This window comes from Ambystoma mexicanum, chromosome 1p, assembly GCF_040938575.1.
Source record: "Ambystoma mexicanum isolate Mex_15411 chromosome 1p, UKY_AmexF1_1, whole genome shotgun sequence".
NCBI classification, from domain to species: Eukaryota; Metazoa; Chordata; class Amphibia; order Caudata; family Ambystomatidae; genus Ambystoma; species Ambystoma mexicanum.
In genome coordinates, this window is record NC_090921.1 from 587,123,574 (window position 1) to 587,700,289 (window position 576,716).

Here is a 576,716-nt window from a genome sequence, read left to right on the forward strand (position 1 = left end):
GAAGGCATATTTTGCAGACGTCGACATTCCAGATACATGGACAGTCAATAACTATCTGGAACTAAAACCCAAAAGCCAATTTATACCACCATTACCACATGGAACCATTGATATTTTCCAGAAAGCTATTCTGAGGGACTTGAAGAAGATTTTGTTTAAAACTCAAAAATGTCGTAATCTTAATAAAAGTGAATTGTCCATAATCAGAAATGTATGCGAGGATGAGACAATTACTATTCGACCGGCAGACAAAGACAGGGCATTAGTAGTAATGAACATTGAAGACTACAAAGAAGAATGTTTAAGACAATTGAATGATGCAAAAGTATACAAAACATTATCATGCAACCCAATCAGAGAAATTTCAGAGGAATTGAAAACGATGTTAGAGATGGCTGAAGAAAATCAATGGATAAATGACAAAACTAAAATCTTTCTGACACAGAGCTATCCAAAAACACCACACTTGTATTTACTTCCTAAAATTCATAAAACATTACTTAAACCACCTGGATGTCCTATAGTGGCTCCCACTCAAAGCATTCTTCAACCACTAGGTATCTACATAGATACCATTCTGCAACCGATTATACAGAAACACCCCACCTACATCAAAGATACCACAGACTTTCTCAATAGGCTGGCACAGATTGAACTTAATGAACAGGATCTCCTAGTGACTATTGATGTTGATTGTCTGTATACTTCAATTCGCATTGTCTAGGACAGCAGGCAGTGGAATGGTTGCTATTCCAAGAAGAAGAGGTTGGTGCCTACTTCCAATATGACAAACAGTTTTACTCACAGATAAGTGGTACGGAAATGGGTGCAAGAATGGAACTCATTTATGTTGAAGTTTGAAAACGACAACATCATTAAACATCCTGTATGGCAAAGGTTCATCAAACATTGGGGGAGATACATAGATGATATCTTTTTGATCTGGAATGATACACAAAAAACTCTCAACTTATTTTTGGCATATATCAATTCAATCGACTATATGATCCAATTCATGTTTGAGATTGGACATACCAGTGTACATTTCTTGGATGTCCTGGTGACCCCTAGAGTACCTACATTTAACACCAATGTATATCATAAACCCACGGACAAAAATAACCTTCTACATAGAATGAGTTTTCACCCTCCTGCAACAATAAAGAGCTTACCATATAGCCAACTGCTTTGAATCAAGAGAATCATCAATACAGACTGCCAAAATGAACAAGAGAAAGAAATAATGCTGAACAAATTCAAACAACGGGGATACAAAGATGAGGAATTATCATGTGCTTCAGATCAAGTAAGGTCACAGGAGAGATCTGATTTATTGGCCACTAAAACTAGAATCACCACAGATAATCCACTGGTATACGTAAGCAGATACAGTGTACAGTCACCTAAAATCAAGAGATTTATACACAAACATTGGCCTTTATTGACCTGTGATGAAAAGTTTCAAAATGTATTTGAAGAGAAACCGGTCTTTGCCAATCAAAGGAGCAGTAATGTGAGGGATTTACTTGTTAAGACCAAACCAAAGAAAAACACAAGTTTCATTTTAAAGAAGCAAGGATCTTTTCCCTGCATGACATGCAGTAATTGCAATAACATCACCAAAGGTAATACCGTGACACATCCCAGAACAGGAGAAAAGATAAGAATTAAAAACCACTCAACTTGCATGTCGGAAAAAGTTATATACTGCATCAAATGCCCTTGTGGATTGTTGTAAATTGGACAGACAAGCAGGCAAGCACGTGTTAGATGGAATGAGCATAAATTAAATATAAGAACTAAAAATCAGCATTCTCCAGTTGCTAGACATTTTAACCAAGCTAACCATCAAATTTCACAGATGCGTGTGCATCTTGGAAGTTATCGATGCATCAAACAGTGGTATCAGTGTATCAAAGAAACTACAACAGCATGAAGCATATTGGATAGAGAGACTAGACACGGTCTCTCCTCGTGGATTAAATGAAGAATTGGATCTGCATTGCTACACTTGAATGAACATGTGAAATTGTAGTGTATCGATTTTTATTTTTTTTTAAACGCAATAGTCAGAGAATAGCATGCCTGTAGGATACAGCTATTGAGTTCAAAGTTCTGATTAGAAAAACATTGTAACATACATGTTTGATATGTTTGGCACTTTGTGTTGATTATTTTAATTGTCAATAGCTATTTGATCAAAATAGGTGAACATAATGCATTTTCTGTACATTTTCTTTGTTTGTTCAAGCACTACAAAAGTTTAGCCGGTAAACTAACACAATTGTTCACTATTCAGCACAAGTAAGTGCATTTACATGGTTAATTTGACAGGACTTGAGGTAAGCATGACTTCACATATGATATTGGGGTCAGCTCTGTTGATTTTGTTTATTCTGAGAAATCATTAATATTTTCTGCAGATTCATTCTTTCATAAATGAGTTCCTAGAGAGTAGACATAAACTTTAAAGCTAATATGAATAGTATTGGTGACCGCGTGCACTCACACCCATCCAATCTTAGTACAAGCTTGTCCACAGCTCCATCTGGGTAAACGTATTAACGTCTTTGCTTTCACTCACTGTACAATAGCATTGAACTGTGTTTTCACAGTGCTGTTCAGCAGCGCTGCCAGTATTGCAGGACTATCCACCGTAATGCCAAGATTTGTATCCAGGTTGTCTAGGCAACCAGGAACGTGACACTCCATCGCGTCATAACATACACACAGGACACTCTGTGTATGTCAGCGTTACCTAGTTAACGCGTCTTTTTTTGGGAACTGCCGATACCTTGGCTACAGAACACGCTAGGACATGCCGTTCATGGCAGCAGAAACATTGAGGTAAGTGCTCGGAGCACAGCATGCATTTGCTGGCTTCCTACAATCATTTGGGTAACCTTATCACTAATACAGAGTTTTAAACGATGCAGGTTCTAGCATTATTACAACAGGCACGCCAGAAATAGACTTTGTGATTACGATCCTACCGTGGGTTTTGCCGCATTATACAAGATTTACGTGACATGATAAATTACTTCTTTTACAAGGTATGGATATTAACCATGAGTATTCATGTACTTATTATATTGGAAACCCGTGATAACTGTATGCCACACTGCAAACAATGGCATACTAGAAAGAAGGTGTTTTTCCATATTCTTACAGAGTCTGTAATCAGAAGAAAAATCAGGTGTTGATTAAATTTGATTATTGTGATCATAGCTTGGACTCCTTTGAGAAGGATTAAATGATTTTAGGTGGCCACATCAGGGAATGCGGCACAAGCTCATCTGAATAGAGGTATTTGCGCTACAATTCAGTTTAAAGACTACACAATTTAGCATTATGGTTTGGTTTGGCAAAATGGCATACACGAGATCTAGCATTGTACCAACTCGAGATGTGTGTGACTGTGATACTTAAGTGTAATGTATGTAACAGTTTATTTTGGTATACTCTTGTTGGACTAAAAAAGGTAGCTTTTGTTTGTTTTGTTAATAGAATTCGCCCTATGGTCCGAAATGCATTGGCAATGGCAATTTGCTTGAATTCTGCCTCCTCATTCTAAGATGAACTATTTATATTAAAATCATCAATAGAAGTATAAAAGACTTTGTTTCAGTCTACTTATTCAGCCAGAGAGATGGCTATTTATGGGCTATCTTTTCAAAAGTGAATGAACAGGATTTAATTTTGCAGTAGTTTTCACTACACCATTGGCGACCCAAGGTCTGATGGATGATTGTTCATTGGACATATCTCTTTGTTTGCTATTAACTCCGGTGTAAGTGTACACTGGTTTTGTAGGGTCTCACCATAAACTTCCTAAGGATAAATTCTAATTACTTGTTCAATTGAAACTAACTAGCTGTGCCCGCCCATACCTTTTGTTCTCGTTCCTGGGGGGTACTCACCCTGAGAAAATATTTAGAAAAATTGGTTAAAATGGCCTATTTTCCAGCACACTTAAGTAAACAATTGGGTAAAAAGCCAGACAGTTTGCAACTGGTTTGAGTAGCTCATCAAACAAGCATTGGCAAAGCCAATAGTGTTCGCGTTTGCACTTGTTTAAAGCATTTTACTTTTATAGGAAAGACATTCACGGTAGCCAATATTTGGACCCTACATTCCCATTACCAAGTTGCAAAAATATCTGCAAGTTAGTTGTGCAAGGCGCTGAACATTAGAGTGTGTGCCTCAGCCTGGCCATGATTTGGGAAACAGCTCTGAGGTATATCTCCCAAAACGTTCAACATCAACTTGCAAAGGGCGGTCTTATGCCAATCACTTCTCACTGCAGGGACACCCTGGCGCTGAAGCAGCATTAGCCTGAGGCCCCCAGAGGCTAAGGCACCTAGCCGAGGCTGCAGTGAAGGGACCCAAGAGCAACACCCAGGTATGGAAGCTGCAGGGACCAGATCTCATTCCCTGCCCCTCCACTCACTGACTCAAGCAGCAGATGAAAGAAACATTGCAGCACTGGAAAATAACGACAGTGTGAAAACTGCAGGCAGAAAAAGGAGGACCCTGGGGGTGACACGAAGCGTTTCCCGCGGGGTGATTTTTGGTGCTGCACAGGCCAGTGAGCTGGCCCGTGCTAGAGCGACCCATGGGGTATTTAAGGGGGCGGGGAAGGTTCTGGAGCAGGCGATGGTTAGGACTTGCGTTTGTCCCAGAGTGCCTGCTCCTGAGCTTTCCCTGCGTGGGGCTGCGTAGTTGGCGAGTTTGTGGTAGGCAGGTGTCAGGTTAGTTAACTTAGGAGGGCGGGTAGGTTTATATTAGTTTAGTTATGTAAAATAAATAATAATAAATAGTCAGAGGTGCCGTACATAAGGCACTTCCTCTTACCTTCATTAGAGCGTGGTTTTGGCTGGTGTGGTGGGTTCTCGGCAGGGTGTCTGTGGGTGTGGGCAAAGCAGCTTCCCCAGCGGGTCGTCTTCTCCGGTGAGCGCAGGTCTTGCCTGTTCAGGCCGGGTTGTCGCGCGGTTTCTAGGGGGGGCGTGGGGTCAGGGCGGTGTGCTTTACCACTTCAGCAGGCAGCTTATACTGCGGAACTCGAGCCCCGGTGGCCAGCACCCAGCCCAGTAGTGTGGCGTCAAGTTGTGGGCATAAGTGGCAGTGCTATTCCTCTTCAAGGGGCCACACTTTACACAGTGATTGGCAGAACGGGACATTCGGTGTCGGTGGCTCGCCTCCAGGAGGCAGTGTTTGCTTTACTTTGTATTGTATTGGTAACGGGTTTAAGAAAGTGGTGTGGGGGTTATTTTTTGCGGTCCAGATAGCTTCTAAGCCCTCCCCTTTTCAAATTTCCCCTTTTAGGGAGGGTATTTAAAAAATAAAATGTGAATTAATGTTCATTAAGTAGGGCAACTAGCCTGACGTTTTTGTATTTCAGTTAGCTGTACTTCAGAGGATATTGTTCTGCTTTTATGCTCTGGTGGCACAGGCAGGCTTTGATACGAAATAAATAAATAAATAAATAGTATTTATAGGAAACAACACATTTTTTTGGCGGGCCAAAGATCCTTGGCAGCCTTCCAGTTGCTATTCCTAGTTTGGTAAGTTTTTATTTCTCGGGGCCATTGTCAGTAGTGCTATTGGCACCAGGTTCCCAGTGCTTTAAAAGGGGGAAAGGCTTGGGGCCAATTAGGCAATTTAGCGGGGCATTGCTCAAGTGTGCAGTTGCACTACTTTAGAAGGATGGTGTGGCAGGGAGCAAAAAAGAAGGGACTGGTGGATGCTAAGGCATTGAGGGAAGCATTTGAGATCATTAGTAGGGCATCCAAGGCCCAGCTAGAGGGGGCTGTGGTTGAGGTTACGGGGGAAGGGGAGGAAAGGGGAGGAAGGCCGAAGCGGAGAGCAGTGGCAGATGGGGCTCTCGCGGCAGTGGTGGCTTATAGCCCTGCGGCAGGTAGAGGGGAGTTCTGGGAAGCCAGGGGGAGGAAGATGAGGAGGGAGATTGACAAGAGAGCGTCCAGGGGGGAAATGCAGTTGGGAGAGGGGCGGAAAGGGGTTTGGGGGATAATGATCGGGTGGATGAAGGGGACCTCTGGAGTACCCTGAAAGGTGTAGGTCGGGCGGGGCATGAAGGTGGAGGTGAGAGGGGTGTCAGGTCAGAGGGGCAAGGGTGGAAAAAACCTGCAGAAGAGTGCAGGTGGGAGGAGGAGAGAGTGGTCCCCATCAATTGGTGAGGTTAGGGAGGGACGCGAAACGGCTCCCTGGCTAAGAGGATTTCAGGAGGAGGGCACAGAATGGCTCCTGCTGTTGCAGAGGATGAACATGGAGAGGGTTTAGGAATGGCCCATCCTCGAACTGCGCGAGGACAGTCTAGAGGGCACAGCATAGCCCCTAGCGAAGAAGACACCAGGGTGGAGGCGAAGACGCCGAAGGAGTGGCGGGGTGGACGCCCCGGGCTCACAAGAGGAGGATCTACTTGGCCCGAGCGTGTGCTCGCAGCAGCAATGATATGGCATGGATGATGAGGAAGGAATGGAAGAATATGAGGGCAGTGGGAGGATGAAGGATATAGGGTGATAAGGAGGAGGGGGGGGCGAGAAGGGGCTCTTGGTGGGTTCGTAAAATACAGGAGCATGGGGATTGAGGGCAAGAGGTCGGGAAAACAACTGGCTATGCGAGACCGCTGACATGTTTTGTCCCTGCAGCAGGAGCACATTAAAGAAAGAGATGAGGCGCATCAGAGTGGAGGCCAGGCTGCAGACGGGGGATGGCAGGGCAGAAAGAAGTGAGCGGGAAGGGGACTGGTCAACTGCATAGCAGAGGGGGGGACACGACAACGGGAGCAAGAAGGGAAGGGTTAGGATTTCAAGGGGTGAGGAGAGAGATTGGTGTACAGGCCATTAGAGCCCTGGTGGGAGAAAGGGAAAATTGCTCAGTAGAGGTACAGAAAGACAAGGTGATTGAGCCAGTGGCGCTCGAGGTACAGGTTTCAAAAGAAAAAGAGGTAGAGGTGAAGGGCAAGCAGAGAAAGCTACCATACATGGGTATCACGAAACCTCTGGGGGCACATTTAATGAAATCAACTAACGAGAAGATACAGGTAGGGGAATTTGTGTATATGTTTAAGTTGCTCCAAAGGTCGCCCCGCCCATGGGGGTGTGGGGGGAGGAGGCAGAGGGTAACCCTCAGCGGCATGCTGGGCCTTTAATAAGGACCGCTGCACAAGGAATGTGTGTAGGTTCAGACATGAATGTAGCAAGTGTGCAAGAAAGCACCCACTTACTCAGTATTTCCAACAAGGAGACAGGGGGAGGGGGATGGGATCCGGCAGAGGGTTGGTGGGGAACGGCTTTTACTCAAATTAAATTGGAGGTTTTGGAGAGGTGGTTGGAATGTTATCCGGACAGGGAGGGGGCTGAGATTTTGGGAGAGTGTTTTCGTCATGGTTTCAGCTTGGGTTACCAGGGGCCAAGCATTCAGCATTGGTCGGAGAATTTGTAGTCTGCCAAGGAAATTTGGAGGTTGTGAGGGAGGAAATGGGCAAAGAGATAGCAGTGGGCCATTTGATGATCTGCCAGGAGATTTAGTGGTATCCCTACTGGGTGTTGTTCCCAAGAAGGTCTCGGGGGAATTTAGATTGATACACCATTTGTCATGACCTGAAGTCATGTCTGTCAACGATTTTATTGCTCCGGAAGGGTGTGGGGTTGTATACGCAAGTGTGGATCAGGCGATGGGTTTGGTGAGGAAAGCGGGGTGTGGGGCCTTCATGGCCAAGTGCAACATTAAGGCGGCCTTCAGGTTATTGCCGGTGCACCCAGATGATTTTTGGCTGCTGGGAATGCAATTTGAGGACCGAATCTACATTGGCAAAGCTTTGACAATGGGGTGCGCAATTTCAACTTGTTCGAGCGCTTCAGTTCCTTTTTGCAGTGGATTTTCTCATATAGTTCAGGTTTGGAAGGGGTAGTGCATTACCTAGATGATTTCCTGTTCATTAGTGGGGAGGACAGAGAGAGGGAGTGCGGGGAGATGCTAAGGATGTTTCTGACCTGATGGGAGAGTTGGGGGTGCCTTTGGCAGAAGACAAAACAGAGGGACCGGCAGTGGTGTTGACCTTTTTGGGGATCGAATTGGACTCAGTGGCCATGACCTCACGCTTGCTGCACGACAAGGTGAGCAAACTGGTTGGATTGCTGGAGAAAGCAGTGGGGGCTCGGAAGATGACATTAGTGGAAATGCAGAGACTGGTGGGGCATTTGAATTTTGCATGCAAGGTGGTGGCCCTGCAGACTTTTTGTAGGAACACAACACGATCTATGGTGGGCGTAAAGTGCCCACATCATCGGGTAAGGGTTTCAGGTGCAGTTCAGGAAGACTGTAGGATTTGACTGCATTTTTGGAGAGTTTTAACGGGGTTCCCATGTGGTTGCAGGGGGATCCGGTGTCTTGGGAAGTGCAAATATTTTCAGATGCAGCAGGTGCGGGAGGTTTTGGAGTGTTTTGGGGGGGGGAAATGTTGCGCAGAGAAGTGGCCATCGCGTTGGTTGAAGGAAGGGAGGAGCATAGCATTTCTTGAATTCTTTCCTTTGTTGGTTGCAATGGAGTTGTGTGGGAAGGAGTTGCAGAACTGGAAAGTGAATTTCAACATAGACAACAAACGTGTGGTTCATGTAGTGAATAGGCAGTCAGCAAGAGATCAGAGGGTGGCGAGACTGATGAGAGAGCTCGTTCTGCGTTGCATGGAATAGAATGTGGTGTTTAAGGCAACACATGTGCCGGGGAAGGATAATAGCATCGCTGATGCATTATCTCATTTTCAATGGCAGAGATTCTGTGGATTGGCTCCAGGAGCGGAACAGGAGGGGCAGCGGATTCCAGAGGAGCTGTGGAATATAGGAAGCTGAGAGCGCTTTCCTTGGTGGAGGGTTCGCTTGCCCCAGCATCTAGGGAGTCATACAGGAGCATGGGAGGATTTCATAAAAGGGGGAGCTCGTAGTTGGAAGGGTAGGGGGGATGCGGAAGAGCGGAGAAGGGATGATGTCACTAACTTCCTCTTGAAATGCATGGATAAAGGTTGGTCTAAGGCAACTATAACGGGAAAGATGGCAGGGATCGCTTTCTATGGGAAATGGTTTTGGAGATTTCAGCCAAGCGGTGGAGAAATGGCAAGCAGGATTTTGGAAGGATGGGCAAGGGAAAGTAAGAGGGAGAATGATAGGAGGAGACCGGTTTCGGTGGATCTACTAGCCAGGTTGTGTTGGGAGGTGGGGGCTGGGGGGGTGCTGGTCGGCTTGGGAAGGAGAGTTGTTTGCGACTTGCTTTACATGGCTGTATTTGGGGCCTTCAGGGTTTTTGAGCTGGTGGGAGGAAAGAGTGGAGTAAATGGACTGTGTTGGGAAGATGTTTATTTTTCAGAGTTAGGGCTGGACATCAGGATTAAGAGGTCTAAGACGGATCAAAAAGGAAAAGGCTCTTGGGTTGTGCTGGGCTGGGGGAGCAAGGAGTTGTGCCATTTGCGGAAAGGGGTGGCTTGGAAGGAGCTATGTGGGGTAAGGACGGGTCTGGTTTTTCAGCATGAAAATGGGGTGGCAGTATCAGCAGCACAAGTTTTGGGGGTGCTACGGAAGGTATTGGTCACGGTAGGGGAAAGGCGGAGGAGTTTGGAACTCATTCATTTAGGATGGGTGCGGCATCTGAAGGTAGTAGATTGGGCTTATCGGAGGATAAGGTGAAAAGATTGGGCTGGTGGAGGTCCGGGAAATACAAAGGGTACGTCAGGGACCTGGGAAAAGGTGCTGTTTGAAATAGGGTTTCGGGGATTTCGGGAGGGTCGAAGGTGGTGGGGTGGTTATGATTGGAGATTGATATTGTAATTTCTCTTTCAGATGCTGCTTGGAGGCCGGGGGAGATGCCGCAGATCTGGATTGTGGGGCACTCTATTGTTAAAAGGGCGGGGAAAGAGGCGGAGAAAAGATTTTTTGGCAGGCAGTTGGGTTTCAGCTACAAAGTGGCAGTGGTAAGGTGGTCCGGTTTAGGGGGGCTTCGCTGGGATAAGCTGCTGCCAATGTTGGCGGGGCTGAAGGAACGCTATATGTCTCCAGTGGGGCTGATAATTCATGCAGGGAAAAATGACCTGGTAAGAGATACAGGTGTGGTTCTTAGAGAAATGAAAAGGGATTTGGAATGGGTCAGGGAGATGTGTCCCAAAGCCCAGGTAGTTTGGTCAAAGTTGTTGCCGTGGAGAGTTTGGAGGGGAGCGAGAAGTGAGGGAGCAATAGAGCGTGCTAGGAAGGGAATAAATAGAGTATTTGAGAAGTTTTGTGCCTCTGCAGCAGTGAAGGTTTTGGAGCACAAAGAAATAGTTTATGAAGGTTTTAAGATTTTCAGGGATGATGGAGTTCACCTGTCCATTTACAGGAATAGTTATTACTTGGCGGATTTGACCTTGCAGATGGAAGAGATGGTAAGGAGTTGGAGGTAGAAAGAGTGGCAGGAGTGGGGCAGAAAGAACACCTCGGTGGAGGGTTTTTCTGTTGCCGGGGGCATGGCCCCTTTAGATGAGGGTGGAGTGAAGCGCATTGGGGGAATGGTGTGGGAAAGGATGGGGTGGTGTTGTTTGCACAAACGGGCTACCTCAGGGGAACATGTTGTGAAGATGGAGGGGCATGGCCCCGGGGAGAAAGCGGGACGCCTTGAAAAGATGGTCAGGAGACGTAGGGACCAAGGGATAGGTAGGGAGGAAGTGGATCTAATGAATTAGTTATTTGTTGTGGGGAAATGAAAGTGTTGAAGTATTAAATTGGTTTTTACATTTTTTTTGTGTTAGTCTGTAAGGCCAGGGAGCCAGGTTAGTGGTTAATTGTGAGCTTTGACCTGTCACATTAAAGCAACCTTTTCCCCTACAAGCGAGTCTGGGTATTTTGTGCAGTAAGCCAAAAAAGCTCTTTGAGACGGCTGGTGACAGGCAGGAAAGGGCAGCACAGGAGCCCCAATGGAAACAGCCAGAGAAAAGAGAGGGAGGGGGCACAGGGGTAAAACAAAGGGGGAGGTGGAGGTCGAGATTACTTAATATCATTTTTAAACACTAATTCGTTCCACCCTATATTACAATTGGCTGTCTTGCTCATTCTCACTCGAACCAGGACTCATCCACCATTGCTTACACCAATTCAGTTATCTTATACCAAACGAACAGCGCAGCCTTCAGTCGTTCAAGCAGTCCAAGAAAGTGAGTTTTCTGGCAATTATTGTATAAAATTCCAGAAAGACACATTATTTGTATTGCAATTCATTCTTATTTAGGGTCACTACTCAAAATGCTACACGAGTGCACCCCCTATTATTTTTAAGATACATGAACAAGAAAGCCAACCACTCCAGAAACAAGGAGCCACATGGCTCTGGCCACAGCGATCCCAGGAGCTTACATCTAAAAAGAAATATATATATATATGTATATATATATATATACATATTTTTTTTTTTTCGGGGTAGCAATAGAGACACAGGGGTAGCAAGGGAGACCTCAGGGCCTCAGGGGTCGCAATTGCGACCCCTGGCCAAGCCCAAATGACATCCCTGGCTGTGAGCGCCGGAGTTTAAATGCATTTATTTATTGATGTGTGTAACACTGCCCTTCATACCACTAAAAGCTGTAACTTCAGCTCCTCTTGCTTACCGATGCTCAGGAAGATTTGAAGACTCTCTTCCCCCACTGCCATGATGCCGACGTTGCACGGGCTCTGCCAGGGTCAAACTGAGCCATGAGATTTTCTCGGGTACCAATGAAAAAGTGGCTCACAGTTGCAAATGACAATTCACTCCTTTTGTGATAGACTGTTTGAGTAGCCAATGGGGTGGTTTTTGATAAAATGTGATGCAAATTGTGCATGTTATGTTAGAGAATATTGTCATATTGGCCAGTCCGCCGCCCTGCAAGCTCCGATGCGCACGCCGCCCTTACAGATACACTTAGAGCACAGACATCTCGGCGCAGCACTTTCAGTACCATGCTTCGACCACATTCTTAAGGTTACCTCATATTTTGAATTCTGTATTCTCTTTTTTAAGCAATAGAGCACTTTGACGGACTTGCCAGCTTCTGAAAATCAATGCGCAGGCGGTACTTCAGTGATTTCATGCTGTGTCTGCCACTTGCCATGACAATGAATGAGACTGCTCCCAAACTCCCATTTCTCTCTCTGCGTTACCAATACCAATTTTTCGGCATTAGGTGGCGCTAGCGCCACCAAATACGTCAAAACCAAAGATCCAATTGTTGCAAGTCAGCATTTTCATGATATATGCCAGTATAAAATCATTGTAAATATGTAAATATGTTGTGATAAAAAATTAGTATTAGAACATACTGTACCTTCTTCAAAATTATGTACCTGCACCACATATTTGTACATCACCTGACAAATGTTTAAGAAATGTTTTCATGTGTTTTAGATTAAATTTTCTCTCAACACTGGATGTTTTAGGTTTAATGTTGAGATCGTCAAGAAAAATCAATTCTGCAGGTTTAGAAAGAAGGTTGAGCAGTTAAAATCCACTAAACATTCGTTGACTGCTTGTAGTTATTTAAATGATAAAAGTTCAAACTATTGCAATCATTTTGTATCTTGCCCAAAATGTATTGATACTCTTAAGTTTTCGAGAACCTTGTATGAGAGGCAACCAGGTGGCTCTTTCTATAGAAGTCTCAAAATTCTAAATTGATGTTTTAAAAGACGTAAATATAGATATAGTGTAACATAGTTTTTTAAACATTTATATGTACGTATGAATTTGCTTGCAATTTTTAATTTGATGAATTATAATTATTGTTATTTAAACATTTATGGAGTGAATAACCTACTTGAAATTGTTAAATGGATTCATTCTAATAGTGATATTGAATTTGATTAATCTTTGCGAGTGTTTTGTATTGTTCTGTTCTGTGTGCTGTGATGCTAAAGGTTTTCTGTAAACCATATAGTATTATTAATAAATAAAAGAGTAAAAAAAACACTGGTTGTGCCTGCACGTTTCCAGGCTGGCTGCACCAGTATATGCCAGTATTCCCATAAAACAACATACCCATGTTTACTTTACGCATCATGCCAGTAAATACTATAAGAAAACATGTCCACGCTGATTGTGCCACTATAAGGCAGTATCCCCACATAAGACCATACTCCAGTTGGCTAAGCCACTAAAAACACCATGCCACACTAAGAATGCATGTCCAAGCTGGTGGCACTAAAATGCCAGTTAAGCCACATAATAACACATATCATGCTGGCTTTATTATAGATGCCAGTAAAATATGCCAAGCTAAAGTAAGAAACAGCTAGACTAGCTGCACAAAAAAGTAATTCTAGCCATGTAATAACACTTTCCATGTTTTCTTTATTATAGATGGCCAGTAAAAAAATAAATGTCACAGCAATGAAATAGCTTGACTGGCTACACCAAAATGCCACTCTAGTGACGTAATAACACTTGAAAGGCCCAAGTTGATCTTGTAAGGATAACAAGTTTTAATATCACACGCAGGCGAGAGCAACAGCAAAGAACTCTGCTGCTAAGAACGTTCTGCCGAAAAGTAGTACAAGCAGAATTTTATAAAGAAAAACATCATCATAGATGACGCAATGCATACAGTAACCTGCACGACTTGTTGGTGTGTGCCTATACATGATCCGCCTGCTCCATAAGAGATGCCAGGTCATTGGGTTCAGCCCAATCCATCTGTCCTCCATCACATGGGTGCTGCAGTGATCATCTTCTTCTCACGTTGAAGGTCAAAGAACAAATTAACTATACCCCTAACATAATGCTACTATAGCACTATACTGTGCACCTGGCATGCCGTTAGACGAGCACAAAGGAGGTTCTTGGGCACTGTAACCCTTCACATACACATTTCACTCACTCCCTTCTGCGTGAACTGCCACCATGGTCTCCACCCTCGTTTTAACTATAATTGATCCCTCTCAGCACCTCGCAATACAAATCACATGATTGTCACTCAACAATGTGCCCTGTCCATCTTCTTTGAACATTTCAGGACTTGTTACTTTAGGGTTGGTGGTCAAAGGGCACCTGGTGCATGGAATTCAGGGACCTTACGGTTTAGTCAGTTATATGGGCTATAACTCGTGGTCGCCTGCAGATGGGCCGTCTCATGCTTTGGTCAGTGTGAGATACCATGCACACCAGGTGCCGGTCTGTAATCACATCCTTGTAGGGCACATTCCTCTTGAGTAAAAAACACATCTTTGCAACACTGTTAGATCAATGAATAGGCAGTGTGGCAAGTTGGGGGAGTGGGTTGTCCTCATGGGAGCTCGAGCATGGCTGGACATGTCCCTCGTCTCACAATTTGGGCCTAGTGCATGCAGTGCCTCAATCATTGTACAGGCCTTTCCTTCTACCTATGATTACTAATATCTATGCAAAATAACAATGTTGCTCACACCCTGCGCTACACTATGTGGGTTGATTATATTTCATTATATTGAAGTGGGGCCCTTTGTATTGAGAGGTGTTCCTTTCACCATCCCCCCTCGCCCCTGACCCATCATAGTGCTTTGAATGCATCTTGCCTCACTCTAAAGTGCTCAGGGGGGTGTGACGAGGCTGCCCCGTTACCAACATTCCCCCCCTATTGTTACTTCTACAGCAACAAACTCTGTGATACCTCAGTGCTCCTGCTCCCTACTCTCTGGTTCCATATATGACTGAGTTCCCTTTATTGGCAACCAAGCCCTATACACTGACTGCAAACTCTCCCTCCTGCACGTGTAGTCTTCAGGTGAGTTAGTCATATAGATGCATCCTCCCTCCCCCACCAGGTCCACTGAACCCAATGTGTAATTCTCTATATCAGGGGGTGGAGAAATGATAGTGTGGTATTGATGGTCAAATTCATCTCCATACCTGATGGAGAGCATTTAATACTTAGGGCCACTATGTGGGGTATCAGTCTGTACTTCAGTATCTTTTGTCTTGCAAGGCACTTTTGAAACCCCAATTGATACCATAATTCTTGCGCTATTAGTGCCACATACGCCCAACATCGAAAGCCCAGTAGACATGTGCAGAAAATAACAAGGATGAACATGATGATGGCCATCAATATCTTCATGATCGCTCCGAGCCATGACAGGCCCAACTGAATGCCAACGTAACCCAATCACTGTCCTGTACTCCTCCCTCCTTCTTCATGTGAGCACCCAGGTCATGGACAACTGTGATGGTGTGGGATAATGATGCGTTCTTCACATCCTCTGGAGGTACAAATGTGCAGCAGGAATCACCAAATCTTTTGCAAACCCCTCCTTCCATTCCTGTTAATATGCCCAACAATAATCGGTTTTGCATCGTCATAAGTCTCGATGCACGCAACTCAACCTTGATCACATTTAACCCGTTTTCAGTATCATTTGGGAGCTGGACCAGCTCCCATCTCGTGATCTGCATTTGCTGCAGTCTGCACTCCCGGCAAAAGTAAAGATGCAAAAAATGATTCTGCTGAGCTAAAGAGTCTGTATTCTTCTGGTATTTCAGCATTCAATGAAGAAGAGTCTTTGGATATGCAATTCGACCTTTTCATCCTCTTTAGTTCTTGGAACTATCCTTTTCCTGGCAGGATGTGAAGCTCTTGTGTGGGCAACAGGCACGTATCTTCATTTTTGAATGTGGGGGGACTAGTTGGCCCCTCGGCAGGCAGCGCTTCCCCTTTCAGGTGTTCTTCTGGGATCATAAATAGTGCTGAGTGCTATGTGGCCAGTGAACAACAGCCCTTCCATGATGGTCGGAGGTGCAAGTAAGCTTGTTGGCCACATACCCAGTAGTAATCCATCATCTCCACTGTTCCCTTCTTCATGTCTGTGATAGGAGAGACTTATTGCAATGTTCGTTCGAGCTGACTAAGACTGTACCCTTGCTGTGGAAACAGAGTCAATATTCTTCTTCCTTGTGCACTCACACTGGGTTTTCCATTGTTGCAATCCGCATTAGCTTTGTGATATGCCGTGCCAGATTTAGGCACAGAAATTGTCCACCCGTGCTATCCTTTCCATGCTGTATGTTACCAGTCATTCTGCTAAGCAAGGTAGTGTAGTGTCCTGCCAGTTATTGACATGCTTACGCCCTTTCACCATCAGATGTGGTAGATCCACACACTTGATGTTTTTTGAATCGCTGCTGCACTGCACAAGATCTGAACCCACCATGTGCAGTTGAACACTATGTCCCTGGAACGTTCCTTTTATTCTGCATAGCAGAAGATGAACTAGGCATTGTGCCTTTATAATTGGGACTGCTTGCAGTACTAATACCTTGGGAGCCTCTGACATGTGCGGAATGAGTGAACACACATAACGGCTTCAATTCGCAGCAGTTCTTCCCACACCACTCATGTCGGAATACCGTGAGTTGGTAAACTCAGGGTGATGAATACCTTCAATCACATCCCCCCTTTGATACATGTCATACTTTCTTTGTACTTCTCTTTTCATTATTCTATACACACTCTAAGGGATGCCAGCTTTAACAATGCTATTGAAAATAACATCATATTGTTTTGAATTGTTAGCCATGGTTGTGTGGTCATGCGCTCGTGATCTGTCGCTGTCTTGATTGCAACGTCTGGTGTCTCTGTCGTCTCAATCCTGGGTGGTGTAATCTGTCGTGAGACACTTTTAATTGCCCTAGTTAGTGTGGTCAAATAATATTTGAACTCATCGACTAGCACCCCTGCTGCCCAATATTGCATTTTATGCTCTTCTTACAGGGGATATGGGTGTGTGCAAATGCCGACCAGGGACCACTTTGTGAGGTGACAGATGGTGGTCTTTGCCGGGCTGTGTATGTAAACTGAAGAGGGCCAGGGGCAAATAATGCACCCAGTTCTTCTTCAAAGTGGTACACAGTTTTGACAATTTACTTTTGAGGAGCCCATTGATCCTCTCCACAATGCTAGTGGCGTGTTGGTGGTAAATTGAACACATCCAGTGCTTATTAACGTGACATACGGGAACAGTGCATTTAAAAAATGTATGCCATTGTCTGACATTAAAACCTCGCACACACCTCACCGGGGGAAAACATCACGTACCAAAATTCTAGCAGCCCACATGGCAATTGAATGTACGCATGGCGCCGCCTCTACCCACCTTGTTCAAGGGAAAACTACTACTATGAGATACCTAGAGCCATTACACCGCACACCCATGTCGACGTAATCTATGTGGAGTTCAAGGAACAGCCCAGTAGAGTGATGCAAGGTGCCCCATAACATCTGTAGTGTCATCCCTGTACTGAAACTTTAACATGTGGTACAATATGGGACCATTTCTGTGATACTCTCCTGAATATTTGGTATAAAGCAATCTTCCTGTATATCTGCTGCTATGTGCTGCTTCCAACGGTGAGATGGGTAGTGTAACTGTTCAAATGCCACTGCTAGCAGCTCCTGCGGCATTACTGTCTTCCCATAGCTCTCTTTTCTCCATAACAAATCTGTTGGTGATTGTTTGCAACCCCGTCCTAGCCATAATTCTTTCTCCTTCCCAGCTACCCTTCCTTGTAACCCGATAATCTGGGAGATGGGCAATGCTGTATACAGTATCGGATGTTCACTTACTGGTGGGGTGGTCACAATGTATTCAGCGGGTATTTCATTTGGCCATTTTGGCTGCCAGATCGGCGGCTGCGTTCCCCATTGATATTTCACCAGTCCCATGAATGTGGGCAGCACACTTGACGACTGCCACAACAGATATCTGGGATAATGCTTCTATGGGTATTTCTAGCACTGCAGCATGCTGTACCGGGGATCCATTCACCCTCCGAAAACCCCTCCTCGTCCAGCAGGATAGACCAGCATGTACCATTGTTGTGACATACGCTGAATCTGAAAATATTGTGACATGCCACACGTGAGACGCTCTCAAAGCCTCAATAAGCGCTATGAGTTTCGCTGCTTGTGCAGAAAAATGTATGAGCAATCTTTTCATGACCACCACCTTGTACTCTCCTTCCTCAACTCGGACCACCACTGCCCCTGTATGTCCTTTCCCACCCTCCTGGTCAATTGTGGATGACTCATCAATGAAAAGTATCTCATCCTCTGACAATGTGCAGTCCCTTGCTTTGGGGTGTCACCCTCTTCCCCTTTGTATGTGGCCCAGTTGTGCACTGTTAAGTCCACTGTAGTAGGCATGTCTGTTAGGAAGGTGGCAGGGTTCACTGTTTTGCATCTAACCACATGAATATAGGGTTTAGAAATTATAATCTCATATGCTGAAAATCTTTGTGTCGCAGGGTAGATTTTGACCTTTCTAGAAAGGCAAGCAAAGAGTGTTCAACATACAACGTAACTGAGCACCCCATTACAACTGTAGAACTTTTCCCTTGAAAAAGCGGCAGCGGCTTGAGCTTGTTCGCACGTGAACTGACCTTGCATCACTGTATCCATAGTGCTGCTACAATAGCTTACAACCCATAGTGCTCTTCTGTGTCAGTAATGCTGTCATAAGCTGGCCATCTGAATGTGAGAAATAGTACAATTCCTGCATGTAGTCTGGGGTGGCCAGTACGGGTGTCAAACTAATGACTTCTTTTAAATCGTCAAATTGGTTGATCATGTCTGCCATCCACCGTATCTTATGGTCCTTTGCTTTTTGTGCTTCCCTAAGGCCTGCAGAAGCGGTCTTGTGTATGCCACGTAATCTAAGATCCATGCCCTACAATAGTTGCATAGGCCCAGAAACTTCTGCATTTCTTTAACTGAGGCAGATAGGGTGGTGGCACATACTGACGCTGCCCTATATGGTAATATTCTTTTACCATTTACTGATATGTACTGTCCCAGATAGAGAACCTCCTGTTGGCAGTATTGCAACGTAACCTTGTCAACCTTATACCCTTTATAGGCCACCAATTGTAAGAGTGTAATAGAATCTCTTCAACAGAGCTGTTCACTATCACTGCACACTAACAGATCGTCTACGTACTGAATAATCATGCGAAGCACCGGAATATTCCCTAAATCAGCGTACAGTATTCTATTAAATATGCTCAGGCTCTCGCAGTACCCCTGAGGTAACCTACTATGTTCAAACCACATCTGGCCTTGTGTAAATGCTGTGAGGTACCTCAAGAATGGAGTGGAATCAAGAAGAATGCATTTTTCAAGTCCACTACAGTGAAGTATGGGGCTTCTTTGGGGATGCTGCATAAAAGTGTTGCAGGATTCGGGACGACTGGAAATACTTTCTGTATCATATCATTGGAGGGGGCCTAAGTCCTGGATCTATCTCCATTTGCCCCCTGTTTGAAGGTATATCGCCATGTTACACAGAGATGTTGATGGCATAATGATTCCCCTGGTCCAGTAAGGCCTGTATTGTCTTTCTAAAACCCTCTGCGGCCTCTGTTGATAATGGATATTGTTTTACCCTGAGAAGTACCACGTCTGGCTTCAGTGTTATAAGCATAGGTGTCACGTTGTTCAGCAAACCTACATCGTGTGGAGGCCCCTGTTGTATGTTTTGGTAAAAAATAGAGGTGGGGTTAATACTGCCATCAGGGGGCACTGTACCCTTCGTACTGTCTCCCTTTTTCAGCTTCCTTGCCGCCGCCCCTCTGCCTCCTCCTTGGCTACCTTGCCCTCTCCTCCTTACTCTTCTGCCCCCGTGGCTTCTTCTAAACCTCTGCAGGGCATACCTCTGATGTGTACCCCTCCCCGGAAATCTTTCGAGGTTGGAAATCTTCTCCATATTGCCACTCTCAACTCAGCTGTCAAACACTCCTCTGACATCTGCCGCCTCCTGGAAGAACTTGATCTTGATATCCTCAGTCTCACCGAGACATGGTTCATGGCCAGCTCTGTCACAAGTGTTGACACTCTCCTCCCTGATGGCTTCAAAATCCTCTCTGCGCCCGGATCCAAACGTTCCAGAGATGGTGTAGCCTTGATCTTCCAGCAGCAGATTCCTGCCTCTTTCATTCCCATGCAGGTATACTCCTTTTTCAAATGCCTTGTCTGCAGGCTCTCTCTCTCTCCTGGCCACTCTCTTACCATGGCTACTATTTTTTTTTATTGTGATATAACCGCATTTGGGTTATTTACACATACTTCTTAATATAAATTGCTGAAAGTCCATTACAACATAATCATCAAATTCTACAATTCTCACATGATTAAAATAAAATGAAAGAAGAATAATTGAACAATAACAATCAAGAATAAAATAAACGTACAAACACATCTACCCATTGCGACAATTGATTTACCTATATTTTTGTGGAATAAAACCTGTGTATTGCAATACTCTTATTACATTTAGTGTCAATTTGGTTTTGTGGCCGGCAATCATTCTTTCCCAGAAGGCACTTGATGACAACCGGTCGAGTGACCCAACTGAGTTACCGAGGTGTTCAACCCTTATGTCCCAGGTACCTTTGCAGAATCTCAGTAAGTGCTCAAGCGTTTGTTTACTTGAGTCCGAGCATTCCGTGCATAGACTCCGAGTCGCTACTGTGAGTCCCCATTTGGTTAATACTGCGCCCGTCTTGATCAAATTCAGGCGTACTTACATGAAGTTCTGCCTTCCTTTTACATCTGGGAACTTCGTCAGATACCTTAGAACAAAACCCTGCTTTTTCCCATACTTAAAGAAGGATGTAGGGATGGAAGATGACCTCACCGTGCCTAATGTGGTGATCCAATCTCTCATTGTCAGGGCTTTCTTGACCTTCAGTGGATTTGTGAACAGTGTGTGTTTGACTTGTTCATAGTAGATCAATTGATCTTCTGCCACCTGCCTAATTTATCTCAAAGTTAGGGAGGTGTCTGAATTCGAATTGTCCAGAAGGTCTTCGTACAATGTATTTGTATTTGTCATTGGCATCAAAATGGACCTATATAAGGAAAGTAATTTCCACTCTGCTGCGATCTTAAGATATTTTAAACCTAGTTCGAGTCTGAGTGTAGCCATCTGAAGGCCTCTAGGCAGACCTAGTACCTGCTTCCAAATATAGCTCTCCAATTTTTGGCAATCTGTTGACCATAAGAGAGGTTTTGCCTTGATTCCATATAATAGCACGGGAATCATTTTTGCCACATAAAACTTTATTATTGGCATGATGGAGAATTTGCCGTACAAACTCAAGATCTTCTTCATTTGTGCTATCAGTTGTGTACATTTGGCCAATGGTTCTCCGTACTGTGTCCCAACTGTGGGGACCACATGCTTAGTGAAACCAAGGTATATAACTTCTTTTACCACAGGGATCAAATGACCACCTATTGACCAAGGATATCTGGCTCCTTTAATGCCCTTGCATCCAAAGGCTACAACCCTTGATTTCTCCGGGTTTACCACCAGATCATTTGCTTTCATGTACAAATCGAGTGCCTTCAGCAGTCTTTGCAGACCAACAGGAGTCCTGTCTAGCAGGACAATGTCGTCTGCATACATAAGCCATTTAATGGCTAATGAACCCATTTTAGTCCTTGCCAATGCTGAGGACTCTATAAACTGTCCAAAGTCTCCCAAATAAAACTTAAAGAGAAATGGTGCCACCATACACCCTTGTCTGACTCCCCTGTTTATGCTTATGTAATCTGACAGATGTCCGGCTGGATTAAGTCTTACTCTAGCTGAATTTCCTTCATGAAGGTTTACTAGAATATATGTCAGAGTTTTCGGGCCCCTTTCTGCTCCATTTAAACCAGAGCTTGTCCCGATTCACCATATCAAAGGCGCTCGACAGGTCGACAAATGCACCATAGAGTCTACCTAATTTTTTTTTATCTTTATGGTTTGTTAAGGAGGCAAGTATAATACCATTCAAGAATGTTGAGTGACCTCTTCTAAACCCTGTTTGTTGTTTGGGAATTATGTTATTTTCTTTTGCCCAGGTTTCCAGTTCTCTTAATGCTACACTGGTGAACAACTTGCTCTCCACGTCCAACAACGTAATTGGCCTGTTGCTTGTTGGATTTCTACAATCTCCCTTCTTGAAGATAGGGACTATAATCGCCGACCTCCAAGAGGGGGGAACTGATCTGTTATCTATCACTCCCCTGAATAGTGTATACAGGATTTCTGCCCACAGAATCCCATTTCCTTTGAGGTCTGGATAGGTGAGGCCATTGGGGCCCGCAGATCTGGACAAAGAGGATTTATTGATCAGATTCAATACATCCTCTCTATCAAAGCTCAACCCCCAATTTCCACCACCCCCCTTGAAAATTGGCACTCCCTGCGGTTTTTGATATTTGTCACCAAAGTGAGTCAACCAGCTCAATTCTGACACATTATTCATTTGGGAAATATCTTGGTCAGTTTTAAGTGAGTTGATAAGTGACCAGAAATTGCGTGATGAGTTATTTTGCAAGGCACACAGCATTTCTTCTCCATCGTTTTGCCACAGCTCTTCTCTATGATGTCTGAACCAACTCCTTAAATTGTTTTTAATTTTTTTTTGTCTCTATTGCAAGGTCTAATTTACTTCTTGCCGTCTTTCTTGCAAGTCTTAGTTGTCTCTGTGTCTCACATTTTTTTGCCCATATTGCTTCATCAAAATGATGTTTGTGGGTTTGCTGCTGACCCTTTTGAAGATTCTTTGGGCAGTCAATTGACCATATGAAGTCATGGAAATTTCGCAGCTTACAGTTTTGGTATAAGACTTCAGGGCACTCCTAATTGTAGAGTCTGTCCAGGCCATCATTTAGACGAGAGCCTTCTCTCTGATATTTAACCAGGTGATTTTTCTGGGCATTTACAACTACTCGATTGTCCCAAACCTCTGTTGTATCCCTACAGCTCCAACCTATTTGTGTTACCAATCGCTTATGGTCACTTGTACCAGCATCTTTTAGTGAGAAATGTGTGCATTTCCCAAACCAATTTGTCGATAAAAAGACATAGTCCAGTGTTGACTCTGTGTCCCCCCTCCCCCAAGTGCTGGCAGGCGGAACGTCCCCTTCTACAGATCCATTTAGATGTTTTAAATCCCATTTGTCAAAGAAGTCCAACCACTTTCTACCATTGGTTGTTATTTCTTTCATTCTTCCCTTACCACATCTATGTTTAATTTTGATGCATTGCGAGTTTAGGTCCCCTGCAACTACTATATAGGCCCCGGGGTAAGTAATCCTAATGTCACTAAGGACTACCGAGATCGACTCTAGGAATTCCAATAATTCTTCCCTGGCCGGGTTCCAATATAAATTGATAATTATTATCTCCTTATATGGTACATTACCGGGGAGAGTGACTGCTCTCACCACAAGAATTCCTTCTTGTTTGCAGGGTATAGCTGTTATTTCATTAAATAAAACCCTTTTACAAGCAATCAATAAACCCCCCATCAGTCTACCCTTGGCTTTACTATATGCTGATTGAATTACCAAGTTCAAACCCTCAAATTCTGGTGTGTTAGCTAGCCAGGTTTCCTGTAGTAAAATCAAGTCACTCTCCCCGAATAACAAAGCTCTCATTTTATTGTTTCTGAATGAGCTGGAGCCTTGTGTATTCCAACTAGTGATTCTTAGATTTTTGCTACTAAAGAGATGCCTGCACTACCCCCAGCTTCTGGCAGACTTGCATGTTTATTTCTGGTAACATCGGCCAGGATAATGGTTGTGACCCCTCTTTAGATTGACAATCTTTCATTTTTTGCTGACTGACTTGTGCTAATGAGACTTTTCCCTGGGCAGCTCCATTTTCCTCGACTCCTTCAACTCCTGTACCATAAAATGGCAATTTTTCATGCACTTCCAAACCCAAGCAATGCAACTTTTCTGCTACATTTAGGAAAGCCTTAACTCCCATTTTAGAAACAGAACAAATCCCACGTCGACTAAACTTGTGCGGCCTGGTTCTGGGAAACGTACATATTCAATATCTTTTGTTGAAAAAAGATATAATTCAGGATGTTTTTTACTAATAACAGAATCGCTCCTCTATTCAAAGGTTTGCCAGACTGTCTGTTTTCTTCATTAGTAAACCAAAGTCTCGGGACTCTTCTTGATAGTTTACAGTTCTCTCAGTCGTAACTTCAGAAGATTGGATTGTCACTGGTGAAATCGCACTCCCTTTGTTTCCCATTCCTAAGGATTGGTCTGGTTACTTAGTCTCCAATTTGGGTAAGGAATCTTCAATCTCACCCTGTGAGTAAACTGTCTGAGGTTTCGGTGTTTCTGCTGGACATCCAGCTTTTGCTCTTGTCATGTTAAATATTGGAGCAATCCTGAAGCCAGTCTCTCTCTGTGCTGGGGCTTTAGGAACAATTTTCTGTTTGGGTAAGAATATTGGTGCCAATTTTAGCAACTTCCCTTTTGTCTTTGATCTGACGACATCCTGTTGCTGTGGGTTTTTGGCTATGTTTACTGATTTTTCTTCTGTCTGAGTACCCATAGATTTTGTATCCGTTTGTGCCTCTTCTACTTTTTCTGGGACGATATCAACTTGAGTTTTTTTCCTTAGTTGTTTTTTTTTTGCTTTTTTTATCCTGTTCCTCCCTGAAATTGAATTTCCAGGTTCCGATCATTCATTTCCAATTCAATATTCAAATTTTTTCCCCTGTTCCGAGATTCCCTTTAAAAAGCTATTTACATTTGATTTCCTTGTTTTAGAACCCTTCATGTTTTTTGGTTTCTTGCCCTGTCTACACCTAGACTTAGATGACATTTGATTTGATTTTTGATTTTTCCGCCTTTCCCTTCTCCGTCTCTTATATGATTGATGTGTACTCCTCTTCCATGGAGTTCCATTTCCAATCACTTCTTGTGTTGATATCTCAATTATTTCCTCTTGATTTTCTGGGGGCTGTTCCAATGATAGGTCTGCAACCTGTGCCAGGCGGCAGAATTCTTCCATCACAGACTCCGATAGAGGAGTATCATCAACAAGTATACTCGGTCCTGGCGGAATGTCATCTTTTTTAATTTCGGTTTCCTGATGTTTTGGGGGATTTCTTGTTTGTCTAGTATTGATTTTTGATAGCAAATCCTTGATCTCCAAGTCTTCCATCAGCAAAGAAGTTAGTTGTTGTTTAATTTCACTTATGTCTTCACTTTGTTTAGAAAATCCGTCTTCCATCTTTGTCAGTGTGGGCAATACTGAACAGTTTATTACATTGCTTTGACCTACCACTGTGAATTCAAATTGTTCAATGTCCTTAGTCATTTCCATCAGGGTCCCTCTGCGCGTCTGTACATCCCTTTTAAGGAGTTCGAAAACTTTCACCAGGGAATTCAGAACATAGTTCAATGCTGGTAGGGTTGGATCCCCTTCCTTAGGATCTTGGTTCTCGCCTCCAAGGGCTACCCTTGGTCTATGGGCTAAATGATGTATTTTTAATTCATGTAATGCAGCTGACTCTCTTCTAAAAGCCTCTGTTGAGTTCAATCTCTCTCCTTGGAATAATGGATTTTGAGTTAGGCTCAATAGCTGATTAGGAGTCCTTGAAAGATCCATTACTGAGATTGGCATTTCTAATTATCTATTCTCAGCCATTTGATTTGAGAGCCTCAAGGAATTTGAAGTGAGGGCGCTCAGATTTTTATGTCTACGTTTCTGGAAATAATGATCAATAGTCCCTTTTATATTTGTTGATGTCAAAGTAAAATCCTTTGATAATGTAGATGGAATATTTTTTACTGTGTCTCTCAGAATTTCTTCTGCTAATGTCTTATCAACTTGAGGTTCTTGATGAATTTGGACCTCCACTAAGTTGGTATCATATGTCAGGGTAATAGGAATCTGTGGACCTAGATTGTTTACTTCCACCTGCAAAGATTTTTCCATGTAGGGGCCGTCCATTGAGGAGCTTTTAAATCGTCAACAAAAGGGCCGCTCCTCAGGTTGTAGCGAGAGGACATTTCTCAAATTTGTGGAGCTCTTATTGAGTATCGTAATGGATGCTCAATACCAAGTTATTGTTGTTTGTTTTGTTTTAAACTCAATGATTTGATTTATTATTCAAATGAAGTTCCACACTCTGTTTTTGAAAATAAGGTGATGTAAAAAGGGGTCTCCCTTTTTCTCACCTTTGTCTCTTCTTCCTTTTACCGGCAATTGAGGTAGGTTAGGTCTATTATTGCAGTGAAATTGATCTGTATGCTCTTAGTATTGTTGTTGTTCAATACCCGCTACTGTCCACAGCAATAATAAAAAAACACGACTGCCTATGTGTTGCGTTTATTGTTGTGGTTGCAGTAAAATTGTAAACACAATTCTCTTATGAACCTATCGCAGTGCAGGAAGCATGCGGAAAACTGCAACTCTGCAGAGCACTGCACATATGTTGCCACCTATGTTGCCCAGTCAGTGGGATCAAAGAGGCCCAGTCTCCACAGTCTCCCACTGGGCGCCGGGCGACCAGCACACAGCAAGCAGCACACAACCCCCTCGGATTGAGTGCTAATGATATCTTATGCTGCCTGGTCGACGGGTATGTAGATCAGCGGGCAACTTCAAGTTTTCTCTTACCACCCTTCCTGACCTGCTCCCTTACCGGCTCTTATTCTTACGAGCTCTCCAAACTCACTCTGTTTCACTCGACGTTCGGGTTTGCAAGGATTGTGAAGCTTACCGCTTCCGGCCGCTTGGATCACAGCGTGGATCATGAAGAACGCGGAATACTCCGCTTATTCGTTCGCGTCCGATCCAAACTCAGTCCGGTCTCCAGGCTCTCCAGGCTCTCCAGCCCTGTCCTTAGACCTTAGCCTCCAGACCGCGGACCGCAGACCGCAAACCGCAAACGCTCGCGAACACTCGCCTGTAGCAGAGTCTCTCCAACAGACTATCTTCGGACTCTCTCCGGACTTCCCATTGGAGGAAAGGACCTTACGCCACGTCACTGTCAAGCTGCACTGAGAGCAAACACGAAATCAGATCGCTTCCGATGGCTACTATCTGTCGGCCACCTGGTCAGATCACCTCTTTCCTCTGAGTGGGCAGACCTCTCCTCCTCCCTCCTGGCCTCAACCACTCAACTCTCCTTCTTGGAGACTTTAACATCCACCTGGATGCGTCCTGTCCCTCCTCTGGACTCTTTCGCGACCTCTGCAACTCTCTCCATCTTTCTATTCTCCCCTCTGGCCGACTCACTCTCTCTATATCCCTCACCACTCCTCTCTCCTGGAGTGGTCACTTTCTCCTTTCCTCCCATGTGTCCCTCTAAACCCCTCAGACCGAGCCAACTCGAGCACTGCCACCTACCTTCCTGATCATCAGACCAATGAAGCGTGTGTCAGTGGAGGCTTTTGCAGCCACTTTCTCTCCCCCTCTTCCTCCTCTGGCTGACTTACATCCTGACACAGCCCTTTCCATGCTTCACTTTTCTATCTCTGATACTCTGATGTTCTTGCCCCTGTCATGATGATCTGCTTGAAGCCCACAGCCAATTGCGAGTACTGGAATGACTCTGACCTCGTCACCCTTAAATGCAAGTTCAGGGTGGCTTAGAGGAAATGGCTAGCTTCTTGTGCAACCTCTGACAAATTGGCCTGCCGAATCCTCCAAAGGCAATACCGGCTCTCTGTCCGCACTAAGAAGAGATCCCACATCCAAGCCCACGTTTGAACGGTCCTGGCTTCTCATTTCATCTCTAAAACCCAAGACAGCCTGTCCACCCTCTCGTCTGCTCTTCCTCCTCCCTCTACTCTCTCCTCTACCCCTGGTCCCCCTGTGGCAACCTCTGCTCCCTCTTTCTCTTCCTTTCCTCTCTTCTCCCCTGACAAGGTTTCTAGAAAAGTCTGATCTATGAAAGTCTCATCAAAACAGGTTCTTCCCTGTTCCTCCAAAACCATCAAGGACCACATTGACACCCTTGCTCCTGCCCTGGCTGACTTCTGCAACCACTCCTTCACCACTGGATCCTTCCCTTCCCCCCAGAAGCACTCGCTTGTGCACCCTCTTCTCAAGAAAACCTTAGCCTACCCCTCCTGCCCGGCTAACTGTCACCTGATATCCATCACTCCTTTCCTGGGCAAACTCCTAGAAAAGCTGGCCACCTCCTAGCTTAATCTTCACACTGAATCGGTTGGTTGTCACCATGACCATCAGTATGACTTCAGAGCAGCCAGAAGCACGGAAACTGCTCCCTTGAACATCCGTGCAGACCTGCTCTCTAAACTTTATCCTGATTTCCCCTCTGTCCTCATCTTACTCAATCTCTCTTCTGCCTTTGACACAGTCAACCATTCCATCCTGCTCAATCTTCTCCGTGATAACCTAGGTATCACCGAAAAGGCGCTTGCCTGGCTGACCTCGTTCCTCTCTGATTGACCCTCCCAGGTCCAACATGGGTCCTTCCTTTCCTCTATCTCACTCTCTTCCTCTGGTGTTCCCCAGTAGTCTAACCTCTCTCCCTGGCTGTTCAACCAATACCTAGCACCTCTCACCCGTCGCATTGCCGCTCTCTTCTCCAACTCTCAGTGCTATGCAGATGATACTCAGCTTGTTGTCAGGTTCCCCTCTGCCACCTCTTCTCTTTCTCTCATTTCTGACTGTCTGCCATCCAGGAGTGGTGTGCTGCCAACGATCTATGCCTTAATGCTAGTAAGATGGAGATCCTCCTCATCGGCACACCTGCACCCTCCTTTCCTGTCACTCTCTGGCCGGCCTCCACTGGCCCTCTTCCTGCTCCCACCTGTGAGGATAAGAACCTTGGGGTCATCTTAGACTCAACACTCACCTTTTCTTCTCGCATATCTGACGTCTTGAAGAAGTCAAACTACCAACCGCACCTCCTCAGAGGTATTCTTCCTTTCCTCTCCTTCCCCCTGAATCACACTGTCTCTAGAGCTCTGGTTCTGTAAGCGATATTCATTCAACACTACAGCTAAGTCAATGCCTAGTCTGGGATGCTGAGGAAAACCCTTATTGATGTATCTTTAGGTCCAGTTCAGTACTCTGGATGACAACCCTTGTATAACACCCCCCTCTTAGAATCCCCCTGACCCCACTGAGCCAAGAAGTAGGTTTGTTTTGCAAATTAAAAGGTTTATTTGAAAAATTAAACAATATACATGTGTCACACTTTTATAACAAATTAATATCTGATAGTACACTTAGACATATGATGTGGATCCACAATGGGTAATGTTACAGTGGTACACTTGATTACTTAGGAGAAGTATAGAATATGAGGTAGCTGAAATGCTTTATGGATTCAAGGAAATGCAAGGTGGAATAAATGCAGTACAGAATATAAACTGATATGGTTTCACAAGAGATAATGGGGCCGATTCATAGAATCCAGCGCACAAGTGGCGCACGCGGCTGGCGCACAGTGTGCGCGTGCGAATCCCTGCGCCAGCCGCGTGGGCTAAAATCCATTTCCGCGCACAGCGTATTCATGGATTCCAGCCACCAAAACCAGCCGTGGCGCACAGTTGCGCAGCGACCCTGCAGCAGCGCCAGTTACGCCTCCAAGAACGCCTCTCGCGCAGGGAAAAGCCATCAAAATCCCCAACCCAGCGCAAAGGGCAGCAGCAAACGCAGAGCTGGGAGCGTGTATTCCAGGGGTGTGCGGGTGTTTCCATACGCGGCTGGGCTGGGTACGTGTATTTCAGGGGTGCGCGAGAAAGTCTACACGCGATTGGCCTGGGTACATGGATTTCGGGGGTGCGCGAGAAAGACTACACGCGATTGCCCTGGGTACGTGGATTTCAGGGGTGCGCGAGAAAGTCTACACGCGATTGGCCTGGGTACGTGGATTTCAGGGGTGCGCGAGAAAGTCTACACGCGATAGGCCTGGGTACGTGGATTTCAGGGGTGCGCGAGAAAAACTACACGCGATTGGCCTGGGTACGTGGATTTCAGGGGTGCGCGAGAAAGACTACACGCGATTGCCCTGGGTACGTGGATTTCAGGGGTGCGCGAGAAAGTCTACACACGATTGGCCTGGGTACGTGGATTTCAGGGGTGCGCGAGAAAGACTACACGCGATTGGCCTGGGTACGTGGATTTCAGGGGTGCGCGAGAAAGTTTACATGCGATTGGCCTGGGTACGTGGATTTCAGGGGTGCGCGAGAAAGTCTACACGCGATAGGCCTGGGTACGTGGATTTCAGGGGTGCGCGAGAAAAACTACACGCGCTTGGCCTGGGTACGTGGATTTCAGGGGTGCGCGAGAAAGTCTACACATGATTGGCCTGGGTACGTGTGTTTCGGGGTGCGCGGGAAGTTCCACACGCGATTGCCCTGGGTACGTGTGTTTCGGGGTGCGCGGGTAGTTCCACACGCGATTGGCCTGGGTACGTGTGTTTCGGGGTGCGCGGGTAGTTCCACACGCGATTGGCCAGGGTACGTGTGTTTCGGGGTCCCGTGAACTTTCACACGCGATTGGTTGGGATCCACGTGTGTACTGTCATCACGTGCAATGAGGGATACTCCCTCGCACGTCACGTCACAGACGCGCTCACGCGCTGAGGGCCTTTGGTCCAATGAAAATGCGTATGCGTGCAGACGCGCTTACGCGCTAAGGGCCTTTCCTCGAATTACACGCTGACGTGCAGAATTTTCACGTGCCAAATCACTCCGTATCAAGCTGGCCACGCGTAAGCACACGGAAGACCACGCTCCTGCCCAGAAGGCCGAACTACTGCCCCCCAGAGCCCCGAGCACGCTCCCACCTGCCATCTGCTGCTGCCTGACTGCCTGCTGCCCACGTGCCCTGCCATTTGCTGCCTGCACATCAGCCAGGGGTGCTGTTGGTGTGACCACCCCTGCTGGAACCAAAGACTCCCGACTGGGATTCCATCGCTCCACAGCCCAGCCCCAGGACCCAGTTGCCCACCCACTCCTGCCTCTGGGGTTGTCATGTCGGGGCAAACTCCATCTGTGACCACTGACAACCCCCGGCCAGAGAGGCAGAGGGGCACCAGCTTCAGTGCCACCGAAGTTGGTGTCCTGGTGGAGCAAGTCCTGGGGCAGTATGATGCCCTCTTCGGAAGTTGCCGCGCCGACAAGGAAGGACGGACTCGGATCTGGACTGACATTGTGACTGCCATCAACGCGGAGGGGGTGGCAGTCCGCGACTTCCAACATGTCAAGAAGCGCTGGGAGGACTTCAGGTCCAGGACCCTGACCAAGGCCCGGCGCCTCTTGAAGGCAGCGGATGCCAAGGGGCGCCGGGGCCACTTGTCGGAAGAACAGATGAGGGTCCTGGAACACATATCCCCAGCGCTCCACGTCCAGGTCCTTGAGAGGCAGACCCGTCTGGAGTCGAGCGGTGAGTGTACATGCATCCTGATTGTGAGCAGTGCGTGTGGTGATTGTTCAGTAGTGTGCAGGTTGCACATCTGTTTGTATGGGGTCGAGTATGGGTGCGGGTGTACAGGGCCGTGGGGCTGACACATGCGAGGGCTGTAATGTGTGAGACATGGATGGTGCCTGTGTGTGTGGGCTTGCATGCCAAATGCAGTTGTGTGGGCACACAAGTTTGTATGAATGTGTATGTGAGTAGACATGTACGTGATGTCACGCATGTATGTTGTTTTCAGCTGATTGTATCAGCGCTGTGTACATGTGCATGTGTGTGTATTTGACAAGGGTGCAACAGTGATGCAACATGGATGCATGTGACAGCGGTATGTGGAAGCCTGATGGGCAGATGTGACATGGATGCCCGTCTGAACACTGCGACACTTAGCAGAGGTGTACACATGCATGCAAGTGTGGTGGTGTGTGTACATGTGTGGTGCACTTCCTGTGTTGCATGTGATGTCTGGGTCACCTTTAGCTGCTCATGCTGTTGTATGTGTATGGATGGTGTTGGCAGTTGCAACATGGCTGTGGTATGGCTCGTGTGTGCAAGTTGTAATGACATGTGTGTTGGGGATTGTGATGACATGTCAGAGGTTTGCCAATGCCACTCATGTACAACTGTCATGTGTGTATGTGTACATTGTACAGTGCCCTGATGCCTGTGTTTTGTTTCTCCCTGTCTGCAGCGTCAACTGATGAAGAGGGCGGAGAAGGTGCTGTGGAGCACAGCGGCGGGGATCCCACCGCCAGCCGGAGACGCAAGGCCCGGCTCCCCTCCCAGGTTGTCATCTCGTCGGGGAGTGAGGAGTCCGGTGCCGCGTCCCAGGCCGCAGCTGCCGGGGGGAGGTCCAAGAGGCGGAGGTTGCAGTTGGACTCCTCGGCAGCAGAAGGGGCAGCTGGGACCCCACAGGGCCCAATGGGGGAAGATGGCACAGAGTCATCCAGGTTGGTGGGGGGTTTGGTGGAGGAGGAGGCCGTGCAAGCACCGGAGACGGGGTCTGGGGGTGGGGATCCCACTGGTGCTAGTGGTGCAGTGCAGGACCAGGGACAGGAGGCAGCACAGGCCGCCGCGGAGGTGCCTGTGTGCAATCCTGTCCCTGATCCTGTCCCTGCATCATCTTGCACCAGCAGGGATGCCCATGTCCAGACCAGTTTTCAGGCAGGGGATGAGCTGACGTCAACTGGCCTTCCTCTGCCTGCGGACGTGGCTATCCAGGCCCGGGTTGAGCCTGTCCTGGCTGGAGTGGCGTTGCGTCAACGGGCCATGCGAGGTGACCTGCAGTCTTTTCATGAAGAGACTGCAGGTCATCTCGAATGGCTCGTTGACCACGTCAGCCTGCTGGGACAGGTCACCCAGGCCGGATTCCTCCGTCTGATGGGGCTTGCCACGACCCCCTCCTCAGCTGGACCCCCTACGCGCCAGTCGTCTTCTGTGCCATCTTCCCACCCATCAGTCACCTGGGTGTCCTGTGGAGCTGCCTCTGACGGTGCGGCCAGGCTGGTGGAGGAGGCATCCCTGCCACAGTCGGGAGTCGGACGTCCAGCAGGGGTGGCCACGTCAACGACTGCACCCCAGCCGGCGGAGGATGTGCAGGCAGCAGGAGGCAGTGCAGGGGCAGAGGCACAGCAGCAGCAGCACCATGGTGGGAGCCATGAAGGCTCGGGGCCTTCGACATCGGAGGGGCAGGCATCGGCCGGAGGGCAGGAGGACCCAGGACAAAAAGTGTCTTCCGTGTGGCAGCGGTTGGGCCACGCCATAGATGCGGAGCGGCAGCGGGCGGAAGAGGCACGGCTCTCAATGGTCAGGGCGGAGAACTCCATGCAGAGGGCCCTGAGGCGGGTCGAGTGCCTCGAGGCAATCCGCAGGGCTTTGGAGGTGGACACGTCGACGGCCCTGCGGACCCTCGGGGCCATGGAGGAGGACCGCCTCCGGGACATTGAGGAGGAGTTCGATGATGCCCTGGCCCGGCACATCCAGAAGTGAGCCGTGGAACTAGCCCGCTGCCCTTGTACATAGTTATGTAGGTAGTGTTAAGTTTCATTTTTGTTTTTATTTCATTTGGACCTTTTGGACATTGGCCACATTTTTGTATATAGTTTTTTTTATTAGTTAGTGTAGTTAGTTAGGTTTCCTTTATTTTGTTGGGATGATGGACCCTGGCTTCTTGGATTGTACATAGTTGTGGACTTTTACATACTTTCTTTTTTAACATTATCCATGGATCAATGGCTTATAATTTTTTTTTCACATTGGATTTTGTTTGGTGGACATTGACTTTGTACTACATTACTTTGGATTTCTATATTCTTTAATTGTTTTTTTATTTTGAACGGACATGCTTCTTTTCATTTTTTTCCATTCACATTTCTGTTTATTCATTTTTGTTTCTATTCATCTTTCCTTTAATACATTATTTATTTGTTGCACTTCAATGTGTGGTGTCTCATTGTTTTCATGCATTTCATGTTATGTGTTTTGAGAATCACTGACACCCATTGGGTGTATGTGAGGGACATGTGTTTGTTTTGGAACTTGCAATTGGTGTTCTGTGATGTAATTGCAGAATATGAGTGGGTGGATGCAATACTCGGGTGGGTGTTTTGCATTTGGGGGCTGACCATAGAGACCAGGGATCTGGACTGTGATGACATGTTGGGTGGGGAACATGAGTTGGACATGGGTGGGGGCCTCCTGGAGGGTGCCCCTGGATGCTGGGGGGTGAGGGTGCAGGGGGACATGTGTGGGGGCCTGGTGGAGGGTGCCCCTGCACTGCTGGGGGGTGGGGGTGGTGGGAGACATGTGTGGGGGCCTGGTGGAGGGTGCCCCTGGATGCTAGGGGGTGGGGGTGCAGGGGGACATGAGTGGGGGCCTGGTGGAGGGTGCCCCTGGATGCTGGGGGGTGGGGGTGGTGGGAGACATGAGTGGGGGCCTGGTGGAGGGTGCCCCTGGATGCTAGGGGGTGGGGGTGCAGGGGGACATGAGTGGGGGCCTGTTTGAGGCTGCCCCTGCACTGCTGGGGGGTGGGGGTGGGGGGAGACATGAGTGGGGGCCTGGTGGAGGGTGCCCCTGGATGCTAGGGGGTGGGGGTGCAGGGGGACATGAGTGGGGGCCTGGTGGAGGGTGCCCCTGGATGCTGGGGGGTGGGGGTGGTGGGAGACATGAGTGGGGGCCTGGTGGAGGGTGCCCCTGGATGCTAGGGGGTGGGGGTGCAGGGGGACATGAGTGGGGGCCTGTTTGAGGCTGCCCCTGCACTGCTGGGGGGTGGGGGTGGGGGGAGACATGGGTGGGGGCCTGCTGGAGGCTGCCCCTGGTGGCTGGGGGTGCAGGGGGACATGCGTTGGTGGGCAGTAGTGCTAGTTGATATGTGGGTTGGCTGGTGGGCATGGCCATGGTGGATGGGGTGCCTGCAGGACATGTGCTGGGTAGGCCCCTGTGGTGTGAGCCACCTGCAGGGGCCGTGGAGGGTGTAGAGGGTACACCTGGGAGGACCCACACGTGCAATTCACGTGTGCTGCTCCCCGCGCACCCCCGGAATACACGTACCCCGCTCAATCGCGTGTGGAACTTCCCGCGCACCCCTGGAATCCACGTACCCGGCCAAATCGCGTGTGGAACTTCCCGCGCACCCCTGGAATCCACGTGCCCGGCCAAATCGCGTGTGGAACTTCCCGCGCACCCCCGAAATACACGTACCCCGCTCAATCGCATGTGGAACTTCCCGCGCACCCCTGGAATCCACGTACACGGCCAAATCGCGTGTGGAACTTCCCGCGCACCCCTGGAATCCACGTACCCGGCCAAATCGCGTGTGGAACTTCCCGCGCACCCCCGTAATACACGTACCCCGCTCATTCGCGTGTGTCACTTCCCGCGCACCCCCGAAATACACGTACCCCGCTCAATCGCGTGTGGAACTTCCCGCGCACCCCTGGAATCCACGTACACGGCCAAATCGCGTGTGGAACTTCCCGCGCACCCCTGGAATCCACGTACCCGGCCAAATCGCGTGTGGAACTTCCCGCGCACCCCTGGAATCCACGTGCCCGGCCAAATCGCGTGTGGAACTTCCCGCGCACCCCCGAAATACACGTACCCCGCTCAATCGCGTGTGGAACTTCCCGCGCACCCCTGGAATCCACGTACACGGCCAAATCGCGTGTGGAACTTCCCGCGCACCCCTGGAATCCACGTACCCGGCCAAATCGCGTGTGGAACTTCCCGCGCACCCCTGGAATCCACGTGCCCGGCCAAATCGCGTGTGGAACTTCCCGCGCACCCCCGAAATACACGTACCCCGCTCAATCGCGTGTGTCACTTCCCGCGCACCCCTGGAATCCACGTACCCGGCCAAATCGCGTGTGGAACTTCCCGCGCACCCCCGTAATACACGTACCCCGCTCATTCGCGTGTGTCACTTCCCGCGCACCCCCGAAATACACGTACCCCGCTCAATCGCGTGTGGAACTTCCCGCGCACACCCGGAATACACGTACCCCGCTCAATCGCGTATTTTACTTCCCGTGGCGCCACTTTTTTGATGCGCTGGGACTCTACCGCCTGCCTTCGTGTGGCGGACGTGTTTCAGCTTGTGCGCGGCTTTGGCTGTGCGTGGGTTTGCCCTATTCCATTCCATGAATACGTGTGGTTCGTGTGCGTGTGGGCGTTACCTCTGCTTCCGTGCAGTGCATCCCCAGTTACGCCCTTATTTTCGCGTGTTGTTCCCCATTCCGCGCGTTACGCCCCATGTCCCGCCCACTTTCTGCTGTGTGCGCTGAGGTTGTGCGCTTTCACTGTGCGCGTCGCGCACCGTCGCGCACGCCTTTCGCGATGTTGCAGTGACTTGTGCGCCATGCACGGGTTTGGCGCACATCCCGCGGTGAACACGCGCAGGGACTTCCATGAATCGCACGCGTGCGCCTGTTTTTTTCCGCTTGCGCCTGCTTGCGCCTGCTTGCGCCTACTTGCGCGTAGATTTTCGGTGCACGTTTGTTCCATGAATCGGCCCCAATATGTTCACTTTTCCCCTGGTGGCAATTCATCCCCCCTATATGCAATGCAAGGAGATGGAAGTAACACACACAGTCTTCAGGAATACAATCAAATACAATACGGAACTCAGTTCCCCCCCAGCAAGCTTAGAGGAAACGGGTAGAAGTTTGAAACACAGGCCCAAAATGCTTTTAAATGTGATGGCAATGGATGGGAAAATGTGCTAACTGATTTTAATTCCCTCTAGAGATTCAGGGTGAGTGAGAGATGCTTGTTGGTATTAGTTCAGGCTCACTTTAGCAATGCTCTATGAGTTATTACCAGGTTGCAAACGGATTTTAACAAAGGAAAGAATGGAGCTGCTATTTTGACAAGTGGAGAAATTGAGCCAAAATCGCAAATTGCGGTAAATTTCGCGAGTGCGTAAATCGCAATTGCGGAAAAAGTAAAGGGAGTAGGAAGTCGGTTCTAGGTTTGTTTGAAAGCCTAAAATCACAGCTTTAAAATGAAATTTAAATTTTCGGATTTAAAGTAAAAGTCAAAATGACAGGCGACAGCTTTCCTCTGCAGAATTGACAGGTGACAGTTGTGCAGCTTTAAAAAGATCACACGATTTCTAGGAGGCTGTTCTAATTAGGTTAAAATAGCTTGAATTAGATTATTTTAACTAAGAGATTGGTTCTGCACAGTTCTGCTAGATACTCACAATATAAATTTGAAATAGGCCTCGTCACGGATCTGGTCAACACGTCCGGCGGCGGTTCTGTCTGCTCGGCGGGTCAATCAGGCACCGGTTCTGCTCACAGCGATCCGGATCTCTGGTTCTGCTCACAGCGGTCTGGGTCAGCTCTGCTCTGCTGGTCTAGCCTCTCTGGATACAGCAGCCTCTGGTTCTGGATACTGCTCTGCTTTCCGGTCCGGATCAAGTGGATTCTGGATGTAACACTGCTTTCTGGGTACTGGCAAAAGTTCTTGGCAAAAGAATTCAGACAGCTCGCCCGGCTGTGGAATAGTTTGCAAATGATTTTAAGGATGCTGAGGCCTGCTGAGAAGAGTTCTCAGTTTGTGGGTTTAGGCCCTTGCTTTAAGTTCTGAAAAATTTCTGGTCTCTGAAGATTGATGGATGTGAAGTCTGGAGTCTCCCGGCAGAGCGTCCGGCAGAAAATGGAATTGAATCTCTCTACCTGTCCCAGCAGTCTCTTTTTATGTGTTTTGTAAGTGGGTGTGTGCGTGGAATAACTGAGCCTGCCCCTCTCTACTTGTCATTGGCCCAATTCTCCCATCTCCCATGATTGGGGGAAGGAAATGGATTGTCATCAAGATGATGTCTGTTTATGGGTCAGAGGATCCTCCCCTGGTCAATTTGCCCACAATCTATATTTGATTCAAATACATATTTCCCAGATACACAATTTGTTGAAATTACATGTACACATTATATATTCCTTATGGTCCATGCTTGTCCGCCTCTGATCTTCCTGGGGGCTTGCTTTAAAAAATGACAACATTTTGCGCTTTTTGACTGGTTTTGCAATATCAGACATTTACCCAAAATTACACACACGTGCGCAAGGAGTATGGACATTAATTGATGGAGTGTCAGATTTTTAACATGCAGACATTTGGAGTAAGACCCTATTTTCCGCTAGCAACCCCCCAGCATACACCACAGGGTCCTAACACCTCTTAAAACGTGCACAGAAAAATCACAAGAATAATGATATTACTTATATAATTCTGACAAGTCTGTACTATGAATTATCCATCTTTTTTAAAATTATGCTCTGGCCCAGACGGGTGTGGTTTAGGTTCCAAAGCACATGGGGGAAGCTTCTGTCTGCCCCCGCCTCCAGCTCGGGTGGCTCCCAGAGGCACTTCTCCTCCCACTTCTCCCAAGAGGAAGCCACTTTACGGCCCCCCCTGAGTCCCGGACAAGGCTTTGTTCAACCTCCTGCCGGAGCCTCTCCCCTAATCTAATTAGAGAGGTGTCAACTCCTTTTGGTGGGGAAGCAGGATGCAGCTAGGCCTAGGAAGAGTGGCTGAGCAGGTTTCTACTGTCGGGGGTAGTTGTCAGGCAGAATTCAGCTAAATGTCACTTTAGTTCCCAGTTTAAATCAAACTTACAATTTTTACATATACATTAAATAATTACTTCCTTCAAGTCATTTCAGAATATAGTTTTACATTGTATCCACCTCTTAGCAAGTCTTTCCTTGGTCTGGTTTGGGTTCCTCTGTTCAGTTTTACACAAAAGTCTGGTGGTTTTAAAACGCCGGCTTTCTGATAGTGGTGAGTACCGGTATTGCAACCATTTTTGGGATTAAGAAAATTAATTCCCCACAGTTCTGAGTTGCTTTTTGGCAATCAGCATTGCCATTCCCAATGGTTTCAGGCTACTGTGTGTGTAGCCCAATGGTGGTTTTAGGCAGTGCCCTCCTGTGCTCACAACATAGGCAAAAATGGGTGGCAGCCTATTCTTCATGTTTTCCCTGTGCACTCTCTGGGGAGTTCTGGCCATCATGATGTTTTCCATGCCAGTACTGCACAGTTTTATGGTAGGGCTTGGATGCATGGGTAAAATCATCCCACAATTCTCTGTAGGCTGGACTACTGCAACATCCTCTTTCTAAACCTGCCTGCTTCTACTTGCTGCCCTCTGCAACTCATCCAGAACAGGACTGCGAGACTTGTCCTTGGCCTCAAGCCCAGAGATGGTATCTCTCCAGCACTGACATTTCTGCATTGGCTCCTAGTGGCTGCAAGTATTAAGTTCAAGACCTTTTGCATTGTCCAAAAGGCCTTCTTTGGCCTGGGTCCTCAATACCTCCAACTCTCTCTTCATAAATACCTTCCTACTCAAGCTCTTTGCTCCTCCTCCTCCAACTCCCTCAGGGTCAGTCGTTTCTCCAAGCAATGAGTTGGTGGTAAATCTCTTTCTTTGGCTGGGGCCTCCTGCTGGAACAGTCTCCCTGCCTCTCTGAAACTTGAGGAGTACCATCTCTGGTTCGTAAAGCACCTCAAGACCTTCTTCTTAGCTTCTGCCTTCACTCTTCCTCTCCCCTGCTGATTTCCTGTCTGATACTGCACTGGTCACCTGGCTACCCTCTGATTTTAGACCCAGGTCCCTGCCCGCCCAGTTGCACACCTGCACTCCCTCCCAGCAACCCTTGCACTTGAGTCTGAATCTGTAACCCTACAGTCCTCCTACCTGCATTTCTGGACACCTGCTGTCTGCACCTACCCTTGCACCTGCCACCTGCTGGCCGCACTTCTTGTTATTGTTTAGAACCCATGTACAGCACTGCCCCCTCCTCTTTTCCCTGGCACTTCCGCCCCTTCCTCTGCACTTTCGCGATCTCAATATCACTTGGCCTAGTAAGATTGTTGTCTCTGTCCTCCCTCTGTTCCCCCTTCCTTGCCTCGTTGCACCTTGAAACACTTGTGTATAGGCGTGTTACAAATGCCATATCATATCATATTATGTCACAGGGGATACAAATCTATAATATCATCTCTCCATCATTATCATTGTCTTCAAACAACATGTCATCCGTCACTTCCTTTAGCTGTACTGTTGCATCTATACTGAGCACTGTGCGCCACTCACACCCTTCCCTGTCAATTCCTAACATGACAACCCTCTTATCAGAGACCAACAACCCCTGTATATCCAGTGACAATATCATTCCCACCACCACCTCAGGTGGCATAGCTGGATGAAAGATGAAATCTGTGGGCACTCGCTAACACTGTTTAGCAATCTGAGGCACCGCCTCCATGAGCACAGTAATACCATAAACAAACATGTTAGGGTACACAGGAGTCCCGCAGACTACTACCTCCCTTATCATTGTGTGTATTATCAACATTATTCGTATAGCGCACATCCCAGGTGTGGAGCAAACTATGCCCTGATGTGTAAATGATATTGTCATGTTTAATTTGCTGAGCAGGTCCCTTCCCAGTAAATGAGCTGGGGAACTTTCAGGATATAGTAAGGGTGTCCGTAATACCTTCCCTCTCACGTTTATGTCCAGCTCCTCAGTGTATGGAACATTGGAAATAGCTCCAGAGAATCCCTGCATTTCAAGATATTTTCCTGTAAGGGAACATTTCCCTCCATGATACATGATTTGCACCTGAGTCCACCACAAATATGAACTGTTTGTTTCCTATCTCCGCCACCACCAAAGGTTCCTCTTCAGGGTAGATGGTCATTGACAAGACCGGACACGAAAGTGCTCTCTGTGGGCTGACCTAATCAGGATACGTGTTCATTTCAGGGAACGAGAAGTGGTTACCCCATCACTGCTGCTCCTCCAAAGGGAGCGTTAGCCCCACTCGTGCCGTGCTCACCAGGGCAGTACCGTCCTGCTGTTGCTGTGGCAGATGCCGCACTTGACTGTCAGCTGCTTGGGGCTGCTGATAATATGTTTGATGTTGCCCCTTTGGATACCCTTGGTTCTGATAACCTTGACCTTATTGTGGATACCCTTGTCCTTGGAGCTCTTGTGGCCCTTGGCCCTGCTGATGTGACTCGTAATGATATCACATTGCAGACCTGCTCCTACATTCCCTTGCAAAATGCCCCCACCTTAAACAATTCCAACATTGGGATGGTCCAAACCCACCTCCTCTGGGTCCAAGACCCCCCACTCCTGCTCCTCAGAATCCCCCTTTTCCTTGTTGTGGTCCTTCTTGTTGCCCCTGTGGACCAGGATACTGTTGTCCCCTGCCCCACTCTCTTTGTCTTCCTTCAGCCCAGAGTGCAGCAATAGTGGCGCTCACAACTTGTTGTGTACTCTCTGTCCCCTCCACCAGTACAGGCATTGACACAGGCATTGACAACCTTTGCCAATTTCTTTTCTACCAATTTAGCTTTCTCCGCCTGATGCCTTTGAGCTGTTTCCCTCTCCCATTGCTTAACCCTTTTGCAGTGATGCATTATTATACTCTGTATCCCCGGCCACCCCTTTGCCTCAATACCCACAATCTTATCTAAAGTCTTTTGCACTTCTGTGGGCAATCCTCTCTTTACAATAAAACAGGAGAATGATATTGAATGATCCCATGGTTCTCCTTTTTCAACTCTCCACATCTCTTGTAACTTGAGAATGAATTTAGATGGATCCTCATCATCACCCATTGTACACTGCATCAGGGATTGTAAATCGGGGTTATCCGGGAAAGCCTTCCATAACGCATCCCACACTTGTGCTTTAATTCCGTTAAACAATGCTTCATCATGTTCATCATCCCCAGGGTTATTCCTGGATACCCAGTTTTAACCCACATGTCCCTAGCCTCGTCCCCAATTATAGCAACCATCAAGCTCTTGATATCCCCTTTTGCCAGGGGCACCCTTGCTGTTTGCTTTTCAAATTCATATATCCACTTTCCCACCCCCGCTGTGAGAATTGGGAGGGCCTTAATTAAATTATTCTTATCCATCTGTCTTCTCCCTGCCCCTTATTTATCAAGGGCATCTGCATCTTTACCCCACTTCCCATACCCTTATTCACACTTCCCCTTGTTCTTACTACCGCCATCTGGTCGGTCCTACTCCTCAACCTGTTCATCCCCTATGTACCTACTGGTTGGGGGGTATTCTCAGCTGAATCTTCACTCCTTTGTTCTTCTTCACCCTGTTCCTCAGCGAACGAGTCAATATCGTCCTCCCTCTCAACATTTTCCACCACCGTATCTTGTCGGAAAAGTGTCCACTTACTGCGCCTCCTTCCTTTTTGACATATACATGTCATATTCCTCCCTTATCCATTCTAAGCAAAATATCTCCTGATCTCCATTCTCCTGATCCGTCTACCGGTGCCCCCACATCCCTCACCTCACTTGAGGATGCATGTATCCTGTTCAGTTCTGCTAACAACTCTGACAACCTGTCTTCGAACTCCCTTGACCTGACACCCACTGATGTCGATTCCACAGGCGGGTTTGCATATGGCGATGGGGAAGTGGTAGCCTGTGGTGTTACTGGTGCTGAAGGGGTCCCTACCATGATGGGTATATTGGTTGGATTTGTGTACCCTTCTGTGGGTCAAGCTGTCAAGGGATATAATCCCCCGCACTCTGCTGGCTCCCCACCCTCTCCTTCTCCCTTCCTGCACTTTCCATCTTTCTATCTCTGTGCCCCTACTCCATTCCCTTGGTCTTCTGCATCTTGGAACATGCACCAGAGGTCTAAGATTTCCTTTCTCTTCTGTACCTGCTACCCCTTATACTTAGCTACTTAAAATGTGGACATGTGTTCCAAGATGCTCTTATTATGTGAGCCCTGCTCTGGCCATGGGCAGGGCATCCCACCCCCCCCCCCCCCGGCTCTGTGATCCACTGCTTATGGTATTTCTCCACCCTGTCATGATACAGTGGCAGGGGCTTGTACATAAACTCTATTGATATGATAAGATATGATATGATAGTTTATTTATATAGCGCCTATACACAATATGTTTCAAAGCACTTCAAGGGAGGGAACAAGGGAAAATACATGGGCCTCATTACGACTCAGGCGGTAAGGGGTTTACGGCGGCGTAAACAGCGCCGACTCTTACCGCCTGATTCCGAGGTCCCTTAGCGCCATGGAGGTTTTAACACCTGCTTTTAGCAGGTGTTAAAATCCATGGCGCTAAGGGACCTTGATGTTAATTACGCCACCGTAATTTACGGTGGCGTAATTAACGCCTTCCCCACTCCCATTATGCCCTATGGGGCAAAAATGGGAATGGGGAAGGGTAAATGGGGATTGGGGACTTACCGCCCCGCCAACCTCGGAATGGGGCGGTAAGTCCGCCAACCACCATGGCGTAAACGTAGTTTACGCCATGGTGGTAAAGTTACGACCCAGGCGGTAACTTACCGCCTGGGTCGTAATGAGGCCCAATGACATTCTTACAGGCCATGAACAGTAAGGATGTGAAATTAACTATCGTACTCGGCAAGACGGCATTTCAGATAGTGCAAGAGCTCAGACATAGATAAGGAAGGGACGGGGAGAGTGGGAAGAAAATGGAAACAGACAGGCAACATTTCTGGTAGAGCCGGAGAAAACAAAAGGTGAGGGAGAGGGGTGCAGAAATGGAGGGGAGGAACAAAACATGCAACTATCGTACTGGGCTCGACGACATTTCAGATAGTGCTGGCCGAGGGGGAGGGATATTGGTGCTCCTCTCTCCATGCTTGTGATGTCTATCTCTTACTATCCCCGCAAAGTCTTGCTAACACGCCGCGCACGCTGCTGCTTGCTTGTGACAAAAAAGTAAATCAACCCCCACTCTTTTCTGTCCCCCTTCCTTGCACACACACACCACTCAACAAAACCATCTTTTGCCATTCCACACCGTGACATACACAATTACTGTCCCTCCTAGAGCCTGTTATTTATCCAATAGAACACATACACTAGACAACAAGCTAAAATAACCAATACTTGTTCCAGGTCTACTTCTTATATGAGACCAATTCCTTTATTTCTGTATTCCTCCTTTAAATAATATATTTTATTGTGGTACCACCTTCCCACCTAGTCCGGGAAGGGGCTCCCTGTCTTACATTTGCATTACCTTTTACCTTTGTCTTAAGTTATAATGCCTTACCGAAATAATCTCTCCACAGCACAAACACCAACAAGAAATAACACAAACCTCAACCACGTCACATCAACAAACCTCTCCACATGCTCACACCTCTCACACTTCCCCATGCATATATCCCCTACTTGTTATCAATTACAATATTCTATTCACATGTGCTTGCTCACCCAAACTCCTCCGGCTAAAACTCTCCACGGAGCCGCGCCCTGCTTCAAAGAGCAGAGAGGACTTCTCTTAAAATAGCTCCTGCTAGACCATTTGGAACACATGTTTTTTGGGACCGGTCACTGTAGGTGGGCGCGGCTCCTTCCGGAATAGCGGCCTGGTAGTCTCTGCACATATGGTGGACACTGGGATTATGTCGGGGTCACCAAAAGTCCCTGAATGCTCACACCAGAAAGAATACAACCCGCTAGGGAAGAAAGGCCCAAGTCGATCTTGTAAGGATAAAAAGTTTTAATCTCACATGCAGATGAGAGCAACAGCAAAGAACTCTGCTGCTAAGGCTGTCTTGCTAAAAAGTAGTACCAGCAGAATCTTATAAAGGAAAACATCATCATAGATGACGCAATGCATACAGTAGAAACCTGCGTGGTTGGTTGGTGTGCGTGTATACATGATCTGCTTGCTCCATAAGAGATGCCAGGTCACTCCGTTCATCTTCCATCACGTGGGTGCTGTTGTGATCATCTTCTTCTCTGGTCAAAGAACAAATTAACTATACTCCTAACATAATGCTACTTTATCATTATACTGTGCACCTGGCAGGCCTTAAGATGAGCACAAAGGAGGTTCTGGGGCACTCTAACCTTCACACACACATTTCACTCACTGCCTTCTGCACCATCTGGCTCCAAGATATCCACCCTCATTTTGAACTATAATGTATCCCTCATAGCACCTCGCAATACAAATCACACGATTGTCGCCCAACGATGTGCTCTGTCAGTCCTCTTTGAACATTTCAGGACTTTTTACTTTGGGGTTAGTGATCAGTTTTATGGGCTATAACTCATGGTCGCCTGGCAAGGTCATGCTTTGGCCAGCGTGAGATAACATGCATACCAGGTGCCGGTCTGTGATCACAGCCTTGTAGGGCACATTCCTGTTGAGTAAAAAAGCACATCTCTGCAACACTGTTACAACAATGAATAGGCGTTGTGGCAGTTTGGGCTGTGGGCTGTCCTCATGGGAGCTCGGACATGGCTGGAGATTTCCCTTGTCTCGCAATTTAGGCCTAGTGCATGCAATGCTGCATCCGCTGCACAGGCCTTACCATCTACCTATGGTTACTAATATCTATGAAAAAAGCAACGTTGCTTGTGCCTTGCGCTCCTCTATGTGGGTTGATTATATTTGATTATATTTGATTATACTGAAGTGGGGTCCTTTATATTGGGAGGTGGTCCTTTCACCATCTCCCCTCCCCCTTGGCCCTTCATAATGCTTCAAATGCATCTTGCCTCACTCTAAAGTCCTCAGGGGGTGGGACGGGCATGCCCTCTTCCCAACAGATACTTGCTTCATCAAAGATTCCCTGTACAAAATATGATGCTGCAGTATGAAATGGCTAGACAGGCTACACCAAAATGCCAGTGTAGCCAGGTAACACCATGCACAGTAAAAATGATGCTGTTATGGCATCATTTTTTATTGGGCAGCTTAGATTTTGCCATCATATCCCCAACCCACACCAGGTCAGGGGCACAGCCCAGCACAAACACACAACCACACACATCCAAGCATCATTTGCTCACTCATTCACGCAGCATTCACTCACGCACCAATACACCATACACTCGCTCATTCATAGAGACACCGAGCACCCACCAAAGCTTCATACAGTCACTTATTCATTCACACAGTCATGCATGTATACATAATAAAAATATTGCAGAACTACAGCCCTGGACTCTGCTCCTTGCCATGAGCCACCCTCTAAGGAAGCAGGCAGGAACTGGAGCGCTCCAAGGTCATTAACCTGAAACCGTCTTTATGTACATAGTAGCAGTGCCCCAGCACACATTCAAATGTGCAGTTCCCCACTCTGCATCCCCAATGAGCCATGCAAGGCTGGGGAAGCAAAAAATTCAACAGCCTTCTATAGTTCTTTGGATATGCGTGGTGGGAAAAAAAACTGTCAAAGGGAAACCAGATTTCCCGTTGACAGTTGAAACCAACCGAGGAGCGCTCACTCAGCTGCAGAGAGCTGCTGGGGGAGTGCTCAATATTTACACTGGGCTGGCTCGATGGCTCCTCCATAATGAGAAAAGGTACTGGCGTGTCGGAGCCATTCGCCCATTCTCGATGAGCTGCTACTGTCACTGCCATGCAGCTGTGCAGCCAGCCAATAATGACCTGAGGTTTTCTCTGCTGTATACACTTGTGATTAGAGCAGGAATCCCTGTGAGCTGTGGCCTGTCTAAATGGTACCGCCTACTCTTCATGGGTTTTTAGAGATGGATGGAGGCAGGAGCTGGCATCCTTTTGCTAAACAAAGAACAGCCTCTATTAGCCCTATTTTGGGTCTTCGGATTTCCTGGTCATTTTTATTAACACCAGTGTTTTGTATTGTCAATTAGCTCCTTTTCTAATTTGGCCTCTAATTTTGCCAGTATTAAATTATAGCATTGGGCTTTGTCGTTTGCCAAAAGGTGGAGGCTTGGACTTTCTCATGTCTAGAGAAAGGCGTACATTTCTGACAGGCCAAAACCTCTGACGAACAATTAGAGTTGCGTCAAAGGCAGTCACACGTGCCTGGCTGTATCTGCTCTCCACATGGTTCAGTTCACACCCATAAAGGAAAGTCCAGAGGGAAATAGCTAGTGGACCAGCTCTTAGCACATAAGGTAGAGGTCTATGGTCCTAAACAAATGTAGTGGGGGACTCTGGTGTGCGCAATGGTAAGTGACGTCACATGAAGTTACCATATCCTAAAGTGAAATATACAAAGTTAATTCAGTTTGTCTTTCCCAACGGAAGAAAGTGTGCAGCATAAATAGTCATTTGACAAGAGAACAGATTGTCCTATAGCATTACTGGCTAAATATAAAAGGTACGCACCTTTTTTGTCTAAAAATCTTTAAGAAAACATGGCCTTATCCCAGAATACCAATATGAGACACTTTATAACTTCATGGGAACAGATTTATGTGGTCTGGCTCCACATTCACGTGGTTCGAATCCCGCCCACGGCACCGTTTATTTACTTCAAGCGGGGGACAGCAAATTCTTTTTTTTTTATTCGTTGGAAGCACACATGGGGACGGCGTCTGCCCTCTGAGAAAAGTGGGTGGATGTACACCTGCGTATTCCCTTGACTTGTGTCCTGGGTATTTATATACGTTACGTGGGCTGTGAGGGCCTCATTCAGCCCTAGACTGGTTCACAATAATATGCCATGCATAAGGTTAGCTATATTCATACTAAAATTGTATTTCTCCATAAAGTATGTTAAGCCATCCTGTTTCTTGCATGATGCAGCTCTTGTTCTGTTAAATGTGAAGTATAGCACTTTGCCGATTTCTGAATGTTTCCAGTTCTAGCAGATAAGGGAACTGGTGGGCAGGGAGATACAAAAGAGTGCAAAAGCAGTTTTAGCACAGTTCAAGGTGCTTGTCAGAGACATTAAGGGAGCATATAATTGCATTATTAAGGCAGAGAGGGCAGGCAAAGACAGGGGGCGCAGGAGTAGAATGAGTCAAATTGGCTGATCGGAAATGTTGCCATTATATCATATAAAAGGCACATCTTCCAAGTTACCTCTAGTCAAGTCAGATCACTGTAACAAGATTATGAGTTATTGCTAGCAGTACTTGGTTAGTGCCCTCTATCCCAGTGCAGGAGAGAGTCAGCAGCTTACACTACTCCTTTGGAGTATGCATGACCTTTTTCAGTTCAAATGGGCCTCGAGCCTCAATGGTGCCCCAAGCTCATGCCCCCACGTTGACAGTTGTGTCACAAAGCAAAATACTTCTTTAGTGCAGTACACTAAATGTACCATTTTACATAGCACACATTACAGACTACTTTTGCTGGCGCCCGAGACTGTCATCTCCCTCAGGCCTTGCAGTATGCAGGAACGTCCTTATCACCTCATTGCATTTTTACTCCGGTTTTGACTTAATCAGCACCTTTCTGACAAAGACATCCTAATAGCTTTCCAGTGGACATTAAGGTCCCAATACATGGAAGAGTGTGCATAGATCCCGCAAAGCCTGCACGCCGGGAATGACTCTGCGCGGGCCTGCGAGCTGACGTTTTTCTGCATGCTCCAAGTATTCATGGAATTGTTTACACAAAGTAACCGTGTACGCAAGTTATGGCCGGAAACCCTGACATTCCCACACACAAAGCAAAAACAGCCAGAACAGCTACCTTTGTGTGCTCCCTAGGTGCCGATGCATGCACCCATCAAAAAGTGTGTGGGGTCCCTTGCAAGCAGGCCTGCATCTCGGGGACCCTGCGTGGGGTTCCCGGTACCTATTACTGGCACAACGAGAACATGCATACGATTTACCGTAACTCAGGTAAAACTCAGAAAATCTGTATGCAAACCCCTGTTAACTTTTCCTGCACCCCCCTACACGGCGTATGTGCACCCCTAAGTCCGATCGGAACACTGGCTGCATAAACACACCCATGAATCCAACTCCCGATCTTACTTCTTTGCAGTGAATACTATGCACAAGTGACTGTACGCCTGCCTCGGGTGGCGGAAAAAATGAGGGCTTTTCATAGACATTTCCCTGTCGAGAGGTTTCACGCTCAAATCCATGAATACGTATCGTTCCATGCAATAGTGGGCGTGCTATGAACTGCCTGCAGCCCGTCCGTCATAACGCCCACATTTTCACTTGTTCTTCCTCATTTTCCAAGTTCCGCCCCCTACCCTGCCTTCTGTGCAAGCCACACCCACGCTCTGCATGGTGTCTCATGCAAGGCACTCGGCCTGTCGCAATTTCATGCCAAGCCAGAGCGAAGTCCCTGCAAAGTACAAAAAAGTACAACGCAGTCGATTTCATGAATCGATAAACGGGATTTTGTGTGTAGTTTGGTGTGGAGTCCCTATTTTACACTCAGAAATGTCCATGAATGGGGCCCTAAGTGTTTCAGCTCCCCATTAGCTGCCCTTTTTGTTCTGTGCAAAAGACAATAAACCTGTCCTGTGATAATCTGCAGATGCTGACCGCTTCCTTCCATTCCTTTATCTCTCCATTATAATCCAGGCATCCCACAGGAGCCGCAGACTGGTGTTTCCATCTGTAGGCAATGAGGCCTCCACATATTATTTTGGGGGGGTTGTTCTCGACCACTTCCCTCCTGGGCTGTTTTCCTCCTGTGCTCCAACGTTTTCTTCTGTTTCCCTCCCATTTCCTGGTCTCACCATTCCTGTGCATTCCATTCCACCTTATCCACACTCTTGCATGCTGCCATCCTGTGGGGCCTAGAGGGGTCTAGTGGCTTTTCTTGGGGGTTCGTTGAGGGAGGCTGCTGGTTTGCTGCCTATTTGCCAGTTAGGGCCAAATGGTTCTGGCTGGTGCTCCCTTTCCCAAACCCCCCTTCTTCAACCTGAAATTCACTAAAGTGGTGATAGTGATAAAGCTGCTTACCTCCGGGTTCCACTATCCTTTCTAGGACCGACAAGGCTGCCACACCGAGTCCCTGCCTCATCTGTTCTTCCCAGTTCCCTGTCACAACTTGGCCAGGCCCACCTGGCACAGTGCACTTAATCACGTGACCCAGTAAAGACTTGCAGGAAGCTGTGCTGCGCTCCCTGTGTACAGCTTACCATTGGGTCCAGTGTCCCTCATGGGACTGCCGAGGCAATCACACGAGACCCCCTTGACTACTCCATCTCCACCTGGCCTGTCACCGCTTAGCCCAACCCACCTGCATGCCATCCGGCGTGCTTCACATAATTGGTCACATATCCACGCAAAGGCTTGCAGGACACTGCTCTCCCTATGAGCTGCCTATCAGGTCCACTGCCCCTCCTTGGACCACCAGGGCAGCTGCACCAAGACCCCACAGACTACTCCATTGTAACGCCCTCTAACTGGCCTCCCCTGCTGCCTGTCACTGGTTGGTTCAACCCACCCACATGCCATCCGGTATGGGTCACGTGATTGGTCATGTGACCCAGAAAAGATTTGCAGGACGCTGTGTCGCACTCCATGTGAACTGCTCACACCAGCTCCGCTGTCCCTCCTAGGTCCACCAAGGCAGCCAAAGACCCTCGAATTACTCCACCTCCACCTGGCCTCCATTGCTGCCTGTCTCTGCCTGACCAGCCCAGCCACATGTCGTTGAGCGCAGGTCACGTGATTGGACACTGCACCATGCTCCCTGGAGCAACTTACTCCCTGGTTCACTGTCCCTCCTGGGAACCTCCAAGGCAGCCGAAGCTAAGCCCTGCACATTACTCTGCCTCAATCTAGCCTCTCACTGCTGGGACCGGCGTAGCCACAAACCATCCCGAGCGAGTCACTTGACCCACATTACCTCTTGAACAGTGGCCACCATTGGTCATCTAAGGGCGACCCACTTAGGGAAAGTGTCTGTTTGTCTCTGTTGGTGCCTGGTGCAGTGCCCTCCCTTCTCTCCCTCTTTATCTTTACCATGACTTTTTTATCTGCCTTACCCATACTTATGCCTTCTCTATCCCCACTGTTCTTCTATACAACATCTCTCCTAACCGATTATATCTCCTGATCCTCTGTCTATACTTTCACTTGGCCTCTTAAATGCCTGCTCTCTGTGCAATAACACCCGCTCTGTTCTTGATCTCTTTGTTTGCTTCAACCTTCGCTTTCTCTGCCTACAGACGCCTAGCTATCCCCCACAAATACATCCACTTCTACCTTCCTTTGTACTGTTTCTACCAAATTCTCTCACTCGCCACATGCACCCGGCCATGGGGGTGGCACTGGGTCTTTTGTTCCATTCCTTAACTCCCATCCCGACCTTTCACTCTTTTTCTCCTTTAAATGTAATTTTTCTGTTTTTACTAAACCTCTTCCTAATTCTTTCCTTACAATATATTGCCCTCCCGGCCCAATCTTGACTTCTATCAGGACCTTGACTATCTTCCCTCCTTTTTATTACCTGCCGTTTCCCTGATTGTAATCTTCACCTCGCTCGCTCTTTTTCTCCTTCCCCCTTGGTCTCCCTCTTTGACTCTTACCACCTTACTCGGCTCCCTATTACCGCCACTCATACTTCTGGCTTGTCCTTAGATCTCATATTCTCCTCTATGCCCCCTACTGCTTGCGTTACTACCCATCCCACTGATCTCTCTGGCCACTTCCTTCTTTGCTCGTCGCCTACACTTACTTCCCACTCTCAACCCCATCTTACTACAACCACTTTCTTCCGTCGGGCTCTATGATCTGTTGATACATCATCATTTCTGGCTACTCTTTTTTTTTACTCTCTTTCCTTTGCCTGAATGTATATCCCTGTCGCAGTAGCGGAGCCAGGTTTTGATGCTGGGGGATGGGCGACGTGCTCCTCAGAGGGCACCGCGCTAATCAGGTTAGAGAGGGGGCACTACCATTTCCTTAAATATTATCAGGAGTGGCCTGACCAGCTGGAGAAGAGCAATGAACAGATGGTCTAGACCACTGCCATGCCAAGAGCCACAATGTCCCACAGGTGTACAGTGAATGGTTATTGCAACATGAGGCTCTTTTGGAAAGTAACGCTATATTAGATTTATAAGCGCTGCCTACTTCTCATGGAAAAAAGGTATGTCTCGGGAGGATAGCTCAACGGCAATGTGCTCGCCTTGCAAACAAGACGACACGGAGCAACACAGGTTCGATCCCCGGGTCTGTGCTTAGAAAACTCTGGGTATTAACTGTGTTATAAATAACCTATCAGATCATATCATATAGAATGTTACCAGGAATTCTGGTGGGTTTTGTGGGATATTTTGACGCAACCCAATGTGCCCCACTGCATCACTTTACAAATGGGGAAAGAAACAGCCCAAAATGGATGCGCTGACTCCTGTATGTGCCAAAATCTGCAAAACTGTGTTGGGTCACAACCAAGAAAAGGCTGCACACCATGCCACACACAGTCAAGGGGGGGTAAAAACAGAGTTATCACTGCAGGAGCATGCCACTATGCTTTGCCACATTCAACATGGAACAAAGCAGCTGAATTGTGCTTAAAACCGAAAATGCCTTCTAAAATGTTAGCTTTGCAACCTTCAAAAGTGACGGTTTTGGCGCTAGATCCATTTATGTCAATTGAATCATTGAGATTAAAAAGAGTACTGAAATGTCAGGATCATCCAGTGTGGCTCAGAGGAACCGGGCCTCATTGACTGACAGCAGTTCTGAAATGTATCTAAGAAAAAGGCAGTCCAGGAAAATGTGTTTTCAGTTCCACAGGAAAAACGCAGATAAAATTGCAACATGTAGCAAAATCAGCTGTGCAGAAAGAAACTTTAAACAAAGGCTGGATACATCTATCCAGACTGAAAACAATGGCAGCATGCAAGGGAAGAAAGAATGATTAATAAAATGTGCATGTGCTGCATAGGAAAATCGGATTTAAAAGAACTCAGTTTAATGTGTTTTTCCATGATGAAAGTGCAAAATCACCTGTTTTGAAATCATGTTTTTGTTGAAAGGCCTAATTCTTTAAGAAATGTCAAAGGATTGCTAATGGAAAAATTCACCTATAAACTGTGTTCATTTTATATGTTTTAATGAAAAATGTAGGTAAAACTTAAAGTAACCCAGCTTGGAGTTAATTAACTATTTTTTAAAAAGAATTCTGCCATGACAATCCTCAGCATGTGAAAGATTGACACTTCACTGCTGGCAGGAAAGGACTAATTGCTGCTGGGAGGCCTCGCATACTCATGACATAGGACTCATTAGACATTCGTCTGTGGCCCAGGCAAAGACAATGGCAGGCTTGAACATTGATCCCTACAGGGGAGGGGCAAGATGTTCCATTCTCAGGAAGGAGCCTTCTCATTGAACTTCAAAGGACTGGCTGTTTGCTCACACTTGTGAAGGAAGAAAAAAAACTGGCTTGTGATTTTTGGATTTAAAATGCTTATTTGCCACAGAACTTTAAGACATTTAATTTGGCAGCCAAAATAAGTAAACAAGTGAAAAATACATACATATAAATCTGAACTTAAGCTAGCCATTTGAAGACTTGGTAGGATTTCTTTATGCGTAAGGAACTGAAGTCATGAAAAAGGACTAATTGCGCAGAAACTATTAATGCTGCAAATCTAATAGTGGGTACCCATGTTCTAGGGGTGATTGCACATATATGTACCGAATTAGGAATTGTTAGGCCAAACCTTTATGATTAAAATTGCTAAAATTCAATAGAAAGACAACACCCGGTCCCACCGACTTGGGAATTGGATGTAAATGTAACCCACAAAATAAGTAATGTATGTGTCCGATTTTATAAGAAGGCATAATTATATAAATATGTATTTGTGGGAAAGTAGAATTTCGGTCCCAATAACTATGGGAGGTTCCCATCATAAAATATGATAACCCTTTCTGTCATCCTACCAGCAAAGAGCAAGGCAGAAACTGTGCCTTTGACCAATCACAGCATTGTGGGTGTGGGTTGCATGTCTGCCCCTACCATAAACCTAGTGATGTAATTTGGCAGGCTAAATAAGGGAACTTCACAACACACAGACACACAGTGATTCCTGACTCCATCCTGATTTCCGTGTGATGCTCTGTTCCTGAATTCTTCATCTTGTTCCTGATTCCAGATGTCTTTATCAAGTCAAGGCCTCAGCATTGCTGAACTCTTTTTCAGCTAGGCCCAAATCCTGAAACCACTCCAAAACTTAAGGGAAATAATTCTAATCCAGTTTGGCTGGCTACCATTCATGCTGGCCTGCTGAAACTCGCCATCCCGCTGATCTACAGTGTCCAGTAACCAGAAGGGCCAATCCATTCCAGTCCAGTCTGAGGGGCCAGTCCAATTGACCAGAACCACCCAGCTGACCTATCCTGCCAGAAGTGCCCTGCTGTCTGTAGACCCGATCCGGATGACCAGAACCCTGACCCTGTCCAAATCTTAAATTAAAGTGAACCATAGCATATATTGCCTCGTCCTATCCCAACCTATAACCTATCACATCTTTAACTTAAGAACCATAATATTGTCAGAACCATTCTTGCAACCCGATTTGTGATTCCGAGTGTTAGCACTGAATTCTCTTCATTATGTTTTACTAGACCATAAGCCATTAGTGATTTGGATTAAATAAAGTAATTCCCATAAAGAAAACGGGGTATCCACCACGTGAAGGGTTACAAACTGCCGTGGGTAACTGTGGAAATTCACTGGTGGCATTCTCTGTCTCTTAGCCATTAATCTAGTTTAAGTAAAATCAACCTGTCATTTTAAAACCGATTTCCTGCTTTTCTCTGTTCTATTTTTCAAAAAACGCCTCTCATTCAAACTTGCATAACTTCCTCAATTTTATAGCTGGAGACTTATTTCAACTCCAATTTAAACATAAGACCTTTAGCTACATCCGTAACCAAAAACCGCTAAAACAGTGTATTAGGCACGTTTTCCTTAAAAATCGCATAGTGAAATTTAGGCGGGAATTCGCAATTTTGCAAAAGTTTTACACGTGTTTTCCCATTCAAAGAATTTTCAAACTTCCATTCTGATTCAAAGTGTGTACTGTTGCTCATGTTATAGCTTATGTTTGTTAGGATCTTTTCAGTGTTGCTCCCATAGAAATTTATATCAATTTAAGGATTTTTGCACACTTTTTATTGTTTCACACAGCCTTTTTTAATGTCATTTTAAAAAATGCGTTACACTGTTCTTTATTCCTGAATGCCTGCTACTTACTACTTACATCTGTATAGAATTGCTTCTTTGTGAGTTGTGGAATTTGTAGGGGGAAATATTAATTTAAGCGCTATCTTTTCAACAAACCAAAACTGTTCATTTCCCTGTGTTTTATCTTCTGTATTGCTAAAAGTGGATTCAATTGCCTTACCTACTTTCTTATCTGTATTGTCACCACATTGGTGATTGCTGCCCCATATATATTAAAACATGTGTTTGATATGCATTGTAAATAAATAAATAAATACATAGTACCTTTACCAACCAGCCTGATTCCTGGTCCATTTTGACCTGGGGGTATTTTGAGAAGGGGTGTGATATGAGTGGTATATCACTCAGAATATTGAACCTATAGACACAATAAATAAGTGTTTCATTTGTGCATTGCATACTAGGCTGAGACCCGGGTGTATTGCTTGATTGAAATCCTTAACAGCTTGTACGCCACTAAGAGGTCACAGTTTTATAACAACAGTATGCCTTATTGCATCCGATGTTGGTTTGCGCTTTATAAATCCCATGTACTGCCTGGCTGAATGAGAGTCTTTTTTGGGCCTGGGATGGTCGTGATATACAAAATGCAAATTTGCCATTCAGGGCTTTAGATGACAGCATTAGCCGCTGAAAGCCAATAGTTTATTCAAAGTATGTGCTAAATGCTGAAAGTAATGCTGACAGTAATCTGTTGTAGCACCACCATTACGCAGTAGTGAGCTACAAGGAATATGCAGGCTTAGTAGGGGTGGTAGGTCACATTATGCATTGCAGATAGAAAGGCAGGGCGGAGGCCTGAGTTCTGTAGCTAATAGAGACATTATTGGAGTGTTTGGAGCATTATGGCACCTATATAGCGCTTAGATAGCCATTCTTAAGCGCTATGAACACTAAGCTATGAGTGCATGCCTTCTAGAGCTTGCTCACATGGGGTTAATTCATCTCGGCTTCTCTTAGAATATTCTGCCTTTCTAACTGTAGCCCTGCATGGCTTCGTAAACAAATCCTGTTTCCCTGAGAAGGCCTGGTACGGCCTTGCCCACACGCTGATAAGGACATTCCAGTGCTTTCGCAGAGAGGGCTCCAAGGGAGGGGTAGGAGCGAGCAGGGAGCATCTCAGAGTTGGGTTTTTCCTTGAGCAAGCCTATATTTTGCACAGGGAAAGTTCTGGAACTGTGCGTCATGGACTGACAGCACGAGATTACAAAAATGCATGCCCACATGGATCAGGTGGGAGATCGATCCGTGGACTTGGTTCGAGCAAGATCGAGTGTCCGGAACCTGATGCTCTGTCGGCACCCTGCAGCGCTGTCATCTGAGCGGGGCTGGCAACAGCTAGCTTATGAGGGCCAGGGTCTCCCAGCGCTGATTGAAGGGGCGTAAGACTGTGGTTCTCTATGTTTTCTCTAAGATCTATGTTTCTCTATATTTTGTATTTCTCTAAGTTTTGTGTTTTGTAATCTTCTCTAACTTGGCTCCCAAAGTGCTGCTAAATTTTACTGTTTATGCTTTTTTGTAATAAATGGTAATGAAGGTGTCATTTGTCACTAGCATGAGTTCACTGCTCAGCACGATAGAACCTGTATTTTGGGCTATAATTGGGTAATTTTTGCTCTCAAGGGCTGGTCCCGAGGAAGATTTACCCCTTTTCAAGACATTTGGTGGTAGCGGTGTGATTTGTGCAGAGCAGTGCCTTGCTGTGAAATGACAAATTGTGTGAGAGAACACAGTGCAGATTGAGGAGCAGGCTGTCGCATTTCCTTGGTGGTCTCACTGCAGCTCTGAGACGTCAAATAGACAGCACTTTTGTATTGGCTTGCCGCGGCCGATAGCTTGTGTGGTTAAGACCTTCCCCTTCAGTAAATCAGTCGTGGCTGACTTACTGCTTGGGAACGGACCCAGGGAGCAAAGGGCGATAAACAAGCGGGAAATGGCTATGTTTAAAGCGCTCCGATGAATGGTGAAGAAAGATTTATGTTTAATTAGGAAAGAATTTTTTTTCATGCAGTTTCCCCAGTTAATGTTGCAATTTGGATTGCAAAGTGAGATGGAGTTCTCACTCTATTTTGTCATGAGGGCAGGAAAATAGATGCGAGGATTTGACATGCAAATTGTGAATAGTGATTTAAACATTGAGATCCAGCCCCAGTGTGCTAGCGAGTGGGGGGCTGTAATGTAAGGAGGCGAAGGTTCGCTTTTTAAATGTATGCTTTTGAAGTGTTGACATTCCTGAAGCTAACGTGGGAATGAGCGGAGTTTAGGAGAAAGAGTAACATCTGTGTTGAGAGCCTAAAGGGTTTGTTTTTTGGCAACTGTAAATTTCATGTGCTGGTGGTGCATTCTGTTTAAGGAAACACACTAAAATGGCTACATTGCATTTTAGCTGTGCCATGCTTACAATGGGTGAGAGACTCGCTTAAAAAAGAAAGTGAGTGAATGGTATTTGGATTTTCGATTTTTGTGTATTGATTTGGAATTGCAGAATCAGTTTGCAATGGTTTGGGGGAAAAGACAATTTATATTTTCTAAACTCCCCCTAAATTGCCCCTAGAGTATGTGACTGTTCCCATGCTATGCCATGGATTAAAGTACTGTTGCTATTAAGTGATGTATGTTATGGAAATAGTGACCTGTTGACTGTGATACATGGTGAAAAATGTTGTTGACACATTAACAGCCCACAAGCAATACAGAGTGTGGGTTGCTCTTGCAGAAAACGTGCAGGGAGCTGCACTACACATGACATGTTTTAAATGCACTGAAATAAGTGGTTACATTCTGGCAATGGTACAACAGAATGAAAAATATGCTGTGATAAGACAGCACAAAGATTCAGTGGGTTGCGGGTTCTTTTGAAAGATCACACATTGCATTGGAGTGAGTTTGTGAAGCCAAACTACAAAGTCACCAGAAAGAAACATGATTTTACATGGGACATTAATCAGTAGCCTGTTTTTAAACAGGCTAAAAGACACTTTGCAGATTTGCAGAATTACATGGAGTTGAATCTGATGACAACAAAAAGTGCCTCTTTTGAAAATAAGAGTCTTGCTGTGCAGAGCTTGTGCCTTGAAGATAACTTGCACTGTCTTGGGCGAGGTGCGCGGAAAAAAAAACTGTTGGAGGAAGGCAGGAAAGCAGAATGCCGGGCTCCTGTTCAGTAAAATGGTGTTTACAGAAGCTGGCAGATATGGGAGGTTTTCTGAGTTGCTGAAGCAGTGCAGAAAACAGTTAATCTGGGTGAACTGTCTGAAAGGGTGCCTTCCATTGAAGCCGCCGCAGCTTAAGAGTTATAGGCCTGAAAGCGAAGAGACAAGCTTGCTGCGTGCGTATGGCGCTGCCATGTGCACAGGAAAGATAAACAATGACATTCCTGCATTCCATCCCCTGTGAGAGACACCGTCAGTGTGAGCAAAGAAAGAGGTGGTGCTGCGAAGTCAGAATGCTGAAACTGAACTAAAGGCAATAATTGCCCTGAGTGAGAAGATGAAAAAGAGCGCAATCTACCTTACACATGCTGATGTACGCATGCTTTCTGACACTGGCATGCAAAACAGAGCTGATCAGAAGTAAAGAATTTGCCCATTATCAACACTGCAAGGAAAATAAATGCTGCATGCAGATGGCAGGCTGGGCGCATCGCGCATCTGAACATTTGCGGAAACTGTGCATCTGTGAATGGGCTAAGAAAAGACAGCTGCCCATTTCAAGAGACATTGCCGTGCAACCTGCATCCCAGTGCCCCATGTGATGTGAACTGAAGTAAAGCGCTGTACACTGGAGAAGAAACCTCTAGGCGCTTTGAGAAGTGAAAATACACAGCTGGCAAAATGCAAGCTACATTGCCAGGGCTGGAGTAACTGACAAAGACATTATGGCGTTCCAGATGGAAGCAAAAATGACAAAGGTAGCCGTTTTGCAAGAAACAACATGCAGAACTGAGTATAACATGAACACTGCACATTAGCCATGATCCAGAAGCCTCACGGCTTAGTGCAAGAATGAATGATTTGTTGAAGCAAATAAAGAAACTGACTTAGACTATCGCGCTCAAAGGGGTGGCCCAAGAAATCAGCAGACACCCTTTGGGAAAATGACAAGTGGAAAACCAGAGCCTTGAAAGACACTAGCTGTATGGAGAAAAAATAAACAAAGCTGCTTGTGCAACTGCAGGCGGTATTGGACTGGAGGACTTTACCTTTGAAAAATGGAGTGGTGCCAGCAGGGCAACCTAAATCAAGATCATGAAACACTGGCAGCATGTTGGCGCCTGGCGCCTGGCATTCGTGATCGCTTTGGTGACAAAGAAAAGCATTGATCCATTGAGAAGTGTGACCTGGGTACTTATTATATGGCTTTTGTAAAATCACAGATCAGTCTGAAGTACCATTGACCAACTATGATCGCATTGCACAAATTAGTTTGTGATTAGGCAATTACACCCCGTATGGTTGAGTGTAATTAAGCCCCCAGTAGCAGTAGCTACAGTAGCAATGATAAAGTGTGTACTTACCTGATGAGACTTCTGAAGGTGGGGGCGGTGTTAAGGGAAGGGGTGGATAACACTGACATTGTACTTTTGATGAAATCCTAACATTTCTGTTTGTATTTTGCCTAGGCAAAAAACCAAGACAGTTGTGTGCCATGATTGGGATAGATGTGTGCAATTTGCGGGTGACACTGATCAGTCAAGCAGACGCATTCTCAGAGAAAGCGAGTCACTGCGGGGTGATATGTGAACCTTGAACCTGTCCTGCGCCGCACTCAATGCTGCTAACGTGCGTGATTCGTGAGGACATTTGTTCTGCAACCTGCAAGAAGTGTCCAGCAGAGTAATAACTTTTGCTGAACTGGCACGGTGCAGACTTGGCTAGTTATCAAACATTTGATGCTGCACATTCAAATGATGCAGTTGCTGGAAATAACCTGGTTGATATGTTTTGCCTTTCTTGTTTAAAGGACTGTGGACAATGGGTTGTGGACTGTGACATCATGCACCACAAACAGCTGTGTGACGCAGCACTTGAATGCTAACACATTGAAAAATGGTTTTTAAATGCATTTTTGAGATGAATCTGAAAAAACGAAATGTTTTGCTCTTCCAACTTAATTGCTTTAACCAGAGATGTTTTGCCTTTTCTAAAACTACTACATTGCACGTAGGCAGGAAACGATTTATGAATTGTTGGGGCAGCAGGATTATGCAAGCAGGAGCGTATTATATATTGAGATAAAATGTGTGCGCACATCAAAGTTAGCTGTGCGTAGGTCAAGGTTCTTAATTTGAAGAAATGCTGCCAAGTATATGAGCTCTAATTTGAGATGGTAACCTTTGAAACACTGAATACTTTTACAGCCAGCCTTAAGGTGGGTAAATGAAACCAAGACAAGCGATACTTGATTTTATGACACAGTGTGTGCACATGGTTTTTGTTAAACCAACAAATTTCATGTTTTTATGGGGACGGCTGTCTCCAGCACACTGATGCAAGGAGTCACATTTTCATTGTAGACATTTAGAGTAATTCATTAGAAAAGCGCTACAAATGAGTATCCACATGGAACTGCTAACGTACTGGCCTGGCACCTTGTCGGGCATCTTTTATCACTGACTCATATGACTGGTGCTTATGAAATCCTAGGCCCAAATGTTTCAGTGAATGGATCTGACCAAAGAACTGCAGCAAGTGTTCTCACCAAGATTTTATAGACTATAATTTGACTAAATGCATTTCACACAATGGTACGATGAAACAGCCACTGCCGGATGGTAGTATGGTGTTTGTATCTAAAACTAATATTGTATATGGTAGGCATCCCACTTGGAGAAGGGTATTCTCCAAGTCACACAAGGTAGAAACTGTGAACATGCTAGATTTTCCAGTAGTAAGGCAACATTTAAATTGTAGGCTGGTAATGCACACCTCTATTATTACAGTGATACACTTAGGCATAGATTTATTACGAGGCAATGTTTCCTTAGTACTACCAAGCTGCTACAAATGGAGTCAATTTCTATGGCCCATCACCAAAGTGCGCGTAGCTAAGGAGCTAGATTCATTAATTGCGGGAGCAGCGGGGGTAACAGGAGCTTTATACGCTTTTGACATAGAAACTGTGCGCAATAAGCTAGCCACTATGGGTTCTGATGCCAGCTCTGCTATAAACCTTCTGGCCTAGTGGGGCCCATTGATAAGCCCAACACTGCTACAAGTATTGGCCACCACTGAAGATGGCAAAACTTTAGTTATGAAGACATTTTTTCTGCCATAGGGCAGGTCAACAAGACTGCTAAATACACACGATGCATTTTATGGCAAACATTGTTAAATCAGCAGGTGTTGGCTTTTCGCTCTGAGTGGGGGTGACCATCCTCAACCCACTGGCACACAGAGCTACAGTTACCAGCAAACATATGGATTAAACCACTTGCTTTTGATTGCATGAATAACACATGCCATGCTGTAATGCAAATTAGTAGAATTGTTTTTATTTAGATAACCTGGTGCCCATGGGTTCACCTTGCTCATGAAGTTAGATGGTTTTTGGTTGGGTTCCACATACATGGGGGATGTGTCTAACCACACAGCCCATAGTCACGTTTAAATCCCCTGGGATCAGGGGGGTGTGGGGGTAGGCCCTTAGAGTGGAAGGATGCCAGGTTTAGAGTTAGTAACCATACATAAATGCAATAGTGCATTGTAGATTAGACTACACCGGATTGCCTTAATATTCTAACTGCATGCTGCTTTTTAACTGACAATCAGTTATACGATAATTATTTAGGTATTTTTGTGTAGGCCAGGTTTTGGCAAGGGTATATGTCACTGTTCACTTTGTGTACATTTTTGTTTAGGTAGTGTTTTTATTAACCTTGCATGCCACGCTGACTAACCGCTAGAAGATCGTTCGCTTAAACCTCTTGCAAAGCCCCAAGGTCTTCAACCACCTCATTTATCACTGCACTACATACTATGTTGAGGGGTATTAGCCAGCATTGTCGCCCACACTTTGAAAAGAGGTGGAATGTCGTGATATACAAAATGCAAATTTGCCATTCAGGGTTTTAGATGACAGCATTAGCCGATGAAAGCCAATAGTTTATTCAAAGTATGTGCTAAATGCTGAAAGTAATGCTGACAGTAATCTGTTGTAGCACCTCCATTACGCAGTAGTGAGCTACAAGGAATATGCAGGCCTAGTAGGGGTGGTAGGTCACATTATGCATTATGCATTGTAGATAGACAGGCAGGGCAGAGGCAGAGGCCCCAGTTCTGTAGCTAATAGAGACATTATTGGAGTGTTTGGAGCATTATGGCACCTATATAGCGCTATATATAGCCAATCTTAAGCGCTATGAACACTAAGCTATGAGTGCATGCCTTTTAGAGCTTGCTCACATGGGGTTAATTCATCTCGGCTTCTCTTAGAATATTCTGCCTTTCTAACTGTAGCCCTGCATGGCTTCGTAAACGAATCCTGTTTCCCTGAGAAGGCCTGGTATGGCCTTGACCACACGCTGATAAGGACATTCCAGTGCTTTCGCAGAGAGGGCTCCAAGGGAGGGGTAGGAGCGAGCAGGGAGCATCTCAGAGAGTTTTGGGTTTTTCCATTAGAAAGCCTATATTTTGCACAGGGAAAGTTCTGGAACTGTGTGTCATGGACTGACAGCACGAGATTACAAAAATGCATGCCCACATGGATCAGGTGGGAGATCGATCCGTGGACTTGGTTCGAGCAAGATCGAGTGTCCGAAACCTGATGCTCTGTCGGCACCCTGCAGCGCTGTCATCTGAGCGGGGCTGGCAACAGCTAGCTTATGAGGGCCAGGGTCTCCCAGCGCTGATTGAAGGGGCGTAAGACTGTGTTTCTCTATGTTTTCTCTAAGTTCTATGTTTCTCTATATTTTGTATTTCTCTAAGTTTTGTGTTTTGTAATCTTCTCTAACTTGAATCCCAAAGTGCTGCTAAATTTTACTGTTTATGCTTTTTTCTAATAAATGGTAAACATTGAAGGTGTCATTTGTCACTAGCATGAGTTCACTGCTCAGCACGATAGAACCTGTGTTTTGGGCTGAATTGGGTAATTTTTGCTCTCAAGGGCTGGTCCCGAGGAAGATTTTCCCCTTTTCAAGACAGATGGCAGCCTGACACTAACTGTCCCTTGATTTGTTTTGAGCACTTAATAATAATTCAATGATAGTAGCAAGCACAGCAGAGATTGTGGAATATTTGGGAGTTCAGAGGGGAGATATGTACATTGCAATCAGAATGCCCCACAGAGCCCCCAGATAAGATAACCTTTTACTTAAAATTCTTAAATGTGCAAAGTTCATTTGCATGATATCCGTTTCGCGGCCGTTTTTTTAATCACATCGAGCACTGGCCTGAGGGGCAAGGCTGTGGCCTGTGGGGAAAAGCCCACCCTGCTTTCCACAGGGCCCAACCTGCTGTTCTGTGCACAGCTGTCTGGGCTGTATTCAGGGCTGTTGCCACATAAAAGCTGATGGGGGCAAAATGTATGCCCGACGGCTGCAGATATAAGAGCCAAGGAAACACACTTATTAGGTGTGGGATCATAATACAATGGTAAAAGAAGCATGAAGGGGATTAAGATGGTAGTTTTTTGTTTTCATTTGGTTAATTTTGGGCCACAACAGTTTATATAATTAGATGTAATTTAAGGGCGCGCTCAACAAGCCAGTCAGACAGCTCAGTTGTTTGAGTGCTTGCTGCTGTTATCTATGTGTGATCTGCAGGTCGAAGGTTTGAATCCCAGCAAGACCAGCTTAGCTTGCCATCCTTTCAAAGCTGATGATAATTGTATGTACATATGTTCTTTGGTAAAAGCGCAATATAAATAAATCATTAACATGGCAAGTAGCACATTCAAGTAAAGCACTGGAGATCAAACTAAATGTTGTTTGCCATGGATCACAAGTCTGCACTGCAATTCAATATTCCGCAGGGACGGCAAAGAATCAGAGGGTCTGGAAGGGCTGGGGCAAGTCAAATGTTATGGCCTGGTTGAGAAGCGTATACATGGGTGTATGTGACTGTAGGGCGAGAGACAAACAGCTAGCTTGTGCAGAACAGTGTGGAGGGTGGCCAGTAGAGCTTATGGGCAAGTGAGTAGGGCTGAAACACAGTGAGGCATGGTCACACGGCTACTGGAGAATAGGCAAGTGAGGGCAAATCATATGGTAAATCCAAAAATGACATTGTAAATTACTCATTAATGTAAATAAACAGTATTTGCTGGAGATCACACAGCTAAATTGTAACGCAACTGTCTAGATGGACTGCAGATGAGTGAAACATCTGTTGTGACTGTCTGGGAGTTGTAATGGGCTGGACATTTGGGAGAAGAGGTAAGAGCCTGCAAAGCAGCTGATAGTTTCTGGCAAGAGTATAGGCAGTTCTGTAGAGCAGCTGGCAGCCTGTAAGAGCATAGAGAGGATGGTTACTGGCAAGAGTATAGGCAGCTCAATAGAGCAGCTGGCAGCGTGTAGGAGCATAGAGAGGATGGTTTCTGGCAAGCGTATAGGCAGCTCTGTAGAGCAGCTGGCAGCGTGTAGGAGCATAGAGAGGATGGGGCGGCTGCACACCAAAAAATGATATTGCTCCCAGTGAATCAATTAGTAAATGCTGCCTTCAAAGTGTATTTGCAGGCAGCGTTTACTTTTTCACGAGCTAGACGGGAGAATGAAAAGAGAGCTCACCTCGTCTTTACACTTTCCTTCTCCCATGTGCTTTGTGAGGGTTTAAAATTGCATGCAGGTGAACTCACAGCACGGAAGTTCTAATGTTTGTGGTCCCCTGCATGTGAAATGCATTTACTACAAAAGGGGGCTGATGATTTGCAGATAGCATTTACTTTTCTTTACAAAGCAGAGAAGACAACTGAAGAGCAAAGGCGATTTGGCCTGGTTTAATTCTTCAGTGTTCCACTGCGCTTTGTAAATGTTTCAAATTGCATGCAGTGTCCCCCCAACATGCAAGTACTACGGTTGCTGGTCCCCTGCATTCAATTTGCATATTTTTCAAAATGACCTTGTTTGTTCTGTAGATGGATTGGGGGCACGGGCTGGGAGTATATATCTATATACTTTTTATTTTTTTAATTTTTTTATTGTATTTGTTGTGATCAAATTTGACCTTTACAAAAAAAAAATATTTGACCAATCATTATAATATAGCATATAAAATACAACACAATCACTTTTTCACTCCTTTGCAAGGAAGATTCTGCTAAAGACAAAATTATTTACGGAACCTCGAAAGCCAAAGGGTATATTTAGACAATTAAGCCCTGCCCAATTTTCTTATCTCTCCAAACTCTATCTTTCTGTTATAGAAAAAAATAAATGAGGGAAAAAAGGAAAAAACAAGCCAATCATTGCTGCTCTCACTCTACGCCTGGATTTGTTTAGTGCTAGCATCTTTGCTCTGCTACACTTCCGTCGGTAGCAGGCCAGTCTTTGTTAAAACCTGTCCCACCGCAATTGTTAGGGCAGTGCTATACCCCGATATCAAGAGGTTCCAGAAACTTTCTGCTTATATATACTTTTTGAAATGCTAACTGTTTACATTCATACGAAAATAGGAATGTTCTAAATGCATTAACTGTTGGAACATGATTCTGTTTTATGCAGCTAGCGCGCCGACTAACCACATGACGCACTATGTACTTGTGGGGTTTCTAGTGAACGTTTCTAATGAACAAATATACACTACAAATACAAGCTAATTTATAACATAACATGTCCAAATGCGAAATGTAAATACTTGCCCACAAGCATGTTACACATTTCCGTGCTTCCATTCAACACATGTAAACTCAGATCATGCAAAGTAACATACAGTGAAATACCCACATGTTCAGCTTATACATCTATGCATTTTGTAAATGCATGGCCACAAACACGAAATCTGCTGATACCAACAACAATGCAGAACTAGTAGTGCCAGACAGGCTGGGGCACGGGGGCTAGAACTTGGATGGAGTTTCACACCAAGAGAAGAAACTTAGGCCCTGATTCACAGAAAGCATTCCTATGTGATTGCGCCATTATAGAACACTTCTGTGAATCAGGCCCTTAACCGGTTATCATACTAGCTCGTTTGCATGTGACCCTCAGCCCATGACCAGTGACCATTGGCATTCCAACGCAACAAGGCCTGTATCACAGAAACTGTATAAAAGTGAAGTGCTATTTGGCCTGGTATTTGTACCAGGGCAAAAACTGTCCAGTAAAAAACGGCATTGAAACTATACACATTTGCACTTGGATGTTCTTGCCCCCAGAGCAAATGCCAGCTGCATGGCAAAGGGGCATTTTCTATTGCAGAAGAGACCTTGCAGCAGCTTTTTTAATACCAATGTTTCCGCTTGCGTGCTGTGTGCAGGCGGTAGTCCTGTACAGAATTATCTCTTCCATTTACAAGTAAGTAATCCTGGTCACCAGCTGCTGTTGATGTTTGCACGGTAGGTTGCAAAGATATCTTTTTTTTTTTTTATTTTAATAATTTTTATTAAGGTATGTAGAATACATTTGTAACGTCATAATATCCAAAACATAATGCAGTTAACCATTACATGTACTTAAGAATAATCTATGGTAAAATAGTAGTGATCCAGAGGATCTATTAATAGAGTGCACTACATACTTTATGAGGTTAAGCATTTGATGAACAACTTACAATAATAATTGAAACATAAACGAAACCATTCTGACACAGTGTTGCGCACGATTTAGTGTTGAACGATTTCTGCATTATGATGTTTTAAGTAGGGGGAGGACGAACACAAGACTAACATTTGACAAACACGAAAAATGAGGGGATGGGAGAGGTAGGGGGGTAGGTGTAGAGGTGTGGCTCTTTAGTATATGGTAAAATAAATATTCAATACAGTGTTAGGGTTAAGATTCATACATAAAAATCTTACGAGCATCAAAGGAGTGTTATATATTAACAAAAGTCACATTCCATGCGTGGTTACATTAAAATGATCCAGATAACGAATGAAAAATGACCATTTAGCATTGAACTTAGGTATAGAATTAAGATTATTTGCCATACACATTTCCATCTTTTGCGTGAGACAGATGTTATTCCACCAGCTTCGTATGCACAAGGAGCGGGAGTCTTTCCAATTGGCAGTTATATTCTTCATGGCCAAACAAATGAAGAGATCATAGAGTTTAGATGCACCAGATGGCAAGTAGGTGGTAATAGCCAGGCTTCCTAAGACAATGTTCATGAATGACAGAGGGACATTAGTTAAAAAAATAGAGTTAAGGCACTTCCACACTTGTTGCCAAAATCTGTGGGTATATGGACACATGAAGAACATATGCTCATACGAAGCAGGGGTGGCTCCACATGTCCAACAGTTATCATTGTTATTAATATTAGTGAGGCATAGTTTAGCAGGTGTGATGAAAACTCTGTGTATAAAGAAGAGAAAATGTTGGGAGATATTTGCTGAAGCAGAGATGTCCTTGATTCTTGAGAAAATCTTAAACCATGTATATTCATTTAAGATGTAACCAAAATCCTCTTCCCATTTGTGGCGTATTGTGCAAATCTTAAGGGATGATATGAGAATGCCATAGAATTTTGAAGCCTTAGTGTCGGTGGGCATTGTTAGGTGTAGTAATCTTGAGACATCAGGAGTTAGAATCTCATTGGAGGAGCTGCGGAGAGCATCAAAGCAAGAATTAACTAACTTATTATAGAAATTGTAATCAGTGTTGGGAATTGAGAATTGATTTTTGAGCTGCTGAAAAGAAAGGATAGAAGATTTATTTATAATTTGTTGTATAAATCTAATACCCTTTTTCTTCCAGGATTTTCTGTTTACGGTTTTGTTATTAATCGTTATCTTGCTGTTATGCCATAAAAAAGGTGAGAGGCTTTTTTGGGGGGAATTTGTCTGTGTGAATACAAAGAGTTGGAGGGCTGATATTGTAGCTCTGATAGGGTCTGATATAGACGTCGAAGAATGCTTGAATACATAAATGAGGTCCGTTATTTCTATAGGAAACACAAGCTGTTTCTCTATGGTACACCATGTGGGAATATCTGACATTATGGGACAGGCAAACCAATATCTGGCTTGCTTCAAAAGAAAGGCATTATGGTATGCTTTAAAATCGGGAAACTTGACCCCTCCCTTGTCATATGGTGCCTTCAATTTGGTTAGAGTGCAAAGATATCTTAATTAGTAACCGCAGTATACTCTTGCAACCATAAGAGATGTGAGCGCCTTACCCTGTAAAGGCACAGCAGTAAATACATTTAGAAAGCGTAGGGCCTGCGCTCGCAGCTGGCTGGATAGTCTCAGTGCACATGTGGTGACGGTGGTGTGGTTGGTATATGAGAAGGCTGCTGTGATGTCTACCATACACATTCATACGGTGGTCTGTACATTTCCTTGGCAGGTGATTGCTTCCTTGACACAAAACACAGAGATCTCTTTACTGATAAGATGACTCTCTGAGTGACGTGAGACCTGCAGCTCAAATAGAGATTTAGAAAATAATTAAAACTCAGGTGCGGCCCGCCCATCCCCTGTTCCCATCACCCTCATAATAGGGCGACATCTTGCACATCAGAGGACCTAAATAGGACAGCGAACTGGATTTTTAGTTTCCTGTTTAAAAGAAAAACTAAATTTGGTAGGCGTTTTTTTAATAAGGATTTTCGTCTTTAAACGATCCTGCCCAATCACTTTCACGTTCGATTTTAATATGTCAAAACATTGATTGCAAGCTTTATTTTCTAAGCCCACAAATGTGGAACGCTCCTGCAGTGTTTGAGCACAAGGTCAGCCCAAATGGCCCTTCCAGCGATAACAATTTGTCACGGCCCTTATAAATAGGGTGACCGAGTCCGACCTGAGCATTTCGGCAAAGCGCACAAATGAAACCAGCACAGCCTCTGCGCTCCTGTCACTTGCGCTCATTTTTCAGAATCTGTCTCTCAGCGTTTTTACTGCACATTTTTTAATTGCACATTTTTTTTAATGCTGTTCCCCTCATTTCCTCCATTCCCCACCCTCCAGCCCCCACACGACATTCACCGCCCACCCCATATTTTATTACCAAAACACCCCAAGCCCTGCCATTTTAAGGAAAACAATTGTGAAAAAAAATCGGCAGTACAAAATTACTGCAGTGAAAAATACATGGTAAAACAACTGGACATCGAAGGACTGTGCGGTGCCTCACAAATAAATAAAAACCCACAGGTTCAGAGCTCTGTAGATTGATGTGCAGGGCTAAGTGACACCACATTTCTTCCCACTGATGGTGACCAAAAGAATGCATGAAATCAAGTTTTATTGTTATTGTTGAATAAGCTCCTACACTCAGCTTCGCATGCATGTGTGTAATGCATGCAAACTAAGGTGGCAGTCCAAGACCAATGTAAAGAGTGCATTTCTTTTATAGACATATGAGGAGTAATGTAACACTTGCATCCTGCTCGGTCACCGCTTGGAGAGTTCGGAAACGCATTGCCTGCACACGAGTTCATCCCCAGGGCGCCGTCTGCAGGTGCTCAATGTTTGCAGCAGCCTTGGGTCCTCTGCTCAGAGCAGTAGCAGCTTTCAGTTGACACCGCCAGGGAAGAACCACCAGGGAAGAACCAACAGCTTGTGTTGCTGTCATGGGCAGAGCCAGGCGACTGCCACTCTCACACGCACGGTTCACCTGCTCTGCAGCTTTCCCTCTGTGCAGTCTCCAACTCGACTTCATGTTTCCTGGGGGTGCCGACGCCCATAAAAATAAAAAGTCCCATTTAAAGTATAAGGTAGAAGGACTTTTACGTAGAAGGACTTTCCAGGCAGGTGCCCAGCCCAGGAACACCCACATACTTGGCGCCCCTGATGCAGGGTAGCTGGGTGGGTGGCTCTGTCACACCATGCACTGTGCACATATACACACACGTAACTGGTCTGGGGGGGGCTGAGACAGGCAGACGGCCACTTCTGGGCTGCGGATTGGTCATTTGCTACATAATAGCAAACGTGCCCTGCGCGTCTGCCTGCCTGCCCGCCCCTATCGGCTCCAAATAGTCTGGGCCTAGGCGCATTTGTGAAACAGTGCGATTTTTCAGCACCCAGACGCGCCAAACGTTGCTGCCTGGCCCCTGGGTGATATACGTTTTGCCAAATGGAAGGGGTCACTGCAGGCAGCAATGTTAATGTTAAAGGTATTTGTACGGTGCACCGTCACCAACGGAATTGGTGCCCAGGCGCTCAGGTGGATCTGCAGACAAGAAGGTGGGGGGGTAGTGGGTGGAGAGGGAGTAGGAAAGTGAGAGGGTGGTGTCCTGTTGTTAGCTTCAGTTCGGCTTTCACTGTGCGCCGATCTTGGGTGCGAATATTGGATCGATGTGAGACCTTGTGTCCTGTTGGTGTGGTTTATGTGTTGATTATTTGTTGTTGTGATGTGGTGAAGTGCATGTGGTTTGTTGTGCAAGAGGGTGGTTGTGTGAATTTTTGGGTGAAATAAGTATGCAGAGGTTTGAGCTATTGAGTTAGTGGGTTATTTACAAACCCTGGTTCCCCGCTCTCTATTCCTAGTGAGTGATCCATTACTTCCTGTGTTTACTTTGCAGGTCACGATATTATTGACATATCATCCTTCCCCTTCCATCCTGATCCCTCCCTGCTCGTTCTTTGGTATGATTCTAGCTTTCTATCTTCCAATTTCCTGTGTTTACTTTGTAAGTCAATTGCTAGGATATGCCATACATTGGTCTTCCCGTACTTCAGTAAGCATGGATGAAGAGCTGGTGCTCACGGCACTCTCACACACGTGCACCCAGCATTTTTTTTTTTTTTCATCAAGTTCATCACGGCCGATGCTCCGAGTCCAAGTGGAGCCCTGCCAGCCCAGGGGCAGTCTGAGGGGGCACACCGGGCACCAGGTTGAAACCAGCTGGGGCAAGCATCCCACTTCCCCCTCCCGGCTCCGCCACTGACCTGTCGTCTGATCAGGTGGATTCTTCTATTCATTCCAATTTGCTTTCCACTCTTGATTCTATTCATCCTTTTCACTCATTCTATCCCAGTCGTAAACCCCCTCAGCAATGGTTTAAGCCTCCTCTCATTGCCCTCCACACTACTCTTCATTGGGCTGAGTGCAGTTGGAAAATATCCCAGTCTCTGGATAATCTTTTCACTCTTTCTTCTCTTCACTCATCTTAAGGTACTTCGCTATTGGCAGCTCAAAAAACAAAATTTCTCTGACCTTACTATCTCTTTGTCGCAACATTCTTCTCACCTCTTTCAGCTTCTCAATACCCTTCTTTTCCTTTGAGCGCCAGATCCCTCCTTATCTTCTCCATTATTTTCCTCTGACTTTGCTTACTTCTTCACTCCTAAAGTTCTGACCATTCACTCCTCCTTTCCCACTTCCTCTTCTACTCTTTTGAAGAGGAAGTGCCAGGTATAATCCGCACTCCAGCCACCCCCTTTGAAGTGCCAGGAACATTCACGCCAAAATATGTGACGTATGCAGAACAGATAAACCAGCAGAGAGCGCAGTTGGGCTCTGCCCAGTGCCTATCAGAATAACAGCACCTATTGAAGTATCGACACCTAAGAAAACCTGGACCATAAGGTACCCTTTGAGAAGACCATATTTACCGACAAGACAAAAGGATGTTTGTCAGAATGAAATACCTGAAGAAGCCAAGAGGAAGACGAATGGTGACATCATGAGAAAATCGGACTGACACACATATAGAATATATAATGACCTAAGAATACTGACAAAGAGACGAAATATCATGGATAAGTGACATCTTGTGCCTAAAGTGAAACAGTTAATGTCAAGATGAAGAAACTTATGCCATATGCACGATGGAGATATTAAGTTAGTTTAAATGTGTACAGATGTAAGAAACCACAAGAAGCAAACAAATTGTAAAGCTTGCTTATGCTTAATAGTAAAATAGATTGCAGCAAGTGACAACTATACATATATCTACTGCAAAAGCACTTTATAGATGAGTGAAAATGCACGACGCACATGAGCAGAATGGAACAGAGGTTACTAAAGGTCTCAAGAGGAGAGGGCTGCAGCAAAAAAATCAAGAATTAAGATGGAGAGAAACCCAGTTGAAAGTAACCATGCCAAGAAGCCAAGGTCATATCAGGCTGGAATAGGCTAACAATGGATACAATTAAAGAGAAAAAGAACAGAGTATCCTGTTCAGAAAGGTCAAGATAAGCCGAATATGGTAGACGACTGGCAGAATTAAAACAAATAAACGAAATTGCATGAAGAAAAGGCCGATTTCACAGTGTCCTAATCACGTGGCAAGGTAGGCAGAAAGGGATGAGACTTTCACACCTACGCATGGAGGCCTGCCTTACCCATACTCCTTAACTTTGTCAGACGAATAAGCAGTCTCAAGGCCAAACTGCAAAGCAGTAATTGACACACGACCACTGAGGTGATTAATTAATATAACATAATTGGAGGGAAGCCAGGGTGCAGACTTACTCCTTGCACCTGGCTAATTTTCTGCATGCTACTAAGTGCAAGTGGAAATGTATGAGTGGTGTTGATGCCAACCCAATCATAATGGACCGTGTAATCTACGGTCCTACAGAGAATAGAGCCAATGGGACATCGTACTTTTAGTGCCGTTTACAGTGGCCAGTTTCAAGAAAGGGCTTGGTTGCTCCACCTGACATTGATTATCCAATTCCCTCTCCCTGTTACCATATAAAGATATAGTACCTATGTTAAAGTTACCTTCCTATAACCAATCAAGTTGCATGTTAGGTTTTTAAGATTAGGCGTCAATGATGACAGTTTTTGGTATAAATATTGTGTTTTTTCTGATATTAATTGGAGTTTAAGTGAGAAGGAAGATCGAGCGGTTGCTGATGTTCATTGAACTCCCCGTTTTCTGTTCTTGTCATTAAACAGACTCCCTTTGCCAAACTATTGAGTTGTCATTATCATTTGGTGCAAGAGTATGAATCTGCATGCCCATATATCTCAAGGGTGCTGCTGCTCATCTTAAAGGACTATTTGGAGACCCCCAGTCTTATGAGCCGGCTGGGGTCCATCCAGTTCACTTTCTTCTACTCACTCCTCTTCTGATTTTCCTCCATTTTTCTCCTTCACTCCCCTAACTGTTCTTGATACCACAGGTCATATTATAGGTGCCCATCCAACTGCCTCCCCTCTTGACCCTCTCGCTTTCTCTCTTATTTCCTCTGTCTACACCCTTCTTATCCCCTATCTTAAGAACATCGCTCTCTAGTGCCTCAAAAAATAAAATCGAAACCCTGCCATTTCTGAGAACTTCCGACCATTCTCTCTGCTTCCTTTCCTCTCCAAACCCTACAGCGTACTGTCTACTCACAGGTACACTCTCATCTATCCTCTCTGGGTACAGTCCCGCTCACTGTACCAAGACTGCTCCTCTTCATATCTCTAATTCATTTCTCTCCACACAGCACTCGAAACCATGTTCAATGCTTATTCCTTCAGCTCTCTCTGCAGCTTTTGACACTGTTAATCATGTTCTTCTTCTGTCCTCCCTTTCCTTCCTTGGGTTTTCAGGCTTAGCTTTTAAATGGTTTGTCAAACCACCCCTACACTATCTCCTGGTCCAGATCAACCTCCTCCCACAGAATCCCTGGAGGTTCAACCCTTGGCCCCTTCTTTTATCCCTATACACTATTCCTCTATCCAATCTCAGTTCGTATTTCAATATATCTTGTCACCTCTATGCTGAGGACACCCAAATCTTCTCGTTTTAATCTTTTTCTGACTTTCTTAATTCGACTGTTACCAGCTGTCTTTCTACAATCCAATCCTGGATGACCTCTCACTTTCTCTATCTTAATTCTAATGAAATTGAGATCCTTCTTTTTCCAGCTAATACTGAACTCCTGCTCTTCCTCCACCTTCTCTTGTCTTCCCTCCTACTCCTCTTTCCTTTTCAAACTCTGCTAAATATCTAGGTATCATCTATGAATCATGTTTATTCTTTTCTGCTCACATTTCTAACACAGGTTGGGTCTGCCATTTCTAGCTCTATAATCTTCATCACGCTTACCCTTTTCCATCCTACTCTGCTACTAAACATCTTATTGTCTCACTTATTTTTAAACGTAATGACTATTATTCTGCTCTGTTAGTTGGTCTTCTTACTTCTCCTCTTACACCACTTCACTCTGTTTCTAATGCCACTATTTGTCTTCTCTTCCTTCTTTGTCCTCAGACCTCCATCACTTCCTCTATTTTGTCAATTTTGTTTTCTTCCTTTTGACTCTTATCCATCGTTTCACTTTCTAGTCCTCATCTTTAAGTGCTTCCATGGTCTCTCTCCTCCACACCATTGTTCTCTTATTTCTCTCTACTGTCCTTCATGCATCCTGTGGTCACAGTCTTAATTAGGTTCCTGCTCCTCCTTATGCCTCTTCTTGTTTCTGCGCTTTTTCGCTTCTGGCTCCTGAACTTTGGAACTTCTCCCTCTTACCATTCGCTCCGCTCCCTCACTGCATCTATTCCGCCCCCACCTTAAAAACCAACTTCTCTCTACTCCCTAGAAATAAATTGTACTTCTTTTCTTCCTGGATCCCTTATCATGAATTGTATTTCTCATGTTTGCACCGTTCTTATCAATTCTGCAGCCTTTTGGCGAAATTTCTCTACAGGTACAAATAAAGAAGAAAATACTAATAAATACAAAACATGCCGTCACAAGCCTTGACACATCTTCAGCCGCCATGATGCCCAAGTACCACCACATGTGTTACTCCTGTCTGAGTGCAGCAGCCTCTCAGAGTAACTGCTAGCTAGTGGTTGTGTTACACAGGATGAGAGAGCCTTCTGAACAATGTGCTGAGTGGCCCTTGCTTTTCCTCATCACCCAGGTAGATGTATAGGAATTACAGTGTAGCCCTAAAGCACTGTCGGGAGGGTGCATTTGCGTCGGTTCTGGCACTGCCAGATACAAGGGTTGTAGTTTTGGCTAGTGGGTTAGGTTATGGGGAGGAATCTGTCGAGGAACCCACCTGCTGAGGCAGAATGTGGCAGCTAGGAAGGTTTCCCAAATACATTGATACTGAAGCTATGATGCGGTCTCAAATACACACACATCGCACAGCATGGGACAGCGACAGGCAGGCTACACTTGGTCATGGCTGCCTCCATGCTGGCATTATTCCACATGAAGACCCACATGCAGCTACTCTTCTGGTGCCCCAGCACCAGAGCCAAGTCTTTCATGTGGATGTGTTACCTTCTGATCTGGAGCCGGCTTATAGCAATGAGGCCGCATAGCCCATTCTACCACATGTTTGCAGCACCTGGTAGAGGGGACAGATGTGTCAGTGATTGATTTGAGGTGTTTGTATGGCACACTAAATGAAATTAATCCTGTCTAGGCGCAGATGTCAAACACTCTGCAGAGAGATCAGGGGGACAGCTCAATGACAAAGGATTCCAACAGAAACCAGACACCATAAAGACTCTCAACCTTCAGATGGCTTAAACAGGTACGTTTTTAGGGCTTTTCTAAATTGAAGGAGCGATTTTAGTGCACAAATTTCCAGAGGAAGGTTGTTCCAAAATGTAGGCCCATAAACTGCAAATCTTTGGTCACCCCAAACGTTGCATGAAGAGGGTGGAACTATGAATAGCAATTTAACACCTTACCGGAGTCTGCGTGTAGGTTGGTATCTAGTCATTCTCTTCTCCAAGTATGATGTGGCAAGGTCATTTAAGCATTTGAATATTAAGCAGAGAACCTTGAAATCAATTCTATCATTCATGGTTAGCCAATGTAAAGAGCGGCACAGTCCATAGAAGGAGGAAGACTCCCCACTCAAAATGTCAGTCTAACCGTAGCATTTTGTGCTTTGTGCAGCCGCTGGCATTGTTTGAGCGGGATACCTGCAAGAAGACTATTGCAGTAGTCTATCTGCGAGTTCACTAACGCTCCAACCACTAGTGCATGATCATCCAAAGGAACAACCGGAAGCGCCTACCGCAAAAGGCAGAGTGTGTAAAAAATAGACTGCACCTTAGCGCCCACCTGACCTTCACTGCTCAAATTCTCCTGCAAATACAGGCCATGTTTTTGACCTTGTGACGAAGGTCAATTCAGAGCCAAAAAAACAGGGTGGAGCCGGCCGATAGCAATGCGGCTGAAGAGTCCATCCTACCACGTGTTTGCATCATTTGGGAAAGGGGGCGTCAGTTTCATTGCCAGCACCACTGCCACGCCTCCCATGTGGCTGTGTTAACTTCTGAACAGAGGCCGTCATCATAGCAACGGGGCTGCAGAGTCAATCCTACCACGTGTTTGCAGCACTTTGTAGAGGGGGCAGGTGTATCATTTGAAAGCCTTACACTAGCCCCAAAGCACCAAAGCAGCACAGTTCTGGGTCTCGATAGGAGACTTATCTCCGGCAGTACCAAGAAGGGGAAGAACAGTAGAAGTAGTGTGTCAGTAGTAAGGGTGTGCAGAGCAACTGGAGCCAAACGACTGGCAGGGAAATCAGTTCCTAGGGACACTGGGGTAAATATCATGGGCAAGCCATGGGCAGTCATGGGGAGCGCAAGGAGGACCATGGTAAACTATCAGACTTCCTAGTGGGCTAGCCCATCGTCCCTCAACCCCCTACAGCCCAGTGACACGCCTGTCAGTATGAGCCTCATTCTGATTTGATTTCGGGTTTACGTTTACCATGCAGTACTGTGGCATGCCAGCTTCCAAGCCTACGCTGAAGACTCTCCTGTTTGAATGAGGGACCCTGTTTCTCATCTGACGGTTCATATCCTCTATGCTGCCTGTTTGTTTGGGTCCAGCGCACTACAAATAAATAAATACATAACCATGGGAGACTGGATGAGCACTGTGACGCTGATCCATAATAAATTCCCCATCAAGAAGGGGGAAAACTCTTGAGAAAACCAGAAAGGTGGCAGCAACGAGAGAACAAAAGGGACACATGTCGCATTTTTTGACAGAGCCAAAGTTGTGCATTGACAAGTTGAGTGCGTTTCAGGCAGGCCAGTGCACCTACATGGCCAGCAAGCAGAAGCATGTGCATGCCAGTTATGCCTGATGTGTGAAGGACCTCACCCCAGCCCTGCTGCTCTTGGGGAGATTCCGGCCTGCCATGTTGTGACCGGAACTTCCAGCACATAGGCCCGGTCAAGCTGTCAGCTGAAATGGGGCTGCAAACAAGGAACACGGTGAGCGACACAGGTCCCCAGCATTGGGCAGAGACCTCAAGACTAGCATCCCCCGTAAAGGCATCCACGAATATTCGCGGATTCGCCCTACACATGTGTTTGACTCTGTATGGTTTCCGGGCCTCATTAATTATTTGGAACCCTCTCTCCAAACTTCATATTTATTTTTTTTAATTTATAAAGAGTCGTGACCTTCTAGAGGACACAACAAACACAAAAACGCACGCACCCACCCACCCAGGCAGCACCCGCCAGGGACTTGTTGTCAGCAAATGCACCGGGTTAAAGTAGGAGGACTAGTCTTTCTTCCACGTTTACTCCTAAAATCCTCAGCCTGGCTGTGGGTGGGTTGTCTTGACTATAAGAAAAAAAAATTCTACTAGCACACGACTGGCCTGGCCACGCCTGACCCAACAGCACCTTTTTCTGAATAAAAAACTATCACCTCCAAGTTTGGGGGATTCCAACGAACCCCGCGTCTTGCCAAAATCCCCTTAATTTGGTGTGCAGCACATACATTCACCCAGGACCACTCACGACAGCAACATCCTCACACTTGCCAGCCAGGGATAGAAGACTGCACTATGGTTTGCCAACATTTCCCGCCAGCGTTCAGAGACTTCCTCGAGCCCCTGCCTACCACCCAGGGCTGGGCCACACCATTCTTTTCAGGCGAGCCACACAGGGGACGCGGCCCAATGTTCTCAAAGTGGCTCAGGTGCCAACACTTGTAAGCTGCGCATTGAAGCCCGTTCTCTTTCGGCTAGCAAGAACAGTGGCGAATAACCGAAATCCCGTGCATGGGAGCACAAAAAGAAAAGCTCAGCCATTGTCCCCATCTGGGGAGGCGGAAGCAGAGAGGAACACTGGGTGTGCAGTGAAAGTGAAGACCCAGCCAAGATACCCGATACCGCCCAACACCCTGCAGAGCCAGAGGTGCCTTCTTCAGGATAAAGCCGGCCCCAGCACCTGAACCTGATAGCTCATTGTCTGGGCCTTGGTCAGACCCAGTTCGCTGCCGTGAAAACAAATGCTCGGAAGCGCTGACAATCACTGAGTCCTTGGGGAGTCACCGAGTGGCGTCGAGCAGAAAGTAAATCTCTGTCATAAGCGGGAAAATCTCAGGCTGAGCGTGGAAGCCGCGGGAGCGGAGGGGGGCGCCATCCCTCTGTGGGGGCGCAGGAGCAGATGCTCCCCACATCCCATGCTTTTTATGGCCTGGGCGGACAGACTCTTCAAAAGCCCGCTATGGATCCTGGCTCTCCTGTGGGTGCAGTTCATCTCCGTCACAGGTAAGGTCAAGGTGTATTTTGTATGCGTATTTGCTGTTCCTGTATCTGCTGCAGGTAACACCACTGGGCCGAGGTCCGATGGTCTTTGTTGGCTGCTGGAGATTTGGAAAAGGAGGAATGTTCTATCTTGCAATAAGTCCTTTCTATAAGGGGCATAAGCCAACAAACATCGAATAACTAAAAACAAACGCGTGTGGGCTTTGGTACAGGCCCCCACCATGTCCTGAGAAGAGTGGCAAGGTGATTAGGGCATTCTTTGCAAGACCACAGGTCACCTACTTGCTGTTCTTTGGACCATTCATATTTTTTCTCCTACTTTCTCCTCATGTTATGTGGGATAGGTGTGTACTCTGCCACTTTTAGTTCAATAAAACCACATGTACCAGAATCCCCTTGAATTGAAAAGGGATTATAATAAGATTGCTGGTTCCAGGTCATACAGGTGCTTCTTCCCAACTTTGTATTGCTAGCTTAGACATTGCAAACACTGAGTTTGGGCCCTGCGCCATTGGCTGGTTTTTGTCCTGGGAGTGGTATCATTACTGCTAAGGATTGGGGCAGGGAATGTGAGCAGGCACTTTGATCTGGGCAGGTGTGTACAATTTCCAGGATTGGACAGGTGGAAGACGATCCTGGCCATTGAGGAATTTTGAACACAAGATGCTTTGTGGCCAAGCGAGCGAAATGATGCACTCCCTGATGGATAGACTGGAATGTCAATGGCAGCCGCTTCTGATCAATCGCACTTGTCAAAGTGACATCACGTTATTAAATTTACGGTCCATTTTCAGTGAAAGTGCCCATCAAACTCTTTAAAGGTACCTGAGCAGCAGACACTGCTAGTTCCTGGCAAGTCACAGTCCTTTCCATCTGCCGCAAGGAAGACATCTTGGTTCTGCCACCCCACCAGAGATATGATCCTGGCAGGAGACACTCTCATGGCATCGGTGGGCTGAAGCAATGGCTGCTCCCAGGGTCTTGTACTGGAAATGAGCATCCGCTAGGTACAGTGGATGTAGCTACATTTGGAGTTTACCTCCTATTGGTCCCAGGGCGCATCATCATTAAATCTTTAGGAATGCTTTTAGTGGGATTCTAGCGCATGGGTTTTACTGTAATGGCAAACACTAGCAACGTATCTGCTGGGGGGAGTACTAGGGGTGTATCTGTCGGTGATGCACGGCGGTGTATCTGTCAGTGATGCACGGGGAGTGTACCTGTCAGGGAAGCACTCCGATTGTATCTGTTAGTGAAACATCCGGAGTGTACATTTTAGTGAAGCCTGGGATTGTATCGGATGGAAGAACATTGGAATTGTGTCTGTTTTTGACAGGAAAATGAAAGAGTAAAAGTGAGTTTGCCTCGCTTTACTCGTTCCTTTTCTCCTTCGCCCTGTGAATGTTTACAATTCCATGCAGGGGACCCGAGAGTACTGCTAACCTTGGTGCTCCTCTGCCTGCAAATTACATTCAGTATAAAATAGAGCTGTGTGTGTCCGTAATACTGCACTGGCACTGCGCAGTAAGGGTCCTGCTTGTGCTGTGCAGCAACGGTGCTGTGTAGGAGGTGTTATACGCAGGGAGAAATGACATGCCCTATGAGCACTCACAGGAAAGGACTGTTATTGTGTATACACACAAACACACACGCACAGACACAACGAGGCGTGCTGGCTGTTATTTGATGTCTAACAGGAGCAGGCTATGTGCTGTGAACCTGGGGTTGTACTTTAAGGGTTGCATCAACATTGCATTTGGGAAATATAGTCACAGTTATAATAATCATTGTTAACACCACCAATCCGTGCAATTCTACATGGTTTTACTTTTTGGTGTTCTGGCCATGCTCTGTGAGTGTGTGCATCTTTTCTGGAGTGCTCGGAGAACAGGTGCGACTCAAGAATATGGCCTTGCCTCGACTATGTGGGCCACAGACCATGCATAGGGCTTTCTTGTGGCACAGAGATGGACAGTTGCGTGTATTGTGTGTCTCTTTGATATACCCATATGATAGGATTGGTAGCGTGTCGAGGCATCTTGATGTAGTCTTTGGTGTTTGTCTTCCTGTTACTGGTCTGGAAGGACGTGTCTCCTCACCTCTGTTTGCGCACACTAAGGTGCGCACACTAAGATGCATGCACATTGTGGTGAGTTGTAGGATAGCAAGCCTTTGATGACTCGCATTTCTCTGGTAGTGTAGCATCATGTACATACCCAGCAGACATTCCCATTGTGTTTGTAGTCCCGCCATGATGTGCAGAAGATTTCTTTGCCCCGGGATCATGCAACCATGAGTCTTGCACGAATGTGGTTGAAGATCAGGTCAGCATCATACAAAATGTGCACATTGATGGTGTGCTGAATTTGCCTATGCAGATCCTCCAGGATTTTGCGGCATGAAATGGCACATTTTGCGGCACAAACCTTTATTTATGGTGGCATTTTTGCAGCACAATTTTTATTGACTGGATGGTGCAAGATTGGTACATTAAAGGAAAGAGGCTGTGTGCAAGGCTACAAGAGAGCCAGGGTGTTATTATATGTATCTTTTGTATCAATTTAATAGGAAGAGTCTTAGATGTTTTTTGGTTTAATGTGCATGCCTATTTAATATTATTAACATTATTAATCATTAACAGTTGTAATGCTGAAAATATTACCCTTCTATGTTCTCAAATCCCACCAAAACCCACACACCTCTCTCACCCAACACACCTCACACGCCTCACCAATTCATTCCTGTGTGCTACTTCTGCATCTTGCATCCTTTCTCCCATTCTATCACACTCCTCCCTCATCCTTTCTCCTAATCTGCAGCTTACTGCCTCTTTCCAGCCAACCCCTCTCTGCTTTTAGCCCACTCCTACCCCTGAGCCCACGCTCCTTCCACTTTCTGTACCTCCGCTCCCTCTCTGATTTGTGACCCAACGCTGCACTGCATCCGCTCTGCTCTCTTGCCCAGCGCTTCCCCTCTGAGTCACTGCTTTCCCTCTGATCTCCCTTTCCTTTCTTGCCTATCACTCCACAGCTCACCCATCACTCAACCTCCCTCCTTCCTCTCACATATTGTGACAATTTTGAGAAAACTGTAGATTTTGGCCCAAATCCTCAAGCAATGGGGCATCTAAAAATAGAGCAAAGGGAGTGCTGTTTTTTGATAACCCATTTTTGGAAATGAGCAGGCCACCTTATTCTGAACGGTGACCTGCGCATTTCCACGGGGCTGTGCTGTAGCACAAATGATGCGCTGGCCAGTGGCCTTGAATACGTTTGTGTTGGAAGCGCTCTCCCGACAATGGTCTACAGGCTCCCCGTGCATTTCACTGTGACTAGCCCTTAAGGGTCCTGCCACTGTAAAATGCAACCCAAAAAAAAAAACACATTTCTATCCCATTTGGGGAAAAGAAAAGCAAGTGAGACTGTCACACTTAAAATATATATATATATATTTTGTTTTAAAAAAGTATTACATTAGTCATTAGGGTCAGTAAAGACCCTGTAATGCAGTGGCTCCCCCCGTGCACCTATTCAAAGTGGGCGCATAGGGTTGCCTACAATTTCTGCACATTTCAATGCACACCTTGTTTGTCAATTTGGGATGCACTTTTAAATGTGCAGAAACGCTCCCTGATTTCCGCAAAGGGGTGAAAAAGGACACCTGAATGGGCACATATAAGAATGGTCCATTCAGATGTCCTTTGTGGGTTGGAGAGCTCTTTTGTTATGCAAATAATGAGATGTGCTTGCTCATTTCATTTCCTGAGTCAAAAACTGGCCCCTTGAGTATTTTCTTTATTTGTTTTTGCAAAAACTGCCATTTTTGTGGGTATATTTGAAAAAATTGCCGTTTTTGCACTTTTTTTAAAAACAGCAATTTTTCACTGAATTTTGCGGGATCGCAAAATCGCTATAAGCTGTAGTGTCTGATTAGGGAAGGCCTTGGGTAGTACTAGGGCCAGGTGTGTGCAGTTCAGCGCACCCAGTATATTAGGTAACCCTGAGATGTAATGCCATCCGTGAGAGCAGGGTCACTGTGAAAAGCAATACAGTAGTATTGCATTGCTTCATGGCCAACAATATCTGGCATAGATGGCCAACAAAGCAGTGCTGGCCATAAACCAGGGCCACAGTGTGGTGGAACAAGTCACTGGGCCTCATTCCGAGTACGGCGCTAACCAATGGCGCTATTAACGCCTTGGTTGACGCCGTACCCGGACCGGCAGCGCCTTGGTGGTTGGCGGAATTACCGCCCCATTCCAAGGTTGGCGGGGCGGTAATTCCCCAATCCCCATTTACCCTTCCCCATTCCCATTCTTGCCCCATAGGGCATAATGGGAGTGGGGAAGGCGTCAATTACGCCACCGTAAATTACGGTGGCGTAATTAACATCAAGGTCCCTTAGCGCCATGGTATTTAACGCCTGCTAAAAGCAGGTGTTAAAAGCACCATGGCGCTAAGGGAACTCGGAGTATGGCGGTAAGGGATTACCGCCACCGCTCTCGTTAGCGGTGGCCGCTATCCCTTAACGCCATACTCGGAATGAGGCCCACTGTCACAAAAGTGCAGGGTAATCAGCAGCTTAAATGTGGTGGTCGGGTCGATGATTTGTTGTCCCTGTTGAGATGTAGGTCTTCCTTTATCTCTGTCAGGAGGGAGACGATAACAAGCTTCTCCAGGTGGTAGATGGCAAGCACCTTCTATTGAGACAACTGCAGCCTGTGCAGCGTACACGTGTATGCCCTTCACACACTTCTCCCTCACTTCTTGGCCTGGCTTACTGTTGGAGTGGCTAAATGGCAGGTGTAGGTGTTTAAGGGCAGGCTGCTGGGCTAAATGCATTTGGGTCTTCAGGCAAGCTGCATGGCAATCTGCAATAGGGTCTTCAGGGCAGGCTGCTGGGCTACCTGCAATAGGGTCTTCAGGGCAGGCAGATGGGCTACCTGCAATAGCGTCTTCAGAGCAGGCTGATGGGCTACCTGCAATAGGGTCTTCAGGGCAGGCTGATGGGCTACCTGCAATAGGGTCTTCAGGGCAGGCTGATGGGATACCTGCATTAGAGTCTTCAGGCAGGCTGCTCGGCTATCTGCGATAGGGTCTTCAGGGCAGGTGGATGGGCTACCTGCAATAGGGTCTTCAGGGCAGGCAGATGGGCTACCCGCAATAGGGTCTTCAGGGCAGGCTGCTGGGCTACCTGCCATAGGATCTTCAGGGCAGGCAGATGGGCTACCTGCAATAGCGTCTTCAGGGCAGGCTGATGGGCTACCTGCAATAGGGTCTTCAGGGCAGGCTGCTGGGCTACCTGCAATAGGGTGTTCGTGGCAGGCAGATGGGCTACCCGCAATAGCGTCTTCAGGGCAGGCTGATGGGCTACCTGCGATAGGGTCTTCAGGCAGGCTGCTCGGCTATCTGCAATAGGGTCTTCAGGGCAGGTGGATGGGCTACCTGCAATAGGGTCTTTAGGACAGGCTGAGGGGCCCCTGGAATTTTTCTGGAGATGTTAACTTTTTAATGTACCGACTGTAAAATTCATATGCTCTGTGTACATGATTGCAAAACATGTTAGGAGTGTCTTGTAAGAGTGTATGTCAAATAACTATGTGTTGTTGGAGTGGATGTCGTTGGAGCACATGTTGTAATAGCGTGTATCGTATGAGCTTATGTTTGTGTAGTAGAAGCACATGTAGTAGCTGCACATGTCATAGAAGCATGTGTTGTAGGAGTGCATCTTGTAGGACTGTATATTGTAAGAGTGTCTGGTAAGTGTGCATTGTGAGCGTGTGGTTGGTTGGAGCATGTGTCATAAGAGCACATGTCGTACATCCACATGTTATGTGTAGTATGCGTGCTTGTCATAGGAACATGTATTATAGGAGTACGTGTTGTAGGAGTGCATGTTGTAGGAGCATGTTTCGTAATAGTGTGTGTCATTGGAGCTTGCATTGTAAGAGTGTACAGTAAGTTTGTGTTGTAAGAGTGTGTATGGTAGTAGCATGTGTTGTTGCAGGATGTGTCATAGGAGTGCGTGTAATTAGTGTGTGTGTCGTAAAAGTGTCTGTTGTAAGAGCATGTGTCGTACCTATTGGGCAGAGGGAGTGGTTAAAGGAACATGTATACCTAGAGTATGCATAAGTGTTATTTTCTGCCCCTTGTCTGGTAGGCACACCTTGAACCACCTCTAACTACATAAAATACAGATAATAGCAGGATAGTAGCAGTGGATTGGCTTCTGCAACAATGTATAGTCCACCTTTACATAGGCTCTCATGATTGGTTGGCACTCTCTTACCTATCTTGGACATTTCAACTCATTAGCAGAACACAAGCAAAACAAAGCCTAGGTGCGGGAAACAACTTTAGACAACTGCCCACTTGGCTAATTAGCCTACCATTTCTCATCAGTTAGGACCCAAGCCAAGGCTTTGTCTTTGTAGTTGACCATGCTGACTGTACTCTTCTCCAGAACTTTAAAGGGAGTGATGGTACATTTCTATCTCCGTCTGGAGCTTTATGAATAGGCTTTGTCTTGTGATCTTACGCCACGTGTGAGGAGACCATGATTCTGTCCATTCTGTCCTATTATTTAGTGTTGTTGTTTCAATTATCTCAGGTCTTATTACTCTTAACGGCCTCTGGAGACTTGGTTGCTCCACTCTGCATGTGCTTTCTGCATCTTTGATTGTACAATACAGGGCACTGGCAAATGTTCACTCCTTTGCTTAATCTAAGAGAAATATGTCCTGCGTACGTGGCTTATCCTCTTCGACTGCTTTTGTGCCCTGCAGTTGCTTCTTGCTGCAGCATCCTTGATCCTGAGATAAGCAAATATTCTTTGTTTGTGCACAAATTTGTATTCCAGTCCAATGCCTCGCATACCTTCTATGTGATATTGGGCTGATACCGGGTGTCAGGCATATTGTCTTCTTGTTGTTCTTCCAGTATGACGGACGTGAGGTGGTGGGGTCTAATGACGTATGCATCTGCTTCTCTACAGAACCAATTTCAATTGAAATATTGGCCCATACAAAAATTAAAAGCAGACAATTTGGAGATATTTGGACCGAAAAAAAGAAATTCCTATGGGAAAACCCCATGTTAAAAGCTGTTCAAAACACAATCAAAGTAAAAAAAAAATTAAAACATGAAGCTGTTAAAGTAAAATTCTGACATAATCAGCATCATTTGTGCACCTCCTTCTTAGGAGGCCCCCAGCCGATGCTTCCTCTCTGGCTAACTATTGCCCTATCTCCATCACTCCTTTCCTGGGCAAACTCCTGGAAAAGCTGGAAATCTCCCAGCTTAATCTGCATACTGAATCTGTTGGTTGTCTCCATGACCACCAGTCTGGCTTCAGAGCTGGCAGAAGCACGGAATATGCTCTCCTGAACATTCGTGAAGACCTTATCTCCTATCTTGACTCTCATCTCCCTTCTGTCCTCATTCTCCTTGATCTTTCCTCTTCTGTGACATGGTCAATCATGCTATCCTGCCAAATTGCATCAGTGACAACCTCGGTATCACTGATCATGCACTGGCCTGGTTGATCTCCTTTCTCACTGACGGACCCTCTCAGGTCCAACTGGGGCCTTACATCTCTTCTATCTCTTTCTCTACCTGTGATGTTCCCCAGGGGTCTAACCTCTCTCCCTGGCTGTTCAACCAATTCCTGGCACCTCTTGCCCACCGCATCACTACTTTCTGCTCCAATTTTCAGTGTTATGTGGATGCCATCCAGCTCTATTTCAGGCTCCCCTCAGCCACCTCCGCTCCTTCTCTCAAACCAGACTGCCTGGATGTATTTCAGGAATGGTGTGCTGTCAACAATCTCTGCCTTAATGCCATAAGACTGAGATCTCCTCATTGGAACACTTGCTCCCTCCTTTCCTCTCTCTCTCTCTGGCCGCTCTCTCTGGGCCCTCTTCCTTCTCATTCCTGTGAGGCTAAGAACATTGGTGTCATCTTTGACTCCACCCTCTACTTCTCTCCTCACATTTTGACGTCTCTAAGAAGTCAAACTATCAGCTGCACCTCCTCAGAGGTATTCTTTCTTTTCTCACTTTCCCCCAGAAGCTCACTGTCTCCAGAGCTCTGATCCTCTCCAGGCTGGACTACTGCAACATCCTCTTTCTAAATCTGCCTGCCTCTACTCTTCGACCTTTACAACTTATCCAGGACAGTGAAACTTGTCCTTGGCCTCGAGCCCAGGGATCGTCTCTATCCAGCACTGAAATCTCTTCACTGGCTCCATGTGGCTGCAAGGATCAATTTCATTACCCTCTGCATCATCCACAAGGCTTTCAGGGGCCTGGGACCACTCTACCTCTAACTTTCTCTTCCACAACATCTTCCTTTTTGAGCTCTCCGCACATCCACATCCAACTCTCTGAGGGTCAGACGCTTCGCAAAGCAGAGACTTGGGGGAATTTCTCTCTCCTCGGCTGGGGCCTCCCTCTTGAACAGCCTCCCTGCCTCTCTCAAACTTGAGCAGAACCAGCTGTGGTTCCAGAAGCAGCTCAAGACCTTCCTTTTTACTTCCACTTTCTCTCTTCCTCTCCCATGATGATGTACCTGACTGATCCATGCGCTGGTCACCTGAATACCCTCTGAACCTGGGCCCAGGTTCCTGCTTGCCCAGTTGCCCTTGCACTGCCTCTGGGCTCCCACAGTACTTAAGGTTCTGTTTCTGCAACCCTGCCGTCCCTTCTCTCTGCACTTATGAGCCACCTGCTGGCTGCACTTATTGATTTATCTGCACTTCTCCCTTCCCCTCCCCCGTCACTTCTCCCCTTCGCTCTACCCCTATCTTGCATTATCTGAATGACACAAGGCCTAGTAAGATCATTGTTTTCTCTTCCCTTTGTTTACCCCTCCTTGTCTTGTTGTGCATAGAAACATTTGTGTACAGGTGTGTTATGAATGCCATATCATATCATATAGTTTGTTCCTTAAGTCCCTCCCAACTTCTTTCTGACCTCTTGCAGCTTCCAGCAAGAAACTTATCTCAATCATCTTTGAACACAGCACACATAGCAATTAAATACAATCGTGTTTCAACCTCATTGTTGACAATATAGTTGAGGACCCATGTCAATAGCTCAAATATCAGTACTTGGATGATTCTTAAAGGGGAAGTCCACTCTAAAATTGTATTGGCTCAAAAGATGGGCCATAATCAAATATATATATATAAAAAATATTTTAAAACAAAGTTCCTATGTACATTTTGAGCATATGAGGCTAATACTAAAAAATGTCAAGCACTCGGAGGCATCCATTTTGTGAAATGGATGAGCCTCCTGTGCTTGTGTTAAGCTCTGCCCTCGCGGCAATAATGAAGCAAAAGCCAGCTGTAATAAACAAAAGCTACCAGTAGGTGACTTTTGCTTCATTATTGCCTGAGGGCAGAGAATGCAGAATGCAGAGAATACAGTCAGGATCATTCCTGCCGTCTGCTGCTGGTAAGTGCTTTTTTTTTTACTTTTGAAAGAAAACCACAGCAATTATAAATACAATGTTGTTGTATTTTTGATTGCAGTTGCTTTTCCTTTCAGTCTCCCGGGCTTCCCCGGAACGGGGGAGCCCGGGAGACTCAAAGCAAAAGTACTGGCCTTTATAAATACAACGTTGTTGTATCTATGATGTCCGTGGTTTTCTTTTTAAGTTTCCCTGGCTCCCCCTGCTGGGCGAGCTCAGGAAACCTAAAAAAGAATACCAAGGTAATTATAAATACAATCTCATTGTATTTATGATTGTGGTGGCTTTAGCTTTGAGCCTCCCAGCTCCCCCGGCCCAGAGGAGCCCAGGAGACTCAAAGCAAAAGCCACTTTAATCATAAATACAACTTTGTTGTATTTATTATTTCCGTGGCTTTCTTTTTATGTTTCCCGGGCTCCCCCAAGCCATGGAAGCCCGGAAAACTTAAAAAGAAACCCACAGAAATTATAAATACAACACAGTTGTATTTATAATTGCCATGGTTTTCTTTTTAAGTTTCACAGACTCAAAGCGAAAGCCACCGCAATCCTAAATACAATGCGATTGTATTTATAATTGCTGTGGTTTTCTTTTTAAGTGTCACAGACTTAAAAAGAAAACCACAGCAATTATCCATACAACTGTGTTGTATTTATGATTGCAGTGGTTTTTTAACCACAGCAATCATAAATACAACAAAGTTGTATTTATAATTGCAGTGCATTTTCCTGAGCACAGGAAAATAGAAAAGAAAGTTGCAGCAATTATGAATTCTCCGCCGGCAGCTGGCGAAGTATTTATAATTTCTCTGCCTTTCATTTTACATTTTCTGTGCTACCCTGGGTTTGGGGAGCACAGAAAATGTAAAATGAAAGTGAAGGCAGCCTCCTCTCCATGTTAAGTTCTGCTCTGTCTGCAGTAAGCAAAATCTCCCACTTGGTGGCTTTTGCTGCTTGATTATTGCTGCCAGAGCAGAGTTTAACATGAACAGAGCAGACTGCTTCAAATCACAAAATGAATGCACTCATTTAAAACCTTTGAGCCTAATTTGCTCAAAACTTAACATAGGAATTTTCTTTAAACATATGTTTTATATATATGTTTGATTATTGGCCATCTCTTGAGTCAATTAAATTTTAGGGTGAACTTCCCCTTTAAGTTTCCTAAAATTGCTCTCTTGGGCATAACAGGGAATGGAGTTTTGTAATGAGTCAGCTGATCTTTTCTTTCATATATTTTAATATATTCCCTTGTTGTCATTTTGGTTTGAAGATACAAACACTGCAATTTCTTGTATGTTTTCCCATCCAGGAATGTCCTCTATTTATGTCGGATATTGTTCTAACTTTAATTGTTTTAAAGTGTAAACAGCAAGTACAGTGTCCTATTTCTACACATTGCTTGAAGTGGCAACAACTGCTTGACCAACTAACCTCACTAGAGTGGATGTTGTGACAACCCATATGTCCTTACAGCATGATATATAAACGTTCAGCGCATAGCTAGCAATCAACTCCAAGCCCAAAGCAACACTGACCATTCTTTTTGCAGTGCCATTTGAGAAACCCAATCCCTTGCACATTATTGCGTATTTATTTCTAGAGTGCGCATAGGCCATGCCCCAAACAAAATGGAAGGCATTGCAGTTGTATTTGCACACAAGCAGCCTGAGTGAGAAACTTCCATCTTTATTACTAAAACTCACTAGGGCCACCATTAGAGGCCATACTTTCCTTTCTGATGCTTATCTATTTTGCCTTCATTAAAATGTGTTGTCTGCTAAGCAATAACCCCCAGATATTTAGACTTAGTTACAGAAATGAAGGCAATGGGACCAAAGTAGAATTGTTTTGTTTCTTACGCATACATATCCAGAACACATTCATTCTCACTTCCCAATATAAATCAGTAGATTGTTTTCCAGAGAGCATAATGTAGCAAAATTCACAATCTCTTTATGAAAGTCATTAAATGTCATGCTGTGAGGAATTGCCATCTGGCAGTGTGTAGAAGCTCTGTGTGCTTGTGCTTTGCTGCATCAGAAGCCTGATATACAGCACCTGCTCTCCAGTGGCACAGAGCAGACTCAGAGGTCAGAGGTGCCTGTTTGACAGCTGCAGTGTCAGCCAAGTCTCCTACATAACTGTGATATTGCAGTCCTAGTGATACATAGAACTGTACATATAAACCATACCTGAGTTTATGGTATGGTGGTCAGCATCTCTCATAGCTATCCAAGCCACACCAATTTGATATCACAGATGTGCTAGCCCTATGAGCCCAGCTGAAATGTAAAAGAATTACGCATATTCTCCCCAGACCGGGTGGATCTTGATGCAGCTGGCAGGACTGTAGCCTTGGGTATTGTCTCTTTATATTTCATTGGGAGGGCAGGTAGCACCCTCTCAAAAGACACAGTCACTCCACACTCAAAAGGACCCATCTTGTCCCTGATATCTTGGAGTGGTTCTCACAGCTCCTGTGAGCCAAGACAGCCGGATTCCTGCCATTCTGCCATCAAGTCACTGCAAGCTGTGATTCTAGCATGCTCGACCCAGATGTAACCACCAGGACTCTCCAGATCTGCCTTTGGTACTTGCTGAGCTGTGAACCGATGTCCCACACGTTCAAACCGTTCACCAAAGTCCTGCGCCATATGAAAGTCTGATTTTGCCTCAGCTCGAAAAAAGAAGTACCGATGCAACTGCACTGCTCCAACTGCTGTCTAATCTCCAGCTCTTTCATCACTGAGTCTCTGATCAAATCAACCCTGGGTTTCTTCCCAAACTGCGTCCTTCGAGACTTTGCATCAAACCAACTCACCTGCACATCCCGGCATCAGTCTGTCCGTCGTTGAACCTCAACTACTTAACTTAACCTGATGACCTCCATGATCCACATTGGACAAAGTTTCGAACTGCAGTCTTCTTCGCATCAACTCTAATTCGACCTCTGCTTGCTGTTGAACTTCAGTGATTGCTTAATTTCGTACCCCATCAAATTGCCGAACAGCACCAAGAAACCTGACTCACCGTTGTTGAATGACCTATGCACTGTAAAGGGGTTATTGATAGATATCTGCTTCCCAGGTGCATTTTGGGCCCTAGAGACTGGCTAGGTCACGTTAATCCTTTGTGCATTTCAAGAAGATATCCTTTGAACATTTAGTTTTGATTGCCTTTTTTTCCCCTGTCTCATTACCTAAAGTGATACATCTTGCTATTGTCCATGTTTTTACAAAGTTTTCTAGTTAGTTAAAATTGTACATCATGTGTTTTGATTAAAGTATATGTACTTTTATAAAACCTTCTTTGGACATTCCTTTATTTTGGACCTCTGTTTGGGTTGCTACTGAACCACATTCACACCCCTCTTGAGAGTATAGCCTTCCCTTGCCCCACGTTACCAAAATAATTAAACGATGGGAAGAGGAGCAGGTGTAGGCCTCTACTCTAGTCCACGCCCTTTCACCACCATTCTATTGGAGTAGCAGACAAAGGGCTACCATTGGGAATTCATGCACGAGTTTATGTGACATGGCTTCAAGAGGGTGCATTATCGAAATTGATATTGCATCACATAATGACATACTTACATGCCACTCCGAAAAGAAAAAGTTGGAGAAAAGGTTGGCAGTTTTAGAACTCTGGAAAATGTATCAGAGTGAGAAAGAAGATCCAGTTGAGAGAGAGTGGATGCTTGATCAGAATAAAGGAGAAGATGCAATACCTTTGGCTCTTATTTTGCCTCCAGAAATGCAAGATGAAAAAGTTGAAGAAAAGGGATTTTATCCTTTAAATGAATTAAAGGCAGCAGTGCGGTGTGTTAATCCAATATATAAACCCCCTGCTTATAATAGTGAAGGCACATCGGAAGAGACCGGGAATAGAGAACAACAAAGTATATTAACAAGTAATAAAAATAAACAGCATGATGAGAGAAAAGAAAGGCATGACATATAAGTACAGATAGAGGAAAAAGCAGGAAGACATAAGGGAACAAAGAATACAGCTAAGGGCATGACAATAGTCCAGAACAAATAGACCGGAGGACAAATATTGCTCAAACTAGATGATAATGGGATTAATGGAGTATGGAAAAGAGAGGAAAGGGAGGAGTGAGAGAAAAGAGAATAAGAGAAAAAAGAAGAGAGATTGTACAAAGAAGAAAGGGACACAGAATGTAAGCAAAGTGAGTAACGAAATAGGTGTGAGATAAGAAAAGAGAAGGAGGGGTTGGAAGAGGAGAAACAAAAAGATGCAGAAGCCAACAGATTGAAAGTACATCGTTTGCAACGAAGGCGAGAGAAAGGGGAATTAAGGGAATTAAGGAGAGGAAGGGAAGAAATGGACAGGAGTAGGGGATTAAAAGATCACAAAGTAGAATATTTATGCCACAGAAGTATAGTGCCATAGAAGCACAAGAACAATTTGCTGAAGAAAAAGGGCCACAACAACCCCGAAGGGATTTGCAAGGAATGCCGGGATCAGCATGGGCTGGTGAACAGGACACAGAAGACATAAAGCAGAGGCTTGGGAAATTATATAGGAAGATGAGGAACAGAAGAAGGTATGAAAGTCAAGAGAACATTGGAAGTTCCTGACTAAAGGGAGATGAAGCTAAATCAAAGTGTGCTCTAACAGACTACCATAGAACAATGTCCCTAAGTAGTTTACATCTTGATTGTATAGAAAAAGATAGCCACATGAGCTGGGGCATAATGATGGCAGATGAATAAAGAGAGGAGAATGAGAGGGCGAAGAAAGAGGGCACATGCAGATATTCAAGGGAATCAAGCGTAAATGAAAGGGTAAAACATTTCAGATTTAGCGGACCACACAGAAAATATACCAGAATCAACACCATGGCCCTCATTACAACACCGGTGCCAAACCATGGCGCTATTAGCACCATGGTGGGTGCCGGTGTTGTACCGGGTCCGCCATGGTTCAATGGGGAATTACCACCCCATTCCAAGGTGGCGGGGCGGTAATTCCCCATTGAACCAAGTACCTTCCCCATTCCCATTTTTGACCCATAGGGCTCTATGGGAATGGGGAAGGCGCTAAGTACGGTACCGCAAATTGCGGTACCGTACTTAGCACCAAGGTCCCTTTGCGGGTCCCTACTTTAACGGCTGGTGTAGACCAGCCGTTAAGGTTGGGTCCCGGCGAGGGACCTCATAGTAAGGCACTAAGTGTTTAACGGCGCCGCAGCCTTTTACGGCGCCGTTAAACACTTAGCGCCAGGGTCGTAATGTGAATGACCGCAAGCATGGTCACTTAGTGCAGGGGATATATCTCTACCTTATATAAGTAGATTAAAGGCATTGTCAGGACGGATACAAACCGACGAAAACAATGCTGCTTGGAAAACAAGCAGCATGGGTGGTGTCATGATCACCTCCAGATTTGCAGGGTTGGGATCAGTTATTCAGGGCAGGAAGGGGTATTGGTGTAGCTCTGTAGGGGCGAGGTGGGTATTAGCATGGCAACCCGTTGTTCTCACATTCCTCAGTACCAAAGTACCAAAGTACAATGGGCTCCCATAGAGATCCAATGGTTTACCATTTCTCTTAAAATGACCGCCCTGCAGGTCATTGACTAATTAGCATTTGAGATTTAGTAGTTGAGCATGGAGGACTACAAAAGCCCCGTCCCCACAGAAATGTGTGCTTCACATTAGTTCCGCGGACAGTGGTGTAACGGTACTGGCGCTCAGCTCACAGACCTGAAAGACAATAGAAAAAAATAATGTTATGAACTTGTTACGTTAACAGAAGTACCACCGATCTAAGTTTTCTACGTACCTGACAAGAATTTTCTGCAGCAGCAGTCCTCCGACCGGTGACTCAATTTTCTGTAGTTCTGCTGCTCAGTCAGCAATCTTCTTCCACAACCGCGGCTTCATCGTGGAATCTTCTGACCTCTGAAAACCTGCAATGAAAGAACATCTAAGACATTGCAGCAAGTGAAAGTAAAACCACACATTTACGTACCTGAAGCGAAGGCACCATAGCTTGGTAACAAAGGCACGAAGTGATGCGTGCCTTTCCCAACTATTCACGCATACTTACCTCATATAGTAGGCACCATAGTTGGTAACAAAGGCACGTAGTGTTGCGCGTCTTCCAAACTACACGTGCATACTTACCTCAAGAAGACTTCATGTTTTTTCTTCGACAATGCCCATGCTCTTCAAGTGAAACTTTTCTCTTCAGCAAACCTGCAAAAGAGAGAGTTGTTAAATCAACATCAAGAGAGAGCTCTCTCACCATAGAACCTTTTTTCTCTCAAAGACTCCAACACCCCATTGTCTAAGAAAAACAAAAGATCCCTCCAAGAAGCCGGACACTTACCTTCAGAGGCTTTTTCAACCTGATCTAGCCTCAGATCTTCTTGAGCCTCACCACCAATGCACCCCTGCATGAAAGCAGGATTGAGAGCTACCTAATAACAAAACACAGGTGAGGAGGAGAACGGGGCATAGAGAAACATTAATGGAGTCAGCCGGGTGGGAAAAGGGGGGGTGAACCATAGTATAGTAACCACATAATATTGTATCCTGTACCCCTTCTATTTTTTCTCTCCTTTGTGACAGGGGGAATTCATGTTTAACCAGTATTACCAGAACACCAGGGTCCCAGACCATTTACGCTCCTGCAGGGACATGGCAAGTGTTACAGGTGCGTATGATCATGAACAAAGATTGTCACAATTCCCACTATTAGAGATAGATGGGGGCCAGCCACAATATATACTGTAGCCCCAGATGGATAAAAAGAATTTAAAGTTTACGCTCCCAAGTTTAACTTCGGATGCGAGAAAATTGATTTCTGAACTAGAGAAAAGGACGTCAGGAGTGACGTTAGCTATCCCCGATATTAAAGGCCTATTATGAGCCATCCTAGGTGAGAGAGCTGACGACATGTGGAAAAGAGCAGGGTGTCACTGCACAAAACACTATGCATGATGGAGTGCCATTTAATAATTGTAGAGCAGATGCATGGTGATCACTTAGAGTACAATATCCCGATGCATTGGATATTGGGGCACTAATGACTAGGAGACTGAAGACCCTATTGCCTTTATTCGGGAGATTCAGGACAGATGGTATTTGGAAATGCATGAATCATGGGACAAGAGAGTAGAATTATTTTATCAAATCTTGTGTCAAGGGCTGCCAGAATTGGTGCAACGCCAACTAAAGAAACAGGTAGGAGTGGAAGTGAAGCCATGGTCAGAGATACAATTGGAAATTGTGCACTATTGTAGAATCTTGAGGGAGAAAGACAAAAAGAAAGCAGATGGAAGAAAACAGGAAGAGGTGAAGTTGGTGCAGAAAAAGGGATCAAAATATACCATAGAAGGAGAGGTATTGACAAATAATGAGGGAGCGATGGCACAAATTGTGCATTTGCCACAACAGAATAGTGTGGCATATGTGATATATCAGAACGGGTATAATTGTATGCTCAGAGGCAGAGGCAATGGGCCGCAGGGAGGAGGACCAAGTGGATTTCAAAACCCTCAAGGATGGGGAGGACTTAATGGCAGACAGCCACAGCAATTTTGGGGCTGCAGTAAATTAGGACATTTTGTTAGAGTATGCAGAAGTAGGGGAGGCATGCAGCAACAGAATTCACAATCTCCAAGAGGGGCATGGGATATGCTCCTCAGAATAATACAGATTCACAAGGATATTATGCCCAAGATCGCATGCAAACCCAGACATGTGCACTACAAGTAAAGCAAATACAAGAGGTTCCAATGTAGATGCAGCTGCCACAGGGGCAGCAACAGCAAGTGCCTATGCAGATGCAACAGGCACAGATGCAACCAGTATAATATATTCCAGTGCAACAGACAGGTGTATCACAACGGCCCATGGATACAGGAGCCACGCAATTAGCTACACCCAGATCGGGGAGTATGACTGTGGTGGAAAGAAATACTTTCACTGGTATGAGGATGAATTTATATCTACAATAGGACAGCCCACAGAAGAGCCTGATGTGTTCAGTGTTATCTGTAACGCCGAACCCCAAAGAGGTGCCAAGGTTCAAGGTGACGATAGGAGGCAAGACTTTTTAATTTCTTGTGGACACTTGAGCAACTCGTTCCTGGGTCCATGAGGGAAAATATCCATTGTCAGGTGTTGTCATGAATGCGCAGGGATTATCTGGGGAAACAAATTTAGTTCCCTTTACGGACGAATTGCCAATTTTTATAAGTGAACACAATATGTTTATGCCATTGTTATTTTCTAAACAAACACTGTTGAACATATAAGGATGTGACTTGATGACGAAACTGAACATAACAATATCTTTCACTGATTAAGGAATAGTGTGTTCCACTTCAGAAATACATTATGTAAATGTGATGGAGCTCATACTAGCATTTACAAGAAAGAAAGCTCTACCACAAGTACCTATAGATGAGGAAGTTATTTTGTATGGAGTGACTATTTTATTATAATAGTTGCCTAAATTGATCGGCAAGATGTTGATGATACCTGATACATTTTTTTTAGGCCGCCAGAAATTACAATGGATGATGAGAACTAGAAGCAGGAATAGTGAGAGAAGAAAGGGTGATACTTCATGGGACAGACGATAAGGGAAGAGGACGGAGAATCGTGATAACTCTCGATGAAGGATACAGGTTGACAGATTTAACTGATGAGGAACTATTTAGGGATGATGGTACAAGTGAGTTGACAGAATTTTTCATAAACTTTACTTATTGTATTATGGTGGAGAATTTAGAAATACTGCAAAGAATGACATTGGTAAAAAAGAAGCCACCATTCTTTCAGGAAGACCTGGGAAAGGTAGCAAATATCTTATGGAATACAAATCCATAATCGTGGGTGTATTGAAAGGAGTAGGAGCTGTGAAAAGTAAGCTCACATTAGGAGCAATTTAGCCATTTAGTATCCCATGTCTAGAGAAGTGGTTGAAGATATATCCGAAACCATATGCACTTAAATGAAGCTATGCATTTTGATACCATCAGATTCTCTGTGTAACATGGATGTGTACCATGCCAAAAAATCAACTGGGGGATCATGGAGATTCATACAGGATTTCGGATCTCTAAACAATGCAGTTGAAGCAGAATTTCCTTTAGTTTCAAACCCTGCGACAATGTTGCTTAAAATCCCTCCGAAAAGTAGGTATTTCACTGTTGTAGGCTTGAAATATGAATTTTTCTCAATTCTACTTCATGAAAACTCACAAGATCTAACTTCCTTTTTGTAAAGAACAATTTGTCTGAAACATACTTGTTTGCCTCAGGGGTACTGTGAATCCCCCTCAATTTTTAGCAGCGTACTTCAGATGGACTTGTGTAATGTTCAACTCGAAAGTACCATTATTCAATACGTTGATGACATTTTAGTGTGCAGTGAGACAGACTACATTGGCAGAAAAAGGGTACAAAGTGGATAAGGAGAAATTACAATATTGCCAAGAAGAAGTACTATATATATTGGGCAATTGATTTCATACAAAGGAAGACAATTGACACCTGAAAGGGCAGAGGTAATTATGAGGAGTGAGCAGCCAAGAACAGTAAGACAAATGCAACAATTTCTAATCTACATATATTCAACTGCTTTTAAAAGGACTCATGGAAGCACAGAGGGCAAACAAATAAACTAATGTGCATAGAAGAGATGACTGAAGGATTTCAGGAATTAAAAAAGGTGATCAGTACAGCCCCTGTGTTATGGATTCCAAATTATAGTGAAGAATTATACGTAAATGGCGAGGTAATGACGGCAGTACTCACACAGAAAACAACGTTAGGGCACAGTCATAAACCATTGGCTTATTACAGTGGGATCTTCGATCCAGTTATGAAAGGACATTATCCTTGTGATCAATCTTTGGCAGTAGCTACCTTTGCAATTGAAAAGTGGGAAGTTCAGTAATGCTGTTCATAGAACATGCATTATTTTCAATTTTGGAAAAACCTAAAAGTATATTGACTACACAAAGAAAATCAGAATATGAGGTAAGTTTTTCAAACCCTGCTATTAAAAATGTTAGGTGTAGTGTAGTGAATCCATCAATATTTATATCTGAACCAGTGTAGAAGATGATGATATGCATGATTGTACTACATATACCAAGTGTTATGATGATATTCCCCTCAAAGGAGAAGGGAAGTGGTTTTTATTGATGGGTTATCGAGAATTGATCAAAAGAGTGGGGGTGAGACATACTGGATTTGCAGTGGTAAAACTGAAACGAGAGGGCACATTTGAGGTAATACATTTGAGGTAATCAGTAGAACATTTTCCCCAAATTACTAAGCACAGGCTGCAGAATTAGCCATGCTTATTGATGCACTGCAAAGCTTTTAGGATGAGGAATTGACAGTGTATTCTGACTTTGCCTATGTGACATCAACTATACACACAGACTTGTCACGCTGGAAAAGGAGGGTCTTCCTCCATGCAGACAGTGCTCTAGTGCAACAAGCGGGGTTAGTAGAAAAACTCATTGAAGCAATTGCAGCTCATTCAAAGAGAACAGATTTAATCTCTTGTAGAAATGAAGCTGCAGATTTAGAGGCCAAAAAAGCGGCCTATAATACAACTATATCTGAGAGTTAGGTAAGAAATATCAGACAGCCAACAAGGTAATGCATGCTGGCTAAGGAAGGATTCAATATGACATCCAGTGTACAGAAAATCGAAATACAAGGATGAGCATCGCCAGAAGAGAAAGAGCTACGGAAAAAACAGGGATGTCTTTGGTCCCCTACTGAGGCAATTTGGAGGCAGGGTTCCACTGAAAAGCACTATTGAGGGTAGTGTTGGAGCAGCCTCACTACCCAGCGCATGTTACTCGGGAGAGTCCAGCTGCTACTATTGTAGAAGACTGGTTTGTACCGAACCTAAAAAACATGTTGCACAGGTCATTATAAACTGTATTGTGTGCCAGAAATGTACTGCAAGTCACACTCTGCAAACAGTGAGAGGAGTAATTCCCAGACAAAATGGACCATAGCAGCATCTGCTCATAGATTATGTAGATATGTTGCAGACTTACAATGGATTTAGGTATATGTTAGTTCTAGTATTTACCTTTTCGAGATGGATCGAGGCGGGTCCATGCACTCACCCTGATGCCATGCGTGCTTCCAAGTTTCTTATGCGTGAAGTGTTTCCAAGGTGGGGTGTGTGTGAGGTTTTGCAATCTGATCATCAACCGCACTTCGTGAATGAACTATTTGAAAATATAGTTAGCAATTAGGCAGTTTGCTTCTGCTTATCACCTGCAAGCAAATGGATTGTGTGAGAAACTCAATGTCCTTTTAAAAGAGAGGATAGCAAAAATAAAAACCACTTTAAAGAAGGAATGGCTTATTTGCCTACCCCTTGTGCAATATGTGCTACAGAACCAGCCTGTCTCAGATCATTATGTGATGCCCATGCATTGGTGACTGGACGCCGCATGAGACCTCCTCTCATTCCCCCAACAAGGGTAAATATAGATGCCCAGGGTGTAGCAAGGGCTCTAGACTATGAAATGCATGATTATCTAAAACGGATGACTGAAAGTATGTCCTTTATTTCCAAACAGCTCCAGAATCGATGGGAGAGTTCAAGGGAAGACCAGAAAAACAATCAGTCCATTGAGTTGGAAGAGATGCTCAAAACCCTCAGCCTGTACCCAGGGGACCAGGTGCTGGTGCGTAAGTTTGTGTGTGCCTGGAGCACCACTTGTTTTGATGGCCCCCATGAAGTGGAGGAAGTGAGCCCTACCATTGTACAATTGCAAGGCACGCGAGCATGGAACCTTGCAAAGGACATACGTTGACCTCTCCTGCAGCTACCCCTACTGACACAAGTGAAGAAACTCATTGAATACAAACCAGATCCAAAACCAAATGCCAAGACAAGGAAAAGAAAGAAGAAACAAAATGTTTAGATTAGGGGTCCTTAAGAACTAATAGACTTATTGTGATCCTGGAACACTTTCCCTAGACTAGTACAAGAGACAATGGTATAGGAGCAGTAGAAGTCAGAAGAAAAGAAGAATACTTTATTTTCTTATGCTACCCATTTTACAAACATTTTTGCTTGCAGTATCTTCCTACATATTACAGTCTTACCCAGCATTAATACAAAGACATACCAATATAGTAACATTTCTTGGAAACCCTAAAATAATATGATAGTTCTGAGAATTATATTGATGATTATTATACAGTTCTTGCTATAAAGTTATAAAAAAGCAATACATTGATACATGTGTATGTCAGACATGATTAAAGAAATGGAGATGTTCCAGTGGTAAGAACTGTAGCTCCAAAGAAAAGATGTACCAAAACGAAGAATAATTATTGGAGCTTTCTGTAATATTTTGATATTGACTGTTCTCCTTATAACTTTGGCATTTACACATGTTATAAGCAGCGAGGAAGCAGAAAATAAGACATCCCCCGGTAGCCCCATTATTCCTATTGTCTCCTTTAAGAACCCAAAAACCCCATTGCATTCTGATATTTAAAAAACCCCTTTTCCAGAGTAAAGAGACATCCCTCAGTAGTCACATTATTCCCATTCTCCCTATTAAGAAACCAAACACCCTATTGCATTTTGATCTTAAAAAATCTTTTTCCAGAGTAAAGAGAGATGCTGAGGAAGATAATGAAAATATAAACAGATACTTAGATGAACCGGCTCATTTAGCAAACAACTTATGCTAGCAGCCCATGAAAGAAGTGGGAGAAAGAACATCAGAAGAGAGTTGTTATGTGTGCTCATTAATACAGTATACCATGAATGCAGCAGGAATATTTATTGCAAGTGAATTGTCCCCATACGATACAAAATGTCTCAGTCATCTAGCAACATGAACCACGAAAAGACAATTTAAAGGGAAGTGGGCAACTTTAAGATGGCGATCAAGACAGACTTTTCCATAGGAATATACATATGTGAATACAAAAAGAATGTAGAGTGGATTAGGGTGGACAAACAAAAAATGCATGTATCTAGCCTAATTTGGAGAGAACCTACAAACTGTTGACATGAAAAGAATGAATTGCTCAGACATGACTGAAAAATCAGGAGAATAAGAATGCTGGGAAAAAGCACACCTGTTATTGTATGGGCCTGTAGCAAATGGAAATGGATGCAAACATGGACTAATATCATGCCCTGCACATGTATTGAAGAAAGGCACAGCGTACAGAGTGCAAAAGGTTAATGATGAATGCCTGGAATCATGGGCAAAATATGCAAAACTACTAATCTGGGTTGACAACGAAGTAGGAGCAGTGCATATACTACAATTGAAGAACAGAACTACTATCAAGAATGATGGCATGGTCTATGTTGGGAGGAAGAAAGGCTGCAGAGAAATAATTGAAGTACCAGGAATGAATGGAGGAACTGCAGCTCTGATGCATCTATATTCAGCTTGCGGATCCAGAGTCTACATGTAGTTGCCTAAAGATTGGGGAGGAGTAGGCTCCATTGTAAATGTACATATCCCAGCACTAGTGATTGCCCAAAGTGACCTCCACATCGAAGAGTTCCCAAAAATGAAGGAATATATCAGAAGGAAGAGATCATTTAATCTTAGTCGTCTGAAAAGAGAGAATTATTTCTCATTGAAATCAATAAAGGGTTATGAAGACATTCCTGATGAACAGAAGCTACTCACCAAGACCACCATGATAACGACATTTATATTCATGCCAGGACTTCAAGCTGTAGTGCATGCCAAGTGTTTGCAGATCACTAGATGGAAATTGCTGCAGATGTTCATTTCAACAATGAAAGCATTCAATGCAATAGAAGAAGAATTGAGAGCCATCAGGCAGATGACTCTCCAGAACAGGTATGTTCTGGACCTGATAACGTCAATGGAAGGAGGAGTTTGTGCCAAGATTGGGCCTTCTTGCTGTAAATTTAAACCATCTCATGATGCAATAACGATGTTAATGATCCTGCAAACAAAAATGGAAGACAACTGATGAGACGGCAGGAGACGATTGATGCTCGTCCCTGTTTTCATGGATTTCATCTTAGTTTCTGAATGCTTTCAAACTACTTGGATCAATAATAAGTGTTGGTGTTGCTAGCATTCTGTGTCTTAAGGATCATCTTGGGACAATGCCAGAAAAAAGCCAAAAAAACTATTGGAATTATTGGAATGAAGATAATGATGAACGGTATCGGTGACACTGGAGAGAAAACACAGACTGAAGGAAGTACTCGGGAAAACATCAATAAAAGTTCTCTTGTACCTCCAGGAACTAGGCTTTATGTGACATGTCCATACTGCACCGATTGTACGAAAGACGATATGCACTCAAGACAGCCATTCAGAAGATATACTGACATTGAGACTATGGAGGAAAGTCACCAAGGAGGAGGTCAACTGCCTAAATACAAAGAAGCAGCTCTGAGAATCATGGATGAACATTAAAACAAATGTCTGATGACAGCAATATGTGTCATAAAGAATATATATAAGCCTAAGTCAAAACAATATGAATATACTTAAGACTGATGACTGACGCTGTAACAGAAGCACTAAGATGAAACATGTACCAAAAGAGTTATCGAGAAAATAAGAAGATGAAGTAATGTGCTGACCAATAACAGTAAACACGCTTTAACACAAAATTGAAGAAGCATATAGAAGCTTGCTAAAATTAGGTATTTATATATACATATAACATTTAGGACGCCCATTGCAAGAAAATGGATGACAGTTCATGTTAAAGAATAAACACTGCCGCCTCAAAAACAAGCCTAGGATTGCAGATTGAAGAACTGATGAAGAAGCTGTTTTCATGTGCAGAAATCAAGGAGGCTATTTCGAGAGATGGGTGCAAGGCAAAGAGAGGGGCGAATGACTAGACCACGTGCATGAGACATATTTCTGCTAAGATTAGGAGGGCAAGGACATTTGTTGATGCCAAGTATTGAACAACCACAAAGGCATAAGACTAGGTGAGGTGGAGTGAGCAAGTCTCTGTAGGCCACAGAGGGTACTGACAGCCTGGTTAATTCAATCAAATTGCATAAATTGAGAGGCAGAGAAGAAAAACTTGTGGTCTACTGACACATGATGAAGAACTCAAAAGAAAGCCTATTCATTAGAGCTTCAAGTTAAGAAAGTGGTGTGCTCACACTCCCTCTTATGTCCCAGAACAGTGCGCAGACTACGAGGTCAACTACAAATGATAGACCTTGGTTAAGGATCTGCTCGATGACATACAATGGACTAATTGAAAAAACAAAGTTGACGCAGCTTGAACACATAGGTTTGACTTTGTTCACGTGCTGGTAATACGCGCCGAAAGTCCAAGGTTGGATAGGGTTGCCAACCGATCAAAAGGCCTGCCATGCACTTTCATGTAAAATGTTGCAGTTATCTGCTTGCTGTCATATTCTCTGCAATAATCAGTATATGACGTGCGTAGAAGTAGCTCAAGACATGTCGTACAGACAAGGGGCAGCCAATGAGATATTAACACTTATATTATTCTATAAGTAGATGTGTTCCCCTAATCCAATCTCTCCCACCGTTAGGTTTCTGTGAAATGCCATGTAGGATGACATCATGAATGACATATGTAAAAGTATATAAACTCTGTGCAAGCAAACTTTGTTGTGAATATTGAGCATCTACTTTGATAGCTGTATTTATCCCTGCTTTCTTTCATTGAGATTAAAGCAATGATTTACCATCTTCCTTTTGTCTGTCCAATTATTTGGTCTGTGATAATTATTGTTAATCCCATCTAGCACAAAGAAGACGCTTCAAAGTGCTAGAGCACAGATGTATAACTCTTAACTGTGCCTGTTTTACCTTAATGAATATGTTGGCTCTTGGTTTATAGAAGTCAATTTGTCACACATCTGCCCAGTTTGGGGAGCAGGAATCGGATTTATCCAAGGCATCTGGTAGGTCAGCTGTGTATACATTATAAATAACCAGGTATAGAATGCACCCAGGGTTTAAATCAACAGTCCTTGCACAGCATGAGTAATATCATAACACTCATTGATATACTACTCACTTTGTTCACCCTTCTGAACACTGTGGAATTCTGATAACGTGCCTGGATCATTCTCAGCAGGCAACCATTAATTCCTCTGTTAGCCAACGTGGTCCACAGACAGACCATATCCCTTTTCTCAAAGTCAATCAGAGCTGCATAAAGATACCTGAACTCAAAGATGTCTTTATGGGAGGGCAAAAGGGCCCTCTGCCAGGCTCGGGCTGGCCTATAAGTTAATGCTTGAACCCAAAATGCAAAATGCTAGTGTGGGCCAGTAATTTTGGTCAAAGTGAGACACCTTTTTGGACCATGTGGGCCAGTTCGATAAATTACTTCACCATGCAGCTTGTAGTTTTGACCAGTGTTACTGAATTAATATTCTATTAAAAGCAAATTTGCATCATATTTGATCAAAAACCTCACCCTTGGATACTACTCAGTTTGTCATAAAAAGGAATGAATTGCCATTTGCAACCGCAAGCCACTTTTTCAAAGGTGCCCGTGATAATTGCATGCCCCAGTCTGACCCTGCCCTCTGCCCTTGGCCCCTGCCTGGGTGTGGGGGAAAGGCTGCCTGATCTACAGAGGTCAGTCCCATTGTTTGCAAAACTTAACACATGTTAGGAAGTTTTATGGTTCTCTGCTATTGCCTGACTGTTGGTGACAAGTACATTGTGCTCTGATCAACTAATCTGGTAATGCTTTCTGTGTTCACTGTGGTGTACGGCACACATCTGGTAGGATTATATTGAGGAAATATATAGTAAGGTGATGAGCTGACCATGCCGGGAGCATTGCGCCAGCCAAGTTAAAGGCCCAAGCGAAGCAGGTCAGGCTGCCGCTGAGGTTGTATCGCCTTTAGCCTCCGTGTAGTTTCAATGCGGGTGCTAACCTTGTGTGAGGTGAAACTGTATATTGTACTGCACATGTCTTTGCAATAAAGGCCTCTTGCCTAGTGTCTAAGAATGCTCGCCTTCACATCTCTTGCTTCGGACATGTTTTCCTTTTGGCATATGTAAGCATGTTTTAGGCTCTAGCTTTTTGGGTAAAAGCAGCATTAGTAGACAGAAGTAATCATATCACAAACGCTTTTGCTCGCTTCAGAGTGTGGGTGATCTTTAAGGAGTATATTCACCTTGCCTAACTGCATTACGGTATGTTGTAAATAACACTTACCTTTAGCTTGTGGTGCGGTGTTGCATTGTCTGTCTGAAGTTATTTTCTATGTTGATGACTGCAATGTCATCAACAAAGAAACAGAGTTTAGAAGGAATGCACAGCGCCGCACAGCAAGGTAAAGGTACGTTTTTCCCCCTTCAATTTAAACACCCTTAGCACCAGCATATACACTGCATGGTTGCAAAGAGGTGAAGGGGGAGCTGGGAATGGGAGGAGGAGCTAGGCAATTGGCTGCTCGGACTATTGGTCTTATACCAGAGAATTCAGCCCACGTTCCGAGGCTCTTGAGTGCTATGATCATTTTAAATGGCCAAAATTGAAGTGAAAACGTATACATTTCATATCTCAGTGTGTTAAGTATTCATTGCAGAGAGATGCGTTTATATATTCAAAATTACAATATCAAATTCCAGCAGTGTTCACCAGATGGTGGCTGCTATAACATAGCAATTATTTTACTTTACTAATAGTACTTGGTTGTCTTTTGCAAAAAGATTTGCTTTCTCACATCTTGGAGTCCTGGTTTAGCCCATTGTAGGCCATTTTGAGTGAAAGAGATTCTAGACAGAAAAACATGACCAGATATCATCGATATCACAATTCAAAGGTTCTTGTGCATATCATAAATAACACTCAATAAACTGGTATTTTGGGTGTATTTAACGCCTTACAATACAAAAGAGAAACCCCAATGAAATATGTTGAAATCACATTAATTAGTATTGTGGTAGGTACTTTTATTCTTGTCTTGATGATGGAGACAATGAAACTAGAATAATTCCCATTTTGCATAATTTGCTTCCATACAGCTTTGTTTTTAAAGATTGTTATGTTGGATTATGCGATCTGTGTACTTTCCTAGTCAGTTCTATAACGTGGGATCATTTTATTTAATGAAAACATTAACACATAAATGCATCTTTCTTATGGTAGGAACTGGAGAAGAAAGTGTTGAAGTGCAGACATTGCAAATCAGGCAGCAAGCCCAGTTTCACCTCTTATGTGATTCTGGCTATCTCATTTAAACTTGCATTGTCTAAAATGTCACAAATCCCAGTCCCTAAACCTTTAAAATCTGTCAGCCCTTCAGAGTGACTTCGTTCTCAGGGTATGATCTTCACAAAAGCAGCATTCATGGTTACACTGGTTATAGCTCCATCTACAATAAAAGTGAACATTGATATATTGCACACTACACCCACATGTGTTTTAGCTGTCTAATGGCATCACCACTTGAAAACTATGTCTCCATCAATCTCAGTCTGTTTGGATACGGACCTGCATTCACCATCTAGGCGATGGTATGTGTAGCTTATCCTTTGCTTCCCACCAGTCTTCTATATCCGTGCTTGAGCACTTTTTGCATTCTCTGATGCTGCCAATATGAGTCCTCTGTCTATGCTATGTTATGTGTACATTTTGCATGGGGTCAGTGTCCTACATTTATACTACAGACCGTACACCTTCGTCATATCTGCTTTTGATAAAAAAAAGTTTTCTGTACCTCTGCTAGAACCCCAGTACCCTTGTCGTGAACTGCTAATGTTGACCTTGAAATGCTACTTGTTTATTATTATGATTACAGCAAGAATGAAGAGGGTAAAGGGACTGAAAGGCATTATCCATGCTTATATTTTTGACTATGAGCAGCATATCACAAGTAAAGCAGTGTGATCGTAACTAGGGGGGCACGCCCAGATATTCTGGATCCCTTAACATGATGTTTTGGGCTAGGGGGAGGAGGTCCTTGAAGGGGTCCGTGCCCTGGGCCACAAAAGTACTTAAGGTGGCCCTGCCTGTACCGGAACTGAGAGGGTGTGCTATGCCAATAATATAAGGGCTGTACAATTAACCGATTGCTGATAAACCAGTGCAAAAATCCACGCGAGTCATAGGAATCAGACTTTTGTCCTCTTCCCTTTCATGAGCTCATCTAACCGAACTTTAGCAAAGATTTTACCGGGCACTTCCAGTAAGGTGAGAAGTTTATGATGGGCTGCTCAGTCCTGCTTTGTTTCTTATGGAGAGGAATTGGGATGCTGTGGATCCACGAATTTCAGGTTCACCCTGATTTACTCACTGCCTCAAATATAGCATGTGAAATCTGAACCCATCTGTCTGGCTGTTTTCAAATGACAAACTGCATACATTAAGCAATAAGCCCTGAGCTGGGGGGGGTATTACTGATTAGGTAATGCCCGGGGGCCCATAGTTACGTGCCTTGGGGTATTACCTGTAGTGGCAATGCCCCACAGTGAGGGGCTGTCACGATTAATTGGGCGGTCACATTCAACTCAGGGAGTTCCTTTCTGGCCAAGCAAGGTGAAGCGCATCCAACACTCTTACACAGATTCAACTTTAGAGAGGCCTCCAACCCATCTCGCAACCCCCAATTACTACCCTATGTCACCAATGGACTAGGAACCAGGCTGGTGTATAGTAAGAATATATATATTTAGTTAAGGTTTGACAAAGAAGCCTAACAAGCAACATCAACCACCAATGCTGTGGCACTACACAATATCACAACTCCAAATGACTTTCCGTTATTAAAACAACACAGGTAACATTTTGAAATATGCAGTCACAACTTACATCAGTTCTACTTGCAAATTAAGCAATAGAAAACATTCACACTATAATGGAAACAACTTTTTATGTAACACAACTTTCAAAGGACAGGCAGTGCTTTGGGATTTTGGTTTGGGAGGCAAGAGAATCAATGGGAAATTTAATTTTGCACCCTCTACATTTATTTGAAAGACAGTCATCCAAGTCTTTATTGTCTACAACGGCTCTAACACACTGGGCATGAACTTTGTTAGTTTTGAATTTTAACACTCATCCTGTGATTTTCTAATTCATTGATTTAACTTCAATTCAATGTGCCAAGGATCTACACAGCATCCCCCTCCCCACAATGTAATGGAAAAGATTAAGGCGGGCTGTTCCCAACACAATTCAATTTAAATGGATACGGTGATTTTCTATAGTGGAATTCATTTCAATTGGATTTCATGCAATGTGCCAAGGGCCTACACAGTTTCACCCCCACCATCTCACCCACCCCCTAATGGAAAGAGATAAGTCAGGTAGCTCCCCACACAATTGATGGATTTTGGATTAGTCTACTTATATAGGAGGCTTGTGAGCATATGGCCCTTTGGGTATCGTGCATGCAATGGATGGGGAATGCAGAATAACTCTGACACCAAATAATCAAATCAACTCAGGAAGATGGCAAAGATGCTGTTTATTAACAATTATCTAGAACAGTGAGTTACAATTGACATCAACGGACGTTTGCTCGAGCTCTTAGTGCATTTCTCATAAAAACATCTTTATATGCAAAAAATATGTCAGACGTGACGTCATACTAGGTGGAAAATAAGAAAACACCTATGAAGGATTGTGATACGTTTAAGGGGAACATCTAAGTATACTTTCTATAAGGGGTGGGATTGCGATTGGCTATCTACTGTCAGGTGAACAACTTATGTCTACCTCTAAAAACATGTCATCTTCAACACTATTAAGTACACAGTTTATCATTGGTCTTCAAACTGTAAGGCCCTTCATTGCACGGCCCTCTATAATTGGTTGGCATGCTCGTGCCATGTCTGGACTATTTGGTTCACTTAGCAGCACATAAACTCAGACCCAGGTGCCAGGAGGTGAACTTGAATTTACCTCCCACCCAATTAGCCCATCATCTCACATCACTCATGCCTTCTGCCATGAAGAGTGTTTTGAACTTGGCCTTGCAAAGTATTCCTGTCTGTTGGAATTATATGGCAGCGTGATCACTCACTATCATTGTTCTAGGACTCCACGCTCAACTCTATTTCCTTACTTGGCTCACAAGACAGGAGACCACGATCTGGTCTATTTTGCAGCATTTAAATGTCTTAAATGAATAAAACTTCACAAACTTGGTGTTCTTTCTTTGTGCCTTAACAAGGGACGATTCAGCTTCACACATTCACTGCCTTCGAGAATAGATAACCGATCTTGGCTGCTTTAGCTTTGATATCAGGCCAGACAGCCGCACCATTTGTTTCCACGATCTCAGCTTATTCTTGCTGCAATACAGTTCTTGGCCTTTCCTCCCATGGGTCCTGGCTTACTAAATTCATGACACTGATGTCCAGCTTCTGTACAATGGCGGCTTTTCCTGCAGTCTAGTCACTACGTATAGCCAGCTTCTATGATCACTTAGTCAACTAGCACTAAAGCATCTGTACAGTTATTGAATGGGTGCATTTCTATAGCACTTCACATGCATGGAATCTTCTTTTCTGCATATTAAAGTTTACTTAATTCTTAACTTCGTCATTAGTTTCCACAAGATCAATACATTCTCTTCAGCCAGTATTCTCAGTGTATTATGCTCATCTCTTGGGATGTCACTGGCTTCTCTTTCACTCTTTTTCATATTCCTTCAGGGAGTTCCTCCCTCAGATTCTCGCTTCATCCTAGGTACATTTGATAGGGTTTTCTCAAAGGATACCTTTTCCCAAACACTCATTGTGGAATTGGAACAACTTCTGGTTTAAACATTGCACAGTATCTAACTTCTAACATATAGGAGGCAGGGGGACAGGATTCCCTGCAGAGGCATGCAGCTGTACCTCTACATTCCCCCCTCTGGTCGAGTCATCGATCACCTCTTCAATGGTCCCCACATCTTGATATTTTCTTTTAAAGAAGTTCTTTGGAGTACAGATCTTCATCACCCCCCATGCAGATGCACTGTCCATTTGGATTACAATAGACCCGTCGTCCCACATACTTTTTATGATTCTTTGGATACAGGAACTTTGTTCCTTCAGGTGCTACAATGTTGGCCTCTATGTATTTGCTGACATCTTCATCAGTCAATTCCTTGGGTCCATATCCTGATTCGACATTGATCATGATCTTCATTCCTACTGCTTTCTTTGCTGTCTTCCTACATTGTGCAATTATTATCCTGATCACACAGAATCCAAACAATACCATCACCAATAGCCCAACAAGAAACTTGAAGATGTTTGCCATCCACAGCAGAATACATGAGAATATGGAAGCAAACCAACTGTCATCCATAATGTCCTCAGTCTCATCTTTCATTTTGTTATGTATGTTTGTTAACTAGGTTATGGCCTCTGTCAAGGTCCCATTCTCGTCATCATGAGAAGGTATGAATGTGGATCATGGTTTTCTCAAAGGATACCTTTTCCCAAACACTCATTGCGGAATTGGCACAACTGCTGGTTTAAAACATTGCACAGTATCCGACTTCCAACATATATGAGGCAGGGGGACGGGATTTCCTGCAGAGGCATGCAGCTGTACCTCTGAATTCCCCCCTCTGGTCGAGTCATCGACCACCTCTTCAATGGTCCCCACATCTTGATATTTTCTTTCCCCCCTCTGGTCGAGTTATTTTCTTTTGAAGAGGTTCTTTGGAGTACAGATCTTCATCAACCCCCTCGGGGTGTTGGCTGATTTAACATGTTCATCCTTTGTTCCTTCAGGTGCTACAATGTTGGCCTCTATGTATTTGCTGACATTATCATCAGTCAATTCCTTGGGTTCAAACCCAGATTCAACATTGATCATGATCTTCATTCCTACTGCTTTCTTTGCAGTCTTCTTACATTGTGCAATTATTATCCTGATCACACAGAATCCAAACAATACCATCACCAATAGCCCTCCAAGAAACTTGAAGATGTTTGCCATCCACAGCAGAATACATGAGAATATGGAAGCAAACCAACTGTCATCCGAAATGTCCTCAGTCTCATCTTTCATTTTGTTATGTAGGTTTGTTAACAACATTATGGCCTCTGACAAGGTCCCATTCTCGTCATCATGAGAAGGTATGAATGTGCATCATGATGGCCTGATTTTGGTGCAAATTCCTCCTTCCATCTCTATGATCATGTTAAGTACATATCTGTTCTGCTGGGTCATTAGTCGTAGGGTCCCCAGATCTTCTTTGATAGCATTGGATACCTTTATGGTGGTATTGATCATCTGCAGGAGCTCCCATCTCATAATCTGCAACCACTTGGCATTGGCCATGGCTTCGGAAGCACAATGTCGCATTCGCCAATAGAACCACAACCATTATACCTGATTCATCTTCTCCCCATGTCAGTAGTTTGGCATGTTTTGCCCATGACTTCAAACATCCATTGTTCACTCTCTTCACCTCCTGTACATATTCTGAATTCAGAAGATGAGCTGCATAGGACATCAGTCCTCCTTCCCATCCCTTCTTGAACTTCACTTGTCCATAGATTATGACTTGAGTTTGTTCCCAACATCCCGGCGATCCAGATATTTCTGTTATATCAGAGAAATCCATTTTATTAATGTCTTCAATGACTACCTCTTTGTGTCCTGCTGCAGGATACACAAGCATCTTGCTCTCCCATCCAGATTCCTTTTTCATCTGTGTAGTCTTGATATATATCATCCTGGAATGGAAACAACCATTTCGATCTCCATCATAAAGTGGCCAAACTTCCCTGAAATTGTCCTCTGGTCATACATGCTGCAGTAGGAATGAGGCACCTGTGATTGTGTTCTGCGTCTTCTCTGGAGAGGAAAGTTTGCACTGTATTCATGGCATAGGGGATGACAGTGCAGACATAGCAACTCTCCTTAGATGTTTCTTCCCCTACTTCTCTCATATGCTGGTACCACATGTTATTACCCAAGTGTGCTGCATTTAGATAGATATTTATCCCCTCATTATCTTCCTCTGCATCTCTCTGGTGTCTTTTAGAAGCCCTTTACCGTTCATGAAGTATATCAAAGGAGGTTCCCATAGTAGGAAGAACCATAGGGGCCTCTACCTGAGTGGAAGTACTAACATGATAGAGACTGTGAAAGATGAGGAAAAGAAAGACAAAGGGCCTCAATACACGGAATGCTGTAAGGGTTTACCGGTACCGGTAAACCCTTACTGCCTTACTACGAGGTCCCTTTGCGGGACTTGACCTCAACGGCTGGTTTTACCAGCCGTTAAGGAACGGGCCCGCAAAGGGACCTTGGTGCTAATTACGGTACCGCAATTTGCGGTACCGTAATTAGCTCCTTCCCCATTCCCATTGAGCCCTATGGGGGCAAAAATGGGAATGGGGAATTATCGCCCCTTCTCACCTTGGAGTAGGGCGGTAATTCCGCCATCCACCAAGGCGGACACGGTAAAATACCGGCAGCAACCATGGCGCTAATAGCGCCATTGTTACCGCATACCGTATAATGAGGCCCAAAGAGAGTAATCATACAGGCATATATTATGCACAAACACATAGGCATCCATTTCTCGGGCCATCCTGGCACTTGTTTAACTAGTTCATTCTCTAGAACTGTGTGGCTTCTGCATTTCTCTTCTTTAATACAATGATCAAATTTCTTTATACTTGCAACTGTAAAATGTGCTCAATTATTGTGATGAGAAGCCTTATCAATGGGCCATTTTTAGGATCCTATAAAAAAGTGTGAATATCGATATCTCTTCTAGCAAGAGCAGGATAAGCTAGAAGTATAAACACAAAGACAGCAAGCAGAAGTCGATGAACATCACTGTCAGTAAGTACCATATGTTTAACTGCTTAGAACAGGTATTCTCCATAAAATGAATCTGGATATCAATCTCATTTCCAATTTCTGATCAAGAACTGACATTTCGGCATAATTGTGATACTTCAATGTGTTTCCAAAAGTTCATTTTCAGAATTCGTAAGATTCTCGGCATGTCTTTGCACACCTGCTAAAATATCTATAAGGAGTATCCACTGAATTTTAGTTCAAATGAAAAAATCTTCATTAACTGGGTGCTTTATCATTCTTCTTCTTTGTCATCGATCGAGTCTGCACACACTGAAATTGTTCTCCTTGTATCGCTTCTGGATCAGCAATGGTGGGAGGGCGATACTCACCTTTATAGGCTTTTACATCACCCAGGTGAAGCCATGCTCGTCTTCCTTGGACCTTTACAGCTGAAGGGGCTATATCCTCAGACCAAAAGAGACCATTGAATTGTGGTTAATGCCACTTTCTAGTGAAGGTTTTAATGAGAACTAGGTCTACAATATATAACTTAGGTGCCGATAGTAGTTGACTTGGGTTGGTTGTTGAATTGTCTTCTTCTGTGTTCTGAGTCCAAACCCCCTTGCGCTTGACTTGATCTGAAATGAGAGAAATGCTAGAGGTCATACATGTCAAATAGTCGTGGATCTCATCACCTAAAGTTTTAGTTACACCCTGGGCAGAATTTCTACTCCTAGATGTAGGTGTAAGGGGATGTTCTCATACATCACCCTGTCACTAGTTCATGAGGGGTGAGGTGATGGTCTGATCCTGGCTTATTCCGAAGGGCATACAAGGTTAAATGTAGGAAATATAGCCATCCCTTCCTCAAAGTCAATTCAGTATTGGCAATCCTTTCTTTAAGGAGGCCATTGAGTCTTTCACAAGCCGTTTGCTTGCAGGTGATAAGCAGAAGACAACTTGTACTTTATATTCAATAGAAGCCTTATCTGTTCAAATAACTCATTAACAAAATGTGGCCCATTTTCGGATCTCAGCACTTCACACACACCCCATCTCGGGAAGACTTTGCACACTAAATACTTCACTGCTCAAGTGGCATCAAGGTGTGTACACGGATATGCCTCAATCCACCTGGAAAAGGGACACACCACCACTAATAGAAACCTATATCCATTACACCTGCAGCATATCAACATAATCTATATGTAAATGCTGACACTGACCATTTGGTCGAGGTTTTACCCCTCTAATTGCTCTCAGTGTATGCCAAGCAGTAAACGTTTGACACACAATGCAGTTTACCATAAGTAGCACAACGTGCTCCAACAAATTCGTAATGAACCAGTCTTCCGCAATTGTAATAGCAAGACTCTCCCGGGTTATATGTGCGGGGTAAGGCAGCTGTTCAAGCATAATCTTTACTAATGCTGCTGGCATCACCTGCTTTCCAGTGCTGTTTTGTTGCCATAATGCTTCTGTGGGGGATAAAGAACACCCCCTTCATTTCCACAATTCCTGTTCTTCCTGTGGTGCACTCACTGGAATCTCCATTAGTTGGGTTATCGCCAATGTATTAAACCCTTCTTCCACTAACATGGTTATAACTACTTTTTCTTTAATTCCCTCAGTATCAAAACTCAAAATATCTTGGGAATATGCAACCCTTTTGGCTTCTGCATCTGCGACTTTGTTCCTGCAAGAGATACAATCTGTTTGCTTAGTATGTGCTGTGCATTTAAAGACCGCTATGACCACTGGGAGTTGTGGTTCCTTAATAAGCCTGTCCAATAAGGATGTGTGCTGCACTGGAGTGCAACATGCTAACCTTGCATGTATGGTTGACGTCAAGTAGGCAGAGTCACTGTACACCGTCACTTCCTGCCCTTCGTGTTTCCCGACCACGACAATAAGCGCTACCAATTCTACTGCTTTCACTGAAAAGTGAGACAGTAGCCTTGCACTTGCTAAAACTTCAAATTCTGTATTTAATCTATGTCTCATTACTGCGGCGCCTGAATGCCTTTTCCCACTAGTCTGATCACTTTTCAAAGAAACATCAATAAAGAGAATCTCCACTCCTGCTAAAGCATTCTCCTTCACGCGGAGTATATCATCATAACATTCAACATAATTAGAATAGTCATGCACATGTCCGCCTTCCTCTATTTTTTCAGCTATAAATGTGGAGGATTCACTATTTTACATCTTACAATTTTAATTGTTGGGTTCAAAATCATTACCTCATAAGCTGAAGCTCTTTGGTATGTCAATGTACCTTTGGGTTTCTCTAAAATGGTAAACGCAGCATGCTCCACGAAGAGAGTCGTAGAGCAGCCCATAACAATACGTGTAGACTTCGCAATCACGCAGGTGGCAGCTGTCAATGACTGTTCGCAAAGGAAGTGTCCTTTCATAACTGGGTTTAAAATCCCACTGTATTATACTAAAGGTTTATACCCCATTGTGGTTCTCTGTGTAAGCACTGCTGTCATGACTGTCCATTTGTCTGTGAAAACAGATAGAATTCCTCAGCATAATTGGGAATTCCCAAAACAGGGGCTGTTCCTCAAACCCTTCCTCCATTTCTTCAGTCCATTCTATTTTTTCTTTTTCCAACTATGCTTTCTTTGAAGCTTTCAGAAGTGGTCTTGTATACGTACTATAATCAAACACCCAGGATCTGACAAAGTTGCATAACCCCAAGAACCTCTGCATCTGCTTCACTGTGTTTGGTTTTGGTGTTTTCATAATCGCTTCAGCTCTTTCAGGCAAAACGTTTGTTCCCTTATGCGAAATCAGTTGACCTACGTAAATATTGCAGTTTCTCCTTGTCTACCTTTATCCCTTGTCTGCTAGAATACTTATCAACTGAACAGAATCTTGTCTGTACTCATCTTCTGTGGTGCTCCAAATTAATATGTCATTGACGTATTGTATCACCACACTCTTAAGATCAACATTGCCTAACTCCATCTGTAAGACTCTTTTAAAGATTGATGAGGACTCACAGTACCCCTGGGGCAAACGTGTATGTTTCAGTCGAGTTTGGCGATTCGTAAGTGCAACAGCTTGAGAAAAAACGCATTTTTCAAATTGATCACCGTGAAATATTGAGTTTCCATCAGGATACTGCACAGTATCGTCACGGAGTTAGGAACTAAAGGAAACTCTGCATCCATAATCTAGTTAATCAATCTCATATCTTGTATAAAGCTCCACAACCCTCCTTCAGATGTTTTGATCGGATAGACCACAGTATTACATGACTATTCCGATGGCACCAGAATCCCTGGTTTCATCAGTGCTGAGATAGTCTAGAATATACCCTCATCGGCTTCTCGAGACATGGAGTACTGCTTTGCTTGAGGTAAAATCGCTCCTGGCTTGAGCTTTATTTTAACCTCCCGTATTCCCTTCAATAAACCTACGTTATAAGGGCCTGTGGTCCAAAGGATGCTTGGCACCTTTTCCAAATCTTCCTGGAAAAATGCTGGACTTTGTCCCATTATTGCCATTCACTGTGGGACTTCCCTCTTTTCTAGCCTTATCCAGTATGTGATTCTCCTAAAAAACACCACTTCATCATCTGTTTGGACTTCCCTGAACATGTCATCATCAGTTTTGTCAGTGAATCTGTACCCTTTCTCGAGACCTGTTACTATTCTCCCTGGTCTACCTTCATCATCTACTCCTTCGAGCATTGCCTTTTCCCTTTGTACTATGGCTGCCTTCAATTCTATAGCGATAGTCTTTCCTCCTCTTCATCCATAGGTATTTGTGGTCTAAATGGCTTTTCCCAGCGACATAATGTATGGGGACATTATGTATGGGGACATTATTACCTGATTCCCAAAGGGTATCCTGGAGCTAAGCAAACAAACAGGGCAAATAAATTGAGTGTGAAAAGCAAAAGTAGGTAACCTGGAAGCAAAGCACTAGATGGAAACAAGAAGGTTTTGAATGATTTTCTACAGGGTAGATGGCATTCAGTTGCCCAAAGAGGCATCTGGAGGCTATTCCAGAGTTTTGGTGCAGCAACTGACAAGGCACGGCCTTGCACCGTACTGTTTTGAAATCGGGGTACTGTCAAAAGGAGGCTGTGTGCAGAATGCAGTACACAGGGTGGTCTGTATTTGGAAAGCTTTTCCTGGAGTTACATGGCACCTTTCACATGCTAGGCCCGAAGTACCAGGCACAGGGTGTTAAATGTAATTCTGCAATCAACTGGAAGCAAATGCAATTTTCTAACCAATGGAGAAGCATGAGACGATTTAGGTGAATCAGTTATCAGCCTTGTGGCGAATCGTTGTACTACTTGCAACCGGTAAATGTGATATTTGGAATGCGCCAGCAATGTAGCATTACAATAATCTATTTCCCCAGAAGTGGATGCCAAGATTAATGGGGCTCAAAGTTCATGGGATAAATAAGGAAGAAATGACCATAACATTTTCAGCTTCATGTGGCCAGCACTACATCTGGTGGTAACTTGAAGTGTCGGGAGAAGGAATCCGAGATTTTTAACCATAGGTTTTTTTTAACCATTTTTAATTGGTGAAGGTAAAGGGTTGAGTTCCACTCGCCAAAAGTCTGTAGTCCAGAGACCTTTTGAAGGGAGGGGGGGGGCGATTATCAAAACTTCGGTATGGTCCTCATTTAGTTTAAGCCAGTTCTGATTCATCCATTAGCCAATAGCAGGTAAACAAGTCATGATACACGAAGCAGATGTGGTGAGGTCCTAATCAATACGAAACCCCAATTGGGTATCATCTGCAGTCCATTGGATGTTTAAAACAAACATCCAATGGACTGTATGATGGATATCAAAGGTTTTTTGTATATATTGAATAAAATGTGTGAAAGGGCTGTGCCCTGAGGGACTCGCCCATCCTAGAGAGACTTGTTCTGCCTTACAAGGAGACAGCAACAGCATCTGGGTCCGACTGGAGAGATGTGATTTTAGCCACATCAGGGCAGAGCCAGAAAAAACACTATCTTCATGGCTTTGGGACAAGAGATCATGGTCAATAGTACCAAACGCTGCTGACAGGTCTAAGAGTATCAGAACAGCTGTCTGAGACCTGTCCACTAGTCTAGTCAAGTCAAGTCATCAGTGACTGCTTCCAGGACTGATTCAGTACTCACGCAGGGTCGAAAGCTGGTTTCATGGTAATCTAGTTTACATTCTTTTTCCAAAGTCTCTGACCTGCAGAGTTAAAATTGCTTCTGGTACCTTCATGAGGGGCCTGAGTAGGGTAAATTGGATGAAAATTGTCAAGTAATGTCTCTATTTAAGGACAGCAGTAGATGCCAAAGACTCATCACAGATCAGAAGAACCGCACTCCTAAAGAGAATTGGGAGGTCCTAAAAAAAAAATTGAGGGTGAAAAAAAATCTGGCATTGGCATGGTGAAAGTACATTTCTTCACTTTTCTAAAAATAAAATATACGAAAAAGATCTGAAGACGTGTATGATATTGTGGTTGCCTGTGTCGCAATCGTTAGTTGGATTTACCCAAGTTATCTTTTCTCTAGGGGATACAAAGAGATAGGGTATGTCTCTGTAAGAAAGCAGCCTGTATCTGTAGCGTGATGCAACATGACCAGGGGGCCTCCCCAGTAACACAACCAATATGGCGAAGACCCTGGATGGGAAGAAAACTCCCAGCAGCTTGTACATGCAAGGTGCAATCTTGAGATGAGTATACAGAGGACCCACAAGAGGCTGCTGTAGAACAGGTACTTGGGAAGCTCGAGGGGACAACATTCCTACTTCACAGGAGTAGGGAAAGAATTGGAAAAAAAGAAAGGAGCAAGGAACAAGCGGAGCAGGCAGGTGAGCAAGGAGGAATCAGGACAGGAACGGAGAAAGAGGGAAAAAAAAGTTACAACTCACATAGGCTTCAGCAGGGAGTTAAAAGCACATGTGTATCAGCGGGACAAGCCTGAAGCGTTGCAACACAGAGCATGTCGGCTTCCTCCACACTGGAGCACTAGCGCCCGCCATCTTGATAGGTGTTATGGACACTGTCATGTTGCTGGAACACTAGACAACACTTTCCTGCAAAAGCATAGCCGGTCCACAAAGAGTGACAAAATTGTCGTACCACGGCAGCTTGATAAACCAAAATCACGGAACAATCAGAAGTTATTTGAATAGAGTCACACGCTATTGTGGTTGAAAGGGTATATGCCGGTCAGAGAGATAACTTTAACACCAGCACTGCCGAGCAATGAAAATGAAACCCATGGAGATGAATCAGGCCTCCCAATGAACTGAAGAGTCATGTAACCAAGTGCCAACGATGGAACATCAAGCCATGAAGCACCTGCCACCCACCTCAATTCGAGGGCCCAAACGTTGCTTTCACCAATTCTTAAAATCAGGGGGCTCCCCCACCACTCTTGGTGTAGTGTCCTGGGATGCAGATTCCCCAGAACGCCTGAGAAAACTGTTGTAGTGTTAATTGAGTATGGTAACTTGAGTTCATTTCACAAAATGCCCTCACAAGAGTCTAGCAAACAAGTTATTTTATGGAAAATCTCATGTTATTATTAGTTTATTTTTTTAACTTTTTGTTAATGAATCTTTAGCTACCCTTTCAAATCCTTCCCTCGTCAACCCTTACCATTTTTGAACTAGTGTGATGCTTTATTCTTCCGTCACCAAAAGCCTGAAGCCCGACAGTGGTTTAATAAACTGAATTAATGATCCGGTCTAAACTGTACAGATTTCTCAGGCTGGTGGCCTCTGGAAGGGGATAAACCTTGCCTCCTTGGTATTAAAAAAAAGATCCAAGCAGAGCGAACTGCAGATGGGAGCTTTGCACTTGAGGTAATGAAGTCAAATATTGTTGAGCAGAAACACCTACAGAACCGATGTTCCTGGACCCGCACCCCACAGACTGCATGGGGAAAGCGCAACGCACCAAAGAGCTCTGGAAGAAGACCGAAGCACAACGGTGCGCACCGCTTTCACCAAGTGCAAGTAAAGTCGGATGCCGGTGAGGTGGCAGGGAACATTTAAGTGTGGGTAGAGGAAGTGGGAATGGCAGTGGGTGGAGGGGGGTGTGGTAGAGGCAGCCCTGTTTCATGGCCGGGGCGGAGCAGGCGATGGGCCGGCCGCAGAGCTAAATAGATCGGGGGTGGGCACAGGAACAAGTCAGTGGGTGCAGGAAGGGGTCCACCCAGAAAGCTGGCATGAAGGTTGAGGTCGAAGGCGGACATGGGAGACAGGCAGGGTAACAGGTGCATGTAAGGCGCTTGAAGTGAGGGCTGGACAAAGGGTCTGTTAGTACCTTTTCGCCTGCACAAGGGACCCCGCCCTGCATCCCCCATCCAGTGTAGCATCAAAGGGATGCCACCAGGACATGCTAATGGGGGATGTCCTCTCAAGGCAATATAGGGTGGGAGATACTCTTTCAAGTGTGGTCCCCCGTATTAAAATGTATCAAGGCATTTAACATCCTTCGTGTACAGATAAGGCAGACAAAACAGTTGCAAAACAAATTGGTCTGGCCTTTGGTAGATCCAACATCTATCAACAGAATGGATTTTCTTCATTTCAGTTGTCAAGCCCCTTTTCTTCCACCTCGTTCATTTTCTGCATTTGACTCCGGGATTTCCTTGTGATGCTCTTATGCTACATGTTGCAAATTAAACGGGATAACCCCATTAGTTACAAGTGTTCTGTTCTGCAGACCTAGAAAAATCATGTCATGGTTAAAAGTGTACACTTTAAAGCATGACTGCTGCAAACTATTTGTGTAATGAAAGTTACTATGTGTTGTTCAGGTTACAATACTGCTGCACATATATATAATTTGCAAGACATTAGTAATCTAAATTACATATTTTGTTTAATGGATTCTACTCTCCTATTAATTTTAGCCTCTAACGTAATTCTCAGCTGCAGTGAGCAGAGATTTACTGAAGGTGTATAACAAGCCAATATTTGCCCTGAAGTCATGCTGTACACTGATAAAAATAATTAAATAATAATAATAAATCAATACGTCTTGCAGCATACCAAAGTTCTGTTACTATGCAGCTGGGCACTTACCGTGCAGTAGGTAAATGACAGGCAGTTGTGGCACCAGGTTTGCACTCAACAACCTAGTCCTTTTTGTGCGGTCAAGACACAAATGGTTGGGTGGCAGTGGTAAGCTGAGCTGTTTAGCATTTAACTTGCTTCGGCTTCCATGTGCATCTTTCACACCGTAGTGCAACTGCTTCCTCATTCTTCAGGGAGAAACCCTCAGACAAAAATAAAAATCTTTTCCCATGCCTTGCGGAAAGGCCATCCTAAATAAAAGGAGATGGAGGAAAGTGGAAACAAGCACAGAGACTGGGCATTGGGGCAATGGTGCTGCTGACATTGTGAAGTTTCCAGGCAAGAAGATGTCTGGCACTTTTGCTCAGCCGCAGCCTGTTAGACACTGTTTAGCATGAGTCGCTGCACTGCTCTACTACTCCGCAGCTGTGCACATTCTAGCCTTCTTGTGAAACACTGTCTAGCCTAATTTTTGGTATTGCTCGATAACCACGTAGCTTGTACATTCTAGCCTGCCTTAGATACTTTCTAGCCAAACACGTTGTATTGATCGATAACTACGCAGCTTGCATATTCTAGCCTGAGTTAGAAACACTGTTTACCCTAATTTGTTGTACTCCTCTATAACTATGCAGCTGTGCACACTGCCGGCGCTCTGAACTAGTCCATGAATGTTACGCTGCTCTGTCATAGCCGGTTAGTGTTACACGGCTTAGCCATATCATGTTAGGGTTACACTGCTTTGCCAGACGCATCTTATTGCCTTGTAACTCTGCCGAGCTCATCGGATTGACATACCTGAAGTCAGCCCCCAAAGCTGGAAATATTCTGGACATGCCCATCGTGCTCTGTGACTGAGCACATTGCCAGTGTATGCACTATTCTGTATTGTAATGCTGCTCAGCTGTAGCCTGCCAGTGAAACACTGCTTTGCCATACTCTTTGTAGTGGCTTGCAACTCTGCAGCTGTTCACATTGCCGCCACAGTACTCTAATAGATGACCAAGACCCATAAAGCTCACAATTGCCACCAGTTCACCTAATATTGTAACCTTAATCATTAGGCTACACGTGCTTGCCAAAAATCTGTATACTGCCAGGGGCAGCCATACGTGCCCTCTCAGCGTCACAGCGTCACGCAACCTAGGTCCAGCGATCCCTGTGCCTATGCTAGAGACATGGCCCAGAGACTGCCCATTTCAGAGGACATTCCCCCTACTCCCTTCCCACCCTCCTTTTTCAGCCCCCCCATTAATCCACACGCCCAGAAACCTTATGCCATAGATAGTCCCACGGACCACCGAGCATGCAGACTAACCATGCGGAGGTGTTGCACTGAGCCTCATCAACACCAAAAGTGCCCTAGGCCAACACTTCTGAGAAAGCAATTGCTAGGTTTGCGCTCACCACATACCGCATCCGCCATAAAACCTAAGTCACACTCACATTCACCACACCCCACCAATCACATGCTCCCCGCTCCTCCTGCCACCAACATCGCTTGACTGATCTCACCCCCTGGAATACTTACTACCAATCCAAGCGCACCTCCCATTCCACTCCAATCATAAACGCATGCTCGCTCCCAGTCCACACCACAGCGATCCGTGACCTACTCACTAACCTCAATCTGGACGCCCTCAACATTACAGAATCATGGCTTCACAAAGCAGCTGGACCAGCTATCTCTCTAGCCCTTCCACCAGGTTACACCATACTGCGGCAGGACAGACTACTTACAAAAGGGGGTGGAGTAGCACTCATAGTCATGGAATCCCTGTCCCTCATACAAATAAACTCTCCACTGGAATGCAACGCAGACTCCCTGACTGTTAAACTCTCCCTCTCTCCGAACTGCTCTATTGCCATTCACATTATCCACCAACCTACTCCATCTACTAGGTGAGAATTTAAAAACCACCACCAAATCCATCATACTGGGAGACCTAAACCTTGGCCTCAATGATCCCAAAGACAAGCAAGCCAAGTCTTTTGCCAAGGCACTTCAGGACCTGGGATTCCTGCAACACATGCTTGACTGGGTAGCCGACCACAACTGCACAGCCGACATCAGCTCCAACACCCCATACCCATGGACTGACCACCACCTGATTCACTTCTCCATCCCCACCTCCACCAAAGCCGCTAAACCTAATACTCCCTCACCGCCAGCATTAGCTAGGAGCACCCATAACTTAACCAAGGACAAGCTCCTACCTCTTCTGGAGGTTCCAGCCCTCAAGCCTCCATTTTCCAATGACACCTTGGTTCTAGTAGAACGTTATAATCTCATGCTCAAAAAAGCTCAAAAAAGCAGTTGACTCCATAGCTCCTCTAGAAAGAAAGAATGTCAAAGGAAAGAAACACACCAATTTTTAGTACACATCAGAACTTCAGGAACTACGCACCCTCAAGCGCATCGCGCTTACCAATTGGCAATCCAATCCATACGGCTCCACATAAGAAGCTTACAAAAAACTGTACCCAATACAAAGAATCCATCATTCTAGCCAAATCCCCTTCTTATAACACCAGAATTATGAATGCCAAATCTGAATCAAAGACATGTTTGTTATTTTCAGGGAACTGGCTACCCCTAGCACTCAAGATATTGTGAAAGAAGAATCCTGGTGCTCTAGCATCCATACAGCTATGCTCAATAAAATAGAACTCCTGCAGAGCAAAATTAATTCCCACCATAATGCCCTGCCTAGATCCGACCCGCCCATCTCACCAACAAAAAACACCCACGTGAAGGATAAGGCTCTTTTCTCCTTCAGAGATGTTTCAGAATCTGAAGTATTAGCCCTCTTTAAACACTTAAAACCCTACAACTGCAAGGGTGATATCTGTCCAGCTAACATCATCAAACCCTAGCACCATTCCTGACAGCATTCATAAAGGCTTCATTCTCATCTGGCACTGTCCAACCATGCCTTAAAGAGGTCTAGGTGCGTCCCCTCTTGAAAAAAAACCCTTTAGACCTGTCCTCAACTACAGACCCATCACCACATTACCCTTCCTGCTAAAAATTTCCAACAAAGCTGTATACACGCAAATCCAGCAATTTAGAGAAAATAACAGCAGCCTAGGAAAGAGGCAATCAGGCTTCCTCCCCAGCCCCGGGACTGAATCTGCTCTATTGGACCTAAAAAAACAACTAGTTGAAATAATGGATGAAGGCAAGCCAGCTCTTCTCCTCCTTCTCGATTTGTCTGCAGATTTTGACCATGTGGACCATTAGACCATTATTATCAGCCCAATTCACCCCTGAAGCCACTACGTAGATCACCTCCTTCCTCGAAAGGAGAGCCATGAAGGTGTTCTCAGACCAGGCGTGCGCGGCACCAACCACCATTCACTGCGGAGTTCCACAGGGCTCCTGCACCTCATCCATTCTGTACAATATTTTTACTATTCCCCTCTTCAGCGAGCTGGACACTCTCGGCATAGATTACACAAACTATGCCGATGACATGCAGGTCCTCCTCCCACTCTCTGGCTCAAACGAAAAAGACGAAGAGGCACAGCACAAAACCTATACCACCATCCAAGCATGGATGGCAGCCAATGGACTTTGCCTCTACAGGGACCAAACCGAAATCCTCCTAGTAGGCACCAAGGAAACGCTTAATAAACTTGACAAACAATACAGCGCCTTCAACATAGACAACACTCAAATCACTGTCTCACATGCAGTTAAAACTTTGGGTTTACACCTTGACTCCACTCTCTCCATTACACAAGTAAGCGCCATTGCCTCCTCAGCTACATTCACAACCAATCTGATCAACGCAGTTAAACCATACCCATCCACTCAGAACTGTTTCTCTATAGCCAGAGCCACCATAGGGGCTAAACTTGACTATTGTAACATCCTTTTTGCTGGCACTTCAGCAATAAATCTCAACAGAGTACAAATCATTCTAAATAATGCGCTCAAAGCAGCACTGAACATTCCCAAAAGGGAGCACATCTCCCATGCCAGGCGTGATGCTCGCTGGCTCCCAGTCAAAGAACGCATCCTATTCAAGACCTTAGCGATAACCCACAAGTGCCTCTCACTCACAGCCCCCTTTTATCTCTCAGAAAAAGTAGTCTGAGCCATTTCCTCCAGACTCAAATGACACACTACTCCAATCAGCTAAATATCCCCACCTTCAAAAGCGCGAAAGCTGGTGGCTCCACCTTCCCAGTCCTAGCTCCTAAACATTGGAATGCCCTCCCTACGACCTTAAGGAATGAGACCTCCCACTTATCCTTCCATAAGGCATTCAAAACTAAGCTCTTTAACTAGCCCACTCTACCCCACTAGGCCCCAGACAGCTGTTCTAGGAAGGTATTGAAGTTATCCCTGACTCCCCTGTAACCATGGAACTGTAGCGACCCCCTTTTTTCACTGTAACAATGTCATGACTAGGCTTTGTTGTAACAGCGCCACAATGTCCCAGGGCCGCTTTGTGTGCTTTATAAATGTAAATAAATAAATTGGTGGGGATATGGAGCGGTTGCACAAAGGTGGAGGGGATCTGGCCCAGTTCCAGTCCTTATTGAAAACCTTTGGGATGGTGGGCACCTGGAGGAAAAGAAACCCTGAGGGTATAGTGTATATTTTATATTCCTACTCCAGGTTAGATTATACCCTTCTGGAAAATGGTGAGGAATATTTTATTGTGCAGGCTCGGATTATTCCAGTGGTTTGTTCAGACCATGATACAGTTGCACTATGGCTAGACCTAGCTGAAGTGGGCAGCCTCACAAACCCAGGTGCTGTGGTCGTATGCCAAGTGCAGCCTATCACCCAAGGACTTACGCCAGGTAAGGCCTAATATGCTATACAAATGAAGCAGTGTGGTAATTGTTTATAGTGCAAACTGAAATTAATCATTTCAATTTGAGAAATGAAGGAAAATTAGACACTAATGGCCCGATTCATGGAATATTTGCCTGGTTCAAAGTGTTCAAAGTGAATTTGCACTGCTGAAAATGGCTTTGCACTGCCGAAAGCAACCCTGATTCATGGAACTGTACAAAGTGTATTTTTGCTGTGCAAAGCCCAGGCAAAGTCATTTTGTAATGCAGAAATGACTATGCACTGTCTTTGCCCCCACTTTGCACTGCACAAATACACTTTGCACGGTTCCATGAATCATGGTGTGTGTCAGCAGTGAAAATTCACTTTGAACTGGGCAAATATTCCATGAATCGGGCCCTATGAGTTAAATATATTTGCCTAGGAGCACACATCATTATCAAGTGGGGATGCTGGGCGATTTGTGCCCAGTTGCCCTGCCTATTTTCTCCAAAGTACCCATTAGACAATATCTCGTCCCATCTCATCTTTAGTTTTACACAAACATATTAAGATTATTGAATTGTGCTCTTTCATCAGAAGAACACGTTTTTTCATGTTTAAAGCAGATATGAATGGAAGGAAACCAAATTCTAAATAAATATGAACATTAAAAAGGACTCTTTAAATATATTATTTGGTAAAACAACTATGGTTTATTAGTACCCGTTGAGGGTCAAGCAGAATGTAACAAACAATCTGATTGACCCTCGCCGGGGCTTTACCCAACCAGGAATCCCTCGCCTGGGATTCCTGTCCTTTGCGGGGATCGTGGCAGCCCCTCAGCCAATGATAGGCTCGAAATGGGTCAATCTTCGCTCCGAGCATCCACACGGCTGGAGGTTGCCATCCTCCCTCGTGGGGGATTCAGTAAAGTGTTTTCTTTCTTCCTCCCCTCCCCTGCAATGAAATCCCTCCCTCCCCTCCCAATCCCACTTACCTTCTTTTTTCTCCTTTTTCGGGAGCAAACACGCTGGGAACTATTATGTCACCTGCGCGTCTGCTCCCGATGGGCGCCATGGAATGTCAGGTAATACCCCGGGGCCATCGTTAAGGCTCGAGCTTCACTTGGTCCTATAACTATGGGCCCCCACGGCTCGGGGCTTATTGCTTAATTGTGAAGGGGTGCAGGAGGAACAGAATTGCTAGTGGCAAGCACTTACGCCACTGAGCTATCGCCATCCCTTTCTTTAACCTGCATAAAAAGGTTATTTTCGAAATGCACAAAAGAGATAAATGTATGCACAGTTCAAAATGAAGTGTCACTCATAAAACACATACCTTCACACTTAAGCTGACTTCGAACACAGATTTGTTTTGTATAGGCACACATAGACACACACGCACGAATAGAGCTCCCTACACAATATTTCTGTGGTAAATGTTTCCTTATACCAATGGACAAAGCTTGCACTCCTTTCAGCAATTACTAGTTGTGGTGGCTCTCACTAAACAAGCAGTCATCATTTTGTAAATGTGAATGACACCAAACACACTTAAAAGGCAGAAGAAAATGATTTATTTCAGGCCAACAGTGTTTTTTCACTGACCAATAAATCACTCTTTTACATCTTAATATGAGGGCCAATTGGCCAGGAATCTCAGAGGCAGTACCAGGGGTACCAAGGGGATTTGCAAGGGTAGTATCTGGTACCCGTAGCTCCCCCTAATTGACATTCGTGGCCACTGTGCACCACCAAACATACAATGGGTGGACCCCTTCACTGAATCGAGGACTGACACACACTGCAATGTGTAAAGGCATGCATTTAATTTATCGGCATACATTTTATGCGATTTGGCTCAAAACCATTCTTACTGATTCTCTATTATGTCAGTGAGTTATTTCAATGAGTGACCTGGATTGGCTTAAAGCATACAGTAATGGTAGCAACTCCTTCAGAAGATATTTATTCCTTTTTTTCATTGCTTAATTATTGGTTTCCGTTTCACTCAGGGGTGCTGTTTCAACCGGGTGTTCGGGTTGTCGGCTGTAGTTGAATGTGCCTCTTCTCTGTCTGTGTGGGTTCCATGGTTGCTATGTCCCAGGCAGTGGTGGAGGCAGCCTTTAGTGCCGGGGGCGGGGGGTGGGGGTGAGGGCTGATGACTCCTGAAGGGGCACCAAGATTTCGAAACAATTTATAGGTAAGCAAGCAGTCGGAGGGTGGGGAATTCTAAATTGTTCCTCAAATTAGCTCGTGACCTAGAGTAGCGAGGGAGCCCCCAAAAATGAACCAGGGTTTGAGGGGGGTTTCCCCGAGAATTTCTTTTTTAAACTAATGTGCTGAAATGATGCATTTTGCAACACAAGTTTTGCAAAAAATTAGGAAAAAGCAATACGATTTTCAGTTGATTCTCTAGGGTGACAGATGAAAAAATCAAGTAAATGGCACATCACCAAAAGTACACTGGATAAAAGCACTTTATGCCATTTTCATAAGACTGTAGCCACAACCTATCTATGCCAGTAATGGTTAGTGTAAATCGTGTGCATGAGGCCGCTGCCACCATCTATCTATGCCAGTAACGTTCACTTTAAATTATATGCACGAAGTGCTACAGCCTTCAGCACTAGAATTTTTTTTATAAAGTATGCCTTCAGCCACTTCACTTACGACGGCTAAGTGCATCCACTCATCTGTTCCTTGCACTGAAGTCCTGTTAAAAAACGAGTATTGGAAAAACTGTTTTAGCTTGTGTACTGCTATTAGATAGGTGGTTGACAGGCAATTAAACCATATGCCATGGTACTCACACCATCTTCCAGCTGTTGCCATCTTATGACCAGATATTTCCTATGCCAAGCCTGGACAAAAGCCAAACCTATTGTTTTCGAAAAGGGGCAATGTTCTTTAAAACATTACCCACTTCTCCTCCAGGGCCGTCATTACGATACTGGTGCTAAACCATGGCGCTATTAGCCCCATGGTTGGTGCCGGTATCGTAACGAGTTCGCCAATATTCAATGGGGAATTACCACCCCATTCCAAGGTTGGCGGGCGGTAATTCCCCATTGAACATTGGCTCTTCCCCATTCCCATTTTTGCCCCATAGGGCTCAATGGGAGTGGGGAAGGCGCTAAGTACGCGGTACCGTACTTAGCACCAAGGTCCCTTTGTGGGTCCCTACTTTAACGGCTGGTCTAGACCAGCCGTTCAGGTCGGGTCCTGCAAAGGGACCTGGTAGTAAGGCGCTAAGTGTTTAACGGCGCCGCAGCCTTTTACAGCGCTGTTAAACACTTAGCGCCAGGGTCCTAATGAGGGCCCAGAGGTCTGGATTTCTGATTTTTAACAAGGTTTGGGCCATTATCTTTAATACAATGATGTTATTTTTCACTGCTGGGAAGGCCTGAATGTGATCATTAGCATCATCTGATTCCATAAGGGAAATGGAGGGGGAGAAGACTCAGAAGAGAAATCAAGAGGAACGAGGGTGAGAAAGCCTGTCGAAGGGAGCGTGATTAGATCTAACAAGGTTCTCTGTTTTCAGGCTTGAACACAGGGGGACAGAGGGAGAAGCCGTTTTAAATACCTACGTTCCTCAGGTGTCGATACATTTAATTTCATGTTTGAAATGGCAATCTGATGGGCCTAGGATCCAGCCCACAAGGACACGGACAGGCGTGCTGAATTGCCTGTATATTGGCGGGGACGTTAACATGTGGCGCAGTTGTCCAATTGCGGATAGCAGGCTCACGGCGGGAATGTGGTGGACATCTTGCACCGGGATTGAACTAATAACAACAAATAATATGGGCAAGAGGAGACGAGGCATGTTCCAGACCGAGTATACCATCAACAAATTGAAATAAAAGTAAGATAAAACCAGGCAGCCCATGCACAGTAAGTTAAGTACACTTCAAAGAACAGAAAGGCAAAGTAAAAAAAATAAAAGAATAAAACAACGCGACGAAGGACAGACACACATTTTCTCTTTCAAGAGCGAGAAGAGAAAGCACAGGGACAAACTACCTATCGGCATTCAGCACATGCGGCCGTGCTGAGGCGGCGGCCGGCCTCTGGGGTGCACTGAGGTTGGTGCTGCAATTCTCTCAAACCCATCAGAACTACATGCACTCTGTGCAGAGCTTGAGCACTGGCATGCTCAGACACTGGAGGCACGAGATGCATCTATGGGAGACCAGGCCGCTGAAGCCAAGTAGCATTACTTTTACACCAGTAGCATATTTACAGCTGCATTGAAACCATTGACTCCCAGAAAACTGCTTAGAAATTACACTGGCAAGCCTTACATAACACACAGTGTGATATTTCTGCTTAATAGAACTTGCTTAAAGAGATCCTAGGTGGGTGTGTTTTGGGCAGGGTGGGGCAGGTACTGGGTGGTTAAGCCATTGGGGTGAGCATGGGCATGGGCGGTCAATGGGTGGGCAAATAACAAAACAGCATCCACAAGCTATATGTCCCTCCTCACATCCCATCTCTCTCAAGTTATACTCCAATTGAATTGAATTGATTGTTTATTTGTATAGCGCCTATACTTACACAATGTGTTTCAAAGTGCTTCAAGGAGCGAGGGAACATTGGAGAAATATAGTTACATTCTTACAAGTCCTTGAAACTATTCAGAATGCAATAGTTCTGGCTAATAGATGGAACTTAAGTGCCACCTAATCCCCAAAACTAACAATTGAAACACATCTTGCCAAGTGAAATCCTGCAATCGAAATAGGCTTTTACACCTAATAATTGTTATAATTATAATTGTTCTTTTAGAACGCGCATAATACCAGTAACTGGTTTCTAAGCGCAGGATCGGGATTCGAACCTGTGTTCCGCTGCGTTGTCTTGCTTCCTAGACCCGATAGTGATCTATAGACCACCTAGTTATGCTGCCAAAAGTAGTGAAGTGCCTCTCTGTCTTCTGTGTAGAAGGCGATTCAATTCCTGCACAATTCTTTCATTTCCCAATATCTAAAACCCCCTCAGCTAGGGCAACGTGACCCCCTCAGCTAGGGCAACGTGAAACACAGGTGCAAGGTCATACTCCAAGCCCTCTTTTCTCCACTCTCAATCCCACCATACGTAGCCCTCCGCAGCGTGGCGCATGGTCAAACCATGGTCAGAAAATCGTTTTGGGTTGGGTGCACCTCTACATCTGTGCACCCCTCTTGCCAATAGGGGTCCACAGATGTACAAATACACCCAACCCAAAACGATTTTTAGAAATTGAGGGACAAACTTGCTTTGCATCTGTGCCTCCATTTCTAAAAATCCTTCTGAGTTGGCTGTACCTCTAAATCTGTGCACCCCTCTTGACAACGGGGGTGCATAGATGTACAAAGACAACATACCCCGCAGCCCCCGCCCCCCCCCCCCCCCCCGGCGTACTCGGCGGCTCTGTTTACAACGTTGCTTAAAGAAGACTGCTGAAAACCTAGGGTCAAAGCAACAGGGCCCGGCTCGGTGCCCATCAGAAAACATGTTTAAATCAGTCTTCTCTTGTCCAGCCCCCTTCTGTCTGTTTATATTACCTCATTATGTGAACGTGTTTACATTCTCCCAGGCATTTCCTTCCGTCAGCAGGTATCACTGCTCAATGAGTTCCTCTCCTCCCTGAGCAACCCCTGGAGTGCTCTCTGTCCGACCTTCTCCGTTTCTCATCTGACGGCTGCAAACAATGCAGAACTCAGCTCCTTGTCCCCCAACAGCCTCTGCTCTGAGACCCACTTATTGTTTGCTATTAGGAAAAGAAAGGGTTTCAAGATTCTATGGCTGGCTCCTAAAGCATGACGTCACGTTGGCCCTTACTTCATGATCGGCAAAGTCAGTCATGACTGGTGACCCCATAACCTCTGCTGTGCTGCCCGGAGACTTTACGGTGCCTCCAAAACCAGTTGCTGAACTGCGAAGGTTGCTCCTTCTCTGTGTCCTTCTTTTCTATTGCGTCGTCACTTTCATTGTGACTAATTGACAATCACCTTAAATTCTCAAAAAGGCAGAATCCCTGCCCATTCTCTTCAGAACCTATTTTGAGATCTTTTCATATATAAACGTTCCGCATCCAGCAGCAACGTGACCTAATCCGGATAGAATGCGTGTAGCCTGGGTCTTATTGCACCTGTCCTGGCAGAATGAGTGCACCTTGCCCACAGGCCTGGGGGGGTGGAGGGGGGCACTGAGTGACCCAGCTTCCCCTGTCAGAGAAAGTGTAATCAGGCAACCTACGGTATACAAGATGTTACACGTCCACGGAGGAGATGGGCTACACCCTGAGTTGCTAAATGTTACATCCTCAACCATATATCCTCAACACTCCTTGTTGTTAATTACCTTTTATAATAAACACTCCAAACACCAGGAATGGAATTTTGGCATCCCATATGTGTATTTGTCCACAAATGCACTAACATGTCGACATGGCTGATGCAATCGGCCATATTTGTTGTGTGGGCCCACTGTCCTGTATGACCCAATGCAGCATTCAATTATCTGTCCCCCAGGCTGCAGATCTTGTGCTCCTCTGCTGGCAGAAGTAATCACTGCTCTTCGCATGCAGCACCCCTTGCCCAGTAGGCAAGCGTGTTCACTTTCACTGCGGCACCCCGTGCCCATGTGCGGAGCCCCATCACCACTGCGGGCTGATGGCACCATTGTCTTCTCCAGCCGGGGAGCAGTGCTGATGGGTGTCTAGTCAAATGGTCGACACAATTTGATCGACAGGACAAATCATCAAATGTTTTTTTTTAGTTATATATATTTTTTTAGGTTTTCGTTTAGGGAAAAAGGGGTTTTTAGCAAAAAAAAAAGGAGGTTGGGGGGGCCCCAAAAAAAAAATTGAAAAAAAATAAAAATAATTCGATCATTTGACCTGTCGATCTTTTGGTGTCGACCATTTGTCCTGTCGACCATTTAGATTCGACCAGTTGACCTACAACCGTGCTGGTGGTGGGCCTGCTGCACTCCTCCTTGCCAGAGCATCTGTACAGCAGAGGATTAGAGCATGCTGGACACTCGCTCACCTTCATCCAGGATGCCTTGGCAGTGACAGGCCAGGACTTCTGCTCTGCCTCCCTGTCGGTCTCCACTTCACTCAGGCAACACCTTGCATGTAGCCCAGCACATGGATCGTCCTCGTCCTGCCTCCCCTGGCCAGTGGCATCACTAGAAATCAGTATTGGCGGGGGGGGGGCAAACCAGGGGGCATAAATACAACATGGTGGGGCGGGGCAGTGGCACACCAAATAAGGGTCAACAGGCCAAACTGGTTTAAGTATTCCTATATTATACCAATCTGGTTACAAAAAACGTGTAATTGAGCATGTTCAGAGTAGGTTTAATACGAAAAAAGTTTTGCATCAAGTTAATATACATCATAAAAAGTTAAATCATGTTTAGCAGTTGCAAAAATGGCCTGCCAGTTAGCAAGAGACTGCATTCTTTTACTTCAAGCAGACATCACTCCCAGCACAGCTTCAAATAATCTGTAGTTCGAGGTGGTTTTAGTAGAAGAGATATCACTTCCGGCCCAGCTTTAAATAATGACTAATAAAACATGAAGTCCGATTAACAGAAAAGAAATCCCTCAAACCTCAGTTTCAAATGATAGTCAAGGACAGTCTGTTTAACAGATGAAATATCACATAAAGGTGCCAAGTACATGGGGGGAAGGAGGCAACTGTTCCCTTTAGCATGGTTGCAGGAATCTCACTTTTGCCCCGTAGAATTGTTCACAGTTTTCAGTTTCTGGCTGTATACCCCAGTGGCGGCTGGTGAATCTTTTTATTGGAGGGGTAACTATTTCCTTCAGATTTGCAAATGTGACGGAATGTAGCGAGGGAGCCCGCACAAATTAAGAGGTGTTGGGGGCTTCCCACTCAGAGAATATTTTTAAAATAATGGCTTAAAATGGTGCAAAAATAGGGTAAAATGTTAGTTTGCAAGTAGTTTTGTACTGTAAAGTATGAAAAAGAATATGATTTTAAGAAAGATGTATAACTCATGGAGCGGACTTGTCAAAATTAGCTAAATGATACCATAATTCTTGTGATTTTTCTGCCCACATTTTAAGAGGTTTTAGGACCCGGTGGTATGATCTGGGGGGTTGCTAGCGGAAAATAGGGTTTCACTCCAAATGTCTGCATGTTAAAAATCTGACACTTCATCAATTAATGTCCACACTCCTTGCGCACATGTGTGTAAATTTGGGTAAATGTCCGATATTGCAAAACCAGTTAAAAAGTGCAAAATGTTGCCATTTCTGAATGCAAGCCCCCAGGAAGAGCAGAGTTTGAACAGAGTATACTTCTTGTGATATGTGATGGGTACATGTAATTTTAAAAAACTGTGTATCTGTGCAATATGTATTTGAATCAAATATAGATTTGTGGGCAAACTGCCCAGGGGAGGATCCTCTGACCCATAAAACCTACAGCATAACTCTGACTCACATTTCCTTCCCCCAATCATGGGAGAGGGGAGAATTGGGCCAATGGCAAGTAGAGAGGGGCAGGCTTAGCTAGGCCCAGGCACACACCCATTTTCAAAACACATAAAAAGAGACTGCTGGGACAGGTAGAGACATTCAATTCCATTTGCTGCCGAGCATGCTGACCGACGACTTCACATCCAGAGATCCAGACTTCAAATCCATCAATCTCCAAAGACCAGAACTTTACTTCAGAACTTAAAGCAAGGGCCTAAACCCACAAACTGAGAACTCTTCTCAGCAGGCCTCAGCATCCTCAAAATCATTTGCAGACTATTCACAGCCGGGCTGAGCTGTTGATTCTGGCCTGAAACCCTGCGCCAGAAAGATACAGAAGCAGTGCTGTACCCAGAGAAAGCAGAGCAGTATCCAGAACCAGAGGCCAGAGATCCAGAGTGACCCAGGACGCTGTTAGCAGAACCAGAGAGCTGACCCAGATCACTGTGAAGTGCCGAGACCAGAACCGGAGTCCAGTCCAAAACCTGACTAGATCCGTGGCGAGGCCTATTTCAAAAATATATTGTGAGTACCTAGCAGAACTGTGCAGATCCAATCTCTTAGTTAAAATAATCTAATCCAAACTATTTTAATCTAACCAGAACTGCCTCCTAGAAGTTGTCACTTGTCATTTTGTAAAGCTGCACCACTGTCACTTGTCAATTCTGAAGCTGCAAGCTGTCACCTGTCATTTTGAGTTTACTTTAAATCCGAAAAACTACCTTTATTTAATCGTCCGTATCTCTGGAACCGTTTGGGCTAGGAACTTGGTTTAACTTTCCTCTGAAAGCTTAGAATCTTACCTTTCCAACACTTCCTACTCCTTATACTTTTTCTGCAATCACGATTCACGCACTTGCGAATTTTACCGCGATTTGCGATTTGGTTAAAAATCCAGCCACGTGTAACCATCAGCAGTCATTTCTTTCCTTGCTAAAAATTCGTTTGCCTCTTAATCACCATCTCTGAATCATTGCTAAAGTGAGCCTGCACTCATCCCTAGTATCTCTCACTCAACCTGAACCTCCTAAAGGGAATAAAAGCATTTTCAGCATATTTCTCACTTCATTGCCACCACATTCAAAGCACTTGGGCCTTTGTTTTAAAAATCATACCGGTTTTCTCTAAGCTTGCTGGGGGGGAACTGAATTTCGTATGGTATTTGATTGCATTCCTGAGAACTGTGTGCTCCTCTTTCCATCTCCGTCCATTTCTTACATTGCATAGGGGAGGGGGGTGAATTGCCAGAGAAAAAGTGATTAAATTATCTTTTGCTAAAATCATATCAAGTATTTCTGTACTGCATTTTATTCCTCATTGCTTTTCCCTTGAAATCATAAAAGCAGTTTTGCTACTTTATCCATCCTATACTAACTCCTCATTGATTGTAAAGAGGTGTGCTAGCGCCAGATTACCCATTGTTGATCAACATCATATGTCTAAGTGTACTATCAGATATTAATTTATTATAAAGTGTGATATATATATATATATATATTGTTTAATTTCTCAAATAAACCGTTTAAACTTGCAAAACAGAACTACTTCTTGGCTCAATGGGGCCAGGGGGATTCTAAGAGAGGGGTGTTATATAGGGGTAGTCATCCAGAACTCATGAACTGGACATAAAGATATATCAATAAGGGTTTCCATTCAGTATCCCAGACTAGGCATTGACTTAGCTGTAGTGTTGAACTGAATCCTCTTACAGTATGAAAATATATCCAGACAGGCTCCATTAAAATGATATTCTAGCCATGTAATAAAACGTATAATGCTTGTTTTTATCAAAGATAACCAATACAAAATGTCATGCCATAGTAAGAAATGGCTGGACTGGCTGCACCAAAATGCCAGTCTATCCACGTAATAACACTTGTCATGCTCACTTTATCAAAGATGTCCAATACAAAATATCATGCCACAGAAAGAAATGGCTAGACTGGGTGCATTAAAATGGCCATTTAGCTACATAATAATACTTATCATGCTTGCTTTATAATAGATGCCCAGTAAAACATGCCATGCCTGCCCGCTGGTTTCCCCAGCGTCTCTCTCACACACAATGTGTTTATGTGTGCATGGGAGGTGCTGGAGGGGTCCAAGGAGTAGGCACAGTATTTTTTACTAGGCATCTATCATCAATGGCCAGTAAGAGAAATAACATGCCTGCTTCCCTGGGCCTCCCCAGCGCCTCGCACGGGGAGCTGATTTTGGCTGATGCACAATCCCCCTCCTGCAAAAATAAGCTCCACGTCCCAGTACAAACACACATGCAAACACATTTACACAACTTTCCCACACAGCATGCAGTCGCTCATTCACATGCATACCCATCATCATACACTCACTCATTAAACACAACGCAAGCATACACCAATACATACACATATTTAAATTAACATACCCTCTGCCCCAGTCCTGATGTTCCCTCGTAGCGCTCCAGCCTCCGCGTAGCATGAATACGAAGCGAATAGAGCTTCGTGGCTTGTGCAAATGCGCGCAACTGTTGGGGCGCTGATGACGAAGTGGCCCGCTCTGTTTGCATTTGCAAGAGGCACAATAGCACTTCCCTTCGTACATACAAACATACAGTTCCTCAGCTAGCATCCCCCGATGGGATGCAATGTTAGGGACACAAAACGCCCCCGGCTTTGCAGGGCTCATTGAATATGCAAGGCTGGGGAACAGAACTGTCTAACGGAATACTACATTTTCCTTTAAGAGTTCAGGACAGCCGAGGAGCGCTCCCTCAACTGCCAAAGCAGCTCAGGGAGTTCTCAGTGTTTACACTGGGCAGGCTCCTTGGCTCCTCCATAACGGGTGAGGGTGCATAAGGGTTGGAGCCCCTCTCCCATTATGGAGAAGCTGCCACTAGTAAACCATCAATGAATCTGTGCACAGGGTACGTGTGAGTTGAGATTAAATACTGTTGACTTTGAAGTCATGTACATGAACTGCAGTGTTGTTAAGGCAGTGATTTTGAACACATTAAGGGATCCATAGACATGTCCTACAGTAGAATACTACCAGAGTAGCTCAGCAGGTTGAGTGATTGTTGCTAAGATGTTATATATTTAAAACTGGCTGCAAATCGTATGACTGTTTTAAAATTCCTTTAAAAAAAAAGTGCAATAAAATGTGTCCGGTCAGGGGATGGGTTGGGGTGATAGCTTGATTATATTCAGATTCAGGGTGGGGGGATTTCTGCATCCATAGTGAAAATCAAAAGCTGGCAACCATGAACCCACAGTTTAATTTCCTAATAACTGCTATCAGCACAATAGACACATTTATTTGTGATTAATCAGGTGGACAAGCATAAAACAGCTTTAGAAATATATCCTGTGATAAAACACAAAGGAAGGAGCACAAAAATCAAGAGTTCCTGGAGTTGGGAGGATCAAAGGAATATCTGTCTTGCTGGGAACCTTAGTAAAATAGGGAATGGTTACCAGGAGGAACAAAAAGGCAAAGTATAGTTGCACATACATATTTCCAGAACCAACATATTAGCCCACACCATTATCCCACTCTGCAATCTCTTGAACTTACTAATTCTACAAATGTCTACATTTGGGCACACTTACTGACACAGACTTAGTCCTGCTCAGCCACGGTAATCAGATTATCACATAAACTGCCAGTTTGCACACTCGCATTTGATTAAGATTAGGACCTGATGGCTCCAAAGCAAAGATTATTTCTCAGCAGTTACCATGTCAGCCAACTAGTCCTGTGTATGCAATGCTTAAACTTCTGTGTTGTATAAACCCTTAGCATAGTATACTGGCCCTCTATCTATAGGCACATATTGCCCAGTATTAGACCCTTTCTATTTTGAATGTTAAATGTGGTGTGACAACCCTATTCTACTAGCCTCATATGTATTTACTATTATGTATTATACTATAACACTGCCTACCATTATCTGTGACTTCTAGCCACTGCATTATTAGCCTAGTACAACCTAGTCCACTGTGATACTAGTCCATTAATATACTTGCCATTGCCTCCCAGGGCGCTACTAGTCTATTGAGCCTTCAGCCATTGTCAGCTACTGTTACTTGCCCTGCACTATTAGCTACTATGCTACCAACCTACCGTTATATTAGCTAATCCTAGACACTGTACTGCGCATCACCAGCTTGTTGTGCCCCTAGCCACTGTTAGCCTCTGTTACCTGCCCTGCACTATTAGCTATTGTGCTACTAGCCTACTGCTACCTTAACCGCTGCTAGTCACTGTGCGGTTCGCTACCTGCCCACTCTACTGTACTCTTAAACCTCCCATCACAGCAACCCCAAACTGAGTGCCACCTTTTTGCTGCCCACTCTCCTAATATTGCTACCAGTAGCTAACCACCACCTGAAGAAATCCTCACACCCCTTCCCCACAATGGATTCTCCTTGCACTGCTGGCGCCTATATCCAATTAGGAAAGGGCCTAGCCCACATACCTTGCACCCATCACAACCCTATCCCCTGCCCTACACCCTTTCTTGACAAAGTTACGCCTTTTCCTTTCATCCCACCTCCCACAAACAATTGCTCACTTCCCAAAGGTTTGACTACACGACAACCCTACAGCGATGACCTCCCATTAACCGCACTGCCCTCAGACGAACATACAAGATTCTACCATCTCTCCACTAGAACAGGGCAGAGACACACTTAATATGCCTCAACCATTTATTTTCAGAAATCTCTGCTCACAGACCAACCCGCCACCCCTACTCTGCACACATGTCCCAACATGGGACTGATGAGAGTACACAGACTCTCCTCACGCACACACCTACGAATATATAAATTCCCCACCATCAGAGCCACCAACCTCATCACCCCACTCCTACATACACCTAATGTCTCTAAACCTCACAAAACTGCCTCTAGCAAGGCCTCTGACAGCACAAATGCAACCACACTAAAAGGGGCACTCATCAACATCAGATCCATCACGGTGCACTCTCTTGATATTGCAGACATTATCACATCAAACGACTTTTTAGCAGTCACAGAAACCTGGCTGCACTCAGCTTGAGGCCCACACTCTCCCTAGACATTCCAGAGGGATATACCATCTTTAGAAAGGATAGAGAAACATCAAGAGGAGGCAGTGTAGCAGTACTAGCGAAAGACACTCTAAATACAATGATATCTTCCGAAGTCATCACCTTGAATATATCCCTTACACCCTCTTGTACACTCACTCTTCACATCGTCTGCAGGCCCCCTGGGTTCATCTCCACTTTCTAAAATGACATCAAAACACTCCTAACCCACAACATGAAACCTCAGTCCAAAGCAACCATCATGGATGACTTCAATTTAGGTTTGAATGACCCTTTAGACATCCATACAGACCTTTTAGCCAAAACTATGGAAGCCCAAGAGTTCACCCAAAGCATCCATACCCCTACACACGAAAAAAGACGTACTCTTGATTGGTTAGCCGACACTAACTGTACCACTAACATACAATCTAATATCCCCATGCCTTGGTCGGACCACAACACCATAATCTTTACCACTACCATTATCACTAAAAACCAGAACCACCCAGCACCGTCATCTACGGCACCCTCCGAAGCTTCAAGAATATGAATAAAGACAACATACTACCCCTCCTAACTCCCTTCTTACACTCAAAACATCACGACAATGATCCATCAATCCTAATATGTCAATACAATGAAATCTTCGCTGAAGTCATCGATAAAGTTGCTCCCCTAAAAAGAAAAAATCTAAACTCTGAGCACACATTAACACTTGGTTCACTTCAGAACTCAGAACAATGTGTGCATCAAAAAGATCTGCAGAAAACAACTGGTGCAAATTGCCAACTAGAGCAAATGAATGCCTCTTTCAGGCAGCAGCTAATAACTATAAAAAATAAATTATTTCAGCTAAACGTGAGGTCTATAACCAGAGAATATCCAATGCTCAATCTAACACCAGAGAATTATTCACCATTCTCCGTGAACCAGAATCTCCAGCACCTACCCCTGATATTACTGTCAAAGACGAACAATGGGGTTCTTATATTCAACATGCCTTAAGAGACAAAATCTCCTCACTTCAACGAAAAATAGAACAAAAAAATCTAAACGTAGCCTTAACCATACACAGCTAACCTTACCTCCCTCAGCAGAGGCAAATACATTCTAATTATCTCCACCACCCACTTCTGAGACTATTAATATCATCAATAGATTAAGATCTTCTAGATGCAAAGGTGACATTTGCCCGGCAACATTGATAAAAGATTGTGCATCAGAATTTGCACCCTTTATCACCAGCCTCATCAACAGCTCATTCCCCTCTAATACAGTAGTGAGTGACCTAAAAATAGCTTGATTTCCACCCCTACTCAAAAAACCAACATTAGACCGCAATATCGCTACTAACTTCCATCCCATCACCACTGTATCTTTCTTACAAAAAAAATACTCAATTGTGCAACCTATCTGCAGATCCAAAAACATTTGAAAGATAATAATCTCCTGGATCTAAGACAATCAGGCATCAGACCAGGTCACAGCACAGAGACCGCCCTATTAGACTTGAGGACACAAATGGATCAATACAAAGAGAAAGGGGAACTGTGCATCCTCCTTCTCCTAGATCTCTCTGGAGCCTTTCATCTGGTCAATCATGACATTCTTTGCCAACACTTTGAGACTGCTTCCCAATTTTCAGCAGACTCCATCAAATGGATTAAATCATTTCTTACCAATCGGACCATGAGAGTCTTTTCCGACAACTCAGCAACCCCGCCAGTCCCTATGGCATACCGCAAGGCTCCTGCGTGTCACCAACACATTATAATGCCTTCACTAAGCTAATGTTTGATAAACTGGACAATATGGGTATAACTTATACAAACTACCCGGATGATGATACGAAAATACTCCTACCCATTACTGGATGTCATGACACCGACTCCAAAAACCTAAACAAAACATACTCGACCAACCAGGCTTTGATGGCACTTAATGAATTATGACTTAACGGTGATAAGACAGAGATAATCTTCATTGGAAACAAAACTAAACTCAGCAACCTCCCCCAGACTTACACATTTTTCAATATCAATGGTAATACCATTACAATGGTTAACAAAATAAAAACCTTGGGGGTATATATACTCAGTGAGAAACTAATCAAACTAATGTTCCCTGTTCCAATTATCAAACTCAAAATCTAAATCATGCATATTCGTGATACATCAGTGTTTTTCTAAAGTAAATTTTCGAAAAGATTGCTGTGACTCCTGGCAAAGATTGCACTCATGCTATAATATCTATAAAGAGTGTCCAAGGGGAATCACAGTCCAAATGCAATCTGCAATTATCAACCAGTTGATGTATTGTCCCTCTTCTTTGTCATCGATCGAGTCTGCACATGCTGAAATAATTCTTCTTTTCTTGCTTCTGAATTGGTTGGGGGTGCTGCGGTCTCGCTGATATGTAGCTTTCCGCCGCTTAGGTGTATCCACTCTTGTCTGCCTTGAACTTTTACTGCTGAGGGAGTAAAATTCTCTACTAAAAAGGGTCCATTAAATCTCGCCTCGTGCCACTTCGTAGTGAAGTTTCCTATGAGCATGGTATCGCCAACAAATAATTTGGATGCTGATAATTTCTGCTGTACTCTGGGCATCACTTCTACTCCTCAATGGAGGTGTAAGAAGTGTTCAAACTTTCCTTTCATTCACTGGTTCATGGGGTGTGAGGTGGTGATCCGAACCAGGCTGATTCCTTAGGGCATATAAAGCTAGGGGCAGACAATATAGCCATCCCTTTTTCAGTGTTAACTTGAGTTTGGCAATCCTTTCTTTAAGGAGGCCTTTGAGTCTCTCACATATCCCATTTGCTTTTGGGTGATAAGCAGAAGAAAACATATGCTTAATGCTCAGTAATAATCCTGTATGCTCAAAACTTCATTGACAAAATGTGGGCCATTATTGGATCTCAGCACTTCACACACACCCCATCCTGAAAAGACTTTGCACACTATAATCTTTGCAGCGCAACTGGCATCAGGGTATGTACAGAGGTCTGCTTTGATCCACCTGGAAAAGGGACACACCATCACTACAAGATATCTATATCCATTACACACCTGCAGCATATCAACATAGTCAATATGTAAATGCTCAAAAGGGCCGTTTGGTTGAGGAATAACTCCTCTAATTGTACACAGTGTATGCTCAGCGGTAAACTTTTGACATACGATGCAGTTTACTACATAAAATGCAACATGTTCTAACAGGTTTGGAACATACCAGTCTTCTGCAATTACTGCTGCAAGACTTTACCTAGTTACATGCACATGGTAGTGCAGCTGTTGAAGTGCTACCTTTAACAATGCTACTGGCATCACCGGCTTTCCAGTGCTATATTGTCTCCATAAGGCTTCTGAAGGGGACAAAGAACACCCCCTCCATTTCCATAATTCCGGCTCTTCCCGCAGGGAACTGTCTTGAATCTCCATTAATTGGGTCATCAATAATGTATTAAAACCTTCTGGTATCACCATAACTGTGACTACCATTTCCTTAACATTAGCTGCATCAAAACGTGAAATCTCTGGAGAATATGCAACATTGTTGGCCTCTACGTCTGCAGCTTCGTTTTCGCAAGAAATAAAGTCTGTTCACTTATTGTGAGCGGCGAATTTAATGACCGCTATGGCTACTGGGAGTTGTAGTGCCTTAATAAGCCTGTCCAATAAGGATGAGCGCCGTACTGGAGTGCCATACACACAGAGGTAGCCCCTCCTTTTCCAACACGTTAGCCCTGCGTCTACTGTTGATGTCACGTAGGCATAGTCACTGTACACCATCAATTCCTGTCCTTCAAGTTTCTCAAGCGTGACAATGAGCGTTAACAATTCTGCCGCTTGCGCCTAAAAGTAAGATGTTAGTCTTGCACTTGCTGCCACTTCAAATTCCACATTGGCTCTGTGCCTTACTACAGCTGCGCCAGAATGCCTTTCTCCACTTGTTGATCAGTTTTCAAAGAACCATCAATAAAGAGAATTTCCCCTCCCGCCAATGCATTTTATTTCACTCATGTCATCATAAAACTCAATATAATTTGCACAGTCATGCACCAGGTCAGCCTTTGCATTGGTTCAGCTACAAAATGTGGCCAGGTTCAATATTTTACATGTAACAATTTTAATTGCTGTGTTTGAAATTATCACTTTGTAAACAAAAGCTCTCTGAAATGTCAAAGCACCCTTAGGTTTCTCTAAAACGGTGAACAAAGCATGTTCCATGAAAAGAGCCATAGAGCAACCCATCACAATGCTTGTAGACTTGCAATTGCAAACACGGTGGCTGCCACTGACTGTTCACAAATAAAGTGTCCTTTCATAACTAGGTCTAGAATCCCACTGTAATTTGCTAGAGGCTTGTACCCCAAAGTGGTCCTCTGTGTAAGCACTGCAGTCATGATTGTCCCATTCGTGTGCGAAAATAAGTAAAACTCCTCAGCATAATTGGGGATTCCCAAAACAAGAGCTGTACAAATTGCTTTTTTCAACTCTTGTTGTGACTTTGTCTACTTATGCCTTTTTCAAAGCCTGCAAAAGAGGTCTTGTGAATGAACTGTATTCAAACACTCAGCTAACATAGTTACATGGTCCCAAAAACTGTTGCATCTGCTTTACCGTGTGCAGTTTTGCAGTTTTCATAATCGCCTCATCCCTTTCAGGTGTCACCTTTTTTGCCCCTTGTGAAATCAATTGTCCTATGTATTACACCTCTTCTTTACAATACTGTAGCTTCTCTTTGTCCACCTTTTACCCCTTGTCTGCTAAAATAGTCATCAACTGAATCAAGTCTTGTCTGCAATCATCTTCCGTCATGCTACAGATGAAAATGTCATCTACGTACTGTTTCACAGCACTTTTCACAAATCAATATTGCCTAAATCCATCTAAAGGACTCTATTAAAAATCGATGGCGACTCACAGTACCCTCGTCACTGGTTTCAGAATTAAAAATAAAAGAATCTCTGCCTCTACAATCTGGTTAATCAATCTCATATCTTGTATAGATCTCCACAACCCTTCCTTCGAATTTTTTCACAGGGTACACTGCAGTGTTACAAAATGATTTTGGTGGTACCAGAATACCTCGTTCCATCAGTGCTGAAATGGTCTTAAATATACCCTCATCAGCCTCTCGAGACATGGGGTACTGTTTTGCTTGAGGTAAAATCCCTCCTGGCTACAGCTTTATTTGAAATTCCCCTATCCCCTTTAGCAGGCCTATGTCATAGGTGCCTGTGGTCCACCATAGAACACTTGGTACCTTCTTCCAGTCTTCATCAAAAAATGCTGGATGCTGCCACATTATTGTCTTTCCCTGTGGGACTTCCCTTCTCTCTATCCTTATCCAGTAAGTGATGCTCATGTAAAACACTACTTCATAGTCTGTGGGATCATCCCTAAACATGTAATTGTCGTAATGTCAGTCAACCTATACCCTTCTTCGAGAGCCATCACTGCCCTCCATGGTCTGCCCTCGTCATCTGTTCCTTCAAGCATTATGATTTCCCTTCATACAATGTCTGCGTCTATTTCTATAGGGCTAGTCTTTCCTGCCTCTTCATCCATAGCTATCTGTGGTCTGAACAAAAATGTGTCAAGTATCCTCAGAGTCCTCCCCACTAAGCCAGGTCACCCCGTAAAGAAAAACTCAAGCCTCAATTGGTACACCTCACAGAGCAACTTGTCCTGTAAATCCCAATAGAAATTCACCTATGTTTGAAAAGTGTATCCCAGGAGTGGAACACACAATACCTTTGTCAGTAAATGAAATCGTCATGTTAAGTTTTGTCATCAAATCTCTTCCCAATATGTTAACTGGTGTCTGCCGTGAATACAATAATGGAACAGACATGTCACACTCTCCTATAGAGACAGGCAATTCATTGGTAAAAGGAACTTGACTTGTAGCTCCAGAGAACCCTTGAGCATTCATTGCAATTGCCGACATTGGATATTTTACCTCTAATATACATGAACGAGTAGCCCCAGTGTCTACTAAAAATGAAAAATATTTGCCTCCTATTGTCAGATCGACCCTTGGTTCCTCTTGAGGGTCTGGTCTCACAGATAGTACTGAACACATCAAGTTGCCCTGTGACCAGTCCTGTTGTGGATACATGCATACCCCTGTACCTGTGAAAGGATTCCTTCCCACTACAGTGACACCCCCTATCCTAGGTGTCAGTAATTGTTGTGTTTACATTCTGCTGTGTCTGCATGGAGGCGTGCTGCGACTGCCCTTGCAGTGGATTCATTTGTACTTGCTGTGGTTGCTGTGCCTGTTGCATTTGCAGTGCTTCCGTCTGATACACTGTCTGATCTTGGGCAAACCCTTCCATAACTTGTGTGCTATATTGTGGTGGATAAACTGTCCCCCCACTTGTGAATTTTCCATTCTGTCCATTCCCAGGACTCCCACATAAGCGTGCAATGTGCCCTAGCATCCCACAAGCCCAACATACAGGAGGTGACGTCTAACTAGCGGCTTTGATTAAATCCTTCTTGTACATTCTGATTCTCATTTTACACACTTTGAAACCCACCTTCATTGTTTTGAAATCCACTCCTTCCTCTGTAACCCATACCTCTGCCTCCTGGCATGAACCCATAACCACCATGGTCCATCGGGCGCTGGTTATTAGTCTGCAATTTACCCATTGCTTGCTGTATTCCCAGTCCTTCTCTACTTGTCAATACCGCCCCTTCGATGGTGTACTTTGACAGTTTCTTCTGAACTAATTTAGCTTCCTCAGCTTTTCTAGCCTCATCTTTCTTTCTGTTCTTCTACTGTAAAAGCCGGTAGTGATGCACTATTGACAAACGTATCTCAGCCTACAACTTGGCTTCCATCCCCACTAATTTCTTCATTTGTCTCTACACTTGCTCTGGCAATTCTTGACACAAAATATGGTAATAAAGTGCCACCGTTTTTTCCCACTGCTCCTTCGTTTCAAGAGTCCAATGCTCTTGAATATCTTGAATGTGAACAATCAGATCCTTATCATCTTTCATTTTATGTGTCATAATTGCACCCATGTCTGACGTGTCAGGATACTGTACCCTGAGAGCCCTCCAAACATCTGCTCTACAATTATTAAACAGTGCTCCATTGTGCGCTGTGTTCTGTGCCATGACACTTAAATACCCTGCTCTCTTCCAAATGTCATCAGCTCTTTCTCCAATACTGGCTGCCAATAGACCCTTAATGTCTCCTCTGGCCAACGTGTTTACTCCTGTCATTTTTTTCTAATTCATAAATCTATTTTCCAGCACCCGAGGTCAAATCCAGAAGCTTGCATCTTAAATTATCCTTATCCATCTGTGGCCATGGAATATACTGCTGTCTTGGTCCCCTTTTTCCAATAAGGGAAACTGGGTAAACTCTAACCTGCAGTCAGCTCCCATTATCTGCCTATCCACGGCAAGGACAGTCGTTCCTGACCGTTTCCTTCCTGGTAACAATTTTAATTTCCTCACATATGGAAGCAACTATCCCTTCTCACTATGTAATTGCTCTGTGGGACTCCCTGAATATTCGATAGGATCTGGCATCCTGTCTTTAGATTGTTCCAGATCTCACCATCTTACTTCCTTGTCTGCCTGTAGACTTCCCTCTGGGGCACATACAGCTCCTTCCTCTTCCCCACGGAAGGATGTCACGACCTTCGCACAAAACCCCCTCTGGCAAACGCATTGGCCAGGTGGAGTCAGGACTCGGGCCTCTAGAGCCTGCCATCCTCTTCAAAAGCCCTCATGGGGCCAGTCCTGGTGCCTATGGCGCCAGGCTCATACACCATGAAAAACAATGTGCTTGGGAACTACTTTATTGTATTGTCAGCCAACATGGAGAAATCCACATAGCTTGGTTCCTAAGAACCAAGCTATGCGGTCTAGTGTTTTGGGACTATTTTGGTGGGGCTATTTAAACCACACCCGAGCAAGACAACACGCTTTGCGTTACTTTGCAGCTTGCAACGTGACACTCACCGTGTCCAGCTATTCCCTCGAACCTCGGAGAAGCAGAACCTGAAAGGAGACAAAAGGAAAATCATTATCAGCAGCATCTTACCTGCAGTCTTCATCTTTAAACACTCGCAGCTACTGAGAACAGCTTCCTCGAATCTGCATGCCTCCCGGACAGAACAACCTGAAAGAGGAAGATAGAGGCAACATTAAAGAAAGCAGTAGAGACATTTACAAATTACGAACTGCTGAAAAGGCTTACCTGGCTGGTCGCCTCTCGGCTGGCACCACTCCGGACATTCCACTCGCGCTGAAGAACACTGCGACCTACAAGGAAGACAAACACAGGTTAGCAAAGGCAAGACTTTGCAGCGCTGCGCATAGCGCTTACTTACCGCATCATAGCACTCTTAATGCTTCATCATTTACCAGCGGGGCTCAACCAAGCCAGTTCGCCGCGCTGAAGCTCTGCATACCTAAGGGAGAAAAAAGAGACATTTTAAACAAAGAAAGGCATGCAGGATAGCAACAAAACTAAAGAACAGCAATAAGACCTACCTGAACAATATCAAACGGGCCGGCGTCAGTGAAGTAACTGGACCGCACTCGCCCATGAAAGACAACGCGCCCCTGCAAAGAAGGCAGGACGGAGAGCACGCCTAATTCTACCACAAGGTGAGGAGAGGGCACCAGAGGGACTGAAATCATACGGGGGTGGAGGGAGGATACTTACCCCAGTCGGTCAGTCTTGAACACAGTCCTCCTGTATTTTCAGGCAGAACCTTCCCCTCAGACCACATCAGGGCAAAGCTGAGAAGCATACCAGCGAGTAACCCGGCTGGGTGGCGTCCTTGTGGATACCAGGTGAGCGTAACAAAGGATTCATTTTCTTCATCTGAAATGTCTAGTCCCCAACTAGTATGACTCCCTTCTCCTTCACCCTGGTCTAGGTTCAGCTCACTTAAGGAAAGGGCTCTATGTTCTAAACAAAACAGATTTCCTTCTTCGCTTTGTAATTGAAATAAAGGGGATTGCTCTTCCTTCCCTCAGCTTCCTGATTTACTACCTCCCTTTAATTCTTGATAGGCTTTATCAATCCTATCTCTGATACTTCCTATATCTTAGTCTTCTTCATCTTGCATTATTCTAGATGCCCCTGTCGCTGTTCCTTTAATTGAAGGAACTCTTCTATTCTGTCCCATTGTATTGGTGGACTTGGTTCTATCAACTTCTTTTGAATGTGATTAATATCAAGCTCCTGTTGTCTCCTCTTACGTTCTAATTCTTCATCTAATTCTCTTTGCTTTCTTGTCTCCCTTCTAACTCTCTCCTCCTCCTGTCTTATTTCTTCTGCCTTATCCCTGCTCTCCTTTCTTTCTCTTCTCTCCATATCTGTATTCTTTTGTCCCTTCATTTATGCACTTTCTCCTCTTCTCTTTTCTCTTCTTTCTGTCTTCTGGCTATTATCATATTTTCTTTGCTCCTCTGCCCTTTCTTCTTTCTTTTGTTTCTCCTCTTGATTTATCTGTTCTCGTCGCTGTCTGCTCTTTCTTTTATGTTTGTCTTCCTTCAATGTTTTTTCACGTTCCCCGTCTTTTCTATCTTGTTCATCCTTATCTTCCTTTTGCCTTACTTCCTCAATGGTTTTCCCATCTAGCTTGAGTAATATACATCCTCCCATCCATTCATTCTGCACAAACGTTACATCGTCAGCTTTCTCCTTTCCATCTCTTAATCTCCTATTCCATCTCTGTCGATATGTTCAATAGCTCACTTTTCTTTTCTTTGTCTTGTATTATCTTAAAGATCTACTCTTTTCTCTTACTCTCCTCTGGACTGCCGTCACTACTATAAGCAGACAGTTCATATATTGTATTACTATACCCGGATGAGACTTAATTCCTTTAATGGATACAACCCTATGTCTCTGCTGCGTCAACGCCTTTCATTTCAGGCGAGGCAAGGGGAGCTAAAGGCTCAACACCTTCCTCCTTTCTTTGACTAAGCATCCATTTCTCAGGTAGCAGATCATGTCTCTCTTCCTAGTACATTTTCCATTGCTCTAAAATAGCTAATCTTTTCTCCTATTTCTTCACTTTGTACGCAGCGTGCAAGTATGTGGTCATGTGTTGCAATACCGCTTTTGACAGCTATCCCCCTTGTGGCCACGGCATGAAAATCTTATCTGCTGTGCCCTTCATGCATTCCCTACTATGCTGTTTGAGCTTGGGAATATGCTTTGGCATTGTCTTACATACGTTCATCAAAGGAGTGACATCTCCCATTGTGAGGAATCTCAATTGACTGTCAATACTTAGCAGTTTTCACAAAAATACTTTTACGCAGAAACAACAAATATGAGCATGCTCCAACAATCGCTGCTCATGCCTTTGTCTTCTCACTGATCTCTGTGCACTTCTGGATTAGTACCACCTACTTTCCTAGATAGACAACATAACTTCTTAACCTTATCTCAACTTTCTTACAACTTGTTGTCGCTCAACACCTTAATTCAATACAAACATGTAAACAGACAGACCAGTCGACTTTTTTTCATATTTAAACAGTGATAACCCTGTTATTTCTTCTCTGCCCCTAATCAATACTCTGATCACAGAGTTTAGATTGTCATTTTATGCGGACCTGTCCTGCACGTAGCCTAATTTACTCCAACTGGAGAGTATGACAACCTCTTCTGTAAACTCCTTGAGTCAGGACTTGTTAGGTGTTATTTCTATCTCTTCTCACACTGTTTCCCTAGTCCCCTTACTTTCAAAATTACCACCACCCTAATCCCTTAATTTACCTTTCTCCTCAGTCTACTCACCATTCGATCGCTCTGCTCAAGGCCTTCAGTATCGTCTCCTCCTCCAATCAACCACATTCGCCTTCCATTCGCAAAGTTCCTGCGGAAAGCAGGTAGAGATTTTGTCAAAGAGGCACCCTTCCCACCATCTCTATTTTCTTGCAAGAATTCTAATGGGCCGCTCTCCACAGGAAACCTGCGATCTTCCGGCTAGATGGTGGAGGATGTCCGACTATCCAAAACTCTAGAGTATGACAGGTTGATGGGTCTTTACAGAACTATCCAACAATGCTACTAAGTGAATTTAAGTTCCTTACAGTAACACGTCATGCAATGGATGGGATGCAGAATAACTCTTACATCGAAAAATAAGACTTACCCAGGAAGTTGGCAAAAGTCTCATCCAACAGTTATATTATAAATTGTCTAAAACAGGGAGTTACAGTGGACATCAACGTACATTTGATCAAGTTTTCAAATGCTTTTTACATAAACACAACCTTTTATACAAAAAATGTGTCATCAGTGATGTCATACTAGGTGGCAAATACGAAAAACCTATGGGGAGTTGTGGCTGGACTAAGGGGAACATCTAAGTATACTTTCTATATGGGAACAAGTTGTGACTGGGTCTCTACAGTCAGGTGGCCTTAAGCCCACCCCGAGTGCAAGTAAATCCTGAACATTCATTAAGTACACAGAATACTATTGGTTCTTACACTATAATGCTCTTTGTTATATAGCCCTTTATCATTGGTTAACACTCGCATACCATGTCTGGAACATACGGTACACTAACTTGGCTTCACCTCCTCACCCAATTAGTCCTACATCTCTCATCGCCCATACCTTCTGCTTTGAACTTGGCGTTGTGGTAGCTTCTCTTCCTTGGGAATATGAGGGAGAATGGGTAAATGCTTATCGCTGTTCGGGTCTGCATGCCCACCTCCTATTTTCATCCTTGACTTACGTGACAGGAGACCGCTATTTGGCCCCTTTCATAGCCTTTAATTGTCTTCAATTGAAAACTTGGCACTCATGGTGTTCTTTCTTTCATGACTAAATCAAGGGATGATCTGGCTTCTCATTTCTGCTGCCTTTGAGAACAGATAACCAGTTATTGCTGTTTCCAGCCTTGTTATCAGGTCAAGCAGCCTTTCTCGCTTTCAGTCCATGATCTTTAGCTAATTATTTGCTCGACACACACAGTTCTCGATACTTGTTTCTCCATGGGTTTGGGCTTACTAAAGTTGTGACACCGGTGTCCAGTTCATATATATATATATATATATATATATATATATATATATATATATATATATATATATATATATATATATATATAATGGCGGCTTCGGCTGCAGTCTATTCGATACATATAGCCAGCGTCTGTGATCACTTAATCTACTTGTGTTACGGCATCTGTACAGTTATTAATCGATATGCATTTTCTTCAGTGCAACACACACCCATGCAATCTTCTTTCTTGCACAGGAATGGTTACTCGGTTCCCCATGATGTCAGTTTCGGTAAGATCCATCTATCATCTTCTTCTTATCTTCTCATTTCGTCATTCTCACTTCGTGTGATGTCACTCGCTTCACTTTCTCTTGTTTTCATATTCCTTCGGGGGCCTTTTCCAAGGGATTATCATCTCTTCAGGCATACATCTGGGATGGCTTTCTTAACGGATACCTTTTCTTGAACATTTGTCGCGGTATGGTTACAAATACTAGTGTCAAACATGGGGCAGGTTCAGGTTTCCAACATACGGGCAACAGAGGGGCGGGACTTCCTGCAGAGGCATTTGGCTTCTCTGCTACACTTGTGTGAAGAGCATATAAACCTCTGCTTAGCTGGGGCCCGTTTGGGCTGGCAAATACATAAGCACTATAAAAATAATCCATGTAACACAGCATAACACAACGTAACTTGCAGATTGATTTTCTTTTGTGTTTTGCTTGTTGGAAGAAAGTTGGTGTGATGATGAGAGGCAAGTAATGAGGTTCAATGTATGTGTACAGAAGGGGCTGAGGCGCCTCGATGGGGATGCCAAGGGGGCGACGGCACCTTTATAAAAACGCTGCCCCCCCACCGGCCCGCCTGCCTCTTATTAATGCAACATCGTGTGCCACCCCAAGATTTCCAATGACCTGATTAGGCCACCCCTATGAAAAAGGGGGCGCCACTGAAAAGGCGTGCAGCTCTGAGGCATTTTTTGGTGCCAGCATGGGCAAAGGACTCACCAGTAATTGCCATTTCACTACTTTATAGGTGACAACGTGAGCCCACCAGGATCAGAAACGCGATCTGAGTGTCTGGGTTGTGCCCTAATGCCCACTAGCTCTGTTCCATCCCAGCTCCACCACTAGCTGACAGAGACGTTGCTAGGGGGGGCCCGAGGGGGTTATAGCCCCGGGTCTTTTGGTTGTAGCCCCGGATCGAAGTGCAGGGTCTACAACCAAAAGGCTAGCTAGCCCTGAGTCCCAACAGTCTCGACATTAGCCTAGCCCCAGATGTCTTCTTGACCAAGCAACACCCTTGTTGATAGGGACCTTGGACCCCAGAAGTATTTTCGCCAGATGTTTTTGAACTATAACTTCCATGATCGCTCACCACTGACGATACTGGCCAGGATTAATTGGAGCTGTAGTCCAAAACATCTGCAGGGTCAAGGGTTGCCGACATCTGGTGCAGCCAGTCCTGCATGAGGCCGGAAAAGGAGCGGCTATAATGCAAGACGGTTTGATACTGAAGCGGCTGTGGTCCGATCTCAGTAATGAGGAATGAGCGGCTTATTTGAATCTCAGTCATTGAGACACTACCTGTCATTGACACAGCAATGGCAAGTTTGTTCTCACGTTGTGCTTGTGCACGTCTCTCTTTTTTCAATAATGAAAAAAGAACTGACTGCCATACTTTGGGAGGAGCACTGGAAAAGGGAAAGTTCTCTCCCTTTTGCCAATACGTTCTCTACCTTGCGGAAACAATTGAAAGCCTTTCTCATTTAAACTTACTGGTTTGCGCCCGTTAGGATGTGGCCAGCTCCTAGAGACGGTTTGGTCCACTTAGAACGTTATATAAAGGCAATTACTCTTTTATTGAAGTCGTTTTCGATGGTGCATATTCAAAATCAGACCTACTTGAGGTGCACGGCACAGACAAGAAGGAAAACGGGCAACCATGAGATGTGGTTTGGGACATGAGATATATGTATGGTTTTGGCAGTGTGGTGGAGGAATGGCTAGCAATGCCAAAAGTGTTGAAATGCTCATTTGGCAAAGCTGAAGGGTGCATTGTTTAAGGTGCCCCATCAAGTGTTCAGAAACCGTATACGATGACGCAATAGCACACATTCCAGTGCTTCTTAAAGGTGTTTCCTTACAACCAGCACTATCATCTGGAATGCGAAAATACAGTGTGTTAAGGAACACTGAGAAAGGAAAACTGCTAAAATAAAACCCCTCCCTCCTTCTCACCTTACCTGGTTCACATAAAGTCTTTCCTGTTTCACACAATTGCAGAACACCTCTGGCATTAGAATGCAGCTATCCCCCACTGTAAAATTCGGTCTAGCTGCACAAATAATGTCTCTCTCGCCTACTCTCCAGACTATCATCTTCACCCATGCACTGCTATAAGACAATGTACACAACACCTCTGCCATTAGAATGCAGCTATCCCCCATGCTAAAATTCAGTCTAGCTGCACATATAATTCTCTCCTGTTTCATAGATTTATACAACTCCTCTGCCATCAGAATGCAGCTATCCCCCACGGTAAAATTCGGTCTAGCTGCACAAATAATGTCTCTCTCACCTACTCTCCAGACTATCATCTGCACCCATGCACTACTATAAGACAATGTACACAACACCTCTGCCATTAAAATTTAGCTATCCCCCGTGCTAAATTTCAGTCTAGCTGCACATATAATTCTCTCCTGTTTCATAGATTTACACAACTCCTCTGCCATCAGAATCCAGCTATCCCCCATGGTAAAATTTGGGCCGGTTACACACATAATGTCCCTCCTCATTCACACTTTTCAACCTCCACTGTTAAAATACAGCTATCCCCCAGGATAAAATTTGGTTTAGCTTCAAACAATATCTCCCGTGCTACACATATCTTGCACAACACCTCAGCCATTAGAATGCAGCTATCCCCCACAATAAAAATGTGGTCTTGCTGCACACATAATATCTCTCTTGCAATACTCTCCAGACTACCTCTCTGCACCTAGCCACATGCCTGCTCAGCATGGGTGACTAGCAGGCAATTGGCCCCCCTTACCTACCTTACTATTGGCTCAAATGCACACATGCGTTCTATAACTCTCAGACAAATTTGACATTCTTGGACTTCGGTCCCCAAGGGTTTTAACCTACAGCATGTTGAGACCATACCGATGGTGAACAGTGCTATACAAATGGCCATTACATTACATGAGACACACAAAGTGAATGTCTGTGGTTCCCACTCCCCCCACACAGATGAGAAAGAGACTGGTCTGTGGGCAACTGAATGATTTCTTGTTACACTGGTGCCTCTGAAGGCTGCAAGGACTAGGATAGAGTCACTCACCTGACGATAGCAGGCCTTCCTGATGGCCTACAGGCTGGCTGATGGTTCACATAGTCTATTTAGCTAGAGGAGTCACAGATTTACCGTGCAAGGCACATGAAAGGCATCAGAGGAAGACTGATGTTGAGAAAGAAAGGGGGCCTCATCACCAGTTGGGCGCAAGACCTTAAATGCGGCAGTAACGCTATTACTGCCGCATTTAAGGGTCTTCCCAAACATGAGTCTGGCAGCATTTAACCCCAGCTTGAAGCTGTAGGTAAATGCGCCAAAAATGCCCCACTGGGTTCAGTGGATTCAATGGGGAATGGGGAATACCCATTACCGCCAAAACCTTGATCCGGCGCTAATAGCGCTGGACCGGGTGGTGGTAACGCTATTAGCGCAGGCATCATCTGGGCAGTAATACTACCGGGATACCGCCGAACTCATGATGAGGCACAGGGAATAGAAACATGGCTGTGCTGAGAAATTACTGTTCCTGATACAGAAACTGTAAAACTGGAGCATTAGGAAGCCAAGCAAATGAGTCACACTGACAAGGAAGCCTCACATGCTGCTACTAAAAGACTAGGGAAACTGAGATTGACAGCGGACCTTCTTTGTTTGGGCAAACAGATCAGTCAAATTTGAGTCTGAGCCTCATGGATTATTTCTGTAGAAAACTTTCAGGAGCAACCTGCTCTCTGGCAATATGTCATCCTTCAAAAACCTTTAGACAATACACATTTAAAAAATAAAACACCTGGACAGTAGAGCAAGACCTTGTTGAGTCTGCTGCCTTTCACCCTGCCTCGCTGCAGGCCCAGCTCACTACCCAGCCACACTGCTAGTTTCTTTTCCCTTTCTTCTGTGCCTTTTCCCTCCGGTTGATGTCACTCCCACTGCCCGCCTCCTTTCCCACTGATTGGCCCAGCAGTGCTGTTAAAGAGTCCATTTCTTAGGATAATCTCCTGCTGCCTAGCCTCCCTGGGAGGAAACCCACGATGTGCAAAAGACAGACACAAATAATGACTCGCCGGGAGTATGTTGTATTTATCACCGATCTTAAAGGCTGACAAAAGAATATCTCAGCTGTTCTTAAATTTTGGACTGCACTTATATTTTGGCGAAAATTACACAATCATTTTATGCTAATATGAACCTTCTATTTTGATAGGCCAACTTCCTGAAACACATGATCATTTCTGTCACAATTACCTTATTTATGCTAATCATCATGACTAGGTGTTTTACTAATTTCACTATATATATATATTTCACAACCTTAAAACAGGAAAAACATATTTTGGAAATGACGCACATTTCCAGAATTGTAGCAGAATCTTTCCAAGTTCACCCTGCCTTGCATATCTGCTTCAGCCCACTGCCACTTTTTATTTATGAAAACCTGTTGAACACCACCATTAGAAACTGTATATTCCTAACATTTAAACTGCTGAATAACTGCATACTGGTTTCCACCCAATGTACTCCCATTTAGCACAAAACACTATATTTTCTGTTTGCTAAACAATTCTAAATCTTCATGGGGCTTTGAGGCCTGTAGCCATCTGTAATGCAATGGCTGCCTTTGCTGACCTATATTCTATATGATATGATAAGTCATTGATAACGCACTCGCATGACTGGCCCTTGCAATAGGGCTCGGAGAGTGTATCTCCCTTTGCAGTGTGTTGTGCGGCCCATATAAAACACCGGTCAGCACAGCACAACCTCAGTGAGTTTTCCACCCTTCCCCCTGCCTCACTGCAGGTCCAGTCTGCTCCCTTACGCCCTGCTAGTTTCCCCTTTTTTCTGCGCATTCTCCCTCCAGCTGATGACCCTCCCTCTCCACTCCCACTGCCTAAATCCTTTTCCCATGATTGGCCCATGAGTGCAGTCCCATGACCAGCCCTTGCCCTCTTCACTGACCCTCCTAGGGGAGTCTTGCCCAGGCAACTGGCCAAGGGCCCGAGGCAGAGGGCAGCACCCTCTTGGGCAGCCCCATCCCCGTTTGTCCCTGGACCCCTGAAAAAGCACCCTATGGTAACAACTAAGGTAAGGTTTTACAGGTGCTGAGCACAGCCATTGCTGTGCTCAATTAAAACCCTGCCACTTCTTCATTACCACCATAAAACCAGAACATTGGGTTGATTATCTGCTGCTCTCCTTAGATAGCCTGAGAGATCTATTTTAGAGGGCAGACAATGGGCCTCATTACAACTGTGCCGGTCCGTAAACAATGGTGCTGGTAGGCCTACCGGCACTGTTGTTTCTTGACTGGCACAGTACACCTCTGCAGGCGTGTAACGTCCCGTCTGCCAGGGTCAGACCTGGTGGGCGGGTTGGCACCCGCTCACAGAGTTCTCATGGAAACACTGGCACTGTTGTTAACGGTGCCGGTGTTCCTGTGTTCCCATTCACAATGGGACTCCATGGGAATGGGGACTAATAAAATTACCGGGGCCTGACTTTCCGGCCACCAAACTCAGAATAGCCCGGTGGCACCGGGTGTCAGGCGCCAGTAATTTTTTTCAGGTCTGGTGGCAATCCACCAGTTTTACCCGCAGGGTTACTGCCGGGCCCGTAATGAGGCCCAATGTGTTGCAATAAACAGAACAGTGAAGATGAGCCACAAGTCACATTTAGAAAGAATTGTGAAGATTAGCCATGCGTCACATCAGATAGAATTGTGAAGATTAGCCATGCGTCACATCAGATAGAATTGTGAAGATTAGCCATGCGTCATATTTAGACAGAATTGTGAAGACTAGCCAATGCGTCACACTTAGATAGAATTGTGAGGATTAGCCATGCGTCACATTTAGAAAGTATTCTAAAGACTAGCCATATGTCACATTTAGAAAGAATTGTGAAGATAAGCCATGTGTCACATTTAGAAAGAATTGTGAAGATAGGCCATGTGTTACACTTAGGAGAATTGTGTAGACTAGCCATGTGTAGAGGAGCAGTTACATACCTCTGCACGAAATCCCGCCCCCCTACCTCCTATATGTTGGAAGCCTGAGATTGTGCCATGCTAACACCAGCATTTGGGACCATACCACGGCAAGTATTTGAAAGAAAGTAACCACTGAGAAAACCATATCAAATGTATTCCCGAAGAGCCGACCATGAAAAAGTGAGAAAGAGGAGCTGGTGATGTCAGGAAAGACGAGCGTGACATCCTGAGAATACTGGCTGAAGAGAATGCATGAATCTTACAGAAACTAATGACGAAGTTAAGAATCGAGTCAACTTCCAATTGCGAAAAAAAGATTGCACGTGTGCAAAGCACTGCAGAAAATGCAAGCCGTTCAATAACTGTACAGATGCTGTAAAGTAAGTAGATTAAGTAATCTTAGAAGCTGGCCATATATAGTGAATAGACCGGTGAAGCCGCCATTATATAAAAACTGGACATCAGTGTCATGAATTTAGTAAGCCAGGACTCATGGAGAGGAAAGGCTGAGAACTGTGTCACAGCAAGAATAAACTGAGATTGTGGAAATAAATGGTGAGGCTGTTTGGCCTGGTATCAAAGTTGAAGCAGCCAAGGATGTTTATCTATTCATGAAGGCAGTGAGTGTACAAAGCTGAATCATCCCTTGTTAAGATGTGAAGAAAGAACACCAAGTGGGCCATGTTTTATTCATTTAAGATATGTAAATGCTGCAAAATGGACGACCAAATCGTTGTCTCTTGTCACTTGAACCAAGGATGGAAATAGTTGAGCTTGGAGTTCTAGAGAACAATGATAGTGAAAGCCTGTACTCCCATATATTCCCAGAGACAACAATACTTTGCAAGGCCAAGTTCAAAGACAATCTGCATGGCAAAAGATATGGGTGATGAGAGATGTTGGGCTAATTGGGTGGGGTGTCAAGTCCACCTCCTGGCACCTGGTTCTGAGCTCACACGCTGCTAAGTGAACCAAATGTTCCAGACATGGCACAAGTGTTGCCAACCAATTATAGAGGGCTGTATAATGAAGGGCCAATGCTATACTGTACTTAATAGTGTTGAAGATGACATGTTTTAAAGGTAGGGATAGGTTGTCCACCTGACAGTAGATCGCCAATTACAATCCCTGCCCCTATAGAAAGTATACTTAGATGTTCCCTTGAACCTATCACAATTCCTCAGAGGTTTTTCTCAATTACCACATAGTATGACGTCCCGTCCGACGTATTTTCTGCATATAAGGATGTTTGTATGAGAAATGCACAAAGAGCTCGAGCGAACGTCCGCTGATGTCCGTTGTAGCTCCCTGTTTCAGATAATTGTTGATAAAACAGCACCTTTACCATCTTCCTGAGTTGGTTCGATTATTTGGTGTCAGTTATTCTGCATCCCTAGCCATTGCATGCACAATACCCAAAGGGCCTTATGCTCATGTGGTAGCAGTGTGGATGGTCGGAAAAGATCCAAACTGGTTTGACTCCAGACTTTCAGACGATCAGGCATCCTCCGCAATTAGCCGGAAGATTGCGGGGTTTCCTGTGGAGAGCGGCCAATAGAAATACATTTGCAAGAAGAACCGAGACATTAGGCAGGTCCGGCTTTGACGAAATCCCTGTCCAGTTTCCACGGGCGCGCTGAGATGAAAGGCAAAGTGGTCGGATTGGTGGAGTCGATACCAAAGGCCTTGAGTCGATTAACAAACAAATGGTGAGTAGACTAAGGGGAATGGCAAATGAAGATGATGGGATTGTGCTCCTTTTTAAGTAACGGTAAATATTGTGTGAAGAAAAGGTAGTGCCTAGAGTCCTGGTTCAAGGGTATTTCAGAAGGAGACGTTTCAAATCCCAACGGGGGTAGAACAGAAACATAACGCATAAACACGTTTATGTAAGGTGATGTCACAAATACTGTATGGGGTAGAAGTAAAGGCGAGAGAGAAAAAGGGGTAATGGCCCAAAATGTCACCCTCACAATTACGACGGCCGAAAAATGCTGACTTTTTATTTTTTAGACGCCCCCTTGCACCACATGTATATGTTGGAAGGTATATGATATAATATTAAAATGGGGGGATGCAGGGGATTCCCCCCGCATATATATATATAAAGGTGTAAAGGTGGTTTAAAAAAATAAAATTAAAATAATAAAGTCGCCATTTTCGGCCGTCATAATTATGATGGTCGCAGTGTTGACATAGATCCGAAAAAGGTGATCACAGTGTTTATTAATGTGTAATGTCGACTAGTCGGTATGTTGTTTGCTGAATAAAAATATCGAAGACCGATATAAGTTGTGAAGTAATTGAAAACGTTGAGGATCAATAGTGATTGAGCCTAGCGAAGTGATGGTACCAATCAAAAGGTAGAGATAGCTAATTAAGAAATTAAAGGCTTGAGCGGCGATTGATGGTGCATGCTCATATTTGTTTTTTTTTTGTTTTTTTAAACAAATATTTTAATTAGATTTTCAAGGTATAAACCAAGACCAGCAGCGATAAACAGTAAATAAGATACCTCATAAATTCATTAAACAATAATAAACAGATCAGCAAATTACATCATAAATTCATTAAGCAATAATCGACCCCCCTCATCATTTAGCCATCCCAGTTCGTAGTCTGACTGAAACCACTTAAGCCTCATATGAGGGTGCTTACGAAAGTACTTTTGCCCCTATCCACGGGAACATAGATTTCCTCTTTGCAACTCTTACAATTCATTGCTTTCCCCATTCCTTTTCCCCACAGATATTTGGTGCAGTATTATTAAACCCTCAGATCGTCCCATGTCTTTGTAGGTGGCAACACTGTTCATTTCGACCTTTTCCATCAAAAACATAGCCCGGTATTGTCCACAATTCATTAACCGTAGCGGGTTAAATAACTTACATGACTGAGCAAGTTCATCATTTGTGCCTATAAATGATACAGCAATTGATCTTTTATCCAGCATAAACATTTCATTTAATATTTGTAATTCATCAGGTTTCTAACTATTTTAAGCACCCTTTGTGGAAAAAGTAGAGAAGCTCAAGCTCTTATAGCTCTTTAGAATGGGTGGGGATATATTAGAAAATGAAGAAAAAAAAAAGAGGAGAAGGGATGGAGGAGAACGGGGAAACGGAAGAGAGAAGAAAGAGAAAGAGAAGAAGAAAAAGAAAAGAAAGAAAAAAGAAAGGGGGGATTTGTACATAGATATTATCTAATCTAATGATGAATCGATTACATCCAACTGTGGGCCTTCAACATTACCATATTGATATTGCTGCAGAAGGCGTCTGAACTTTAACTGCAACCGTTCAACAACCCCTCCCCTAGTTACCTCCCCCTCCCAGCTCCCCATCGACATGGATCAGTTCTTCTGCCATCGGTTAACATTGTTATGTTCTGAGTGGGGGACCTCTGCGTAGCGCCATAGCTTTTGTGCTTGATTTGTCCGTGTTCAATTGTGGATTGCTCTTAGCAGGTTTGGCCTGAAGAAGTATTCCTCTCTGACGTGATCAAAGAAGGGGTCCAAGATAGCTCGGAATTTCAAGTACTTGCCGTGCCTCAGGGTCCCCACCTTCTCCATGGCCATTACGTTCCAGATCTTTACCCACCAACATGCTGTTATTGGGCCTACAGGGTTTTTCCATGCCTGCGCCAGAGTCATCTTTGCTGCCATCAACAGATGGGTGATAAGCATTGCGCTGTTTCCTGATGCCGCATATGTGTCTTCCACCCTCGTGCCCAGGAGTATCGCTTTGGGTGTTGCTGGCAGCTGCTTCCCTGTGATATCCTTTATGTGGCCCAGGATTTCCTTCCAATAGATTGCCGCCTTCGGGCTTGACCACCACATGTGATATAAATCTCGGTTTCCTCCGCAGTTTCTCCAGCATGTGGGATGATACTTGGGGTTCATTTTAAGCAGTCTGTGGGGGGTCAAATACCACCAAAAGCAAATCTTATGTGCGGTTTCTCTGACTGTTGCGCATGTGGAGACTTTTCGTGCCCTTATCCATATTTGGGACCATTCTTCCTCAGTAATGGGTTCCCCTATGTGTTTCGCCCAGCTGTCCATATACGGGAAGGTGTCACTGATTTGAGCTTTATCCAGTAGCTTGTATAGCTTGGAGACAGCACCCGCTTCATTCCCCTTGTGTATCGTTAGCTCCAGACCCACCGGTTCCCTTGTGGCTGCTTTCTTGATTTCTCTATGTGTTATCCAGTGACGAATCTGGATGTAAGTATATCTGTCTGTTTCTCCTACACCAAATTTCTGTTTGCACTCTTCTAAGAGCAGCAGGTTTCCTTCCTGGAAGAAGTGCTTCAAATACAGTGTTTGTTCCTGTCACCAGTTTTTCCAGAACCTTGGTCGTTTACCTGGCGTAAAGCTTTGATTATGCATCACTGGGTGTAGGGGCCCAACCCTGTGCAATGTTCCGTCTTCTCAATGCCCGGTCCCAACCTTTCAACAAAATCTTGGTTGCTTCTAATAGGCACCCCTCCGCCTCCCTGCCGCCTCTCTGCAGTCCGTGCAGGGCTCCCAACGGGATCGTGGTCATCCCCTGTTCAATACCCACCCATCCTTGTGATGTGTCCTGTCTCCTCCCGGCCAACATTGGTGCTATTTGTGCAGCTAGGACATATCTCTCCACATCCGGGACCCCCAGGCCTCCCAGGTGTGGTGGTCTCGTTAGAACGTCTCATTGTATTCTTGCGTTCCCCTTGTGCCATATGAAGGAAGTCAGATCGCTCTGTGTGCTTTGCATGTTTTGGGGGAACCTCTATTGGGAGCGAGTTTACAGTGTATAATAGAGTGGTAACAGGGTCATTTTGAGAGCCGCAATACGTGCAAACCAGGATAACTCCTGAGCGTCCCACCTGTGTAGGTCCTCCCTCAATTGTTTTAACAATGGGGGTATATTTGCCCCGTAGAGATTTTTATGATTCTTTGTCAATTGGATCCCCAGATAGTTTATTGACTCTTTTCCCCATGTTAGAGGGTATCTGGACCGCAGATCCTTGGCCACCTCCTCCCTCTCCGTAATGTTCAGGGCCTTAGACTTAGTGAAGTTAATACTGAAGCCCGAAATCGAGGCAAATTCCTGCAGGGCATCTAGTGCTCTTGGGAGTGTATTCCCGGGGTCCCAGAGGAACAACATTATATTGTCCGCATACAGTGCTATTTTATGTGTGCTCCCCCCGCATTTAACCCCCTGTATGCCAGGGTCTTGTCTTATTATTTCGGCTGTGGGCTCCATCGCCATAGCAAAGATTAGGGGCAAGAGTGGACAGCCCTGTCTAGTCCCTCTGTTTATTTTAATTTTGGCCGTGGGGCTCCCATGAACCATAAATGTCGTGCTTGGAAGGCAAAATTTTGCCAGCACCATTTTGCTAAATCTGGGGTCACATCCAAACTGCTGCAGCACCAGTTCCAGGTATTTCCAATCTATGCTATCAAATGCTATCCTGGCATCTAGAGCAGCAATGGAGAACCTTTGTTCTGACCTACGTCTCAGGTCCAGTATATCTACTCCCCGCCTTATGTTGTCTTGTGTGTGTCTCCCTTTTATAACCTCGACTGATTAGGGTGAATTATTTTGGGCAAGGCCTCCGCAATTCTGGTTGCAAGAACCTTAGCATAAAGCTTAGCATCGGTATTAAGTAAAGAAATCGGTCGGAAACTGGCGCAATCTGTGGGATCTTTTCCGGGTTTAAGTATTAGGATAGTGGTGGATTCCCCATATCAGGCGTAATGGTTCCACACTCTCTAATACGGTTAATCAAAGTGTTAGGGGGCCTAGCAGTTGGGCGTAAAATGTTTTGTAATATCCACTTGTCAGTCCATCTGAACCTGGGGCTTTATTGCGAGGCAACGCAGTAATGGCATCGCTAATTTCTTGTGGTGTTATGGGTGCCTGCAATGCGTTGTTATCTTCCTGTGTAATCTGAGGGAGAGAGATCTTTGAAACATACTCACTTTGGGCCTGAAGGTCTAGCTGCTGCCTTTCTAATAGCTATTGATGGAATTTTTCCACTATCTCAAGTTTATCCCTCTCCGAACTGCACAGTCGCCGTTTTGGGTTTTTTAATTGCACTATGTAATTGCGGGAGTTTTGTTTGAGAAGTTTAGCTGCAAGAAACCTATTTGCTTTGCTCCCCTGGACATAGTATGTCTGCTTGGTATTAATTAGTGTTTGCACTGTGCGTTCTGCTACGTGTGCCTCTAGTTGGGCTCTTGCCCCCTAAGTGTTTTTTGGGACTGCCTAGCTTTGTGTTGAGTTTCTGCTACCTTTAGTGCTGCTTCCAAGCTCTTTTTGATGAGTTCCCTTTCCCTTATGTATGCTGATGTTCGTGAAATAAATTCACCCCATATTACAGCCTTCCCGGCGTCCCAGACTGCACCCCAGTTTGTCTCCCCATTATCATTCTCCTGGAAGTAGTTCTGAATCGTCTCTTCCATGTGCGCTCTAAGAGCCAGGTCTTTCAAAATGATTTTGTTCAGTCTCCATGGTCTTCGGTTCCTATAGATGGACTGGACCATCTCCATTTGTACCAGGACTGGGGCTTGGTCTGACACATATTGGGCTTCTATTTCCACTTTCGTAATGCGCGGGATCAGGGTTGAGGACACCAGCACCATGTCAATTCTTGAATACCCCTTATGGACCGCTGAGTAATGGGTGAACTCTCTCTGTTGGCCATGGAAGAACCTCCATGTTTCTATGACTCCCAGATCCCTGAAGAGTTTGCCTAATGCCTGCCTGTTTCTTGCATCTGCTGCTGTGGGTGGAAGCGTTTTGTCCAAGGCAGGGTCCATGACACAGCAAAGTCGGCACCTATTATTATCTGACCCTCACACCACCCCCCCAGAGTTTTCAAGACCTCTCTCAGGAATAAGTCTTGTTGCTCATTCGGGGTGTAGATTGCAATTAGTGTGTATAATTGATCTTGTATCATCCCTTTAACGATTAAGTATCTTCCTTCCGGGTCCTCGAACATCGCCCGTTTTTAAAGAGCAGGTTGGCCCAGAGTAGTATGGCAACCCCTTTGGTCTTCCTTCCCCCAGAAGCGAAGTATTGCCGGGGGAACACTGAAGGGGGTGCGTTTCCTGCAAGAAAGCTATTGAAACCTGCATGTCTCTGAGTCTCGTTAGGATTGAGCAGCATTTGACTGGCCAATTGAGGCCTTGCACATTGAGCGAGACTATATTCATTTCAGCCATTTCAATTATGCAGGTGATCCTTTGCCTTCCATTTTGTTATCCCCCCTCGATCATCACTTCCCCTTGGACTATACTGATCCATGCCGGTCCTTAGATTTGAGTAACTTTGCAGCTTTCCATCCCTCCCTCCCCAGATCCCACCCCCCCACCCCTAGTACCCTCCAGAACAAAGTTCAACAAAACTTTCTCTGCGCCCTTTTCGGGGCGTTGGATATCACGTCTCCTCCCTCTTGCGCTCTGCCAGGACCTATGTTTGTCCTGCATTGATACCAAAATGGTTTCCTCCCTCACTCCGTCCGAGGGTTGTGTTGTTCTCTAAGGTATTCATTTTAGTTGATGCTCCATTGTCCCGGACACATGCTTCACTTTTTCAGATCTATATAGCTTAATCCTCCCTCGTAACAGTGTTATTTCGATAGCTGGCTTCTCCCTTTTCCCTCTGCTCCTCGCTTTTCTGTTGGGATCGAAGACCATTCCCATTGCTCTGGAATTCCACTTCTGAGGCTGCGGGCAGGGATCGAGTCCGGGAGCTGTTCCTCCTCCTCCAGGCGCAGGAGCGCAACTCCCTCCTCACAAGTGGTGATTCGGTGTTGTTTGCCCTCCCAGGGGAACTGCAGGCCAAAGGGATACGTCGATCTGTAGATGACCCCCTTAGACCTTAGCACCTTTGTGACCGGAGCCATTAATCCTCTTTTGTGTAGGGTCAAGATGGCCAAGTCTTGGTACAGCTGGACCTGGGATCCATAGATTGACACTGGCTGTAGGTTTCTAGCTGCTCGGAGGATTGCCTCCTTCACTGTGTAGGAAGTCATTGCCACTAGGACATCTCTGGGCCTGGCTCCTGGCTCCCTCCTAGGGGGGCCAAACCTGTGCACTCTATCGACCTGTATGTCCTCTGGTTGGACATCCCTTAGGAGGCTACTGAAACATAGCTGCATTGACTCTTTCAGGTCTTTATCACTGATGGATTCGGGTTGGCCCTTGACTCGTATGTTAGATCTCTGGGATCTGTTCTCAAGATCCTCTGCTTGAAGTTCTAAATTGTGCGTGGCCCTGGCGATCTGCTCCAGCAGCATGCTGGACTGTTTTGAATCTTCGGCGATTTCTGAGAGTCCTGCTTCTGCCGTGTCGACCCTCTCTTCTAGGCCTGTAATGTCCTTTTTTACTTCCTGAATTGAGGATCAGAGCTCCTCCCTTATTGACTTTAGATGCTCCTGGAGGGCCTCCATCATCCGGGTCTCCTTTCCCTGGAGACATTCTTTGAGATCTTCTTTATTCAGAGCCATCTTCGTAGGGGTGTCCACAGGCCGATGAAGGTTGTGCGCCTCTGTTGTCTCACTCTGGGGTTCTTTGACCCAGTACTGTCCCCAGCAGTGTTCCAGCTGTGCATTGCGGGTTCTGTGTGAGGCACCTTTGGACTTGGTTCTTGGCATCTGTTTGACCCCCCGCGGGGGGGGTCCCTTGTCGGTTCAATTGGGGTTGCAGGATTAATCGAGGTGATTGTATCGATGCGGGCATCGCGTCTATTTGTTTACCCCCGTCTCCCAGTGCGGGCCAGGATCCTTGCACCCATGCTCCCCAAGGGATACCTTTGCCAGGGGGGGCAATAGTGCCCGGCTCCAAAGTCTGCTCCCCACTGCCTATAGGTTTGGGTTGCGCACTGTCGGATTTGGGTGATTTCACTGTGCACAACTGCTGCCCTGCCGTTGATGCTGGCTTATTTGCACCAGCGCGTCTTGGTCTTCAGGCCCCCCCTACCACCTCCCTGCCGCAGGTGTCTCCCTACTTGAGGTTGCCCAGCTGCCCAAAGATCTCTTTGATGGTCTTCTGAGGTTGCTCGCCTCAGCCCCGCATCCGAATGGTGCTCAGGTGCAAGCTATAAAATCATGGTTTACAAATTTTGTAAACTGCATACAAACCTATGCAAACTATAAGTTTATATAGGTTTACGAGTGTTTGAAACCTTTTTGTAAACCTTTGGTTTACATTAGTGTTTACACATTAGTAAACCTTGTAGTTATGCAAGTCCATTTGGACTTAATGTTCCAGAGATTTGTAAACCCTAAATTTGCAATGGTTTACAAATCATGAATACTTTGTAAACCTAATGTGCACTTAATGTTTCATGCACAATTGAACATTTCATTTACAAAGAAAACATCTTTGTAAACCTTTGCAAACTTAGTGTACACCTCAAATGTGTCAATATTTGTAAACATTTGGTTTACACCATTTACTATTGTTTGTAAAGTAAACCAAGTGTACACCTCAAAACTGTCATTATTAGTAAACATTTGGTTTACAGAATTTACAATGTTTGTAAACCTTTGCAAATAGTGTTCAGTTCCGTCTTTTGAGTGCACTTTTGCTTTATTAAATAGTAATGTATACCTCTTAAAACACAATGTACTAAAAGGTTGTGTTTTAGGAGTTTACTTGCGAAATCTCGTAAATACAGACCTGGAATCTACTGCAGTAGCTGTTCTCCCCTCTCTGCAGTGATATGATTTGAAGAAAAAGACTTGATTGTGCATCACTGGCAGCACACCTAAAAAAAAGGTTATACAAATATTTAAAGCTTCTCAACCATGTGATTGCATGCCAACATTACACTGCAGACATGTAGATCCATACAAAAACATGCAAAACAATAGCAGGGATCAAAATTGCCAGGAGCTGGGAGTTGTTTAGCTCCTGGTTATAGCCAAGGAGAGCCTGGTTACCTTGAAACCAAGAGCTACCAGGAACTACTTCTGACACCCCAGGCAAGCGGTGCTATAGAAACTTGTTAATGTACTATTAACTGCGTATGTGTATAAAAAAAAGAGAATCATGGACAAACGAGACATTTAAAACATATTGGATAATATATAAATGCACAATGAGTTAAAGTTTGTGTCTTACGCAAAGGTTACATTTGCTGTGCTCCAAACTAGCTCCTGGTTCACCGGCGTAGCTCCTGCCTAATTGGTGATGCCCGATACACAGGAGCTGAATTTTGCTCCTGGTCAAGAAATCCTAATTTCAACCCCTGAAATTGTAACCACCAATTTTCTCTAGGACGCTATACTCTTGCTACATCACACCTGCATCACCTACATGTGTTATGAATTGTTAGTTAATCGTCCAGTTATGGCTCTTTAACTATCTTTTTAAATCTAAATTCACCAATAGCTCAAATGTCATTAATGTCCTCAGTGTGCCCAGAGTACCAAAAATAAACTTTTACAGGGCAAATTAATGTAAGCAAGAGCTACAAATACAGCCATGTGAACCAATAGGTTAGTGGGTTTAAAAGTTAAAGAAACTGTTGTATTCTGACCATTAGGCATATATTGACCACTGGCAAATGTAATTTTAGAAAACCCACTGATGAAGCCAGATGAGGTCCTACAGCACAAAGAAGGGAACTATAGGTGAAGCTAATGTATGCTATTTTGGAAACCCACAATAAAAGCATTTTGAAAAACAAGGTCCTATATTTAGACAAGACCAGCATATGCTTCTCCCCTGCTAAAGTGCTAGTGTGTACCTAAACCCTGCTTCGATGCAGAGCACCAGCTCTCACCTCCCAGAGGTTTAATCAAAATCACAATTCTAATCCCAGACAGTATCCAACATGATTTCACATCCTTTGATTGCAGTAGGGAAATCGAACTAAAACACAAGCAACTTACAAGGCACATGCGTTCAAAACAGAGTAATGGCAATTACAGCGCGTGTGACTGTGGTCGAGTAGATGTACAAATAAGCCTTCCCGGTATTGGGGCATGTTGAATGCGGTCATTAGAAATATAGAAACAAACCTATTGGGCAGTTAAATGCATCTGTTCTGCCCCCTGCAGCTGCAACAATATAATCATCTTGGCTTCTACATCAGCCACTTATTACTCGACAGAGTAGTAATATTAACCACTTACAAAGCAAAAATAGCTAAACATTCCATCTCGAGTCTTAAAGTGTCGAGAGTATTCGATAGTTTTTCGGAAGAATATTTCCCGTTGGAAAGCAACATAATTTGTAGCATAAAAGGCATTAGAAATAGTGATTTGGCGAAATAATTTGTGGCATAAAAGGCATTAGAGATAGTGATTTGGCGAAGATCAGAGTTTTGTCAAGCTGGGGACTTAAAAATAAAGTCTGCTAATTTTCCAGTTTATTGAGGCATGTCACTTACTCCTTCAGAACCAGGTGTCCACAACACTGTGTTCCCCGTTCCCACTTTGTAAAGTTTGGACTCCCAATTGTGAAGGTCTTACTTCTCTGTGCCCTCATCATGAAACTATGGTTCCCTTAGCCATTTTGTGAAGCCCTGTATCCCCCCTGTGAACGTGGGTATGGAATTAGCATGGTGTGAATGACCACATACACATGCATAACTCAAATTCTAAAAAAGCAAAATGAGGACCATTAGCTAATTGTGACTTAGGGCTTATAATGAAAAGGAAGGAAGGAAGGAAAAGAAAGAGGGAGAAAGAGAAAAGGGGAGAAAGAAAAAGGCAGAGAGAAATACAACCATTAGCACGGAGTGGCAGACCACTTATAGCGAGCGCCTCCTCCATGGCAGATTGTAAGAAAGTAGGATAACCATTAGCAATGAGTGGCAGACCGCTTGGAGCGAGCGCCTCCACAGTGCCTCTGATTCAAAGAAAGGAAGACGATGACTATTAGATTAGTATGAGACTACTTAGAGACAGATATTAATTTGGGATTCAACGGAGTGGAAGGAGGACAGAGAATCCCAAGCTGGAGGTGAGAGAATTGCACAAGGAGGGTACAAACAAGACCGAGCTTTAAATGCTGGTCTAAAAATGTTCACAATTTGGGACAGTGGTGCAGTTTAAATCACTAAGCCTAAATGCCTCTTCTACCTGTTATTACCAGCAATGAGGTTATGAGATTGTGATTGGGGTTCCTACTAATCAAAATAAAGATTTGATGGGCAGGAGCACCTAGGAGCAGCTCCAAGTTATCTGGCATCAGCCATTTACAGGAAACATATCTGGAGAACTAGCAGCTAATACATGGCATGCCACAAATTGTCCTTTATATATGCCTCATTGTAGTGTGATTGGAATCGTGTTCGATATTGTTTCTAGTTTTGTTATGCTGTGATTGTTTTGTGGAAAGTTTATTTTAAGCTATACACTAGGTTTTATTAATATGCTGCATTTTACTTTTAAATGTCTTATATGTGTCATAATGCTCCTTTATACACATTCCCAAAACTGGTTATTTTGGTACCGGTTCGACCATGGAGTCGAACTGTAGCTCCTGGTATTGCTTGTTGTCAAACTAACTGGGCTCTTTGAATCTACAAGCACGAGATAAATAGCACCCAGCAATTTCACTTCGTGCATTCCATTTGAAGAGGAAAAAAGAGAATGAAATGGTCAGTCTTGCACATGGTGCCAACATTTTTCATATGGCTCAAAGCTTTGCACTTTCCCCAATGCAAAATATATATTTTATTTCTTGCTTATTTATATAGCGCCTATACATCAAATGGCATTTTAAGGTGCCACAAGACAAAAATGTGTGTGGGGGAAGACAGGCAATAACGGCATAGTTGCACTAGGTCTTGGGATTGTGCAATGGCCGTAACACTGAGTGCAGGGGGGAGGAGATTGGGGAGGGGTGCAGGTAGGGGGGAAGATTCTAGGATTAGAGGGATGTATGGGGTAGAGCGGCGGCATACAAGCACAGGTGGTAGGAGGGGAATAGGGGTAGGCAAGTGCCCAGGTGGGCAAGTGCCAGGGGAAGCAGGGAGTGAGGATCACATGCTAAGTGTGAGTACGGGGGTGGACCCAAGGAGCATGGCCAGAGAGTAGGAGGGAAGGGGGAGCGTGGGTCCCAATGAGAAGTATCTCAGACTTACTGGGATGAAGGCAGAAATCGTTTGCAGCGCACCATACCTGAATACCAATCAGTCAGGAATGAGAGAGGCAGAAGAGGAGGAAGTGGAGGGAAGCTTGAAGGAGAGCTGCGTATCATCTGCATAACACTGAAGTGAGGAGAGACGGTGGAGATCAGGTGGGCCAGAGGAGCAAGGTAGATGTTGAAGAGCCACGGCGAGCGGATAGAACCCTAAGGGAAGCCGCATGTAGAGAGTGTGCTGGAGGAGAGGAAAGGGCCAAGTTGAACCTGGGAAGGTCAGTCAGATAGGAAAGAGGTCAACCAGTCCAATGATGCCATGGGTATCACAGAGCCGATTTATAAGTATGGCATGATTGACCATATCAAAGGCAGAGGAAAGAGAAGGATGAGAACGGAGGGAGAGTTGGAATCGAGATTTGAGAGCCAGTCTTCATGGGTGTTCAGGAGAGCAGTTTCCATGCCTCTGGCTGCTCTGAAGTCAGACTGTTGGCCGTGGAGACAACCAACAGATTTAGTGTGCTTGATCAGTTGGGAGATGACCAACTTCTCCAAGAGTTTGCCCAGGCAGGGGTAATGGAGATAGGGCAGTAATTAGCAGGGCAGCAAAGGGCGACAGAAGGCTTTTTAAGGAGAGGGTAAACAAGTGACTGCTTGAGAGGTAGTGGGAAGGAGCCAGTGACAAAGGAGTGACTGCAGATATCAGCCAAGGCTGCAGGAAGGGAGGCAATGGTGTCTTTGATAGTTTTGGAGGAGATGGGGAGCACCCGTTTGGACAAGACTGTCATAGAGAGGACATGTTTAGAGACCTCATCTGGTGCTATGGGCGAGAAGGAGTAGAGTAGGAGGGAAGGGGAAAGGGGAGCCAAGGAAGGCCTCAGAGCAGGTGAGGAAAAAGTGAGGGGAGTAGGAGAGTGAGCACAGGATGTCCTGAGTTTTGGTTGTGAAGTGAGAGTCCTGTGCAGTGCAGAGGGCCTGGGATGCCAGAGGAGAAGTGGAGACTGCAGTAGGATTGGCAAGTTCCATGCAGATTTTGAGCAGGTCAGCCGTGTTGTTGGTGGCCCCAGAGATGCATGCTTGGATATGGGCCCTCTTCTTTGAATGCACAGAGAGTCTGTATTATATTTGGAGCAGGCAGCAGGCCAGTCTGTCAGTGTATGGGCTTGAAGCCAGCAACTCTGCACTTGCATTTGAGAGAGGCTAGGTCGGAATCATACCAGGTGAGGATTTTAGGCCTGGACTTAGCCCTCATGAAGGAGTTTGTCAAAAGCAGTGACAGAGCTGGCAGTGAACCACGTCTCCGTGAGAGGGAGGATATCAAGGTCATCAAAGTCTTATAGGAGGTGTCAGATATCAAAGGAATGTTCAACAGCAGAGAGCACGAGTTGAGGGGCGTCAACCAACTTTCTTTTTTACTCAAGGGGTGCTTACTACTGATGCTGTTGCTGGACCAGGACTGGGATCAGACACCCGGTTGTTCCGGACCCCTTCTTTTTCCACTGAAGAGCCAGTTCCAGGCAGTGTTCGATGGTCAGCTTGCTGGCCATTCTAACCCAGTACAATGAAATAGTAGCACAAAAATTAATATTACACATTCTAATAGAACTTCTTCCGGGGCAATTAAAGTCAGCAAAAAAAAATAAAGCTCACTAACTATGATAGCTTCTAGTTTGACACAAATGGTTTCATTTTATCTGGATACTCAAATTTGTTGAAAAACTAATATTCATCTCCGACATGGGGCCAAGCCTGAGGGGGACAATTAGCCCTCTAGGCACACACTGCACCACGCATGGGCCTGCCAGTGTTCTTTCAAAGATGTCTTCTGAGAGTTAATCAATCAATTGGAGTTTTAAACCCACTACTGGTGTAATAAAAGAGGTCTTCACCAGGTCTGCCTTCAGTCGCTTTAGAACTGGTGCGGCAAGCTTGCCGCTTTGGCTAGTTCGCACTGAGACAGTTTGTGAGGTGAATAGCGAGTGCTGTGACCAGTGACCAAATTCCCTTCTACCCAAACTGCCCCACCCGTCTCCCTCAACTGCCCCAGCGCTCTTCTTCCCAAAATACCTCCCCTTCTGCCCCTACCCTTCTACACCCCCATACATGCAATATCTCGCAAGAACACACACACAATATTTCTACCCGCACAAACGCTCCCACCCACCCAGCTACTGATCACACCCTCGATGGAGTTGAAGGGGTCAAAAAGTACAACATAAAACACCCAAATAAAATAACCAAGAAATAAATAAGAAAAACATATTAAAAGAAATCCTAATTTGAGATACTGTTCTTAAAAAGGTAGCATATTTGCATTGGAGTAGCAGACTACTTCCTCCCAAGAGTTCACTCTTCTTTTCTTTAGCCATCCTGGCCTCAAGAGTTTGTAACACCAAGAAGATAAATCCTCGCTGGCAGCTTTCACCAAGAGCACCGTTTGGATCTGCTGGGGGAAAAAAAGACAATATGTCAGAAATAGCTCTTGCTTGGGCCAGTTGCAGGCTTTTGTAACATTTCCAGCCAACCAGTCACTCACTTACCCACTCACTCCCTCAACCAACTATTTACTCCTTCACTAGTCAGTTAGTAAGCCACTTACTCACTCTCCCACTCAGTCTGCCAGTCTGAGGGTCACTCAATCACCCTGCCATTCATGCAGTCACACCATCACTTAATCACATTCAGTCAGTAACTCAATATTAGACATACAGTCAGCCCCAATCATTCAGATACACGCGCATGGCTGGACTCAGCCTACTCTGTGAGGCTTACACGCTATTGCAAACGGCCTCTTGGTGGGGGCCGCCCTTAGGGGGGATGCCTACTTTGGCTTATGCTAAAGAGGGGGGGGGCCTCTGCACTCACCGCCCAGGGTATGGTTGGGGGCGTAGACGCGTTATCAAGGGGCGACGCTGGAGGAGCCACGGCCAATGAGCCCCCATATAAGGCCACCAGCACGTTGGGGCACCCGCTTTGTTCCTGCTTCCAGGTTATGGGTGTGCACATTGGCAAGTGTTGAAGGGAGGCGGGGAGTAAGGGCTCCCCGTGCAGCGCTGCATTTGCCCACAGCACCACGGCTGGTTGGGTCCCATGAGCCTGGCCTCTCCCTCGTTAATGGCCGCATGGGACATCTCGCCCCTGCCCCTCTTTCCAGTGACATCAAGGCCAACATTTCGTGGAATGGGGGAGTGGCCAATGTAAAATCAGGGAGGCTTATTAGTACGGAGGGGGAACAGAGGGAAGACCGACAACGATCTTACTAGCCAAGTGACATTGAGATCGCGCAAGTGCAGGGGATGGGGGAAGGGAAAAGTGCAGAGGGAGAGAGGGATGGGGCAGCGCAGTACATAGTATAACAGTAAAAAAATTAAGGACAATAAATAAAAAGTGCAGCCAGCTGGTGGCAAGTGCAAGGGTAAGTGCAGACATAAGGTGTCAAGGGCTGGTAGGGGGCTGTAGAGATACAGAGACATTCTTTGAGTGCAAGGGTTGCCAGGGAGGCAGTGCAGGTGTGCAACAGGTGGGGAGGGGAGCTGGGCCCGAGATCAGCGGGTAGCCAGGTAACCAGTGCAGTTTCAGTTTCAGCCAGGAGATCAGCAGGGGAGATGATGAGAGAAAGCAGAAGCAAAGAGGTCTCGAGGTGCTTCAGTAACCGGAGTTGGTTCTCCAGAAGTTTCAGAGAGGCAAGGGGGAGTCCCCAGCAGAAGAAAGATCTACCACCAACTCGTTGCTTGGAGAAGCGACTGACCCTAAGGGAGTTGGAGGCGGATGAGCGAAGAGCTCGAGAAGGTAGATATTAAGGAAGAGAGAGTTGAAGGTATTGAGGCCCCAAAAGGCCCTGTGGACAATGCAGAGGGTTTTGAACTTAATCCCCGCCGCCACTGGGAGCCAGTGCAGAGATTTCAGTCCTGGGGAGATACGGTCCCTGGGCTGAGGATAAGGACAAGGCTTGCAGTCTTGTTTTGGATGAGTTGCAGAGGGGGGAAGAGTAGAGGCAGGCAGATTTAGAAATAGGCTGTTGCAGTAGTCAAGCCAAGAGCGCACCAAAGCTCTGGAGACAGTGAGCTTCTCGGGGAAGGAGAGTAAAGGAAGAATATCTCTGAGGAGGTGCAGCCGGGTAGTGTGACTTCTTAGAGACATCAAAGATGTGAGGAGAGAAGGAAAGTGTGGAGTCAAAGATGACCCAGAGGTTTTTAGCCTCACAGGTGGGAGTAGGAAGAGGGCCAAGTGAGGCCATCCAGAGGATAGGCAGGAGCAGGTGTGCCGATGAGGGGAATCTCGGTCTTACTGGCATTAAGGCAGAGATCATTGGCGGAACACCACTCCTGGATAGCAGACAGACAGTCACAGATTTTTAGAAGAAGAAGAGGTAGTGGAAGGGAGCCTAAAAATGAGTCGAGTGTTATCCGCATAGCACTGAATGTTGGGGCAGAGAGCAGCAATGCGGTGGGCAAGAAGTGCCAGGTTTAGTTTATTACTTATATAGTGCACCTAACCCAAGGGTAACAATATAGTTACATAATAGGGTACAAAATGATAGATATTTTTACATAGTAGTTTACATAATAGGATACAACTGATAGAAATATTTACAGTTGCTAAGTTACAGGGTCACAACACAGTAGATAATGTATTCACAAATGGGTTAAGTCAGGCCGGTTCTGACTTTTGGCAAGGGAGATTACAGTCAGCCCAGGTGCTCGTAGGTCAGCAGTAGCTGGGGTACATAATCATAAAAGGATGTTCCGGTTGTGTGTGCAGCATATACAATATATACAGTGTAGGAAATAGTCAGGCCTGCCAGGTAGTAATTTGGGGGAAAAAGCCAAGATTTGGCCTTGGCTCTGAAGGCCCAGAATGAAGTTTCAGATCTAATGGCTGGCAGGAGTGAGTTTCAGCACTTGGCAGCTAGCACTGGGAAACTAGATCCTCCAGCCATTTTTAGGTTGTAGTTAGGGATAGTGAGTCGGTTCGGATAGCTGGATCTCGTGGGTCTGTCAGACTGGGTTCTAGAGAATTTGCTCGTGAGGTATTTCGGTGCTGTGTTCGAGAGACATTGGTGCGCACGGACTAGGTATCGTAATGTGATTCTGTCGCGTACGGGTAACCAAAGTGCATCCCTCCTGAAGGAAGAGATGTGGCTGGAGCAAGGAATGTTTAGGGCTGATCTTAAGGTGTTGTTTTGCAGGACTTGAAGTTTGCTTAAGTTTCGTAAAGAGGAGCCAAGGAATAAAGTGTTACAATAATCCAGCTTTGAGAGGATCAGAGCTCTGGCTAGTGTTATTGGTTGAAAGGTAAGGTTTACTAGCATTTATGAGTTTGTTGGTGTAGGCCATAGTGGATGCTGTGATGTTCACTTGTTTTTTAAGGAATAAAGTGGAGTCTAAGTAAACACCAAGCGTTTTTACTTCACTAGAGACTTTTATGGCGTTTCCATCAATGATGAAGGCAGAATAGCGTTTATGTAGTTGGTTAAAGCGGGCTTGGGAGCCGATGATGAGGAGTTCAGTCTGGTCATCGTTTAAACAAAGACTGTGGGTGGCCATCCATGCTTGGATTTCTAAGTTGATGTTGTTGATCAATTTTGTGTCCTTTATATAGCAACCAGTGAGGGTGATGAAGATCTGGGTGTCGTCCGCGTAATTAGTGTAGGTGATACCCAGATTGTCAAGACAATCAAAGAGAGGCTTGGTGAATATATTATAGAGTGTGGGGGAGACGTAAAATCAACTCCACAGTTGATGGGCTCTGGCGGAGCAGATGCTAAAGGTGAGAAAACCCTTGTGGTTCTGTTTGAAAGGAAGGACTGTATCCAGCTAGCGGCGTTCAGTGAGAAGGCTGCTGCTGAGGTTAGGTGCTTGGTCAGGATTTTATGGTCGACGAGGTTGAAGGCTGCTGAGAGATCCAAGAGTAGGAGGATGGCTAGTTTGCCATTGTCCTTAGATTCATCCATCTGAATTTTTAGATCTAAGAGCGCTGTCTCTGTGCCCTGTCTGGGTCTGAAACCAGACTGAAGTAGACCTAATAAATCATTTTCTTCCAAGTGTTTCTGAATTTGGAAATAGGCCGCTCTGCAAGAATTTTTAGAAGGAAGGGGACCGTTGTTATGGGCCTATAATTGGTGGGGATGCTGGGATCTATAGTTTTTTTTTTTATAAGCGGTCTGACCCATGCTTCTTTGAGATTATCGGGTACTGAGCAGTTTTTGAAGGATGAGTTTATCAGCGCTGTAATAAATGGTGCCAGTTCTCTAGCGCCATCCTTGCTGATCGAGGCTGGGCAAAGATCACCTTGGCAGGTATTGGTTGAACAGCCAGGGAGAGAGGTTAGACCCCTGGGGAACACCACATGTAGAGATAGATATAAAGGAGAGGAAGGACCCAAGTTGGACCTGGGAGGGTCAATCGGAGAGGAAAGAAGTCAGCCAAGCCAGGGCCTGATCAGTGATACCCAGGTTATCATGGAGACGGTTGAGCAGGATGGCAATGTTGACCGTGTCAAAAGCAGAAGAGAGATCTAGTACGATGAGTACACAAGGGGTCTTGGAATCAAGGTTGGAGAGCAGGTCTTCACAGGTGTTCAGAAGAGCAGTTTCCATGCTTCTGGCAGCTCTGAAGGCAGACCGATGTTCATGGAGAAAACCAACAGATTCAGTGTGAAGATTAAGCTGGGAGATGGCCAGTTTTTCCAGGATTTTGCCCAGGAAAGGAGTGATGGAGATTGGGCGATAGTTAGCCAGGCAGGAAGGGTCAGCAGAGGGTTTCCGAAGAAGAGGGTGCACAAGGGAGTGCTTCAGGGGGGAAGGGAAGACTCAGTGGCAAAGGAGTGGTTGCAGAAGTCAGTCAGAGTAGGAGCCAGGGTGTCAATGTGGTCCTTGATGGTTTTGGAGGAACAGTGGTGAACCTGTTTTGATGAGACTTTCATAGATCGGACTTGTCTAGAAACCTCATCTGGGGAGGACAGGGGAAAGGCAGAGAAGGAGGGAGGAGAGGTGGCCGAAGAAGGGCCAGGGGACGAGCAGTGAGTAGAGGGAGGAGGGGAAGAAGAGAAGTCAGGGCATGCAGAGGGCCTGGGAGGGGACAGGAGCTCCTTGCAGATTTTAAAGTGTTTGGCCGAGTTTTTAGATGTTATTTGGCATTTATATAGGGCCTTACGTATCATGGGTATGATCTCAAAGAGCTGGTAGGTTGAACACCCTCGGGAACCGCAGTTCAAATCAGTAGAGAGAGAGAGAGACAGAGAGTGTCGTATGGTGCGTGGGCGCCTCGGATGTGTGTGCAGCTGGTGTGGTTGTTGCACGATAGCTGCTTTTTAGCAGTAGGTGTGGTGCTGAGGAAATCAGTTGGATGTGTTCAGTCTGGAGGGTGGACACCCAGACTGATTTCTGGCTGCGTTAGGCCTTAGGAGACACCTAAGCTAGCCGGTATGTGCTCAGCTAGCTGTGTTTTATTAGGATGATGAGGTGTTTGTGGGGTCTTGTTGTTAGTATGAGAACAGCTAGGCCGAATGTGTCATAGCATAGCTGTGTTCTAGTTGAATGATGGTGTATAGGAGAGAGTACGCGTAGTAGTGTGATGTGGTGGTTATCAGTAGAGCGCCGGCGACCAAGCACAAGAGTAGGACAGGGGGCGTACATAGCGGCATACGTATATAAAGCGACAGGATGGATAAGGTAAACATGTGATACAGGTACATAGCATATATAGGAGATACAGAGATATATCCACTCCATCCGCAGAGACGCGGGCTTGGATGTGGGCTCTCTTCTTGGTGCGGACAGAGAGCCGGTATTACCTTTGGAGCAGGCGGCTGGCCAGTTTGTCAGAGGATGTACCTGAAGCACGCCATTTCCTCTAAGCCACCCTGCACTTGCATTTAAGGGTGACGATATCCAAGTCGTACCAAGAGTTGCACTTGGCTTTGGGCTTCAGATCCTCGTGACAGGGGCAAGAACATTGAGAATGTCAGATAAAGCAGAGTGGAGCATGGAGAGGGCCGTTTCAGGCTGCGAGTCAGCCAAGGGGAGAGGAAGGGGTGAGAAAGTGACAGCAAAAGCCTCAACTGACACACGCTTCGTGGGTCAGATGAACGAGAAGGTAGGTGGCAGTGCAGGAGTTGGCTTGGCCTGAGGGGTAGAGAGGGTGAGCTGGGAGGAAAGGAGAAAGTGATCATCAGGAGAGAAGAGTGGTGAGCGAGATCGAAAGGGGAAGGTCTGAAGAGATCAGAACATCCATAGTGTGCCCTGCAGAGTGAGTCGGGCCAGAGGGGAGAATAGAGAGAGTCGCAGAAGTCACAAAAGAATCCAGAGGAAGGACAGGAAGCATCCAGGTGGATGTTGAAGTCTCCTAGAAGGAGGAGTTGAGTGGTCGAGACTAGGAGGAAGGAGGAGATCTGACCAGGTGCGGGGGGGGGGGGGAGAAAGAGAAAGATATATGAGTAGGCCTGCGTCGGAATGACCGAGGTAGGAACCCACTTAGGGAAGATCAGGGCTACACCCCCTGCGGAACGGTTGGATCTGAGCATGGAGAGGATCTTGTAGCCACCAGGGAGGAGAGTGTCAAAGCTTGTGACAGAGCTGAGCTGGCCGTGAACCATGTCTCGGTTAGACCGAGGACATGGAGGTCAAGTTCCTCAAGGAGGCGGCCGATGTCAGAGGAGTGTTCAACAGCTGATCAAGAGTTTAGAGTGGCAATATGGAGAAGCTATCCTTGAAAGAACGCCCTGCGGAGGTGTAGAAGAAGCCTGAGGGGGAGCAGAAGTGGCAGGAGGAGAGGGCAAGGTAGCCAAGTAGGAGACAGCAGGGGGAGGCGAGGAAGCCGTGGAGGGGAGAGAGATGACAGCAGGAGAAGAAAGGAAACTGATGAGGCGCGGGAAGCATCTATCAAAGAGGAGAAGGTTGGCTTGAGGTCCTTGGACCAAGACAGTACCATTCAAGTAAACATTAACGATGACCATAGAGGAGTGGAAGGAGGCCAGGAGGGCCTCCCACCGGGTGCCACCACTAATGGGAGAAGAAGAGAAAGGAGGGAGTACAGAGACCATAAGTCTGGCGAGGGAACGACAAAGAGGATGTCGGTGAGGGTTTGCCTGGAGGAGGCACTGGTATAAGTATCAGCGATAGGGAGGCTTGGGTTGGAGACCAGGATGTCCTTTTTAAACTTCTTCCTACCAGAGTTAGTGAGGAGAGCAGGATAGTTGATAGAGAAGCAGTTAGAAAAGATAGGAGAGACAGAGCACCATAGAGTAGGTAGGGAGAGGAGAGAAGAGGAAGGGAGTGGGAACGGGTGGGAGGAGTGGGGAGAACACTAGGGAAGGATGCAGGGCAGGCCGCAAGCAGACAAGACAAGTAGACAAGACGACAGGTGCTTAGAAGTTTGCTAGATTAAAAAGTTCTGCTAGAAGGCAAAAACCACAGGATGGCACTACTTTCACAATGCAATTTAGATACCGGAGAAACATACCCAAGTCTGAGAGTCCTGTATAGTGGGAAAAAAGGCCTAGGTTTCACAATGCAATTTTAAATACTTAAAGCAATTTAGATACTGGAGAAATGCAGAGGGGATAGCAGGGGGGATGGAAGGCAGCAGCATAGGCACATCAAACAGCAAGTGTGGGTGCAAACAGGTGGTGGGGCGATGGGTGCGCAGGACAGGGTGGCGTTGAGGCACAGGGGCCACGCGAACAGGGTTATAAGCGGGTTTGGGAGCATGATAGAGAAAGGGAATGCCTAAAGCTGGATTTCCATAATGGTTTGATATGAGTCGGCAGCTGTGCAGCAAATGTATGCAACTGTAGGTTTAAAGAGGGGTTCATAATACTGTGTTTGCCGGCTCACCCCCAACCCACCCACCAACCACATGGTAATGGTTCTCAGTGCCCAACTGATGTCGAGCAGCAATGTTCAAGCAGCATGTTTAATTGGGTGAACCACCTCTCTGCACACTCTGGCAACAAGCCAGACTGCCCTTGCGCACTGAGGATGGCGAGTACAGATTTACAGAAAACTCGTGCTGGGAAAGCGGCCTGTGCTCATGGCATCCCCAAACAAGCCAAACCTGAAATCAGACTGAGGCGCACACTTCCCTGCATAAGACAAGGAATGCAAAGAAACAATGGACGGCTTTTTAGTTTGCGACAAACGTAAACGTGTAGCCATCAATTTATCAGCAGTGACAAAAAGGCCTTTTAAATTTCATGCCAAGTTTCGCTTGTCCACAGTTGCTAATCATCGGCAGCGATGGGGATTTGATGCCTGCTTATTCATTGAACACCACACACGATTCACAACCCCGCCACAGGGTCAACCCCATTTGCAAATGGCAGCTGGGTTGCTCTCCAGATCCCCTGCCACCTAGCCACAAATTCAGGAAATGTATAGTTACGGAAATATCTCGGAACACACTTTTCTGGGTGATTTCGTCCTGGCCTCGTCAACTCATCCAGAATAGTACTGTGAGACTTATCCTTGGCCTCAAGCCCATGACCAGAGAGTAGGTGGGAAGAGGGGGGGGTGGGGGAGGAGTAGGGGTCCCAATGAGAAGTATCTCAGTCTTACTGGCATGAAGGCAGAGATCGTTAAGCAGCACACCTTACCTGAATAGTAAACAGACAGTCAGGAATGAGAGAGGCATAAGAAGAGGAAGTGGAGGCAAGCTTGAAGGAGAGAATTTTCCAGGGGTGCAAGATTGTACGTGTCTTTTTCCTAAATTTTGTTTGGAGTATGTTTACTCCCTATTTAATTAACAACACAGAAAGCCTCTGGTATGGCAGTGCATGGAATAAAACAGTGCACGCAATTCATATGATCAAGTTTGTTATGAATTGCGCTATATGTCTTCAGTTGACAGAGGATTCTGCATTTACACCTTCATGCCCTATGCCCAGGGCACCGCCATTTAATGAACGGCCAGTTCAAATCAATACGCTCTCACATAGCACATGCTTTATATATCAAAGCCCTGCAAGAGGCGCTTGGCGGGCTTATGCTGGGGCCCTGAAGTGGTAAATCTATCAGGGCTGAGAAATGGGCCAGCCTAAGCAGTAAAAGCGACATTAGAAGCCATGCAGCCAAATCTGCACCATTTATGTTACATGTCAAGGTTATTGTGTTGGGAATGTTGTACTTTCACTGGACACTTTTGTGGTCAAAATTGCAGTGGTAGCAATTTGGTGCAGCTCTGGAGTGCGAGTTACAAATGGCGGCTGCGTTGAGGCTGGTGTAAGCTTTTTAACTTTGTGTTGCACTCTTTAATGGCTGGTGCGTGGCGGTTGCAGAACTAGTGAGGTTGTTACATGAAAGTTGATCAATGTCAGTCTGCACATTTGAGTAGGAGCTGGGCACAAGTCGAGGGACCACGCGACTGGGATTCGAACCCAGTCATGTGGCTGAAGAGACAAGACACTTTACCATAAGGTCCCATGAATAACCTATCGTGGAACAGTAACATGTCTCTAAACAGGCCCTTTTTTGACAGTGGTTCTTTGTTCTAAAAGTTTCTGCATTGTATAATTAGCCAGCAATGCAAACGATAAATATATTCTCTTGGTAATGTGTATTTGTCCTGAAAACTTTCTTCAACTGTGAAAGACACGTTGGATGAAATGTGCCTATTTAACTTGAGGGAATGTTTACTTCATTTGAGGTCACTTCCCAATGGGCGCATCGTAGTGTCCCCACTTTTTTTTTTTTTTTTAGGACTTGCACCCTAGGCGGGACAGAACTTGGTATCATGTGCACCAATGTGGCACGCTTTCAAATATCACTCAATGTATATTCACGTACATGCCATGCCAGTGATGTGCAAAGGAAGCGCGACGCCCTCATGATTCAGCCACGAACTGTAGCAAACGAGTTAACGAGTGTTTGAACAACTAAAACACAGCACTCTCCCAGCTAGAATGAGCCTAAAAGGTGCCCGAGGAGTTAAACAGCAACACATATTTCATGTTCGGTTCGGAACAGCTCAGGACTGGGAGTCGCTGGAAAGGTGTGTTAATTATAATGAGGATTTATGGTGTGTTGCAGGCTCTGGAACCCCGCAACCTAGCAGAGCTCCACAACATCCAGACTGTTTTAACAGACGCTCCCCCTGAATAGAAAGCGCCTGCAATTAAGTGCGGCATGTGTGGGTACGTTAACAATGGCCCGCCGCTTTGAAGCTTTCAAGCGAATATCCGTTTTTCGCATCGGGCGTCTCAATGCCCCATCCACCAGTGAAGTCCGCCCGGAGTTGTCTGCCCTCTGCCTGCTGTTCTTCTAAATTTAAAACGGGTAACGTGGCCACCTTCAACTGAGCATCACCCCCAGGCTCTGGAAAGTTCTTTGTTGGTACCTCAGCCTCCACGATCGAACCTCCTCCTTAAAAATAGTTTAACATATTGCGCTCTGTCATTCACGGCTAGTGCCAGGGCTTTAAACACATTTTAGATAAAATTAAGCCATTTGCTGACAGCAACTTTCTCGAGGGATGCTTGGAAATGAGCATACGTGGGTCTTAGAGATCGCCAGCAGGCACAGCAAAAACCCCACTCACAAATAACCCCAAAGCAGTGTGCACCGCCTCCTTACCTTACTTTGGCTTGTTTTATGATGCAAGGTTCATAGCTCTCAACTCACCCGCTTTTGGCGGGTGTCACCCGCCTTCAAAGCAGACGAATCACCCGCCAAGTCCCTCATACGCCCATTCACTTCAATGGGCCTCTCACCCGCCAAAAAGAAAATCGGGTGTTTTCACCCGCCTAAGTGACAAAAACAGTGTTGCCAACTCCTCAGTCCGGAAAGTAGCTAGAGGCTGTCCTAAAAGTAGCTAAAAGTAGCTAAATGACATCATCGCCTAATTTGCATAATTGCCTTTGCAAGTTGCGCAATGGACGTAGGAGAGGGGATCAATGACGTGGGGGTAACAAAAAGTGAATAAAAAACACCCTATATATGTTTAGAAGGCAAAAATGACCCAAAAATACACACTGGCAGAGTTGCTTTCTTGGTTTTTATTTTTTAATTTTTTGTTTAGTTTTCTCATGTTTGGTTTTTAATTGTATGGCCCAGTTCGGAGCCCTGAACAAATCAATGTATAACATGAGCATACCATTTTTTTAATACAATTTGCATTTAGTTAACTAAAATGAAAGAAAAAGATAACAGAAAACACGGGCAATAGAAAAAAATTGGCAATAGAAAAAAGCTGTCAATGTGGGAAAATAGATGGGCCTTAATTCAAAGTTTATTGTTTTGTTTCCCGACCCTCCTCCACACACACACACAAAAGCCACAAGCTGTTCTCGCTCACAGAAAGATTGGGACAATGTCATCATCTGCATCATGGCTCTCTATGGCAGGTTCAGCAACTGAGGGAGCTGACTTGAAAGAGTAAGCAGCTGATGTGCCAAATTGCTGCAAAACACTGTCAGGCAGCTGGTGCTCATAACAGGCTTCACCAGACAGCTTCAGACCATATCGGATGTACAGGATAGAGTTAAGGCTCTGCAAGGACATCCGATTGCGAAGTTTGGTTTTTACTACACCCATCTGGCTGAATACTCTCTCAACTTGAGCATTTGAGTGTGGCAATGACAACACCGACACAGCAGCCATGGCGACTTCTTGAAATGGATTGATATCTGCTGCATCCCTGAACTTCCAAATCTCACTCCAGAAGCCCAGTGTGCTTTTGGTCTCGTTCCATTTCCTGAGGTGGATGACAAGCCATTGCTGGACAATCTTGTCTATCTCTGCAGGGGAGTAGCCAAGGAGCTTGGCTATTTTTACTACCTCTCCAGGGCTCTTATTATGCTTCAGAGTTTCCTGCACATTGAAAACAGACATATACTGCAATGCATCAATGTTGTCCGGTAGCCGCACCCTCAACTCATTTGTGAGGGAGATGGTGAAGGATGTATACCGCTTTCGGACATTGCTTTCATCCTCTGGCGTTCAGCTGCCTTGGACTCAAAAAGGTGCCCAAAATACGGTTTTGGACAGATGTAACCATCTATTGGCCTTTTCAGTACATCAATTTTTGCCAGAGGATTGAGTACCCTGCTGCTCACAGACTTGATCAGGCTTACCAAGCTGTCAAGTAGCTTAAGAGGATCCACCTGCTCTCCCTCAAAAGCCTTGATGGCCACCTGTACCTCACCCAGCACTGACTTTAAAAAGGTCAGATATAATATGTGTTGTGGATCACTGTACATGGAGTATAACATCTCAGCCATGTAGCAGTATTCTCTGGACCTGGTAACTGAGAAATGAAGCTTAAGCTCCTCCCACTGGTCCAAAATGCGTGAAACTGCAGGTTCTATGGAGAGCCAACGTGTGGAACACACCTTTGTTATCTGTAAGGCTTTCTTCCCACAGTTGATGGTCTCATATACGGCCTTGTAGGCCAACCTGCGCTTGGGAGACACTGAAAACCATTTGTAAGTCTCCCGCACCAAAGTTTCCACGCTACGGGGGATGCCTTCATTGGAAGCATGAGTTACAGCAAGCTGCAGAGAGTGGCACACACAGCGAATAAGGATCAGATCCTTCAGGCCATACTCCTCCTTCAGCACTTTATGCACTCCATTGTTAACCCCCGTCATAACAGACGCATTGTCAGTCCCTATCCCCAGGAGTTTCTCTTTTTTGAGAGAACACTTCTCGAGGAAAGCCACAACAGCACGGGCTATAGAGCTGGCATCTCCTCCCTCCAACTCAACAAGCCCCAGAAATGTAGACACAATTGTCTGCTTTGTGACGCTGAAGTACCTTATCACAATCCCCAGGTACTTAGCAACACTTATATCTGTGGACTCATCGAGCAGGAGGCTGAAACGCAGGTCACCCACATCAGCAACCAGCTTTTTCAGAAAGTAGGGCGCTACAACACGATTAATCATTTCTGTGCACTTTGTCCTGTGCAGTTTGAAATGGGTAGCAGCACCAGAGTCTGGGAAAGCAGCTCTACATGCTTCGCCAATGTGATCAATTGCCAGCATAGGACAGTGTTCAGCGATTGCCATTGCCATGATGGCCTCAGCCTTTTTAGCAGAGTCAATTTGTTGAACCATAAATGGCAGCTTGATTTGGGTGGGACAGTAAGGCTTTGCCTTTATGGCATGCTTTAGTGTGGCCATGTGTTTTTTGACATCACTTAGTTTGGCGTAAAAATCAGCCTTACAATACAGGCATGATGCCCGTGTATCATCGCCAATAAGTGGGTTCAACCAGCCTTTGAATGCAGGGTTTGTTTCCCACTCCTTTCTGTACTTCTGCGTGTACAGTTTTGTGTGAGACATGATGAGGTAGGCAAATGCAACGATTTATACTTGTGCAGTTAATATCTCTGATACAAAGAACAGGCAACAAATACAGTGAATGTAAAAGGGCAGGATCAGCCAGCGGAGGGATCAGTCACTAAGGGTCGCGACAGACCAGAGGGAACATCAAGAAACCACGGAACCCGACAGGAGCTACATGAAAAAGGAGGGAAAAAGGTTATGTTACAACTAGGCTGCAAAAGGTTATGTCACAACTAGGCTGCAAAATCACACAAGGGCCGGGGTAGGGGTGGAGTTTGAAGGAGGCAGAGCTTGCACTGGCAGTTGGACTCCGCTCCAATGAAATGTTGTGCCCATGAAGTGAAAATCAAAGGTAGCACCCATGAACCCACAGTTTAATTATAACTGCTGTCAGCACACACCTGTTCAAAGTGCAGACAGAACTGAGAGAATCTTTATACTCCGGATGGACATATTACATTGCCACACGCTTGCAGGGATTTACTGCATGCACATGGAAAGTTTGGGCATCCCCATTGTTGTCCTGCATGTGGCGCAATCTGGGTGTCAGGAGATGTGTCCCAGAGTGCACAGAAAAGAGCCACCAGCCTGATGCTGATGAGGAAAAGGCAGCACATATGGCACAACCGCAATGCAATGAGAGAGATGGGCAGAGAGCGAGACACTGTGTGTGGGGTATGCTTATGTAACATACTTAGCTCTTGTTGTTTGGGAGGGGCTTTCAGACCTGTGCCTATAACAGCGGGGCTGTGCACCACTCACAGACATGCTAAGTTGCTGTTACATGCACAACTCCCTGACATGGTCGCAGAGTTGAGCCCATACATGTATCAACGTGCGCACACCATCCACAGCATACAGTCCCCATCCACAAACATACATTAAAAGAAAAGCCCCCTACACAACGTGCACACAGTCCCCATCCACACATTAAAAGAAAAGCCCCCTATACAACGTGCACACAGCATACAGTCCCCATCCACACACATACATTAAAAGAAAAGCCCCCTACACAACGTGCACACAGTCCCCATCCACACATTAAAAGAAAAGCCCCCTACACAACGTGCACACAGCATATAGTCCCCATCCACACACATACATTAAAAGAAAAGCCCCCTACACAACGTGCACACAGTCCCCATCCACACATTAAAAGAAAAGCCCCCTACACAACGTGCACACAGCATACAGTCCCCATCCACACACATACATTAAAAGAAAAGCCCCCTACACAACGTGCACACAGTCCCCATCCACACATTAAAAGAAAAGCCCCCTACACAACGTGCACTGCACACAGCATACAGTCCCCATCCACACACATACATTAAAAGAAAAGCCCCCTACACAACGTGCACACAGTCCCCATCCACACATTAAAAGAAAAGCCCCCTACACAACGTGCACACAGCATACAGTCCCCATCCACACACATACATTAAAAGAAAAGCCCCCTACACAACGTGCACACAGTCCCCATCCACACATTAAAAGAAAAGCCCCCTACACAACGTGCACACAGCATACAGTCCCCATCCACACACATACATTAAAAGAAAAGCCCCCTACACACAACGTGCACACAGTCCCCATCCACACATTAAAAGAAAAGCCCCCTACACAACGTGCACACAGCATACAGTCCCCATCCACACACATACATTAAAAGAAAAGCCCCCTACACACAACGTGCACACAGTCCCCATCCACACATTAAAAGAAAAGCCCCCTACACAACGTGCACACAGCATACAGTCCCCATCCACACACATACATTAAAAGAAAAGCCCCCTACACAACGTGCACAGGAATACATTAAAAACAACCCGTATGGCAGCACTTACCTTGACGTCGGAGAATTGCAGCTGTTCAGCAGTGGCAACTGCGAGTCGGAAGGAAGAAGGATTCCAGCCAGGCCAGGCAACAGGATTCACACTGGAGTCCACCGAGGCGAGGACGAGGTAACTGGCAGCAGAGGCGCTCAAAGCAAAGGCAGGCAGGGCCGGCTGCAACAGGAACGATGAAGATCACGGTGACGGCACGGCACGTCTCAGGATAGGAAATTAAATGGGAAACTGTCCGCAATCCGCATACCCATTTCCTTTAATTTAGGCGACAGATTCTCGCCGCATTCTCGCAGGCCGCGGCGACGTCACGTCACGTGTTGTGTGGCGGGGGCGGGCCTGGCCTGGCTGGTTGCCAGGACGGGGGCACTGATTGGGGGTACTCCTATTGTTTTGGAGACGTACACCCTTTTCTATTGGTTTGGAAACGTGCAAGTCTCCAAACCAATAGAAAAAAAGTGTATGTCTTCAAACCAATGGCGGGACTCGGGAGAAAGTAGCTAGATTAGTCGCTGCTAGTCGCTAATGGGACTCGGGAAAGTAGCTAGATTAGTCGCTAGTCGCTTTCTATGGAAAAAGTCGCTAGGGACCCGCACTTTGTCGCTAAATATAGCGACAAAGTCGCTAAGTTGGCAACACTGGACAAAAAAGGTTGGGAGCTATGAAGGTTGGCGCCCGGCCACGCTCGCTTGCTCGATCCGCCATTACTGTTGGTGTTGCCACAGGCTTTGAGGAAAAAACAAGCTGAATTCCCCTTCAAAACAAACCCAAAAGAAGCTGCTGCCCCCAAGAAAACACAATAAAACAAACATACATATAACCCAGACATAAGATGTGAGCACAAAAAGCATTTGCTAACAATGATTTTTTTTTCAGTCAATTAATATTTTAATTTCTTGTATTTGAGTAACTTATAAAAGTACATCATTAGATTGATCCTTCACTTCTGTTCCTTGTCCAACTGGTTCTTGATTACTCTTTATGCTCTGGCAGTAGTCAGGAGTACAGCAACCACACCCATGTTGCTACTCAGCAGTCTTATAAAACAGACATATATTCCTTTTTATATTAATTTCATTTTAAGCTTTAAATAAGTGCTTTTGAGGCATTGCCTTACAAGCTGCGTTTGCTGAAGCGCTTCTGCTGAAACTTCCTTCGGGCTATCCAAAAGTTTTCTTATTGCCTCATTGCCCAGATTCCTCCACTTCAGTCACTTGTCGACAAAAAGGACATAGAGCTTTTCAGTGGGCATTTAGTGTTTCATCTCCCTCTACCTGGCCATCTCGTGATAATCAGTGGCTATTAACCCCAACTGTATTTCTGTGTCTCCATTATAAAGTATGCCCCCCCCACAGGTGCCTCAAATAGTTTCCCACTCTAAGCAATCCAACCATCATGTTGAAATAGGCCCCCATAACTCTTCAGCCAGGCCTGATGTGATATGATATGATAGCTTGTTTATATAGCGCCTATACACAATATGTTTCAAAGCTCTTCAAGGCAAGGGAGGGAACAAGGGAAAATACAATGACATTCTTACAGGCCATGAACAGTAAGGATGTGAAATTAACCATTCTACTCGGCCTAACGACATTTGAAATAGTGCAAGAGCTAAGGCATAGATAAGGAAGGGAGGGGGAGAGTGCGAAGGAAATGGAAACAGACAGGCAACTACCGTACTAGGCCTGACAACATTTCTGGTAGAGCCGGAGAAAAACAAAAGGTGAGGGAGAGGGGTGCAGAAAGGAAGGGGAAGAACAAAACATGCAGCTATCATACTAGGCTGACGACATTTCAGATAGTGCTAGGGGCCGGGGGTGACAAGTAAGGGGAGGGGGAAGAGACAGACGAGGTTGTTATCATACTAGGTCCAGGGACAATTCTGCATAGAAGAAAGTAAGGGGAGGAGGAGAGGAGATAGGAAAAAGGAGAAAGGGGGAGGAGGAGAGAACAGAGAGTAAGCAGTCAAAAAGAGTGGAGAAGCAAGAGAGGAGAGTGAATACAATTGCTGAAGTCAGTAGTAAAACATAATGTTGCAAGCCAGGATACAAGATGAAGATGGGAACAGCATGATTCAGGGCCACCATGAGTACAAGATGCAAAGGAAGTTCGGCATGGGAGTTGAGAAACGGTGACGCACTGTGAATCAATGAAGTCCATAAAAGTAAAATCCAGCATTGGCCACAAGACAATAATGGTGAAACCAGAAGGTATCAGGACAGACTTCTGCAGAAGCAGAGTGGAGGGCGAGGGGAGCAGGGTACAAGAAAAAAGCAAAACAAGTAACATCTGTGTGCGAGAAGGGAGGGGGGCACAAGGGAACATCACAGGGGGACCAGAGGGATTGGGGATGGCCTGTGGGGACAGAGGCAGTAAACACATGTTGGTGCATGCTTATCTGCTGTCTGAGCAGGGGGTTGGGCCCTAGGTCCTCCTAGTTCCAACAGGAATTGCCCTTTTTCTTCATCAGCCCTTCGCTTCGTACGCCCGGGTGAGAGATGCCCTTGATCTAAGAGTTAAGAGCAGGAAGGAAGACGCATGGCTAAGAAGGTGGGTGGTGCTTAGGCCTGATGACCTAGATCCACTTGCACCTGCTCCCATCTGCAAAGGAAAAGAGGCTGGAGGGCTCCTTAAGTATGGAAAAAGAGCAGCAATGAGGAAGGCACCAGGTGGGTGGGGCTTGGTAAATTGGTTAAAAGAGCAGCAGCCTGGGAGGCGCCAGGCGGGCAGGGCTTAGTCCAGATGACCTAGATCCACTTGCACTTGCTCCCCATCTGCCTTAGTGTTATCACATGTCTAGAATGGCCTACATTGTGTATCCAGTTTGGACATGTTGTCTCACTGTGACATGGCATTTAAAAGGCATGCTCTCGTCTGCCTATATTCCAGCCGCCTGACTGCCAGCATCATGAGTGTCTAGTGAAGGTGTGATATACAGCACAGTCACTGCAATGGGAAACTAGTGAGACACAACATTAGAAAAAGAAGCCCTTAATTCTTCGTGTTCAAACGTGTCTGGTCAGCATTCTTTCAAATGCTAAAGTGAGTAACTCTCGTTGTTAGGCATTTGTTCTGTCTTTGATCTTGTCCTGTTCTCGATATTCTGTTATGTATTTGCTACCTTGCTTCAGCTGTCCTACAAGTGTATGCTTTGCACGTGTGCTTAGCAAGCCTATTCAGGCAAGATATTTGTACAAGTCAAGACCACGCAGTGGCGCAACACCATTGAGCTGACAGAGCTTGAGCCCCCACACCACTCCCGCAAAACTTTGGGCTATGTTGACTCGACATAGACGTTGCCAAACAGAACAGGATGCACCTTCCAGTTCCCCTGCATATTTTCCATTTAAACTGGTGACCCCTTTTGGTCATTTGTCAGGTGCAGTTGCTTTATGTAGAGTGAGATTTAATCCCATCGGCATGGGCCCGGCTACGAAACCTGACAATCGCCCCAGAGCCTCACCACCAACCTCGCCAAGAACCTCACTTCAGTGCTACACCAAACAAACTCCTCAGCACCTAACACCAGTGCCCCACCAACCAATACCACCCCAGCAACTAACCACACCCAAGCACCCCCATGACATCCAAACTCACTGCAGCACACAAGTGTACCACCAACCTCAACAATAAACTTCCCCCTATCCTCTCAGCCCAGTTCACCCAAAGCTAAACCTCAGCCCATTGTCCCTACCACCGCAGCACCCCACCACCCAACCTCACCCAGCACCTCACCCTATTACCCCACCACCAAAACTCTCCCCAGAACCCTACATCAGCCAGTGTTTCCACAAACGTATTACATTAAGATCAGGAAGGAGATCTCTTGAAAAGCTGCCTGCATCATTGAACTCGCATCTGCAATAACTAAAGATGTTTTTGTCTAAGAGCATAGTGTGTAACAGAGTGTAGCATTTGTCGTTACGATCTGGAGTGGCCAGGGTGATGTCCTGGTGGTGGTGTAACTTCATAAGGTAAAGGGGAACACCTGATAATTAAATCTCAGTGGGCAACTAGGGCCAAATTCAAAACTTCAGAATTACAGTGGGACTCCACCATGCTGTACCAAACAAGACCCCTTGGGAGACACCCCGCAACATCGTGCTATTTATTCTATGGGGATGCTTCCATAAAGGCTGCGCCTTGATATGCAATTCTTAAATGGAAAATTAGTGTGGGGTGAGGTGCCTTTATGTGTTTGACATCCTGCATTAGTATGTAGTGAGTTGGCTTAGGTTCAGTGTCATTATTTGAGTTGCATCTTAATGACGGGGCAGTGGTTGGTTAAGGTTTATTGAACAGCCAGGTCTTTTGTGTATTAATGAACAAAAGCTGACCTTGAATTGTGTTAACTTTTCTTGGTAGTTAGATCCAGAGTTTGGCTGTGATTTTGGAGAAGACCACACCTCAGTGCCTATTTCTGCTGTTTCACATGATTGTTAGGAGTACATTTTTACTCAATCTCAGAGGTCTGCTCTGGTGGTATAAGATGATCTTCTCTCGGATACACCTAACACCACGGCCCGGAAGAGCTTTGGGGTGTTGAAGTGCTTTGAAAATGTATTGTCTTCTTTACTGTAGTCAGTGGATGGTTCTTAGAGCTGGTGTGATGTGAGCTCTCCTGTCGGGCCTGGTCACAAGTCTTGCAGCTGTGTTCTGGATGCATTGTAGTGGTTTAGCCTGATGACATAGTTGATTCTTGATAGAACCAGAGCATGGGTGGGGAGAAGAAGGGGTCAGGGGTGGACCAGAGGGAGAAAGGGTATCAGAAAGCCAAACTAGGCATCGCTGGCAATGGAGCCTTGAAGACAAAGCCGGCCTGGAAGATGGCTTTAAAGAATTTGCTTGTCTTACCAGGGGAGCATGAGGTCTGTGTTCTCTGTGGTACATGCTGAAAAGGGAAAATGGCTTTCTGTGCAACTAGAGTAGCCTGCAGGGATTTCTGGATGTCCTAGCCAATCAGGGAAGTTATGGGCGGGGGTGGGGAGAAGGCAGTAGAGGTCAGGGGGTCGACCAGATGGAGAGAGGGGAGGGGAAGGCCAAAGTGGCAATGACGCTGGATCTGTGAAGACAAAGCCGGCCTGGAAGACGGCTTTAAATTGGTTGCTAGACTGTCAAGGGGAATGGGAGGTCCTTGTTCTCTATGATACACGCTGCAAAGAGGAAGAATAAGTCAGTTCCTCCTTCTGTTAGCAGGTCCTGTCTGTCTGTGCTGTGCTTGGAAAAGAGTGTGCATTGATCACGTGGCAGTGCATTTTATCCCTCTCTGTTCTGGCAGCTTGTCCTAAGTTTCTCTTTTCATTAGCATGAGTTGTGTCCCTTGTGTTCAGATTCATGAATGGTGTTGGGGGTTGAGGGTGTGCACTAAACATTGAAGCCACTGAATCCACTGAAGTCCTGTTTAAAACAAGCATTGACAAAGCCACTGAAGATCTGTTGAAAACAAGCATTGGCAAAGCCACTGAAGACAATGAATAGCATGCTATTCCTATTGCTGCAAATTGGTATACCCTGAAGATAAAGCTTAGCGACTGGGCATTATTTTCTAAAGAAATACTTAAGTGCAGTTGAACTTTTATGTTGCCAATAAAATCCAAAATAAATAAATCCTAACTGTGCTAAATGTTTTAAAAACCTAACTGTGCTAAATGTTTTACCAGATTAAAATCCAAATAACTGCAACCAAATCATAGAATCTAGGTTAACATTAAGTTTCCAACATTTAAATTCAGTAAAAATGTGTGCCTAGTGTTACTGCATTGTTTTTACCAAGAAACAAGTTGGAAAATCTTCCAGTGTAAGACCAAATAATACCTTGCTTGCAAAACAGTTCAAAATAAATCAACAAAAAATGTGTGCCTGCCAGTTAGTGTTACTGGATAGTTTTTTACTGAGAAACAAGTCAGTAAAAATCCAAAATAAATCCTCCAACCCAAGACAAATAAATTCTTGCTTGGAAAAATGGAGAGAGGGAAGGAAGGGATTGAGGAAAGAAGGAAGGAAGGATTAGTGCATGGACAGACAGATGGGTAGATGGACTGATGAACAAATGGATTAGTGGATAAATGATGGATGATAGAGGGACGGATCAGCGAATGGACAGAAGGACAGACAGATAGACAGATCAGGGGATGGATGCACAAATAGAACAGTGGATAGATGGACAGATGGATGGATAGATCAATGGCTGGATGAATGGATGGATGGAAAGATGGACAGACAAATCAGTGGATGGATGGATGGACGGACGGACGGATGACTGAATGGATGGTTAAATGGATAGATAGATGGATGGATGGATGGATGATATAGAGACCAATCAGTGGATGGATGGACTGATGGATGGACAGCCAGATGGATCAGTGGATGGACCGATGGATGAATCAATGTTTAGATGGACAGAATGATGGATGGATCGGTGGGTGGACAGACAGCTGGATGGATGGACAGATTGATCAGTGGATAGACAGATGGATGAATAGATCAGTGGATAGATGGACAGGTGGATGGATGGATCACTAGATGGATATACAGACGTGTGAATGGATCGACAGACCGACAGACCAATGGATGGATGGACTGACTGATGAAGGGATGGATCATAGTGGGATAATTGGATGGATCAGCGGATGGACAGACAGATGGATAGGCGAGTGGATGGATTAGTTTATGGATAGACAGATGGACAAATGGAGGAAATGATTGATGGATGGACGGAATGATACATCAGTGTATGGATTGATGAACAGACAGATGGTTCAGTGGATGAACGAATAGACAGATAGAGGGATATCTCAGGAGGATAACTCAGGGGAAACATGCTCGCCTTGGAAGCAAGATGACACGGAGCTACCCAGGTTCGATCCCCAGGTCCACGCTTGGGAACCTCTGGGTATTAAGTGTGTTACAAATAACCTATCATATCATCAGTAGATGGATGTACAGATGGATGGATGGAGCACAGATGGACAGACAGATGGCAGGATCAGTGAAGGAACATGCAGAGGGTTTGATGGATCAGTTGATGGATGAATAGATGGGATGTTAGATCAGTGGATGAATGGCTGAATTAGTGAATGCATAGATGATGTGTGTGTGTGTGTTTGATTGGATGGATCAGTGAATGTATGTATGGATGAACATATCAGTAGATGCCTGGATGGATCGGTGGCTGTTGTGATGGATCAGTGGATAAATAGATGGATTGGTGCATGGATGGACATGTTTGTAGGAATGGGCAGACTAGTGGATGAGTATGGTTGTATGGATGGATCAGTGGATGTTGGATGCATCAGTGGATGAATTTAGCTATATGAATAGATGGGCGGATGAGTGGATGGATGGATACATGAAAGGACAATCCAGCAGATGTATGGATGGATGGATCAGTGGATGGACAGATGGATGGACAGATTAGTGGATGGATGGACTGACAGATTGACAAATGGATTAGTGGATAGATGGACAGCTGGAGGGATGGACAGATTGATCAGTAGATGGATGGATGGAAGTACAGATGGATTTGTGGATGGATGGATGAATCAATGAATGGATGGACGGACGAATCAAGGGATGAATGGGAGGATGGATGGAACAATCAGCGGATGGATGGACTGATGGATTGACGGATGGTTGAATGATCAGTGAAAGGACAGATGCATGGATTGATGGATGGATGGATCTGTATTCCAATGGACAAATGGATGGACATATGTATGGATCAGTGGATTGACTGACATATAGATGGCTGGATGGATGGATCAGTGGATAGACAGACAGATGGATGATTAGTGGATAGACAGAAAAATGGACGGATGAACGGGCAGATCAGTGGATGGATTGACTGACAAATTAATGCATGGATCAGACAAGGGAAAAATGGATGGACAGATGGATCAGTGTATAGACGGGACGGATGGAGAGATGGATCAGTAGATGGACAGACAGTTGGACAAATAGAGGGATGGATTGATCAATGGAGGAATGGATATATTGATGGATGTATCAGTGGATGGATGGATTGATGGTTGGGTCAGTGGATGCATGGATGGATGGATGGATGGGTGGGTGGGTGGATGGATGGATGGATGGATGGATGGATGGATGGATGGATGGATCAGTGGATACATGAATGGAATGGTAGGTGGTTGGATGGACCAGTGGATGCATGGGTGGATGGATCAGTGGATGCATAGTTGAATGGGTCAATGGGTAAATATATGGATGAATTGAAGGCTGGATGAGTATATGGATGAGTTGATGGATGGATGAGTATGGTTGGATGGACTGATGTGTGGTTGGGATGTTGGATGGATCAGTGGATGAGTATAGCATTATCTATGTATGGATGGATACTGTGAGAAACCAGAAGGTGTCACTGGGAGGAAGATGAGGCGACTAGGAGCAATAATGATTACCATCGGAATAACATGGGGAAAGTAGGGGAAACCTACTTTAGAGAAAACCACTGTCCCACTAATAGAGTCAGACAGTGTCAGGAATTTAATAGTGACCATTCATACCGAACTCCACTTGACTGGTTTGTTCAATATGAAAGGAGTGGTCTTGCACAGATGGATGAGCGAGCTGGGGATGCAGTCCAGACCGGAGGAGTCCAGGAGCAGAGCAAAGCAGGAGCTACAGGCCAGAGAAGGACAGCATGCAGAGGCGCTGGCCCGGTGTGGATTAAGGGCTGCAGTGTGGCGAGGGAGCGGTGCGTCCAGAGAGCCGGAGAAAAGCAGTCTGCATTCTGCTGGCCAGGTTCAGGAGAGTGCCCGTTCCCTTGGGGCCTGTGCCAACACCAAGGGTATCTGTGGGGCAGGTGATGAGACCCTGACCTCAACCCTGCATATATCCTGGAGGGACCTCCTCTCAACTCGACGCTGCCCAGTGAGTTTCGTGGAGAATGTGAGAGAAACTCAGGAACGTGCATTCCTATGAGAGTGGAGCAGGAGAAAGGTGCGAACAGTAAAAGCAGCACATAATTGAAAAGGAAAGAAAATTACAGAAAAGTTGAAAAAGCAGCTGAAAGCAAGAGTGAAGCAGAAAGTGCAAACTTGACAGAATGGAGCCGAATGTAAAGCAAAAGGCAGATCGGAGCAGAAAGCGAGCAAAAGACTGATCGGAGCGGAACGTGAGTGAAAGTAAAGAAAAGCCACAGAGCAAGTGTGCACAAAGGTGCAAGTGACCCATAACAGAAAAGAGGGTCCAAGGCAGCACGAGAAGAGTATATGAAAAGTGCCAGGGGCACGATAAAAGGAAGGCAACCGTGCAAGTCTGCACAAGGGTGCGAGTTACCGGTAACAGAAAAAGGGATGCTAGGTAGCACGAGAAGAGTAAAGGAAAAGTGCCAGGGGCACAATAAAAAGAAAGGCAACAGTGCAAGTGTGCACGGAGAGGAAGGAATAAGTCAAAGGGTGCAGTAGGCACCTGAAGAAATAGAAGTAAGAAATATAAAGAGGAGTCATAGGTTGGACCGGTTGCGCTGAAGAGTAACCTATTGTCATGATCTCTGCTTCCAAAAGGTCAGGGTTTTCCCAACTCCCTTGGAAGCAGATCCATAACCCAGGTTCCGAGTGCCAACCAGTCCCAATTGGGACCTTTTGGACCCAGTCCTGGCGCCAGTGGCACCAGGCTCATAAATATGCCCAGTCCCAGCGCTGGAAGCGCCGGGCTCATAATGCTTGGGTGGACTTACCTGCAGCAGACCATGCTGCTTACTTGCCTGCCAGTTGAGCCTCTGATCCTCTTCTGTTTGGAACTACTTTTCCTGTTGGGTGGGGCAGGAGCCACTCCCTAGATTCAGAACACTGGAACTCTTCTGGAAAGCAGGAACTCTTTTCTTACCTAGGCGTGGCTGTGGAAGGAGATACCTAAGCACTACAGGAGGCTATTTAAACCACACCGATGGATGAATCTTGCTTTGTGTTATTCTGCATCCTCTGCAGCAGAACGCTCATCGTGTCTTCTGCATCTGATCCTGGGCCTAAGGAAAAAGGCTTACCATCCTGAATCCAGTCTTCAGCAACACCTATAAAGACAAGAAAGAACAGGTTAGCATTACGGTCTTCAGTGACAGCTCTTCACTTACCTGGTCCATCGGCTGTCACCAACGCCTCGCGCTGCATTCCGGCATCTGAAAGACAAAGGCTTACCTACTCTTCGTGCGCTCCGGAGGTCTTCACACTGCATTCCGGCATCTGAAAGACAAAAGCTTACCAACTCTTCGCACGCTCCGGAGGCCTTCGGCGCTGCATCCCGCATCTGAAAGACAAAACAAGGTGCGTTTAAAGACATTGGGGAACTTTAATACTCACGTGCCATTACTCCTTTCCACATCTAACCCAGTGGGTATTCCGGCACCCTGCAGCCGCTCCGAACTTGTACCTGCAAAATAAAAAGACAGTTAGAGCGCATCGTGAAGCAGGCAACAAGCGCTTACTTACGTGCTTCCAGGCGCTTCTATTCATCACACGGGCTCCATCTTCAACTCACTTCAGCCCGTCATCCGCCATCGCCGGAACCCTGCAAAACAAGAAACATCATTACTAAAGACTTTAAAGACATTAGAATTACTCGAAACTTACCGTTCGTGCAGTAAACGACGGACAGCAGTCCTCTGAAGTCAAGAGGCCTGCTCCCCTTATCCAGTGAAGAAACTGGTTACAGCACCCTGCCCCGAGGCAGATGGAGAGCACGGCGTTCACTTACCTAAGGTGAGAGCGTTAACCTTTGGGGTTCTACAGGAGAAGAGAAAGGGAAGAAGAGAGAGACATTCAATAACCCAGTTCCTTAATCCCATATTTTCTATCTGCAGACATCTTACCCTCCGAGTCAGACATACAGTGCACAGAGGTCCAGCCCAAAGAGCCAGCCGTGTGTTACACATCACCTTTGAAGATACGGTATACGCCCAGTCAAGACCGGCGCCTCTACGGGAATCAGGTGAGCATTACAGAACACAAAGCCTACCACAAAACTCCCGTCCAGGCGCTATGGAAACCTCGGATACCGACCAGCTAGCCCAGTTACTTGGGGAACTAAGGGCAGAAGTGCATGCAGCCCGTCAGGAAACAAACGCTCTAAGAAGGGAACTGATTATTTCCAGGGAGCGAACAGATGATCTCGCTAGACATTTGCTACAGTCACAAGCCGGACAGACCCCGTTACCCGCATCTGGGGGAAATCTTCCTTCTACATCCTCTATGAATCCAGTGCAGATCAACCTACCTGGGAATGTACCTCTGTCTCCGCCCGAACGATTTTCTGGTGACCCAAAGAGGTTTGCAGTATTTATCAATCAGTGCCGGTTGCATTTCTTATGCCAGCCAGCAGCCTTTCCAACTGATCAAGCTAAAGTAGCTTTCGTGCTTTCGTACCTTAGTGGCAATGCGGCAGACTGGTCGATCCCTCTAGTAAATCAAGATGATCCGGTCCTCCATGATTTTCAAGCTTTTCAGCTCAGTATGGAAAAACTGTTCGCAAGACATTCACAGGGGCAGGCCTTGGACAATGAGCTTCTTTCGTTGCGACAAGGTAATCAAGACCTTTTGGCTTATATTGCGTCTTTCAACAGACTGATAGTGGAAACTCAATGGCTTGAGGACAAAAGGATTACGCTGTTTTATAGAGGTCTACGTGGAGAGCTCAAAGATGTGTTAGCCCAAGTAGTGAATCCCCCACAAGATTGTTCGGACTATATAGACTTAGTCGTTCAAATAGATCACAGACTGCAGAACAGGAAGGCCGATCGTTCCAAGTTTGATGCTCGAGTATTTTCCAAACCGCCAACTCCTTCCAAAGGAGTAGACTCCGGGGAACCCATGCAAATAGGGGGTCTGAAAGGTCCTCTAACACAAAAGGAGCGGGAAAGGAGAAAACAGTTGCAATTATGCCTCTATTGCGGAAACTCAGGGAACTTTCTTCGAGACTGTCCAGTGAAACCTGCCAAGAAGGCAGTAGGAGCTGCAGTTACCAAAGTTACAAACTCTGAGCAGGGAAACGACCTCGTCCGACAAGAATAGAGGTCCTCTTGCCGAGCGTGAAAACCAGTTCCGTGACCTCGCATTTCGTGATACCTATGGTCCTCATTAGCCCTGATAATCCGGATCGATTACATGCAATTGAAGCTTACGTCGACAGCGGTGCCATCGGCAATTATGTGGATCATGAAATGGTTTTGAGGATGAATCTAACTCTTTGTCCCAAGGCTGTAAAGGACGTCATTACTACGGTGGATGGTACGGAGATAGCCTCCGGGCCAGTAACGCATACCACTCAAGAAGTGACGCTAGTAAGTCAAGATGGACACCATGAGAAGATTGTGTTCGATGTGATCAAGGCCCCTCAGTTTCAGATTATTCTAGGAATACCTTGGTTAGAGAAACACAATCCTCTGATCGATTGGCGAGCAAGAACGGTCCAGTTTCCAGAATGTGTCTCTACTTGTCACCCTCCACCTGGTGTTGCACTGGCAGCAATTTCTTCAGAGACTCCCCAGTTACCTCCCGAATACCTAGAATACCAAGATGTTTTCCGGAAGGATCAGGCTAACTCTCTACCTCCTCATAGGTCTTATGACTGCCAGATAGACCTGATACCTGGATCTACTCCTCCTTGTAGTAGAATTTATGCCCTCACCGAGCCTGAGAACCTTCACCTTCGACAATACCTGGATCAATACCTGGCAAATGGGTTTATTCGTCCTTCCAAGTCCCCTGCTTCTTCAGCTTTGTTCTTCGTTCCAAAAAAGGAAGGAGACCTTAGAACTTGTATAGATTATCGCTCCCTGAACCAGATCACCGTTAAGAATAGATATCCGTTACCTTTGATCCCTGAACTCCTGGACCAAGTCAGAAAAGCATGCATATATACAAAGCTGGATCTTAGAGGAGCTTACCACTTGGTACGAGTAAAAGAGGGCGATGAATGGAAGACGGCCTTCCGCACCAAGTATGGGCTATTTGAATATCAGGTCATGCCCTTCGGACTTTGCAATGCCCCGGCCGCCTTTCAATATTTTATGAACGATGTCCTCAGAGAGCTCATAGATGTGTGTGTTGTTGTTTACATTGACGACATCCTCGTTTATTCTTCATCGGAATCTGAACATCGGAAACACGTGAAAATGGTCCTCGAAAGATTGCGTCAACACAAACTTTTCGCTAAGTTGGAAAAATGTGTTTTCAACGTGACTGAAGTTGAATTCTTGGGATTCATATTATCACCTGGCGGAGTGCGTATGGATTCAAAGAAGGTCGATGCAGTTCTCAAATGGCCATCACCATCCTCCGTAAAAGGTGTGCAAAGCATGTTAGGCTTCGCTAACTTTTACCGCAGGTTTATCCCCGATTTCTCTCGAATAGTCCAGCCCATCACTGCCTTGTTAAAGAAAAACAAACGTTTTGAATGGTCTACCGAGGCGGAACAAGCTTTCCAGGATTTGAAGACTACATTTATCTCTGCACCAATCTTAAAACACCCTCGCCCCGAACTCCCCTACATCGTGGAAACTGATGCTTCAAGCCTTGCCATGGGGGCAGTTCTATCACAAAAGGACCCGGTAACCAATCAGTTGCATCCCGTGGCATTTTGGTCCCGCAAATTCTCGCCTCCTGAAATCAATTACACGATTACTGACAAGGAACTTCTGGCTATCAAGTCTGCCTTTAAGGCTTGGCGGCATTATCTGCTGGGGGCCCGACACACTGTTACTGTGATTACGGATCACCGAAACCTGCAATATTTGAAAACCGCAAAAGCCCAATCCTCTAGACAACTCCGTTGGGCATTATTCTTTGCCGAGTTTGACTTCATAATTACCTATCGACCTGGTACAAAGAACAGTAAAGCTGATGCCCTTTCTCGGATGGGAGTGGAAGAACACTTGATCAACCCTAAACCTGTACCAATCATTCCCGAACAAAGAATTCTGGGTGTAATCGCCACAGAATCCATAGAGACTTATTGTATTTCCAAGAACGATTATACCTACCCAGCACAGATTTACAGAAAAAAGTAATCTCTTGTTATCACGATTCTTTAATGGAAGGACATCCCGGTATGGCCAAGACCTCAGAAAAGATCAAGCGCTACTTCTGGTGGCCGTCTTGGAAAAAAGATATCAGAGACTTTATAATGTCCTGTGGAGTATGCGCCCAAAACAAGAGTCAAAAGGAAAGACCAGCAGGCCTCTTACGCCCTATTGACATCCCACCTCGCCCTTGGCATACGCTTTCTATGGACTTCATCACCGATCTACCTCCATGCTCCGGATACAATACGATTCTAGTAATCGTGGACTTATTCTCCAAGATGGCGCATTTCATTCCGCTCAAAGGCTTGCCAACAGCAGCAACTCTGGCCCGAGAATTTCTCGAAAACATCGTCCGACTGCACGGTTTTCCTTCGGTTCTAATTTCGGATCGAGGTAGTCAATTTATTTCTCATTTTTGGCAAAGTTGCTGTCGGTCGGCTCAAATTGATGTGAGACTATCGACCAGTCACCACCCTCAGACCGACGGACAAACCGAGAGGACCAATCAAACTCTGGAACAGTATTTACGCTGCATGCTGCAACAAACTGAAAAAACTTGGAAAGACATCCTTTGGATAGCCGAATATGCCTACAATAATTCTGTCCATTCGGGAACTGGGAAAACCCCGTTTTTTCTTTTGTACGGCAGTCACCCTCGAACCTCGGAGTTGGATCCCCTCCAAGATCTTGAAACACCAGCAGTAGACTACCTGCATTCTACAATCACCCAAGCCTTTAAGGAAGCTGTTTCTCACCTTCAAAGGGCTAAAGAACAATACAAGAAAGGAGCAGATCAACATCGGAAGGAAGCCCCTCAATATCAAGTAGGGGATCAAGTCTGGTTATCCACCAAATATCTACCTCTAAAAGGGCCACGCACATTCAACCCAAGATACCTTGGTCCCTATTCCATCACTACCATAGTAAACCCAGTAGCGGTCAAGTTGGACTTGCCCCCGCACATGAAGATACATCCGGTCTTCCACGTCTCTCTATTAAAACCCGTGCAACCTCAAACCCGACTAACTAAATCTCCAAAACCTATCCTAGTTGATGGAGAACTCGAGTTTGAAGTCAAAAGCATTCTGGACTCCAAGATCTCCAAATCTAAACTATTTTACCTAATTGACTGGAAAGGCTACGGCCCCCAAGAGAAATCCTGGGAACCTGCTGAATATGTCCACACTCCTCGCCTAATCAAAAGATTTCACCGAACATTTCCTGACAAGCCAAAACCCCCGGAGAAGCCCGGTTTGGGAGGGGCCTTGAGGGGGGGTACTGTCATGATCTCTGCTTCCAAAAGGTCAGGGTTTTCCCAACTCCCTTGGAAGCAGATCCATAACCCAGGTTCCGAGTGCCAACCAGTCCCAATTGGGACCTTTTGGACCCAGTCCTGGCGCCAGTGGCACCAGGCTCATAAATATGCCCAGTCCCAGCGCTGGAAGCGCCGGGCTCATAATGCTTGGGTGGACTTACCTGCAGCAGAGCATGCTGCTTACTTGCCTGCCAGTTGAGCCTCTGATCCTCTTCTGTTTGGAACTACTTTTCCTGTTGGGTGGGGCAGGAGCCACTCCCTAGATTCAGAACACTGGAACTCTTCTGGAAAGCAGGAACTCTTTTCTTACCTAGGCGTGGCTGTGGAAGGAGACACCTAAGCACTACAGGAGGCTATTTAAACCACACCCGATGGATGAATCTTGCTTTGTGTTATTCTGCATCCTCTGCAGCAGAACGCTCATCGTGTCTTCTGCATCTGATCCTGGGCCTAAGGAAAAAGGCTTACCATCCTGAATCCAGTCTTCAGCAACACCTATAAAGACAAGAAAGAACAGGTTAGCATTACGGTCTTCAGTGACAGCTCTTCACTTACCTGGTCCATCGGCTGTCACCAACGCCTCGCGCTGCATTCCGGCATCTGAAAGACAAAGGCTTACCTACTCTTCGTGCGCTCCGGAGGTCCTCACACTGCATTCCGGCATCTGAAAGACAAAAGCTTACCAACTCTTCGCACGCTCCGGAGGCCTTCGGCGCTGCATCCCGCATCTGAAAGACAAAACAAGGTGCGTTTAAAGACATTGGGGAACTTTAATACTCACGTGCCATTACTCCTTTCCACATCTAACCCAGTGGGTATTCCGGCACCCTGCAGCCGCTCCGAACTTGTACCTGCAAAATAAAAAGACAGTTAGAGCGCATCGTGAAGCAGGCAACAAGCGCTTACTTACGTGCTTCCAGGCGCTTCTATTCATCACACGGGCTCCATCTTCAACTCACTTCAGCCCGTCATCCGCCATCGCCGGAACCCTGCAAAACAAGAAACATCATTACTAAAGACTTTAAAGACATTAGAATTACTCGAAACTTACCGTTCGTGCAGTAAACGATGGACAGCAGTCCTCTGAAGTCAAGAGGCCTGCTCCCCTTATCCAGTGAAGAAACTGGTTACAGCACCCTGCCCCGAGGCAGATGGAGAGCACGGCGTTCACTTACCTAAGGTGAGAGCGTTAACCTTTGGGGTTCTACAGGAGAAGAGAAAGGGAAGAAGAGAGAGACATTCAATAACCCAGTTCCTTAATCCCATATTTTCTATCTGCAGACATCTTACCCTTCGAGTCAGACATACAGTGCACAGAGGTCCAGCCCAAAGAGCCAGCCGTGTGTTACACATCACCTTTGAAGATACGGTATACGCCCAGTCAAGACCGGTGCCTCTGCGGGAATCAGGTGAGCGTTACACCTATACCCTGGCATTTTCAAAATTATCTAGCTTCACCACATAAGTTAACGATACGTGTAAAGGACTATATGGAAAAGGCAAGATTCATCCTGACAACTTGAAATGAGCTATTGAACTTGTGTTTGAAGCTGGTAAGGGGCCTGAGCTTGGGGAAGTGACCCATGAGAGGCCTATTGAAGAAAGCAAAGTATATCCCGATAAAACTGGCTTTGTGTTGCAAGTAGGAAGGGGCCTGAGCTTGGGCAACGGAACCCTGAGAAGCTTATCGCAGAAAGCAAAGTACATTTTGATAAAAATTGAACTGTGATATATTTTGTTTTGTTTTGAAAGCTGAAAGAGGTCTGAGCTTGGGTGAAGGGAACCCTGAGAGGCCTACCAAAAAAATCAAAGTGCACCCTGTTAAAACTGATTTTATGTTTGAAAGCTGGAAGGGCCTGAACTTGGGGAAGGGAACCCTGAGAGGCACAACCAAGGTGAGACTTATTGGTTGTCTTTTCAAGGTTGAAAAGAGTGAAGCGTGGGGTAGGGAACCCCAAAAAGCTTTAAAAGGAACTGTGGTACATTTCTTTTGTAGTGTTTGGAACTTGAATAAGTTGAAGCTTGGGGAAGAGAACCCCAAAGAACTCAGAGACACTGAAGGTATTTCAAATCACAGAAAGGGTCCTGTGGTGGTCTGATGAACATCCCTGTTGATTGAACTCATTTTTGAGACCTTGACCAAACTGCACCTGGTGAGAAGACCACCTGAAACCAACATTGCTTTCCCACTTTTTGTTGAATCACTATTTTCCTTTTTCAAGAAGACGTCCTATCACATTTTTGTAAAGAGTGAGGGCAAGCATAGGTTTAGACACAGACTTTTATTTTGGACTATTAGCCAGCGACGGCCATTGGAAGCATCAGTTAAGGGAACCATCCCTTTATAGTTAGGGCCAGACAGACATTACACCAAACCAGGAACCTTAGTAAATAAAGGTTTTAAAATGAACAACCTAGAGTCTGTGTCTTTCTTGATGCCATGCCTGTCTCACAATACATCAAATTCAGAAAAGGGTGAGCGGACAAAGTGCAACCTTATGGGGTGTAGAGGACAGGTCAAAGTACATTGGGCATTGTGTAGATATGTCAGGAGAGAGGCAGGATAGGTGAAGATGTGTTAGAACTTTGACTCTTCTTAAATAGCGGTAGAGAAGGAATTGAGCAGAGCAGGATAGGAAGACCATTCCTGAGTAGGCGAGTGAGAAAGACAGGGATCAGAAATGAGAAGGAGAACAGGGGGCTCGAGAGGTATCAAGAAGGTGGGCCTGGGATGATCTTAAATTGCGAGGGGGAGAGTAGAGGGTGAGGTGGGCAGTTAGGTAAGGAGGGTCACAGACATATATTGTTTAGAAGAAGTTTGTATTTCGCTCTAAGTTTCACCAACCAATTTAGTGGCGGGCCAAGGAGGTAGAGGTAAATCAAGGAAGGTTCAAAAGTGTGTGGACAGCAAAGTGTTGGACTTTGTCCAGTGGAGAGAAAGCATAGTTGGGAAGGACGTAAAAAAAGACTAGCACAGTAATCAGTTTTAGAGAGGACTACGGCAGTTATTAGGTGTTTGGTAGTGTTGAAAGGAAGGAGATAGTGTATTTTCCAGATATTCAAGAGGTTTCCTCTGGTCGGCCGTAGAAGATTTCAAGATAAAGAACGAAAAATTGTGAGGTGGCGATGAATACAACACCAAGCAGAAGGAGAGTAAGGACAGTAGTCAAGGGAGAAAAATAAGGGAGGAGGAGAGTGGGGGCTTGTGTATTTCGTAGGAACATAGAGAACTTTGGTTTTCACAGAGCTGAGCATGAGTGAGTGAGATGCCATCCAATATTGTATGATGGTGAGACAGTGGGAGATGCTGTCTCTCAGTTAGTCAGATAGGGAGGGAAAATCAAAGAATATCCGGGTGTCATTTGCAAAACACTGATTTGAGAAGCCGTAGGAGGAGATGAGGGCACAGAGAGCAGAGGTATAGCGGATGAAGAGAAGAGGACCTAGGACTGACCCGCGGGAAACCTCAACAGTGATAAGGGTGGGTGAGGAGGAGATATGATCTGATATATTTTATTTATATTGCGCCCATACACAAGTGTTTCAAGGAGAGGTTGTTCCAGGACACTTGAAAGTGTCTGGGGGCAAGGTAGGAGGATATCCAATCAAGGGCTTTATCTTTTGTGCTAAGGATAGACAGTGTGGCTAGGAGGTCAGAATGTTCGAGAGTAGCAAAGGCGGCGGAGAGGTCAAGAAGAATGATAGATGACAGGTTGGCATGGCGAGTGGAGGAAGCTATGTTGTTTACATTGTGAAGGGCTGTTTCAGTAGAGTGGAAGGGTCTGAAGCCAGAATGCAGTAGGTCCAAAAGTGTGTATGTATCCAGAAATGTGGAGAATCAGTTAAATACAATTCTTTCCAGGATTTTGGAGTAATGAGAAAGAAGGGAGACAGGATGAAAATTGACAGGATTGTTAGGGTCAAGGATGGGTTTTAGACTGGGGATGACACTAGCCGATTTGTTAGATGAAGGGAAAGTGGACATGTCAAGGGAGGCATTGAAGAGGGACGTATGGTACAGGAAAACAGTGAGTAGTAGACGTTTCACTAGTTGAGGGGAGAGAGGGTCAGTGGGGGAACAAGAAGGGGTTGCTGCATGGAGAAGTACATACATTTCTTCAATGTCAGTGGGGTTAAAGGTGAACATGGTGGCGAGAGTGGAGGATAGTGGTGAGGTCATTTTTGAGGGTATCTCGAATGGTAGCTATTTTAGAAGCAAAGTAGACAGTGAGATCACTAACAGAGAAAGTGGAAGAGATGGAGGAGGATTGATGGGGTGAGAGAAAAGAGTTAAGAGAGTTTTGGAGGTGTCTAGGTTGTTAGGATTGAAAGGAAATAAGAGAGCAGAGGGTAGAATTCACGTTTGGCACTCAAGAGCCAAGGAGTAGATTGAAAGAGCAGAGAGGTAGATTTGGAGATCACCTGTGAGTCTAGATTTTTGCCTGGTCAAAGTTGTTTTAACATTGCTGTTTTCAGGCTGCATGTTAGAGGTGTGATCCATGGCCATGGTAGGGAGGGTTTAGGGCTGAAAGGGGATAGAGGGAAATGAGCACAGCGAGGAGCCTGAAGAGCAGTGTTGAAGTTAAAGAAGGCTTCATCGGGGGTTGGGAAGGTGAGTTCAGCAAATGAGGAAAGCAAGTGTTGTAGGTCGAAGAGGAAGATGGAGAGTTCAGAGGCAGGAAACCTGCACTTAGTAACAGTCGTAGGGGTGGCAGGAGGAAGGAGGAGGGGGGGAGGGTGTCAGGATAGAGGCAAAGACTATTGAGTGGCCTGATGGAGAGGGGACAGTAGAGATTCTGAGGGCTGAGACTAGAGATGAGAATAAGATTTAGTGAGGTACCCTTAGCGTGGGTGGGCAAGGAGTGGATGGAAGAGAAAGAGTGATGATGGAGAAGGGAGGTAAAGTCAGTGGATGTGGCCGTGGAACGAGAGTAACGGTTAAAGTCGTCTAGGGCAATAAGATCCTGATCTGGAGAGAGTGAGTCAATTAGTGGGAGAGGTGGTCAAAGAATTGGCCTTCCAGAGGTAAAGTACAGCGATAGTAGAGGTAGTGTATGAGGGAGAATTGGTAGGGGATTGGGGAGAAGCAGAGATAGGGACTTTGGAATATGAAAATAGAGCCAACACACCACGCCTACCCATGAGGCGGGGAGTGTGGCAGAAGTTATGTGGGGGTAATTGAGTGCAGCAAGTGTAGCAGAATCAGGGGGAGACATACAGGTTTCAGTGAGGGCAATAATTACAAGAGAGGGGGAACAAGAGTCCTTATCCCTTAGAGGGGCGCCTCTCCCTGTGAGGTCCCACTTACCACCACTGCTAGCAGAATATTGTGTAGTGGGATAGCACTCCCTAGCCTCACAGAGAAGGTCTCGCCCATGGAAGAAGTGATGAGATCCTGGGAATCGTCACATCTGGTAACACCTGAGAATGCTGCAGCCCCATAAACACATAACCTTTGTATTCAGTACTTTTGTTCCCATATCAATAGAATTCCTTCTATGTTTTTTAAGGCTTGTGAGTACTGCGAAGTACAGGAATGAGAGGTCTGCCATCAGACACCTCGGCATATTGTTAGCATGTGCATGATGCCACTCTTTGACATTTGATTTAAGTTAAAGCTAAAAAAAGATATTGGGCCTCATTACGAGGAAGGCGGTAGGGGGTTAATGGCGCCAGTAGAGCTGCCGACGCTGCTAACCCCCTACCACCTCATTACGAGGTCCGCTCAAAGGACCCGCTAAGGACGCCTGGTTTTACCAGACGTCCTTAGCGGGACTCGCGAGCGGCCCAGGATGCTAACAACGGGCATGTCATTAACGGGCCTGTTGTTAGCATCCTCCCCATTCCCATTGAGCCCTGTGGGGGCTCAAATGGGAATGGGGATGTACCGGGTCCGGGTTCCCGGGAAAGAGAATTACTAGGCCCTCCAAGGTCGGAATGGGCCGGTAATTCCTCATTCCAGGAACCCGGACAAGGTACCCGGTATGGGGTTAACCATGCCGCTAAAAGCGACATGGCTCCCTCCATACTTGTACTGAGGCCCATTGTGTTCCAATAAAAATTACAGTTTGCCAATGTTGTCAATTTGTAAACCATTGAATAACCTCCGTTTAAACCTTTCACAAACTGTTTACTTAAGTTTGCACAATATTTAAATGAGTGTGCACCATGTTTGCCAACGTTTTACAAAAATGTAAACTGCATGCAATACCTTACATTTACAATGTTTGCTCTTTTGTAAACCTAACCAAAATTATGGTTTGAAAGGTTTACACATGTTCGTGAGCCATTAAAACAAAAGGTATGCAACATTGTTGTAAACTATGTAAATCTTTTGTCAGTGGTTTACAGAACATTTGTAAACCTTTCAAACCATAGGTTGGTTATGGTTTACAAACAAGCAAACCATTGTAAACACAACGTTTTGCACATTGTTTACATTGTTGTAAAATGTTTGCAAACATAGTGTACACTCATTCAAATGTTGTGTAAACTGCAAGTAGATGTTATGTTTGCAAAATGTTTACAATAGCTTTGTAAACTGTTGCAAAGTTGAGGTTACGCAATGGTTTACCAATCTGAGAACATTCGTAAACTATCATTTTCATGCAGTTGGGCTCCTGCCTGTGCTGGCTCTTCTCCGGTTGCTCCCGCGCTCCCTGTGCCTATTTTGTGCCCTGGGGAGCCCCAACCCCCAGGAGGCAATTGATGGTCCTTTCCAGTTGCCCGGGGATGCGGATCCCCCCAAGAGGTTAGTTGCCCCCTCCTACTTGTAGCGATGTGTGCCCTCCGCCTGAGGCGACCCGGGTGCGAGGGATGACACGAGTCTAGTCGGTCCCCTGTTTCTCGTTGTGCCAAACTATACTGGCCGCACGTTGTTTGCAGCCCCTTTGAGGACAGCACTGAGAGCGGGACCCAGATCATATTTGTTGTTTTAAAAGCATTGAAAAAGTGGAGATTTAAGCAAAAGTATAAAGGGTATTTCATAAGTCTGGTAAGTATTGACAGTCAATTGAGACTTGTCATTATGGGAGATACTCCTCTAATGCACTTATGTAAAACCGTTACCAAAGCATATGCCCAAGTTCAAACAGTATAGTGAAAGGCACGAAAATGTTTATGCAGTGGCCACAAGGGGGATCATTGTCAAAAGAGGTATTGCAAAACATGACTCCATACTTGCAAGCTGCATACACGTGGAAGACTTTAGAGAAAAGATTAGTGATTTTAGAGCTCTGGAAAATGTACCAGGAAGAAAGGGAAGATCCACCACCTGAGGAGTGGATGCTTAGTCAGCGTAAGGAGGAAGATGTTGAGCCCTCAGCTCACCTTACCTCACCCAAAGTAAAAGGCGCTAACATGGAGGAAATAGGGTTGTAACCTTTAAAGGAGATGAAAGCGGTGGCAAGGTATAGTAATCCAATATACGAACCTGCCGCTTATAGAAGCGATGATAGTCCAGAGGAGAATAAGAGAAAAGAAGAGATCTATAAGATCATACAAGACAAAGAAGAAAGGAATGAGAGGTTGAATCTGTTGATAGAAACAGACAGGGAGATTAAGTGATAGAAAGGAGAGAAGGATAAAGCTGAAGAGATAGCGCTCATGCAGACCGAATAAATGGGTAGACAGATATTACTTACAATAGATGGGAAAAGCATCAAGGAAGTTAGGCAAAGAGAAGATAAGGACGCAAAGGAAAGAAAAGACAAGGAACAAGAGAAGAGATTGAAAGAAGACTAGCAGAAAAGAAAGAGCAGGGAGCGACGAGAAAAGATATGTTAGGATGCGCAAGAGAAAAAAGAAGAACAGACAGAAGAACAAAGAATGTATGACAATAGACAGACAGCGATAGAAGATAGGGATAGAAGAGAAAGGAAGAGAGATGAGGAGAAAGTGCATAGACTAAGGGACAAAAGAATACAGAGACGAAGGGAAGATGAGGAAAGAAGGGAAGGAGTAAGGAGAGAAGAGCAAAGGCAAGAGGAAAAAAGAATGAGAAGGGATGCGAGAAAGCAAAGAGAACTAGATGAAGCAATAGAACGAAGAAGACAGCGGGGTCTTGATACCAGTCTCATTCGTAAGGAACCAGTAGGGCCAACCCCAGAAATACGATTGGACAGAATAGAAGAGCTTGTTCTAACGAAGGAAGCAATGCCAATGGCATCTAGAGTAGTATTGGAAGAAGAAAGCTTTGATACAGTGAGCATCTGAAAAAAGATCGATAAGGCCTATCAACAATTAAAGGAAGGTAGCAAGTATGGAATTCGAAGGAAGAGGGATCAATCCCTATCATTTCAATCATAAAGTGAAGACAAAAAAAACTGTTCAGTCACAGATGCAGAGCATTGTCCTTAAGCAGACTGAACCTAGACAAAGGTGAGGATGATAGTCACACTAGTTGGGGACAAGACATGTCAGATGAGGAAAGATAATCTACCCTCAAGGTAGGAGGAGGGAGCACGTGCACCCCTGAAGGAAGTGTGCAAATAGAAAAAGAAGTAAGATTGTCGAATCTAGAGCGACCTAAGGATAGGACGCCAGATCCCATAGCATATCCATAGTGTCCCTGAGGACAATAGTATAGTGAGAAGGGCGAATCACTGCCATATCTGAGCAGGTTAAGGTCGCTACCGACAAGGAGACAGACAGGGATGATCTCCCTGCCATGGATAGACTAATGATGGGTGCCGACTCTGGGTTGGAGTTTACACAGTTTCCCTTATTAGAAAAAGAATGGGAGAAGACCACAGTAAATCCCATGCCCGCAGATGGACAAGGATAATTTAAGGTACAAGCTCCCGAGTTTGACTTCTGGCACTGGGAAATGGATATATGAATTAGAAAATATGACAGGAGGAAACACGCTGGCCATAGTGGACATAAAAGGTCTCCTGGCAGCTATTCTTGGGAAAAGGGCTGATGACATAGAGAGGAGAGCAGGATATTCAAGTGTGACAGCACAAAACACAGCGCATGACGGAATGCTGTTTAATAATTATAGAGCAGATGTGTGGAGGGCTCTCAGGGTACAGTACCCCCATACATCAGATATGGGTGCAATTATGAAACGTAAGATGAAGGAAGATGAAGACTCTATTGATTACATTCCGTATATTCGGGAGAAATGGCAACTTGAAACTTGTGGGCCGTGGGATAAGACAGGAGTATTATTTTACCACATTTTATGTCAGGGGTTGCCTGAGCCAGTGCAGAGGCAGATGAAAAAAAACAAGTAGGGTTGTAAGCGAAGCCTTGTGCTGAGATACAGCTCATGATAGTACACCATCGTAGAAAAATCGAGGAAGCCAAGTTAGTTCAGAACAAATTGTCTACATGTGCCATAAAAGGGGCAATATTGATAAGTGGAGAAGGATTGGGAATGCAGGAAGCAGTAGGTGCATCACCGCCCGATGGATCAAGGTGGATATGGGTTTGTCCCACGAGGCAGAGGAATAGGCTATAGAGGTAGAGGAGGTGGATTCCAAAATAATAAAAGGTTGATGTGACAATAGGAGGCAATTCTTTTTCTTTTCTAGTAGACGCTGGAGCTACTCATCCATGTATTCAAAAGGGAAAATATCCAATGTCGGGAATTGCCATGAATGCACACAGGTTCTCGGGAGCTACGAGTCAAGTTCCTTTTACTAATGAATTACCAGTCTCAATAGGAGAGTGTGACATGTCTGTTCCTTTGTTATATTCACGACAGGTACCGACAGACACCGGTTAACATTTTGGGAAGAAATTTGATGACAAAATTAAACATGATAATTTCATTTACTGATCAAGGAATAGTGTGCTTCACTGCAGGAATACACCATTAAAATGTGGGCAAATGTATACTGGCGTTCACAGAGCAAGTGGCTCTGCAAGGCGTTCCAGTAGATCCAGAGATATTTCTATATGGTTTGAGCATTCTACTGAAATGGCTACCTGGCTTAGTGGGAAAAATTGTGAGGATACCTGATGAGTTTTTGTTTAGACCTCGAATACCCATGGACGAAGAGAGGGGACAGACTATCCCTATAAAATTGGAAGCAGCCATAGTACGAAGGGAAAGGCAATGCTCCAAGGAGTAGATGATGAGGGAAGACCATGGAAGACAGCAATAGCCCTCAAGTAAGGGTACAGATTGACTGACATAAATGATGACAACATGTTCTGGGAAGACAATACAGATGATGAAGTGGTGCTCTTTATATGCATCATATACTGGATAATCATAGAATAGAGGGAGGTCCCACAGCAAATTGCGATAATGCGGCAGCATACAGCATTTTTCAGATAGATTTGGAGAAAGTGCCAAGCGTCATTTTGGACTACAGTCCCTCATGAAGTAGGTTTATTAAAGAGAATAGGGGAAGTTAAAATAAAGATGAAACCAGGAACGATTTTACCTCGAGCAAAATAGTACCCCATGTCTTGAGAGGCTGATGAAGGTATATTTCAGACCATTTCAGCAATGATGAAACAAGGGATTCTAGTGCCATCGGAATCATTGTGTAATACTGCGGTATATACAATCAAAAAATTTAAAAGAGGGTCATGGAGATTTATACAAGATATGAGACTGATAAACCAGATTGTAGATGCAGAGTTTTCTCTAGTTCCTAAGTCGGCAACGATACTGTGCAGTATCCGGTGGAAGCTCGATATTTCACTGTGATCGATTTGAAAAATGTGTTTTTCTCGACCCCATTGCACAAAGACCCACAAGACTTGACGGCATTTACGTTTTGCCAAACCCGACTGAAACATACTTGTTTGCCCTAGGGCACTGTGAGTCCCCATCAATCTTTTGCAGTGTCCCACAGATGGATTTAGGCAATATTGATATTAAGAGTGCTGTGATACAATACATCGATGACATTTTAATGTGTAGCACCACGGAAGATGGGTGCAGACAAGAGTCTATTCAGTTGATGACTATTCTAGCAGGCAAGGGATATAGGGTAGACAAGGAGAAGTTACAATACTGCCAAGAAGACGTGTCAGGTTGAAGGAAAGAAGCAGACACCTAAAAACAACAAAGGCAAATACAGTTAAACAGATGCAAATGTTTTTGTGGTTATACAACTATGTTAGAGCCTGGGTGTTTGATTACAGTACATACACAAGACCCCGTTTGCAAGCTTTAAAGAAAGCACAAGTGGATCAAGTAAAAATAGATTGGACTGAGGAAATGGAGGAAGGGTTTGAGGAGCTGGTAAAAGTAATTTGTAATATCCTTGTTTTAGGATTTCTCAATTACGCTGAGGAATTTTATTTGTTTCGCACACAAATGGGACAGAGAACTACATTGGGGTACAAGCCCTCAGCGTATTTCAGTGGGATTTTAGACCCAGTTATGAGAGGACACTTTCCTTGCAAACAATCTTTGGCTGCTGCAGTGTTCTCAATTGAGAGTATTGTTATGGGCTACTCTGTGGCTCTTTTCATGGGGCATGCTCTATTTACCATTTTAGAGAAACCCAAAAGGCCTTATGCTCACATGTCACATTTAGATAGAATTGTGAAGATTAGCCATGCGTGACATTAGCTGCTTAATCTTGCTGTACTCAGAAGCACACTTTGTGTCAGGCAATTCTTTCTGCACAGAGAGGGGCTTGAGGGAGTGGGCACTTTTTTGCACTTGGAGGAATTTGTGGGAGTGGCTTGTGTGCTGAGCTTGGAGGAGTGGTGAGGTGGCCAGTGTCCTGCACTTGGAAGAATTGGAGAGTACCATTGAGTTGCAGCTGGATGACCTCTGAGGACATACTTGGAAGAACTTTGAGAGTAGCCAATGTACTAACCACCCTGCTCCTGCTCCCCCGCAACAGATCTCCCAAGTACTATACACTCTCTATGGGCTAGTCAACTACACACAAGCACGCACCCAGTATAACAAACATTTGCATATGACAAACAATTCCAGATACTGGACCTTACCCTTACCGATGCAACAAGCCAGAGTGCACAACCATAACCTTTAGCCAAACTACCCATTAAACACACAAAAACACACTCCCAACATAGCAAACACCTGCATACAACAAACAACCCAGGCAATGGACTTTCCCCTTATGGATACAACAAGCCAGTGCCCACGTTCAAACTACAGCCTAACTACAAATGAAACACAGAAACACACAACCAACATAACAAATATTTGCATACAACAAAGAACCCAGGAATTGGGTCTTAACCTTATGGATACAAGCCAGTTCATGCAATCAACTCATCTGCAAGCCAACACACGAAAACATCAGTTTCTCCTGGTTCTGGACCTCTCCTATCATTTTACCCTCAATCACCCACAGCGCCCTCTTTCTTGCATTGCCACGTGAGTGCCTGGATACCAACCCAATGGTAACGGTGCACGGTATAAGACAACATATCATAACATAGGAAGTTATCGGTGCTGACTGATCAATATAGAGTGGCTTGCTTCTTAACAAGATCACAACAAGCCCCAAAGCTATCAAAGAAAGACTCCCGAGTACAGAAAAAAAAATGAAGGCCCTATTCCAGCACCCTTAAACCATAGACCCAATTAAAGTCACTTTTCCAACTCAGCTACATTAAAATGGCGAGCTGATCTCTGATCCTCTCTTTTCTGCAATATTGTAACCTTCATTCCCTTAAAGGACTGCAAAGCGTAGAACTAGGTTGCTAATGTCGGTAGGAAGTCTGTTTGGCCTACTGCAAGCCAAGTGCTATTTTGGCACCCAATCTCCTGTACAATTTTATTTATTTATTGAAAATGCGTATGATACCTGTACAGCAAAAAGTGTTTCCATGCACCACAAGACAAAAACGAGGAGGCAGGGGGGACAGAGGAGAAAACAACAGTAACGATCTTACTTGGCCTTGTGACATTTCGATTGTGCAAGTGCAGTATCGAGAAGTGCAGGGGTTTCAGATCCAGGTGTTGGGCAAGTTCAAAGGGGGGACCAGGAAGGCAAGTACCAGGGGAACCAGGGCTAGGGGTCAACTAGTGCGAGGACGAGGGTGAGCAGCCTCGGTAGGCTAGTCTGTGAAGGGTGCCCAAGGGCAAGTGCTGGTAAAAAGGGGTGCAAGGGAGGACTGGTCGAAGGATAGCCTGACCCCAATAAGACTCATAAGGGATACAGGCAACCAGTTGCAGAGGCAGGAGGAGACTTGCAGTGGAGGGGGAGTGGGAAGGAGTAAGGAAAAGGGAAGGTCTTGAGAAGTTTCCGGAACTTAAGGAGATCCGGCACAAGTCAGAGTGGGGCATGGAGGCCATTCCAGAGGGAGGCTCCTGCTGAAGAAAGAGGTCTACCCCGCACTCTCTGTTTGGAGAAACATCTGATCTGCAGAGAGTTGGAGCTAGAGGACCGACGGGCTCTAGCAGGGAGGTATTTCAGGAACGAGAATTGGATGTAGTGGGGTCCGATGCCACAGAGGGGCTTGTAGGTGATACAGAGGGTTTTGAATTTGATCCTTGCAACCACCGGGAGCAAGTGGAGAGATTTTAAAGATGGAGAGATGAAGTCCCTTGGCTTGAGGCCAAGGATAAGGCTTGCAGTTCTATTCTGGATTAGTTGAAGATGCAAGAAAGAGGCAGGTTGAGGAAGAGGCTTTTGCAGTAATCCAGCCTGGAGAGAACCAGAGCTCTGGAAACATTGAGTTTCTGGGAGAAGGTACGGAAAGGGAGAATGCCTCTGAGGAGGTGAAGCTGAAAGTGGGCCTTCTTGGCAAGGTCAGCGATATGAGGTGAGAAGAAGAGAGAGTGGTCGAAGATGACAGCCATTTTTTAGCCTCATATAAGGGTGAAGGGCAGGGGCCCAAGGAGGGTAGCCAGAGTTTAGGAAGGAAGGAGGGGACAGGAGTCCCTATGAGAAGGATCTCAGTCTTACTGCCATTAAGGCAGAGATCATTAGCAGCACACCATGCCTGAATAGCAGTCATACCGTCGGGAATGAGAGGGGAAGCAGAGGAGGAGGAGGAGGGGAGCTTAAAGGAGAGCTGAGTGTCATAAGCATAGCACTTGAAATGAGGAGAGAAGGTGGTAATCAAGTGCGCAAGAGGGGCAAATGTACTGTTTCCAGTGCCAGAATTTCACCGCCAGGGCCCCACAGCTGGAGGGGCATTATGCAACAACCTAAAATTGCCACCCCTGTCCTCAACTCTGATTATCTGCAATATTCTGTTCTGGCTGGCGGCCCATGAGGTTGGTTTCCTCACATCAGAAATGTGCTCCTACTAATATATATTCAACAGCTGACCGATTGAAAGGGACCATAGTTCAAACCAACCTTCCACAATCTAAACACTAAGTGTATCTCCTCATGCATCGACCCCACCCAATAGCCAGTCTATCTGAAGATCCAGTTCAACATCCACTTTCACATCGCACACTCAGAATTCCTTTGTGTGCCTTCTAGAGATCTACATTCTGATATATAATGTATAACGCATAAAATATAACATAACATCCATAACATAATGTAATGTAACATATCATAATATAGCATAGACACACACACATTGGGCTCATTATGAGTCCGGTGGTAGCCGTACTGGTAAAAACGGAACGGCTGCCACCTGAGTTATTTTTTTTCCCGGCACCCGGCAATGGGGACTTACTGGGGGATTATGGCCCCAGTGGTCCTGGTAATTCCTCATTGCCGGGAACCAAAATATTTTTCTACCCATTCCCATTCGTGTCCCATTGGACTCAATGGCAATGGGGAGGACGGATGCACCGGAACCATTTATAAATGGTTCCGGTGCATCCGTCAAGGTCTGTGAGCGGGTGTCATTCCGCCCGCCAGGACAGACCTGGCGGGCTGAAAGGCACCCGCTCGCAGAACTTGTAGTTTGCCGGTCCGGAAACAACGGTACTGGAAAGCTTACCAGTACTGTTTTTTCCAGACCGGCAACCTTGTAAGCCCATTGTCTCCCTATAACTAAATCATCTCTTTCCTAAGCATATAAAATACATCCAGGATGTTTGCATGGCTATATATGTGCTTGCGTTTTTGTGAAGTAATACATTTTTGACTTGTGGACATTTCAAAGTACTTGTCTGCCATGTGGACTTTGTCTAGGAGGAGTTTCACGCAGTGCTTCAGTTAACCTTTTGGGAGAGGAAGTCATACAATTCCATACCTACAAAGCTGGAATGGGAAGTGAAAATACTTTAACAATATGTTTGCATTCCACGGCTGTTTCCACGTGGTAACAGCCCTTGGCCCATTTAATGTTACCACCTGATAAAATGGCCTGTGGAGGGCAGCATTATTACTGTAAAATGGTAGAAGATTCTCTTTAAAACAAAGAAAGAAAAGGGAAAAACGTTGGAATGTTTTGGCACAATACTATAGTGTTAACACCTGGTCCAGCATGCAGGAGAGGGTGTTACGGCTATTAGCACCCCGGTTTCCGATCTGGAAACCCTGGGTGTGAAGAAAAATGTAAAATGACGACCATTAATCTACAAGGCGGGGATCCGCAAAGTAGCCCCTCTTCTATTTCCATGGCGGCCAGCAACGGGAGACGGAGTGAAGCTGCGGTGGCAGCAGGCATTGCTGCTGTCACAATCAGGTATGTGGGGCTGGAGAGGGGGAATGGGATTTCTAAAAAAATGAAGGGAACAAGATGTTTGGGTGTGAAGAAGATGGTGTTGCAGGGTGGGGGAAGCAGCCACCGGGTTGCATGGAACGCGTGCCGAAATCAGCAGTTTCGGCCCGCGATCCAAGGAATCTGATTGGTTGTGCCCCCCCGCCCCGTGCCATGATTTATTTATTTACTTTGTCACCATTCTAAACCCGTACGCATCAATGTGCTGGTTACAGAAAAGAATACAGCATAAAGGCAAGGCAGCACATCAAAGTTTGCCGGTTACAGGTGAGCTTGTCAGAGATTGAGTGAAGGTCACGCTAGTGCTAAACTCTGGTTTCATCTTGACAAGAAGAGCCACGTTTTAAGGTGCTTACGGAAAGCCCAATAAGAAAGTTCTGATCTTACGGGTGATGGAAGGGCATTCCAGTTCGTTGCCGCAATCACCGGGAAGCTGAGGCCTCCAGATCTTTGAAGTTTGAATCTCGGAGTGGTGAGGTGGCGCATATAGGTAGAACGGGTAGGTCTGGTGGATTGAGATTTGATAAACCTTTGAGACAAACATTTAAGGGCAGTCTTAGAGATGCACTTGTGAGGGATGGGTAAAGTATTGGACACTATGCGATTGCGGATAGGCAGCCAGTGCACATTTCTTCTGACTGCAGATACATGATCTTTTTATTGGATGTTCAGGGCTGCTCTCAGGGCATTGCTTTGAATGATTTGCAGCTTATCGCAGCTTATAGCAGCATTATAGCCCTATGCCACTACATTTTCTGCAATGCAAATGGCAACATTGAAAAGCTCCAATTCCAAGTTTAAATATTACTGAATAAACAACTTTCTTAACAAATAAGAATAGTAGTCCATATGTAGATGGCTCCGTTGCTTCCCAGCCAGGTTGCACTTTATAAATGCCACAAATCCCACACATATATTTGAGTACATGTACACAGGCATAAACATTAGTCAAATAGACTGGTAGCTTTCCCCTATCTTTTGTTGTTCAAATTTGCAAATATAATGGAAGAGAAACTAGCAATTGGAAATGTCAAAATCTCTATCTGGCCACAGGGGATGATGGGAGGGACATACTTTGTGAGATATTCAAGGAAAATAAAAATACTGTTGGGATACCTCTAGGGCTCCACAACTGGAAATCATATTTTCAACACTGTCCAATCTATGAAAGTCTTTGTTTTCCTAGAAACTATTGTGTGGATGTTTTCTTCTATGTTTTTGGATTTATAAACGGTTCCATGTCATTTCATTTAATCAACAGAAATGACTTTTTGGTAATTTACTACGAAGTCATTCCTTCGAAATTTTACATCCATTTTTTTGGGAGGAACAACTGTGTCAGAAATGCAAAGACTACTGTGGCTCGTCTGGGATGGGGCAAAATAGGAACTTATCAATTGTCAATAACCTGGCTAATCAGCCAGAATACTCTAAGGTTGCCCAACCACATAGGGAAAATCCTGGGTCTTCTGTCTTGCTGTTCTGAGTGTTCCAACCGCTCTTTTGCATGCTGTCATCCTCCTTCTCCTCTGTGTGATTTTGCCATTTTACCCGTTGACTTATTAAAGGGCACCTACTGGAGCCAAGATGAATGGAGTGGAGTGTGTGTTGTGGAGAAGGGAAATGGCACTGGTGGTGTGACGAAGTGCTTTCATCTTTTGATCTCAAAAATCTAAACATGAATTTAGCCTGTGCTGTCAGGCCCAAATGGAAAGACACACCTAGCCAGTTGCCTTCTATTATGAAAAAAGATGAAGAAACAATGGCCCATAATGCAAAACATCCTGATAGGTATCATGATGAAATTAAAAATGCCACCTATATGTTTCATTGCCTGCTGGCACTTAGATCATGTGACCAGAATTCAGAGTCCGCAAATCAAGTGGGAGAAGTAATAAGTTCCAAGATATTCCACCAATCACTTGGATTCTGGACAACTGTGAGAAGTGCAAGTTACAAGCTAGAGAGAAAAGAGAGTTGGAGACCTGATTTAGATATAGATATCGGGTCGGATGCCTGTAGACCAACTAAGTGTTTGAAAGGTGAGGTATAACTTGAGTAGCTTATGGCCATTCAGATTTGAGTTTGTGTGTTTTAGTGGTTTGGGATTGTGATCCCTTACATGCATCAAAGCAATACAAAGATGTTTGAGTGTCTCTGAAAACTTGGTTAGGATATATGATGTCAAATTGTACTGCCATTTTATGCAGCGAGCTACGAGAATTGAGGTTTGCATTGAAAGCAAGCAAGATGCGGCTGTTATGATACAACAGGATTGTGTTACATGTGGCTGCTTTGTCAAATGGTGCTAGTGAAGGAGAAAGGGCGTAATCATATTTCAACAACATACGACATACAAGCGAAATGCATTTTAAGAAAGAGGTACTGGGGTTCCCTTTTAAAGGTCTCTGGGTATGTTGCTGGCATCTTCACCCACACTGGGAGACCCCTGGAAGACTGCAGATGACTTATTGCAGGACTCAGGTTCTGTGTGCTGGGAAGGCGTCAAGCCTTTTCCTCTCACCTTCCAAGCTTGAAAAAACTGCTCCTCCAGCATTATCATTTCCAGCTTCTTATTATGTATAGGAAATTATTTTGGTGTAAATTATGGCATTGTGCCAAAGCTACATGTATAGATAATTATGCATATGAAAAAATTGATTTGGCTTAGTTCAGACATTAAAAACGCTGTTCATCTTTCTTTTCAGATACCACCACTGCCACCTTCAATGGAACAACAAGCTCCCTTGACAAAAAAGATGGTGTCCTCAATGTCACAATGGCGCCTGGGCATGAAACCTTAATGTTGGCAGTGGTAACACAGACCCAGAATATCCATGAAACCATATCAGACACAACAAGCCTACTTGACACAGGAAGACGGAAAATAGACAAGGAGACTTGGCTCTCAACTAGTGGAGTCGATGAAAGTTCTGAAGGTAGGGCTCGCGGTGCCACCCAGCCAGCGTCAAATGGGCAGATTGCATTTACCACAGAAACAATTGCTGGGGATGTCACTGAGAGTACCTTTGCGTATGAGACGCAATTCGTGCCATTGGTCGGGGCAGCAGCAGATCCAGTAAATGTTCCAGGGACAACAGTATTAGAAACAGAGATAACCATAAATGAAATGCAAAGCACAAAAGCTGAGGCTAGTTTAAGTGTAAGTGCTCAGACTGGTACTTATATTACACAACCCCCACATCTAGAAACACTGGGTATTAGCATTGACAGCAGCCATGTTGCACCAGGAGAAGTCTCTGCATCGGAAGGAACATCTGAGAGTGCCACCGGCAGTACCCACCCAAATGCGGAAACATCTGCCATGCCAGGTGAAAGCACATTTCCAGCAAGCCATCAGAAAACCTCTGAGCCTATTCTTCATACTCAGGGTCCAGGCCCCACAGAGCCCACTGGAGGCGTGGATGCTTATTTCTCGGGAAGTAGTCCAGGGAACGAGCCTACTTCTTCATCAAATTCTTTGGAAACAGCTGTGCAGAATGCAATCTCTCCAGGATCTCCTTTAGGGTCTACAACAGGGCAGACTGTGGTGGAAACAGAGCCACTCACAGCATTAGGAACGGCCTGGGCAAGAGTGCTGTCAATAAATGAAGGCCACACAGGAAGTACAGATACTGGCATGGCAACAATGTCCCGCTTTCCTGTTCCCCTCAAAACGTCAACTTTGGATTCAGATACCCAGATCAAAACAGCTGGAACTTCCGACACGTCCGCTGACACACTCTCGCGCATGGCACTGACATCCCTGGGGGAGCGCCCCATTTACTCTTCCACATCTACCCGTGCACCTACAGTTTCATCAGACGGCCTTGTTTCCTGGAAGGAGACAGCCTCGCTGGAGCAAAAGCCTTCCCCAAGGGCTGCAAGTGCAGACGAAGTACCAGCGGCCACTGCATCCTTCACCACAGCGACACATGTGGCATTAACTGGCAACCTACTGCCCACGACATCTGCAGGAGGGGTTATGGAGGGTAGTGCTCCGAATCCAGCAACAGCAGACCAAGAACTCACTCGCACCGTTCCTTTGCTGGTCGGGCCTGCACGTACTGTCCGTAAGTGTTTCAAGTCCTATTTTGCTGTTTGTCTTTTCTTCAGTACACATTGTATTACATGTTTCATACATCCCTGTTGACAACTAATGCCATAACCGCGATGTAAAGAATGCAAAGGTACATAGGCCAAGCGTGGTGCTAAACTACTTATGTAGCAAACATTGAAAGCTCTGTAGACTACAGTCGCATGCATTTCGGCAAATAGGCATTGGCGGATACATTGCAATCCCTACAAACCCCCCCCCCCCCCCCCCCCCAGTTAATCACGAATTGATGAATACATATTGCACACAATGGGAACTCCGGAATGTATGTCTTCTCAGCAGGCACCAAAGGGATATTTTACAAAGCCATTCTGGGCGCAGAATACACCTCACACACTGTGCCTGCATTTTCCTCGTTGCAAACCATTGATGCACAGCAGGGATGTGCATGCATGGAGTGCAGAATCAAGGGACCCAAAACCCGACGCTCTGTGCATACCTAAATGTTGGGTGTGAACCATGCACCTAGGGCCACTGCCCTTCTTGGGTAGACGACTGGGACAACCCATTTCCCATGAGAGGGCCAGTAAATACATATGCAGTGGCAGGCACAAAAAGAAGAGCGAGCGCGTATATTTCAATCTTCGTTTTGGAGGTAGAAAACAAGAGGAATGCTGTGCATGAATGTTGCTATTTGGGGATAGTACTCTGTTGCCAGATGACTAACGAGAGCCCTGGCAGCGTTGTTTATTCCCTTGCACCTGAAAACAGGCTGCCGAGAGGAGGCACAAATGCACGAGCTACCAGGGTGGAACGGGCATCCTTCCGTGAATACGCGATGCAGTTTCAACTCTGGCAGCGTGCCAACCGACGCATTCTGTGGGGCAACTGCTTCTCAGCAAGCAGTCTTTCTGTGCACAGGCCTGCGCACGTGCAAACTGACTTTGGGGAATCAGTGAATGCACCCCTAGAATGTGGGGAGTTTCCCCACTTGTATGTGTGGAGGGCACATGCAATTAGATACATATTTATGAATCGGCCCCATAAATTGCAATATCGGGTATTGTTTGTGATGTGCACATGGATTTGTCTTTTTACGAATGTTGTCTTTATTTTTTCTGCCTGTTTTATGTCATTAGATGGTGACGAGATCCTGTTTTGTGATTTCTTCCTTGACATGCTCTTGGATCTGGGAATAGAATCATTTTCAATGTATTCATTCAAAATAGCCCAAACGTACATTGCTCTGAGAATGACTTGGACGAGAGCAAGCATTCCGTTTCATTCACACATTTTCAGGGACGTCAAATTGTGCATTGAACTACAAAGACATTGGGCCTCATTACGACCCTGGCGGAGTGGGTTTACGCCAGCGTTATTCGCGGCGGACCCGTCCGCCCTACTACGAGTTCCCGTAGCGCCATGGAGCGTTTTCCGCCTGGTTTTTCCGGGCGGAGAAATCCATGGCGCTACGGGACCTTGTTGTTAATTACGCCACCGTATTTTACGGTGGCGCAATTAACGCCTTCCCCACTCCCATTATACCCTATGGGGCAAAAATGGGAATGGGGAAGGGTAAAATGGGGAATGGGGATTTACCGCCCCGCCAAGGTCGGAATGGGGCGGTAAATCCGCCAACCCCCATGGCGCTATCGGCAGCTTTCCGCCGTGCTCCATGGTGCATATTGCGCCACGATTTCCGCCAGGGTCGTAATGAGGGCCATTGAAACCAAGAGAGGAGCAGATTACAACGTGAGCAGGAGTAGTTTCAGGCCAACATGTTCTGTTTGGAGCATAGTAAGTCTACTCCCCTCTCATGCGCTGAATGACATGTTCTGCTAACATGGAGTAGCCAGGCATACATAAATGCTGGGTAATGGCTCCATAGTAACTTTTATGAATCGGTTTAACATAAATACATTACAGAACCCAAATCAGTAGGGTTGCGTCCAAAATGGGCATGTGGGAATCCACAATAGGTTATGCTAGTTGCAATCCAAGTTTGCACAGGTCTGGGAGAACAATCGTGCATATATTTATTAATTTGTGTCATGTACTGGAGTGGAAAGGCAGCAAGCCGCTTCAGAACACCTGTGATGATGATGGTGATGGGAGTGATGCATCTGCACGAGCTTCCTGTGCTGCCTTGCCTTAGGATTGGGTAGCCACCCAACATCCTAGGAATGACTCCATTACTGTTTGGGAGGCTCATCTGTTGTGATTACACCTATTGTAGGGAGCTTTATGGTGAACAGCATCAGTAAGATCATTCGCCGATCTGGTGAACTCCCTTATGTTCTGGCTATCAGGAGCCATCTGTGTGTGCTATGTAATTAAGCCAAGACTTTTCGTATAGCGAAGGTCGAGTCTCCTTCAAAGATTACGGATTTTTATCCCCCTAAAGATCCTCCCCTAAGAATGATTGGGTCGGCGAGCATCACCAATTCTGGTCTGAATGACATTGGGTTCGAATTAATGGCAGAGTTAGCAGTCTCTGCTGCTTGGCTGAAAACTGATTGAATAAGGCTCACATTCGCTAGGGGCGGGGGGGTTATCTCCACTACTCTGGAAAGCGCAAAGGCATATCAGGTTGGCGAAGTAATAGGCTAAGTAATTGGTGAAGTAGTAGGAACCAGCAGCACTGCGTCTCCTGAAACCATCATTGATTTTGAAATTGACAAGAGCAAATCTGTACTCCCATCACTGGAGATGGCAACAGCAATTGAGGAAGACTCAGAATACAGCGTGAAAGACCGATTAAGTGACATTCCTGTTTCATCTGTCGCTGTCTCTGCCGTTTGGCCCTGATGCCTCTCCCTCTCCCTCCAAATTGGTGGATGTACATGTTGAGGTCTATGCCTCAATGGCGTCTGCAGAGACAATAGTGTGGCTCTGCCAGACTCATCGAGAAACGTAAGCATATTTTCTGCTGACTTACTCTCAAATACACCAAACCTATTAAATTCATGGCATCTCAGTAACATAAGCATCACTAGTGTTGGCTCTGCCACTATGTTTGGGGTTTTGGAAAATGTATTAATGCAGCTACTTGACAAAACTGAAGTTATTTCTACCCAACTAAATAAACAGGAAAAATGTTTATGTACATATGTGGATTCAATCACCTTGGTGTAATCAACTCTCCAGGATTATTCCAGTTGCCCGGAGAGAATTAGGGCCAGAATTGAGCTAATATCATCTATTACATCACTCGAGGCACTTCTTACTAACTTGAGTAAGGGTGGTCTGGTTACACCACCCCTCTCCTCAGAAATCCCTGCAGCTGTTGAATCTGCTGGTTGGTACGTATGAAAAAACCGAAAAAGTCACCTATCAAGCTAAAATGTATTCTGATAACAAATGCTCGAACAAAGCTTCTAGAAGTTCACCCATCACTGTTATCGCAGGCCAGTGTTCAGCTGTGGGGATACTTGTTCTATTGAAAATCTGGTGCACGGCTGAGACCTCGATTACAATCAAGTATACTTGTTCTACCGACAATTTTGGTGTTCCTGTTACCAGTGAATAAAGGTAATTCAGTCAGTTTGAGTGAGCTTAATTCGGATAGGACTGCATCATTGAACAAATGTGCTCTGCTTACTTCATTTTCCGTGGTAACTGAGAGCGAATCTTCAAAAGGTAATGATCTGATACCTGCTTGTGCCCCTCAAAGTGAAACTCATCAAATGAATGCATCGGAAACCATCGACCTAACTACAGCAAACAGGTAGAAAAGCCAAGATCAGCCCAACATGTATCGAAACAGGTCCCAAGTTCCATTGACCGAATGCAAAACAGTAGCAGTGTAAATCCTAGGCAACTGTTTACCATTAGCCTCTGCAGCGGAACATAAAACTGTTGCGACAGTGGAAGTGCAAACGGAGGGTGCTTCACTCAGGGAACGTCAGTGTGAGCAATGTACTGAAAAGGGCACTGAAGCCACGGTGAAGGCACTACAAGTTAGAAACCTTTTCCGCAAGACTCAGGGCAATTTCCTACATAGTACAAATATTATGGATTTGTTTCAAACAATCATTCTGTTACGTAACATCAGGAGCAGTGACCTTAAAATTGTACACCAATGCAAAGAGGAGGAGTATGATACATCTTTGATCTTCTTTTTCACTGATTCTATGACCGACTTCAGTGCAGAGCATGGGCAATTGTTTTTTCGAGCTGGCTATGAGTGTATGGTTGTGAAACACAAGGGGAGTGCTAATTTGGGGAAAGAGTGTTATTTTCATCGACTACATGACACAGGTAATACACAAGAGAAAAGTATGGTTGACACAATTCCTGCGACAGGACAACGATCAGCTACTACTGCCACTAGACCCATTAATGATCATTTAGTCCCATTGGGTTCGGTGAGTAGGGGGCAGTGTATTAAAGGAGAGGCAAAACACTGGCAATAGCTGGCTGAGTTGGTAAGACTAAACAAGCAGCAGTCCTCCTATCGTTCCCTTGTTGGTAATGAGTTGGAACACCAGGGGTCATCAGCACCTGTATGAGCAGGATGATATTTTTTTAACACATCGACAATTTAAGCGTTGTTGCTCTATAGGAGACCTGGCTGATACAACCCATGGTATAAGATGGTTGGTGTATCATCAATAAACTGGCAATTAAAGGCAAGGTTGGTAGGCCAAATGGAGGTCTAGTCATGTGTGTGAAAAAAATATCGGAGTTGGCTGCAGAGTTGCAGTCTGTGGCAGTCGACCTTCCTTACCAGACCTTCCTACCAGAGTCTCTCTACGTTTGTTGCTGTTTTTGTGGGTGGACCCATAAAACCTCTTCCTAGCCGCGGAGCGGCCGCGGAGTTGGCTGCAGAGTTGCAGTCTGTGGCAGTCCGTGAGCAGGAGTGACCGGCCTGCATGGAGGCCCCCGTCATCACCTCTGAGAGTCCAAGAAGAGGACATGCGACGGCTGAGGAGTTCAAACCAAAGACCTCCGTCTACTAGATCTGACCTCCCTCGCCCACTCTCAAGAAAAAGACATCCTACCAACTTGGGGCCCCAAACCGCCAGCTCCCTTGTATACTTTCAACATGAGCCCGCTTTGAAAAAAAACAACCAGGGTCAAAGCGCAACCCCAGCGTCACCCCCAAGAAAGGATGCTGCCAGTGTGGAAATACTTCAAACCAGACTCATTGCGGCAATCGAGTCCCCGGAGGTCCAAGAGCGGGCGCCTGAGTTGGTGAAGCCCCATGCGGTCAGGTTCCCAGTGCAGCCGACCGAAGGGTGGGCGGCGAGGGAACCGCAGGCGGCTTCGCCACTCTCTGTGCTCGTTGTAGCCCAGGAGGGCTCTCAAAATCCGCTTACCGGAGTTCGGGCCTCGGAGGTTCTTCGGTCACCTGGAGCCCAGGATTTGACCGGCATAGTGTGTAACGGCTCGGAGGGCTGTGGGAGGGATAGCCTCTGCCGAGGAGGGGAGCCGCAAGAGCTTGATCCCCCACCTGCCGCCTCGCCAGCACTCGTTCCGGAAGCTGCGGAGGTGCCGGCAGCATCATCGGAGAAGAAGGTGGGGCGCGCTAATATTCATGCGCCCGAAAAGGAGGGCCCACTTCCTCAAGGGGGCGGAGCCAAAGACCAACAAACTGAGGAAGACACGCCTACTGTAGAGTTTCAACCCGCAAAGCCTCCAACTATGCTGAACCTAGAGGGCGAAACCCCCTCTATTGACTCATTGCTTCCACACACTCTCCCAAATAAAAGTTTGAAAAATAAAGAGCTCTCAAAGAAAAAAAGAAACCAAAGCAAACAAAGAAAGAAGAAGGGTCCGGCAGGTCGAGCACCGCAGTATACAAAACCTTCGGACCAGCTCGTAACAAACGCAGCGATTTGCAGTTCTTTAAAAGCATACTTCGTCAGCCAAGGGAAACGAAAATATGATGTCCTCCTAGAACTGACGGACGCTGAAATATTAGACGCAACGGACGACCTCGCTGGGGGCCCTAAAGCATGCAAGTTTCCTTATGCACCGAAAGATCCTTTACCGCTTTCTGCTGAAAACGACAACACCTGTGAAGTTTTTCCTCTCCGGGAAAGCCCAAGAGCCGACTTGCTTGCAACATCGGGCAGTCCAAAATCTGCTCCACTCAACTTTCCTCCAACGAGTCCACCCGCCTCGCTTGTGGAAGTTCCCCAGAAGAATAGCCCAAAGGGTCCACTAAGCTCTCAACCCGCTGCTCAAAGTATTGAGACCCGGGATTTCGATTCTCTAGCCAAAAACCAACACCAACAGGAACCAACTTCAGCAGTTCCGGACACAGGTCTCCATTCCCCTAAGGCTAAATTACAGCCTCCTTCTTCACCCTGCAGCCATAATATTCCACTTCGAAGGAAAAGTGCTGTTGGGACCCAATTGGAGGGCGCCCTCAATGAAACACCGTCGAAAAAACGAGACCTGACCACACTGATGTCAGCTTTGACGATCGCACTCGCTCCTTTTGGTAAATTATATGAAGCCATAAACGACACATTAAAGGATCAAACCACCCTGATCACAATGACTCACACGAAAATGACATACCTTGAAGGGTATATAACCGTAAAGGAAAAAGTTGACAGTGTTATATTTGACAAAATCATTGGTGTCCCTTCACAAAAAAAAACTGAAAAGTCGATTCAATCAGCTCACTCAATCCTAATTAAAGATACAAGAGATTCTGCATCACAGACCGACCCAATGGCAGAAAAAGGAAGAGAATCGGGGTCGAAAACCCAACAAACTGGAAAACAGGTTCCAAGCAAAATCTGCTTTGACTTTGGGAAAGAGTTCAGATCAAACCAAAAAGGAAAAGAAAACATCGAACCTCTCAGAAAATTTCTATTTGATGGAGTTAAAAAGGGCCCGGCTAAACCTTGCCTAAAAGAGCCAATCGTAGCTCCCAAACAATCACATCAGCAACCTGGGGTGAGTCCAGGTAAAGTGCAAACAACAGTTAAACCACCTCAGCTTACTAATTCAAACGGAAATCAAAACAAAAAACCCACCCCACAAGAAGTGGTGATAGCTCCTGTTCTGAAACCCTCAGCTGGCAAACCACTGGAAAAAGGTTTGACCCCGCGACAGAAAACCAACGACCTGTCAGTGAATGAATTAAAACTCTGTGCCACCCCTCAGTCCCCGTTACAGGTCTGCCATTACGTTAGAAGACCCTCTCAGTCTCCGTTGTCACATTTGCCAATTACTGTTGAAGACTTCCTGAGAGACGAAGCTCTAATGAATATCACTCTCCACTCGTCTCCAGAGAGCGGCTGTCAAAACCACATTGAAAACCACCATCACGAAAGACTGCAACCAATCAATGACTGTATAAAAAATTCACCACCAAAAAAACATAAACCCGACACTGACAACAAAAGGGCCCGGCTAGACGTTGACGAGAGATATCCTCGTGGCCCGTATTCCTTGAGGGAGAAACCAACGTCGCACAAAAGAAACCATGTTGAACCGGAATCCTATACTGATACCATCAAAACCCGGAGAGTCGAACCTAATTTGCATAAAGGATTTAATGACCTATCGAACTGACAGAAAAAAAGAAACATTCTGGGGACAGAAGCTCGATTCAAAAAACAGCCTTAAACTTAAGGCTTGCAGCTACGACAATTTTAAAGCTAGAACAGATTCCAGCAAACTTTGAGAAGACAATTCTAAACAGGGGGACAGTACTGAAAATCCTAAAACACACAAGAGACCTAAAAGATCTGACAACAGAGGACCTGGTACTTGTTGAACCATACCACAAGGATCAAAAAGCAAAGGCATACTTGTACGTAAGCGCAGAAGCAAAAGGTAGCTGGTCTAAAAAAGGCAAAGCTGACCTCCTGAAAAAGGGCTACTTCAGCACAGAGGTGAAACGCTCCCTAAACGAGGAGACACCGCAAGAAAAGAAAACTGCATACCCGTTTGGGAACATCCATTACAGGTCAAGAACGGAGTCGAATAAGCTGACCACGTCGCCGCTCCCAAGGCGTGACTCGGCCCAATTATTAGAGTCTATTGGAAAGAGCAAAAAGCATCCCCCTTCAAATGGGGAACTTGCCGAAAGAAACTCGCAAAAACCAAGAGGAAGCCGGGGGAGACCCCCGGCTAGAGGTAGGGGACAGTCCTATATCGAATCTAAGACGGACCAAAAATCTTCTGATAGAAACCGGAAGTCCACGAGACCTATGGACCACGTGGCTGTCAATGAAAACTCGTCAACATTTGCACCGATCAGACAGCTTTTGGCGTGGCTTCCGAAAACTTCCTCGAAACACCAAAAGCAATAGCAACAAATTCCATCCGCTAAGCGGGGGACAGATTCAAAAGATGGACCAAGTCAAAAAACACCAACAAAGGACCCAGATTGCGAAGACCACTCACTTAAAATGATCTCTTGGAATACAAGAGGTTTCGGCCATCTCACAAAACCTGGACGAGTTAACCTAGGGGACTTTGACATTATTACCCTTCAAGAAACATGGCTACTTGATTCCCCAACAATAGATGGCTTCTCAGTTGCAACTTCTCCAGCAAAAAAAGGCCGCTTGGGCCACCCATCAGCCGGCCTTCTAGTAGCAGTCCGATCGGGGTCGGGGCTTTCGATCCAGAAGAAGATTGCCGCAACTGAATCTCACTTAGTAGTACAACTAAAGTGGGACCGACTAGCTGAAAACAGTTGATCGTTGATTTCCTCTCCGATTACGATAATCACTACTTACTGGAATCCTCAAGTCATTTCAGATAAAATTTTCTTAGCGATTGAAAAAGAGATCGATGGGATCATGACCACCCAGGAAAATCCACTTATAATTCTAAGTGGCAACCTTAATGCTAAATGCCCTACGGGTCAACCAAGAGGTCTTGAGCTGCGCCAAGTAACCCAGACTGAGACACGCGGAAAACAATGGCAATCGCTCATGGATTCTAGAAACATTTTTAACATCGCCCACTCTCTCCCCCAGGCTGTTCCCATTCCAACTTGGGAAAGAGGTTTGCAAGAAGGAACGATTGACTACATATTTGTATCAGAGAAGATGTTAAATCGAATTACATCATTTGAGGTTGTAAGGACGGAAGCAAGCGATCATAACATTCTGAAAATCTCTTGGCCGACAACAGTTAGAAAAAGAACCCAAATGATGGAAAAAACCGAATCTACCAACCAAGGAAACTGTCTCAGGCTTACATCAGAGAGAATCAAGGAACTGACCAAAAACTACTCAATGCATTGCTCTCGGGGAAACAGGGAGAAATTAAACCCCACTGACTACCAACCTCTTTTGGTTCCGTACCTGATACCAAGGAAACTTAATCATAAAGCAACTCAAAATCCTTTACACATCTACGACACCGAGTTGGTCCTGAAACGGCGTACTTTGCGAAAGCTGAAAAAGCAGGCGGCTATTTCTAAGTCACCGGGTCTAAGAGACCTCTTCCTAAAGGAACACAAGTCATATAAATCCTGGCTCAGACAACAAAGAATCCTCTTGTACCAGCGTGATTCTGAAGAAATGCTCCGAAAGTTGACCTCTAAGAACTCTGGTGCTTTCTGGCAGCTAATAAAGAACACAGAAGAGGGAGTAAGTGAAAAAGGATCAAACAATGTCTCAGAAGAAGCATGGAAATCACACTTTTCCACGATTTTCCAACTTCCAAGGAATCAAGCACCGGTTGCAGTGCAGGACTCAATATTTTCCACCTGGGAAGACTTCTCAAACGAGGAAGACTTAGTCTCGGCCATTAAGCACCTTAAATCTTCTAGGGCACCGGGCCCCGACGGAATCACAAACATAGATTTAAAGAACCACCCGGTGGAGTGGGCTAACTTCATCGGACAAGTATTCAAGAATTGCAGCACCACAAGATCCATTCCGAATTCATGGCGCACAGCAGTGATTGCACCTATCTATAAAAAAGGAGACAAAACCGAGCCTGGTAATTATCGTCCCATTGCCCTTTTGGACACCATCGGAAAAATCTACGGGTCATTTCTCTTAAAAAGTTTCCAATCCTGGGCCAAATTAGCTCCGTGTCGAGACCCTTTTCAAACAGGGTTCATGAAGAACTCAGGGACTACCGCCAACATTATGCTGTTAAGTGTCATAAAGGCTGTATTTTCATCCAAGCCCGGGAGAGTACATCTGGCCTTTATCGATCTGAGTCAAGCTTTTGACCAAATAGACAGATTTTTGCTGTGGTCTAAGTTAGAAAAATGGAACTGTCCAAACAAAATCCTTGATCCAATCAAGGCTTTCCATGACAAGACTTCGATCAGGATCAAATTGGACCAAGCGGGAAACTTGTCTGAAGAAATCCAGACGCTTAGAGGGGTAAAGCAGGGCTGCCCATTGGCTCCGGCCCTGTTCATCTCCTTCCTTGGAGACCTAAAAGACAATTCCAGCGAGTTAAGATCATTCCCTCCGAAAGTTGGCAAGACTCTTGTAACTAGGTTGTTATACGCTGACGACATCATCCTCATCGACCAGACCCCAATTGGTCTTCAGAGGCAGCTTGACAACCTAGCAAAATACATCTCAAGTAACAACCCCGAGATAAACAAAGAGAAAACCAAAATCCTGACCCTCGGAAAGCTGCAGGAAAAGAACGCAAAAAACTTCAGATGGCGAATTGAAGACTCAACAATTGAAGTGGTGAAATCCTTTAAATATCTTGGGCCGATGATGGACAATTCAAAATCGGAAATCGCGATGCAAAACTACCTATGGGACAAAATCCACAAACTGACCACTCAGGCTAAAATAATTGACCGAAAATATGGACGATTCTCGCTCTTACCAGCCATAAAATTTTACAAGAGCAAAGTAGTCCCGAGTTTGACTTACGGCTGTGAGGCAATGCCTGCGATCCCCTCTGCTATCTGGCCAAAATTGGAAGCCTATTTATGGCGGAAAGTTCTTCTGCTCCCAAATTCGACTCCAATCTCGATTATCAGAAGAGAACTGGGAACTCTTTCCTTGAAAGCGGTCATCAAGGCAGGCGAATAGCCCATTTCAGGAAAATAATAATGCAAGACTCTCCACCTGTTTACAAGATAATCAATGAGGAAATGATGGAAGGTAAGAGCAAACTTCTCTCCTCTTGGGCGAACAAACAGCAGACTCACCTGGTCATCAGTGGATGTTCTGAAGACGACTTGATGCAAAATCCCATGAAAGTTAAACGGAAAATGGCGCTGCTGGATTGGATAGAGACTCTCACATTGGCAGGCAATAACAAACTGCTCGCCCACCTGAATTTCCACCCCAAAAAACTACACTCAACCTCGGAAGTCCTGAAAAGATTCCCGGACAAGGGTCTAAGATCTATCTTCCTGAGAAGTCGCTTAAATTTGCTTCCAACAAACGAAATCAGGGCCATTAGAGGGCAATCACAAACCAATTTTTGCCGTCTCTGTGAAACCGACTCAGAGCCGGAATCGATAAAACATATTCTGATGCATTGCCCCAAAACTGAAAAATGGAGAGGAGCATACCTGAGTCCCCTGATAAACTCAGTTTGGTGGAATCGACTTCTGAGCGGTTCCAGAACGACATGGTCTATTGCAACCGCAAAAATCTTAAAAGCAGCTTTAGAGGCATGGTCCCTTAGATCTAAAGAATTCGATTAACAAGGTTCTTGATAAACAAGGTTTGAACCTGACCTGAACGTCAACACCGAACTGTAAAAGGGAACTCTCTATAAACTTTTAATTTTTCTTCCTCCAACTTTTTCTCTTTCTTCCTCCAATTTTTTCTTTCTTTTCTTCTTTTTGCAAAATCATTGATTTGATAAAAGCGAAATAATAAAAAAAAAAAATAATAATAAAAAAAATATATATCTATGTTGGCTGAAGTAAATTGTGACTCCCCTAAAATATTAGCAGGCACAATCTGTTATTTGGAGGGAGAAACAAGAAAGGAAATACCTCTTATTAAGGTTTACTAGGGTACCTTATGTGGAAGCACGGTTTTGGCATAGTTGACCTAATGCCAACTTGATCTACTCCGATTTGACTGCATCTTTTTGGTTGAATTTGGTAGGTCAAATGGTTTATTTTTATTAGGAAATAGTTATGGGGTGGAGTAAGGGAATAGGTTGAGGTGGGGGAAGTAGGAGGGGCACAGGGGGGTCTCCCCCCACATTAGGGATGGTTGCAGGGGGTCTCCCTCCACAGTAGGTGAAAAGAAATGCTACCAGAAAAATGCAGTCAAATCGGCAGTAGGTCAGGTTTTTTAGGTCAAACAACCCATATCCGGAAACACATGCTACTGTATTGAAACAACGGGAAACCATGTTCAGTAGAGCTGTGTATGATCTACCGATTTTGGTGTTTGGCGATCTTAATTCCAAGATCCCAAGAAATTCCAATCTAGATGATCAGATCAACAATAGTTATCTTTCATCTGTCGTACCCAAGTCGAGCCTAGATTGTAAGTCTCCCTGCACAATTAGTTGGGCTGCTCTTCTTTACTCGAAAGGGTTCAGCATGGTCAACAGAGCAACACCCGCTGAATGCCCGCCTTCTTCACTAGGATTCAATTAGTAGTTCCAGCATCGTTATTATGTATTCCCGCCAAAAATGCCGTCTTTGGTGGCTGATATTTGTATTTATCAATGAAATGAGAGTGATAACTTTCCCATCATACTTAACCTTGAAATTATGGGTTATGAGTCCCAGTCCAACACCTCTGGGACACCATCTATCAATCTGGCATTGAGCAGAGTTATATGGACATCAACCAACATCGAGGCTGCTGCTGAAACCGCGCGGAAGGTCTGCAGTGACTTTGCATCAGCCGAGGGCATGTATGAGCTTGACTCTAAATGAAGGGAGGGAGTTGTCACCTTGATGAGGTATGAAGAATGTTTGCTGTCCATTCACGAGAGTATTCTATCCAAATCGGTGGGCAATAACAAGAGTGCTGCTGGTCAAAGGAAGAAAAATAGATTCAGATATAATAAGGCGATTCAAGAGAAAAGAGGGTCAATCATAGAGAGATACGTACCCTTACTTACTCTGAATATGATCCCACATTATATATTATTGGCCGCAAGTAAATTAAGGCCAACTACACTTGATGGTTGAAACTCCACCTTTATCTAGTGGAGTGTCAATGGTGGAGAGACCTAGTTCTCACAACACTGACTAACGACTTACGGATAATTTTGATTATTATCAACAGTTATCATTACTCCCATTGTGACATCAGTGGAGTTTCTGAGTCAGATTGGATCGCCTATAACCCTACAACATTAGGAGGACCAGTATCGGGTGAGTCGAGGTCCGATTCCATTTTTAGAGCCTGGATCTACACCAAAAAACAAGCAGACGTTGTAAAATTGATCAATTTGAGTAAGTCCTCTCGTGCTCCTGGGACCGATGACCTATGTAATTTGTTAATAAAAAGAGACCATGAACTGTGGGCATCCGTCCTTCATCACCTTTTCATTTGTATCACAACTACTCAGTCTCTCCCTCGATCCTGGCATGACAGCATCCAAGTCCCTGTATTGAAGAAGGGCTCCCATGTGGACCCTCGAAGTTATAGACTTTTAGCAATGCTCAATGTTTCCTCCAAAGTTTTTGCAAGAGTTCTCCTAGAAGAACTAACTGACTGTGCTGATAACGCAAGCATCATTCCATGAATCAAACTGGCTATCGTAGGGACTGTAGTAGTACTACTACTTTTCTTGCCCTTACAGCAGTGATACAGCAGTCATGGCTAATACGTAACAGACCAGTATACATGACATTTATAGATCACAGCGTCGCTTTCGATGGCGTTCATAGAGCAAGACTTTGGAGAAAGCTGTCGAGTTGGGACATCTCTTCGGGCTTGTTGAAAATTATTGAGATGCTCAATGATCAAACCAGGGTAAAAGTGCGTTTAGAAGTAAACAGGGGGACCTCTAGCTGGATCCCCATGCAAAAGGGAGTCAAGCAAGGTTGCACCTTGGCACCCATGCACTTTAATCTATATTTGTCGGATATGGGGAGGGCATTGGCTGACCAGACTTGTATACCAAAATTGGGTGTGAAGGTGGTACAGTGGATGGGTTGTGCAGACAACATTGTCCTCCTTGACCTAACTGCAGGAGGACTTCAGGGTGCATTGTACAATCTTTATGCCTATTCGTCTGGCAACTCCTTAAAGATTAATACATCTAAAATCAAGATCATGGTCTTTGATTACAAAGGGAAAAGGGCTGCACTGCAAGAATCAACTGGAGGATTAATGGGGAGACTTGAGGTGGTAGCACAATATACATATTTGGTATCACCTTGGATTCAAAGCTTAACGGTTCCTCTCAACATGACCGTGTCAAGGGAAGATCAGCACAAACTGTTGTTGGCATTAGTTCCCTTTCATATAAGGGTGGTGGCTACTCTGTTGGGATTCTGATACAGCTCTAGTCTACCAAGATCCTGCCTCTTATTAAGTATGCTGCAGAAACATGGGCATTAGGGAGTTTGGAAAAAATGTACCAATTTGGAAATAATTATTTTAAAGAAATTCCTAAGGGTGCCACCATATTCTGTACTTGAAATGCTTCATTTGGAATTAAATCTACTACCAATAAGTGCACAAGTCAAGTTAAACTGCCATACTCTCTACTGGAAACTTGCCCATGCAGAAGGAAACTCGCTCATGGGTTGGCTATTTGAAATATTTGGCAGTAAAATTGTTTATATGCAGACTAGTGCGCTAGCATCGATCAAGCAGGAAGTTCATAAGTGGATTCCAATAATAAAGGGTAGTGCTCGCTCGATGTCTCTGAATATGTATAAAGGAACAATGAAATCTTTAATAAAGTCTCTAGCCACTGAACAGCTGATTATTAACTTAGCCTCAAAATCTGCAAGACAATGGTATATCCCATATATACTCCACCGGCAAGTGGTCTCGAAGTACATAAATCACTTTATAGGAAATGGACTGGTTTGAGAATACATGGGACTAAAGTTCAATGATGTAAAAACATACCGAACCACTGGGGCATGGCTTATAATTCCGAGGAATGATAGATTCTGTCGCCTCTGCAGTGAATCTGAAATCTAATCGCAGAGGTGTTGCTAGGGTGGGGCTAAGGGGGCTATAGCCCCAGATCTTTTGGTTGTAGCCCCGGATAGAAGCTCAGGTGCTACAACCAAAATGCTAGCTAGCCTCGAGTCCCGCCAGTCGCGACATTACCTTAGCCCCTGATATTTTAAAATATATATCTATGTTGGCTGAAGTAAATTGTGACTCCCCTAAAATATTAGCAGGCACAATCTGTTATTTGGAGGGAGAAACAAGAAAGGAAATACCTCTTATTAAGGTTTACTAGGGTACCTTATGTGGAAGCACGGTTTTGGCATAGTTGACCTAATGCCAACTTGATCTACTCCGATTTGACTGCATCTTTTTGGTTGAATTTGGTAGGTCAAATGGTTTATTTTTATTAGGAAATAGTTATGGGGTGGAGTAAGGGAATAGGTTGAGGTGGGGGAAGTAGGAGGGGCACAGGGGGGTCTCCCCCCACATTAGGGATGATTGCAGGGGGTCTCCCTCCACAGTAGGTGAAAAGAAATGCTACCAGAAAAATGCAGTCAAATCGGCAGTAGGTCAGGTTTTTTAGGTCAAACAACCCATATCCGGAAACACATGCTACTGTATTGAAACAACGGGAAACCATGTTCAGTAGAGCTGTGTATGATCTACCGATTTTGGTGTTTGGCGATCTTAATTCCAAGATCCCAAGAAATTCCAATCTAGATGATCAGATCAACAATAGTTATCTTTCATCTGTCGTACCCAAGTCGAGCCTAGATTGTAAGTCTCCCTGCACAATTAGTTGGGCTGCTCTTCTTTACTCGAAAGGGTTCAGCATGGTCAACAGAGCAACACCCGCTGAATGCCCGCCTTCTTCACTAGGATTCAATTAGTAGTTCCAGCATCATTATTATGTATTCCCGCCAAAAATGCCGTCTTTGGTGGCTGATATTTGTATTTATCAATGAAATGAGAGTGATAACTTTCCCATCATACTTAACCTTGAAATTATGGGTTATGAGTCCCAGTCCAACACCTCTGGGACACCATCTATCAATCTGGCACTGAGCAGAGTTATATGGACATCAACCAACATCGAGGCTGCTGCTGCAACCGCGCGGAAGGTCTGCAGTGACTTTGCATCAGCCGAGGGCATGTATGAGCTTGACTCTAAATGAAGGGAGGGAGTTGTCACCTTGATGAGGTATGAAGAATGTTTGCTGTCCATTCACAAGAGTATTCTATCCAAATCGGTGGGCAATAACAAGAGTGCTGCTGGTCAAAGGAAGAAAAATAGATTCAGATATAATAAGGCGATTCAAGAGAAAAGAGGGTCAATCATAGAGAGATACGTACCCTTACTTACTCTGAATATGATCCCACATTATATATTATTGGCCGCAAGTAAATTAAGGCCAACTACACTTGATGGTTGAAACTCCACCGTTATCTAGTGGAGTGTCAATGGTGGAGAGACCTAGTTCTCACAACACTGACTAACGACTTACGGATAATTTTGATTATTATCAACAGTTATCATTACTCCCATTGTGACATCAGTGGAGTTTCTGAGTCAGATTGGATCGCCTATAACACTACAACATTAGGAGGACCAGTATCGGGTGAGTCGAGGTCCGATTCCATTTTGAGAGCCTGGATCTACACCAAAAAACAAGCAGACGTTGTAAAATTGATCAATTTGAGTAAGTCCTCTCGTGCTCCTGGGACCGATGACCTATTTAATTTGTTAATAAAAAGAGACCATGAACTGTGGGCATCTGTCCTTCATCACCTTTTCATTTGTATCACAACTACTCAGTCTCTCCCTCGATCCTGGCATGACAGCATCCAAGTCCCTGTATTGAAGAAGGGCTCCCATGTGGACCCTCGAAGTTATAGACTTTTAGCAATGCTCAATGTTTCCTCCAAAGTTTTTGCAAGAGTTCTCCTAGAAGAACTAACTGACTGTGCTGATAACGCAAGCATCATTCCATGAATCAAACTGGCTATCGTAGGGACTGTAGTAGTACTACTACTTTTCTTGCCCTTACAGCAGTGATACAGCAGTCATGGCTAATACGTAACAGACCAGTATACATGACATTTATAGATCACAGCGTCGCTTTCGATGGCGTTCATAGAGCAAGACTTTGGAGAAAGCTGTCGAGCTGGGACATCTCTTAGGGCTTGTTGAAAATTATTGAGATGCTCAATGATCAAACCAGGGTAAAAGTGCGTTTAGAAGTAAACAGGGCGACCTCTAGCTGGATCCCCATGCAAAAGGGAGTCAAGCAAGGTTGCACCTTGGCACCCATGCACTTTAATCTATATTTGTCGGATATGGGGAGGGCATTGGCTGACCAGACTTGTATACCAAAATTGGGTGTGAAGGTGGTACAGTGGATGGGTTGTGCAGACAACATTGTCCTCCTTGGCCTAACTGCAGGAGGACTTCAGGGTGCATTGTACAATCTTTATGCCTATTCGTCTGGCAACTCCTTAAAGATTAATACATCTAAAATCAAGATCATGGTCTTTGATTACAAAGGGAAAAGGGCTGCACTGCAAGAATCAACTGGAGGATGAATGGGGAGACTTGAGGTGGTAGCACAATATACATATTTGGTATTACCTTGGATTCAAAGCTTAACGGTTCCTCTCAACATGACCGTGTCAAGGGAAGATCAGCACAAACTGTTGTTGGCATTAGTTCCCTTTCATATAAGGGTGGTGGCTACTCTGTTGGGATTCTGATACAGCTCTAGTCTACCAAGATCCTGCCTCTTATTAAGTATGCTGCAGAAACATGGGAATTAGGGAGTTTGGAAAAAATGTACCAATTTGGAAATAATTATTTTAAAGAAATTCCTAAGGGTGCCACCATATTCTGTACTTGAAATGCTTCATTTGGAATGTAATCTACTACCAATAAGTGCACAAGTCAAGTTAGACTGCCATACTCTCTACTGGAAACTTGCCCATGCAGAAGGAAACTCGCTCATGGGTTGGCTATTTGAAATATTTGGCAGTAAAATTGTTTATATGCAGACTAGTGCGCTAGCATCGATCAAGCAGGAAGTTCATAAGTGGATTCCAATAATAAAGGGTAGTGCTCGCTCGATGTCTCTGAATATGTATAAAGGAACAATGAAATCTTTAATAAAGTCTCTAGCCACTGAACAGCTGATTATTAACTTAGCCTCAAAATCTGCAAGACAATGGTATATCCCATATATACTCCACCGGCAAGTGGTCTCGAAGTACATAAATCACTTTATAGGAAATGGACTGGTTTGAGAATACATGGGACTAAAGTTCAATGATGTTAAAACATACCGAACCACTGGGGCATGGCTTATAATTCCGAGGAATGATAGATTCTGTCGCCTCTGCAGTGAATCTGAAATCTAATCGCAGAGGTGTTGCTAGGGTGGGGCTAAGTGGGCTATAGCCCCAGATCTTTTGGTTGTAGCCCCGGATAGAAGCTCAGGTGCTACAACCAAAATGCTAGCTAGCCTCGAGTCCCGCCAGTCGCGACATTACCTTAGCCCCTGATATTTTCCAGACCTAGCATCACCCCTGTCTAATCGGTTCCCCATCGCCTATGTGTCTGCTCCGTTTTGGTCTTGCTACGGCGTAGAGCAATCCATGCTGCTGGAATTGATTCGAGAATTTCTGCTGATGATCTCTGTTCAATGTTTATTGCTGGGGCTAAGGAAGGATGTGTCATACATTTTACTAAACTGTGGAGAAATGTTTCACAAATATTAATGATTTTACAATAGGAATGCCTTTTTACCTATGTTATTTCTTTTCTTTGTTTTGTTGAAGTGTATTGGATTACAGTAATTGTATTCAAAGATATTCATTTAACTGTATGATACCAATGACAAAAATAGTGACAGGCTATGTTGCCCCTGTTAAACATATTGCCATGCTGGCTTCTAGATTTCCCATATAAAATGGTGATGCTAAATTGAACAATGTATGCTATTGTTGTCCGTGGTAAGCATATTGTCTTGCCTGTAATAACGTTCCCAGATAATCATTTCAACAATGGCACACTAGTATTTACGAATCTAAACAGATTTCCATACGTTTTCCTATTTTCAGGGCTGGACACAGAATTGCATAGACAGAAGCAACAAAATATATGGGGGACCATGATCATTTGCACATATCTATCATCCTTTGCCGCCTAAACTACGCCAATTCCCTCTATCTAGGCACCGCTGCCTGTCATCTCAGATAGCTGCCACAGATTCAAAACTCTGCAGTGAGGCACCTTCTTGCACTCGCCCTCAGAGAACACATCTCTCTTGCTCTCAGGGTGCTCCCATCAGCCGCAGGGCCTCTTTTAAAGCCAAGTGCATTACCCATCGTGCCCTAGACAAGAAATGCCCTGAATTCATTCAAAACAAACTTATATGCTACCGCCCCAACCAAATCCTAAGATCAGACAAGGTGGCTCCTACTTCTCCGTCCTAGCACTTACCCTCTGGAACTGCCTTCTGCTCACCCTCTGCCTCTTAGAGAACAGCCTCTCTTTCAGGAAGGCCCTTAAAACCTTGACCCCCGCCTCCATGACCTGAAACCATGCTGCCTCCCCTCACACACACACACACCTGCACTGGCCTGCAGCTATTAAACCCCCACACCACAGCTTCTCCATTTAGTCACCTCACTTCACTCCTTATCTCTTATCTGGGCCCTATTCCTGTCCTCTCACTCAATCTCTCCCCTATGCCACTGCCCCCCACCACCTTCAGAATAGCAAGAGTATGGCGCCCCGAGGAGTCCTAGGGGCGTCCAGCTTCCCAGACTTGGAAGAACTCTGAAACTGGGCTAGTGATTCCACCTGCTTGCATTTGAGGGTGGGCAATATGTCACACTTGGAAAATCTCTTGAGGGCGGGCAAGGTGTTGCACCTGCATGGTTTGGGGGTGGACTATTTGTTGCATTTGGACTGTTTAGAGGTGGGCAATGTATTGCTCTTTAATGCATTTCAGATATGATATGGTATGATATGATATGGCATTAATAACGCGCCTATACACAAGTGTTTCAAGGCGCGAAATGTGGCCATTGTCTCTGACCTTGAAATGTAGTGCAATTGGACAGACCTGAGAGTGGGCAGTGCATCTAACTTCGATGAGCAGTGAGGGAGGGGAATATTATGCACTTAGATTGTTTCTTGAGGGTGGGAAATGTGTTGCACCTGGATGGATTGGGGGACTATGAGCTGTATTTAGACCATATAGGGGTGGACAAAGTATCACCCTTTATTGCACTTTGGGGGTGGACTTTATATCTGCACCTAAATTGTTTGATGGGGGTAAAAGTACTGGAGTTAGATGGACTTGAGAGTGGGCAGAGTATCACACTTAGATGAACTCTTAAGGTGGGAAATATGCTGCACTTACATGAAGTCTCTGCTGATTTCTTTCTATAGCACTTAGAAGGGCTGTGCACTTGACCAGGGTGATGCACTTAGTTGAGCCCATGAGGGTGACCAAGTTATGGTTTCTAGGTGATGGCAGAATGTATTCCACTTCATGTAATGAGGTGTTAGCATTCCATTGTGGTCTAGTCAGGGTCTTGGATATATGATAGCTAGATGTATGCAGAATGCACTCACCATAATTTATCAAGCCAGATGTTCTAGAATTTGCTGAATGTAACAATTCTAGGATTTCACTCAACAAAGGCCTTTTTCTACTCACACTCCACGCTTTTGGGTTTAGCCAAAGGCATGGCCACACTCCTGCATGCATCACTGCTGCCATAAGAATGTAGCCACATTTCACGACAATGAATTCGAACTGTAGCAACACACATAACCGACTATTCTCTTAAACACACCCATCCAGCTTATTTACCTAGGTGTACCACTCTCCACCTATACACATGCCAACTCGACAAGGGTGGCTAGCAGGGACGTGGGCAAGTCCTCATAACCTATGGTGGCCAGTATGCACACATGTATATAGCACCTCCTAACTTTCCCATAATTCGGGCTTTGGTTCCTCCAAGGGCCTTCACTCTACAGCGTGCTGGGACCATACCTAAGGCGCTATACAAATGACAAAATGAAATATAGTGACATCAGTGACATCACAGAATAAATCTTGGATACTCAAGGGGATCATAGGACGTTACATTGAAAGTAGTTGCCAGGCATAAGCCAAGATACAAACTTTATAATATCTAGTGTATTAATGTTAACTGTTATTATTTTATATGGGGCAATATCATGAGTGAGTTTTTTTTAATAGGAACTGTTTGTGTTTAATAACTTATACGGCTATATTATCACAGATAAGACACATGGAGATAAAATGATTTTCCCGGGAACACAAAATGTGTTTGAGTGGTGGATTCAGGATTAGAGACCAGCCTGCAACTACGGTACTTGAACACATCTTCACATCTGTAGTTAGTAGAAATGTTGTTTGCAATAGGTCTTCTGTAACCTTGGTCTGAAAACACTGTATGACTTGGGAACACGGTACAAAACAATTGTGAGTGTGCTTTGCTAGCTAAAGCAAACTGTCGTTTTTCAATTGTTTCACAATTTCTTATATTTTTATGGTGTATATATTTTCACACGTGACCCAAGCTAGCAATATGCTTTCAATTTAGAGGCTGCAGATGATGAATATTTAGACTATGAAAGGCATTAATCTCTAAGCAATACTTTTATCATTGTAGAACATAAGGTGAGTAAAATACACCATGTATCTCTGGCTGTGACCACTGGTGCCAAGGACCTGAGGACAGGCCTGGGACAGACAGGGGAAAAGTGCCTCTCCTGCAGGATTGCCTTAAAGCGCAAGTAACACATAGTCAAATTAGCAGAAGGGAAGTGAGACAAACAAATTCTGCAGGCCCTCAAATGTTAACAAAATCAGTACAGGTGCAGGACCAGGGAACCAAACCCTCCAGGCCAGCAACCACTCCCTGACAACTCATCATGACTCTCTTGCCCTCTCTGTCTTTGTCATCTCCGGCCCCATGTTTTTTCAATTTTCTCTTTTTTAGAGATGACTTGGAAATTACAGACATCAAGGTAAAGTACCTGACAAACCTATAAACCCTTGTAGTATTATACTATTCAGAAAGACTACGCTTTATATGATATATGATATATGATGTGGTATTTATAACGCACCTGTACACAAGTGTTTCTAGGCGTGACAAGACAAGGAGGGGGAAACAAAGGAAGGACAAAATAACAATCTAGGCCTTGTGTCATTCAGATCGCGCAAGCGCGGCGAAGAGGGAAGGGGATCGTTGCCAGGGAGGAGTTGAGGTGGGAAATGCATGTAACTCCCAAGTGCAGCCAGTGGGTGGCTCATAAGTGCAGAGAGAAGGGACTGTAGGGTTGCAGATACAGACCCTTAAGTGCTGAAGAGCCCGGAGACTTGTGCCCCCCCATTTTTAATGACAGCCCCCAAATACTAGAGTGAAATTCAGCATGAGATACACAAAATGGGTTGTGGGCTTTGCATGTGTACTTTCAGGACTTAAAGCCTCAGAACCAAAGATGATGTGTGAAAAGATAACCTTATTGTCATTCATTGTTTGATAGGGGCTTACTTCATATACAATGTGAGGAAAATATGACATTCTACACAAAATAAACACTTTTTCACCATGTCAAATAAGCACACATGACAATGAGCGAAACAGTTTAAAACCTATTTTTGTGAGACATTTGTATTGCCTTGAAAAGGCATAGATGTATTTATTTATTTAATTTGTTCATTTATTTATTCATTTACATAGCGCGCCTAACCCGAAGATATCTGGGCGCATTACTTAACAATTACAGCATTGGTACCGAAGGTCCAGAGGTTACTTTGCAATGCAGATACAATAGGATAAATAGAGGGACAGACATATCATCGTGGTACATATACAAGTTAGGAGTGGAATTGAAGGTACTTTACCGATCCTGTGCAAATTCAGATTTTTCTTAAGGTGCAAAAAGACGGTTCAGATCTTAATGCCAAAGGCATGTAATTCCACAGTTTAGCTGCTAACACCGGGAAAGTGTTACCTCCTGCTTTTTGTAGTTTAAATTTAGGTATCATAAGAAGGTGTGCATGAGTGGACCGAGTAGGTCTGTAAGTTAGTTTTTTGTGAATTTGTTTGCTAGGTATTTAGAGGCTGAATTCGAGAGGCACTTATGAGTTAGAGATAAGGTTTTGAAGGACTCCAGGGGAGCCTGCGGGAGGTCACCCGGCTGGAGTTGGCTATCTTTTCCCTCAGGGACTTTTTCTGGGCCTCCCTCTCCCTCTTTTTCTGGGCTCCCATTCTAATGAGGACACTGCGTAAGGTCGCCTTAAAGGCGTCCCACAGCACGTGTGTTCCCACCTCGCCATTGTCGTTCAACTCAAAGTACTCCAAGATGGCGTCCTGCACTTCCTGTGCTAGAACTTTGTCCTTCAGCAGGGAGTCATTACACTTCCATCGTCCTCTACTGCCACTCCGCCACCCCCCTACTATAGTGGTACGGACCAAGTCATGGTCGGACCAAGGAACCGGGTCAACCCTGTGGTCAGAGACATGTGGAAGAAGGAGTTTGTCTACCAGGATGTAGTCTATACGGGAGTATGAGGTGTGGATTGCTGAGTAGTATGTGAAGGAGGGGAGGCCTGTCCTGGGAGTCGGAATGGTGTCCACCAGGCCCAGCTCCGCGTTGACCCTCTGGAATGTACGGGCCATGGTTTCATCTACGGCCCTAGTGAGCTGAGGCCCCAAGTGTTTTCTATCCGCGGTTGGGTCTAGGACCATATTGAAGTCCCCCCCACCACCAACATCCCGTGAACAAACAATTTCAATTTGTCCTTCACTCCCTCCCAGAATTGCGCCTGCCCTTCATTAGGGCCGTACACAACTGCCAGAGTCAGAGGGGAACCCCGCAAAGAGCCCTTTGCCAGAAGATATCGGCCCTCTGGGTCCTTCACCATGGCTTCCACTTCAAAGCCAACATCCCTTGCTAGCAGTATGGCTACCCCCCTTTTCTTGGTTCTGTGGGATGCACTGCGGACCTCCCCGATCCCGCCCCCTCGCAATTTCGGTTCCTTCCCCCGGGCCCAGTGTGTTTCCTTAAGAAAGAGCAGGTCAAGCTTTGCCCTCCTAAATTCCCTGCAGACCAAGGATCTCTTGGTTGGGGTGTTCAACCCCCGCACATTAAGGGAACCCACGCCCTGGGCAGGCAGATCCTCAGCCATTGTCTAGGTTCGACATCTTACTGGGTAGCTGACTCATGGCACTTTTCCTTTCCAGCTCCTTTTGTGTTATAACCTGATCTCCCTTACCCCTTCTCCCCGCCCCCCAGGTGGGCCTTAAACCTATCCCCAACTGCCCCGTGGTCCCCCCTCCAATCTGAACAACCCCAACTGTTCCTTCAACCCTCACCCCCCACCCCGGCGTCCAGCCAAATAGTTCCACCATTGCTGGTAATTGGCCGGACCACCAGCCTGCTGCCTCCGGCTGGGCTACTGTCAGAAAGCACTCCTCCTTGAGCCCCCCACTTTTCCCCCCCACCCCTTACTAATCCCCCTCCCCCAGGTAACCGACATACTTGCTGCTCTGGGAGGCCCCTTACGTCCTTAGACCCCGTGGTCCTGGAAGTCCACTCGTCCTTGTGCCAGGCCGGACATTGTAATCGTGAATTAAGTTCTTTGCCCGGTTTCCCTGTATCCTTTTTCACTTCCAGATTGGTTTTTCAGCTAGCGGGATACCCCGGGCTCGACCGGCCCGCTCCTCCATGGCCGGGGTCGGCGTCTTCCCTGTCCGTCGTCGGGGACGGCGGGTTCAGTTTCTTATATTTCCGTGGACCCGTCTTCTTTCTCCTCTCTCCTTGTGACCTGCGTTCCCTGGCTCCTTCCGCTGCGAGTCCCGTGGGATCTCTCTGAGGTCCCCCCATCTATAGCGTACCCCCCTCTCTTTTAGCATTTGTGTTAGAGGGCGGCACATCCTGCGTTTGGCCAGCGTGTATGAAGAGAGGTCCTGGAAAATGGACACTTGTGCATTGTTATAGGTTATCTCCCGTGTCTTTCTGGCCTCCTCCAGAACCTTCGCTTTCTCGGTGTAGTAATGAAAGCGGACCAGGATTGACCGGGGGCCCCCAGCACTGCCCCCCACTCTGCGGACCCGGTCGAACATTGGTTCGGTCGTCATCTCATGCGAGAAAAGGAGGGTGGTGATGTCCCTCACCAGCCGGTTCAGTTCTCTTTCCGTTTCTCCCTCTGACTCCGGGACCCCAAAAATTCTGAGGTTGTTCCTCCGTTTCCTATTTTCGAAGTCGTCCATTTGCCTGGCCCTCTCCTCGTCTCTTTTTTCTAGAGCAGCTATTCTCAAGGACATGTCCGTCTCTTGGGTCGTTGCTGAGGACTGGTTGGTCTCCAGCTGCAACAGTCTGTCCTCGACCTTGTCCACCCTACGGTCCATGTTCTCCATTTTCTGGGCAATGTCCGCCCGCATATCTCTGATCTCCTGCAGGACCGAGGCAAAGCCCTTTTCCATTGTAAGGATGGGCGGGGGCAAGGTCTCGGGCTGGGACATTCTAGTAGTCCGATCCAGGCCGCTAATCTCCCTTCTGGCGTCCCGGTAGTGATACTCCTGGAGGGTTTGGCGCCAGCTCATCCGATCTCCCTATCTCTCCCTCCTGTCGTTGGTCTTCGGGGGCCAAGAGCAATGACCCTGCTGGGGGACCGCCCTCACTCCTTCGGGCAAAACCGCTCTGTGTGGGGCTATCTTTGAGTGGGCACACGTCCCACCGGTCTCCGGCGGGGGGCTCACACTCTCTACATGCCCTTTTCCCGCTGCTTGTGGTCGTCTGTCCCTGTGATGGGGAGGTGGCGACGATAAGTATCAAATTTGATTGGATGAGGGTCCAGGCTAGGCCCCCGGGAGCGGGGGGCGCAGCGCCCGCGGCGTGCTGGTTAGGTACTATCGACCATGTTTTCTTCTGAGTTCATCTGCAGGCGGGCACTCGCCCTGGGACAGAGCCCAGGGGCCACCACCTGTATAAGTCTCTCACCTTCTTCACCAGCCGTGCCCCGCTGTTGTCCACTGTACACAGCTCTGATGGCCCTCGCCGGGGTCTCAGCGCCCCTGTTGTGCGACTCCGTGTTCGGGAGCTCGGGTCAAGCGGGCTGCCTCTCCTCTGGCGGGTCTGGGATCGCGGCTCGAGTCGCCGCCACCAGGGGCTTCCGCTCTGTGCTGGTACCGTCCTCCTGTGCCGCGGGGCCCCGACGGTGGAGTCCCCGCCGAAGCGCCGGCGAGCTCTGTGACCGGGGTAGGGTGGAGGGGTCAGGCGCGCTTGCAGGCCCCAATGGCTACTGCGTACCATGACTCCCCGCGCAGCTCTGGAGGCGGGTGGGGCCTTCGGCGGATTCTATCGTTGGCCCGCAAGGCCTCGTTCTTGGGCATCCGAGGGTCTTTCGGCGACGCTTTCGCCCGGGGGGGGTCCCCCGGGGTTCACCGCCACTGAGAACCGCAGATATTTTGGAGAGGGTTGCGGGGGGGCTCAATCCCTCAACACGGCCTAGTTTCGGCGGGAGCGGCGTCTTCAGGCAGCCATAGCCTGTGCACCCCCTGGTGGCCTCCATAAAATAATTTAGGGATTATTTTGCCTTGATAACATTTTATGGGAGGATGTATTGAGAATTTGCCATACTTCTCATTCACATTTTTCATTTGATTTATTAACTCAATGGTTTTCTGCTGAAGATGCCCCCTTGTGGACACCCTGGAGGCTTTCCCAGTAATATGAAAGACCAAATAAACCAAGGAAACCACATTCTCCAATTTATGACTCTCGCTCCACCAAGTTAAAGGATTATTATTCCTTTTTGTTGTAAATCTGATCACTTTTCTCTTAGAAGGATTAATAATGAGATTATTAGTCACAGAATAAACCCCAAAAGCATCAATTAATTTCTGTGAGTCCCTTGGTGTTTAATCAAAAAGTAAAACATCACCTGGGAAAGCGAGTCACGTTAGACTTTGATTATTAAGCCTGGGGGATGTAAAAGCGGACTGCTCCAGTAGTATATCCGATACATATAAATTAAAAAGACAGGGAGCAAGTATACATCCCTGTCTGGCCCCTAAGAGACTTGGAATCGCTCTTGTAGAGTTTCCCTTAGCATTCAATGTAACACTTATATTTGAGTTGTCATGAAGAGCAATTAATAATCTTAACAGCCCATCAGGGATATTCCAACTGGCCAGCATTCACCATAGAATGTTGCCATTGACCATGTCGAAAGCGGCAGTTACATCAATACTTGCCACATAAGTAGCCTTGATTTTACCGGGAAGAGCAAGATTTTGAACATATCTCAACAAAAGGCCATTCAGATTAGTGCTGTAACCCTTCCGGAAACCGGTCTGCCATTTCTGGATCCAGCCTTGGCTTGTTGACCAGGACTCTAGATGTTTTAACAGCAAGGTTGCAAAGACCTTGCTGTCAGCGTCTAATACCGAGATAGACCTATCATTTCTAGGGTCATTCTTGTTCCCCCTCTTAAAAATGGGAATCAAATGGGCAGTCTACCAAGAAACTGGTAAAAGCTGTTCTTTTATAATCTGATGAAAATATATGGTTAAAATCATAGACCAGGTGACCGGATCATCTTGAAATAACATTTTTGTAATCTATGGGGGCCCGGAGCTCTGGACTTGCTAATTCCCATTATGATGTCCAAAATGTCATCAAATTCAATTGCTAACTGCCGGCTGTCCCCATTCTTCCCCCTCACTATGGGGGACTGCTCATCCAAATCCCGCCTCAGCCCACATTTTGCCTTATAAAAAGTTACACACTGCTGTTCACTTATTGGATTCAGGCAAATGTCTGACTGCATTCCCCCTAAGTTGGTAATAAGGCACCAAAAGCATGCAGTATCCGACTTACCAAGAGATTCCAATATTAATTCTGCATCATTTTGAAGCAACTAGGCCTTATCTAATCTGGACCAATTGCGGTAAACTTGTTTAGCCAGCTTAACCTCTTTAACTTGGGTCAAGGGATCACCTCAATATTTAGCTTTAATTGCCGTTATCTTTCCTCTCAGGGCCCTTTTTTGCTCTATATCAAAATGTCAAACTAGTGACAGTGTTTAGTGGGACCTGATTTACACTTCGATTCTGCTGTTATTAATAATTCCCCAATAATTGTTAATAAGCCAAACCTTGTGATTGTTCCATGTTATTCTATTAGCCCCCTGATTAACCACGATTGGAGGCAATGTATGACCTCTATCCCTACAAAGAGGAATGTCAAACAGAGTGACAATCATATAGTGGTCGCTCCACTCAGAAGGAATCACTTGGAAATGGACGCAGCTATGGAAAAGGTCCCCGTCAACAATCATATAGTCCAGAATGGACTCTTTCTGACCCCTTGCCCACGTAATCTGCTAGAAAGATCCCCCTCAACCTCAATAAACTGTATTAGATTATATACAGATGGCAGCTAATTCTCGCAGGATCACTGTTAGTGTGGCTCCCTGAGCAATGGCGAAGGCATCACATGCTTAGGGCATAGCCCTCACACAACTTTGATGTCAGCAACAAAATAATAAAAGTGTTGCCCCAGACAAGCACAGTGTTATGCATGTTGAAAAATGTCCTGATGAAACAGTTCTGCAATGTGTAACATTGTCATGCCAGTGTCCCCACAGTTAAGGACATGGTAATTATGGTGATATCATTGCTCCTAAAAAGTACTCATTCCTCTTTTACATTTCCCCAAAATGTTCCCTCACGTCACCTCACATTGCCCCCTGACGTTTCCCATGTCCACTGCATAGTCCCCAGAATGTTTCTAATGACGCTCTAATATGGGCCTGAAAAATGCCTGATGCCCTTTCACATGCCTCATAGAAGGTTGGCCCTTGTTGCTTTCACATGACCTCCAGAAAGCTGCCCCCGACCATACCACGTTGACAGTGCCTCCGGAAGTCCTCACGCCTTACCTATTACCCACTGAAAGTTTCCCTGTGCCCCATCCCATTGTCTAAGAAAATTCCCCATTCCCCACTTGCAAGTAACGCATCACTCTTTTCCAGCATGAACTGAAATAAAGTCTAGCATGACATGACGTGGAACAAACTCCAAATAATACATGTTTTGCCATCAAGGTATCATGGTTTTTCAAGTTTGTCCTACTAGTTTGACTATTCTGTTCCTTTACCTACTGTTGCCTTTATACACAGTCCATTCTTGAGTATGCCACTCTCAGCTCAGGCTTGGCAGTCATAGTATTAGCATTCTAAAGGTTGACATATAGAGCGATACCTAGGAAAATAAGACATCAAACTTCCAGGATTGCCAGAGGACAAGCTCAAGCTCCATGTGCAACCAATCGCAATGTATACTATTTTACAGTGCTCCAAATCTGCATTGGAAAGCCAATCCAATTACCACAACACTTTAGAACATAACCAACTCCTCCCTTTTGCAGAACTATAGTACACCTAGCAGCACCGAAAAGCACCCAGGCTATCACAAAACATTATGCTTTACCTGCATCCCTCCCACCCACTATTTGTAGAATCTCTCTACAGGTTCCCCATCCTCTTATCTTCGCAGACAAGCCTCGGCACTCTCTTATTACTCCGATGGTGATTTAGCACAGTATAAAAGGAAATTTACATAATATGACATAACATATCACCAACCAGTATGGCTTCATGCCCATTTTACCTTGGCCACATAAAGGTCCTGAAGCATTGTCTTCTTCATTTACTGGCAGATTGGCCTGTTTCATGTCCCATGTCAAATTCACATTGCCTCACAAATGTTGCCACAAACACTGTTGCATTGCTCCTGCAGATGACTCATGCTCCTTTTGCACTACAACCAAAAATAAATTGCCCATGCCCCTTTCACATTGCCCCCAAATGCCCTGTACCCCTTTTATTTCACACCCCAAATTATTCATATAAATTTACTGTTGACACGAGATTGTCATGTGTCACTCCATATTTCACACAAACAGGAACACTTGAACCCGCACACATGCACATGCACACACACACACACTGTCCTTACACCCTAAAAATCATTGACTTGTCTTCTGCTTTTCCTGCTTCTCTGCCAGTCTCTGTGTCCAGTCAGAGTAATGAGTAAGACTGCAGATTTGTCAATCTGCACCTTCACTGACCTATACAACCTGGACCACAGTGAAGGTCCTAACAGTTACACATGCATGGATAATTCTTATAATTCTAAGAGAACACACTCCAGTTGTCATTCAAAAAAAGAAATGTATTGTACGTTATTTAAAACCATTGATTAATGTTGCATTATAGTGGCATTGATGCAAAGTTCGTTTGCCTCTCCACACATTGTGTGCATCAATGCTTCTTCAGGACTCTCTATTATAACACTGCATATTTCAGTATTTATGTGCCTTCAGGATCTGTTAAGGCTGTTTCTCACTGGCACATGCACCGGCACCATAATTCTGATACCCCCAATGATATGATAGGATATGATAAGTCATTTATAACACACTTGTACACAAGTGTTTCTAGGCACGACAAGACAAGGAAGCGAGGACGGAAGGCTACTATACAATGCTAAGTTGAAGCGGATCATGCAATTATATAGCAGCATGACATAAATACAGTAGCGGGGGTGGGTGGGTGAGAGGGGAAAGGAAAAGGAGTGTAGGAAAGGTAGGCTACTGGGCATTTCTACGCTCTGAGTAGTTTAAGAAGTTTTAAGGTATGAGGAAATGGGCAAGTAAGGTGGCGGGAGATGAGGATGGGGTGGGGGGTTGGGAACAGAAGTGAGGACAATACACCAACAATACAAAGGAGGATAGAAGAGAGTGCTAGCCGAGAGGGTGGGATAGGGTGGGAAGGGGAGGGGAGGAGGTTCAACAGGGGACCGGAAATAGAGGCTGCAGACAGCTAAATTCGATTTTTGGCAGGTCCAGGTGTAAACATATGCAGCAACTGGGCACAGCTAAATTTGATTTTTGGCAGGACAATGTGAAACACATGCCACAACTGGAAACAGCAAAATTTGATTTTTGGCAGGGCAAGGTGAAACACATGCAGCAACCCGGCACAGCAAAATTCAATTTTTGGCACGACAAGGTGAAAACACCTGCAACAACTGGGCACAGCTAAGTTCGATTTTTGGCAGGAAAAGGTGAAACACTTGCAGCAACTCGGCACAGCTAGGTATGATTTTTGGCAGGACAAGGTGAAACACATGCAGCATCTCGGCACAGCAAAATTCGATTTTGGGCAGGATAAGGTGAAAACACATGCAGGAACTGGGCACAGCAAAATCCGATCTTTAGGCAGGACAAGGTGAAAACACATGCAGCAACTGGGTACAGCTAAGTTCGATTTTTGGCAGGACAAGGGGAAACACTTGCCACAACTGGGCACAGCAAAATTCGATTTTTGGCAGGACAAGGAGAAACATATGCCGCCACTGGGCACCGCAAAACTCGATTTTTGGCAGGACAAGGTGAAAACACATGCAGCATCTGGGCACTGCAAAATTCGATGTTTAGGCAGGAAGATGAAACACATGCCACAACTGGGCACAGCAAAATTCGAATTTTGGCAGGAATAGGTGAAAACACATACAGCAACTGGGCACAGCTAAATTCGATTTTTGGCAGAACACAGTGAAAAACATGCCGCAACTGGGCACAGCAAAATTCGATTTTTGGCAGGATAAGGTGAAACACATGCAGAAACTGGGCACAGTAAAACTCAATTTTTGGCAGGACAAGGTGAACACATACAGCAACTTGGCACAGCAAAATTCGATTTTTGGCAGGACAAGGTGAAACACATACAGTAACTGGGCACAGCAAAATTCGATTTTTGGCCGGACAAGGTGAAACGCATGCAGCAACTGGGCACAGCAAAATTCGATTTTTGGAGCAAAATTCGATTTTTGGCAGGATAAGGGTGAAGTTGTAAAGGGCGAAGAGTAGAAGCAGACAGATTTAGAAAGAGGTTGTTGCAGTAGTCCAGCCTAGAGAGGACCAGGGCTCTGGAGACAGGGAGCTTCTGGGGGAAAGTGAGAAAAGGAAGAATACCTCTGAGGAGTTGCAGCTGATAGTGTGACTTCTTAGAGATGTCAGAGATTTGAGGAGAGAAGGAGAGGGTGGAGTCAAAGATGACACCAAGGTTCTTAGCCTCACAGGAAGGTACAGGTAGAGGTCCCAGGGTTGACGGCTAGATTGGGACAGGGAAGGCGGGAGCAGGTGTCATGATGAGGAGGATCTCAGTCTTAATGGCCTAAAGGCAGAGATCATTGGATGCACACCATTCATGAATTGCGGGCAGTCAGGTATGAGAGAAGGAGCAGAAGAGGCTTAGGGAAGCCTGAAGGAGAGCTAGGTGTCATCCGCATAACACTGAGAGTTAAAACAGAAGGTAGCGATGCGGTGGGTCAGAGGTGCCAGGTAGTGGTTAAAGATCCAGGGAGAGAGGTTAGACCCCTGGGGAACACGACAAGTAGAGAGAGAGGCTGAAGCATATTCCTGTGTGTGGGCACCATCCCACCTGCCATTACAGTGAAGCCCCCATAGGGGTTCTTAGATACCATACCAAAGAATGCTTCCTTGGTATGCTGAAGAATAGACTTTAATTTTGTTGCGCTCTGGATCGTAGCTTGCCTGCAACTGTCCTCAGTATTTTGTTTCAATGCAGCATGCCTAACTTTCATCAAATTTACAAATGTCTGTGCTGCACTTCCACCACCACTGTCTTTTACTTTATGTGGACGCAGTTGGAGGTTGAAGGAAGATTTACACCAGGTTGTTCATTGGTGTATTACAGTGCTGACACTGTTCGCCTGCCTGATAATTGTGTTGGGTCAGGGGTGGTACTTTGGATTCTACAATTGTACCAGCTGAGTACCACAACCTATTCAGATCAATTCCAGGGCTAGTCGACACTAGTTGGATTCCCCTTTGTAGCAGTAAAACAGGTCTGTTTGACCCTGGAATGTATGCCTTCAAACCTGAGAGTGTGTGTTCCTGAGGGCCCTGCACATTTTAGAGCCTGTTCTGTAAGTTTGTTCTGAGTGCCATTCTGCTGATTGCATCTGATCTGCCAAGGAGTTGCTTGCTTTAGGCATCTTCACTGAAGGTGAGCTGTCAGATCTCCCCAATCCTTTCAAACTAGGATATATGTACACACTCCTTTATGGAAGGCAGTGGTTTATGTGGGAGCCGGTGTATAACCAGCCATCATTTGGTGACACTGATGTGCTTGTTCTAGGAATTCTGATCTCAAGCTCTGACATTTTGGGAACTGTCTCTGTCCACCAAGTGCCCTGAGGCCACCGTGTAGGGGCAAATGCAAGTGGGCATCTGAAAACAGTCTCGAAAGCCTGTATCTGCGGGTGCCGTCAGCACACTGGGAGCTCTGTCTCATCTGTCTAGGGTGGGAGACAAGAGATGTGAGAAAACGAAAGCAGCAGTTGCCCCACACTGAGCAATTAGGGTTTGGGACCAATAAGAAGTCAAGAATCAGGACCTTGGACAGAACCTTGCCGATGAAGAAAGTAGCCAGAATTTCTTTCCAAGGCTCTTTGGAGTCTGATCTCGAGGAAGGTAAGAGTGAATGTCACCATTTTGCTGAACTTTCCCTGTGTGTTCACCTTAACTAAGCGCCTAGATACCTCCGGGTTTGGTGCGCTATAGAAATAAATAAATAATCCACTTGCTGACATAATGCTCAGTAGTGTATCATGTATCTTACTCCACATCATCAACTACTGCAAACACCAACCTTCACGTTTGGCACTCTGCCAAAAGGGCTCTGAGGAAGCTTCCTTGTGATAGCAGCCAAAAAGCGGGCATGAAAGAGAGTCATCAAAGGGAGCTATCCAGCTCCCTCTCCTCTCTGCAGACAGTGAATGCCTGATAATGGGTCCTTGTAGCTTGCAAGGCGCCGTCAACAGTGGCAACTACTCTCCCGGTATTTGCAGTACTGCCAATCTGAATGAGGTGCACTGTGCCACAGTCCTATACACTTCTACCACTGGGACTTTGCAAGTCACATACTGGATTTGATCATTTAGAACCCAATACACTTCTAGAGCATCAAAGGATTAACAAAAATATCAACCAGCACCCCTTCTCATGCGTCCCAACCTTATAGAGCCCAGGGCTGGTGCAAGCAGTCGATTTTTTGTGTGTGTGTGGGGGGAATGGGGGGGTCAGTGAGAATCCATTGAATTAAATGGGCGGGTAGGAGGCTTGGGTGGTGATTTAACTATTCCCAGTGCGAGCGACAACTGCCAAAGCGTTTGAGTTGAGACCTATGCCTTATAGAACCTGTGTTGGGCCTGGGTACCAGTAGACTTTTTGAGAGCATTTCCAAGTCCGGTAGGTTACTTGAATTATGGACCTTTTCAGTGTGATCTGGAACTGCTAATTTCTTTCTGACGTGTATTTGTAAAGGCATTCTTCTGAAGGTGAAGTCAGTTAACGCCGGTTTGTCAGTTGCCCCCTGGCAGACTGTGCCCCCCTGGCACATCTCTCGGGGTGAGAGAGGGGTAGAGAGCACGAAACTTACAAACATTAGAACGAAACTCAGCAAAGGTAGTGCGTTTGTTTTTGATGTGCTTAGTTAGAGCCCTGCGGCCGGTCAATCTGAAGGACAGCCTAAGCCACGTAAAGCAGCAGGCACGTCGGTGTGACGTGAGTCACAGCTCACCACGCGTTGCCCGCCTGTACGTGATGACGTTTGGCTTCTGACCTGCAGTAGTCCCTCTGAGCCGGACGCGCTATGATTTGAAGGGCGTGTTTGTACAGGATGCAGAGCCGTCTCAGAAGTGAAGCATGCAAGTCGCTGTCACGACGCTCCCCTTCCATGAATAGGTCCTTCATTGCCGAGGTTTTAATCTGTCACATACGTAAATGGGACGCAAACTGAAATAAAACAATAGGGAACCGGGGGTCAGGGGATTACAGCGTACACACACCCATCAGACCCTGACAGTTTAAGGCAACATACGGGTCGCCAGGCCAAGCAACCAGCACCCTCACCTGCGCATATGAAGGTGATGTGTGTATATAGATTACCTTCCCCGGTCATGAGTGGGGTTAAAGCAATGAAGCTTGGAGACATTCTAAGCCAGCTGACATTTTTCAGAGAGTTGGATACACACCAATTGCTACATTTTATATATGCTCCCTGGGCCAGGTTACCAAACAACATCACCTCCAATTTCAGATGTACGTAGACAGCACTCAAGTCCCTTTTGAAATGGAAAGTGGTTCTAAGTGTTGGGGCAACGTCACTGAGTGCTTAAAACGTGTATGATGACAGACCACTATGGAGCCAATCTGTTAGATGTCACCACTCACTATGTGCATGTCAGTTTTGATACTGACCTCTCATTCGCCGCACAAACCAACGCTGTTGTTAAGGATATGATTGTTCAAGTCATTGTGAACTGGAAGCTAGTCCACACTCTTCCAATCTGATCATTGGGAGGAAGTCACACGAGAACCAGCCATTAGATGACTGTGATATGATGTACATTTCCTACCCAGATACAGGAAATGCAAATAACCCAGAACATGGTTGAGAAAATCTAAACACACATCTGCTCTGAAACTGTTCCACAGGCTTGATGTGGAACAAAGGATGAAATGTGAAATTCTTTGCATCACTATGGGTCCCGTTCTTTCCAAAACTGTCCCTCTCTCCCCCATTGTATACTCACCCACAACTGCAGGTATCGTCAAGCATTAGCAATCTTCCTGTCCTCACACGTAGAAAGCCTGGAGTCAAAGCCAAAAGAATGTAGTACCTGCGCAGGCAGAAGAGGTCTAGATGAGGAGATCTGTGGCAGATTTCTGGATCTGACATAGGCGCGTGTGACTTTTAGTTTCTCTGGCCTTTTTGTCTATATCGAATTGTAAATGTTTCAATAGAAATGTTAATACAAAAAAGAATGTAGTTCCTCCATATGTGGAAACCCAATCACCTGCAGACCTCTTATATTCATGAAGCGCCTGAAGTTGGCCCTCATTCAAGGAGCCTGTGATACTGAACATGCCTGACTGTGTTCACCACAGGCTTCATCTAAGGGATCCACCCGGCCGATTGAAGGACCACTGCTTTACCACTGGCAGCTGAAACTCGGCATAGCTACTAATCTGAAGATCTGATCTCCATCTTATTCAAGTTCACCTGGTAGGCAGGCAATCACAATGAAATGGCCAACATATGACACATGGCCCGCCTCAAAACACATAAATATAGAAATAAATCAACCAGAGAAAACAACAAATGTGTCCTGTTCTTTCCAAAACATGCCTTATTTATACTCCCCGGAAAACAGCCAGATCTTGGGCTCAAAGATCAATTCTTTTAGGAGTTTTTTTCTGAATCTTCCTTTCTTTCCAGTGATCCTGAACATTTTCATTTCTTCACCATGTACCTAGAAAAGCTAGCCCTCTGTGAATTATTTACAAAGCGGCGTGTGATTTGGGCCAAGTCTTCTCATCTTTTCTTTATGCATTATCTGCCTGATTCTCTATCCAAAGGCATGTATTTCCAGGGGATGTTTTTGGAATGTTTGGGTTTCAGATTCTAGATTAATTGTAAAGGAAATTCAATAGATGACTTCAAATGGAAAAAAAGCCTTCATGAAGGGAGCAGAGGAATGGGGGCAACAGAGGTGCAGTGGTGAGTCTAGATAGAGGGTTAATGGGGGGTAAAGTACTGTACAATGTTTGTACAGACCATTTTGACCGAATTCAGTCACGTCTAAAAAAACGACAATGGAAGCAGGGGACCCACAAAAAAAAAAGAAAAGCAAAATGGACCCTGTGGGGTCAGACCCGACCCGCGTTTGAGGGACAGAACTGACACTGCAGGGGTATAGAAGCAGCGGCCAGCGAAAAGTTAAGCAGGGCGCTTTGGTGGTTTGGTTTACTGTTAAATTTGGGTTGTTTCATCAAAGTAAAATTTGAAATGTGGCAAAATTGACTATGGTCAATTCTGCCGCAATTCTTTATACTTCGGTAAAACAACCCAAATCCGATTATACAGCAGTTTACATTTTTCACTAAGATACTTTTGTAAGTTAATGAGCCTTCAGCAGGAATATGTCTAACCTACATGCTAGAGGCTTGAAATTGGGTAGGGTGTCACCGATCTTCATCCTTCCGAATTATGTAAAATAACAGCCAGTTAAGTTCAATGTTGTGATATTTCTTGACCAGCATGCATATGTGTAGGTCTGAGACGGTGAATCGCGTAATAGAAACTGGCTGTGTCTGCTTTTTATTCTTTTGAGGTCTGTAAAATGAGTACCATTGAGGTGCGTAATCATACAGTGTTAAGGGTTAATGCTCGGCTGGTACCGCTGTAATTTCTATAAGGCTGTGTCCGAGTCAATAACATGGGCCTGCTTGTCATCATTCTGAAATTGTAAACATCTTTACCATCTGTCTGCGTAGATAAGTATAACTGAAGTGTAATGTTGCAATGTTAAATGTTAATGACATGTCTACACACCTGAGAGCCTTGTCTGAAGGGTTCATTTCTTTCCTACAAGCTGAAAACAAGTGCAAAATCTCACCACAAAATCTGCAATAAATTAAAACTGTATTTTATGTCCTGTGAATAGCTGCAGGCCACAGTTCTTCTTGCCTGTCCATCTCTGTCCGGTTCATTTTTACCCAAGTGACCAAGATGAAATCTTAAAGAGATTGTAAACATACAAATTGGGTGGTTTGGTTTCAGTCTGAATTAGTTCACCCAGCCCATGCCCCCATGACCACCAATTCAGTTTTTAGTATTTTGGCATAGCCCAGGGCACTTGATGTACAGCCAACAATTCCCATCTCCTAGAAAGCCTGGGCCACAAAAGTCAGAGGTGTGAGAATCCGATTCTTTTAATTGAAATGTTTGTTGTAATTAGACTTTGGTTTTACAAAATGTACAAAAGCGTTAGAGCCCCTCTACTGAGGATGCACATGGTACAAAGAACCTATTTTATTGAGTGTTCCACCCACTCAAAAGGTCTACCACCACATTTTCGCTCACTGGACCCTTTATGTGCATATCAGTCTGGTCCCACCCACAATGGCAGTCCAGCACCGCCTAGACAATTCTCCTTTTAACAATATTGCCTTCAGCAACCCCATGTGTTTCGGCCCCGTCCGGCCTCAACAGCAAGGTAAAGCTGAGCCTCCGTAAGGCACAGTGACCAAGTGGTTTGCAACTGGATTACCCTTTGTGACTTAGGGTGTGGTTACACATTAGAGGGTCTCCTACGTTTTTGTACATTTATCAAAACCTGGGATCGTACCCTAAGTTACCAAGGGTCGCTTTTAAGTATAAAAATGGGGCTGTGATTGTTCTCCTCTCTACTACTAACAATATCACAACATTTCTAAAATGTCTACTTCCTCAACTTGAAATGTGCCTCTTTTTCCTTGATGACTTAATTTAGACCTGAAAATGATGAAGTAAGATATTTTCTAGCCAACTTATTTAGTTTATTCAAAAGTCTTTAATTAATTTAGGCAGTTCCTCCGTCACAAATGACATGATATAACCAGGTTTTGAAAATACACACCTTCTCTTGCAGAATACACAGCAATGGTCATAGTAATGGAATAGGGAGATTGCATTGCAGCGAATTTAGCCGTAAATATATTTGGGGGGTGGGTAATCATGATAATAAAGAAAGGCGGAGTTTAGAGGGGGGCAGTCATGGGGTCTGTATGTCTGACTACGAGCTTGCAACTTGAAAGTTTTACCCCTGACGCCGACTTATGTATGAACAGCTGTCAGGGACGTCATTTAGGGGTCGCCAGAGGTCACAACTGCGACCTCTCTGGTCTCCCTTGCGACCTCTGTGGTATCCCATGCGACCTCTGTACAAACAAAAAATAAATGTTTTTTTTTTCGTTTTTTGTAATACAAGCTCCTGGGATATTTACTTCTGGGGTGGCTGGCTTTCTTGTTCAGGCCCTTTAAAAAAAAAAGACAAAAAATAATAACAGGAGTGCCACAAGTCTAACACTTTCAGCACTGACCCTAAATAAGAAAGAATAGGAATACCAAATAATGTGTCTTTCTGGAATTCTATACAATAATTGCTAGACTCATTAAAGGTTTATTTCAGGCACAAATCAGGGGGTGAGCCACTGACTTAGTCTGTTCTTAAACGCCTCAACTCAGCCTTTCATCCTTCTGAGGTCAATAAATGAGTACCAACACAGGTTGCATGATATCGGGTGTATATTTTTTCTCTATAAAGCACTTAAGCGTAAGTGCTATATACTAACACATCCTTATCATTTGGTCATGGACGTCTGCTTGCATTCACAGTAATTTGATAATATGGGCCTACACACACTGATCTTAACGCTACATATGGCGATCCATTCTTGCATGAAATGTACATCACATTATAGTGATATCGTAACCATATTTTTCGTAGTGTACAATACTATGTGATTCCACTTCCTGTTTTGTCAACGGCTGAAAGGACGTGTTCCATCGCTTCCCGCGATATCACTTTGGGTTGGGGTCATATGACATCACTTCCTGTGATGTCATCAGGGGTCAAGAGTCGTGTGAGGTCACTTCCGCTACCTCTGGCATTTTGGTGAAATGACGTCCCTGACAGCTGTGCCAGAAAAATAATATTTTATATAATTTTCAGTGGCAGAATATAACGTTTTGGGATAGAAAATGGATTTGGTAATTTACTTTTGTGATTGACGCATAACACTGGGTAGGATAATGGCAATAGCAAGCAAGCACAACATTAAGGAGGGCAGCTTCCTTCATGATATGACATGTTATGATATGCTATTTGTATCACGCCCATACACACGTGTTCATCAAGCAGTGCAGTGCTCCTGATCGAGAAATGAATCCGTGGAGGGTTAATTCAGGAGCCAGAGGGAGTCTGGCTGCCAGCAGAGAGATGCTCATTTGGTGGTAAATGGCACAATGTGCAGTGGCCGATATTGCAATGACAAATACTGTATGCTGTGTGGAAGGTGCGTTATGAGGCCTGGGTTCTGATAGGTGGAGGGCCTGTCTCCGCTCGTTGATCCCTGGCACCTGAGCGTTAATATCTGAGGGGGCAAATCCTCGATAGGTGCAGGCTAAATTATGGGCATTTTCTCCTAATATATTACAGAAGCATTTAGTGCTCAATTTGACTCATACGACTGGGCACAGCGTGCCAGTATATTTCCTACGGATAGGTGACACGCGTGAGCTTGGTGGCTCCTTGCGACTTCCCCTCCTATTGGTATATCTGTGTTATGGATTTCCATCAATTCATCTCTTGGTATTTGCCATATGCTGAGGTTGGGGATCACGCAAATGAATTCCCATGTGTGCCATAAAACACAAGACAAGGTGATCTGATGTGGGGGTTGCCGGGGATAGCAGCTGGCAATACCCCCGAATAACCCCGGAACTGCCTCTGTAACCCCTCATCGCAGAAGCAGTTCATGTAGCCACTGGCCTATTCACTTAAAGAGTCACAAAGTGATTTTTTTCAGTTCAAAGTGCTTGAATGGCTGTTGTCCTGAACGAATCGCTATGCTTCTGCCAGTATAAAGGTGGGCATTCTGTTTTATCAAATGCTTTACCACCAGTGCAAGCAACTGGGCAATGGTAGGAGATTGAGCTGCATCTGTGACCATAAGGAAGCTGCGACTTCTCCACAATCACACCAAGCAGGGCACCTTCATGCTTACTACTGTGCAGTGGGATGTGTGAGTCTGTATTTTGTGTATGTGTGTTCAGGGTGTCTGTCACGGTGGGGGGCAGGGGGGCTTTGTCTGGCATAATATAGCAGTACTTTTGAGGTTACACATGGCATATGATGGGATGACTTAGACTCATGGAGCTGTTCCTTGCCTTTCATCTGTGTTAGTACTATTTGGCATTTTATTAATCTGATACTTATTTTAGCCCCCACCCCCTCATTTGCAATGTTTGTAACTGTGATTTAATGTGATAGGCACAAACATAATGTGGTCCACATTGCTGTGATCTTATTGCGGTGAAAGGTTGTGTGATATCACTTGCTGTGATGCCATCAGTTGTGTGATGTCCTTTCTGCTATCCCTGGCATGTGGAGATGTCCTGCTTTCACTGTTCCACCACAACTTCAGCCTATCGCTGACATCCATAAACATCTTTATCTAATATAAAATCATCTGCTTGGTAAACAATTTCAAGCTTTGCTTTAAACACTCATATTGCCTTATCTTAGCCTCACCAGTTGAGTGCAAATGCTTTTGCTAAATGGGCGAAGCCCCAGGGGAAATCTTGATGTCATCTCAGGCACCGGTAGAGGCACTGTAGGAAAGGGGAGACGGAGCTGTCTTATTTAAGCCAATAAGAGGCTGCCTTTTGCATTTTGGTACATTGAAATCTTGTCCAGAGCATGCTCCATGGAGCTGGGGGAATCATGTTTAACCTTCATCTCGATGCCCACCCCGCTCCAACATCCTCGCACGGTTTGACTTAAAACCACATCATTAACTATCTTGGAGTGCATCCACTCAGTGATTTTTCAAATCTAAATTGTGGTAGAAAACATTCCACTGAGTCTGCTCTCGCCCATGTCTCCAACGTACTCACCTCTGCCCACCATTCTCCCTTCGCCTTCATCCAGATTCTACTAGACCTCTCCGCAGCCTTGGATGCTGTGGTACATCCCTCCCTGCTTGAATCCTGCTTTGAGGACACCACTATTGACTATCTGTCCTCTTACCTCTCTGACGACTCCTTCTCAATCTGATGGGACGCCAACACCTCCTGCCCACATCCCTCTATCATCACCTAGCTGGATGGGCCTCAATGAAAAATCGCCCACTTTCAATTCCTGCTTCCTGCCTATAAATCCATCCAAAACTGGCCCCACTACTGCACTGAATGGACCTCACTGTACTCTCCCTCTCAAGATCTCCTGTCCTCATCCCCTCACAGCCCATCGGTGCCCCGCACCCTGTTCCTCCTCCTGCTTCACTCCTTTGCCCAACTTGCCCCACTCCATTGAAAAGTCCCCATAACCTCCCCCGGCCATCAAATGCATCTCTTCAGTGGAACTCAACAAAACGCGGTTCAAACACCACAGGCAAGCAATGGAAGGAGCCCCGGAGCCCCTATAAACCATCCTCCCAGCCAAATTAACCACCCAGTCCACCTCTCAAGCCCTCCGGACTATTCTATGCAATGTGTGAATACGTAAACACTGGCCGCAAGATGTCACTGTTTAAAAATGCTGTAATGTCTTGGAGTTCTTGTTCTTAGTTTAGGTTCCTATTCTTATCCTTTCACAACCCAGTATATCTCATTTAATCCAACAATGTTCTTATGTAAAGGTGCCTCGCCATAGGATTACCTCTGCTCTCTGTTCTTGCCTACTTTGTAAGTAATTTCCATTGTAAATGACTCTGCAATGCAAAACATATAAGTAAAGTTCATTTTCATTCTGTGAATTCTGATCCTAGGGTCTTAATGGCAGAATACGTATGTGTTATCCTGTCCCTGGACCATATTACCACTACACTCCTGGTCCACCTAATCCAGTCCAACAATGCGGTTGTAAAGGCATGCTGTCCAGTGATTTCCTCTGCCCTCTATCCCTGTTTGCTAGGCACGTCATTTCTCTACAAGGGTAAATCCTGTTCTTCAATTAACATACATTCAAATAAATGAAAGGAGGTTCTGCAGGCTACGCAAGGTTTTGGGAGTGCATGCGTCGGACACCATATTGTAATGCATTTTGGATATGGAGAATGTCAAGAGCGGGCTGAAGTGGGGTGGAATAGCAGGGATTGTCTCCTTCCATTTGTCTGTCCGATGGTATCCTAATCCTTTCTCTCCTGTTCTCTCAACTTTGCTCCACAGTATATTTCACCCACTAGGGTGGAGATGGGTGCAGAATTAATGCTTTTTAACATAGCATAAGCTAGCATTCCATAGCAAAAAATAACAATATACGTCAATTGACCTGAGCAGTGACTGGCTCCCAGAGGAAGGCCCTTGATCTTGAAACCACTTGTTATAGAGAGCCATCGCACGCCCTATTTCCCGCTTTCATGCAGCTGTGGAGGAAGACCACCTAGATATGAGGGAAATAAATGAATAAGTCGAAAAAATGGACACTGTGTGTGATAGAACAAGTCTGGGATATTAAGGAATTTAATCAATAGTTTTGTACGTAGAGTGCTTTACAATTTCAAAGTGAGTGTAAGCACACAGAGCAGAAGTGGAAATACTATCACACTGCTCACCCTATTCATGGATGTTGCATGTAAGTTTTGAATGGCGCGGAATTTGGTCCAAGCCCAGATACAGAGGGGGTAATTATACTGGTTTTGATATTAGGATAATAGCTAAATATATAATTCTACATTAGCCTGGTGGTCACATGACTCATTGGGTTACGTTGAAATGTGTCAAACCGGTACAATTCTTAGGGTCACAAGTCCCAATCCTGGCACAGCTGACTCAGCCTTTTATCATTTCCGATACAAGCTGGATACAAAACTTGAGATTCGCTTGATTTAAACGAAAGAACATGCAAGTGACAAGATCTTAAAAGAAACTTTGTGGAAAATGTGGCATGTCTGTCTTGACTTAGACCCGATGTATTTATTAGTCATGGAATATCTGCGTAAATATGTTTTAATGTGATGCCAAGAGATGCAGTGGATTTGAATGTTGGCGGCGGAGCAGGCAATCCTATGATGTGCCTGTTCTCATTGAAAGCCCCGCAGGCTGCCAGCACTGTAGGTCTCTTGTTCTCTTGAACAGGTGCTGAAATCTTGATCCTTTGCAATCCTCTCCGAGTAGTTGAGCTCAGATGGAAGGTCATGATTTTCCATGACACCTTCTCTGGCGGGCTGGGCGAGGGGTGTCACCTCTTTGCTGACAGCATCAGAGAGACAAACCAGCCAGCAGCACCTGGCTAGTGCTCAGACCTCTGAATGGTTCCTGCATAAGACAAGGGCATCTCACTGCAGGAAGAGCCTTACACAAGCCACCAACATGGATTTGGGACTACAGCTCAACAGGGGTCTTTTCTACACCGTTGTGGTGATCACAACACTCTGCTATGCAGGTAAATGTCTTCATTTGTTTTTTTTTCATGGTCACATTTTGTGAAGAGGGCGGGATCACGGTTCAAGCCTCTGGCTAGTCCCCAGGGACTTGCGGTCTGTAATTTGCCGATGGTCAATAGTGTTTTTATGGTGCTGAGGGCATGCCATGCAAACCTCAGAAGGCAACCCTCCCTGGGTCTGGGGCTCCTGGTGCTACCTTTGTACAGCACAGAGGGCATGCGTAAAGGCACAGTGAATGATTTAAGAAAGACTGCAAGTGTATTGATGCCCCTCCCATGTGTGCCACCCCTGTCCTGGGCATGCGGCATCGGTGGTCCACAATAGGGAAGGTATGAAACTGTCATTATTAGAAGCAGCTCTTACCGTAAAGTAAAGCGCTGCCATAAGAGGAGTAAAAACCTTTCAGAAAAAATGTCTTCTTCAAAATCTTCTTCTGACAAAAGACAGAGCTTGTACCGAACATAGCGGCAGAACATAATTTTAAAAAAAGACTCAAGAAGGGCAGCACATAGGAAGGGGACAAGCCGAGCAGTGGAGTAACTTTACGGAAAATGTTGTGGGGGGGGGGGGGGGGGGGAGACATGACAGCTGAAGAAAAGGTGCCCCAGCCAAATGAATGGGGACAAAATGCTGTGCCATGAAAGTTGGGGGACACAAACACCCCTGTCCCCCTCTAAAATTACGCCCATGAAGCAGAGGTCAGGCAGGGTGGCACACAGGAGGGGTACAGGCATGTATTGTCATGCTTGTGCAAATGTTGTGGATTCCTATGGAGCCCGCCTGCTCTTTGCACCCGCGAAAAGCATGCATCCTCCATAGGAATTTATTGTAAACGCTGCCTGCCATGGACACGTCTTTTTACGTGGACTTAAAATATGTGGCTTTTTATATATTCATTTTAAGATACTACTGATTTGTATGCATTTGTATGGCAGAAAGGGAGCACCCCTTCCCTCTTCGCAATACAAATGCAGCTGCATTTAAATGCTTTATTTTTTATTAAGGGGTAAGGTTCAGACAAAAGTATGAACCTTTCACTTGATACACCTACATGACAAAGAACATTTTATTACCATTCTCATACAAAGCAAACGTTAAAATATTAAAACAATTTAAATAAAACAAAGTACATAAAACATCACTTCAGGGAAAACAGGGAAGTCGGTCAAGGTCCTTCATTGTAACTCCACTTTGTTTTAAATCTGTTAAAGAAAACCAGTTAAAGACAGTCAGCCTCATTACGAGTTTGGAGGTAGTCATGCCGCTATTTGCGGCATGGCTGCCTCCAAACTCGGGTCTGGGTCCAGGTTCCCTGAATGGGGACTTACCGGGTCATTCCAAACTTGGAGGACCCGGTATTTCCCCATTCAGGGAAGCCATCCCCATTCCCATTCGAGCCCCAATAGGGCTCAATGGGAATGGGGAGGGAGCTAATAATGGGCTTGTTAATAACGGACCCGTTATTAGCTCCTTGGTCCCTTAGCGGGTCCCGCTAAGGGCGGCTGGTTTTACCAGCCGCCCTGGTTTTACCAGCTGCCCTTAGCGGGACCCGCTAAAGGACCTCGGAATGCGGCGGTAAGGGGTTAACGGCACCGGCATCCATACCGGCGCCGTTAACCTCTTACCACCACATTCGGAATGAGGCCCAGTATCCGGGTCTGACCCTGGCCAATCATCAGGCTAGAGCCAGGCAATGGAACCAGATGCTTAATGGTTTCTTTAGTAGCTGAGTTCTTACAAAATCTACACCTGTGGTCGGTTGTGCCCGGCCCCATTTGCACGTCCTTTCCAGAGTCGGAATTTTGTTTAACCTAAAACGTAGGTAGGTTGTCCTACGTTTAGGACAAGGGAAGATGTGGACATACTTCGGGAGCATGTCTTTTTTTAATTTGCTCTATTCAACATACAAGCTGTAAGTCCCCACCTGTTCTGAGGAGATCACCCACTCATGTTTGTGCAGTTTGTTATTAACAGTGCCCAGGTTATGACAGCGCTCTCCTTCGGATGACCCTATCAAGGTAAGAAGTTCGATCATTTCTTCCTTGAATTTTGTGATAGCGGCCCCGGATGCTCTGGTTTGCTCTGCCCCCCAGCTCTGATAAAGAGACATAGCAGATGGATTTAGTAGTTTTGCGTATTCCGCCATTTTTCTCCATTTGACTCACGTCCCCAATGAGATCAACCCGAACTCTTGCCTTATGACAACATTTGTAATGGCCATAGATAGGCCTAGTGTTTTCTTAAACAACATTCCCTGGATAGTGTTAAGGAAGTCCCCCAGTTCAAAGAGACAAAGATCCAAACAGTAGAGTAAAGTAGGCTCCACAGTGGAAAGATAGTATTGTAAAAGAGGGCTTAAAGAGAAGTGACACAATTGCCTGCAAACTCTCTTCATTTTTGCCAACAATGGCATAGTCTTGCCCCTGCCCAGGAGTGTCCAGCTCTCCTTAGAATAATTGCTGGTAATGTGGTACCCAAGATACTTAATGGATTCCACTCTTACTAGGGGATTTCCACCCACATTCCATGTCATAGTTTTCGGGGATCTCTTATTCGTAAAGAGAATGACCTTCAACTTCTCGCCGCATACTCTGAGGTTATTTTCTGCCGCATATTCAAAGAACAGTGTAAGTTTCCTCTGGAGCCCAATCAGTGTCATATCGAACAATACTATGGGCCTCATTACGAGGTTGGAGGTAGTCATGGCGCTACTAGCGCCATGACTACCTCCAATACCAGTACCGAGTCCGCCCTCGTTCAATGGGGACTTACCGGTCTATTCCGACCTTTGCGGGACCTGTAAGTCCCCATTGAAAAAGCCATTCCCCATTCCCATTTGAGCCCCCATAGGGCTCAATGAGAAGGGGGAAGGCGCTAATAATTTTTAGCTCTGAAGTCCCTTAACGGGCCCCGTCCATAACGCCTGGTAAAACCAGACATTAAGGAAGGGACCCGCTAAGGGACCTCGGAATAGAGTGCAAAGGGATTACCGGCACCAATGTCCTTAACGGTGCCCGGTATCCCTTTGCGTCCACCTCGTAATGAGGCCCTATGTTATCAGCAAATATAATGCAGTCTAATGACACTGAGCCCAGCTGCACATGATTGGTCGTTCACCCATCCCAGATACAGGGTAAGTCAGCAAGGTTGAGTACGGTGGGGGCCACCACGCACCCCTGCCGCAACGGACGTGCATAGCAGTGGGGTCCATCATGGCTCCCTCCCCCGTCAACCTCACTCTGACCATTGTATCTGTGTGCAGCAGAGCCAGCAGCTGCACCAGTGTTAAAGGGAGATTCATACCCAGCAGTTTCTTCCAGAGTCTTGCTCTGCAAACTGTGGCAAAGGCGCTGGAGAGGTCTATCGATGCTTTATAGACCATGACTACCTTAGATTTTTTTGACAGCTGCTAGAAGATGAGAAATAGCAAAGGCATTCAAGGAGGTTCCAATGCCAGTGCGAAACCCGATCTGGGACTGATAATACAAGCCCTTAGATGTTATGTGTGCCTTAAGCTCTCTTAATAAAAGAGTTCCCAAGATCTTGCTGGAGCAATCCAGCAAAGCTATTGATCTAAAGTTATTTGTTTTATCCCTAACCTCCTGTTTGTGTATGGGGATGATTAGGGATTCTTTCCATGTGCCGGGAACTGTTAGGATTTTGCTCACACAGTTGCATTTGCGCCAGCATGAAATTTTCATGGCTGTTGATTCCTATGCAATCTTCCTGCTTTTTAAAACAGTAAAGAGCAGGCAGATGCCATTGAAATAGAATGTAAACGCTGCCTGCCGGTGCATAAACTGTAGACATAGTTTACTCAATTTGCACTACAAGAGGGAGGTATAACAGTGATTTTGCCTGCAGTTGACACCTCACTTTTGCACTTTGCAGTTAAAGTGATGACATTTGTGTAGACAGCGGATCTGTTTGCACGCTGGTCCAAACATATGAATTTTAACATGTGCTCCAGTGCCGTCTATTCAATTTCGGCAACTTCTTGGCTTCTATTTTATGGAAGTATTGCACCTTTTATGGCCTTCAATGCGTTCAAAGGGAGCCAAAAGAAGCACTGCTGGCCCTCAGTCCCTTTCCTTCTAACTGTACCCTTCTCGTTCTATGCTTCCGGTTCTATTCATGTTGTCAGACCTCCGATGATAATAATTAATCTAAACATTTAAAATAAAAAGGGGGTATTTTTTATTGTGGTTTCAGCTTCTGCCTTCCACACACTCTCTACTACAACTGCAATTTAGACTTTGGGGGTCATTATAACTTTTGCGGGTCAGGAAAATTGGCACTTATTCTTGCCCCACAAAAGCACAGGTTTGCCAGAGGGAGTCACTGATTTACCACCAGCCAAGAGCTGAAGGTAATTCAGGCGTCCATCGCCAAACAACTGCAGGTATTACTGGTGGCGGTAATACCGGCAATCCCCTCCATGCAGTCCTAGGGAACTCCAGGCAATGTGTATTTTCCACCCTTTTGGCCGCCTGTAATATCCTGGTAATACTGAGATATCAGGTGGTGGAAACAGTCGGTCAGTTGGACGGTATCCACCAGAATTACCAGTGGGATACGGGCAAACTTCTAATGACCCCCCTGTAGATTTAAGAGGCAAAACTGTCACAGTGCTGTTGCCACGTGAAATGACTACAGCAGTTTATTTACCAAATAGTTCAGCCTTAAAATATCGGAATAACTTCCAAGGCACAAACACACACATACATACCCAAGAAGCGCAGCTGAGAGAGGTGTCTGTAAACAGAAAAGGGAGGCCAATGAGAGTGTAAAACACAAAGGTCCTGCCTGGCAGTTGACAAGGAGACCACTGAACTCACCAGGGCCATATGCATAATAATCCCTTCTCTGATAAGGTGTCAGTCCTATAGGTGCATGCAGTGGCAAAGGGACATGGCACACATCATGCCATGCACACTAATATACTTTCCAACTTTAATAATTCTGTAACTGCTACGGTGCATCAATGAGCACATCACAGGTGAAGGTACCAACATACAGTGAATGCTGTTAAACCAAACTATTTACCAAAAAAGTTTTTACGCATACACACATACACACGTAAACACCTCTCTCCCGCAAATACCAGCAATTCCCGGATAACATATTAAGGAGACTTCTGCATCACAGATTGCAGTGCTCACTGCCATGAGCTTGTGCCACGGTTGTCTACCAACCACAATGGGCTCATGGCCTTTTCATAAGTCGTGGCACCAGTAAGTTTCTTTGGGGCGCAATGTCCAGGGCCACGCTCACAAAGACCCATTTCTCTCTGCCTCGTAGATGTGATCACAACACTTGCCCACCATTTTTTCCCCTCAGTTTCCGTTCCCCCATAATTACTGCAGTAATCTCACTGTCATTACTTGCCAATTACTGAGATAATGGTCCTGTGATGCATTGTTTGTTTCTGAGCACGTATTCCATTGTTGCAATGATAATATCCCGAGATTCCCCAGAAATTCCCCCGATAATGCAAAAACATCAGAACGGTTACTGGCTACCCAGACCACCCCCAAGTCCCCAACTTCCCCCTTCCAACTTCTGGCCTGATGCGATTTCTACCTTTTTCCTCCTCAAAACAGCTATTTTTGCTCTGTTCTAGAAAAAGAAATGGCAGATTTAATTTCTGAAAAGCGTCTCTACTGCAAAGCACCATGGGAGATATGGCTATAATTTTGGGAGTAGGGGGCACCCCATTCTCTGTCAAATATTTGAAAAAAGACTGGTTTTTGCCCTTTGCTGAAATGTTGACTATTCTATGTGGGAAAATTAATAGGAGTAGGCCAGGACTTTGCTTTTTTGATATCTTAATAACTTTTTTGTTTTTTTCACAAATCCTTCTGAAAATTCCAACCTGGGGTGAGGGTAGGGGTGCCAAATTGATCCTGTCAGTCAAAATGTATTAGCAATTACATTTTCGAATTTCCAATGGAACTAGGTACACACCGTAACTATAATGCGGTGACAGACGCAGTATAATACAAAGATAACAAAACAAGGATCAGAACATGTTCAAGACCGCACTTACGGATTCCCAAGTATCAATCCAGGCTGCTGATTGATTTTATAATGGCATATTTTTATTAATTTCCAGCATGCAAAAACACAATGCCACTCATACATATAAATATATATATTGCAAAAAAAAGGGAAAAAGATGATTCCTTCTTTTCCCCAAGGAGGATAGCACTCCGAGCAGTGGAATACTCGCCAGAGTAAAACTTCATCCTTGATTGGGCACAAAAGACAATGGGTTTTTCTTCCAAAATCCAGTTTTATTGCGGCATCAGCCAAAATAGAAAAAAAGACACTGTACAACGCGTTTCACAGCCTGCTTGCTGCTTGTTCACGTACAAGTGAGTGCTCGAAGACATTGTGTATATATCCCCACTAATTCCCAACTCTATGGTTCAACAAACTGTGGTGGTCCCTTTTCAGTTTTTATTACTGCCCGTACTCAGTACCTTAAGGTTGGTAAACATGGTTGCCATTTTGTAGCGGCTATTGCAAATACTTTTTTGTATGCTGAACTGCTAATATACCTTTGCCAAAACTGATGAAACCATGATGTAAAACCTGAATGCCACTGCTAAAATAGCAGGAGTTTTTTTACAATCAAATGGCATGTCGACTTTAATGGACAAGACAATTGTCTAAACTTATTACAATAAAGTGCATAGTGCTAATAGATTGTAAGCAGGTCACAAAGTGCATAAGGTATATAGCGAGTCAATAAGTGCCTAGTGCTTCGTTACGCATGGCCATTTTAAAGAGCAGTTTTTTATATAAAAATCTAGCTCAGGATGGATTCATAAAGTGCTTAGTGCAAATGTAATCTCACTAATAATAGATCAATAAAGTGCATAGTGCAGGTATTATCTACAAGTAAAAATAACATCTATATAAACATGAATCAGAGCTACACTTTCAATATTAAAATAAAGGTAGTAAAATTAGCTCCCCCTTAAAACCATTCTCATTAACTTTGTACTGGGACCACCACGGAATAGAATTTTAGAATAAATAAAACCACATATGTGTAAAAACACCATTAATAGAACATTCATATGACCACAAACAGGCACTTTTCAAAAAAATGTTAAAAATCTATTATAAGATATAAAAAGTAAAATAAAACCCTCATACCAGCAAACTTAGTTTTCTGCAGTGCTTATAAATATGCAGACTATCAGATAAAATTTGACTGAAGTTCATGCATATTAATGACCCCATTATTTATTTATTATAATTAAGGTGAAAATGACCCTCCATAGGATATGCGAAAATTATATACCTAAAAACGTTTAACCAGTAGGATGAATCACCATGAATTTTTCAAACAAGCTGTGTGGCCTCGGGCCCCAGAAGAGAAAAAATGTGTGCAAGTCCTTGTAATGGTTCAAAAGATATACCGGGTCAAAATAAATATGTTTTTAAAAAAACTTTTTGAATATGTTTTCCTATACAGAAAATGTGCAATTTTTGGTCAAATGCACAGCCCAAACTGCTGGGTGGATTTATGCTAAATAAGAAACAATTTGGGCACAAAGAGCATGAATAAAAGTTTTTGTTAGTTTGGCAACCATCTGTTCAGTACTTTATTAAAGATTTGGCAGAGAATTGGAAACATTTTCCATGACTCAAGTATTTTTGTTTCTGAAAATCAGCCATCTTGCAAATCTCAATTTGTGACGGTAAAACAAATCGAGATTCTTTTTTTAAGCAAGCGTAAGATGATATAAATGGAGGGAGTTTGGTAGTTTTGAGACTGGAGAGCATATGTACAGGGTGAAAGAGTAGGATTTGTGGAGGAATATGGTAATTTGATAGTGTAGCTATGTTTCTTTTTTGTCTGTGTGTTTCCCCAAGATTGCAATCTAAGAGCTCGATTCTTATTGAGCCTCAAAAGGAAAGAGCAAACACTTCACAGGCATACCATTAAAAGCTGTGTCAATCACAGTATGTGCCGGCTGGGGAAATAGAAGTATTGTAAATTAATTTAGAAAACAATCTCTGTTTTTTGTTATAACATTATACAGGGATCGACTTCTAAATGAACATAAAAGGGAATGGTAGTACTAAGGGGATTTTCTGGTTTGGGGTTTGGAATTATTTTAGAAAGCTTTCATTTGTGGATCAAAATTGAAAAAAGTGTGCGACGGAAGTGCATGTGGTGCCGATGTGAGTTTTCATTAGATTTTGTTTGCATTTATGAAGGTCTCCATTTTCTCTGCACATCAGCGGTGAAGATAATAATCTTTGTATAAAACCACGGGTTTAAATTCATATATGAGACAGGCATTTGAGATTTTATGGATAGAGGGAAAGTATAAGGAATATTAAAGGGCTCTCAATTGTCATTTAGATTCTGGGAGCAGGCCGCCTGAAGATCATGATTCTTTCTCAATTCTGAAAAGCAAAGAGTAAAGGCTTACAAATACATTTAGTACTATTATGTGGGAAGCACAAGTGCTAGTTGGGGAGACGTATATTTAGTGAATTTGATCTAACAATTAAGACCTTGATTTTTCTCTGCAAGTCAGCTCTGAAGATCGCAATGTTCATACAAAACACAGGCATATAAAAACATTAAAAACAGCCATTTGAGAGTTACTGTATCAAGGGATTATGTAAGCAGCATTAAAGAGAGGTAGGGGTCGAGGCACTTTGGAAATTGATACACTGAGGAGGAAGGAAAATACGCACTATTTTTCTAGCGGTCTTGAGTCTCATTTCGAATCGGAGAAGAGACCATTTGAAAATCATAATATTTGCCATGGGTTTCAGGATTCCAGAAAGAAAAGGGTACACAATTTCAAAACTATTAATAATAATATGACGTGGCAAACACAACTATTTTTGGTGAATTTGAAAATACAATGAGAAAATTGATTTTTCTCGGCAGTCAGCGCTGACCAGGTACTGGCTTTTAAACTGTGTTGGGGGGACAGCATTCACACCACTACAACGATATTTACTTCACTTTTGCGTTAACAGAGCAATGCAAGATGATCATTTTGAACTACCTCTCAGTGTCCTTTTCACATTCTGGTGGCCATTGTTAGACAATATTTCACTGGCAATGATTTTATTTTTGTAAAAGGAAACACATTTTCACCAATGTAATGACATTCAACTGCCAAGAGGAGGTAAAACAGAAGGGGTCCTCCAAGCTCCACAATCCATAACCAGCTTAACGATTTCAGCCTACCACAAGACCCAGAGAAAACCCAAGGTCAAGACACAGGGAGACACTGAATATGCCTGGCATCCCAAAGTTTTGGTCATGCTTTATGATAATGAGAGGGCTATGGGTCCGGCTGTGGAATGGCACCTGAGAACCAAGGAAAGGAGAAAAGCAGTAGCAGATGCATCTCTTATGTATGTGGAAAGCATAACCCTCCCCAGATGTGTCCCTGCTGTAATGAGAGGGGCAATGCTCAAGCAGGTATCCAGTGCCTCATTCGACATGTGGCTAAAACTTCATTTTCCACGTCCATGTTGTTACCCTCTCCCTGTAGAAAGATTCAGCCCAGAATGCTACATTTGTTGGATGTGGGCGGTTGGACAAATGGACTCAAATATTTTAGAGTGGTTTATAAAAGGAATTGTCAAGCAACTAGTACTGCTTCCGCAGGCACATACATGAGCTGGGAGTTTCTAGGTTCACAGGTTCAACCGTGGATCGGACATGGAACACTCTCACCGCACAGTCTCCCAGAGCTTCAGGACATGGGCGCAACAGTGCGAAAGAATAACAACAAACACCCAAAATGGCAAGGGTTCAGTCAACAGAGGCATGCGGAAGTGCAGAAATCAGTGTCAGACAGCTAATCAGTTTGTGTAAAGCTGAACAGGCCAATATCCATGCCCCGGCAGCAACACAAAACATGAGGTGGCCCAGTTATGCTGAGGGGGTAAACCTGGTATACCTAGAAAAAACATGAACCAAAAAACCCTGACAGTGAACAATTAGTCATGACAAACAGGGAAACAGGCAAACAAAGCATGTAAACTCCTGTAAAATACACCTTTTTTACCCAAGCAAAAATCACAAATGATGAGTTTGATGGATTTTATTATTACACAAGAAACTACATTATTAAAATATCAGGGAGCAACATAATTGTGTCAACACCAGAAGATCACGCCAACAATGTAAAATACAGCAACAGTTCTGCAACATACATAATAATAAGAACCTTAATCAAACATACACAAAAGGACCAGGCCTGTCATGTCACAAACTCTGATAACAGTACGTGATGTAAAGATATACCAGTAGACCGGGTGTTCGCGCTAAACAGGCACCGTTCAACAGAGTACCTAGGGCCCAACAAACTCTCCCCCAGAATGGTGGAGGACACAGCCAAGAGCAAATTAGAACTGTCCTTTATTTTCCAAACAGACAGGCACCATACAGGAAAACCAAATTCTCCAGCAATCACAGTTCCTGAGCCTGTGTCACAAGCTTTTATTACACAATGGCATCACAATGGCTAACCTTTGCCCAAAAACCTATGAGCCCATTCTATTGGGTGGCTTGGGTGATATTACCGATAGAAGTCGTCTATATGAGTGGCATAACTGGTCCTTCACCTGAGACTTCCCCAAAAACTATTTATTACATTGTTGTAGGGTTGCAATACTACAATTGGCCCTTGCCCATTACACACCACCCCAGGATTTGCGCTTCCTGATTGGCTGGAGCTGGTTTCCTCTCAGGCCTGTTACCCTGCTCTTTTCACAGCGTTCCATGTACCTTTCCAAGGTAATGGGAAAGACTGTGTGTCCCCATTGTTTCCACTGGTATAGCCACCTAGCCTGGGAGAGTGCCTGCAGGTTGAGATGTTTGTTGGGCAACACATGTATCAGTTCTTGTCTGCTTCGCTGGGAATGGCTCCTATTTCCACCACGGGTATCAGGCTATTGTTCTGCTCGGCTGAGTCATGTGGGTGAGGACCACAAAACGGAGCTTTTTGTCCTGCAATTAGTGAGGATTTATTCTGTTATTTTACAGGTGGCTCCCTGCCCCTGGAGCCAAGAATGTTCTGCCCGCCTCTGACCTCGGCTGTGAGAACCAGCCCTGTGCTTGGGGCTACAGAGTCTGCATCTCTTTGCCCCTCATTCTGAGGCCATGGCTTTCCGTAAATTCACTACAGTCATTCGATGATTTCTTTATATATATATTGTATTGTCCTCATGAGAGGTTATTAGTACTTGATTCTTCCAGGTTCCTTATATAACCCTGTAGCTCGATATGGGTAGCTGCAACGAGCGGTTGCAAGCTTGCTCTGTGTGTCTCTTGCTTTCTTGCATTTCAGCGTTTGGCTAGAGAGAAAGAAAAGGCTTCTGACTGTATGTATATGTATCTGTCCTCTAACTACAGAATGGTGTAGGCATGTTCTTTGTGTATGCATGTGTGTGTCTGCGTAACTTCGGGCAGGGATGAGAGTCTGCTTCGTGGCTAATGCTGCTAACTCCTGTTGTCACTAATGACGTCAGCACAGCTGGATACTTATTAGTCCACCTGATCCAACGATGGGGCACCTTTATCAGCAAGACATCAGCTTGATAGGGTTCGAATGGTTGTCTAAGAGAAAATCTGCCCACCTACATGGGATGGACTGGCCAACCTGGGGGCTGGCCAAACAGTGACTGGCATCTCTTGTTTCTTGCTCTTCCGGCTGTCATGCGTGTATGGGACACAAGGGCCATTCCTGTTATGTTATGTTATGTTATGTTAGGACATTTATTAAGCACACCTGGTACCCATGGGCTGATGGGCGCTGACTGACATACATAAAACATGTAACGAAAAAAGGGTGGGACAATGCTCAGAGTGGTGATAGGCAGAGGCAAATGTGGTCAGGAAAAACTCTCTAGGCTAAGGGCAAGGTCTTCAGCTGCTTCTTGAACAGTTCTGTTGAGGCTATCATTCTTAGCGTGGGCGGGAGGGCATTCCAGGCGATTGGAGCTGCTGCTTCAAATGAAGCCTGTCTTGCCTTATTGGAATTACTATGTGAGACTTTAAAAATATTGGTATTATCTGATCTCGATGACCTCCCGTTGTCTTTCAGAGAAATCGTTTCCTTCAGACAGGATGGCATTTTACCCAGGATACATTTGTGAGTAATGAGAAGAAGCCTAATTAAGACTCTTGCCCCGATCGGAAGCCAGTGGAGGCTCCTCTGGATTCAGATACATGATCTCTTTTACTTAGGCCCTTCACTACCCTCACTGCCCCATTCTGAATCACCTGAAGGCATTGGATCTCTGCCTGTGGGATGCCCACCAATAGGCTACACCCATAATCCAATTTGGATCCGATAATAGCCTTTGCCGGGGTTTCTGAATTTTGTTCAGAAATAAGAGTGCGTAGATGGCAGAAGAGTTTAATGAAATATGAGGATGAGGAAATGAGACTATTCACTTGGGCCCTCAAATTTATGTGTTTATCCAGGTATACACCTAGGGCCTCATTAGGAGGTGGGCGGTAAGGGATTACCGGCACCGGTAAGGGCACCAGTGTTGCTAATCCCTTACCGCCCTAGCCCTACTACGAGTTCCTTTTGCGGGTCCCTCCGTAACGCCTGGTTTTTGCAGGCGTTAAGGACGGGACCCACAAAGGGACTCTAGAGCTAATAACGGTACCGCAATTAACCTTATTTGAGACTTCGATGACACAATTATCCAGATTGAAATTCTTGTAATTGTCCCCCAGTTTATCCAATTTGCTGGGAGAGCCCACAGGAAGAAATTCGGTTTTGGCACTTGCCAACCCGTTTAGAGACCATCCAATTTTGGATTTTTAGATACATTTTATTAATGAGTGCTTTGTCTTTTTGACGAAGGCCCGAAATGGGTAGAACACATTGTGTAACATCAGTATAATTAGCAAATATGATCCCCTCCTCTTCCAGCATTTAGAAGAAGGGGATCATAAAAAAGTTGTAAAAACATGGTGATACGCAAGCTCCCTGTGGAACCCCATACAGTAAAGGCAAAGGATCGGCTTCTGCCGACTCACTAGCCACTCTGATTTGTCTGTCTTTCAAGAAAGAAGATGCCCATTGGCTTCTTCAGACAGGAGTGCATTCTCCCTTAACCTGGTGAACAAGATGGAATGGCCCACCAGGTCAAAAGCAGCGGAAAGATCTAAAATCATCAAGAGGGAAAGCTCCCCTTGTCCATGCTTTGAATGAGATGTGATTTGAGGGCAAGAAGGGCTGTCTCAGTTCCATGGTTGGTGCAAAAGCCAGATTGGTATTTGTGCAAGATTTGATTTTGTTCCACAAATACAGATATTTTATTATACGCGACTCGATCTAAGATTTTTAAAAGAAAGGCAGTATTCGTAATCGGTCTGTAGTTGGAAGCTGTTAGCGGGCACAGATTAGGCTTTTTCGAGCGAGGCGTATCCATGCATTTTTTAAATTATCTTGCACTAGATTTGATTGAAAGGAAGCATTGACAAATTTCGTAAGTGCCGGAATTAAAATGGGTAAACATTCCTTGATTTTAATGGAGGAACAAGGGTCTCCTTTGCAGCTAGTGCTTTTGAGCTGGCTGATGGTTTTAGATAATTCATCTTCAGAGATAGGCCTGAATCTCAAAACAGGTTGATCTTTATCCTTGTCTGTCAGGCCTTGTACCTTGTCTTGCTGTCCTTGTGTTCCTCATGGGAAATACAATAAATCAAAATTATGATGCATGAACATGTGCACTCCCTTATTTAAATATATGATCTTCTTTGGTACAGAACAATAAGACATATTTAAGTATTTATTGAAGTCTTGCTCACTATTGGTCCAATGTTTAGACCTGGATCTGTGAAAAACAAGCACCCATCTACTTTCTTTTCACATCATTTTCGCATAATTGCTTTTTTTTTTAAAGATGCGCTGATGATAATCTACAACAAGTACACATTTACTGTAGTGCTTATCTGCAGTGATGATTGTTTTGTCTAAAGCACAATAAATGGAGGCCTTCATTGTAGTTTAGACAAACTGATAATTCATCAGGACAAAATACTGGCAGCTAGATAGGAGTAGGGAGAAAATCATAAAATTGATTGGAGGCAAGAGAATACATTCAGTGACTGTAACAAAGTGTGCTGTCTTTTTGGGACAAAGATAAATAAAATTTGCGACCCGAGAAGAGAAAATCATAGCTTTTTTTGGAGTGGGAAGATTATATTTAAGCGGGTGTAACTAAGCGTTCTATCTTTTTGTAATGAGAAAAATACTAACAGTGAGTCTATTGAAGACTAAATGATAGTATTGTTTGGAGAGAGGCAACTACCAAGTCTGCTGCTAGCAACAATTTATTTCCCTTGGTTTCTTGGTACTTTAATCACTACAAAGTAGACTTAAAAATCAGCTTGGGGTTTATAATACATGCAAACCACTGTGAGGAACTAGTAAAAGAGGTTTGCATTAACAGTTATTATTTCCCTTTCAAAAGCTTTTAAGCATGTTTAATTTTTCAAAGGGAAATGTATTTAATATTTACAGGAACTATATTATCATCTTCTATCATTTTGAGCATTCACTTCAGCTCTCTTTCACAGAGTGTCTTGCAAGAACCTTGGCACTCCGTCTCCCAGAAAGCAGTGTCTGAGTGTTACTTCCCTCACAGTCTTTATTGGATGCTTTGGTACTTCAACTCCAATTCCCAACATTCAGTGCCTGATCCCTCCTTCTCTCACAGTCAGTATTAGATATTCCAGTACTCTGACTTGATTTCCCACAGTTCAGTGTTCAAACTTGTCTTGTCTCACATGCAACGCTTTAATCATTTGACTAGATACTGTAACACGCAACTCAAACGCGTGATCTCCTACATCCAGGGTGCCTCTTCCACTTGAGCTGGCCCTCATCCATCTTTTCATTCTGTCTCGGGTTTGTTCACAGTCGCCCAGTGCTGGTGGATTCTCATGGCACATTCTTATCATTTCTGGATATTAGTGACTTGTCACAGACAGCCTTAATAAAACCAGAAGCCTGATAGATGGTTCATGGTTTCCATGAACAATTCTTTCAACTCTTTATGGTGAGGGAAATAAGGCTGTAGGGTGATTCAAATATGGGGTTGCTCTAGCTTGTCCCGCAGTCTCCCATGGGTGCCTTCCACCCAAACCCAGGCTCCCTTTCCACCCAATCACCCCTATTGCCTAAGCTATCCTCTCTACAATGGGAGGACCTAAAGGCTAAAACCATATCTATCTTTCTCTTTATGTGACTTACTAAGGGTATTCCACTCTTGGATTTCTCAACTGAGGGTCTTAATGATTTCAGATGGTTCCTGAGTTCTCGGAACCACTCTGCCCATGATTCCTGCCCTCTCACTCCTCTCCCTGATCTTATATCTTCTTAATCTTCAATGCTCTTACTCCTCCTAATCCCTCTCTTGCCTTCTTCTCACCTGCTCTCCAAACTTTCACTCTCACCTCCCCCTCTCTCATTCTTCCTTCTGGTTCTCCTCTCACCTCCCACCTATTTCCTCTGCTTTCTCTCTCTCCCTCTCTCTGTCTCTCTCTCTCTCTCTCTCTCTCTCTCTCTCTCTCTCTCTATCTCTCTCACACTCTCTCTCTTTAATCGTTGCACACTCCTCCTCCCTCTATCGCTATCATTTTACTTCTCCACAAACCACTTGTCCCTGCCCTCCAATCGTCTTACTTGACAAATCCTCCCGCCCTCTTCCCTCTAGCTTTCACAACCACTCTTCTCCCACCATTTACTTATCTCTCTCCAAAGTCTACCCCTCTCTTACAAACTATCTTTCTACTCTCACCTTCACTCTTTACTCTATCCCCCCATTCTTCTCTGTATCTTACAACCCATTCCAATGCCACTCACTCTCACATACACTGTCACAACCACAGCTTCACTCTCTTCACAGGGTACCACTCTCTCTCTCACACACAATATCTCACCTGCAATCCTATCCAACTTCTCCACAGTCTCTTCAGTTCTCCACTCTACCTACCATCCTTCTCCTCAACTTTTAGACTGACCCCATACCTCCTGACCACACCCGAATACTCTTCACTCTCTTTATCACTCACGGGTCTTTTATTTCTGTGGCTTCCTGTTGCAAGGCTTCCTTTCTACTCCCCTGGGACACAATCTAATTCTGCCTTTTTCTCCGGAGTTGGGGTACTGTGGTATAAGGCTACTCAAGGCCCCTCTTAACCCTAACCCCTTTTGGAGAGCAGCAAATTCAGCAGTGTTATTTTCCTTGCGATATGGCGAATCAACACCTCACTCAATACAAGCTGTGGTGAGAAATGCTTCCTGTGTAGGATAGGCACCGGAGCCAAAGAAGCTGTGGATAAGTCGACGGGTGGGTCACGGCTTGCATAAGACAGGCTCTGGAGTTCCACAAGCTGTAGGGACGTCACTGGGCTCGCTATAACGGTTCACTTGGCACTCTCTGTGTAACAGTGCATGTTGATCTTGGTAGTTCTGCCACGAAGAAAAAATAACTCAATGCAGAATTGAGGGTGCATGAAATGTGGTGGTTGAAAGTGGTACTATTTTTTTGATACAAGGCACATTTTTTTGATACAAGGCAGTTTGGGGGAGCGGGGGTCTGCCCAGCTTCTTCACCCTACTCTGGCATGAGCCCTTGTAGGCCTACTTCACCATCCTAGATGGGGTCTCTGTTCCCCCTGACAAGCGCCTAACCCTGTCATGCACTTTACTTCAGCTCTGGCAATACTAGTAACGGATATCTGATGAAAACAACTCTAGCATCCTTTACTCATCTTGCAGTAACTCCGAATTCCTGTCGCATTCTACAAGTCTCAGTCCTCTTCCAGCATCCTGGGTTCTGTGATCCAGGCTTCCATCTGGGCCCAGCCCAACCAAAGTCAGAACTCACAACACTCTCTAGAACATTACTCCTCAAGGTTTCCACAGCTATCTATTCTCTTGGTCTACCAAGTGTGGCTGGCTGCTTCGGCCAGGGCATGCATGGAAGAGATAAGTGCCATTTGGAATGGTATTTGTGACACTCCAAAAGGGTACTTTGTCAGACCACAATGCTTGGGTTTAGGGCCGTCTGGCTCACAGTTGCTCCAAAGACGTATTCCCAGTGACACTGGTTTCTCCTAATCATTTAGCTGGCTGCCCATCTCGTGAAGGCCCAAATCAGGCCTTTCCGACTGTCTGTAAACCCAGGACATCTCCCAGGGCCTCCCTGTACAATTTTAAAATGTGGCATCAAGGTTTGTTAACAGGCATACCCAAAATAGTAGAGGCCTGCTAAAAAAGAATATATCATATTTCCCTGCAGTTGAGCTATACTTGGAGTACAGCAATTGGGGTATTGTTGAGGACAGCTCCCCCAGGAGCATTAAAACAAACATCCTCTGCAATGTCTGCAGTGCTGGGGAAATACTAGAGTATTCTCGCCTTGAGAGCTGATCAAATTCCTAGGGTTGGTTGCCAAAGTCACTCACTCAAGCCTCCATCCTCTAAATCTCTCACTCCCTACTTCAGGAACTTAGCTGCATGGAGTACAGGAAATGGCCTATGTCAACAGCTCTTTGACATGCATGTTATGTGTCCTATCTACATTGCTCTGTACCTTAACCTCTGGCAACCCCAGGAACCTTAGCACCATGACTACTATATGAGCACAATGAAATAATTAAACATATTTCATGAATGATAGAATGATAATTGGCAGACACATTGGGTGCATTTCCTTAGTTGATTTTTTTTTTAAAGGTAAAATTGTATTCATTTTAGGTGTTTTCAACAATATCCGGTAGATTCAAGTATTCAACAAGAAAACTTTACCAAACATACATCATCATCATACATCTCACCCTCCTCCTTCTCCCCCTCCTTTCCCCCCACATACCCTTCCCATTGGGTGCATTTGGGCAACAAGGTTAAATTCCAACAGGTTATCGAGGAAACACATTGACAAGAAAGGAATCGGAAACACGTTTTCTAGGGCAACTCAACCAGACTCTCAATCAGGCTGGGCATGCCAAAGAGTTGACTCCTTTTTGCATAAAGTTTACAAACAGGGCCCAAACTGACATGAAGGTTAGAAGAGGGTTCCTCATATTAGCAGTGAGCTTCTCCATGGCGAAATAGATGGTGGTGCGGATCTCCTCCAGAGATAAGGATTGAACGTTTTGCCACCAGTACTAAATGTGCTACTAGTTTAAGTTCAACTGTCGTACAGCACTTCCTTAGGGGGCCATTGTGGCCTGAAATACAGAGCAGAGGGTCTTCCGGGATCTCCACCTCCATCATTTCCTTCAGTTTGGACCTGACCTCAAGCCAAAAGTCCTGTAGTCCTGGGCATCCCCATATAATGTCTAGCAAAGTACCCTCTGCCTCACATCCCCTCCAGCACATTTTTGAGTTGTTAGAATAGGAGTAGTGTAGAGGGGAAGGGGTTTTATACCATCTCGGTGTGTATCCAACAGGCTTGGGCCCAATGTGGTGAGGGCCTCACTATATATTGTTTCCAAATCTTCTTGGGGCACCGCCCTTCCCCAGCCATCACAGTATGACCTCCTATGTGGAACTGCAAGTGAGTTAATGGCTTTATATAACCTGGATATCAGACCTTTGGCCCATGCTGGCTCTTGGAAGACCAGTTATAAGGTGGTTAGTCTTCTGTTGGCCTGTCCCACATTAGTCAATAGTGGGGTTTAGTGCCCAATGTCGAACCTGCAGAAATCTATAGCCATTCTTCTTTGTGAGCCCCAACTCTCTCTTGCATTCTTCAAATGATCTTATTCCTCCATTTCTAAAGAGGTCTCCCACCTTTCACAGCCCTTTGTGCAGTCTATGCATGACACCCTTGTCCAGTTTACTCTGGGAAAAGTAGTCATTATGGATTAACGTGGTGAAGTGGGATGGAAATGAGCAGGACCCCGCCTTCTTACTCAGATTATCCCAAACCACAAAAGAGGCCCTACTGATTGGGTTAATCTAGTGCCCTTGTGCCATCCCTGTCTCGGCAGCCACGTCTGGGTCCATAAGTGGCACCCCACCACTGCCTGCTCCATGGTCACCTAGATTTTCCCAAAATTTCTCTGTACCTAGTCAATTAGTGGTCTGACCTGTGCCGCCTTGTAGTAAATAAAATGTCTAAGAAAAGACCGGCCCGCCAGGCTTTAATGGGGTATACAAAGTATGCTTGTTGACCCTGGCTGAGGCCCCCCCACAAAGATTGCAGCAGCAGAGCATCCCAACTACCTATGGTGCATTAAGTGTCAGGCACAGGGACTGACTGGAAAAGATATACAAATGTCATGAGGACATTCGTTTTAATGACACCCATTCTGCTGAAAGAAGATGTTGGGAGATCCATTGGTCCATGTCTTTTTTAACACTGCTCACCATGTTGGGGTAGTTTAAGCGGTATAGATGGGACAGATTCCCTGGTATGTTGATCCTCAGGTATCTCATTGATGTTCTAGCCCAGGCATACGCGAAATTCTGTTCCATTTCAGTCTTCAGAAGGGTGGGGGGTAATTATAAGCCCTAATATCTTAGCACGGTTTACTTGAAATCCTGAGACACAGCCATGTAAGCGCGGCTCATCCTCAACACCAGCAAGGGAGCACAGGGGGTCAGTAAAAGACAAGATGACATTGTCCACAAACAAGTGGATATTGTGCTGAGATCCCTGTATGCCCAAAATGTGAGCATAGGCCCTTATGCGTGCCGCCAGGGACTCCATGACCATTGTGAAGTGCAGGGACGAGAGAGGGCACACCTGCGTCATTCCCCTACCCAAGCCAATCTTCGGGGTAAGATCCCTGTTAACCAAAAGGCGCACCGTCGGGTCCACATAATTGGAAAGAATCGTGTGGCCCATATTTGGGCCTATGTGGTATCATTCGAGCACCTCTTTCAGAAATCCCCACTCCACCATCTCACAGTCGAGCACCAACATGAGTGAGTCTGCCTGATTTCAGCCCGATTATCCACTAGGTGGAGAACCCGTCGTATGTTGTCTGATGTGCTTCATCCCCAGATAAAGCCTGATTGGTCAGGGTGTATGAGAGAGGGCATCAATCTCTCCAGCCAATTTGCAAGAATTTTCGTGAATATTTTGGAGTCCAGATATAATAGGGCAATCGGCCTGTGTGAAGAACACTGCTTGGGGTCCTTCCCCAGTTTGGGTGTAAGTACCACCTCGTCTTCCTTCATGGAATCTTGTAGGGCTGCCTCATCCCGTATTGCATTGAAAACATCTGCTGAGGATTTAGCCAAAAACTGGGCTAGCACTTTGTAGAATTGGGCGATGAAGCCATCAGGGCCGGGAGCCTTGTTAAGCTTCACAAAACGAATAGCCTGGATGACTTCTGTTGGGTCTACTGGGGCATCTAACAGATCTCTGTCTAGCTGAGTGATTTGCTTCAGATCTACACCATTCAGATATAATATTTGGTCTTGGGCGTTGGGCCTGCAAGAGGAGTAAAGTGTGCTGTAAAACTCATGAAACAGGCCTCTTTTTGTCTCTTCTTCACCCCATTCCCTGCCCTGAGCGTCGATCAGTGTTGGTATAAATGAAGGACTGGTCTGCTGCTGTATCAGTTGTACCAGCACACTTCCCAGTATGTTGCTCTGCTCAAAGTAGCGGTGTTGCAGCGGGCATAGGGTACGTTCTGCTCTCTGAGTCCTAAGGAGCCTTATTTGGCTTTTTGTCATGGTAAGTGCTCTAAAGTTTCTCTCAGTCAGGGTTTTGCTGTATCTCTTATCTGCCTCCTTTGCTTTCTTTAGGATATGCTGCTCCTTCTGCCCCCTAAACAGCTTCATTGCAGCCGGGTTGGAAATAATATTACCTTTCGCTACAGCTTTAAGTGCATCCCATTGATTACCCTGTGAAGTATCTGCAGGTGGTCTAGCTTTAAAATACTCGCTTATCACTTCCTTCAGTTCCTGCAGGCAAACCGGATCCCTTAAGAGCCCTGGGCGCATCCTCCATTGACGCTGTTGGTGGCTTCCCCACCATCACTTAGTCTGACCGTCACTGCGCTATGGTCTGCTAGGGTCATCGGCTCTATATCAGAAGAGAGAACCAGACTGGTCCAAATCTGTTGTCAAGAATATGTAGTCTATTCTTGAGACTGTTACGTGGACATGGGTAGTGTACATGTATGCCCTATCCATGGGGTGCCTGATGCGACATATATATTCACCAAGATGAGCTCCCACAACTGGTCCCTTAAAGTGCATGAAGCTGCCCTGTGGCAGTGCAAGTCATGTGTGTCAATCTGTCGTACCCCATCCATGACCATATTCATTTCCCCTAGAAACATAAGTGCCCCCTGACCGTACTCCCTCACTGTATATAATATCTGCAGCACAAATGATTCTTGGGAGGTATTCGGGGCATAGAATGCTAGTGTAGTCACCAGTTTTATGCTCAACAGCCCCATCACCATTACAAATCTCCCATCCGCTCCCTTTCTAGTTTTTATGTGGACAAAGTTCGGGTCTCTATGTAGCAAAATTGCCAACCCCCACCCTCTTGCTATCAGCTCACGCGTTGAACTGGTGCGGGTGCAGGTAGAGATGGTGAGGGTAGAGCTTATAACTGGTCCTAAATTGATCTTTACCCAAAAAGTGCATACCTTGAAGAGCGACCAAGTGCGCCACCAGATGCCAAAGTTCCTCAAATAAGCTTATTCGGATTGTTAAGGCCTGAGTGCTCAGTGAGCAAATGATAAGTACCATGCTGTGGTATCCCTCTCCCCAGCAAGCATGCCCCGTCTCATGTTAAAGACTCTCCTTGCATCCCCTCCCTCTCTGCCCGCTATTATTTTTCACTGTATGAGCGTTCCTCTCACCCGTCCTGTCAAACACATGCCCGTCTGCCTCCCCATAAGATCCCTCCAATATTCCCCAACCTTTCCGGAAAAGGCTTCCACCCAGCATTATGCTTGCAGTGGAAGTTAAATTCCACCCTCCCCAATCCACCGGTCCATTGCTAGCAAAATAGAACAGCATTTTAACTGGTGGCCTCGGTGGAATCGCACAGAGTTGGCACCCCGGCCATCAATAAGCCTCCTTTCAAAAGCCAGCCCTCAAACAGGGTGAGCAGACCTTTGCAGAGTGCTGTCAGCACAGGGGCCAGTGCTTCTGACCATTGATTGGCCCTTTTTTTCCTCACCGGACTTTGTGCCGTGACCCCAGAACAGGTCTTTTCTCTCTTTGAGGTATTAGCCCAGATTGGTCTGGTTCTGGGATCTACAAATTAAATAATTGTGATCCCTCTTCAGCTGTGAAGATGGTCTGTACCTTATCCATCAACTTAATTTGCAAACCAAACGTGTAAGTCCACTTATACCTCACTTTCCGGCGTCTCAGCTCATCTGTAATCCTCTTTCTTCGAAAATTGGAATCATTGAACCCCAAAATTGGATCCTGCAGACTTTTCTAGCTTCCCACAGAACTGCCTCCTCCTCGTGGAATTTTACCCTGGGAGGACGGTCTAGAGCATCTCTCTTTGGGCTGATCCTGTGGGCCCTGTCGATCTTGGCTTGTGCCTCGTCCATCAAGAGTTGCTGAAAAAGTTGCCTGGCGCATCCTTCTATTTCATCTCCATCGGCCCCCTCTTTAAGGAATTAAAATCCTATGTTCTCTCTTCTCGCTCTTTTCTCCAGGTCATCACACTTGGCCCGTAACATCTTGGTATCTTCTTTAAGAGCAGCCATGGCTCCCTGCACCTTGCTTAACTCAGCCGAAATGTCTGCCACGACTGCTTGTGTTGTTCCGCTCTATCACTGAGTTCCCCAATTTCCTTTCAGAGCTCTTGGGCAGAGTCAGCCACCTATTTATGGAGGTCTGGCATCTCGGAGTGCAGGGACTCCTGAAGCTATAGTAATCACTGATCGGGTAATGGAATCGAATTAAGCAGCGGGGTGCAAGGCACCAGCTGAGCCGTCCCAGCCACATTCTCCTCCATGTCTTACATCTGCAGTGGCTTCTTTGTTGACTGCAACAGGTAAGATTGGATGTCTGGATTCTCATACAGGGACGGGAGGTCTCCCGCTCCCACCCAGCTCACCGGAGCTGTGCAAATAGTCCACAAGGTCCTACCCTGCGGGAAGACTGCCAGGGAGATTTACTGCCACAGGGAGCGGCTATCTCCCAGCAGAGCGGCTCTACCCTGGCTGCAGGGGATGGTGCCACCCCCCCTCTTCACGCCCTGCCTGGTGTCCAGACTCCACCTGGCCCGCCAGGTTTCACACCAGAGTCACCATTTTTTCCATAATGACTGCATCACACACGTCTCTGGAGTGCATGGGGGGTGCTTAGTCGCTGCAGCTCTCCCACCTGCATGGGGGGGCTTCTGATTCTCCCTCATCCCAGTAAGCACCAATTTGCATGCCGGTGGACGGTGAGGGTAGGAGGCACACGTCTCACCTCATCGCCATCTTGGCCACACACACACCCCCCTCCCCATGATGGATTTTTTTGCGTTAATGATGCATTTTTACAGAGTTTGATTTTTGTGGCTAATATTACATTCCATGTGGGACATTTCGTTATTATCTATTGTTGATGTGAAGATATTGTATGACTGGTTTGCCTTGTAAAGATCTGAAGCATGTTTAGGATGGCATTGATGGATTACAAAGCCCAACACAATCCCAGGCGTTCCATTTGTAATGACTGGCTAGCCATTCACCATTTCTATTCATATGGGGATGGAACTCGCTAGGAGCTATGCATCACCTTCTTCTAACCTCGAAGAGCCTGGCTAGCTTGACACAGAGAACGACTACATCATGAGCTATGTTTGACTCAACAAATCAGCTTGTGCCACACAAACATATTTATGTCACATTGTAAATGAGCATCAATTTACAATTTGACATAAAGAACATGCAAAATGGACAAAACATTCCAGTTTGTACCTCAGGTGGAAGTTAGATCTGCAGCACACTATTTAATAGCTCCCCTTTCCCCAGAAGTTGCTCCTGCTTACTTGGTGATGCCTAATATCTAGGAAATGATTTTAGCTCCAGATAATTAAATCTTTAATTCAACCTCTGTGAGACTACATGCATTCCTCTGGTTCGCATCTCTGTCTAAATCAAGGATCTTCTATTCAACGTAGGATTTTGGCTCTCGTCGTTTCATGCTTAGTAAAGAAAATGGTATAGTTCAATTAACCTTACCAATGTAACCTCGAAACAGCTGACTTTTAGATGATTTGACAGGTCCAACTTTGGACAAACCTTTAAAAGGTTTGTCACAGTTCAACCACATAGCATACAGGGGATCATGTGGTTGGAAATCCTTATCAGGCTCATTTCTGGAGGAAGGATTAGGAACTGTAGCAGTGTATTAATAGACTGGAGTGGAGTGAGTATAATTGAGTAGAAGGTAGGGTGTGGAGAGGTATAGTGAATGTGATCCAATAAGTTAGATTTAGGGTTGGATTTCAGCACTGTGTGATGTATTCAGTGATTCAAAGAGGGTTAACAACAGAAGTGACATCTGGATAGATTTTAGGGAGCAGGAAAAACAAACATACACACAGACTCATCAACCTCTCTAAATTTCCCTGAGCACAGACTGTTGAAGAGTCAGGCTTGCCTGATTTTAGGGGGAGGGAGCATGAGATATTCAGCGAGAAGAGTGATACCTGGGAGGAGGACGTTGGCGAGCCATAAATCATTAAGATCAGCTTGCGGCATAGTCATGCTCACCTAATTTTGATTGGATTGGTGGGAAGGAACACCAATTTTAGTGGGAGGAACAGCAGAGGTTCTCGGGTGGGTAACACCCTGGGAGAAGGAGGAACAGGGAATACCACAGGGGAGTTAAACTCGTGTCATGCTGGTGGGAGGAAACAGCAGAAATTCAAGGAGGTGGGTGATACACCATTCAGTGTCTGTCTCATGAAGTGCGTGGGCGAGACACTTGTGATCAGGTGACACCTGGTAAGAGAAACAGGAGGAGCTGGGAATCCTGAAAGCACTATTCTGGAGAGTCATGCTTGCCTATGTTTTTGTTGGAAGGGAGGTGACACACCAGCCAGTGTCCATTTCTGGAGGTGGATGAATGAGACACATGGCATTGGGTGACACCTAGGAGGAGAAGCAGGGGGAGCTGTGACTCAATGATGGCTGCTCGCGGTAGAGCCACACTCACTTGATTTTGGTTTGTGAGAGCACCATAGATGTGGGGACGTGGGGTGACTCATTTGGAACAACAAGCAACACCCAAACAAGCTAGAGGTAGGGGGACATTATTCTTGTAGTCTTTTCACTTCTTATGTAGCAATTGTGTGCACTGGGGTTGCCAGAATTGCATGCAGTCAATTGAAGGTGTCATCCAAGTCACATTTCTCACACCCATCAGTCGCTCTGGGTTCATGCATCAAGACAAGTAAATGCATGGTTATTACACTACAATGATGAACATCCACTGAGACCAACACGGGAGGCAGCACTTTCAGTATCTCTGCCGCCATTATCCACTGATATGTCAGGCAATAATGATGATGCTGAGATGGATGATGGTCAAGACAAGATTATGATCCATTCAAGCCAAGATGGGAAATGCCTTGCTGGTGGAAAGCAATGAGGCGAAGGATGAAATGACACCCTAGATATAAAGGTTGTAGTGTGAATAGTAGCTTCCCCCTCCTATGTATATCTTCTTCGAGAAACAGCTTTCTTGTCACAGATCAGAAAGCACATCAATTCATAAAGTGGCAAACAGAATGCCACGAGTAACATTAAGGTAGGACTTTTTGATTTTAGTCCACAATGACCTCCTAGAATTTTAGTGGGTATATGGGGAAAGTTGGTCACTGCTGGCAAATTTGCAGCAGCTATTTTTTTCTCTGAAAAGGTGGTACCGGAATTGTACACTGAGGTTATGGCTACAGCGGGCATGTACTCAGTGGTCGAAGTGGGCGGGAGCGGTCGGGAGTAGTGCTCCTCTGCTTCTTTTAATTAAGCTTTACCATTCCTATACTTTTATTTTAAAAAAGAAACCGTTCCGGAAGATTTTCGTTTTGAAATAAAAGTGTAGGAAGAAGTTGAAACTTGAACTTTCAGTGCACTACACTGAACGTTCCCTTAAACAGCAGGTGCATGTGTTTTGGGGTTTGTGTTGTGTGTGGGCGGGGGCATTGTGATTGCTCCTATACACAAGCATAGTCCAAGGGGGTATGCTATCAGTGGCTAACCTCCCCCAATTGCATACTGAGTTGGCACCAGCAATAGGGACCTACCACTGCCTAAAGTTCCCAGTGCCACTGTTACCAATTGGTCCGGCTGAATGGGTGTGGGACATTGTGCAATGATGTGCCTGATGCCGCCATAATCCTGCACCTTGACACCATCGCTGTTGAGGGTGGTGGTGGAAGCCGCGTCACTAGCAGTCTCTGAGAAGGGATGGTACTTGTTCAACTGGGAAATATTCTTGTGCCACCTACTAATGTGGTTCCTCATGGCTTGCATATTCATTTCTGCCCACCATATATATAACCTCTGTCTTCTCCCTCCTGACAGTCTTCCCTGGTAGCAGGGCCAAATAGTGTCCCACCCAGGACAATGCGGGCTGTGTAGTCAGTAGAGTTTGCTTTTCCCTGGGGTTCCACCTGTGCCTAGCTTGCAATTTCTGTAGGTGCAAGAAGATGCTCACGCTCCTAGTCCCCCTCCTTTACCACTTCCCTCTCCCCTTGCGGTAGGGCAACAACTTGCTGCTGCACATTCACAGGTCGGTCCTCCCCCTGACTCTCTGCCTGTTGCCCCTCGTCCTATTCCTTGCAGCCTGACCCAGCTGGGTGTAGACCACTTCCGCCTCAATGCCCCAACCAACACAAGAGCCTTAGATTACCTCCTGGTGCTTGCTGCAGGCTCCCCATCTTCTCGTATGTGGAACATATCCTCCTGCTCCTCTATTAGCACTGACCGGATGGAGGCATTCACTAGAGTTTTTGTGTCCACTGCCTCTATGGGGTGTCCACAAGTGGGTAGTAAAGTAGCTCATAACCCATATCATGCACCCCCAAAAATTTGTTGCAAGCTGTCAGAAGTTGAGAACTGTGAGAAATGAAGCACATCCCTCTCATTTATTGCTAATTTCCCTCACCTAGTGAGTCCCTAGGCAGCTTTGCTGGATTTCTGGGGTTTATTTTGTTCCACCTGGTAAGAGTGTGAGCCTTTTTTCCCACTCTTACATGTGTTTTGCCACGTTTATTTCTACTCTTTTTGTGATCTTGGGCTCCGGTCGGGTTTAGTCACCATTTCTTTTTGTTAAAGTCCTCCTTGTGCTTTACTTTTCGCGCCAAACCAGGTTGCCTTCTTTGTTCGCCGTCCTTTGGTGGGCTTCTGCCCAAGCCCGTCTTTGGTGTCTGGGTGTCTAGGTGGGCGGAATGTGAGGGAGGGGTTTAGTAACCCCCTGCACAGGGTCTCCTTGGAGACCCAGGTCGCACTTTGTGTCAATTGGCTCAGGTGGTTGTCTGGGCTTGACAACCCCCCTGCTGGGTGATTGACAGCCAGGCTGTGTGAATGGGGGATTTTGGAATAAAAGGCAGGACTCTTGGGCTGGAAGTCAGAGTCACCACTGGAACTGCAAGAACTGAAGAGAAGTGGAGAAGAAGACGGCTGCTGCAACTCCCGAATCCCGGTGAAGCCCTGCTGCAGTCCTGAGCTATCTACCCTTCAACGACAGAGAAGATCCAGTCCGGAGTCTTCTTCCCTTGAGCCTGGTGGGATCAACCAGCTCACCTTCAACAGCCAGAGAATCCTCTTCTGGGTCGAAATCGCTGAACACAGCTGTAGTGGTCCGGAGAGCCATCAGAAGAGCCCTCTCCTGTTTTAAAGGAGCGCACCTATTATTCGCCGTTGCTTCGCTGCTGCTGGCTTCATCCATGGGTAGTGCAGATCGCTCCAGACATCCTCCTTCTTGTCCCCACGACTGAAGCTTCAGGAACCGGGAGTCTGCAGGAACTACCATGAACAACTGCTGTAGCATCAGCTTTCTTCATACGAATAAGGTACTGTATACGTTTGGTCACTCTCTCCGTCCGACCCTGAGGAATTGGGGCGAACCCTTTTCCTTTCCGAAGGCTTGTCCTTTCTTCCTTCCCTCTTATAATTTTTGCTTCCCTTTGACAATATCCAAGTACTCCTGGAAATTGTTAATCATGAACTGTTCTAACCGTTTGATCCTCGACAACAGGATTTCTGTTCCATTTGACACTGGCGCAGGCCTATTGACTTTTATCTACCTTTTAGAAAGAGTCCCCTATTTCTATTTGCCTTGACAAAAGTAGTTCCTATGATTTTTATTCTCTGGTCCCTTTTAATTCTTTGTGCTAAGTGTGTTGGACTTCGGGTGTATTACTTCCCGTGGGTACCCTTTATTTTTTGTAAAACCAAACTGTCATTACTGTCAAAAAGTGATCACATATTAACACCCGGTAACGTCTTTCTTTCGAAACACCGGTCTGTCAAAATCTAATGTACCTACCTTGAATTGACCTTAACAAGAGGAATTGGTTGTGTGTAGTATATTTTAAGTGTGGTTTTATTTAATAGAACTGAAGTGTTTTGTGAAGAGATGGTTTAAAAATAAATGTACTTATTTTTTTTTCAACCAGAAACCTTGAGTCAGTGTTTGTTTGAGTCACAGTAATTACAGTCCTTTGTGTAATCTCTACTACTGCTCATTTGCTCTTGAGATAAGTTGGCTGCTCAGCCATTGCTACCACTTTACTGTGTAGTTCAGGCGTGTACCAAAGGTGAAATTGTACTACCACTTGTAGTCTTAATTGTGTGCAGAGGTCCCTAAGGGCACTGCATATGATTCTGCCTAACAACCCCAAGAACTAAAGAGTGGGAGAACACTTCCGAGAACCAATATGCATAACCCTCAGAACAAGTAAATACATCCTACTACTAGTATACTACGATACTAAAACAGATTTTACAACCACAAACATACAGCATAACAAACCAACCCAAGCAACAGAAGATCAAGAGGGGAAATGAGAAAAAAAGCAAAAAAACAGACATGGAGGTACTTGGAAACGGTAAACAGTTTTTGGTTATTTTTGTGTTTTGGGGGAATAGAGTAGAGAGAGGAAAATTTGTGTTGCTTTCTAAAATTGTACCAGGGGAAATAAAAGGTAAAAGTTACAAGAGGAAAGGGCACTTGAGACTTCGAATTTATTGCAAAACTTTAGTCTATAGAGAAACACAATTAAAACAATCAGTGTCCGTAGCCCATCTTAATGGTCATATTTAAGAAAAAAGAACCATCAATGATGCCACTCAGTTGACAATTTTCTTCTTGTGGATTTCTAAAACTTCTGTTTGAAATTTTACCACACAGAATATCAATGAATTGTCTTCTCCACGAAGAAGGAAACACCAAAAGTCCTCAGCCTCTTCCGAAAAAGTATTGGCAATTAGTTTCCCTAAATGTCGAGTTCTTAGATCAGTCAAGCCAGTGCAGAAGAGGGTGATATGTTTGAGTGTCTCACACTCCCCCCTTTCAGCACCAATCGACATTCTACGTCTGCAGACTGATTGCAGATGGACATAATCTGTTTAGTCAATAAGAGGTTCAGTCTAAAGCGCATGAACTGTGATTGAAAACGCCAATTGGGAAATTTAGTTAGATATTTTGGTAAGGAGCCCAGTGGTTTGCTTTCCAATTCCAGCACCGTGGGCAGTTTATAGTCGTTCTTGTCTGCTTCGGTCTTGAGCCAGTCCATTTGCCAAATTTTTTTTACATTTTATTCGGGTTGTCAATAAGGTTTTCCTGGGTGATTGCTAGAAATTTCAGATACTCATTACAGCTCTCTTTCCATTGGGTCAATAAAGGATAGTTTCCCCTTTATAAGGCTGTATTCAATATCCAAAACGGTTTGTCAGGATTAGGTAGAATACACTTCCGGAACAGAGCCAAGGTTTTCCACACCGTACGTGCCTGAAGAGAAATTAGACCCAACTCAAACCTGATAATCGCAGTTGAGGCGAGGTTGGGCAATCTTAGTAACTTTTTCCAGAAAGATCTCTCCAAAGTCGACCATAGCTACCAAGGGGTGGCAAGGAAACATTCTGCTCCATAGGTCATTATGGGGGTCACCTTTTAATTATAGAAGGTGATTGTTGGTTTTATTATTGGCTTATCCAAACTTTTTTTGTATCAATCTCGCTTGGCTTACTAGGATTCTCATTTTTGTTTTTAAGGCCACTTGGCCTGGCAGACCAATCCTGCTGTTGTTGATCAATTTCCCCAGGCAGGTCTCCTCACTTGTTTACTTTAGCGGAATACCATTCAGAAACCAATTGAAAGCTGAAATTCTACGTGTGTGCTTTGGGCCGATGATCATAATGTTAGTTTTCGAAGTAGTCACTTTCAGCCCGTTCTCTGTCACATATTCATTTAGCGCCTTAAGACTTCTCTGAAGACCAATAGGCGTCTTGTCAATCAAGAATAGATAGTCAGCAAAGAGGATTCTTGACCGAAATTGATCGCTGAACTTGGGGGGGAAAGGATCTAGTTTTGGCCAAGTTTTTTCCACATCAGAGAGAAAAAGGTTTTTCTTTTTTATATTTTGCGAAGCTAACAACATACTAACAACACACTGAACAAATGCTAAAACAAAGGAGCACATATATTGGCAACAGAAACACACTAGAGACCAACAAAGTTGTCAAATTAAACACAACAACAAACTGCTACAAGTTTCAAGTTACAAAATTCTGCAAACCCTTCTCAAATGATCAAAAAGCTGTCCTGTGTACTTTGTCCCTAAAAGGCTATCAAAACCCACCAATGAACCGGAAGTGAGCAGGGCCTTCTATTGAGTGCCATGGTTCTTTTAGGAGATTTAAGGGCCCTAATTGGCTGAACACACTCAGCAGATCTACCTTAGAGTACTCTGATTGGCTGGATGAATAGACAGTTAAATATTAGGCTGCTGATTGGATGTCAATCGCAAAAGATACCTGAAAAGTCTGCTCCAGGCTCGGCCCGGGATTCATCCCTCCAAAAACCAACATATACTTGAGGTTCAGGATGAATCTCAGCAAAAAGATTTAAGGGGGCTCTGATCTGTTTTTTTAGAAATTAGAACAGTCCTATTGATGAGTGCCATAGCACAAGCTTTCGGGGCAATTTCTAGCTTGATGGGAGCATTATTAATTATGCTGAAAGTTATTTTTTAGCAGCTTTTTTTTATTTTTTATTTATTTACATTTGTAAAGCGCACAGCAGCCCCTGGGTATCGTGGCGCTTGTTACATGGGATTCATGTTTAGTTACATAGAGAAACACATAAGGAAATGCAAATAGGACAGATTTAGTTACAGAAACAATAGAGTAGACAGTCTAGAGGGGAAGGCATGGAGGGCAATAGGTTTAGCAGAAAAGGGTGGTTTTCAAGGTTTTTCTAAAAACTGAGGGATGGTTTCGCTCTAAGAGAGTTAGGGAGGGCATTCCAGAGTTTGGGTGCGATGTGCGGGAAGCCAATGCCTCCAGCTTTGGTTCTTTTTATGGTCGGAATGCAGAGTTTGTTGGCATGAGAGGCTCTTTTTCGGGCGAGAGGATACATCACGTGCAATAGTGTCAGAGAGGTAGGAAGGAGCATTGAATGATAGACACTTGTGTGTGAGTGTGAGTGTCTTGAACGTGATCCTGTCGTATTTATTGCTTTTTCAATAACGCATCTTGTTTTTATTATTTCCCTGGGGGCATGCGTTCTGAAAGTGCACCACAGGGCTTTTGCAAATTATATATACATATGAGGTTAAATAATCCTTTAGACCCCTTTTAGAAGTCTACAAAAAGCCTGGATTTACGTGGAGGTCTGGGACTCATTTACTATGCATACTCCTTCTCTGTTCATAACACCATGAGCAGGCCACCACAAAGTTATGGTGTTATGAGTAATTTCTAGAGCTCATCATCGTCTGCCAACCTCTTGGCACTTGTCAATCAAACCCATGCATTGATGAATAAGGAAACAGGGAAACCGGGAAAGGAGGGGTACCACACAGTTATCCTTGACCATGATCGCTGAAGAGGTTTACATCTAGGTTGCAATTGTTATGAATGGCAAAAATGTTTGGCAACATAATACAAATAAAGGTACTCTGTTAAGTGATTATCTGATTCAAAATATTCCCGTACCATCTATAAACATTATCTTTTTAAGCCAACACAGGAGCAGTGAAAATCACAGAAATTGCAGCTATGGAAACTGGGGATACAACAGCAACCGCAAGCAAGGAAATGTCCATTGAAGAACAACCAAGCCGTGGTGAGGAAGCCAAGACTGCACCGAACAGCAGCACCATGCTAGCTGGAAGTACAAGTGCAATCAGCGACCGTCCATCTGAAAGAAGACCAGAAAAAAGAAGAGCAAAGGTTGCACGCATGCCAACAAACCGCCCACGCTCAGCTAAATCTACAACAACAACAAGCAATAACTTGGAAGTTGACAGTGAACCTGCAAATATCACCATGGAAGATACAGGTACAAAGGTATACATGGTGGGGTTTGAACGCTGTGTAAAAAACAAGTTATTAGTATTGCCTCATGAACCACACAACAACACCTTGGCAAATGACAGTACCGCAACAAATGACACCGTGGCACCCGAGACTGCAACCACACTTCAGCCTATGCCAGGAGAGAATGACCCCATCGGAGTTACTGTGGAACATGACAGTGAACCAGCCTACAGCACCACAAAATCAGAGAATAAAAAAGTCATTAGCCGCAGGAAACTTCTTAAAAGTAGACAAATGTACATGCCTGGGATAATAGAAAGCAGAGCAGTGGGCCCTGCTGTAGCTGCCGACAGCACGCCTGAAAAAGCAATCTCCTCTACGGAGAGTACACCGCAAAGTGGAAATTCACCAAAAAGCACGCCGAAGGATGCCAAGCAGAAATGCACAACTCCAAATATAGCTGTCAACAACAAACCAGTCGGGTTTGAACATTATCTAAAAAACAAGTTATTAATATTGCCTCACACACCACCCACCAGCACCCTTGCCAATGACAGTACAACAACAAATGACACCTGGGCGTCCGATAATTCATCTGCACTCCACCCTATGCCAGAAGATAATGCACCCATCAGCAATGATGAGGAGTCTGAGAGTGAACCTCCCATGATAGAAGAGAATATACCCCTCTTCAGTGCCGTTCCAGCAAGGTGCACAGCAGTCCGCTGTCCCATGGCAGGTCCACCTGCGGTCAATAAACGAGCAAGATCTAAACGTTTGCTAAAGAAAAAGGCATATAGACGACCTCCGAGTACAACAGCCAGCAGCATCACTGAATTAGCTACTATGCCACCTAGAAATGAACAGGCTGCTAATCCTGCAAGTGACAACGATGAACTAATGGGGTTTGAACGCTATGTAAAAAACAAGTTGCTGTTATCATCTCGAAATGGTCCAGCCAGTACCACAATGGAACCCAAGGGCATACGACCCAACAACACCATGACTGATGGCAGTGAATCAGCAGATGGGCTCGTGGCAGCTGAGAATGAAAAAGTAATCGACATCATGTCAGAAGAAGAAACACCAGACAGTAGAACTCTGGAAATTGAAATTACACCTGTCAACAGTAACAGGTCGGCTGTTAGTACATCAGTCAGCAGCAGCAAATCAGCAGAAAATACACCATTTATTGCGCCCAACAAAAAGGCAAACAACAGCAGCATCATTGAAGACAAGGCTAAAGCAGGAAGTAGCGCCATGGTAAACATGGACTTGCCAGTTAGCAGCACCATGGCAGAAGAGAATACAGCTTCTATCAGCAACATGGCGACCGAGAACTCTCTAGCTGATACCACCCTGACAGCCAAGAGCAACCAAGCAATCCGTACCGCATCAGACGAGGGTCCTCAAGTCAACTCTGCCAACCGTTTGGGAGATTGAAGCATCGCAATGATATGCTCAAAATTGTTGTTGTGAAATGATCCATCACATTCACTAAAATATGAAAGTTGATTTTCTTCTACATATTTGGTTGGAATACACATGATTTGTGAGTGAACTGATATTTCTCTTAAAGAGGTCACTGTAGTTCTTCAAGTCATCAATCGTATCTAGGCTTCTGGATGCTACTGTTTTGTTTGATTCATATTATTTTTCTTACGGATACTAGTTCTCAGTTGGGTTCAGTTTCCTTCTGAAAGGAAGTAACATCTTAAACATGTATGTAAAATATGAAAAAGACTGTCAGCGGTTTTGTTTTATATGACGTCTATACCCTTGCATTTTGGACTTGTATTTGTAGCTCATCCTACTCTGCCTACCTCCCCTAAATGTTCTCCTTTTTCATAAAGAGGTTTTGGGAGAACGTTCTTTCGAATTGATTTCAAACATTTTCCAAATAGAAGCTACTTTCAAGGTTATACAGTGGGCCTTTTTGCACTGAAGACTGTACAGCTCTACGTGACTTTTTACGTAAGCCCTCTCCATGAGCATAGCGTGATAGTTGTTTTGATTTAGAAGTAACAAGATACCAAAGAATCTATATGGATTTGGCAATACTGCTGTAGAAAGATGAGTCTCGGCTTTCATGTGCAAACAATATTATCATCGGAAAAAAGGGAGGCTTGTGAATCATGGCCGATGCACTAGCCATGCGCTGGGTCTAAAGTATTATTGTGGAGTTTAGTGCTGTTGAGTATATATTATATCTATGCTGCAAAGATTAAACTAGCAGTACAGTAGTTCTCTGCCTCGTACCCATAATAAATGAGGTTGTGTTGCTTACGCTTTAATTAACACTGGAATTGGTTAGTCTAAAAATGAATACAAGAGACGATTCTCTTTAATGAATATTTTTCTCATTGATGTGTTAGTTCACAAATCGAATAGAACGCATGGTCCACATTGTTTCACATTAACCAGCGCATATCAAACATATTTTTCACTTCATATGCTGATTTCTTTTTTTATGGAGCGACTCATTTTCATTATGTGAATGTGTGGATATTATCGGCTTGCTCCGGTGAGACGTTCTAAGGCCAAAATATGTAAGAATGGGGAGAAAGGACATCCTTGATGCACACTGTGCAAGTGGGGGTTGAGCTGAATTGTACAAATTTGTGATAACTTTCTTGTACACATCACCAAACCCAAGGTGACCATATCAAGAGACCTTTCCATGCCCACAGCCACTGTTATGGTGAGCAACTGGTCACTTAAATGAGATGGCTGAAGAATCTTATATCATAGTTGTATCTGGATTGGCTTCAACCTATGCTAATGAATTCCAGCAAGGTCTTCCCTAGGTAACATAGCCATCCAAAGTCAGATGGTGCAGACCTATCTGACTGCAGATAATATGAATGTCCTGGTAGGAACATTCCATGTATTGCCTTGTGGTTGGATCCAAACTGGAATCACATCAACTTTAGTGGTTGGATCTGCAGCTGGCTATCATTTACCCACACTTACTTCAGGAAAAGCTTAGTGGGCATGTTGTGGGCTCAAGCTAAGTAGAGAATGACTCTGAAAATGACCCACTGTGACATTAAAATAACTGATAAAGTACTTGTCTAGGATCATCCTAACAAAAATGAAATTCATGTCAATTAAGATCTACTTCTCGACATCACAAAGGTCACAATGTAGATAATCAGGAGAAGGGTCAAAAACAGAAAATAGGGAAGCCAGTATATTAAATACTTAGGAAATACTGAGCCATCCGATTGGAAAAATAGTGTCCTCAACTTCAAAAGCTTTCTTTCCTGCCTCGCGGAAACAATCAAGATATACTTGTACTGTCTGATTCTGATGGATTTTGACCTTTAAAGTGCTCAAAGAGTTTGCTACATTATTGCACATTGTATTAGTAGTCACAGCTCTGTCCAACTTCTTCCGGGATGTTTAGGGTTGCATTAAATTCAACGCAAGCCCTGCATAATCTTTCTCGCATAATGTAGGAGCATAGGGCTCTGCAACTATTCTTTCCAAATTGAATCAAGACATTAATCTGTATGTTGATATTTCATCCTTCCATAAAAGTAATCAATTATAAATGGGAATCTGATAAGAACATTTATTTTGCAACCTGGCTGTCCAACTAGATGCGATTATACACGTTCAACAATGCTGGCATAGATATGCTGCCCGGAAGTTAACTCTGGTCTCCACCACTTGATCATCTCAAAGGTTACCGCTATCACATGCAGGCCTGCCTCCTGTGGAAGAACGTATGCAGGGGTTCCAGATGTGAATATGTGCACTGCCCTTCCCATTTTGGAAAGCTGAGAGTACAATATTTTTAGGAAGCAAATACATAGTTCGCATTCTCCACTGCCATATTTTTAGGCAAGTAAAAAAAAACTTGTTTTGTTAGATTTAAAGTTTTCTTGTAACCCAAACATTGCTGGTAGCTCGTAATTCCTGTAAATGAAAAGAAACCTTTCTTTAATCTGGGGCTCTTTTCATCGGGCAGCTCTATAGCAGAGGTCCTCTTTGCAGAAGGTGCTGCACATGTCACAGGTCTGACATAATCACCGGAAAGCCACGGGTGGAGTAAAGGGTCAGACGCATGTAGCCTTTATCTTTAACTCCCCATTTTTCTCTGTTGGATTTATTCGCCTGATTTTAAGAAGGAACATAGGCAGGTGCGCCACTCATCTAAAGGCCAAAATATAGATGGACAACTCGGTAGAAATGGATGCCAACTTTCAGATGTTTCCCCATTATGTCTCCTGTAGGCGCTCTCCCACTGGCACTCTCATTATATAACCCCATAGTGTTTGCCACTTTTCTGTTTTCACTTCACTTTACTAGATTGCAGCCGTGTCCTTCTCTCCTGGCACATTTTGTTTTATACTGATGCATGATAGAGCTCCTTTTCTCCGTTGTTTTAATTCAGAATACACTACCTTACACGTTATTTCATATGCACTGGTTTGTTTTCAGAAAATCAATAAATACTTTTGAACGAAAAATCACATGACCAGGTTTTCGTCTCGGGGTTCCTCGTGTGTGCTCTTTTCTTCCCTTGCACAGGAAGTGCATCCCGCAGGCATGCTCTGACCCAGAAGTAGACTTGTGCAGGAAGCATGGGGACCGGTTGGGTTCAGGAATATAGTGGAAGCAGGTCTTGAATACTACTCGCTTTATTTGCATATAAGGACTGTACTGGGGTGACATCCTTTCACCAACGAAGGGATGGAGAGTGGTGACCTCGGAAGCAGTGCCTGTAAGCAGGAAGATGCTGAACATATGAATATTTACAAGCTTTGAAGAAAAGTGCGTAACTCGGTGCACTGGAGTTATTATCAAGATTTGTATTGGGCGGCCCGCGGGTACCTCTCGAGGTGAAGCAGGAGTGAAACTGAAGAAATGAACTACATGGTAAATAACTTCATCTGTTTTCATCCAGGTAGTTATTGTATAATGGCCTCCATTGCTTTCATTATGGAAGTTGTTCCCGCGGAGCTGGAAATGTAGAGATCAGAGGCACTTTCCGCATCTAGGAAATGTAGTGTAATGCACTATAGGAGGAACCAAAACAGGCTAAGATTGCACGCCCTGCTCCTTTTCTGCACTAACCCTTGATAACGTTTTGACCGTGATTGTCTCCAATGGAGCTTTAGAAAGATGCCAAAGGGCGCCCTTCCTCGTGAGGTAGTCACAATAGCTGCCAGTATGAGCAAAAGCCCATTTCTGAATGCAGACTGTGCCTAAACACGATACCACATGCTGTTCCCTAATTCTAATGATTTCAAACAATGGCATTCTCTCCAGTGCATTGTGCGAACTTTACTCTGATGTTCTGTACATGTGACAACCTACAAGAGCCAAGGATCAACCAATCAACAGAATGGACCTCATTATGAGACCATCGGTAGCTGCCGTCGGAATCATTTTTTTTCCGGCGCCCAGGAGTGGGCAATTACCGGGGCATTACGGCCCAGGCAGACCCGGAAATTGCCCAGTCCCAGGCGTTGGAAATAAATGCTCCCCATTCCCATTCGAGCCCCATAGGGCTCAATGGGAATGGGGAGGCCGGATGCCGCAGCACCTTTCAGGAATGGTGCATACGACATGGTCTGCTCGCGGGTGCAGGTCCGCACGCCAGGTCAGAACTGGCGGGCGAAAAGGCACCCGCGGCAGAACTCGTAGTATGCCGGTCCGGTAACACACGGTACCGGCAAGCTTAACGTTACCGGTGTTACTGGACCGGCAAACTTATAAGGAGGCCCACTGTTTACAGATGCCTGCCATAATATGAGCGTGTGTCGTAATAAATGTGCGTTACTCTCTTACCGAAGTCCCTGCTGCCAGCATTCCTAACTAGACTGGCTATCCAGGTCACCTCCATCCCTGGCCATCAAGTGACAATCCACCATCGGGGAGAATGCTTGCACTGTGACTGCATATGCCTAAACCACTGCAAATGGTCCGTGCATAGCCAGCTGCATTTTTAAGGTGCACGGCACCTGTCACTTGCCTATTAATAACTATAACAATACAGTAATTTTGAATATTTGTGATGAAATGCTGCTCTGCAATATAGGATTGGGTTGTAGCTAAGCCACCTACTCATTCCCACACCACTTCTAGCCCCGCAGTGATCCCAATCAAAAAGATAAAACGGGCACAGCCTGAGAGTTATATCTCCTTCATCTTATGTGGTGGCAAAGGCCGAGGGCAGGCTAAATGTTCAGAAAGGGTGTGAGCTGAGGAGAGTGGGAACTCAAATAATATAAGTACGATTGCCCCAGAATAAAAGACGGGCCAATCAAGGTTCTTTACAAGTATAGACTTTTAATCAAACAATAAAATGCAATCAACTAAACTCACTTGCAAAAACAGACCCCTGTAAAGAAAACACAGAAAATGCAGGCTGTTGTTAAATGGCACTTTGGGTAGGCGAGCAGTGGTGTTCACTCACATGATTGCTACAATGTAAATGTTCAAGAATGCCTTAGAAAGAAACTGCATTGGATGGGGCTTAAAAGTCAAAGTAGTCCTAAAGGTAGATCAGGGAGACAGGGCCTCTTTGCAGTACCTTATTCTTGTCTTTGCGGATCGACACCATTGAGCCAGGCTTCTAGAAGCTTCCTGAGGCAGTGTTTGGGGGTTTGGGGCGGTGAGTTGGTCAACTGGGTCCAACACGTGGTGCAGTTCAAGCAGCAAAAGCACATGGCAGGAAGAGCGTGGGACTTGCACGTGATCTCTAAGTCGTCGTATCGCACAAGAGGTTCGCTGCGGGCTGTTTCCTGGTTTGCTTTCAGGCCCAATCCCAGTGCTCCAGAGACAAGGTGAGTCCTTCTATTCTGCACTCCTACTCCAATATGCCTGGCTGGCATCTACAGGGGTCGTTCACCTTTGGTGAACAGGGGCCTGGTTCCAATGCAGCCAGTAGAGAGGCCTTTGTCCAGCGGTCGTCACCCCCACTGCTCCTTGGGAATGATTTTGGAGACAGAGCTCTCCTATACCTTTGATGCCTTCTGTCTTCACCTCTATGGCAGAGGACTTTGGAATGGACGGCATTCCCAACAGAGGTCACAAAATGAATGAAAAAATGAGGGGGTGCCCCTTTCCCTTTAAAGGCAAATTGGGTCAAAGCATTCCAGCTGTAAGGGTTCCAATCCCTGTCATTGTAACATGTGCTCTTTGCCTTATGCCATTGCACCCAGATTACCATGCCTGCAGGAAATTGTGGGGGCAAGGAAAAACAAGTGCGCAGAAAGAATCAAGATAGTCTGACCCTTCGCCAGGCCTACCTCGTCTCTCTGGCTAATCTAATCTTCTCTCGTCCCATGCCTGCTGACTACAAAGATACTCCAGTGGTCAACACCTAGGTGCAAGCTTGGCATTGCTATGTCAGTGCTGCATCTGAAGCACGATTCCCAGGGGACCTCCTTGTGGAAGTTTCTACGCAGTTGGGGAAGGTGATAGCCATCCTGCAGGAGAATCAAAGGGGTGGCATCCTGGATATTGTTCCACATAGCAGCTGTGGAGACAGACAACAATATACATCTGTCCTGTCACAGCTGTTTGTCTGGTACAAAATGGCATGGGGGAGTCAAAAGTAGGTCTTGGTAGCTGTTGTCACGCCTGCCAGGCTCTTCTAGTGTACATCCGGGAGCTGAATAGCCTCCAGCTCTCAGCAAGTTCAATCTCTGTACTATGTGTATAGCTCACAAGTGGAATTGTGGGATCGGTGAGCCAGCGCTGACCTGGATAGGTTCAGTATTATCTACATGTAGGCCACCTGTTCAATACCCCTCATTCCCTTCTAACGCGAGTTATGGTTATGGATGTGGGGGGTTACTCAATTTCCCCTTTAGTGTTTATCTCTACGTTCGGACCCCTCTCTGCCCTTTTCCCCTTTTCCATTGTGTGTAGTACACATATGCAGGTGCAACACAATACAAACTGGACAAACAGTATCCCGCCTCTTGTAGATTAAAACCATTCCTCTGTGACGTCAAATGCTAGATGACAGCGAATGCCAGAAAAACAAAGGTTGTAAGTGTTGGGAGATATGCAGACTCACTGGGCCACTAGGCTTTGAACCCTGCATCTTGGAGAGTGCTCTAGACCATAATATTTGCTGAGAGAATGATGTTATTTGTTTTCACCTGATCCCCACAGCAGTACAGCAAAGGCTTACATGCTCCATTTGCAGATTTTAGTAAAGTTTCAGCCCACTTTTGGTGAAATATAATTGCCGCTTTGAAGGGTTGACTATAATAGAAATCCTCTGAAATCTCCCCTGGTTTTGAAAGGCTAAATTGGCTCCCTCTTGAAATGGTGATGAGAATTGAGTCTCTATGCCTGGGGCCATAGTTAGGGCGACCAGACGTCCCGGGTTTCCCAGGAAAGTCCCGGGAAATCGCTGTCCCGGGATTGGATGGGTCGATGACTACAGTCCAGGTTTTTGCAAAATCCCGAAATTGGGCCCGGGTGACTCTTCCTGCGCGTGAATGTGGGCATGAATGCTTTCCACGCCCCCATTTCCTCCCCACTCCCTTCCCTGGCCACTCTCCTCCAATGAGAGGAGTGTGCCTGTGAGCATACCCCCTGGTACAGGCCAGAGACCAAGAAGCAGGACTACAGTTTTATTGGAGTCCTATTTGTGTTTACTCTAGTCCTACTTCTATGTGTATGGACTGTCCCGTTTTTTTTTTTATCTGGTCACCCTAGCCATAGGCTTTGGTAGACGTAGGACAATCTGACTACAAAATGAACACTGTTTATTCCCTCAACGATGGTTCCACAAATATTAAGGATACGAATGGTGGCAGAATATTTTGGGTTGCACAAGTCAACACCTTGAGCTTTCCCTAGTAGCATAGGAAATCTTGAAAACCATCTGAATTCCCGATGGTTTCTAACAGACAAGTTATGTCCATTATTACTCTAGCTCTCCTTGCTTTTCTGGCACTACATCACATTGCTTGGTAACATCACAAAGTCCCCGCCGCGGAAAGCAAATGCTTAATAATCTTTTAACACAGGATAAACCTCAAGCCACCACGTCTTGCTGGTTCCATAAATTCACTGGCAAAATGCTTAATATTCCTCTACCCCAGAGATTCAGCAGAGGAAATACTTAATTCCTCTGCTCTTTATATTATTGTTTAATTGAGCTGCCATTATATCATATACAACGAACCAGTATGTTACAATGATTCAATTAATTAATTTGAAAGCACTTCTCTTTTGAGTAGTACACCCAGGATTTTTGGAATACCCTCCTCTGTTTCCTTTAGGTCCTGCACTAGGCCATCCCTTCCTCACCCTTTCTTCTGAATGCTTTTGTATCCTCAGCCTTTCTACATATTGTCATTGCTTGCCACCGATACTCTCTGGTATGCCTCATATGTTCAGTCAGGTCACTTTTCTTGTCTTCCAGCTGGGCATGGATGCAGGCTATTCCCAGTGGACCCTGAGCCCAAAGTATGTTTTGTATCCATGCACTAGGCTCCTCCCAGATACCCAATGTGACCACTGGGCATGGGCTGCAGCCATGCCCACTGGTCACCTTAAATGAGTTATGGTCTCCAGCCATGCTGCAGGAACCTCCTTAAAACCTCTTGTGCCCAATGGGCATGGCCCATGATCATGCCCACTGAGCCCTTGGCCAGACATGGTCAATGTGCCCACCGCTAGTGGACACTTTGGCTGTGGTATGACCATTCCCCATGCTCCAGAATCCTTCTAGAAACCTGGACAACTGGGCATTTCAAAGACACCTATAATATCAACGTGGCAAGGCCTCTGGCCAGACCCTGTAGCCACCTTCAGAGTTTCTCACTTTTTGTTGCAAGCAACGTCAGTCGAGACTGTTTCAGTGCTAAAATCCACAGAGCTTAAGTTAGATACCATCCCGGCCCTTGTAGCAGGTAATTTAGCACCTCAGTTGGCTCCCATGGTTGCACATGGCATTAACCTTTCCTTCTCTCAAGGCGTAGTCCAAAGCTAATTCAAGAAGGTCTTGATTACCCCGCTATTGAAAAAATGTTAATTGGATTCTTTCATTCTGAACAATTTCAGACCTGTAGCCAATTCCTCTTAGATATCGAAGTTAATGGAGAAATCTGTTACTACAGAATTATACATAAACGAATGACATTTTAGATCTGCTCCAATCATGCTTTTGGCTAAAGCATGGCACTGAGACCTCTCTGCTTGCGGTGTGGCACCATATTTTGGCCAAGGCCGATAAGGGTCAGATGTCCTTACTAAATATGTGGACCTCAGTGCAACCTTCAACACTGTAAACCACATAATCCTTCTATCTCGACTCCAAAGTCTAACAGGAATGACCAAGCTGACCCTTAACTTGTTCAACACCTTCCTCTCCAACTAAGAACACAGAGTCAACGTCTGTCCAAATACGTCAAAGCCCATTACGTTAGATTGTGTGGTTCCTCAGGGCTCACCATGGTCAGTTTTACTGCTTAATCTGTATGCACACCCTCTGATGAAGATCCTACAAATGTTTCAATTACAATATAATTCATACGCAGATGATACAAAATAATTTGTCACAGTCTCTGGCTGCACTGATACATGTTCTACCCGGGTAAATGGCCTAACCAAGGTTTGCCAATGACTGATTTACAACAGCTTTTAACTTAATCTGAGTAAAATAGAGGTTTTACTCCTCGACCCAAGATCAATGTTAAACAATCCTCCCAGCGCACTTAGCCCGCCTCAACTCTTCGGGCTCCCCACCTCCTATGCAGCAAAGGTTTGAAATCTGGGGATCATGTGGGACCAGGATCTATCCTTCTCCTGAGAGATTACCAAAGTCTCCAGAGACACATTCTTTCATCTTCGGCTATTGAAAAAAACTATGCCTGTCATTTCTAAGGATTATTTAATGCCTGGTCACAGTACTCTCATCATTTGCTACATTGACAATGGAAATGCTTTCTATGCAGACTTAGTGAAATATCAACTAGTAAGGCTGCAAAAGTTTCAAAATGTGGCAGTATGCCTGATCTTCCAGCTACCTAAAGCCACATCTATCTCACCCGTTCAGCGAGAGCTTTACTGGCTTCCAGTCCAGCAGAGGACACAGTGTATGTGGCATTGACACTCTTCTGTTATTCAGAAAGAAACGTAAAACCTAACTTTTCTGTCTGCTGATCACCTTAAGGTTATTATGTTTAATATTTTTCCAAATGATTAACTGCACCCAGATACCGTGTCTGGTCCGCAGGGATTAGCGCTCGACAAATGCAGAAAAAATACAAAAATACAAATACCCAGCCTTTGGTCATGTCAACAAGTGAATGAGGATCTTATTTTAAGGATGACCGAATGTTGTGTATTTGGTTTTGTGTTTGGATTCTTTTTTGCTGTTGAACAAGTGAACAATACATAAATGTACCAGCCAGGCCCAAGACACCTTATCGATCCCTGATGCATGATGTTTGACCATGCCCAGTGCCCACTTTGCCCCGAGCATGGCTTTGGCCTTTGGTCTTACCCCAGGCACCCCCAAATCACCCTTGTCGAGTGCCCACATTGTCTGTGGCAACGCCTTAGGTCATGTATGTTCTGGGCACCTCCAAGCCACCCCCCCCGTGTCATTGGTCATGGCCATTGAAAACATAGAAACTTCACAACAGCAAAAAATAATGCAAAACCAAATACACAATATATGGTTATCCTTTAAATAAAATCCTCATTCGTTAGATCATTATGGAATAATGTAACAATCTAGTCAGAGAATATGCAGTTTATCAAACAAATTCTTATGGCCAATTCTAAATAAAAAATAGCAGAATAACAGTAGGGATCCCTTATTTGGTCTGTTGATGCCTTCCAAAATGATTACTAGTGATTCTCACTATTGAAGCTGACTCATGGTCTTAAGCAATTTTGTTTATGGAGCCCATGTGGTTTCTTTAGGATCCAATAATGTCACTTCATTGTGAAATCAATGCAGCAATTCAGGGCCAAGAGGTTCTCCTTTTGCCGCATTGCCTAACCATCGAGCGGCCAACACTGAAGCATGTCCCAGGTAAGAGCTGGGGCTGGACTTTGGAGATCCACTACATATTTAGCTTGTTTTTTGTTTTTTTCTAATTTGCCACCCGCATAGCAGGGTGCACCCCCAGAAGTCATTGGAATCAGCACTTGAGAAAGGGATTTGTCCCAACCGCATCACGTGACATAAGCTCATCATGCCTAACACCATCACAAAGCGTCTCCATCCCACCAAGTGTCCAAACAAAGAATTGTTGGGCTATGGGTGCTAACTACAAACCTGCACACTTGGTTGTTGCTCCTCATCAACCACACAAACTGCCCACTTAGCCTATATGAAGACATATACACAGTAACTCTGAATCCTCTATTCCACTGCTAATTTTGGCTTTGGTCACTAATGATTCTGTTATCACTGCTTTTCATTGCTAGGGTACTTGTAAGTTTGACCTTGGTCATTAATAACCTTGTTATCGTGGTTTTCACTTTGATCGCTAATTACCCTGTCATCACAGTTTTTTGTTATTAGCGACCCTATTACTTTGTTATTGGTCACTAGTGAACCTATTATCACTTTTTCGGGTTCCTAGTGAACCTGTACCTTTGGCATTGGTCGGTAGTGACCCTGATATTACTGAATTGGTTGCTAATATCCATGCAACTTTGACTTTGGTTGCTAGTGGCCCTTTTATAATCGGTGTTCCTGTGACGGACCCTTTTACACACATGTCGTCCATCAGTACCGAAAGATGAAATAAGTGGAGGGTAACTCCTGCTTGGCCCAGTTCAAACCTGACAGGACCCAAGGTATAAAAACCAGATCCTGAAGATAGTCACCACAATCAGTCATAATAAGCAACAAAGGTGAATCCCTTAATCCCCTCAACTCGCCATAAACTTGATCCGTAAAACTTCTCTGCACCCTTGTCTGATCACCGTGCTGCAGCATACCCTAACACGCCTCCTGACAAAGCTCTCTCTTCATCTCTCTCCTGGGACCTTCACTATCTGGGTAAAAGGCAGACACCACGTCTCCTCTACCCCTCTTCCTTCCTTCTCATCCACGTCCTGCACACACCACTCAAGGGGCACGACTGTCATTTGTCCTTTTTGCATCCTATCTATTCCAGCCTCATCGACCCACTCATCTTTCTCTGACGACCTTCTATCTCTCCCCAACCACCCTATCTCCTACCATACTCCTATCACACTGACTACTTTTACTCCCATAACCCCAGACTCTCTGTGCCAGATGTCACTGAAAATGGACTCCACTTCATGACATGGAGACTTTGATTGGCCTCCATTCTTACTTTGCTGCTTTTATTACACTCTCATTGGCTGACTTAAAAAGGTGTTGTGCTTGTCCAATGATTAATAAACAAACATTGTCAGCTCATCTCCCCTCCTCCTACTTCACCATCTTTTGAACACATCGCAGTTTATCTTCTTGCTTCCAAACCCCCCTTACCTTTCTCCTCATCTTCCAACCACTGGGTATGGTCAAACTTTTAATTTATGGCCTTAAACTATTTCTCGAATTCCGCCCAGCAGATGACCCTTCCACAGGAGACACTCCTCCGCAACACCTAGGTCATCACGCCCCCCCTCACGCCACCTGACTGACTACATGCCGTATGCCCCTTTCCTCCCTGCGACCCTGTACAGCTGTACCCCTGTGATGAATCAGCTTCCGGGGCACCAGTGGTCCAGGGATGAATATTGGTTTTTAAACCATCAATGAGCCTGTATGGGGTCCCCCTGAGGAGGTTGCTGCCTACTGTAAACACATGTACCAGACATGACAGCTCACTATCATTGATACTTTAGGGTGGGAGCTGGCTTCAGTTTTACACAGTGCATATGAAAGGGCTGTGGGGTTTCCTGGATCCTTTGTTTTAGCTTCTGCAGCAAGGCCCCGTGCTAGCCTGTTTGAAGTATACTCTATTAGTATGTTAGTTATGTTAATTGCCACCACCCTCTGCAGATGGTAAACAAAGGGACAGAGTGGATCCATGGAGCCTTTAATAGTTCTGATCATGGCAGGAGGAGGTTTTGGCCCTCCCCCTTCTGATATGCATCGTGCACTCCACCTGTCAAATCCCAGCTAAATATGACAGGGAGGACTGTGCGTGTAGGCGGTGTCCACCCAGAGTACACAGGTCTATGTGTATGTCATGCGGTGAGCATAGGAAAATGTGTGCGGATTAGCCCCCCACATTCTCCTGAGGTTGATCTACCATCATTCAATTTCATATAAAAAAACAGACAAGCGCACACCCACCCTCTGGATGGTCGAATTCCTCATAACCCTCCTCTTTGCCCCTCTGTATCCTACCCTCCACTGTATATCTGTTCTGTTGTTACCTGTGAAAATCACTCTGTTATGCATCTGTACTGGGTGTGACATCCTTTCATCGTGGGATGTTTTTTCACTGTTTTTTTTTACTGCAAATTATTTTTACGAAAAAAAACGTAATTTTTACGGGGGGTTAGAAATGTATATATATGTGGTGTGGGTGTTTATGAATACATAACAAATTAAAGGGAATGGGGGATTGGGGTAGGAGCTCCCCAACATTTATTTTAATGGGGTGAAACCGGGACCCTGCCACAAAAATAATTTACATATTTTTTAATGGGTTTTTTCATTAAAAACATTGCAGTAAAAAAACCTGCAAAAAAACATCCTGCAGTGAAATGACTTGGAACCCTGTACTGTTGTATACCTCGGTAAAGCACTCTGATGCTTGTTGAAGCTAGATCCACGCTCAATAAATACCATAATAATAATAATAATAACAGTAAGGGTGATCTCATCCTGACTAACTTTTCTAAGGCCCGCCCACTTCTATTGATTGGACACCACTGTTTCTGACCACCCTTCAGTCAGCTTCCACAACCTAGCCACACTAATGGCAATACAATTGACCTCATCTTGCCCTTGTCTCTTGACTCCTTGCTCTCTATGTTGACACCTCGCCCTCCAACTGCTCAGTCATCCACTTCAATGTCTCTGTCCCAATCTCCCCTCTCACTGGCCCCTATCTGAACTACCACAAAATAAAATGTATGCCTGGTCCATTGTGTTCCTGAAGTCAGGTCCTCCTGTCAGGCTCTCCCTCATCCCCACTCAGCGACTTCATTGAATATGTCTTTATTGAGTGTAAAACTTATTTGGTTCATCTCTTTTGCACGTCTTCACCCTCTCTTGCCACGACCCACATCTAGGGATAAAGCGTAGAACAAGTGTGTCTCCCTTAAATCAGCTGGACCTGCTCTGCTTATTGCATACAACGACTCTCCCCTTACCCCTAACCCTGCTCTTGTGCTCTTGACAGTGCCAACTCCATGTATTCGATTGACCTAAAAGCCTCTCTCTGATCTCACTCGCGCTACTGCCCATGATCTTTCCGACCATGCCCCCACACCCAAAATCCAACCCTTGTTCTTGCTCTCTGCAAAATACTTAGCTTGTTACTTCATGATCAAACAAATATCAGCCACACTATCCACCCTTTCAGCCCTCACCGCTCATGCCCTCCTCTACCATCTACTTTACACCGCTTTCACCTCGCCTCCCTCGTTATTCTATTTCGATCTAGTGAGATCGTCCCTGCCTTCTGGAATACTGCCATGTCCTGCCTATCTTGAAATAAGCCTACGGCTAACTTACAATTCCTCCTTCCACCAATCTCTCTCCCATGTCCTACTACTCCAGAATCCTCAAAGGTGTTGTCTTTAATCATGCCATCATCTCCTCAAAATTCTTTCTTCTCAGGGACACTCACTATCTGACCCTCTTTAATCTGTATTTCTCAGTGAACACTCCATCAATACTGTTCTTGCTCATGTCTCCAGACATCTGGTTACTGCAACCCACTCCCACCATCTCCTCCTACCTCATTTTCCCTGATCCGTCAGCTGCCTTTAAAACTGCAGATCACCTCCTCAGAACTCTTTCCTACCTAGCCTTAAGGACGACATACTCAACAGGTTGACCTCTTATCGCTCTGATTGCTAGTTCATCATCTCCTGGAATTCCAAAACCTCCTTTCTAATACTACTTCCAGTCAGTTATCCTCAAGGCTCAGTCCTTGGAACCCTCCACTTTACCCTCTACACCACCTCTGAGGATAAAAGTATCTCATGCTTTGGCTTTCATTACCACCTTTTTTCTGAAAACACACAGCTCTTCTCCTTTCCCGCCTTCCCTGGGCCATCTCCAAAACTATTACTATCTACCTCTCCTGTATCTGTCACTGAATGGCCTACACTACCTGAGGATTCATTATTTCAAGACATCATTTTGAGCAATCTTAAATGTAATCACTTAATCACTGCCCCTGCAGCCAGGATTAATCTCCTATATAGTAGGTAAGTCCATGCACACCCCTCACACTACTCTTCCACATTTCTATTCTCTGTCCTCCTCAGAAAACAAGATTACTGTCCTACTCTGCTCCTACGCCTTTCCTTCTACTCCTTCACTCCTCTCAAAAAGAGTCCTTACATTTGCAAGAAGCCCCCTATAATTTACCCATATCCTCTACCACTCCGTAATACCATCACCATGCTGGATGGCTATCAACACAAATAACTGTGAAGAGCAGTAGGACTTTGCAAATATGCTTGTTTACTGGTCTAGTTTCATTTTTCAAACCATTTTTTTTAGAAGACGTCCTTGTCAAGGGCTTTAAGTGGGCCGGAGCTATCCAGAGCTCAGACCTGTCAGTCTCCAAATATTGCCCCTAAGACAGGGCTCTGCCAGGGCTCTCCGAACTGACCTCCCTCACCACATTTCTTAAAAAATATGAGTGGCAATACTGCTCTCTGCCAGTAGATGTCACCTTCAGTAATGTTTAGAATCACAACATCAGATAAAGACACGTGAAATTAGGTAAAGGAAATTAAAAGATAATAATATCGTTTGATTTTTGCCACACAGTGCATTAAAGTTTTATTATTAGAATGCCTTTAATTAGTATGTATCAATAATGGATTCAGAACAACTGCGGGTTTGCACGGTGCACTGGCCCCTTTTGATTTGATGTTCTGTTTAATATTTGAACAGATTATTTTGGTCGACATGTTTACACACATTACCCATAATTAAATACACCTGTTGAAGCAGACTTTCTGCCCTTTCATTGGACTTATGTGAACTCGATTCGCTCTGTTAGGTCACTTCTTTGATTACACAGGCCAATCTTCTTTTAAAGATGGATTTGAGGCCGCGTGTTATCCTTTTTAGGCTCCGCCCCCAAATATTGCATCACAACCTCTATTTCTTATCCCACTTAAAGCACTGTCCTTGTGATACACCATAGAAAGACAATAGGGATCATGACTCAAGCAGTTGGGTACACCTCTATGATAAGAATGCATGGCCATCGCTGTAAAAGCAGCATCCTCTTGTGCCATAGGATTTCTTGCCACTTGGGATGAAGCTAGTGCATATGGAATTCTAAACTCTTTTAAGCATCAGATTCAAAATAGGTCAAAATAACAACCAACAGCATATCAAAAACTGAGCAAAAGGACAGGAGCTCATACCATTACAATTTATCATCCCTCCCCATCCCATGACATCAAAGAGCAATGGCTTCGTGTACTGTACCATTCACCTACTGCCTCGGGACAAGGGTTCAAACCACAAGTTAGGGGTAGAGGCTTGTTTAATTTAAATTGCATCGGCATAAGTGGGGGAAATTTCATTTCAGGAAATTCTCAATTCATGTAGTTATCTTCCCATTATGTCGCTGGCAAACTTGCTGGAAAATGTTCCGGCTAAAAAACGAATTTGCTAATTCCTCAACTGCAAAATAATAAGAAACATCAAGTAGACTAGTTTCACTCGTAGGACAGGCCTTTTGCCGACTTTTTGCAGTAATTATTTAGGTTTTGAAAACTGTCAAACCTATTGTTGTGGATTGTAGACTTTTATTTCCTTAATATTTACTGATTACTTTTACTTGTTTATTTCACGTATTTCATGAAATTGGCAAATGGGGGACATTAGTGAAAAATGTTATGTAATTGGCAGAAGTAACATTTCCACATTTCACATGGCGCTAATTACGCATCATTATTCTAGACCTTAAATTGGAACGAGATTCAAAATAATTATTGCCAGCACAGTCCCCCAAGTACCGTCCATCATCTCAACTCTGCTGCCACTTGAAATAATCACTGTGAAACCTTGCCAATACAAATGTCTTTCTTCAACAGTAATTAATGCTCCACAGTGCATCCAGCCAGTACCTTCACCAAACCCCGGTTGCCGTTGGCTAGTTATACTTCATCTAGTACACATTGGGAATAGGTTCCTACTTACCCAGTCCATCCCTACTAAACACTTTTTACACTAATCGCAACAATTGGGGACTGTGTAATGATGGTCAAGTTTGACCCCTTAAATGCTCTGGTTGAGTATGTTCGTCGCAAATTTCCAAAAGGAATCATTATCGGCTCCGCCCACTCTCACCCGTAAATTATTTGTGAGGACCTATAGCATTCAAACGTGGCAGAAGACATGTTGTAAGGGATTTCAAATCTGGGGATACAAAAGAGTAAAACAGAGCAGGAATGCAAGATTCTGGCAGGAATGTGGAGAAGAAGCTTTGCAGTCTTAAAGGGAGGTCCTCAGACAAATATGCCTTATGAACCATAAAGAAAACGCTGCTCAATCTGGGCCACTACAACCGTCAGAGTGCCGGTGACATGTGAACCCTATGTGTTCATGTGATAGGGGGGACAATTCCTCAGATGAGCCTCCTTTTTTGACCTTGAGCAATGACTCAAGAGTCTGCATCTTGTTGGAATATTCTGTAATTCTAATTGGTTCTTTTAATGTGTGTCCCATTATGAGTTTGGAGGAATTACTGGCAAACTTGTTTAATGTTACTGCCATTTTTAATCAGGCAAAACCGCACGATAGCGATTGTCAGGATGGCGATGTTAACCCCCATTTTCAATGTCCAGAGGACTCCAAGGGGATTTTATAGGAACTGCCACAGTGTTCATTCTAAAATGTAATTCCTCCAGTTTGTGATGCTGGCATGGAGAAAGTACTAGCGGTATCTCCTTCGTATGACTTCCAAACTCTTAGCACGGCGGTGCAGTAAACGTCGCAGTAATCCCACGCGCATCACGCATTGAGCACTCAGTCAGATCCGTAATGAGCACCATGAACTTTTGATAGGCCATTCATGCTCATGTTATCTTGAACTTGCGGTGGAGGGAGAGGATTGTGGGTTATGCGCAAGATGAAAGTAGAACATGTCTTTCTCAGTTTTCTGTAGAAGGTCAACCAAACCCACTGTTATCCTTAAAGGTGCAGCAAACTTCATCCACATTGACCACAAATCTGCTTTTGTTGTAACTGATGGTGGTAGCTTCAGAAAAGCGATGAAATTAGCATTACTGTATTTGACAAAATTACAACCCCCCGAATGTGAATCTTAATGGAAATGCTACTCTGAAGCTCTAGAAATCGTCCCACTCTACTAGCCCCAACCTTTGACAACTTCTGCAGAAGACCTAAACCCCTTGACAGACCACATCACTGATTATGGAGCACCCATGAGAGGGGTGATGGGAGCGGCTTAGAGGGCATGGGGCTTTCCAATGGGGGAGGTCAGATGCAATGGGCAATACATAGCACACTGCCATTCAGCTACCATGGAAAGCCTACCAGTAAGTCGTGGATGATCAGGGGAGGACTGGAAACTTTGGGCCTGGGGGCTTCACTCGGGCCTGTAACTATGTGTCCCGGCATTACCTGACTCGGTAATGGCCCCGCAGCAAGGGGCTTATTGCTTGATTAATGCCTGAATGTTACATCTGTTGGTGTGTGTTTTTTCAATTGTGGCCAAAAGTGTGTACCACAAACAATCCAACAGCCATTTATATAACCATTATATAGTAACATCCAGGGATGTCATTTCACCAAAATGCAAGGGGTAGCGGAAGTGAAATCACTTGAACTTTGACGTCTGATGACATCACAGGAACATATGTCACTGGACCACACCCCAAGTGACATCATGGGAAGTGATGGCACACACCTTTTAACCCCTTGACAAAACAGGAAGTGGTGTCACATAGCATTGTTCCTCAGTACACTAAGAAAGATATGGTCATGATATCACTGTAATATGATGTACATTTCATACAAGAATGGATCAGCATATGTAGCGTCAATATCTGTGTGTATGGGCCCATATTACCAAATTACTTTGAATGTAAGCAGACATCCAACACAAAAATGTGGACTATTGTACATCACTCGAGATAAACTGTAAACAGACAGAGCATTTCGAAGAAGCCTAAATCGCAAAGCGCAGACATCCAGTGCCTGCCAATCGTCTGCCCACACACTGGAAACAGCAACTGACCATCACAAGTCCAACCAGAAAAACGATGGGCTGGAGGGTTGCCCAGAACTGTGGGTTTTTTCAGTTTAAAGATTTTATTGGAGGAAGTCAGGTATCCGAGGCAATTAATACAAACATCATATATCAGGAATTGCGGCAAGTGTAACAACTTGACATAAAAGATATCATAGAAGATTAGTACTAAAGTAAGCCTAGTATCCTTATATCATATTATTTCATACAACATAAATAACTTTTGAATATAATGGGGGATGACATAGCTGACAACAAGACTCGACACCAACAAGACAAAACACATACGAAAAGAGGGAGATAGGAGGTAAAGGGGATACAGGAGTGGGTACAAATATACCAGGCAATATTACAGGATAGTAATTTGCAGGTTACTGATGAGAATCGACAACAGATAAGTAGTCATTAAAAGATTGCCATTTCAACTGATACTTATTTAGTAAGTCAAGGGTAGATGCATTGCAACTTTCTTATATGTGAATATTGCAAATAGAGTTCCACCAAAATTTGTAATGAATCAGACTTAGGTTTTTCCAAATGGTTGTGATATTTTGAATTGCAACCATTTAGCATAAATCAAACATATATCTAGCATGTTTGTTGATGGAATTATTATGCAACATGAAGCTTACTAAAATAAGGAGATCAAAACAGAAATCCAAAGAGAGGTAAAAAAAAAACATTTGATGGTATCCAAAATGGCTTGACATATCGGCATTCTATGAACATATGTTCGAACGAACCTCGGACCACTGAGCAGCTCCAACAATTATCATTGGGTGATAGACCACACTTAAAAAGGGACAAAGGGGTAATAAAAGCTCTGTGATGAAAGAAGAATAGGGTTGGAAGGAGGCTAGTAAAGGTGGTAATTGTAGAGATGTAATGATATTGTGGGGGACAGCAAAATTGATGATCCAACAGTAAACAATCTCCTCTTCAGTCATTGTGAAGACAATCAATCCTCGGGGTAGGCAAAGTGATAAATAGGATGTTGTAGAAGATAGAGGCTGTAGTATTAGAGTCCAGGATATGAGGTCATCTTTGCGCATTAGGAATATTGGATCTATACATCAGTATTTCAAAATGTTCTACTATTGCAGCAATAATTGCAAGAAATTGCTTCATGGAGGAAACATGCATATGGAACTTGGCGACAATTTCATCAAATGTAATGGGAATACTACGTATAAAGAGTTGATTACAGAATTTGATGTCTTTAGAGAGCCTGGCTTCCAGAAACTGTATTTACCATTAAGATTGATCAGGGGATTATACCAAATGAATGGGGATATGAATGAGGATATCTTATCTTAGCTATATATGGAAACATAAATAACTTAAGGGATAGGATGGATTGACAAACACAGGAGTATTTAGTGAATTTATTTTTCCCTTTAATAAGATAAAGGTCAGCAAGGGACATTGGGAAAACCAAAGCTCTTTCCAGGCACACGCACCTTGGCACCTGAAATGGTACATCCAGAGAAAACCACCACTGTGTTTGCTTGATAATAAAAGCCATATGAAACTTTTTTAAATCGGGAAAGCCAACCCCTCCTTGGGAACAGGATTTATTAAGCTTACTAAGCGAAATTCTATGTTTCGTTTTCCCCCATAAGAATTTAGTAACATAGGAGTGTATAGATTTGAAAAAGGAACGAGAAAGTGGGATAGGCAACATATAGAGAAGGTAAAGTATAATGGGGGAGATCATCATCTTGATAGATTCTAGGTGGCCCCACCAGGAGAGATAAAGGGGGGACCAAGAGGATACAAGTTCTTTTATTCTAGCCAACATGCTATCTGAGTTATGTTTATGAATACTATTGATAGAGGCAGAAATGTGCATACCTAAATATTTGAATCCTACGGGACTCCATTTCATGCCTAAAGTGCTAGTGTGATACAGAGTGCAATGTATGTTGAGTGGGAGAATCTCTGATTTATCAATATTAAGTTTGTAGCCTGAAGCTTCTGAAAATCTCAATATTATATTAAGTAAATATTGGGCGCTTTGCTGAGGGTTTTTTAAGAGTAAAAGAAGGTCATCAGATAACACTGCTGTTTCAATATATAAATGACCAAATTAAATTCCCGGGGGAACTTCCTCTAGATAAAGTGAAGAAGGGGGACAATTGACCATTCACAAAGACTGCCGTATTAGGGCTAGAATATAGGACTTTAATCATGGAAAGCAAAGGGGGACCAAAACCATGCCACTTGAACGCTTCAAACATAAAATTCCGTTCGACTCTATCAAACGCTTTTTCTGCATCGAGGGCAATTGCAGCGTACGTATCACTTGATTTATATAAAATGTCTATGGTATCTCGAAAAAGTCTGATCTGGGAGGAGGACGCTCTACCCTTAACATAACCAACTTGGTCTTCTTTAAGAAGATTGGGTAGGAAAGGGAGGAGTCTGCTGGTTAGAATCTTAGCATAAATCTTACAGTCAGTGTTAATAAGGGAAATCGGATGGTAGTTGTGGGGGAGTTCGGATTGCTTATTAGGTTTAGGGAATACTATTAGCATAGCTTCTAGAAAAGAACCGTCGTCCATGTAATTAGAAATTAAATGAGAGTAAAGTTTGCTAAGTTTAGGGACTAATAAATTGGAAAGATGAGCAATAAAATCAATGGGAAAGCCATCCTGTCCTGTGGCCTTACCTTTTTTAAGGTTTTTAATAGCTAAATGTATCTCATGTGGAGTAATTGGAAGATTGAGTGATGAAAGGCTGGCCTGAGGATAGGAGATACAGCAGGGGTGGAGGGAGAAGCAATAACAATGGGCTGGGGCAAGGCTGCTCAGGCGCCACGCATGATGCTGCGGGACGCAGAGCTGTTCGGCCATGGTGGTAGGCTTAGAAACTGAAGAAAGTGAAGAGGGGACCAGTGTGATATTGTTTTCTGATGAGGCACTGGCCTCCAGATGCGATTCAATCTTTTTAGAGAAAGCGTTGTGAATGGTTTAACGTCTTGCAATATTTGGACCGTAGTCTGAGTATTGGAGTTGAAATCACAAAGGATCGAGAAATGTTCCTTGGAACTAGATTTTGCTTGAACAATGCGATTATTATAGTAGGCAAATTATGCCTGAATAACCACAGTTTTAAACTTATTTACTGTACGTTTGTATTCGGCAAACAGAGCAGGAGATTGTTGTTTCCGCCAGGCACGCTCTGCTGCGCGCCTGCGGTGCCGAGGGTGAGAATGCTGTTGTTAAACCACTGCTTTGAGAGCGTTTAAGGTTTGATAAGCCTAGTGCTCATGGGGGTGTGGTCCTCGATGATTGAGTCAAAAGTTCTTTTCATGTGCACTGAAATGTCAGAGGAACTATCAAAGTTTGACATATTGCCTAATCTGTCTTCGAGCTCCCGGGAAAGTCTAATCTTGTGTGATGAAGACTTTATTTCCTTCCCATATTAACTGTTTGGTTTGTCTAACTTTTTACATAATAAGGGTGATATGAATGAAGTCTAGGAGGGCCAGAATAAGAGTTCTGGTTGGATTACGAGTGCTAGATGATGAATTATTGGGTCCAATTCGATGAGCTCTCTGGATTTTGAGTTTCACAGAAGCCGGCAGGCTGAGAATTTGAGGAAGAAACATATAAAGGAAGTCAATCGGATTATCTTTTTCAATTCCTTCCTGAAGGCCCACATTGTGCAGGTTATTTCTCCTATTTCTGTTGTCGAGATTCTCAGCCTGTTGTTGTAAGGAGGCAACTTGAGTTTCTAGGTTAGTAACCTTATTAGAGCCATCTTCTGTGTTACTAAATCACCTTTCAATTTTGCTCATGGGTGATTCAAAAACAGACCGTTTGTTATCTAGTTGTTGCAGTTTAGCATTTGGGTCCTCCATTAAGGGCTTCCGGGCCCTTATTTCTGATAAAATGGTCTGCATGACAGGGTCTAACGTGTCTTCTTTGGGTGTTGGAGAGTCACTCTTTTGTCTCTTAAGGGTAGAGGGAGACGACACACAAGCCTCTTTTGTTTGTCCCTTTTTTGTAGCCATTCTGTAAATATATGGGGATGTAGGGACAGTATAGTTCAACAGAACACAGATTTTCCCCTTTCCAATATCTGTGGCTTCTTGTTTCCTTTGTCCCCCACTTCTTTCTTCTCACCAGATTGGTAAAAAAAGAGTTGAACACTCAATACACCACTATATAGTAGTCACTAGATAGCCACAACATATTAGCGTAGTTTAGTTCAGAGATAAAGCCATAGGGCAGGAGCGCAAACAGGATGAGGCGGAATATGAGGCAAGAAAAATGAATACGATTAATTTGTTCTTGCTCTATGGAAGCGGATATTAGCAATGAAAGATATCAGTTTGAGGTAAGATTGATAAAAGTCACTTGGGAAATGTCTGAAGTTATATATAAGGTAGTTCAGCATTGATATCAGGGCTTAAAATAAAGTGAATTCGAGAAAAAAAGAAAAAATCCATTGTTAAACATGAAACAGCATCAACATTAGGTAAATGCAATCCAAACTACTTGGAAAATATTGACAGTTTCACAAAAAATGGTCCAGCATTAATGTAAGGGCATAAAATGATGTGAAAAGTTGAAACGAAAGGGAAAAAATGTGGAGGAAACTACTGTTCCAATGCCACACGTGCTACCCGCATCGCGGCAGCCGACCAGCTGACAGGGAATGTCAGCTGCCGGAATTACGGGACGACGCAGCTTTCAGTCAGGGCCCCCCGGAGGCTCCACACACAAACATGCAAGCAGGAAAAATCCTCATATGGCAACCACAGACTCCTGGAATCAAGTGAAGGCTTCACAGGGCTGGATGCAGGTTCACTGAAGGTACGTTAGAAAATAAAATTAAAAGTGAAAGTCTTCACCGGAGCGGAGCACTGAAACTAGGCGACCGCTCTCATCGGATCCAAGCCACGCCCCCGCCCAGAACTATGTTAGTGGTTATGAATGATTTGAAACATTCCAGCCATCACCTTTCTGTTTTACCTATTTGGTTAGTCATCCACAGTTTTGTTTTTGTTAGATGAGAGTTAGAGGGGAAGGATGTGTTGCAGGTCACAGTAATTGCATTTTTTTTTAAATTTTAAAATGTAAACAGCAGCAGCAACAGCTCCATGACATCACCCTAGAAAAGGCCGATTATATCTTGCTTAATGCCAGCCTCTTCCAGCTTCTAAGCACTGGAACAGGAACTCAACCCATGTTGCACTGCATACTCTTGTAGATGGTTTACTTCAAAGGCGGAGGGCAACTTCATGTAAATTATCTGACTGTGCATCTATCTACAGTGGGCCTGTGATGCCGGTCTGGCAGATCTGGGTCACATCACACAGTGCCAAGCAGGATTGGTGGTAGAAGCCACTGAGGCACACCACTCTCATCATATGCCCAGTGGCTCACTGGATGTACAAAGCAGACAATGAGAAACACTGTTGAGATTTGCGTTCATGTTGTGCTGTCACTGAGTACTGTAGGCTGCTCTTACCCATTCCCAACTAGCTAGACCTAGCCCACATAGCCTTCTTGTTGCTACAGTACTGGGTATGTGCTGCACAGACAGCACTGCCTCTGAACCCAACCATTCAGGCATAATTCACTCAATTCGGAGAAGGGCAAGAGTAACAGAACCAGAATGTACCTGGTGCTTGAAATGATCTTGATGCTCGACACCGTGGACCGTGGCCGGCTGGCCTACCCGGCGGCTCGGGGTCAAGAATCGTTGTCTCTGTGCTGGTTGGCGGATCTAGAATGCTAGCCGAGGCGTCTCGGATGGCTTTAGTGACTGCAGCGTGACAAGACAACAGTCAGTGGTGCAGCTGTCCACGGGTCGAGGGCTCGACTATCTCGAAAATGTCCTTAAAAGAAGGATGCTGGTTGATGCTTGTTGTTGCACTGCTCCTAGTTTTCTCGCAGGGGCTGGTGTATTTCTTTAAGGCGGACGGTCCAAAGTTGAGGAGAGTGTTTGCAACCAATGGCCTGGTCCTTTGTTCAGATACTCTCTGGCACTTCCCACCCACTGGCAGAACCTAGCTGGCAGAACCTAGCGGGGCATGCTGTGTGCTGGCTGCTTAACGGTTCTGGAGCTGCTGGATGGGTCCTATGAGTGTGGTATCTCCCTCTGTTCCCTGGGAGATGTTTAGGGGTGGGAGCTTGCTTCCCTCTTGGGAATCCTGGCTTTCCTTCACTGGTGGAAACTGTTAGGCAGACTGTACCTTCAGCCAGGGTCCAAATGAGTTATTCTTCTTACTCCTTTCGAAGTTGTGGGGTGATATGCTAAGTGAGGTGCTCAGCCGTCTTTTAAAGCCAAAGGGCACCCAGTGATTGGTGCAGGCTAAGCCTATCTTAATGAACCAATCCCGGGTCCCCATCAACAATCTTCTGTTATGTGTGCGGTCATACCAGAGTGCTTTGCAACAGGAAAGGTAAGGGGTGACAACATGTACTACTAAGGCCCACCCATCTTATTGTCTGTTGTGGATCAAAGTGTCTCTCTGGTTAATGGAGCTCTCTGTGACTCTTGATCAAAGCGTAGGTCTCCCTTGAAGTTTGTGGTGAGAACAAACTTTCTGTCCACATCAAATCACATACTTCTTCCCTCTGAAAGGGGGTTCACTGCAGGGGATGCCTACTGTAAACAGTTGTTCCGGACTAGACATTCACTGCCCTTCATACAGAGGGGTGGGAGCAAGCTTCAAGCTGACAAATTGCATATCAAAGAGGTGTTGGTGTTTCCTGTCCCTTGTGTTAGTTCTGTGACCAGGCCTCTTCTCAGGCCTGTTTTCCTTTAACTCTCATCAGTATGCACCTCCACCACACAGAACTGTGACAATCAAACAGAGTGGATCCATGGAGCCTTTGATATTTTAATTAGGCTGGCCATAGCTAGAGGAAGGTGTTGCCTTCCCCCTTCAGAGATACTTTGATGTACCCATGGCTGTCACATTCCAGCTAAATGTGACAGGGAGGACTGTGCCTGTAGGCTGCCCTGCCCCCCCGTAGTACACTTGACTATGTGTTTGTTGTGCGGCGAGCATAGGAAATGTATGTGGATTAGCCCCACACATATTCTGAGGTTGATCTCCCATCATTCATTATAATTACAAAACTTCAAAAAAGCCCAGGCGAGCGTACTCTTCCTGTGCAGATTGTCGAATTCCTCGCATGCCCTCCAGCCTCAACATGTGAACCACCACCCTACGGAGGGTCTGGTTCATCATCAAGGCAATGTGCATTTCCATGCTGGGAGCTTGGCTTGTGCTGGATGTCCATATCTAATCCATGTAGGGATATGTCCAAACGCAAAAGCTTAGGGTTCTCCCCTTGCATGGTCATTAACCATCACAGAGGTGTGTGGTCCGTCTGGATCCTAAAGTGAGACCCAAAGATGTAGGGATTCAGCTTGTTTGCGTCCCAAACGACAGCGTACTCTTCTTTTTCTACGACATCCCAGTTCCCTTCCCTTTTTGTCAACCGCCTGCTAATTTAGGCAACAGGTTGCTCTACCCATTCAGAGTTCAGCTGCGCTAGCACTGCTCCAATCCCAAAAACACAGGTGTCTGTCTGGATGATAAACTACTGACCATAGTCTGGCACTTTCAGAACTGGGGCCCTGCACAATCCATCCTTTAAATTCTGAAAAGAGGTTTGACAGGCGGGGGTTCAAGTTACCTTCTTCTGCATCTTTTTAGAAGTTAATTATTCAGGGGCATGGCAATGGTCCCATTCTTTCTGATGATCGACCGGTAGTACCCGATGAGACCTAGAAAGGCTTTCAACTGTGTCTGTGTGCTGGGGATGTCCCAATCCTTCACATCCTGTATGTACCTTTGCTTTGAGAGCTTGTTTCTTACCTCCATCGACCAGGCAGACTAGGTAAGTGATGATACCTTGCACTACCTGGCACTTCGTTGCCCTCATAGTCAGACCTGCATGCTGCAGGGCCTGAAGCACTTGTTTCAGGTGGGATAAGTGATCGTCCCAGGTGTGGCTGAACACAGCAATGTCGTCTAAATAGGCGGCACTAATGTTTTCCAGAAGAGACAAAACATGGTTAACATTCCAATGAAAAGTGGCAGGGGCATTCTTCAATCCAGTGAACTGATAATGTCCTTCTGGGGTTGAGAATGCTGACTCTCTCTCGCTCCATCTGTCAAGCTGACCTACCAATACCCAGCTGCAAGATAAAAGGTAGTCATGTACTTAGCAGCGCCCAGCTTGTCAATGAGCTCATCTGCCCGAGGAATGGGTGAGCATCTGTTTTCGTGACAGAATTGAGCCCCATGTAGTCCACACAAGAGTGAACATCAGTCTTCCCACTACTGGTCTTTTTGGGGACCAGTACCACTGGGCTAGCCCAGGGGCTGTTGGATGACTCTATCACTCCTCGTGACAACATCTTGGAAACTTCCTCCTTGATGGTGCCCCTGACCTTATCAGAGATCCAATGAATCCTACTCTTCACCGGCTTACTGTCTCCAGTGTCCACATCATGGTTTCACCAATCTGTGTGACATGAATTCAGAGAAAACAGACCAACAAACTGTCCTAGTAAATGATGAAAGTCTTTCATTTGCTGTTCCGACAGGTCCGTTGCAAGATTGACACCTTCAACTGACCCATCTGTGGCTTCAGTGTGCAAGTGGCCTGGGAGGGGATCAGTCTCCTCCTCGGTCACTAATGCCATGACCAAGTCATCCCGGCTATAATGGGGTTTTAGCCGGTTGGCATGAAAGACCCTGCACATCTGATTAGGTCCTTTCATGTCAATGAGATAATTCACCTCACTGACTTTTTCCAGTACACAGTAAGGCCCAGTCCACTTGTTGTGAAGAGCACTGGGTTTGACAGGCTCCATAATCCACACCCACTGGCCTGGAGAATAGATTGTCACTGTGGTCTTCTGGTCATGTCATTGCTTCATCAGCTCCTGATTGTCCTTTAGGTTCTTTGTCAACTGTTCCATGTACTTTGCCATTCTAGAACAAAGGCTGAGTACATAGTCCATAACATCTTGTGTAGGGGATGAGCGTTTGCTTTCCCATCCCTCTTTCACTAGACTGAGGAGACCTCGTACAGGGTATCCAAACAATAGCTCAAAGGGGCTAAACCCTACTCCGTTCTGTGGCACCTCCCTGTTGGCGAACAGAAGGCATGGCAGGAGAAAATCCCATTTTCTCCTCGGATGCTCTTCCAAGCCACCTATCATGCCTTTCAGGGTCCTGTTGACCCGCTCAACAAGCCTATTTGTTTGTGGATGGAAGGATGTAGAGAACCTATAGGTGACTCCACACTCTTCCCACATGGCCTTCATCTGCGATGATATGAAGTTTGGTCAACTGTCGGAAACCACTTCCTTGGGGAATACAACATGGGAGAATATACCAATCAGAATCTTCACAACCACAGGGGATTTGATGCTCCTCAGAGGGACAGCATCAGGGTATCTTGTGGCATGTTCTACCACTACCAAGATATATCTGATCCCTGAGCTGGTTTGAGGATCCAAAGGACCCACAGTATCCATGCCTATTCTCTTGAAAGGCCACCAAACCACAAGTACTGAAATTAAGGGGGCCTTTGTGGCACCACCTGACTTGCCAGAAGCTTGACAAGTCGGGCAGGACCAGACTCATTCTTTACCTTTTATGCCAAACTGTGACAAGTAAAAGTGTGCAGAAAACCGGCCTGATGTCTTAGTCACTCCCATGTGACCCGCTAATGGAATTTGGTGAGCCAAATCCAAAAGGAACTTTCTGTGGCATTGGGGAATCACCAACCTACTGTTGCCCTCGCCCTCAGAGACTTTTGGCTCAATGTACAGGAGTCCATCCTCCCAGTACACTTTTAAACAGGCCCATGGTTGACTACTGTAAACAGTTGTCCCAAACATGCCATTTACTGCCCTTCATACAGAGTGGTGGGAGCTAGCTTCAAGCTGACAAATTGCTTATCAAAGGGGTGTTGGTGTTTCCTGTCCCTTGTGTTAGTTCTATGACCAGGCCTCTTCGCAGGACTGTTTTCATTTAACTCTCATCAATATGTGCTGCCACCACACAGAACATTGACAATAGAACAGGGCGGATCCATGGAGTCTTTGATATTTTAATTCGGCTGGCCATGGCCGGAGTGTTGCCTTCCCCCTTCAGAGATGCTTTGATGTACCCGTGACAAATGTTCCCTCTAAGCTGTGCACATGTGCGCTTGCCCAACTTCCTTCTCGGTGCCACTCAGAAGAATTTCAGCAGCGCACACAGATAATTCCCACCTATTCAAAAATATTTCATAATGCACAAGACAGAGTATGTACTTAATATTTGCTTTCTCTCAAAATGAAGCTAAATCATATGAACTAGTATTGCTATTCTGGTCTAGCCTATTTACATTGCCCTACTATGCAAGCTTGACCTTAAAAAAACCTAAACCCTAAAAAGTAGAATACATCCACAATAGGTTGAAAACTAAAATGGAAAAGTTACTGCATGATCAGAAGATATAATAAAGAGATGTCTGCACAGATTAGCCACAATATCTTTCCTCCTCACCCATGGCTCCTACACTTGACTCTATTACACTCATACCTTATGACTCGAACTTCCGCCCCAGACCTCATTCAGATAATACCAGACAACCTTGGCTCTGCAAATGGTCACCAGACTTTTACCTGCATCCACTTGTTTTATGTTTCTAATATGGATGACGTTTAAGCACAAGAATATCTTTTACTCATGGCGCCTTAGCAAAAGCATCACCCAGACTCGGTAGCCCAACTGCAGCTCAAATATCAGATACTGAGTGCAAGTAACCAGGCTACTTGAATGTGTAACCTCATCCCATGATTCCTACTCTTTGTACATATGTCACACAAGCACTTTGAAGCGGCCCCCTTTGCAAGTTAATACATTCTAAAACTCAAATATACATTTTCCCTCTATGAATTTTGAGTAGGCAAATGTCATGTCTACTGTATAAGCAGAGAGCAACATTGCAATATCATTTACCTGGCCTGCAAGGAATAATGGGTATGGACTATGCCTGCCATTATTCGTATATAGTATTAGGGCAACCGATATTTAGATAACTAGAATGCTTTTCACACTATCTGCCACCTTTCCAAGTTTTCAAAGTTCCATGGGGCAGAGACCTTAACAAATGATATGCTCATTCATTGATATACAAAAAACAATTTAACTGAGCATTTCTATAATCCTACCGAACAATTTAAAGGTGGGCTATGTTGCAAACAATCTTGTACACACTTCATAGCGGTTGTGTACTTACAGATTCATGGCATTTTCTTAAACTGCACATAATATCATGGTCATGTTTTAAACATATTTTGCATTACAAAGTATTGTGGGTATGCAAATATCACAGTTAGTGTTTTACAGCTACAATCCCTCACGTTTTACAGAGCCCTGACAACTGGTATTGGAGGCTAGCACATGAGGTGGGGTGGGGTACAGATGGAAGGACACAAGAGAACACTCCTTTGGGGTGAAAAACAAATCAGCAACGTTCAAAAACCAAATCAGATGTTTTTTCAGGGCAGTACATTGAAGTAAATGTGTTTGTTTTCATGAAGGATAGGATACTCTAGGAACAGTCTAGGAAACTGTGCCTTCGGTTTCTTTCTCTGCTCAGCTGCTGAGGGCTTTTACATATAATAATGTGTTTGCGTTTATTGCCTCCAGCAGCCCCATGTATCTTGTCCAACTGATAATAGCGAATTTCATAAGAAGGATCCCTAGTTAAAGAAGAAAGCACTCAATCTGTTGTATCTATAAACATTGCTGCTATTGACTTAAAAGGCAAATATATGTGATTGTCTTCAACGGTGCTCCAGACAAAACCTCACTAAGACTCTTGTGGAACTGTGTCTCGGCTGTGGTGAGAAAGGGTCGGCAAAACTGTAAGTTGTACTATGTATCCTGTCATATAACTTAATATGTCAGGGTTACAAGGAGGGCTCTGATATGTTACTCCCTACTCCGAATAGAATGATTTTTCAGGGAGTAAGAAAGTAATTAGCTTTGCCAGTAGGGATATTTCATGTTTATTAAAATATGTTATTTCCCCTTAAAATTCCTCTTGAGATTTGGCAGTAGGATTATTTGCGTTTCTACCAATGCCACTGCTCTGCAGGCTACTGATTCAAAAAAATATCAGTGGAACTTTGTAGGTAGATGCCGGGGGTAGGTTTCTACATGTTCATGGCTTCCTGTTTTTGTTGGGCATATTTTCCTGTTTTTAGGGAGTAACAATGGATCGTGTATATGCCTCTTAGCTGTAAGGCTGGTTTTGAGCAAATGTCACAACTCACAGGACCACGTAATGTGGCCAGCAAGCAGAGGCCCAAGAATTCTGATAATCGTATTCTGTGGTGCAGTATTTAAATACAATTATCGCCCTCACACACATTTTGAGGCATGTTCTCCTGGCCCTTATATTACTTAATTAAAGTGGCACATGAATTCCTTTTTGCACGTTTACTGACACATTAGTTTTAGTTGCCATTATTTCATTTGCAAAAATGTTATCCTTTCTTCATTTTTTGTAGCCAAATCATTGATAAGTGATATTTGCTTTTTTGTAACAAAGATGAGTAATTTTTACAAATGGTTTTACACAAGTTCTGCATTGTCTCTAAGCAGTGTTGACAAATGAATAGCCACAACTAAACCTATTCTGCATCCCGACCATACGAAGCTGCTTTGTGCATACACATTTCTTTTCTCTGCACATGAGTAATTTTGGTAAGGAACTATGGCATATCTTGAAGTCTTGAAATGGTTGTTGAGCTCTCCTTATAAAAACAAAATATTTGCATTTTTTAAGCCTAAATATTGGGAAATAGTGTTTCAACATGCACCTTTACCACTGACTCTTAAAGAATTGCAGTGTTTGGGAAGGAGAAATTCTGTTCCAACCTCTTTGGAGATGGTAGTTCACCAACTACGCATGCTCACAAAGAAGCTTAGCTCACCATTTAGTTGCGCACATGGAAAATAAGTTGCACACGAAAGCTAAGCATTTCCGCACTAAGGGAAAAATAATTAGAGGGAACATTGCCCGTGACTGTCACATTCAAGCTAAATGTGACAAGCAGGACTGCACCTGTAGGTTATGTCCCGCCGGAGTACACTTGACTATGTGTTTGTTGTGCAGCGAGCATAGGAACATGTGTGCGGATCTCCCATTGTTTATTTTAATTACAAAACTTTTTTAAAAAACAGGCGATCGCACACTCCCTGTGCAGATTGTCCGATTCCTCACACGGCCCCCTGCCACAGTCTTTAAAACACCACACTCTCCTTTTGTTAGATCCACCTACCACTGTGCTTCGCCAAACCACAATAATTATTGGCTGGTGTCTTACCTTCCCCCACTTTCCTCATATTTAGGTATGCCCACTCCACATGAAGAAAGAGTAAGATTACCTGGCGTTCTGTCACTTCCAATTCCACTCTCCCTTCCAGCGAAGCTCCTTGAGAGAGTGGGAGCCGCTGGGCTTCCACATTGACCAGGGCAGAATAGCTTGTCAGGCCGGGGACCCGCAGACTTGAATTGCAGCTCCCATAGTGACCGAGGAGTCAAGGATTGTGTTGTTTTGGAGGTTGGCATCCTCTGCTTCCCTCGGGGACTAGGCGTTCACGGAGATAAGGGCAATGAATAGGAAAATGGTTTATCTCTTTGCCGTGACACCACAGTAGTGGAATATGAAATCCATAGTCCTCTGCCTTGGTATCATAGTTTGAGGATATGGTATTTCTAAACATGATTTGCTGCTGATGGCTTCCACTTGAAAGCAAACACTACAACTAGGTTAAGGATTGTGCTTAAAATGAGGTTTTGCACAGCTCAACAATATGTCCATTCATTGCTTTTTGGGCTACAAGTGCCACCAATGAGTTTCTATATTTTGCCCTCAGAATACTAAACTGTCTGATGCTTCCTTGAAGTCTTTAAGGTCCACGCCTCATTATCAGCAATAGCTTTTACTTTGCCTTTTTGAAGCACGGAGATTATATTACTGGTCATGACTTATTTGTTGCTTACTTTGGTCTTTGGGCATAGAGTGAGCCTCTGCAACCCAATATCGAATCCTGTAACACTTTGACAGAGACCTAAGATTGAGAAGCAAAGTTTGCTGGCTGTGGTGCCCAACACCCCTAGTAATTAGGGAGCAGAAGGAATTGCTAACATTTGTCAAAAGGTCCCTTAGGTGTACCTGTTTATTTAGTTGAGTAGAGTGAACTGTGAAAGTAAATAGCTCCTTGGAGCTATAGTAGAAGGAAGACATATTAGTTGCAATACTATTTATGTATTTATTTACTGTGTGTTTTGGTTACACAAGCGAAACCTTTCACACATTCGAAATACAATCGAATAATACAAGAAAATTTCATCAAGTTTGAAAAGGAGCCCCAATCTAGAAAATTATTTTCTGTGATACAACAGTAAAAAGTACAAAAATAAAAAGAGACGACTCTGATGAAGCCACCAGTACAGTTTTTACAAAATCTAAAATTGCAATTGTTACAGAAATTTCATTTGTGTTTAGAATGTGCGCCTGGGATCAAGGTTAAAATCCTCATAACCATGTAAGAATCTATTCAGTTTGTCAACCCATAAATCCATTAAGGCCTTGCATTCAATACAAAGATGTCTAAGCATCTCCGTATGGAGACCGCCGTAGTTGTAATAATATAGCAATCATCCCTGAGTCATGGTGCGTACATGGCTGGTAACGGCCCGCCAGCCCAATCCTAGGCAGGCCCGAGCGAAGGCTGTGGGACATTACCGACCATGAACTCACGCTCAACTAGGTGGTGACAGCTATTTGCACCCCGGGGCTTGTCCAGGGTGCAAATAGTTTTTTTTCTTTATGTTTTATGGGAGATGGGCACTGTGCATTTTGTGCAAGCCCAATCTCCTGTAATAAAAGAAAAAACAAAATGGCCACCGTCATAGGAAAAGGGACTTGGTCTCTTTTCCATTTCCAGGGCAGCGGCGTGAGGGAGGAGCACTGGGATTAGAGCATAATGCCCCAGTCCAGCAGGTAAGTGAGGTGGGAGGGAAGGGAGCAGGATCTCTTTGTGGGTGAGGACATGGGGAGGCAATAAAGAGAGGCTCCCAATTGCCACCCAACAATCAAGATGGTGCTACCCAGAGAAGGGTATGAGGTGGCATGAAAGATGCTTGCTGGTCACTTTGTGTTCTCCCCCGCATTTCCAGCCATCTGATTGGCTGAGCGCAGCTCCCTGCAAGCAAATACAATGTGTTTTCTTTCTGAACTCTTTAATGAGTGCCTCTAAAGCAATCAGATTGCCTGGAATTCAGCCAATAAACCCTGTCGACTTAATTTTAAACATTGTGGCTTCAGCAACAGCCCATACATTGGCAGAGAAAAATATTCTTAATCTTCAATGCATGGAAATCCTGACAACATGCTCTACTAAGTTTAAAATATGGACAATTCAGCATCAAAAAGGCATTGGTCTGGGCGGGGATGAGGAGCAGCGGCAGAAGCTGCAAGATGTGAGATTGGTGAGGGCAGCAGCACAACCACAACGTGAACACCAGTGACAACATGATCCACGGAAATGAGATCACGATCTGATTTCGCAGGGATTCTCAAAAGGCAGTTGCTATTTCCTCAAGCAGATTAAAATTATGTAAAGCTTGTTAAGGTGTGTATATGTGGCTGTGTGAAGGTGAGGTGGGAATGAGTGCCTGGGTGGGAGAGTGTGCTCGGGTAAATGGCAGAACTAGCTTCAGAATGTAGGGTTTGCAGCAACGGTAGCAGTTTTGAAAATGGCAGCTTTTAGTGGCTGTGTGTGGTCGTCTTGCAACTAACCATAGCCTTGCGTGAACCACATAGATACATGCCAACGCACAGAGCATTAGTAGATGGAAAAGGAACAGCCATGCAAGTGAGTGTGTGCTTCAGGGATAAGGAAGGGAGTCTTGAGCTGGGCTCTAAGGAGTCATTTACTGATTCAGTTGATTTGACTAATTCATGGGACAGTTTAAGGGCAATGGGACTGATTCACAAAAAGAGTTACTGGTAGCAACTCTCTGGACAGAATTCTGGAGAGAGGCTACTCTGTTCACATAGATCTGGGAGTAGCTCTGGCTGCATTACTGCTGCAGACAGAAGAGTAAGTCAGGAGCGAGTTAAGAGTTACTACCGGTAAACGTAACTTCTTTGACTATCTAATAATTTAATTCCAGTAAATAATAGTAAGCCCCATTGAGTAGCATTTACATGCAGGTGCTTGATATTGAACTGTTCAGCATAAATGCATTTGAAATTTGCCATTAGAACAATTCATATCCTGCTGTCGTCAGTATTTAGTGACAAAGCACTAGAATGGAGAATAGCGAAATCTGTGACAAGTCTGCATTGTCCCAATTACAAAGGTAAATATTGGCCATGAAATGAACATTTAGTTGATGATACGCTGGCCCTCATCACGAGCATGCCAGTCTGGAACAAGGTGCCGGTAACAATGGTTATCAGCACCTTTTCCGGACCGGCATACTCCAAGAGCGCTGGTAGTGGCAGTGAACTACTGACAGACAGGAGCTGCTGGTAGTTCAGACCCCTAACGGCAGATAATTCACTGAAGCACCGGCACCATTGACAACAATGTCAGTCCTTCAGTGGTTCCCATCCCATGGGGAATCCATGGGAATGGGAATTTACCGGGTGGCAGAAACAGTGAGCAGTGGTTACAAGCAAGTAACTTACCAGCAACCTCATAATGACTGCTTTTGTCTAGAATTCCAGTACAGGAACATGGGAGTAATGATAGGAGTAAGAGCAATTAACAGGTAAACCAAGTTGGTAAGGTAGTAGCTATGCTAAAGGTGGGTCGAAGGCAGCAAAGGAGGAACATCAATATTATATTTCTGATTTTTTATGCAGAGAGGACAGGATGGAAATGGGTGGACCTAAGAAAACATAAGCTGACAGCCTTCTAGTTGGTCGAAGAGGAGTTGGAATAGAAGGGGATGCACAAGTCAAGCCATTCCACTGAAAGGGATTAGGAAACACTTCTTGAATCGTGTACGATTTGGTAACCAAAACAAAAGTAATAGCCAGGATGGATTCTTGATGGTCAGAGATAGTCTGACTAATTGGATTTTTTAAAATTCAAATGTTTATAGTACACATGGTACTTTTACATAATAATGCAAAAACAGCTACAATCACAATCCAATAAAAGCACACGCAATACAAATAAAAATGACGATCAGCAAAGAAAAGGAGACAGCTATAAAGTCCTACACAATCCAATATAATCACACATATCAATTTACTCACCCATCTTACATATATGTCCTACCATAATGCAACTCAAAATTCGATTTTTGTTGACAATACAGAGCAAAGGACACACCATCTCTTCATACCTTCCAATTGTAAGACAAAAGGAGGAATGCGAAAGAGAAACCGCTCTCTCTAGTATCAGATAACCTTCTCTAAGTCTGATTGCGCTCCAGTCATCACCTCCTCGATTTGGGTAAAGATTAACACCAGAATGTTGCCAGGCTAACATGACCGACATCTGGCCAGTCGTCATAAGCCTGTACCATAAGTCTTCGGCAGGGGAATTAATAAAGGGTTCAAAGGTTATAATCCTCCTGTCCAACAGTTTTGGGCTCCGGTACTCACCTTATTTTCACCTTTCGGATTGACCGAATTCCACCTCCTTATCTAATGGTAAATGTTCTGCACTTTTTAGGTGGTAGCGTTTGACTTTACTTTTGCCTTTCATACTAGTGGATGTTGGTGCTTGGCTCACTGCGAGCCCTGTGCATCAAAGGGAGGACTCCCTGCAGTTGCCACTTGGCTACTGTCTATATGGGGTCAGGGTGGCAGGTGGATGTAAAGTTGATTGCTCTGCCCCACACAGTTAATATTCCCCATCCAGTTTACAAGCAACGTGAGAAGTGCAAAAGCGCACACCTACTTTGAGTGTGTTGGTGCCGGGCAACGTGCTGCTCTCTTTCCACATGCCCTCGTAACCTCAAAGACATGGAACATTGAATTATTTAACTTCTGTCATACGTCCCTCGACAAGAGCTGGCATAATGTATACCGGATAAATACTTACGCGATTCCGCTAGGATTGCCTTTGCTCCTAGCTGATTATAAAATGTAAAAAAATGTAGATGATTGTCACTTTCCAAATTCAAGAATGGTTTGTCCGAAGAATTCTCGCAATGTAGTATGACCCGATAGGATTCTGCTCCACAGGAGTACAAGGATTAGTAGGGGTAAAATGGCCCACTCAGCCCTCACACTTCTACATACCAAAACACAATGCAATCATAAAGACAAAACTGGACAGTTAAGAGATCTACCTCCTTTGTCTTTTTTGGTAATGTACACCGAGGGAAGGCTATGCTCTTAAGAAGGGTGCGAAGGCAAAACAAAAGTAACCAAGACAGCACAGTATCACAGTCCAAAATAAAAGGAATGTACAATCAAGGTTCTATAAAAATATAAACACTTTAATCAAACACACCATCTCCAGGTAGAATGAAATAGAAAATACTATATAGAAACCCACCCCAAAGGAAGAATAGAGAAGATGCAACAGAGTGGAGAAAGTAACACTCTGAGCATAGTTACAGGGGTGGAAGTAATGTACTAACCACAAAAAGGATATCTTTTTGAAAACAGCAGCAATTGTGACATAACCATTCTCTAGGGCCCAAGCGGACAGAGGGAGCAGTTCACAGTCAACAGTACTTGGATTCAGACCTGGCGTTGAACATAGATGCAAGCTGTACAGGCACAGTTTGGGCACATAGGATCTTGTACGCCCCTGCAGCAATCGGGTGTTGAATAGAAGCGAATGTGTGTGGTATGTGTGGTAGAAGGGCAGTTCTCAAAGATGCAGGTTGGGTTGGTCAAAGGAATGTTTTACAGTTGGCCAGGCCGAGTCGGGCTTCAGCTGCCAGGAGGGGTTGATGAGTGGCACACCAGTGGTTCAAGTCAGTGGGCAATGGTCATTGAAGTGGTGAGCTGCAGGTGCTTTGAGGTGCTATCAATACTGCATCTGTTCAAGGGCTAACTGGGAAGAGACATGGTTGTAAGCCCTGGTTAGATTTGGTGCGTGACTCTCCAGTGATTCGGTTCAGGTCCCGGAGTTAAGCAGTCGGTTCAGGCCTACTAGGTGACATGCTTTGGCTAAGACTTGATGCAGTATCAAGCTGGTCGAAGGTGCAAGCAATGTTTGATGTGATGGAGGAGTGCAGCAACCAGCACCAGTGACTTCCCTCTTGTTCCAGGTGCAGTGAACATGGAGCTTCAGCTGGTCTGGTCCTCTGGGTTGCTGTGAGGCTCACTCAGGGGGACTCAAGGATAGTATGGTTTGGTTAAGAGTCTTCGCTCCCAGCTCAGGAGATTCTGGTGCAAAGTGGTAGGTCCTGTTCCACCGCAGAGGTTACTCCAGATGTGCCGTGGGAGTGATGGGGGAGAGATATTCCTTCTGTCTTGGATGATTCCTTCTTCACCTCAGACTGAGAGCTATGGAGAGTAGCACTCACATAAAGCAAGTTCAGTGTGATCTTCAGAATGAATCTGCAGCCTTAAAGGATCCAAAAGGACCTGAGAGAATCTGATGAAGGGGTCGGAAGACCCCTTCTTTTAAAGGCCCAAGTCCCCAGGTAATTGGACTAAAGGTAGACTGCTATTAGTTGTCAAATCCCTGCTCTTGAATGGAAGGGACTTTGCCTTTCTGATGTCACACTTAAAGTGCTTTGCTGCAGAGTAAGTGAGGGAACAGGAAAGAGAGATAAAGACAGTGAGAATCAAGATGGTGGAAGCCTTCTTCCTTTGACCAGAGCCCTCCTGACATCCGTAATCCCTCTCCCTTCGCTTCTCACTGAGAACAAAGACTTTTAGAGTTGCAGCACCCTGTGTGAGGCTACCCTTTGGAATTGATGTGCTCCCTTGATGCTTGGGCCTAGGACCGCTGCCTGCTGTGCAGCTGTCTCGGGCGGAGGGTTTTACCTGCCCTCACAAAGAGTTCAAAGAGGAGGCATGGCCCTCCAGGTTCTTCTCCTGCTCATTTGGCAGGCTACACCCGGCTGACGATAATACACATCACCTTCCACAGCGGAGTTGACTCACAGGAGTGGACACATGTGCAAAATCAAATGGAATGTGGTGGTTGCGATCATAAGTAGTACCATGCACTATGCCTAACCTAGGCATAGCTTTTTTTTTGCGTTTACCCTGCCACCTGCATGGGTGACTTATGATCAACATAGTTTTGGGTACAGTGGGGCATTTCTTAAATGCAGCCTCTGTGCTGCAGGGATTCGGCTGTCTCTGTGGCTATCAAGTTGGCATCTCGTGACCTTCAAACCTGATCTGTTCCTCGAGTAGAGTGGGTGCTGCGGATTAGGTTATTGATGCAGCAGGACACAAGTGCACTATGCTTTTGGCATGGAGTCGACGGGAAAGGGGGAATCTGGTTGGTAGATTACCCCTTTTTGAGATGGAATTACCCTCATCATTCTATTTATTAATACACATTTAAAAAAAAACATTTTGTACCCTGTCCAGATGGCAATTCCTCACAGTTAGGGTCAGAAGTTAGTTGAAGAAATGGTAAGTGATGGGTTGGTAAATATAGACAGCGCTGTGCCTATAGAATCATTGAATGTCCTGCAGACCCCTTTGGAGTGTGGAATTGGGCTTGTTATGTCTTTTCAGAATAGGTGAAATGTGATCCCAGCCTGTCTAAGTATTAATTACTCTAAAAAGCCTGAGTATGAGATAACCCATGAATTTAGAAGAAAGGTTAACAAATGTATGTACAAATTCTAAGAGAAGGTTTTCCTGGCACCCTTCCTTACAGATAATGGAATACAAACAGCAATTCTAGAAATGTAATAATGTCTGACTGAAAATGGTGCAAAATCCAAAAAACACATGGTTGCATTAAAGTATTGAAGACGATGCTAATGGGCCAAGTTAGAATGGGAGCAAATCCTAATCACGAATGAAATAAAAGAATATGGATGAGAAAGTGAACATTTAGACTTGTGCTACTGAGCCCATCCCAGGATTACTTCCATTTGGCTTTCTTCATAGTGAGGAAGCCATTACAGTGTCTTGTTGTCGAGTGTATTTCATTTTGATTGTGTCAGAGTTAAGGAACATGGTAAAGGAGAAATAGGAGAAAAGCAAATTGTATTTTGTCATGTGTACACGTGTGAAAATAGAAAACAATGTAAGAGACGTGATCATAATTTAAACATCTATCACTCATTATAAAAGGTACATCACTATTCACCAACCCTATTGAAGTGGCGGAGTGCTGCAAAAATACATTCCTGACTGTGTCTGTAACAGTGTGTGCCTAAAAAGAAGGATGGTAGAATTGAAAGACTTTCAAAGGCTACGGCAGTGTTCTATATCCAGGCAGACGTGGGACGCCGAATGCGGCTTGGTGAACCTTACAGGCCACCAGATATAGAAAACACTTATGATAACTTTGATGGAACAACATACGTTCTAGCGGACAGATACACTTCATTTCCTAGCACTTAGAGACCCAACAAGCTTGGTCCTCATGACCTTAAATCTTATTATTTATTTATTTGTTTTGGTTATACATAACCTTTACAAAAATAATTCATCAACATACAGAGTAAAATATCACATTTAAATACCTATTTACAGATCATCTTTCAATTAATAAAACACAATTAATAAGTACACACAATCATGATTAAAACAGAGGAAAACAGAAAGAAGCCATATGTGTTACATATTCATTCAATATTGCTAACTTTACCCATTACAGCCACTCAACTAGACAATAGTGTTACATTTTAATGCTTCTGCTTAGTTCATATTGCTTAACTGACAAAGCAATCTTTCTCGAGAATCTTACTACCGCGAGCTGCAATGATAAGTTACTTCCATGTAGCATTTCGAGCCACAGTCTTATAAGATCCACATTATCCATGTTCACAAATTTTAGAAAGTTATGTATACGTTCACATCGAAGTGCAATGCAATAAACTAAGACATGCTGTAGGGTTTCAGTTAACCCGAATATACCACAGAATCTACAAAGTGATAACATTCCTTTCTTCCTTTCCTGAGAAATCTACAATTTTCATGGTCGGTAGCACATTGCATCTAAAGCGCATAAATTCATTACTCTACACTTTATCGGGGAAACTTAATCAAACTCCATTCCACTCCACCCCCGATTTTATAGCCAGTCACCAAGTGGCTATATAGTTTAGTTTCAACTAACTTTGCACAGGTCGTATTCCAATCAAGTTGTTCCGCATATTTTTTTGCTTTGTTTAGTTTGAATATGAGCAGCTCATGTTGCACCAAAGGAAGATAAATAGGCCAGGATTTCCCTTGTAAACTCAATTAAATGTTTTGAGACACATGTACCAGATCAAATCCTGTTTCCCAACAAATCATACATGGTATCTTTAGCGCTTACTATTAACTTCCTAAATAGACATACTCGTCACCACATAACAATGCTTCTAATGGAGCATAAACCCAGTTCGTAGGGCAACACTTCGAGGGGGACACAATTAGGCAAACATGCGAACACTGATCTTAAAATATTACCCTCATCTTTGTCCAGCTCGTCAATGGCCCACCTGGGGAAGAGCTCCAAACCATAGCAAAATTATGGAATAGTCTTGGATTTATAATATCGATGGGTAGGAATGAATGAACATTTTCCATATTTTACATCGATTTTTTTCAGTTGGACAATTAAAGACTGCACCTTTTTATCCAAAAAAAACGATAATTTTGTTTTCTTTTGGTTTCAAAAATTGGATAACCCAAATACCTCAGGTGTGGTTTCGCACATAGCCTTTCGTTGTTCAAAAACCAAACAGGATTACCCCTTTTAGCACTGCAATGAAATCGTAGAATCACGGTTTTCTTTGCGTTTATCAAAAGAGAGTTAGCAATGGGGTAGTCTCTAAATTTTGTTAGCAAGCGTCACAGTCCCCGGGGAGTGTGATCAAACAACAAAAAATCATTCGCGCAAGCAGACCATGAAATCTTAGTTCCCTCAACTGTGGGAGGCACAAAGGCAGCTGTTTCAATATCTTTGCCAGCGTCTGATATGTACAGATTAAATATTGTAGGTGCGAATACGCACCCCTGACGTAAACCATTTGTCGCGCTGATCGTCTGTGTGAGGATTCCCGAGTTACTTAAACCTTCATGCAGGTGATACAATATTGTAAGTAAGTGCGGTGGTAGCCCCTATAGCTGTAGTTTCCCCCAAAGAATATTCCTGTCCACCATGTCAAAGGCCATGCTTAGGTCAATTGACGCCACATAGACTGGTGTACTCCCTTTTTTCCATGCTTTCTGTTGTATCATGTTCATAAGCAGTCCCCCCACATCCGTGGCCACCTTTTTATGAAAACCAAATTGGAGGGAGGATAGTATCTTATTCGCCTCAGCGCATTCTTGGATGTGCTTCAGTACTAAGCCTGAAAAGATCTTTGAGTCCGCATCCAAGAGTGCTATAGATCTATAATTAGCTGGGGAAGTCCTGTCTCCTTTTTTATAAATTGGCACAATGTAAGCAATATGCCAAGTGCTAGGAACTGCTCAAAGTCTAACTATGTCCTTGAATAGGAGGAAGAGTATTTTAGCCCAAACAGTTACATTTCCCTTGAAGACAATATTTGCCAATCCATTAGGGCCAGCTGCCCTCGATGGAGAGACCTTATCTATCAAAAGTTTAATATCACTTTTATCGAAATGGAAATCCCAGGGATTTTCTAAAACTGCTTTCCGCAAAGGATTTATATTCTTGGAGTTCTTATACACTAGACCAAAGTGGCCCTTCCGCTGTTGTTCCGTTACCACACAAGTTTGTATTTGTGCCTGTTGGACATTACGGTTGTTTATTAAGGCCCAGAAGGATCTGGCGGTCGGGTCCCTCAAAGCTGCCAGCATTGCTTCACAATCCCCCTGATACATCCTTATTCCATAGGCTTTAATTTGATTTTTCCATTTATTTCTGATTTTTCTCCCCAAAGCCTTTCTGTAAGTATCAGATAGATTATCTCTACGCATATGTCTCAATTCCCTTTTTCGCAGGTTTTTCAACTCTCTCGTTCCAGCGTCGAAGGTATGGAGGTGATTTGACTTCCTTACATTTGCCTTTGATACATATATATTTTGATTAATAGTTGTTAGTACATAATGATCAAAATGGTCAACACAATACATAGAACATTTCTGCACTAGACTAGTGTTTTTGAAGCAGAGTTGGAATACAGCGTTAAGGCGATCAACGTTATCATTATGCCACGCAATACGAGTTCCAACTTGATTGACCACATAAGTATCGGTGCACACCTCATGTTTCACTTCATGGTCCATGCCACTAAAACCAACCTCCATAATCTTGTGATTGCTACATTTGGTTTCCCTTATACGCATAGAACTAACCAGATGACACAGTGAGGCAGAGACAAAAACATAGTCTATTCTCCATGAGTATTTGCCATTGGACCAAATATCTTTGTCCGCCATATGACTCCAGAGCATTGCTACATTAGTAAACCCCCAGACCTCAAAGAATATGTCCCAGAGCTCACCCTGAGTGATCTTATTAGAGGAATCCCCTCTGGTTTGGTAGAGTTCCGATCCGAGGAGGCGCTTTCCTTCCATCTGAATAGGGATATTAACATTAAGGTCGCCCGCGACTATCAGGACCACCTCAGGTTGCAACAAAAAGGCTTCTTCAATCATCTCCCCAAATAAAATCAAAGAGTCGATCAAATGGTTTTTAACATTCCAGTAGACATTAGCTATCAAGAAATGATTGGGCCCCACACTGTTCTCAAATTCGAAAAGCACAGCAAGGCACCAATTAGAAAATTTAAAAAATGTTGTAACCATTGGGCCCCATTTGACATGTACTCCAATTGCCTAACCCCCAGCTGGCCTATCTATTTGTCCTCGTGTTGCGGGCTCAGAAATCACAATAAAACCATCAAGAACACAATAGTAGGTGAACCATGTCTCCTGCAAACAAAAAATTGCACATTTTTATACCATTTTACATATTTCTGTGGAGTTCATTAAAGACCAGTGCCCCCTCGTGTTCCATGATACAAGGGTGAACAAAAATTCAATCTTAAATATTCGGTTTAGACCCTGGAGCTTGACTATGGAGCCTCGAAGAGTAGAGGCCAGCCATCTCAGACTAGACTCATTCGAGTCAGCATCATTTGCTCTCAGAGGTTTACCTGCTGACCCTCTTGCCTGTTCCAAGCCCCGACCTTTGGATGCTAGTCGATCACCACCTCCCTCCACATCCTGTATACCTTTGCTATAGCTTATCACATCATAGCCAAATCGATTGAAGGTATCCACTTCCGTTAACACGGCTTCATAGATAGCTCTGGAGTTGGAAACAATACTAACATAATCGTATCTCTCCGGATGTATGTAGTCGATTAGTTTGATGTCCCCAGATGAAATAAGGCTAAGGTTCGGTATCTCATTGAATAGGGCCAAGACCCTCCTTCTATTCAAAGATGCAGTGCCTCCATTGGGGAACAGATAGTATATTAAAATACTAGGTAGCTCCACAAAATTGGGCTGCCTCAGCTGGACATCATTAGACCAGGGATTTGAGTAGGGGTCTTTGTTTAGACACTGCTCATACACTTCATCATGTGAAACCTTATCGTGTTGCATATTTACATTCACCTTCCTTTTACCCAAGACATCACCTTGTCTGGGTGCTTCCACTACCACAATTGCTGAACCTTCAGACATTACGTCTATGGGTACTATGTTAGATGCAGCCAACGCTATCTTAATCGGCAGTTCACCCCCAGTCACACCACAACTCGTTCCTCCAATACCAGCATGTCCATCTTTTCCCCCTTCTAATAATTGGTTAATGACTCTCCAAATCATTTTTTCCATCGAAGTTAACCCAGGTTCTTGAGTATCATGTTTCGTGTCATCAACAAGAGCCAAAGGGCCCCTCCAAACCTCACGCTCTTCTCCTAGACATTGGACCCTACGCGGTCCATTAGCTTGAAGCGTGGGCACGGTGTCCCTACCAGCTTTTGTAGAGGCTGATTTTGTCCCCTGTAACTCATGCTCCTCTCCCAGATGCTGAGCCCTACCCGGGCAATTTGATTGGAAACCGGATTTGGCTCCAAAAATCTTGGAGTAGGTTAGTGGAGACAAAGTCCTATAATCAATATGAGAGGGTATGGACTTAAACATAGGGACATTCACTTCTGTACGGTTTTCCCCGTTTGCAGGTAACTCTGCTTCACCTATACAGTTGGCGAAAGGCTTATATCAGCGCATGAAGTGGCTTCAAGTTGTGTATTAACACACATTAGGTTAGTACCAGTAGCCTCTTTAGTGGTAATATCTTCAACCTGAGGAGATTGTACCTTCTCCTTCTCCCTGCTTTCATTGATTGTCTTTTTTTTTGGGAAGAAATTAAAGATAGTCTCCTTACTCCGATTATCACGCATTAAGTCCTCTACCACTTTAGATCTGCCTCCTTGTATTTTAGCTTTCCCTTTTTTCTTCATAGTCTCTGTATTTGTGCAAGTAGCCACCATACCACCCTCTCTATTGCAGAGCACCTCCTCCTCCCCTGCAACATCCAAATTAGTAACCACATTCATGTAATTTTCATCCTCTCTAATTAGGTTGTGCCAATTTTTTTTAGACATTTTATTTTGTCTTTTACCCGGCTTCCGCTTCGGAGCATTTGCCACTTTTTTTACGATGCCATTCTGGATTTTAGGGGAGGAGACCAATATACCTTTTAAGGCCGTATCCCTTGCTTCAATTTCATCAACAGCATAACCCGTATTATCCCTAAGGTCTTTGTCAGCAGCGAGAGGCCCAGAAAGGGGAGTGGATAGACCCTTCTCATTAGTTCCTCCAGTGTTCATGCCCTTATTGACCCCCACCTTTACCTCTGTTGCTGGGTAGTTACTCTTATTCAGCTCGAGAGCCTTAATCAGGTCCCCAAATAGCAATGTGTGTAATTGCAGTTCCGCTAAAATGTGTTCGTTGTAATGCCCGTGAGGGGACGTGCCCCAATTGCGCCCCAATGGTCTGCGCTCTTTCTGCGCAGAGGACACTTCCCATTCAGCCTCCTGATTCATAGGATATTGAGAGAGAGCAAGTATGGAGTTGTCAATGGGGGTAATGCCTAATTCAGGCAACAGTAAGGAGGCGTCCTCCACATTCGGTCTACTAAATTCATCCATACTAGGTATGCCATTATCTTCCCCCTTACTCTGTTTGTTTGTTTGTTTGTTTGTTTGTTTATTTTATTTATATAGCGCACCAGACCCTGGAGTAAAAGGGCGCTTAGACAAGTTACAGAAGGCACAGTATAGGTAGTATTTACAGTTATACAGTACAATATATACAGACAGTGTCATTAAGGTAAGCAATAGAAGCAATCGAAAGGTATGTACAGTATATACAGTATGCATGGTTTTAGTCTGGCTGAGGATTAGATTGTTTGTCCAGTAGCCGACCGATGACTAGCTTCCTGAACATTTGGAATGAGGGGGCAGATTTGATGTTCAGCGGTAGGGAGTTCCAAAGTTGAGGGGCGAGGACCGAGAAGCTTGAGCCACCAGCTCTTTTAGAGGAGAATCTGGGCACCATGAGGCAGAGGGTGTTGGCAGATCTGGTGATTCTAGTGTTGGGTTTCAAGGAGAGTTTGTCGGTAAGATAAGGGGGGGGCAAGGTGGTTTAGGGCTTTGCAAGTGAGGCAAAGGGTTTTTAGGTCGATTTTTTGTTGAATGGAGAGTCATTTGCAGGCGATTCTGAAGGGGGAGATGTGCTCTCTCCTTGGGATGTTTAATGCTGCACGCAGCGCGTTGTTTTGGAGAACTTGGAGTTTATTAACTATGGCTTGGTTCGCCCCTAAGTAAAGGCTATTACAGTAGTCAAGCTTAGATTGTATAAGCGCTCTCGCCAGTGTGAGGCAGCTATTCTTGGATAGAAAAGGTCTGCAAGCTCTGATTAATTTCCCGGTGTAGGCGGTAGAAGAGGCAGTCATGTTGACTTGTTTTGACAGGTTGGTATTGGCGTCGAGATAGAAGCCTAAGGTTTGGACGTGTTTGACCATGGGGATGGTGTTGCCATCAATGGTGATTTTGGAATAAGCAGGGCTGAGTTTCTTTAGATTATTAGGAGAGCCGACCAGGAGAAGTTCTGTCTTCTCATCATTCAGGCAGAGGCCATGTGTGGCCATCCATGCCTGAATGATGGAGAAGATTTCGTTGATCCTGGTGACGTCAGCCTGGTAGTTGCCCGAGATGGTGAGGAGTATCTGGGTGTCATCTGCATAATTAGTGTAGGTGACACCCAGATGGTCCAATTTGTCAAAGAGGGGTTTTGTAAAAATATTGTAAAGGGTGGGGGAGACACAAGATCCTTGCGGGACGCCACAGGTGATGGGGATAGGATCTGCTGCAGATGCCAGTGAGAAGACTCTCATCATTCTATTGGCTAAGAAAGATTGTATCCAGCTGACAGCTGAAGGTGAGAAATGGGCAGCGGATGAGAGGTGGTTGCATAGTATTTTATGATCGGCCAGGTCGAAAGCTGCCGAGAGGTCAAGAAGGAGTAGTATGGCAGCTTTTCCTTTGTCTTTGATGTCATCAATCTGACTTTTGAGGTCAACCAGGGCCGTTTCAGTTCCATGTTGCTGTCGAAAGCCAGATTGAAGTAGCCGTAGTGGTTGATTAGATTCTAAGTATTCCTGAATTTGTAAGTATGCAACTCAATCGAGGATTTTTAGCAGGAAGGGAACCGTGTTCATTGGCCTGTAGTTTGTGGGAATGGCTGGGTCTAAAGATTGTTTTTTGAGAAGGGCTAAAACCCATGATTGTTTCAGGTTGTCAGGTATTGAGTTGGTGGAGAAGGAAAGGTTTATGAGTTTGGAGATGAAGGGAGCGAGGTCTCTTGCAGCATCTTTGATGATTTGGGCAGGACAGCTATCCCCCTTGCAGTTCGAGGGTTTAAGGGATGCTATGATCTTTTGGACTTCCAGTGTGGTGACCTGTTTGAATGTGAATACAGCAGAGGTATTGGTAGAGGTCGATGTGCTGGGGGTGGAGGGGTTACTATTGGAAAGTTGTAGTCGTTTAGCCTCAATTTTAGTTTGGAGGCCAGAGATTTTGTTGGCAAGGGCATTTTGGATACCGGTGCACCAGGGTTTGTCTTTTGCGCAAGTGTCTATAGGTGGGTTGGGGTTTTCTAATTCCTTCAAGATGGTGAAGAGTTCTTTCGTAGAGGATCCTGCCTTATCAATTCTCACATTGTAGGCTTCCTCCTTAGTGCGGATTATCTCTTTTTTTTAATGGGAGGAGATGGTCGTCAGATTTGTTTTGTTTTCGCCTGAGGTGGTCGTTTTCCATAGGGTTTTCAACTTGTCTTTCTGTTTTCTAAGTATTTTGAGTTCAGGTGTGAACCAAGAGTTCAGATGCGCTCTAGGTTTACCTTTACGTGACTTGAGTGGGGCCACAGCGTCGGTGGCGTTTGACATGGCGTCATTGTATCTGTTGACTAGGAGGCTGAGGTCAGCGGTGGTTGGGAGCGAGTTAAGGAGGGGGAGAACCAGTGGTATGAGGGTATCTGCTGTGATGTTTCGCTTATTTCTGGTTAGACAGGCAGGTGCGAGCTGGGATTGTTTGGGATTGGGATTGTTAATGCTGATGTCGAACGGTATAAGGAGATGGTCTGTCCATGCGAGAGGTTGGGGTGTTTTGCAAGTGATGTTGCAATTGTGGGCTGTGACCCAGTCGATGGTTCTATCTTTCTGATGTGTTTCTGACCCGATTCGATCAAAAGTATGGATTCGTCCCCCACAGAGATATCAGGTGGAGCCAACCCAAATTCACCAAGTGGAGAGGGGGGAAGGGGCATTTCCAACGCCATTTTCATTGTTCCCTTCACTGGGGTGAAAACCAAAGGGGCAGACAGGATGTCATCATAAACCTGAACTCCTGTCATAGTTTCCCTTCTTGTTAGGGGCACCGTCCTCTGGTATATATATTTTTGAGGCTTCATGCCACAGATATAAAATCAACAGAACATAAGTTACTCAAACACTTAAGGCATACAACACACCATTTTGCGTATCCCCCAAGGGCAGTACATAGAGACAGAAGCCACCATAAAGTATCAAAGGGTTGAACCGCTGCTAAGTCCCCTGGATGACAGGACAACAAGGGATCTTGTTGGAAACAGCACAATTTAGCACTATTTAAAGGCCAAGCGCAGCAGAAGTAATGTAATAGTGCCAGAAAAAAAAACAAAAAAAAACACCTGCAGTCACCCTATTGCCGACAACCCATATGTATCAGTTGTTATAATAGCAAGTAGAATCAGCTTACCTCAGTTAATATAGTATAGTATTAAGCATCCGGCGGTATTCCGCAAAACATTCTTTGTTTGTAGTCCGCAGGCCGCGTACTTATCAGTTGTCACGGTGATACACAGGACTCAAAGGTATTTCATCCACAGTCGCCCTGATGACAGCAGTACGGAAATGAAGCAGTTGTTTATAATACGAAAAGACGTCAGTGTAAAATCTCACGAAATTCAAGGGAATGTTTTATCGCACACGTTCCTGTGGCGAAGTACCCCATGTGTAATAGGTAGAGTGAGGAGTTCCTGTTGCAGAAGATTTTTACACTACTCACGTCAAGGAAGAGCAGCCGTAGCGGCCAATGCAAACGTTCTGGACGCCAATGCCAATACAAAAGTTCCGGATGTAAGGCGAAAATGGGAGGAGACATGTTCTAATGTGCACTTAAGAGTATTGTGCTCACGGAGTCTTCAGGGACATCAGCATAACTCATACGATGACCCACGGAATGCTCACTGTGTATGTTCAAAAGGTCGTCTTGTCACCAAGGCACTCAGCGATATGCAGCTATATCTTAAGTATTTACATATCTCTAATACCACCCCAGTGCACTAGACACCTAGCCTGCCCACCACAGTCTAATTTAGATTTAAAACATGTTGTGTTAGTATATGATTGTATGCATTGTGGCATGTGTGTGTTTGTGTGTGAGAGAGAGAGAGAGACAGGAAGTATATAAAGAGAAAGAAAGAGAGAGTGGGGAGAGGGTAGATTAGAGAGAGTTAGATAGAAAAGGAGAGAAGCTGAATTAGTGCATTGTATGCCAATGCAGGTAGTAGCAAATGAAAGTCCAACCATCAGAATATAAAGTGTTCTATGAACAATCTCTGTAGAGAGTTTCCGAAACTATACCTTGAAATACTGCAGCTGAGAAATGACATCCATTGCTATCCCTTCACGTATGTTATGTTATGTTGTGTTACTTGGCATTTACATAGCGCCTTATGTATCATTGGTATGATCTCAAAGCAATGGTAGGTTGAACGCCCTCGGGAACCGCAGTACAGTCAGTAGAGAGAGAGAGTGTGCTATGGTATGTGGGCGCACTGGATATGTGTGCATCTGGTGTGGTTATTGCATGAAAGCTGCTTCTTAGCGGAAGGTGTGGTGCTGAGGAAATCAGTTGGATGTGTTCAGTCTGGAGGGTGGCCACCCAGACTGAGTTCTGGCTGCGTTAGGCCTGAATGGACGCTTAAGCTAGCCGGAATGTGCTCAGCTAGCTGTGTTTTATTAGGATGATGTGGAGTTTGTGGGGTCATGTTAATTATGAGAACAGCTAGACCGAATGTGTCATAGTACAGCTGTGTTCTAGTTGAATGATGGTGTATAGGGGAGAGTAAGCATAGTAGTTTGACATGGTGATTATCAGTAAAGCACCTGTGATGAAGCACGAGAGCAGGACAGGCGGCGTACATTTAGGCACAATTTCTAAGTTCATCAATACCACAGTTACGCTATTAGGCATATTTTCTAGATCCAACTTTAGCACATTGACGCTATTAGGCACACTTTCTAGATTCAACTTTACCACAGTGACTATACTACAGTGACACTATTAGGCACACTTTCTAAATTCAACTATACCACAGTGATGCTATTAGACAGACTTTCGAGATTCGACTATACCACAGTGACGCTATTAGACAGACTTTCTAAGTTCAAACTTTGGCACAGTGACGCTATTAGGCACACTTTCTAAATTCAACTATACCACAGTTACGCTATTAGGCAAATTTTTAGATTCAACTTTAGCACAGTGACGCTATTAGACTTTCTCGATTCAACTACACCGCAGTTACGCTATTAGGCACACTTTCTAGATTCAACTATACCACAGTTACGCTATAAGGCATACTTTCTAAGTTCAAACTTTGGCACAGTGACGCTATTAGGCACACTTTCTAAATTCAACTATACCACAGTGACGCTATTAGACACACTTTCTAAATTCAACTATACTACAGGGACGCTATTAGGCACATTTTCTAGATTCAACTTTAGCAGTGACGCTATTAGGCGCATTTTCTAAATTCAACTATACCACAGTTACGCTATTAGGCACACTTTCTAAGTTCAACTTTAGCACACTGATGATATTTGGGACACTTTCTAGGTTGAACTTTAACACAGAGACGCTATTAGTAGACATGATGTTGGGAATAGCTTCTAAATTGAACTTTAAGGAAGGTTATACTTTGGGTTGTATCCGTTAAGTATTGAGTTGGTTTTTATAATTTTGTTTATATAATGTTACACTAATTTACCCAAGATTTATATGGGCCTACTTGTATTTAAATAAACCATTTATTTTTTAAAATACATTGTGTTTGTGTCTTTGGACCATATGCATGCTACAATCAGTGTACTAAGCTACAGCCCCCTCTTCCTAAAATGAGGCGGGCTGCTATGTCGATACCACATTCTCAGGTAGTACAGTCTAAAACTAAGTGGAGCTTCTGTACTGCCTCAGATGTATGTTTTTATTATGTCCTTAGTTGGACTTTAGAAAAACGGTCCGAACACCCTCTACACCAGAGTCAAAATGGAACTAAAACTAGACAAACTTTTTTCAGTCTCAACTACATAGCAAAGTTTTCAGCAAACTTAATACTTCAACAAGAATTCCAATTTTGCCTTCAACCACTTCAACTCCAATCTTGAGGACTCATTTTGCTTTTTATCATTAGTTCTAACTCTACAAACTCTTCTAGGAAGAGTAGGAAGGAGTGAATTGTGCAAAACTCACTAAAAACACATAAAAAGTTATAAGAAAATTCAGATGAAGCTAACTTACCTTGCCAAGCATATTTCTTGCCGTTCAAATCCAGAGCAAAATCATCAGGATAAAAGTCAATAATACTGGAGTCCGGATCGGACAGGCTTGTTGTACTCCATGGCAGTCCCGCTGTGGGAGGATAAAAAGGCCTGTGGAGACTGTAAGGTGCCGGAAGTGCGCAGGCAAGTGCCAGAACAGTTCCCATCCAGCCTTGCCTGCAGACTTCTGTAGAGCCTGCCCCCTACCATGAAGCGCCAGAGTCTGAGGTCACATCCCACTTCAGAACTAACAGGTGAAATGCGGATAACGTTCCACTGCATTGCTGTGTGCTATAAAAGTACATTCACTCGCCTTACACACACAAAGTATAATAAACATCACTTATCTGCTGCTCTAGCAGCAAAGAAAGAGGAAGCCGTCCCCTTTCTGTTGAAGATAATAGATTGTGCAGCTTACTTTCAACTCCAACTCTTCCTTGAGTGTAACCACCTCCTTGGCTCAAGACAATTAGGCGTACATAGCACGGAAACTGCCCTACTGGACCCCAAAATCCAGATGGACAGCATCTGTTACTTAGGAAACCTATGCATTCTTCTCCTTGACCTATTGGCTGCCTTTGATTTAGGCGGCCATGAAAAACGTTGCAAGACCCTTAGTCACGACTTTCACTCCTCACCACAAGCCACCCTGTGGAACCAATCATTCCTATCTAAACGTATCACTAGAGTCTTCATTGGTGAAGTGGCAGCAGATCCCATTTGTGAACCAGTCTGGCTTCCCCACCGATCTTCACTTTCACCTACGCTCTACAACACAAGCCCCTCCGATGTTCTGAACTCCATGGCCATCACCAACTGCGGATGACACCCAAATTCTTATCCCCATTTCTGGCAACTACATGGCAACTACATGCAGGACTCGGCCACAAACTAGGTATACAGCACCACCGAAAACTCGATGGCTACACCGCCTCTGCCTCAATAATAAAACAGAGCTCCTCATTGTGGCTCCTTCGCCCGTCTGAAATCTCTTGACAACAACTCATTGATGGTACAGCTATCCCAGTATTGTAAAACCGCTGGAAGTTTACCTAGAAGATGAACTTTCAATGTCTAAACACATTCATGGGCATAATTTTAGGGGGGTTGGAGGGGTGTTTGTCCCCTCCAACTTTTATGGCATACCATTTTGTCCCCATTAATTTGGCTGAGGTACCTTTTCTTCAGATGTCATGTCCCCTCCAACATTTTCAGCAAAGTTACTCCACTGGGCACATTAATGTCCTTTCTTACTCCACTGCCTCCACCTCCAAACTCAGCAGACAATTAAACAACTGCCTGACACTTGCGCAAAAGCACTGATCCTTTCCAAATTTGGCTATTGCAATGTTCTCCTCGCCACCTTAGCTACCAACCCATCAAAACTACAACTACTATACAGAACAAAGCCCTACAAGCGGCTCTTGCAGCGACCACAAGACGAGATGCTCACTGGCTGCCCATTAAAGTGTGGATTGAATTGAAGACCAACCCTGGCCAACAAGTATATTTACAATGATGCACCGTTAGCTTGACGACTGTCTCTCCCAAAAAACATTGTACTTTGATTCATTGCCAGCATCTCACCGACATTCCACTCTATGGAATACTCTGCCTTCAATGAACAGCCGCACTCTGCATTTTTTATTTTTTCTTTAAAGTCAAAACCTGGCTCTTTGATAAATATGACTGATGTCCTCAAAGTACCCATATCCATTTTGTTACAAGGACAGCAAATGCTGCAATACCACTGAGTTTGGGCATTCTATAAATTCTATAAATAAAATAAACATCCTCCTGGATATCCCTGCTGCCTTCGAGAGGATTGTTGAAGCCATCCTCAGATTGCGCTCTAAGCAGTGAAGCCGTTCTAAGACTGATCTCAACCACTGTCAAATATTTCATTTGTGGGTATTTATAATGCGCCTATACAGCAAATGGTGTATCAAGGCACGACTAAAATAGGGAGGGGGCACACAGGGATTAAGAAAAAAAAAGTCCTACTAGGCCTTGTGTCATTTTGGCTCATGCCAGTGTAGTAACAAGAAGTGCAGGGCTTGGGAAGTGTCGGTTGGAGTGATCTGATATTACCCTCCTGTGCACAAGTTTTGGAGGTGTGAATTTGCCCCGGGGGGAAGGGAGCAGGGGAGCAATATGACCCACAGCTCAGTGACTGGTGTAGGAGAAAGATAGTTTATATGTGAAACTTTTTTCTTTTACCGAGGATTCCGGACTGGATGGGGAACATTCATAAGCATGTGAAGCCATGCCAGACCAATGCTGGAGAACAGCCACAGGCAAGCAACCCGCTCCTTACACTCTATCTGGGAGGGCAAGTGCCACTATGGGTGGGGAACAGGGGGGGGGTGGGGAGGAAATCAGGGGAGACCCTGGGCTAGACTGGTTGAGGGGGGCCTGGTGCCCTGTAAGAAGAATCAGAAGGAACCAGGCAGCTAGTCAAAATGAGGCAGAGGGGGACATTATCAAGGGAGGGGGGGGAGGGAAGGAGGAAGAGACAATGAGGGTCTTGAGAAGCTTCCGGAGATCTGGCTCACTTCTGAGAGGGGTAGGGAGGCCATTCCAGACGGAGGCACCTGCGGAAGAGAAAAGGGTTTGATCTGCAGAGAGTTGGAGCTAGAAGACCGAAGGGCTCTAGCAGGGAGGAATTTGGGAAGAGAGTTTGATGAAGTGGGACTCCTAGGCCCCAGAAAGCCTTGCAGAGGGATTGCATGGAAGCTGGGCCTGTGTACGCATGACGCTTGGAATCAGATTGACATAATGCCCATCTGCTCTGTTCCCCACCGCCCGTTGGCGCACACGCACATGACTCATACAGAAGAGTGACAATGAAGCCTGGCAGCAGCCCAGAGGCAGAGACTGATACCTCAGTTGGGAATTGCGAGATGGCTCATTGTAGTTATTGCTGCAAGAGACTGAAATGTGCTACTGCCATTGCTTTCCTAGAGCCACCCTATGCACACACATTCACTATTGCAAAAGGGGGAATTTCGATTACAGCCCAGAGATGGTGCTGAGCAAATGCATGCATTGCTCAAAGGGTGGCCAAGCTGCTACACTGGGAGACCTGAATGGTGCCCCATGTCACAGCCTGAGCAGGCATCTGGAGGAGTGGCACCACTCACCCTCTCCTTTCACAGTGCCCTAAAGCGTTGCCAGATAAAGAAGATTGCCCAAGTCCCTGACCCACATACACACAGAGCAAGGTAGGTCGTGTGGTAGAAGAGTGTGGGCGTGTGTCTTTCTGTGTGTTGTGGTTCATTTTGGGGGTTGGCTGTTACATGTGATACTACTTGCCATGCACATAGGTATCACACTCGCACTGCGTCTTTAAAAGTGGCACACATTACCTAGGCATATGATGGCACTACCTGGTATTCCTGAATGCAGCTGTAAGGGATGGGAGCAATCCAGCTGTATGCTAACACTACCTGGACTGCCATGCGGGTACCTGACATGGCAATGTGAAATTGGAATTGTACACTTATGGGTGAAATAAAGAAATGGATGTGATTAACTGGGGCAATAGAAAACTGGCAAGGCACAGTGAAAACGGTGATAGCAATTTTCCAGGGGCAATATGGAAAATCGTATGAACATATTTGCTTAACTCGAACAATGTGGAACCAGCATGCCAATGATGACCATTTAACAATAGGTAGTATAGAAAGTGATATCACCATATGTGCTGAACTGGGACAATGTAAAACGGGCATGGACATGTTTCTGGTTGCAATGAAGAAGCTGAAGTGGCAATATGTGCTTTAAAGAGGTAATGTAATGTAAAACTGGCCTAGAACTGGCGAAATTATTGTGGCCCTCTCCAATCGGTCTGGCTGGCACATTAAGCTGAGCTCTGGCCTATTTGAGGAGAGTCCGAGCAGTTTAGCAACATCCAGGAATATGTGGATAATGCCCTTATATTAATGATAGAACCCTGGAATATTGAAGCTGGAGCAACCAACATATATACATATTTGAATTCCTCCGGGGCCTAAGGTCCCCCGATGCACTCCTTGCTGCTCTTTGGTTTGCTTGTTTGGCAGATTCATTTTGATTTTTTAATCACAATGCTGATTTGTTATACTAGCTTGGTTGTTATGTTATGACATGTAATATTATGTCATGTTGCTTCCCATTTTGTCATGTTGCTATTTCTAAGCCCTGCAACTTTTTGCAGGCAATGGAGACTGGACAGGGACTCCCTCTGATGGTTTGGGCCCCATCAGAGAACACTCTCCCATTTTCTCCTGGCATCCCACTGCTCAAGGAAGTAATTGGCAGATTGAACAATCGTGTTGACTTTGATGTCGAATTTAGCACCTTGGCTCCATCCACAAAGCTGTTAATCGTTAAGAAACAGCCTGAAGCTGACATGTAGCACTGCAAATACCACCCAAATAAAGAATGCACAGCCACATGCACTCGGGCCATGACATGAGGCTTATTGTCCTAACACGACCTACTAATTCCAGCGGGTGAGCGCACTCTACACCCATGGCGGACCCAAGACCACGCTGTTGCCCTCTTTTAACAGAAAGGGCTAACTGCGGCCGAGGTAGTGAAGGGTAGAAAAGACTGGAATATGAAGACAGCTCCCAGAAGAGCCCAGCCTCAGCCCAAAAAGAATCCAGCCAGTGCCCTACTCCTCGTCCCCTCCCGTAAACTGACTTGTGGGACCCACATCCACACGGCTGGACTCTATTAAGAGGAGCCTGTACCTATGGCACTGCGATTGGGCTGTAGTGTGCAGGAGACTCTCAGAGGAGCCCAGTTCATCCTGAGAGGGACCCTACTTCCCACACCGCTTCTAGAAGGGCTCTGGGAACCTTAACGCATTTTGGTACATGACTTTTCTCCAAAAGGAGCCACATTTCAAAATCCAGCCTCATTTAACAGTGACCATAGTTGTATCCTAAATTCCTACCTGTCGACGTGTTTGCCTTGGAGGGTGAGGGGTGCACTCTTGGCTCCAGCTCCAATCACCTGTCTAGTCCTTTTCAAAACGTTTTCATGACTCTTGCAATTTTCAAGGAAGCAGTTTTGAACCTTTGGCTCTAGGAATGCTGGTTACTGAAGTCCTTTCAGGGAGCCAGGAATCACCTACTCCCATTTCTTAGTGCTTCATCCTTAGTGGGGAGAAGGGTTCAGCAGTCGGCCCCTCCACAAAGGGCCATGAGTCACCCCAATGTGATTGACTTGAATGGTGGGGGTGCACCCTATTTCCCAGCTCTAACTGCCTGCCCAGTTTTGTCCTCCTCCAAACATTTACATGCCACCTGCAATCTTCCAGTAGGCATTCAATGTCTAGGAGGTTCCATTCAGCCTGCAGTGACTACAGTGACCAGAATTCCTAGCACTGATGGTATTAACCATGCACATCTGTAATGCCTTTCTGCTAGACGGCCACCCTTATTATTGCGCAAAGCATGTAAACATGTGTGGTAAACAATGCTAAGCTGTGAGGCAGACATCTGGAAAACAGAGTGCCCTCACCCACCCCCAAGAGGAAATCATTATTATTTAGCTCTTGACCCTGTAGGGGCTGCACCAGAATAATCCATGTCTGATTTAGAAGTGCGACCCCCCCCACTATTGATGCACCACTGAAGGTATGTAGAGAGTTGGCTCATGGATGCCTGGAATCACCACAGTGATGAGAATCCCTAGCACCAATGTTATTACCCATGCACACCTGGACTGCCATTCGGCTAAACTGCCTTCCTGAGGAGTCCAAGACATACATCCGCCTCAAGGGTGCCTGGCATGTATCACAGCTCTTCCTCTTTTGTGATGCAGTCCCTTGCACGATGTTCCAAAGTGGAAAGAGAGAGAGCGTTCCTGGAGGGCAGAGGGTGTCATGATCTCTGCTTCCAAAAGATCAGGACTTGCCCGACTCCCTTGGAAGCAGACCCATAACCCCGGTTCCGAGTGTCAGCCAGTCCCAATTGGGACCTTTTGGACCCTGTCCTGGCGCCAGTGGCACCAGGCTCATAAAGATGCCCAGTCCCAGCGCTGGAAGCGCCGGGCTCATAATGCTTGGGTGGACTTACCTGCAGCAGACCATGCTGTTTACTTACCTGCCAGTTGAACCCCTGATCCTCTTCTGTTTGGGACTACTTTTCCTGTTGGGTGGGGCAGGAGCCACTCCCTAGGTTCAGAATACTGGAACTCTTCTGGAAAGCAGGAACTCTTTTCTTACCTAGGCGTGGCTGTGGAAGGAGAGACCTAAGCACTACAGGAGGCTATTTAAACCACACCAGATGGATGAATCTTGCTTTGTGTTATTCTGCATTCTCTGCAGCAGAACGCTCATCGTGTCTTCTGCTTCTGATCCTGGGCCTAAGGGAACAAAGGCTTACCATCCTGGAATCCAGTCTTCAGCAGCACCTGTAAAGACAAAGAAAGAACAGGTTAGCACTACGGTCTTCAGTGGCAGCGCATCTCTTACCTGGTCCATCGGCTGTCACCAACGCCTCGCGCTGCATTCCGGCATCTGAAAGACAAAGGCTTACCTACTCTTCGCATGCTCCGGAGGTCTTCGCACTGCATTCCGGCATCTGAAAGACAAAAGCTTACCAGCTCTTCGCACGCTCCGGAGGCCTTCGGCGCTGCATCCCGCATCTGAAAGACAAAAGAAGGTGCGTTTAAAGACATTGGGCAACTTTATTACTCACATGCCATTACTCCTTCCCACGCCGAATCCAGTGGGTATTCCAGCACCCTTCAGCTTCTCTAAAGCTCCGAACTTGTACCTGCAAGATAAAAGGGACAGTTAGTGCGCATCGTGAAGCAGGCTACAAGCGCTTACTTACGGGCTTCTAGGCGCTTCTATTCCTCACGCGGGTTCGATCCTCAACTCTCATCAGCCCGCCATCCGCCATCGCCGGAACCCTGCAAAACAAGAGATATCATTACAAAAGACTTTTAAGACATTTGAAGTGCCCAGAACTTACCGTTCGTGCAGTTAACGACGGACAGCAGTCCTCTGAGGTCAAGAGGCCTGCACCCTTATCCAGTGAAGAAACTGGTTACGGCACCCTGCCCCGAGGCAGATGGAGAGCTCGGCGTTCACTTACCTAAGGTGAGGGCGTTAACCTTTGGGGTTCTACAGGAGAAGAGAAAGGGAAGAGGAGAGAGGCACCCAATAACCCCAGTTCATTAATCCCATATTTTCTATCTGCAGACATCTTACTCTTCGAGTCAGACATACAGTGCACAGAGGTCCAGCCCAAAGAGCCAACCGTGTGTTACACATCACCTTTGAAGATACGGCATTCACCCAGTCAAGACCGGCGCCTCTGCGGGAATCTGGTGAGCGTTACAGAACACAAAGCCTACCGCAAAACTCCCACCCAGGCGCTATGGAAACCTCGGATACCGACCAGCTAGCCCAGTTACTTGGGGAACTAAGAGCTGCATGCAGCCCGTCAGAAGACGAATGCTCTAAGAAGGGAACTGATTATTTCCAAGGAGCGAACAGACGATCTCGCTAGACAATTGCTACAGTCACAAGCCGGACAAACTCCGTTACCCGCATCAGGGGCAAATCTTCCTTCAACATCCTCTACGAACCCAGTGCAGATCAACCTACCTGGGAATGTACCTCTGGCTCCGCCCGAACGATTTTCTGGTGACCCAAAGAGGTTTGCAGTATTTATTAATCAGTGCCGGTTGCACTTCTTATGCCGGCCAGCAGCCTTTCCAACTGATCAAGCTAAGGTAGCTTTCGTGCTTTCGTACCTTAGTGGCAATGCGGCAGACTGGTCGATCCCTCTAGTTAATCAAGATGATCCGGTTCTCCATGATTTTCAAGCTTTTCAGCTCAGTATGGAAAAACTGTTTGCAAGACATTCAAAGGGGCAGGCCTTGGACAATGAGCTCCTTTCATTGCGACAGGGTAATCAAGACCTTTTGGCTTATATTGCGTCTTTCAACAGACTGATAGTGGAAACTCGATGGCCTGAGGACAAAAGTATTACGCTGTTTTATAGAGGTCTACGTGGAGAGCTCAAAGATGTGTTAGCCCAAGTAGTGAATCCCCCGCAAGACTGTTCGGACTATATTGACTTAGTCATTCAAATTGACCACAGACTGCAGAACAGGAAGGCCGATCGTTCCAAGTTTGATGCTCGAGTATTTTCCAAACCACCGACTCCTACCAAAGGAGTAGACTCCGGGGAACCCATGCAAATAGGGGGCCTGAAAGGACCACTAACACAAAAGGAGCGGGAAAGGAGAAAACAGCTGCAATTATGCCTCTATTGCGGAAACTCGGGGCACTTTCTTCGAGACTGTCCGGTGAAACCAGCCAAGAAGGCAGTAGGAGCTGCAGTTACCAGGGTCACAAACTCTGAGCAGGGAAACGACCTTGCCCGACAAGAATAGAGGTCCTCTTGCCGAGCGTTAAAACCAGTTCAGTGACCTCGCATTTCGTGATACCTATGGTCCTCATTAGCCCTGAACATCCGGATCGATTACATGCGATTGAAGCTTACGTCGACAGCGGTGCCATCGGCAATTATGTGGATCATGAAATGGTTTTGAGGATGAATCTGACTCTTTGTCCAAAGGCTGTAAAGGACGTCATTACTACGGCGGATGGTACGGAGATAGCCTCCGGACCAGTAACGCATACCACCCAAGAAGTGACGCTAGTAAGTCAAGATGGACACCATGAGAAGATCGTGTTCGATGTGATCAAGGCCCCTCAGTTCCAGATTATTCTAGGAATTCCTTGGTTAGAGAAGCACAATCCTCAGATCGATTGGCGAGCAAGAACGGTTCAGTTTCCAGAATGTGTCTCTACTTGTCACCCTTGACCTGGTGTTGCACTGGCAGCAATTTCCTCGGAGGCTCCCCAGTTACCTCCTGAATACCTAGAATTCCAAGATGTTTTCCGGAAGGATCAGGCTAACTCTCTACCTCCTCATAGGTCTTATGACTGCCAGATAGACCTGATACCTGGATCTACTCCTCCTTGTAGTAGAATTTATGCCCTCACCGAGCCTGAGAATCTTCACCTCTGACAATACCTGGATCAATACCTAGCGAATGGGTTTATTCGTCCTTCCAAGTCCCCTGCTTCCTCAGCTTTGTTCTTCGTTCCAAAAAAAGAAGGGGACCTTAGAACTTGTATAGATTATCGCGCCCTGAACCAGATCACCGTTAAGAATAGATATCCGTTATCTTTGATCCCTGAACTCCTGGACCAAGTCAGAAAAGCATGCATATGTACAAAGCTGGATCTTAGAGGAGCCTACCACTTGGTACGAGTAAAAGAGGGCGATGAATGGAAGACGGCCTTCCGCACCAAGTATGGGCTATTTGAATATCAGGTCATGCCCTTCGGACTTTGCAATGCCCCGGCCGCCTTTCAATATTTTATGAACGATGTCCTCAGAGAGCTCATAGATGTGTGTGTTGTTGTTTACATTGACGACATCCTCGTTTATTCTTCATCGGAAACTGAACATCGGAAACACGTGAAAATGGTCCTCGAGAGATTGCGTCAACACAAACTTTTCGCTAAGTTGGAAAAATGTGTTTTCAACGTGACTGAAGTTGAATTCTTGGGATTCATATTATCACCTAGCGGAGTGCGTATGGATTCAAAGAAGGTCGATGCAATTCTCAAATGGCCATCGCCATCCTCCGTAAAAGGTGTTCAAAGCATGTTAGGCTTCGCTAACTTTTACCGCAGGTTTATCCCCGAATTCTCTCGAATAGTCCAGCCCATCACCGCCTTGTTAAAGAAAAACAAACGTTTTGAATGGTCTACCGAGGCGGAACAAGCTTTCCAGAATTTGAAGACTAGATTTATCTCTGCACCGATCTTAAAACATCCTCGCCCAGAACTCCCCTACATCGTTGAAACTGATGCTTCGAGCCTTGCCATGGGGGCAGTTCTATCACAAAAGGACCCAGTAACCAATCAGTTGCATCCCGTGGCATTTTGGTCCCGCAAATTCTCGCCTCCTGAAATCAATTACACTATTACTGATAAGGAACTTCTAGCTATCAAGTCCGCCTTTAAGGCTTGGCGGCATTATCTTCTGGGGGCCCGACACACCGTTACTGTGATTACAGATCACCGAAACCTGCAATATTTGAAAACCGCAAAAGCTCAATCCTCTAGGCAACTCCGTTGGGCACTATTCTTTGCCGAGTTTGACTTCATAATTACCTATCGACCTGGTACAAAAAACGGTAAAGCTGATGCCCTTTCTCGGATGGGAGTGGAAGAACATTTGATCAATCCTAAACCTGTACCTATCAATCCCGAACAAAGAATTCTAGGTGTAATCGCCACACAATCCATAGAGGAAGTTAAGGATAAAGCCAGGCTACTGGTAACTCCAGCAGACGTACAGAATTGGCATCTACAGGGAAAGGACTTTACGGTGAAGGACAACCTATTATATTTCCAAGAACGGTTATACCTGCCCAGCACAGATTTACAGAAAAAGGTAATCTCTTGTTATCACGATTCTTTAATGGAAGGACATCCCGGTATGACCAAGACCTCGGAAAAGATCAAGCGCTACTTCTGGTGGCCGTCTTGGAAAAAAGATATCAGAGACTTTATAATGTCCTGTGGAGTATGCGCCCAAAACAAGAGTCAAAAGGAAAAACCAGCCGGCCTCTTACGCCCTATTGACATCCCGCCTCGCCCTTGGCATACGCTTTCTATGGACTTCATCACCGATCTACCTCCATGCTCCGGATACAATACGATCCTAGTAATCGTGGACCTATTCTCCAAGATGGCGCATTTCATTCCACTCAAAGGCTTACCAACAGCAGCAACTCTGGCCCGAGAATTTCTCGAAAACATCGTCCGACTGCACGGTTTTCCTTCAGTTCTAATTTCGGATCGAGGTAGTCAATTTATTTCTCATTTTTGGCGAAGTTGCTGTCGGTCGGCTCAAATTGATGTGAGACTTTCGACCAGCCACCACCCTCAAACCGACGGACAAACCGAGAGGACCAATCAAACTCTGGAACAGTATTTGCGCTGCATGCTACAACAAACTGAAAAAACTTGGAAAGATATCCTTTGGATAGCCGAATATGCCTACAATAACTCTGTCCACTCGGGAACTGGGAAGACCCCGTTTTTTCTTTTATACGGTAGTCACCCTCGAACCTCGGAGTTGGATCCACTCCAAGATCTTGGAACACCAGCAGTAGACCACCTGCATTCTACAATCACCCAAGCCTTTAAGGAAGCCGTTTCTCACCTTCAAAGGGCTAAAGAACAATACAAGAAAGGAGCAGACCAACATCGGAAGGAAGCCCCCCAATATCAAGTAGGAGATCAAGTCTGGTTATCCACCAAATATCTACCTCTAAAAGGATCACGCACATTCAACCCAAGATACCTTGGTCCCTATTCCATCACTACCATAGTAAATCCAGTAGCGGTCAAGTTGGACTTGCCCCCTCACATGAAGATACATCCGGTCTTCCACGTCTCTCTATTAAAACCCGTGCAACCTCAAAACCGACTAACTACATCTCCAAAACCTATTCTAGTTGATGGAGAACTCGAGTTTGAAGTCAAAAGCATCCTGGATTCCAAGATCTCCAAATCTAAACTATTTTACCTGATTGACTGAAAGGCTACGGTCCCCAAGAAAGATCCTGGGAACCTGCAGAATATGTCCACGCGCCTCGTCTAATCAAAAGATTTCATCGAACATTTCCTAACAAGCCCAAACCCCCGGAGAAGCCCGGTTTGGGAGGGGCCTTGAGGGGGGGTGCTGTCATGATCTCTGCTTCCAAAAGATCAGGACTTGCCCGACTCCCTTGGAAGCAGACCCATAACCCCGGTTCCGAGTGCCAGCCAGTCCCAATTGGGACCTTTTGGACCCTGTCCTGGCGCCAGTGGCACCAGGCTCATAAAGATGCCCAGTCCCAGCGCTGGAAGCGCCGGGCTCATAATGCTTGGGTGGACTTACCTGCAGCAGACCATGCTGCTTACTTACCTGCCAGTTGAACCCCGATCCTCTTCTGTTTGGGACTACTTTTCCTGTTGGGTGGGGCAGGAGCCACTCCCTAGGTTCAGAATACTGGAACTCTTCTGGAAAGCAGGAACTCTTTTCTTACCTAGGCGTGGCTGTGGAAGGAGACACCTAAGCACTACAGGAGGCTATTTAAACCACACCCGATGGATGAATCTTGCTTTGTGTTATTCTGCATTCTCTGCAGCAGAACGCTCATCGTGTCTTCTGCTTCTGATCCTGGGCCTAAGGGAACAAAGGCTTACCATCCTGGAATCCAGTCTTCAGCAGCACCTGTAAAGACAAAGAAAGAACAGGTTAGCACTATGGTCTTCAGTGGCAGCGCATCTCTTACCTGGTCCATCGGCTGTCACCAACGCCTCGCGCTGCATTCCGGCATCTGAAAGACAAAGGCTTACCTACTCTTCGCATGCTCCGGAGGTCTTCGCACTGCATTCCGGCATCTGAAAGACAAAAGCTTACCAGCTCTTTGCACGCTCCGGAGGCCTTCGGCGCTGCCTCCCGCATCTGAAAGACAAAAGAAGGTGCGTTTAAAGACATTGGTCAACTTTATTACTCACGTGCCATTACTCCTTCCCACGCCGAATCCAGTGGGTATTCCAGCACCCTTCAGCTTCTCTAAAGCTCCGAACTTGTACCTGCAAGATAAAAGGGACAGTTAGTGCGCATCGTGAAGCAGGCTACAAGCGCTTACTTACGTGCTTCCAGGCGCTTCTATTCCTCACGCGGGTTCGATCCTCAACTCTCATCAGCCCGCCATCCGCCATCGCCGGAACCCTGCAAAACAAGAGATATCATTACAAAAGACTTTTAAGACATTTGAAGTGCCCAGAACTTACCGTTCGTGCAGTTAACGACGGACAGCAGTCCTCTGAGGTCAAGAGGCCTGCACCCTTATCCAGTGAAGAAACTGGTTACGGCACCCTGCCCCGAGGCAGATGGAGAGCTCGGCGTTCACTTACCTAAGGTGAGGGCGTTAACCTTTGGGGTTCTACAGGAGAAGAGAAAGGGAAGAGGAGAGAGGCACCCAATAACCCCAGTTCATTAATCCCATATTTTCTATCTGCAGACATCTTACTCTTCGAGTCAGACATACAGTGCACAGAGGTCCAGCCCAAAGAGCCAACCGTGTGTTACACATCACCTTTGAAGATACGGCATTCACCCAGTCAAGACTGGCGCCTCTGCGGGAATCAGGTGAGCGTTACAGAGGGAAAGCACCTTGAGGTTGTGAATGGTGGTTCCTCCAGTGCCTCTCCACCATTCCCAGCCTCTTTGCTTGCAATGACAATCGCCCCTCTCTAAGGACAGAAAGACAGTAGCTGCCTCAGGACCTCAGAACCCCAGGTACATGTGAATGTGGTCAACAAACAAATAGATGAAAAGGTGCATGCTCATGGAACCGCAGCACAAACCACGGTTTTTCGAGAGCTTGAAGACAAAGAAACCATGGATTTGCCGACAACATGCTGGAAAGTGAGGAGACCGTTTTGGAATCAGGTGGCGGCCATGACGGGACTACCTGATTCCAAAATAATGGCCCAGGCATTTACGCACTTTGCTCGCAGAGCCATTGGCCGATCAGTAGAAATGTTGCAGCAGGGGACAAGAGAAAATGGCAGCAGCCGATCTCTGAGTCTGATCTCTGAGTCCTTGCAGGTGCACATGCTCAGACTCACCTACCCACAGCCCAAAGCAGAAAAGAGAGGCCAAAACCAGAGTCTCTGGGAGAGTGTGGAGATGGTCAAAGATTGTGAGGAAGAGCGTGGAAGGAGCAGAGATCAGGGAATGCACAAGAGACTGTTTGTTGGGATCCGGAGTCATATAGAATTGGACCCAAAGAACTGGGATGGGCCGTATTCCTTTTTGGTGTTATCCTTACCCTAGAGCCTGTGAGTGAACTGTTTTCTTTAATGCCTTATCAATGAAATCTTGCTGCCCCTTAACCCAGGCTAGCATCCCTAACGCAGCCTGTCCCTGAGCCTCTGTGAGCATTTTTCCTGGCACTTATCAATCGCCCTGCCCTCACTGTGTTTATGGAGAGATGTCCTACCTTAGTTACAACTGATTAAATGTGTCATGTTGCCCTGGACCTGCCTCTTGAGTCTTCTGTTGACCCCCTAAACACCCAGGAAAACGTACCTGAGTGCAACCCACCCCAGGCAAAATACAACCGTTCATCTCCGTGACAGCTAATGGCACCAAGAAGGCATGGACATAGTGAGCACATTATACCTCGTGGTAATGTGTTGAACACTGGTATGTTGAAAGTTCTAAGGCAACTGAGAGTACATGGAATATTAGCACCATGACAGCTTAGAGTGCAACTGTCTCCTGGAACATTAATAGCTGCTGCCGATTTACAATAATTTTTCCTGGGGGAGTTGTAGCAAATAATATCAGGCTTCAGCGATGTGGCAGAATTTGTGGTACACCTGTGCTCTGAAGCGTCCTAATGCACCCTGTGCTGTCCTTTAAACTGTGTGCAGGTCATCTTTTTCCAAATGCTCTTTAAACTGTGCTGTAAAATGCATAATTTCACCTTAATGTTTCAATTTTTCTTGTGGGTGGGACCCACCATAATTCCCACAGGGGAGTTGGGCTGCCTCACTGGGCTCACACAGTTCATGGCCGGACAGGTATTTGCACCCCATTTGTTTGAAAGTCCACCAGCTGCTATTAGTAGGTTGGCATTTGATGTGACGAGGAACTGGTTTGTCTGTTAATCAGTGATTATTTTTTTAAGGTTAATGGGGCAGAGCTCACTGTAAACATGTATATCCGAAACTTGTGGTAGGAATGTGTGGTGTGAGCCAGAGGGTGCTTCTCGTCTGGGCCGAAACCGATCAATGTTCCTTCAGGTTTAAGATTAGCCGGGGGAACATTTTGAATGTTCTTGATTTGCTCGGCTGGCAGTCCGACATGCAGGGCATTATCGGGCCATAGGACTCCCAGCACAACCGTAGCTATGGGCAGGTTTTCAGATGTCTGCTGAAGTCAGTGTCGCTTTTGACTCTTGTGTTTTTTTACCTTAGTCTTCATGGGCGATGTCCTACCAAAGAAAGTGAAAATTGAATTAGTTTACTTTTTTAGGAAGTGTACCAGGAACATGATTTTAGGACCTGTTCAGTTTGAGGCTATGCTCACCTATTCATGTTTTGAGAGGATGAACTCGTCTGTCACGCATGTGACTCTCAGGTAAATTAGCATGGGGGTAGACCTGCATGTGATCATCCCAGAGTAGGTCTATATGATCTGTAATCTAGAGGTGACATTGTTGGGCACTGTGGGAAGCCGCATTAAACATGGCGGGGCAGGATATGATATGATAGGTTATTTTTAATGCGCTTAATACCCAGAGGTTTCTAAGAGCGGACCCGGGGATCGAACCTGTGTTGCTCTGTGTCGTCTTGCTTCCAAGGCGAGCGCGTTGCACCTGAGCTATCCTCCCGAGACGGGAGGGTCGGGTCTCTGACTTTCATGCCGTTAGACAGACAAACCCACGATATAGCGACACTGACTTCCACATTTTGTGGAAACAAGAAGGACATATTGTGGACACAAATATGTACATTTTGCAGCATGTATGCTTAATTAGAATACAAATAGGCAGCTATTCCATTTCTAATGTCCTCATGGTGCTCTGGATTGAAAGCGATCTCTCTGAAAGGGATTTCCTTCACCTAGGCAATGCTTGCGGCAGGGGTCCCGTGCTGCTCTCGGCACTGATATCAGAACGTCACATGGATTCGTCAACCCGACTTTAATAAGTATTAGATTGTTAAATTACCATATTTTTCAGGTTTTTAGCAGCATTTAACAATGTTGCATTGTATTTAAAATAATTAATGTTGTGCTTTTCGTTTGCGATTGCAAAATCAGTGTCAAATGGATGATCTGGTTAGAGCTCCGAAAGGAAAGAGTGAAAGCCTCAGCTGGTAAGACATTGGCCACTGCTTGATTGTAGTCTGTAATGTGTTGTCCCTTTAACGGGGCGTGTTTGGTCATGGCCGGAAATGTGTCATGACCTTGTCTGTGTTAATAAAAGGGGCCACTGCAGGCACGTGGGGCACTGCAGTGGAGACGCAGTTAGTGGCGACTCATGTCTTCTGTCGTTCTTGGTTTGGTTGTTTGCCGTATGACCAGGGCCTTGGATGCCGCCTTGGCCTGTGTGCCCACAGTGCCGAGGCATTAGTGTGTTGGGTGCCCTCAGTGCTGGAAGACCAGCTGGTGACCCAGCTGACAGAGGGTGCCCCCAATGCTCCATCATACTGCGTGTTCGCAGTTGATCCAGGTGATCCTGGAACCTGTGTCCCGCTCCGGTGCCCCGGAAGCGGGATACTACACAGTCAAGGTTATATGATGAGATCATCCATGTCAAAAGCGCGGGAGCGGCCTGGTGTGCTAATGTGCCATTATCCGCTATGTTAAGCATGTCATCCCGTACTGACGCGAGGGTTTGATGAGGATGGGGTGGGTACAGGAATACAATTGGCCTCTTTGCAGGATAGTCTGGGTCCCAATGAGGTCTGAAGTTGGGCTGCTGCCTCTTTGCATCGAGGTTTTGATACGTAGGTATATTGGACAATTGTTCAGTTCAGCGAGTCTGGGTAGATCAATTTGACTTATGGTGATCAGCAAGTGTTTGATGATGCTACGGTGGGGAAGGAACCTGGTTGTCATCTTTCCAGGATAGTCTGGGTCACAGTAAGTTTTGAAGTTGGGCTCTAACACTTTTGCTAGAATGTTTTACTTTTACTTTTGTACTGGAAAAAGGTATAAGGGAAAGAGCTTCTCCTTGAATGGAGTTGTTAAAAGAAATCTATAATTCCATATATCTTATTGAGCTGGATCATTCAGCATGCTCTGGCCCAATCGGTGCCCAGATAGTTGGGGTGTATTGCTCATGAGGGAATGTAGGAAAATAAAGGTCAAATGGCCTCATCCTGAATTGGGCAGAATCCCAGCACTAATTACGCTGGGATACCACCCAATGCTATTAGCATTACTGCAACTCGGTCTGGTGCAATTTGCGCGAGATCCCGAGATGCGGTGGAGAGGTAAATCTCTATTCCCATTGGGTCCCGACCCAATGGGGGTTTCTTGTTGCTATTAGTGGCAGCGCAATTAGCGATGCGCTAATGGAGCCGAAAACGGGCGGAAAGGGGAGATTTTCATCTCCAGCAAAAAGCTGGAGGTAAAACTCCCACTTTCCACCCAACTCGAGATCGGGTGGAGTGGTAAATGTGGCGGTAATACCATTACCGCTGCATTTTACCGCTCTGCCCATTTCATGCTGAGGCCCAAAGACACTAGGGTCACTAATTATTTGATTAAGTGAATATGTGTTAATGCAGTAGGACTTTGCTTTTTATTAACTGTGTATGTGTTTTATACTGTAGGACTTACCGGGTCACTCCATCCATGGACTGCACTGCTCCATCCAACCCCACCTACGGGGCACATGTAATGGTAGGACAGAGAAACAAAGGACATGCCTCCAACTTTGGAGAGGGAGAACTTTTAAAAGAGAAAATGATGATGTTAAACATTGAGAAGAGCTGTTGAAGAAGGAAACAGCTAGTGTAGAGTAACCCCTCAACGCTCACACCAGAAGAAACACAACCCACTAGGAAAAAAGGCCCAGCACACCTCTTGCAAGGAGAACAAGGTATAATCTCACAAAAATACAAGTACGAGTGAGCAAAGAACTCTGCTGCCATGGAGCGTTCTGACAAAAACAGCATGAGCAATGGGTTTTAAAGATACACAACATCACAAGTGACATAGATAATATATAGCTTACAAATACAGATTGCTGTTTGGTGCGACCCTATACACATATAGCCTGCTCCATGTGGGATGCAAGGTGTTCGATCCCAGCATCCTCTTCCATCTTCTTCCATTTGGGGAGTCTTCTGTCATCATCAAGTACAAATACTGTAATTGGCAATTTGGTTACACAAATTATTATGTCATAGCTCTACAGTGCACCTGGTACCAAGGACATGAGCGAGGCAGCTACTTTCGAGGATCCGATAACTTCTCAGAACTACGTGAACCCCACTCCTTTCCCAGACATGCCGGCGCATGCACACCTTTCCCACCCGTGGCATAAATTTGTTACCTCCTCCCCTGGCACCTTGCAGCACTAATCACATGAAGCAATGGTGGGGCAGCCTGCCCCTTCTCTCTGATCTTCCTGATCGATTGGTTACTTTCCAATTTTATGGCTGGTGATCTTGGGCTAGTCGGTGCACTCAAATGTTTGTGTATTGGGGGTCTTGGGCTAGCTTTTCAAAGATCTACAACGGCCCTCTCCTGGCCTTGCAGGACACATTCTTTCTGGGTAGCATGCTATATTGATAAGGCACACTAACGAAATGTGTATGTGTCTTAGAGAAATTAACCTTCGAGCTGCCAGGCCTGTGAGCAAAGAATGCACGCACACCATTCTAACCCTCGGGACTACATGTGAGCGTACTGGCATAGCTATAGCACTAGACCTCAATTTCAAGATGGCATTTAACTTCTAAGATGGCGTGTCACTGCACACGTGATGCTAACACTGAAATGTACTATATTTCTACTACAATCAACTTCTATGGGTGGCCCCCTCCATTATCCTAGCTCCCACAAGGCATCTCCTTCTACAGTTGCCTTGTCCTAAATCGCTGAGGGGCCTGGGACTTCCACCTCTCCTTCTCATTACTAGTTAGGTGAAAAAAAACAGTAAAAGGCCACCCCCTGGGAGTCAAAAGACATGCGCGGACCCCTGGGGCATGAGGATCTCTGATAGCCGAACTGCAAACTCCCTGAAAGTGAGCTGACAAGTGCAGCAAGATATTTTCTCCACTTGGCCATAACGCTGCCCAATATGGTCAATGCCAGGTAGATCTTGCTAAGCCCTGCACTGTAGGTTATGTGTTGCTGACAAGTAGTCAAAGGACAATAAGACTTTCCTTGGAAACTTATTTTAAAAATTTCTATTGACTTCAAATCGTTTCTAGAATCCAATGTTATCATAAGACTCTGCCCTAATTGTCCTCTGTGGCAGGATATTTAAAGTACTCTGTTTTATCCATGCCTTGTACATTTGTTGCGATCTAGTAAGGCATTGTGTGTTATTGATATAAGTACACTTATCTTGTGCTGCTGTGCATGGTGCTTGCTGCTTCCCACCTTTTGGGGAGATACACCTGGGAGGCGGCTGTACTACTCAAAGGCAAGTTAAGGCTAGGGCAGTTCACTGGGTTCTTCTAACATCTCGATCCATGAATAGCTCAGCTAATGTGCAATGGGTCATTGGGTAAAACATGTCAAGCTTTTGTTTTCTTACCAGTTGTTATCTAGTCGGAGGCTTTCTCAACAATATGTGAATCCCAGCAGATTTGTTTTGGGAAAGAGAATGTACTCTCCAGAAATGGGAATTTTCCTCCTTGATCTTTCAGTGGTCTTTAAGGTGGTTATCCGTGGGTTCCCATTATTCATTCTTCACGTTGGCATGGGCTTGTGAGACAGTCATGTTCTGCTGTGGTGTTTTTTCATCGTTTGTGATGTACCCAGATCAGATCCTTTCCTCATTTCCTCTGGGGTACCGCAGGGTTCGATCAGGCTAGCCATGCGTTTGGGCATCTGGATGTAGACTAACAGGTATTTCCATTAACCCACATGAGGACACCAATCAAATATATCTGAGATGGGCAATACCAGCTTAAATCAACCACCCGAGGACCTATCTCATTTTTGTTGCCAATGTTATGCTAAGACCATTCTAAAGATGAACCATCCCAATTGAGATCGTATTCATTTCTTTTAATCCTATTATTCTCTGTTGCGCAGCACTGACTTTCCACATTGCAAGCACTTGTATTTTCCTGAAGGTGTGCATCCACAGGGAAGTCTCTTACAATAGCAATTGATTTTTGCCTCATTTTTTAACCTCAAATCGATAACTTGAGGCTGTTTCAATTCTCCACTTTTAGGAAAGTGAAGACCTGTCACAACCTGCTGACTTCCACGACCACCATAAAGTCATTGGTACTTTCCAGACTGGATAGTGAAGGGTGTACCTTCTTGTGTGTTTGTTTCCTGGAATGCTCTTTTGCATTCCAGAGCCACCTTGATAAGCAGAACACGACAAAGAGATCATCCGTGACAGTCAATCTAAATGGGGCAATATGATATTTCCCCCCATTTTAACTGACCATCATGGATTGTGCCTTCACTTTGGCATCTGATTCAATCCTTAGAGTCACATATCCTTCCAGATTTCCTTTTGTGTGTAATTTTATTTTTAATTATAGGTGTTTTACATAGAAAATAAATGGTATAATAAAATGAAAACGTCAATATATCAATCATGGAGTGAAAAGATGTCCTATAAGCGGAGATTCAAAGAGGGCGAAAGAGCGGATAGAGCTAAGATAGAGCGGGAGAGCATTTGAGTGCTTGGGGGTCAAAATAGAAAAGGAAAGAAGGCGGGAAGGGGCACAGGGAAGCCGGGGGACTTAAGCAGGAAAAGAGATTGTGGGGGACAGTAAAAAGAGACAAGGGAATAAAGATAGGGAGGGGCTAGGCCATGGAGACATTTAAAAACAAGGCATAGGATACTGAAAACAGTCGAACATCAAAAGACAGCCATTGGAGATGTTGAAGAGAAGTAGAAATAGAGTCCCCAGGATAGAGAGCAGAGGATACGATTTGAAGAATAAATAGATCTAAGGGGAGCAAGACGGCAAAAGGAAGAGTGATGAGCAAACTAGAACAGCAAAAAGGTCGAGAAAAATCAAGAGAGGATATAAGAAGTTTGGAAGCATGAAAAGTAAGGAACCGGCGGGCCCTACAAATGTTATAAAGTTTGAAACTGCATGTGCAAGGAATAGAGGAAATATGGGAAGAGAAAGGCAATATAGAATCGAAGAATAGGTTGCAAGCAGTACAGGAGATAGAAAGAGAAAAATTGGGAAAGGAGATGAAAGATAGAGGGAGAAGTGGAGGGATGGTAGACGCAGGGAAGAAAAGGACTTTACTTTTGGAAGGGTTGAGATTCAAAAAGTGGGAAGCTATCCAGGATTGGATGGAGAGGAGAAAGGCAGAGAGGGAAGCGTGAATAGAATCAGAAAACAAAGAGAAAGAAAGAAAAAATTGGGAATCTTTCACATAAAGGTGACAAGAGAAACCATGTGAAGAAAATATTGTACCGGGAGAGGACGTATAGAGAGAGAAGAGATAAGGACCAAGCACTGCAGCTTGGGAACGCTGTGAGAATTGGCAAGACAGAAGATGACTGACCTGCCCAAGAAACAGACAATGTACGATCAGTTAGATAAGAGCGAAACCAGTTCAGAATGGAGTCACGAAAGCCAGGAAAAGAGAGGAAGGAAAGGAGAATAGAGTGATAGACCGTGTCGAAAGCAGCTGACAGATCGAGGAGGACAAGAAAAGAGGTGAGTTTGGAGATGTTGCATTCCTTTGCCCAAAACTCCTGATCTTTGGAAACCTGTGGCCACCAAGAGTAAAAACCATCTCTGGACATTTTATTCCCGAATTTCATTGAGAATATATGTTCACGTTAGACATTGTTTCAGCCACTTCACTGTCACTGGAATTCTCTTCATGCACCCATTCTGCTTCTCCTGGATATCATGTGCCTATGCCTTCCATCAACTCACATTACATTTACTCAAAGAAGTATATTCTTCCTAATAGAAAAATTGTCTTTTTAGTTTCTTTTTCTGTAGAGGTTTCTCTTTCTTCACATAACCTTGAACTGGAGGGGTATGCTATTACAACTGCATTTTATAACACAAGTTCCCCTTTCTGCACAGCACTCCCTCATATTTTGGATGGCAGTTTGCTTACTACAGGAACCATCCAGCGCCCCACTTCTCCACTTCTTCTCAGCGAATCAGTATTTGGAGGGAGTCTCAGTACTTTTGGCACTTGATGTAAGGGCATGCAATAGCTTATAGGGACATTTCATGAATTATTATTGGGTGCATTTCGTGATTCGTCATGGTTGGTGAGGGGCGTTTCATGGATATTCTTTAGCATTTCATAATTGATGAGGGACATTTCATGGTCAGTCGTGGGCTGCACTTCATGAATAATGAGGAGCATTTTATGATTTATGACATTTCATGATAGTAGGAAGGCATTTTTAAGGGGCCGATGGGGAAGTACACTGGGAGTTTCTCCTTTCTGATATGGCCCCTTCTGTTTAAATAATGTACTTGGAACACGTCTTTTAAATGTGAACGCCTTAGCATTGAAAACATACTTTCAGTAAAGAGTTCCTTACTCCTTCTTGTTGTGTCCCGTGTGCCCTCAGTTCACTGGCCTGGGACCCGCACACCATTCACATAAACACACAGAGGCAGGGAGCTCTGCAACCATCCTTTATTTCCCTACCAGGTTTCCATTCTCGGTTTTTAATAGCCCCTCCTCTTCCTCCTTTGTCCCCTTGTCCTTGGGTTCTCTCTTCTTCCCTTAAGGTGGTTCTCTCCTTAAGGTGGGCTGGCCATGTTTCATGTCACAACACCCCGCCCCCTTGCTTATCATCTTTGTAGGGGTTGATCTTTTTTCTACTGCGTTCTGAAGGCCATTGTGGTATTTGCCTTGGTCTTGTTCCTGTTTGCTGTGTTTCTTCTCTGCAATCATGCCGGGATCTGATTGGAAGGGCCTGTGAGCCTGCCCCTGCTTCTGTGACTGCGCAGTGGCGTACAGTTGGCTTACCGCCAGGTGTGTCACTCTTGCCTTTCTCTGTATGCTGCGCGTGTGTGTCCATGCCCTTTTTGAAGCAGCGGTGGAGCTCCGGTGGAGCCCTGGGCCAGTCTGTTCACATTGGGGAGTATCCCGGCTGCTTCGCTGAGCCTCTGCTTCATGCGGCAATCCGCTTGCTGAACGGGCTGTGCTCTGGTGCTCTTCCCCGCTCATGGCATGCACGGTGTCCGTCTCTCTCTTTTACTTTGCGGATGTCAGTATTTCGGATACCTTAGCCATGGGTACTCCACTCATGAACATGCGTGGACCTTTCCCTTTGTCACCAGTTGTTGTGACTGGTGTGGCCTCTCTTCACTGGAGCCCCACTGGCCTGGGCCCTGCACATCATTCACATAAACACACAGAGACAGGGAGCTCTGCAACCATCCTTTATTTCCCTCTCCAGGTTTCCGTTCACAGGCTCTAATAGCCCCTCCTCTTCCTCCCTACTCGCTTTGTCCTTGGCTTCCCTCTTCTTCCCTTAAGCTGGTTCTCTCCTTAAACTGAGCTGGCTGTGTTTCATGTCACAACACTTTGTCAGAATAGTATCCAACCCCTATCTTTATTTGGGGTGGGCGTGGTGAGGTTGGGATCTGTATTCGTGGACATGCCACCAGGGCTCCAGATAAGATTTTGAGGTGGGAGTATTTTACGCCCTACTTTTGGAAGTAAAAGGATTTTTCAAGGAGTCAAAAAGTTGCTCTCCTTGTCGCATCTGGTATTTTTAGACAAATAAAGATATGGTTTATTCTGAAAAACAAAGGTATTTGCGTTCTAACACACTCTTTTGGGCTCCTTCAGTTCGGATACCTCGGTTGTAATGTTCCTTTCAGAGGCATGTGTTGCTGAAGCCTCTGGTCTGAACGTATCACAATGGTGCAGGTGGCAAAATGGAGCAGACACCACCCTGTTATTCCCTGTCTTTTAAACTTCCTGCCTAATTTGATGGGGTAAAACAGACATGTATGCCGCTCGTTTGTGTAGATGTGTGCAGTGATGTAGAAGCGTGGATAGTGCACCACATCTGAAAAGGGTAGGATCTATCTGCATAATGCAAGGCGCATGCATGAGGAAAAGTGGCATGTGTGTAGGGGCCAGAGGGGAGATGGCTACCATTGTCATTTAAAACAAATCAATGAACAATTCAAATGAATATGGTTGAGTATGGTAAACATTTTAGATATTCCAACACAACGTAAATCATGGCACTAGGTTATCTGTAAATGTAATTTGGTTAATTCATAATATCCCAGTTACATCTCTGAATTTTTTTTTTTAAAGGCAACACAGAAACACTCAAAACCACTGAAAGTATCGATGCGGCAACACAGAATACAACAGAAAGTATCAGCAAAGAAATCACTGCTACAGAATTAAATACAAGTAAGACAGTGGACTCCTCACCGACCAGCAACCCCATGGCAGCTAATAGTACGCTAGGCGGCAGCACAATGGCAGCTAAGAGTACAACTGGATATACAGCTACTCCATCTATGAGTACACCAGAAGTCAGAACTATGACAACTGAAAACACAACAACAGTCAGTCTCAATCCAGACGAGAGTACTACAACAACAAGCAGCAGCATGCAGGTCGACAGTACATCTGCACGAAGCACCATGGCAGCTAAAAGTGCACCAGGCGTCAGCACTATGGCAGCCAATAATACAACTGGGTATACAACTACTCCATCTACGAGCACACCAGAATCTATAACTATGACAGCTGAAAGCACTCCAGCAGTCAGTCTAAATCCAGCCGAAAGTGCTACAACAACAGGTGACACCATTGAAGTCGAGAGTGCATCTGGAGGAAGCACCATTTCAGGTGAAGGTACAACTACAAAGATTAAGCCAGCAGGGTTTCAACGCTTTGTGAAAAACAAGTTATTCTTATTCAATAAGGGTACGCGAGCCACCAGCACCATGAGTATGCCATCCACCAGCAGCAAGTCAGACGACAGTGAACCGACAGATGAGACCAGGGCAGCAGAGGGCACCAATCTGGTCCACACAGTGACAGGAGAGGATTTGCCATTTGGCAGTACTGTGCAGTCTGAGAGCACACCAGTTATCCGTAGCATGACCACTGAGAGTACAGCGTTCAGCAGCACAGCAGGAGACGAGAGTACAACAGCTAGCAAACATATGGCAGCAGGTAGTGTCCCAGTCAGCAGAACCCTGACAGGCGAGAGTACACCATTCAACAGGAGCACAGCTGCAGACGGTACACCATTCAGCAGCACAAAAGTAGTTGAACATACACCAGTTAGCAGAAATATAGAAGCAAATAGCCCCACAGTCAGCAGTACTATGGCTGCAAAGAGTACAGAGGCGAGCAATAACATTGCTATAGAGAATACATCAGACAACAGTATGATGGTCACGGACAGTACCACAATCAACAGCAGTACTGTGAATGTAGAGAGTACACAAGTCAGCAAAACCATTGTTACAGGGAACACACAAATCAGCAGTAGCATGGCTAGTGAGAGTACACTGTTAAGCAACACCATGGCTGCAAAGAGTACACAAGTCAGCAATATCATGGCTATAGAGGCTACACCGGACAAGATTATGATAGTCACTGAAAGTACCCCAGTCAGCAGCAGTACTATGAATGCAGAGAGTACACAATTCAGCAATGACATTGTTATAGGGAGCACACAAAACAGCAGTACCATGGCTACTGAGAATGCACTGTTTGGCAGTACCATGGCTGTGGAGACCACCACACCAGTCAGCAATATCATGGCTATAGAGAGTACACCTGACAATAGTATGATAGTCACTGAGAGTACCCCAGTCAGCGGAAGTACAATGAATGCAGAGAGCACACAATTCATCAAGTCCATTGTTATAGGCAGCACCCAAACCAACATTAGCATGGCTACTGAGAGTACACCATTTAGCAGGAGCATGCCAACAGAGAGTACACCAGTCAGCAATATCATAACTATAGAGAGTACACCAGACAAAGGTATGATGGTCAAAGAGAGTACTCCAGTCAGCAGCAGTGCCATTAATGCAGAGAGTACACACATCAGCAATACTATTGTTACAGAGAAAACAAAAACCAGCATTAGCAGGGCTATTGAGAGTACACAGTTTAGCAGTACAGTTGCTGCAGGGAGTACTCCAGTCAGCAATACCATGGCTATAGAGAGTGCACCATACAACAGTATGATGGTCACTGAGAGTACCCCAGTCCGCAGCAGTACCATGAATGCAGAGGGCACACAAGTCAGCAATGCCATTGTTACAGGGAACACAAAGATCAGCAGTAGCATGGCTCCTGAGAGTACACTGTTTAGCAACACCATGGGTGCAAATAGTACACCAGTCAGCAATACCATGGCTATAGAGAGTACACCAGACAAAGGTATGATGTTCACTGAGACTACTGACGTCAGCAGCAGTACCATGAATGCAGAGAGTAGACAAGTCAGCAATAGCATTCCTACAGGGAAAACAAAAAACAGCAGTAACATGGCTTCTGACAGTACACAGTCTACCAGTACCATGGCTGCAGGGAGTACGCCAGTCCGCAATACCATGGCAAAGGAGAGTGCATCAGACAACAGCAGTGCCATGAATGCAGAGAGTACACGTGTCAGCAAGACCATTGCTACAGGGAACACACAAACAAGAAGTAACATGGCTACTGAGAATACACTGTTTAACAACATCATGGCTGCAAAGAGTACACCAGTCAGCAATATTATGGCCATAGAGACTACACCAAACAACATTGTGATGGACACTGAGAGTACCTCAGTCAGCAGTAATACCATGATTGCAGAGAGTACACAAGTCAGCAATATCATGGCTACAGGGAACACAAAAATCAGCAGTAGCATGGCTAGTGAGAGTACACTGTTTAGCAACACCATGGATGCAATGATTACACCAGTCAGCAATATTTTGGCTATAGAGAGTACATCAGAAAGCAGTATGATGGTCACAGAGAGTACCCCAGTCAGCAGCAGTACTATGAATGAAGAGAGTACACAAGTGCACAATAGAACTGTTACAGGGGGCAGAAAAATCAGCAGTGCCATGGCTACTGAGAGTATGCCATTTAGCATTACCATGGCTGCAAAGAGTTCACCGGTCAGCAATATCACGGCTATAGAGAGTACAACAGTCAACAGTATGATGATTACTGAGAGTACCCCAGTCAGAAGCAGTACCATAAACACAGAGAGTACACAAGTCAGCTATGCCATTGTTACAGGGAGCACAAAGATCAGCAGTAGCATGGCTCCAGGGAGTACACTGTTTAGCAACATCATGGGCGCAAAGAGTACACCAGTCAGCAAAACCATGGCTATAGAGAGGACACCAGACAGCAGTATTATGGACACTGAGAGTACCACAGTCAGCAGCGGTACTATGAACGCAGAGAATACTCGAGTCAGCATGGCAATTGTTATAGAGAGCACACAAATCATCAGTAGCATGGCTACTGCGAGTACACCATTTAACAGTACCATGGCTATAGAGACTACACCAGACAAAGGTATGATGACCACTGAGAGTATAACATTCAGCAGCAGTACAATGAATGCAGAGAGCACACAACTCACAAATACCATAGTTACAGGGATCATAAAACTCAGCAGTAGCATGGCTACTGATAGTACACCTGCAGAGAGTACTCCAGTAAGCAATATAATGGCTATACAGAGTACACCGGAAATCAATATGATGGTCACTGAGGGTACCCCATACAGCAGCAGTACTATAAATGCAGAGAGTACACATGTCAGCAATGCCATTGTTACAGGGAGCACAAGAATCGGCAGTAGCATGGCTACTGAGAGCAGTACAATGACTCTAAAGAGTACACCATTCAGCAATACCATGGCTTTAGAGAATACACCAGACAACAGTATGATGGTAACTGAGAGTACTACAGTCAGCAGCAGTACAATGAACGCAGAGAGTACTAAAGTCAGCATGGCCATTGTTACAGAGAGCACACAAAACATCAGTAGCATGGATACTGAGAGTACACCATTCAGCAATACCATGGCTATAGAAAGTAAACCAGACAACAGTATGATGGACACTGAGAGTACCCCAGTAAGCAGCAGTGCCATGGCTGCAGAGAGTACACCAGTCAGCAATATCTTGTTAACAGAGAATGCAACAGTGTCCAATATTGTGGGTACAGAGAATATTCCAGCAAGCAGCACCAGGACTGCAAATATTGCACCAGTAAGCAATATCATGGCAGTTGAGAGCATACCAGTTGTTAGTAGCAAAGCAAGAGAGAGTACCGAAATCAGCATCCCAATGTCAGCCAGCACTATTCGAGCGACCAGTTTTATTGCAACTGAAAATACATTAGTATCCGGGTCTATGGCAAAAGAAAGCACACACATCCACGGTACTATGGCAGCTGGTGGGAGAAGAGCCAATATCTCTGAAGACGTTGATGGTAAAGCAGCCAGCAGTACCACTGAAGTGGAGAGTACATCAGTCAGCGGTAATATATCAGCCAATGGTGGAGTAGTTACACCTCCAGACAAAGGTATGATGGTCACTGAGAATACTACATTCAACAGCAGTACAATGAATGCAGAGAGCACACAACTCATTAATACCATTGTTGCAGGGATCACAAAAATCAGAAGTAGCATGGCTACTGAGAGTACACCTACCGAGAGTACTCCAGTCAGCAATATAATGGCTATAGAGAATACACCAGAAAACAGTATGATGGTCACTGAGGGTATCCCAGACAGAAGCAGTACTATAAATACAGAGAGTACTCAAGTAAGCAATGCCATTATTACAGGGAGCACAAAGATCAGCAGTAGCATGGCTACTGGGAGCAGTACCATGTCTCCACTGAGTACACCATTCAGCAATAACATGGCTATAGAGAGTACACCAGACAACAGTATGATGGTCCTTGAGGGTACCACAATCAGCAGCAGTACTATGAATGCAGATACTACTCAAGTCAGCATGGCCATTGCTACAGAGAGCACACAAATTATCAGTAGCAGGGCTACTGAGAGTACAACACTTAACAGTACCATGGCTATAGAGACTACACCAGACAAAGGTATGATGACCACTGAGAGTACAACATTCAGCAGCAGTACAATGAATGCAGAAAGCACACAACTCATTAATACCATTGTTACAGGGATCACAAAACTCAGCGGCAGCATGGCTACTGAGAGTACACCTGCAGAGAGTACTCCAGTCAGCAATATAATGGCTATAGAGAATACACCAGAAAACAATATGATGGTCACTGAGGGTACCCCAGACAGCAGCAGTACTATAAATGCAAAGAGTAAACATGTCAGCAATGCCATTGTTACAGGGAGCACAACACTCAGCAGTAGCATGACTACTGAGAGCAGTACAATGACTGTAAAGAGCACACCATTCAGCAATATCATGGCTATAGAGAGTACACCAGACAACAGTATGATGGTAACTGAGAGTACCACAGTCAGCAGCAGTACTATGAACGCAGAGAGGACTAAAGTAAGCATGGCCATTGTTACAGAGAGCACACAAATCATCAATAGCATGGATACTGAGAGTACACCATTTAACAGTACCATGGCTATAGAGACTACACCAGACAAAGGTATGATGGCCACTGAGAGTGCAACATTCAGCAGCAGTACAATGAATGTGCAGAGCACACAACTCAAAGATACCATTGTTACAGGGATCACAAAACTCAGCAGTAGCATGGCTTCTGATATTACACCTGCAGAGAGTACTCCAGTCAGCAATATAATGGCTATAGAGAGTACACCGGAAAACAATATGATGGTCACTGAGGGTACCCCAGACAGCAGCCGTACTATAAATGCAGAGAGTACACACGTTAGCAATGCCATTGTTACAGAGAGGACCAAAATCATCAGTAGCATGGCTACTGAGAGTACACCATTTAACAGTACCATGGCTATAGAGACTACACCAGACAAAGGTATGATGACCACTGAGAGTGCAACATTCAGCAGCAGTACAATGAATGCACAGAGCACACAACTCAAAGATACCATTGTTACAGGGATCACAAAACTCAGCAGTAGCATGGCTACTGATAGTAAACCTGCCGAGAGTACTCCAGTCAGCAATATAATGGCTATAGAGAGTACACCGGAAAACAATATGATGGTCACTGAGGGTACCCCAGACAGCAGCAGTACTATAAATGCAGAGAGTACACACGTCAGCAATGCCATTGTGACAGGGAGCACACAAATCAGCAGTAGCATGGCTACTGAGAGTAGTACAATGACTGTAATGAGTACACCATTCAGCAATACCATGGCTATAGAGAGTACACCAGACAACAGTATGATGGTAACTGAGAGTACCACAGTCAGCAGCAGTACTATGAATGCAGAGAGTACTAAAGTCAGCATGGCCATTGTTACAGAGAGCACACAAATCATCAGTAGCATGGATACTGAGAGTACACCATTTAACAGTACCATGGCTATAGGGACTACACCAGACAAAGGTATGATGGCCACTGAGATTGCAACATTCAGCAGCAGTACAATGAATGCGCAGAGCACACAACTCAAAGATACCATTGTTACAGGGATCACACAACTCAGCAGTAGCATGTCTACTGATATTACACCTGCAGAGAGTACTCAAGTCAGCAATATAATGGCTATAGAGAGTACACCGGAAAAAAATATGATGGTCACTGAGGGTACCCCAGACAGCGGCACTACTATAAATGCAGAGAGTACACACGTTAGCAATGCCATTGTTACAGAGAGCACACAAATCATCAGTAGCATGGCTACTGAGAGTACACCATTTAACAGTACCATGGCTATAGAGACTACACCAGACAAAGGTATGATGACCACTGAGAGTACAACATTCAGCAGCAGTACAATGAATGTGCAGAGCACACAAATCAAAGATACCATTATTACAGGGATCACTAAACTCAGCAGTAGCATGGCTACTGAGAGTACACCTGCAGAGAGTACTCCAGTCAGCAATATAATGGCTATAGAGAGTACACCGGAAAATAATATGATTGTCACTGAGGGTACCCCAGACAGCGGCAGTACTATAAATGCAGAGAGTACACACGTTAGCAATGCCATTGTTACAGAGAGCACAAAAATCATCAGTAGCATGGCTACTGATAGTACACCATTTAACAGTACCATGGCTATAGAGACTACACCAGACAAAGGTATGATGGCCACTGAGAGTACAACATTCAGCAGTACAATGAATGCGCAGAACACACAACTCAACAATACCATTGTTACAGGGATCACAAAACTCAGCAGTAGCATGGCTACTGAGAGTACACCTGCAGAGAATACTCCAGTCAGCAATATAATGGCCATAGAGAGTACATCAGAAAACAATATGATGGTCACTGAGGGTACCCCAAACAGCAGCAGTACTATAAATGCAGAGAGTACACATGTCAGCAATGCCATTGTTACAGGGAGCACAAAAATCAGCAGTAGCATGGCTACTGAGAGCAGTACAATGACTGTAAAGAGTACACCATTCAGCAATACCATGGCTACAGAGAGTACCCCAGACAACAGTATGATGATAACCGAGAGTACCACAGTCAGCAGCAGTAGCATGAACACAGAGAGTACTAAAGTCAGCATGGCCATTATTACAGAGAGCACACAAATCATCAGTAGCATGGATACTGAGAGTACACCATTTAACAGTACCATGGCTATAGAGACTACACCAGACAAAGGTATGATGGCCACTGAGAGTGCAACATTCAGCAGCAGTACAATGAATGCGCAGAGCACACAACTCAAAAATACCATTGTTACAGGGATCACAAAACTCAGCAGTAGCATGGCTACTGAGAGTACACCTGCAGAGAGTACTCCAGTCTACAATATAATGGCTATAGAGAGTACACCGGAAAACAACATGATGGTCACTGAGAGTACCACGGTCAGCAGCAGTACTATGAACGCAGAGACTACTCAAGTCAGCATGGCCATTGTTACAGATAGCACACAAATCATCAGTAGCATGGCTCCTGAGAGTACACCATTTAACAGTAGCATGGCTATAGAGACTACACCAGACAAAGGTATGATGACCACTGAGAGTACAACATTCAGCAGCAGTACAATGAATGCAGAGAGCACACAACTCATAAATACCATTGTTACAGGGATCACAAAACGCAGCAGTAGCATGGCTACTGAGAGTACATCTGCAGAGAGTACTCCAGTCAGCAATATAATGGCTATAGAGAGTACACCGGAAAACAATATGATGGTCACTGAGGGTACCCCAGACAGCAGCAGTACTATAAATGCAGAGAGGACACACGTCAGCTATGCCATTGTTACAGGGAGCACAAAAATCAGCAGTAGCATGGCTACTGAGAGCAGTACAATGACTGTAAAGAGTACACCATTCAACAATATCATGGCTATAGAGAGTACACCAGACAACAGTATGATGGTAACTGAGAGTACCACAGTCAGCAGCAGTACTATGAACACAGAGAGTACTAAAGTCAGCATGGCCATTGTTACAGAGAGCACACAAATCATCAGTAGCATGCATACTGACAGTACACCATTTAACAGTACAATGGCTATAGACACTACACCAGACAAAGTTATGATGGCCACTGAGAGTGCAACATTCAGCAGCAGTACAATGAATGTGCAGAGCACACTACTCAAAGATACCATTGTTACAGGGATCACAAAACTCAGCAGTAGCATGGCTTCTGATATTACAACTGCAGAGAGTACTCCAGTCAGCAATGTAATGGCTATAGAGAGTACACCGGAAAACAATATGATGGTCACTGAGGGTACCCCAGACAGCAGCAGTACTATAAATGCAGAGAGTACACACTTTAGCAATGCCATTGTTACAGAGAGCACCACAATTATCAGTAGCATGGCTACTGAGAGTACGCCATTTAACAGTACCATGGCTATAGAGACTACACCAGACAAAGGTATGATGACCACTGAGAGTGCCACATTCAGCAGCAGTACAATGAATGCGCAGAGCACACAACTCAAAGATACCATTGTTACAGGGATCACAAAACTCAGCAGTAGCATGGCTACTGATAGTACGCCTGCAGAGAGTACTCCAGTCAGCAATATAATGGTTATAGAGAGTACACCGGAAAACAATATGATGGTCACTGAGGGTACCCCAGACAGCAGCAGTACTATAAATGCAGAGAGTACACAAGTCAGCAATGCCATTGTTACAGGGAGCACACAAACCAGCAGTAGCATGGCTACTGAGAGCAGTACAATGACTTTAAAGAGTACACCATTCAGCAATATCATGGCTATAGAGGGTACACCAGACAACAGTATGATGGTAACTGAGAGTACCACTGTCAGCAGCAGTACTATGAATGCAGAGAGTACTAAAGTCAGCATGGCCATTGTTACAGAGAGCACACAAATCATCAGTAGCATGGATACTGAGAGTACACCATTTAACAGTACCATGGCTATAGGGACTACACCAGACAAAGGTATGATGGCCACTGAGAGTGCAACATTCCGCAGCAGTACAATGAATGCGCAGAGCACACAACTCAAAGATAACATTGTTACAGGGATCACAAAACTCAGCAGTAGCATGTCTACTGATATTACACCTGCAGAGAGTACTCCATTCACCAATATAATGGCTATAGAGAGTACACCGGAAAACAATATGATGGTCACTGAGGGTACCCCAGACAGCGGCAGTACTATAAATGCAGAGAGTACACACGTTAGCAATGCCATTGTTACAGAGAGCACACAAATCATCAGTAGCATGGCTACTGAGAGTACACCATTTAACAGTACCATGGCTATAGAGACTGCACCAGACAAAGGTATGATGACCACAGAGAGTACAACATTCAGCAGCAGTACAATGAATGCAGAGAGCACACAACTCATAAACACCATTGTTACAGGGATCACTAAACTCAGCAGTAGCATGGCTACTGAGAGTACACCTGCAGAGAGTACTCCAGTCAGCAATATAATGGCTATAGAGAGTACACCGGAAAATGATATGATTCTCACTGAGGGTACCCCAGACAGCAGCAGTATTATAAATGCAGAGAGTACACACGTCAGCAATGCCATTGTTACAGGGAGCACACAAATCAGCAGTAGCATGGCTACTGAGAGCAGTACAATGACTGTAAAGAGTACACCATTCAGCAATACCATGGCTATAGAGAGTACACCAAACAACAGTATGATGGTAACTGAGAGTACCACAGTCAGCAGCAGTACTATGAATGCAGAGAGTACTAAAGTCAGCATGGCCATTGTTACAGAGAGCACACAAATCATCAGTAGCATGGATACTGAGAGTACACCATTTAACAGTACCATGGCTATAGGGACTACACCAGACAAAGGTATGATGGCCACTGAGAGTGCAACATTCAGCAGCAGTACAATGAATGCACAGAGCAAACAACTCAAAGATACAATTGTTACAGGGATCACAAATCTCAGCAGTAGCATGGCTACTGATATTACACCTGCAGAGAGTACTCCAGTCAGCAGTATAATGGCTGTAAAGAGTACACCGGAAAACAATATGATGGTCACTGAGGGTACCCCAGACAGCGGCAGTACTATAAATGTAGAGAGTACACACGTTAGCAATGCCATTGTTACAGAGAGCACAAAAATCATCAGTAGCATGGCTACTGAGAGTACACCATTTAACAGTACCATGGCTATAGAGACTACACCAGACAAAGGTATGATGACCACTGACAGTACAACATTCAGCAGCAGTACAATGAATGCAGAGAGCACACAACTCATAAACACCATTTTTACAGGGATCACTAAACTCAGCAGTAGCATGGCTACTGAGAGTACACCTGCAGAGAGTACTCAAGTCAGCAATATAATGGCTATAGAGAGTACACCGGAAAACAATATGATGGTCACTGAGGGTACCCCAGACAGCGGCAGTACTATAAATGCAGAGAGTACACACGTTAGCAATGCCATTGTTACAGAGAGCACACAAATCATCAGTAGCATGGCTACTGAGAGTACACCATTTAACAGTACCATGGCTATAGAGACTACACCAGACAAAGGTATAATGGCCACTGAGAGTACAACATTCAGCAGCAGTACAATGAATCCGCAGAGCACACAACTCAACAATACCATTGTTACAGGGGTCACAAATCTCAGCAGTAGAATGGCTACTGAGAGTACACCTGCAGAGAGTACTCCAGTCTACAATATAATGGCTATAGAGAGTACACCGGAAAACAATATGATGGTCACTGAGAGTACCACAGTCAGCAGCAGTACTATGAACACAGAGACTACACAAGTCAGCTTGGCCATTGTTACAGAGAGCACAAAAATCATCAGTAGCATGGCTACTGAGAGTACACCATTTAACAGTACCATGGCTATAGAGACTACACCAGACAAAGGTATGATGACCACTGACAGTACAACATTCAGCAGCAGTACAATGAATGCAGAGAGCACACAACTCATAAACACCATTGTTACAGGGATCACTAAACTCAGCAATAGCATGGCTACTGAGAGTACACCTGCAGAGAGTACTCCAGTCAGCAATATAATGGCTATGGAGAGTACAACGGAAAATGATATGATTGTCACTGAGGGTACCCCAGACAGCAGCAGTATTATAAATGCAGAGAGTACACACGTCAGCAATGCCATTGTTACAGGGAGCACAAATATCAGCAGTAGCATGGCTACTGAGAGCAGTACCATGACTCTAACGAGTAAACCATTCAGCAATACCATGGCTATAGAGAGTAAACCAGACAACAGTATGATGGACACTGAGAGTACTCCAGTCAGCAGCAGAACCATGAATGCAGAGAGTACACAAGTCAGTAATACCATTGTTACAGGGAACGCAAACATCAGCAGTACCCTGGCTGCAGAGAGTACACCAGTCAGCAATATCATGTTAACAGAGAATGCAACAGTGTCCAGTATTGTGGGTACAGAGAGTATTCCAGCAAGCGGCACCAGGACTGCAAATATTGCACCAGCAAGCAATACTTTGGCAGTTGAGAGCAGACCAGTTGCTAATAGCAAAGCAAGTCAGAGTACCGAAATCAGCATCCCAATGGCAGCCAACACTATTCCAGTGACCAGTTTTATGGCAACTGAGAAAAAACTAGTCCCCGCAACTATGGCAAAAGAAAGCACACACATGCACAGTACTATTGCAGCTGGGGGGAAAAGAGCTAATATTTCTGAAGACGTTGATGGTAAAGCAGCCAGCAGTACCACAGAAATGGAGAGTACATCAGTCAGCAGTACCATATCAGCCAATGGTGCAATAGTTACACCTCCAGACAAAGTTATGATGGTCACTGAGAGTACAACATTCAGCAGCAGTACAATGAATGCAGAGCGCACACAATTCACAAATACCATTGTTACAGGGATCACAAAACTCAGCAGTAGCATGGCTACTGAAGGTACACCTGCAGAGAGTACTCCAGTCAGCAATATAATGGCTATAGAGAGTACACCGGAAAACAATATGATGGTCACTGAGGGCACTCCAGACAGCAGCAGTACACTGAATGCAGAGAGCACACAACTAAAACATGCCATTGTTACAGGGATCACAAAAAACAGCAGAAGCATGGCTACTGAGAGTACACCTACTAAGAGTACTTCAATCAGCAATATAATGGCTATAGAGAATACACCAGAAAACAGTATGATGGTCACTGAGGGTATCCCAGACAGCCGCAGTACTATAAATGCAGTGAATACTCAAGTCAGGAATGCCATTGTTACAGGGAGCACATCGATCAGCAGTAGCATGGCTACTGGGAGCAGTAACATGTCTGCACAGAGTACACCATTCAGCAATACCAGGGCTATAGAGAGTACACCACACAACAGTATGATGGTCACTGAGAGTACCACAGTGAGCAGTATTACTATGAACGCAGAGACTACTCAAGTCAGCATGGCCATTGTTACAGAGAGCACACAAATCATCAGTAGTATGGCTACTGAGAGTACACCATTTAACAGTACCATGGCTATAGAGACTACACCAGACAAAGGTATCATGGCCACTGAGAGTACAACATTCAGCAGCAGTACAATGAATGCAGAGCGCACACAATTCACAAATACCATTGTTACAGGGATCACAAAACTCAGCAGTAGCATGGCTACTGAAGGTACACCTGCAGAGAGTACTCCAGTCAGCAATATAATGGCTATAGAGAGTACACCGGCAAACAATATGATGGTCACTGAGGGCACCCCAGACAGCAGCAGTACAATAAATGCAGAGAGTACACACGTCAGCAATACCATTGTTACAGGGATCACAAAACTCAGCAGTAGCATGGCTACTGAGAGTACAGCTGCAGAGAGTACTCCAGTCAGCAATATAATGGCTATAGAGAGTACACCGGAAAACAATATGATGGTAACTGAGAGTACCACAGTCAGCAGCAGTACTATGAATGCAGAGACTACTCAAGTCAGCATGGCCATTGTTACAGAGAGCACACAAATCATCAGTAGCATGGCTACTGAGAGTACACCATTTAACAGTACCATGGCTATAGAGACTACACCAGACAAAGGTATGATGACCACTGAGAGTACAACATTCAGCAGCAGAACAATGAATGCAGAGAGCACACAACTCATAAATACCATCGTTACAGGGATCACAAAACTCAGCAGTAGCATGGCTACTGAGAGTACACCTGCAGAGAGTACTCCAGTCAACAATACCATTGTTACAGGGATCACAAAACTCAGCAGTAGCATGGCTACTGAAGGTACACCTGCAGAGAGTACTCCAGTCAGCAATATAATGGCTATAGAGAGTACATCAAAAAACAATTTGATGGTCACTGAGGGCACCTCAGACAGCAGCAGTACTATAACTGCAGAGAGTACACACGTCAGCAATGCCATTGTTACAGGGAGCACACAAATCAGCAGTAGCATGGCTAATGAGAGCAGTACCTTGACTGTAAAGAGTACACCATTCAGCAATACCATGGGTATAGAGAGTACACCAGACGACAGTATGATGGTAACTGAGAGTACCACAATCAGCAGCAGTACTATGAATTCAGAGAGTACTAAAGTCAGCATGCCCATTGTTACAGAGGGCACACAAATCATCAGTAGCATGGATACTGAGAGTACACCATTTAACAGTAGCATGGCTATAGAGACTACACCAGACAAAGGTATGATGGCCACTGAGAGTACAACATTCAGCAGCAGTACAATGAATGCGCAGAGCACACAACTCAAAAATACCATTTTTACAGCGATCACAAAACTCAGCAGTAGCATGGCTACTGAGAGTATACCTGCAGAGAGTACTCCCGTCAGAAATATAATGGCTATAGAGAATACATCAGAACAAAATATCATGGTCACTGAGGGTACCCCAGACAGCAGAAGTACTATAAATGCAGAGAGTACACACATTAGCAATGCCATTGTTACAGGGAGAAAAAATATCCGCAGTAGCATGGCTACTGAGCGCAGTACCATGACTCTAAAGAGTACACCATTCAGCAATACCATGGCTATAGAGGGTACACCAGACAACAGTATGATGGACACTGAGAGCACCCCAGTCAGCAGCAGTACCATGAATGCAGAGAGTACACAAGTCAATAATACCATTGTTACAGGGAACGCAAACATCAGCAGTACCATGGCTGCAGAGAGTACAGCAGTCAGCAATATCATGTTAACAGAGAATGCAACAGTATCCAGTATTGTGGGTACAGAGAGCATTCCAGCAAGCAGCACCAGGACTGCAAATATTGCACCAATAAGCAAAACCATGGCAGTTGAGAGCATACCAGTTGTTAGTAGCAAAGCAAGTGAGAGTACCGAAATCAGCATCCCAATGGCAACCAACACTATTCCAGCGACCAGTTTTATGGCAACTGAGAATACACAAGTCCCCGGAACTAAGGCAAAGGAAAGCACACACATCCACAGTACTATGGCAGCTGGGGGGAAAAGGGCCACTATCTCTGAAGACATTGATGGAAAAGCAGCCAGCAGCACCAAAGAAATGGAGAGTACATCAGTCAGCAGTACCAAATCAGCCAATGGTGCAGTAGTTACACCTCCAGACAAAGGTATGATGGTCACTGAGAGTACTACATTCAACAGCAGTACAATGAATGCAGAGAGCACACAACTCAAAAATACCGTTGTTACAGGGATCACAAAAATCAACAGTAGCATGGCTACTGAGAGTACACCTACTGAGAGAACTCCAGTCAGCAATATAATGGCTATAGAGAATACACCAGAAAACAGTATGATGGTCACTGAGGGTTTCCCAGTCAGCAGCAGTACTATAAATGCAGAGAGTACTCAAGTCAGCAATGCCATTGTTGATGGGAGCACAAGGATGAGCAGTAGCATGGCTACTGCAAGCAGTAACATGTCTCCACAGAGTACACCATTCAGCAATACCATGGCTATAGAGAGTACATTAGAGAACAGTATTATGGTCACTGAGAGTACCACAGTCAGCAGCAGTACTATGAACGCAGAGACTACTCAAGTCAGCATGGCCATTGTTACTGAGAGCACACAAATCATCAGTAGCATGGCTTTTGAGAGTATACCATTTAACAGTACCATGGCTATAGAGACTACACCAGACAAAAGTATGATGACCACTGAGAGTACAACATTCAGCAGCAGTACAATGAATTCAGAGAGCACACAACTCTTAAATTCCATTGTTACAGGGATCACAAAACTCAGCAGTAGCATGGCTACCGAGAGTACGCCTGCAGAGAGTACTCCAGTCAGCAATATAATGGCTATGGAGAGTACACCAGAAAATAATATGATGGTCACTGAGGGTACCCCAGACAGTAGCAGTACCATAAATGCAGAGAGTACACACGTCAGCAATGCCATTGTTACAGGGAGCACACAAATCAGCAGTAGCATGGCTACTGAGAGCAGTATAATGACTGTACAGAGTACACTATTCAGCAATACCATGGCTATAGCGAGTACCCCAGACAACAGTATGATGGTAACTGAGAGTACCACAGTCAGCAGCACTACTATGAATGCAGAGAGTACTAAAGTCAGCATGGCCATTGTTACAGAGAGCACACAAATCAGCAGTAGCATGGATACTGAGAGTACACCATTTAAAAGTACCATGGCTATAGAGACTACACTAGACAAAGGTATGATGGCCACTGAGAGTACAACATTCAGCACCAGTACAATTAATGCAGAGCGCACACAATTCACAAATACCATTGTTACAGGGATCACAAAACTCAGCAGTAGCATGACTACTGAAGGTACACCTGCAGAGAGTACTCCAGTCAGCAATATAATGGCTATAGAGAGTACACCGGAAAACAATATGATGGTCACTGAGGGCACCCCAGACAGCAGCAGTACAATAAATGCAGGGAGTACACACGTCAGCAATACCATTGTTACAGGGATCACAAAACTCAGCAGTAGCATGACTACTGAGAGTACAGCTGCAGAGAGTACTGCAGTCAGCAATATAATGGCTATAGAGAGTACACCGGAAAACAATATGATGGTAACTGAGAGTACCACAGTCAGCAGCAGTACTATGAATGCAGAGACTACTCAAGTCAGCATGGCCATTGTTACAGAGAGCACACAAATCATCAGTAGCATGGCTACTGAGAGTACACCATTTAACAGTACCATGGCTATAGAGACTACACCAGACAAAGGTATGATGACCACTGAGAGTACAACATTCAGCAGCAGTACAATGAATGCAGAGAGCACACAACTCATAAATACCATCATTACACGGATCACAAAACTCAGCAGTAGCATGGCTACTGAGAGTACACCTGCAGAGAGTACTCCAGTCAGCAATATAATGGCTATAGAGAGTACACCGGAAAATGATATGATTCTCACTGAGGGTACCCCAGACAGCAGCAGTATTATAAATGCAGAGAGTACACACGTCAGCAATGCCATTGTTACAGGGAGCACACAAATCAGCAGTAGCATGGCTACTGAGAGCAGTACAATGACTGTAAAGAGTACACCATTCAGCAATACCATGGCTATAGAGAGTACACCAAACAACAATATGATGGTAACTGAGAGTACCACAGTCAGCAGCAGTACTATGAATGCAGAGAGTACTAAAGTCAGCATGGCCATTGTTACAGAGAGCACACAAATCATCAGTAGCATGGATACTGAGAGTACACCATTTAACAGTACCATGGCGATAGGGACTACACCAGACAAAGGTATGATGGCCACTGAGAGTGCAACATTCAGCAGCAGTACAATGAATGCGCAGAGCAAACAACTCAAAGATACCATTGTTACAGGGATCACAAAACTCAGCAGTAGCATGGCTACTGATATTACACCTGCAGAGAGTACTCCAGTCAGCAATATAATGGCTATAAAGAGTACACCGGAAAACAATATGATGGTCCATGAGGGTACCCCAGACAGCGGCAGTACTATAAATGTAGAGAGTACACACGTTAGCAATGCGATTGTTATAGGGAGCACAAAAATCATCAGTAGCATGGCTACTGAGAGTACACCATTTAACAGTACCATGGCTATAGAGACTACACCAGACAAAGGTATGATGACCACTGACAGTACAACATTCAGCAGCAGTACAATGAATGCAGAGAGCACACAACTCATAAACACCATTTTTACAGGGATCACTAAACTCAGCAGTAGCATGGCTACTGAGTGTACACCTGCAGAGAGTACTCAAATCCGCAATATAATGGCTATAGAGAGTACACCGGAAAACAATATGATGGTCACTGAGGGTACCCCAGACAGCGGCAGTACTATAAATGCAGAGAGTACACACGTTAGCAATGCCATTGTTACAGAGAGCACACAAATCATCAGTAGCATGGCTACTGAGAGTACACCATTTAACAGTACCATGGCTATAGAGACTACACCAGACAAAGGTATGATGGCCACTGAGAGTACAACATTCAGCAGCAGTACAATGAATCCGCAGAGCACACAACTCAACAATACCATTGTTACAGGGATCACAAATCTCAGCAGTAGCATGGCTACTGAGACTACACCTGCAGAGAGTACTCCAGTCTACAATATAATGGCTATAGAGAATACATCAGAACAAAATATCATGGTCACTGAGGGTACCCCAGACAGCAGAAGTACTATAAATGCAGAGAGTACACACATTAGCAATGCCATTTTTACAGGGAGAAAAAATATCCGCAGTAGCATGGCTACTGAGAGCAGTACCATGACTCTAAAGAGTACACCATTCAGCAATACCATGGCTATAGAGGGTACACCAGACAACAGTATGATGGACACTGGCAGTACCCCAGTCAGCAGCAGTACCATGAATGCAGAGAGTACACAAGTCAATAATACCATTGTTACAGGGAACGCAAACATCAGCAGTACCATGGCTGCAGAGAGTACAGCAGTCAGCAATATCATGTTAACAGAGAATGCAACAGTGTCCAGTATTGTGGGTACAGAGAGCATTCCAGCAAGCAGCACCAGGACTGCAAATATTGCACCAATAAGCAAAACCATGGCAGTTGAGAGCATACCAGTTGTTAGTAGCAAAGCAAGCGAGAGTACCGAAATCATCATCCCAACGGCAACCAACACTATTCCAGCGACCAGTTTTATGGCAACTGAGAATACACAAGTACCCGGAACTAAGGCAAAAGAAAGCACACACATCCACAGTACTATGGCAGCTGGGGGGAAAAGGGCCACTATCTCTGAAGACATTGATGGAAAAGCAGCCAGCAGCACCAAAGAAATGGAGAGTACATCAATCAGCAGTACCAAATCAGCCAATGGTGCAGTAGTTACACCTCCAGACAAAGGTATGATGGTCACTGAGACTACTACATTCAACAGCAGTACAATGAATGCAGAGAGCACACAACTCAAAAATACCGTTGTTACAGGGATCACAAAAATCAACAGTAGCATGGCTACTGAGAGTACACCTACTGAGAGAACTCCAGTCAGCAATATAATGGCTATAGAGAATACACCAGAAAACAGTATGATGGTCACTGAGGGTATCCCAGTCAGCAGCAGTACTATAAATGCAGAGAGTACTCAAGTCAGCAATGCCATTGTTGATGGGAGCACAAGGATGAGCAGTAGCATGGCTACTGCAAGCAGTAACATGTCTCCACAGAGTACACCATTCAGCAATACCATGGCTATAGAGAGTACATTAGACAACAGTATTATGGTCACTGAGAGTACCACAGTCAGCAGCAGTACTATGAACGCAGAGACTACTCAAGTCAGCATGGCCATTGTTACAGAGAGCAAACAAATCATCAGTAGCATGGCTACTGAGAGTACACCATTTAACAGTACCATGGCTATAGAGACTACACCAGACAAAGGTATGATGACCACTGAGAGTACAACATTCAGCAGCAGTACAATGAATGCAGAGAGCACACAACTCTTAAATTCCATTGTTACAGGGATCACAAAACTCAGCAGTAGCATGGCTACTGAGAGTACACCTGCAGAGAGTACTCCAGTCAGCAATATAATGGCTATAGAGAATACACCAGAAAACCGTATGATGGTCACTGAGGGTATCGCAGAGAGTCGCAGTACTATAAATGCAGAGAGTACACAAGTCAGCAATGCCATTGTTACAGGGAGCACAAAGATCAGCAGTAGCATGGCTACTGGGAGCAGTAACGTGCCTCCACAGAGTACACCATTCAGCAATACCATGGCTATAGTGAGTACACAAGACAACAGTATGATGTTCACTGAGCGTATCACAGTCAGCAGCAGTACTATGAACGCAGAGAGTACTCAAGTCAGCATGGCCATTTTTACAGAGAGCACACAAATCATCAGTAGCATGGCTTCTGAGAGTACACCATTTAACAGTACCATGGCGATAGAGACTAAACCAGACAACAGTATGATGGACACTGAGAGTACCCCAGTCAGCAGCAGTACCATGAATGCAGAGAGTTTCCTTGCTAGTGAGAGTATTCCCACAAGTAGCACCAGGACATCAGATAATACACTAGCAAGCAATACCATGGCAGTTGAGAGCATACCCGTTGTTACTAGGGAATCAAGAGAGAGTACTGAAATCAGCATCCCAATTGCAGCCCAGACTTATCCTGCTACCAGTTTTATGGTACCTGAAAATACACTAGTCAACAGAACTGTAGCAGCAGACAGCACACACATCCACAGTACAATGGCAGCTGGGGGGGAAAGAGCCAATATCTCTGAATACTTTGATAGTAAATCAGCCAGCAGTACCACAGAAGAGGAGGGTACATCAGTCAGCAGCGCCATATCAGCCAATGGTGCACCAGTTACACCCATCAAAGCAGTGGATGCTACATCAGTCAGAACCTCTGGAGATGGTGCCAGCAAACCAGTCAGTACCCTGGCAGCTCAGAGTACATCCTTCAATTACACTGGAAGAGATGGTAGTGCCTCTGCCAATGCAACCATGGCAGCAGAGACAACAGAACTTAGCAATGGCATGACAACCGAGAGTACAGAATTCAGCACTACCATGTCAGATGAGACTACACCAGTCAGCCGCATAAAGACTGCAACAGCTAGTTTAGCCAGCAGCATTCTGGCAACCAAGACTACACTCGTCACCAGCACCATGCCAGTTGAAAGTACACTAGTTGTCCAGACCATGCCAGTCAGCACAATTAAGACAATGGAAAGTACATCGCTCAGCAGCAACAGGGCAGCGGAAAGTATAACAGCTGGCAATGTCATGGCAACCGAGAGTGCAATGGTAAACAGTCCCATGGCAACTGAGAATACACTAGCCACCACTACCATGACAGACACAAGCACATCGGTCCGCAGGACCAAGGCAACCGAGCATACACAAGTAAGCAGTGGCATGAAGGAAGCAGAACCTACACCACTCAGCAACACCCTGGCAGCCGAGAGTCCAACAGCTACAGCAGCTGAGAGTGTACTGCTCACACGTTCCCTGACGAAGGAGAATACACCCATGAACGGCACCAACAGTAGCCCAGTCAACACTGCACCAGCCACTGCATTGTTCAATAGTATCATATCCCCCAAGAGCATCCCAGTTAGCCACAATATAGACACTGAAAGTACACCTGACAGCAGTACCAACGCAGCCCAGAGTATACCAAGCACCCGAACCAAAGCAGCCCAGAGTACAACAGTCAATGGTATACTGGCAGTGGAAAGCACACCAGTGAGTAGTAGCATTGCAGATGAGGGAACACTACCTAGCAGCAGCAATGCAGATGACAGAACACCGGTCATTAGTACCATGCAAGCTGAGAATACACCAGCCAGCAGGACCAATACAACTGAGAATGCAGTAGTGAGCAGTGCCATGCCAGCAACGAGTAACCCAATAAGCAGCAGTCTGGCAGCTGACAGTACCCTAGTCTTCAGTGCCTCGTACCCTGAAAGTACACCCATCAGCAGCACGACAAGAGCTGAGAGTACGCCAATCCGTTCCATTCCAGAGTACAGCACACCACTCATTAGTACCACAGCAACCAAGAGTATGTCAGTGGTCAGGATCATGGAAACCGAAACTACACAGGTCAGCGGTGCACTATCAATTATGAGTTCACCAGTTAGAAGAACCCCGGCAGCTGAGAGTATAATGGTAACACTCAGTAGAAGCAAGGAAACCATGAATACACCAGTCAGCAGCATGATGGCAACAGAGAGCGAAAGAGCGAGCAGTCCAACAATAGCCGAGAGTAGCGCAGTCAGCGGTATCAAGGCAACTGACACTACAGCAGTCATAAGCACCTTGGCAACTGAGAGTACACCAGTAATGGGGGGCCTAGAAAGTGGGAGCCTGCTGAGAAGCAGCACCTTGTCATTGGAGAGTATTGTAGCGAGAGGTTCCTTGACAGCAGTGAGCACATCAACAAGCAGCACAATGGCAGCACAAAGAACTACTACCAGCACCCCCATATCATCTGAGAGTTCTCTGCAAGACAGTGCCATGAAAAGCAAGAGTTCAGCCACAAGCACCCCCATAACTTCTGAGAGTACACCAGCAGGCAGTGTCATGAGTAGCTCAGCCAGAAGCACCCTCACAACAGCTGAGAGTCCTCCAGCAAACCACACTCTGGCATCCGAGGTCGCAGTAAAAAGCGCCAGTGATCTCACATCAGATGCCGCTATCAACATCCCCACAGAAGAGGCTCAGAGCCAAAGCCCTGATGATGGCAGAGCATTGGACAGCACTTGGGTCGGCCATATCAGCAGGACCCTGCCTAGGACCGTGTCAGCTGTGAAGGAGAATTCTGCCAGCAATGCAGCAGCAACAGATCTGACTGCATTACATGTGGGCCTGGTCTCAGAGGGCAGGACAGTAGCGGAGTCCATTGCTAGCACCAGCACCAGTTCCCGGGCGGGATTCTCTCCCCAGACCACCAACGGCGCTACTCACAGCAGCGCAGCATCCAGTGTTCGCAGTGAGTAATTTCCAATCTTCTGAAGCATTATCTTACTGTGTTTGCATTGTGGAGTTGCATGTGGGCAGTCAAAGCTCGTGGCGAGGTCCCCAGGCTTGATTTGCAGCTGCTGTACTCTGTTGTTGGCATCTTACATACTGTCTGCTAGATCAATATTATTCTTGAATGGAATACATCAACTTTGGAAGCAGATGCCATGTCTTTTTGATAGAGGAATATGCGAAACTCTATGTTACTCCTTAGTTTTAATCCCTGCTGACTCTATTCTTTGGTTTTTGTTGTCTGTCTTGTGAGCGCCCTGAGGCCTTAGGGCCAGTGGCACAATAAAATAATTAGATAGATAGATAGATAGATAGATAGATAGATAGATAGATAGATAGATAATCTGACAGACAGATAGATACATAGATAGATAGATAGATAGATAGATAGATAGATAGATAGATAGATAGATAGATAGATAGATAGATAGATAATCTGACAGATAGATAGAGACGGACAGACAGACAGACAGACAGACAGATAGATAGACGGATAGACAGATAGATAGACAGACAGACAGACACTACCGGCAACATAAATCAGTGGCAACATATTACAATCGTTTATATGTGATTATGTATAATGAACTATGTAATATATCACGTAATATGTTATCTTATTTTTTGCTATTAATGTACAAAAAGGTTAACTGATTATCCAATAAATTGTACTAATAAATAAAAAAATGAACATTCTAATGTACGTTTAGAGTGTTCATCTAAACATACTATGTGCATCTCTCAACACAGTGACTGGCAGCAACAGATTCCACCCAGGTGCGTTATTTGCAGGGGGGACTGTCCCACTGCTGCATATATTATTTTAAATGTTCAATGTGGAGCCCTTAAGGCTCAGCAAAATGCGTAGACCGCAGCAATGATCGTGCGGTGGGGCTGAGGAAGCCTGGCCCCATCCGCCTCTTATTGGTGGCTATTAACGAAGGAGCTGAATGACTGAGGTCCAGGAGAAGAGTCATCTCCTCCCCTATCAGTCAGCTCACTCTGTGAGAGGGGGACCACCCAGTCTTGTCTTGTGTGTGAATGCTGAATGAGAGAGCAGGGGTAAGGCAAGTGAAGTATCAATGCATATATGTGATGTGTATGTATGTGTGCGTGCATGAAGGGGGTTGTCTAAGTGTGAGAGTATGAGTTTTTCCACATAAAAATGTGTGCATGCTTGTTTTTCTGTATGCGTGCATGCAAGGAGTTGTCTGATTTATGTTTCAAAATGTGGGTGGATGAGAGAGTGTATGTTGCATGTATGTGTGTGAATAAGAGTGTATGTACTGATGGGTGTGTGTGCCTGTGCTGCATGTATAACGAAGGAACCAGACCTCTAATTGATTCCTAAACATCAAGAATAGTGCTACGATAGGGAGAGCTACTATTCTGTCTCGCTTGGATTATGGCAATGCATTAATGCTTGGCGCCAGTAACAACTGCCTGAAACAATGCCAGATCATTCAAAGTAATGCCGTCAGGTCCATCGTAAACAAATCTAAGTGCGAACACATCACCAAGGACAGAAACGATCTTCATTGGCTGACAGTGAAGGAACGGATCCTGTTTAAATCACTGACCTTAACCCACCGATGTCTCTACGGCACGGCGCCAGCATATTTAAGAAGAAAATTCAGCTGGTATGAGCCGAGTCGCTGCTTAAGATCCACCAAACAAGGACTAATCAACCCCAGTCTCCCAGGCAAAGCCACCGGCCTTGGTCGAGCATTCCCTAACCTGGCGATCTCTCATTGGAATAAACTGCCTTGCAGCCTTAGACTGGAAAGCAATATCCAATTCTTCAGGAAGCAATTGAAGACCTTTCTCTTCAAATAACTAGGCTTCTACTACATCACTTCGGGTCGCTACTCTTGCTTCCCCTCTCCTTTCTTTGTGTTGTCCTGTGAATCTCTGGTCCCGGAGTCTTTTCGTCGCGCCCTGACGCTCGCGAGCTTCGGCGCGTGATAAATAAATAAATAAAATAAATAAATAAATGGGGGAGTGGGGATAGAGGTGGTGTGGCATTTTTAGTGAACATCAAGGGTAAAGCAAATATGATATGTGTTCTTGTGTAGCCAGACTCTCCAATATTGGTGCAACCAGTATAGATATGTTTTCTAACTGAGGGAAGGCATTTATCACTGGGGATCAAGAGTAAAGCAAACATGATAAGTGTTGTTACATGGTTAGACTGGCCTACATTGGTTCAGCCAGTTTAGTTATGTTGTATTGTTTTGGCATGACATTTCTTTCAGTATAAAGGGTTAAGCTGGCGCTGCCAATGTGAATATACTTTCTTGTTGTTGCATGCCATTTTTAACTGAAACACACAGGAAGGCGAAGTTCTCTAAAATGATGCCCTAAGTGGGGACTTTTTCTTGACAAGTATAATAGTTCTATGCAGATGCCACACTATTTTCCCCCCGTTAGCTAATATTGGGTATCTTCTTTGTTTTTATCATAATATGTAATTCTCTGAAGAGATCGATTTCTCTGGTACACATTCATATTATGTACTCAGAATTTAGGAGTCACTGAAAATAACTTTTGTTCAAATGACACCTTGGGGCCACCTGATGTGCATCAGGAACCCCGGCCCACGGTGATAGAGGGCCACTCGGATTCAAACCTGTGACCCTGAGATCAAACACAGATCCAGGTGTGGGTGCCTGAGTGCCCTGCACCAGAGTCCCAGCTGCACACAGCACAAATCAAAAACACAAATCCTAACTCACAGAAGATGACGTAACATATGATAAGATAGATCTGTGCAAGGTTGTCATACCCTTACTCCTGCTATTCTCTCGGTCGCCCCATCTGCTGCAGCAGCTGTTCTCCTGGTGCAGGGACGATGGTGAGACAAGGACTTACTTCCTCGCTGTGACCTGTAGCGCTGCTCAACGTGAGGAAAAGGCACCTTCGGTGGTCAGTCAGGCATCACCAGAGTTTTCAAGACCTTTTGTTCTGTGATAATGCCTATTCATTCGCTGAAGCCTGACATAAAATGAGGTTTATAGTGAAAATGTCGACTGCAAAAATGTTGAAAAAAAGAATGTCGAAAAAAAAAATGTTGAATGTTTTTTAAAACATTTTTTTTATGGGGAGGTTCTAGGGGGGTTCCCCCCAACCCCCCATTTATTTTTATTAGCTAAACCCAAAAACAACATACAAATTTAAAAAAAAACATTCAAATTTTTTTTCGACATTTTTTTCGACATTTTTGCATTTGACTTTTTTTTTCTCGATATTATAACTGGATACCATAAAATGAAGGTGGAGTGTGAGCTGCACATTCTTGGCTGCAGGGGCAGAGAACTTTCAATCTTTATTCGAAGCTCGAGCAATGGGAAGGAATGGGAATGGGGGAGTTACGCCCCCACACCATATCCACACCAGCCGAACCTTCTCTATAAACCAGATAATTACAATATTTAACCCCTTAAATGCTGAGCTCTATGCAAGTCTATGCAAATAAGACAAGCATACTCGTCATTAGCACTTGGAGACATGAAATAGCCTGAATACTGCCAAAGAACGGCACTGTGACGAATTGAATTTTGCCTCGCAGGAGGACAAGGATGAGTAGGGGTAAAATGGCCCACTCAGCCGTCACACCTCTACAATCCGAAGCACAACGTGTTCATGAAGGTGAAAAAGGGACAGTTAAGAGCAGTGGAGTTGCTAGTTCTGGAAGAGATCCGGGGCTACACTAATGTTGGGACTGTCAGGACTCAGGGCTAGCCAGCCTTTTGGTTATAGCCCCTGATCTTCTATCCGAGGCTACAACCAAAAGACATGGGGCTTTAGCCCCTCTTAGCCCCCCCCCTAGCCCCACCTAGCAACGCCTATGGTCAAGAGCTATATCTCCTTAGCCTTTTGTGGTAATGGGGGCCGAGGGAAGGCTATGCTCTTAAGAGGGCTGTGATGTTGACCAGTAGTGATCCAAACAACACAGTATTACAGCCCAAAATAAAGGGAATATCCAATCAAGGGTTGCCGGGCAAATGTCCCCTTTGCATCTAGAGGGCTTTAGACTCAGTAGGATTCGGCAGGTTTGTGTAGTAGGGCGGTTCGAATGGAGTTGCACCAGGTCAAGTCCTTGAGCAGTGTTGTAACTTTGTAAATAGGTGTCTATAGTTCCTTCAGAACAGCAAATAATTATTTTGAGTCAGAGTTGGCATCATCAATTCTGCTGTTGAGAGAGGCGGCCTTTGCCTTTATGATGGAATTCTTGTATAACTTAGACTGGGTGGAAAAGGCCTGTTTAGAGGATGGGGAGGGGTTGTTACTCCATCTAGATTCTGCTAGTCTTTTTTTCATTCTGAGAGTAGAGAGTTCAGGGGTGAACCAGTTATTAGAGTGGATGGTTGGTTTGGCTCTTTTCGCTGTCAGGGGGGCAATTATGTCAATGGTGTTGGTGAGGGTTGGTAGATTCCAGTTGGTCAGGGTTGAGTACACTGAGAAAAGGGATGAGGTTCTCCTTGGTGAGTTTGCGGGAGCTGCTGGGAAAAGTATGGGGTTGGGGGCTAGTGGAGACAAGGGCACGTGGAGCTACTTGAAGAGAGAAGGAGATCACGTGGTGGTCTGACCATGGGCATGGGGAGTTATTTTTGACGGAGATGTGGCAGTTCACATCAGCGATCCAGTCTAACGTTAGTCCTTTTATATGCGTAGGGCAGCAGATGCATTGGTCGAAGCCGAAATCAGACAGGGCAGTGCTTAGAGATGTGGCAGGGGCGTCGGAGGGACCATTGAGGCCCAGGTTGATGTCTCCCATGAGTAGTACTTGGGAAGTAGGCTTAAGGTTGTTTGTTAGAGGAGAAGTACGTAATCTTCAAAGGAGAGTGTGGGCCCTGGTGGGCGATAGATGAGGTGAATGGTGACAGTATTAGTAGGGGAGGTGGACCATTTAATCGAGAGCATATCGTTATTGTTGTTTAAGATGGAGGGGACATGTCAAATGGGGTGGGGGTCTTTGGCAATACAGGCCACTCCTCCTCCTCTAGGATTATGTCTGTCACTTCTGAGGATTGTGGTCCCTGAGGGAATAGCAAGAGATAGTGAGGGGCCGAAAAAGCAGTGTGCAACCATGTTTCGGTGATAGCTAGGGCATCTAAGTTGTTTACCGTGAGTAGGTCATGGATGTCAAGTGCATGTGCGGTAAGCGAGCAGGCATTGATAAGAGCAAGGTTGATGTTGTGCTTGATGGTCAATAGGGAGCACTGCAGAGAGTTGGAGGAGAGGTTGTCAGTGGGTAGGGTGGGCTGGTAATACTTATCAGCTACTGATGCTAGGGCAAGTGCGGGAGGGGGCACTGTGCCCTCTGGGTAGCCTGCAGTGGGCATGGCGGCATGGCTATTATTGGATAGTGCAGCAAGTACCACTTTATGGTAGGTTGTGGTACTGCTATAGGATGAGGGGGTGGATACAATACTGACATTTCAGGGGGTGATCATGACATGTGTCTGTGTTATTGTGCAGGCATTGAATGTGGGGCTGGTTGCATTGATGGCAATAGGCATGACAGTGGTAGTGGTAGTAGCAAATGGCATGGCAGTAGTAGCACTAGCAACAGTTGGCATAGCAGATGTAATATCACTTTGCCTAGCACTATAAGCAATAGTAGCACTTGACCTTGACATGGCAGTGGCAGTGGCATTTGGCCTGAAAATAACATTTGTAGCAATTGGCAGGGCAGTAGTAGCACTAGCAACAGTTGGCATAGCAGATGTAATATCATTTGGCCTAGCAGTATTAGAAATTGGCATGGCAGTAGTAGTGGCATTCAGCTGTACCGCTGAGCAGACAGTGAGGGGAGAGATAGGTAAATTGCAGGCAACGTATGTTACATTTGTGATGATATTGGGTGATAGTGAGCGCAAACTGTATGCCGGTGTAAAGGCTGTGAGTAGGGCCTGGCTATGAGTCGGGTTGCGCATATAAGCAGTGTCATAAGGCATGTATAGCCTGAGGTGGGTGGACGGGTGTTCTAGTCGTTGGATCGGTCGGTTCACTGTAAGCGAGCAATGGCACGCTGCAGAGACCGTTGCGAAACATAGATGTGTAAATCTTAGGGATGCTTCCCTTCCATTTTCTGCTTGTGCCAGGGGTGCGCAGGGTACCAATCATTTCCATCCTGGGGGGCGGCCTTCTCTTGGTGCCGGTTCTGGAGCAAATCCGATAGTTCCTCATTACTGTGAGAAGCGGTTTACTTGTGAAGAAAGGGATCAACGTAATACGGTTTATAAGTCTTAGGTTCCATGCGCTGATGGTGAGGGGAAGCATAGTCTTGGGCATGGGCATTAGTGAAGGAGTGGCTAATGGTGCAGATCTGGACATGGTCTGGACAGCCTTGGGTAGAAAGAGAGAGGGTGGGATGGATTGCCAGTTAGGCAGTATGACAGCGGCAGATAGATTGAAACAGAAACCACAGGCTGACAGGTACCACTGCATCAGGTAATCCGGTGAGGTCTGGCCAGGGGTTGTGCTTGGCCTTAAGAGTGGGCCTTCGGAGGTTCTGCAGGAGCTGTCCAATCAGCTTGTCGCAAGGGCAGACACACCCTCGGGGCAGCTTCCCTGGATCTTCGACTGAAAACAAATGCTGCTGCAGCGGCCATCTTAGCCTTGTCAGCTTCTTTGTTGCGGTGGGTGCCAGCAATCCTTGTAACCTGCTGGAGCTGGGGAAGGGAAGGGAAGAGGCACTCCTGTGCTGTCTGGATGGAGATTGGCCAGACAGGGGTTGTACTTAGCCTTAAGAGTGGGCCTTTGGAGGGGGCCCATAAGTCAGGGGATGGGAAGGAGAAGAGGAGGTCTGTGATAGTCTGCCTGGATGTAGCATCGGTGTAGGTTTCAGCAATAGGTATACCTGGTTTAGAAGCCAGAAGGGCTTTTAAAAGCTTTTTTCTTCCAGCTGCGGCGAGAGAGTTGGGATAGTTGATAGAGAAGCAGTTCGAGTAGATAGGGGGGATAGAAAGTGCCACGTAAGTAGCGGTGGGGGGGGTGGAGAGAGACAGACAGACAGGATAACGTACAATGCACAAATGACTCACCAGGAGACCTAGGAGCCAGGCACACACAGATGAAGGAGTTACTATGACTGTAGATGCACAGGGAAGCAAGAATGTCGCTACCAGACTGAGTGAAAGCTAAATTCAGCTGAAACAACAATCCTCGGACTAGAGGCACATCTAAATGCAACTATACATCATAGCAATAAAATGTGGCAGAAGCCCTAAAAATGCAGCAGAAAACAATCAATCTACAAGTTAGAGACACAACAGGATTCAGGTTTCAAGGGTGCAAGGATCTAAACAACGGTCGGAGCATACAGGGCTAAACATTGCATTTAAGATAAAGGTTGCAATATTGCATTTAAGATAAAGCAGAAAGAGGAAAGGTTATTCACGGCTGAGGGTGTTGTGCACAAGGTTTGCGCAAATGAGATGAGTCAATATTACATAGGGCCTAGTTACAGAAGGCAGCCTTTAGCACAAATAAATCATGAATATGGGGGCGCAGCCACCAGTAAGAAGAACAACAGCATGAAAAACAGGTAAGGCAAAGGGGCCTAGCAAATGACATGCAATTCTATACAGGTGTAACTTAATAGAAATGTGCTACATGAGGTGGGCCTGATAATAAGGGAAGAAGAAGGGAGTAGGTGGAAGCAAAATGCAGGAGTGTGGAATAGAGCTGCTAGGTATGAACACAGCAGATTTGGGTAATATGACTCAAGGAAACAGCAGATGGTGTTAAGGTAGAAGTGATGTAGGCCCAGCTAGATGTGAAAATCTATGAGGTGGCCATTTTACTGAGGCAGTCTGTTTATTGGCACAGCGCAAATCGAAAATCCAGAAAGTACAGTTGCGAGGCAACAGACTGGAAGAGTGTGACAAATCAACTTCCACGGTGGCCCAAGGATGAACATCGGTATCTAAACCATCAATCACAGCGACACCTCTAGTACACCAGAAGGGATCCAAACAGATTGGAAACATAAGTAAATTATAAACCGCCTTGTCCAATTTTGGTAACATGGATGGAACGGCAGGGTTATCTCCGCAAGGTTGTGGTTCATTGATTAGTTGCAACACAGCAAAAATACAATTAATGATAAAAGGGACTGTCCATGCAAGGTTGTATAACAATATCTACTTTATTATTATTACAACAGACAGATCTAGCACACTACAAAAAATACAACCCACCCTGTAAAGGAACACAGAGGACAGACAGCTTCACAAAGGAAAGGGATGCACTTTGGATACTGACAGGAGGATAGTTGGTAAAGCAATCAGTGTTAACTGTTCAAAGTTTTTTGTTTTCAGCACCAAGGGAGAAAGGGGTTGCAAATGTCACTAGGGGCATTCGGAGAAGCACCAGGGGGACGGAACCACAATGAACCCGGTACTTGAGATGATCTTAATGCTCAACAGCGTTGAGTTGGTTCTAGGACACCTTTTAGCTCCTGCGACAGAGTTCAAGACAGGAGACAGCTGCGGGTATCAGACGGCAGGCAGTTTGGCAAACAAGACTGGATGGACAGCTGCAGGCTGGCCTACACGGCAGGTCAGGGTCAAGAATCATTGTCTCTGTGCTGTTGGCAGATCTGGTCACTAGTCGAGGTGTCTCAGACGGCTTTAGTGTCTGAATCGTAAAAACAGTTGGTGGTACAGCCGTTTGCGGTTCGAGGGGTAGACTGCCTCAAAAATGTCCTTAAAAGATGGACCCGGTTGATGCTTTTTGTGGCACTTTTAGCTTCTTCGTTGGGCACGTGTCATCCTTTAATGCGGATTGGCCCAAAACAGAGGAGAGTGTTTGTAGGCAACGCCCTTGTCCTTTGGTCAGAGACTCTCTGGAACTTCCCATCTAGGAATCTTGCTGGCAGAACCTAGCAGGGCAGGCTGTGTGCTGGCTGCGTACTGGTTCTGGAGCTGCTTGATCGGTTCTCTGAGGTCGGTATCTTCCTCTGTTCCCTGGGAGATGTTTAGGGGAGGGATCTTGCTTCCCTCTTGGACATCCTGGCCTACCTTCACTGGCGGAAGCTGTAAGGCAGACTGTACCTTCAGCCAGGGTCAAAATGAGTCCTTCTTTTTAATCCTTTTGAAGTTGTCGTCTTTTGAAGTATCTGCTAAGAGAGGGGTTTAGCCCTCTTTTAAAGCCAAAGGGGCCCAGTGATTGGTCCAGGCTAAGCCTACCTTAAGGAACCAATCCTGGGTCCCCACCAACAATCTTATGTTATGCATGAAGTAATAACCAGAGTGCTTTGCAACAGGAAAGGTAAGGGGTGACAACATGTACTACTAAGCCCATCCCATCTTCCTGTCTGTTGTGGATCAACACAGTTCTCTGGATAATTGTGCTCTCTGTTTCTTCTGATCAAAGTGCAGGTCTCCCTTGAAGTTTGTGGTGAGAACAGACTTTCTGTCTCCATAAAGTCACATTCATCTTCCTTCTGATAGGGGCTCCCCTTGCAGGGGTTGCCTACTGTAAACAGTTGTCCCAGACATGACATTCACCCATACAGAGGGGTGGGAGCTAGCTTCAAGCTGACACATTGCTTATCAAAGAGGTGTTGGGGTTTCCTGCCCTTTGTTAGTTCTGTGACCAGGCCTCTTTGCAGGCCTGCTTCAATTAACTCTCATCAGTATGCACTGCCACCACACAGAACTACAATGGGCAGGGCGGATCCATGGAGTCTTTTATTTTTTTAAACTTTTCTTTATTAGCAGGCAGTAGCAGCAGGTACACAACACAGTGCATAAACAGTTATATTCTTATACACATATTTTTATGTTACATTCGAGAGTAATTTAGCGGGCTGGTTAATAGCCCGGTATGCATCATAAAGTTAGGGGTCAAGGTTCGTCTTGCAAAGCTAACGAGTGAGGGAGTCCGGTTCCACATCATCTTTATTGTTAAGATAGCTGCAAAAGGCTGTCCATACATTTCTGGGGCGGGATTGCATTGGGAAGGTGTTGATATAGTCTTCTTCACAAGTCTGTGTCCATGTGAGTGCATTCAGCCACATCTCAAACATAGGGGGGAGTGGCATTTCCAACATTGTAATATACACTTTTTGGCCACCATGACACTTAAATTTAAAAATTTAGACATTTTCTTCACTTCATCTCCATTACATATCCCAAAGAGTATAGCCAGAGGATCTGGGCTCACTGTGGTCTCAGCTATCTCTGAGAGGGCTTCAAGTATTTCTTTCCAGAACGTATCGAGTGCATTACAGGACCAGAACATGTGTATGTGATCAGCGTTGCTGGAGTTGCATCTGGGACAGGTATGTGTCTGGTCATGTGCAAATTTTGCCACCTTGTGAGGTGTGTAGTACAGTCGGTTTAGGAGTTTGTACTGCATGCAGCGAAATCTGAAGTTGAGGGAGAGTTTACGTGTGTGCGAACACATTTTCCTCCATGTACCATCCGTGATTTCCAGGCCCAGCTCCTCCGCCCATTCGTCTCGTGGACCGGAGGGTGCGCTCTCCTATTTTTCTTGCATTATTTTGTACAGGGAGGAGGTTACACACTGGCTATTGGGTGAGTTGGCTATATACTGAATCTCTGGCAAATCTGTCGGCTCATTTGGGTAAGATGGCCACATATCGTGAACTGCAGCCCTCAATCTGAAATAATGTAGCATCTCAAGTGCTGAACCCATGTGGCCCGGCCTCCATGTCTGAGGGGTAATGAACTTACCCTCAGGGTATAGGTCTGTTACTGCTTGGTATCCCAGGGCTAGCCAGTGTCGTATAAGGAGCTTATCGTGGGTGGGAGCAAGACCTGGCAATTTCCAGATGGGGAGCCATTTGTAGTATGGTCGGTGCTCAGTTTGAGAGTGCAAAATGCGATTTCATGCCATAATTGTGGTAGCCACGGGGTCTGAAGGGGCATCTGTACGGTGTGTGTGATGGAGAATCAGGGACATGATGTTTACTCCTTCGGCTGCTAGTTTTTTTAAGTTTAACGTGGGGGGTGCGGTTGGATGTCTATACCAATGTGAGGCGTGCTGGGCTTGTGCCGCAATCCAGTATCGTGTCAGATCAGGGGCAGTGAAGCCCCCGTTCTCATATGGTAGGGTCACATGTTGCCACTTCTTGCGGACCACTCCTGAGTGCCAGAGAAATTGGGCGCACGTGGCATGCAATTTTTCAAAGTATTGTTTTCCTGGCCAAATGGGACATTAGCACAAATGTAAAGGAGTTTGGGGACCACTATCATCTTTATTAGTGAGAGTTTCCTGGCTAGTAAGAGTGGAAGATTGCGCCATCTTGTTATTTTGGATTCTACAAGTTGTGCTGTGGCGGTATAGTTGTCGGCCAATAGGGAGGGCTTAGATAATGACACTTGGACTCCCAGGTATTTAATACCGCCAGGGGACCCTCGGATGGGGAATTCATATGTTGGCTGTTGGGTCGCTAATATGAGTGGGAACATCTCTGATTTAGAGTAGTCGATGGTGAAGCCCGAGAATGTGCCTATTTTGGTTATGTTGCGGATTATAGGGTCTAGGTATGTGGATGGGTTGCTGATGAAGAGCAATACATCGTCAGCATATAGTGATATTATTTCTAGCATGTCTTGTAGATGTATGCCTTTGCGGGCATGGTGAGCTCTAACTCTATCAGCCATTGGCTCGATAACCAGTGCAAATAAGATGGGGAGAATGGGCAGCCCTGGCGAGTGCCCCTGTGGAGGGTGAAGGATGAAGAGGTTAGGGAGTTGACCGAAACCTTAGCTTCGGGACATGTGTATAGTAGTTTAATGTAGGATATCATGTTTGGGCCAATCACCATCCTCCTCAGGACTGCCCACATATATTGCCAGGAGACAATATAAAAGGCCTTCTGGGCGTCCAGTGTGACCGCAACTATGTCGGCTCCCTGATCGATCCTGGACATTACGTTGAAGAGTCACCAGATATTGAGGGCTGTGGAGCGCCCAGGGACAAAGCCACTTTGATCTTCATGGACCAGGTGTGGCGTGATTGGAAGAAATCTGCTTGCGATGACTTTAGCGAGTATCTTAGTGTCTGTATTTATAAGTGATAGGGGCCTGTAGGACCCTCACTCATCACTGGGTTTGCCAGGCTTAAGTAGAACCGTAATGAGGGCCTCCCGTAGGGATCAGGGGAGAATAGATAGGTGGATTGATTCAGTCCAGACTTCGAATATTTTTGGTGCAAGGAGGGCCACGTGTTCATGATAAAACTCCGAAGTTAGCACGTCAGGTCCTGGAGATTTGCCCTTTGGGAGATCTATGATGGCTTTAACTATCTCAAGTGTGACCTGGGCATACAGCTGTTCTCTAGTGGATTGGGAAATGTAGGTCCTGGGGATGTGATTTAAGAGTTCATTTATGTCTTCAGTGCTGTGTTCGGATTAGGGCGCGTATAGGGTGGCATAGAATTCCGAAAAGGTGTCAAGGATTTGTTGGTAGGACCAGTGTTGGGTGCCCCTTGGGTCCGTGATACTATGGATCCGGTATTTGCCACCCTCAGCACATACCAGCCTGGACAGGGTTCTCCCTGGTCTGTCTCCCTCCCCGTATTTCTGTGCTGCAAGTGGGCGCGCAAAGTAGCGTATCTCTCTTAGGGCATGACACTCAAAGGTGTCCAGTTCCGACCTTATCTGTGCCAGTTTAGCTGGAGTAGATGATGTGGCGCATTCCTGTTCTAGCTCCCTAAATCTGGTTTCCGAGCGGTGTAAGCCATGTCTTATTACCTTTAGTACTCCCGCTTCCCTCGAGATGCACATACCCCCGATATAAACTTTAAATGCCTCCCAGCGAGTACCCGCGGTTGTGTCGTGTTGCTTATTACATTCAAAGAAGGTATCTATATCCGACAGGATCTCAACTTTAAACACAATATCGAGTAGCGCCTCTGATTTGAAGCGCCAGGCAGAGTGGGTGGGTGAGGTCGCCCTTAGCTTAATCAGCACTGTCACCGCGGAATGGTCTGAGAGTGTACGGGCCAGTATCTGGGTGTCTATAACCTTGCCTATCAGTCCACTAGACAGTAGGAATAGGTCGATTCTAGACGAGCTGTCATGCACTGACGAGTAATTGGTGTATTCCCTCCTGTGTGGGTGGAGTGTCCGCAAGGTATCCCGTATGTCCAGTGATCCCATGTGTGTGTGCAATTGACGAGCTGCCCGGGACATAGCTCTATGGGTTGCCCCCATTCTGTCGAGTTCGTTGTCTAATATTAAGTTAATGTCCCCATCCCATATAATAGGAACCCCTATATATCCCATTAGTATGGTGGCCACCTCATCAAAAAAGTCTGGAGCATCAATATTCAGACCATATGTGTTTACAAGCAAATATTCCACATTAGCTATCATGCAGTGGAGAACCACGTATCTACCTTCGGGGTCTATGTGGCTCACTTTTAGTAAGAATTTCACTGACTTGTGGATTAGAGTCAGCACTCCTCTAGATTGAGTGGAAAATTTTGTATAGGACCTATTGGATCCTGAGGTCGGTGCCAGACATGACGCGAGGTGACCCAAGCCGTGTGTCTCCTGTTATAGGAGTATTTTAACTCTGTGTCTCTGAGCGTAGGCAATGATTCTGCCAGCCTTTATAAAGTTACTTAATCCTCAAATGTTCCATGACATCAGTTTAATGGGCATGTTGTGGCACAATGAAACATCCCAGCAATTTAATCTGTCACCATTCAGTACTGTGTGTGTCTCCGCAGCGTGCCTCTTGCACACCTCGGGCCAAGCCACACCTAACTTGCCATTTTGCTTGTAACATTCCCCAACTTTGCCTCTCCCCACCCTCACTGCCCAACCCTGACCAGCAGTGTACTATCCCCCCCCAAAGAGCAGAGCTTGGCGTGCCATCCCCAACTCAGCACGGCCAGCCTGCATGCCCAACAGGGGCACAAACCCAACAAATACACATAAATGAACATTGCAGCCGCAGAGGGGGTCGCTGCTGCCGTGTGGCCAACATTCGATAATAATTTGGTGTGAGATACACCCTATTTCCCACTACAGCAGTTGATGCTCTAAATTACAAGATAAGTCACAGGATGCAGAGTGGTGCAATCATAGGAGTTTGGGGCCCATGTTCATCCCAATTGGTCGATGGCGCCACCTGAGCTCGTGCATGGCTGATGATGGTATCGAAGGAGCTCTCTGCTTCGAGTAACTATTATTTGGGGCCATTCCGTCATTGGTTATATGCATCCGGAGGGCCGCTGAGACAGATGGCAGGTGATATCACCCTCAGTCATTGTCCATCAGATCGTCTGCCGGATCTATACATTTCACTGCTTCATCTGGGACTGTGAAGAAGTGAAGTTTGCTGTGATGGGTGAATTTTAGGAGGGCAGGAAAGAGCATTGCATAGTCCATTTTCCTTTCTCTAAGCATTGTTTTCACTCCATTGAATTGGTGTCGCTCAATTTGCACTCCCATTGAGAAATCCGGGAAGATTCTAATGATCTGCGAGTCCAGCCTTAGTTCTCCTTTTTCTCGTGCCAGTCGGAGTATGTGATCTCTGTCTCTGTAACTCAGGATCTTCACAATTATCAGCTTTGGAAAGTCTCCAGGTTTAGGCCAAGGGGCTAGTGCGTGGTGTGCGCGCTCAACAGCGAAGAACGGGGCAAGCTCGGGATTACCAAGCAAATCCTTGAGGAGGTTTTCGGTTGAAAGTTCCATGCTCCCTTTGAGTGCAGATTCCGGAACACCCACGATGCGAATGTTGTTTCTGCGTGACCTGGATTCCAGGTCATCACACTTAGCTTTGACAAGTTTCATGTCGCGGGCGAGCTCTGATACAGTGACTTGCAGTGTATGCACCCCGTATTCGTTAACGCCAATCCTGGTTTCCGCCTCAGTAATCCTAGCACCCAGTTGGTCAAGCTTGGTTCAAAGCGATGGTACATTTGCATTTATATCATCAAGTTTTTCATGGAAGGCCGCAAAGTTCTTGTCCGTGGATTCCATAATAGCCGTCAGGCTGGGGAGGATCTTCCGATATGTGTATATCCACCTGACCAGTGGAGGGCCCCCCTGCTCAGGTCTAGGTGCTGCTTTAGCGAATTTATCCATAGCTCTGACCTTGTTAGCGCCCCGAGACCTGTTGGACATTGTGTGGGGAGGGGGTGAGCTCCACTGTAAGGTAGGTCGAGTGACAAAGGTGGTCTTGTGGGCTACCTCCGCATAGCAGCCCTTGCGATTTCAATCTCGGGAGACCGGGCGATGCAGTGTTGACGGTGAAAATAGCTGCACTAGGTATGGTCTCCACGCCGCCTCCGGGAAACCAAGTCAGCTCCCAATGTAGTCGAGATGGTGCAGATAGTTCTTGCAGCTCCCCCCACTCACACCGGAGGATCCGGGGTAGTGTGGGCAGTAAGGGCTGAAGCCCGTAGTAGGGGCAAGAAAGAACTGTGTCTTTTATTGGTGCTCAGTGCCCACATCCAATGCAGTTGAGATAATTGGGCCAGCAGTGTTCTGCCATTCTTGAGGGGCTGGATATCGGGGACTCCAAGGTGGATGGGATCCACAATTTGAAACTGGTGGTGAAGGGAGGCATGTGAGGGGCAGCCGCAGCGTCTCGTGGAGATTTACACTTTTGGGAGCTAGCCGGTGCAGGCACAGCAAACAGCAGCCTGATTGTTGTCACAGGATTCAGACAAGCGGCTGCACCAGGGGGCGCTGGCTAGGGAGGCCCAGTATTGATGCAGAGATGGGGGAACGGCTTCGGTCACCCCTGAATGTAATGCAGGCTTGCCCGACACCTGCAGCTATGGGGATCGAGGGTGCATCTGAGGAATTGCCAAAATCGTCCCATTCACCTCCAGCACCTCAGTGTCCATAAGGTAGCGCTGCGCAGTATGTTTAGCAGAAGTGCTATGGATAGTTAGGAGGTGTGGGGGGCCAGGGGTGGTGGGGGGTATGCCAGGAGCCCCCAGGATGGTCAGCAGTCAGGGCCAAGTGCACATATGTCCGGCCTCAATGAGTGCTTACTTGTTTTGGTTGTGTGTAGCTCTTCACAGTATTAGGCGCCGGGCTCTGTCTCACTTATGTGACGCTCTGTCTCCCTCAGCTGCCTCCAGTCACTCCGCACGATCAATGCGGGCCTCCACAGTGTCCAGAAAGAAGGACGTTTGTATTCCTCGCGGAGGGTGCTCGCTATGGTCTCCGGAAGGCAGAGCGCGTTGCAGCAGCTACAGGGAAGCTGGAAGCCCAGGTTGGAGCAGTCCCGTTAGTCTCCGGCGCAGAGGCCCCGTTCTGGACACTGCTTGATCCCTGGTTATTGTCTGCAACGGGCCGCTGGTCGGGAGGCGGGTGCCTGGGGGGCAAGCCGAAGTAGCGCATGGAGGTCCTTGCCTAGCCCCAGAGGGCGGCTCAGTCGTCCCCTTTGTGGGCGCAGGGCCGGTGAGCCACAGGGTGCAAGGGCTGCCGGCTGGTCAGCATCCACGACGCACACTCGACCCTCCGTTGCACCGTGCCGTCACACCATCCTCAGCGTGGCCCGTAGTCAGAGGGCGAGCCCAGACCAGCCGTCGTAGTGCAGTGCGCACTGAGTCGTATCTCCGCTCTGCCGTGATCAATTCATCCCAAAGTTGGTCAGTTTATAGGCGAAGGTTTTTGCAGCCCCCACGTCGCTTCTGAAAGCATTCTGATGGGTATATCTGTCTACTGAGCTAGTGTTATGTTGGCAACACACGGAGCTAGTACACTAGGCGCCATCTTTGGGCTGCTCAACAGCGCCCCCAGGATCCATGGAGCCTTTGATATGTTATTAGGCCGGCCATGGCAGGAGGAAGGTGTGAACCTCCTCCCTTCCTGAGATGTTTTCATGTACTCTTGGCTGTCACATTCCAGCTAAATGTGACTGGGAGGACTGTGCCTGCAGGCTGTGTCCCCCTAGAGTACACTTAACTATGTGTTTGTTGTTTAGCCCCACACATTTTCCGAGGTTGATCGCCCATCATTCCAATTCTTACAAACTTTAAAAAAAAGCCTTAGCGAGCGCACACTCCTTATGCGGATGGTCGAAGTCTGTGGGAACACAAGAGCAGCCTTCAGCCATAAAAATCTAGATTGAACTTTCCCAAAGCACTAAAATGCAGCAGAAGGCAGTAGAGTAAAATACTCTACAACATGCTAGGAATGCAAGGCCAGGATTGAACTTAGGGGCAAAGTAAGTGTACATCCATATTCAGTAGTCACAGCGTGCACCAGTGTGCCACAGCATGCAGTTGAAGACAGCAGGGTAATATACTTTTTAGGGTCGTTTTACACACAGCACATGAGTAACACAAGGCCAGATTGCATTTAAGGAGAGTGAAGTTGCATCCAGGTTCGATTTTCCCAAATTGAAGTTATAGACCGAAGATGCAGTGAAAGGAAAAGTACAAGATGGTTCCAGCAGAAGGGGTTCAGGGCATAGATTGTGGGTGGGGAGAAAGGCCTCCGGTCCTGAGGTTAAGTGATCATGGGGGTCACCAGCAAGGTGGACGTGAGAGTGAATGTGTGGATAGCACAACGGCCGGATGGAGAGGACTGCGCACCCAGGATTATGCTGTGAGCTGAAGGTGCGTTGTGCCTCAGCTAGGTAGAATGCAGAGTCAACAGCATGTGCGCAGTAGTCAATAGGGTGGGGGGGGTTTGACCAGGCCCAGGGCAGGAGTAGGGCAAGTGTACAGGTCGGGAAGACACCGGGGTGAGATTTGGTGATCAGCGGAGTGTCGCAAGCCAGCTGGGGGCCATCATATCCCTCCCAGGCCCGGACAGGGCCAGATAAGGCCAGACCCTGGCCCTTTTGGGTTTCCCTTTGAGGGTGCCGGCGATCACCTGCCAGCTCCGGGGTTCGCCTTCCTGCTATCCCAGGTCCCAGCCAATCAGGCGACGCTGCTCACGATTTGAAGATTAGCTGGTGCGAACGCCACACGGGCGGCCATGCTGAAAAGGGGCTTGCCAGCCCGATGGTGCAGGCTGCACCATGTTTTAAGGGCAAAAGGCCACTAATTACCCTAGCTGGCAGTACGCTGAGGCCAGGGCCGACTGAAAATGTACCAGGACTTGTGGGGTGCCATTTCAATATGATGTTTGGGGGGGCCCCTGCCTACAGCTTGGACAAACTGCCTGAAGCACCCTACGATACTTAAATTATAGTGGAAACAGAGAAAAGCAGTGAGGTGCTTAAAGCTGCTGATTATTATGTGAAACGCAGCCACAGAGGAGCTGAAGCACTGTCAATTGAAAAGATATTTAGTGCCTTGCTGATAAAGAGCGTTTATGCAGACGAAAGAGGATTAAAAAGACAGCATGGTGATAAGAACGTTGCTGGATACTCCTAGAGGCAGAGGTTACAGTTTGAGGGAGCCAGAACCTGCAGCCTGTAACGTGCGCACTGCAAACCACACATTTAATTGTCTGATTTAAAACATATGTTGTTGTGTCATAAGACTGCCAACATGGAGGCAGCTGCTCGGGTGCCCACTGAATCTCGGACTCATTTGAACTGAAAGTGTTGAAAGTCCCTGACGCCGTCCCTGCCTGAGGCGTGCAGTATGGGCTCATTGTCATGCCTCAGGTCCCAGACACAGACACGTCAGGAGCGGGAAAAACAATTTCTCATTTGCTGCAACCTCAACTTTCCCATAAAAAAAGAAACAGCACCCAGAAAAACTGTGCCTTCCCTAAACAGCCTCTCCAGCCCTACCCTTTCTGTGAGAATACGTTTTTATTTATTTTGTTATAACCCTGGAAACAGGCTGGGGCTTGCCGGCAAGTGCTGTGTTACTCTCGGTTCACCCTCGGTGGAGGTGGGTTGCCTTCCGATTATACTGTTCACTGAACGTAGATATGTTTTCCGGTTGGTAGCCTTTCTCTACCTCTCCTGTCCCCTCACAGGCCCTCTGCACGGCCCTGGCTTCTCATTTCATCTCTAAAACTCAGGACATCCTGTCCTCTCTCTCTTCCTCTCTCCCTCCTCCCTCCACTCCCTCCACTCTCTGCTCTTCCTCTGATCCTTCTTCGGCCACCTATCCTCCCTCCTTCTCTGACTTTCCCCTGTTCTCCTCAGACGAGGTTTCTAGACAAGTCTGATCTATGAAAGTCTCGTCAAAACAGGTTAACCCCTGTTCCTCCAAAACCATCAAGGACCACATTGACACCCTGGCTGCTGCTCTGGCTGATTTCTGCAACCACTCCTTTGCCACTGGAGTCTTCCCCTCTGCCCTGAAGCACTCCCTTGTGCACCCCCTTCTTAAGAAGCCCTCTTCCGACCCTTCCTGCACGGCTGACTATCGCCCAATCTCCATCACTCCTTTCCTGGGCAAACTCTTGGAAAAGCTGGCCATCTCCCAGCTTAATCTTCACACTGAATCTGTTGGTTGTCTCCATGACCATTAGTCTGGCTTCAGAGCTGGCAGAAGCACAGAAACTGCCCTCCTGAACATCCATGAAGACCTGTTCTCCAACCTCAATTCGAACACCCCCTGCGTCCTCATCTTACTTGATCTCTCCTCTGCCTTTAACATGGTCAACCATGCCAGCCTGCTTAACCGTCTCTGTGATAACCTGGAAATCACTGATCAGGCCGTGGCCTGGTTGACCTCCTTCCTCTCCGATCGACCCTCCCAGGTCCAATTTGGATCCTTCCTCTCTTCTATCTCTGTCTCTTCCTCTTGGTGTTCCCCAGGGGTCTAACCTCTCTGCCTGGCTATTCAACCAATACCTGGCACTTCTTGCCCACCACATTGCCGCTCTCTGCCCCAATATTCAGTGTTATGCGGATGACACTCAACTCATTTTCAGGCTCCCTTCTGCCACCTCTTCTCCTTCTCTCATCTCTGACTGTTTGTCCTCCATCCAGGAGTGGTGTGCCGCCAATGATCTCTGCCTTAATACGGTAAGACCGAGATTCTCCTCATCAGCACACCTGCTCCCTCCTTTTCTGTCACTCTCCGGCCAGCCTCTCTTGGCCCTCTTCCTGATCCCACCGGTGAGGCTAAAAACCTTGGGGTTATCTTCAACTCCACACTTTCCTTCTCTCCTCACATCTCTGACATCTCTAAGAAGTCACATTACCAGCTGCACCTCCGCAGAGGTATCCTTCCTTTCCTCTCCTTACCCCAGAAGCTCTCTGTCTCCAGAGCTCTGGTTCTCTCTAGGTTGGACTACTGCAACAGCCTTTTTCTAAATCTGCCTGCCTCTACTCTCCGCCCTCTGCAACTTATCCAAAACAGGACTGCAAGACTTGTCCTTGGCCTGAAGCCCACGGATCGTATCTCTCCAGGACTGAAATCTCTGCACTGGCTCACAGTGGCGGAGAGGATTAAGATCAAAACCCTCTGCATTGTCCACAAGGCCTTCTGGGGCCCGGGACCTCAATACCTTCAACTCCCTCTTCCTAAATATCTTCCTTCTCGAGCTCTTCGCTCATCCGCCTCCAACTCCCGCAGGGTTAGTCGCTTCTCCAAGCAGCAAGTTGGTGGTAGATCTACTTCTGTTGGGGCCTCCCTCTGGAACAGCCTCCCTGCCTCTCTGAAATTTAAGGAGAACCATCTTCGGTTCTGAAAGCACCTCAAGACCTTCCTCTTTGCTTCTGCTTTCTCTCTTCATCTCCCCTGCTGATCTCCTGGCTGAATCTGAACTTGCACTGTTTATCTGGCTACCCTCTGATCTTGGGCCCAGGTCCCCTCCCTGCCAGGTGCACACTTGCACTGCCCGCCTGGCATCCCTTGCACTCGGGGACTGTTTCTGTATCCCTACAGCCCCTACTAGCAATTGACACCTGATGTCTGCAATTACCATTGCACTGGCCACCAGTTGGCAGCACTTTTATTTATTGTTTGATTTATTGTTTAATTTATTTATTGTTTTACTATTTATCTTATGTACTGCACTGCCCCCTCCCCTTTCCCCCCTGCACCTGTCCCCTTCCCCCATCCCCTGCACTTGCATGATCTCAATGTCACCTGGCCTAATAGGATCGTTGTCTCTGTCTTCCCTCTGTTTCACCTCCCTTGCCTCGTCGCGACTTGAAACACTTGTGTATAGGCGTGTTATAAATGCCATATCATATCATGTGTTGTTGGGCAAGACTATGTGTGGTTTGTTTCGTTGTGGTGTTGTGATGTTTTTAGAATATCAAATTCTAGTATTCTGAGGACACAATATCAAATTCTAGAATTCTCAGGACACACATTTCAAATAATGTACAAGGGTATGTGCCAAGCTGAAACGCTACATGTTTCGATCCTCTTAAAAGTTTGTGTCTATCTTCAAGGGGAAAGTGGAAGTGTGTGGCATTAGATTGATGTTGTTGTTGAATTAGAAATCCCCTAATTATGGCTCAATGTATGAAAGATCATTGTCGAGATGGTGTTCCCTTAAATATCATAAATATAGCCAGGACCTTTAATGAAATTTGAGCAAGGAAAAACGAGTATCCTTGATTGTTCAAGTTAAAAGACACCACTTCACGTAGGCCCATAGGCCTTGAACCGCTGAGCCATTTTCCAATGACAGGATTGAATGGGCAGGTGTTAAGAGGTGCACTGTCAGAGTGATGGAAGCAGAGCAAAGACCCTTCTTTGTAACTATCAAAAGCCCCAGACAGAATGCTTTTGAAGTTGTCTTAACCAGCGATGTCATTTCACCAAAATGACAGGGGTAGAGGAAGTGACATCACATTACCCTCGACCTCTGATTACATCACAGGAAGTGATGTCATTTGACCCCACCCCGAAGTGACATCACGGGAAACAATGGAGCACAACATTTCACCCAGTTGACAAAACAGGAAATGGCATCACATAGCATTGTTCCTAAGTACACTACAATAAGTATGTTTACGATATCACCGTAATGTGATATAAATTTCATACAAGAATGAATCAACATACGTATCATTAATATCAGTGTGTATAGGCCCATATTACCAAATTACTGTGAATGCAAGCAGACGTCCAAGGCCAAATGTTAATGATGTGTTATTGTATAGCACTTACGCTTAAGTGCTTTGCATAGAACAAGTATACATACAATCTCACACCACCTGTGTTGGTATTCATTTATAGGCCCCAGAAGGATGAAATGCTGAGTTGGCCTTGCCTGGATTCGAACTTGCAACCTGCACATCACACACACATTGGCAGTAGCACGCGCTAGACCCACTGAGCTATTTTACCAGATATAGCTATCTTACTGGCTATAGTAAAATTGGCAATTACGTGTCTGAATGTTCTCAAAGTGAGAAAGCAAATTACACTCTGCAGTGGATACCATTAAACTGGTAACTGAGATTTAACAACAGGCCAGTTCATCTGCAGCTCTGGTGCAAAGATGAACGCATGTCAAGTCTGCATGGATCTACTTTTTAGGCTTCACAGGTTGGCAAAATAAATACCATTGGGAAGGTTCATTACTGTGTATTAAAGAATTTAGAGTAGTGCAGGGAAAGCAACGTACTCACGCAGCATCCTGTACTTTGGGCACTTGTTACCTCATACATGCAAACAAACATCCTGAACATCATGTCAGGGAGATATGAAAGATAGATACATTACAACAAAGCATTACTTGTGGCACAATGAAATCAAGGTCCAGTTTATGTTGTATGGTCAAACATTTCTACTCTATGCACAAGCTTTTAGGCACAAGGATTTTGTCAAGTGACCGAGGACACCGAGATGGAATGTCTTGTGATGATCGTAACAGAGACAACGGCAGGAAAAAAAAATCATGCTATAACTGTAACTTGCGGAAAGCAAAACACATATAGTTTTTGTCTGCATTGTGAATTTGAAGTGTTTAAGAACAGACTAAATCAGACTAAATCAGTGACTCACCCCGTGAAGTGTGCATAACGTAAACCTTTAATGAGTCTGGCAATTATTGTACAGAATTCCAGAAAGTCTATTTGTTATTCCTATTCTTTCTTATTTAGGGTCACTACTCAAAGTGTTGCACTAGTAGAACCCCAAGTTTTTTTTAAGAGGCCTGAACAAGAAAGCCAGCCTCTCCAGAAACAAAGAGCCACATGGTTCTAACCACAGCCCAGGAGCTTCCATTTAAAATTTTTTAAAAAAAATAAGAAATTAATGCATTCCCCCTCCCCTTTTTTTGTAGGGGTAGCAAGGGAGACCATAGGGCTAGCAAGGGGGAACCTCAGGGGTCGCAGTTGCAACCTCTGGTGACCCCAAAATGACGTCCCTGGTCTTAACTATGACCCATGGGTAGGAATTGAAGCCAATTATCAATGAGACATTCAGGGATTGGATTGCAAATGAGCCTTGTTATCTTGTGTACATTGCAATGTCTTTTTTTCTGTGTGAGCGCATTGAATGCTATATTAGGTACACTATCAATTTCCATAACGTAATATGTCAAACTACATCCAAACATTTTGTTAACTTCCCCCTTATGGAAGTGAGCATGGAATGAGCGCTAGTGAAGTGTTTTTTTTTGGAGTGAGCTGGAAGCAGGTGTAGAGAGAGAGAGAGGACTGCTCGGCCCTGGTCCTGGCATTGACTGGCGTGCACAGTTGATTCTTGGGGTGGGGAGCTTCTTGGTGTAGCCTTTGTCGGCGGCTGGTGGATTCTGTGGCGCATGGAGACAAATTAAGTGAGTCACGATTCATTGCGAGTCATCTGAAAAGAAGTGGGTGCTTAGCAGCCGTAGGCCCTTGCTGTGGTGATCCGAGGGCCCACGGTGGTGGAGTGCGGGCCCCCCCTAGATCTGGGCCCTGCGCGCTGGTGCGTCGCGCAAGAACGGACAACGGAGACGTCCGCTTGTTCTGGCGCTCCGGCCCCAACTGCCGCCGGGCGCCGCCTTTATTAACCGCTGCGCATGCGCCGGCCTCTGGGCCGCGCATGCGCATTACGTGTACCACGTACACAACATCCCTCCTTTTTCCCCTCAGACAACAAAACATTAAACATGGGGGCCAACGTGGCTCAAAACATTTTATACTTAACAGACTTTATTGCTCAGGTCGCTGAGTCCATAATGAAGTCTTGGAACCTTTGTGGGGGGCGGCGCCCTTCCCTGCGGGGATACCTGGGCGGGCCCCTCTCGAGGTTCTCTGGCTCCTCAGGGTCTCCGGGCGGTTCAACGTTCTCCGGTGGCGCTTCTGCCGCCTGCCTTTGGCAAGGATCCGGTTCTACTTCAGAGGCTGCTTGTCCTATGCGTTTGAAGAAGGACACATTTCTGGTCACTGTCCCACGCGCGTTCGCCGCCGTGATCATGGATCCCTTGACGTGGGTAACTCCCATCGGTTGTGTTTCATAAGTCATTGAGAGTTTCCCCTATGGCTTCCTATTTCGGACCAGGACGGTGTCTCCTACTGCTATCTCTTTTTCCGGCAGCTTCCGCCTCATTGTCTCCTTCTCGTTTCTCGCGGCCCTGTCTGCCGCCACCTGTGCGTCATCAATCACCCCTGGGTGTCGTTCTCCTGCTTCCGGTATGAACCCTCTGGGTATTCGCTTGAACAGTGCCTCGGCGGGCGCAACTCCGGTGGATTGATGTGGGGTGGACCGGTACTCACGGAGGAATTCGATCAGGTTATGGCGCAGGTCCTCCCCTCCATTGACAGAAATGCGAAAAACTTTATTAAGTGTCCGCATGAACCGCTCAACCTCTCCATTGGCTCTCGGCCACAGCGGGGTCACCTTACGGTGCTTGATGCCTCGTTCTGCGCAGTATCTGGCAAAACGCTGCCCTTGGAACGGGGCACCATTTTCCGAGCAGATCTCAAGCGGGAAGCCGTGGGTGGCGAAAATTTTGTCCATGGCCAGGATGGTGTGATCGCTGGCGGTGGATTCCACGAGTTCCACCTCCGGGTACCTCGACCACTGGTCCGTCACTACTAAGAAGTATAGGCCTCTGCCGGTCGAGCCGAAGTCTGCGTGGACGGTGCCCCACGGCACGTCGCTCCGTGCCATGGCTTGAATGGGCGGGCTCTTTTCTGCCGGACTCGCGGCTTGGCAGGGGATGCAGGCCCTCACGAATTCGGTCACCCGGTGTTCCAGGTCGGGGAACCAGACTTTCAGCCTTAGGCGGGCCTTCATCTTAGCCATGCCTTGATGCCCTGTGTGTGCTAGCTGGAGAACCCTCGTGACCAGGGACCTGGGGATCACGATCTGGTCTCCCCGCAGTAGCAGGCCGTCCGTGGACACCGAGAGCTCGTGTCGGGCCTTCCACAATAATTGTAGGTCTCTCTGCGCCTCCGGGTTTCTTCTGGCGTTGTTCAGGAGGACGTCCCGCCATTCCCCCGTGGCTACCGCTCTTTTCACTCGCAACAATGCCTCGTCAGAGTTTGAGTCATCTGCAATGTCCTCCCTCGACAGGGCCACTGGCAGGGCTGATTCAACGACGAGATGCACAGCGTCCCCAGCGTCAGACAACTCCACCGGGTTCTGGGCGTCCCTCGTGCCTGGGTGGCGGGACAGGTAGTCTGCGGGGTTGTGGGTGCCTGGGCGGTACACCAACCTGACGCTGTATTCTATGAGCGATAGCATCCATCTTTCGATACGGGGAGGCGGCTTGGAAGAAGTGCCGGACAGGATGGGAATCAGGGGTTTATGGTCTGTGACCACGACGACAGGTCTGCCGAGGATGTATATCCTGAAGTGTTTGCATCCCCATAGGATGGCAAGGGCCTCTCTCTCGATTTGTGAGTAGCGCCTTTCCGTGTCGGTGAGGGCCTTGCTAGCGTATGCTATGGGTCTCATGGCTCCCAGTTCGTCGGCCTGCATGAGGACTGCCCCTAGTCCTACAGGGCTGGCGTCAACTACGATCTCTGATTCCCGGCTGGGGTGGAAGTAGGCCATTGTCTCCTGCTCTGACAGGGCCTCTTTGATGGCATTGAATGATCTTTGTTCCGTCGCTGTCCATTGCCACGGTACGTCATTCCTGGTAAGTGCCCTCAGCGGTTCTGATAGGGAGGCCAGGTCTTTGATGAAGCGGCCGCAGTAATTGACCATCCCCAAGAAGCTCCGAACTTCTGCTGGAGATGTGGGTGGAGGTGCATCTCTGATGTCTTTCACTTTACCAGGGTCAGGGGAAATGCCGTCCGCATGAAAAGTGAACCCGAAGAGCCGATCTTTAAGGAACTCGCACTTTTCTTGGTGCAGTGTTAGTCCTACCGCCTGGAGCCTCTCAAATGTGCGTTCCAGCCTTGTAAGGTGCTCGCTCTCTGACTTGGCGAAGACTAAAATGTCGTCAGACATGTTAATGACACCCCTCAGGCCGGACAATGCTCCTCTTATGGCGTTCTGGAAGACCTCAGCCGCGGATGAGATCCCGAAGTTAAGCCTCTTGTATTGGTACAATCCTTCGTGCGTCGTGAACGTAGTAATGTACCTCGACTCGGGGTGTAGTTCCAGTTGATGGTAGCCGGATCTGAGGTCTAGTTTGGAGAAGACCTTGGCGCCTTGGAGTTCACCGACGATATCATCCAGGGTGGGCGTGAGGTGGCGCTCTCTTTTGATGGCGGCATTTGGGAGCCTCATGTCCACGCAGATGCGCACGGCCCCTGGTTGTTTCGGCTTTGGGGCTACTACGATGGGCGAAACCCAAGGGGTGGGCCCTTCTACCCGTTCGATGATGTCTCGGTCTATTAGCTGTTGCAATTCCTTCTCCACTTGTGCCCTCAGGTGAAATGGAATTCGGCGGTGTTTGAGGGCTGTCGGCCTTACGGACTTGTCGATGTGCAAGCGGATAGGGTCTGCGTTCAGTTTGCCGATACCCTTGAAGAGACTCTCGAACTTGTGTAGCATGCTTTTCAGATCTGCGTGGTATACCCCAAATGTGAAATGGACAATGTCAAGCGCTTCTGACGCAGCACAGCTCAGCAAAGAATGGGGGCTGACGTCGGTGACGAAGAATCTTGCTTTGATGGAGTTTTGTCAATGAGATACTGGGGCGACAAATGCACCCTGGATGGGTAGGGGAGTGTCTCCACCGAATGCATATATCCTAGCCGTTGATGTTGACAGTTCTGGTGGGCCTGGCAGGGCCACATAGTGTTTGGTGGCTAGCACGCAGACCGAAGCTCCGGTGTCAATAAGGATAGGGGTGGGAATGCCCTTGATGTTGACGGTGCACTTGGGTTGGCGCTTCGTGCTGGAGCTTTTCGCGATGCTGGAGATGAAGAAGACTTCTTCCTCCTCCTCCTCTTCTTCTTCCGCGAGGTCTAGTTCTTGCAGGCCTTGATCAATCGAGGAGATGCCTCTCACTCTGCGAGTACCGCCTCGCCCCACTCTCTCTGGTCCTCTCGTTGTTGTAACGGGGACAGCCGCACGGCACATTCTGGCAAAGTGACCCGGTGTTCCGCACCTGGCGCATGTTCTTGACTTCGCCGGGCAGTCACCGCTGTGTGGGAGGTCATACCCACAGTTCGAGCACGATGGGGCGTTGCTTGGTGTGGACGCGGTGTCAGGCCTTTTCGGCGCCCATCTCGACCTACTCACAGCCGACCGTCCTACTGCAAACGCGTCTTCGTGGTGTCCTGGTCGCGAGGCAGCGTCCATTTTCGCGCCTCTGGCCTCTGCTAGCTCATGTACTCTGCCTAGGTCTCGAATCTGCTGGAGGGTCGGGCCAGGCTCTCTCAACACTTGCCTCCAAAGTTTTCCGGAGCTGCACCCCTGTAGTAGTTGGTTGCGGACCATTTCCTCTTCGTCGGCCCATCTGCAAGAGGTCGCCAGGTGTCTCAGGCGGGCGCAGAATTTGTCAAGGGGTTCATCGTCCAATTGTTTCTCAGCGCCCATGACAAACCTGTCAAAATCCACATTGGCCATGGGTAAGCAGTGGTCTTTGAGTGCCTGCTTGACCGCGTCGTATGTGACCACGGGGATGACAAGGGAGTCGTAGATCTTGTGGACTTCTGCGCCTGCCGAATAGATCATGGTTGCAATCTTTTCATCATCATCGTTAACCCCAGCTGCCCTAAAGAACATGTCTAGTCTTTTGACCCACAATAGCCACTTCGGGCCTAGCTTGGAAGGGGGGCCAGTGGCATCGAATTCCGGCATGGGGGCTAGGGAGCTGCGGGCTCTGCGGGGGATCGGGGCTGCGGCACCCTCATCGTCAGTACCTTCACCCATTGCAGTGCTGGGTACTCACGGGTGGCTGTCTCGGCCCTGCGGTAGTGTTGGGAGCGAAATCCCCTTCTTTCTTCTTTGTTGCCACAGTCCTGCGCCAGCAAGACTGTGGGCGTTCCAAAAATTGTTTTAGTGACCTTCCGACGCCGTTGGCGAGTGGCGCACGAGCTCCCTGTTGGGCCGCAACCACGATCGCCACGTGTGACGGGGAGCGGGGAAAGAAAATGGCTGCCGGTGCGCTGTTGGTCCGTGACACGGCAGACTCTGTCACTCCGTTGCTGCCGAGCACGGAAGTGGGCCGTGGCTCATCCTCGTCGCCAGTGAGGTGATCCGAGGGCCCACGGTGGTGGAGTGCGGGCCCCCCCTAGATCTGGGCCCTGCCCGCTGGTGCGTCGCGCAAGAACGGACAACGGAGACGTCCGCTTGTTCCGGCGCTCCGGCCCCAACTGCCGCCGGGCGCCGCCTTTATTAACCGCTGCGCATGCGCCGGCCTCTGGGCCGCGCATGCGCATTACGTGTACCACGTACACAACACTTGCCTCAAGGAACCTTAAAAAGGGCAATAGAACACATCGCCTTCCAATTAACATGCCCACTCCTTGGTTTGAGAAGAACGTGGCTTGGCGTAGCTCAGTTTTGTATTTACAATCATTGGTTCATGTGCTCGATCATTCTTCATCCATCGCTGCCTTTTTCTCCTGCTCTGGGATGGAGTCGAAGACGTGACTCTGTGACCTGTCATTGGAAGTTGCATGTGTTGACTACTTTGCCAATTTATTACAGTGGATGCTGGCATTCCCATCACTGATGAACCCAGCAGTTGGCAACCTGATGAAGCCGAAAGCTGTGGAAAGGCGACCGTGCAACATTAGGTTTGGATCAGTAATGGATCTATGAGGCAGTATTGCATCAACTTCTTTCTTGACAATTTGTTATGATCACAGGTCTTTTTTTGGTGCCTCCCTTTTAATCTTAGTGAAGACCTCTCACTCACACTCCCTTCCTCTCCTCAACCACCAGCCCCTTTAAAAGTTACCTCCAATACCCTTGCTCAGTTCACAGGGGAGGTGATTCACAATTTGTAAATTCCGAGCCCTGCTCGTGATTTTTGGGATTATGACAACACACGTCAGCTAACACTGTAAAGTTAATCAGCTCCTGGTATCACACTTCCGCCCTAACTTCCTTTCATTGGTAGCTAACGGAGTTCAAGGCACTTAAGTCCTATACTAAGTTTTCGGGGCTCAAATAAATTAGTGATTTTGTAGGGTTACCAGACATTTGGTCTAAAAAAATTGGTCGACCAGACAAATGGTCGAACCAATTTGGTCGAAAACCAAATGGTCGAATTTTTTTATTTTTTATTTTCACCTTTTTTTTTTTTTTTTTTTTTTTTTGGGGGGGGTCCCCCCCAACCCCCTTTTTTTTCCAAAAACCCATTTTTGTAAAAAACGAAAACCTGAAAAATAAAAATATAATTAAAAAAAAAAATTCGACCATTTGGTTTTCGACCAAATTGCGTCGACCAAATGTCATTCGACCAGTTTTAGGTCGACCAAATGTCTGGACACCATTTTGTAGAAGGAATTAATGGGGGTTTGGGTGTTGTTAATATTGTCTAGTTGAGTGTGTACTGTAAAGATCAGGCAATAACACACATGCATTCAATACTATGGGCCTCATTCCGAATATGGTGGTAGTCATGGTGCTATTTGCGCCATGACTACCTCCAATACCGGTACCGACTCCGACCTGGTTACTTACCGGTGTAGTCCGACCTTTTTGCGGGACCGGTAACTCCCCATTGAAAAATCCATTCCCCATTCCCATTTGAGCCCCCAGAGGGCTCAATGGGAATGGGGAAGTAGCTAATAACGGTACCGCAATTTGCGGTACCGTTATTAGCACTGAAGTCCCTTAGCGGGTCCCGTTGATAACGCCTGGTAAAACTAGGCTTTGAAGGAGGGACCCGCTAAGGGACCTCGTAGTAGGGCGGTAAGGGATTACCGGCACCGGTCTCCTTAACGGTGCCCGGTATCCCTTACCGCCCTACTCGGAATTTTGCCCTATATTGGTCTTCAGAATTAATGTTTGCTGACTCTTATACAGCAGTCGGAATTCTGGGGCATGTAGTGGTCACATAGATCCCCTAAACCACTCCAGAGCCTTGGTCGTGTTTTACAACCCCCCAGAAATAGAAATCACAGGATGATATCCCTTCAGAATAGCTAAGACTTTCGTCCAACCCAAGGGCAGGAACACTAACACCATGATTTAAGCCTATTATTTAAGCCCCAAGTGACTTATGTTGTCAAAGTTATAATATATGCATGTGTGCCTCTTTGTGGCAAAAAGTCTGCGAAAGTAAAGGAAACATTATGAACAGATCTAATTCCAAAGCGTTTTTAGCTTCATATTTGAATTTTGAGGCTGGGTGATTCAGTAGGGAGATCATTTTACATAATGACATTAGCAACAACCCCAGTGTGCGTTATGCACTTAGTTATTCAAGCATGCAACCCTTTCATCACAGACATGGCCATCAGATATAAAGTTCTGTGGTCATTATTATATTCCTAAAATGCATTTTGGTTTTATGAAAAGCAGGCAGCAACCAGCACCGTATTTGGAAAGAGTATATTAGGCGTGTAACAAGCTTACCATATTGGAATGATAATCTATCAGAAAAGAATGCATATGGTTGTGACCAAATGACTGCTGCTCTGCTAGAGTACATGGATGAGTGGAAACTAAACGGCCCAGTCAGCCACACAGTAGTACTGGACCAACAGTGATCTCAATCATCAAGGTGAAACAGGCGCTGGCCAAAGATATACTTCTTTTACCTTGTCCGGTATTGCAGGTCCAGGGCAGACTATATCTTCATGAGGGCTGCGAGCAGATAACAGTAGCAACTCAAATAGCAATCGTACAAAGATTCAGAAATAAAAACAATGTGCAATCAAGGTTCTATACAATATAGACTTTTAATAAAACAATTGATATGCAGACAAAAATCTAAAAAAACTAGAAAAAACCCTCAGAAAATGCAGACTGTTGTAGAATGGAATACTAGGTAGAAGGCTAAGGGTGTTCAGGCACTTAAATGGCTCAATTGCAATGTCCAAAATGTGTCTTGGAAGAAACAGGCTAAGAAGAGGTGAGACTTCCAAGTGCTATAATTCAAACAAAGTAGAGTATCTGAGACAGAGTTTCAAAATTGCAAGGTAAGATTTATTTAGCGGACACTCCTTTTCCAAGATGGCCACCATGGAAAGAACCATATGACCACATTACCACAAGCACATTTTGTTTTCTCTTTCAGACCTATCCTACTTTCGAATAACTTTACCACACAGCCAGTCCCAAGTGGACATGGCCACTTTAACACCATTTTATGTCCCTCGCGGTCATGGCCAGTAGCCAGATTGTCCGCAACATGACCTTATGCCATGACCAAGACAATCTGGCTACTGCCCACGGCCACAGGCTATACCTCAGTCACCAAAGGTATATGACTATTTTTTGTACCTACATTATGACACTTGTCAAAAAAGAAAACATGGGCACATTTGCAAAACCATGCTTTAATGTCCATGCCAATTCTCCCCACGAGTTTGCTCGAAACCAGCCCATGTTTTAATGTTTCAAAAGTGTCAAAATGTATGTACATCCAATAGTCATATAACTTAGCCCCCACCTGACAATATCCATTCAGTCTTAACACAAACATTGAAGGTTGGGTCCATAATCTTTCTCAAAACTTTTGTCAACATTCGTCAAATAGCAACAAAGTTATAAGCCATCTAAAAATGTTGAGACCCCCCATCTAATTTCGCCCCCTCTTGAGAAAATACCACCAAACTTTAGAAACCCATTTATATGTAGATCCAAAATCATTTTTGCCAAATGTTGTGCAGATTCGTCAAATGACACCACATTTATATGCCATTACAATATTTTGGAACCACCCCTCTAATTTTGTCCCCTCTTGACAGAATCCCACAAAATGTTGCGAAACCATTCACGATTAGGTTTAGAATAAAGTTGCAAAATTTCATGCAGTTTCATTGAGTGGCGCTAAAGCTATAAGCCATCCAAAAACATGCTTTCCCTCAACACTCTAATGCAGAAATAGGTACAGATGTCCTAGGACATCTGAAGTGTCCACGGACACCACAGGACTGCCCAGGACATCTGGAGTGTTCGTGGACTGTCGGGGGTGAAACAACCCGTTTTCTGGCTTCTGATGGCCATATCCCATCCCATTCTCATCCCCCCTCCTTCCCAGAGATTGTTTGTTGAGTTTGACAGGTGCAATGTTGCTTTTTTTTAATGTTTTTGCCGCGCTGTCCGCAGACCCTAAAGAAAATCTGCAAATCCAACATGGTGGGCGTTTCGCTGAAACCAACGCATTGCACATTTTCTCACCACCCAATCAGCGGCTGCGTCCCGATATCCGCAGACCATACAAAAGTCAGTGGGCCTCATTACGACCCTGGCGGAAATCGCGGTGCAAAATGCACCATGGAGCACGGCGGAAAGCTGCCGATAGCGCCATGGGGGTTGGTGGATTTTCCGCCCCATTCCGACCTTGGCGGGGCGGTAAATCCCCATCCCCCATTTTACCCTTCCCCATTCCCATTTTTGCCCCATAGGGTATAATGGGAGTGGGGAAGGCGTTAATTACGCCACCGTAAAATACGGTGGCGTAATTAACATCAAGGTCCCGTAGCGCCATGGATTTCTCCGCCCAGAAAAACCAGGCGGAAAACGGCTCCATGGCGCTACGGGAACTCGTAGTAGGGCGGACGGGTCCGCCGCGAATAACGCTGGCGTAAACCCACTCCGCCAGGGTCGTAATGAGGCCCAGTGAATTTTCCAGGCCAATCAGAGGCCAGTCCGCTGACCGAACAGGAAAGTGAGTCCACGGAGCAGACATAGACAGCACACATTTTTTTGCCATACGTTTTGGTCGTTTAAAAAAAAAACTACTGAATGGATTTACACCAAATTAACAAATTAACAAAAACACACTTTTGGGACCAACCCGCCACTCCTGCTGCATATTTGGTGAAAATCCATCCAGCGGTTTTTTATGTGAAAAAAATACATTTTTGCACTCCCCCTAAAGCCCCCCCCTTTGACCAAACCTCACCAAACTTTGCAAAAGAATTCAGAGTGGGTCATATACTTTTTTTTGCAAGGTTTGGTGAGGATTCATCCAGGGGTAGCAAAGTTATATGCCACCCAAAAAGTGCTCTTCCTATGGGTTTAGTAACATAACCATGACTGCATGGCCGCTACCGCAGGCCATGTAATATCCTTTGGTTTAAATAGATGTCGAATGCACACTGCAAGTATATGGGGTTTATATATATCCACCAGGCACCTCATTAGGATGTAGGGCAAGGTCAGAGGAGTGTTGGTTGTGTTATGCAAATTGGAAGTGTTTTCCTCAGTGATGAAGCTCATTCAGGCTGAAATATGGCAGACAAAAAAAACCTTGGCTTGGATTTTTGCCCACTGCAATGCCAGCGGTTAAGACTGTTCAAAATCATCTAACACTCTTCGGTGTTGGCTGCAGAGTGGGGGAAGATGAATATAATGCCATGATCCACTGTATGGGCAGCCACCTGGAGGCCTAAAGGAATTTGAATGGCGAAATACCTGTTTCATGGAATGGCTAACATCTAGTCCCAAGTCTGCTGAGGGATGGCTCTTGTGCTATGTTCTGGACTCAGGTATAATTCGCTGTGACTGAGTTTTCCCTGCAGTTATTGGTACTGTTGATGTTGAGAGTCTTTTGATTGTTCTAATGGCTTGATCATGATTGGTAGATTCTTGGTGGGTTGGCACTTCTTTTAGCATACATTATGGGCCCCAATCTAATGTGACCTTCCTTGTAAATAAGCATTGGCAAATCCTATAGTTTTGGCATTTGCCAATGGCCATTGCAGTTTGCATTTATTGGCCCCATTAGCAAGGGGCAGAGAACAAAAATGCAAGGGTGGATTCCAGAAGGGATGCCGTGGTGAGAGTCTGAATGAGAAAGATAGGTGGTGCGAGGAAGGAAGCCTGCCAGTGAGAGAGCGCATGTGTGTGGTTGAGATGGGAAGAAGAAGAAAGAGAACATGATTGCAAGGATAGGCAAAGCTGGGATGAGAAGGAAAGGAATGCCTGCAAGCGTGCAAGTGACAGACACAGTGTGAGGGAGCAGGAGAGAACACGAATAAGAACTCCAATAGATGACAGAAACGCAAGTACAGTGGGGCATTTTGCAACACACTTTTAGGTTCCTCAAAATGACGTTTTAAGTAAAAAGAATGCCCCAAATGGCTCCCAATTGAAATTCTTACAAACTAAAGGCTTTTGGATAGTTGAATGGATGAATGAACAGCTGAAGCATCATGAAAATCAATGGGCCTCATTCCGAGTCTGGCGCTAACCAATGGCGGTAGTAGCGCCCGTACCGGACCCGTACCGGCACCGCCCTGGTGGAATGGGAAATTACCGCCCTATTCCGAGTTGACCAGGGCGGTAATTTCCCATTACCCAGGGCTCTTCCCCATTCCCAAATGAGCCCCCATAGGACTCAATGGGAATGGGGAAATTGCAAATAACGGTGACCGTACTTTACGGTCACCGTTATTGGCTAAAAAGCCCCTTTGCGCCCTCGTCCCTAACGCCTGCTAAAAGCAGGCGTTAAGGACAAGGGCGCAAAGGGAACTCGGAATGTGGCGGTAAGGGATTACCGGCACCGGTCTCGTTAACGGTGACCGTTATCCCTTACCGCCATACTCGGAATGAGGCCCAATATCCACCATTTTGCAGACTGAGTGGATGTTTCTACACGCAATTAGAATCTGCTGGCCTAGTGCGCTTGAAATCCATGGCGACAACCTACGTGCCAGATTCGATGAGCTCTGTTCTTCAGTTGATCCTCACTTTATAATAAATATGAACATTTCAGACCAGCACAATTATGGGCAGGATTATCCATGGAAAATACAATTTATATGTCAAACTATCTGCTTGCAGTCTTGAAATCCAGTGCTACAAAACGTCTGCTGCCTTAAAGCAGGAGAAAGCAAGATCATGGAATATTTCGCCTTAAGTGCCCCCAGTTGTTCTCTCCATGTTGTGGGGTCCCGGTCTGGGGGCGACCGATCATCAATCCTTTGGAAACATGGACAATATAAAATCATGATCTAATTATAACTGCACGCCTATCATTGAAACTATAGGAAACCGGGTGAATGTTGTGCTTTGTGTGCTTTGCCTGCTGTGGAGTAACAGTGGAAGATAGTGTGCTGAAGACAGCAGAAGAAGCTTAATTTTAAAGTCCTGAATTTAGGTGCTGTGTCACCTTGTTTGCTCCTCCATGTTTCCTCCACCTTGTCAATGCATTGCTTACTCCCCATTTGCGAATGCACCATCCTTGCCTGCTCTGTTATGCTCTCCATTATCATCCGTATATATAACAAGGAGGACCGTTTTGGGATTTCCTACTGTGAGTTACCCAGTTCAGTGTTCATACTCACGAAACACACAGTTTCTTTGTTAAAAGAGAGAGTTGCAAGGGAGCAGACGTGTCTCTAGTTTAACCCACAAGCGAATGTTCATGCACAGTGTCGTGCTAAAAAACACATATTAGACCATGCTGGGTCATGCGTTTGCTGCTTCTTAGATGAAAAGAAAAACAACATTTTTAATAGGTTTTCTCTATTAAGCAGGTGCAAAGTGTTAAAAACAAGCGAAGAGTGATGGACTGTTCTTCGATAGCTTTTTCAATGAAATTTTCAATCAATTTTTTCACTTAGTTTTTTCATTAGAAAAGGGGATCCTCAGGGTTGTTTAAATTGGGGATCCATGAACCAAATGCACTGACTCAGGTAGTGTCGTTATGTTCTTGGGTCAGGTCATTTCATAGCCGACCGGTTTCTGTGGTAAGGGATGATTAAGCCACATTCATCAGGGCTCGAAATATGGGCCAGTAGGTAAAAGCCCTCTTCATTACTGGTGCAGCATTGTCTGCATTGATAATATACCTCTCCCTGTAAGGATGACAGGAGGGGATAAGGAGAAAGAGGTCACAGTTTAGAACCTATGGTGTAATGATTACATAACACACTGCACACAAAATCTGAAAATGGAAGGAGAGTCTTTCCCTGTCCATGTTGCTCATTTGCGCACGGAGGGATAATGGCGGCCTGGGACCTAGGGGTCAGAAAGGACAGCGTTAATGCCATATGGATTGTGCATATACACAATCGCTTTGGTGCATGTAAGTATCTAGTCATTGATTTACATAACCGAGGATCTCAGTTGAATGCTATGCTGGGGCGGCCGCCTATGGTGTGCCCGCTCACAATTGCAAACATAACTCGCGGGCGCGATGCGGTTTGACACAATCCCGTCTGCGCGCTCATCTCGAAAGAGCTGTCTCCCGTTGATTGGGGACAGCGCCTACTGTGGTGGCACAAGAAAATTACCTGCAGCATCAGTCTGGGTCTGGCGAGCCGCACGCGAGAGATTTCGACGCTGTGGCTCGCCAGATCCTTCTGTTTATAGTTGTCATGGCGCCAGGGTCATGAGTGTGTTTCCAAAATGGCCGCCCAGAATGGGACACTAGACCTCCATTTTGAAGTCAGGCTGAATGCCACTGAATGTCCGATATCTGACAATGCTTGTCAGGCAGGGGCCAAAATTGATGGGGGTGTGTATATGTATGGACTAAGTGTATGCACAGGCACCGATTAACAGAGGCTGGCGGTGCTGGTGGGTGGCATCAAATGGCACCATCCACAATGCATACGTAGGTGACAGGCAAAAACAGGATGACAGAAGAGGATGCATGTAAAAACACAGAATGTGTACAAGTAAGCAAAAGATTAGAAAGGCACATCTTCATAGGGTGGCTAGGGTTTGCCAGCTCGTTGGTTCGTTCAGGCCAGTCTTGTCCGTTTTTAGATGGAAAATCCAAAGCTGCTCTCTTCGGAAGAGGAGGTCATGTATGTTGCCACCCCTGGTGGGTACTTTGATTTTCTCAATGATCGACCATGTAAAGTCCATTGGGTTATGCTTGCGATCAAGGAAATGTGTCACCATAGGAGCACTGATTTTTGCAGTCCGTATGCATGACCTATGTTCTGCCAGGCGTATTCTAATAGGTCTCATGGTCATGCCCACATAACGTTTCATGCATGGACAAGTGATGACATAGATGACATTACAGCTATTACAGTTCGTTAAGTTCTTTTGGATCCATGGGAAGTGCCATCCAATGTCTATACTGGTTGATCTGGTGGTATTCAGGCATGCACTGCAGGACCCACATGGTGGGTTTCTGGGAGGTTTCCAGTGGTAAAGAGTGATTGCAGAAATCGGCCAAGGCTGGAGCAAGGGTGTTGATGTGGTCCTTAATGGCTTTGGAGGAACAGAGGATCACCTGCTTTGGCGAGACTTTCATTAATCAGACTTGTCTAGAAACATTGTCAGGAGTGAACAGGGGGAAAGAGGAGAAAGGCAGAGGAGAAACAGTCAGAGAGGGACCTGGAATGGCAGAGGGAGAGGCAGAGAGAGTGGACAGGATGTCCAGAGTTATAGTAGTGAAATGAGATGCCAAAGCTGTGCAAAGGGTCTGCGAGGGAACAGGAGAGGAAGAGACAGCAGCAGGATTGGCCAGCTCCTTGCAGATTTTGAACATTTCATCCGAGTTATTAGATGCAGCGGACACGCTGGCTTGGATATAAGCTCTCTTCTTAGAGAGGACAGAGAGTCTGTATTGCTTTTGGAGCAGGAGACAGGCCAGTTTGTCAGAGGGTGTGCTTTATGCCCTCAATTTACTCCCACCCACCCTACACTTGTGCTTAAAGGTGACGAGGTCAGAATCATACCAAGAGTTACACTTGGATGCAGGCTTCAAACAGATCCTCATGACAGAGGCAAGGACATCCAGAGTTTTAGAGATAGAAAGATGAAGGCTGGAGAAGGCTGTGTCAGAGTGTGAGTCAGCCAAACGTGAAGGTGGAGGAGAGAAAGTAGAGGCAAAAGCCTCCATTGACACACGCTTCATGGCCGGGATGACCGAGAAGGTTGGTGGCAGTGCTGGGGTAGGCTTAACCTGAGGGACAGAGAGCGAGACGTGAGAAGAGAGAAGACACTGGTCAGTCCAAAAGAGAGGAGTGGTGAGAGGGGTGGAGAGGGAGAGGTCTGACAAGATCAGAACATCCAGGGTGTGCCATGCAGAGTGAGTTCGGACAGAGGGTAGAATAGATACACAGAGAGTGTCGCAGAGGTTGCGAAAGAGCCCAGAGGAGGGGCTAGTAGTGTCCAAGTGGATGTTCAGGTCTCCGAGGAGGAGAAGTTGAGAGGTCGCGGCAAGGAGAGAGCAGGAGAGGTCAGCCCCTTCAGAGGAAGAGGGTGACCTGGCCAGGCGGCCTGTAGATGGTGGCCACAGTGAGGGAGGCCAGGAGAAATAGAGATCTTGCAGAGCAGGCATTCATAGGAGGAATAGGTCTGCATAGGAATGAAAGAAACAGGGATCCACACCAAGAAGATCAGGGCAACTCCCCTGCCAACATGGTTGTTTCTGGGTGTGGAGAGGATCTTGCAGCCATCAGGGAGGAGAGTGTCAAAACTTGGGACAGAGCTGGCCATGAGCCAAGTATCGGTGAGACCGAGTACATCCAAATCAAGTTCTTACAGGAGACGGCAGATGTCCAAGGAGTGTTTGACAGCAGAACGAGAGTTAAGGGTAGCGACGTGGAACAGTTTGCTACCTTGCAAGGCTTCCGTGGAGGGGTACAAGCATGAGATACACACTGCGGAAGTGTTAGAGGTGCCTGAGAATGGGCAAATGAGGAAGGAGCAGAAGGTAGGGTAGTCATTGAGGAGGAAGAGAGTGCCGGAGAGGTAGTGGAGGGAGGAGAAGGCAGAGCGGGCAAAGAAGTAGCAGAAGGAGCCAGAGAGGTAGCGGAGGAAGGAGGTGGCAGAGCAGTCAAGAATGCAGCAGAGGGTACCAGAGAGGTGGCGGAGGAAGGAGGTGGCAGAGAAGCAAGAGAGGGGTAGCTAGGAGTATCAGGAGAAGAAAGGATGTTGAGGAGACGTGGGAAACATCTATCGAAAAGTAGAAAATTGGCCTGAGGTCCCTCGACCAAGACGGTACCATTTATGTAGATATTAATGATGGTCTTGGAGGTGTGGAAGGGGGCCAGGAGGGCCTCCTACTGGGTGCCACCATTAATGGGGGAGGAGGAAAAAGGAGAGAGAACAGAGACCATATGAGGGGTCCATAGGACTGGAGAGGGAACGACAAAGAGGTTATCGGTGAGGGTCTGTCCGGAGGAAGCGTTGGTGTAGGTATCAGTGATAGGGTGGCCAGGGTTGGAGACTAGGATGTCCCTTTTGAGCTTCTTCCTTCCAGACCTAGTGAGGAGAGGGATAGGCGAATCGATAGAATAGCAATTAGAGAAGATAGGGGAGACAGAGAGCACCATAGAGGGTGCAGAGCGAAGGGTGTGGGGGGCAGCCCAAGCAGGAGGGGGGGTCAAGCACTGGGGGCAAACAGGAGGAAGGCACATGAGGGGGTTACACAGTACAAGAGGGTAACAGGTACATGTGACACAGAACACAAGCACTGGACCTTTGTGAGGTCTAAGTGTGGGTGGAGAAGAACAGTGCAGGCAACAAAAGAACACTAAAACGGAACTCAAGGTCATGAGAATGCAAGTACAGTACAAGAATGCAAAGCAGGAGGTTGAGGGGGCCTAGAGGGGAGGAAGAGAAAGGCAAGGATGCAGCATGTAACAATACAATAGTAACCCATCAGACAAAATCACACACACAGATGGTACAAGGAAATCTGGAAGAGGAAATGCAGGCAGTGCAATGGGATGACAATACAGTAGTCAATACAATATAGTGGAATGACAATACAATATAGTGGCATTATAGTGGAATGAAAACACAATGGACACAGAACATAAGGGACAGTTACGTCCAGCGAGGGCTTTGCTGGAGAGGGTCCGAACCTCGGCTCTTAAAGGCTCAGAAGCTTGTACGTAGCGTATCATGCTCTGTGTCGTCGGGCAGCATCTCCTGCGCACCTGCGTCATTGAACACCGTGGCCTTGTTCTGCGAGGGATTTGCCACTGAGGGTCCAAACCTCTATTCTTAAAGGCTCAGAAGCGTGTACGTGGCGTAGCACGCTACATGTCGTCGGGCAGCATCTCCTGCGCACCTGCGTCGCTCAACACTGCGGCCAATCCTGCGAGGGCTTTGCCGTATAGGGTCCGAACCTCGGTCATTAAAGACTCGGAAGCGGGTACGTAGTGTAGCGTTCTACGAGTCATTGGGCAGCGTCTCCTGCACACCTGCATCGCTCAACACTACGGCCTTGTCCTGTGAAGGCTTCATACATGCAAACAAAAATCCTGAACAGCAAAATGGGGAGATAGGAAAGATAGATACATTACAACAAGGCATTAATTGTGGCACAATTAAATCGAAGGCCACTTGATGTGCTATGGTCAAATATGTCTACACTGTGCGCAAGCTTTAAAGCACAAGGATTTTGCCAAGTGACTGAGGACACTGAGATGGAATGTCTTGTGATGATCGTAAAAGAGGCAATGGCAGAAAAAAACATGCTATAACAGCAACTTGCGAAAAGCAAAATACTTAGTCCGAAATGGATGCTTATTCTACTCTAAATGCTTTTTGGAAGTTTTTTTCAAAGAATAGACTAAATCAGAGACTCGCCCCCATGAAGTGTGCCTGAAATAAGTCTAGCAATTTTTAAATAGAATTTGAGAAAGACAAATTATTTGTTATTCCTATTCTTCCTTATTTGGGTCACTACTAAAAGTGTTACCCTTGTGGAACCCCCATTTTTTTTAAGAGGCCTGAACAAGACAGCCAGCCACCTAGAAACAACGAGCCACATGGCGCTGGCCACAGCCCAGGAGTTCCCATTAAAGAAAAAAAACAATATTTATTCAAAATGTATTTTTAAGGGTAGCGTGGGGGACATCAGGGGTTGCAGCTGCATCCCCTGGCAAACCCCAAATGATGTCCCTGGCATGCATGCACATATTACAGGAACTGTGGTGGCAGCTTTGTAGTTATTGTTAAGTTGCTCAACCCATGGGAAGAGTCGTTTTTTCTCCTCCAGAGTCTGCGAACATCTCAGATGTTCTGGGACATTTTTGAGATGTCTGCAAACTTGACAAAAGTTTGAAGACATCCATACATATTTGTGCATTATAGGGTCGATGAAGATCAGTTTTTGGATGGCTTAAAACTTTAGCGCCATTCAATGAAATTGCATGAAATTTTGCAATATAATTTTGGACCCAACTTCATGCCATTTTGCCAAGAGGGGCAAAATCAAAAGGGTGTCCCAAAATGTGTGAAGAGCTTATAAATTTGGTGCCATTTGACGAATCTGCGCACAAGTTTGCAAAAAGATTTTAGACCCAAATTTGACTGTTTTTGCAAAGTTTGGTGGGATTTTGTCAAGAGAGGCAAAATTAAAGGGAGGATCCCAACATTTTTAGATGGCTTATAGCTTTCGTTCTGGTTGGAGAATCTGCACAAACGTTAGCAAAAATATTATAGACCCAACTTTGAATGTTTTGCAAAGTTTTAATGGATTTTGTCAAGTGTTGGCTAGGTTTTATCACTATTTTTTGTACCAACATGTAGCCACTTTTCAAAAAATAAAACATTGAAGGGTTTGCAACAAACTTGTGCGAGGAGCATTGGCAAGGACCTTAAAGCCTGGTTTTGCAAACGTGTCTGTGTTTTGTTTTTAGATAAGTGCCATGATGTAGGTGCAAACCATAGTGATATACCTTTGGTGACTGAGGTATAGCCCGTGGCCATGGCCAGTAGTCAGATTGACCTGGCCATTTGTGATGTCATCTTTTATCTCCTGGGTGTTAGTCTCAGCAGCTCACAGTGGTGGCACAAGTTATGGTTGCCTAGCTTACTATAACTGGTGAATTTCTTTGGTTTTTCGATTTTACTTTGCAACCATAACATGTTGTTTCTACACAGAAACTCTCTTTTTACACACATACCTGTTAGTTTTAATCACACTCTGCTCTATATGCCCTGTGTTTTATATGCCCTGTGCCCCGTGTCTGCCTACACGGGAGATTTCTCAAGCATAGGTAGGTGACGGTTTTATTGCAGGAAGCAACAAAATAGCAGTAGTTTATGCCCTGCAGTTTTGGCCACTAAGTTTTCACAACGAGTCTGCAACTGTAAGGCTTGATAACGAATTAAATTTAGCATGGCTATGTAGTGTAATCAGCAATGGAGAGGGTATGAAGACCCAGTGAGGAAGAGCCAACACGTATGCAAGGAGAAGGAAAGCTACTCAGCAGTACACACATATAGCCAGGACTGAGAGCAGCCAGACATCAAAGGAAGAATCAGTGTGCTAGATGGGACATGAAAGCACGTGATATTTAACACAATTCCTGGTTATGCAATCAATGTTAAACACCCACCGATTGGCTTAAATGGTGGAGGGACAGAGAAATGAACAATTAGGGATGCGTCCAAAGTATGCATGGGCATTGCCAGTGACCATTTAGAACAAATGGTTTCCTAATTAAGGAAACCCACGTCCCCTGCACACTATCAACAAGGGCCTAGGCCTGTGTATAATTTAAAGGTACTCAAATTTCCCTTGTTTGATTCTTAGAAGAGGTAATTATAGTGATTACATTCTCCTTGCATTAGCAGGAGATATATTTCTTTTAAGATGCCCAAATTAATCTTTGACAATTCATCTGTTTATCAAAAAACAGTTATTTATTGCAATATTAACAAAGGAACATTCAATGTTTGATCTGGCCCAACGTGTTTCGAGTATTACTTTGACTCTTTATCAGGGGCAAACATTTTCTGTTTTTTTTATACAATAGTTAATCTCTAGAGAGAAGATAGATTGATGATACAGTGTTAATAGTTAATTCCAATACTTAATATTCATTTGTGCATATAAGGCCAAACAAAACCTTTTAGCTGACCCACCAAGGGGTGTACATTCTATCACCTTATCATGTTTGCGTTCAATTTTCATTTACCATCGTAAGGTTCAGTTTTATCAATTTAGAGGGAAATGTAATTGGGTATATAAATGATATAGTGAAAAAATCTAATTTTTGTCAAAACCTAAATTGTCGTTATAAAAACAAGAGATCCCTGGATCACGCTCTGAGGTGTGTCTACAGAAATGGAACCAAGTAGTACTCCTCATTCATCCCCAGAGGGAACATTGCATATAGTTTTTGTATCCAATAGAGTTCTCTTTGAGCTAAAAGGTTTGGTAGATCACCTCCTCTAGGTAGTGGGTGGACTACTTCCAAGATCTTCCAAGATCCCCATTCTCATTTGTGAGATATTGTGTTTTTGGTCTCGATAGTGTCTGTAGACCGGTGACTTGACATTCTTTGTTCTTATGCTGGACTTGTGTTCTGTCCACCTTTCTTTTGCCTTCCGGTTTGTTTTTCCTACATAATACATCCCCCTTGGTGGGTCAGCTAAAATGTTTTTTGTACATTTGATACACACACAATATTGATGATTCGTTTTAATGTACTGGTGCCTTATGGTTTAATGACAAACAGCTTTTTATTACTTTTACCTTTACTTCCTACATTTATTTTATCCATTATACTTGTTCATCTGATTATGTATTTATCTCTTCCACCATTTGGATAGCTTTCTACTTTTATCTACCTCTTCACCTATTTTCCCGTTCCAAGTCCTCTAATTAGTCATCTGGTAGACTCTAAAATAATCCCCATCGGTCCCGCCTATGCGCGAAAGATAACCAACAAAAGGTTGGTTCTGCATCTGCAGATGACATCACCCACGAACATTTGTCTCACCTACCAACATCCACACAGGCTGTATATATATCTACTTCTCTTCAGTCATCTGATAGACTCTGACGTAACCCCCGTCGTTCACACGCATGCGCGAAACGACTATAAACATACAAAATGGCCGCGACGTGACGTCACCAGGTTCATGCATGGATGACGTCACCCGCGAGCATAAATACTCGATCCGCTTCCCCACTTAAATGGAAGCGGATGGAGTTGTTCCTGTTACAGACACATTCAACATCTTCTGGATATTCCATCTCTTTTTTGTAAGTAGACCAGGCAAGCCGTTAAGCCTCTGCTTAGCCACATTGAGCCCTCCAGCTCGTTTGGCTTTATCTCATCTCTACCATGGTAAATTATTATTTTGTTTTTTCAGCCTCTAGAGAGGGACTACCTACCATCCCCAGTATCTTCACACAGAGTTGCAGTAGATGCCTGTCTGTGGAACCATTTATTTCATTTACAAGTAAGTGCATGACCACTAAGCTGTCCGTTCTGGCCAAGCTATTTCACAATTTAACTCTATTATCCATTTTAGGTTAGGAAGCACTGGGATTCTCCACCTCACTACCAATCAGTTTGAAGTGTTATTGCCCACACTGGGAAACCACTTTTCACTTTTTAAGTAAGTACCCTAGTATCTACCTAATTGTTAACTACCATTTGATTTCTTACCTTTACATTTCCTTTACATATTATATCCACGAAAGGTTAAGTTTGTCATTCACCTATATAGGCACCTAGCATTAGCCATTAACTGTAATGATGTTTTTCCTTTGCTAAATATGGGCTACTGATATTGAGCTAAAAGAATGCAGCAAAGAATGCAGCAAAGACAATTATAGCAAGAATACATGATGTGCTTTTTCTTAGTTAAAAAGTTTTTGTTTTGCCTTGTATGCACAAATTAATATTAAGTATCGAAATTAACTATTAACACTGTATCATCAATCTATTTTCTCTCTAGAGATTAACTATTGTATAAAGAAAACAGAACATTTTTGCCCCTGATGAAGAGTGAAAGTAATACTCGAAATGCGTTGGGCCCGATCAAACATTGAATGTTCCTTTGTTAAAATTGCAATAAATAACTGTTTTTTGATAAACAGATGAATTGTCAAAGATTAATTTGGGCATCTTAAAAGAAAAATATCTCCTGCTAATGCAAGGAGAATGTAATCACTACAATTACCTCTTCTAAGAATCAAACAAGGGAAATTTGAGTACCTTTAAATTACACACAGGCCTAGGGCCTTGTTGGTAGTGTGCAGGGGACGTGGGTTTCCTTAATTAGGAAACCATTTGTTCTAGATATATTTGACCAGCCTAGATACCAAGGCCGAGCACTTCTCCCCTGCACCTCAAATTATATTTACCTTTAAACAAATAATTTTGAGTTTTGCTAAGCTTATTGTGAACTAGGTGTGCACGGTGGTTAAAAAACTGTTCATTGCCAGTTACCATGCCAACAAGATATCCTGTTTTTAAACTCCCTTCTTATCTCTTTTCTTGTAGCAATGGTTTGTCCACATAGATGGCACTAGTGCCACCAAATGTGTGCCAAAACCAAAAATGGGCAGCATTCACTCCTGTGGCCCTAGTCTCTGGTGAATGATCTCAGATGACTTCATAATCAGATTGGACTTTAGATGTCAAAGCCAGACCACTGGCTGCCCAAAGAACAAGGTACTTAATCAGAAGGACTGTGAAGGTCAGTGGGCACAATTTGAGAATGAGAGGGAAGACAAGGGAGAGGGATTGCTATGGAGGTTGGAGGTTTGGAGGCTGGGAAGATTTAACTCATTGGAGAGAGAAAGTTCAGATAGCATCATTAAGAGATGAAGAAAAGGGAAAGACATTAACGTTATGTGCGTGATTGCTCAGACAATAAAATGTGATGACGAATTTCAAGAGGGTGGCACTTATAGAGTAAATGAGTGGAATCAGTAAATTGACTGAACCCTGCAGAACTGCATTTGCAAGAAGGTGAGAAGAGAGACATTGACCATTAAAAAATAGGAGCGACTGAAAAATTGGGATGAAAATCAAGACTGTGCGCAGTTTGAGATACTCCAAGATTAACAAGAGGAAAGAGCAGGGGCAGATTATATGTCACCCTCCAGATGTTATGCCGTAACGTTTCCCATCCGACACAGCCAGAAAAGTGAATGATGAAGGCTAATGTGTGCTGTAGTCCAAAAGATGTGGTAGGCAGCTGGGGCAAGGTGACAGAACGATCGACTGTGTGTATGTGTGTGTGTGTGTGTGTGTGTGTTTGAAGTTTGAGTGATTGTGAGAGAAAGGGTATGGCTGACTGACAGGTGAAAGAATAGGTATGAATGTGACTGCGAATGTTTTGGGTGGGTGGGTGGATGTATGTGTGGAGAATGCAGTGTGAGTAATTGTAAGAGAAGATGTATGGGTAAGTGAGTGGTGGATGAATGGGTATGAATGTGATTATGCCATCAATGTAATTGTCTGTGAATGTTCTGGATGCAGGTGTGTGAGTGAATGTGAGAGAAAGTGTATGTGTGAGTGAATGGTGGGTGAATGGGTATGAATGTGATTATATGTGAGTGCGAGTTGCTGGAGGGCCATGGGAGCACTGGAACATTGTTGACATTTCCTTAAGTGAGATGGCCTTTTGGGCAAAGACAATTTAGGGCCTGATTCATGGAAAAGTGTGCATTTATCCTGCAAGGGCCCCACGCCAAGAAGAAAACTGTGTGAGCCTGTCCGCAGAATACAAAATGCATGCTCCACCTATTCATGGAATTGTTTGCACAAAGTAACCTTATATGCAAGTCGCGGCCGGAACACCCCTGACATGCCCCCACGCAAAGCAAAAACAGCCAGGATAGCCACCGTTGTGTGCTTCCCCGGGCACAAATAGATGCACCCTTCAAATAGTGCGTGGGGTCCCCAGCAAGCAGGCCTGCATCTTGTGGACCCTGCACGGGGTTGCCCGCAACTGTTACTGGCACCCCGACAACATGCATACAATACTTCGTAATTTGGGTAAAACTCTGGAAATCTGTGTGCGAACCCCTGTAAACCGTTCCTGCACCCTGCTACACTGTACGCGCACCCTTAAGTTAGATCGGAACCCCGGCTGTGTACACGAACCCCAAAATCGGACACCCGATCTTACCTCTGCACGTGAAATCTATGCGCAAGTGTCTTTACGCATGCCTTCAGGTGTCGGATAGTATGAGGGCTTTGCATGGCCATTTCCGCACGAGAGGTTGTGCAGTCGGATCCATGAATACGTTTTGTTCCGCGCAATAGGGGCCGTGCAATGGACTGCCTGCGCGCCGTCTCTCGTAACGCCCACATTTTCCCTTTTTCTTTCTCATTTTACGAGTTTCGCCCCCTCCCATGCCCTCTGCACAAGCCACACCCACACCCACGCTCTGAGTGATGTCTCACGCAAGGCCCTCGGCCACTCACAGAGACGTGCTGATCCTGCTCAAAGTCCCTGCAAAGTACGAAAAAGAGCTGCACAGTCGATTCCATGAATCTGAGCATCTAAAACAAAGCAGGCATAATAAGTGCACTTACCTGCCTAGACTAGGCTACATTAGAGCCAGTTTGGACATGTTTTATTATTGTGTCATGGCATTTTTAAAAATCCAACAGGTATAAGTTATTTTGTGGGGGTACTGGCATATATTGGCAGACGCAGCATGGACATATTTTCTTATTGTATTATTACTGGCTTTACAAGGAAAGCACCTGCTCCATGGATGTCTCTGGGCACACCATCAGATTATAATAGCTACTTAAAGATTGATGAGTAGTAATGGGGTGCAGGGGAACATAAACATGTCCAAACTGGCTACAATGTAGCCTAATCTATGCACGTAAGTGTACTTATTATGCCTGTTTTATTTTAGATGCTCAGTACAAACATGTCATGACACAGTAGGAAATAACTAGGCCTGCTGGGCCAAAATGACATTCTAGCGAATTAATAACACTTATCATGCTTGCTTTATCATAGATGCCCAGAAAAATGTCATGCCATAGTAAGCAATGGCTAGATTGATTGCACTAAAATACCAGTATAGGCACCTAATAATACACATTCAGGGCCTGATTCATGGAATTATTTGCATGGACAATAGGGATTTAGCACGCCAAACTGTGTGCAGAATCCCATTTGTCGATTCATTGAATCAACTGTGCAGCTCTTTTTCATACTTTACAGGGACTTTTACAAGGAAAGCAAACAAGAGTATGTTCTTATATGGAAATAATAGCATATATGTGCAGCCAGCATGGAAATGTATGGACAATGCGAACGTGCACATTTTTTGTATACTTCTATACATTGCAGGGAAAGGCATTGGTAAAGGTTCCTGTGCACTGTTGGTAACTTTCATCTATTGGATTTATTCATGAGTAACCCTATAAAACCGGGTGCAAACTGTCTGGCTTTTTACCACATTTTTCATATAAAGTGTGTGGTATAATGCACCATTTAAAACATTATTCTAAACATTTTCTCTGGGGATAATCCCCCGACCCTCCACCAACCCCGCTCTGGTTGGTTCGGGCTCCTTTGCTACACTAGGTAGCTCTTGCATACTTGTGGCAAATATTTACACCCCTCTAAGAAAATAATTCACCAGCCGCCACAGATGGCTGGTAGATTTGGGTGCCAGTGGCCAGGCACCAGACCCTGGTTTCTACGCTAGGTGCAGTGAATGCATACTGTGCCGAATCAACGTCCGGGGCACCAGTGATCCGGGGATGAATATCGGTTTATAAAACTTCAATCAGAAGGGATCCGAACAGATTGGAGACACAAGCAAATTATAAACCACCTCAGCCAATTTTGGTAATGTGGACAGAATGCAGGCTTATCTCTGCATGGTCATGGATCGTTGGTTAGCTTCAACACAGCAAAAATACAATTATTACCCAATGATAAAAGGGACTGTCCAGGCAAAGTTGTATAAAAAGATCTACTTTATTATTATCACAACAGACAGCTCTAGCACACTACAATATACACCCCCCCTGTAATGACATGCATAGGACAGACAGTTTAAAAAGAAGGAAAAGAGATGCACTGTGGATACTGACAGGAGGGTAGTCGGTATAGTAATTAATCGCAATAGTTCAAGGATACTTGGTTTCAGCACAAAGGGAGCAATGGGTTGTAAAATGCCACTAGGAGCTTTTGGAGAAGGACCAGGGGACAAAACCATAGTTTACCATGTGCTTTTAGGTTTCAGGGCGCTTTGTAGCTTATACGACAGAGTTCGAGATGGGAGACAGCTGCGGATAACAGGTGGCAGGCAGTTCAGCGAGGGAGGCTGGATGGACGGCTGCAGGCTGATCTATATGGCAGCTCTGGGTCATGAATCGTTGTCACAGGGCTGGTCGGCAGATCTGAAACACTGGTCGATGTGTCTCAGATGGCTTTAGCAACTGCAACATAACAACAAACAGCTGTGCAGTCGGTTGCAGCTCGAGGGGTTCAGCTGGCTTGAAAATTTCCTTTAAATCGGACGTAGGTAGATGCTTGTCGATGCACTCCTCCTAGCTTCTTCACTGAGCTTGTGTTGTCCTTTAAGGGGGATGGCCCAAAGCCGAAGAGTGTGTTGCAGGCAGTTGCCTTGTCCTTGGTTTAGGGTTCAGAGATTCTCTGGCACTTCCCACCTAGGAAGCTTGCTGCAGAGCCTAGCATGGGCCTGCTGTGCCCTGGCTGGGTACCCGTTCTGGAGCTGCTGGGGGATCCACTGGGTATCAGTATCTCCCTCTGTTCCCTTGGAGATGGTTAGGGGAGGGATATTGCTTACTTCTTGGAGGTCCTGGCCCTCCTTCACTGACAGAAGATGTAAGGCAGACTGTATCTTCAGCCAGGGTCCAATGATGAGTTTGTCTTTCCGCTTCTGGTGAAGCCTTAATATTATCTGCCAAAAGAGGGGCTCAGCCAAATGCGCCCCAGTGATTGGTGTAGGCTAAGCATACCTTAATGAACCAATCCTGGGTCCCCAATAACAATCTCATGTATGCATGAGGTCATAAGCAGAGTTCTTTGCAACAGAAAAAGTAAAGGGGTGAAAACATGTAATACTAAGTCTCTCTGGTCAGAGGAGCTGTCTATGGGTCGTGATTAAAGCGGCAGGTCTCCCTTAAAGCGGTGGTGAGACCAGACATTCTGGTTCTGTCAATCCACATACCCGTACCTTCTGAATGGGGTCCCCAGATGGGGCTGACTACTGTAATACACGCAGTACCAGACATGACATTTCACGATCAATCGATGCTAGGGGAAGTAGCTGGCTTCAGGTTGGCACAGTGCATATGAAAGGTTTTTGGGGTTTCCTCTCTCCTTTGCTAACCTCTGCAGCGAGGCCCCGTGTGGGCCTGTTTGAAGTACACTCTATTAGTATGTTTATTATTTGAATCACTGCCACCAGCTGCAAGGCCCAGCAAAAAGACAGGGTCCATCCATAAAGCCTTTGTTAGTTAATTAGGCTGGCCATGGCAGGGGGAAGGTTTGGCCCTCCCCCTTCTGGGATGATATGGTATACTCCTAGCTGTCAAATCCCAACTACATATGACAGGAGGGATTGTGTCTGCAGGCTGTGGCCGCCCAGAGTACACAGGTCTATGTGTATGTCAAGCAGTGAGCATAGGTAAATGTGTGCGGATTAGCCCCACAGGTTTTCCAGAGGTTGATCTACCATCAGTCAATTTCATGTTTTTTTTTAATTAAAAAACAGGCGAGTGCCCACCCACCGTGCAGATGGTCGAATTCCTCACGCATACCCACACAACAGCATGATCATTATGGACATTGCACACACATGGTGGTCCAGGGCGGCCTAGAGAGTGGTGCATTCTGTGCTTTATTGTGGAGCTTGGGGGGGGGGCGTTTGGGGTCTCAGCATGGCTCGCAGGAGGACCCCAATGTATGTGTTACGCCACTGTGTTGCTTCACTGTCCAGAGCCTTGAACTGCTCCTGTCTTTCAGTCTGTTGCTATGGAACGGTTCCAGCAGGCGCAGGGTACCAGGCTGACCTGGAATTGCTCGGGTGCTCAGCTGCACATCCCTCCCCCGATGATGCCGAAACCCCAGGATTGCACAAGCGCGAGGAGCCTGGGACTGCATCCTTGGTAAAAAAAAAACGCGCTGAATGTGGGAATGTCTAGGAGCACCAGGGAAATTCCTTCCTGTCAACACACTGGGGAGCGAACCGAGAGAGGGTGGTATCAGAAACGGATTAGGCAACGAAGAAAGTGTAATCTTTTTTTAATAGACCAATGCTGGTGGGGCTGGGTCAGAATGCGTCACATAGGACAGATCCAGTAATGGAGCAAAGGAAGGCTCGGTGTCAGGCCTGCAGGGACGGCATCAGGGCATTTCCCTAGGGGGTGGGACGGCTGAGCAGCGGCCCCGTTTTGGGACTCCTAGGTCACAGCAAAATAAGCCTTTAATTTAGGAAATTAAATGTATGCTTTACAGCGCACATGTTACAGGCTGCCTTTGCAGGCTGCCACCTGCCTGGGATTTCCAGTAACCAGCAGCGTCTTCTCATCGCGTTGTATTTTTACTCCGGCTTTCTCCACATTAGTAGTGCGCATTTTGTAGGACGCACGTTGCAGGTTGCCTTTGCTGATGCCTTCAGGCCGTCAGCTCTCTTGGGCTTTTCAGTGTCCAGCACTGTTCTTCTCACCTTGTTGGTTTTTTCACTCTGGTGTTCTCCATATTAGCTCCGGTCTGACGTAGAGGGCTTCAGTGGACATTCAGGGCCCGATTCATGGAATATTTTCGCGGTTCAAAGGGAATTTGCACTCGTGAAAACTTTGCACTGCCAACACAAACCCTGATTCATGGAACCGTGAAATGTGTATTTTTACTCTGCAAAGTCCGGGTAAAGTCAGTGCATAGTCATGTATGTAGTACAACCCCGGGCTTTGCGCGGTTCCATGAATCAGGGATTGTGTCGTCAGTGCAAAGTTACTTTACAGCAGTGCAAATTCAATTTGAACCGGGCAAATATTCCATGATTCAGGCCCTTAGTGTTTAAGCTCCCTGCTGGCTGCATGCCCCTTCTTAATCTGCACTTCCTGCTGCATTCTGTTGACTGCATTGTAATTTAATCACCCCATGGGTGCCTTGTATTGTTTTTCCCAGCGGGGCCACGAGGCGCCACCAAATATGTTGAAATGGGCCCCTGCCAGCCTTGGTATATCTTCAGTCGTCTCTGCAGGCCTCGGAAGAAAGTGGACACGTGTTGGCTGCTAACATGTGACTGACTTTCCCCCAGCCCTATTTCCCTCCCCATGGCATAAAACGGCCGTGGTGTCCTATTACCTTCTGGATGTTTCTCTTTCTTCTAAAAATGAAAACTTTCCATGTAGAGACAAGGCCTGAGTCTTCCAATACGTAAAGACGCTAAACATTCACTCACCAAAACTGCACACTTGCCCACTGCCCTGAAATATCCATGCTCCTGCTTATCTCTTTGGTTGGCTAACCGCCCCGTATTTTGTAAAAATGTGGAAGTTGAGCTCAGAGCAGTCGAGCCACTCTCCTAGAGGCTTGTGAAACATCTTAACACGTTGCTCTATATCACCTGTTTTCGCCCGGGAAATCCACCCAACAGACATGCGTTATAACCGTAAGCATCTACGTGTATTTGATGAGGCCGTCTAAAATGGCAAAAGAGATCTCCGACGTTCCATCCCACCCAATCCTTCTGATGGAGTACCTTTGCCTGCTCTATGGTCTCCAGTTTTATCCTTCCTTTTACAATACAGTTGGTCTTCTGAGTCGGTCTCATGCCTTTTTGAATTCCCACCGTTTTTTCATCCATTCCTTCTTCATTCGTTTAATATATTTACTTTCCCTTTGTTAACATATATGTTCTCATTTTACTCCCAACCTCTTTTCCCAAAATACCCACTTTACCGCCATCCCCTTTGTGCTGTATTTTGACGTCCAGTCCTAGGTGTTCCTTTCCACAGAAAATGCCGCCTCTTGAGCTGTGTTTAGGAATGTAAATATTTCATGATCAGGGCGCTGGGGTTCAATTAAAGCGCGGTTTATTCACCTACTTCTTCCTTTCACTCACTCACTGCCTCCCTAGCTTAGTATTTAGGAAATCTCATTGCCTTAGTATCACGCCATGGTAGTGCCAGTTTAGTCATTGTGCACTAGGTCACTCCCCCACAATCACAACAGACTAAAAATAGTGTGATAACCCTGAAGTCCTACACTGCCTCAGTAGCACACCAGAGTTCCAGCCGTCTATTTATCTACTAGCACACCCACCCACACAGCATCACAACAGGTATTGACTAATTACTCACGTGTTGCCCTACTATCACACCAGGGTACTGCTATGTGTTTAGCAGCTCGTCACTTGCTCAACAGCACATAACTATTAATTAGGCTGTCCACATTGCTTCAACAGCAGCTAGGGTCCTGTGAGCCTAGCGAATAAGCACACACTGCCAGAGCAATACCCTGGAAATGAGGACATACTCGGAGCCTGAGTAGCAAAGCAGAATATTGCCGGCCTACTTCTGGGGCGACTGTGCACCAACCCGGCACAGAAGAGTGCACGAGTCACTGTGTCATGAAATACACACTCACGGTCTCATCAGCACACTGGGTACAGCCAGCCTAGTAATTAAGCCACACTCACCCTGACATCATTATGCGGATACTTCAGACCATTAGCTACGCACTCCATCAGTACCTCAAGATACGTCTGGTCTAGTAATTAAGAACAAACTGCTTCCATAGCACTCCGGGTTACTGCAAACCTAGTAATTAGGTAATTGGAACCAACTCAATAGTAACTAGAGCACTTCCAAAGTGCCAATTATGTACACACTTATTGCCTAGGGACATGCTTTCCCACACAGAGTGCACAATGTCACAGCAATTGAGGCTGCGTGGAGCTTCGTTGGGGGCAGGGCCATGTCGAATTTGGAATAGCTAAGCCCTTTCTGTAATCGCAAAGATTGAAAACGATGGAATGGAAACACCCCTGAGCAATTCTCAGTGCTTATGATCAGTCAAAGGCTTTCTATCCATCCCAGTTTGTTGCCTCGGTAGAACACCATGTACTTGCAGGCCAGAAATTAGGAACACGTGAACTGCCTCAACCTCACACCAGGTACGCTATCACAATAACTAAAGGCACCCTCCCCACATCATACAGTGTACTGCCGACCCAGCATTGAAATGCATACCCACTGTCTAAGCCGTACACAAGGGCATTGCCTGACTTGGAATTAATCACACACTCCCTGCCTCGACACCACACAAAGTACTTGCCACCCTTGGGATAATGCTCACACTCATTACTTCAACCTCACACCAGCCTTGCACCAAAGGACTCATTCAGCACTGCGGAAAGTAGGGTAGTACCGAATAGTAGATTTAAGTATTCAGAAATGTGTGTACAGGCGCGTTATAAATGACTTATAGTATCAGAAAATAGATGCTTTTTTAATAAATAAAGTTATGTGCACTTTAAAATATGTATATCTGTTCTTAATTGCATTTCATTTCTTTGTTGTTTATGGAAGATATCTGTGTAAACCATGAAAGGAATACATTCTCAGAAAATAACCTGCAATAACAGCACAGTTAGTATCTTTGTGCATTCATGGGTGTTGCTTGTTGATCAGGGCCCAAGTAACTAAAAATAGCCCAAAACTATAGTATTGTAAAGATGGGCTAGAAACCCCCGGGTAAGTGGACAGGACAGACTGGGGAAGTCCCACAGCCAATAACTGAAGAGTCCAAAAATTTGAGAGAGACCTGTTATATCCACAATTCATATAAAACAGCGACCACTGTGGACATCAATACAATCTCAGAGCTCTCAGTTACTTTCAGGCTTGACAATAGTTTAAAAGCAAGAACTACATTGCAACGGACGTCACATTACATTCTTGTTTCCAAAAAACCTACAGGGTGGAGGGATTGGTTAAGCGAATCATCTAAGTATAATTTCCAGAGGGTTTAGGTTTCTCATTGGTCCTACTCTATCTGGGGGCTCCACCTGAGACCATTTCCTAAATTGATAAAGGTGAATGTATCTCATCTTTATACAATTCTATTGGCTGGCTCAACATTTATTGGGGGCTAGGGATTGGTCAGTATTGACCTTCTCCTCCTTGGCAATTCGGAAGGTTATCAGCACATGAGCAACAAAAGTAGCCAGGCGAGGTGTGCAAAGGTGCTGCTTCTCACATTTCGGGTACCATCTCTGATTATCTAGGCCCCAAGCCATGACTTGGCATATCTTGTATCTTTGTCTGGAGACCTTGATGGGAACAAAGGCCTCAGCCTGTCTGTCCCTGAAGCTAGTGAATAGCCATTATTCTCCACCTGCAGGTCACGTGTGTGGAGACCACATTTTGGATTATTCTTCTCAGCATTTACTAGGATGTTAGCCCTTTATGCGGGTCGCTTTAGCCTTTCTGACCACTAGCGACTTGTTAAAACTTTTATCTTCCCAATATAACACCTGAGTCAGTGCGAATCTGACCATACAGCACTTTTTGTTTCATAGCTTAATCTAAGAGAAATATGTCTAGTGCCTGGGAACTGTTATCGTCTGTTCTCTTGGGTACCGATCCAAACCTTCCCTTCCACGGCAACCTTGGCAAAGGCTTGCAATTATTGTCTGGGCTGTTCAGGTCTGACCTTCCTGCTAACTCAAGTGAGTCGGGTCCTCCTGTAGTTGTGAGGTCTCTTGATGTCTCCCATTCACTGGAACGTATTTGTACCGTCCATCTTATTTAACATCTTATTTAACATGGCCACCCATTCTTGCTGCGTTTCTGCGTTAAACAAGCTTTATATGTGTTCTTATGCATATTCCTCATGTCTAAATGCAATGTGACCTATTGTTGGTGTATCTTCGTGGTGGATGCATAGCTGCTTCATGTCTAATGCATCTACATGTGTCAGCCCCAGCAGTGACGTCATTTGCTTTCGTCATCTTGAGTACAGCATGTTCGTATCCTCCATAGCGCGCAAATTCACCTTCTATTGTATTCCTCCGGGGCATGGTCAGTAGGGTTGCCTTAATGAGTAGCACCTCTCTCATCTTCGGTATGGAGGCGGAGCAGAGGCAGATGCTGTTTTATTTCTATAATATCGTGTGGGGATGGGCCGTCGGAATTAATGACAGGGGCCCTCATTACGACCCTGGCGGAGGACCATGGTGCAATTTGCACCATGGTCCATGGCGCAGAGCTGCCAACTCCGCCATGGGGGTTGGCGGACTTACCGCCCCATTCCGACCTTGGCGGGGCGGTAAGTCCCCAATCCCCATTTACCCTTCCCCATTCCCATTTTTGCCCCATAGGGTATAATGGGAGTGGGGAAGGCGTTAATTACGCCACCGTAAATTACGGTGGCGTAATTAACAACAGGTCCCGTAGCGCCATGGATTTTTCTGCCCGGAAAAACCAGGCGAAAAAACCACCATGGCGCTACGGGAACTCGTAGTAGGGCGGAGAGGTACGCCATGCATTACGCTGGCGTAAACCCCTCTCCGCCAGGGTCGTAATGAGGGCCAGTGTCATTTATCTCTCTTCAGTATGCATGAATGCATTCACTGAGAGGGGAGACTGGGATGTGTCTGCTGGTACTTTCAAATGTTCCTTTTGGGCCTGCCATCCTTAGCCTTCTGTCTCCAGCAAGGCACTGAAACACAAAAGGAGTGATTACGTCAACTAACAGCCTTCGGACTGCTGAAGTGCTACTTAATACAAATCTTTGGGATGCTAAATCCATGCTTTCTACCTGTGGTACTGAGTGGGGATGAGGCATTTGAAAAATGTCTTTTCATTAATAGATGGCATATTTCTTTCTTCTTTCGGGCAGAGTATGTTTGTGTTTTTTTGAGGGCAGGCTAAAAGACACCGGACAATAATATAAAGGGAATCCTTTGCCTCCATAGTTCTCAGCTGACCCTATAGGGAAGGGTCCAATTGGCATGTGCATGTTTATTTTACTTGCTTGTTTTACTTGTACATCCATTTGGTCCAATGTTTCTAAATAGTAATCTTGTATCTCCTTGTCTTTATTACACAAATACCCCACTTGTCTAACATGGTAATTTTGGGAGGAATATTTATGCTGCCACAGACTGGGGCATTTTGGATAAATATAGCCATGTACTTACGTAACATCTGTTACTTTTTCTCAATTCAAAGGAACTTATTTTGGCAACATGAGAAAGTTGGAGGGCTGGAATTGTAACCTATGTTTCGATATTACAAGCAGATCCCTGCAGCAGGCCCACCTCCCACTGATGTACAAGTGTAGAGCAACTGTTACTTTACCGTCATCTAATGATGAACACTATTTGACCCTCCAACCAGACTAGCTGCCATCTGGTTGTTGCCGCCTATCTAGGTTGAGGGAACAGGAAGAGGCTCACCCTATTGCACAGCTACCATAAAAAACATCCATGTGTCACTTGGGGATATGCTCATATAAAACGTTCAAAACAGGAATCACAATTACTTTTAATGTTCCTGCTCTCTTGAACTCAGGTTCTAAAATTCTCTCACCCCTCCCCATCAACCCACCAGATATAAGTCTGTCTCTCCAGCACATGAAGAGCAGGGACTTAGCTTGCAATTTCACAGCTCTCCTCTGCCTGCACTCAATAAAAAAAATAAAAGCAGGATTTGTTTAATGGTCCGTTTAAAGGATAAACACGAAATGCCTGAATGAATCTAGGGATTCAATCTCAATGTATTCTGTAGGAGAAACTATTTGGCATCGAGTAATAATTAATTATTCAGCCAAAGCCGAATATCTCCTTTTCATCCGGAATGTGGCCGCTTATGAAAAACCAAATTTTGGTACACCCCTAGAAAAAGTACACCGGGGTGCTGCCACATACACTGTGGTGTATACTCTGCGATGGATACAAATAGTTCCATTGATTTAAGAAAATCTGGATTATTACAGTGTTTCGATGCACCCGCTTTGAAGCCTGCAAACACATCAAAGTATGTTTCACTGTATTTGAGGCAGCCAGGGTATGCAACATGGGGCTCAGTAAAGGGTGGTTATTAGATTACAATCAGTTACTAATTCGAAAAATCAAAGTCTTCTTGCCAGTATCTTTACCAATTTCAGGGACGATTTCCTTTTGGCAACATCTTTTTTTTTCAATTTGTATGAATTTCACTCCACTTTTGGCTTACAAATGGTGCTACAGCGACTGCGAGCAAATCAGAGAGTCGCTCTCCTGTTCAGGGGGACTGGAATTTCTGTTGTATAATTGTGGCATGTCACTACTGGAGGGGCAGATTCAAAAGAGTGCCTGGGGAGTATATACACTGCTGACTCTCCTTCAGTAGAGTGCTCCTGGCGCAGTGGTTGACTGATCTACAGGGACTTTCCAGGTGGGCTTCTACCTCATGGACCTCTTTGTGTGGCTACCTTGGCATTCTGCTCCTCTTAACCTCTCTCTCCCATCGCTAGCACAGTGTAATATAGAACCACTTTGAAAAACATTTCTTGGGGCTCTTTTGGTTCCCAGTCTACAACTGTAAAGTGGGAGCTCGGAGGTCCTGTCCTGAAATCACAAGCTTGCTGGGCAGGGTACACTGCTCGGCTGATGGGCTGCATATGTGGAGATGCAGCCTTGCAACGTCACGGCCCGTGGCTGATGTTGCAAGACTGCAATGTGGATGCGTGCAGCTTGGCGAGCAGCGCAGGAGATGACAGCAGACGGAGGGACAGAAGTGGACACCCCCTAGCGCTCCTCCTGCTCATGATGTGGGATTATTAACTGCGTAATCCAAGGCTCACAGCAGACGCTGCCCTACAACTAGCCCCATTTCTTCAACATAATTTTCCAAGCAAGCAATCTTCAATGTGGATTTTCTTCTGATGAGTGTACTTCTGTGGACATTGTATTTATGTGGATTCTTGAAGTAGAATGATGTTTAACACCCCACCAGTGAGTTGGATCTTTTGGGTGGTTTGTGAGCCATGATTTTTGCAAATTTGACAACCAAGAAAAAACTGATTTTCACACAGCTCTGTTTTTCTTTTGCAATCAGCCTTGCTCTGTGGGCAGCCAAATGATGGGTTTTAGAAGTGGTCTCCTGTGTTACCAAAACAGGCAAAAGTGGATGGCGGCCTATTTTTCAGATTTTTACTGCGCACTTTTGGGTGATTTTTAGCAAGCAGCATGCTTTCCGATGGCCATTCTGATGTTCCTGATGTAAGCACTGCACAGTAATGTTGCAGGGCCTGGACTAATGGGTTGAAACATCCCACAAGCCCCCCCTCTTGCGATTTGGCATTGATCTTCCATCAATGTGAATTTGCAAGAATGGGATGTCAGTTTCATCTCTTCTGATTCCACAAATGGCAAAATTCATCATCTTTTCCTCCGTCAAAGGTGGATCGATCGGTTCTCCTCGCCAGTCATGCTCTGAGTATTGAGCGATACTCCGGGCCCCTCGGATCTTTCCTCCCGGTCCCCGGGTAGTCCTCCTTGGTTAGTCTCCATGGTTTCCAATCAACTATGATGACCTAGGATGACAAAGCAAAAACATATTTGTAGACATTTCCCCACCACTATTAATGTAGTGGGGCGGACACATACATTTTGATAAATCAGGACACATTTTTATTATTGTATTTTATAGGCTATATATGGAATATTTTAGAGTTGGAATTTTATGGGGCTGGAGTGACCCCCTCTGGGGTTCCAGAAGACTCCTCCAGTTGCTGCATAGTGTGCCTAGGATGGCAACACTTTAGTTGATTAATATGGACCCACTTATCTTCCCCTTCTGCCAAATTGTCTTTGGGGATGCAGATTTTGTAGGCGACTGGTGAGATTTTGTCTACAATTTCAAAAGGACCCCTCCATGTAGGCAAACATTTGCGCTGTTTGGCCTGGTTCCTTTGGAAATTGTATAAGTAGACTCGGTCTCCTACATTGTATTTTTTTCTAGTAGTCTTTAAGTCATAGTGGGTCTTCATGATGTCTGCAGATCTCTCTAGTTTTCGCTGAGCATAAGCAAAAGCATGTTGAAGGTGTTTTCTTAGATTTTCAACATACCCATGAGTTGTGGTGGCATTGATCAATGTCTGCTCTTGGGTTCTGTAGAGCAGATGCTGGGGAAGCACCATCCTGCATCCAGTCATCAGCTCAAACTGTAATATTTTAGTTCCAGATGAAGGGGTAGATCTGATGGCCATTAGGACAAGAGGTAATCGAATATCCCAACTTGGCCCAGAATCTGCCACAAACTTTTTTAATATGCTCACAATTGTTTTGTTGTATCTCTCCACTGCACCACTAGAGGCTTTCCGGGAAGCAATGTGTAGCTTCCTTTTGACCCCAAGTATCTCCCACATCTTTGTCATTACTTCGCTGGTGAAATGTCTACCTCGGTCTGACTCGATCCTTTGGGGTACACCAAAACGCGAAAAGATGTGGTTGATCATCAGGGCAGCTGCTGTTTCTGCCTTGCAGTTTGGGGCCGGGAGACATTCCACCCATTTAGTAAACAAGCATGTCACGGTCAACATGTACTTGTTTCCCCTAGAGGAGCGAATCACGGGCCCGACAAAATCGACTTGTAAATCTGACCATGGCAGTGTCATCCCCCTCTTTTGGAGCGGCGCACGGTGTGTGAGGGATGTTGGCTGAAATTGTGCACACACAAGACACCCCTTCAAGTATTGGTTGAGGTCCTGCCCCATGTGTGGCCAGTATGCAACCTCTCTTAAGATTTAAAGTGTTGCATGAAACCCCCTATGACCGGCTGTGGCCTCATCATGGTCGTGACTTAACATCAGGCTTCGGAATGAGGTAGGAACCACCCACTGATCATGGCCAGCTAGGGATTTCCTCACCAAAAAACCATCTTGGATTCGGAACATTTTTGGACATTTCATCAACACTCCGAGGTCCTCTTTCCCTATGTAATTGGTATCCGTCAGGGGAAAGTTCTCTGGGTCTTCAATGTGTTGGTAAAACTTACCAATTATTGGATCCCCTTTCTGAGCCGTAATCAAATCAGCATCTCGGGTGTCCTTACTCCATTGTGCAGTTGAAAGATCATTGTGAGCATTTGTCTGGGACCTAGTGATAGCAGTGACCTGGATTTCCCCCAACAGGGACTCGATCTCAATTAGATCCCCTTGGATGGCCCTGGTTTTGGCCAGCTGATCAGCTAGGTCATTTCCAGTTTTGTCTGGTCCCTCTACTTTAGAATGGCCCTTGATCTTTTTCCAGTAGATGATCATCCCAGTCGAGGTGATCATATCATCAATATTTTGAATGAATTTCCCATGTTTCAAGGGCTTGTTATTAGCACATAGCATGCCTCTGGTTTTCCAGTTACCAGGTGCTCCACAAACCCGTTCCGTGCATAATCCGAATCTGTGATTATGACCAGTTCGTGGAGTGGAAGTTGGACAGCAGTGAGGATGGCTTGATGCACAGCCATCACCTCTGCCACTTGATTACTTCGGGGACCAATCTTGTACCCAGCGGAGGGTTCTGGGATCTCATTCACCCATGCATTTCCTATGCCGGCCACAAGTTCTTTTTCCCTGTTGTTGTCAACATGGTAAGAGCATCCATCCACATAGACAGTGGGCATTCCCTCACATTTGTCTTCTTCAAAGACTTTGTGTGGGGAATTGAGGTATGCCTACATGTTGTCCTTGGATTTTAGACTTTCGTCCTCGAGACAGTTTTCTCTGGCACAATCATGCAAGTCAGCCAGACCTTGCGCGAGGGGACTCTTATTGTTTTGGCCATATCTGACCTCCACAGGAATGCCTTGCATTGATATGAATCCAGGAAGTAATTCGGGAATTACTCACATTTCCGGCCCGGATTCTGTCACTTTGGAGATATTGCAGAGGCTGGTGTGGAGTCTCCACTATGATTTGTTCCCCCTGGATAAACGGGTGGTAATTCTTCAATGCCCACACCGTTGCCAGGAGTGCCTTCTCACAATTGTTGAATTTTTTCTTCACTGAGGATAAAGTTTTGCTCGCATAGGAGATTACTTTATTGACCTTGTCATGCTTTTGGTATAATACTGCAGTCAAGCATGTATTAGAAAACCCTGTCTCCAAGAAGAACTCCTTGTTTCTGACAGGGTAAGCTAGGCAAGGCGCTTGTGAGAGGCTTCTTTTGAGTTGTCTTACTGCCTCGGCTTGTTCTGGACCCCACTCCCACTTGACCCCCCCTTCAAAAGATGAATTACGGGTCTCTTGATCTCTGTGTAGCCCTCAATTAACTTTCTGCTGTAATTAGTCAGTCCAAGGAGGCTCCTTAGTTCCCGCAGAGTTGTGGGGTCTTTTAATTTCTGGAGTGCTTCCACTTTCTTCTCCTGGGGACAGAGACCCTAAAGAGTAATCTCATGCCCCAAGAAATGGACACGGGTTCTACACCACTCTGCCTTTTGAAAGGAAAGTTTTGCTCCGGCGGCCCTCAACTGTGTCAGAACATAATGGATCTCTGCTATGTGTTCCTCGACAGTTGAGCTTCTAATGAGTACATCATCTACATAGGCCAGGTTACCCCTCTCACCCAGGTCGGGCATGGCCTTATGTAGAAAAATGTTGAATTCATTGCCAGAGTTGATGTATCCGAAGGGAGTCCGTTCCATGTGTACTGCTGCCCCCAAAGGTAAAGGCCAGCTTGTATTGGTCCTCCCTACTGACAGGTACATTCTAGTATCCATTGGTCAGGTCTATTGTAGTGAATACCTGTGACCCCTGGATCTGGGCCAAGCCTTGGTCAATGTAGGGAAGTGGCCATCGGGAAGTATGGACCTATTTGTTGAGCTCCCTAAGGTCAGCACAGAGTCTCCACTGGCCGTTTGGCTTCAATATCCCCAGCACCGGATTATTGAAGGTGCTGTGGACTGGACGGATTATCCCACGGGACTCAAGGTTCTTAATTATTTCAGTAAGGGACTCCATTGATGTGAGAGGCAAGCAATATTGCTTTACAAACACTGGAGTCATGCCAGGGTCCGTGGGAATTGTTGTGTGGATGTCGATGCGACCACAGTCATATGAGTCCACCGCAAAGAGATCCTGAAAATCCAAGAAAACTTGTTTGAACTTTTGCTTCTGCTCCAGAGTCTCACAGGCATCAGCTAGGTTGACTCTCTCTTCAACCATCTGCCTGAAGCCTGGAAAGACTTCTGGTTTCGCTATCTCAGCGGCCTCCTCCAGCTGAGTGGAGAGGTCCCTGGTCAAAGTGCTGATTTGAACTAGTGGCTTCAGGTGGGAAAGGCAGCCCTCATGTACCTGGAAAATCATCTCATCCCTTCTGAAGTCACAGGTCACATCTTCCTTACCATAAGGGCAGGAAGCGTACACCAGGAAGTTCCCCCCATGCCGGGTAAAGATCCTGTCTGGTGTTGTGTCGTCATCACTGTCACTGTCAAAACAGTCCTTGGGGATTGTCCCTTACAGTTCATTGCCTAAATCAATGGAAAAATGTTGGTCATCAACCGCCATTCCAATAATGGTGCCTGCGGCTAGAGTGATTCTCTTTAAGTCGCTGTTATCCACCTCTATTGGAATGGTGTCATGTTCTATATTGACTAGTGGTGTTGGGTTTACCCCAACCCTTGCTGTTGGAGAGAAGCATTTACATGAATATAGGCATCAGGGTTTTTCAATTTCTGTCCTCTTTTAACTTTCACTTCCAGGGAGAATTGTTGGGTCCTTTCTGGGATGGTGACTTCCTCTCCAATCTGAATTTCAACTGCATAAGGCAGCAATTGAGCTGACCTAAATGCTTTCTCTTGGTCATCAAAGCCCATGGGATTATCCGCTAATCGGGACCAAGCTTTGAAGTTTGTTAGGTCCAAACTAATGGCAAAGTGATTGAGAATGTCACTGCCTAAGTAAAAGGCGGCAGTGACGTCTTGCACGACCCAACAATTATGGACTATGCTCTTGTTGCATATTGAGATTTTGAGCATACACCTGTTTGGCAGGAGATGTTTGGAATTTGGTGTTTTCAGATCCATTTCCCATTTGTCTATCAGTTTGAATGTGGGAATGGCTGGATCTTTTGGGCGTTGGCAGAACATGGCTTCGCTGATGAAGCTCTTACCGTTGTTCACACGCACTCGGGCAAGAACAGAGTCCTTCCCTTCATTTAACTGAACAGGGATGAACAACTGTTCTCCAATTTGCTGAATATCAGCCAGGCTCTGAGCTGATTTCTCTTCTTTCTGGATTATAGGAGTGGGAATGTCTGATTGTGGATTGGTAAAGAATTTCAGAGTGTTTCCTTCCAGTGTGGAATGCCACCTTAAACTGGAAGGAAGGCTGATTTTCAGAAATAGAGAGGACCTCCCATCACCTGTCTGTTGTCCTACTGCTATTACTGTCACGTCTGGAATTTGGTTGTTCTGGAAGTGAAATTCTACTTGGTCAGATTTTTGTTCAACCATGTGGCATGTGCCGTTTAAACTAACATGGTTGACGCTATGCTTTAGTTTGATTGGTCTGCTAGTCTGGGTCGAGAGGACCTTGTTTACGCAATCTATTAGGGGTGACAACCTTCTCAGGAGGTCATTCCTTAGTAAACAAGGGGTGCCCTCTGGAGTCACTACTATGACCTGGTGCTTCACCTTGTGTCGCCCCCTTCCTGAATTCAGTTCATCAAAGGCCTTTTTGGACAGAAGGGTAGCTTGGGATCCAGTGTCCACCAGTGCCAAAATTGTACCCTTCCCTTGTATTTGTACCGGGGCATAGTATCTTCCCTCCTTCTCCCACACCTGCCACACCATGATTTTCACTAGCTGTAGCCCAGCTCTAAGAAAATATGCTAATGCCAGCTGTGTTAGATAAAGCATGGGCCAGCTAGGTTTTGCAGAAATAACCCCTGAGGCCTGCATAATAGTGAGGAGGTAGTGGCTGAGGAACTGTTGGGACCCGTACCAGGTTTTGTTTAAAACTCTTCATCAGCTTATTAAAGGTCAGGTTAAAGTTTGTAAGAGGTACACGCCTTTATGTGTAGCCTTTCTGTGCATTGTTTATTGGGTCTCTCTTCGATGCTATCCTGTCATGTCTATAGATATAAATCCCAAAATATGTTTCTGTAGTGTGGTTGGGCATGCTCGCACTGAGACCGAGACCTTCCTCATCTAAAATTCTTCAGAAACAAGATGCAAAAGAGCCCTTGTTCCCCATTTGAGTGGCCAATGTTGCAGCCATTTTATACTCGCATTCAAAAATGTAAGCTGTCCAAATGCGTATGTTTGGTTTATGGTTACAAACATTTGAATGTTAGGGTGAGTGTTGTGAACAGTGATGTGAGCACCAAGCCATGCATCTGTTATGAATTTAGAGATTCAAACATACAATCCTTTTATCAGACTTGTTTATCCAATATAGAGATCTCTGATCACAGTTAAAGTCCTGAAAAGCTCTGTGATTTAATGCAAAACATACCGGAATCATCATTGGTGCCATTTGTCCTCGTTCCCACTCTCATAGAGGTTTTTTGAAAGAGTGCAATAAGAGTGTACCCAATTGTCCATCTTGGAATGATAACCTTCCATCAGAAAAAAAATCATAAGGTTAGTCGAGTATTGCCCCTTGCGGAGTACAAGTGAGGTGGTACGAACAGAACACCTGCAACACAGGGCCTTTGGGCCCTCTGACCCTGGTAGGCTGATCACACTGCAGTGTTCCAGTATGGACAGTTTGAAATTGCATTCAGGCAAGGCTTTCCCTAAGAGCAGGTGACGGGAAAACCATTGACGGGCAGCACCAGCTGTGTTTTTGCATTAGAATTCTTCTGTAAAGTACTTGCATTACAGTGTAATGATATCAGCTTCATTTATATAGAAATTAGTTATTCATATTGAGGAGGAGTTTTGTCACAGAGGTGTAGTTTTGGAGGTGACTTGTGGCAGTCGGGGGCAGGGTGGTGGGTGCATTCTGGTGTTTCGCCCTCGGCACCAAGTTGTCTAGAAACTGCCCTGCCTACGACTGCACATGGCAGTGAATTAACTACAGCACGTCATGGATAGGGCTTTAAGGGCAGTGTACTGATTACTTCTATCAATTTGATTTAGCAGTGTATAATAAACGCCCCCTCCGATCATCATGATGTGCAGTGTCTTGTGTGAGGCCACTGAAGCATCCTTGCTCAGTGCACAAACCAGATCGCTGAAGAGCAGCCTACAGAGCTCCACTCTATTGGTGCATTTATTCAGATCTGCAATTAATGTCTACAGTCTTTAGTGCGAGACCTGCTCCCACGACGTCATGGAATGCGTATGCTAGCGGTATGATTGACGTCTGCCTGCCACCAAACAAATACTTGCCGGAAGTCATGGTGCAGAAATAGGGTGGGCTTTAGATGGGGCTGCGGGGATTTCCCCCATACTTCCTGCTTCACCACACACAGGAATACATGTGCACATACTTTTTTTCGAATGTGAAGCAGTCGTTTTGTTTTATGCTATGTACAATTTATTGGGCAGCCTAATATCGAAGTGCTGAAAAGCAGGAAGAATAATACATGATGAAGAAGCACTATAGCGGACCAGATATCATGATTGCGCCTGCCAACGGAAACAAACCAAGCATGGACTCTGTAACACAGTAGCACACACAACTTTACTTTCTCGGAAATAGAACGTTTCCATTCTATAGTTGCGCAGACCATATTGCCGAGGCATAACCGCAAGTAGTAATACTGTGCCCTTTATATAGCACACAACATATACCGAATGATCTATTGGCTTTTGATATGTGTCACTACTCACGTCAACAGCACAGCTGTTCACACCAGACAGATGAAAGGCTGAGCAGCCCCTGATGGCGCCCTTTAGGATAGAGCCGGATCCCGAAGAGAGCGCTCAACCACCGGGGCTATCGTCTACATTTATGACGCTCTTAAAATTCACTCTGTACCTCGGCCGCTCTTTAAGCTGGAACCGAGCGAGAGTGGGGCCCTGGGGGGCAGAAGGGCTGCGGGGAGAGCTGGGGGCGATTTCTTGCTTGCAGTGCTGGAGTAGAAGTATCAGGGGCCACAGGGCCTTGTTTTTGGATCGGAGTATAACGGGCGCAGCCGATCTAGGGCATCGGGTGGCTTAATGCGAGATGCAATGTGTGCGCATTTGGAGTCTGCATAGCTGCGTTTTCCCCAGTGGTGCAAGTGGGACTTGCCTTCACCTTGGCTGAACATGCATACCTGGCTGCAGAATTTACTTCCACTCTTCACAGAGCACAGCTCAACTCCTCTCTTGCTCTCAGACTTTCCACAATGTGGTGAGACGCCCAGAGCCGGAGTTACTTTTGAACAAGGTTGGACAAACTGAGCACGAGGCATGCCGAGTGGCCTGACCTGCCTCGTCCATCACTCAGCTCATAGACGAAGGCAGCCAAGCAGAGTCCCCTGTTTTTGTAAACTTGAGTACTTTGGGCTACCACGCCTGCCAGCCCAGCCGTAAGCAAAGCAGGCAGCTGCCCCTTTTCTCCCGCGCCCAGAATGCTCTGGTATATTGTGGCCCTCTGTCGCACACACACAATGAACACGCACGACACAGATGTTCACGTCTTACTCCTTTATTAGCTTGCTATAGACTGCCGTTTTCCCTGTTGTCCCCTCCCGTTCCCTTTCCCTCCCCCCATCCCCTCGCTGGCCTGGGAGTCCTCTACTTCTTAAAGGAGCTGCGCCCAATTGCCTGCAACACCCCCCCTTACTTATCACGAGAGTTTGTGGCCTAAATCTGTTCAATGTTTTAGTGTGTCTTCCACTATTGTGTCCATGTATGGGAACCACACTTGGTTCCTAAGGATCTTCTTTGTGTTGGTGACCCCCCTGTGGCCTTCATGTGCTATGATGACAAGGGGTTTCCTAAGACTCTTGTGGGCCACCAGCCGGTTGCCTCTCAGCAGTGTCCCTTGGTCTTTTGTTGCCAGTTCCCCTTGTATTCTTGCCATTCTTTGCAGGTCTCGCTTGTCCACTTCCCCATTCTCAAAGCGCTCTGTGGTTAGGTGACACCACCTGTTGGAGTTTGTGAGCTGGATGGCTGCTTGGATGGTGGGGTCAGCCTTGCATTTCTCGGCAAACAGGTCCTTTGTAACAGCTGTGGGGAGGGTGTTGAGAGACAGGTACATGATGCAGGATTGGCCTCTCCTCCAGGTTTGTGAACAATGGTGTAGTTGTATTCTTGAAGGCGAATACCACACCGTTCTATAAGTGAATGCATCTTAATCCTGGGGTTCCCGAATAGGGAAAGGGGCGCTTGGTGGTCTGTTATGAGAACAAAAGTCCTCGCAATGACAAAGTGGTAAAACTTCTCGCATGCCCAGACTGCGGCGAGGCTTTCGCGTTCGGCCTGGGAAATAGGCTTGCTCGCGGGTGGTGAGCGTTCTGCTGGCTGTTGGATTTTCTGGTGGATCTGTCTGAGCTAGGATGGCGCCCCGTCTGACCAGGCTGGCGTCAACCGTGATCTCAGTGTCCCAATCGGGGTTGAAGTATGCCAGCTGGTGGTCGTTTGCCAATTCGTGCATCATGGCGTTGAATGCTGCTTAGCAGTCTCTGTCCCATATGAAGGTGGTGTCTTTCTTAAGGAGCAGCCAGAGTGGGCTGGTTAAGGTTGCGTAATGTGGCACGTAGCAAGCACAGTAGCCTGCCATTCCGAGGAATGATCGCAGTTCCGTCATATCCGTCGGGGCCTCTAGATTCACAATGGCACTGATCTTGTCTGGGTCTGCTCTTATCCCTTGATCAGAAAATATGTGTCCAAAGAAGGACAGGCTGCACTTATTCACAGAGCAATCTGGGCCATTTAGGGTGAGTCCGTTGTCGTGCAGGATGGTACACACCTGACGTAGTGCATCGTCATATGGATTTTGGGAGGTGCCAAATACCAAGATGTCATCGCTGTAATTGAAAGCATTTGTGACTGGTGCTATGAGTCAGTGTATTGTTTCTTGGAATATCTCAGCTGCTGAGGATATACCGAAGTTAAGCCGCTTGTAACGAAACAAACCTTCATGGGTAGTGAAGGTGGTGATTGGTCTGGAGGCCGGTTCGATGACCAGTTGATGATAGTCCTGGTTTATAACTAGCTTTGAGAATCGGGTGGCCTGATAGAATCTGAAAAGCATGCCCTTGATGTTGGGCCCAGGGTGTCTCTCCCTCTGGGTTGCGGTGTTGGGGATCTGCATATCTACACACATGCATAGGCGCCCCTCGGGCTTGGGTACTACCACCATGGGGGATATCCATGGGGTTAGTCCATCAACTCTTTCGATGATGTCATTTTCCAGCAATAGTTGCAGCTCATGTGTCACCTTGGCTTGCCGGTGAAACCCTATTCTTCGGGGGTTTTGAGGTACGGGGCGTACCGTAGGATCGATGTGGAGCTGGATAACAGTGTCCTTAAGCATGCCAACGCCCTTGAATAAGTTGGGAAACATGTCTTTTAGTTCGCCAATGTATAATTCTCTCTGAGATAGTGTCTGTAGGGCCTGTGTTTGTGGGGGAAGGCCCTGTATTGTCTCAGACTTGTCGTATTGAATGTAGATGAGTTGTACAGCGGTAGCTGTCTTGTAACTAAGGAGACATCTCCCGTTTACTGGGCTGTTTATGATGTTTATTACTCGGATCGCAACAGGGATGCGTCGTCCTCTATGCAGTAGATCACACCAGAATTGCCCTTTGGATTGTAAGGGGCGGGTCTCTCCCCACTGGAAGATGCAGGTTTGGGATGGTTGTAGGGGGTAGACGCTGTCCATGCCCTCGTATGTTTTCTCGTACATCACGTTCACAGTGGCTCCCGTGTCAATGAGGTACATGGTGTGAAGTCCTCCCATGTGCGCTGTCATTTCTGGGGCGGCGCTATCATCAGAGGCGTCGTAGATGAGCCGGACGTATTCCCAGCTATATCTGTCGTACTCATTCTACAACTCTGTGTTTGGCGACTCTTCTGCTATAGGGGGGTTCTCATATGGGTCCTCTACGGGCGTCTCTCTTCTGAATCGTTCATCTTCCTCATGGTATGGTTGTGTTTGAAGAGGTGTTAAGGTGTCTCGAAGAGCCCACCGGGTGCCTCAACCTGTAGGTTTTCCACAGTGCGTATTTCTGTTGAGGTTGGTCCTCATGCCATCCTTCTATGGATATGGTCGTGGGTTGGGTGACCTTGGTGGGTCGTATCTCCTCGTGAGGCCCGCCTGTGGTGGCGGTCTGTACGGTGGCAGTAGCAGAGCTTTTTCCCTGCACATTATTTCTGGCGGGGTTCTGTGATTGGTGTTTTATGTATCTTGGTGGGCTGTAGTGCTCGGGTATCGGGTTGTGCTTTGAGGATTGAAGTTGATGACGGCTATGGTTTCAGTTTTCTTTGGATTTTCAATGTTAGCTGCTTGTGCGTCAACTCTTTCGCATATCTTTGCCAAGTCTGCGACTTCCTTGAGCAGGAGGTGTTTTTTTAGTAGATGTTTCCTGAGCCCTTCTATCACCCTCAGTTTTATGGCTTCATCATCGTTAAAGTTTGCAAAGTCACCGTATGTAGTTTTTCTCTGGAGGCGCAGAATGAATTGACCAATTGTTTCGTGGGGGGCTTAAGCACATTGGTTGAACGTATATCGCTCGTAGTCTCTTTTGGGGAGGACTAGCGGTCGTCCCTTGATAGGGGCAGTCAGGAGTTGATAAGTGGATTTTTCTTGGGCAGGGATAGTTTTGATGATGCATTTCACTTCCTTGCCTACTAAGTTCATGAAGATGTCCAGTTTGTTGGGCACATCCTGATTCCCTACTGCTCTGATAAACTCCTCGAATTCCTTTATCCATTCTTGCCATCTCTGGCCTTGGTCCTTCCTGTGGTTCTAGGGTGAAGGGGTTTGGGTGGCATAAGAAAGACACCGGGTTTGTGGAGACCACTCCTGGTGCGATTTGCGCTGACGGGGCTGCTGCTCCTGTGACCTCTTGAGACATAATGGCCTTGTCCATGTGTGTCCCTGGGGTTGTGTTCCTTGTCGGGTCAATATGTTAGATTTTTCTATTTTGTGAAGTGTCCTTCTAAAAATTTCATCTCGGAAGTTTTTCTTTATCCCGTGGTCGCCCCAACCTAAAATTTTTATTAATATATAATAGTATAAAGTTTTCCCTTTGGAGAATAAAAAATTATAGTTAAATAAAATTTAAAGCTCCATAGGGTCTTCTCGTCTTATGATATTATTCCCGCTTCTGCACGGGAAGATTAGTTTCACTGATTTATTTAAAGAGACAGTTAGACTCTCGTTTTGCCATTCATACAGGTCTTTAATTAAAAGACAGGTGATTACGCTACCTTTGCACGGTCATGATACCGCGGCCGTTAAACTAGTGTCACTGGGCAGGCAGGGCCTCTTATACTTAATATGCAAGAGGCTCAGTGACCAAGCTTTGTTTGGGGCCACTGTCCTGGGTGGCTCTGCACTTGTGGTGCAAGGTTTCTTCTTGGGGATACACTTTCCATTTCGGCATGGCCACCTTTCAGGATACAAATGCGAAGAAGGCAATGGATCAAGCTGTGGGGACCTCACCTGCCAGTTCTTGGCATAGAAACTTTTCTTTATATTTCTTTCATTGGGGTTACATAATTAACATTTTACATAAGTAAATATAAGGGGTGTCCCTTCTACATTGAAATACTTTTCAGGACTATGATTTTCCCCCTGTAATGTATTTAACTCCCTGAATGCATTGCTTGCTGAGTGTCTCCAGTAACTACTCCCTGTACCTTGGTACCCACGCTCCAAGTGCTCATACCTGATACTGGTCTTCCATCTTGAGATCTCCTGGGATAAACAAAGGTTCAGGATCCAATTGTTGTTCATTACCCATTGCAGATTTCCACATGCATCTGACTAATGCACTTCCAGCCTTGTTTTCATATTCACTACATCACTGGAGTTTCAAACCTCCACTCCAATAGGAAAACAGGACTTAATTTCCCAAAAATATCAGGGTATAAACTTAAGTGCTTTAATAACATCACTCACTGTGCATTGATTTGCATGTGCATGTCCGCTTATGGTGGAAAACCAAAACCATCCCCATTCTTCAGCAATATATTCATCTCTACACAACACCCCAGGCATTTTTTTTATTTTTATGCTTGTGAAAAGTGATATTAACCTTAGCTACTTGCCAAAAAGTGTATCTATGGTTAAGAGCTTTGAAAATCAATGGCCCCATCATGTATAAAAGTGCTAGAGAAGGATGTCATATGAGTATAGATATGCGGTGGCCACACTTCAGCAAGGTGCACTAGAGATTTGTCAAGCTTTAAGTTTCGTTGCATTGGGTTCATAAAGTAGATTTTGGTAGAGAGTATGTCAATTAGTAGACCAAAGACATTAGGAGATCTTGTTATGGTCCCAGGAAAAATGAGCAATGACCACCATCTGATGAAGAAGTCACTGGGACTTCGAAAGCTATTGCATTTACCATCCTCTTGAAACCCACCTCCAAATGCAACTCTTGGTATGACTCCAACTTGCCCGCTTTGAAACACAAGTGCAAAGCTGCAGAGTGGAAATGGCAGGCATCTAGCTCATCCTCTGATAAACTGGCCTAGCGCCTACTCCAAAGGCAATACTGTCTCTCCATCTGCTCCAAGAAGAGAGCTCATATGCAAGCCTGCATCTCTGGAGCCACCAATAACATGGCTGCACTCTTAAAAATCTGCAAGGAACTTGCCAACCCTACCACAGTCTTCTCCTCTCCTAGCCCTCTGCTCTGAACTGGCCAGACACTTTTCCTCCAAAACTCTGGACCTCATGTCAACTCTGTCATCTGCTCACTCCCCAACCCCCCTACTCTTGCCTCCCTTGGCCTACCTACCCCCCCATGCTCTCCTCTTTCTCTCCCATTTCACCAGATGAGATGAGTTGTCCGCTCTATGAAAGTCTCCTCCAAACAAGTGCTCCCCTGCTCCTCCAGAACCATCAAGAACAACATTGTCTCCCTCGTTCCAGCCTTGGATGCCCTCTACAACCACTCATTAGCCACTGGCTCCTTCCCTCAACTCCTTAAGCACTCTCTTAGGCACCCACTCCTAAAAAAGCCTCCTACTGACCCTTCTTGCCTGGCTAGCTATCGCCATAACTCTATCACCCCTTTTTTGGGCAAACACATGGAGAAGCTGGTCTTCCCCCCCAACTGACCATCCACACCGAAATGACCGTCTGCCTCTATGACCACCAGTCTTGTTTAAGGGCTGCCATAGGCACGGAAACTGATCTCCTGAACACCTGCAAAGACCTACTCTCTAACCTGGACTCTAAGACTCCCTTTGTTCTGATTCCCCTCGATCTCTCTTCTGCTTTTGACACAGCCAACCACTCTAACCTCATAAACCATCTCCATGATACCCTAGCAATCACGGACTGGGCACTGGTGTGGTTGACCTCCTTCCTTTCAAACAGACCTTTCCAAGTGCAAATGTACCCTTTTCTCTCCTCCACCTCACTCTACCTGTGGCATCCCTCAGGTCTCTATCCTATCGCCTTGGATCTTCAACATCTACCTGGCCCCTCTGGTCCACCTGGTCTCCACTTTCTCCCCTCAGTTCCAGTGTTACGCATATGACACACAGCTCTCTTTCAAACTGCCTTCCTCTACCTCCTCCTCCCTCATACCTGACTGCCTGTCAGTGATCTCTGCCTTAATGCCAGTAAGACAGATATCATTCTCATCGGCACATCTGCTTCTTGCTTCCCCCTCACTCTCTGGCCTAATTCCCTGGGCCCTCTCCACCCACTTGTGAGACAAAAAACTTGGGATCATCTTTGACTCCTCTCTCTCCTTCTCTCCACACATCATGGACCTTGCCAAGAAGTCTAATTTTCAGTTGCATCTCCCCAGGGAAATTCTACCTTTCCACCTTTCCTCACCTTCCCCCAGAAGCTCAAAGTCTCCAGAGCCCTGGTCCTCTCTAGGTCAGGCTACTGCAACAGCCTCTTTCCTCCCTTCACCCCTTTCATCAAATCCAGAATAGGACTCTGAGACTTATCCTTGGCCTCAAGCCCAGTGACCGCATCTCTCCAGCACTAAAATCTCTTCATTGGCTCCCGGTGACCACAAGGATCAAATGCAAGACTCTTTGCATCATCCACAAGGCTGCCTGGGGCCTGGGCCCTCTTTACATCCAGCTTTCCCTCCCTAAATACCTCCCGGCCAGAGTCCTTCGGTCTTCTGGCTACAAATCTCTGCAGGTCAAATGCTTCTCCAAGCAGAGAGTGGGAGGTAGATCCCTTTCCTTAGCTGGCTCCTCCTTCTGGAACAGCCTCCCTTCCCCCTCAGACTTGAGCCAGATCTCTTAAGTTCTGGAAACTTCTCAAGACTTTCCTTTTCTCCTCTTCCTTCCCTCTTCCCCTGCTTTAGTAACTCTCCATCTGCTGCTGCGGTTTGGGCATGGTCCCTTCAGTCATACAGGGGCCAGACCACCCCCTAACACTCCCCCCAGCATCCTCTGCCAGCACTTGCCCTCCGGCTCCCTTTCCTGGACCAGCCAAACTTGGTCCTCCCTGTCCTCCTAACTCATCCTCCACCCTTTCACCTGGCACTTGCTGCCTTGGCCCACCCAGCACTTGCCCACACCCACACATGAGGGTACCCAACTCCTACACTTTTCCCACTACCACCTCCCCCTTGACATGCATGTGCACAGTACGATTGTCACTAGGCCAATATGATAATTGTATTTGTTGTCCTACCCTTTTGATTGCCATGCCCCCCCTCTTGTTTTATGGGCATGGAAACACCTGTGTATAGGTGCCATATAAATGCCCAATACATACATAAATAAATACATCACAGCATATTATTTTCAGTTAGTACAATAAAAAGTATCAACACTTGGATTTTGTTTGATTTTAAAACTGGACTAACACAGCACCAAACCCTTTCTCTGGCATATTAAGGAGATGTCTTCTTTTCATACTTCTGTTTCAGGTTAGCCTATATAAAAATATCATTCACACATGTGGCACTTTTGTAGAGATAAAATAGTAGTGGACTGCAGAACTCTTCCATCATGTAGCTGCTGCATAAGGTACAGTGCATAAGGCTTTTTGCCCACATGTCCAGAACGGTTTATAGTCATAATGTCGAAAACATAATATCGAAATACAAAAATGTCGAAAATATATAAATATAACAGTAAAAGTCAAATAGTCGAAACAAAAATGTCGAAAAAAAAGTCGAACGCTAATACTAACATACCAATGTGAATTAATGCTAATCGTCCATTTTTATGGGGGGGTTATCCCCCCAACCCCCCTTACCTCTACGCCGAAACTCTCCCACCCTCCTCTCGACCACCAACACATAACCTTTTGCCAATGTGTAAATAAAATACATTATGACTAACGAAAACGCCATAGAATCAGGAGTCATAAGGGTTAAGCCAATATGTGACACCCACAAGTAAAGAACCTTGCCTAAACACAAAAGGAACTGATGACGGTTGGGGACAACTGTCATTACCTGACAGGACCATAGTCAGAGAGAACTAACGTGTATTCGATTCGGCTACGTCAAACAAACAATCAGGTAATATATAAATAAAATATATGAATAGATATTTAAATCGTAAAATATGTTACTATTAGTGTATGGCAAGCATAGTAAAACATTTTTTTCCGTTATTTTAGATTGAACATGGCAGAACGGGTTGAATACATAACCTCACAAAAGGGCGGAAAACAGCTGGTTTTGAACGGTTACATTTATAGTAAGGAATTGGAAAAAAATGAACGCTCGTACTGGAAGTGCATTGAATATGGGCGAGCAAAATGTGCCGCATGCGTTATACTTGAATGTTCCAATACAAAAATAAGGGGAGAACACAACCATCTACCGGACAAGACAAATATAGTAATAAAACAAACTCTCCACGAGCTGAAAAGAAAGGCAATAGAACACCCCGGACAGGCAAGCGGTTTGGTAATATCAACGGTATGCGACACGTTACCTTCACACATATCTGCGCAGATGCCTAGTGAAAAACATATGCAATGAACAGTAAACCGCACGAAACAGCAAAAGGAAAATCTACCACCAGCACCCACAACATACAATGACATCACCATACCTGAAGTGTTTAGAGTGACAGCTAATGGAGAAAATTTCCACCATTCTACCATTGATGTACGAGACGAAAAAATGTTGATATTTTCAACTGCTACAAATTTCAAGCATGTAGGTGAAAGTGCCCAGTGGCAAGGTGACGCAACTTTCAAAGCCTGCCCGAACCCCTTCCAACAATTATATTCACTACATGGAACAGTAAATAACAAGCTAATTCCACTTGTTTATGTTTTAATGCCCAAAAAAAATGAAGAAACCTACAGAATCATGTTGAACAAAATCAAGGACACTGTACCAGATTCAAAACCCAAAAACATAATCATGGATTTTGAATTAGCACAGATTAAGGCATTTTCTTCAACATACCCTGATTCTAGCATACAAGGCTGCTTTTTTCATTTTACTCAGTCAATATGGAAAAAACTACAAAAACTTGGACTAAGTAGTAAATACACAGACGACAGCATATTTCAACATAACATAAAAAAACTATTCGGATTAGCATTTGTGAAAGAAGATCAAGTTATACATTACTATGAACATTTGCTTGACACTGACTATTTTAAAAATCATGAGGAAGAAAATTCGGACATGTTAGATTACATGGAAAATGCATGGATTGGACAACTAACAAGGAGTGGCACTAGAAGAAGGCCAAAATACAATATAAACTTATGGAATTGCTACAAAGCTACCTTGGAAGGGCGACCTAGAACAAACAATTCACTTGAGGGATGGCACAGCCGTATTAATAAAACATTCAACACAACTAATCCCAATTTGTGGCATTTTTTGAAAGAATTAAACAAAGAACAATCACATCAGGAATTTCGAGTCTCCCAAGCAATTTCACTAGCAAACACAGAGGTAAAAAAGAAAAAATACAGAGACTATGAACAACGCCTTGAGCAAATAGTACAAAATTTTAATGAAAATGACAAAGACACCTACCTAGATTCAATAGCATATAATTTAAAATGTTAAAGGTACTCACGTTTTTAAGAAATCACCGATCCACCATGACAAATCCAAGCGATACCCGTAAATAGCACCAAGCAGCCAAATCCAAGGAAACCATAATCCAAAAAGCTAGCCAGGGAAAATCACCATCCAAAAGGAAATCCACATGTGCGATCCAAAACAGTAAATCCGGAAAGGAAAAAAAGTTGAAGATCCAAGAAAGTCCGTGAAACAAAATCGCCGATCCAACACGAAAAAAAATCCATGGCTGGAAAAACCAAAATATCCATCGGATCCAGTAAAAAAAAAAACTCCATTGCATCCATAAAAAGGGTGAAAAACCTTGAAAATCCAAAAAGAAATCCACAGGACAGCACGGAGACCCGAACGCGATGGAAACGCTGCACGAATGAACTTCAAAAATGGCGCCTACGTATACGTAGAGTAACGCAACCTTACGTAGCATGCAATTACCATATATAAACAAAATGGTCATTCTCATTTCTTAAGCAATAGCGCCATCTATTGGAAAAAAAGTATATTAAATGTTCAACGTTAAGCGTTTGCAATTTGTTATTTATTTATTTATAATTGAAGTTTACAATAAATATATATTTATTTAACTTATATATATATATATATATATAAAATTAAGGAAATTACTACATGGAATATGCAATTGCTGTTCAAGAATACTTATTAAAACATAGAAAATAATAGCAATGTTAGAAAAAGCATAATAAAATATGTTTAAACACTTACCTTGTATTAACATCAATTCAAAAAAATTCGAAAAAAATTCGACATTTTTGTAATTCGACATTTTTATTTTCGACATTTTTTTTTCGACATTTTGACTTTCGATAATATTACATTCGATATTATGACTGGACACCGTCCAGAACTGTGACAAAAGGAATGCTATCACTGAATGTCTGGCATCTAGCCAAGGACATGTTATGCTCTAATGTTTTTGCTCGTTCTCTTAGGTTTTTAACCTCATAGGTGTTATATGCCAGTTCCAGAAAATCTGAATTCTCCACTTGTTATAATATCTGCTAGGGACCCTCCAAAGGGCAGTTTCTCACAATTTTCTTTAAACCATGTTCTGTTGATGACTTCCACATACCTGAAAGACAGAACTGATTTTAAATGCTCTTCAGTCATTTAGTTTGCCTATCTAATCATTTTTCTGATACACCCAAATCTTTCCGATGATTATTTTAGATTTAAATACCAACTTTATCTTTAGCTACTTGGAGGAGAAGCTACTAGTTTTTGACAATCAAGTCTTGAACAGATGGGTCAAAAAGTGGTGGATGTTGATTAATGTTGTTTTTCTTGCATGGACTGCTCCAAAATCTGGGTTTTGTATATTCTGGAACTATTTGAATGTGCTAGACTTGCTGCATAGTCTCACCATGTTGTTTGGTGACATTACTGTTAATAGTTTATATGTAACAGTCACCAAGAAAGATGCTGCCCTACCCACCAACATTTGAAGAAAACTGATCAATCAAAATACATACCCTTCTTTTCAAACACTTTTTTTTCTGGGATAAATGTGAGGATCTGGAACATATGGCCACATCTGTCTACTTACCACATTGTTCTGTCCTTCTTTTAATACCCTTACCCCTCCCACACACACAGCCCCTATTCTACCATTCTCCTCTTTTCCGTAATCCCCCCAAAATCCCTACAGTTGGAAAATGTGGTAAGATCTCCCTTTGAAAAATGTGATCTGTCATCTGTGCCTTGATGGGTGGTGTGAGGAACCTCAGGGCGTCCTCACTTCTTCCACCCCATCGTCCTGTGCTCATGGGGCCGGGGAAGGCCATGGTTCTTGGATTCCAACCCTGGGGGTGGAGAAGCGATGGAGGATCGTCTGGGTTGGGGAGACTCGGGAGTGGCCTAGGGAAATCCTTGGGTGAGACACAGTATACCCCATTTCCATTCCATGATGAACCCTTAGTCCCAATTGCATTAATGGGATAATGCTACCATTTTCCCTCTGCCCAGAAAGACACGAGAAGATATAATAAATATGATAACACTGGGTGAAGAAGAGGAGGTCTGCAGGCGAGACAGGGTATCCACCTTTCCCTTATGAGAATTAACCTCCCGCTCTCACTTCCTTTGTGGGCTGTTCAAAACCATCTCCTCTCATTTTCCCTCATTCAAACCACTATAGTCCTGGGACGAGGAAGAGGTGACTATGAGTAGTGAACACTAGTAAGTCATTTCACCACTCTAGTGCTGAGACGAGGAAGAGGCCTGCAGACCGCTGAAAAGGTCAGGTATGTCCCGAGTGCTCCACTAATTACAACCAGGCAATTAAACATTATGGACTCACACCTGCAACCTGTCAAGTGGCTGCAGGTGCATAAAAGGTATAGCCGACAAGTGGGAGAGAGCGACCAGGAGAAGAGAGCCCTGGCCGATCGTTGCAGGCCTGGAAGGAGAATCCTGCATCCCAGGAGGCAGCCGAGTTGGGTGCTGCAGGAGAAACAGAATGCCAGCAGACGACACTAAGAAACTGAGGAGCCAAGGGCCGAGCGGGCCACGAGAAGGCCAAATGAGTGGGAGCCGCATTAGTCAGAGGTCTGCAGCTGGAGCTGCAAACACAAAAGAAAGAAACAAAGTCACCAACAGCATCCACATGGAGAAAGCAGAGCTGCCGGCAACATACGGAGAGATGGTGAAGTGCAAGTAGGGCTTGAGGTCTGAGGAAAGCGTGTCAGCAGAGCAGAAGGTGAGAGAACAGCCACCCAGAGGAGACGCCAGGGACCGATGAGTGAAAAGGGAAGGGTACTTGAACCAGGGTGCTCCTGGGAGCTGTGGGGAAACCAAATTAGATGCAGAATGAATGAAAAGGTAGTCACAATATGAAATGTGCCCAAGGCAATGGGTTGAGAGGAATATTAAGGACAGCATAAAGTGCAAGCAATAGAGTAAAAGACCAACGTCATTGAATACCGGACTAAAGGAAGGCTTTTGGCAAGGCTATGACCATATGATAAGTCTGTGTGAAATACAAATACCGCATATTAAAAGCAAAGCACAAACCGTATGAAATACAGTCAAAAGCAAGCATGAAACATTGAGAGAAAGTATGAAAGCAAGGTGGTGAAGGAACGAGAACACCACAAAGTGAACTGTATGCAAAAAAACATTGTGGCAAAGGAAAGAACACAGTGTGAAATACCCAAGAGGCTTGCAAGGAAAAGTCAAGTGAGTAATGTGTTTAATACCTGAGTTTGGTTTCGAAGCGCTGATCGGGGATTCAAACCTCTGTTACTATGGGTGGTCTTGCTTCCAAGACCAGCAGGTTTCCCCAGTGCTATCCTCTGTTCACTATTAGACTTGGAATAGGCTGTGAAGTCTAGACCAGAAGGTCTGAGATGGTGGATTAAGAATAAACAATTACCAGGCATATCCTTTTGTGGACATGTTTGAGTTCCACTGGCTGCCTTAAATGTTTCTGGAGGAATTTACAGAAGAAAAATGCAAAGGTATGTTGTGTACCCACACACTCATCGAAATGACAACGAAGCCTATTGCTCCTGAGATTTGCAATCAGATCTAGCCAGCGTATCTAAATGTGCCCTCTTGTAAGTCATTAGTCTCACGGCCAGAAGCACAGTAAGTCATGAAGAACATTTTGGGATCTGAAGCTTCTCTGTGTGCAAATATTCTACGGAGTTTCATCACAAGAAAACACATGCTTTTCCCGGCCCGGCAATTTGGTGTATGTGGGAGTGATTCGGGAAGCCAGACCCCATCACCTGCTATGTGATGTGTGGCCAGGGACTTAGGGCAGTGTTGGGGGGAAAACCTGCCCCCCAACACCCACATGCAGCACTGGCAGTATGGGCCAAATGATCATCACATTGTCCCTACTCCTGCTACTGGCCATTTAAAAGTCACTTACATTTTCTCCATGACAGTTTCCGTGGTTCGCTTTTCACTGAAACCACAGGCATTAATCAAACAGGAGGCAGCAAAGGCCATTACCAGGATACAGTCAAAGCGGAAGTCTTTTTCCGTGGGTTGCCCGTGGTCATAGCACATTATTTTGGCCCTCCCGGCCATTGCTCCCTGTCAGGTTCTGCGAATGCGCTCCAACACTCATCCGCACATGGTGTGAATAAACTGATGGGATCCTCCCCAGGAACCTGGTCTGGGACCCTCCTCATGTGGCCAGGGAAAGGCAGGGGCTTTCTGTTCCCGACCCTTGGGGTGGTGTATTGCGGGAGGATTACATGGGGGCAAATCAAAGCAGGAAGACCGGGAGGAACCCCTTTTTAACTTTCCCCGTAATCGCTCCCTTTGATGGCTATTTGCCAACTTAAAGAAGTAGAAAAGCCTAATTTCATTAAAGTGAACTACATGTCCCAGAATCACATGGGAATGAGAAGAAGAAGAGGCCTGAATAGGCATGTAAAAGTGAAGGACAGGCAAGCAGACCTAACAGTCTTTGCCAGGGTCAGGCAATTAACAATACGGGCCTTCACCTGAAATCAATTGCCCCATCTAAGAAGCATAAAAGGCTGCAGCAGGAGGTGGGGGGAGTAAAATGGAGCTGGATCAGGAGCTGGAAGGCTGGCAGTAGTAGCAGAAGAGAAGAGCACGATGTTGGCAGTTCATGAGGAAGTGAGTTCACCTGCAAGCTTGAGAGAGTCCTGTTTTCACAAACCTTGCTTTGTCGTAGCTGCACTGAGAGAGATGTGACAAGATTGATTGTCTTCCCAGGTGCACCCAGTGGCTGTGACTGCAGATTTGTAACCGTGCTGCAACCCAAGGTCTATGTACAGATGCAAGCCGAGGGACAGAGGAGTGAAGGAGACTCCCTGTGGTTAAGGCTGGACAGAACACAACTATGCTGCCGAGAGGTGTGCGTCCCAAGAGTGCCTAATGTAGTAGCAGAAGCAGAAGGATTCCGGAAGTGGAAGTAGTCCGCAACCGCAGTGTTCCTGGAGCCAGTGAGTGAAGCTCCGAGTTCAGGTTCACTTTGAAAATCTTGCTGGCAACTGTTACCAGCTCTATAATAACTCACGAAAGAGTGGGAGCGAGTAGAAATTGTTCGTCATTGTGAAGAGTCCTGCTAACAATGAAAACGTAACTCGTGCAGTCCTAATGCAAGTCGGAGTGCTCGCATATAAAGAAAAGCTTTCATTTTCCATTGTTGAACAGTTTAAACGTTACCAGAGTGGTCGCGTGTCTCCAATTAAGAAGGGGAACGCTTTCCAAATCACCCGGAAACCTAAAGCTGACTTTCACAAATTGCCAGAAGGCATATTACATCAAAGAAAGGTCGCGTATGAACAATTGTTATTCCTGACCGGAGTCAGAGTATAACTCTGATATGATATGATATGGCATTTATAACACGCCTATACACAAGTGTTTCGAGGCGCGACTAGGCAAGGGAGGGGGAACAGAGGGAAGACAGACAGCGATCTTACTAGCCCAGGTGTCATTCAGATCGCGCAAGTGCATGGGAAGGGGGAAAGGGAAAAGTGCGAGGGGGAAGGGAGAGGGGAAAGTGCAGTCCATGGGATAGTAGAATAAATAAGATAAATAAAACGGCCGGATGGTGGCAAGTGCAAGGTAAGAGCAGACATAAGTGCTGGTAGGGGGACTGTAGGGATACAGAATACAGTCCCCAGGTGCGGGGGTTGCCAGGGAGGTAGTACAGGTGTGCAAATGGCGGTGCCTGGGCCCGAGGGCACAAAGGGTGGCCAGGTAGCCAGTGCAGTTTCAGCCAGGAATTCAGCAGGGGAGAGAAAGCAGAAGCAAAGAGGAAGGTTTTGAGGTGCTTCCGGAACCGGAGATGGTTCTCCTCAAGTTTCAGGGAGGCAGGAAGGCTGTTCCAGAGGGAGGCCCCAGCTGAGGAGAGAGATCTACCCCCAACTCGTTGCTTGGAGAAGCGACTGACCCTGAGGGAGTTGGAGGCGGATGAGCGAAGAGCTCAAGAAGGAAGATATTTGGGAAGAGAGAGTTGAAGGTATTGCGGCCCCAGGCCCCAGAAGGCCTTGTGGACAATGCTGAGGGTTTTGAACTTAATCCTTGCAGCCACTGGGAGCCAGTGCAGAGATTCAGTCCTAGAGAGATACGATCCCTGGGCTTGAGGCCAAGGACCAGTCTCGCAGTCCTGTTCGGGATAAGTTGCAGAGGGCGGAGAGTAGAGGCAGCCAGATTTAGCTAGAGGCTGTTGCAATAGTCCAGCCTAGAGGGAACCAGGGCTCTGGAAACGGTGACCTTCTGGGGGAAGGAGAGGAAAGGAAGAATACCTCTGAGGAGGTGCAGCTGGTAGTGTGACTTCTTAGAGACATCAGAGATTTGAGGAGAGAAGGAGAGTGTGGAGTCGAAGATGGCCCCGAGGTTTTTAGCCTTGCAAGTGGGAACAGGAAGAGGGCCAAGAGAGGCCAACCAGAGAGCTGCAGGGAAGGAGGGAGTGGATCTCTGTGTTAATAAAGGGAAATACAATTCCTTACGGGTCTTTAAACTTAAAGATCTCCTTAAAGAGTGGTCACGTTTACATAAATCCTTTTCCCCTTTGAAGATTGAACCTTGTAACGTCCAGAAAAAGTATTTTATAAACATAGAAGCTGTTGAATTGATGAGAAGAACGAGCATTCGCCAAGCCAGTAGGCACATCGTCCCTAAAGTGAAACCAGCCCTGTTGAAATATATCCACCTGCATTTTGAGGTTGTTAAAGTGGTTAAAGGTCCTGTGTCCTCTGAGATAAGAGTGACATTGTTATCCAAAGCTGGGAGTGTGGCACTAAAGCTTTGGGGTAGCTACTGGACCCATGAAGGTGTGAATGAAGATGGGGAAGGGAGCTGGGTGCTTGTAAGAAGATTAAGTCAACAATCTGTAATGCCAAGACTATTGAGTTGAAAGAGGAGCAGTCAGACAGCAGAGGCACATTATATTTGTGGCAATAAGACAAACAGAAGAGGCAAAGAGGCTGCCCTTTTCCAATAGCCTAAGAAGGAAGAGTGCCTTGCCTACCTGTGTAGGTCAAAGAGACAATCAAGTTGAAGTAGAACTACCAGAGGTGTGGTTGTGTTTAATACTTTCAGTGCATCTTCCCTAAAGCTGGTTGAAGCGGTGGCATACTGTGGAACAAAGGGGCCTGTTCCCATTGTAACAGTAGTAGAAGGAGCTGTCAAGAGGACAGCAACACCCTAAGAAGAAGCATCCTGACAATTATACCAAAGATACTGCACAGGTCAGAACTAGAAGGGAAGTTGTTGAAGCAGAAGTTATTTCGTTATCCTTTGAACTGCGGCAAACTAATCTTGGAAGGAGGATATCCAGGATTACCATTGGTGCTGATTTCTTGGCTGGAATAGGAAGGGGAACCTTTTCGAAAGAAAGCTGAAGAACTGTTACCAGGCTCAGATGAGGAGGGTAGGTGCTAAGGGCCAAACATGAACTGAGGCAGAATGAGGCAATACATGACTGCCTGCCTTACCTACTACAAAAGACCCCTACCTGGCATCCCGCCTCCCCTCCCCACTGCTCCACAAGGCAAGTTCCCTACATGGCATCCTACCCTCACACCCACTCTACCCAGAGCACAAGAACTCTTGTGTTCTACTTCTGCCTCCAAAACAAATAAAACATTGCCCGACATCTTGATGCCCAACCCCTTTCACCAATCACACAAGGAATGCCTAACAGCATCCTGCTTTCCCAACCAACTTCCTGACAGCAGCAATGGAAGCCCTCAAACCTTTCAACCATCCCAACAAAACCTGCCACCTGACTCACCTCTCCTGCCTTCTGCCCTTAAGACTCCCTATGTAAATGTGTAAAGAATTGCCTCAGACAGTCAATGCTAAAAAATATTCAGTCCCTGTCCAGTGCCTGTTATTTTATACATTCGCACACTTACCCCTTCACCACTCGTCCACGTCACAGAATAAAACACTGTCTTCTTTATTTGAAATTACACCCTTTTCTTCAGTAATACAAAACACATATGGCCCCCGCCTTGGTGTCCTGACTTTCCACAACACAATGCCATACCTGCATCCTGCATGCCACACATCCCACAACAAAAGTCCCATAACTGGAGTCCTGCCTCCCCACCCTCGGCAATAGGCCCATTCCTGGCACCTAGCCTCCCCACCCCTAGATCAAGGAAATCTCTAACTAGTGCCCTGCCTACCAACCCCCTTAGCAAAATGCACATACTAGATATATTGCCCCCCTCAACCACACAATAAAAGCCCCACATCAGGTGCTCTGCTTCCCCACATCCTCTCAGCAAAGGGACCTCCACCTGCTTCTCTCATTACCCACCCACCTACAAGAAGGAGACCCGCACCTGGTGCCGTGCTTCACTACTCTCAGCAACAAAGGAACACCACCATGGTGCCCTGATTACCTATCCCTACAACAAAAGGACCCTACTTGGCATGCTGTCACATTACTAAAAAGGAACTCGGGCCTGGTGTCCTGGATACCCATCGACCACAATGGTAATCGAACTTCTAATGTCTTGCCTCGCTTCCCCCCCTAACAATGGGTCCCCTGCCCAGTGTTTTGTGTTGAATTCAGGGTCTGGCCATAAATGACTCTGACACTCCAGTGAACTGTTGAGTTATTTACTTAAGTTCAGGTACATCATATACAGTTCTTGGAGTCAGGTAAGTAAAAGGGGACATAGGACACCCACCGGCATCCTCTCTCAGGGCTTACATCCTTGCAACTAACAAACCTGGAACTCACTCATAGATAAACATTCTAAGCCCTGCATTCCATCTCAAGATTCTAGTCACTTGCACCAGATGAATGCAAAGTTAATCACAACACATCTTTCCCCTATAGGGACAACAACAAGAACAGTAAATTATCGGTGGCAAGATCAATATTTCATCAAAAGATTTGTCCAGTAAAGTCCCACCTGAAAAACAAAAGATTATTCAAAGCATTTCATATATAACCACAACCAACTCCAAAAGGTTTAGACCCTGTCACCACTTCAAAATCTATTAACATTAACATCAATGTCCATCTGTGGATTAAAATTAAAAGTCCACCTGTGGAGAGAACATATTAATCTGCCTACATAGAACAGCTAATGATGAACACTGTTATCAACTTAATAACTCTAATGAAGATTTAATAAACACTCAAAACCTTAATATCTTATCTCACTCACACATCGCCGCACACATGTCTACCAACATATGCCAAAACAATGGCACCAAATCCTAGGAACAACATTTCCCTTGTAAACTGTTATCTCAACACCTTTGGCACCACACCCTAGGAACCACCCGTTCCCTTACAAACTGTGCCCACACTATTCATGCAACATATAAACACTATAACGTTGACCTTATACCTGAGTCAACAACCACACCATTCCCCACACACATACCATATAGTACAACTGACCATTGAACATGGTAACCAAATAAAAGAAATGCCCCATCAATGCCCAAAATTCAAGCCTGCAGGGCCCATACCGATAATGTGTCTGTGGGAAAATGTATGGTTAAAGAACCATTTCCCAAAAACACTTGCTTTGACACTCATCCAAACATCACACGTGTGTCAAAGCAAAAACTAAACAGTGCGCACCAACTTTTAAGCCTTAATATCCACATGTTGAAAGAATTTTTTTTTTTAAACATTCTTGTTAGACATTCTATATCCTTAACACTATAGTAGTTTTTACTACTCATTCACTTCACTAAAGTGCCTTATCCAACAGAGGCCTGACATTCAGCCATGGTAAGCTGTGTAGCAGTTCAGTGCACATTAAAACTAAATGCAGGATTGCTTTCTAACATCGTTTGCAAAAATCTATTAACATCAAAAGTCCATCCATGCATAAAAATGTCAAAAGTCCTCCTGTGGAGAGAAATATGTTAAACTACATAACTCAATTAAAGAGAGAGACATGTACCTACAACATCACTCTAATAAACTAATATATATCAGCTCTAGTATCTCAACTCTAATCGCCAGCACCTCTGCATTCTCTCCTACTTCACCATTGCATAGAGAGTAACGGAGGAACACAGAGCTCCCATCCCCATCAAACTTCATAACTGAGTCAGGCCTCCCGCTGCAGCACTCATGCCGAACTCCAGGACTCCACTCAAGCCAACCGCAGCAACCTTCGGTTCCAGTCAAAGGTAAGCGCTGACATCGGATAACTTTGTCAGTGATCTCAGCTGCCTTCACTATGACCAATAGCTTGTAGCCTTGGCGCAACAGATGTTTGCACAGTCCATGGGCCCCAGGCCCCTCCTAGATCCATTAACAACTTCCAACTCTTCTGAATGTTTGTACAGTCTCAATTCTCTTAAATGCTTTATGAGAGACTGCCACCTTGAACTTCACCATGCCAATGAATGAATGAACCTTGCTGCTCCAATGAACTTCACAGCTCCTTCTAATAACCATAAGTCTCACAGAGCCCACTGCACTTTACAGCAGACCGTTGTACCTTTCAACACAAGAACTTCTTGTCCCCACTGCCCTTTGCAGCACACCCTTGTCACTGAAGTGCCTCTTCACTCCCTATGCAGTGCCTCTTCACTGCCCCGTGCAGCACTTCACTGCCCTTGCAGCGCCTCACCTCTTCACTGCACCATGGAGCACTTCACAGCCTCTGCAGCGACCACTCACTGCCTCTTGCAGCGCCTCTTGACTGTCTCTTGCAGCACCTCTTAACTGCATCTTGCAGTGCCTCACTGCCCTTGCAGAATCTCTTCACTGCCTCATGCAGCACCTCTTCACTGCCTCACGCAGCACCTCTTCACTGCCCAACGCAGCACCTCACTGCCCCTGCAGCGCCTCTTCACTGCCTGCTGCAGCACCTCACTGCCCTTGCAGCACTTCTTCATGCAGCACCTCACTGCCTCTGTAGCATCTCACTGCCCCTAGCAGCGCTTCACTGTCTCTGCAGCGCCTCTTCACTGCCTGTTGCAGCGCCTAACTGCCCTCGCAGCACCTCTTCATGCAGCGCCTCACTGCCTCTGCAACATCTCATTGCCCATTGTAGCGCCTCACTGCCCTGGCAGAACCTCTCCACTGCCTCATGCAGCACCTTTACATCCATAGCTGCTCTGTTATTCCAGTGCCTTCGTAGCGCCTCTGTCTGGGCCTTTCTTGCCCCCTCTGCCTCTGTAGCACCTCTGTCTGGGCCTCAATTGCCCTCACTGCACTTGCAGTGCCTCACAGCCATCCAGCGCTCTTACCTGAGAGAGAATCACTTCTCTTAGGGGGGCGGTGGGTGTCTCTCTTTGGTGCTGTCCCCCCAGCACAGCCAGCTTCATCCTCGTCGCCAGTGTTGAATTCAGGGTCTGGCCATAAATGACTCTCTTACCTGAGAGAGGATCACTGCCTCTATAAGTTTAGGTACACCAAATACAGTTCTTGGAGTCAGGTAAGTAAAAGGGGACATAGGACACCCACCGGCATCCTCTCTCAGGGCTTACATCCTTGCAACTGAGAAACCTGGAACACACTCATAGATAAACATTCTAAGCCCTGCATTCCATCTCAAGATTCTAGTCACTTGCTCCAGATGCATGGAAAGTTAATCACAACACATCTTCCCTCCATACGGACAACAAGAACAGCAGTAAAATATGAGTGACACAACATTTTGCCTACCCACCTGCCACCACAACACACATACATGAAATTCTGCCTTCCCTTCCCACACAAGCTGCTGGAATGGCAGCAATGAGGCAGGGAGAAGCAGAATGATGGCTCTGCCACAGCAGCAGTTCAGGTTTATTTTTTACAGGATTTTTCACAGGGATTCTGATCTGTGTCCACACACAGCAGGGGGTGGATCAAGGAGTCATTGCACTCTGTGGTGAAAGGATCGGCCTGTGTTTCCGAGGTAATCACCACCATGCAAATAACATCTGCATTGTTGGCTGTCATTACACTGTTCATTTCAACTGATTTTCCATAATGCGGGATAGGTGGAATAAGCCCCTGAAGTTATGCTGGTTTGCATGTATCAGTAGAGGCGGACGAGCCAGGCCAGTTCTGGCAAATGGCTAGCCCAGGTATCACTGGACTTCTGTGCCAATTGGCAGTCAAAAACCAAAGCCTTTATCAACCACCTCTCACTGGTTCTGTTGATAAATTGGCTGGCATTGACATCGGCCCACGTTGAGAAAAAGAGCAACAAAGACCGGCAGCCCTTAATGCACATGAGGGGGATAGCTCAGCAGCAACGTGCAGCAACACGGAGCAACACAGGATCGATCCCTGGGTCCGCGCTTAGAAACCTCTGTGTATTAACCGCGGTATAAATATCAGATCATATCATAAGATAGGTGTGCATGAACAGAGCTCATTTGCATATGTGAACAAAGAGTTGACGTGATATGCCACAGCACCCTGTGATGATAGCATGGGTGGCACCCCCATAGCAGGTGGTGGGGTGATGACCCACCACCCATTATTGAGTAACCAAGCAGGACAGGCCAGTGAAAACACTGAGTGCTCCCTCAGTATGCCCTACTGGGCTGGTTTTGTTACTGAAAATGTACATGAAACCCGCCGTGCATGACTGGTGGACCAAGCAAGTCCAGGGGCATTTTACTTCCAGAGCCTTTCATGGATTGTTACCAAAGCAGGCTGGGAGACTGCAGGAAAAATGTGCTTAAGGGTGCCCATTCATATCCCGGCACATTAATGTGGCCTTTGGTAATGAGTTGATGGGGCTGTGGCTCCACTGCACGTGTCAGAAACCAGGAAGGGAGAGGTGATTTATTGCCACCTCCCCCTGATTCATAGTTCCTGTCTGCTGGGCATGTGGGATTGACAATCAAAATAAATAGAATAATAAAGCAATAAGTAAAAGTGCGGCAAGCTGGTGGCAAGTGGCAGGGTAAGTGCCGACATCAGGTGTCAAGTGCTTCGAGGGGACTGCAGGGATACAGAAAAAGTCCCCAAGTGCGGGGAATGCCAGAGAGGCAGTTCAGGTGTGCAACTGGCAGGGGTGGGGACCTGGGCCCGGGGCCTGAGATCAGAGGGTAGCCAGGTGACCAGTGCAGTTTCAATTTCAGCACTAAGTTCAGCAGGGGAGAGGAGGCGAGAAAGCAGAAGCAAATAGGAAGGTTTTGAGGTGCTTCCGGAACCGGAGATGGTTCTCCTCAAGTTTCAGGGAGGAAGGGAGACTGTTCCAGAGGGAGGCCCCAGCTGAAGAAAGAGATCTACCACCAACTTGCTGCTTGGAGAAGCAAATGACCCTGAGGGAGCTGAAGGTGGATGAGCGAAGAGCTCGAGAAGGCAGATATTTAGGAAGAGAGAGTTTAAGGTATTGAAGCCCAGATATTTAGGAAGAGAGAGTTTAAGGTATTGAAGCCCATGGCCCCAGAAGGCCTTGTGGACAATTCAGATGGTTTTTAACTTAATCCTCGCAGCTACTGGAAGCCAGTGCAAAGATTTCAGTGCTGGAGAGATACGATCCCTGAGCTTTAGGCCAAGGACAAGTCTCGCAGTACTGTTCTGGATGAGATGCCGAGGGCGTAGAGTAGAAGGAGGCAGATTTAGAAAGATGCTGTTGCAGTAGTCCAGCCTAGAGAGAACCAGAGCTCTGGAGACAGTGAGCTTCTGGGGGAAGGAGAGGAAAGGAAGAATACCCCTGAGGAGGTGCAGCTGGTAATGTGACTTCTTAGAGATGTCAGAGATGTGCAGAGAGAAGGAGAGTGTGGAGTCAAAGATGACACCAAGGTTTTTAGCCCCAAGGTTTTTAGCCTCACAGGTGGGATCAGGAAGAGGGCCAAGAGAGGCCAGCCAGAGAGTGACAGGAGAGGAGGGCACAGGTTTGCTGATGAGGAGAATCTCAGTCTTACTGGCATTAAGGCAGAGATCATTGGCAGCACACGACTCCTGGATAGCAGACAGACAGTCAGAGATGAGAAAAGGAGAAGAAGTGGTGGAAGGGAGCCTGAAAATTAGTTGAGTGTCATCCACATAGCATTGAAAGTTGGGGCAGAGAGCGGCAAAGCTGTGGGCATGAAGTGCCAGGTATTGTTGAACAGCCAGGGAGAGAGGTTAGACCCCATGGGAACACCACAGGTAGAGATAGAGATAGAGGAGAAGAAAGACCCAAGTTGGACCTGGGAGGTTCGATCGGAGAGGAAAGAGGTCAGCCAAGCCAGGGCCTGACCTGGTGATACCATGGTTATCACGGAGACGTTTGAGCAGGATGGCATGGTTGACAATGTCAAAGGCAGAAGAGAAATCAAGTAAGATGAGGACAGAGGGAGTGTTGGAATCGAGGTTGGAGAGCAGGTCTTCACTGATGTTCAGGAGAGCAGTTTCCGTGCTTCTGTTAGCTCTGAAGCCAGACGGATGGTCATGGAGACAACCAACAGATTCAGTGTGAAGATTAAGCTGGGAGATGACCAGCTTTTTCAGGAGTTTGCCCAGGAAAGGATTGATGGAGATTGGGCGATAGTTAGCCGGGCAGGATGGGTCGGCAGGGGGTTTCTTAAGAAGAGGGTGCACAAGGGAGTGCTTCATGGGGAAGTGAAGACTCCAGTGTAGAAGGAGTGGTTGCAGAAGTCAGTCAGAGCGGGGGCCAAGGTGTCAATGTGGTCCTTAATAGTTTTGGAGGAACAGGGGTGAACCTGTTTTGTCGAGACTTTCATAGATCAGACTTGTCTAGAAACCTCGTCTGGGGAGAACAGGGGAAAGGCTGAGAAGGAGGAAGGAGAGGCGGCCGAAGAAGGGCCAGAATAAGAGCAGGAAATAGAGGGGGCACAGTGGAAGAGGAAGAGAGAGAGGACAGGATGTCCTGGGTTTTAGAGATGAAACAAGAAGCCAGGGCCTGGGAGGGGACAGGAGAGGTAGAGACTGCAGCAGGATTGGCCAGCTACTTGCAGATTTTAAAGAGTTCGGCCGAGTTGTTAGATGCCGCAGAGACGTGGACTTGGATGTGGGCTCTCTTCTTGGTGCGGACAGAGAGTCAGTATTGCATTTGGAGCAGGCCAGTTTGTCAGAGGATGTACCCGAAGTACAGCATTTCCTCTCAGCCACCCTGCACTTGCGTTTAAGTGTGGCGAGGTCTGAGTTATACCAGGAGTTGCATTTGGATTTGGGATTCAAGCAAATCCTCAAGACAGGGGCAAGAACATCGAGAGTATCAGATATAGCAGATTGGATCATGGAGAGGGGTGCATCAGGGTGTGAGTCAGCCAAAGGGGCGGGGGGGGGCTGAGAAAGTGGCAGCGAAAGCCTCAACTGACACATGCTTCATGGGTCAGATAACCGAGAAGGTAGGTGGAAGTGCTGGAGTTAGCTTGGCCTGAGGATTGGAGAGAGTGGGAAGGATAGAGAGGGGAATGTCTGTAGAGATCAGAACATCCAGAGTATACACTGCAGAGTGAGTCGGGCCAGAGGGGAGGATAGAGAGTGCGAGAGAGTCGCAGAGGTCACGAAAGAGTCCAGAGGAAGGGCAGGAAGCATGCAGGTGGATGTTAAAGTCTCCAAGAAGGAGGATTCCATTAATAATGTCCATTAGTGGCTTCATCGATGCAGGCTGTGTTTTCATACAGTTGAATTGCATCTTAACTGCCTTCCTGGATAAGTCAACATGTGGAGAACTCCTAAGTGAGGATACTGTAGTATACTGGAACAACCAGAATATATATGATGTACATTACTGGCTGTACCAATGTAGGCCATTTGTTTTTACAGTGGCATAGCATTTTTACTGGCATTATGAGGAAAGCCAACATAATGTTCTTAAGTGACGTGAGGGTTACATTGGTGCAGTCATTAAGGATTTGCGTTTTTTAATGGGGTACAGCATTTCTATTGGCATTACATGCAAATGCAACATGAGGATGATTCTTAAGTGGGGATACTGGACAACATTAGTGCAGTCAGTAAGATGGAAAGCGTTTGGTACAGTGGGTGCAGCATTTGTACTGTGTTTATGGGCAAAATAAACATGAATGTTCTTAAGTGGAGATATTAGCCTTGTGTGATCTAAGAGTAAGCTCGGTGTACTATAACATCGTCAATGACATAAGAGTACCCTTGTTGCACCAAAGGATGGTAGCTTGGTGGGTAGGAGGGGAGTTAAGCAAGATTGTGTGAACACAGAGCCCATATGATATACACCAAGAGTATCTGCAGCAACACCCTCCATGCACAGTAGAGGTAGTGTAAGGGCTCCGCCGTTTTGGGAAGGTGGTCAGCATGCATTGAAGCACAAACTGCAGCCTCAAAGTTCCTCTCTTTTAAAATATGCACTAATTGGGATTAAAATACAATACCACAGAACAAATCCATGCATACGTCACTGACCTATTTTCTGCCGGCTTGTGGTAGCATGTCAGCATGCTAAATTTGAAAGAAAGGAAGTAGAATGTAAATGTGTGTGCCAAATAAAAGATGAGACAGCAGATAGCTGTCACAAACCAAGGACACATTGGGCCTCATTATAAGTTTGCTGGTCCAGAAACAATGGTGCCGGTAAGCTTGCCCACACCGTTGTTTTTGGACAGGCAAACTACGGGTCTGCCTGCTGGAGCTGCTGTGCCCGACAGGTCTGACCCTGCCGGACATAGCGGCCAAGGTAGGCAGACTGTCACGGAAGCACCGGCACCGTTAGCAACAGTGCAGGTGCTTCCATGGACCCCATTCCCATAGAGTCCCATGTATGGGAATGGGGATTTACAATTTGCTGACGCCTGACTTCCCGGACCACCGGGGATGTAATCCCCCGGTATTGTTGGAAAATCAGGCACCGGTAAATAATTACGGTCTGGCGGCAACCCACTGTTATCACTGGCACGGTTACTGCTGGACCCGTAATGAGGCCCATTGATTTTGGTATGCACTTCGGCAAGAACTTCCTGCATTTCTAACATCGAGCCATGCATTTGATTAATGTTCTCTATAAAAATATCATGTTGATGTAAATACACAAATGCTTGTTCCCTCCGAAAGCAACATGACTGTCTCACTTTAGAATCTGTACAGCACCTGCATACATGTGAGCCGATTAACTACCCAATTGGTATCTTCCTACAAGACAATTACAATTAATTACAAAATAACCCCTCCCCTTTTTACACTGCTGAGTTTATTCTTGTGCTTGTTTAACATACACACACACAAAAAAAGGTTAGATTGTTACTGGAACTTCACATCCACAATGACAAGCTTTTTGTCACCATTTTTGTTTTTTGTTGTTGTGTTTTTATGTTTCGACAGTACAGTTGCAAAACCTTAAGGAGATTTTGTTCTGGTACTTGTAGTTTTTCATTCAGCATGGAAAAACATTAAGGTACAGTACATGTCTTTTTGCTGAGCATGTTTCTATGATGATTTGACATATTTCAGGTTTGTTCATAGTGTTATTTGTGTACTTTCTAAGTCATCCCCATACAATGAGAGCAATATTGAGTCCCACTCTTAGATTACCAGTGACATTGCAGTGCCAACTCTAGGGTAGCTTGCATGGTTGTGATGGTGGTAAACTCTGCCACAGTCTGCAAGGGTTCTGTCTTTGCAGGATAGAGCAGAGCAATCATAATTCCCTGAGCTGTCTCTGCTTAGCTTGCTAGCTTAGTGATGATAAATGTAGAGTCTGTCAGGCAGCTAGGTACAGTTGCTTCTCTGATCCAGACTCATTTAAGTCAGCCATCTAGCCAATGTCAACTAATCAGGTTACACACATTGTGTTGTTACAGCAACTATCACCCCCAGATTGTTGGCGGAGGAACCATGGACAACTTTGAGTACTGCAATGGATACTACGAACTTCTCAACAGTAGCTACAGATGCAACAACAATGAAAGTGTTTGGAGTGAGTGACTCAAGTGCAACCACCACCACTATGATAGATACAAATGATGTTGTTTTCACTGCAGCAGATGTTACACAGGCATTAACTTCTACCATAGACAAGACAACAAGTAATGTTCTCAGATCAACAACTTCAGCAACAACAACCAAACCAGAAGTGACAAAAAGTGTTACATATATAATCACATCAAATGAGGCAACATCTGATTTATCTACAACCACATCAGATGGCACAATAAGAACTGCCACCACATCAGAAGGGGCAAGTGATACTACACCCCCAGCAAGTAACAAAATTGACAGAGCCAAATCCACACCAGATGTGGTCACAATGATGGTACTGACAACCATACCAGCAGGCACTACAACTACTGCAGTAACCAGGGCAGACTATGCTGGCAATATTGTAGCTACATCCACACTACAAATTACAAGTAGTGCTACAACCAGGACAACAACTGAAGCTAACACGAGATATACCACCACCATAGCACCAAAGGTTTCTAAAAGTACTGCAGCCACAACCACACTAGGTTTTATAGCCAGTACTATGGCCAAAGCCACATCTGAAATAGCAAGGACTGCCTCCACAGCCCAACCAGAAGTAACCACAAGCAATGAATCCACAACCACAACAGAAGAAACAGCAAGCAACACAGTCATATTGACAGTAGACATGACTACACATGCTGGCGCCACAAACACACCAGAAGTGACAACAAAAGGTGTGACCATGACAGAAATGACATCCAGAAATACTGCTCTTACAAACACGTCTGCAACGACTACAGCTGACGAAACCACAAGCAATACAGCCATTATCATAAAAGAAGGGGCCACACTTATTGCAGCCAGAACAACACAATCAGAACAAATAAGTACTGTAGCTACAACATCTGAGGGCACCACAAATATGGCAGCAACAACCAAATCAGAAATAACCACACATGGTGAAGTCACACCACAATTGGTCCAGGAAGCTCCACCAGAAAAGCCCACAGGTAATTCAGACGTTACCAAATCAGAACAGTCCACAAGTACTGAAGACATAGTGACACTACAAGTTACTGCAAATACTACAACATTCCCAAGCACTGCAGCTCTAACCATACCCGAAGTGTCCTCTAGCACAGCAGGCACAACCGCAATCAAATTTACAAAATATCCAGTCAAGATCAATGGAGACACAATCACAAATACTGCTGTCTCAACAATATCAGACTTGAAAACAAATAACCCAGTCACTATCAAACTACAAGTAACAACAGACATCGAACCCACAAACACACAAGAACTGACCACAAATACTGCAGCTTCAAACAGAAGTACTGCAATGACAAAGATACCAGAATTCCCAAAAATAAATTCAGTCAAAACCACACCAGAAGTTACCACACCTGTTGTAGTTACAAATTCATCAGACATTTCTGGAAGTACTATGATCATAGCCAGCCCAGAAGAGACCCCAGGTAAGGTAGCCATTACCACATCACAGGTTACAACAAACACACAGACCACAATCACACCAGATTGGACCATAGCTGTTGCAGCCACATCTAAAGTAGAAGTAAACACAAATACCGATGACACAACCAAACAATACAAGGTTGCTTTCACCTCCACCCCACTAGTCTTTATTAGTAATGCAGCAAGGTCGATGCCAGTAGTGCCCACAACTGTGGAATTCCCATCCACACCACAGCCAATCACAACTGAAGGAGTGGTCAACACACCTGATCTGACGACAATCCCAGTAGCCGAAATCCCACCAGAAGTGTCTACAGTTGTGTCAGAAGGCAATATAGGCACAGCAGATGTGGCCACATTTATTGCAGAGACGAGCATTGCCGAAGTGACCACACGTACCACAGTCACAATCATGCCAGAAGTGTCCACAGGTATTGTGATCACACCCACACTGACAAATACCAGTACTGTAGTCGCAAGACCAAATGTGACCATCAGGGCTGCAGTCATAACCACTCCAGAAGAAAGCACAAGTACTGCAGTAATAACATCGCTAGGAGCTGCTACTACAGTCACCACCAAACCAGAGGTGAGCTCAACTAAAGCCATTACAATCAAAAAAGATGCTAAACCAAATATTTCAGCCATTACCACATCACAAGATGAAATACATTATGAAGCTACAACCACACCACAGGTTACCACAAAGACTGTAGACACAAACTCACTAACAGTGACCAAAAGGGCTGAAATCACAGCCATAGTAGAACATGCAACAGGTCAAGCAGACACAAACTCACCAGAAGTGGCCACAAATACCTCATCCACAACCACATCAGAAATGACAATGAATGATGCAGTTCCAACCCCACCTGTAGGTAGCACACATAGAACAGTCACAAACACACATGATGTGATGACAGGAGCGTCAGATACATCAACTGTAAAAATGATCAAGGGTACTATTGTAGCAACCATGCCATCTGTGACAACAAATGCTGCAACCATAACTACAGAGGAAATAGCCACAAGTATTTCATCCACAACCACACCAATCGTTACCACAAGGATCACTGCCACAACCACCCCTGGCATTACAACAAGCACTGCAGTCACAACTACACTAGAAGATAGCACAGACCTTATAGGCACAAACATTCCAGTAGAAGCCACAAGTACTGAAGCCACTACATCCACAGTAGAGGTGACCACAACTTCAGCAGCTACAACGACATTCAAAGTGACCACAGGTTCAGCAATCACAACAGACAATACAACCATAACTGCAATAATGGACACACCAGAAGTGACCACAGGCCCAAAAAATGAAATCACACCAGAATACAGCATAAGTACTGCACCCACACATATAAGAGAATTGATCTCATTAACGGCAACCTCAACAGAAGCTAGTAGAAGTTCTTCATCTACAGTCACACAAGAAGGTGTCAAAAGTATGTTAACTGGAGTATCTCCAGAAGTGATCAAAAGTGAAGCTACAAGCAAACTTGAAATGGCCATCATTGCTGCAGACACAACCTTGCCAGAAGGTAGTACAAGCACTGAAGCAACAACTAGAAAAGTGGCCATGAATACTCTAGTACCAAACACAGGAGAAGTGACTATATATTCTGCAGCCATAACCAATGAAGAAATGGTGAGCAGCACAACACCACAAAGAAGTGTTGCAAGTATTATATCCACAACCAAACAAGACATGCTTACAGCTATTACAGCAGAAACCACACCTGGATTGACCACAAGTATTGCCAATACACCAACTCCTAAATTAATCACACGTACACCAACAAAAACCACACCAGACTTTGGGATAAGAAATGAAGATACAACCATACCAGAAGGTTTCAGAAATACTGCATTCACAAATACACCAGACGTGGTTACAACTACATCACAAGGTAGCATAAGCACCACAATCACCCCTATACTAGACAGTAGCACAAATATAGTAGGCACACCACAAATTGCCTCAAGTGTTGACATCACCACCACACTACAGTTGGCCACCAGTTCCACAACCAGAACACCAACAGATTCATCAGACACAACCACATCAGAAGTGACCACAAGTTCCATAGGCACAACCACACCAGAAGTGACTATAGTTTCTGAAGCCACAAGCCCGCCAGAAAATATGACAAGTGTTGCACCGATAATTACAACAGATGTTACCTCAAGTGCTGCAGCAACATCTACATCAGAAATTACACAAAATATTGAGTTCACAGTGACACAAGAAGTGAACACGCCAATGACATTCACAGCAACTCCAGAAGTGACCGCTAGTAAAGATTTTACAAATACATTAAAGGATAGTAGACACATTGGGGCCACTACCACACCAGAAATAACCAATGGGGCTTCAGTTACCTCCACACAACATGTGACCACAAGTACAGTGGCTATGAAAACTCCAGAAGGGACCAGAAATGTTGCAGCCATTCTCATCCCAGTTATGACTACACATTATGAAGCCAAAAGCACACAAAAATTGATCCCAAATATTGAAGCTGCAACAACACCTGAAGAGACCACAAGTACTTCAGCACCAACCACACATGAAGGTGACAGGAAATATGTACTCAAAACCACACCAGAAGGGACCAAAGGTCATTTTGCCGCAGCTATAGCAGAGGTTAGCATAAACACTGCAATCACCACAAAACTAGAAGGGACCATAAACATTGAAGACTCAGCAGTGCCAGAAGCAAACACAAATACTGTAGCCACTACGTCCACATTAGCACTGACCAAAGTTTCAACAACTACAACTGCAGTAGAAGTGACGACAAGTTCAGCAGCTACAAACACAAAGGATGTGACAACGAGAACTTCATTCACTTCATCACCAGATGTGACCACAAGATCAGAAGATCTAATCATACCAAAAGTGATTACAGGTACAACATATACATTCTCAACAGAAGATATCAGAAGTGCTGGACCACCAAAGATGCAAGAAGTCACCTTAATTACTGCTGACACAACAGAAGTTACTAGAAGTAGTTCATCCAGAGCTATGCAAGAAGGTACCACAAGCACTGTAGCCTCGGCATCTCCAGAAGTGACCAAACATGAAGTTAATAACAAACCAGAAATTACAGCCATTGCTGCAGCTGCAACCAAAGGTAGTACAGATATTCAAGCCAAGACCGAAGGAGAAGTTGCCACACGATCTGGAGCCCCAGTCACCGGCATACAAAACATGATCACAAGTACAGCAGGCATAACAACTCCAGAAGTGATCAAAGGTAATCCAGCCATGAGTATACCAGTTGTGTCCACAATTTCTGGAGCCCAAAGCATACAAGATGTAACCAGAGGAATTGGAGTTACAGCAACAACTGAAGGGACCAAGAGTTATTTGGTGACATCCACACCAGAAGTGGCCACACGTGCTGCAACCCCCAGATCAAGATTAGAAGTGACCATGGTTTCAGCAGTTACAACCACAGCAGAAGTTACCACAACCACAGCAGCCACAACAGACCTTACCATGAGATCCGTATTCACTGACAGACCAGAAGGGACCACAGGTCCAGCAGACACAACAACACCAGAAGTCACCACAGGTTCGGCAGATAAAATCACAGCAGGAGATATCACAATTACTGCATCCACAAACATACCCAACATTTCTTTAATCACTGAGACCACAACAAAGGTTGGAAAATATACTTCATCCACAGCCATTGAAGAAGAAGCCACAAGTATGTCAGCCACACCATCTCCAGAAGTGACTAAACATGATGCTATCACCACACCAGAAATGGGCACAAATGTTGCAGTCACATTCTTGCCAGCAAGTAGTACAATTATTTCAGCTACAACCAGAGGAGAAGTGGCCCTAGGTTATGTAGCCCCAACCACAGGAGAGGTGGTGGTGAGTTCTGCAGCTAAAACCACAGAAGAGATCATTAGTTCTACAGCCAAAACCACAAAAGAAGATGCTATGCATTCTACAGCCATAACCACTGAAGAAGTGACACAAATGAAGGCAGCTACAACAGCACAAGGAAGTGCTCTATCCACAAACAAACTCGACATGTCAGCAAGTTTTGCAGATAGAACCACACCTGAATTGACCACAAATATTGATGATTCAACAACACCAAACGTAACTATGATTATGGCAGAAAAAAACACACCAGCAGTTAGGACAAAAACTGCAGCCTCACCCAGATCAGAAGGTTACACAACAATTGTATTCACAACCACACCAGAGGACACCACAGGTGATATACACACACCAAATACTACCATAGGCACTGAATTCATGCCTCTACTAGAAGGGAGCACAAATATTGTTGGCACACCACAGGTGACTAAACATACTGTCACCAGACCAACCCCAGAATTGACCAGAGGTTCTGCAACTACAATATCATTAGAGGTGCCCACACTGGTAAAGACCACTAGTTGGACATATGCGCACATGCCAAGAGATACTACAAGTATTGCATCTGGAAACACACCAGACATTACCTCAAATATTGAATCCACAGGAAAGGGTATTAGAGCTACGCCATCCAAAGCCAGGCAAGAAGGTGGCACAAGTAAGAGAGCCACAAATGTTCCAGAAGTGAGCAAAAGTGCTGCTACGGCCAAACCAGCAATGACCAACAGTACCAGTACAGAAAATAGTACAAGTGCTACAGCCACAACTGGTGGGGAAGGGATCATGAGTTCTGCAGCAACAACCTCAGAGCTGGCCATGAGGTTTGTGGTCACAACCACATCAGAAGTGAACAGTCATTCTGCAGTCATAATCTCAGGAGAAGTGACTGGGAGCAGAGGAGCCACAACAACACAAGAAGGTATCACAATTATAGAGGCCACAACCAAACCCAACCTGCCCACAAATATTACAGTGACATCAAAACCAGAAGTGACCACACACCGTGTGGCAACAACAACACCTAGAGTGTCCACAAGTACACCAACAACAGCCACAACAAATGCAGCCACAACCATACAAGAAGTCAGCAGAATAATTGTTCTGACAGCCACACCTGAGCTAACAACAAATAGTGCTGCCATAAAAACACCCAAAACTAACAAAAGCACCGCAGTCTCTCCTTCTCTAGATGGTAGTACAAATATTGTGGGCCCACTAGAAGTGACCAGAGGTTCTGTTGTCAAAACTGCACTGGAAGTGACTACAAGTTCTACAGCCACAAACACATTAAATGTGACAACACTTTCAGCAACACCTGAGGTGGCCATAAGTTCTGATGCTGCACACCTTCTAGATGAAACCACAAGTCTTGTACACACAAATACACCACAGGTTATCTTAAGTACTGTGTCTACAACCACATCAGAAGTTGCAAAACGTTCTGGAGCTATAGCACCATTAGAAGCAACCACAAATATGGCAGACACAGAAACTCCAGAAGTGACCACTAGTGCAGACACCATAAACACAATAGAAGGCAGCAAAGGTAGTGTGTCCATTACAACATCAGGACTAAACACTAATGCTTCAGGCACCTCCGCACAAGAGATTATCACAAGCACAGCAGCAATAACAACAGCAGAAGTGGCCAGAAGTGTTTCAGCCCTCAGCAAACCAGTTGTGGCTACAAGTCCAGGTTCCGAAACCACACAAACTGTGGTCACAAGTATTCCAGCTACAACAACTCCTAAAGTGACTACTTTGGCAACAAATAAACCAGAAAGTAACACACAAATTTTACTCACAACCACACCAGAGATTACTTTAAGCACTGCATTCACCACTGTACAAAAAGGAAGCACTAAACTTGTAGGCACAAATATGGCAAAAGTGACTACACGTGGTGAAGCCAACATGTCCACATTAGAAGTGACGACAAGTCCTGCATCTACAACCCCATCAGAAGAGACCACATCTTCAGTAGACACAACCCTACTAGAGATGCCAATAAATAATGCAACCAAAACTGCAGCAATTATGGCAATGAGTCCTACAAGTGTTACAACAGCAGACATGACCACAGGTACAGCAATCACACACAGAGCAGGAGGTATCACTTCTACTGTAGCAGCAATGACCATTCCAGAAATAACTACAAATATTGCAACCACAACCCCAGAACTGAACACTAATGCTTTGGGCATAAATACAGCAACCTCACGAGAGGTGATAAAAGGTACAGAGATCACAACCCCCTTCGAAGTGCCAACAACCTTTGCAGGCACAGCCTATGCAGAAGTGATCATAAGTAGTAAAGCCACAGCAGATGTAACTACAAGTTTTGCAGCCACTAACAAATCAGAAGTGACCTCACGTTCAGCAGCCCCAAACACCCAAGATGTTACCTCAAGTACTGCAGCTACAACCTCACAACAGATTACAACAAGTACCACATTCACAGCCACACAAGAAGAGATGACAAGTACTAAAGCCACAGCAATACCAGAAGTGACCCTAAGCACAGCATTTGCCACTGTATCTGAAGGTAGCAGGAGTAATGTGGCCACTACTGCGCGAGGAGTGATCACAGGCATTGCAGCTACCTCCACACAAGAGACAATCACTGTTGCAACATCCAAAGTAACTCCAGAAGTGGTCACAAGTCTTGCAGCTACAAGCATAACAGTTGTTTCCACAAGTCTGGCACCCACAACCACACAAGAATTTATCACTATTACAGCAGCTGGAGCAACCCCAGAAGTGACCAAAACTGTTCCACCCACAAGCGTACCAGTTTTTACCAAAATTGGTGCAGCTAAAACTTTGCCAGAGAGTAGCATAGTGATAATTGCATCAGAAGGGAATATAGGTATTGCAACTAATCCAACACTACAAGGTACCACTAGAACTGAAACAACAACTGCATTACATGTTTCCACTAGTTCAGCCATTATACCAGCAACCAACATGACCTCACATGCAACAGCAGCACCAGAAGGTATCACAACTATAACAGCTAGAAACATGCCTAAAGGGACTGATGTTCCTGCTACCTCAACCACAACAGTAATGACCAGAGAAAATGTGAAGGGGACCACGCGTTCTGTGTTCACAACAGAAGGCAGCACACATTCTGAAACCACAACTATGCCAAACGTAACCACAGGTACTGCAGACACCACTGCTACTGTGGAGACCACAGATTTTGCAGCCACATCCACAGAGGTGACCACACTTACTGCAGGAACAACTTCAGGAGTAGCAACAATGTATTGGTATGATACAACCACACCTGAAATGGCCAAAGGTTTTGTCATCACAACAACTCTAGAAGTGCCCATGAGCAGTGCTGTCACTAATACACCAGAAAGTAGCACAACTGCTGTAGAGTTACCCATGCCAGAGATTACCACAAATACTGCTATCAAAGACACACCCCAAGTGACTACAAGTACTACAGACACAACTACAACAGAATTGTCAACATATTTTACAGCTACAAACACAGCAATATTGAACCTAGATACAGAAATCACAACCACAGCAGTGTTGACAACACATTTTACAGCTACAAACACAGCAGAATTGAACCCAGATTCTAGAGACACAACCACAAAAGAAATGGTCACAAGATCTGCAACACCCTCCAGAGAAATCATTAAGAATTCTACTGCCACAATCACACCGGATGTGACCACAAATTCTCCTACCATATTCGTATCACAGCAAACCACAAGTATGTCTGCCAAAAGCACAAACAACTTGATGACAGGCACTGTAGCAACAAGAGCACAGGATGGTATTACAAGTATTGTAGCCCCAACCATGCAGGAGATGTCCACAAGTATTACAGATGCAGTCACACATGTAGGGAATTCACAGGTTGCAGCAACAACACAATCAGGAGTTACTACCAGGGTTGCAGCTACAGCACCACCTAGGGTGACCACAAGTACCTCAGTAGCAAAAACACAAGAGGGTAGCAGAGGTGTTGTACTCTCAAGCACCACAGACAATACCAGAACTGCTGTAGTCACCTCTATCCCAGAAAGTAGCACCAATAGTGTTGGCATAACTATTCCAGAAGTGACCACACATGCTGTTGGTAGCACCAGACTAAACATGGCCACAACTTCTGGAACCATACCCAAACTAGAAATGACCACAGGTTTAGCAGACATGACCATACCAGAAGTGTCAATAATTGCCACAGCAAACACCAACTTTACTATGTCCATAATTACTGCATCTATAACATCAGCAGACACAACCACAAGTGCATCAGGCACAGACGTACCAGACAGTATCACTACTACTGCAGTGCCTACAACCATTGCAAAAATAACAGGTTACACAGCCACAATCCCAAATGTGAAAATGACTGCTTCAATTCTTAAACCAGAGGTTAGTGCAGGACTTATATCCACAACCACAACGGTGGTGACTACAAGTCCACCATTCACAGCCACACCCGAAGTAACAATGAGTTTTGCCACTACATCCACAGTGGAAACAACCACACATTCAGCTGATACAAACACACCAGATATGAATACAGGTTCTGCAGACAAATCAACACCAAAGGACACCACAAGTGTTACACCAACTAGTACACCTAGATTTACCTCAAGTACTTCAGCCACAACAACATCAGATGCTACTAGAGGTATAGCACCCATTATCACACAAGGAGGGTCCACAAGTACAGGAGACACAGTAACTCTAAAAGAGACCAAAGAATCAGCTACAATCATATCAGAGAGGACCATGCATGCTGTGGCCACAGCATTACGAGAAAATAGTGCAAATACTGCAGTCACAACTAGAGCAGAGAGGACCATGAGTACTGCAGCACCAATGACAGAAGTGACCTTGAGTTCTACAGTAACAATCGAAGACCACATGGCCATGAGTCCAGTAACTACAACCACAAGAGACATTACCAGAGGTTCTGAAGCCACCGCCATGGAAGAAGTGACAGGGAGCAATGAATCTACAAGAACACATGACAGTATCACAAGTATTGAAGTAAAAACCACACGGGACATGCCCACAAGTATTGCAGATACAACCACACCAGAAGGGACTGCAACCATTATGGTTACAAGCACACCAGAGACTGACAGAAGAACTTCAGCCACAAATGAAGCAGAAGGTAGTACAAATGTTACACTCAGCAACACACAAGTGGTGATCACTACTACTGCCATCCCAGCCACATCAGAAACCATTATAGGAAATGCAGCCAGCAGTGTTGTAGGGACAACAGAAGTGGCCATAGGCAATTACACCAAATCCACACTGGAAGTTATCACAAGTTCAACTGACAACACCACATCAAGGGTGAACACATGGTTTGAAGCTCCAAGCCCTCCCAATGAAATTGCACGAATTGCATCCACAAATGCACAAACGATTATCACAGAGTCTGAAGTCTCAACCGAAACAGAGGTTACTACAATTGCGACATCTGCAGATACACAAGAAGTAAAGACAAGCATGGCAGCAACAGCAACTCCAGAAATCATAGCAAATTCAGCAGACACTGGCACACCAGAGGTCACAAAGAATTTGGCAGCTATAATCATACCAAAAGATACCACACGTATTACACACACAAATTCAATAACATTTAGCTCGGGCATGGCCACCACAACCAGAGCAGAGGTTCATACAAGTTTCACATCCAAAGCCACACATGAAGTGGCCAAAACTACAGGAATCACAACTATACCAGACGTGACCAGAAATACAGCAACAACCAAACAGGAAATAAACAACGGTCCTTCAGCAACACTCTTGACAGAAAGTAGTACAAGTACTACTGCCACAAGAAAAGTGACCATGAGTTCCATAGAAGAGAACACAGGAGAATTGACCATGGGTAATGCTGCATCGACCACACCAGAAACTACTAAAAGCTCTGCAGTCACCAGTAAACTAGAAGGTAGCACAGACATTGTAGGTACACCAGCAGAGACAATAAGTACTGTCACCAAAACTGCACTAGAAATGAGCAAACATTACAGAACCACAAAAACACTAGCAATGTCCAGATTTCCAGCAGATACAACCAAACCAGAAGTGACCAAAACCTCTGAAACTACAAGGTTAACAGAAGATAACACACGTATTTCAGCAAGTCACACACCAGCGATGACATCAAATAGTGAATACAAAACCCCAGCAGAGGTTAGTTCAAGAACTGCATATGCAGCTACACCAGAAGCAACCTCACGTCTGCCAGCTACATCAGCTCCAGGAATTACCAAAGGTACAGCACTCACATCTACACTAGAACGTAGCACAGATGTTGTAGCCACAAATACACCAAGTGTGACCAGAGATGACATTGTCACAAACAAGCAAGAAGTAACAACCAATATTTTAGGCACAACATCAGCAGACGTGACCAAAAGCATTACATCTACAGCCACAGGAAAGGTGAATACAAATTCTGCAACCAATACTACTCAAGAAGAGACCACTAGTTCAGAAGACACAAGCACATCAGAGGTGCCATCAAGTCCTGCAGTTGTAAGAACACCAGAAGATAACAAAAGTATGATAAGCACACACCCACTAGAAGGTACCACAAGAATTGCTGCCACCGCCATTTCAGAAGTAGCTAATGTGGCAGCTACAACCAAATCAGAAAAAAACAAGAGTGCAGAAGGCACAGTGTTGCCAGAAAGTAGTACAGGTTCTGCTACCACAACTAGGGAAGAAATGACCATGGGTTCTGCAGCACTAAGCACAGGAGAGGTGACCATGGGTTTTGAAGACACAACCATATACAAATTAAACAGAACCTTTGCAGCCATAACCAAAAGAGAAATGATGAAAGACTCAGCATCCACTGCAACTGAAGAAACTCTGACAAGTACTGTAGAACCTGACATGTCCACAAGAATTATAGCTGCAATCGCACCTGAATTGACCACAAGTATTGTGTCTACGACTACACCAGAAGCAACCTCACGTCTGCCAGCTACATCAGCTCCAGGAATTACCAAAGGTACAGCACTCACATCTACACTAGAACGTAGCACAGATGTTGTAGCCACAAATACACCAAGTGTGACCAGAGATGACATTGTCACAAACAAGCAAGAAGTAACAACCAATATTTTAGGCACAACATCAGCAGACGTGACCAAAAGCATTACATCTACAGCCACAGGAAAGGTGAATACAAATTCTGCAACCAATACTACTCAAGAAGAGACCACTAGTTCAGAAGACACAAGCACATCAGAGGTGCCATCAAGTCCTGCAGTTGTAAGAACACCAGAAGATAACAAAAGTATGATAAGCACACACCCACTAGAAGGTACCACAAGAATTGCTGCCACCGCCATTTCAGAAGTAGCTAATGTGGCAGCTACAACCAAATCAGAAAAAAACAAGAGTGCAGAAGGCACAGTGTTGCCAGAAAGTAGTACAGGTTCTGCTACCACAACTAGGGAAGAAATGACCATGGGTTCTGCAGCACTAAGCACAGGAGAGGTGACCATGGGTTTTGAAGACACAACCATATACAAATTAAACAGAACCTTTGCAGCCATAACCAAAAGAGAAATGATGAAAGACTCAGCATCCACTGCAACTGAAGAAACTCTGACAAGTACTGTAGAACCTGACATGTCCACAAGAATTATAGCTGCAATCGCACCTGAATTGACCACAAGTATTGTGTCTACGACAAAATCTAAAGGCTTCACAAGTACAGCAGCGACAACCACAGCAGATGTTAGCACACAATCTACAGCCACATCCATTCTATATAGTATCACAAATAATATACTCACAGTCACACCAGAATTGATCACTGGTAATGTTGCTGCAAGCACACCAGATGGTATCTTAAGCACTGCTGTCACCAGTACAGTAGAAGGCAGCACAAATATTACACGCTTGCCTGAAAAAAACACAATGGCAGTGACTACAGGTTCCGTTGCCACAATCACACTAAAAGGAGCCACTAGTTTAAAAGACTCAACCACACAAGAGGTGACAACAAGCTCTGCAGCTACAAGCTTACAAGAGGATACCAACCATGCTGCCCCCACAAACACAGTAGACGATGGCTCAAATGCATCAGTGACAAACACATCAGAGGCTACTGCAAGCACCACATCCACTAACACACAAGAAGTGCTAACAAGTGTTACATACACAGCAACATCAGAAAGGATCAATAGTTCAACTGAAACCAAAACAGAAATGACTGTCAGTGTTAAAGCCACATTAATAGAAGGTAGTAAAGGTACTGCAGCCTCAACTGAAGAAGTGATAATTAGCTCAGCAGCACCAACAGCAGGAGATGTGACCATGAGTTCTGCGGAAACAACAGGAAACATGATCATGAGTTCTGCCACCAGAACCATAGGAGAAGCAACAGAAAGCACAACAATTACAACAATACGAGAAAGTATCACAAACATTCCAGATGGCTCCAGAAGTATTACAGCTACAATCAAACCTCAAGTAACCAAAAGTATTGTGACAACAACACCACCTAAAGTGACCTCAAGTGCATCGGAAACGAGCACACTAGAAGTGATCACAAGTTCAGCAGACAAAACCACACTTGAAGTGAGGATGGAAGAAACAATGACAGGACATTTTAACATAGGTTCTGCAGCTATAAACAAAGCAGAAGATACTAGCTTTCAAAGTGTTACAACTGCAACCACGCCAGGAGTGACCACAAGCATTGCGACCACAAACACAGAAAAAGGGACAGCAACTTTAGAAGCAAGCACACCAGAAGGTAGAGCAATAACTGCATCCAAAAATGTTACTGAAGGTAGCTCAATTAACATACTTATAACCACACAAGATGTTACCAAAGGTATTGCTGCCACAACTGCACCAGAAGATATCAAAAGCAATGATATTGTAGGCGCGCCAGAAAAAAACAGAAGTACTGTCACCAAATCAACACCAAAAGTAACATTAAGTTCTGAAACGGCAACACCCCCACAAGACACCACAAGTATTGAACCCACTAACCCACCAGAGGGTACCTCACATACTGCAGCCGCAGCAAAAACAGAGGTTACCACTAGTGTCACATCCATAGCTGCACAGGAGAGGAACACAGGTTTGGCAGCCACGGCATCTCCAGAAGTGACTAGAAGTATTGCATTCACAACTACATCAGAAGGCATCATAGCTTTTGGTGGCACACCTTCACCAGGTATGATAGCAAATGCTGCATACACATTCACACGAGAAGTGGCAAAAGGTTTTTCAGGCACAACCTTAGGAGAAGCAACCGCAAGCACTGAAGCCACTGCCAAAGCAAATGCAACCATTCATTCTCAAGCCACCACCACTTTAGACGTCATCACACATTCAGATGACACATCCACACTTGAAGTGACCATGCATTCTGGAGTTTCCAGCAGGCCAGAAGATAACACAAATATCACACCCACAAACACGCCAGTAACTACATTGGGTACACCAGTCACACCTACGCCAGAGGTTACTAAAATGATGGCAGTGGCAGACGTGACCAAAGTTACAACTAAAACCAAACCAGAAATGACCAATAGTATGGAAGCCACAACCTTGCTAGATAGTAGTACAAGTACTGCGGCAACAACTGGAGCAGAACTGACCAATCGTTCTATGTTCAAAACACTGTCAGAAATGTTCAGGGAGACCAAAGCTTTTACCGCATCAGAAGTAACTACTACAACAACACAAGAAAGTATCAAAGATATTGTAGCCACACCCAAGTCAGATATGTCAACAATTATTAAAGCTGCAAACACACCTGACAGAAAAGAGATCATAAGTACAGCAGCAACAGTCATACCAGAGGTTAGTAAAAGAGATGCATTAACAACAACTAAAAGAGAAGGCATCACAAACACTGCATCCACAGCTGCAGCTGAGTGTAGCTCGTGTACAGCAGCAACAAACATATCAGAGGTTACTTCAAGTACTGCATCCACAACCACACTAGAAGTGATTACAACTATGCAAACCCCAGCCTCTACTGAATATAAAATGTTTACAACTACATCAATAAGTGGAACGGGTTTTGTAACTACAACCACAGAAGACATGATCACAAGTAATGCAGTCACAACCAAACGAGAAGTGACAACTGGTTTTGAAGGCTCAAGATCAGTTTATTTGACCAACAATACTAAAGCCAGTACCAAAGCAAAAGTAAGTGCAGGTTCATTAGCCATGGCCACTTCCACAATAGATGTAAGCAAAGATTCTGCAGGCATAACCAAACTAGAAGGGGCCCCCAGTTCAGAAGACAAAATAACACCAGGAGGGTCCACAAACCCTACACCAGACACAAACATGCTAGACGGTACCACAAGCACTGCAACAACAACTACAGCAGATGCTAGAGAAATAACTACTGCAACAACTATATCTGAAAGTAGAACAAATGTACTTACAACCATACAAGACGTGAGCACAAGTACTGCTGCCACAACCACAGTAGAGCTTAATATAATCACTTCTGCCAACAGTACACTATACAGTAGCACAAGCATTGTAAGCACACAAAAAGAGACCAGTAGTATTGTCATCCAATCCACACCAGAGATGACCACACGTTCTGAAACGTCAAGCCCAGAACAAACTGCCACAATTATTGCACCTGTAAAAACACCAGATGTTACCTTAAGTACCACATCAACAGCCGCGCAAGGAGAGAGCACAAGTTTAGCAGTCACTGTATCTCCAGAAATTAACACAGGTGCATTGTTCTCAAGTGCAGCTGAAGGAAGCATACATTTCATAGCTCCAACCACACATAGCATGAAAACAAGTGCAGAATTCAAAATGACAATGGAAAAAATATCAGGTTTTGGTGGCACAAACACAACAGAAGTGACCACAAGCACTGAAGGTGCTACCAAAGTAAACGTAACTGGCGGCGGTTCTGTGCCCAGAACTACAATGGAAGTGGCTACAAGTTCTGCAGCTGCAAGCAGACCTGGAGATATAAAAAGTATCACACCCACAAACACACCAGTCATTATGTCAAGTAGTACGCCCACCAGGATACCTGTGGTTACAAAATACACCTCATCCATAACCACACAAGAGGTGAGCACAAGTACAGCAGCCACGACAACTCTAGAAGTGACGAAACGTGTAGCTACAACAAAACCAGAAATGAACAACAGTGATGCAGCAGCAAACATGCCGGACAGCAATACAAGTACTTCAGCCACAACAAGAGTAGAAGCACCTATGAGTTTGGCAGCAAAGACCAGATGGGAAATGACCATGAGTTCTGTACCAACAACCTCAGCAGATGTAACTATGCATTCGGCAGTCACAACCACAACAGAAGTAAACGGAAGTGCTGCAGCCTTAATCACAGAAGTAACTGGAATCCCTGCTGCGAAAACAACACAAACAGCTGAAACCAAACAACACATTTTGACAAATATGACTGCTGCAAATACAACTGAAGTGACCATGGGTATTGTGGCCATAGCAACACCTAAAGGAAGAACAAGTGCAGCAGCAACAGCCACACAATACATTACCACAACTGCAACCACAAGCATTCCAGCAGGTAGTGCAACCATTGTACTCACAAAAACACCAGATTTGACCATAAGCGGTACTGACACAAACACATCAAAAAGTACCATAAACACCACAGACTCCAATATGCTGCAAGGTAACACAAATATTGTAGACACCCCAGAGTTGACCAAATATCCTGCTACCAAAACAACACTAGAAGTAACCACACATGTCACAAGCACTGCCAATCCTGCAGTGATCACATTTCCAGCAGTTACAAGCACACCTCAAGAGACAAAAGTGAGTGCACCTACAAACAAACTCAAAGTTACCTCAAGTGCAAATAATGTAGACACAAACAACACAGATGTTGCTACAAGTACCACAAGCACACAAGATGTGATCACAAATATGGGAGATACACTAATTGCAGAAGTGACCACAAATACCGGTACAACCAATCAAGAAAGGCACATCAGTGGAGTGACCATGACCTTGACAAATAGTAGTACAAGTACGGCTAACACAACTGGACGAGAAGTAATTATGAGCTCTGCAGCAAAAACCATAAGAGAAGTGACCATGAGTTCTGCTGTAACAACCACAGGAGAAATAACTATATGTTCTGCTACAACAATCATGACAGAAGCTACTAAAACCTCTGCGGCCACAAGTTTAGTAGAAGGTAGCAAAAATATTGTAGGCATACCAACAGAGACTAGAGGTGATGTTACTAGAACAACACTAGAACTGACCACAGTTTCCACAGCCACTGCAATATCAGACACAACTACAAGTTCAGCAGATACAATCAAACCACACGTGACAACACATTCTGAACTCACAAGCCTTCCAGAGCATACTACAAGTATTTCATCCTCAAAGAAACCAGAGGTTACCTCAATGGTAACAGAAGCTACTACAAGTAATGCACCTTCAGTCACACACGAAGTGACCAGAAATATGGCAGCTACAACATCTCCTGGAGTATCTGCAGGCACATCAATCACCATTACATCAGATAATTTAACACGTTCTGTAGCCAGTAACACACCAGATATGATCGCAAGTGATGCAATCACAGTCAGAAACAGAGTGACAACCAGTTTAGCAGGGACAACCTTACAGGAAATGACTACAATCCCCAAAGACACTAACACTCCAAACATTGGTGCAGGTTCTGCAGCCAGAACCACATTTGATGTGATCATAAATGCAGAAGACAAGACCACAACAGAAGTGAGTACAGGTTCTGCAGATATCAGCACACCAGAAAATACCACAAATATTGCACCCACAAACACACCAGTTATTACACCAAGTACTGCAGTCACAATGACACCACAGGTAAATAAAGGTATCTCATTCACAGAAGAAGTGGCAACCAGTAAGGCAACCGCAGCAACTCCAGATGTTATCAAAGGTACTGCTACAAACAAACCAGAAATTAGCACCAGTACCGCAACTACAACCATGCCAGAAAGTAATACAAGTACAGCAGCCATAAGAAGAGGACACGTTATTACGACTTCTGCAGTACCAAATACATGGGAAATGACAATGCGTTCTGTAGCAACAATATCAGCAGAAGAAACCAATAATTCAGAAGACATAACCACAAAAGAAGTGATCAGAAGTAGTATAGCGTTAACCACAGGAAAAGTCACTGGAGGCACAGCTAATGCTGCAGAACAAGAAACTACAATAAAAAATGACGTTTTGACAAGTGTTACAGTTGCAATTACACCTGAAGCGACCACAGGTATTTTTGCTACAGCACCGCCTAAAATAACCACAAGAGCAGCAAGAACAGCCACTCAACTGAGAAGCACGAGGACTGCAGCTACACACACTTCAACTGGTAGCACAACCATTGTACTCACAACCATACCAGAGGTGACCACTAGCATTACTGCCAGGAAAACACCAGAAGGTGCTATACCCACTGCAGTCACTGATACGCTAGAAGGTAACACAAATATTGCAGGCACACTGGAAGTGACTAGAAATCCTGATGCCAAAACCAGACTAGAAGCAACCACCCATTTCCCAGGCACCGCCACCTCAGCAGTGTCCATGAGTATGGCAGCTACAGGTGTGCCAGAGGAGACCAAAGGCAGTGCACACACAAACAGACAAGAAGATACCTCAAGTACAAATACTGCAGCAAAAATCAGCCCAGAGATAAGTGCAAGTAAAACGACCACACAAGAAGTGAACACAACTACAGGAGACAAAGCAATACCAGAAAAGACCACAGATACAGCTACAAATAAAAGAGAAATGATAATCAGTGTTCCATCAACACCCTTGTCTGAAAGTAGTTTAAGTACTGCTGCCACAGCTGAAAGAGAAGTGGCCATGAGCTCTGCAGCACCATCAACAAAGGAAGTGACAACGAGCTTTGCAATAATTAGCACAAGAGAAAAAAACATGAGTGGCATTCCAACAACCCCACCCGAAGGTACTGAATTCATTGAAGTCACTGGTACTCTAGAAGGTAGCACAAATATCACAGGCACGCCAGCAGAGCCCAGAGGTTCTGTCACCAAGCCCACACTTGAAATGACCTCAAATTCCACATCCACAACACTATTAGACATGAACAGAAGTCCAGCAGACACAATCAAACCAGAGGCAAAAACACGTCCTGAATCCACAAGCCTTCCAGAGCTTACTGCAGGTATGGCACCTACAAACACACCAGGGGTTATCTTAAGTACTACAACCAAATCAGAGATTGCTATAAGTAATGCATCCACAGTCTCACAAAACGTGATCACAAGCATGGCAACCACTGAATCTCTGGAAGTGACCACGAGGGCACTATTCAAAACTACACAAGAAGGTAGCACAGATTCCTCATCCCCAAGCATACCATATGTGATCACAAGTGCTGTGCTCACAGACAAAGAAGGGACAGCAAGTTTTGAAGTCACTGCTTCAGCAGATGTGACCACAGTCTCTGACGACACTAACAGAGCAAAGGTGAATTCTGCAGCACCAACCACAGCAGAAGTGACTGCCAGTTCAGAAGGCACAAACACACCAAATGTCACCACAAGTTCTGCAACTATCAGAAGATCAGAAACTTCCTCAAATATCACACCCACAAGCCCATCAATACCTACGCCAAGTTCTGCAGCCACAATGTCATCACTGGTAAATAAAGGTACCTCATCCACATCTACACAGGAATTGCCCACAAGTACAACGGACACAAAAGGGACAATGGTTGCCCTAACAACCACACCAGAAATGGCCACTAGTACTGTAATCACGAACATGCAAGAAATTAAAACAAGTAAAGAAGCCATAATTGAAGAAGTGGCACTGAGTTCTGTAGCATCATCCACACAAGAAGTAACCATAGGTTCTGCAGTAACAGCACCAATAGAGGTAACTATGAGTTTTGCAGCATCAACAACACCAGAACCTTCAAAAAACCCTGCAGCAACGAGTACACTCGAAGGTAGCACAAATAATATTGTAGGCACACAAGCAGAGACCAGAAGTAGTATGAACAAAACCACACTAGACATTACCGCAAATTCCACAACCACAACAATATTAGACATGACCAGAAGTTCAGCAGGTGCAACCAAACTAGAAATATCTACACACTCTGAACAGACAAGCATCCCAGATTATACAACAATGATTGCACCCACAAATACACCAAAGGTTACCTCAAGCACTACAACCACAACCACACTAGACACTACTACAAGTAATACATCCATAGTCACACACAAAGTGACCTCAAGTTTGGCAGCTACAGCATCTGAAGATGTGACTGTAAGAAACGCATTCACAAATACACCAGAAGACAGAACACCCTCGGTAGCCAAAAACACATCCGATGTGACCACAAGTGCTGCCATCACAGTCAACGGAGAGATGACAACGGGTTTTTCAGGCACAGCCCTGCCACAAAATACAGTAAGTACCGAAGACACTATAACAACAAAGGTGAGCACAACCCCATTAGATGTGATCACAGTTTCAGAAGACACAACCATAGCAGAAGTTACAACAAGTTCTGCAGAATCCAGCATACCAGAAAATACCACAAATAATATGCCCACAAACACACCAGTGATTGTGTCAAGTGCTGCAGCTACAATGACGGCGCAAGTCAATACCGGTACCTCTTCCACACCCACTGAAGAAGTGACCACAAGTACAACAGTCACTGCATCTCCAGAAGGGGCCAAAGGTGGAGCTACGACCACAGCAGAAAAAAGCGCCAGCTCTAGTGCCACAACCATGCCAGAAGGTAATACAAGTACTGGAGCCATAACAGAAGAAGATGTGAGTTCAGGTTCTGCAGCACCAACAACAGGACAAATGACCATGAGTTTGGAAGCAACAACCTCAGCAGAACTAACCATGTATTATGAAGGCATAACCACAAACGTAGTGACTAGAGGTGCTGTAGACCTAACAATAGGAGAAGTAACTAGAAGCACAGCCGCTAAAACATCACAAAGAAGTACCAAAGGTATTGTAGCCATAACAAAACAAGACATTTTGACAATTATTGCAGATTCAACTTTACCCGAAGTGCCTACAAGCATTGCAGCTACAACAATACCTAAAGGTACCACGAGTGCAATCACAACAGTCACACAAGAGGATAGTACACAGACGGTAGTCACAACTATTCCATCGGGTAGCACAGCTATTGTACTCACTACCACATCAGAAGTGCCCAGAAGAACACCAGGAGGTACAATGAGTGCTGCTGTCACTAACACACTAGAAGGTAATACAAATATTGTAGGCACACCTGAAGTAACCAGGAATATTTCTGTTAAAACTACACCAGAAGCAACCACACGTTTCACAGACAAAACCATGTGGGCCATATTCATGAGTACAGTAGCTACGAGCACACCAGATAAGGCCAAACGTAGTTTCACCACAAACACGCTAGAAGTTACATCAAGTACAAATAATGCTGCCTTATATAGCCCAGAGATTAGTACAAGTACAACAGTCACACAAGAAGTGAACACAAGTGTGAGAAATACACCAATACCAGAAGGGACCACAAATACATCGACAAGCAAACAAGAAATGAGCATCAGTGCTGTGGCTGCAAGCTTTCTAGATAGTAGTACGGGTGTGGCTGCCATAAATGAAGTAGAAGTGAAAATGAGCCCTGCAGCAACACCCACAAGAGAACTGACCACACATTCTGCAGTAACAACAACAGAAGTAAAAATTAGTTCTGCTACAAAATCCTCACCAAATGCCAATAAAACCCTAGCAATTACTAGTACACTGGAAGGTAGCACAAGTAGCATAGGGACAACATCAGAGGACAGGAGTATTGTAGCCAAAATCACAATAGACGTTACCACAAATTCCGCAGCAACAACAATATTAGACACGACCCAAGCTTCAGCAGATACAAGTAAACTGGAAATAACAAAACATTCTGGACTAACAAGCCTTCCAGAGCACAGCCACACATCAGAGGTTACATCAAGTACTACAGCCTCGACCACAACAGAGGCTATTACAAGCAATGCATCCACAATCACACAAAATGTAGCCACAAGTATGCCAGGAGTTATTACAAGCACAGCATTCACAATTACACCAGAAGGTAGAACACAGTCTGTGGCCAGAAACACACCAGATGTGATCACAAGTTCTGTAATCACAGTCAATGAAGGGGTGGCAACACGGTTTACAGGCACAACCTTACCAGAAGTGAAAGAGAGCCCAGAAGAAACTACCACAGCAACGGTGAGGACAAGGCATGCACCCAGAACCACATTTTACATGACTCTAAATTCAGAATATAAAACCACACCAGAAGTGACCAAAAGTCCCGTAACTATTAGCAGACCAAAAACAACCACAAATATTTCACCCACAAACACACCATTGATTACATCAAGAAGTGCAGCCACAGTGGCATCACAAGGAAATGAAGAATCCTCATCCACATCCACACAACATGTGACCACTAGCATAGCAGCCACAGAAGCTCAAGAGGTTACCAAAGGTGCAGGTACATCCAAACCAGACATGGATACCAGTTCCACAGCCACGCCTATGCCAGAAAATAATACAATTACGTTGGCCATAACAGAAGAAGAAATCACTATAGGTTCTGCAAGACCAACTACAGGAGAAATGACCATGAGTTCTGTAGCAACAGGTTCAGCAGAAGTAACCATGCATTCTGATGTTTCAACCTCAATAGAAGTGACTCGAAGTGGTTTAGCCTTAACTACAGGAGAGGTAACTGGACAAACAGCTGCTACCACACCACAGGAAAGTACCATAGGTATTGTAGCCACAACCAAGCCAGATATTTTGACAAGTGTTACAGTTGCAACCACACCTGAAGTGGCTACAAGTATTGTGGCTACAACAGCACCTAAAGTGAACACAAGTGCAACAATGACAACCACACAAGTGGATAGCACAGGTTATGCAGCTACAACCATTCCAACAGGTGCTACAACTATTGTACTCACAATCAAACCAGAGGTTACCACACGTACTATTGCCAGAAAAACAACAGAAGGTACCATAACCACTTCAGTCACCGATACCCTAGAAGGTAACACAAATATTTTAAGCACACTAGAAGTGACCCGGAATCCTGATTCCAATACCACAATAGAGGCGACCACATATTCCACAGGCACAACCACCCCAGGAGTGTCCATGGGCATGACAGCTATAAGCACCCCCGAGGACAATACACATAGCTCACCCACAAACTCACTATATGTTACCTTAAGTACAAATACTACAGACAAAAGCATTCCAAAAAATAGTTCAAGTACCACAGCCCCACAAGAGGTGACCTCAAGCACATGGGATACACAAATTCCTGAAGTGACAACAAACACAGCTACACCAAAACCAGAAATGAGCATCAGTGCTGTGGCAACAACCATGACAGAAAGTAGTCCAAGTACTGCTGGCAAAACAGAATTAGAACTTGCCATGAGCTCTGCAGCACAGCCAACAAAAAAAGTGACAAGTCATGGAGGAACTACCACAAGAGAAGTTACCGTAAGAGCTGCTGCAACAACCACACCCAAAGCTACTCAATTCCCTGTAGTCACCAATACAGTAGGAGGTAGCACAAATATTGTACGCATGCCATCAGCCACCACAGGTAGAATCAACAAAACCCCATTCAAAATGACCACTAATTCCACAGTCATGACAATGTTAGACATGACCAGAAGTTCAGCAGATGCAATCAAACCAGAAGTGACCACACATTCCGAATCAACAATTCTATCAGAGCATACTACAAGTATTGCACCAATAAACAGACCAGAGGTTACCACAAGTAGTACAACTGCAACCACATCAGAGCTTACTACAACTAAAGCATACACAGTCACACAAGAAGTGATTACAAGTATGGCAGCAACAGCATTTCCAGAAGTGACCACAAGCACAGCATTCACTACTATGCCAGAGTTGAGAACACATTCTGTAACTCGAAGCATACCGTATGTTTCCACAAGTACTGTGCTGACAGACAAAGAAGTGACAACACGTTTTGCAGGCACCTACTCACCGGGAGTGTCCACAAGTTCAGAAGACACAAACACACCAGATGTTAAGAAAATGTCTGCAGCTACACAGGGACCCGAAAATACCACAAATATCACACCCTCAAACTCACCAGTGATTATGTCAAGTTCTGAAGTCACAATGACACCACTGGTAAATAAAGGTACCCCATCCACACCCATACAAGAATGGGACATAAGTATTATGGCCACAGCAACTCCAGAAGGGACTCTAGGTGCACATACAACCAAAGGTGAAATGGTCACTAGTGTTACAATCATAACCAAGGACTTCGCTGAAGAAGTGAATGTGAGTTCCGTAGCACCATCCACAAGAGAAGTGACCATCAGTTCTGCAGCAACAACAAGAGAAGTAATCATGGTTTCTGCTGCAACAACCACACCACAAGCTACTAAAATCCCTGCTATCAGCAGTGCACATAGCACAAATATTGGTACTATCCCCAAAACCACACTAGACGTTTCCTCGGATTCCACAGCCACAACAACATTAGACATAGCCGGAGGTTCTCCAGGTACAACGAAAGAAGAAGAGACCGTCCATGCTGCACTAACACGCCTTCCAGAGAATACCACAATCATTACACCCCCAAACACACCAGGTGTTTCCTCAAGTGCTACTGACTCAACCACATCAGAGGCAACTACAAGTAATGCTTCCAATGTCACCCAAGACGTGGCCACAAGTATTGCAACTACAACATCAGCTGGCATGGCTGCAAGCAATGCAATCACAATTACACCAGAAGATAGCACACATTCTCTAGTCAAAAGCACACCAGACGTGCTCACAAGTGCTGCAATCACAGTGAAAAGAGAGGTAACAACAACCTTTGCAGGCACAACCTTACTGGAAGTAAAAACAGATACTGAAGACACTACAACAACAAAGGTGAGCACAGGTTCTGCATCCACCACCACATTAGAAGTAACTACAAGTTCACAGGACAACATTGCAGCAGAAGTGATCACAAGATCATCAGCTACCAGCAGACAAGATAATGCCACAAAAAATTCACCCACAAACACACCAAGAATTGCATCAAGTACTGTAACTTCAATGACACCACATGGAAATAAAGGTGCCTCATCCACACCCCCACAAAAGGTGACCACAAGCACAGCAGCCACAGCAACCCCAGGAGTGACTAATGGTCTAGCTGCAACCAAGCCAGCAATGAACATCAGCTTTGCCGCCACAACCATGACTGAAAATAATTCTACTGAAGCCACAAAAGAAGGAGAAAGTTCTATACATTTTCCAACACCAACCAGGGGGGAAATTACCATGAGTTCTGTAGCAACAACATCAGCAGATGTAACCATGCATTCTGAAGTCACACCCACAAAAGAAGTGACTAGAAATGATATAGCGCTAACCACAGAAGAAGTAACTGCAAGTACAGCTGCTACAAATGCACAAGAAAGTACAATGGGTATTGTAGCCACAACCAAACTAGACATTGTGATAGGCATTTCAGTTGCAACAACACATGAAGTAACTCCTATTATTGTACCTAGAACAACGCTGAAAGGGACAACAGGTATAGCACCAACAGCCACACAAGAGGGTAGTACAAGGTCTGCAGACACGAGTACACCATTGGGTAGTAAAGCTATTGTACTCACAACCACACCAGAGGTGACCACAAGCACTACTACCACAGAAATACCAGAAGGTACCATAAGCACTGCAGTCACCTATTATCTGGAAAGTAACACAAATATGGTAGGCACACTGGATGTAACCAGAAATCCTGCTGTTAAAACCACACTAGAAGGGACCACACATTTCACAGGCAAAACCACCCCAGCAGTGTCCATGAGTGCAGAAGTTATAAGCACACCAGAGGAACTCAAACGTACTGCACCAACAAACACATTAGAAGTTATCTCAAGTACATATGCAGCCAAGAGTATCCCAGAAGTTAGTATGGATAACACAGCCACACAGAAAGTAAACACAAGTATGGGATATACACCAATACCAGAAATGAACACATATGCAGCTACAAACAAACCACAAATGAACATCAGTGTTGCAGCCACAACCGTGCCAGAAAGCAGTACAAGTACTACTTCCACAAATAGAGGAGAATTGATTGTGTTCTCTGCAGCACAATCTTCAAAAGAAGTGATCACACTTTCTGCAGTAACAACCTCAAGAGAAGTAACCACAAGTTCTGCTGCAACAGCCTCATCAGAAGCTACTAAAATCCCTGCAGTCACCAGTATACTAGAAAGCACAAACGTTGTAGGCACACCAGCAGAGACCAGACGTACTGTCACCAAAACCACACTAGCAATAACCACACATTCTATAGCCACAGGAATATTGGAACTGACCAGTGGTTTAGCAGACATACCGGACCCACGGGGGACCACACATGTTGTACAGACAGGTCTCCAAGAGCATACCACAAGTATTGCACCCACAAATACACCAGAGTCTACCTCAGGTATTTCAGCCTTAACCATGTCAGAGGTTAATACAAGTAATGACTCCACAGTCACACAGGAAATGATCACAAGTGTGGAAGCTTCAACATCTCCAGAAGTTACTACAAGAACAGCATTCACAACTACAGCCGTTAGCACATATTCTGTAGCACAAAACACACCATATGTGATCACACGTGCTGTATTTGCAGGCAAAGAAGACATGACAAAATCGTTTGCAGTCAACAGTTCAGAGACAGGGAGTGCAAGCTTGGAGCAAACTACCAGTGCAAAGGTGAACACAACCACATTAGAAGGCACCACAATGTCAGAAGACACAACCATGCCAGATGTGACCACAAGTTCTGCATCTAAAAGCAGACCAGAATCGTTCACAAATATCACACCCACAGATACACCAGTAAGTATGCCAAGTACTGGAGCCACAATTACACCACTGGTTACTAAAGGTACCTCATCCATATCTGCGCAAGAATGGGACACAATTACAGTGGTCACCGCAACTCCAAAAGGGACCAACGGTGCACTTACAACTAAACCAGAAATGACCACCAGTGCTGCTGAGGTAACAGTGGCAAAGATTAATATAGATAATGAAGCGGCCATCAGTTCTACCTCAGCAAAGGAAGTGACCAGCTCAACTGTTACAACAACAAAAAAACCTACCATACGTGTAGCTGCAACAACATCAGACCTTTCAACAAGTAGTACTGCTCCAAAATCACCAGAATTGAGTATGAGTATTAAATATGCAACAAAGCCTAATGGGACCACAAGCACATCAGTAACATCCACACCTGAAAGTAGTGCAAGAACTGCAGTCACAGTTGCAACCATCCCAGAAGGTAACACGAATATTGTACTCACAGCAATACCTGAAGAGACCACAGGTACTGCTGCCATTAATACACATGAAAGTATCATAACCACCACATTCACTACCATACTGGAAGATAATACAAATATGGCAGGCACACCGCAAATGACCAGAAGTCCCACTGAAAAAGACTCACTGGAAGTGATGTCGCGTTTCACAGCCACAAGCATACGTGAATTGTCTACAAGTACCATATCTGAAACCACACAAGGAGGGATCCCAACCTGGACAGCCACAACAACACCAGAATTGCCCACAGGTGATGCTACAACCAAACCAGAAATTAGCACAAGTGATGCAACTGCAGCCTTGCCAGAAATGAGTGCAAGAATCATGGCAACACCTAGAGGAAAGGGGGCCATGAGTTCTTCCGTGCCGTCCATACGGGAAATGACCACAAGTGCTGCATCAACAACCACAAAAGAAGTTAACAAGAGTTCTGAAATCACAACCACACCTGAGGTGGCCATAAGTTCTTCAGAATTTACCATAGGAGAATACAATAGAAACACAGCTACATCACCAGAAGAGACAATAGGTATTGTTGCAACAACCAAAGCAGACATTTCTGCAAGTATTACAGCTGTGACCACTCCTACAAGTATTGTAGCTACAACAGCACCTAAAGGGATCACAGCTATAGCAGCAACATCCACACTAGAGGATAAAACAAGAGCTGATTCTACAAGCATACCAGAAGGTAGGACAAATAATGGACTCACAGCCATGCTAGATGTTATTAGAGTTACTGCTCCCGCAACCACACAAAAAGTTACCATAAGCACTGCTGCCACCACTAACCTTGAAACTAGCATAAATATCACAGACACTCCAGAAGTGATCCAAAACACTACCGCCAAATCCATGGAAGAGGTACTGAGTTTGACAACCAAAGCAACTCTAGGGGAGACCACACATTTTGTAGTCATTAGCACACCTCAAGGGGCCACAACTACAGCAGTCATCACTGCAGAAGAATTAACCACAGATATTTCGACTGCAGTCACAGCAGAGGTGAATACACATACTACAGAGCAACCAATGGGAAAGATTACCACAAAAACAACTGCAAAGCAACCAGCCATTGCCACCCCTGCTTTAGTCACAAGTGTGTATGAAATCAGTTCACACACTTCAGCAATAACCACAGGAGATTTGATAAGCGTTGCAGGAACTACTATAGGAAAAGTAAATACGAGTAAGGGTTTTATGACAACACCAGAAGTGACCAGACATTCTGCAGCTCTATCCAAAGGCAAAGTGATGACAATCACTGGAGCTACAAAAGCACAAGAAAGTATGACATATATGGTATCCACAACCACACCAAATATGTTTGCACATATTACAGCTGCAACCACACCTCCTGTCCCCATAGGTATTACAGCTTTTGTAACATCTAAACTGACGGCAAATACTACAACAACATCCACACCATACCTCAGCAACAGAGCTGCAGCTACAACCACACCAGAATATAGCACTCATATTACACTCACACCGACACCAGAAGTGACCTCAAGTACTGCAGTCACAACTACAGCAAATACTACCATAAGGCATGCAGCCACCACCATACTAGAAGGTAGAATGGGCGCTGAAGGCACAAGCACACATGACGCAACCACAGGTTCTGGAGCCAAAGCAATATTAGAGGTCACTACAGGTTCATTGGACACAACCACAGCAGATGTGACCTCTCATTCTATCACTACAAGTATACCAGAGGTTACTACAAGCATTGCATTCACAACCACACCAGCATTTACCTTACACACTGCAGACACAGCCACTCCAAAGGTTTCTACCATTCCCACTGCCACACAAGAAGGGACCATAAGAACAGCGGCCAAAGAGATCCCAGACATATCCTTAAGTACAGCATTTACAATTACACTAGACGCAAGCAGAAGTAATAAGGTCACTACCACCCTCCAAGGGACCACAGATTCAGCCACACACACAAAAGGAATGATCACAAGTGCAGCAGCAAAAGTAACTCCAGAATTGACCACAGGCTTTTCAGCCAAAAGCACACCAGTCATGACAGGAGGTACTGCATCTACAAACCTGTTTGAAAAAAGCACAGCCGCAATTACATCAGAAGTGAACCCAAGTAATGCAACAGGAGCCACACTAGATGTTACAACTATAACAAAATCCACATTTGTACTAAATGATTCCCAGAGTACTGCAGTCACACCTACAACAGACATCACCACACATTCAACCACACGTACTTCATCCACAGCCACCCAAGAGGTGATCACAAGCAGGGCAGACACAAACACTTCAGAAGTAATCACAAGTCCAGATTTACCAACTGCACTAAAAGGGAGAGCAACTACTGCATCGACTTCAACACCAGAAATGACCACAAGCACTGAAACCACAGCAAATCCAGAAATAAACACACATTCTATGTCCATAACTGCACCAGATGGCAGCACAAGTTTTGTACCTACAGCTATGCCAACAAATCATAGCGCCACAAACACACAAGAATTTACCACAACTTATGCAACCACGACACTGTTGGAAGTGGATATGCATTCAGTTACCACGACTACAACAGAAAGTAACACAAGGGTTGTACTTACACCCAAGCCAGAAATCACGACAAGTATGGCAGTCACAACCAGAGAGAACGTTTCAACAAACTTTACAGGGACAGCCACAGCAGAAGTGAGCACAAATTCTGCAGCCACAGCAACACTATCAGCAATTGGAAGTACAGCAACAAACAAATCTGCAGAGGTGTCCACAAGTGCCTCCATAACAAATTCACAAATGACACCTAACGCTTCATCCTCATCCTTGCCAGAAGATAGTACAAACACTGGAGCCTCAATCAAAGAAGTGACCAGCAATTCTATCTCAGGAGGGATTACAAGCTTTGTTTACTCAACGACAACAGCGACCACACACCCTGAGGCCGTAACCACACCAGTTTTTACAATAACAGCCACGCCCATGGCAGAAATATCCACAAGTACTGCAGCCACAGAAGTAACCGTGAGTTCAGAAGCATATGACACAGGAGAACGGACCAAAGGTTTTGCCAATGTAACCACACCACATGTTAACATACTTTTTGCAAACACAACCACAACAGAAGCTATGAGTACTACAGCCAAATCCACAACAGAAGTGACACAAAGCTCTTCCACTTTAACAGCGTTGAAAGATAGAGCCACATCCACATCAGCTGCAGCCACACTAGAGATGACTACAAATACATCAGCAACAGCCAAAAAAGATCTTACTGGAATAACTGAAGCCACAAGTACAGCAGAATCTAACAAAGGCGTGCCATCTAAACCTATACCCAAAGCAAACACAGGTATTTTGCTCACAAATGAACAAGACGTGATCACACACACTGCAACTACAGCACCACCAGAGGTGACCACAACTGCTGCAGATACAAAATCATCAGAGGATAGTACTAATTCGACCCTGGTTACAACAACACCAGAATTGGCCAAACGTCCTGCATCCACAACCACAGGACCAAAATCAATTTCTGAAACAACAGTTATCCAAAATGTAACAGTAAGCTCTGAAAACATTACAATGCCCACAAGTTCAGTGGTCGTGACTGCTCCAGAAGATGGCACTAGTTTCATAGTGACAACTATGCCACAGGTGATTGGAAATATTACATCCGGAAACACACCAGGAGAGACCAGATTTACTGCAGCTTCCAACAAACTGGAAATAACCAATATTGCTGCAGCCACAACCTTGACAGACAGTAGTAGAAGTAGTGCAACCACAACCACTAGAAATGTGACCACACATTCTGAAGCCACAACCATGCCACAAATGACCATAAATTCTTCAGAAGAAACCACCACAGAAGATGCAAGTATTGCAGTCAAACCTACAACAGAAATGACGGGTAGCACTACAGCTGCAACAGGTTTTGCTGCTGCAACCACAGCCACCATGGGCATACATACTGTAATCAATACACATGGGACAAGTACTGGAGTCACAGACACAGTAGAAGGTGCCTCAATAATTTCTGCCAAACCCACAACAAAAGTCATGACAAGCACTGCAGCAACAGCTCGAAGAAGTATGACAAGTATTGTAGACGCAACAACAACAGTTATATCCAGAGATAATGCAGCTGCAATCACACCTGAAATAACCAAAAGTATTGAAGCAACAACTGCACTGCATGGTTACACAAATATCATTCAATCAACCACGCCAGAAGTGACCACAGGTTTTGAAGCTGAGACCACGTTAAAACTGGCCTTAAGTGCTACAGAAATAAGCACATCAGAAGTCCCTGAAAACACTACAGCTAAACCCACAATGGATGTGGCCATACGTACTACAACCATAACAACACCAGAAATGTCCACACGTTTGACAGCCACAACTATATATGAAGGTGCAACTACTGTACCCATAACGAGCCCAGAGGTGACAACAGGCTTTGCAGACAGAACTACAGCAGATATGACCACAGGTACAATAACTTCAACCACAGATTCTGTGGCCACAACCTCCTCAGATGTAACCATAGAATCTTCACAGACAAACAAGTCAATGGTTTCCATAAGTTCTGTAGTAACTACTAAACCAGAAGGTACCAAACGTTTAGTAATAGAAACTGGGTCAAAATTAACCACAAGTACCACAAGTACCACAAGTAAAACAAAACTAGAAGTGTCAGAAAGTATTTCCGCTACATCAACACCTGAAGTAAACCCACATACAGCAAAAATAATCACTCCAGAGGTCCCCATTCAAACTGTAGCCACAACAACAGGCACCAGAAAAGGTAATGCAAACACAACTACACCAGATGGTAATTCAAATATTGTGCTCCAAACCACACCAGACATTATTACAGGCACTAAATCCACAAACACAACAGAGGAGGCCTTAAGTACAGTAGTGACCACTACACCAAAAAGTAGCAAAAATACTGGAGGCACTACACTAGGCATCACCTCAGAAAATGCAGCCAGGTCCACCTTAGAAAAGCACATGACCGTTGCAAACACACCTCCACTGGAGGTTACCACTTGCACTACAGCTACAATTCCCCTGGTAGTTACCACAAGTACAGCTTTACAAATGGCCACAAGTGCTGTAGCCACGACTGCACCAAATGTTAGCACAAATATTGTGACCAAACCCATATCAAAAGTTACTGCAAGTACCTCAGCCGCCACTGACCTAGAGGTCTTCACAAGTGCCACACCAATATTCATGCCAGAACTCCAAACATTTACTCCAATCACAACCACACCACGTACTACAAGCCATGAAACCACAATTACAATGGATATGATCACAGCTTATGCAATAAAAGGTACAAAGAGGATAACCAAAGGTACTGCAGCTACTTTCATACTGGAAGATGCCACACATGTTTCAACAGCAACTAATGCCTTTGCAGCAGCAGCTGATATGACCAGCAGAGCTGTGTTTGAAATCACAACAGAAGTAACTACAAGTACTCCAGTCACAGTGGAACCAGAAATGAGTTTAAGTACTGGAGCCCAGCCAAAAACAGGCATCAACAGTGCATCCCCAAATACACAAGAAGAAACTGCAAGTAATGAAAACAAAATCACTACTACAAGTAACAAAGCTGCAACTGAAACAATCAGAGGTGCTTCAACAGCCACATCAGAAGACGCCACAAGTACTGGAACCATGCCCCCACGAGAAATTACCAAAGGTACCTCAATTATGACCACACCAGAATTTATGACAAGTAGTCAAGCCATAACCTTTCCACTGTTGTCCACAGATATGGCAGTATCCCAAACAGAATTGACCAGAGGTATTGCATTCACAACAACAGCTGAAGATACCACAGTTAACACAGTTACACAGTGGGTTACGACAATGACTGCAGCCACAAGCGAGCAAGATGACCAAAGAAGTACTAGAGCAACATCCATAGCAGAAGTGACCTCAATTTTTTTAACCACATTGGGTGCAACAATACCTCCCACAGTCTCAACTACACCAGGAGGTCCCAGAAGTAAGGTGGTCACAAATACATTAGAAAACACCCCAGAGGATTTGCCTGCATCGAAAATGGAAGTGCCCACAAATAACACAGTTGAAAGCACACCAGAAGGGACCACAAATACTGAGGTCACTACGACTCCACCAGCCATAACTACATCGCAAATGATCACTGTTGTCGCATTCACAACTGGCCCAGAACTCACCATAGGTACCTCAGCTTCAACCACACCAGATATGACCACAACTACAGAATCCTCAACAGAATCAATAAAAGGTAACGAAGCTTCAAACAGACCAAAGGTTACAAGAAGTTTGGAAGTCAAAACAATTCCAGAAGAGATTGCAAGTGCTGCAGTGCCTATTACAACTAAAGATATCACAAGGACTAGAGCTGCAATCACACCAGAAGATTCAAGTAACCCACCCATACCCATATCAGGCCTGACCATAGGTAATTTACCCTTCACACTAGAAGTTAGCACTAGCTCTGCACCAAGAAAACAAGGAACCACAAGCTCTCAAGTCAAGATTATAGAAGACGTTATCATAAGTGATTCATCCACAGCTAAATTAGAAGTTATCACAAGCAATACAGCCCCAACAGAAGCAGGCACAAGTGCGGTACTAGCACCTACACCAGAGGCAACAATGCTTACTGCTGCCAAAATAACACCAGAATCTGCAACAAGTAATTCTACCATGACCTCAACAGAAGCAATGAAAGGTTCTGGTTCAAAACCCACAATACAGGTGACCATAGGTGCATCAGCCACAGGAATACCAGAAAAGATCACAAGTCCTGCAGCCATCACCAAACCAGAAGCAGCTACAACCACAGCAGATGTTACCAAAAGTACCACAGTTAATACCACACCTGACATTACCACAGGTATCGTAACCACAACAAAAGCTATCAGAATTACCACATCCACTATCACACCAAAAGCAGGCACCGGTCCTGTGGCCACCTTTACAACAAGCATGACCTCAAGTAATGCAGCAATAACAGAAGCAAACACAAGCTCTGCAGACACAACCAAATCAGAAATTACCACAACTTCTAAAATCACAAGCATACCAGTTGAGACCACAAGGGTTCCAACAACAACTACAAATGAAGTATCCACAAGTACTAAAGTAGCAGCTTCAATAGAAGTGGTCATGAGCACAGTGGACACACCGACATCAGAGGTTACCACAAATACTGCAGCTACAACAACACCAGCATTTATGACAGGAAATGCTGTCATAACTATACCACAGGGTGCCACACTCATTGTTGTAAATGAACCAGAATTGAACACAACTACAGCAGATGTTACCACGAGCTCAGCGTTCCCAACCAAACAAAATGTCACACATATCACCATCCCTCCAGGGGCTTCCACGACAGATGTTACCATAAGTAATGAAGTCCTAACCACAAGAAAAGTCACAGCAATTAATGCAGTTACAACCATGCCAAACATTACCACAAGTACTGGGGTTTCATCTACACCAGACGGAACTACAACTACTTCAGCCACAAGTACACATAAAGAGAATACAGGAGTGTTTGCATTAACTACAAAAGAAGTGACTTTAAGCAATGCATTTGAAACCACATATGAAGGCACCAAAGGTATAACAGTCACACCCACACACACATTGGACACAACTGCTCCAGCCACAACCATGCCAGAAATGACCACAGATAATGAACTCACACAAGAACTAGAAAATACTACAAGTACACAAACCTCCACCATACCGAAAACTACCACAAACAGTGCAGCCAGTTCAGAAGGGACTACTAGTACCGCAACCTCTCCCACACTAGAAATGGCTACACAAACTGCAGTCCCAAAAACGTCAGAAGTGGCTATAAGTGATGCAGTCACACCCATTCCAGAAATTAGTTCCAATTCCTTGGCAACAGCAGAGGAAACCACAAGGACTACAGGTATTGTCACACCAGAAATGTCTACAAGCACTAACGTAACAGGCAAAACAGTATTGGACATTAGTACTACATATATAACCATGCTGAAAAGCACATATATATCAGCCTTAAGCATGACAGGGGTGACTGTAGATACTGCAGTCCCCACATCAGAAGTGACTACAGGTAATGCAACCACAAACAAACCAGAGGTACTGGCAAGTACTGCAACCAAGACTACACAAGACTTTATGAGTACTTCAATCAAACCAGAAGCTACCAATAGCATGCTAGAAGGGGACACAAGTACTGCAGTGACAACTATACGTGCAGTGACCTCAACTTCTTCAGCCACAACCACATCAGAATTGACTACTGGTTACACATCAACAACCATTGCAGAAATGAGCCCTAGTTCTTCATTAACAACCCCAATTGAAGTAAACACTAATGATATATCCACAAGCTTACCAGAAGAAACCATCAGTGTTCCAGCAACAACAGTAAAAGTGACCACAAATATTGCATTCACAATGCCACCAGTATTCGCCATGAGTACTGAGCCAGTAATGATCACAGCTATTGCGGACAATACTCTGAGCAGAAAAGAAGCTGAAGCTACCACAGCCCCAGCATTGATCACAAGTACTACTGCTAAAACAAAAGAGGTTATAAGTACTGCAGGGTCAACCACAACAGAAATTATCACAAATAATACAGTCATTTCCACCTCAGATGTGACTATAAGTGCGGCAGCCACAACCAAGCCAGTAATGGTTATAAACATTGCAGCCACGGCCACACCAGAAGAGCCTACACACACTGCAGTTATTAACACTCAAGAAGTGCAAAAATATACAGCAGAATCATCCACACAAGAAGGAAACACAAGTACCACGGAAGCCACCACGACGAAACACATGGCACGTCTTTCAGTTACAACCAAACCAAAGGTGACCATTGCTACGGATGTGACAGCTCCAGAATTGACCATGGGCACTGCATTTACAACCGTACTAGAAGTTATCACAAATAATGCAGCCAAATCAGACCTTTTCACAAGCAACAATGCTACACCAGAAGCAAGGACACATACTGTAGCCTCAATTGTACCAGAGGTGACCTCAAGTACTGCAGCCACAATCACACCAGAATTGGCAACTGGTTCTGAACCATACACCATGACATTGGTTACCGTACATACCACACCCACAACCCAGCCAGAGGGAACCGCACTTAGGGCAGATGTGAGCACATCAAAAGAGTCCACAGGTGTTCCTGCAAAAAGAACAGAAGAAGTCATTACTGCTGACGTCACAACTGCATCAAGGGGGATCATAAGCTCTGCAGCCGCAACCACACCAGACTTGACTAGTAGTGTGATAGTCTCATCAAAACCTATAACAAACAATGTCATCATACCCATACCAGATGTTACAAGTGGTATTACAGTCACCAAACCAGAATTGAATACAGGTAATTCTATCACACCCACATCAGGATTTACCACAACTGAAGCAGTCACAATCAAACCAGAAGTTACAACAAGTACCACAGCCAAAACTGAACAAAGTTTTATCATAAGTACCACAATTATTCCAACTACATCCAGACCAGAAGTGACTACAAGTACGAAAGGCTCAACCACATTAGGATTTACCACAAGCAATGCAGTCACAGCCACACCTATAGCGTCTACAAGTATTGACATCCAATCCACACAAAATGTGGTCACAAGTACTGCAGCAACAATAACAACAGGCTTTACCACAACTACTGTACCAAGCAGTTCTAGAACAGCTGGAACCACACCAGAAATGTCTACAATTGATGTTGAAGCAGCTACAATAGAAGGGATTACTGGTACCGTGGTAAAGATCCCTACACAGACGGCCACAAAAGGCATGAACAGTTCCAACAGTCTAACAAGTACACCATTCACAAGAACATCAGAAGACACTGCTAATGTCCAAAAAACAAAAAGAACAGAAGTGACCACAAGAGCTTCATTCACAGCCACACCTGAGGTGACCACAAATGCTACTAGTACAATCACATCAGATGTTACCACAGGTAATGCCCATTTAATCACAGAAAGTGTGACCAAAAGTGTGGGAGTGACAGCAACACCAAAGGATTCCACAAGTACAAAAGCCACATCAGAAGTTAGCAAAGGTATTTCAGTCACAAGCAAACCAGAGGTTAGCATAAACGAAACATCAACAACCTCAGCTGAAGTGACAACATTTATTGAAGCTATGTCCACACCACAAGTGGGTACAAGTACTGCAGCCACAATCACACCTGAAGTGACCACACATACTGCAGCAACAGCCACACCAGGAGTGACCAAACATATTACTGCTACAATGAAAACCGAAGATTCCATAAGTTCTGCAGGCACCAAGCATGAAGTGGATACAGCTTCTCCAGCCATCAGTACACCTGAAGTTGCCATGACTGTTCCAATCACCAAGATACCTCAAGTCACTCCAAGCACCGCGTTTGTGACCAGACCTGAAGTCACCTCAAGATTAGAGGTCTTGAGCATACCTACAACGAGCATATATGTTCCAGTGACCGCAATATCTCAATTTATCACGCGTGCTGAGAGCAACACTACCCAACAATTGACTGGAGATAGTGCTCAAGTGCTTAGCGGCTCAACATCTGTCCCTGTGGCTGTCTCTGCAGTTTCAGGTAAGATTCCAATTGTAAACATGTGTCCCATTTGTCTCACCATTTTATTTATCGTTTTTAAAATATCTTCTTTTTATCTGGACATGGTGCTCCTGTCATTGAACATATTTTCTGCTCTGTGCTTTGTATGGCTCCTCAGGATAACTGGATGATCCAGTGATTTTGCAGAGAATTTACCATCACTATGTTGATTATTTAAATCTGGCTCCAATAGCTAAATCTCAATGGCTGTACAGCCACATTTCTCTCTATGGCTCTATGGGAAATGAGTCAGTCTTTTTGTAGACTCCAGTAGGATGGGAATGCATTAGGCTGAGCACTCAAGTTAGCAATCTTGGCTATCCGGGCTGACTAGCCTAGACTATACCACCCTTTCAGAAGTGTATGTTACAATATAACATCAGATGTGCTCTACCCCCCTGAAAAATAAGTGTTGATTTAATATCTAATCTTCAATTCTAGGTATAGGAATTTCTTCCTGGTAAGGCGCACCCCAGAACCTGTTGAGCTCCCTATCAGCTATTACGCAATGTTCACCTCCAGACCAGAATCAGGCAGAATGTTTTCTACCCATAGCACCACAACTGATTAAACCAAACATGGGACGGAAAAGCTATCAGTGGATTGATTGTCTGGCAGTGTCTGACTTTCCAGTGTTTTTCCAAGGACCATGCTCACATGGGCATCACTAACCTATCTGAGTGTGCTTTGCTACTTCATCGAGCGTGATACTGATCTTTGGGTGATCCTCCTGGATCTTCAATTGAGATTCATGCGGTTATGGTGTGCAAGAGGTAGCATGCATGTCAGATTCATCTTGCGGTACCGACGTGGTATCCACATTTTAGGATAATGTATATGTCCATCCTCCTTATACAAACAATGAGAACAGTCGAAAAGAATAAATAGGAGAGGAGAAAATAAGGCATTTGAGGCCGAGGAAGGACTGTAAAGTGGGACAGGGAGGTTTTGCCACAGGAACCGGAGCGAACAAATGATTTTCATGTGCTTTTGGAAGAATGATTATTTATTTTTCGTTGTAGTTCGTCGTTGTGGTAGAATTCATCGAATTTTCGACCACGCATTTTGGTGCAAATAAATGTGTGTGGTGGGTTTAGCAGAATAATGTATGTAGGCCCCTGTCAACAAAAAAAACATTCGATGAATTCTACTGCGATTAAATTAATTCGACAAAATCACATAGAACCCGGTAAGGTAACTCTGCAAAAGATGTGTTGACAGCAGGTTGTTATGATTCTCTTAGTTGTATCTCAGTTAGTAGAGTCCCTTTGAGGTTCACTTTGCCTCATTCCACATGCCCAAAGATGAATCAGGCGGTGTCATTGAGCTCCTCTCTTGCAAGGCAAACTTTAGAAAAAGGTCCCTGTATGGGGGTGGTCACCCAGAGGGTAATCGTTTTGTTCAGTGTGGCTGTGAATCAGCTAGGTGTTGTGAGGCAGATGTTTACGTCATCAATAGCTCCCGCACCCTCTCCGAATGGTGGACTGGGAACGAAAAGAAGCCCAAGAAATAATTTTCCAAGTGGCCCCATATTATACATTTTGAGCAAGCCCAGCCCTTTTCTTATGAGAAAATTTGAAAATAAAATAGTTTACCACACAAAAGAGACCCAGAGTGCAGAGGCCTTCCGAGAAATCTCCAGAGTAACCTAGAGGCCAGTCCACCCTCCCCTCCCCGGCCCAATATCGTATAAGTAAGAAACATTGCTCACTAAGGCACCCGTCCCCCCACATCCCAGGCAGGTACAACAGGGGATGGACACAAGCAGGGGACTAAGCTGAACATGGCACGAGTAAACGAACTGACATTGAACATTTGAATGTCAAAGTTAATATTCAATTTTAAAACACTCTGCGTTTGTTCAAGCATTGATCATATATTTCTTAAATTGTGCCCCATGCATAATGCACAGTGCAAGCCCCTGCACAATTATACATGCAAATATAGTTTATTTCACAAGTGATCAAGAATAAAATAGTGACAGCAAACCCCAGCCCTACTATTCACGAGTTTGATACACACCATGTTTGCTTCATCATGATAACTGTGGGGCATTCTTCAATCGGAACCCTTACTATACAGCCTTTTCAATAATACTGATTAGCACCCAGTGTGGGTACGGCAACCAATCAGGTGTCTCCAAACCCAGGCTGAAGCTCACGAATTAAACTTGGGTATGGAGCAAGCTGTGCACTGCTTAATGGTCACACCCGCGCGCCACCTTCCCTCCCTCTCCCCACCTTCTCCCACCCACGCCTCTCATCCCGCCTCCCACCGCACTCCACCTGCTCTCCCACTTACCTGTCTGACTCGCAGCACTGCCACGCCACTTCCCGCATGCTTATGGATTGCCAAGGAAGTGGGGGAGTGGCTCTGCATGGAACCCCACATTCCATTTCTATGGCAGCCATGTAGGGTGACTATTTGCTTGAAACAATGGTGTGCACCCTTCCCGTGACCCGTTCTTTCAAAAAATGCATTACTATTGGAGCCCTGATTGATAAGCCCAGGGCGCTAATAGCAATACGAATTACAGAGGCCTCGCCTAAGCTTCCAAACGAACATAAATCAAATCGGTCGCCCCCACCTATGTGTGTGTCAAGGGAATTGAGACTAAAATGCCACACTGACACCCTAGTAATTGTTCCTACTCATTCATAAAAGCACTGTTTTTTTCTGTAACAAAAAGATGCGTCTGTAGAAAATGTTTAAAAAGGACAAAACAAAGTTATTCAGCAGATCAAGTTTCGGTTTCTATTTTCCATCTTGTCAGAAGAAGCGCATAAACTACTGTCAGAGCAGAATGGCTCAATTATGTTCCAAAAAGTCTCACTTATGAATCACGTCACCTAGGTCACGCCTGACTGGCAAAGCCACGCAGATAGCGCTTCTTTTGAGCACTGTTGCACTAATACGAAGACATTACAAACGTGTATTGTTTTAAATTAAAAGATTGACTTTGTTACGATTTGTTACAAGTATGTTCGTTTTGGGCAATGATGGGCTCTTCTGGATTTTGGAGTGGACACCAGAAGGACCCAAATGAGAGTCTACCGGCCTGCTCTTGCTAGCCCCTGTGAGAGTCTACCGGCCTGCTCTTGTTAGCCCCTGTGAGAGTCTACCGGCCTGATCCTGCTGACCCCACTGAGAGTCTACCAGCCTGCTCTTGTTGACCCTAGTGAGAATCTGTGGGCCTGCTCTTGCTGACCCCAGTGAGAGCCTACAGGCCTGCTCTTGCTGACCCCAGTGTGAGTCTCCTGGCCTGCTCTTGCTGGCCCTAGTGAGAGTCTACCGGCCTGCTCTTGCTAGCCCCTGTGAGAGTCTACCGGCCTGCTCTTGCTGACCCTAGTGAGAATCTGTGGGCCTGCTCTTGCTGACCCCAGTGAGAGCCTACAGACCTGCTCTTGCTGACCCCAGTGTGAGTCTCCTGGCCTGCTCTTGCTGGCCCTAGTGAGAGTCTACCGGCCTGCTCTTGCTAGCCCCTGTGAGAGTCTACCGGCCTGCTCTTGCTGACCCTAGTGAGAATCTGTGGGCCTGCTCTTGCTGACCCCAGTGAGAGCCTACAGACCTGCTCTTGCTGACCCCAGTGTGAGTCTCCTGGCCTGCTCTTGCTGGCCCTAGTGAGAGTCTACCAGCCTGCTCTTGCTGACTCCCTTGAAAGTCCTCTAACCTGATCTTGCTGAGCAATTTGAGAGCCTACCAGCCTGCTCTTGCTGACCCCAGTGACATTCTGCTGGCCTCATCTTGCTGACCCCAGTGAGAGCCTACCAGCCTGCTCTTGCTGACCCCAGTGACATTCTGCTGGCCTCATCTTGCTGACTCCCGTGAAAGTCTTCTGGCCTGATATTGCTGACCCCTGTGAGAGTCTACAGGGCTGATCTGCTGAACTCAGTGAGAGTCTACCGGCCTGCTCTCGCTGACTCCTGTGAAAGTCTTCTGGCTTGATCTTGCTCACCCCTTTGAGAGTCTAACGGCCTGCTCTTGCTGATCCCACTGAGAGTCTACTGGCCTGCTCTTGCTGACCCCACTGAGAGTCTACTGGCCCAATCGTATTGGCCCCAGTGTGAGTCTACTGTCCTGATCCTGTTGACACCACTGAGAGTCTACCAGCCTGCTCTTGCTGACCCTAGTGAGAATCTACAGACCTGCTCTTGCTGACCCTAGTGAGAGTCTGTGGGCCTGCTCTTGCTGACCCCAGTGTGAGTCTACTGGCCCGCTGTTGCTGACCCCAGGGAGTGTCCACTGGCCAACTCTTGCTGACACCAGTGTGAGTCTACTAGCCTGCTCTTGTGAAGCCCTGTTAGTTTACTGGCCTGTTCTTGCTGACTTGCTGAACCATTAAGAATTTACCGGCCTGCTCTTGCTGACTCCAGTGAGAGTCTATCGGCCCGATCTTGCTGACCCCAGTGAAAGTCTACTAACCTGCCCTTGCTGACTCCTGTGAAGGTCTTCTAACCTGATCATGCGGACCAATGTGAAAGTCTACCGGCCTGCTTTTGCTGACGCCAGTGACAGTCTAATGGCCTGCTCTTGCTGACTCCCGTGAGAGTCTTCTGGCCTGATATTGCTCACCCATTTGAGAGTCTATCGGGCTGATCTTGTTGGCCCCAGTGAGAGTCTACCGGCCTGATCCTGTTGACCCCACTGAGAGACTACCAGACTGCTCTTGCTGATCCTAGTGAGAGTCTGCAGGCCTGCTCTTGATGACCCCAGTGAGAGTCTGCGGGCCCGCTCTTGCTGACCCCAGTGTGAGTCTACTGGCCTGCTCTTGTGGAGCCCTGTTAGTTTACTGGCCTGCTCTTGCTGACTTGCTGACCCATTAAGAGTTTACCGGCCTGCTCTTGCTGACCCCCATGAGAGTCTATGGGCCTTATCTTGCTGACCCCAGTGAGAGTTCATTGGCCTGCTCTTGCTGTCCCCAGTTTGACTCTACCTGCCTGCACTTGCTGGATCCCCTGAGAGTCTTCTGGCCTGATCGTGCTGACCACTGCGAGAGTCTACCGGCCTGCTCTTGTGACCCCAGTGACAGTCTATCAGCCTGATCTTGCTCACCCCAGTGAGAGTACACCAGCCTCCTCTTGCTGACTCCTGTGAAAGTCTACCAGCCTTCTCTTGCTGACCCCACTGAGAGTCTACTGGCCTGATTTTGTTGACCCCAGAAGAGTCTTCCAGCCTGCTCTTGCTGACCTCCGTGAGAGTCTACCGGCCTGATGTTGCAGACCCCAGTAAGAGTCGACCGGCCTGCACTAGCTGACCCTGGTCAGAGTCTACCAGCCTGCTCTTAATGACCCCACTGAGAGTCTTCTGGACTTATCTTGCTGACCCCTGTGAGACCGGCCTACTCTTGCTGATTCCAATGAGAGTGTACCAGCCTGATCCTGCTGACCCCACTGAGAGTCTACCGGCCTGCTCTTGCTGACCCCAGTGACATTCTACCGGCCTCATCTTGCTGACCCCAGTGAGAGTCTACCAGCCTGCTCTTGCTGACTCCCGTGAAAGTTTTCTGTCCTGATATTGCTGACCCCTGTGAGAGTCTACAGGGCTGATCTGCTGAACTCAGTGAAAGTCTACCGGCCTGCTCTCGCTGACTCCTGTGAAAGTCTTCTGGCCTGATCTTGCACACCCCTTTGAGAGTCTAACAGCCTACTCTTGCTGATCCCACTGAGAGTCTACTGGCCTGCTCTTGCTGACACCACTGAGAGTCTACTGCCCAATCTTGTTAGCCCCAGTGTGAGTCTATAGGCATGATCCTGTTGACCCCACTGAGAGTCTACCAGCCTGCTCGTGCTGACCCTAGTGAGAGTCTACAGACCTGCTCTTGCTGACCCCAGTGTGAGTCTACCGGCCTGCTCATGCTGACTCCCGTAAAGGTCTTCTGGCCTGATATTGCTCACCCCTTTGAGAGTCTACCGGCCTGCTCTTGCTGACCTCAGTGACAGTCTACTAAACTCATCTTGCTGACCCCAGTGAGTGTCTACTGGCCTGCTCTTTTTGACCACCGTGAGAGTCTACCGGCCTGATCTTGCGGACCCCAGTGAGAATCTACCAGCCTAGTCTTGCTCCCCCCCGTGAGAGACCAAAGTTGTGCTCTTGCAGACCCCAGTCAGAGTCTACCGGCCTGCTCATACTGACCCCCATGAGACTCTATTGGCCTGATCTTGCTGACCCCAGTGAGAGCCTGCCTGCCTGATCTTGCTGACTTTCGTGAAAGTCTCCTGACCAGATCTTGCTGACCTCAGTGAGTGTTTACCAGCCTGCTCTTGCTAAGTCCTGCAAAAGACTATTGGCCTGCCTCTGCTGACCCCAGTGGAGTCTACGGGCCTCTCTTGCGTTCCCCAGTTTGAGTCTACCAGCCTGCTTTTGCTGACTCTTGTGAGAGTCTTCTGACCTGATCTCGCTGAATCCTGTGAGAGTCTACCGGCCACTCTTGCTGACCGCAATGAGAGTCTACTGGCCTGCTCTTGCTGACTCCCGTGAAAGTCTTCTGGTCTGAGCTTGCTGACCCCTTTGAGAGTGTAGCAGCCTTCTCTTTCTGCCCCAGTGACAGTCGACCGGCCTGATCTTGCTGACTCCCATGAAAGTCTTCTGGCCTGATCTTTTTTACCCCTGTTAGAGTCTACTGACCTGATGTTGCTGACTCCAGTGGGAGTCCACCGGCCTGATCTTGCAGACCCCAGTGAGGGTCTGCCAGCCTGCTTACTGACCCCAGTGAGAGTCTACCAGCCTGCTCTTGCTGACTCCTGTGAGAGTCTTCTAGCCTTATCTTGCTGTCCCTGTGAGAGTCTACTAGCCTGCACTTGCTGACCCCAGTGACAGTCTACCAACTTGATCCTTCTGACCCCACTGAGAGTCTACCGGGCCCGCTCTTGCTGACCACACTGAGAGCCTACCGGCTTGATCTTGTTGACCCCAGTGAGTGTCTCCCGGTCCGCTCTTGCTGACCCCATTGAGAGTCTATCGGCCTGCTCTTGCTGACGCCCATGAAAGTCTTCTGGCCTGCCCGTGCTGACCAGCATGAGAATCTATGGGCCCGATCTTGCTGACCCGCGATCGAATATATAGAGATAGTCATGGATTAAGGGAAATGGTCATCAACGAGACATGGGAGAGAGAGAAGGGAGGGAAAGATCTGTCCTTTTAGGCTCAAATCTAAACTTAATTCGGAGAAACTTGTTTGTCTATGTGAGCACAATTGATTTCGTTTCTTTCTTGCATTATGTCTCTGTATGTTTGTAGCAGCCACACTGTGTGGCTTGCTCATATAGTGCGCGTGACATCCTCCAACACAGTAGACTCATATGACCCATCCACAGTGAGTCAGCATCCTGGCCAACCAGGGGGTCTCCTTGCAGTCCACCTCCAATGCCACTGCATCACATGACAAACAAAATGATGTACCCCTGCGCCAATTTAACTCCCCCAACAATTCCAGATGCGATTATGTTTTTATTGTTGTGACCAGTGGAAAAGTTGTCTAGTCTTTGTGGTTACAGACTCTCCTCCCCTGTACAACTCCCCCAAGCATCAATGTTCACATTTTCAGAGTCAATGCCTCTGTCTCTTAGTACCAGTCCTGTGGGGCACTCAGTCACATCTGAAGAATCTGGTACTATTTGCCACAACCCTGTTATATTCACTCCTTCAGATGAAAGGCTGAGTCCCCTGTGACAATGCATGACATATGCATTACTTCTGATGAAAGGTTAGGTCACCCGTGCCAATGGTCTTGCATATTCAATCCGTTAGAGGAAAGTCGTGGTACCCTGTTCAGTGCCCTGGCATGTACACTATTTAAGAGGATAGACTGAGTGCCCTTTGTTAATGCCTTGACATGTTCACACCTTCAGACGACAGACTCTTGTCTGCTAGTGCATTCCATGGAGCTCTAGGGCCCGAGAGGGAAAGGGGTTGAATTCCTGTGCCCTCGTTTCCCAGAGGCAGAACCGACCTTCCCTAGGACTGCTGGTGTTCTAGGCAAGGGCAGCTCCCAGCATGATTTTATAATGGGGCCACTCACTGCCTTCTCTGGACATTTAATCTTTACTCATGTGGTTCACCCTGAAGTCTTGATGCCCCTTATTTGCAGTAGTCTCTGGTAATCACTCTATATACCTGTGTCCTGCCAAAAAGCATTTCTGTTCTGATCCGCATGACACTCCCAGAATGACACACTATCTGAGCATGTGGTTAGTCGATAAAGTCAGCCAAAGCCACTTGCCTGATCCAGCCGGTCTTACCCGTGCAGCGCTCTGGCGTTCTACCTGGTCCCTGAGCCATCCAGTCCTATATTGTATAAGCCTCTGAAAATCCCGAGAGTCATTCATTCCAAATAGTATGACATATTAAGGCCGTGCCAAGTCCATGCTAGCCAACCTTGGGAGTCAAAGGCTCTGCCACCCAGTGCCAACTTCCAGATCATCCAATCCTACATGTGAATAGCTCTGTATCTCAGTGCCAAGCCCTTGAGTCACCCAGCCCCGCCCATGAAAGACTGTGTTCATCTCTGGCTTCCTCCTGGGCAAGCCAGCCTGAACCTTGGGTCTTGGTGCCACAGTGTGCCAATCCCCTAGGGCAGGGTTTAAAAACCTGCTGGTTCAGGACCTGTGCAGGCCTGTCCAGAAGGCCCTGACAGGGTCAACGAGTGATGGAAGACCAACGAGTTGTACACGTCATAATCCAAAAGAAGATAAGTGGTTACAACATTGTGAAACGTGGGTTACTAAAGAGGCATGAGGTCACAGCAATACCCCTTCCTTGCGCCATCCAGTCTAGAAGGGGAAAGTTCTAGATTAGGACTGCAGTCCACTGTATCTTTCCAGTGTGGTGCCCCTGTCCTCCTATTGCTATATGTGCATGTTCTGGTTTCCGGCAGTAATAGAAACGTGTTTCTTTCAGGCTCGACAGCGGCAGAGGAGGTTATTGTTCCGGTCAGTAGTAAAGTTGTGGAGGAAGGAGCAGGCTCTGCAAACGTCACCACGACTCAGACCACAGCGCTCTCCACAAGAGCAATCGCCAACACCACCAGCGCTACCTTACCTACCGCAGCACCTGACAGCTCAGGCCCAACAGCACTAGCCTCAACCGCTGGGTCAGCACTTGGGAGCAGGACTGCTTCTCTCCCAGGTAAGTGGCCGTGCTGCAAATGGAACGGATTTACCCTGGGAACCCCATCTTCGTTGTGGGGTAGGGGTATGTGGGTCGGGGTGAGGGTCAGAGCCACAGTCGAGCAGCAGCATAGATCTTCAAGGAACACAATCCTGACAATTTCCATGAAAACGTAATGCATTGTGGGTACACAAGAATGACCGCATTTCACATTGGAAGTATGTCTGTGTTAATGAGTCAGCCCGAAGCACCTCTTGTCTAAGGCGAATTGAGCTCTATACTCTTTTCATTTGCATCAATATTCACCCTAACAGAAATGAGCATCATAAAAAGCACCATATTCGGTTAAAGAAAGATTGTGGCGGCCTGGCATCAGCGCCTCGATTTTGCATGTGTGAGAACAAGGTGCAAGTCAAACTCATGTCACAGGCAAACATCACAGATGTTTGCTGGATGGCTGGGTTGTCAGCCATGGAACCCTGGCATGATGCAAGTAAGCTAATGAGTGCCTTTTCCCTGCCCCTCCTGGCTTTACAGGCTTGGCTCCCAACCTCTGACACTTCACAGCCCTTTTCATTGTCTTTCTTATGATGGGGATCAGCTATCACCCATGAGCATTCCCTTGCACCCCTCAGTCCTGTTGTACTTCTGCAAATGCTGGGGAGACAGAGGGGCTCATGTTGGCCAAATGAGTAATTTGGCGGCAGAGAGCCGTTACGTATACACAGTAACATAAGTATCTCCCCGCCACCAAATTTTCATCATTTGCACTATCAGGGTGCAAATGTAAAGGGCAAAGTGCAGTGTACAAGCATGTACGCTGCCTTTTGCACTTCACATATGCATTCTGCAGTGCAAAGTGAGTAAACGCCTGGCATGCTGCCAGGCAGCGTTTACTTTTGTTTGTGAGCACCGCTTGCCTTGTTCCAAAGGAGCTCATGTTCCATGAGACCATAACATAAATTAATATTGTAAAAGGCTTTTACGCTATTCACTTACGCCACACCTCATATTCAATAATTTGTATGACGGAGAGGAAGGGGCAGAACGCAATTTGTGTTTCTGCCACCTCCTTCCTCTTCGCTGTGCATAACTCCCAGCATCTGCACCGGCATGAATGTTCATGCCAGCGTAGATGCTGGCGATCCGTATGGGGGTCAGCCTGTTTTATGCACCAGCACAGAGCAGGCAGTCCCCATAGGGATTCATTGTACGCGCTCTGGCAGGGAGCATATACAATTACAATTAAAACCTGTAATTGTGAACTCTGCTTACCATGCACACATGGAAAGCAGAGTTCACAATTGAAATGTAACGCTGCCCGACATTCGAGCATGTCGAGCTAGTTTTAATTTCAATTGAGAACATTGCTTATCATGCACTCATGGTAAGCATTGTTCCCACTTGAAATGAAACCCTCCCCGACATGTGGGCATGTCTAGGAGGGTTTAATTTATTTTGTGGGCGTAGCTTGCCATGCGAGCATGGCACAAGACACTTACAAACTAGTAAACGTTGCTTGGCATATAAGCATGGCAGGCAGCTTGTATTCACTTTGCACTTCGGAGTGAAAACGTGAATGTCAAAATGTGGTGTACACGCTTGTACTCTACCCATTGCCCTTTGCATTTGAACCTGAGCACAGGGTGAGAAGCCATCCTGTTTCTGTGATCCCAAATCAAACAGTACAGTCAATGTGACACCAGGGCCTCAGTCTAAAAGCTCACATCTTTCTGACTGTCCTATAGATTATCCTTCTTACTCCTCACCCTCGCCTTCTCGCGTTGGGACCTGGACATGCATGAAGCAAAGCTCTAGGTGTGTGGCTGCAGATGGGCCCAAGAGCACATTGGAAGACATTGGAAGTATGATTGGCACACAGCCGGACCACCTGAAGTGTGAATGTTGTGTGCCTTTGTCCTAAATATGATGGGACAGTCACCAGTAAGAGTACCCTTACCACCCCTTAGCTAGCAGATACCCCTCTGCCAGCCATGTGCCCTATTTAGAGTCATACATTTATTTAATTTTAATAACAGTATTTGTAATCCACAGACCTAACCACGCCGACTGGGCATCAGAGTTTGCGCCGTGAAAAAGTGGGCCTTGTCCACAGAGAGTCAACCGGTTCATTGCAAGAGTGGAAACATCAGGCACTTGATGCGACCAGGTCAAGGGTTGCTTGGGTCAAGGCAGGGACGAGAGGGGCAAAGGGGAGCAGACTCAGGCTAGTGTAATAACAGGGGGGTGAGTCTAGAAAGAGACAGGGTCCCTACCCTTCCTTTCGAATATTAGCCTATAGGTGGCGGGTGTTGAAAGTGCTGCCCATAAGTCAAAACTATAGTCATGGGAAGTGAAGGTGGTGGAGGGATGAGCTGCGAGGATGGATCCCACCTCTGAGTGTTATTTGGTTATTTAGCAACCCATTGACCTTACATGTCTATGCTAATCCCATGGCCATTCGCCCCCCACTTCCTGCCCCTCCCCATCCAAAACACATCCACCTGGGATGTCTTGAATCTAGATCTGTGCTTGCTTTCTAAGCAGCCTTTTGGAAAGCAATGGCTTCTGATTTAATAAAATTGTCTTAACCAAATGTGCCTTCAGCCACTTTATTTATAAGTAGTATGTCAGAGCTTGCATCTGTTCATGGCACTGAATTCCTGTCACAACACGCACCGGCAAAGCCAGCAATTTAGGGTTTTGTATAGGCTTTATAAATGCATATAAATGTGCTTGCCAGGCCCTGCCATAATAAGCCCAGCTACCAGAAGCATTGTCAGCGTTTGCCATCCTGTGGCCAGGTGCAACAGTTGCGAGAATGCCTTGGAAAGCCAAACGTGTTGCGTGTTTATTACAGACTTTTTATATGTACCAATATATTAAAATATGACACCAATCAACAAACTAGTGCTCCGTAGATGATCAACATTTTGACACAAGCTTTTATATGATCTCCGTTATTAGGACGTTTTTTATATATATGTACCCTTGTATCAAGAACGTACAAAAACACGAGAGCACTCTGCCATTATTACATGTTATAGTAGAGCATTTCTGAGAGCAATACATTCCTTTGGTTAAGATGACATTGCTCCCTGAAATGCTGCACATGGGGGACCCTACACATAGTAGAGGCCCTCCCTAGGCAGGACTACTACTGGCTGAGAGCCAACGAGTGGGTGGATTTAATGCAAGTGAAAATAGGGCGGAAGCGGCAGAAACAAGTCAATCTTAAGCATGGGTCTGTGAGTAGCACCTGGAAGAAACTAAACTCACCCCCTCACTCCTGTGACGGGCTCATCGTGAACCCCTTCGGGCCCCTAGACTGTTCTATTGGCAAAAGAGCACTGACTGGCAGACCCTGGCCAAGGAGTGCCATGAGGTCATCGTATCTGTGCGTGGCACAGGGAAGCAACTAAACTCTGAGAATAATACACAATACATATTTGACCCCACTTGTCTCTCGTGTTGACACTGCGATTACTAAATGCTTAGCACGTTGTATGCACTTATAGATCATAGCTTTCTCTTGAAAATAAGTTTTTCTTTTGTTGACAGTTGTCCCTTTAAGGCCCCCTCGCCTCTGCAATGTTTGTGTTCCCTTTCAGTATTGAGTTGAACACCTGTGTCATCAGTTTCTTGTCACAGGATCTTGATCAGACCTGCCTGCCACACGTCCTCTCTGATGCCTTTTTGAGTTTGGCAACATTGTCCAGCATCTCAGCCAGTGGTTGGGTGAGCCCCTGAGTGTTCAGCATAGGAGTCAGTCTTTGGGATATCATGGCCACCAAAGGGCAAGTCCTAAAAAATAAAAGTTGCGGGACTCATTCACATACCAATTGAATGTGGTGTCACCAAAAATGAGCATGTCAAGGTGCCCACTGAAAAAAGTGGGGGACTTCTTTAAAATGTGTAGAGACTCCGTCCACCCGCGTTTCCCCTTCACTTGAGGCCTGATGGCCACCACCATTGGCCCAAGACTAGCATCCGCTCCCAGCCCCAAACGACATCCTGACAGTAAATTCCTGTATCCACACTGTAACAACAGAGTGGCACACCTCTGCGTAACCAGCCCTCCCTGGAGGCAATATCAGTACTGCCGGGAACTGAGGGCGGTCCATAGGCTGCCTTTCCCTTCACCAGTTTCCTGGCAGTTGCGCAATCTTACATGGGAGAGTTTGGAAACTCGAATGTCTACAATACTTTCCCACCTGCAGCCATTCCATTCATTTGCTTTGAGGGGGAGTGGGTGTAGGGGGGGATCACTGGGAACAAAAAATCAGCCAACCCACATAACAAAGGGACACAGTGTGACAGCCCACTGGAAAATCCATCGAGTTCCCTGTGGGCCCGTCTACCAGTGAGCTGAGCTTTTTACCGCCATGGTTGCTAGCGGCACGTGAGACAGGCGTAGATTCCTGCAGAGCTCAAATGATGATTGACGGGAGAGGGTAAGGTGATCCTGCTGTGGCAGCATCTCAATTAAGACTGTCCCTAGCTGCCCGCAGGACATCGCTCTAACTCGCCAGCCAGGCAGGAGCATGAAAACCCCTCTTCTTTGTCTAGCATTCCTTGGAACAGTAGTAGAGGGACGGCCATGTTTGTAAGGGGAGCAGCATGTCATACTAATAGGGAAAGCATGAGTGTTATCCAGTTGCTTATCCATGGTTATCCCGTGCCCAATGCTTTCCTTTACTAGGACACATGCGCGTTGCATGGCCATTTCTGGGTGTCTCCACAACCTCCCATGCCTTTTCGAAAAGGAACGTGAAGATGTCAATGGTAAATTGCCATATCCTGAGTCAACGAGGAAGTGCTCACCGTGAGCCAGATTAGGCATTGCCATGTGGAGGCTCTGGAGAACATAGGGGTAGGACAATATGTAGTATGTGGAATATGTGAAAATGCAGTGGCAGGCCAGGGTGGTGGTAGCCAATGGGCCTGATTATGAGAGCAGCGGTAGCCGTGGCGGTAAAACCAGCATGGCTGTCGCCGGAAGATTTTTGTTCCGGTGCCCGGGAATGGGCAATTACCAGGGCATTACGGCCCCGCTGGACCTGGTAATTGCCCAGTCCCGGGTGCCGGAAAAAATAACTCCCCATTCCCATTTGAGTCCCATTGGACACAATGGGGGTGGGGAGACGGGATGCACCGGCACCATTCGTGATTGGTGCCGGTGCATCCGGCATGGTCTGCTCGCGGGTGCCGGTCCACCCGGCAGGTCAAACCTGGCGGGCGAAAGGCATCCGCTAGCAGACCTCGTAGTTTGCCAGTCCGGTAACAACGGTACCGGCAAGCATACCGGTACCATTGTTACTGTACCAGCAAACTCATAATGAGGCCCAATGTGTCCAAGAGACCAAAAACAGGATGAGATGAAAGCGCCGCTTCTCTCTGAGGAACCACAAGCGTTCCTGCGCTGACAATGAAGGAAAGCACCCCCTCTGCAGGTAGCAACCACCTTCAACCCCTTAAACGTAGGAATTAAAAATGGCTAGAGTGCATCACCCTCAATGGCCATCAGCGCAGCGCCTTTGGTAACAGTGACGGCATGTCATAAAGTGGATTAAGGAGGTTTAACTACTTGCCTCTGTTGCGTAGAGACACAGTGCCACAATATATCTAAGATATTTGGGATCCAGGGGCACTACCCAGGATGCACAATACACCTGTTATGGTTTATTTTATGGTGGAACAATAAAGTTCCAATATGCAGATGGGGACAGAGAACTCCCAAGTCCCCCCATATGTGCCCACGATATTTCTAGATCTTACTCTGGGGTGGGCCATGTTGCCAGTAGTAGCCATTCCAGCCCGGGTTCATCCGCCAGTATTGGTGGCAATGGACAGGGCCCACCTCCTACCTCATCCTCATTTGGAGGCTGCCAGACACTTTGGAATCATCTGCACCCTCCAATCAAGCCAGCACCGCCAGTAGACTTCAATGCCAAAACCACCTCGCCAAACCTTCACCCCTTTTACCCCCTCCAACACTGACACCACCTTCTTTCAAATGATTGTGACCATTTTTCAAAAAGCTCCTTCTGCGCCCTTGTGAGAGACTCCATAGATGCACGTGTGCTTGGCATTGCGTGCCCAGGCTCGCCCAGGTAGAGATATTGCAGACGAGACCATTCTCAGCGCAGCTGCTCTTGGGCTGCTCCAGGGAATGGGAACCGTGACAGGGAGTTTTCCTAAAGCCAGACACGAGGAGTGCCTCACTTGCTGTGTTGCAATTACTCAGACAAATTGCTTCAGGAGTATTCCTAGAAGGAACCTTCTAGGAGCAGCCTCGGGCAAGAAACTGTTGCGAGAGACCCGTTTTATTGCTTCGATCATTCTCTGAAGCCGATTCCGAGAACCCATGTTCCAGGAACACGTCATATGTTGGTGTGGGGCCTCCATGTCGACAACTAATCTTTTGATCTGTGTGTGCCAGATACGTACCTGGTGGCTTTTCGGGCTCATTGTACTTATGAGTGATCCCCTCTGGGAGCTGGTTCCTTGTTTCTATCCAGCGTCACCTCTGACCTGGAAGTAAATGTAGCAGCATGAAGATGTCTACATGTATTATATTTGAGTGTGTGTCAGAGTCAGTGGTACATATGACGCTGTTTTTTAAGGGTTTTGAGATTTTTACTGTCGTCTGTTCATGATCACTTTGGAGGTGTTTAGTGGTTGTTATTTCATTAATGTTCCTTGTACCCACAAAGCACAGCAAAGTAGCCTCGTAAAGAGCATCTAGGAAATTACTCTCAATACACAGAAACTGGATGCCAATTGGAAAGTAGGAAGGAAGACTAACTTAGTGTTATTTATAAGCCACTGTAAGAAGAAGCGTTTGTGATCTTTTTTGAGAAGTCGTATGGTGATCCAAGTTGTGGATGTCTGCCTGGAAAAAGTTCCAGAGAGGAGAGCCGTGAGCAGAGAAGGAGGCGACAGCGCCATATTTTTACTCTGAATGTCGACTCGGCAAAGAGGCATGCCTTGACAGAGATCAAGTTCCGGGTGGCCCGGCACCGAGCGAGTTTCTCTCTCAGAAGAGCAGGGGCCAAGCTGGTGGAAAGCTTTCTGAGGTGAGTCAAGTGCTGTACAGCCCAATCCTTTGCCAGTGGTGCCTAGTGACGTCGCCTCAGGGCTCAAGAGGAGGAGAAATAGCATTCATTCTACCCACCTAATGACTGAAGGAACACGTAGGGCCTGATTCACAAAACGTGTTCTTATGGCATTGCGCCAGTATAAAATACTTCCATGAATCAGGCCCATATTGCTGAAGGCAATGATAAAGGACCTGATTCACAGAAACGTTTTATAATGGCGCGGTCCCATTGGAAAATGCTCTGAGTGTCTGTGTTCGCCTTTCCTCTCCCACTGCCCGGCCCCCCTTTCCTCCACCCACTTACAAGACATCGGTGCATCACACATTAGTGTGCATACATTCACCGGTATCTTGCAACTTTAGTCCAAAGAGCCCCTTTAATTGAATATATATTAAAAGTTGATATATAAGGCGCCCTCTGTGAACCCTGTCGCTTGTGGCGCTGCGCTTTGCCCCAGAGACCTTCGTGGCTATACGCTCCTGTCTCTTGTGGCCTCAGTTCAAATCCCTCCCAATGCATCTTGGCTATTGAACATTGGATGGAAATAAACAAGTTCAAATTGGTTATATGTGATTTTACCGACCGAAAAATCAGAGGGGTACATTTCATCGCAACCAAAATACCAAAAAACACCTCATATCCTCCTGATTTTCTACCCTTATAACTCCCCACCCAACCCCATCCCGACTCATAGTTTCTGTGTTTTTCGGTATTATGGACTTCGGTGAAATGTGTCACTCTGAATCATTTTCGGTAAATTGACTGGGTACCGTTCAAATTGAATGGCACAAAACCAGAATTATTGGTAGGTGGTGCCAAGTTAAAGGGTTGGCCGCAGAAGATCTGACCAAATGGGCTCCGGCCCGGACCACCAAAATTGCAGAAGCAAAAATCTAGGCTTACAAAGGTGTGCTGAGATAACTTTGGCCCATCAGGTCACAGCAACAACCAAGGCAGGCCTTGGCTCCAGACTATTCATAAGGGAGGCGCTGCAAATTAATGAACTGTATTCCCAGAGCTGGACTCATGGTATTAAAATACACCTGGTAGAGAGTGAATATGTTTGCTTGTTGTTCTCACTGCTTTAAGGGGTCGACTTGGTGAGCACCCTGTTGCGTGGGAAGCCTTGGGATGTGTCGCATTACATGTATGTGAAGGAGCAAAAGCCTGAAGGGGAGTGGGGTGGACAGAGGATAGTTACGGGTGGGAGTGCTTCGGAATAAAGGGTGAGTGGGGGAAATAGCAGGAGATAGAATCAGCCAGGTATGTAAGGGAACTTCTTCATTCCTGGGGGTAGAGAGTGTAATGATGGGGTGTGAAGAAGCAAAATCCTGAGGGTGACCAGGATGGTGAGGGGATGGTTCAGGTGTGGAGGGCTTAGGATCAAAGAGTAGCAAGAGTTACAGACAGCCAGGCAAGGCAATCTGCAGAATGCTGTGTGCCACATTCATCCCTAGTCTCACTCTCAGCCAGGCAAGGCAATTTGCAGAATGCTATGGGCCACACTCGTCTCTAGTCTCACTCTCAGCCAGGCAAGGCAATCTGCAGAATGCTGTGGGCCACACTCGTCCCTACTCTCACTATCAGCCAGGCAAGGCAATCCGCAGAATGCTTTTGGCCACACTCATCCCTAGTCTCACTCTCAGCCAGGCAAGGCAATCTGCAGAATGCTTTGGGCCACACTCATCCCTAGTCTCACTCTCAGCCCGGCAAGGCAATCTTCAGAAGGCTGTGGGCCACACTCGTCCCTGGTCTCACTCTCAGCCAGGCAAGGCAATATGCAGAATGCTGTGGGCCATACTCGTCCCTAGTCTCACTCTCAGCCCAGCAAGGCAATCTTCAGAAGGTTGTGGGCCACACTCATCCCTAGTCTCGCTCTCAGCCAGGCAAGGCAATCTTTAGAATGATGTGGGCCACACTCATCCCTAGTCTCACTCTGAGCACTGTGGGCCAAACTCATTCCTAGTCTCACTCTCAGCCAGGCAAGGCAATCTGCAGAATGTTGTGGGCCACACTCGTCCCTAGTTTCACTCTCAGCCAGGCAAGGCAATTTGCAGAATGCTATGGGCCACACTCGTCTCTAGTCTCACTCTCAGCCAGGCAAGGCAATCTGCAGAATGCTGTGGGCCACACTCGTCCCTACTCTCACTATCAGCCAGGCAAGGCAATCCGCAGAATGCTTTTGGCCACACTCATCCCTAGTCTCACTCTCAGCCAGGCAAGGCAATCTGCAGAATGCTTTGGGCCACACTCATCCCTAGTCTCACTCTCAGCCCGGCAAGGCAATCTTCAGAAGGCTGTGGGCCACACTCGTCCCTGGTCTCACTCTCAGCCAGGCAAGGCAATATGCAGAATGCTGTGGGCCATACTCGTCCCTAGTCTCACTCTCAGCCCAGCAAGGCAATCTTCAGAAGGTTGTGGGCCACACTCATCCCTAGTCTCGCTCTCAGCCAGGCAAGGCAATCTTTAGAATGATGTGGGCCACACTCATCCCTAGTCTCACTCTGAGCACTGTGGGCCAAACTCATTCCTAGTCTCACTCTCAGCCCGGCAAGGCAATCTTCAGAAGGCTGTGGGCCACACTCGTCCCTGGTCTCACTCTCAGCCAGGCAAGGCAATATGCAGAATGCTGTGGGCCATACTCGTCCCTAGTTTCACTCTCAGCCAGGCAAGGCAATTTGCAGAATGCTATGGGCCACACTCGTCTCTAGTCTCACTCTCAGCCAGGCAAGGCAATCTGCAAAATGCTGTGGGCCACACTCGTCCCTACTCTCACTATCAGCCAGGCAAGGCAATCCGCAGAATGCTTTTGGCCACACTCATCCCTAGTCTCACTCTCAGCTAGGCAAGGCAATCTGCAGAATGCTTTGGGCCACACTCATCCCTAGTCTCACTCTCAGCCCGGCAAGGCAATCTTCAGAAGGCTGTGGGCCACACTCATCCCTAGTCTCTCTCTCAGCCAGACAAGGCAATCTTTAGAGTGATGTGGGCCACACTCATCCCTAGTCTCACTCTGAGCACTGTGGGCCAAACTCATTCCTAGTCTCACTCTCAGCCAGGCAAGGCAATCTGCAGAATGTTGTGGCCTACGCTCATTCCTAGTCTCACTCTCGTTTCCCTCATTATACACACATCCCAACCCAAGTGCCCCACAGCAATCCCATGCCAACCCCCAGCCCCCACCGTCTTCTTGCTTCCCCAGGTCGGTCACTTGCTGCTGTTCTCCCAGCATCAAAACGACGCGACTGGTACAAAGCACCCAGTGTTGTTTTGCCATTTGCTTTTTTGTTTTTACGTTAGATACTTTTTAATGAGTTACAGGTCCTAGGCAAAACATGTTTATGGATTATTGTACATGTTGAGTACTTTTTACAAATAAAAAGATCAGGTTGTTCTTTATTACCTTCAAAAATAATCTCAGTTTAAAAAAAAAATAGACGTGTCTTTGACCTATTACCTATTTAAATAGGTATACACGATGGCATGTGCTGAAATTGGACCACATACTCAGATTAAACGTTCTCTTTGCGTCTGTGCTTCGTGAACTGAAGAACTTACCTTTGTTTTTAACTGTTTTAATCAATTGCAGTGATGCTTTTCACGTTTTAGGATTGTACGTTGTATTTAATAAACGTTATTGGTCCCTCATTGAGTTTGAAATCAGGTGTCTTGCATATAATGTGTGGGCCTAAGCATCATTGTCGAATTGGAGGGTTTCGAGGTGGCCTTTTGTGAAAGCGGACTTGCAGGAGACTCAGTTAACGTGTTCTAAGTTTTGTATGGCGATTTCGGGACTGGATACTTCCGAGGGGGTATGGGGCTGGGGCCAGCCCAGCCCTCTTGTGTGTAGCCCCGCCCTAATGTTAAACTAGAATTTAATGCAACAATCCTGCGACTTTCTATGAAAGCTCCTTGAAGGGATCTGAAAGCTCGCGCAGAGGAACGAAGGTAATATTTAACTATTGAAACACAGTTCATGAGCAGCTCTGAAAATGTCCCTTCCTAACCTGATAAAAGAACTTGGCCAGAAACAAAGATGGCAAAAAACGGCTCCGATTTCAAGTCGTTTGTTTTTAGACATGGAAAAATCATGCTCGAACGACAACGGGGAAAGCACGAGTCTAGGGGTTCGAGACTGAAGTGTGAGCCAGTGACTCCATGTCATCAAGACGCCCATTTTCCAGCCCTGGGCTTCATTTAACTAGATGGTGCATTCTAGGAGATGTAGTATTTTGCTTACATTGAACCAATTGGACTAAATCACCCAATGTCAATCACGTTTTGAATGAAAGCCCAGAATGATCCGACCACCCTGACAACAGGCCAGTGCTGGATAGTTTGATGACTTCGTGCATCATGCACGTGGAAGCTTTGGCCAAGGGCCTTTAAAATGCAACACGTGTCACACACTTCCAAAGGATTTTCCTCTTGGTGTTTGTTACTGCTGTGGGGAGTCACGAGTTTATGATTCCTGGGCCCCCAATCCATGTCACTTTCAAGTTGGGTTTTTACTTTGCATTCTGGGATGGCCATTCCTGTAATTCTAAGGAGACCATACAGACTACGAGTCCCAGAAAGCCAAGAACGAACCGGGAGTGGATGGATTACTTACACCTGAGATTGCACAGTTTGGCAGCCCTGCAAGAAATTCCTAAAGGTACCAAAAGTAGAACAAACATCGCACATCTGCAGAATGATTAGTAGGCATTCTGTAGATTACGTATGCATCCGTGCTGTTCTCCATAGTGCAATATCAAATGCAAAGAAGAGACAATGCTATGCTTATATTACAATTGGGTCAGTGAAGCCCACTGATATAATAAGGGTAACATTTTGCATAATTGTTAAACGTGTTCAAATAGACTATATTTCTATATTTCAATATAGTTGATGAGCTGTGCAATTAGTAAAACAATGAGATGGCTAGCCCCCTGGGCAGGGTCGGGCTGGGGCAAAACATTGTCGTGGGCACCAATGAAAAAGGGGCCCAGAGTTGCAAAGGGCTATTCATTCAATCTGTGATAGGCAGTTTGAGTAGTACCAAAGGGGGAGGTGTTTGATAAAATGCGATGCAAATTGTGCATTTATTCAGTAACACTGGTCAGAACTACTAGCCGCACGGTCAAGTAACTTTTCAAACTGGCCCCTGTGGGACAAAAAACTGTACCACTTTGACCCCAAAAAAACTGGCCCACGCTAGCATTTTGTGTTTCTGGTTCGGACATTGCCCTATTGCCCCAGGGCAGGAAAAAGACTGATATGCTTTGGGTATTTCTCCTCTGTGAAAGATAGTGAGCGAAAGAATCTGGGCAAGAATCTGGGTAAGGCTCTCGCAACCAGGACTAATGTCTCCAGCTTCACTGCAGTCACCCCGCGACTCTGGAACTCCTCACCACCCCACATCAGATCCATTGAATCCCACTCTGCCTTTCGCAAAGCCATCAAAACGAACCTTTGTCTGACTTCAACCTGGACTTAAGGAATATCTGCACCTGCGTGTACTCTGTGTTACGTTGTAAACACTATCTCTGAACTTTTCTGTAACAAGTAAAACTGGGCGGCTTCTTTGTAACCCTTAATCAAGCCTTCTTAAACTCTGACATAGCGCCTCGATGCCTGTGGGCTCTACAAATTTAAATAAATAAATAAATAAATAAATAATGTCTGGCAGAGAGACTCCCAGGACCCCCCTTGTTAATTTACTATTGCCCTAAAGGCCAGTCTAAGCCTGCCCCCAGGGCCTGTTTCTATGTTACAAGTAAAAAACACTGTGAGGTTCTGCTGGGCTGAGTGCTAGTCTTTCATTTTCAAACGGAAGTACTTGTGGGTAGAGAAAGAGGGGAAGGGGACCTGCCAGGACGGCTCTGCATGGAGGTCGCGCGCTCTCTTGAGGGCTCTGCCACTCCTTAAATATGGTTTGCAAATTTGGGGAACTTTTCTAGCTGCACTTTTAAACCTCCGCGACTTAATACAAGAGTAATAACTCAATCGTGTCGCAATGATGTGTGTAGAGAGCGAAGACACAGAGTTCCCCCACTTCGCTTGTCAAAAATGAAACTATAAAGTTCTACACACATCCATTACTGCGCCACCAAAAAAATATTGTTCAAAAACAGTTATGTTTGTTCATTTTCAGCCTTGTTTATTTTTAGTTGCAGCCCATATTGATGACACGTGTTTCGGCACTCTAACTTTGCCTTTCTCAAATCTGGGCAATTATTCTTATACAAATTACTAACAAAACTGATCAGTAAAGAATCAGTAAAGAACCAACAAAAATTCAATTTTCACAGTTATTTCAGAAAAAAGAAAAAAATAAATAAATAAATTCAAAAAGCATTATTTTAAAACATGTCATAATACAGAGATAAACAAATTTGTCATCATAAATGTCCATCATGAGAAAATAATAAAATAATAAAAAGACCGCACATACCAATATATTGTCCAGTTGCAAGGGAGGTGCATGCGTGGTGATTTAGTGTTCCGATGGAGAAAGAGAGGGGTGGGGTAAATTAAATTAAAAGAAAAAGAGAGAATAGAAATAAAAGGGGGTTAAACGAAATTTAGAAATTGAATAAGAGGGGTGGGGGGCAAAAATAGTTTAGCAATATGGTTAATGTCTTTTGTCCTTCCAAGTATCATTTGTTTATTAAGTACAAGTATTGTCTAAAATAGAGCTTACCGATCTTTTGTTGTTCATGCTTTCTCTAAATGACGTGGGTGATACAAATGGAGAGAGTCCCGTCAGACTCGTGGACGAGGTACGTCCTGGTAAGGTAAAAAGAATGAAATATTGGGAATGGGTTGGTTCCCTCATTTTCCCGCTCGCAATCCACCATTTGCTGGTTTAGGGATTCGAATCTAGGTGACAGGTGCATTTGCTTTTTTTAGGGGTTTTAGTTACAAAACGAAATTATAAATTGATAAAAATTGCAATGTTCATAAGTAATCCTTTTTGTATGTGTTCTGCCATTAACAATGCGTTTTTTACATAGCATAAAGGCCGGCTACGGCATATATACACTTTCACTTCTTAACAGCAGTTCATTATATATTTGACTTTTCATTCTAGAGTTAGTGCGGCTCCATGGGCCATCTCGTCTCTTTTGCGGATCTGAGACTGATAGGAAGGTAGCAATGGGTGGTCTCATGCTTAGTTAGAGCTTACCTGAAAAGTCACAATTCCGGCATCAAGCGTTGTGTATTTACTAGGCGTTCGCCTCCTACTAAATGGGGAGTATGTATGCTGTTACCAAGGTAACTTGTTCGTCCTACTTCGCTTTCCACCTTCTCCCTGCCGTCGGCCATAGATTGGGATACTTTGCCTCTATTAACCTGTGTCATGAGGTTACACGAAGTTTAGTTCCATGATGCTATTTCAACGCATAGTTATGCATTTAGCTTTACAAACGGAGCCCTTTTTGTTGTTGGTTCATGTGAAGACCTAATAAATCTTTATTATTGTGTGATACAGTCACGTGTATCTCCTTCACCCATAGTCTCATGGGAACCGTGGTTTCTGCTATATTTAGTGACTTTTAATCCCTTCACCCATAATCTCATGGGAATGTAGTTTCTGCTATATTTAGTAGCTTTTGATCGGTCCTTTAACTCAGTATGTATTGTTCTTATTTTTACATTGTTAGTGCGAGTCTATGTGGACAAATATACAAGGAAATACAATTACTTACACATTCTGTGCAAAAGGTAAATGCATAGGAGCAGTTGCTTGTGCATAACCACAAAGTTTAATAAATGGTTCAGCACTATCAATGGCATAGTTACAAGTTTTATTGCGTGGGTCCTTTTTGGTTCACACACTTTTTGATTATTATCAAAATTAGACATTGTTTCATTAATGAAACCAATATAGTTTTTATATGTGGTGAATTCACGTGCATCTATTTTTCCAATGTCTTATGGGAATTGTAGTTACTGCTGTCTTAAGTGAATTTTTTATTTTAAATATATGTCCACAAATAATACGGAAAACTCAATAGTTGCCAATTTCATACAAACAACTGGTACATTGAGCACTTATTTCAGTAAAAACACAAAGGTTAGTGTATGATTCAATCTTTTCAATGGCATGATTCTACATTTTCGGGCATAAGTCCTTTTTGGTTCACTCTTTTTGAGTTAATATTATAGAAAATTGGACATCTCATTGTCTGTGTTTAAACCTGTTTTAATACATCTGAAATACTTGATTAACTTTGCTTCTTCTTGTCGCAATCTTAGTTCCTGGTTTCCACCTCGGCATCCCAAGGATACCTTTTTTAGACCAATAAACTTGATGTCCTGCTTGCAATCCAATTGATGGAGACTCTGCCAGTGTTCTGCCAATGGTAGATTCTTATCTTGGTTTCCAATCACTACCAAGTGTTCTGGTATTCTTGTGCGTATTTCTCTGATCGTGCTTCCTATATAGATTTTGCTGCAAATGCATATAATCGCATAGATCACATATTTCGTGCGACAATTGATCTGCTCCCTTATTTTCATTTTGATGCCATCTTTATTTTCGAAGCAGTCAGTCATGGGAACCGCATGTTTGCACATGGTGCATGTTCCACATTTTCTGAACCCTACTTTGGGATGTAACCAGCTCTCTGTTTTCTCCTCTTTCTCGTCAGGTAGTAATGATGGACTAAGGCTCAGTTTTAAGGTTCTCGCTCGTCGATACACTATCGAAGGGTAATCTTGTATTTGTGGTCCAATGTGTGGGTCCAATTTGCGCAGGCCCCAGTGTCTTCTGAGGGTTCTTTTAATCAACTGGTTATTGGTACAAAAGGTGGTAATAAATTGTAACTGTTTGTCTCGAGTCGGTTTGTTGCGTTGTGAAAGAGTTTGTGATCTTGTTATTTGGTGAGCTTTCTGGTATGCCGTTTTGATGCTTGTTCCCGAATAGCCTCTAGCTTTGAATCTAGTAGACAGGATTTCACATTCCTTCTTAAAGTTTGTTTGTTCACAGCAGTTCCTTCTCGCTCTAATATATTCACCCTTGGGGATGTTGCGGATGACAGGTGCATAGTGACAGCTGGTAGCATGTAGCGTGGAGTTTACTTCAGTGCTCTTGCGATATGTTCGAGTCTTCAGGCGATTGCCTGATACATAGATTGTTAAATCCAAGAACTTTATTTCAGTGTTGCTGTATTCCCCTGTAAACTCTATACCTAATTCGTTGGCATTTATTTCTTGTCGAAAAAGCTCTAATTGCTGTGGTGTTCCTTGCCATATAAACAAGACGTCGTCAATGTACCTGGTCCATTTAACAACATGTAGGCCGAATGTCTCTGTAGTATAGATCTTGAGGTCTTCAAACATGCCCATCACTAGGTTCGCTAGGGCCGGTGCATATTTAACCCCCATAGCTACGCCTCGTTTTTGTTTGTAAAAACTGTTATTGAACATAAAGATACTATTATCTAGAGTAGCCATGAGCATTTCTTTAAGCATGCAAACAAATGGGAGATAAGATGCTGATTCATTTTTAAAAGTATGGTCAATTGCATCTAGGGCAAGGTCATATCCTATAGACGTATAAAGCGCCTTAACATCCCAAGTTGCGAGTAGATAGGTTGGTTGCCATTGAATACTCTCAATAATGTTTATTGCTGCGGTTGAATCCTTCAAATATGCTTGTACATTTGTAACCTTCGGTCTTAATAGGTTGTCAATATACTCCGAAATATGTTCTGTGGCCCAGCCTATTCCGCTAAGTATTGGTCTGCCTTCTGGAATTGTTACAAATGTTTTGTGTACTTTCGGGAGAAAATAGATCGTCGGTAGAATTGGTTTTGGAATAAAGAGATATCTCTTCTCCTCATCAGTTATGAGGCCTTGCCTATACCATCCGTCAATTGCATTTCCAAGATCCTGTATAATTTCCGTCTTGGGATTCTTAAGTAGTCTATCATAGCAATTAGGTGTATTCAGATGGTTAAGAGCCATCTTAATATAATCTGGGTGGTTCATGATCACTATATTTCCACCCTTGTCTGCCTCCTTGATCACAATTGCACGGTTTCCTTGCAGTTTCTTTAAAGCATTTTTCTCCAAAGTTGTCAGATTTTCAGGTTTTCTCGGTATTCCCAGTTTTCTCTGTCAATCTTCTATTTCATACAGGTCCTTTGTTACTGATTTATAAAAAGCATCAATCATGTTGTCTGTAGGAAACTGTGGTAAAAATTTGGAGGCTGGTCGCAGTTCTTTTTTGGTCAAGCTGATCGGTGTAATTGTTAATTCTTGCATAGTTTGGTGGATTGGAAAGAATTCTGGTTCTTGTAAGGATTTTATGAGATGGATATTTCCCAATTCCTCTATTGTCACTTCACTTTCAGTTACTGACTCTCCTTTTTGTTTGGCAGTTATGATCTGGGTAGCAAAGAATTTCTTAAGTTTGAGTTTTCGTATGAACTTAAAGAGATCTATATGTGTTTTGCATGGGTTCCATGTATGACGTGGGAGCAAATGATAGTCCTTTGTTTAGCAAATTAATTTCATCCTGATTCAGGTCGATATCTGAGAGATTCATCACAAGATTCGTTACTGGCTCTTCCTGGCCGCTTCTCTGGTCGCCGCTCTTGTCATTCTGCGAAAGTCTTCTAAGGCATCTGGGTTGCCGGAGTCTACCCGACCCCCCCCCTCCTCTTCTCCGAGCAAAGGTTGTCTTTTGGTAGGTTGATTCGTTAGTTGAAAACTGACTTGTTTGGGCGTTTGTGTTCTATTCCCTTTTTTGTATACTTTTATCTGATTGAGGAAGCCTTTGCCTGTCCTATTCTGATTTTCAGTAGCATCTGATTCTTCTTCTGTTTGGTCTTCTGCATCTGAACTTTGTGCTGAGCTACCTGGTGAGGTATTTGGTGTACTCTCTCTTGGATCTTGTTTAGTGAATTTGTTATACTTTTCTTGAAATGTATAAACTCGGTCTTCCTTGTAATCTCTTTCGTCCCTGAAAAACTTGCGTAGTTTGCGTAATTTTATGTCATCTTGATATTCTTGCAAAACTTCGTACATCTTTAAGTAATTCTTTTCTTTCGTTACTTCCAGAGCCTTGGCCTCTGTAATTTCTTTTTTAATTACTTCAATCTGTTCACTGGCTCTCTTTTGTTCTCTAGTGGCATGTTCTACTAGCATCTCTAACATTCGTGTGGAACAGGACTCGAAGTTTTTCTCCCAGTCCTCTGCCAGATCTTTATCTTCATCCTTATTGAGGTCCGGAAAGACCAAGATTCGTAAACCTCTCGGTATTTGTTTCCTGCTGAGGTAGTTATTGAGTGAGACAATCTCCCAATATTTATCTATCTCTTTTCTAGAAATCCTTTCTAACTTTATAAACTTATATCTCAGGTCTTCTCATTTAGGAGTGCTGGTCCCAAATGCATGTACATTGCTTCCTTTGGGTGTGAACAGGTTATTTGCTTCCTCTTCTCGGTTCTCGAGATATACAGCCATCTATTGTTCAGGGTAGGTCCGTAGTCCGCGCGGTGAGTGTTTTGATTAAGGTTTGCAAATTTGGGGAACTTTTCTAGCTGCACTCTTAAACCTCCGCGACTTAATACAAGAGTAATAACTCAATCGTGTCGCAATGATGTGTGTAGAGAGCGAAGACACAGAGTTCCCCCACTTCGCTTGTCAAAAATGAAACTATAAAGTTCTACACACATCCATTACTGCGCCACCAAAAAAATATTGTTCAAAAACAGTTATGTTTGTTCATTTTCAGCCTTGTTTATTTTTAGTTGCAGCCCATATTGATGACACGTGTTTCTGCACTCTAACTTTGCCTTTCTCAAATCTGGGCAATTATTCTTATACAAATTACTAACAAAACTGATCAGTAAAGAATCAGTAAAGAACCAACAAAAATTCATTTTTCACAGTTATTTCAGAAAAAAGAAAAAAATAAATAAATAAATTCAAAAAGCATTATTTTAAAAGATGTCATAATACAGAGATAAACAAATTTGTCATCATAAATGTCCATCATGAGAAAATAATAAAATAATAAAAAGACTGCACATACCAATATATTGTCCAGTTGCAAGGTAGGTGCATGCGTGGAGAATGGAGATGGAGAAAGAGAGGGGTGGGGTAAATTAAATTAAAAGAAAAAGAGAGAATAGAAATAAAAGGGGGTTAAACGAAATTTAGAAATTGAATAAGAGGGGTGGGGGGGCAAAAATAGTTTAGCAATATGGTTAATGTCGTTTGTCCTTCCAAGTATCATTTGTTTATTAAGTACAAGTATTGTCTAAAATAGAGCTTACCGATCTTTTGTTGTTCATGCTTTCTCTAAATGACGGGGGTGATACAAATGGAGAGAGTCCCGTCAGACCCGTGGACGAGGTACGTCCTGGTAAGGTAAAAAGAATGAAATATTGGGAATGGGTTGGTTCCCTCATTTTCCCGCTCGCAATCCACCATTTGCTGGTTTAGGGATTTGAATCTAGGCGACAGGTGCATTTGCTTTTTTTAGGGGTTTTAGTTACAAAACGAAATTATAAATTGATAAAAATTGCAACGTTCATAAGTAATCCTTTTTGTATGTGTTCTGCCATTAACAATGCGTTTTTTACATAGCATAAAGGCCGGCTACGGCATATATACACTTTCACTTCTTAACAGCAGTTCATTATATATTTGACTTTTCATTTTAGAGTTAGTGCGGCTCCATGGGCCGTCTCGTCTCTTTTGCGGATCTGAGACTGATAGGAAGGTAGCAATCGGTGTGTGTAGAACTTTATAGTTTAACTCCTTAAATATGTCCCAACTAACAGGAATCCTAATGAAATGGTTGGTGTCAGGCAAGATATGCACAGCACACCTTTGCTTTGGCAGGGCAGTGTTGTATAGCTTGTTTTTTAAAAGAAAGAATTATGAGGAATACATTGCTGTTAATAAAGAGGCATGTGGTTGCCTCTCTGGGCCGTTGGTGAAAGTTATTGACTGCCGTAGCCGGAGGTAGATGTGTTATGATGCACCAATGGAGTCACATTTCTCCCTGCTTAATCGGGATACATTGGGGGGTGCCAGGGAAAGGGGACGCGGGAGGAGGAACGTTAAAAACATTTTAAAAGCGTTGTCTGAGTGTGTGGAAGCTGATGATGGGAAACAGCATGCGCTGAGGAAAAGTGACATTTCACAAGGGCGAATAGGCGATAACAGCCCCCTTTCTTTCACGTAATAAACTAGTTATTTCATTGATTTAGAATCTTGAAGACTTTGGGCCCGATTCATGGAATATTTGCCAGGTTCAAAGGGAATTTGCACTGCTGAAACGTGGCTTTGCACTGCGATTAAACCTGTGTATCCCGGGAAGTTATCTTCTTGGGCTTCAACCTACAAGCGGATCGCGCCACTGAGTTCCGGAGTAAATCACAGAACAACAGCCTGACACACTTTCGGGCATATTAACTTCAGGAGCCAGTACACTTACCCCATTGAGCAAATTATATGACTCATATAAAATCATATAAAATCATTGAATAGGTCAGGTGATCAAGCTGGGAAAATGACTACGGCACAACAAACTTTAGCAGCAGATTGCACTTCTCATGATGGACTGTTGGTGGCACCAAAAGACTATACAATGACCCCGTACTATGTACGCCGAAGAAGGCTACATTGAGAAAAAAAACAGTCACAGAATTTAAGATCTGTAGATTGGAGACAGTGCGGAAGAGATGAGTATAGGTGGTTTGCCGTAAATCAGAAAGAAATAGCTATGCAAAAATAATGTGCCCTTTCAGAAAAAGGTGCTTTCCTATCTTCAGTACCTCCACATCTTTCTTCCTCCTCCCATTCTTTTTACTAACATCCATACCTGCCCCACCACTCCCCAGAGAGTGCAATACTCCCCCTCCACTAAAACATGTTAGTTTTTATTTCCCGGCCTACCTGTCGGGATCTTGGCTGGGTGGCTGGGCCCGCTGCTGCTCCTGCGTTTCCGCGCCCTGCTTTGCTTGGAGGGGCACCTGCGTGATCCCCTTTGCCACTCTCTGCTGCGCCTATGGGCAGCGCTGGTGATTGGGGTTGGGCCGGCACCAGATGTGGAGCCGGAACTCGGGATCAGGCCATGGTCAGCCGCTCCAAACCCATGTTCTGCGCTGGGATACTTTAAAAGAAAAAGAAAGCGCCTGCCATGAGCGCTCTTCTGGCTCCGGCACCCTATTTGTACACAGCAGGACTAGTTGTTTATACTATGGATCCAAGCAACCATTCAAATCTGGCCTCTGAAAAATGCAGCACATCAGATACGGTATATATTATGTGATGTGCTGCATTTTTAGAAGCCAGATTTTAATTTGTGCTGATGACCCTGTGCAATGTGTCCTGTCTTGGTTCGTGCACAGAGTAAAAGTGTCGTTTGTGAGTGATGTTTTAACCATATATTACCTGCATTTTCGCTGTACATATACGTTTGCTTAATGTTCTTTGTTTCTCACTTGTATATCGATTATAATTATAAATAAAAAAAATCAAAACATCTTATGTGTCTGCATACTGGCTGCCAGGGTCATAAAATTGTCTTGGCTCCAATGCAGAAGTGGCCCACAGTTGGGCAGGGCCTTAAATTCCTTTTTTGCCAGCATGTTTGAAATTTCTGTTTGAAACTATTATTTTGGACATTTCCTTTGATCGGAGTTCAACTGCCAGCTCTGCCCTCTCTAAACCCCGCCTCCTCGGACACTGTCTCCCCAAACTCCGCCCCCACCACAGCCCCTGGGGGATCCCCCACCAAGTTTTTTCTATTTCCACCTCAGTTTATGGGGGTTGGGGTCTTCAGACTCCCAGGTCCTTCTACTGGGCAGGGGGACTGGTTGAGCTTCCTGTCCTAGGAGGTCTTGCTAGGTGGCCTGCCCGGGACGGCCTCAGCTTTTCTGCTTCCCGGGACAGAGAATCGCACCACGTCAGGGCTTCTGTGAGTGGGGGGGGGCTGAGGGTGGGCCCTTCGGTTCTCTGTATGGCAGAGAACAGTAGTGGCACTAAACGTGCCGTTCGGCCTGCTTTCGGTGGGTGGATAAGGCCGGTGGAGGGGCTGGCTGCTGCAGCGCCCTCCACTGGGAAACTCCAACTGGTCATGCCATAGGTTCCGGTCCCCGTCTCCGACGCTGGTTTTGTTGCACATAGATGATGGCAAGGCTTCAGGGCGGCGGCCAAGGAGGGAGCGGGGGAGCCATATGGCCACAGAGACTTCTTTTGACCTCGAGGGTGTACAGGAGATATCCGGTGCCTCCATGAGCTTGCAAACCATGCCTTTTTTACGTTCAACATTCAATATTAAAACATATAAACAGGCTTACCATTGAAGCTGCTGTTTTTCATTCCCAGGTTGGAGTGCTGGGGCTGCCTGACTGGGTCGAGTAGTGCGTGCACTCGCCGAGATGCAGGAAGATGGGGCCAGAACATGTGGCTTAATTAGGGAAATGGATACACCTGCTGGGACCTGGCTGGCCTTTATTTAGAGGTTCTGTTGGGTTCTTTGGGCTGTTGGTGCTTTGCTGTGCTCATGCCCGATGCTCTGATCTTGCTGTCCTGCAGTGTTCCTGCTGCAGTCCTGTTGGGTCTCTTCTGCTCTCTTGAGTGGGTCTTGCTGGGTTGACTGAAGTTCTTCTGGGTGTCCTCTGTCCGGTTGAATATCTGGCATGACTCCTGGCAAGCGGCTGTGTAAATTGAAGCATGTTGACACAGAGGTCGACGCAGCGAGCTCGCTATCTTCCTCTTCGCGCACTGACCAGCGTTCCTCCTCCAAGTGTAAGAGGGTGCTGGATAAGCAGTTGGTCTGCATTTGCCGGAAGGCCTTGAGAAGAGAGGCCCGTGTCCAGAAGAAGTCCAGGCGTTCCAGGACTCTGGTGACGCTGAGGATCCTACAGGGAAATATCTGGACAAAGAGGCGCTGGCTGCGGGATTGGTACAGGTGGTGGAATTCATGGGGTCTCGACAGCTGCCCCTCATGGCTAGTGTGAAGTCTGGATACCGGCCTCCTGCATGACAGTTTAAAAATACTATCAAGGTGGGCCTACGATTACTTACCGAGATTCGGGAGGAAGTCCTTAAGGCCTGAAAAGGTCGCATTTCCTCACTTTATGGCAAAGCTTTATCCCTTACATGGGGAGGATTGTGCGCTCACGCAGGTACTTCAGGGGGATGCAATCTTGTTGAGCCTTGTGGTCACTCATCAACAGTGGCTGAGGATGTGGCCATCCCGGATCCTGTGGCCAAAAAGGTGGATTCGGCCCTGAAAAGGTTTTATAGAGGTGCGCACATGGCCTTTCGGGCTGCGACATACACCTCCTACATGGCTGAGAATGCATTGGGTGGTTTTCGGAATTGGCTTGGCTTGCGGAGGAAGGGGCAGACTGTGCCAGCCTGCTGCAAGCTATGCAGTTACAGAAGGAACTCCTGTCAGATTTTGCCTTTGATGGTGTTGGGGCTGCAACAGTGACCATGGGAGACACTCGCCACCATCACGTACACTTCAGAGACTGGCATTCTGATGCGCACCAGATGGCGGTGGCCTTAAAAATTCCATTTGAGGGCAAAATGTTGTTTGGAAATTCTCTGGAGTACAGGGTGCATCGTGTGTTCAAAGTGTATAAGCACCCTGACAAACTTCGTTGTCACTTTGAGATTAAGCCCAGGGCTTTTGCTTCTGGTGTCCGTAAGAAGTTTTGGATCCATGCTGAGTCCAGGGGGACTTCTCAGAAGCCTCCTGGTGGAAGCCTGTCTAAAGGGCTGCAGAAGTCTGGCAAACCCTTTGTTCCGGAACCTTCACAGAAGTCCTGATTCCAAATGTGTTGGGGACAGGCTCTGCTGGTTCTAGCCAGCATGGAGGGGCATATCTTCCGACCTGAGGGTGAACAGGATTCTTCAGTGGGGATACCGGAACAAATGTGTCTCACCTCTGCCATGCTCGGGAGAATGGGGGACTCTGCTTCCCTGGAGGGCAGAGGGTACTCTGGCCATGAACCAGAGTGTCCTAGAACTGTTGGCGAAGGGGGCGATCCAGGAAGTTCCAAGAAAGGAGAGAGCGATCGGGTTCTACTGTGTTATAATTGTGGTGCCTAAACCCAATGGCTAGTTTCGACTGATCATGGACCTCAAGAGTCTGAACACATTTGTGCTGACTCCGCATTTAAAGCTGGAGAGTCTGCAGAGGATCATACCGTTGATCGAGTAGTTGGACGTTTTGGTGTCCTTGATTTCCAGGATGCATATTTTCACATGCCCATTCGGAGGTCGCATCGAAAGTATCTGTGATTTCTCTTCCTGGGCAGGCATTTCCAGTTCTGGCACTTCCTTTCAGCCTGATGATGGCTCCCATGGTATTTATGAAGGTCTTTGGTTCAGTCGGGGCACTCCTTTATGCCAGGGGGATACAGATGTTTCCGTACCTGAACGACTGGCTAATCAAGGCTTCTTCCAGGGGGCTGTTGATGGAGAATGCAGCAGTCATTTGTGGAGTGTTAAAATCGATGGGGTTCCTGATCAATTGGGACAAATCTTGTTTGGAGCCTTCTTAGTATCTGCTTTACATAGGGGCCTGTTTCTGGACCGCACAGGGAGGGGTACTTCTGCCACTGGACCGAGCAATCCACCTGCAGTGTCTCTTGGGGCTTCTGCTTGGGCATGGACCGGGTTACAGCCAGGGAAGCTCTCAGAGTACCGGGTCACATAGTAGCGTGTGTCTTTGTGGTTCCATGGACATGGCTTCACATGCGTCTGTTGGTGTCACACTTGCCCCACTCTTGAAGGACGAATTACCAGATGTACAAAGCACAGATTGACATTCTCCCGGATCTGAGGGTTCAGCTTTGGTGGTGGATGCACAATTTGTTGTGGGGTTTTCCGTTGGTTCATCCCTAACCGAACATTGTTACCACCGACATGAGTGGCCAGTTGCGGGGCTCTGATGGGAGCTCAGAGTGCTCAGAGGTACTGGACTCTGATGGAGGCTTCTCAGTCCTCCAATTGGAGGGAGCTGGTGGCGATCTTCTTGGCTCTAAAAACGTGTTCCTGTTCCATCCTGGGGTCGGATGTTCTGGTCCTGATGGACAATACGTTAGTATTGGCATATATCGATTTACAGGATGGTACAAAGTCATGTTGACGGGTGTCTCTAGCATTCCGGTACAGATGCTGGGTGGGAGGCAACCTGCTGTCATTGCAGGCAGTTCATGTCACGGGGGTTGACATTGTCCAAGCCAATAGTCTGGGCAGGATTTTGCCTTCGTCCAATTGGATTTTGCACAGGTCTGTGTTTTGATAGATCTGTCAGATGTTCGGTATGCCAGTGCAGGGCCTGTTTGCTTCACCGATGGATGCTCACTTGCCCCGGTTTTCACCTGGTTCTCATCTCCGGGGAGTAGATCTCTTGACGCTGAACTGGCCACATGGACTTCTTTGTGCATATCCTCTCTGAATCTGCTGCTTCACAAAGTGCTGCTGAAGATTCAGGACTCATTGTCAGAGGTAGTCCTGGTGGTGCTGGTGTGGCCAAGGCACTCCTGGTACGCTCTTCTACTTGACCTGGCTATGGCTTTGGGTTGGTTCCTGCCCTCGCTCCCGTGCCTGCCCAGGATAGGGCTAGCTCCTTATGACTCTCGGATTCTGAATTGGGTGATTTGGTAGTGGAGAGGCAGGGACTGTGCAGACAGGCCTTGACTCTGTAGTTGCCAATGGTGATTGAGAAGTTCAGGCGTCCCTCAACTCTGAAAGTGTATGAGGTGCCTTGGAAGAAGTATGCATGGTGTTGCGCTAGGAAGTCTGTGCAGGCTCTGGACTATTCCGTGCCCTTTTTTTGCAGTTTCTGCAGGACGGCTGGGACATGGGTCCTGCAGTGCCATCTCTGGGGGCCAATAGGCGGAAATCCCGTCGTTCAGGAAGCCCTGGATTCTTAGTTCTGGGTGTGAGCCATTGGTCTCCCGGCTGTTGAAAAGTTTCCTATTGTCTAAGCCTGTGGTGTGTGCTGGTGTTCCTTCTTGTGGCCTTTCCATTGGTTTTGCATGCTGTGCAGGACTATCCATGATATCAATGGACTTCAGGGGAGCCCATTGATATCAAGTTTCTCACGTGGAAGACAGTGTTCTTGGTAGTAATTTCATCCGCAAGGAACCTGGGGGAAATTGGAGCATTGTTGTGCACGGCTCCGTTCCTGCGCGTTCTCGCTGATTCACTGATTCTCAGATGTGATACGAATTTCCTTCTTAATGTCATTTCTAAATTCCATCAGGCACAGGATATTGTGCTTCTGCCCTTCTTTCCCAGTCCCACCTCTCCTGAGGAGTAGCAGTGGCAAAATGTGGATGTTAAAAGGTCTGTCTTGGCCTGCCTGAACAAAACATCATCCTTTCAACAGTCAAATGGTCTGTTTGTGACATTTGGGGGTTCAAAGCTTGCCCTAAAGTCATCAGTACCTACGATTAGCTGTTGGATTTGACGGGCCATTCATTGGCTTAGCCTATTCTGGGGCGCAAGACTCTTTGCCGGCTTCTGTTGAGGTTCGCTCTGCCAGAGGCATGGTGGCATATTGGGTGGTGGCACGGGGAGTGCCAATTTCAGACATCTGCAGGGCAGCGACTGGGCTGACCTGAATAGGTTCACCAGACACTATGCCTCAATTTGCACATGCAAGGGTCTTCCTCCTGTGGGTCGGGGGTGTTGGGCGCTGGTAAAGCTAATCAAGAGTGACTTGTGGTTTTTGGGAATAAAGTTGGTGATGGGGTTTTGTAACTGCACTCTGGTTGGTGTATGTTTTTGTGCTCATGGGTCACCTTTTCACTGCTGTTTTTGGGATGCCTCACATGTAAGTACTCAGAAGAGGAAGATGGATGTGGAGGTAATGATCTGGTTATTTTCTGGTACTCTTCATTACTCCCAGTCCTACTCTACCTCTTCACAATACTTATGACCCTCCTCGCCTGCCCTGGTGCGGTGTAAAAAATATCTGTGATGGGTTGGGAGGTATTGAAACTCACATGTTGTTGGGGTGGGGGAATATTGTACTCTCTGGGGAGGAGCAGGTATTCATGTTAGTAAAAGATGGACGGAATTCCTGAGATGGAGGTCTGGGACCTCACAAGTACTGTGACAAAGAAGAATAGGACGAGGAGTAATGAAGATTACTAGTACATGAACGACTCATCTGTCACTCATAGCTGGGAAAAGTGCTGGAGAATAACAAAATGTTGAGGTTGACTCACCCATGGCACAATGACAAGAATTATTTTTAGGCATTTGGACTTTCAGGGTGTGGGTTTGGGGATGACAAAGAAACGGTTTGGGTTGTGTCTGAATTATGACCGATGCTAGAAAATGGAAGATGTTTATGCTTTGTAAAGGGAGAATATCACATCCCACAGTGAGGATTTCAGCGGATCGTGTCTCCCTAACACTTTCTGCCTCTCCCCTGCGACTCAAACTCGGAATACCAGTTCAATTACACCTCAGCGCATTTCCAAATGAACTGAAAACTCTCGTCTCTCAACAGCTCTCATATTTTTCAACAAATATGTTTGTCTCGCGCTCCCTCTGTACTCTCGTCCTCTTCTCGCTCTTTTCTCTCTCACCCTCTGCCGCTCCCTTCCCTTTCTCTTTTCTAATTCATCTTCCTAGTCGCCTTGCTCTGTTCCGCATCTCCTCCATCCTTTTGTTCTTCAACCCCCTCTCCGTCCTCACCTCTCCACCTTCTTTCGTTGTTCACTTTTCCTGGCTTTCGAGTCTCCACTTCCTTGCCCTCTCTGTTTTCTGATTTTCTGATTCCGTTTGTCCTTGCACGCCATTCTCTCTTTTTACTCCAGTCTCTGTTTATTCTCAACTCTCCCCCTTCTCTCTCCATCCTTCTTTTCTTCAAAACCCCTTCAAATATACACCCTATGTTCATTCATTTCTGTTGTACAACCATCTACATACGGCACCAGGGCCTTTCAGCTTTTTGAGGGGAAAGGCGCCTCAAGCATCAGTGGGACTCCCATTATCTGCCTTCATGTTTGCAGTTAGCTTTCTTATGACTCAGCAATTTGTGCCTGTTATTTGCAGTGCGCACTTTAAAAGCGGACTTTGCTAAAGGCCTTCAGGGTGTCGCCTGTCTGGGGCCTCTGCAGTACCTTTTTACTCCGGGTTCTCAACATTAGCACTTTGCTAAGGGCCTCATTATGACCCAGGCGCTACGTTTTTAACGGCGCCGTAAAAGGCTGCGGCGCCGTTAAACACCTAGCGCCTAATTATGAGGTCCCTTTGCAGGACCTGACCTTAACGGCTTGTTTTACCAGCCGTTAAGGTAGGGACCCGCAAAGGGACATTGGTGCTAATTACAACTTGCGGTACCGTAATTAGCGTCTTCCCCATTCCCATTGAGCCCTATGGGGCAAAAATGAGAATGGGGAAGGGCCATGGCGGCATGGGGAATTACCGCCCCACCAACCTCGGAATGGGGTGGTAATTCCCCATTTTGCCATGGCGGACTCCGGCATGGACCATGGTTCTAATAGCACCATGGTTTAGCGCCAGAGTCCTAATGAGTCCCAAAGGATTGTTTCTCATTGGAAGTTTATTGTTTCAGCGCCCTGCTTGCTGGCCTTCAAGTCATAATTGGCAGCTATTAAGCACCTGCCTGTATTTCTTTGTCTCAGTTGTGATGCACGCACCCTACTGGTTCCACAGACCTTTCTCCACTCTAAGCAAGGGGGTCCCGAACCACCATGTTGAAATGGGCCCACATGAGCCATGACACCTCTTCAGCTAACCCTGCTTAGTTCCATCCCAAACAAACCTTCCTCTCACTCACTCCCTTGCCTCTCCAACCAAGTCGCCCACTCCCCTTTGGCGCTCATTCTTAAACTCCCATCTATGCCTCTTCTTCCCAGTCCCCCTCATCCCTCTGTGTCCTCATTGCACATCAATCTCTGCCCTTACCTCACCTATTCCTCTTCCAATCTGCCTCCCACCTTCTCCCTCACTTCGTCCTCATGTTTCACTTCCATCTCCTCCATTCTTTCCCGCTTCCATCGCCGTCCTACTTCTACCTCCAGCAATCTGTCCTCAACTTACATCACAAAGGTCCCAAAACCTCTTGTTTGAAACAGTTGCCAACTCTCTTGTAAACTTTTTGCAAATGTAATGCATACTTCATTGTTACAAGGTATTTAGATGTGAGCGCACAATGGGCCTCATTACACGGTAGGCGGTAACCATGGCGCTATTAGCGCCATGGTTGCCGCCGGTATTTTACTGTGTCCGCCTTGGTGGATAGCGGAATTACCGCCCTACTCCAAAGTGAGCAGGGGCGGTAATTCCCCATTCACCAAGGCACTTCCCCATTCCCATTTTTGCCCCCATAGGGCTCAATGGGGAAGGCGCTAATTACGGTACCGCAAATTGCGGTACCATAATTAGCAGCAAGGTCCCTTTGCGGCACCCTACTTTAACAGCTGGTAAAACCAGCCGCTAAGGTCGGGTACCGCAAAGGGAAATCGTAGTAAGGCGGTAAGGGTTTACCGGTACCGGTGCCCTTACCGGTACCAGTAAACCCTTACCGCCTAACGTGTAATGAGGCCCAATGTTTGGTAACTTTTTACGATGTAAACTACTTGTAAATCATAGGGGCTCATTATATGTTTGCCGGTATCCCGCTAGTAATTTCGGCGGGATACCGGCAAACTGCCCCTACCGTTTCCGCCGCCTGATATCCCAGTATTACTGGGATATTCCAGGTGGTGGAAACACCAGTAAATCCCCATTCCATGGAGGGGATTGCTGCAATTACCGGCACTGGTAATGCTGGTGCTGATAATTGCTGCATTTGCAGGTGGGGGCCTGATTTGCCGGCAGGTCGGCCTGGTGGTAGATCCATGGCCCCACCGGCAAACTTGTGTTTTCTCAGTATGGAAAAAATGCTGGTGCCGTAATTACTGGCAATTATACCAGCATTTTTCCTGTACCAGCAAACTCGTAATGAGGCCCAATCATTTGATTACAGTTTGTTGTCTGTTCATAAATCAAAAGTTTTGAAATGTTTACAAAGGTTATATACACTATCAAATACATTATAAATGTTTACACAATTGAAAAACTTTTAAAAAGGTGTTGTTGACTTTATTACACATTTTGGAGAGCACACCTGAAAGAAACATGGTTACAGATATTCTGCCGACCCCCTGACACCAAATTCATCCTTCTCTTCTTTCAACAAAAGCATCTTTTGCTCTAGCACCTTGAAGCGTGTCTTGTGCTAGATGGAATTACTAATAAAGATCACAGACCAAATAACCGAACAGACTCAGAGAATATGGCAAAAGACTACTTTATTCAAAGTAGGGAGACCTGACACACATCGAACTGGTGCATGCATACTCACAAAGCAGCTTGATTACACAGATGTCTTTGTACCCCATATGCGCCATCTAGGACGTCAATATATGTGGCAAAATACAAAACCTATTGACGGGGAGGATTGGTTAAGGGAACATATCTACTTATAGAATATATAAGGATTAGTACATCATTGGCTGCCCCTTATCTATAGGGCACACCTTGAACTACCTCTACATATGTACAGTACTGATTATAATGGACAAACTGTCTTTCGACTCTTTTAGAAGCACGCAAGCGAAATGAAACTTAGGTGTTTGATTGCCGTCAGACTACTCCCTGTTTTTTCACTTAGTCCATCACCTCTCATCGGTAGGCCATAAGCCAAAGTCTTCCTTTTGTAGTTGACCTTGTGTCTGCTCACTGTCCCGGAACGTTCAACCAAGTGTAAGTGAACCTCTATCTTTGTCTGAGCCTAATAATAGCCCTTGTTCTCTTTTGCGAAATCACGTGTTAGCAGACAACGAATATGTCAATTTTAGCCTTCTATTTTCAGCTATTTGATTTAATTATGCTGGAGGCATTTTCCTCTTGGCCTCTAGAGACTTGCTTACTCTATCTCATATGAACTTTATGCACTTTTAATTGACCAACAGTTGGCTTTCGAAGATGTTTTCTTATTCTTTAATCTACGAAGAATGTCCCATAATCAGAGTTTATCCATGTAACTCCCTTTGTGCTCTGTGTTTCTCCCTTAAAATAGCATCCTTTATTCTCGACCAACCTTAACTCTTCATCAGTTCTGCACACTAAACTATTTTTCTGTGTCTCTTGATCTTGCAACCTTAGTCTGTTTCTGAGGTAGCTTAGTTGTATCAGACGTGAATCATATATATACCTTTGTAGCAAGCTCCTATATGTTTCCTTTCTACCTTATGTAACTGCATATTTACAGTTATTGACAGTGCTTTAAGTGGGGTAAGAAATTGAGGGGGGGCCCTCGTTTGGGGGCGTGGCATCCGCTGTGGGCGTAGCCTAAAAGTGCACAAATCATAGTAGGGTGCGCAAACAAATATATAAATGTAGTAGAGCATTTATATATTTGTATGCGTACTACTATGGTTTGTGTATTTTTTTTAGCCTTCTTTTATAAACATAGCAATGTTACATATTTCTATGTTTATAAAAGGTGGCTTGAAAGTGTACAAACCATAGTAAGTTAAGCCACCTTTTATAAACATAGACATTTGTAACATATTTCTATGTTCATAAAAGACGGCTTGAAACGTACAAGCCATCTTTTATAAAGCGTTGAGGACGGACAAAACCCAAGGTGGTTTTGTCCGTCGACAAAGCTTTATATAAAATGCCTTGAATTGTGTACGTTTCAAGCCGTCTGTTATAAACGTAGAAATATGTCTACGTTTAGAAAAGATGGCTTGAAACGTACACATTTCAAGGCATCTTTTATAAAGATTTGCCAAAGGAGACAGGCACCTCGGGCTCAGTGATCACTGCTCTGAGCAGAGATCACAGAGCCCGAGGCGTCTTTCACCCTCTGGGAACCCGCGGGCTCCGTGATATAATCTACATATTAGATCATGGAGCCTGCAGGTTCACAGAGGGTCAGTGACCTGGCGAGGGCAAACAAAGGAACTGTAACTTCCCTGATGACCCCTCAGATGGGGGGTCATCAGGGAAGTTACAGTGACTGACAGAAGTGCCAGCCAGCTTCAGCGACGCTGTGGCTGGCTGGCACTTCTGTCCACTTGCCTAACATTACACTGGCGGGCGCATCTCCCGTCGCGGCCGTGGCGGGATAATGCGTCCTGCCATGGCGTGGTGGGACGGGGGGCCCCGGCAGGGCCCCGGCTCAGCCCCACTTTTTGGAGACTGGCGGGGCCCGGCCCCGGCAGGCCCCGGCCCACTTAAAGCACTGGTTATTGATCAGTAAGTAACTTCATCTTCTTTGCAGTCATGATTACTTTAGCTTTGGGTATATGTTTCTCTTCGTGCTTCAGTTACATCGTTTCTCTTAAGTATTTTCATATCGTTTCAACATAGGTTCATATATCTTCTTTATGACATCACTCAGCCCTTGTTAGATTTCATTTATCACTCCATGATGTTCTTAGGTGCGTGCTGGCATCCTTCTATGTGGCATCATTCTACTGGCACAATGTGAGGGATACATTCTGTACGGCTCTTTGAGTGTGTAACGTCTCTCATACACTCGATGTGGTATGAGAACGACATAGGGGGTCCCATTTACTGCTCTTCTGTGACTATTCCAGTATGACGGTGGTGAGGGGGTGGGAACAAGTGAGAAAGCAAATACCTGCTCCTCTACAATCTCGGTTCTATGTGATCATATCAAAAACAATTTCAGGGAAGCAATTTTTAACAAAACAAAAACAGCGAAAAAGATGCAAAATTAGTTTTTTCGATTTGGATAAGTCCCCCCCACTAAACCGCCCATTTCCCTATGTGTTTAAGCCCACCCCAACCCGCTTAACACCGGTTTATCCGCTTACTCGACCCACCATCTATGTTTCCACCAAGACTTTGTGTTTTTGTTTCGTTATAAATTCCCTCTCTGTATTTGTGTTCCTTGTAATCACTGCATACCATAATCTCTACTAAAAACCTTGCAACCTTTTGCTTCTCTCAAACAGGCAGATGATCATTCAGGTCTACTGCAATCAACCGACTCCAACTGCATTCTGCCTCTATCAACAGACTCTCTCTCCCCCTGTCTCTTGCTCAACTGATGTCTCATTGTACGGGGCCTGCCCATAGACCTTACCTGTGCCCATCCATACCACCCCTTAGAACAGAATGTTCATATCGGTACACAGGTAACAGGTACTTGCAACCTGCAGCACTGCAAGTTTGTATGCACCTGTTATGACGAATAAACTTCCGGGGCACCAGTGGTCCAGGGATGAATATCAGTTTCTAAACCATCAATCAGCCCCACATCTCTAGTACACCTGAAGGGATCCGAACAGATAGGAAACAGAAGTAAATTATAAACCTTCTTTGTCCAATTTTGGTAACGTGGGTGGAACGCCAGACTTACCTCTGCAAGGTCATGGATCTTTGGTTAGTTGCAAAACAGTGAAAATACAATTATTACCCAATGAGAAAACGGACTGTCCAGTCAAGATTGTATACAAACATCTACTTTATTATTATGACAACAGACAGTTCTAGCACACTACAAAATACAACCCATTCTGTAAAGGAACAAAGAGGACCGACAGTTTCACGAAGGAAAGGGATGCACTCTGGATACTGACAGGAGGGTAGTCGGTAAAGCAATCCGTCTTAACTGTTCAAGGTTATTTGGTTTCAGCACCAAGAGAGCAAGGAGTCGTAAATGTCACTACGGGCATTCGGAGAAGGACCAGGTGGACAGAACCACAATGTATCTGGTGCTTGGATTATCTTGCTGCTTGACAGCGGCGAGTCGTTTCCAGTATGCTTTGCAGCTCCGCAACAGAGTTCAAGACGGGAGACAGCTGCGGGTATCAGGTGCCAGGCAGTTTGGCAAGCAAGGGTGGATGGATGGCTGCAGGCTGGCCTACACAGTGGCTTGGGGTCAAGAATTGGGGTCTCTGTGCTGGTTGGCAGATCTGGAATGCGTGTTGAGGCATCTCAAATGGCTTTAGTGACTACAGTGTGACAACAGTCAGTGGTACAGCTGGTCGCAGATCGAGGGCTCGACTGTCTCAAAAATATCCTTAAAAGATGAACGCTGGTTGATACTTGTTGTGGCACTCCTCCTAGCTTCTTGGTAGGGCGTGTGTTGTCCTTTAGGATGGACGGGCCAACGCTGAGGAGAGTATTTACAGGCAATGGCCTTGTCCTTTGTTCAGAAACTCTCTGGCACTTCCCACCTAGGATGCATGATGGCAGAACCTAGCAAGGCATGCTGTGTGCTGGCTGGGCACTGGTTCTGGAGCTGCTGGATGGGTCGTCTGAGTCTGGTATTTCCCTCCATTCGCTGGGAAATGTTTTGGGGAGGAATCTTGCTTCCCTCTTCAAAATCCTAGTCTTTCTTCACTGGCAGAAGCTGTAAGGCAGACTGTACCTTCAGCCAGGGTCCAAAGGAATCATTCCTTTTACTCCTTTCGAAGTCATAAACTGATCTGCTAAGTGAGGACTTCAGCCCTCTTTTAAAGCCAAAGAGACCCAGTGATTGGTGCAGGCTAAGCCTACCTTAATGGGTCCCCACCAACAATCTTCTGTTATGTGTAAGGTCATAACCAGAATACTTTGAAAGAGGAAAAGGAAAGGGATGACAACATGTACTACTAGGTCCCACCCATCTTCTTTTCTGTTTTGGATCAATGTGTCTCTCTGGCTAATTGAGCTCTCTGTGACTCATGATCAAAGCACATGTTTCCCTTGTAGTTTGTGGTGAGAACAGACTTTCTGTCTCCATCAAATCACATACTTCTTCCCACTGTAAGGGGGTTGCCTGTAGGGGTTGTCTACTGTAAACAGTTGTCCCAGACATGACATTCAGTGCCTTTCATACAGAGGGGTGGGATATAGCTTCCAGCTAATACATTGCATATAAAATAGGTGTTAG

General features: G+C 45.3%; 3 protein-coding genes across 3 annotated transcripts; all 3 read left to right on the plus strand.

Annotated features, from left to right (window-relative positions):
• The first annotated feature begins 78,011 nt into the window (after window positions 1–78,011).
• Window positions 78,012–303,563, plus strand: LOC138576190 (streptococcal hemagglutinin-like). The gene is made up of 3 exons (XM_069649539.1): window positions 78,012–78,253; window positions 221,065–222,429; window positions 298,787–303,563. Exons 1-3 carry the CDS (start codon window positions 78,166–78,168, stop codon window positions 300,526–300,528), a joined length of 3,195 nt encoding a protein of 1,064 aa, XP_069505640.1. The 5' UTR covers window positions 78,012–78,165; the 3' UTR covers window positions 300,529–303,563.
• Window positions 303,564–396,367: 92,804 nt separating this feature from the next.
• Window positions 396,368–399,169, plus strand: LOC138497638 (streptococcal hemagglutinin-like). The gene has a single exon (XM_069621269.1). The coding sequence runs from the start codon at window positions 396,368–396,370 to the stop codon at window positions 399,167–399,169; it is 2,802 nt and encodes a 933-aa protein (XP_069477370.1).
• Window positions 399,170–494,050: 94,881 nt separating this feature from the next.
• LOC138497717 (mucin-3B-like) lies at window positions 494,051–533,056 on the plus strand. The gene is made up of 3 exons (XM_069621384.1): window positions 494,051–512,444; window positions 512,559–532,571; window positions 533,034–533,056. Exons 1-3 carry the CDS (start codon window positions 494,051–494,053, stop codon window positions 533,054–533,056), a joined length of 38,430 nt encoding a protein of 12,809 aa, XP_069477485.1.
• The last annotated feature ends 43,660 nt before the right edge of the window (window positions 533,057–576,716 follow it).

Bases quoted from the DNA above. Each gene is read 5' to 3' on its own strand.
- LOC138576190 (XM_069649539.1), top strand. From the start codon at position 78,166: ATGCTTTTTATGGCCTGGGCGGACAGACTCTTCAAAAGCCCGCTATGG. The intron at 78,254-221,064 runs GTAAGGTCAAGG...CTTTCTTTTCAG, and splicing joins GCAGTTCATCTCCGTCACAG to ATACCACCACTGCCACCTTC. The intron at 222,430-298,786 runs GTAAGTGTTTCA...TATCTTTTTAAG, and splicing joins CGGGCCTGCACGTACTGTCC to CCAACACAGGAGCAGTGAAA.
- LOC138497717 (XM_069621384.1), top strand. From the start codon at position 494,051: ATGGATACTACGAACTTCTCAACAGTAGCTACAGATGCAACAACAATG. The intron at 512,445-512,558 runs GTACTGCTACAA...CGACTTCTGCAG, and splicing joins AACTCCAGATGTTATCAAAG to TACCAAATACATGGGAAATG. The intron at 532,572-533,033 runs GTAAGATTCCAA...CTTCAATTCTAG, and splicing joins GGCTGTCTCTGCAGTTTCAG to GTATAGGAATTTCTTCCTGG.
- LOC138497638 (XM_069621269.1), top strand. From the start codon at position 396,368: ATGGCTACTGGGAGCAGTAACGTGCCTCCACAGAGTACACCATTCAGC.